Raw genomic sequence first — 459,379 nt, forward strand, 5'->3', positions numbered from 1 at the left:
ATAACTGCTGTTGATCAGTGCTCTGCATAATAATAACAGGTATATTTTACCTGTAATCATTTGGTTTGAGTCAGCTCTAATGTAAATTTGTCCATATTTGCATAGTTTAATTAGAGGTATTGCTACATCCCTACATGCACTACACTACTGTAGTCATTGTTTGGCATAAATGCTGCTTAAAAATAGGGTTTTATAACTTTATTTACCGAACAGACAAGTCAAGCAGAAATGAGACAAAAATGTGATTCTTCTACAGTCTTCCTCTTTTGCTGCTTTTTCTGTGAATAGTGGAGTACTTTCTTTGCATAACACAGACATCCACCGTCTCCAAACGAGCACAAAGCGAACCCTCACAGCTCGTGAAAGTTGCATAACAGACCTGAATATTTCTCCTGCCTTGATTAGCCGTGATAAATCACCATAATATCCCCTTCATCAATCTACTTACCATCCACCCCGTGTGCAGTGAGAGAGTTGATCCAGCAGGGCAGAGATATATGACAGTGTGCATATGTAGATCAAAGGCCGGAGCCAGAGTCTGCTGGAGTGAACGCGTAGCCCGAGGACAGACTGTGAGTCTGCACAGAGCTGTGTGGGCTTTGAATTAAACAGAGACGGGAGGATTGTTTCTGAATGTATACCCTACATTGTGTCTTTTTCTGCACTTTTCTTCTCCATCACGCTCTCACCTTCTCTCTCACAGCTACACATAATTCACCCTGACTTCCATCCGCCTCGTAAGGCATAATATTAAAAATTCATAGTTATCCAATATGTACGCAGCTCAACACCTCGGATCCCTTCCAAGTCATTTATCTAACGTCTCTAAAGGTGATAAAGCTGACAAGTTCAGTCTCCAGTCATCGGGTTAACGGGGCTGTAGCCTGAGGAAATGAAAACCAGGACATGAGGAGATGTTTGGGCTCTTAGTAGAAACAAGAACATTTGGTGTTCAGTTGGAATAAAGATAATGTCAAAGCTTTATCAGCAAAGATTTCTCTTCTTTTGGCATTATAGCCCTGAAGGACCAATTTAGTCTCTTCATCAGTGTACTACCATTCATTCTTCACTCTCATGTTAAAAAAGACTGAATAACCAGCAGCTATAGGGACAGTTACTCACGCATGGACTATGATATACATCTTTGACAGTCAGCTTCATGCTAACACGTCACAGATAATTCTATTAAGGGCATAGGGAAGCCTCTGTGTTTGGAACTGTTCTTTGGCTGTGTTCTCTGAAATCTTAAATTTCAAATTTCAAAATGTAAGATGAAATTCTGAATGGTGTGTTAAAGAGTTGTAATTATGCGATAAAATTTGAAATTGCAAGTTTTACTGGTCAAAATATGAGCTTAAGTTGGAAATCTTGAGTTTTAAAGGTCAAACTATGAAATAAAATTTTAAATCTTGAATTTCAAAGGCCAATATTTAAGATAAAATTCTGAACGGTGAGTTATGAAGGTCCAAATATAAGATTAAAATTGAAATCTTTAGTTTTAAAAGTACGTATATCCAATAAAATTTTAAATCTTGGGTTCAAAATGTCCAAATACTTGATAAAATTTGAAATTGCAAGTTTTAATGGTCAAAATATGGGATGAAATTTTAAATCTTAAGTTTAAAATGTTAAAATATTAGATTAAATTTGAAATTGCAAGTTTCAAATGTCCAAGTACAAGATAAAATGGGAAATTTTGAGTTTTAAAGGTCAAAATATGAGATAAAATTTAAATTTTTGAGTTCTAAAGGTCAAATTGAGACTAAATTTGAAAACATGAGTTCAAAATGTAAGAATACCAGATGAAATTTGAAATTGAAAGTTTAAAAGTTTAAATATGAGCTAAAATTTGAAATGAGTTTAAAATGTCGAAATATAAAACAAAATGCAAAATATTGAGAATAAAAGGTCAGAAGGCGAGATTCAATTGTGCTTAATGAGTTTAAAAGGACAAAATATTAGTTAAATTTTAAATTGTGAGTCTTAAATTTCAAAATATGGGATTTAAAGTCAAAGTTAGGAGCTCAAAATGTCAAAAGGGCAGATAAAATTCCAAATCATGAATTTAAAAGGTCACAATAGGACTTACAAATTTTGAATCTTAAAGGTCAAATTATGAAATAAGAAGTCAAAATCACAAGTTTAAGTCAAAATTGTGGGATGCAAAATTGAAAATATGAAATGAAAACACATCTACTTTTTATGCCATTATTTTTACTCTGTACTTTTTAAAAATTATATATATATATATATATATATATATATGACTTAACAAGGATATTTTAAATCATCGAGGTTAGGTTTAAATTCTTATACTGGAGGAAATCCACAGACTTCATACCGGTGGGCCAGTTATAATAGAAATATGGTATGATCTTGGGTTTAACTGTACCGGACCTTGAGAGCTTCTTTGTCAGAGTAAAGAATACAAATCTAAAAGTGGTTCAGCTCAGTTTTCCACCTCAACAACATCACACTCTTTCAGAAGGTAAACATATCCTGCTGACTGTAACTTATCTAATTATCAGCTCCTCTTGTTTAGGTCTTTTTCCCCTGTTCATCCTCATAAACTTGAAGGAGGTCCGTAAAACACGAGTGTTCAGTAAGGTAGGGAACTCTGGATGGGGAGTGATGCAGGCTGCAGGCGTCTGTGAGCTGCTATCCTTGATCAGATATGTCCTGAAGAAAAAAGGGGGAGATGACAAGGACCCAGGAGTGTTGGAGAGGAAGATTTTCTAGATTGTGTCTCACTTTCTTCACTTATCAGAGCTTGTTAGCTTGTTTAACAAAGAGATAGTTATGTAACAACAAAATCCACATTTGTGACTAAAATGTTACCACCTTTTGGCAGCACAAAACAAACTCTCTACACATAGCACCGTTATCCTTATATGATAAGGATTTAAATGGATGCAGTGTAGACAGTCAGTGTACATTGCTGTATAATGGGACCAGTTCAACACGACATCTGATACTGCAAGCCCAAGAGTGTCCAAATGATCAGAAAAACCAGGGCAGGCAGTAGTAACCATCAGAGGTTTAAATTTGGAACATTTTGTCATCATGTTTCTAAATGATTTGTGAAACTTTTCTGCTGTCATAAATAGTGGCATTTTTTGTGAGAGGACTTTGGGAAGGATGCCAGCTCATTAAATACGTCCTCAGTAAGCCGGCTGAATTCGACCGCTTTGATGTTGAAGGCATTGATTGGTAACGATGGGATGATGATGATGAGAGGAAGAAAAGAGCTCAACCTGCTCTACACATGTGGACTGTTTGTTTTCTAAAGGTTTATTTACTAAAGATCCAACATGAGGTTCAAACAGTTCTACCGCTGACTGGTATCTCCCACCAGACTTCACCAAATTTGTTTCCTTAGGCTGTACAGGTCTACAATAAATGTGTAGAACTTAACCTTATATCAGCTGCTCACTGCATCAGGAGAGATGAAGTATAACCGGACTTCAAAACAACAACTTTTCTAGAACTCTGACAGCACAGGTTGACCTCCATGAGTATTCCCACAAGATTAAAAAACCTGCCAACACTCATTTTTAATGGTGTCTTCAGTGTTGCTTTTTATTATTCATTTTAATCTGTAATCTTCATGTCCCTAAAACATAATTATAAATAATCCACATACCTTGATCCATACTCTCATTCCTCTGCACAGGTAATAACCACAGACTTCACATTTTCAGGTTGTCTGTTTGTGTGTCTGTCCATCCAAATCGCTCTTCAGCATATCAAGAATAGCTGAAAGGATTTTCTTCAAATTGTACATGTATGTCAAGTCTGCATTGAGGATGAACTGATAACACTGTGGTGCTTATAGGTCAAAGGTCAAAGTCATTAGGCCTTAAAATTATCCTTTGCATGTGAGTATGATAGCTCAAGAAGAGATTTTCTTTCAGCTTTCCACAAATATTCGATTTGTCTGAATAAATCGTTTAGATTTTGAAGGTCCAAGCTCACTGTGATTTAAAATATTCTGCACACTGTATTTCAAGACAGCAGAGAGGGATTTATCCAATTTGGCACCAATCTACACTTGGATTTAAATGTGAAGTGATTAAATAAAGGAGTTCAAAGGTTGCTGTGACCTGTGTTGCTGTAACTGTGAGGCTGCAGAGATCCTGTCCTTTATTAAAGCCTCTATGAGCTTTACCTTCTTCATGCATGGATCACAAACACATAGGCTGTTTCAGTCTGTGTTAGTCTAGACTATTATAAAACTGAAGAGGCATACAACAAAAACCAACAATAGTTGGCAAGGCTATAGAGGTGTATAGCTGCCTGGCAGTGTTTTACAGGATATACCAGAGTTGCCAGATAGTCTATAAATATTGATCCAATTCATTTGCACAAGCAAAAAGGTCAGATAGTCCTGAATACCTGCAAGCTGAGAGAGGGGTCTGGCTGCAGACCTCAGATCTCAGCCACCCCCCTTGCAGACCACAACATGGGGATGCTGCCTGTGTCAGAATGGAGGGGATGCAATTTGCCAGTACAGTGTTTAAGAAGTTTTTTTCTTAATTCAATGTTATTCATAAACAAAATGTGGCAGTTAAATTTATGAAACAACCACACTGCAAACATCGGAGCCTAAACAACATTTCATAAGCGAACAGAAAAAAGATCTGATGTCTAATTGGGCATTAAATTAGGTATAGAGCTGTTTTAGAAGTAGTTCCACAAACAGTTGCTTACTTTAGCTTCATAAATTTTGAACAGAGTTACCAAAGCTTTGCTATCTTCTATTTATGCCAATGTAGCTCATTAGCTACATTTAGGGAAAACCTAAAGAAACTAGAGCGAGTCAAAGTTCATATAACTACCACTAAAACTGGCCTAACTTTAACAAATGTAGCATAATCTAACAAAGTAAACATAGGTTTGTTTTAGTTTTAGCTAAGCTAGTTATGTAGCTATCTACATAGCTGTGTTAGCTTCATATTAAGCTAAATTAGCTGTGTAGCTACATTACCTACACAGCTAACATGGCTGATTTAGCTTTGTTAGCTACCAATTTAGCTACATAGGCTGCATAACTACATTACCTTTACAGCTAATGTAACTGATGTAACTTTGTTAGCTACATTAGCTGTGTAGCGACATTGCCTTCATAGCTAACGTAGCTAATGTAGCTTTGTTAGTTTCAGATTTAGCTAGATTAGCTCCATAGCTTTATTAACTACTTCACCTACATAGCTAATGTAGTTTCATTAGCTTTATCCTTAGCTATGTTAGCTATGTTTGAATTTTACTTTTTAAATCTTAATCCTTACCTTAACTCTTACTGCAACCCTAACTGGACATTTATGTAATTCTATTTTGAACATTTTAGCTCGTATTTCCACTGACAGAGGCACTGTCTCACTGCAGTGGTCAGCAGCTAGACTGTCTTGGCAAATCTAAGCACTGGTATGGACAATTTCAATCTTTTTTGGTAAATGTCACATATATGGTGGAGCCAAAATTTGGAGTATTAGGACAAATTAAGTGTAGAATTGTGTTACTGCTCAGTTATAAATTCTGTGGAGTCAACATCTGGGTCAGGTATTTGATCAGAGAAGAGATTTGTGGTGTCTGACCACCAACTATGAGTCTTATTTCACAGTAAATTTGGAAGTTTGTGCCATCTGGATGCTTGTCTGCTATGACTTAATCTTGTTTGCAACCTGCCACAAATGTGCATGAGCCAGATCACTGTAGAGAATCTAAATGGATCACAGTCTGCAGAGTGGATTTGATACAGGGTAGTGGGACAAAAAAAAAATATGACCCAGCATATGAGCTCCCAGCGGGACAAGTTTCTTCATCATAAATGAATTAAACAGATCTGTGTAATTGATTAATTAAATCAGGTTCCACTCCTTTTTCAGCACCACTCAACTAGAAACCTCATGGTTTGAAATCTCAGTGTTGGCAGGCATGAACATAGCTCTTTGCAATATTCAACTAACCCCAAAAAGATTAGCAGAAAAAGTCCCATGGCAAGCTTGTATACATCTCTTTATAATGCTAATCACCTCATATCAACAGCCTCATTTCAGAGGATCTAAATAATGAGGAAATTCCCACAATAAACATGATAAATTGTTGTGAAAAGGATGGATTACAGGTCCCTTGAAAACAGCTCCCTAGTTTCCTTTCTGCACGCAGGAGGAGCCCAAACAGAACAGCGCAATCTTTAATGAAAATTGCAGCATTTTTCCAACTCAGCTATCTATCCAAGAAAGCAATTTTACCCCGAGCTGTGTTTGAAATGTGAGAAGCTGCTTTGAATTGTAGAAGGCACATTCATTCCCCCCAAGTCGTCATCTTTCAAAGCGAACCTCGGGCCGAGTCTTTTGAGTTGTTATTTTGCTGCATCTTACTTTGCCTGCAAATGATGAAAAATCTTCACAGAGGTTATTTTGAGGTTCTGAGGCGCTGCTTAGGCAGCTTTCTCACAAGATGGCAGCTCAATTTAAACATTCATACATCTCAAAAATTTAACCACAGCATGGGTTACAGCTTTTTAAGGCCTTTGGCATTCCCATGCTTTAGTTATGCGGTCTAATATTCATATTCTACAGAGATTAATGGTGGAATTAAAGTATTACTGACATTAAAATTTATGTAGCGTGCATTTTTGGCTTGTAAACATTTTAAAAAGTGAACGTAAGTCATGTAACCAATCAGAAATGTCCTATTTAATGGGAAACAGGTAAAGTTAGCAAGCTTTCACTGAAAATTAAGATGGCATGTTTAACTTTAACTGTTAGTATGCTCAAACTTCAAACTTCAGCTTAAACTTCAGTTATGAAGGTAGAAAGTGAAAGCAACAGCCACTGTTGATGTGACGGACACAGTGACGTACGAAAAATACCTCTGCCTTCATTTTCAGCTTGTCCTCACTGTTTTCAACCATCGACTTCTTTAAAGATGAATAGCGTTTACCAACCTTCTCTAACTGCGTCAAAGGAAGCAAAAGTACCCACTATGGGTGCTGAGATGTTGTATCCCTTATACCCTTTGGAGCTAGAGCTGCACAGCCGACTCTGCCATGTTTTTGGCTTCCCTCCTCTTCTGCCACATCAGAGCAGATTCCTCTGTCAGTGTGAAGCAGACCCTCTCTGTTAAGGAAAGTTTAATGATTCACATGTGCTTTTTGGTCACATTTCCTACACAGCTAATCCAGTGTACACAGCTCTGCAGAAGCTGCATTTGTTCACACAGCTGTCAACCATGGCCAGTGTCACGTAGCTTTGCTTTTTAAAGACATTTGTCATTTTATTGCATTATTTACAGAGAAAAGTAACACATTACTGAACATTTGCATCAACCAGTGATATTCTTGAGCCACATTTGGCTCTCTTGGCTCTTTTAAGGCTTTCTTGGAAAATTAAATCCTCCCACAAAAACTTTAAAAAGGGAAACACTGTCTTCAGATTTGATTCATTGCAAGACACATCATACATTTCTTTCACACACATGTATACCATGCAACCACAATGATGACTAAAACCGACAAAAATTAAGTTTAGTTTTCATCAAGATGACTAAAATTAGATTAAAATGTAACATAGTTTTCGTCGGACATTCAATATCTGTGATATTTCTCCACTGTGGGGAAATCTGAGCTACAACGGCGCCATTTACGAGGAAAAGTTAACTTTTGGGGATATTAAGCCAAATAATTTAAAATGAAACCACACATCCTTTAAGCAAACATAAACCTTTTAACTTCCAAATGTACTTACCCAATGGCAAAAGCAACAATATCATGGACTTATACCGGAAAGGATGATAAATTAACCCCAAAAGATAAAATAGTCCACTGTTGACATACTATTCCTATGTGAACTCGCAGTTCTCCTGTGAGCTCTGCCTGCTGATCAGGGTTTCATGCCACGGTGCAGTAACCTTGCAAAGCAGATGGATACGCCAATTTCCTTGTTTTTCACTGGCAAATCCATCATGTTAAGCTTCCATCTGAGCCGTTTGGGCCCAGATAGAAAGCGACTGGACCAATCAGCAATGAGGAGCAGTACTTTCAGGCACGGCAGAGTAGTGACATAAACAAGCAGCAGCAAGAGGCCGATGCAATTATGGTGGAAGAGCTTAGCGTGGATGCTGCTAAAGTGCGTAAATTTTATCAGAACGTTATCAAAATGACATTTCTTTGTTAAAAGAAGAACAAAGAACAGCAGTGAGTTGTTTTCTTTTCAAAAACGACAGAAGTCGTGTACTTACATGTCTATAGTCACCATGTTTCACATTAGTCCTTGGTAGCTGTGCACGCGCAGCTCGATAGCGGCTATGCCCTGTGTTTTGTTGCTCTGATTGGTCCGCATAGAGATGTGACAGACAGAACGTTCATCCAATCACACTCCGAGTTTTTTTCAACGCCTCTGCCTTTTCTCAAACTTTTCCTATTGAAGCTTTCCCAGATGGATTTGTTTCACACATCCATCATGCATGTCAGATTAGCGGTGCAGCGCTCTAGACACACTTCCAGAGGGCAAGGTTGCTGGCCTTTGGTTGGAGCAAACCCGCAGCGCTTCAGAGCCCGGCACAGTGGTCATATGTGGAAACTGCGGATTAAACCTCTGCAGATGTGGAGCAGAGACGATTCAATTAAAACTTTGCAGATTACAGATTGTTGAATAAGTTGCAAAATGCTCCTCTACTTGTTTTTCATTAGTACCACTTACTTTTCTAGCCTTTTGCTCCACTGTCCTTACTTTTTTGAGATATGTTGCCATAATCAAATTTAAAATGAGCTAATATTTTTCATGAAATGGTAAAATCTCTTAGTTTCAACATCTGATATGTTGTTTAGCTTCTATTGTGAATAAAATATGGGTTTGCATTGTTTTTACTTACATATTACACAGTGAGACTTGGGGTTGTACTATATTCTCTAAAAACCACAAAGATAACAGAACAAATAAGCTCCAGTTTCATCCCTGTGTTTATTTCCTCACAGAAAGACAGAGGAGACTTGAGAAACCAGGTCAACTTTAAGCTAGGCACTTATCAGGCTAACAGCTGGAGCGGCGGGCGTCTCTCCGGTCTCTACCTGTGAAATCTAATGAAGACTCTTGATGAAAGGAACAGGCGCAGCATGCTCAGTAGGCAGGAGGATATAAAGAGAACATTTTGTGAGTGATCTTTGCTGATGGCTGTCTGTATTCCTGACTGAGACGCAGGAGATGATGAATTTTAAAATTCATTAGCATTACAATGTGTGCCTAAGTGACGGGGGCTTTTGGGGGGACCACATCAGTATTCCCCTCAAGCCCTCGTCAACATTTTCAAAGTTGGCGTGTCACGCAGCGCTGGAGAGATAACCAACAAAACGGATACAAGCACATCCACCTCGGGTGAAACAATGAAGAAAACATGGCTCTGAATATATGAGTGTATGACCTGTAAATACTTAAATGTTGGTGCGTCACGTACGTCTTTCAGCCTGTGATGTAACATGCTGCTTTTTCATCTAAACTCCCCGTCTCTGATTATGACGCCCACTGTAACCTCAGCTTCAAGGTTTCACTCTGCAGAGATTGGCAGGCTTCGTAATGACTTCCTGCTGATCTCTAATGAACACTGGCGCTGTCTGAGAGAGCAGGAGGGATTCAGCATGCAAGGAAATCAACATATGAGGTAATCCAAGAGACCGCAACACCTCTGGTAGACTGATGAAATAACTCAGAAAAAAAATGAAAAATTACCAAATATTTTTAATGAGTTGACTTAATGAAATATCTGTTTTATTTTGTAAGGGGGTTTATGTAATTGGATTAGATAAATATCAAACAAATTTTTCTCTAAAACCATCAGAAGTCTGAGCTGGCAGCAGGGCTCCAGAGCTTCCTCAGTGGGGCTGTTCAAAAAGGCTGTTTTTAAAGTGCGTACGAAAATAAAGGCAAATGATTTGGCAGACAAAACCAGAGGATGAAGCAAAAGGCTGTGAAATGATAGACTCAAACGCATAAGCGCGAAATAACCAAGATAGTGACACAAAGAAACAACTACAAAGTGGCAGCATTAGGAAGGAAACACTGGAGGCAACAATAGGCAGAAAGTGGCAGGAATTGGTTTAGAAGTGGCAAAAACAGGCAGAGAAAAAGTGATGAAAGGGTTTAAAAATGGACAAAAAGGGGTTTTAAGTGGCAAAAATGTGCTTATATTGGCGCTAAAAAGTGACAAAAAAGGATTCCTATTTGGTCAAATTGGTGTGAAGTGGCAACAGTGTAGTTTAAAAATATTCTTAGTTTTTTAAGGCATCTGGTGACCCCCTTTTAGTGTCTAGTAACCCCAAAGGGGGTCCTGACCCCAAGGTTGAGAACCACTGAGTGAAGCCATAACCGTTTCCCCACTTCATGACTGCATTAAGCTCCTGCTAAGAGAATTACACAGTTAAGGCAGTTTTAGATGTGCAGTGCAGTGCAGATAAAATGAATGGTCAATATTTTCGCTTGTTTTCTGCTGGCAGAGCATCATTGGCGCTGGAGCGACCAGTCTGTTGGTTTATCCCTGATCAACCACTATGGCGCCAAATAAATCAATTCTTGTGTCTAAAGCTGAAAGGCTGTTAATGGGAAAAGAAGTCTTGGCCTGGTAATCCCCAACCACTTCACAGAGTAACGGATAACTGAGACAAATCGATGTTGTTCCCAGAAACACTTTCAGCCAACAACATCCAATGAATGCCAACACTGGCAAGCCCTTAATCATTGATTACATTTGTACAGTGCTATTTAACACAACCGATACTAGAGAGCACAGCAACAAGACTATTGGCTGACCTGACACCAGCTGGAAAAGCTCTTAACTCCTCTCTTAACACAACGTTTACAGTCATTGCTGCTTTTAACCGAACATTTTACGCTAAAAAAGACTTCAAAGTTCTTTAGCAGCTTTCCAGAAAGTCACCAGCAAATGTTCTGTTCTCCATTAACAATCACATGACCTCCATTTTTTTAAAGTGCTCTCACAAATGTGCAAACAAAACAGCCAATCCAATTATGGCCCCATATCAGTCCACAGCCAAAGCATTAGCTTCATTGTTAAGTCAACAATTAATCTTGAGTTAATGGAAGTCTGCCTGCCATTTCCCTTTTATACAGTGGATTAAAAGAACATAACGTCTCATCAAAATGATGAACGGAGGTTAAGTGGATCACGAGGGGAAAGAATAACACTCATTTACCGACATTTGGATTGTTCTGTATTTTGAGTGCCAGCAATTTCTGCATTTATACATTGTCTTTTTTTCTATGACTCTTTCACCAGAGCATGCTCTGGTTTTAAAATGCAAACAGGTGTTATGATACACACCAGAATCAAACATTTACAGTGATTTACAGATACCTTTAACCTACATTCAATTTATAAAAGCACAAAAACAACATGCTACAGTTCAAGCTCTATTGTTTTTTGGAAATATGCACACATTTTGAATTTGATACCAGCAACATTTTCCAAGAATAGTTGAGACAAGGGCAAGAAATTACCAAGAACATTGTAGAATGCTCATAAAACGCCTGTAATGTTGCATAAGTCAGTAGGTTAGTTTAACAGTATTACCACGGTTGGCTGCAGAAGGAGCACTCCTGAAATGCTCAGTCATTTACAGTCAACAATGGCGGGAGGTTCTGCACTTTTTCAAAAAATGTGCAGGCAAATGGTTCAACAGTTGATGAACAATGTTCCTTAATATGCAGTTGCAAGGCATTTAGAGATTTCATCATCTACAGTCCATAGCAGTGTTTATTTGGTCGGCTGAAACTATAACTAAAGATGATAGTTGACTACCCTTTGTTCAAAGGGGCACTGATTCTCAACCTCGGGGTCCAGACCCCCTTTAGGGTCACAAGACACTAAGAGTGGTCATCAGATGTCTTGAAAAAAAAAAAAAAGAATATTTCTAAATTACACCGTTGCCACTCTACACCAATTAAACATTTTTTTAATCACTTTTTAACACCAATTTTAACAAATTTTCCACTTAAAACCCGTTTTTGTCTACTTTATTCCCTTTCCATCATTTTTTTCTGCCTGTTTTTTTGCCAAATTTTGCCAACTTCTTTTACACTCCTTTTTGCACATTTTAACCACAGTTAACCAAGTTTTGCCAGTTTATATCAATTTTTTTCATCCCAGTCAACCTAATTTCCACCAATTTTTTTGCACTTGAAAGCCATTTCAGCCACTTTTTAATCCCCTTTTCCACTTTTTGTGCCCACTTTTTATTTTTAGCCACTTTTATCCAATTTTTGCCACTTTTAACACATTTATGTTCTAAAAAAATCCAATTTTATCACCTTTTCCACAATTTTTTGCCATTATTAACCAATTTTAGCAATTTTTAACCTATTTTAATTCACATTTAATCACAAAAAAATAAATAAAGATATTTGTTTCTTCGATAAGATTGGTTATTATTCAGGTCAAATATAAAATATGGTTTTCACAGCTTAATTTCACAATGGACCATGATTTTGCTGACCTCCATGGGACCCCCAGTTTGGCTGGGTCCCACAAGCCTCCCCTGTCTCCCCCCTTATAGACAGCCTTGTCTGCACACGACCATTCTTAATTGTGCATGGCTGTGTTCAACCACCTTCAGGTACAGCAGGGGTCCCCAGTCTCTGGCACTTTTATTTGGGGGGTCGCGGGCCGAAAATGTTGAAAACCACTGCACTAGGAGGACTAGACTATGACTAGACAAAAGAGTTAAAAGCAAACTAGCTGGGAGCTCAAATTAACTAGTCACAAGCTAAGAGGCCAGTGGTGCCTCTTTAACAGCTTTTCCCCCTCATGTTGTAAAAAATATGCTTTTAAAGGACAAAGCTACTCTCTATTTAGAGAATAAATCCTGTTGGGCACTGGATTAAATGGCAACTCAGTTCAAAACAAGTTACAAGCAAGTTGTGATGTGTCATTCAAGGATGAGCCAGTTCTTACAGTGTTCATTTCATTGGCTACAAGTATGACTTAAAACTTTATTCAATTTTATATTTTTTTCCACAAAGAAGACAGATCCAGTGGCCTGCAGGACCATTTCGTGTTTGGCCCAGTTGTCCAGGAATAATATTAGTGATTTGTGCACACGTTATGCTTATTTCGTGGCCGCAAATTGGTATTTTGTGGCCATGAATTAGTATTTTGTGAGCACATTATAGCTATATTATAGCTATGTTGTGGCCACAATTAAATTTTCTAAAATTTAGTATGTTCTCCTTTTATATTGTTTTGCCTAAAGAAAAGCTAAATTTAGGTCTGCTTGTCTGTAAATCATCCTTGAACAGCAGACACTGGTGGTCAGCCGAGCATGGAGTGATGTTGAAAATAGAGCCGTCCTGGCTTGAAATGTACTCGGGCCATCCCTCTCTAATAGGCTGCAGAGGTCCAGCTTGTTTGTTTTTGTGCATCCTTGTGTATTCAGGTACTGTGGACCATGGCTCATCTCCAATCACGACCTCTTCTCTGGCATGTGCCAACGCTCTCACATGCCGGCCAAGTCCACCCACTCCGCTGCTCTCCCTTTATCCACCTGCCACTCTGTGTAGCTCATCAAAGACAGAAAAAAGCCTTATCTTACCCTCAAATACAGCCCGTCTAAATTAAATGCCCCCAGCCCTGCATGTGTATGCGGCTTGGCCCAGTTTCTTTCATGACTCTGTGGGTCTGAGTGATTGCTTTCTGCGACCATGTTTCGCCACTCCCCTGGTAATAGGAAACTCAGAAACAAACGGATTTTAGACTGATGACCTCCTCGCTGTCCAACAAACTGCTCCAGGCCTAAATAGGAATATTTCATCCATCTGATGGAGCCTTGTTTTCTTCTACTCCACCTAACTTTCTCCAGAGTGCTTGAGTTTCATTATGCAGTTACTCATGCCTCTCACTGAGACATCAGAGCTAAAAATGCTTCATCAGACTGAACCCAGGCACCCACAGGTATAATGACAAGTACACCTCCACTGTTACTGCAAATAGCAGCAAATGTGATGATAATTGCAGCCAATTACTTTCCTGTTGCACCCCTGGTGTTAAGTCAGAGCAACAGAGCCGTTAGCAGTGAGGCAGACAGGAAGATGTTGGTATTATTCTTCTCTTGCTCTGCAGCAGTGGTTTATAACAAAGACAAAGAAGACGTCTAAAGGGTGCATTATCTTTATTGCATCTTATTAAACTCTCAGTTTTACAAGGAGATTAGAAGGTGAAAGGAAAGGCATTGGAGAAGCAAAACACCTCACAGTAATTTAAAGACTTGATAAAGGTTGGCGATGATCTCATACCACTGAAGTGTCTCATATCCTTTACCGACAAAGTCCTCATAGCTCATGCCCGTTTCATTCAGAGCACATGGATCACAATAAAAATATATAAACATCATGTGACTTTACCTGTCTGGGGTAGATTTGTTCTTATTTTCCTACTCGCTTTGTCATAATGTTGATGTAGTGATGAGATTAAGGATCAGTTGGCCCAACATGACATTTTATTTTGAAATTGACAGAATGGCCTGTGGGTTCCTGTGTACATCTACCTGTATGGGTCTGCTCCAGACCCGGCGGCTTGGGTGGGCATTGGGGGGCCGTGCCTGCCCTGGGACTTGAAACTGTCCATATTTGGGTTTTGTTTTTTTCGTCAGAGTAGCCATCTTCTATTATTCCTATCTCGATTTGTCGATCCTACAATTCAACCAATGAAGCCAACGAACGAAGGCAACTTGCTAGCCAATTACAAACAGAGGGGGGCGGGTCACTGAGTCATACCGAGTCATACGTTCATGGCGTTCACTGTCGCTAGTGCGCAGTGAACTGAACATGGATATCCGGAATTATTTCCAAAAAGATACAAAAGTACCGAGGACAAGAGACGACACGGACAGGAACAAGCAGGAAGCAGCGCCATACAGCTTCACTTCTATTGGAAGCATAAGCACCGAAGTCCTCTCCTAGCATTAATTTTAACTCCAGCGCTCAGTTTGACATCAGTGCTTTTGTTTTTAATAGAAGTGAAGCTGTATGGTGCTGCTATCTGCACGCTGCAAACCCTGTTGCTGTCCTTGACATAAATGCTTGACTTTTGAGTTGAATAAATCAACAGATAGTACTACACTACTGTTTTTTATTTTTTTAGATTTTGGGATGAATTGCCCTTTTTTAGTGAGAGAAAAATGATTTCTCAGCACTGTAGAAGTGGCTACAATGCCACTGTTCAGCCTGAAGCAAATAAAACTTAGATTGTTAAGGTGCCCCCCCCCCCCCCACAAAAAAAATGCAACGCCCCCCTCTAATTTGTTTCTGCAGCTGGGTCTGGTCTGCTCTACATGGATTGAGGCATATGCATGCTACAGACCAGGGGTGTCTAAACTATGGCCTGGGGGCCAAATGCGGCCTGCGGGACACTTATGTCAGGGCAACTTTAAAAATAAAATGAAATATGTCCCACATTAGAACATGAAGCTTTTGCTTGGCTGTATTGTACTGCTTAGATTCAGCACAAGGCAGTGCTACCATGCTAATTCTGTAAACAAACATTTTGACAGGAAAAATAATTTTTTTTTTTAATCTGTGACCAAACCAAGATAACACTGTAAATGATACACATATTGGCAACCTATATAAAACTGATAACTTTACTTATAATGCCGTTATTGATTACCGCAGCAGATAGTAGCACCAATAGCATTCCCGGTGCGTAGCCAGTGGTAGCCAGGGTCCCCTGAAATGTGATCGGCCTCCCCAAAAATCCTTAAATTGGCTATTTGCCTTGTCAACAACTAACTAGCCATGTGAGCACACTCAGTCATTCAAGTATATATAAAGCTACATTCAACTGGTTTAATTAACTTTCATATCCTCAAGGTGTGGTGTATGAAAGTGGCCCCACCATTCTTATATATTTCTATATGTGGCCTTCAGTGGAAAAAGTTTGGACACCCCTGCTGTAGATGGACAACAGTGTGTGTGCTTCGGAATTACAAAGAGTGATTAGAAAGGGAGCAACTTGCACTGGAGTGCAGATGAAACCCTGTAGACTCCAAGTATGCTGAATTTGGCAGGTGCAGGTGAAGCCCAACATCTTTGGAAACAAATACATTTATTTACTTACTTTCAGAGTTTGTTAAGAAGGTTGGTATTCCTCTTTTATGTGTTTTACCCTCAGCCCCCCCTTAAGGCCCTTTTATGTCACCGGATACATTGAAAAAAAATATGAATGGAAAGCCAACCCCGATGAAATCTGTATTAAAAAACAACCCTTTTCATTTTCATGGGCGGTGTTTCCCAAACTTTTTTTCTGGTGACTCACTTTTTACAAAGGTAAAAGCCATCGTGACCCAACAACTTTGTTTTCTGAACGTTATCACTTATGAAGTCTGCTCTCTGCACCATCTTTGGATAGTTGGTTGAGCTGGGATAACATTAATTCTGGACCCAATCTGGTCCTGACCATGAGCTTTCTGTTTTATGAGCCTGGAAGGGGCAACTTAACATCCATTGCATAAGCCTTATTTGAATGCTTGGCCCCTAAGTGGCTGTTTAGTCTGGAACTTTTTGATTAGCCAAGCATCCATGACTGTAGCTCTTTTGCCATCCAGTAGCTGGTAGAGTCTCGTTTTGTGTTTTATTTTGGTAAGAGGTTGAGTGTTGTAGGGGCGAGCTCTCCCCTGTGGCTATAATATGTACTGCATAAACGCATCATGAAACACTGTAGCTATGAAATCTTGTTCGTCCACCCAAAAAATCTCACCCATGGGTCCTGACCCAGACTCTTGGAATAAGTGATTGAAGTGGTTAATACACTATATGGACAAAGGTATTTGGCCACACCTGTTTGCCCCACTAATATCTGGGGTTTTAATCAGGCTTGTTACCACAGGTGTATAAAATCAAGCACCTAGCCATGCAGTCTGAAAATCTCAGTGACTTCTAGCATGGTACTGTGATGGATGCCAGCTTTGCAACAAGACGATTTATGAAATTTAATCCTTGCTGGACATTTGACAGTCAACTATAAGTGATATTAAAAGAAAGTGAAAGCGTTTAGGAACAACAGCAAGTCAACTACGAAGTGGAAGGTCGCACAAAATCACAGAGCAGGGTCAACAACTGCTTAGGTGCACAGTGCATAAAAGTCGCTAAAGCTCTGCTGATTACATGGTTGAAAAGTTCCAAACTTTCCCCGGCCATTAATGAGGGCATGAAAACTGTGCGGCGGGAACTTCATGGAATGAGTTTCCATGGACAAGCACATGCATGCAACCCTTGCATCACCAAGTCTAATGCCAAGAGTCAGATAGAGTGTTGTAGAGCCACGTGTTCAGTGCAGTGATGAATCACACGTCTCTGGTTGGCAGTCAGATGGGTGAGTCTGGGTTTGACGGACACTGGGAGGACATTACCTGCCTGACTTCATTGTGAAGGTTGGTGGAGGAGGGATAATGGTATGGGGCTTTTTTTAAGGGTTTGGGCTAGGCACCTTATCTCCAGTGAAGGCCAATCTTAATGCCCCAGCATACCAAGAAATTTTGGACAATGTTATGCTTCCAACTTTGTAGCAACAGTTTGGTAAAAGCCCTTTTCTATTCCAACATGGCTGTGCTCCAGTGCGCAAAGCAAGGACTATAAAGACATGGTTTGATGAGTTTGGTGTGGAACTGGCCTGCACAGAGCCCTGACCTCAACCTCATTACGCACCTTTGGAATGAACTGGAACAGAAATTGCAAGCCAGGCCTTGTCATCCAACATGCTCGTCAGAATTGCCACAAATTTCCACAGAAACACTCCAAAATATTGTAGAAAGCCTTCCAAGAAGGTTTGACCAACTCCATATGAAAGTACAGATATTTGAATACAGTGTCATTACAATCCTTGTTGGTTTAATGGCCAGGCGGCCAAATACTTTTGTCCATATAGTGTAGCTGTTGCAAATCTCTGGCCTGTGTACCATGCCAGAGTCCAAATGAGTCATGCTGGACATGCCAGAGACCACCTCTTCAAGCCGACATGGGCCCAGTGAATAAGTCTTGGGGCTGGACTTGCATAGACCAGCTAATGGGGACGTTTTGAAGGAGTAGGTGGGTGTGTTAGCCCCTCCCACTTCCCATGTCTATCCATGATGTTCCAGTGTTGTGGCTCCACCTGCCAGATCCCCTCTTTGCATGTTTATCTCCAAATGACAGTGCCTGTTTAACATGTCAGCCTCCATTGTAGGGATGTTTTGGCTTCAGTTCTGTGCAGCCGCAGAGACTCAGGCATGCTGTCCATATTGTCATACAACAAATGCATTGTTTTTACTGCTGATCAGTTGCAAAATGTTTTATAGGCTTTCTGCTCAAAGTTCTAAATCTCTTTGCCAGTCGACTTTTTGACTTTAAGCTTGTTTTTGGCCCTTAGACCCTGCCGTACCCTCTTTGCTGTGTTTACCTGATTTGGACTGACATGTGTTGCTCTCTGTGCTCCTGCCTGTTTGAGTTTACGCCATTACCCTGAGACTTCCTGAACTTATTACAGGCATTTATCTCATGTTACTCTAAAGAGGAAAGCCATAGAGTGCAACATTTCTGAAAATAACTTACTTTTCATTAAAAATCCCATGTAATCACAGCAAAATAACCATCTTTGAGAGCAAACCTGTGTTTTTCTGTAAGCGCTGTGGATGTCAGCGTGTAATTAGAGGAGTCAGCGCACATCACAGGTGTCAGACAAGGCTGATTCAGCGAGTAAGCACATCTCACTATTACGATCAGCGAAGCAGATGACACACACTCGTGACAAACAGAAAACAATTTAAGCAGGCCCAACAAGGACATTAGGAACATTGTCTTCAATTGGATGCCATAAAAGAAACAAACACAAACCTTTGCTGGGAGGTTATTGATTTCATAATTAGTCCATGTTATGGCTCTCCGGTGACGTTAGGGGACAAGAAATCCGTGCAACCCTCCTGCAATCCTCCCACACAGTAGCCTCAGGGAGAAGAGCAGTATGTGTGGCAGGGTTATTAAATTTCCTCATGCAGGTTTTATAAAATCGCCTGATCTCATTGGTGAAACATTATTACCAAAAATCATTGAAAAAACGTTTTCCAATTTTGCAGAGTCATTTAAGCAGATTTGATCGGGAAATGGTAGCAGAAAGGACAGGAAATATCCTCTGTGTGGCTCATTTTCAATAATCTGGGAAGCAGAAGGAGTGCAGGGATGAGCGGTGGAGCTGACAGAAACACTATTCAACACCGGACCATCCAGTTATTTCATCATCATAAATTTATCTGCAGCTTCTGCCTCGCTAAGAAAGAAGCCATGAAGAGTTCCCGGAAGAAAAAGACTCTGCAAAGATAAGTCTTCACTTTGCAGAACATGGTTATTAACAAAACGTGTGCACACATGCATGTCCAAAGGCGTGATTAACGCTCTTCCCAAGACGATTTTTGGCACCACTTATTATGTTTTTATGGGACGATATAAAAGTTTCATGATAGTAACTAATCCCTCTTTCTCATGAATTAGTTAGCGGTACAGTTATGCTTGCCGGCACTCCAGAGATGTTTTTATTTATTTATTTATTGATGTATTTTTTGTGAAGGAGTGTGGTCCACAGCTTAAACTAAACTGGAACAGATGCAGCCCCCAGGATGTTACTTGACAAGACGAGCTCTCACACAATTTGAGATTTTATGGACAGATTATGTTGCATCAGGTTTGACGAAACAGGCAGGAAAAAGGCATGAATGTGCATTTTGTAACTGTTTGGTGTTCCTCGGCGAGATTTTGATAGTGTGCTGAGCGGCTAAAAAGAGATGGGATCTCATTTGCAAATTGCCAGGTGTGCAAGTCTTTTCAGAGAATGTGCTTCAGCAGGTATGAGAGATGGAGAACGATGCTTGTTAGTGTTCAGATCATTTAAAGTTTTTACTCTTCTCTCTTGGCTTTAAAGTACTGGGAGCAAGAAATGGAGATTGTCCTCCCACTTCAGCATGAACACTCAGAAGAAGTGCTACAATCCCAAGGTTTGATAACATTTAAGAGACAAAGCTCGCCAGCAGCTGTTAAAATCTGAAAGTAGAGCAACATATAACATGCCAGATCCCCTATATATGGTACTAACAACTAATGTTGAAGTCAGAACTTAGCAGAAAAAGTGAGGAAATTTGTGTTTGGTAGATTAGTTCTCTGTTGTAACAATGCTTCCTGGCAGTAAATCTTATACAGTTGGAAAGCCTGTTTATTTCCCTTTTAAATGGTGCCACATTTGTGAGGATCATGCATTGGTGGGATGAGCAGCAGAGCTGAGCCCATGAAAAATTGGCCAGGTCGTCTCTGCCAAAGCCAAACAGCTTGTTCTGCTGTTGCTACTGACACCCCAAGAAGACCGTTCCCCACCCTGTCAGCACTTAGGAACCGCTGTCTTCTGCAGATTTGCAGTCAAAGTTTGCAGGACATATGGCTGATGGCCCTCTGCCCAGACAACCCAGAACAGACTGCACAAAGCCAGTCTCCGGTCTCATAGGGCTGCAAGGAGGCCTGCCATGACTGCCCTTCACAGTCAGACCCGTTTGCCCTGGTGTTAGCAACACGTGCACTGGAACCTGAACATGTGGAGGAACGTTATGTTCAGCGATGAGTCCAGATTCTGCCTACCATAGTTGGATTGCAGGGTCAGAGTGGGGAGAAGATGTGGAGAACTCTAAGCTGATTGCTGCACAGATAGAGTAGCATCTTTGATGGAGGCAGTGTGATGCTTGATGCCAGTGCAGAGAGATGTTAAGATGAGATTCTGCAACCAGTGACAATCCCATATGGATGCAGGTGTGGTTTAGCCTTGTTTTGCTGAAAAATGCATGGCATTCCCTGAAAGAGACATTATGTATATGTTGCTCTAAAACCTCTATTTTTCAGCATTGATAGCACCTTTCCAGATGTGTAAGCTGCCCATAGAAAAGCCATAATGCAACGCTGTACCATCAGAGATGCAGGCTTCTGAAATGTGCGTTAACAACAAGCTGGGTGCATCTGTACACAGTAAATTTACCAGAGTAATTTTTACCCACATTGAATAAAATTTTACTCTGAAGAATATATTTGGTCCCAGTCTGTGTAAAATTCACTCTGCTTGCAGAGAGTAATATTTTCAGTTATTTTACTCTAAAAAGTGCTATTTAACTCTTAATGATAATTATATCCCCAATGATGGACCAAATAAAAACAACTTTACAGCAATTATACTCAATACAGAGTAATACAGAACATAGGTTTTATATTACATAACTGTTTTTACTCAGCAGTGTTGTATTCAATCTTTTCAGAGCTGTTTTTCATACTGTATAGAGCTGTTTTTAAGTCCTTACAGAAATGTTCCTACTCATAAACCAATTTCTTCTCCATATAGGAATGGGTAATGCTTTATGCAGACCTGTGTCTTACTCTGAATAGACTGATGTTCCTCTTTAGAGCTACATTTTACTCTAAATAGATCATTCTGCTGCGTTTCCACCTGGAGGAACAACAAAGAGGTTTTTAGCTATATGTAGGTGTTAGACTTAATGTTCTAATATTAATGAAACAACTGGAATGAAATTTTGATGAGGACCCAGGACCCAGGAGCAGAGCATGAGACGAGATAGTAAGGTTGAATGAGTTTATTAGATAACAGTAGTGTAAATGATGGTGAGCTGGCTGGTGGTTGGCAGGATTGGAAGAGAAACAGAGATGACGAGACAAAAAAGAGACAAAATGGTGTTAGACAAGACAAAAAAACTCACTGAAAAATCACTAAATTCAAAGGTTGGAGAGCAGCCAGGTTACCTGACTAGAAGCTGTAGTACACAGGTGTCTTAAAAGTTCATCACCAGGTGTGTAGCTCTTGATTGCCCATGATTAGCTGCAGCTGGGGCGCCTAACAAGCTGCAGCCGTGAATGTCCATGAGTGATGGCAGCTGAATTGCAACTTAAGTGGGAGTGGTTAAAATTTTACTCCAGCAGAATTTCCTCTGGGTTATACTCTAACAAGTAAATTGGATTATTTTTGAGTGAAATATTTTTTTACTCTGGAAAAAATGCTCCACTGATTAGTTTCCAAACTGAATTTCACATTTTGATCCATCCACAGAACAGTTATGCATTTTGCCTCAGTCTAGATGAGCTTTGGCTATGAGAAGACAGCAGCGTTTCTAGATCCTGATCACGGCTTCCTCTTTGTATAATACATCTTTAATTTGTATTTGTGGATAGCAAGGCAAAGTGTTCTTGAGCCCATGCAGATTTCAAGTCCAGAATCATGCCTGTTTTTAATGCAGTGCTGCCTGAGGGCCCGAAGATCATCTATTTTGAAGTTCAGCATTGTCACTTGCTCACAGAGATTTCACCATATCCTCTGAGTCTTTAGATGATATTATGGTCTGTAGCTGGTGGGATATTCAGTCTGCAATTTTACATTAAAGGGGCTCTATGTAAGATTTTTGCTTTAAAATATGCCCAGTCATGTTACTGACCTGTTCACCTTATTAGCTGCAAAATATTCCTCCAGCTGTCTTTTATAGATACTGCTTTCTTTTCTAGCATTAGTTGCTCCATCCCTACTTTTTTGAGATGTGTTGCAGCCATCAAATTCAAAATGGTAAAAAGTCTCAGTTTCAACATCTGATATGTTGTTCCAGTTTTATTGTGAATAAATTTGTGTCGCTGAGAATTGCAAATCACTCCATTCTGTGTTTATTTACATTGGACATAGCGCCCCAACTTTTTTGGAATTGAGGCTGTAAGTTGTGGACCCCAGGAAGAAAAGCTGCCAGTTGAAGCTAAAGAGGATCCAAATAAACAAACTAATGAACAAATCATCTCAATGCTTAAATGAACCAAAGAGCATCGTTATAAGACAAAGCAGTGAATGTTTGACTGATTTTTTTGCATTTTAGCTGCTTTAGCCGGTTGAAAAAGGGTTAAAAAGAAGTGGTGAGCAGACCAAACCTGTTTTACCCTGTTTTGAATGAAAATTTAATGTTGGAAACATGGTTAGTGCTGACTGAGTACATGTTTTAGAGACTCAAACAGTCCTGAGCAGGCTTTATAGAGCAGCATGGATAGATGGGTCTAAAAAAAGGAATATTTATAGATGCTGATAATGATTTCCCATGCAAACCTTGCTGACGTGTATTTTACTGTATAATCTTGAGGGAGGAATGATGAAAATCTTTGGAATAAAATATCAGTACAGTCAGCAGCATCATTGTGAACACCCACACTAACACTTTTTCTCTCAAGGTCTCATTACTGTAAGAAAGCAGAGTCTCATTGATCCGCTGTGTCCTCCCTCTCCTTCTATGGACCGTTTCCTCCTCTCACATCCTCACACAGAAATTGCTTTACTCTTTTTTCTACAAATCTTACTGGAACAAAACGGACCACCACCTGCTGCCAGCTTCTCCAGGACACAACGTTTTGTTCGTCTTCCTTGTCGTGATGGAGACATTTCAGAGCCTGTCACTCAGCTCCCTCTGCGTGGGGACAAGGACACTTCTGAACAGCTGTGTGCAGGCAGGAGCAGCTTTTTGGGTCTTTGGAGACCGCCCGCTGTAAAACGGAACAGCATGCTTTTTATGTGAGATACCCGAGAGGCCCGAGTCTGCCGTGTTTGATTGGATTTCTCCTTCTTTTAAGAGCTGAAAATGTGACTAAACACAACAGGATTTGGATGTGGGCTCAGGCTCTTGAGAGTCTGGAAGATGACTGTGATAAAACCCAGCGTGCACCTTTCTGCTGCCATCTGCTCCCTCTCATTCTGCTCGCCTGACAAGAGTTATGTTTACATAAAAGCACAGTGGCTCCTCTGCTAACCAGTCCATGTTAACACAGCACCAGCAGCATGTCACAGCCAACGCTATTCCCCATGAATGTCAGTGAGCAAACAGTCCGACTTTATCACATTTGTGCACTGACAGTTTATCTATGCAGAACAGGAGCTGCAGATTAACATGCAGGGGAAATATAATAAAGCAATAAAAACACAAATGCTCTCTCCTCTGCAGTCTGCCCTGCAAGGGCACGCTGATCCTTCATTATGCATCTTCTTATTAGATCCTGTCCTTTTTAAAGGGCTGTTTGTTCCAGAAAAGAAACAAATATTGATCTAAAAGGCTCCAGCTGTAGGTATCACCTTTAAAACAATTAATCTCTGCAATTTAGCACGCAGGAGGTTAATTCTGCCTCTGGGGCTCTAAATCATTAGTAAAACAGAAAGATTACATCAGGGGTTGTGGGGAATTATGGGAGTTATTCCCTGCTTCTCCAACCTCCTGAGCCCAATAAAAATAAACCAGTGTGTGCACAAATAAATGAAGGAATGTTATGTTACAGTATGAGTTAGCTCACTCTGGTAACATCATACACTACTGTTACACTATCTAGTCTGCAGCTGGATAATGCTTTTAGCATGAGAGACCAGTGTCAACACCAAGGAGCACCCAGTGTTAAAAAAGGAAGAAAATGTGGAAGTTCAGAGGGCTGCAGTTCCTCAACTGTCCACTAGAGGCTCGTTGTAAAAGCACCGCAGGTCACATACACACCCATGTCAAAATGCCTACTTTAATAAAGGATTTTACTTGGAATAACTCATGTCTCTATGGGCACACACTTGACCATGTGTAATATTTTAAGATAATTGGGGATATTTTGCCTTTATTTAAATAGCTTAAGCTTAAGACTGACAGGAAATATGGGGAGAGAGAGTTGAGGACAGATGTGCATCAAACAACACCGAGATAATTGGGACCCTGCAACCAGTGCCGTTTAGGACTCCAGCTTCTGCATATGGATACCTGCTGTACAAATCAAGAGAATCTGGCTGCAGCCCTCTTCTTTCCGACAGCCACTCTCATGACCATACATTGGAGATGCTGTATCTCAGATTGGAAAATGCACTAAAACTCTCTGAATAAAATTCGATTAAACTTCTGTGTGGGGTCAGGGTAAGGGTTAAGATAAGGGATAGGATGCCTAAAGTAAAAAAAAAACTGGCCTACAAAACCTGATAACAAAAAGGTTTTAATAAAGCTGAGTAAACAGTCTGCTCACAGGAAAAAAGCTTGTCCTCCTTGTAAACATGCTAACACAGCCAGGGTAGCTCCGTTTTGCTACTTAAACTACTTTGATAATGAGGCATATCTACCTCATCTGTGTAGCCAAGTTTGCTATGTTTGCTTAATCTCACTTTGCAAAAGCTAACTTAGCTACAGATAATGTAGCTACAAAGCTAACATAGCGACATAGCTGAAGCTAGGCTTACTAAGCGGCTATGTAAGCTACATAGTACATTATCTTGCAAAAAATCATGTTGCTAAAGCTAATTTAGCTACACTGTAATAGATAACAGAGCTACATAGCTGACATAGATGCGTTGCTAAAGCTTAGCTCACAAAGCAGTTATGTAAGCTACATTGGTACATTATCTAGGTAGCTATGTTAGTTAAAGCTACATTTGCTAAAGCTCATGTTGCTAAAGCTAATTTAGCTACATTGGCTTATGTTGTAATGGTAGTTCTAATGCTAAGGCAGGAGAGCAAAAATATCTTTTCCGTTATGAAGAGCTTTCACTGTTGTTTTTTGCTCTTTACCGTCATGTGTAGAATTGTGTTCCAGTCCTGCTACAGTAAGCAGCAGCCATTACTACTGACTCACAGTATAACAAAATCCCGCCTGTAGCTACCATCTTATTCTCCTTAAATGACACTGATTGGCCTGAATTTCACACTCATTGTGGACTGGAACTTTTCAAGATGGGAGATTCGAGCCAGTCCATTGCCCTTGCACTTACAAACGTCATGAAGCAGACACATTTGAAGGCGTTTGGTGCAACACAACTTGTGTTAACAGGGTAGACATTGTTTTAATGAAACATTTCCAGTGCTGATCTGTTTGTGGACTCCAGAGGATTTTTTTAATGAGAAGCTTAACCTTACCCGGTACATAGAGAAGGAATAGAGTGGTGCAGTCGTGACATAATTTTGTAGGCAAACCCAAAAGCGGGTACCTTCGGCGGTAATTGGTTGTTGGATCATTGCATTGTAGTCTTTACATACAGTACATACAAACCTAATTTTGACAACCTCAGAGAAGACAGCTATCCATCCCCCTGAGATCGTTGGGAACCCCAGACCCCAGGTTGGGAACCAGTGAGCAATTAGCATGACGATCATGACCAGACTTCTCATGTACAGAGACTGTGGTCCTTAGAGCAGGGCTTCAATTTCAGCCTGGGCTTCTTTCCAGCTTGTCATTACAAACCCTGTCTAATTAAAGGGTCAAACATGAATTAACCAAAGGGCACTGTTTACACCTCATCAGTCTATATGTCATCATTTTGTAGGCTTTGATAAATCTGGACAGTATAAATGCCGCAGGACATGCATTGTCATGCTTGCTGCCATGACACAAAACATCCCATTCCTTCAAAAGCTAGAATTTTTCTCACTTTGAAAGCTGTTGGAAGTGATTAAGGGAAGTTATATCACATATGTTTGTCCATTTATAAATTAATTTAGACATTGCAGTGTGAAAATTCCACATATTGTGCCTTTGAGTCGACCCAAACGTCTGTGTTTTCATCAACAAAGCAGCCGCTGCACCTGTTTGCCTTCAAAAGCCGAATCCTCAATGAGGACTCCTCTGTCAAAGCAAACAGCTTTTGATGCCGTTATGCAAGACAATTAAACAGAATTCATGAGCGCATTTACATCAATAATTCTGCTTGGCGGTGAAATATTTATCGTGCTGCGATGTTATGCTGTGATGAGACGACATGGGAAATAAAAAATGTGTTAATTGTTCAAAGACAAGCGATGATTGTGATTTCAAACAGCCTGATTATTCAATCTCAAACATCCTTCTTTAAAAGTGACTCACTTAAATCATTTGGATAACTCTGACGACACTAAATGGCAGAACTTTGCAGTAAAACGCTCGTGGAGTGAGTCAACCTCCTGGTCGCCCGTTTTGGATCACTTGCTCCTGTCAGAGCCTGACAGCCGTCCTGCAGAGGCAGGTGCTTTATGTTCATTTCCCCAACAATTCAATCGGCTGATTAATTGCCTCCCCTCGGAGCAGAGAGGCTGAGAAGCAAGTAAGGCCTGCAGATTTTTATAAATCTAATCCAAAGAGACTGAATAGCAGTTAAAGTCGGCATTGTTTGTCTTTCTTTTATGATTTAAGCTCAGAAATCGGATTAAACCAGAGTAAATGTGATGTTTTCCTTTCTTTGAAGTGCGTTAATTCCCAGCACAAACATGTAAATGCAAAATAGTTGGTATCCAGAGCAGTTGAATACATTTGAATAAAACATCTAGAAACACAAGCTCCTGCGAGATTAAAAAAAAACACCCGAGTGAGGGTAATTTTTATTCATCATATCCGGTAAATAAATAGCTTCATCTCATACGAATCACAATGCATCTGGAGACAGTGGCACATAAAGGATCGACAGGCTATTCAAAACAGTCTTGTGTGGTTTTTGTGAGGGTCCATCTGCATTTTTGCAAGGGCTCATGTGGAAAAACTGCAATAAGTAAACTTGGCTAAAAAGAGCACAGGAATGGCGAAGTGTGAAAAAGATCTGTTGTTGATGCAACTTAGGTGAGTCTACGTACAAAATGCATGACACTAATGAGACATTTCTGCGTGTGTTTTTGTCCTTGGTTGCACATTAATCACAGTGTTCATTTCTAAAAAGATGAAAAAGCTGAGCATGAAAAGGTTACTCCTGACATGTCATGCATAAATGATAAGGAAGGAAACAAATGGCAGCAATAAACATGTCGACTAAATGGCTTGCTTCCTAATTTATAGCCTTATTCATTAGTCGGCTGTGATCATTAGCAAAACCGTAACAAACTTCTCTAAGGTCGGCCTGTGAAAGATTTCTGTGAGGATTGTCATGTTAGAAAAATTACACAAATTTACAAAGAACCTCCCTGAAAAAATACTACAAGTCGATCCAAAAAAGACGTCCCTGCTGGCGGCCTGGAAATACTCACAAAAATAAGAGGACTAATAAAGAAAATCCTGGTCGTAATACGAGCCGTCGTCCTCGTTCGTCATTGTGCTATGTTAGTCTGTGCATCATCAGCCCCTCTTTGTAAACACGCAGCTTCACAAAGTGCTACAGTCAAACCGAGTCCCGGCCATCTGCTCCGAATACAAAATTACTCCCACAGAACGAGCTCTTTCTTTTCTCTGCTGCCCGGTGGTTGGAGAAGTTTCTGGTAAACACTTCACTTTACATGGACAGAGGGGGAGCAGGAGGGAGCCTGAGAGGGGGGGGTGGGGCCGAGTGAAGGGCAAAGAGATGGGAATGTGTTTCATCGTCACACCAGAGAGGTTATGAATGTAAACGTGTTGTTGTTGCTGTCACTGACAAAGTTGATTTGGCACTGCTCCAGTCTGGCGATATCCCCAATGTCCAACTCGGATAATAACTGAGTCGGGTCTGTGTTTGTCGTTAAAACCTGCTGCTTCTCCATCTGTTCCTCTGGTTTCTCCTTCTCCTGCTCTTCCTCTTCCTCTTCTTCTTCTTCTTCTTCTTCTTCTTCTTCTTCCTCTGTGATGGAGCAGAGGCGGGTGGCACTCCCAGGGTTCTCAGCAGGCGGTCTGTAGTGGCACTGCCCGTTCAGCAGCCTCCTCAGGGGCATCAGGGGCACCGCCTCCTCCCCCAGCAGCTGCTGCTGGCAGTGCCGGAAATCACTCTGCCGCTTTAGGCGTTTGAACTCGCTGAAGGCGGAGGTGGCGTTCTGGTAGAGGCTGTGGGCGATGGCTTGGGCCTTCTCTGACTTGCTGACCAGGACGGCGTGACACCGGAGCACCACGGCCATGTTCTTGACCTGGTGTCTGTAGATCCACGCCAGGATCTTCGGCCGGCACGGGTCAGCCGAACAGTATGTGATTCTGTTCAGGGAGTAGAGGTGTATCGGCTTCTTTTTGCCGGATTTGTCGGTGCTCATGCGGATCCCTTGCGGCCCCACTGTTAACCTCATCTTGACACTTTGCTCCCCGTAGTTGCTCCTCGCCCAGATCTTCGCCACCGCCTCCTGTGTGCAGCCGTCCCCCTTTGCCGTGATAGTGACCACGCTCCCCAGGTAGCGCACGTTGTAAACAGGCTCCTCTTTGTTCAGTTCCACCTTCTGCCGTTTGGTGTGGAAGATGTTGCCCACCCAGTCGAAGGGGCAGTCGGGCAGCAGGTCAGGACAGGAGCGCAGCAGAGAGGAGAGGATGGACTGGTAGGTCAGCCCAGTCCCCAGGCTCTTGGGTTTACTCTTGGCCTCATCCTCCACAAGAACAAACTTATTCCTCCTCCAGGGCAGCATGGTGATCGGAAAAGTCGGAGCAGATGAGCCCCTCTGCTGCTGCGTCTGCTCTTCTCAGCTCAGGAGTAAAAAAATCAGGAGTTAAATCAGAGAGAAGCTGCTTCACGGAGCGCAGAGTGGAGACTGAGAGCTGCGAGCCTCAGCCAGTCTGTTCCCCCGCTCGCTCCTCCTCCTCCTCACTCCCTCCCTCCCTCCTCCTCTGTTGTCTGCATCATGCAGCGCTGATCAGTGCAGGAGCCCTGCTCTCAGGCACCCTCTACCCCCTCCCTGCTTCATTGTTTTGCTTCCAAATGGCTCGCTACCAAAGCATTATTCATCGGTCCAGCTTTGCACCGAGGTATCACTGTGTTTTTGTTTGCTTGTAAACCTGAGGAAGAGGGGACATGGTGGAGCCGCTCGTCCTCCAGGGAGTTATGTAACTTGTTAATTCTGCTGTAAAAGTCACTCAAGTCAGTGTACAGTGTAATTAAGTGTGATGTTTATATGCGGATGACAACATAATCATCCTGTTGTTGTTACTGGGAGAGAAGATAGCCTCAAAACAAAAATTCAACCCTAATTCCACAAAAGTTGAGACAGAATGCAATGATTTGTAAATCTCATAAACCCATATTTTAGTCACTGTAGAACCTGAATGACACATCAGATGTTGAAACGGACACATTTTAGCATTTCATGAAAATATAAGCTCATTTTGAATTCAATGGCAGCAGCGCATCTCAAAAAAGTAGGGACAGGGCATTTTTCAAAAATTGTTCCACAATATTTAGAGACAGTTTTTTGCAGATTGGTGAACCTCTGCCCATCTTTACTTCTGAGAGACTCTGCCTTCTAAAATGCTCCTTTTATACCCTGCCATGACATTGACCTGTTACCTTATTAGTTGCAGCTCTTGTTCATTAGTACAGGTTACTTTTCCAGCTTCTCTTGCACTGTCCCTGCTTTTTTGAGATGTGTTGCTGCCGTCAAATTCCAAATGAGCTGATATTTTTTAATGAACTTGTAAAATGCCTCAGTTTCAACATCTGAAATGTCTTTTTTATGTTCTGTTTAGAGTGAAATATGGGTTTATGAGATCTGCAAATCATGGCACTCTGTTTTTATTAACATTTAACACACCGTCCCAACTTTTTTTGGAATTGGGGTGGTAGTAACACAAGTCTTTCTGTCACCGGAGGCTGCAAAAGATTGTTTGCATGAGCCACTCTGAGGTAAAACCACTTATAAATAATAAGAAAAGAAGGAGTTATATTGTCCTTACCATAAAGTTTGCACATGTATGTAGGTGGATAAAATGTATAATTCAAAAGCAACTAATAACGAGAGTGTTATTACTTAATAATTCATAAAGCAGAGGAAGTTTCTGGAATTAAAAATAGTTAGTGAGCTCTGCATCTAAACATCCAGAGGATGAACAATGAATAATTAATTCTAAATAAGGAGCCTGAGTTTGTAATTTATATTCTACACAGCTTGTTTTATAAGCAGGAGAATGAATGCTCCTGAAATAAAGAGAAGTTTAATTCTTTATTTTATACTTTATTTCAGTCCCATAGGTCCATAATGAAAATAATAATAAATAAAGCTTATTACTTGTTGGATTAACATCTTCTGGTGATATTGCTGTCACATGGTTAAAAAATTATGACTTCAACATGGTAAAAACATGTTTTTGTAAAATGATGAAGCTGAATATACAGCAGTCCAGTACTCACAGTAAAGGCTGGATTTAAAGATTTGAGTTTCAATGCAGTAAAGGCAGATCTTATGAAACTTGGCTTTAACAATGTTTGATCTATTTCAACAGCTTTTACACAGATTTCCATGAGAGTCTATGCAGACCTCTGTAGTCATTACTTAAAGCCGTCTTACTTTAATGAGACTTCTTTTTCCTCTTATGTCATCAGAAAATGGCATCATTATGTCATGAATTATACATAAGCAGGGTTAATGAGACAACATTATGTAGACTCTTGATTCATATGTGTGTATGAATGGCTTTTATGATCCTTTACTTTGAATTAATGAGTGAATTCAGATTTATTTTGATGTTACACATGCTAGGTCTAATATTAGTTTGACTTTTATGTGCATCTTTTATAAAGAGCAAAACTAACTTCAATCAAAACAATGTTCATGTTGCATTCATGTATTTGAATTATTATCTTTCTGCTCAGCTTGTTTTTTTTACTATTAACTAGGCCTGTCATCAAATCCATTTTCAGCAATTGCAATTACTCACATATTCAATCATATCTAAGAATAAAGTATTGTGCATTGGAAGACAGATTTTCAAGACTGTATTGACAATGTGAAACAATTCTTCTAGGGTGCTTAGACCACGAATTTTAAGTTGCACACCTCACTTGGTAATCGCACCAACTTTCAGTCTGATTGTACCTTGTTTGTCGTTCTGTGTACAGAGGGTTACGACAGCCAACCACAACCCAACTAAGGCCCGACCAGCTGCACCCAACAGGCTGGGTGGATTTTTGACATGTTTTATATTTTGGTCAAACGACTCCAGACAACTCCCTCAGTGAGAGCAGCACCTTGAGCAGAATCCTCAACTTTGGGGTCATTTTCTGAGCATAAGAGAGAAAAAAGTGGTCACTTAAGGATCGATCAGCATGCTCCTGCCTGTCCTTTTCTGCCATGTGCGTCCCACACTGAGAGCAACGCTTCTTCGTAGCATCTCCAGCAGCTTGTTGCTCTGCAGTATGCTAGGAGCAGCCACCGAAATAGCTAACTCTGACAAAGTGAATTTGCATTTCTCCAAAAAAGGCTAGGCTGACCATGCTGGAGCAAATCACAAGCTAGTAAATATCCAAAAGGTGAAAAGCGTTGTAACAAGATGTCAGCAGCAGGCTGAATAAGCTTGGGCCCGGGCGCGTCATGGCATTGAGCCAATTGACTGCCAGTCAGGCCAAGAATTAACTCTTCCAAATGTTCAAGTCTGACAAATTTATTCAGCAGCGCTGCCAATGACAGCTTGGTAGCAGGAGTAAGAACTCCAGTTTGAGATGAAGTAAAACCCCAGAACAGAGCAGGCATCAATGACAACAGAATGACAGTGATTAAGTCAGAAGCAGCATGAAGGAGGAGCTGGAGTGGAGGAGGGCTGCAAGAGCAGCTTGCAGAGGGAGTGGCAGAGCATAGTCAGGAGTGATTAGCCAATAGCGTGCTTAGAGCAAATCAGCTGAGGGCCTGCATGAGATCTGGGTTTCCATAAAGGCCTGTCTTACCTTTTTAAATTGCTATCCTTGTGATAATTCCATTTGTGTAGGTAGTGAATCTAAGCATGCATACATGGAGACATCCTGAGTGTATACTGAGGATGTTAGCTGTTAGATAACAGCCTTGCTGTATCAACATAAAGCCTTATAGATGTGATAGCACAGCTGTAGACTCTTAGTCCAGTATATACCCTTATATTTGATAAGGAGATATAAAAGCTGTGGTAATTATGCTGCATTTGCAATAATACAGCTTTTCCCAGCAGCCCCAACAGTTCATCTTACTTTGCTTTTTATCTTCCCTTATATTTTTCATCTTTGTGTCTGCAGTGAAAACACTCACAGACTTTAAAATTCTACATTATTCTTTTTTAAAAACCTGCTGGGATGGCATTGTGTTTCCTCAAGAGGATTTCTGCATTTGAAAATCAGTCATGAATATTCCCTTTCAAGGTGATTTGGTTAAAATCTGGTTAAATTTACATCAGTTAGGAGGCATGTTTGAACACCTGGCCTGTATGAATATCAGCACGACAGTCTAACAATGCATCATGAGGCCAGCTGCTCTGTATGTGGAAGATTCTGGTGCAATGAATCAAAATAAGTCAAATCTGGTCTGCCAGAGCAGTGCGGACTGAAGTGTCATGTGTGGATGGTAGATGATGTTCTCTGCTGAGAGGTTTGTTACTACAGCAACACTGGAAAATGTCTCTCTTTGTTACCACAGTCTGCTCTGAACTAAAAAAGCATGAAGGGGTTATTGAATCACTTTAAAGGAGCTGTTTTTAAGTGTGTATTATCTTCTAAAGGCGACTTCTCTTCTTCGTTTATTTTCAATTATTCTGTGGCTCAGGATAAAAACTGAAAGGAGCTTCTTTACAAACCACACGCATCGCTGCGGGGTATTCAGCTAAAGTTGGGACTGCTTGGAAATGATAAAACAGATCTAGTGTTTGGGAACAGTCTCCTCCACCCTGTTAAAATGATTAAGAGACTTTTGCTCTCAGGCTAGTCGGATGTTTAGTGAATCTAAAGTGGGGCCATGATCTGATTCAGGGTGAACTGGGATCTTCTTGTACCTCCACAGACTGAAAGATGAAGCAGTTATACACTGATAGTCACATAAATCAGCTCTCTTATGAGACCTTTTTAAATCTGATCTGCTTCATCAGAACTGATGTTTTTATTCATTACTGCCATCCTCGTTACCATCTGACACTGAAAATGTTTCTACTCTTGACTGATGAGTATGGGGCCTCTTCATCTTCTTGATGGCAGTCTACTTTCGGGAAGTGTAAAATAAACTCTACATGAGATACAACCCCAGTTCCAAAAAAGTCGGGGCGCTGTGTAAAATGTCAATTAAAACAGTGTGCAATGACTTGCAAATCTTATAAACCCATATTTTATTCACAATAGAACAAAAAAAAAATCAAAAGATTCTGAGAATTGGTAGCACTTTATTTTAGTCAACTCTAATTACCTGATTCTCAAGAATAAGATGCTACTTACCTAATAATAAGCTGCCATTTTACCAAGAAATAACTCAGGTGTATGAGGAAGTATTTATTGAAGAAGTATTTACCTGTAATAATGTAATTAGGTTTAAGTAATTCCTTTTGAATATTGTGAATCATCTCTGATAATTTAGGTGGTGTTTTACTCTAACCTTAATCACCTAACCCTCACCCTTACCCTAACCCCAAACCTCAGACCCTTACTCAACCCTAACCCCCTTACCTTAACCCTAAAAATTAGTTCAGGAAACACTCACTTTGATTTAGTGGGACAACATGATTTACGTAGAATTATCAAGAAACTTGTATTGAAAATTATCATCTTATTTGTAAGAATTTTCTCGGTAAAATACTGCCGAATTACCAGAGAACTGGCACAGTATTACCAGGGTTAAGGTTACAGTAAGGGATAGAGGCTTAGGGTAAGGAGAAAGTACGGTCTAATTACTAGAGGATTGGTACAGCATTACAAGGCCCAGGGTAAGGGTTTAGTACAGCCTCGTTACCAGAGAACCAGCACAGTATTACGAGGCCCTGGGTTAGGGTAAAGTACAGCCTTATTGTTAGGATTGGGTTAGGGAATTGGCACAGTATTACGGGGGGTAAGGGTTAGAGGGTTAGAGGGTTAGGATAAGGTTAAAGTACAGCTTAATTACCAGAGAGCTGACACAGTATTAAGAGGGTTAGGGTGAGAAAAATACAATGACCCTCCCAGCTGGGCCGCCGCCCGGACGATTTGGTATAGAGGGTCAAGGGAAGGGCACAGGCCACGCACATCGCCCAGAACTCCTGGCCGGCATTACCCAAACATTCAGAGCGACACTGTACAGGAGTGAAAGGAATCAGGAAGCAGTGAGACCAGGAACCAGTAAAAGACTGGCACAGACAGCAGGAGGGTGCAGAACGCTGGTGATCAGAGGAGGCTAGGGTAAGGGTTAGGGTCACAGGGTTATGATTATGGTAAAATACAGCCTAATCATCAGTGAATTACCACAATATTATGAGGAACTACTTGAACGGACCAATCAAATCTGGCCCATGTACAAATGTAGTTGATGACCCTCGACCTACGGCGTGGGCAACTTATGCATCTGGAAAAGCACTTTCAATGCTGAGGAGTAAATAGAGGTTTAAGACCGACATATGCTCCCATCCAGGCAACGTCTGAGACAGACAAGGCTAAACAACACACCACATCCATCAAAACAGCATGGCTTCACAGTAGAAGAGTCCAGGTCCTGCAGTCCACACCTTTCACAACAGAAAACATTTGGAGCATCAGAAAATGAAACATCCAGTAAAGAAGACCCAGTTCAGCAGCTAGAATCCTACATCAGACAGGAATGGGACAACATTCCTCCCCAAAAGTCAAAATGGTCTCCCATTTCCCAGACATTTAGAGACTGTTGTTAAAAAATAGTAAACATGAATAGTAAACATGACCCTGTCCCTACTTTTTGAGATGTGCTGCTGCCATCACATTCAAAATGAGGTCATATTTCTTTAATAAATGGTAAAATGTCTCAGTTTTAACATCTGATTTCTTGTTTATGTTCTATAGCAAATAAAAAGTGGGTTTATGAAGTTTGCAAATTATTGTATTCTGTTTTTATTTAATTACATCTTAAACACTATGCCCCAACTTCATTGGATTGAGGTTGTATTTTGTTACTTTAAGTAAAGGCAATACAACACTAGATCTTTGCTTGAATTCAATCTAAGCCCAACAAAGGAGTGAGGATTGAATATAAAAGGGATTAAATCAAGTAGTGTGGGTTTGTCCTCTGAGTGTGCTTCATTTTAATAAATCTGTCTGTATTCAAGGTGAAAGTGAAATCTTTCATAAAGTGAAATCTATTTGCCTATGTATGCACTATTTCCAGCTGTAATACCATCATCATAGAAATGTGTTTAATCTTGCTGAAAGGCTTGCATGATAAAAATATAATGAGTACGCTGTATACATATCATACAGCCGGCTCATTATACAGTCCGATAATGTGAATATTTCTGGCTTGTGTTCATTAGTCTTTTCCAGCGGAACTAATGTAAATTTAAAACACTTGAAGTCAGCTGTTCACAGAGCCATGCTAACATCTCTGTGAGGCTGTTTACAGCAGGGTTTTGAGCTTAATGCTAACGGCAGCATGCTAACATGGGCATGACGATGTCTTACATGATTATGTGTAGTAATTTTAATGTTTACGATGTGCAGTTTCTTCATCTTTTATGGGAGCATGCAAACATCAGATCACATGCATTTTTTGGAGTTCAATTTCAGAGTCCACATCCAGACTTGATTACTTCCAGACCTGTTAAATCAAGAAATCCCTTAAATAGATCCTGTCAGATAAAGTGAAGTAGGCTGAAAGATCTCTTAAAGCAACACGAGGCAACACATGACAAAGTCAGTGACATCTATCAGTCTGGAAGGGTTACAAAGCCATTTCTAAGGCTTTGGGACTCCAGTGAACCACGAGGAGAGCCATTATGCACAAATGGAGAAAACTTGGACATGTGGTAAAACCTTCCCAGGAGTGGCCGGCCTACTTAAATAACCCCAAGAGCACATCGACAACTCATCCAGGAGGTCACAGAAGAACCCAGAACAACATCTAAAGACCTGCAGGCCTCACTTGACTCAGTTAAGGTCAGTGTTCATGATTCTACACTAAGAAAGAGACTGGGCAAAAGGCCAAAACCACTGCTGACCTAAAAGAACACAAAAGCGTTTCTGATCCCCAAGACTTCTGGGAAAATATTCTGTGGACTGACAAGACAAAAAATTAACTTTTTGGCATTACTGAGCTCTATTTTAAGGCCAATAATTAGATATATAATCGGGCAAGACAAGGGGCTTCACCAAGTTGACTTCCCCGCCAGTGTGTTGCTTGAAGATTTGGCTGCACCTGAGCTAAAATCAACCTATAACGTTAATCTTTTTGGTGAGCTGGTGGCCTTTGGGTTAAGCTTTGTCTCACATTCATACAGTAGGCAATCATCTTCCAAGTAAATCTGACTGTGCTCCAATCTGGCTGTCAAGTGTTTTGAACTGAAGAGAGGCTTCCTTCTAGGCACTCTGCCATAAAGCCCAGATCAGTGGAGGGCTGCAGTGATGGTTCTGGAAATTTGTCCCATCTCCACATAGGACCTCTGGAGCTTAGTCAGAGTGACCATCAGGTTCTTGGTCACCTCTCTTACTAAGACTCTTCTTCCCCAATCACTCAGTTCGACCAGGCGACCAGCTCTTGGAAGAGTCACGGTTATGCCAAACTTCTTCCATCTGGGAATTATGGAGGCCACTGTGCCTTTGAGAACCTTCAGTGCAGCAGAACTTCTTTGTAGCCTTCCCCAGATCTGTGCCTTGCAGCAATCCTAACTCTGAGCTCTGCAGGCACTTCCTTTGACATCATGGCTTGGTTTTTGCTCTGATCTCTGTCAGCTGTGAGGACTTTGACAGAAAATTGAAAGAAGTGAAGGGGGTCTGAATACTTTCTGAATTCACCAAATGGGTGTTTTAGCAACCAAGATATTCATTCAGCCCAGCCTTCTGCCTTCTTCTAGATTCAGTGAGTTAGAGTCTGTTTTCATTTTGGCAACGATCATCATTGAGCTTTACACCCTAGGAAATCAATGGATGACATCACTGACAGTATGTCCATGTCTTATACAGCTGATGAGCTCATCCTTTAGGGCAGGGGTGTCAAACTTAAGGCCCAGGGGCCAAATCTAGTCCATGGTACAGTTATACCTGGCCTGCCAGGTCATATCATATTTTTATTATAATTGGCCCACTGGTCTGAGGTCTGCAGATTTCCTCCAGTTTAAAAATGTAAAAAAAAATATCCTTGTTCTTTCATAAAAATAAGAAAGTAAAAAGTTGAAATAGTTTGATAAAAAGTCAGGAATATGGGGAAATAAATTTCTGTTTTCATTTCATTTTCTTGATTTTGCTTCTCCCTGTTAGCAAAGTTATGATTTGACTTTTATTTCATATTTTGACATTTTCAATTCACATTTTTGACATTTTATCTTATTTTTTTACTTTAAAGATCCTCAATTTAAAATTTTTAAGTTATATTTTGACCTTTTAAACTCAAGATTTTGATTTTTTTTTTTTCCTTATGTTTTGACATTTTAAGCTCCTTTGACTTTTATTTCATAATTTGGCCTTTTGTATCCTCAATTTTAAATTTTTAGTATTGGGACCTGCAAAACTCAAAATTTTACATTTTTTCTCAGCTTTTGACATTTTTAACCAATGATTTTGAAATTTACATCATAGTTTGACCTTAAAAACTTATGATTTCAAATTTTTATTTCGTGTTTTGACCATTAAAAATCATAATGTTAACTTCCTTACTTATATATTTGCCTTTTTGAAAACATGATTTTGACTTTAAATGCCTTTTGAGTGAATAATTTTGACTTTTTATCTCAGATTTTGAGCCTTTAAACGTAACATTTTTACTTTTTAAAATCTCTAAATCATTTATTATCAGTGCTAAGGTTTTTTCCCCCCATAATTCATTGCAGGTGAAAATGAGGTTGACAGCTAATGGATAAATGTTGACCTTATTCGGCCCTCAGGTGGGACCCAAATTCAGAACTCGGCCCCTGCTGTGATTAAGTCTGACTATAAAAACTTGGTAGTCCCTCCAATAGTTGATGAGATCTTTGATTTATACCAAAGTAATGGGCCAGCAAACAAGCTTACGTAGCCTTGAAAGATGGGGAAATCTAATGGCTAAAACCTGTTTTCAGCTGAGTTGCAAATAAAATCCTGGTTCCAAACCAATCCCCAGCTCTTCTCTCCTGGCTCTGGACTTGTCTTCTGTTCCTCTGCTGAACAAGTCCATTAACAAGTCACACACGCAACCCCTGTCCTGAATGTTATCTCTGCAATCCAATTACTTCTACCTGAGTGTCATCCCTCCCTTCGCTCTCCAAATCTTCTTTTTTCCCTCAGTTTCTCTTCATTGCTCTCCAAGACATCCTTTCATTCAGGGCAGCGTGCGCTACATATTTCTGTCCAGCAAGGCGGCCTAATTGAATTGGGCTCTCTCTTCATCACGCTACACTTACTGAGCACGGCGTAATCAATGAGAGGGGCCTTGCAGAGAAGGTCCCGGCTCTTAGATGGCTGATTTATGGCCGTACGTGCTGGAGGCAGAGAGTCAGCCCGGCACGCACTGAAGGAAATGAGAGAGTGTGGATGATGACAGAAGAGGCTACCAGGCTGTTCAATACATCAGGCTGTTGCCATAGATAACACGCCTACACCACAATGGAGAAAGATACACATCTCAGAGAATAAGATCAGGGATTACCACAAATATCTGAGCTGGAGTAATTTCTAATTTGTTCAAAAACAGCAAGTCTCAGGAGATGGGGATCGATATCATCTCATTCCCACGCTATAGATTACCCTAAGCTTGGCTGAATACATAATGCAGTCCAAGTGAATCATAGTTTAATGAACAGGGAGAGTGCAGGACATTAGATACAGGAGACTCATTCCCGTCTTTAATCAGCAGAGCGATAAAGTCACCGGAGACCAGCAGGTCAGCCTGCCCTCATTTATACTGTACTACAGCACAGGGAAGTGCTGCACTACAGTAACTGATTTATTAGTTTACATGTTAGGTCAATGCCAATTAACCAGGAGAAGCTAGAAATAAGGGCCAATTACTGCATGTTAATGTGAATTATTTATAGGCTAAGACTTTGGTCAGGGTCTGAAATTAAAGCACTTAAAGGAACAGTTCAGCATTGTCAACTTTTATTTGTTAACTTGTCAAACAACATTGATCATAATCAGCCACAGAGCACTTATTTTAGTCTGATATTATGCAGAAAATCTGGGATACTGTAGCTTTAGTTATCTATGTAGTTATAGTTTATTTATTAGAGTCAGTCACAAGAAATAAACTGGGAAAAGCTAATGCAAGCATCATAGTGTTAGCAGGGAATGCTAATGTACACCTGTCCTTAGGAGGGCTTTAATCAAAATAAAAGGTTAAAACCATGAGTGTCCTACAGCCTACAGCAGACTTTAACAGTACTAACTGAGAATGTCTAAAAAATTATTATCGGCTATAAATTAACAGATTAATTTGTCCATTTCTTTCACATTTTATGTGATAACCCAGCATTGCATAGTAGTGTTGTAGTACTCGAGAATGGTCTTGGTCTTGAGATTGGTCTCTGACTCAAATGCATTTTCACTTGGTCTTGTCTCTGTCTTGGACTGGCCGGACTCGGGATTTTCCATCAAGACCGGTCGAGACCAGCACTGATCTGCTATTCTCCGATTTCATTAATGTGATAATAAAGAGAAGCACTTGCTAAAACAACAAATAGCTACACCTGCAAAAACTTAAACATCAGTCCATCTTATTTCTAGTCAGAAAAACCTCTGAACACTTACTTTAGGCCTCATGCACCTGACAAATCTAGATAAACATCTTATTTTCAGATATTTAAAATAATGCTGGAGTTGTCAGTGGCTTTTAAATACATATAAGGATTTATTTTTTACAAGAAGTTAGTTGAACAAATTTGTTAAGATTTGAGATTTTTGCATTTTGTTTTTATCTGTCAAATTTATTAAAAAGAAAACTAAAACTAAAGAGAGAACGCTCTTTAACTCTTCAACCATGTCATGTTTTTTTTTAATTGATATTCAAAGTCTTGCTCTTGACTTGGTCTCGACCCCCAAAAGTCTTGATCTTGTCTTGGCCTCAGTGCACTCTGGTCTCGGATAGTGTGGTCTTGAGTACAACACTATTGCATAGTACAGCTAGTTTTCCCAACACATTGAGTGGTACCATTAAAGTTAGGTTGACTGGGGTGTGCAGATGGTGGAGTGGTTTAAGGCACACCCCATGTGTGCGGGCGGACAGGGTTCAAATTCAGCCTGTGGCCCTTTGGCGCACGTCTCTCCCCACTCTTGTCTCTGTTTCTGAGTCTATCCACTATCTCCCTCTATCTAATAAGGGCACAAAAGGCCCAAAATATCTTTAAATCTTTAAAAAATAAAGTTAGATGAACTAATATCATGTTAGGTCTAATTCATGAAATCTACAGCAAATGTGATGTACTCTCCGATGAGGTGGTAGGGTCAGAATTTGGCATAAACAACATGAAAGCATGGATCCACCATGGCTTGTATCAACAGTTCAGGCTGGTGGTGGTTTAATGGTACCGACTGTGCAATGTTTAAACGCCACAGCCTACCTGAGTATTGTTGCTGACTATGTCCATCCCTTTATGACTCCAGTGTACCCATCTTCTGATGGCTCCTTCCAGCAGGATAATGCACCATGTCACACAGCGTCTTAAACTGGTTTCTTGAACATGACAGTGAGTTTACTTTACTCCTCCTCAGTCACCAGATCTCAATCCAACAGACCACCTTTGTGACGTGGTGGAAGGGGAGAGAGGCTTCATGGATGTTTAGCCGACAAGTCTGCAGCATCTGCATGATGCTATCATGTCAATATGAACCAAAATCTGATGTGTTTCCAACAACTTTTTGAAACTATGAAGAATTAAGGCAGTTCTGAAGGCTAAAAGGGGTCCAAGCCAGAACTAGCAAGGTGTACCTAATAAAGTGGTCAGTAAGTGTACTTTAGGTAATCAGAAAATTGCATTTCTCCTGATGTGAATACTATTGCATACCAAAATTGCCTCTGAATTATTTGCAATTTAATGCGGTTTATTTGCATTGCCCTGGGTGTGCAGAGGTCTTTAAATGCCTGTGCCACTCTTTCATGCTATTTTGTTACACGTCATGCCGGCCAATATTTTTCTGCTTCCAGGATGCTGTCATATCAAGGATTCAGATGGAAACATGCACATACTGTATGGCAGGGGTCGTTCAGTAAATCTGCACAAGGGCCAGATTTAGTCTTAACAGGGACTCTGGGAGCTGGACTTTCAAAACAACCAAAATCAAATTATTTTGGCCTAATTAATCACCAGTTGTGATTTAGCAATGTCAACTCATTTGTATATTTTTTAACCCCTTTTTACTACTTCATGTTGCCATTCCTGCAACATTTTTGCCACTCTTAACCCATTTTGATCATTTTTGCCTCTTTTAAACCAAGTTTGGCCACTTTTCACCCATTTTTCCAACTCTTTTACCCCTTTTAGCCACTTTCCTGCCAATTACTGCCCCTATGTGCCACTTTTTGACCAATTTCCACTACTTTTTTTACATTATTTTTTGCCACTTTTAACCCTTTTTTGATACTTTTTGCCCCCTTTTACCCATATTTGCCACATTTTCACTTCTTTTCACCACTTTTCCTGCCAACTGTTGTCCCTTTGTGCCGCTCCACAACCCATTTTGACTCTTATCATGCATTTTTGCCACTCTCTAACTGCTTTTCACCACTTTATCTGGGAATGTTTGCAACTTTTCCACCAGTCTTAACCCATTTTTTTTTTTTTAATATTTTAAAGAAATATCTACTAATAATGGCTGAAAGTGAATCTTTGTAAAAACTGATCAAATGTTAAGTCATTCTAAAACTATTTCAATGTTAATCGTTTTGGGTTGGGTTTAACAGCTGCAGACATTTAATGGCAGAAGATATCTTTAAAACCACATCTTCTTTTCCCCTTTTTCTTCTAATGATCTTCAATGATATGGCCCTCGGGCCGCCAGTTGATGATCTGTGCTGTATGGTTTAATGTGGCTGAGCAAACGTGCCAATGTGCAATATTTATGGAGAATACTTTTGCCAATCCGGTGGCTTCTCAAAGTTGCTTTTGGCCGACTGCAGAGTAAATATTGTTATGTTAAACTTCCATCTGGCATTTTGAAAATGTGAATTCTTGGTGAAAGTTTAACAAAATGTTTAAAACCCTTCCAAAGTCTGCATGGCAAGCTTTCCAAAATTGTACTTTTTATTCATTTTTTTGCTCAGATTCAAAGCTCAGTATAATTAACATTTTGATAGAAATTCCAGGATTTCTTTTCTATCATGTTATTCCTATGACAGCTGGACATGACAGGTTTCTCAGCAGCATAATTAGAGCTTCCTTGTTTTTGCAGGTAGAAGTGTCACACTTTGGATGATTTGAAGGACTGAAAATGAAGTGTGTCCCAGTAAAATATGAGCCAAGGCTCCTCATTATACACAGAGTTGTTGAGTTAGCCTCAGAGGCAGTCCTCCAGGCTCAGACAGAAAGCTGATTTCAAGAGCTTGAGGAACTGAGACTTTCCCAGACAGTGTTTTGGGAGGTAAAGCAGCTTGTCTGGTGTGGAGGATGGAGCTAGACGCTGAGAGAAAATTTCAGAGAGAAGAGAAAAATCAACTCTAAAATGGGTTTTAGAGGCGAGACTCGTGCTTTTGAAGTTTCCGCCTCAGATACTTTTGATCACAACTTTGATATCAGATCTTTTATCCATTCAACACAACAGTAAAAAAAAATTGATTGATGTTGCTGAACAATGGCTTTTGTAAAGTCGGCCTGACTATAAAGTGAAACTCTGACACAGTTAAAGCAAACTTCTTCTGCTTCACTTGCTATTAAAATCTGACATTTCAAAAGCACAAAGGCCAGGTTTTCAGCCCCCTGATAAATAACAAGCACATTTTTGTATCATTTGTTTTTCTTCCTTTAATCACCCTGGCATTTTGAAGTGGATCGTGCTTGTTAGTGCATAATTGACTCGACTCTAGGATGTCTGGATGCTGCGCAGGTAGGAACAGCATCGTATAGACGCCATATGATGCTCTTGTTCTCCTCCTGTTAAGCCGTTTCCTCAGTCTGCTGTCGCTATTTCTGTCTGAATGTGTGTCAGGTCTGCGTCTGATCAGATATCAGTGTGACAGACGCAGACAAAATAGAGGGAGTAGGAGGTTTGAGTGTGCAGAGCAGACGAGGGCACAGGAACAGTAAGGTAGACCGTGTCCACAAAACAAGGTGACTAATGTTGAATAGACGCCCCCAGGATGTTTGTGTCCTTTCGCCGGGGCTGAAAACAAGGTTGCACCTCTTCAGATGGGAGACGCACATTCTCGTCGGCTAATCATTCAGTTGTCAGGACGATCATGTCAGAGTAATCGAGCCGGGGGAGCTTTTTTTCTGGGGTGATGATGCTTTTTACATTATTTAACCTTTAGAGTTTTTAATGGGAGAACATGCAAGTCAAAGCAAAGTGAGTCAAAAACCTTCCATTAACAAGGATTCTCATCCGTTCAGACACTTCATGGTCGTCCTTAATGCTAGGCGTTAATGCAGACGAGGTCTGAGACGCCGGAGTCCACTAGTAAGAAAAACGAAGATCTTTCTGATGTCTCTGCATTCATGCTCGTACTGATTGGTATTCCAGCTCTTCTTAGAGACTCAGGGCTGTAATTTTAATTTTTCCCCAGTCCAGAGAGTTGCTCCCAGTGATGAAATTCTAAGAAAATTCATAGAATCAAGCTTTGAACCAGATCGTTGTAAAGATTAAAGTTCTTCACAAAGCATCTTTGCCCTAAAGAGAGCTCCCAAGGTGCAAAGCTGTTCGGAGTTATGAAGAGTTTAGAGAGGATTAAAATTTTCTCAAGTAGAAGAGAAAATAGAGAAATGTTCTCTAAATGCTGAATGAGGAATGGTCTGATTAAATCAAAGCAAGCTAAACTTTCATAAACATTTATTTTATGTGTATTCCCAACGCTTCAGCCTCCCCATTCAGCAAGTTAAGCTGTGGGCGCACAACAAGGTTGTTTTTTTTTTTGCCAGATTTTACCCACAATTCCCAGTGGGGCAAAGTCTGCACCACTAGTTGGGGACAGTCTGCGCGGCAAATTGGCACAAAAATCTGTTAGTGTGTGAGGGGTGAGGACCCAACCTGACCTCAGTTACAGTCAATTAAACATGTTTGAATTTTTGTGTGAATCTGGTAGTGTGAACTGATTACTGATGAAACTCCAACACATTTTGCAAACAGCCAATGAAAAAGAGAGGGCGGGGCACAGGAAATAGCCATCTAGCGATCAATTTCAAACAATATCTATAAAAATATCATACATTAACCCTTTAAGGCTGATTTTATCATCTTTGATACATAATTTTGTGACACTCTGTCCAGTCAACATGATAAATAATTTCCTTAAAAACTCTTTGTATACAATCTGATAAATGATGAAAAAAAAGACACCTCCAGTGGATTATCAATTGAAAGATATGTGTGATGTCAATGCAATTTTTTTTTTTTTTTTTTAATGTTGTTTTTCTTTTGTGTGTGTGTGTGTGTGGGTGTGTGGGGGTGTGTGTGTGTGTGTGTGTGTGTGTTTGACATTTTATCCTTTTTTGGATTTTGGTTAAAGGTAAAAAAAAAAAAAAAGTAAAAAAAATTAGAATTTTCTGGCTAGAATTTGAGTTGTCAGGCTTTAAAGGGTTAATATTCTACTCTACTTAATGAGCTATTTTTTCACCCTCAACTGATCAGTCATTGATATCAAATATTTATCAAATTTCAAAGATTTTAACCCTTTGAATGCCAGTGTTGTGTTGTGATGCCACCATGTTTTTTGAAGAAAAAAAAAAAAAGAAAAATGAACTATCGTCAAAATACTACATGCAAAGTTAACATTTTGGGGATCGATTATTGCAGCCTAGGATACGTCAATGATTAGCAGCAACACTGAATTTCATGCTTTATTATTTTTTTGCATATATTGCATGTTTTGTTCACATACGCCAAAATGATGCCATCTGGTGGAGAGTTGTGCAAGTGATAAATTCCAAGGCAAACACCCAGATGTAGTAAAATGCAAATCTTACCAGAATTCATGCCATATACATGAACAAAGCCACAGTTATCAAAAACTGAAAAATGAAAAGTGCATAAAATTTGCACAACATCCCCTAAAGCAGTGGTTCTCAAACTAGGGTCCGCGAGCCACAGCTTGGGGGTCCACAAAATAGTTTGAAATAAATTATTAAAGTAATGCCGTGTTATCAAAAAGCAAATAAATACACATAGGGACCACAACACCTTAAAACAACTATACTAAACCAATGACCCCCGCATAAGTCAGCTTTGTGCCAATGAAAACTCAGATATGATCGTGAGATAACACGCAAATCTATCACTCGTGATACCTTGTGATACCTCATCAGGCGCAGTTGTTAAGTGTATTTCAGTTCTTCAAAATCTGGATTTCTGTATGGCGCACTATGGCCTATGACCATCACAAACTCATGCTGAGGCAGGTCGGCAGAAGAGCAAAAACTTCTTTTTGTGAAAAGCTTTCAGTGTTGTTTTCTGCAGAAATGTGGTCAAGATTTGGTAAAACTGATGCTATGCTAAAGCTTTATCTGAGCTAATCACCGCAATGGAGGCAGCCATGGCAAACGACTTTAAGTACAACTAAACCCCGCTGTTGCTACCGCCTGGATCTCCTCAGTGACGCTGATTGGTCTGAACTGTGCCCAGTTCAGCACAAAGATTGTAGATTGGAGCTTTTTGAGATGAACTTGCCTGATTACAGAGATGGAGTCTGGCAAAATCAGCTGCTTTGCAAGATTATGGTTTGGGTTGCAGGGACTACTTTTCAAATGAAATAGTCAAGAATGGTGAGAAAAAATCGTTACTGTCTGTGAGTGAGCTGCTTCACCCGCACAGTGACCGATTGCTGTTAACATGGCGTGTTCGTTACGGCTCATCGTGCATTTCTGTGTGCCCCACAGCCTGGTTCCACAAAACTAGCATGTCTGAATTGATCTGGCATCTTGATTCAACACTGTGATGTGATGTCAGCAACATGTGTCCCATCACTGACCAATAGAAAAGCTTTATCTTGCTATCTTTGGTCGACAAACAACCAATAAACTCACAGACAATCAAGGAGACAGTCACAATGACAGAACACAATCCCTGGTTAGGATCACATTTGTAGTGTTGCAAGCTGTATCTGCCAAGACATACCAGGATTTTTCAAGCATAGTCATGGATCCATGGCAAAAGGACAAATAAATCAGCTTGATTTGTTTTTAAAAAATCTTTTGTTTAGCCCTGCCTTAAGCAAGCTCTGTTTCTGCTGAGATTTTTTTTACACAATATTAAAATTTAAGAGGGTTTTAGGCCCTGAAGTGTTAAAAAACAGCAAGCTTTGTACTGCCTGATCCTGCATGGCTGTGGACCCAGTGAGAGTTGTTGAAATGCAGATTTATTGCATAAATGTGGAGGTTGAGGTTTGAAGAGCAGATCCAGGCAGAGAGTGAGGGCTGAGAGCTGAACTGAGAGGCAGATTGGCAAACGGTAGACGAGGCAGGTGGAGAAAAACAGCAAGCAGTTCAAACTGAGGAACAAGCAGACACAGAATTGGATCAGACAAACACACAAAGAGACTACAAGCTGGAGGAAACTGGCAGCAGTGTTAGTACCTCACTATCAAACCTGATAATCCAGCTATAGGGTATTAGCTCTCATCCTTGTTTCATTAGTTTTAGTTAGTTTATTTTTCATATGTTAGCTTTTGGTGTAATTTACTTGTTGTCTTCATGTCTGCATTGACATCAGCTGCCCTAGTGTGAATTCTGAAGTTGCCTGATTGATTAATTGATTAGGGCTTGATGAGCTGCAGGCATGCTGGTTGACTGGCAGCAGGAGGCACAAGGCAGCGGGGAGTAAATGGCTACACCCAGACTTCAAATGCATGCACTCAGAGAAAAAAAAACATCTTAAATTAAAACATAGTAAGAATGCCTAAAGACTCACAAATCAGGGAGATTTAACAGAGCAGAAACAAGTGTTTATTGATCGTAGTTTTTATCTAATTTCTGTATGTTACGTCTTATGTCCCAGACTTCTTTAAAAGTCTTAGTTGTTTTTCATCTTTCTTACATCACTGGCTCCCTGTTTCCTTTAGAGTTCTTTGACATTTGTGCATGGCCTTGCACCTGAATACTTCAGTAAGCTCTGAGCACTTTACCACCCAAAAAGTCCCCTAAACCCTGGTATATACTGTGAGATTATGGGCGGTCCTAGACAAAACTTGACCAATCATGGCAATGTCTTTCCCCTAAAATAAACCAGGTACATTTCCGGTTCATCATGGCTGTGCTGCGGCACCACCGCCTCCATGACTGAGGCCAGTTTTGAATTCGCCTACTATACTAGCAGTGCATACTGATTGGCCCAAAATGCAGTATGCAGTATGCGAACAAGTGCAAAAGTTGCAGTATGCCAAAAATAACCGGATGACGTACTGATTCGGGAAAATATCACAGTATGCATCGGACCAGTCTGCTTTTCCTACTGTTACCCACAATGCAGAGCACCGGGTCAGAGTTTGTAATGGCAGAGAGTGGCGAAACTTTCACCAGAGCGGCTGACGGTTACAAGTAGAATTGCCATTACTTTTTATCTTTACCTTTTTAACATATACTATAGCGAAATAAGTTGTAATAAGGTCACTGTTGTTTTTGTTTTGCCGCTATGGCTCATAACGGCTGGAAAGGCACTGTCGAGTGTGTCCTCTCACTGCACTATACATGGTAAGCTAAAAACAAAGGCTTTAAAAATCACGAAAAATCAAGTAAAAACACTTTCCAGATTTTTTCTGTACGTAAATGGATGAAAAACACTGTAGCGTCGTTTGCAATTGACCAGGGTATGACATACTTCTGTATATGGAATCCAGCGAAACCGTGCCAAGCATACCACACAAGAACGTCCGACTGGCAGTCATTCTGCATACGATCAAAAGCAGTACACAGTGTGCGATACATACTGCATACTGCATACTGCGTTTGGCAGGGCAATGCAGTACGCTGCTTCGAAAACGGCCTGAGTGTGAGTTGTTCACAGGATATCTGGGGGCGGGCCAAAGAGTGTCAATCACTCTGCAACAGAAGTGCTCGGTGTGATTGTAGCGGTCTTTTGCTTATAAAATAAAAAATTAAAATAAGAAACAACTATGGACTGGATTATGGATAACAGTTATGGATGACTCAAAAGGAGGACAATGTGGACTGGCTCTCCTTCAGATAGAACTTAAGGTGTGCTTGTGATAATGTAAAAATAAAATAAAATGTACACATTAGTTTTAGGGAATAAAAGGGGATAAAAGTGGTAAATCTTGTAAATGATGATGCAAAGATCATGAGCAAATGTTCTCCTGTTGTTAGACGTCAGGAGTCACATCGTTAATGTCAGGTCAGGGTGTCAAACTAGACGACAATGTACGAAAAATTCTGACATGCTAGTCCTCTTGAATCGTGGTTGTGATGCGTCTTGGACACGTCTTTAACTATGTCACACTACAAGACCGTTTGTTGTTCCTGAGGCTTTAAATAGGGCCTGAGTTTTGACGATGAGCTGCAATGTTGCAGTTGGGCTTGACTCTGGCTGAATTCGTCCAGTCTGAGCCGGCCTTAAGTGTGACCTTTCCTTCTCCAATCTGCCTGGAGAACTGGTACCAAATGAAGAGCGGTTTAGGAGTAAAACAACCAGCTCTACTGAGCTGAGCCAAATGATCTGGATCTCTTTAAAGAGACTAATTTCCCATCACAACGAGCAGGCTGGAGGTTAGTAAGACAGACATCAGTTTAGGAGACATGGGTAAGATCAGAGTTTAATGTCCAAAAAAATACAAAACTGTACAGAACGAAGTTGGACCACTTTGTTGAAACTGGAAGAGACTTCCAGGCTTCAAACATAATTTTTTTTTGCCTGAATTTTTCACTACTTTCAGGACGCAAATGTAAAAATTAAGACTGTATTAAGATTCTTTACATTTTCACCATTTGAAAGCTTGACATAGTCATAAACAGCTCAAAATATGGCCCTTTTGGTAGCACTTCTCTATCTGGAAGTCACTTTTTGACATTCTTAGCTGCGCGGCGTCATCTGCAAAGAACCTGTATGCATCCGTACACCTTCACACGGCACTGATGCAGCACTGGGAGTAATTTGGGTTGAAGTGTCTTACAAAAGGACACATTATCAGATGGCTGCTGGAGCTGGGGATCAAACCGTCGACCTTTCGGTTGGGAGACGGCAAACTCTAACTAGCAGGCCACTCTGAAACTTTTTGGATACTTTTCTCTCAAGGCTTAAACAAAAGTTAAATAAATAAATAAGATATTGCCATGAGGATTAATTAGCTAAACTGTAGAGCAACACTATGCTGGAATATTTAATCTTCCTCCTTCTCTTTGATGTAAGGCCGGCTCTTTGTGCCTTCAGTGCATCCTGATTAAAACACAGCGACATGACGGGAACCCTAAATTTGTCTAAAATGTCTGGCTTTTCTATTTTTATCAGCTTTATTGTTTATCTTAATTGTGCCATTTTCTCAGCATTTACATTTGCATGCTTGATAAAGTCATGAGTGCAGGATTTAAAAATGTCACCAGAGCTAAATGAAACATGAATCAATATTTATAGATCAGGGAAAAACCTCATAAATACTCTTATGAATTTTTCTACCCAAACAGAATCTATCACAATGGTTTTGTCACTGAGATAAAAGGTTTGTATTGAAATATCCACAGTCAGAGTTTAAGCTTTCAGAACCCAGCACACGTTCAGGTGTCTGCTTCAGCAGTGAACTAGCAATGTACAGGAGAGAAAGTATTTTCTTTCACTCAGACCATCTCTGCCATCTCCGACTGGAGCTGTCATTGACTGAACTGGCTGCTGGGTTGTTTTCTCCACAGTTCACCGATGGGTTATTCGTTCTGAACACTTTGTACCAAACCAGTGTTTAAATGGGCTGCAGAGGAGGCTGTCTGACAGCTGGAGAAACGGAGGAAAAAACTGAAAATGGCCTTAGACAGTCTGTACATAACCAATACCATCCACTATCTGGAGTTTTCTTATAAAATCTCTCAGTAAACAGAACTGCTGTCTGGTTGTTGTACCCACTGGCCTTCTTTTCTCTTAGGACCGTGAAAGTGGAGTGGTGTGTTAAGAGGAAGTGCTGGGGTGCTTTCTGTAGCAGTGGGATTCATAGAAATCTTAAAAGCAAGGGATGAACACAAGACTCAGTGGCCTGGGCTAGGACTGCTAAGATCTAATTAGTCCATCTTAGTCAGAGTGGACATTTGTGCAATATTTGATAAGAAACCTTCAAGATTTTCTTGACTTATAATCTTCATAACAAAGAGATGCACATGAGGCCCAAAGACCTTTGACCTCCAACAACCCATCCCTTGCAGAAGAAGAAGAAAATCCCTCAAAGAGTAATCTTGTAAAGCCGACTGATTGGCCAGATTCCATGTCTGTCAATTTTGCCAGGTCTGAGAGTGTATCAGACCAATCAGCGTCATTATAGGAGAATGAGGCGGTAGCTATGGGTTATTTGTACTGGAGGCCGGTAGCCTTGGCTGCTGCTGGGTTAGTGATTCGTTTGGATGTAGTTATTATATTGCATAAATTGTGATAAAAGAACTATATCACGTGTCTTCAACAAAAGAAGAGCACTGAACCATCCAAACAGCTCTATATGGCAGAGATGTTTTCACTTGTCCCCTGGCCTGCGTTGGCATGAGTCTGCAACAGTTAGATAGTTTAGACAATGCCTGCCAGTGGAGCCATTAGCTCAGATGTATACAGTGTTAAACATGCCTGAGTGGATTTTAACCCCCCAAGTGTAATATTGACTCCATTCTGAGTGAAATGGTCTTGAGTGTTGTGGTTTGTCGACAGTGTTGATCTTCTAGTGTTAGTTCAACTCTGTACAGTCAAATGGTATCAGCTCCACCCACTGCCATGTTAAATCTGGGGTAAGAGTTTTACAATCATGCCCTTGGGCAGTGATTGGACGTGTTTTGGATGCTTTTAGATGTATTCAGTTGTGTTAAGAAGTTGCCTCTGGATCACCACTTTGATTCTTTTGCATGTGTTTCTGGGAGATTATCATTGTTTTGGGTGTTAAAGACCCATTAAAGTGAAATCCAAAATTTGTGACTTAACACTCTAGATATGTTTGAATATGGTTGCTGTAAACATGTGAAAATGCTGAGATCTACATGTGACTGAATTTTGGATTTAGACCGTTAGAAAGTTTTTCACCTCCTTCCTGGCTGAGTTTCATGTGGGCGGGGCAAATAAGTGAGCTTATGATGTCACAAGCCCCCAGTGGGGATTGACTCTGCCCCTCTAATATAAAATCGCAGAGCAGTTCATCTCAGTACAGTCTGTTTTTAGCTGATGTCACTGCCTTCATTGGAAGTTAACAGTTAAATGTTTTTTTTTTTTGTTCAGTACGAGGTAAATTTGCCAAATCTATCAGCTACAGTAGCCTATGGATCGTTGAAAGTATCATGGCAAAGATTTGAGCCAGAAGTAGGACTTTGTCTCTCCTCTGGCACAGAGCCAGGCAGCTGTGCTCTGTTCATAAGGCTGACATTTAGATTGCAGCATTTTTTGAATCTGAGAGGATCGCATTTCTCCTGAGGGTGCGTGGCTTCAGCTCATTCAACGGACACGCCCACACCACCCTGAAAAATATTTTACTGCATAATTTTTCATGATTTTGAAGCTTAATTTCATAAACTTAAAGATATTTTATCTGCCTGAAATTTGAATTACAGAGACCTGTCATACAAAAACCCAAAATACAGATTCATTTTCATTTTACAGGGTCTTTAAATTCTTCTGCACGATGAGTGAAGTTATCCACTGAGTTACTGACTTCCCACCTCTGGCATAAGTACATTGTAATGTGCTATTAAAGAGATTAGAAATTCATCATAAGCCAGTAAAATCTCTGCCACACCACATATATTTCTTGTCTACGTGCGGATGTGATGCTTCTGTATGCCTCTGTGCCAGAGTGGCACAGCGGATCTTTGGTTGTGTGTCATGTTCTATGTTTTCCTGCTTCACTTCTGGTTGGTTTAGTTGCATTTGAGGGTAAATAAAGTTGTTTGTTCTGCTGTTCTAGCCCAATTATGTGGGAAACTGCAGACCTGGCAACCCTATTTAGAGGATCCCATTTCTAACTCCAAAAAGAGTCAATAATGACAATAAGTATCACAGTACAAACTCCATATAGACAAAGTAAGAGCATTATCATCATCATCTTTATTAGCAGACATAGAATCCATAACAGAAACAACATATACATAAATCCAAGGATTAAAAACAATAAAAAAAAAAAAAAAACAATAAACGGACAAATAAAATACCTCCCTATTTATAAAAGACACCCATACCAGTGTCTCCACAAGGGTGACTGGTATCTTACAACACTATGACTGGGATTAGTCAATAGCATTACATTTGTTAGTATTAACTCTGACAGTGTTCATTTGAGTATGCAGGTTTTCCTGTATAGCTGTAGAAGCAGTTTGTTTTAGATTTCATCAGACAGCATTTCTTTATTGAAAGAGGAAAAGAACCAATCTGAACGTTTCTCTTGGTTGAGAAGATATTTTTGCACTTCTCCTGACCGGCCTCGTCATGAGTTTTATCCACCAACCATCTCCACCATTCGTAAGATACAGCGTCTGCCTGCCAAGCTTACGTTACTTACTGTTAACCCACTACCTCATTTTGTCTTGTCATTCTGATTGGCCTGTAATGAATTTTGACTGAACGTTCATCAACCTTGCAAAGCAGATGGTTTTGCACATTTTTCTTACACATTTTTCTTCTTGCGAAGCTCCCATCTGAACTGTTTGGGCCCGGTTAGAAAGTGACAAGACCAATAAGCATCAAGGGACAGTACTTTTGGGCATGGCGGAGTCATGATGTAAGCAAGCAGCAACAAGAGGCCGCTGCAATTACAACAATTACGACATCACGTGTTTTGTTGCTCTGATTGGCCCGTAAATATGTGAAAGACAGAACGTTCACCCAATCACCCTCTGAGTATTTTTCAAAGGCTCTGCCCTTTCCCAAACGCCATCTATGGAAGGTTTACCAATCAAACGTTCACCAAATCACCTGACAACTTTTTAAAAGTCTCAAACACTTAGTGTGCAAGGTTTCCCAGATGAATGTGAAATATTTCCTATAACATGGAAATATGAATTAGTCTATCTGGTGTCAGGTTATTTAAAGACTCTTTGAATTCCAGTGAACGGTCAGGATGGAGGGATAGATGGATGACCTAAAAGCATAATGTTTACAGCCTCAGCCATCACTGTTATCAGGTATAAAAACCAAGACCTTTACAAACTTACATCATGCCTGGGTATCCAGAGAGCTGGAAAGTTTTTCTTACTGAAAATTTTGGTTAGTATAACCAATGCATGAATTTAAAACATAATTTTCAATGTGAGCAGCTTTTTGCTTGATGAGAACTCTGCAGAAACACGGTGTACCCATGATGCAACGAGAACATACAGAGAAGCAATATATAAAAAGGCAAATTTAGTTATTCTGTTGAAATATGGTGCCTGTCAGAGTTGAAGGGCCATCAATCAAAACTAAAGGCTTTCTCATTCGACTCGCCTCAATGTTATAAATCTAAACTCACTCCCTGCCTTCTGTTGTCTGACAGCATCCAATTTATTACACAGACCTTTCTTATTTTTTAAATTAGGATTTAACTGTGTGCACACTGTTGATGCTCAAGAAGAAGAAAGCGTCATATGAGTGCAGCCTGGGCTGAACAGTCGCTGAAGGGTGAACTCAGGGCATGAAACCTCAAGGTTGCCTTAGGGTGCCCCCTGACTTTATGTGGTTAGGGATCTGCATACATTTCAATATAGCACAGATGTTATTTCCTCTGCAGCGACATGAGAAGAATGATTAAATAGAGCGAGAGTCAAACAAATCTTGGCTCAACATTAGGAGGAAGACACTGGTATCACGGATGAATTCACAAAGAAACAAGCTGGAATTCTTAATTTAAATCTCCTCAGTCATTAATGTGTTGCTTTGAAAATATATTAAAGGCATTACTGCCATGTATTGAAGTAAACTGCATTTATTTGAAAAACTAGGACACTTCTGTCTCCCTGAATATACAAGTTTTATTTTCACAAGTAAATGCAGCATGCATTAGGAGAAATGTAAACAGTCGACCAAATATTTCTTCACTTTTTGACACTGTGGCAGGTTTACACGAATCAAGAAACAATAACATCATGAATCAGTTGTGTTTCTTCGGCGCAGATAAACAAAGAAGGGAGAAGTGTTGAATTTGTGCTTGCACAGGTGTAGCTAATAAAATCACCCGGTTAATGGCTGAGTAGTCAAACAGCTGCAAGACAAAGCAGCAATCTTCACATGAGTATTTGCACCTGTGTTTATCCTGGCAGGTGCAAAAGTCTTCTTATTCTGTGTAAAGGTAGAAAATATATACCAACTGCAATAAAGGCTGTATTTGAATTATTCAAAAATAAACTCCATTGTTATATGTTGAAATAAAACAAAGAGTAGAATTAAGCCAGTTACACTCCATGGTGTACTGTTATAACTGTTTTTGTCAGTATAATTTCTTTGTTTTATGTTATATTTTTATATAATGCTTTGTTTGCCATGCATATCATTTAGTACCCATTTTGCACTATTCTTTCAGGTTCTTTTGAATTTTTTGTTTTTATTTCATTTATTTTAATTCATGTAACCTTTAACCTCCCTGAGATTAAAAATATCTTTTTCAGGAGTGTCTTGGTCAAAACAGGAAGCACAGTTAACAACGATAAAGACAATAAGCAGCCATGTATGCTAGAAACACATGAAATGGTTAATAAGTAAATACCTCATAATTGGATCACAAGCATAAAATACACAAAGATCAGACAGAATATTTAGACGCTGCATCCATTGAGCCCTTTGGTTTTCTGCACCGCCCTATCAGAAAAACTTCAGAAAGTCTCCCTGTACTGTAAATAGTTCTACACTGACATCTGCCGGCAGAGAGGTGTACTGCAGCTAACTTCATTTTGAACCCGGAAGTGTTGCTGTCCTATTTTGACAGCTGGACGAGTCGAGATCTATGGTCGAGTCACAGGTATGATAACAAACCTTTTATCAGCGGTCAGTGCACTCTCGGACTGGTTTAACACCGTTGTATCATGACAGCTACAGTATATGTTTTAACAGGTATTTTAATAAAGCCAACAGAAGCGCAGTTAGATAGCAACCTGCTAATTTGCTAGCGCTACCTGTTAGCTTAATAAAGCAGTGACTGCTAGCTGCTAAAGCTAGTTTGTTTACTTCATAGCTGCGATGAGAGGCTGCTAATGGTATTATGAAGGCTATGTATTATTTGGAACAAGTGTTGAATTGTCGTGGACGTTATAAATGTCTAGGTTTCGCTCTTTATATTTAACTTTAAAGGACAAATCAAAGCTTGCTGATGTAGGTTTAGTTAAAGGCATTGACAGGCAATATTAGAAGCCATTTATACCCAAACTGAATGCATTTACGCACACTGTAACTGCCCCCAACGAGATTATTGCCCATTATTTCATTTTTTCCATAAATCTTCAACCCCTCAGAGTGGGTTTAGATTGATATCCACCCAGTTTGGTTCTTATTTCTTGTCTTTCTTAAAAGACTTTGGTTTTAAAGAAATTAAATGCCTTTTATCAATGCCGGGCCATCAATAGAAAACACTCTCATATTCCTCTTCATCATAGGCAATCGTAATTTTTAACGTGATGGTCCATATCAATACAAAACGTAAACATTTTACACAAGTGCAAAAACACAATGATAAAATCATTGTAGTTCCCAAATCCAATGTTATTCAAACAGTAAAAATAAGAAGAGGAACATAGGCCACTATTTCTGCTTTGAGTAAAACTGTTGTCTGTATGACCAAAATAATGATTTAAAAAAAATGACTGAACAAACCACTTTACAAACTGATGTCTAAGAATTAAAGATACAGTATTGTTCTCCTATAATTTTTTGAACTCTTTTGACCCTTAAGAGTAAAAAGGAGTGAAATAATTTCTAACTTTTTGTTTAGTTGTTCAAGGCTTGTCAAATCTGTAGTTATTTATCACACCATGGATACTTGTGCCATGTAATTCATTTTGCATGATGTTGGATTTTTGCTGATATCCAGTATGGTGATATTTCCAAACTCATTTTAGCCGATACCAGTACAGATATATATATAGACAACTATTTTAAGGATCTCCTGTTCAAAGAGAGGCTGAGTGTGGCGGAGCTGAGAGAGGAGCGGGGAAGTAGACAGTCCGGTAGTTACTTTACGTTTCAGACTTCATTCAAAATGGTCAGGGCTCATGATGGGTCCACCTGAGAACGTGGCTCCTAACACAACCATCTGTACCCGATAACACATTTATACGTTTTTCTAGTATTTAAGGCTGATATATGATGTATACTGCCAATATCTAGAATCAATTTGTGGGCTGTAGGTTGGTAGTAATTTTCATATGTGCCTTTACCAGTGTTTTATGTTTCAAACTTATATCTGCTGATATCAGGCTGATAATACTGTGAATCAGAATGATATTGGCATGCTGATGCATGTGCCTTGTTCTTAGTAAATAATTGTAGCACTGGTTTTAATTTTTTTTTTAATGTGAGCAACATCAGCTGTGAAGTCCAACCATTGTACCTTGTTTGTTTATTTTCTTTTATTACATTTATATTTAGACTTATGTTGAAGTTCTTGCTCTTTTAAGACCAGTGTCTCCTCTTAACAGTTCCAACACAGGACCCACCAGTGCCTCGTTAAGGAGAAATTACCACCCATATTAAAAAAAAAATGTTGATAACTCAAAATTATTTGGAGAGAAATGTGGCATTATCACAGAAGTCTTGGGAGCACATTTTACTCCATTTCCTGTGATGACATGGACATTTTGGTTGTCTTTCATAGATCCCTGGAAGTTATCACAATAAAATGGGAAAAATAACTGTTACCCTCTCCAACTTTCTGCCATAGACTTTTTTCACAGGCATATGTTTACAACCCTCTTTCTGGTCCCAGCCCACCAGTTTAAAACCACTGTTTTAGACTTTTAAAAGCCAAAGTAGTGGAATAAATGCTTTTTTTTTTCTTGTTCAAGCTTTTAAATGGAGTATTAGCCCCTTCTTCTAATTTATTCCCAATTTTTAATACTTTCTCAATACTTAAATGTTTTAATACCTTGTCCTCTTTTGCAAAAAAAAATATATTAGTATTAATTGTATTAATCTTCCAAACCAAGCAAGTATTGAATCATTTTTTTAAATCTATCAAAAAGGGAAAAAATATAAATTGTGTCTCAGATATTGAAGAAAACAGCAGGAAATGTAGCTTCATGTTTTCTTTAAACAACAAAGGTTTATTTAACAATTTAAGATGACTTCTTAATCAGAGCCTGTCTTTCTTATCACAACAGACTGCAGGATGGACTCTAGTGGGAAACCTTCGACCGCACAGATTGTGGTTTTAGCCACCAGCTCTGCTCTGACTGCCCTCTTCTACTCCATCTACAGGAGCAGAGCGACAACAGTAGCTAGATTAAAGGTTGGCAGCATTTCAGCACACTGTGTCTTTGTCTTGAAAATGTCAGTAGCATGTGGATTTATTGTCTGGTGTCCTCCATGTTTTAATATGAGATGGTTGTTTCTGCAGGAAGCGAAGAAAGTCTCCATTGACCAGGATCTGAAAAACATCCTGTCTGAAACTCCTGGGAGATGTGTCCCGTATGCGGTCATAGAAGGTCCGTCTGGATACCCTGAAACCCCTAAATGTTTGAAAAATAACCATGCAGAAATTTAAACAGCGTCCTATTTATGACTCATTTCAGGTGTGGTGAGGTCAGTGAAGGAAACTTTGAGCAGCCAGTTTGTTGATAACTGCAAAGGAGTGATCGAAAGGCTGACCCTGAAGGAGGAGAAGATGGTGTGGAATCGTACCACTCATCTCTGGTAAGTCACTGATAGGGTTTGAATGCTTAGAATAAATTCAAAGCAGTCAAAAGCAATAAAGAAGCTTGTTTGGCTTTGCAGAAATGTTTAATCAGATTGAGAGTTTTTGTTTTTTATTCCATTAGGTTTACATGTGGTGCATCCTATTACTGCAAAATTAGTGCACTTTTAATACTGCTTTACAGATAGTAAGGTAAAAGGTGCTTCAGCTGCAGGACGCCTAACAGCATGAAAACATTTCCTGCAAATGTCACCTTGGTTTAATGAGATGCTGCCGTGTTTCTTACCCTTTACACGGATTCTGACAAGGACCTTCAGACACTCAGAGATAAAAAGAAATATGTCCTCAAATACCTTTATGCTTTCCCGTTAGTAATCATTTATAACATTATTTTGACTGAAAAGGAGGAATAAATGTGACTTTAGTTGGACTTTCTTTATACTTTAAATGCATGTTCAGTGCTTAACAAATTTATTAGACCACCCCAACCTAAGTAAAGTTTATGCCACAGCTGCCCTAAATTAACAGCACTGGTAATTACCAAAATCATTTTTTATGTGTCTGCAATGGTTAATACACCAATATGTAGAAGCTCTTTAACCCAAATGATATTTTTAATGCTAAAATGTAATTAATTTTGTTATCCTTAAATTTCAAATTTACTGATTTACAAAAAAACTGAAAAAATAGTAAAGCACATTAATATTTCTTGATTAATATGTCAAATTATAGTTATTTACTTGCATTCCTGAACAGAAAAATGAGTTTTAGTGGTTGAATGTTATGCCTGATTAATTTCTGACTTCTCAGAGAAGCCCAGTGAGCCGGCTCAAATTTGGGTGAATTCAGTATGAAATCCCTCATTCCTGTTCAAAATGGTAAAACGTGGAGAGCTCAATGAAAATGAAAGAGTCTGCATTAAATCACTTCATGATGCTGGATGGTCTTTGAGACAAATATGACAGGTGGTCTAATAAATTTGTTAAGCACTGTACATATATGTATATTCAAAATTTTCAAAATTCTTCCCAAAATGAAGCTTAGTGTTAGTTCACGCAGGACACAGTAGTCATTTGCCCAGCCGTGATCTGCTGACAGCTAGCTGATCCCATTTGAGGATCCCTCCCAGCTCCTATAGCCAATTACAGCTCTTTCCCTCAATACAGCAGTCTATTTGAATATGAAGTACCTCTCACTAATCCCTGCTTGCATTAATGCTGAGGCACCATGCTGCTGCTACTGGCAAAACTTAACCTCCTCCACCCCAGCCTCCTCCTTTATAGCATAGAGCTTGTTGCTCCCTCATATTGAGATTCATGCTACCATGAATTAATTGCTTTTAACTAATTTTATCGTATTAAGTACACACTGTCATAATTGTATCTATCCATATGGGGGTTTTTAGCTCCCTGGAAAGTGCTGCTTGACTATACCAGGGAGCATTTTTGAGCAGAGCCTTCTCTGCTTCAGAAACATATATTCACATCTAATTTGACAACGTCAGAGTAGGCAGAGATCCCCCTGAGATCTTTGGCACCCCTCTAGGGGTGCCTCGTCCTCAGTTTGGGAATCAACCAATATGGAATTTTTTTTTAAAAATGATGGAAATAGTTTTAATTTGTAGCCCTGATAACCACATTGATATCTGTTTACAGGAACAACACAGAGAAAGTCATCCACCAGCGCACAAACACAGTTCCTTTTGCCCTCGGCTCTCATGATGATGACATCGCCACTACGATACGAGTGATTCGCCCACTAGATGCCACTGAGCTGGACCTAGAAACGACCTATGAGAACTTCCACCCTACAGTGCAGTCTTTGTCCAACGTCATCGGACACTTCATCAGCGGGGAACGACCAAAGGGGATCCACGAAACGGAGGAGATGCTGCGTCTAGGAGACAGCGTCACAGGAGTGGGAGAGCTGGTCCTGGATAACAACCTCATCAAGCTCCAGCCTCCCAAACAGGGGTTCCAATACTTTCTCACCCGGCTGGACTACGACGCTCTCCTCAGGAAGCAGGGGAACAGCGTCAGACTGTGGAGGATTCTCACGGTTATCTTTGGAGTGGCAGCTTGTTCCATGATCATATTTATCCTTTGGAAGCGCTACGTTCATCACAGACAGAGCAAGAAGGAGAGGAGCATGCTGGAGGAGTTCAAGGAGAAGCAGAGGAAACGTATGCGTGAACTGAACATCGAAGAGAGCAGCGTGTCACCCACCAGCTGCACCGTGTGTCTTAGCCGGGAGCGCTCCTGTGTGTTTTTGGAGTGTGGTCACGTGTGTGCGTGCGCTCAGTGCTACGACGCCCTGCCAGAGCCAAAGAAGTGCCCCATCTGTAGGAGCATGATAGACCGCGTGGTGCCTCTTTACAACAGCTAAAGTCAAAATCTCATCCTCGCATTCATGTAGAGCTGGAAACATTTCACTCAGAGCTTTTCATCTGTGCCTAAAAAGGAACATTTGTGAGAATTGTTGCACTTTTTCTTCACCCACTCCTGCTGATGAATACTGAGTGTCTGTGCTGAGTCATGATACAATCCCAGCTTCAATCAGACATTCAAATCAAATTTCAAACCTGCTAAGTAGACCAAATGAAAGCCTGTCTTTCATTGTGAGACAGAAAATTAAATTTTCTCTTACTTTGAAGCCTACAAATATTGATTAAACACATTTTGGCTCTCTTTGAAGAGAAACTTTGTGTTAAAGTTCATTCAGTTTTACAGATTTCTCAAAGCAGAACTGAAGAACACTTACTAAGAAATGCAGAAAACACTGCAGAGCTGCACAAGTTTTACTAAAAGGTGATGCACAATCAAGGGTGTCATAGTTATTACAGTATGAGCATTTGCCTTTAACACCTCGCTAATGTCTTGTGCTTCATATCAATGATAATATTAAAGAAGTTGTTCTCCCTCAGTATAGGTATATTTTACTAGTTGGATGGAGACCCAAGCTTAACAGCCATGCTGTCTCATTATCTGGATGTAAATGACACTAGTAAACTATCAGCTAACCCAGCATTTCACAACTTTTTTTTCTGTCCAGGTTCCCTTTAGAATTTAGAAAAATCTTGAGTTACCTTGTACAAAAAGTTCTCAAAAAATGAACCCTTTACATCCTTATGACAGCCAAGATTTTTATGTAATATTTTAATTAATAAGATAAATCTCTAAAGAACCCTATTAAAACAGTTTAAATGCCTTTGAAGGCATTTGTGGTGGTCGTGTAGACCTATAAAACATGTTTTGATGTGTTTTTCACTTTGTGAACACCGACTAAACTGAAGAAAAAACTGCATGGCCCCCTACATTGATTAGTATTTTGAAGGCACCCCTGGCAATCTCAGAAAAACACCCCAGGGTGCAGTGGCAATCATGTCGAAAATGGCACAGCTAACTCTATATGGATTTATATGAATTTAGTGGTTCAGACAGCTTTCAACAGCTTTCTGTATTTATTTTGGATTCAGAAGGGACTTACTACAAACATAAGTGTTGTTTAGGGCCAGCAGATTGACACAGAAACTTTGATATCTGTTACTTATCAGCACTTCATTTCATTCTTAAAATATAAAATACAGCAGAATCAGAGCCACTTCAATAGGTATACCTGTTCAGTTGCTCAATGAGCAGCGCAATTAACAGCATTCAGAAACATTAAATGTACAAGTGTAAAGATACAAGAAAAAATATGCATACCATTACACAGTGCACACATTTTGTACTCCAGTATAAAAGAATCATTTTTAAAAATACCATTAATGCAGTAGAGCTCTGCAAGAAAGGCAAGGTATTATTCCATATGTAGCTGTTCTCCTCTATCTTTAATAACAGACATAATCAGGGTTAAAATTAAAATTAACATTATCCATAACAAAATAATCAAATAGTCCTTTACATTCCTCAGAGCTATGAATGAGCTAGGAATTTCATTTACTGATGTTGGTAGGTTTATTTGTGTAAGGATGTTTTTCACACAGCACAGGCAAAGAAAGGTTATGAATCAGAGCAAGGTTTTCAAGGTGTAGTAAAGTGAGCCTCCCCTTGGAGATTAATTTATTCCATGGACCCTCACCCTCATAGAAAATGAGATTTAAAAAAATGAAATGACTATGTTTTTAATATTTTATGTCTCATCTTATAACATTGTTATTTTACACATTTTGAAATTTTAGTTTGCATGTGTCATTAAACATCCATCTTACCCACATTCAGTTATCTAGCATCAGTATTGAACTGAAAATACTACCTGATTATTATGCTCTATGCTTTTATTTAGAGGGAGTTTTGAGTTTGCATCCATTCAGTTGATGCAGGATTGCAAAACAGCAGATGGTCCTCCACCTTCGGCCTTTTTTGATCATCATTGTTGTCTAAACCTGCACTTGCAGACGCTATCTTAGCATTTATGGCATTAAATATCTGAGTTGCCAACAGTGACTGAAATTCCTTTTACTTCCTGGTTTTGGTCTCTAGTGTTTTTCTCTCAGTATGGCTCCAGGGTTTACACTGCCTCGTGTACATCTTTACATATTAAACACTGTGGCTGTTTAGCATCATGAGGACCAATGCAGAAAATTGTAACTTTAATAGTCTACTCTATAGTGTAGTCTCTGCAGTAACTATGAATCTGTCCATTTTGGCTTCATACAGCAGAAGTTAGCAAAGCAAATCACCTTTTTTTCTGGTTTATGGTTCTGTGCCTCCCCTGAATTCTGGTGCCGCCTGCCTCACTCTATGAAAACCGCTGTATCAGACCATAAAGGTCTTTGTGAAAGTGTTAAGGTTGGAGAATAATTGCACCAACAATTGTGAAGCTTTTTTTATTATTATTATTTCTAAAGACAAAAGCAGTGACCCTTTTTTTTTTCTTCTTTATCTTTGCGATTGAAGTGGACTTAGTAAATGGACTTGAGCTTGAAAGATTTTCAGGTCGTCTGACTACTCTAAGCACTTTTTACACCACAGGTCACACCAGCTCACTCCACATTCACACACTGATGTAAAAGGCTGCTATTTATAGTCCATCTATATTAATCACTGATCACACACATTCATACACTACTGATGCAGCAGTGGGAGTAGATTGTGGTTGTGTCTTGCTTAAGGATGCATCAACATGTGACTGCAGTCACTAGGGATCAAACCGCTGACCTTCCCGTTGAAAGACGGCCGACTCCACTGATCCACAGTCATCCCAGCTAAATAAGGACATGCTGCAGGTTCCTGGAAAGTCAAATCCAGAGAAGACTGCACAGATATCACATGAAATGATTGTTGTGCAGCTGAAACCTCATTAAAGGCAAATGCAATGTAAAATACATTCTGTGTGCGTTCAATAAAAACGTTCAGTTGTGTTTCTAACATAAAGCTTTTGTTGAAGATGCAAATTTCTGCCAGCAGAGGGGGATGTCTGCCTGTGAGGAGCAGGATTTGAAGGCACTGAGCACAAGGAGAAATAAGAATGTCATACCAAAAAAATCCAGGATGAAAGGCGCTGCTTTTCACTATTCTTGTTCTTTTTCTTTTGGTTTTCATCTAGTCTCAAACTGCCTCAATCTTGAAACGTTCAGAAGAAAACTAACATGAAATTCTACTTATTGAAAAAGGACTTAGAAGTATGAAATCCTCTGATTTCCTTTGTTTTGTTGCCTAAAACAAATCAATGCATGACTCAAGTATGCTTCTCTAAAATGCAGCCATATTTTTACATTTAAATCAGTTAGCAAAAGAGAAAATCCTAATTCCACTCATATGTTGGTAAAAAGACGGCCGTTAAAGCGTATTTTCTGAATTGTAAAACAAAGTGTGAAGACAGACTGGAGGCAGAAGAAAATGCTTTTGTAAAATTCACTTTCAAGCCAGCAGGGATTCTTATCTAGCTCCAGAGGAGGCTGCCTTAAGGCAGTTTTGGTAACAAAAATGCTCTTTGTACTTTCAAATTTTAAAAAAAAGCCTATTTTATCAGCCCACATTATGCTGAGAAACCTCCAATGTATTATTTAACATCACATCAGGACCTTGGCATTATCATTACATTAGTATTCAGCTGCTAACCCACAGAAATCTATTTTCCAGGAGTGAGCCGATGCCCATCGGTCTCTGAAGGAACCTGAGCTAAATGTCAGACATACAGAGAAATGAGGCTGGGGAGCATTCTGCACTCCTTTATGTCCAAAGTACTCTATCGATGGCATAAAAGCCTCATTGTGGTTTTTGTTTCTCTCATGCTTTTACCTGGGCTCTTTACCAGTGCTGAGGAGGGAAACAGTTTTTAAATGCTTTTGCAACTTTAAATAAATATTTCTAGAGAAATGCTGGAACAAATTCTGCAGCCTACGCGAAACTTTTCAATTTATATTCAAAGTATAAAACAGAGAGCATGTTCTCAGGGTGACCTTACTGTGGATAGTGGCATGCGCTGTATCAATTAATGTGAGCAATAAAAACCTGAAACTTTATTTTGAAGTTGCCAATAAAAAAAGTGCACAAAAGTGCACTTTTTTGCTGTCGTAGGCTTCTTTTCCTTCTTTAATAGTTATTAGTTATGAATTAGCCTGGTGAAAGATAAGTTAATATCCTACCACGTGTTTTAAATCTAAACTGTAAATGGCCAGGACAGGCTAATGGCTCATTTTTATTGTATTAGTTCAGAATATCAGTAACTAGTTGGTATTTGAAGGTTTATCATTTTAGCTTAACATCAGATGCTAAACATGCTACTAACACCTTTACACGCAGTTTCTCTCCCACTGTGTTTATGAACAGAGATGCCTGAATGGACTATGGTGGTCACTGCTGCCACTCCAGCAATGCAAACCCTGCTGCCGACGTCAGGCCTGCCTACAGAGTTGACCGGGCCTTTGAAAACCCCAAAGAATGGCCCCTGTGTGCTAGAGTAGTAATACTGGTGCTAGCTAACCTGGCATGCCAGGTGGATTTGTTTCACGCATCCATCTGGTAAAGCACTCACAGACAGCATCTGGGAAGGAGCAGAGGCGTGGAAAAAAAACTCGGAGGGTGATTGGATGAACGTTCTGTCTGTCACATCTTTACGGACCAATCAGAGCAACATAACACAGGGCGTAGCAGCTATCGAGCTGCGCATGCACAGCTACCAAGGACTAATGTGACTTCGTAGCCCAACACCGAGGTGTAAACTCCAAGAACTGCCTAACGCAAACCATGGCGACTGTAGACATGTCAGTACACGACTTTTGTCGTTTTTGAAAAGAAAACAACTCAATTCTGTTCTTTGTTCTTCTTTTAACAAAGAAATGTCGTCAAGTTCTGATTAAACTGGCGCTTTAGCAACATCCACGCTAATCTCTTCCACCATAATTACACCGGCCTCTTGTTGCTGCTTGCTTACATTATGACTCTGCCGCGCCCATAAGTACTGATTGGTCCTGTCACTTTCTAACCGAGCCCAAATGGTTCAGATGGGAGCTTTGCAAGATGGATCCGCCAGTAAGAAAGAAAGGAAACTGGCGAATCCATCTGCTTTGCAAGGTTAGGTGCTAGCCTCCTGGGTAACAGTTTTACCCCATTTTGAAACTAAAAGTGTGTTTAACTGTTTTTGGGTTCTGATGTTGAAATTATCTGAATGCTTATAACCCATTTCAACCATTATTCCCACCCATATTTACCACTTCTTGTTGCAACTTTTAACCCAATTATTGCACTTATTGCCCATTTTAGCCAATTTTTTGCCACTTTAAACCAATTTTTGACACTTTTTCCCATTTCTTGCTGCTTTTTTGTCCATTTTACCCAACTTTTGACACTTTTAACCTATTTTTGCCCCTTTTAACACCCCTTCTAACCATAATTGTCACTTTTCACGATGTTTTAAAACCTTTAACCAAATTTTGCAGCTCTTCATCCATTTTTGCCATTTCTAATCCATTTTTGCCTCTTTTGTGTTTTTTTTTTTTACGTTTTTACCCATTTATGCCACTTCAAACCCAGTTTTAACACTTTTTATACATTTTTTGCCAACTTTTGACACTTAAAACCAATATTTACAGTTTCTTGCCCATTTTTGCTGCTTTTTGTCCAATTATTTTGACATGTTCACTCATATTTTTTACGTCTTTATGTCCCTCTAAGACAAGTTTTGATGTTTTCCCCATTATTGCCACTTTTGATAAATAATCACTGCTTTTTTCCATTTCTTACCACATTTAACTAAGTTTTTCAACTCTTCTTTTAAATTTTTGCCATTTTTAATACACTTTTTCATTTATTGTGCTTATTTGCCACATCTTTGCCCATTAGAACCAATTTTTACTACTTTTTGCCCATTTCTTGCCAATTTTTGACACTCTCTAGCCATTTTTGCCATTTCTTTTTTCCCTTTCTACTTATTTAATGCTTCTTCCTCATTTTTTACAACTTTTTCCCAATTTTTAGTCCATTGATGCTTCTTTTGCCATTTTCTTTTAACTCTTTGTATAGCTCATAATCCATTTTTGCCTCTTTTGTCTGTTTTTTTTTTTTTTTTTTTTTTTGGCCATGTTTTTGCCCATTTTACCCATTTATGCTGCTTCTTGTTACCACTTTAAACCCAGTTTTACCACTTTTTGCCAACTTACTCCTTTTTATGACTCTTCCACCATCTTTGCCATTTTAAAATCAACCTTTGCCATGTTTTTGGCCCTTATAACCCATTTTTTTGTACTCAATGCCCTTTTTTTCATCACAATATTTAATTATTTTACATTACGGTCAGACTAAAGCTGATGTTTTTTGAGAGTGTAGCATTAGGATGAGATTATTTCTGTAAATGAGGAAGGAAAAGATCTGTTTTCATAAAGCTGTTGAAGAATCAGTTTAACTGAAACTTTTCAAACTGTGTGAACTAACCTCTGCCATATCAGGCATCAATCACTGCTTGTTCACTCAACAGTCATGACTTAAAGTTCCTTTTTATCATTTGTCTTCCTCACAGACATGAAAGCAGCTCAGGTCAAACACCATGGAAACCTGCAGCCCGGTCCTGCAGCTCTTTAATCAGCTGGAGCTGTCAGTGCTCTGGGAATGAGTGAAGCATCAAAGACATTCCCTCTATTCTTTCTCATTTAAGAGTTTTTAATTTCAATGCTGTACGAGGACTGAGCAAGAACTGTAGATGAGAGCTACACTCAGCTTTAATGACAGAGGTGAGCAGCCTTCACTATAGCATGAGTTCTATTTGCAATTTAAAGGAGATCCTGTTTTCCTGCTCACGCATCAGTCGGATTTGAAAGGAAAAACTGATACGGCTGTCAAAACAACAAACATGTCGGATATTTTTCTCCTGAGCAAATATAATTGACGGCGGTAAGATTAATGGCATTCCGCAGACAAGACATTGATCTGAAAAACTCCTGGGATTACCAAGTAAACGGGCAAAACAAACAGAGCTGGCTGATTGATATGCTTATTCTAATTTAGGTGTAAATTTTTTCGAAATAAACACATCATTATTGATAATTGACTCATTTTAGCTCTGATTAAATTAGTAACAACAGGAATAGCATTTGGCAGTTAATACAGGATTAGAGTCTTAATCCTCTCTCTTTTTCCATCACTACGTTTCATTTTTACAGCATTCAGACCTTAAAATGCTCCTTTATGCTGCAAGGTTGGGATTAATAACACTCCATAATACTGCGCCTTGATGGAGAAGGGTGCCCATTAATGATTTTACTCCTGTCTTTAGTCAGTAAGAGTGTTGTTAGATTGCTGTGAGGATGGTAAATAGATGCTTCTATTCAATTACAGCACAGTCATAGCAACACCTTATTCAAACCAAATCTTTGAGGCTCCTAATGGAAGAGCACCGTTCAGATCCTTGATCTTGCTGCTCAGCCCTGAGGGAATGAGAGAAAAATACTACAAAGCACCCTTGTCATTGAGAGCACCTTCAGATGAGAAGGCTGTATGATTATTCAAAGCAAATCAAAATCTTTGGGAAGATTTATTCAACATGTACCATGGCAACACATAATTCAAGTGTTTGAGCATCTCTCAAGAAAATAACAGGACAGAAACTTAAACGCAGCTCTGATCCAGTCTAAGAAAGATTCAGTGAAAGACAGAGTTCATCAAATGCACATCAACATGAGACAAATTAATATCTATTCAGACAAAATTAAAATCCTTGAAAAGGTATTCGTATAACTGTGTACTGAAGAAATAATGGGACAATATGTAGAATCAGTCTGAGGGAGTCGATGCCCTAACTCCCCTGACTCCCTTATGAAAAGAGAGCAGTGGGAGGTAGAGCATCACCTCAACCTGACTGGGATGAGTCCCGGCCCAAACCAGGCCACCTAACCCTGCCACTCCTTCCCCTGTCTTCTTCCTAAGCTCTCTCTTTATACTTTTCTCCGTCTTTGTATTTAGTGATGGGAGTAAGGGTTCTTTTTAAGGATCTGAGTCATTTGATTCAAGCAGAGCCAGCTCTTTGGGCTCTGAAATGGCTCTTCATTTGGGTACCAGTTCAGCTTCATTTTGCCTGTTAAATTTAGCAACGTCCAGACATATGATTGATATTTGTGATAGTATTTTACTCCAATTAATCTTAATTTTAATCAATGAAATACCATGGATACCTGAAAATACCTTGTGGGTCAGATGAAATCTGCCTTCTGGCTGGGCTGTAAGAAAACTGAAGGGTCAGCACTCAAAAATGTCTTCAAGTTTTTAATTCTGGGTAAGGCGGTACAGAAGACACAACAAACAAAACGCCTACATTGGCTTAGGTATGTGGTGCAATACCTTCCCCAAAAGCAACATCTGGACGGGAGCATTTGTTGCTCTTAAACCTTGATCTACTTCTATCCACTGATAGTTCCTTTCCAGATATGTAAGCTGCCCTCACCATAGACACTAATGCCCATACTATCAGAGATGCAGGCTTTTGAATGGTTCACTAACAACAAACTGGATGGTCCCTCTCCTCTTCAGTCCGCAGGTCATAGAGTCTGCAGTTTCCAAAAAAGAATTTCAAATTTTGATTTGTCTGACCACAGAACAGTTTTCCTCAGTCCTTTTTAAATGAGCTTTGGCCCCCTTGTGGCTGGCTGTGATAAATAGGACCTGGAGCCTAACAAGTGCATGCATTTGAAAGAATATAAATATTTGAAAAGGAATTATGTTAAAGAGACCATTTATAAAATCTTTTTTGAAGAGATTAGCCCCCAAATGCCTGTATAGGAAAAAAGCTGTCCCTTGTCCAAATGTAGTTTATGACCCCTGGTCTAAAATCACATATGGTGGACTTAATATAAATGCAAGGGTGATATTGTCCCTCTAAAATATGCTGAAGTTGAACAGTCATAAAATAGAAGCATTCAAGTAATGGAACATGTTATAAATCTTATATTTTATGTTGTTTTGTACCAGGACTAATTAATCAGTCTCAATAAAAGTCACATGTAACTGAATCATCCACATTACTGTGATTAAATCATGCCTCTGAAAGAAAGAGGATACCAAATGGCTACTGCAGCGGCCTGAACACAAACAGCCACATTAAAGACTTTATTTATATTCATGTGTACACAGCAGCTCTGGTGAGCCAATATAAATGAATAAATACGGTTAATACACAGAGTTAGTTAATATGTAAATTCAAAACAAAATAAACACAGTTTGGCTCTTTTTCTTGCAGCCTGAAGCATGTTGAGGAAACATTAGTGGTTTTCAGTGCTAATCCTCATATTGAGAAAGGTTTCATTATAGCCTAACCCCTGACTCACTTTAAACCAGACGGTGCAATTACTCCTGTTTGTCTTAGTGATATTTATGTGACCATTAAACTGCAGTGATTTAGTGTTCTGAGTTGTATTAGATATCCTCTCTGCAGCCAGAGGATTTTAAATAGCTGTAAAGAATGAGAGTTAATGGTATTGAGGATAACGGTGCACAGACACAAGGGGAAAACTGTTGTGTTTGAGCGCAGTAGTTAAATGATTTTAGATTTAAATCAAAATTTAAAAGTAAGTTTGCTGAAATAAAACACCCCTCTGCTGCTCCTTACTTGAGTTAATTGCCTCTAAAAACACATGCATGCAATTGAAACAATATTTACTGAAACGTATGTGTTCGTGCTGTATCTAAGAGTCAGCTTAGCAACAGTTTAGACTTCAGAGTTCCTGTAAGGCCTTTTTCTTCCTCTGATTGCTGTTCCCTCATGGAAATAACACAATGCACCAGAATAAATTGTCAGTTAATAACATGTGCCTTTGTATCAGTGTGCTCTTCAAAAGCTCCGTGCACCAGGAGGAACAGTTTGAGTCTGTTTTGATCTCAGGAGCAGGGTGAAGGTGGTTATTAGCTCAGCCGTAATGAGATATCCTTTTGTTTCTTTCTTGTCTGTTTTCTTGTCCTTCCCTCCCGCCGTTTCTCCTTTGCTCAACCTTTTCACGTCTCTGTTTCTCATGCTGTGCATGTTTTACTCTGTAATAGGGTGTGTGCCGTAAATGATATCTTGTCATCCTAATTGTCTGAGTCCTCTTTGATTTCAAGGAGCCATATTGTGGCTGCTTTTGTTGTTAATGAGGGATCCGTCATGTCTTGATATGGCACCCATGCAGTAGCTGTCTCCTTGGCATCTCACATCAATGCACTGAGAAAAATGGAATTCACAGCATGTCTGTTACTAGGATAGCTTCCATATTATGCTACTGTTAACATCTATTAATTTATTTTTCCAGTGATATAATCAACCACACTAATGTAAAGAGCTGACAGGATTTCTGTTTAGTTTACAGCACTGGTGGACTCCTGGGAGGGGTCTGATCCCCAGTGGTGCCCTGATGTTTGAAAATCATGGTACGTGCCCTCTTGGATGCCCTATGCTAGTGTCCTCCAGGGTTCCCTCTTAGTAGACAATACCCCCAGAGGGTTTCCTTCCAGCTAGAAATACACTTATTGGCCACTTTATTAGGTACGCCTTGCCAGTACTAGGTTGGACCCCCCTTTTGCCTTAATACCTGCCTTACTTCTTTGTGGCATATTTTCAACAAGATGTTGGAAATGTTCCTCAGAGATTTTGGTCCATATTGACATAATAGCATCACACAGTTGCTGCACATTTGTCACCTGCACTTCCATGATGCCAATCTCCTGTTCCAACAACATGCCACGTTGAAATGCGCTAAATCATCCATAATTAATAGCTTCATTACAAAAGTGCTAAGTATAATCACTGTGTTTGATTGGCCAGCCACCTTGTCTGGCCTGAAACCCATAGAGAATCTCTGGGGAAGATGAGAGACACCTGACTCCACCAACCACCACCAACCTGGGCTTCATAACACCCCAGCAGTGTCACAGACTGATCACCTTCATGCTATGTTGCATTGTTGCAGTAATTCATGCTAACGGGGCATTGACCAACCATGGTAGTTCTGGCTTCACAATGCACAGGTGCCAAGTCATGCTGGAAGAGGAAACCAATATCTCCATAAAGTTTCGCATCAGATGGAAGTATGAAGGACTCTAAAATCTCCTGGTAGACAGCTGGCAGTGCTGACTCTTGACTTGATAAAGACCAGTGGACCAACAGATGACACAGCACCCCAAACCATTACTGAAAACTCTGGACTTCAAACATCTTGGATTCTGTGCTTCTCAGGTCTCCCTCCAAACTTTGGGACCTTGATTTCCAAATGAAACTCAGAATTTAGTTTCATCTTAAAATAGACTTTGGACCACTGAGCAAAGGTCCAGTTCTTTTTCTCCTTAGCCCAAGTTAGACAGTAGTTGGGTTTCCATTACAGTTTTTTTGCAAAATAAAAGCAATATTTCTTAAATTTCGACAAAGTACAATTGCGCTTTGAATGTGTTTCTATCGAAGGCAGTTTTGGGCATGAACCTCGCAATTCTCTTAAAATCTTATCTCACGTGAAGCGACTGCAAGGAAGCTGGACGTTCAAAACCTGCTGCATGTTGGTACGGTTATGATTACACCTACAGTGGTTGCCTTGATCATTTTGAACAAAACATGAAGGCAACAGATGATAGTTCAGAGGCAAAGTCCGTATGTATGGCAAAAGCCACGAATAAGGGTGTAAGTATGTTGTTAAGAAAAGTCTCGTCTCCTCTTCTGTCCACATGTACCGCCCATGTTGTCTCGAAATGACTGGTGCTGTGATGTAAATGTGTAAGAGTGTTTCCATTACACTTAAGCGATATACTTCTTTCTCGAAATGTCTGAAAAACCTCCTCACGAGAATGTAAATCTTTTTAACGATATTTGAGAGTTTTTTTGAAAATCATGTTTCCATAACCAGTTTTTTATTGCGCTATTTAGATTTTGCGCGTTTCTAAGGGTAATTGAAATGCAACATCTATGATTCAGGATTGGTTTGACACTGAGAACATGATATTTGTAGTCTGTGGCTCCAGTGTCAGTCCCCTCTTGGTGAAACCCTCCTACGTCCTTGAATCTGCTTTGTTTGACAATCCTCAGAAGGCTGAGCTCATCCCTGCTGCTTGTACTCTTTCCTTACCATGCTTTTCTCTTCCAGTCAGCTTTCCATGTATCTGCTTTGATGCAGCCTCTGAAAACAGCCTGTCCTTTCAGCAGTGACCTTCTGTGGCTTACCCTCTTTGTGAAGGGTGTTGGTGATTGTCCTCTGGATAAGAGACGTGTCAGCAGTCTTCCTCATGATTGCAGTTGTGTGTACTAAACTAAATTTTAAGATAGTGGATTTTTTTTATTTTTGTGAGCTGCAAATCTAGAATTTATGGAAATTAAACTTTCTTGTATAAATCACAGAAAAAAATCAACTTTAAAGTGGTATTCTATTCTCTTTAGATGTACCTGTAGTATCTAGTAAACCCATCTGTTTTTGAAGGTTACGATCCGTGGCTTGTCATGACTGATATTTTCCACTCTGGTCCTATTCAGTGATTTTCCTTTTACTCCTTCTGGCTATTAGAAATTCTAGAGGTTTGAAGTATTTCTGCACCAGCTTCCCTTTCAAAACATTTCACACTATGTCTATGTCTTCTGTACTGTTTATATAATGGTGTGTTCTGTGAATAGAGCAGATATAAGTGTAACTTCATAATTAATGTTTATACTGACATTTTAGTTTGATAAAGGCTTATGTCCAAAGCTGTGAACAAATGAGTCACAGTCCAGGCTGTAGTGGAGACCTCAGAAATAAGTGGTTCGGGGCTCGTTGTCAGTTTCCACTCCAAGTGCCAAAGGGTTCCGGACACATGCGACAAAAATAAACAGCTTGGAAAATGAAAAAGAGGGAGAATGCTTGTTAGGTGAGTAGTTATGGAGGGACCCCAGGGAGGTGGGTGGTATGCTAGATGCCACTGTCAGCAATTATGAATGACAAAATGCAGGAAGCAATAAAGAGGCAGCGGAGAGTGGAGTAAAATGTTGAAAATGTGAAAATGTCGCTTGAAGCACTGTCAGGGGTGTTTTGACAATAGTCAATTTGTGAGACAACTATTGCCTGGAGCAGCTGCAAATCATTCCTTAATTCATACTTTATACTGAGCTTTTTCTTCAGCTCTCCTTTTACAAGAAGTGTTCATAACAAGATTTACCCTGAATTTGAAGCAAAACCTGTAGACCACAAAACCTGTAAATATTGTGTTACATCATCCAATGTCAAACACCAAGGAGGGCTGAAATCAATCTCCAGACAGTGGGATCAATATTGGGTAAAGGATAGATATAGTAGGGTTTCATCAGCATAGCAGCGGTTGCAAAAAACATGTAGATGAAAAAGCAATAAAAGGGGACCGAGCATTGATCCCTGAGGTACCCCTATTAATTATTCTTGGGACAACAGATCGCTCCAGAGTCTGTATCTTTGGTTGACTTGTTTTATTCCATGCATCTGCAGGGCAGATCAGATCATCCACAGTTATAAAGACACTACAGAAGCTTTCAACAGCCCCAAACAGTCAACAATCATCTTTAAAGGCACACACAGCAAGTGGAAAGATATCGTACTTTACAACTGACCCAGCACATAAAAAGTACAACAATTACAGCGGCACTTACTACTGCAATTACAGCACAGAAATATTACTATGTGACATCTACTGTACTCTCACTCTTCAGGATGAGAGCAATATACCGCGATACTGGCTCCAATGGGACATTTCAGTCATTAAACACACAACAGAAACACCTGTGTTCATGCAGACAGATCTATGCAACTCAGCCTGAGTGAAAAAAAATCAATACCTGAGTAAAGCGACACTGCAACGGAATAAAAAGAGGAAAATCATCAATAAACCATACCTTCATAGGCCACATATATATAGGCTCAATAGAAATTCAAGAAAGAAAGTACATATCTTAAGAAAAAGAAAAAAATGGTGTATTCAAGAAAAAGAACAGTTTGCACAATATTTAAACTGCACTATTACGTCTACATTTTCTGACAACTCAGTATTTTGGTTAGGCACTTGTGGTAAATGAGCTGTGAGTATGACAGAGTGAGCAAGGCCTTTTTTTTCTTGTGGTTTTGTTAAACTTCAGCATAGTCACTGTATGGTGTTTTAAAATATCCTTAATCAACATATACACTGATGCACAGCAGAGCTTTGAGTTACAAAGAAATGTTAACATGCTTTCATGCTCACAGTGACAATGCTGCTTGTATAATGTAATGTTTACAAGGTATATAGCTAAGGATGGTAAGGTTTCTTAGTTTTGGAGCAAATTTGTTAATAAAAGAAAGTAAAGGATGGATCATATGATCTGAAATCATGGTGGTATTATGAGAAGAATTGGTGGTTTTATTCCCAGGGCATGGTTGTCCAAAAGGTTTTAAATAAAAATGGTTTTCTTGAAAGGATCCTGATTACCAACCCACTTTCATCCCTGTTGCCCCAAGGACTAAACTGATAGGATCAACCTGATACAGGTACAGACTTTTAGAGATGACCAAAATCCACATTAAATGAAGCCTAGCATTAGTTCATGCAGGACACAGTAGTCATACACCCATCTGTGATCAGCTGATCCTCATTGTCTCCCATCAGCAGTATGTCTAAATATGACGTAGTTGTCACTAATCCCTGTTTGCATTAATGCTGATGCACCACCCTGATGCTGCTGGCAAAGCTGAACCTCCTCCACCCCAGCCTCCTCCTTTATAGCATAAAGCTTGTTGCACCCTCATTCAGATTCATGCTACTATGGATTAATTGCTCTTGAACTAATCTTATTGTAATCAGTATGTATTGTCATAAATGTATCTATCCATATGGGTATTTCCAACCATGTGCCCCTTGGAAAGTCTTGACTATCCCAGGGAGCATCTTTTGAGCAGCACCTTCTCCACCAATTTTGTAATAAGATGGTTTAAATGTATGACGAATACTCCCGACTGAAGTTACTGTAAATCCAATATTTAGTGTTTGCTTTTAATTAATGTTAAAACGGTGTCTTAGATCTGTTAGAGCCCTCCCTACAAGCACCTAAGAAAAACTAAGTCTCCCCTCCGATTGATAAAATTCTTTTTAAAAAGACCTTAGGTTTAAGTCAATATGTGCAAATCTAATTTTGGCAGCCTCAGAGCAGATGAAGCGTGAGATCTGAGACTAGGGAGTCCCAGACCATGGTTGGGGACCAGTGTCTTAGATTATCAAGTATCTTGTAAAAATGTTCTCTTTTCTTGCATGTTTCCTCAGTAATCCAGCCTAAATCCATTTCTCTTCTGGGATCTGTATCGACTTGAGTATTTGTACACTAATCCCAATTATTTCCAAATGTTTTGACATAAACTGGAGGTTTTATCTGGATTAGATTGCCTGATTTCATCCTGTTACATGATCGTTTTTTGTTTTCTTTTGAAGAACTCGATTTCCTGATTTAATCCTGGCTGAAAGCTTTAATCCTGTTGGATTACTTTTAAACAGCCAGGCTCTGGGAACAAAGGACCATGAGTGTTCCTGCAGAATTTTAAGCCACTCTGTCTACGAGATGAGAGCAATCCATTTGGGTACTTTGCTCAAACATTGCTGAAAATTTACCCAAAGCTTTTCTTCAACTGTGTCTAACCAAGTACTGGTAGATTTTTAAGTCTGACTTTTCCTTAAAGCATATTTTGTAGCACCTGGTGTCATTAAAACTGTTGCAATTGCAGTTGTCAATATCTGTTCTATTCTATTTCCTGTTTTGCTTTAGTCCAGTAGATAAACATTCGACGCATCTAATGCCAGTTAATAGAACCTGAATAGAAGCAGGGTCACTCTGAAGAGCAGGGAGTGACATTTGACCGCTCTAATCAGTTATTGAGATACTTCAAAATCTGGGACCAATGGAAGAATTATGGCTTTTTGCTGACTATTCGTTACTGTGGACCACAATGAAATACAATGTGCCATCTTCTATAAATGTAGTCGTTTTTATCTGGTTTTATCTGGTGATGTCATTTCTCTCATGATGAGTCACGAAAAATTGTTTTGCCAAGTATGAACTAAAAGTTCCAGAGGTCTTTGAAAATTTTCTTTGAATTTACCAGAGCTCTCCCAAACATAAAGATCCCCCCCAGAATTTCCAGGACATTGCAAAAAAATCTGTGACAATTCTTAAAAATAATAAAAAATAATAATAACAAAGATGCAAAAAATAATGAAAAACAACTAAAATATTTCCCAAATATTTGGGGCAAACTTGTTGCCCAAAAGCCTTATATGAAATACAAATTTCATCAAAAGTTTCAAAGCTAATTCAGCCTAAAATTTCAAAACAAGTTATCAATAACTAACAAAAAAAAATCTGTGTAATTTCTATGGAAATTTTGGAAAATCTGTCCCCCAAATTTCTAATCCAATTTCCAAGTATCCACAAATTAATCCCCCTATTTCCCATGAAAATACCCAAAACTTTGAGAGCAAATCCCTCCAGTGCCTCAAACAAATTACTCCAATATCTACAAATATATCCCCCAAATATTTCATGAAAATTTTCACAATTTGAAAGATATTTTCCCAAACAGTCATAGCAAATTGTTTAAACTTCTACTGAAGATCTTAACAGTTATCTAAAATTCTGATTGCAAAATTCATTACTATCTAGTAAGAAAGCCAAAATGCATGTCCATGTGCATGCAGGGTCTCAAGGGGATACAGCTGTTCATAATGTTGGTGTTAAGTTCATAGTTTGTGGCATAATGTGTTTTTTAATGAAATGTGATTAAATGTCTACATTTTTATTCGCAGCATTCTGACCAGATTTAGGCTGTTTGAACCTGCTTAGCATGATCTGTTTTAGCTGGCTTATTTAGTGGCACAACCTCACACCCTGACAGTTACAAGCTGGAAATATCTTTTATTTTTATTAGAATCAAGCGCTACATGAGATCTAGCTTGTGTGGATTAACCCCACAACAAGTGAGGTGTAAAACTTAAATAAACCCCAGCCTTTAACTTGATCTTTAATCTTGTAACCAATCCTTGGCTGTAACTCTGATTTAAAAAGAAAATGTGTGGTTAAAATTCTACATCAGCTCAAAAAGTGCAAAAATGTAAATAAAACATATTAAATGAAAAGCAGTAGTTAACATGCTGGGATACATTCATATTTTCACACCAAAGCCAGGCTGTTTTTTTCTTTTTAAAATCCAAATGTTAACATATATATTCTTTAGCTTCTTGCATATTTTTTATGCCTGCAAATATGGAGAGAATGACAAAAGCCCAGATCAGACCAAAGATTCACAACGAGACGAGTCAAAACTTGGGATGGGCTGCTCCGCAGTGTTTTGCAAGCCTGTTAGAGCACACTGCTGCAACTGGTGGAGACGACGTATCGCTTCCTTAGCACCAACTCTCTCTGCTTTAGTTTCCAATTCTGCTTTTCATGCCTGTCTTGTAGCCGCGTATATCATGTACTCTAGAATATGAATGAGGACATTGATAGTGAGGTACTCGCTACAGCCGAAATGCTGCAATTGTCATAAGAAAATAAAAATTAAAAACATAAAAAAGGAGAAGAATCAAATTTGGAGCCATTTGTTGGTGGTAAATGGAACTACCAGTGATGTACTATGAGTTGTTGGTTCTTTAGTCATTCCCAGAGTGTTTTTCATTGTTAAGAAGAATTGCTGTCACTTCTTTTGAGCAGAGAAAACAAACTACCAAGACTGTATTTCAGCAGGAGAACAACTGAAGATAACAGTACGCTTCTTGGAAATATGTGAGCCATAACAGTTGATAAAATTTACTGTAGCCCAAAGCCCCTAACACATCTGTGCAACAGCGTTGTGTTGCGCCACATCACATCGCATCATATGATGCGCCTCACGTGCCCCACCTATCACACGCCAGTGTGAAGGCTAAAAGCTGAAACGCATCAGTCTAGTAAAGTTGTTCTTTGAATTTTTTAAGTGTTGCTGGAGCTTTCTGTTTCCTTCAAGACTTCATTTATCCTTCATGCACCTTGGGGGTTAGTGAAGTTGTACTAGAATTACAGACCTCAGCAGCACAACAACATTTAAACTCCCCACGAGCCACTTCTGAGACAAACACCTGGTGCCAGAGTCGAGAGCCCACTCAGGACTAGCCTTCCTGCCTCACCAGGTAAGTGAAAAAACCATAAGAGCCGTGGAATTTCATTGGCAGCTGAGGCTTCCCACTTATTCCTTACCTCGAACCAAAGAGGAAACTAAATGTTTTCTTCTGTGCTCTCCAACAGAGCAGCTACTCGGGAGCAGAGACGCACAAGACAGCTGTTCTCACAGGAAGAAATTTTGCCTGTCACAGCCAGCTGCACTGGAAACAGAGCAGTGGCATAAATCGCTGCGGGACGTCCCATTTAGGTAAGTCAGGCTGCTGACAGACAGGGCTCGTACAAAGAAAAGAATGGGGGCAATCGTTTGGACATGCATAGGGCAGCTCTGGTGTGTTGCTGTCCCTTCACGATAAGCTGTCCTGGTATGCTTTACAGCTGCAGCAAAAATCATAAAATGAGGAGAAGCATCAGAATGAAATCCTGTCCAGAATAAAAGTATAGTTATGTTTACATCCCGCAGGTCAGCTTGCTGTCTGGTTGTCGAGGGTATTTTGTCCAAGGCATTATGACCTAGAGCAAAATAACCGTGTTGACACCAAACAGTTGAAGATTATTCAGCCAAATAACTGTGGAGGACGAGCCTTCACTCGAGACTTGCCCCAACTATTGTCAGGATCAAATTCCTCATATAACCACGCTTAAAATTGTGTAGTTTGTCACCAGTTTTACTGAGCTCTGAGGCACAAATTTTCATTGTAACACATGATTTTATCACATGATGCGCCAATAGGCTGTTTCCCATATTGAAGGTATGGTATGTATTCCCCTTCCTCCTGGGTACCAGTCTATAGACAGTGTTTTGGAAGGGCAGAACCTTTAAGATCATTTCAGGCCAATCAGAGCAAGGAAATTTGGCCACCCAGGAGTAAACTAGATAAAGCTAGCTTGACAAACAGCTGTCATTATTCTCTATTATTGGAGCTAGTTGGTAAAATTAAAATCCTGCCAGTCTTGGTGGGGAAAGGAGCACAGAACATATTTTGCACCAAAAAAGCTCTCAGTCCAGTTCTTTTTTCTATTTTTCAAAATATATATATTTTCCAGTTCTGATAATACTGCTGCAAACACTACATTCATGCTACTCTCTTCACCAGCTGCCATTGTTTACAGGCTTGCAGTCTTTACAGCTACAGCTCTTCCTTTTTCTACTCATGCTGACTGGCCTGATCTTTGCTGATCGGGAACAAGAGCATCAGCTTGAAGCTTTGCAAAATGGATCCGTCTAATGATAACCATGGAATCTTACCAATCCATCTGCTTTGCATGATTAACATGTTGTGTCTGATCTAAAACCAGCTGGTGGTGACTTAACAAACTGAAGTGCAGCCAGTTTGATTAAAGCTGCTGCAGCTCTGTTTACACAGCTGCAACTTTCCCTTTCTAGTTGTGAACCTTTGGTTTGATCTGGGCTCAACACAGTAATGGGAACAGGCATCATAACAGAGGCAGCACAGCTAGCATGCATCATGATGCTGTTAAGTGAGTTTTTATACAATTAAAATAAAATCTTAAATTTCTACATGATGTAAAAACAGTATGTGCCAACAAGTGGAACACTTTTCTCTCTCTTTTTTCTGCAGGATTCTCCCCATAACATCAATGTGACGACTGTAACATGTTTTCTCTGATGTTAATGCTACTAAATTCACACTGACGTTTCTCTCCATGACACTCAAATCTGTGGCATAACTCAGGTTAGATCCCTTGCTAACAGGGATCTGGCTACAGTATATGGCACCAGCGAGGTAAGAGCTTGCACATAATGCCTCTGAAGAGCCTGTGATATGTTTGGAGGATCAGCACACAAACAGAACAAAAACATGTTTTTCACCACTGCAACATCAAATCAGACTCCAAGAAACATACTGCTGAACAGAAAAAAGAACAGCCTCGGTTAGCATAGTATCATATTGAGTTGAGTCCTTTCACTGGTGTGTATTTTCAGCCTCAGACACTGTTGGGGTTGTAGCAGAGCATGTTCAGCTGCAGGTTTTCATCCCAGTGTCTGAGGATGATGAAGAGCTGGTTGGCAGCAGCCTTAATGGAGGCTAAGTCTTTGCCCTCTGGGATTTCTTGTGCACTTAACCACATGCTAGCTTTGGCGGCCACCATTTCCCACTCAATGAAATAACTGGCAGAGCTGTGCTCCAGCCAGGCGAGCGCCACCGCCGTCGCCCACACCATGCTCTCTGGATCCAGCAAGCTCTTTATGCTTCCACCAGACGATGCTGCCTCCAAGATACCCGACACAGAGCCCCGTCCGCTGTCGGCCTGGGAGTGAGGGGACAGCTGGGGTTCTGCGGACATGGAGGGACTCCCCAGTGAGGGAGAAGCAGCGTCCATCCAGGAGCTCCTGGACAGGTGAGAAGGGCTGTGTGTGCCTACAGTGTGCTCTGCAGGCTGCTGGTTTGGTTCTGGCTCACACGGTGATCTGCGTCCGTCATCGGCGCTATCAGTGCGGCGGCTGCTGGAGTGAGAGAGGTGGGAGAGGCTGGAGCGGTGGCTGCTGAAGGGTGAAGTCCACTTCAGTTTATCCATGGGGACGTTGATGGCGTCACACAGAGCTGTGTCCAAGGGAAACGCACCACAGGCCAACTGCAACAACACCTGTGCAGAGGGAAATGGATCAGAAAATGACATGACAGATGTCTTGTTATTTTCTGTTTTATTTTTAGTCTTCTAAGGCTCTTTTAATGGAATCTGTTTGTCCTCTGACAGTGAAGAAAGATATGTATGGATGGCAGAGGTAGACACAGTTATCATGAAATCTAATTCCATTATTTTCATTTTGCAGAATCAAAAGATTTAAGGTCCCAAGACGCCATGATAACCAAAGCAATTAAAAATTACACAAATCTCTGTTTTAAATCAACAAATAATAAAAAGTTATCTAATAAATCACCACTGTTTTAGCTTTGGTAGCATGCTTCAGGATCTGTTTTAGTCATTTTGAGGCCCCAGGCAAAGATCAATAGGAGGCCTTTTTTCCTATTCAGCTCCAAGCAATCATAGCAATTGCACAAAAGATTTTAAAGTCTCTTTTTTTTGGTAACAAAGCCAGAGATCAACAGGACATACCCAATTCTGATATTTAAACACCAAACAGTACGTGCTCATTGTCCCCAAAAGCAGTGGTTCCCAATCATTTTTCCTTGGACCCAACCCTTCTTGTTAAAAAGACAAGCTGAGCACCCCCAAGACCCTAACAAAAACAATTATATAGTCATATTGTTGCCAAAAATCAACATCCATTTAATTCTTTTATGATAAAACCCTAGGGAAGAGGCTATTCGCAGGTTTTTCTAACCAAAATACCATTTAATAAACTGTTTAAGTGCTTTATCATGATTTTACTTAATATTTGAAAATCTAATTTTGACAACCTCAGAGCAGAAAAAGCCTCACACCTCCCCGAGATCTTTGGTACCCCCCCAGGGAGTCTTGGACCCCAGGTTGGGAACCACCGCCTTAAAGGAGCATCATGACTCAAACTGACCTCATCGTAATTTTTAAATTTTTCTGAAGCCCAGATGTAACTTTTGAAAATAACAAAATATGCTCACTATCGGGGGCTATATCTGTTCTTCCATCACAAATCACACATTTTTATCTCTTTCAACCAATGTATCACACGGCAATTCATACGTTAAGTTCTTCGATTAGGTCACTGCTAGGAATGCACATGGCTGACCGATTAAATTTGTTTATCAAATTAGCCAGTGCAAGATTTACGGGTCAGTTAAACTAATTATCTGGCATTTCTATAAACATAGGCTTGAAATCCCAGTCTAATGCTTTTTAAAACCGTGATGAACCTCCAGCCTCTAGAGGCCGCTGTAGCTTCAGTTAATGGCCGATGCCTTCCTGTCAGAGCTTTCCCCTAACAATTCACTGAACAAACATGAGTAGCTTAGCAGTTAGCGTGTAGCAGGAACAGTGTGGTCTGACAGTTTTTTAAAGCAGAAATTGAAATAAAGTGGTGTATAGGCTGTCAAAAGTTGAACTCAAGTACCGTATAACTACTGAACCAAAGTTAAAAGAAGCCACATATCAAAGCACCGTATTAATCTGCAAAAAATAATGAAGGACTGCTGAGCTAGCTGCTAATGTTAGCCAGGCTCTACAGAGTATATCTGGCTCACATCATACCTGGTGACACAATGACCTTGTCAGGAATTTGACTATTTTCGAAGTATTTTTTCCTCTTTAGACTCAATTTTAAAAGATGTGTAGCCAAATGGGGAAATAGACGCCTGGGAACATTCTTAGTCACTGCACCTTTTTACAGTTAAATGACTTTTAAGGGTGTTTCTAGGAATCTATTTGCCCATTCAGCTAAATGCCCAGTTAAATTGCGTTTAACCGACTAGTCTGAGGAGGAAAAACAAATAGTCAAATTCCTCACAGGGTCACTGCGTTAGCAGGTGTGATGTGAGCCTAATATACTCTGTACAGTGTGGCTAACATTAGCAGCTAGCTCCGCCAGCCTATATAGCCTGATATGTCGCCTCTTTTCACTTCAGTTCAGTAGTTACACAGTGCATGGGTTCATCTCCTGACAGCATACATACATGTTTTTCCATTTCTACTTAAAAAAACTGCCGTACTGCGCTGTTCCTGCTACATGCTAACCGCTAAGCTTCTCATATTTACGTCCAGTGAAGTGCTGTGGGAAAGCTCAGACAGGAAAGCAGCAGCCATTAACTGAAGCTACAGCAGCCTTTTGTGGCTGGAGGTTCATTACAGTTTAAAAGAGCATTAGACCGGGATTTCAAGCCCGTGTTTATAACAAATGCTAGATAATTAGTTTAACCAATCATGAATTTTTGCCGACTATTTCAATAAACAAATTTAACTGTTTTACTGCATGCATTGCTAAAGATTTTCAAGAACATTAAAAGACATCTAAAAGGGAAAAGTATTACCAGAACTACAATAACACAAATCAACAAAACACAATTTACACTCATTGGCCACTTTATTAGCTATGGCAATAACTCAATGCACTTAGGCATGTAGACATGGTCAAGACAACTTGCTGAAATTCAAACTGAGCTTCAGAATGGGGAAGAAAGGGGATTTAAGTGACTTTGAACGTGGTGTGATTGTTGGTGCATGATGGGCTGGTTTAAGTACTTCAGAAACTGCTGATCTACTGGGATTTTCACGCAAAACCATTGCTAGGGTTTACAGACAATGGTCAGAAAAAAGGAAAATATCCAGTGAGTGGCAGTTGTGCTGGATGAAAATGCCTTGTTGATGTCAGAGGCCAGAGGCGAATGAGCAGAAGGGTTCGAGGAACTCTGGTATCAATATCTCAAAAAGTATCTACCTAATCTTAAGTTGCTGGATGTGAAGACAATTTCAGGCTTTTTTGGAGCTTGGACTTGACTGTGTAATCCCAGGGACTTAGTTTGGATTATAAAAATCCATTTGAGTGCTCTTTTATTCACTCATTCCTTTATTTACTTTTAAAATAAATCATTAATCATTTCAGACGTGTACCTCATTGTTTGATGAACATCTTTAATGACTGCCATGAGGCCACTTCGAGCATAACACCAGGAAATTGCCCAGCTTTGCCTAATAGTAAAACCATGTAGTGCTGGAAGTATGCAACTTCATGCATAAAGAGCAGAAAGAAAGACAGAAGCAAAGAAAGAAAAGGGTATGATGTTAAAATAAGGGTGTTAAAATGGATTTAAATCTCTGTATCCCTCTGCAGTATTCATGATTTCTCTGAACAGCTGATCATTGAACCGCCTCTCACCGACTGAACAAGACGTAACACCGGTACCTCTCTATCTCTTCAGACAAATCTAGAGTCAGTTCAAATACGTGTCTATCAAAAAACATGAGTTCTCACAGAGCACTCACAGCACAGATCAGCTACCCACCAGAGGAATGTAGTCTTTGTTCTCGTTTTCACTCTCTCCGATTGAATCGCCAGACTTGCTGTGAGATCGACACATGAATCCTTTGGCAGCGCGAGTCAGGAGACGAGTCCTGCTGAGGGCCAACCTTAAGGAGTGGAGGAGGAAGCATGGAAATCACAGCATGGAAATCACACACTGACACTGCACTGAATTTGCTGCTACTACAAACCCCTCTTCCAAAAAAATTGGGGCATTGTGTAAAATGTGAATAAAAACTGATTCCAGTGGATTGCAAAGCCTTCTCTTTCTATATTCAACTAAATAAAGCATTAAGACAAGATATTCAGTGTGCTAGCTGATAAACTTTTTCTAAACATATACACATGCTGAATTTGATGCCTGCAACGTGTTCCAAAAAAGTTGGGATGGAGGCAAAAAAGACTGTGGAAGTTGTGAAATGCTCAAATAAGGACCTTGAATGTTCCACAGGTTAGTAGGTTAATTGGCAACAGGTGATAGTATGATGATTTGATAAAAAGGAGCACTCCCGAAAGGCTCAGTCATTCACTATCACTGATGGTGAGAGGTTGTCCAGTCTGTGAAAGACAGCATTGGGAAATAGTCCCAACAGTTCATGAACAACATCCCTCAGTTGCAAGAGATTTCCTCATCCACAGTCCATAATATCACCAAAAAATAAGTGCTGATTTCAACAAGACAATGCCAAGCCACATTCTGCATGGGTTACAACAGCATAATTGTACTAGATTGACCTGCATGCAGCCCAGACCTGTCTCCCATTGAAAATGTTTGGTTCAGTAGGGTGTTGTTAGTTCCTGTTCCAACCTTTTATTTAAACTGTGTATGTATCAAATAAAATTTGATCAGTTTGAAGATTAAATATCTTGTCTATTCCTGTATTCAATTGAATAAACATTGAAAATGGTTTGTAAATCTTTGTATTCCGTTTTGATTCACATTTTACACAATGTCCCAACTTTTTTGGAATTGGGATTTGTAAAAGGATGAGGAAAGCCATCTTGTCTTAATCCTGACATATCTTATGATTGAAATACAGGACCATGTTTTTGTATATTTAGATGTGGAAATAAAGCTAAAATATTTAGAGCTCCCCCTGTTGACTGACTGCAGTATAAATCATAAATGCTGACTCCCTTTATTAGTTAATTAATGGGGAAAAGGGGGCCAGATTCAATACCACAATTGCCATGACTGACAGCTCTGTTGACAACTGTGGTTGCAGCATTGTCAAAAAGATCAGCAGAGTAGTCATAGATAAGTAAGCACTTTGTAAAATGTCCAGGACACTGAATACTGAGATTTGTTAGATTTTTTTGGTGTTGTAAAGGACTAACATACTGCTTAGCTGCAACACAGACATAAAAAACTTAATGAATGCTATCACAGACAAGTCAGACAGCTACAATCCTGTGAAAAAGTATTTGCCCCCTACCTGATTTATCAAACACATTTTAATATGAGACAAAGAAAACCTGAGTAAATACAAAGCGTTAGCAAACGTTTGATAGCTGGCATTGAGTATTTCACATCACTGTGGAGGAATTTTGGCCCACTCTTCTTTGTTTAAATTCAGCCACACTGGAGTGTTTTTGAGTATGAACGCCTGTTTAGGGTCATGCCAGAGCATCTCAATCAGATTTTAGTCTGGACTTTGACTAGGCCACTCCAAAACCTTTATTTTGTTCTTTCAAAGCCATTCAGAGGTGGACTTGCTGGTGTCAGATCATGGTCCTGCTGCATAACCCAACAGTGCTTGAGTTTGAGGTCCTGAACTGATGGCCAGATACTCTCCTTGAGGATTTTGTGGTAGAGAGCAGACTTCATGGTTCAAGTGGTCCAGGTTCTGAAGCTGCAAAGCAGTCACACTATCACCACCATGTTTGACTGTTGGTATGATGTTCTTGTGATGAAACACTGTGTTAGCTTTACTCCAAATTTAATATGGTGCATGCATTTTGTCTCATCAGTCCACATAATATTTTCCCAAAAGTCTTTGGGATCATCAGGATATTTTTTGTCAAATGTGAGTCGAGCCTTTGTGTTCTTTTTCGGTCAGTATTGGTTCTGGCTCTGAAGCTCTCCCATGTATGCCATTTTTGCCCAGTCCTTTTCTTATTGATGAATCATGAACGCTGGCCTTTACTGAGCCAAGTGAGGTGTGCAGGTCTTTAGATGTTGTCCCAGGTTCTTCTGTGAACTCCTGGATAAGTTGTCTATGCACCTCTGGAATAATTTTGGTAGGCTGGCCACTCCTGGGAAGGGTTGTCACTGTTCCAAGTTTTCTCCATTTGTGGGTAATGACTTTTACTGCTCACAGGTTCGATTTCATGGTTTCTTGATTCGACTAGTTTGGCAGTTATCAGGCCTAGGTGTGGCTTATGACAGTGAACTTAGCTTTACAAAAAATTGTGGTTAATCACTGTTGATTGATGATTTAACAAGTGGGAGGCAATGACTTTTCCACATAGGGCCAGGTAGGTTTGGATTACTTTTGTCCCTAAATAAATTAATTGTGTTATATCGAATATCAAACTGACAAAATAAATACATTTGACATTTAATTTGACTTGGAAAACAGCAGTACGTCCTGAAAGAGATCAAGAGAAAAGATAGGGGAGAGGAAATGCTCACTGTGATAATTTGGCTGCTTTGTTGAGTTGAGAAAGTAAGAAAAAGTTAATACTTAGCCCTCTCAGCTCTCTTTTTGTATTCTCATTATTATGTAACTATTTCCGTCTCTTTTGTGAATCTCTAAGTGCACCACTGTGAATGCCTTACAGGAAAGACTGAAAATGTATGCCATTAACCCCATGCTTAATAGCATCTTGCCGCTTTTCTATGAATCCTGGGTTTTCACCCATGCCGCTCCTTCTAAGTACAGCCTCATTAAGCCTATATGGCTGCAAGTCTTGCTTTAAAAAGGCCTAACTTTAGAGCCTTTAAAGCCTAATTTGGTGAGAGAAACCAACAAAAATGAAGGCTTTTAAAAGTTCCCCCGTCTTTAAAGCAGCGGTTAGAAATAATAAAAGTAAGGCTGATGTCCTTGTGTTTGCTAATACAGAGGCAGGGAACACAGCTAGAGAACATTTATGAGGCCAGGTAGTCCAAACACCCACCTGGCGGAAAAAAGGCTCTCCACTGTTTTCTGTGATTGGTCGGAGGACACAGACGGACTCCTTTGAGAGACTTGGAGACAGACATGCAGAGAGAGACGCAGAGTTATACAAGAGAGGAAGGAAGAGGAAAAAAGCAGTGGCATTTTCTGACTCTTTTCTATTTAGTTCTCTACAGGAGACTCACATAATAAAGAGGTAAAACACACCCACTGAGATGCACTAAAGGCAGCAGAGGTCATAGACTCCCGCAGTAGTTTCTCCTCTGTAGGTGGAACAACTCCTCTTGTTTGTGTGCGAGTGTGTTTGCACCTTCAGTATCGGCTCATTATCTTTTTTTATTTAAAGGTCCAGACAGCATTTGTCAACACAAGGCATAAACTATGTCGATTTACGTCACCGCTTAAGAGATGAGGGACTAAAATATCAATTATTTTCTGTTTCTGACTCAGAAAAAGACAACGGCATCGAACAGAAGAAGAGCTGATGTCAAAGGTCTTAATGGAGGAAGCAGTCAGGCCAATTCAGTGGCATTTCTATGTGTTACATTCACTTACACTCAGTGAAGCTGCATCTCTCCCAGCTGGAGGAGGACGGGGTGCTGCATGGAGAGGGAACATCTTCAGCTGTGACAAGAACAACAGTCAAGATCAGAATCAGGGTTTACTGACGAGTTCATTTATACTTATAACATTCCTATTGTGGTGTTTTTACACAATAGCATACATTATGTGAAGCATATAGAAAGGAAGATAGAAATAAACTGTCCTTTCTTGTTTTCTTTTTTAGCTCCTTATATTTTCTTATCCTTTTTGGGGCAAAACCAATGGACTGGACAGATTCCATGTCTGTCATCCTGCAAAGCTTCAAGCTGAAATGATTGTGCCTGGTCTGAGAAAGGATAGATCAATTAGCGCTATTTTCAGCGAATGAGGCAGTAGCTGGGGGTGCACTTTACGCCATGTTCCAAATTATTTAGCAAATTGGATTTTAGTGTCATACAAATTCAATTTTTTATTTTTCAATTAAACTCATGGATAGTTTTGTGTCTCGGGGCTCTGTGGATCACTGAAATCAATCTCAGACACCTGTGATAATTAGTTTGCCAGGTGAGACCATTTAAAAGAAAACTACTTAAGAAGGATGTTCCACATTACTAAGCCGGCCACAGGTTTCAAGCAATGAGGGAAAGAAAAAGGATCTCTCTGCTGCTGAAAAGCATCAAATAGTGCAATGCCTTGGCCAAGGTATGAAAACATTAGATATTTCAGGAAAACTTAAGCGTGATCATCGTACTGTGAAGAAATTTGAGGCTGATTTGAGGCAGACAGGTTTGTGCAAATAAAGGCGTAATGAGGAAGGTTTCTGCCAGACAAATTCATCAATTAAGAGAGCAGCTGCTAAAATGCCATTACAAAGCAGCAAACTGGAGTCCCAGTTTTTATTGAGATAAAATTTGGCAATGCAGGATCCTCCAGAGGCATGCAGTCATGCATAAATCTACTATTCGGCCACCCCTAACCAATGCTCACAAGCAGAAACGGTTGCAGTGGGCACAGAAATACATGAAGACTCATTTTCAAACAGTCTTGTTTACTGATGAGTGCTGTGCAACCCTGGATGGTCCAGATGGAGGAGTAGTGGATGGTTGGTGGATGGCCACCATGTCCCAACAAGGCTGCAACATCAGCAAGGAGGTGGTAGAGTCATGTTTCAGGCCAGAATCATGGGAATAGAGCTGTTAAGCCCCTTTAGGGTCCCTGAAGGTGCAAAAATGACCTCGGCAAAGCATATAGTTTCTGACTGACCACTTTCTTCCATGGTACAAAAAGCCTTTCGTAGCAAAATTATCTTCATGCACGACAATGCACCATCTCATGCTGCAAAGAATACCTCTGTGTCATTGGCTGCTTTGGGCATAAAAGGAGAGAAACTCATGGTGTGGCCCCCATCCTCCCCTGACCTCAACCCTACTGAGAACCTTTGGAGCATCCTCAAGCTAAAGATCTATAAGGGTGGGAGGCAGTTTACATCAAAACTGCAGCTCTGGGAGGATATTCTGACATCTTGCAAAGAAATTCAAGCAGAAACTCTCCAAAAACTCACAAGTTCAATGGATGCAAGAATTGTCAACGTGATATCAAAGAAGGGGTCCAATGTTAACATGGAACTTGGCCTGTTAAGACTTTTTTTGATTGAAAAAGCTTTTAATTTAAGTAAAAATGACCTCCTAATGCAGCAGATTAAACAAATGACCATTTTCAGTACTTTACGACCTGTGAAATGTTTCGATACTCTGTTGTGCATAATAATTTGGAACAGTGCATTTTGAGTTTTTTATTTTCGAAAAAGAAAAAAAAAGTTGTCATTGGGAGGTTCGTTTAATAAACTTAAATTATGTTCTAATTCTAATGGTTGAGGACTTGAAAATTATACTGACTTAGGGTTTCGGCCAAGGAGAGTAGTAGGGTAGCCACTGGTTGAGCTGTGAATGTCCTAGGTACCCAAATACCATCAGCAGTCTCTGGGTGTGTTACCATAGGTGAAAAGGTCCAGAGGAAATAGGTGCTGTCGAGCTTAAATCTGGCCACCCGTCTTCAGCCTCGGGTTGCTGCACATTTGGCCCCGCAGTGAATCTTTAGCACCCTAGATGAATAATTCTTATGCACAGGACTGTATAGGATGGCATCTTCAATTTGTAATGTAAGTTTAATTTTTGGACTGTGACAATCTTTGCTGTATAGAGGCTATTCATAATCAAAGTTATCTCAAACACTCCTCCTGGTAAATTTATGCTGTAACAAAGATGAGCTGGACCTGAGCTCTTTGTGAAGTGTATTGAGATAAAATTTGGCAATGCACAAATAAAGATCCATTGATTAATTGAAAAAGAAGCTTGGATGCCTCAACTCTTCTACAAACAACAATGCTACCGTAAAGCTACTGAAAAAAGAAGTTTAACTACAAACATTATAATATGTAAGGCTGTTACTGTCCAATACAGTTGTCAGCATTACCAATTCTTTGAGACCTTCTGATAGCACATGCCTTATAGTATCACAATCTTTGTTTATTTATAAAAGGAGTGCTCAAAAGAACCAAAACTTAAAAAAAGAGTTCATAATTTATATTTTAGCCAAAAACGTTCTAGTGTTTTTGTGCAGATAAGCTTAAGGGCCAGAGTTTGCTTGTGACTTTTGGTTATTAAAAGCAAGAAATCACCTCACTGGGTAGATTTAACTTGTATTTCTACTGCTCTGGTTTTGAGACAGGTGTCAGTATTGTTTGACAGCTACCAGTACTGAAATTCTAGTATTATGGCAACACTAGATGCTTTAAAAGCAGACCATTTTCAGCTCTTTGTTGTTCAACCACTCTCTGAAAACGAATTCAAAATGTTTTGCCCTTTTCCTGAAGTTGAAGGATTTTTATGTGAAGCAGCTCACATCTCTTTGAGCTCACTCTCAAATCTCACAGCTCACAGGGCAGGGGAAACAAGGCTGCAACCTTTCTATTTCAAATAACAGTAGGATCTAAATAAATATCAATATGTATAAACATAAATCCTGTTTGACCAGCTTATCAAAGAGGATTTTACTTTTTGAAGACCAAAACAGCCTCCTACTGATTATCTATTATTCTTTATGCTGTATTCTACAAATGAAACCTCCTCTGCTTATCAGGTTGAAAATTAAGCTGCAGTATGTGTAAGAAATGACGCCTACTGTTCGGCAGCATGGCATCTTCAACCTCTTCAGACATGCCACCCGACTGAGAGCGACCCAGCCCGATGGAGTATCCTCTGTTCTTCCTGCTTCCTGAGCGAGAGCTGGAGTGTGAGCCTCTCTTCAGACACTCGCCTGAAAACAAAACCAAATAGATATTTTTACAGGAGCTTTTACTGTGACTGCTGGACAACTCTGAAAGTTCTTTGTATCATAAAGGCCTGGTGTCCAAAACTGCTGTTCTATTGTTATTTTTTGGCTGCACTCACAGTGCTTTCATGTCAAATCACACAATTTCTCTGTGCAGAAAAAATTTAACAGACCTGCCTTACTGAAGACGAGCTAACTTTGAAACAAAAGACATTCCTATGAAACATTTTTCTAGGTTATGTTTGATGACGTTCGTTCAAACATACACAGGAGCTGGCACTGGTTCTCTAAGGAGTTCATCAAATCAATTCTTTAGACTTACTTGGATTTAAGTACTCAATACACGTCTGCAAATACTCATTAGTGTCCAAGTCAATGGGAATGAGTGCTGTGTATTTGCTCAGTATATTGCAGGCCTTGCTGGTGTGAATGGCGTACAGCTGGTACTTCCTGCCAGAGCCTGTGAACAATCAGAATAAAAAAATGTATAATAGTATGGCAAAGAGACCAAATATTGCACCACAATATTGAAAACCATGCTTTAAAGCATTAATAATTCATGCATGAATCAGACTTGAATATACATTTATACATGAGATGCAGGCTTGAGGTTAGGTTAAGAGCATTTTGAAATGGCTTTACTCCTGGAGCAGATCACATGATCTGATGGATCACACTCTCAGTTTGTTTAAAAGGAAACTGTCAGTTAACCTGACATGTCAGATAGGATGTTATGAATATTATGCCCTAAAAAAGTATTTGCCCCCTTTTTGATTCCTGAGTTTTTTGCATATTTATCACACTTAAATGTTTCGGATCATCGAACCAACTTTAATATCTCACAAAGACAACCCAAGTAAATAGAAAATGCAGTTTTTAAATGATGAATTTATTTATTAAGGGAAAAATAAGACCAAACCTATCTGGGCCTGTGTGAAAAAGTAAACCCCCCCCCTTTTTTTTAAATTTGAGTCAACTGTGATTTACCACAGTTCTTGGAAAGCTAAGTAAAATTTTACTGGCCAGATCCAGGTCTGATTGCTGCCATGTTTGTTGAATCAAGAAATCACTTAAACAGACAAAGTGAAGTAGGCTACGAGATCTCAAAAAGAAACGCATCATGCCACAATCCAAAGAAATTCAAGAACAAACGAGAAACAAAGTGATTGAAATCTATCAGTCTGGAAAAGGTTACAAAGCCATTTCAATGGCTTTGGGAGTGATCAGCCAACTAAAATTACTCCAAGAGTTCAATGTCGACTCATCCAGGAGGTCACAGAAGAACCCAGAATGACATCTGAAGACTTGCAGGCCTCACTGGCCTCAGTTAAGGTCAGAGTTTATGACTTAACCATAAGAAAGACAGCAGGCAAAAATGGCATCATGGGAGAGTTCCAAGGCCAAACCACTGCTGACAAAAAAAGAACACAAAGGCTTGTCTCACATTTGCCAAGAAACATCTTGATGATTCCCAAGACTTTTGGAGAAATATTCTGTGGACTGATGAGACAAAAGTTGAACTTTTTCGAAGGTGTGCGGCCCGTTACATCTGGTTTAAAAATAACACAGCACTTGATAAAAAGAACATCATGCCAACAGTCAAACATGGTGGTGGCAGTGTGATGGTCTGGGGCTGCTTTGCTGCTTCAGGACCTGGACCGATTGCTGTGACTGGTGGAACAATGATATCTGCTGACTACCAGAAAATCCTGAAGGCCAATGTCTGGCCATCAAATTGTGCCCTCAAGCTCAAGCGCTCTCGGGTTATACAGCTAGACAACAACCTGAAAACTTCCAGCAAGTCCACCTCTGCATGGCTAAAAAACACAAAACTAAGGTTTTGGAGTGGCCAAGCCAGGGTCCGGACTTAAATCCAATTGAGATGCTTTGGTATGACCTTAAATAGGCAGTTTATGCTTGAAAACCCCTCCAGTATGGCTGAGTTAAAACAATTCTGCGAACAAGAGTGGGCCAAAATTCCTCCACAGCGATGCAAAAGACTCATCACCAGTTATTGCAAACGCTTGATTTCAGTTATTGCTGCTAAGGGTGGCACAACCAGTTATTATGTTCAAGGAGCAATTACTTTTTCACATAGGCCCAGATTGGTTTGGATTTATTTATCCCTTAATAAATAAAATAATCATTTAAAAACTGCATTTTCTATTTACTTGGGTTGTCTGTGTGAGATATCAAAATTGGTTTGATAATCCGAAACATTTAAGTGTGATAAACATGCAAAAAAACTTTTTCACGGAACTGTACATTAAATAGTTTATATTTCAAATACATCTGTGCATTCTCACATGCAAAATGTTTAGAAAAGGCAAAACCTCTTAAAAATAGGTTTTCAGGTGAGGATTTTGACTTTTAACTTTTAGTATCCTAACCTTTACCTTAATCCTTACCCTAATCCTAACCAGAAGCCTAATCCAATTATATTTTGCAAGTTTTAGCATGTAGTTCCATCCTGACATAGGGGGCGTCTCGCAGTAGCGATCTGTAAGAGGGGGTGTCTGAGAGCTGTGGTCTGCAACCAGACTGTCTTACACCAGTGTAATATGTCAAAAACAAACAACAGGGATATTTTGGCCTCACTTTAGGAGATAAAGAAATGTTGTCCATATTTATATACACTCAATGTTTCAAACACACATATTAAATTAAAACCCAAGCAAATAATCACATTACCCAACATTTTTAAATATTCGTGTCAAGTTTTATCTTTAAAATTTCTTTTCAATTTGAAATAAAAAAAAATCAAGGCTGAACATTAAATTGAAAATGTCAGACAGCCAAGTCCTGCTCTGAAAATGCACTCCCCTAAATCCTCCCTCAAATCCCCACAGACCTCACCGTGCTCAATCTCACACTCCTTATCCGCCATATGCTCAAAGTCGTATATGATGGAGCGTCCAGCCAGATGGTGGAAGGTCTCGTTCCAAAGCTCCTCGTGGACCTTTTCCTCACGTTCCCGGCCGTTTAGGAAGGGCTCGATATCAAAGGCGACCTCCCACTTTGCCGGTTTCCCACACAGCAGTCCAGACACCACAGCCTTGCAGTAACCTTTGTGCTGGTTGGCTGAACCCAGGTCTGACTTTTGGGGGTCCTGTGGGGTTTCCGCCTGGCATAACTGGTGTCCATAACCATCTGAAATACCACAGGAAGGAGAGAGCCTTGACCCAATGCATTTTGATTAGGTAGAGAACATTAATTCAAATCCACCTTAAGCTTTACACCTGCTACTGCTCACGTGGGACCTGTGCTGAATTTATTATCCAAAGCTTTCTGTGTCTACAAAGTCTGAACGGATCTCACATTTTTCTTTTCTAAAATGCTTCTGTTTCTTATTCATCTCCTTTTACATTTCTGTTTTGTTTGAAGAGAAACAGGATAATTTCCCGTCCACCTCTTGTGTCACTTCCATCCTCCATCATCTGCCATGACTAAGCTTAGAGGACGAATGTTTGTGAGTTGTAGTTTGTTCATTAAACTATTATAAAAAGAATGTAATGTCAGGACCTATTCTATAATCGGGCTGTGTTAAAAATTACTGCCTGGGGAACAATCGGTAACCTGACATGCCAAATACATGTTTCATCTATCCACTGCATGGGATAAATTACAAAGTGTTTAGAAAGGGCAGAATCTTTTAGAAATTTTCAGTGGATGACTTGACTGACATTCTGTCCTTCACAGACAAGACATAGTGACAAAGTGGCCACGCAGAGCTTTACTACCCTAGCATGAGCCTGACAGGCATGAACAGTCATTGTTTACTAATGGTGGAGCCAGTTGGTGAATAAAGGTCCTGACAAAGCAGGTCAGGAGGAGAACAAATCATCTTTTCTGCCAAGAGAAGCTTCTAATGTGAGTCTCTGCTAGTCTTTAAATAAAGATATGGTGTCCACTTCTGATAAACTGTAACTATAGTTTCATCCTAGGTAATCACTTCACTGGTGGCAGCCATTGTTTACCGACTTGCACTACAACTAAGGCGTACCCATAATTACATATAATAACCTTCTGCCATCAGGCTGATAATAGTCTAAAGGATTGAAAACTTTGTCTTACTTTGTTTTCTCTGTAAAATGTTTAAGCACTAAGTGGTTCAAAGGTCATAGATTTAACCCCTTTAAGACAAGTTTATTTTGGTCTCAGAGGTCCCAAAACATGCCTGTCAAGTTTGCTGCTGAAAAATTGATGTGGCTTAATGGATGTGGCTCTCCTGCCAAGAGGAGAATCAGGAGAGGAGGGCTAAACTTTCTTTCAAGTGGGGGAGGACCAACCAAACCTGGGGGCAGTGCTAACTCCCCACATGACATCACGAGGGGAAAATCAGAAAATCAATTTGTTTTAGCACACATTTTCTGAAAGGTGGAGAAAGAGAGGGGGGGAGGGAATGGATTTTTCTGATTTTGGGGGGGATTGTGGACAGACCAGGGGTACATATTTTTGTTAGAAAAGCATAAAAAAGTATATTTTGCACAATATGTGACCTTTATACTGTGTTCGAATGCTGGTGGTTCTTTTATACATTTAGTGAATTTAAGCTTATGATGTAGTCTGCATTGCAGCTTTGTGTATCTTATTTGTCTGCTGCTGTTCTTAACTGTTCATTTTGATCTTTGCTCGACCCTAGGTGTGCCATTCCTAAAGAGGCCACAAATGGATATCAACAGGCCAGTGAGCATCTCAGTCTATGTTCTGACTATCATTATGATTATTCTCTCTGATATTTGCTGTTGTGTTTAAATGTATATATGGTCTGGGTAGACTGTAAAAACTGAATTGCCCTTTGGTATTAATAAAGTTGTCTGAATCAGAATCTGAATCTAAATCTAAAAGTTCAGAGGAGTGTTTTGGCAAAGTTCTGACAAAAAAAAAACAGCTGCTATAGCTTTATACAAACTTCACTGGCAGCAGCCATTGTTTCCCAGCTTACAGTACAACTAAACCACATGCATAGCTACTGCCATGTTCTCCTCAAACGGTGACAGGTCCGGTAATTTTTCAGATGGGGTAAAATGGTTTCAGATATGAGCTTTGCAAGATGAATTTGTCTGATGACTAACATGGAAACTGGACAATCCATCTTCTTTGCAAGTTAAACCCCATGAACATGTCATCCGTTCAAATTTCATTTCACAATTTATAATTTAACAACCAACATCTAAAAAAAGTAGTTGAGAAAATAAACTTCTTGAAACACATCTTTTTGGTTTGCATTGGCATGTAATGGGTTAAGTGGAGGACAAAACATCAAATTTCTGTGCTGTTTTCTGAAACTTTTCATAAAAGAGTTTGAGAAATTTTGCCAAAGAATAGCCTAACATAGCCTAGCATAACATGTGAGCTTAAATATCACATATTATGCAATATACACTTAGTCAGGCTTTTCCAACAAAAACATGCACCCTCCTCCAGTAAGCCACATCCATTTCCTGAGAGGGGTGTAGTCAGGGGCGGAGTCAGACAGCTCATTAACATTTAAAGCCACAGATGAAGAAAAGGCTCATTCTGAGCAGGGCTGAAACAGAGGGGGTTTTAGAAATGCAAAAACTCAATACTGGAGTGTTTTTTCAGCAACAAACTTCACAGGCATGTTTTGGGGACCTCTGAGACCAATATACACTTGTCTTAAAGGGATCAAATATGTGACCTTTAATTTGGAGCAAAAAAAAAAACTTTAAAGAGACATTTTAACCTTATCAATTCCAGCTAATATCTGTGCTGGACTTTGTTTTTCAAGTATTGCAATCATGAAGTAAATAATAATCCGAGAGGCTGGTTGCCAACTGATATCTCTGCAGCTGCTGTCTCTGTTTTATAAAGGTTAATTTGGAAAAGCATCATTTTGTAGAGCAGAGTCAGTTAATTTGCTACATCACTGATCAGTATAGCTTTAATTCTGCATAATGGCTGTCTTTTACAGATGAATAAATCACTGCTGTGCCAATCTAATAGAGTTACATATGAACAATACTGATCATCTTTGGTGTTAATTTCCAGAAAGCCGTGGTTGCTGTTCACTGTAAATGATCCTGAAGTGTCAACCTCTTTCTGTCTTAGGGTGGTTTCAAATAAGAGAACCAGGAAAAGATGTGACTACACTTGACCCCAAAGTTCTGTTTCAACAGTTGATTCTTTGATTTGTTTGTCATAAAGAAATCTACACATAAGCCACTTACAGATTTATACTTAATTCAAGAGAAACCATGGAAACCTACCTGTATTAAACAGAATATGTATCTATTTGTGAAGAAGAACGGTTGTGTTTGTGGTCTCACCTGTATCTCCGGTGCTGCCAACAGATGGGCTGTCAGTAGAGGATCTGGATCCGTCTTCCCCAGCAGGGGTTCGAGCTGTTGGCGGCACGCTGGCGCCGCCGGGCTGAGGGTTGTCCGGAGTCTGAGGCTGGGGATGCAAATGAGGCTCCGATTCTGCTTCCTGCTGAGGGATCTGCCTGTGACAGCTGGCTGTATGCCCGCTGGAAGATGTAGCACACAGGCTCGCCAGCTGTGGCTGCAAGCAAAATAAAGTTTCTTTAGAACTAATTCACCTGGCACATCAGGTTCTTAAAACTTATCCACTGATAGTAATTTCTTTCATCTTAGTGTGCTCATTCAAGCTTTTACTCGATGGTGATTTCAGGTAATGAGAAACATACTGCATCATATTTTGAAGGAGTGATGTCTAAGGCTTGTGGTACCAAAGGATCTGAGGTGCGTCAGTCTACATAATACCAGCTAGACCAAAAGTTCCCAAACTTTCAAGCCCACAACCCCAGAGACTGGGGACCCCAACTGTCCTGGAGAGTGATTAAAGCACACAGCTGTGCACAAGAATAGCTTTCTGCAGACTTACATTTTCAGGATTTTTCAAACATTACTTTTATCTCAGCATAAATCTCAATGACTAGGCTAATGACTAGGATTTTATTTCAAACTGAATTCATTTTATTCACATAATTTATTTAAAAATATTTGGCGAAATACAATTTGAAATTATTTAAAAATGTTCTGTTTCTATAAGACTTCTCCCAACCTCTCTCTCAGTGCAGGGTGAACCCCCAAGGGGTCCTGAGCCCCACTCTAAAGGGGACATATTTTACCCATTTAAGACAAGTTTACATTGGTCTCAGAGGTCCCCAAAACATGCCTGTGAAGTTTGTTGTTGAAAAAATACTCTAGTCTAGGATTTTAACATGTCAAAAAAGCCCTCTGTTTCAGCCCTTCTCGGAAAGAGCCATTTCTGTGTCTGTGGCTTTAAATGTTAATGAGCTGTCTGACTCCACCCCTGACCGCACCCCTCTCAAAAAATGGACGTGCCACTTCTGATGTGAAAATGTTGCAGACACTCCCCACGACTATGGGCATGAGAACGGCTTTTTTCAGCACACATTTTCTGAAAGGTGGAGAAAGAGAGGGTGGAAGGGAATGGATTTTTCTGATATTTTAGGGGATTGTGGACAGACCAGGGGCAAATATTTTTGTTAGAAAAGCCTGAAAAAGTGTTTTTTGCAAAATATGTCCCCTTTAAGAGCCACTGAACCACTCACAAAGTGAGTGGTTGATATAAAAATGGAAACTTCATTAGGCAGAAATTAGGACAGACACCTGCATTTTATACCAAGTTGCTTTGGGTGTATGATAGGGCCTTTAGACTTGATGTCGCATTTAATCAAAACCAAATAAATATAATGGTGAAGGGGCAAATTTCACATTTTCAGGTGCAAACAGAGCAACAAAGATTGCCAAACTAGTGTCATCTGATCAAAATTAATCTTATTTCTATTTTCCTAAAAGGCAGTAGACAAGATGTAGTCTGAGGGAAAGATAAATCAAGCAAAACAAGTATAAATAACTGCAGTTCCCTGACTGGCCACTGGAGCCTAGCTCCAAAAGTGAGTCTATCCCAATATAACCCAGTGTTAAAAGTGACAAACTTTAAGTAAACATGTTTACGCCCTTATACAATTTGAATAAGTTTCTACTTAATGAATATATTGTTTATTTGTGGCATTCACAGATTTATAGAAAGCAATTAAGCCTTCTAGTTATTATTGACTAGAATTTCATTATGGAATGACTGTGATGGGTCCTCTACTGAATTTCTTCACAGCCCAGTGAACTCTGTTTAGTTATACTCAGATGCTCCATGGGCAATATTCAAACTCATTATCATTCATAAATGTTGGCCCTCATTACTGAGAGGAGCCCATTAGGCTGTTCTTGATATACTCCAGTCCACATAAGGGTCAGATAAATGTTTAATTTGTCAGCACAGGCCGAATACAAATAACTTTATACCATTAATTCAACACAGAGTGTATCATGATCCAAACTAAGAGCCTCCTGCCTTTGCTGTAATAAAAAAAAATCCTAGTTCATTTAATAAAAACTCTAAAATACCAGAATATAGTTTGAAATCTGTGGTTTGGGGGTCTTGACCTACTGCTGAAACCGAGTCAGAAATATCATCAGATTAATCTACAAGCAAAATCAAAATCAGAGAAGAATCAAGGGAATTATACAGCTTAAAATGTGGGTCATCACCTGGAAGTCGTTCCTCCACTGTGCCTCGTGCTCAGAGCTCATTTGGCCGATTAGCTCCTGGACTTTAGCTCTCCTCAGTGGATTCTTCGGCACCACAGAGTTGGGATCACTGGGAGTGAAGACCTTCTTTGCTGGGTTGTAGTCCATTATCTGGTTGGTACTGTATGCACGTCTTCTGGGAGACGTCTTACAATCAAACCCTGAGGATTTATCAAAGATAGAAACAGTCAAATCTACAATAATCATGAGTTTCTACTGATCATTATATCTGTTTTTTTTTTTACTTAAAATGTTTAAAGTGATATCCTTGTACAGCCACGTAAAGAGACAACTGTTTTACATTTATGCAATGGTCTTTTCTAACATTATTTTTAAGAATCCAAACAGCTCTTATCATGGCTGACACTCAAACATTTCTGGGCCATTTCAAACAGTTAAGATCCTTCATAAGCAAAAACAACAATTCAAACAGACCCTCCATCTGTGTACCTGAGAAGTGGAGACTGAAGGCAGATTTTAGGGCTTAAATTTAGCATAAGAACAGCATGACTTAAGTTCTGCCAGCATTTAACAGGTTTTAAATCCAAACAATCTTGTTGAATGTTTTAAAGCAACTTGTATCAGGGTAAAAGCTTGGACTTGGGTGTATCATTAGCAGTACATGGCAATTTTGTCATGCAACCCCAATTCCAAAAAAGTTGGGGCGCTGTGTAGAATATAAATAACAACAGAATGCAATGATTTGCAAATCTCATGAAAATTACTCATTTTGTATTTGATGGCAGCAACACATCTCAAAAAAGAAGGCACAGGGCCATGTTAACATTTATGTTGCATCCCTTCTTCTTTTAATAGCAGTCTATAAACATCTGGGAAGTGAGGAGACCAGCTACTGGAGTTTTGGGTGAAAAATGTTGTCCCATTCTTGTCTGATGTAGGATTTGAGCTGCTCAAGAGTCCTGGGTCTTCTTTAACTGATTTTTTATCAACTGTGTTGATAGACTGAATTTTGGAAGAGTTCCTGAGCCCATGCAGGGATTTCTAGTACAGAATCATACCTGCTTTTTAAATGCAGTGCTGGCCAAGGGCCCAATGATCACTAGCATCCAATGTTGGCCTTCAGCTTTGTCCCTTGCCCACAGAGTTTTCCAGATTCTCCGAATCGTTTTATGTTATGTACCATAGATGGTGGGATATTCAAGTTCTTTACAATGCTTAATTGAGGAACATTTTTCTGATTTTTTTGACACAGTTTTTCATAGATTAGTGAACATCTGCCCATCTTTATTTCTGAAAGACTCTGCCTCTCTAATGTGCTCCTTCACATCTGATGTGAAAAAAATTGGGTTCATGAGATTTGAAAATCATTGCATTCTGTTCTCATTTATGTTTTACACAGCGCCCCAACTGTTTTGGGATTGGGGACGAATTTCTCAAGTCTCCGATTTAAGAAAGTGAAGGTTTCAAATTTCAGATCTTGCCTGCTGCCTCTTGCTCGTAGGCTGCAGGGCTATTGTCCTGGTACGAGTCATACAGAGGACCAGTAGGAGTCTCCCTGTAGGACCCCTGGCTGTCCATCCCAGTCTTAGCTGGGTCCTCCTCTTGAGAATGGTAAAACACAGAGCTGGCCGACTCGATGGAGCGCATCATGCTGTACCGCCTCCGCTTATCCTGTTGAGATTTTAAGTAGGCGAAACATCCAAGACAAGTGCTTTAATACAGAACTGTTCCCACTGTTTAATTAAAAAGCTTATTCAAAGTTAGCCTTCAGCCTTTTAATCTCTCTAGAGAGACCTTTTGGTGGTAACAGATTTAAATGGAACACATGAATTAACTCACAAAAGGTCCATTTTACAACATAGTCACAGCCTTGTTGATCATTTGTTTCAAACTTACAGATTTGGGGTTAGCATGGTAGCGAGTGGTGTCACAGACGACGCCGTAGCCGATCAGGCTGTCCCCTGGAAATAGGAAAGTGTTACCCACAGGAGAGAGCAGCACTTCTTTGGTTTCAGGAAAGAGCCATTCGATGGAAATGTCACTGAGTACTGGAGACAGGGTTTTCTTTAAGGACTTAATCATCTGTGGAGCAGAAGATAAGCCAACCAAGACAGACTGTCAGGCATAAAAAACTACTTCTATGTGACAAGATCATAAAACAAATGACGTCTATGAGATTTTATATTTGGTAACAGTGGGAGACACTAAGTGCTTAGAAACCGCTGTGAAATGGCTCCACAGTGGCTAGCCTTTGATAGGAGTGATACACAAAGCTGGAAATGACTACCTTGGGCTGCAGCCTCTCTCCGTCAGCCAGAAACTCTGCTGTTCCTTTGGAAACCGCTGCCAGTCCCTGGACCAGTCGCCTGCAAGCATTCAGTCCTATGCCGAACGTAAAACATCTGCAGAAACACATCAAACTTGGCGTCTCCGTGGACAGATCCAGAGATATATCGTGCATGATAACAGGTGGCTTTTCAGGCTGTGCACTCATCTCAGAGAGATTTAAAAAGACTCTCTGGAGATATCACAATCAATCTCATTCGTACACAGATGTGAGAAAACAGGAAATAAGGGATATTTGAGACATGCATGCTGCATCTTAAAGTTCTCCAGAGAGGATGGCTCATGCTTAAATTCCCCATTTTTATTCAGTTTCTCATCAAGGGATGAGCTGGCTGATTTCTTCGCACCATCTTTCTCCTTTTGCATTTTTAATGAGATCAAAGAGCACAAATTAAAATGGAAATGTCACCTTCTACATAGTTAAAAACCTAACATGGATTTTAGGCACGGAGATTAATTGTTGTTTGGCCTTGTCTCAGACCGGCTGTGCTGATTTGTAAGCGGAGTGTGATAATGACCCAGGAAGTGTCGATGAATTGGCCGAGCTCTGTGTACCTAATGCAATCATCTGGGGGCAGTCATCCATTAAAAGGGGGGAACACAAAAGTCAATTATTTCCAGAGTGACTCAGGAGAAGGATTCACAGTGTGAAACTTAGACTCAAGCTGCAGAATAGAATGAATTTCTTGGCGTACAGCAGATCTATTGTGCCACCGGCACCCACTCTCAGCTGATGGTTGATCTTTGCATCCTGCAGGGAGCACTTTATTCCCTCAGTCTGGATTTACCCTTAAAAATGTTGTTTTTCAGTCTGAAGTCAAAGCTGCACACATGTTTCTCTCAGACAGGTTCTTGGTTGTGATATATGATGTCTGACATTCAGACAACATTCGATGCAAACACCCAGATTTAATTTTGAGAGGATTATAGCTTTGCAGCCAGGTGTTCAGCCTAAGCTCGAGACAATCCCCGGATGTGAATTTATCCTTGAGTGATGCTTTTGCTATTTGCATAATAGACATAAACAGAAGAGGAATTTATTATGATTTGCTTTGACACAGCATAGAGCGGCTGCTCTGCCTCTGTTGTTATTGCAACAGTAGCTGCTTACATGCATAACCGAGCAGTCACCTCTAACACATAATTATGCCAGTATGATTTATGTATTACAACACAGCTGCAGTTGTATTTAAAAGCAAACAAGTGATACTGAGAGGTGTCTACACACCTTAAAAGCCCCCTTCTAGGTACTTCATCTCATATATGTGATTAATTATTGCCTTTGTCCCTACTAAGCGTTCCCGTTGGCATTAATACTTGCCTGACATAGCGTGCATGGCTGCGAACCAGCTCGATAACTTTGCCCGTGTTGCTGACGGCACCGTCAGTGAGCAGGAAGAGCAGGCGTGGGTGTCCACTGAACATTGGCTGCCTCAGGATCCAGTTGAGTGGAGCCAGGATGTTGGTGCCCCCCATGTCTGCTCTGATCTTCCTGATGTACTCACAAGCCAGAGCCAGGGCTTCCTGAGAAAACAGACACTTTAGTTTCTAAAGCTACTGTTCAGGTTGTTTTTATTCGACAAATACAGGGAGGAAGAACACCCATCTCTTATGTTGTTTTGTATCAAGTGTGTTAAAGCTACAATATCAAGAATTTTTGCTCTGAAATAAAAAATGGTAGATTATTTCATTGTTGTAACAATGCTTCTTGGCAATAAATCTTATACCCTTGGAAAGCCTATTTATTTCCCTTTAAAATAGTGCCACTTTTCTAAGGAGCATGCATCTGTGGGATGAGCAGCAGAGCTGGAGGTGTGGGCTATGCCCATGAAAAATTGGCCAAATCTTCTCTGCCAGTGCCAAACAGCTGATTTCAGGGTTCTGACCCTGTGAGCATGGGCCCTGCCCCAGCGGTCTGCTCCAAGAGTCAGCATGCCACATTTGACAGATCAGAAGAGGGCTAATGTGATAGAGTAACTTCAAACTGGTGTTCCACCAAACCAAGTAGCAACATCAGTCGGTACCATCTCCAAACTGAAGGCTAAGTTCCACATAACATGGGATGTCAGAGACAGGCTACAAAGAGGCGTTCCAAGGAGACAACACCCCAAGAAGATCCTATCATCCCCCTGTCAGCACTTAGGAACTGTAGGCTGCAGGGACGTGCACAGACATTTTGAGGGACAAGGGCTCAAGTGACAAAAATGACAGTTCTCTTCATAAAAATGTTCAGAGAAAGTGAAATATATTCACCTTGGCAGTCAGGAGGTCACAGGTTCAAGACCTGCCTAAAAAACAAAAAAAAAGAAGCTGTCTGTTTTTTTAACCCCTGTTTAAAATAATTTTCATTATTTTTGTCATAAAAAACACCAACATGCAATTTCTTACAGCCAAGCCACCAGAAATAGCGGCTGAAATCAATGTGACAGCAACACCGTTGCAAAAGTTGGCTGCTTTCTCAACGATCCAACGCACCTTAGTTGAGCTAGGGGGAATACAGCTCCCCACTTCATGTCTTCAACAACGATCAGCTTCATAGGCTACAGAACGGAAACTTACACAGACTTACACAGAGCAACTGCTAACAAGTGTCGCTACTCACCTGCAGTGCCTTGTCAAATATATGCAAATTAACGCTTTTTAATTAAATAGCACACAATTTGCTGTCGATGCAACGCTTTTGATGACGGATTGTTAGATACACGTAACTGTATTCACCTGTAGTCTCTCCCCTTAAGTAGCTACAGAACATTGCCCTGTGTGCCCATGGTAAAGTGACTTCGCTAAAGCAAACTTATTGGGCTGCATCAGCTAGTGGCTCATATGTGTGCGTTAGCAACATACATGTTAACTATAGGCTACTTGGCCTTTTCTTTTGTAAACTCGAGTCCTCTGTTCATCATCACTCACCTCCAAACAAGAGCAGAAACACCAGGAACAGCAGAAGGATGTGATGGGAAAACTAGAGTCTGCTGCTGTTGTCTGTATGTTCACAGCAGCTGCAGGAGAAGGGAAGGGAGGGGGAGGGGCAGCGGGGTTCAAAGAGCATCGGAACTCATCATGTCCCAACCCGCTGTTTAGAGTTTTTCTAAATCTGTTTCTTTGACAGGGAAAGTTGTGCGTAAACAGGAATATACAGTATATATATATATGAAGAGAGAGAGACAGAGAGAGAGAGAAGGATTTATTTATTTAAAAAGCCCCAGAAAAAGGGCACTTTCTCTCATAGAAGAAAAAGGATAGGTGCTCAAGCCCCCTTTGATGTCCATGTGTGCACGTGCCTAACTCTATTCAAGTAAAAGTAAAAAGTCATTTAAAATTTACTTAAAATACTGAGTACTGAGTAGCTACTTTTGATACCCAAGGGCCCGTCCTTAATGTGCAATAACAAGAAAATACAGACCTCCAACCAAGTTATTTATTATAAGGTGTGACCTCACCTAAAGTACAATGCAGCAGCTGTTTGGGGAAGAAATATACAATCATTCTCTCACTGTAAGCGTCGTTTTTATGTTGTTGGCAGAAAGCTTGGACCTCCTTGTTGTGCTTTTAGTGTTTACGGTATTTCTCAAGTACTCAATGCTTTTTAAAATGCAATTAAGTACAATACTTGACTCAAACTCAAATAAAAGAAGTGGTTTTGAAAACTATTATGAAAAGTACACAAAAAATTAGAGTAATTTGAGTAAATGTAATTAGTTATTTCCACCCCTGGTTATAACTGGACTGCCATATTTTTATCAACTAAAACTAGACTAAAAGTACAGAGACTAAAATTGACTAAAATGTGACCAAAACTTAAAGGAATCTAAATCTAAAGAATAAAAATAAGACAAAATTAAAAATCGTTTTCAAAATTAACACTGCATCAGCAACATATGCACTGGAACCTGAACATGAGGCGGAACATTATGTTCAGTGATGAGTCACGATTGTCCACGACAGAATCAGACAGATGATATTCATATATCATCATGCCATGCTGATTGATGCACTGATAAAGTAACATCTTTTGGTGGCGGCAGTGTGATGTGTGGAGCAGCATCTCCCTCACTGAAAAAACAAGGCTTGCCATCATTGGAGGCAATCTGAATAAAGAGATATAAAGAGGAGATTCTGCAACCAGTGGCAATCCCATATCTCCACAGCCTGGGACCAAACTCTATCTTCTATCCTAAGATGACAGCGCTCACTCCCACAGAGCGGGGTTTATCAGAGACTACCTCCAGAATTTGGGAGTGAAAAGGGGGGAATGACCTGCCAACAGTCCTGACCTCAACCCCATTGAACACTTGTGGGATCAGCTTGGGCGTGCTGTTCCTGCCAGAGTGACCAATACAACCAGGTTGGCTGACTTACAACAAATGCTGGTTGAAGAATGGGATGCCAATCCCCAGCAGTGTGTGACCAGGCTGGTGACCAGCATGAGGAGGATGTGCCAGTATGTGTTGTTTCTTCAGACTTCAATCATCCAATCCAACAAACAATGACTAGCCGGAGTCAATGGCAGAATAAGCTGTTTGGCATTGACAGAGAAGATTTGGCCAATTTTTTTATGGGCGCAACCCACATACTCAGCTCTGCTGCTCATCCCACAAATGCATGTTCCTTACAAATATGGCACCATTTTTAAAAGGGTAATAAACAGACTTTCCAACGGAATGGAAGCAGTGTTACAGCAAAGAAATAATCTACCAAACACAACTTTTTGTGCTTAGTTTATTTAATGCTGGCCCCTGATTGGCTTTCATGTTAATTTGAAAATCAAGCATGAATAAATACAAAAGAAGGTAATGAAAAATAGAATTGTCTCTAGGTCTTTATTCCAAGTATTAGTATCATTGTGGCATAGATTTTTGTAACTGATGCATCTCTGCTGAAATAAACATTTTGTTATGGTCCCTAATGTGATGTTACTGAAGTTCTTTACCTCATCGTAGCTCTGGCTGGTTGTGAAAAGTGATTTGAACGTAGAGCCAAAGCCAATGATGTTGAAAAGACAACCTGGCACAAGACTCTTCAGAATCACCACCATAGCATCCTGATCAAGAGAAAGAGAGAGTAGATTAAGACCATGTCAAGAAAAAAAGAACAGGAAAAGGACTGCAAAGAACAAAAGACAAAATCCCTTCTGCTCATTAGGTGCTTAATGTCCTGTTAAACTGCTTCATTTCTGCAGCTACGTCTGTTGATGTCTATTTCAATAAAAGGCACGGCGCTCAACACAGCTGTCACCAACACACGGCAGATTGTCTTGAGAGAAGTGAGAGGAAAGCAGCATCATGCAGTGTCCTTTCATCCATCACTGCCTCTTCTGCAGCAGTTTCCAGAGGGAAACCACTTATCTCAACCTTCACTCAGGTGAAGAGCAGAAAGACCAGACAGTCGATTGTGAAAATGCCAGCTTGGGTGCATTAAGAAAGCAAAACTCAATGGGCAATTTTCCAGTTTTTGAAGGAGAATACTTCAAGATTTTCCAGCAAGATCAGTGTTAAAAAGAAGGAGCTGTTACATCATTGTCCTGGCCGTCAGCCCAGACTTGTAGTATCAGACACATTCACTAAAAGCCTGAGCCCAGGCTGCAAATTAACACTTGACAGCGACTCATCAGGAGGCAGGGTCAGTGCACAAGGAGCTGTATATCACACAAAAATACTCAGAAATAAATAGAGCTTCCCTCCTTAAAGACTAGCTGTCTGAAAGCTAACTACTGAGAGACATTTAGTGAATAGTGAATGACTCGTCTAATCAATATCCCTGTATACATGCTCTTCTCACAGTTGGCTAAGCACATCTATAATCTCCAACTGCAGAAGCAGTGAGGTTGTGTGCAGAGAAAGCAATAACACAGCTTCCAATACAGCATATTCATCATGCATTTATCTTTAAAAGACTTGCAAAATGAAACGTTTGTTATGTAATGTCACACTTTTCAGCAAAACCTGTGAAATCAGCATATCTTTTAAGAAAAATGCCAGCGTTTTACTGGTAATCATGTGGCATCTATGGCAATTTATATGTAAATGAGTGAGTGCTTTCATGTATGTTTTCATCTGCATTGATATGAAATGTTACACCACACTGGGATTAGAATACCTTCACACGGTTGATGTTCACGCCGCTCATGCTGCCGCTGCGGTCGATTAGGAAGATAAACTCGCCGTGAACCTTGCTCAGATCGGCGCTGATGGATTTGAGGTCAGGACAAAAGTTTAACATGACCACAGGGTTGTGAAGGATGTCTTTATGAAGGCGCCTGTGAATAATATCCACCTGTGGAAGGCAGAGGAGTCGGGAATCAGGCATCAATAAAACGGGACATTTAGATAATAAGTTTCATTTGAATTCAAGGAGGATTTACTTTTTTAACACTCCAAGAAAGAAGAAAAGAGACAAAAACAGGCAAGGTATCAGGTCGATAGATGGAGCGCATCAATTATTCTAGATGTGCAGAAAATTCCAGGCTGAATGAGGCGAGCCTTTGGAGTGTTTCCATAGAAACACATTTTTATGGCTAAGTGCTCTCTCTCTCTCTTTCTCTCTCTCTTTCCTTCCCCTGTTTAGGTCTGCTGGTCACTTAACAACCCCATCATATAAGAGATATCAAAGGGCACATCTCTCAGAGGGCTAGGGCCATTTTCACAGTAGTAAGAAAGACATACGTTTACACAGCAGAGTATGTGATAAAAATCCATTCTGCAAAATGAGGAAGATATGTGGAAGATATTCACATAAAGAATCAAGAGTACACTTCAGCATGAAAATTTGAGGGCAAAGGTTTCAAAGAGTAATATCGATATTTTATAAAATGTACAGTGAAGACCTTTAATAATGTCAGTAATTTTATTAATTCAAAATATACTGATAAAATTACATTACCTTTCCAACATAGTGGTCAAATACACTATATAGACTAAAATATTTGGACAAACCTGGTGGTTCTGGGAGAACGTTACTTGACTGACTGCTAAGTGCCAACTGTGAAGTCTGGTGGTTTACCATAATGGTATGGGGCTGTTTTTCAGGGTTTGTGCCGAGCTCCTTATCTCCACTCAAGGCCAATCTTAATGCTTCAGCATACCAAGACATTTTGGACAATATTATGCTTCCAACTTTGTGGCAACAGTTTGGGAAAGGCCCTTTTCTATTCTAACATGACTGAGCCAACATGCACAAAGCAAGGTCTCTAAAGACATGGGTTGATGAGTTTGGCGTGGAAGAACCCTAACCTCAAACTCATTGAGCACCTTTGGGATGAACTAGAACAGGGATTTTGGGCCAGGCTTCTCATCCAACATCAGTGCCTGACCTTATAAATACTCTACAGAATGAATGGGTACAAATTCCACCCTAAGATCTTGTAGAAAGCCTTAAATGAAGAGTGGAGGCTGTTGTAACAGTTAGGCGGCAAAATACTTTTAACCATATGGTGTATCTTGAATTTTTGTCTCGTTTTAGTCTTTCTGACAACCAGTTTTCATCACCTATGATCTATCTTAGCTAGTCTTAGCCTAGTCTACTTTGCAAAAAAGGTAGTCAATTAACATTTTTGGCCAAAATTAACAGTGAAACACAGAATCCAGGTGATATAAACTCCCTCTATCAGAGAAAAAAAAACAAAACAAAGAAAGCTAATTAGCCAGTTAGAAAAGTTCCATGTGATTTATTTTTAACCCACAAGAACAGTGGAAATTAGTGGAAAATGATGAATTCTTATTAGTTGTATTAATTAATTGTATGTTTAATAAATATATCTATGCTGCAATAATAAAAATGCATAAAAATAACATGTTAAGGAGAGGGTGGGCGACTGGTTGTCCAGGGGCCACATACGGCCCTCTACCTCAGTCAATTTCAATTTCAATTTGCTTTATTGGCAGAAACAGATCAGTTACTGCCAAAACAGTGTAAAAAATAAAAATGCATTAAATATTTACACATAATAGAAATTTGCATATTGAATAATTCCACAATAATCCACAAATAATCAGTGTATAATGAAAAATAAATTGGATTAATTAGATAAAACAATAAAACAAATAATAATAATAAATAAATAAATATAAAATACAATTTAGTGAGTGTGTTGGGAAGAGACTGACAGTCAATGCAGACCCCAAGTCAATTTTAAATGACAACACAGGGTTAATTTGGTGAACTAAATCTATATCTAAAAATGTTGGTCCTTTGTTTCCAGTTTGGATGATTAAATTAGTTCCAATAAAATAAAAGCTTTATGAAAGAGTGAAGACCAAAATATAATGACTATTTACTGACAAAAACTGGACTGAAATGTTTTTGAGACTCCATCGACTACAACTTTACCTCTTAAGACCCTGCATACAAAAATGAGGACATTAAATGTTGGCTTCTGCTGCTGTTAGAGATGTTGAGATAATTGTGCAGAATTTCAGTTAAATTAATTTGCTTTCAATGTTGGGATAATTTGCTGTTAAAGTATTGCGGAGAATTTTCTTGGAAATTATTAAGTATTTTCTTGGAAATTTAGGGATATGCTTGTATATTTGGAGAGTTGTATTGATAGATTTGGCTAAACTGTATTTATTTATTTATTTGTGGGAATTCTGGAAATTCATTTGTAATGTTTTTGGAATTAGGAAAAAGAATTTGGGGGTATAGGTTGTAATTTCCTATTTTCAGGAATTTTAATGGAAATTTCAGGGAATTTGTCTGGATATTTTTCATGAAATTTTTGGGAATGTAATTGTAATTTTTTGTAAGCATTTGCAAAGAAATCTTAGGAGGAAATTGCTTCAAAGTTTTTAGAAATTTGCATGGAAATTTGTGGGCAACTTTTTATTCTAAAATTGAGGCTTTATAATAGAGTTTTGCCAAGGGATTTGAGGACAATTCAAAGAAATTTTAGGAAGATTATTTTTAAAGAAATATCTGGCAATGTCTTTTAAATTTTAGGGAATTTGTTTGGATGTCGGAAAGGAAAATTTCCACGAAATTCCAGATTTTTTTAACTTATCATACCCTACTTATCCCAAATAAGTGCGAGATACTAAAATACTTTCCACACAAAAGCTCAGGTCTCAGGGGGTTAAAAATGAACTACAGTGTGACTCAACCTAAATAGCATTTAAATATAAATCTATATCAAGACTAAACTATGACACTGTAAAAATAGATTACAAACGTGAAAAAAATGAGACAAAATCTTTCATAAAACAGAAACACTTCTCTTATAAACTTTGATTACTGGTTTATTTTTAGTTCTTTGAGAGAAATTAGTAGATATAACTGGCAGTAATTATTTGTAAAACGGTATTATATTTGTCCTTGTAAAATATACTTGAAATATAATAAAAATAAAGCAGGTATCATGTTCACTGCATTGAAAAAGCACTTTGCATGAATTCTGGGTGTGACTTCTGTGCTTTCTGTCTGTATTATCTAAAGTAACGAGTCTTTAATCCTGATTAATAAAGTGATTCAGAAATGTAGAATATATGAATGGCATCTGTTAAACCTCAAACAGGATGATGTGATTAAGCTTCCTTCTGCTATCCAGGGATGGGAGGACAATTTGAAGACATTGCCTCAGATAACATACAAGAGCATACTAAGCCAAGTTAATTAACTCTGCATCAGTATTTACATAGTAATAAAGAGGACTGCTTTGTTAAAGGATGGGGGACATAACCTGACATACTTCAGAGCGGATGTAGAGCCCACTCATAGCCGTGACCTTTCTCTCTGTAGATGGTGGGTCTTCTAAAATTCATTATTTCATAAACTCTTTTGATGTGTTTTTAAAAATTCCCTTAGTCCCCTCTTGAGGTCAGCATATATAAGTGTGTTTGTTTATGAAGAATCCCATCCCTGATGCATTCAGACAGAGTAGAGTATTTTTTAATCAAAAATGTCACTGTTATAGAGGCTTACATTTTTAACTATGTCTAGAGCAACAGGTTCCAAACCCAAACACATTTCTTTGAAGTAAAATCTACAACACACATATTGCAGAAGTTTAAAAAAATATCTTCTACAAAATCTTACACAAGAACTGCAATATAAAAAAATATTATATTTTCTAAGATTACAAAGCTCAGTATGTTTGTAGCTGTAGCAGAACAGTGTGTGATATCAGAGTATTGGATTCTATTGTGTTTTCTATCCCGCAGCTTTTGAAAAATCACTATTTCCTGTAATGTACTCTTCATGATACTGCACTGCATTCTACAATGTGGCCATCAGTTCAGGTACATGGAGATAATGTGGATGATACACTTACTTTCCTCTCATTGCTGGAGTCCTTTTTGGTGGCCTTGATAAAATCGCTCCGTCCATGAAGGTACTCGTCGTACTCCTCCTGCGTCATGTCTCCATTCTCAATGAGCACATGTGGCAGATGAGGCTCTGCAGGGACACAGTTTGTAAGGACACATACAAAACTGTTACAGACACAATACAGCAGTGGACATGACTGGAATTGATGCAAGGTAGCAGGACAGAATAGAGGGAAGGAGCTGTGGACTGGTATACAAATGAGGAGTTTGGCTTTATTTGCATCTGTATACATATGCTAAATCACAATAGGGTTCAAGAATGCACAGTTTTCTCAACTGATAAAATCCTTGGAGATTTTTGTTGTTTTTTCTTTTCTGTCTAAAACCCTGCAGTACATCTGCATAACTTTATAACTGCATGTATTATTTGTGCCTCTTCATGACCTGCAAAAGACATAAAAAGCACAAAGTTTGATAATTTCTTAACAATGTTTTTTATATTCCTCTCATTCCTGAGGTGGGGCAATTTGAATTTTTCATGTTAAAGGTTAAATTTAAAAGTAAAAGAAAAGATGAATAAAAGGAAGATATTTTGTCAGAAAAAAGCATGCAGGACCAGATCATGAAGTAGCAGCACTGTCATGCTTTGACAACAGGGGGCACCAAAATGACACAACTCTAACATTTCTCACTTTAATGAATTACTGATCTTAAAATTGATAATCTATCCATTCTTTCTCCATCATCTCATATCATTCTTTTAGATCATATTACTTTAACTCATTTAGACCTAAGGTAACCTAAATAAAACTGTCTCTAAAATCCAGGTATTTTTTGTAAACAACCTCCAAAAACCAAAGTGTTTCATGTAAAACTGCAAAGAATTTTAGCATTTTCTCCGAAGGATTCCCAACGTGCCACAACCTGAGGCTGGTGATGGGGGCTCGGCACATATGTCGACACACATGTCAATGGGCAGCCGAGATCAAGCATAACAGTATCTTTTCTGTCTGGGCCTTTTCTGTCAATTCTATTTCTTGCCTGATGGCAAGACAGTCTGGTTGCAGACCATCCATCTCTGATGGCCACTCTCAGAACCGTTCACCCGAGACACAATGCATCTATCACAGTTAAAATACCAAAAGTTTGTAGTTGAAAAAAGGCCTGCAAAAATCTGCTTAATGAAAAAAAAGCTTGTTCTCCATGAAAAAATTTTAGCACAGCCAGGGCAGCTGTAAAAGCTGCAAGGATAATGGAGCTACGTAGCTACATACCTACATAGCTATGTCATTAACTGAGCAACATAGCTAATGGAGCTACAAAGCTAAGATTACAAAGCAGCAACATAAGCTACATCAGCTATGTATCTATGTTATGGAGGTAGATAAGTTGCTTTAGCTACATTTGCTAAAGCTCATGTTGCTAAAGCTTACTTAGCTACAGATAACAGAGCTATGTAGCTAACACAGCTAAGAAGCTGTTGTAGCTAAAGCTCACAAAATAGCAATGCAAGCTGCGTAGGTACATTCTCGATGAAGCTACATTAGCTTTAACTAAGTTTGTAAAAGCTCACGTTGCTAACTTATATTCTAAAGTTAATTCCATAGCTAGTGTAGCTATGTTCGCAGGCCATGTTCATGTAGCTACTTGCAATACGGGTCTATACATAATTTAATTCCATAAGACCGCAGACCATTTTGTTCTGATTTATTTATTAAATCATTTTTCAGTCTGTACAGTTTGCAATGTGGGTATTTCATGAATGTAACTGCCAGACTTGGTTTATGACTTAAGTTGAGTTTTAAAAAACAATCAAATACTGGAAATACGTTTTACAGGCAAATTATCAACGTGACACACCAGATGGATTTGTTTCACACATCCATCTGGAAAACCTCCCGTAGATGGTGTTTGGGAAAGAGCAGAGCCTTTGGAAAAAACCTCAGAGGGTGTTTGGATGAACGTTCTGTCACATCTTTGTAGGCCAATCAGAGCAAAAAAAACCCCATGATGATTAGACTCCTGCCGAATCCAGTCATGAGAAGGGCAAAAATATCGTACCCGCAAAGAAGACCACTTAATGCTGTTCTTTGTTCTTCTTCTGACAAAGAAATGTTGTCAAGTTCTGATAAAACTGCCACTATAGCAGCAACCAAGCTAACATCTTCCTCCGTAATTGCACCGGCCTCTTGTCGCTGCTTGCTTACGTCACGACCACGCCGCGCCCGAAAGTTCTGCCTCTTACTTCTCAAATCACACTGATTGGTCCTGTCAACCCTCTCTTACAGGGCCCAATCTGTTCAGATGGTGAACGGGTAACTTGCACCAATAAAACTGAGGTCTCCCACTTTTAAAACTTCAATTATAAGTGTCTTCAACCCCTAGACGCTTACAGAGTGTTTCCAGAAGAAACTGTGATGTAACACAGTGGTAAACATGCTCCTGTCCCAACTTTTTTGGGGCATCAAATTTAGAATGCATGTATATTTCCAAAAAAGTTCATCAGTTTTAACCTCAAATAACTTGTCTTTGTGCTGTACTGACTTGAGTATAGGTTAAAAGGGAGTTGCAAATCACTGTATTCTGTTTCTATTCATGCTTTATACAGCATCCAAACTTTTTGGGAATTTGGGTTTATAGAACCAGTTTCCAAATCAAAGTAAAAAAACAAATCAAGCTGTTACAGTCATGATTTTGCTTCAGTCCAAGAACTTTATATGTGCACGGCCATCAGGTGATCTCTGCTCTCTGGTATTTTTAGTTATATGATATCCAGAGAAACAGACTGATTGCAATTGCTGCCACGTATGATCGAGGACTGACCTTGACAGAGGTTTGTGCTCTCTGAGTACCCTTCTACTCAATGATATTAAGGGTAATTATTGTTATATCCTGCTAGGATATACTGACAAGGATGTGGCATAAATATTAATCATATATAAATGGCATGCATAAATTAGAACAACTCTGGGAATATAATCCCTTCTAGTCTCCATTGATGTCTTTTACATTTGGTTTGAATGTAAAACAGGTATCAAACTACCTTCTACACTGTAAAACATGTCTAAAATGAACCTGGTGAACCCTCCAGAAACCTTTGAGTAATGTACTCAACACATCAACGGCTGTTATGCAGCTCAGTTTCCCCCCGTCTCTGTCAAGCCGAGTATCCATATCGTGATTGAAACGGCAGCACCAGTCTGGGGTGAATTAAATTGCCGAGCACTGGCAGCAGCTATGTTTGTGAACGAAACCTTCATAAGAGGATCAGCGAGGCCGGGGCTCACTCATGCCTCTGGGAGACAAGTGGCCTACACATACTGTGGGTCAAGATGGCCGAGAAAAAGACAAGAGAACAGGAAAAAAATCCTGACAATGCACACCCACACAGAAAACTCTGAGCCCGCTGGTATGTCATACAATAATAAAGGGAGGGCCATATTATTCCTGATGAGGCACTCATGCACACAAAGTGAAGCAGTGATTTAACCCACAACTGATCTCTGCATGAGAAAAAAAAAAAAAAAAAGAAAATCCGTAAGAGAAGCCTGACAGCACTGAAATAAACAATTTCAAAATATTGTACTCAAGAGGAGAGGAGGGAATAATTGCAGGGCTGAGATGTGAGTGCGGACCCACCGCTGGGGTAGATAAGGATTTCGACAGGACAGTCGTAAGTGTACTTGTCAGCCAGAGTGATCACGACGCTGGTGGCAGAGCGAGCCAGAGGGTCCGCATCAGCTCGGATGGCATGAGACGGGCTCTCAACACCTACACAAGACAACAACCTGTTATTAAACCAGCAGATTAAATAAGCCACCTGCAGTAATAACAGTAATCACAGCCAGCATGTTCCAATAAAATCCCTCGCATCTATGAGAAAACTTGACTTAAAAAGAAGGATGACTTATTGGTGGATGGTGTATGCAATGAACAAATCAGCAGGTATCAATTTTAATGTCAGAATTTCAGTAGCCTAAATTAGACATGTTGAAAGTTGACATTAAAGGGATGGTTTGGTATTTAGAAGTTAATTATTTAAGGCAGGGGTTCTCAACCTTTTCGGCCTGTGGCCCCCAAAATAAAGGTGCCAGAGACCGGGGAACCCCACTGTACCTGAAGGTGGTTGAACACAGCCATGCAGAATCAAGAATAGTCGTGTGCAGACAAGGCTGCCCATAAGGGGGGAGTTAAGCTGTGAAAACTGTATTTCATTTGACCTGAATAATAACCACTCTTATCAAAGAAACAAATATTTTTATTTATTCATTTTTGTAGTTAATAGCCTTCTTTAGTGTCTCGCGACCCCCAAGGTTGAGAACCACTGATTTAAGATACTTGGCAAAAGTAGTGGCGACCTCCTCGGGATTTCAAAAAGCATTGCCCCTTTATGCATGAGAAGCTAGGCTATACAGTGCAGCAGACAGGTACAGTTGCTCTGCATATCTTAGCGTGTTTTAGGTAAAAAAGGGCCAAAAACAATGTTGGCTCAGTTGTGCTACACTGAAAATTTTCAGACTATTTTTGGGCTAGGTGTACATGGTAGAATTTTCACTTGGTTAAGTTCAGTTCTCTGGACTTAATGGCTGCAATTTCGCCTGGGTTAGTGGATTACGCTTCACTGAAAAAATAAATCAAATAGTAGACAATTTTTGGTTAATTCTCTGACCTGCCAGGAGGTAGGGGGCCCGTATCTCCAGCTGGAAATTGAACTCGTAGTCCATGGAGTTGATGGTCTCCTCCTCCAGCAGTGAAGCCAACCACAGCTGAGGGGTGTTGGGAGTTTGATCATGAGGGCTTGAGGCACTGGTATGCCTGTCCCGCCTAAAAAATTATATATATAACAATTTAAAATGTCCTATCTTGACTGAAAATGAAAAATTAGTTAGCATAAACAGGTTCATGACAAACAAAACATCAATATAAGCCAGAGTAACATTTTCCTTTTCTTACATTCTGGAGAAGTTTGGAGACAGTCCCTGCTCCTCGTTGATGCTCCTCTGTACCCGAGGCGTGCACACTGGTGGGGATGAGACCCTGATGCCGCCGCTGGGCAAAGTGGAGAGCTCAGAGGAGGTGCTAACCAGCACATGGACGGTCTCCATGGGTGGGATGATGCCAAGGTTTACCACTAACACTGTCCTTTCTAAATCCTCATCCATCACTATGTGGCCTGCAACACCAGACAAGAGTAGTAACAACCACTTACTTAAATCTACAACAGCTATCGAGGTAATTTCTCTCCTGCTCCTCTAAAACGGAGCTTGAAAATGGAACTCAGCTGCATCTTAAGTGAGATCTCAGGCTTGCATTTGTCATTATCCATCTTTCACAGTTTCTTTTCTGATTCAAATAAACACAAGGTTTTTATATTTCTTTATTAACTTAAGTGTAATACTACAATGTTGTGATTTTACCACACACCTCATTCATTATTATTCTGTTTTGCTTTTGCTTGCTTTTATCTAAGCCTTATTGATAGATGTCACCAATGCACATTTTCCTAAATTTCCTCCGCAAGACAAAAAAGATTAAGATGGACCCCCAGAGATGGAGCATCCCTTTAACTTCGTGCTGAATCAAACCTATAAAAATGAATATATAACCTTGTATCATATTCCTTTTTCAGTGTCTTACTTTTTTCTTACAACATATTTCTTTAACTCACTTAAGTCAATTACACATTCCTGCATCTGGGCTGGCAAACCCCCTAACACCCAAAGAACAGCTCTTCGAAAACCCAATAAAGACGGAGGTTTTGCCGTACCCGATATGATGCATTACTATTGGGCCAACAATCTCCAAAACCTTAAAAACTGGCATCAAACTCTTCAACCAGACTGCTATCATTGTTCACTCTTACCAAACTCTAGCCAAAGTCAACTGAGCGAATAGCAAAACTTCTTTTTCACCAAGAAAACCTTTCAGTATGGTCCTCTGCACTTCTTTTAACTAATTTAGATCTAAATTTTTGTTTGAAAACAACCTCCAATATATGGGAGTTGTGATTTTAAAAGAACTGTAAAGAATTTCTAGCCTGGCACTCAAGATACTCTTTCATATAGCAAGTGCATGGGACGAATTTCTTGTCCATCCAGAAATCCTCCCATACAAAACATTTAGGAAGGGCAGAACTTTTCAAAAAATTCTCAGAAGGTTGGATGAACATGCTGTCCTTTACATTCATTACAGGCCAATAAGAGCAACCAGACAAAGTAAGGTAGAAGGCATCCACAGCTGCAGGAAGTAACGTAAGATCAGCAGTAAGGCGCTGTTGTAATTTATGACTCATAAAGCTTGTTGGTGGATAATACTCATGCCAGAGAAAGGCTTTCACTGTGGTTCTCTTTCAATAAGGAAATACTGTCCAGATCTGGCTAAAAACTGTTGCTGAAGCTACATATGAGCTAATTGCTTCAGCAGCAGCCATTGCATATACTACCTCACCCCACCCACTCATATTGCAAAATCATGCCAAAGCATGTCCGGACTGGAGATGAGAAATGTGGTCCAATTCTTATAAAACACACACTATACTAAAGCAACATAAGAGGTCATTGCTACACCAGCCATTGCTGACGGCCTCCAGGACGACTAAACCCCACGTCTAGCTACCACCTCATTCTCCTCCAATGATGCTAATTGATTCGTCTGTTCTCAGACCAACCACAATCATTTCAGATTGGTACCTGAATTTCAAATTGATACCTGCTGATTGGAGCAATGTTTATTATGAAAGACTTTGTGCGCCTTTTTACCAGACTGAGACATGGCCCAAAAGCATTTGAAAGCTCAAACCTTTCAACTGCAAATCACTGCCTTTGCCTTTGTTTTTAAAGCATCAATCAATCAAATCAAAATCACCAACATACTTCACTTCAAACAGTCCCTTATCTCTTAGTAGCAAGCCCTCAGTCACATTACGGTTTGGGCCATCCAGAATAGAGCTTTGGTGAACCTCCATGCCAGTCTCCTTGCTCAGACCGTCAGCCATCCTTTTTCTCCCTGCTCAACTTTAAAAACATTTTCATCCATTAACTTTTCTTTCTGGAGATTCCTTTATGTTCCTAGGTTATCCTGCAGCCACCTAGGAACATAACCTCTCACTGGGTATTGAAAATGGTAGGCAACCTAACACCACCAAGATTTTCATTCCTCTTTTAGCTCGGTTTTGGTCCCCACCACTGTTTTAGAGAAAATATCTCTCCAGCTTCTGGCTGCCCTACTCTATCTACCAGTTAGTCTACATTTCTGTATGCTTGTAATTTGATGCTGAACAGCTAGTGTGAGGGGGTTAATACGAGTTTAAGCACTGAAAAAGGCCATGTTCCAAAACAATATGGCGCTGTCAGTCTATCAGTTTGGTCGCATCCCATGCACAGCTCAGGTTCAAATCTTGCATGCTGCTCTTTTCCTGTATGTCACTCTCCACTCTCTCTAATTTCCTATTCATCCACTTTCTAATAATAATAATAATAAATAAAGTTAATAAATAAATTTATACACTGATAAAACTAAAACATTGCGCATAAAGGCCCCTAAATGCTTCAAAAAGCTAATGGGGAACCACCAGTCTCTTTGAGCTCTTTTTTCCCCCTTTTTTCTTTACTTTCAGTCTAGTTTAGTGTACACAGTCTCAGCTAGGATTCACTCTATCGCCCATTTGCAACAGCCCAAGGATTAAAGTGTTTGCTAATTGAAAAATAATGTCACAATATCGATTAGAGGAGCTTTAACCTTACCACTGCCACTCTGTGGTGCTCCATTAGAAGTGCTGCAGCAATCCAGGTAACAGTCGTCAATTTTAGCCTTGTCTTTGATTTGCAGAGTTATTATCTGACTTGAAATCATTGCCTCGAACCCCACAACAATGGAGTTTTCCTCCAGTGGATAAATAAACATCCCTAACAAGCAAGAAAAGAGAAAAATTCAGAAATAGGGGCATGAACCAGAGGCGGCAAACAAGCAATTAGATTTAACATATTCAGTCGATCATACTGAATTTTACAACAGCGTGTTTCAGAGCGTAAGCTGGGTTTAAATTAGTAGAAAGTGGCAGGCATCTGCATAGCTGAAGTAAACAAATTAGCATCTCGTAGTGAACATACTCACCTTCGATTGCATGATCCTCAATGTTTTCATAAGTCATTGATGCTGTCATTGCCAGAGTGTAACCCCTGACACAGGAAGTGATGTCAGAGACGCTGAGAGGCAGAGCGCTCCGGTTCTCCTTGTTGATGAGTCCAGGCATGGTGCAGGTTTTAGGATTCTGGTGCAACCACATGCATTAAAAGATAGATAATGATGCATTTTGTTAGTCAGTTGCACAGAGTTAGAAATGAAATAAGTAAACTGCAGATTCAGAAGGAAATATACAGTACTGTATCGAATTTTTAGGCCTTTTGGGCCAAAATTTGAGGCTAAAGTAAGGTGAAGATGCAGTAAGTAAGCTGTACTGAGGGTTCATTCGGGGGTGGTGCTCTGAATGTCCTTGCATATTACTAGGGGAATGACAAAATAATCTGTTGAAAGCCCACACCTTTAGGGAGGAGTAGGGGTGGATATGGTGAGTAAGAACAGCCTAAGGACCATCCAGGTGGGTAGTAGGGTTGCCACGAGTCCTTGGCTGTGCTGTGGATGTTCCAATGGCCTGAAAAGTGTCAGCGGTCTTCTGGTGTATCACCAAGGTGAAAAGGCCAGAAAAAAAAAAAAAGATGTAGTCAAGCTTAACCCTGGCAATTGACTGGCACGTCTCAAGCTGAACCACCCCACCCCACCTCCACCCTGGGTTGTGGCATATCAGGCCCCGTCATGAATCCGTGGCGCCCCACATGCCTAAAACTTATGCCCTCCGCTACCAGCTGAGAGGAGGATCAGTAGAGCCCCATCCATTAAGCCATATTAATTTCCAGAGAGAGGTGTGGTCAGGGGTGGAGTCAGACAGCTCATTAACATTTAAAGCCACAGACACAGAAACAGCTCGCTCTGAGCAGGGCTGAAACAGAGCGGTTTTTGACAGGTATGTTCTGTGGACCTCTGAGACCAATATAAAGTTGTCTTAAAAGGGAAAAATATATGACCTTTACAGTTTAAGGAATGAGGTTAGAAAAAAAAAAAGACTTTAGCTGGTGTAGGTCTGTTGGTGTTGCCTTAAACTCCTCAAACATATCTGTACACACAATTGATATTTACAGCCAATAAAGGCCAATGTTTACAGCATATTGGTTGTAAATATCAGCTGAATTTTTCATATCTGCCAATATGGATAATTAACTTTATAAAAAGAAAATCAGCCAATCTTGATATCATGCTGATATCATGCATCCCCACTTTATCAACTACTGTTCATCTCCAGGCCCCCTGGAGCATGAGGCCTAGGCAATTGCTTCCCCTTTCCTCGTAAATCACATGTAGTAGAAACTCCAAATTTCAAACAGGGAATGAGGCCAAGCCCATACTTTCAATTCAAATTGAGGGTCCTGACCCCTGAGGGATCATCAGAAAGCTCTACGGGGGTGACAGAAACATTAAGGTAAGAGGAGGAAAGTGGAAAAAATGGGAATCTCATAATAGTATCATGTCTTTTTAGGTGTTATTGTCTCTGGCTTCTAAAATCTATATATGATCTTTTCTATACCATGCTTAAATTTCAAAATGTAAAGAAAGACTGCATGTAAATGTAAAATAAGAGGACATTTTACAAAATATATGCTGTTGCATTCACTTTTGATTTAGACAGAAATTACAAAACTGCTACCAAAATTTGCAAGTGAGGAGTCTCAGGTAGAGGCTAATAACATATGGGGCTTCTTAGCATGATAAGGTTGGCAGCCTTTGCTGCAGGCAGGTTATTCTTGTGTTACTTCTAGCCTCATCATCAGAAACCTTTTCTCTTTCTTTTTGCCCCCTTTTGTTACCTAGCAATGACATCAAACACAGCGCAGTGTCTCATTACAGACTCCTAGATTAAAGCAGCTTTGGACATTAAATAAGTCAAGTAGGTTTTAGAGATATCCAAACTTCAATCATCTTAGGAGGTCAGAGGTTAAGTCAAGGAGGCTAATGGACAAAAAACAAGTCCTTTGACCATGTGACAAATCAGTGAAATTTAGAGCTGTTTCATCATCACAACAGCAATAAAGCAGGATAAAATGCTCTATTGTTAATGTCGTCTTCTCACCAAGCAATCTTGGTTATGTGCTGTCAAGGGTCTGTGCCTGCTGCACGGCCAGAGCCCCAGCACAAGCTTGATAGGAAGTGTTATGACGAAAGCAATTTCCATAGAGACAGCTCTGCTCGCTTTCTCGCCTCCTGACTGACCAGTAACATCTGTGAATTGTGCGTTTATTTTTGTTGCCGTGTCTGATTGCAATTAACCACCAGTCGATCTTTTTCCCTTCCGACGGACTACGACATTTTTACAATCACATATAAAAGTCAAACTGCTCTTGACAGTCAAAACTTCAACGCTCCTTGGCTGTATGAGAAGCCTGTCAGAATCAATAAAAAAGTCGATCGGTCTGCTTAATGGTCAACCCCGGGGATTCAGGCAACAAATGGTTATTTACGGTAAGGAAAAGGTCATACAGATATAATTACTGTTTAGATGTTTGTCTCAACAGTGCCATCATGTGTTCAGCATTGAGCCTTTGTTACTTTGCAGGGAGAATCCACTCATATAGTTGATTAAAATACTCAAAAAAGGAGCAAATCAAGCATGCACAACTAACCCAACAATGGCAAAAAAAAGATGGCAACATAAGTGAGCAGATTCACACAGGTCAAGTCAGAGCTATCTCATTAAATCTAACTTATTACGCTTCAAAAACTAAATTTGACAGTTTTTCCCCTCAAAGACATCCTATTCTCTATGGATTTCCAGCTTTTAGTAATTAGTGTTAAAAGTGGCAGTCCCAGGATGTTTCCCTCTGTCACATGAGTCACCCTGCCTCTCTCTAGGGGGTTGCTAAAACACCAAAAAACCATCAACTCTCCACATTTTCTATCAGCACTGCCACACTCCTCTGCTCTCATTAGTGTCAAAACAGAGAGCAGACGCTGCTGCGCTTACCACCTGTTGGAACACGGTGTCTGGAAATCTGTTTACAGCGTAAATCAGCATGCATCACACATAGTTTTTAATCATCTGCCCAGTCAACCTTTAATTCATTTCAAATATGTGACAAAGAAGGGTAAAATATGCACCATCAACAAGGCACAATGCAGCGATACACAGGCATCAGATATGCTCCAAGTATCAGCCTCATTATCTTACCTTTCATTTGTGTCAGCTGGCTGTGCAGCGAGGATCTCTCCTTGTCACAAGTCCACTTATCATGAAAGATATCCTCCTCTTCTCCGACCTCTCTCAGCTCCCCCCTTCTTTTTGTTCTTTCTCTCTGTGGCGTAGAGGGAACAGGAGTGCTGCCACAGGTGGTAGAAGCTACAGATGCAGCGGGCACATTGTTAGTTGGACGCACAAAGCAAAGAGAGAGAGAGAGAAAGGCAAGAATGGTTAAGGAGCTGCTGCAATCAAGCCCAGCAACATGTGGTTGCAAAAAAAAAAAAAAAAAAAAGCATTCATTCTCCTCCCCGCTATCCCTCTTCCTCCTCCTCTTCCCTGTGGATGCTGGAGTTTAGAGCCTGAGGGTGCAGATCTTCCAATAAGCATCCCCCTTTCCCATCACATCCAAAGCATCAGCACCACCCACTCAAACCCTCCGTGATGAAACCCATTCAGGTATGCTTTTTAATAGCCTAGAGTAGAGTGATTGACATGTAGGCTACTGTAACACAAGCAGGGAGGCAGATGGGTGAGTGAGGGATCACTGCATGCACCCCCCTCTTATATCACCTTTAATCTCTCCCACCTCCTCCCTCCTGTGTGACCGAAAAGCCGTCAATGTTTTTAATCCAATGTGGGTGTTTGGCTGTCTCTATATTTTCTAATCACTTGCTTTGATCCATCTGTTTCCTTAGGTTACCATGGCAATTAATGAGTGTTTATAAAGTCATTTTAGCAATCGGGAAATCTAGATAATCTCCGTCTATGTGTGTAAGTGTGTAGCGTGTGAGAGTGTGTGGGTGGCTTGGCTGATACTCAACATCCGCCTCCAAATTGAATCAACCTGCAGCCAATAACACTCTGCACACACCCCTCTCCCTTACTCCCCCTTTGTCTCCCTTCATATCCGTGTCTGAACCTCTCAAACACCGGCACACAACTGCACAAAAACACAAACACACACAGACTTAATGCCATGAATTCAATGCAATCTAAAGGTTATTGTTCTGTAACACAAACATATGTTTATATATATGGCTGCAACTAAGATTGCTCTTTATTGCTCAATAAAAACATGCTCTTACTGATCCACTCATTAGGTACACCTGTTCACTGCTACTCCTTATCTCAAATATTTAATCAGCCAATCACACAGCAGCAACCAATGATATAGTCATAAAGTAAAAGTATCAGAATGGGGAATAAAAGTCATTAAAATGACTTTGAATGTGTCATGGTTGGTTGGTGGCAGATGGTCAAGCTTTAATGTTTATGCCAAAAACTGACCCTATCACTCTGAGCACCAACTTTTACCATCTGGCAGGCAATAAAGAGTCATCACATGTAAGCTGAACTAGTTTAAAAACTCATCTGTGCCCACCTCCAGGGAAGTTTTCAGTGATGTTCCTTGAGGTTATATGGGTTTTCGATAGTGTTTTCTTTATTTATCTTATCTTTAATCCCTTTTATCTTTTTCCCTTGTCATATTTTATCTTGTTGGCATTAATAAAAATTACCTCAATGCAAATCAAGTGCATTATGGGTAATGTGTTATAATACTGTTTGGGCTCTTCTACTTCAGGTACATGTGAATCTGTGTACACATGTGGAAAGTTAAATGTTGCTGTGGTGAAACTGGTAAATGTGCAGAACTTTGAGTCCAAGATGAATTCATACTGTTCATATGGTATTGTACTGTAACATTCATGTTGTAATGTATTGTAATGTATCGTATCAAACAGAATCAAATCATCCTGTATCTTATTGTGTCATATCATATCGTATCCTCTCCTCTGTGCTGATTGTACCATATTCAGTGGAATCCTATATTTATTGTATAGTATTGTATCAATTTGAATTATATCACCCTGTATCGTATCATATCATATCTACTTATATTGTGTAGAATAGCGTAGTATCATATTGTATCATACAACCAAATCTAATGAAATCTGAATCAGGACATCAAAGCATATTGTATCTTATTGTTCATATGGTATTTGCATGCCATTCATGTTATAATGTATTGTATTGTATTGCATCATATCATATCGTGTTGTATCGTATCATTTGGTATTGTATGGCATCCTTCATCTAGTATCACATTGTACTGCACTGCATCATTTTGTATTGCATGATATTGCATCATATGGCATGGTAAGTTAGGGTATTATATTGTATAGTACCATAGTCATATATAACGTAGTCATATCATATCATATATTGCACCGTATCAAATCGAATGGTTTCGTGTGGTAGTGTGGAAGCCTATCCCAGCTCTCACTGGGCGAGAGGCAGGGTACACCCTGGACTGGTCGCCAGTCAATCACAGGGTTGACATATAGAGACAGACAACCAGGCACGCTCACATTCACACCTACAGCCAATTTAGAGTCATCAGTTAACCTAATCAGCATGTTTTTGTTGGTGGAAGGAAGCCAGAGTACCCAGAGAGAACCAATGTGTGCATGGGGAGAACATGCAAACAGAAAGGCCCTTACCAAGTCAGAGATTGGGAGTGGAATAATGTTTTATTAAATTTAATTGAGGTAAAAAGTTCAATTAATCCTGATTTTGATTTTTGCCATAATCGCCCAGCCCTAATTGTATCATATCGTGTCGTATCATATGGTATTGTATCGTTACGCATCATCTTAACACTTCATATCGCATTGCCTTATATCATGTCAATTACAAGCTTTGAACTTTACAGTTTTTTAAAAGGCATCTATTTCTGGGTGAAAAATATAAACCTTAAAGTCAGAAGAGGGGCATCCAAGCTCACTGTCAACGACATGAAACTGGCTTGTAGTTGGCTTCGATGTCAGCTGCACATAGAAAAAGAATGATTCCAAAATAACATCCAGAACATCTCACTTTATTATTCAGGTTTGCCTTTATCTAAACAACAGATTCATACTCTCTTTTTATTGCATATTACACAGTTCACCAAACAACCCACTCACTTCTAAGTGCTCAGTACTTTAATTACACTTTGACTTAATAACTTTTTACTTTTACTTGAGCAGATAAATAAACAAGTAATTGTACTTCTACTTGAGTGGATTTCAACTTGAATTAGTTTATTTGAGTACAATAGCCCTATACTCTTTCCACCTCTGACTGTATTGTATTGATGTCGTTTGCTGCAGAAATCAAAAATTATAACACCGGGAAACGTTTTTCCAACCTTCGAATATCCATTTTGGGGGAGCTTGAGTGATATGTAGCTTCTGTTTTCTGTTATTAGCAGACAAGGGTGACACCTGCTGCTGTAGCTCATCTGTTTCAAGGTTTGACGTGTTGTGCGTTCAGAGATTCACGTCTACAAATCTTAGTTTTAAAGAGCCTTTACTTGAGTTATTGTTGCCTTTCTGTCACATCAGTTTGGTCATTCTCCTCTGACCTCTACCATCAACAAGGCATTTTACCAAGAGACCTGCTGCTTACTGGCTATCTTTTCTTTTTCACACAATTCTCTGTAAACCCTAGAGATGTGTAGAAATCCCAACATGTTGTGAAGCACTCAAACCAGCCAGACTGACACCAAAAAACAACATGGCACATCCACTGAAATGGCATTTCTTCCCTATCCTGATGCTCAGTTTAAACTTCTGCAGATTATCCTGACATGTCTACATAAAATGCATACTGCCATGTGTTTGGCTGATTAGATATTTGCAATAAGCAATTTATCAGGTATACCTAATGAAGTGGTCAGTGAGTGCACGTTCAACAGATACGCTGACCTGACCTAATGACCTTCCAATAGGGTGAATTGACCCACTGTTATTTTTACTCTGTAGAAAATCAGCCATTGAATGCTTGTTTTCATCCAGTAATACATCAGCACTATAAAAATAACTCTGGGTCAAGCCTGAGTGCCAGCCTCTGGAGGAAGTCTGAGTTCAAGCTTATTCCGGCTATATTTTATTAATATGTTTGCACTAATTAGCAGGCATCAGTGTCTGAACCCACCAAAGCAGACACGCTGTCATTTTGGAAACACGACAGAAAAAATGCTGGAGATGGGCTTGTTTTGTAAAGTTAACTGTGTGTTATTTTGGGTCAGAGTTTGAATAAAGATTATAAAAATCAACCTTAAAGAGTCAAAACAAGAAAACGACACCTAATTTTATTTGCTCTGTTTATAAAGGAGTCTTTTTTTTTCCTTTCTGTCAAGCTTACAACAGTAGAGAAGATGGTTTTGTTGTTCACATGAATAAACTCTTCAATTTGTTAGGCTGCCTTACACATCATGTATTTCAATTTTTATTTTCTACTCCTGCAACCTAATGTGGTCCATCTCTAAATTAGATTTTTTTCTACTGCTTTCTCCCACTTGTAGCTTGGAAAACATAAAAGAAAGGAAAAAGTGGCACTGAATGTTACAGTGCAGAGTCTTCTTGGTCTCATCATCGGCTTAAGAGATTAACAATTTACTGCTCACCAATACTGAATACTAATATGAATTCTTAATAAAACCATAACATTTGTCCAAAAATATTTTGACGTTTGTTTTACTTTCATCATATGATCACCATCCTTCCTCTTGATCTCATTTATGTGAAAATGTCACTAGATTGCAGACACTGGGCCTCATTTTCAAATTATTCACAACACATATTCTTAAAACCCTCTAACACAGTTTTTTAAGAAGATTCTGATATTCCCAAAGTTTTCTTATCTGTAAAAAAATCTTAGCTAAGAAAATCTAAAAACACTCTGAGGAACATTTGAGTGCTGATATGACAGGATAAAATGTTTAATTTTGTACTCGGGAGCACTTAAATATGCTAGATTAAAAATGACATCATTTAAGGTGCTTATTCTAATACCAGTTGCTTCATACTCAGCCACAAACTGTCCCAGTGCCTGCTGGAGGTCCCCAGCCGAGAAAGCCAGCAGAACCACATCATCTGTGAACATTAGAGATGAAATTCTAAATCAGAACTGACTGCGCCTTAAATGACTGCGCCTTGTTTTTACAGTTTAATTTGAATCTTGCCGATGTTTTGCTTCTTCTCTTCTGTGTTTTGCACACTTCCCTGGAGTCTCGTGCCCTTATATGGAAAAAGGGACATTTCTCTATGCTAATTAGCAGACACATGCATGTGCATTGTTTGGTTGGTTTCTCTGAGAAACTTTCTTTAGAACAAACTTCATAAAAATCCCAGAAAGATATTGGTGAGTGAGGCCCATTGCTTCAATTGCCTGCTATCAAATAATGATGGGCTAACATCATGTTGTAAAGCGATATTGGGTGGTATCTGTAATTTTTATGTGTATGAGTATTTTGGTATACTGGTGTCTGTAGTGGTGCATCCCTAGAGTGAACTAAATAAACTTACATGCACATCTTCTGTCTGCAACAGAAACCAGGTGGAGGTCCTGCAGAGGGACCCCATCTCTCTTCTGCTCCCCATAAAGACCTCTGCGGCACTCAGTCTGTGAGGTTGGCTTGCTCATTGTTATGCAGTACATCGATTATTTTTTGTCAGCTCATGCTTGGCAGACTGATTTGTTGCTGTCAGACTTTCTTTGTATACGTGTTCTTAGGGCTACTTAAGCATGCCAATAAGAGTGTCACTCACCCATCCCATGTTTAATAAACAGAGTATGAGCTGCTGCCCTTTAGAAAGGGGTTAAGGGCTCCCTTCTGTAGACTGATCAGGCTTAAAAATTTATATATTCCTGCATCTGTAAAGCTCTAAAATCAGCCATCCCCATGTGGCGACTCATGGGCTAGGTCTGGCCCACCAGGACCAATTATTCGGCCGGCAAAATGTCATGTGAGAATATCATATCAAGTGAGAAAAAACAGGATGTAAAGCACTTCTATTGGACCTGGTAACTATCTCTATGAGGGTCTTGTGCAGTATGGATATGTACAATATGTGTGGGTCATGTGGTTGCAACTCTGTTCATGAGGTCATTGTTGCTACTGTTCTAAATCTTTACCTCCATGTAATTATCTGCCAGCTTCATCTGTGCAACTTTTGCAGTTCAAGACAAATTTACCTAAGGGGACAATATAGTGTATTGTATTGCATCTAGCCAAGATCATCAGCAGTGTTAGTTTTGTCGACTAAAACTATGACTAAAAATGTTCGTCGACAGCCTTATTTTTCATGATAAAAACTACACTAAAACTAACAAAAATAGATCTGTGATGACTAAAACTGACAAAAACTAAGTTTATTTTTCGTCAAGATGTTTAAAACTAGACTAAAATGTAATGTAGTGTTCGTCGGCCACTCCACTGTGGGTAAATCTGTCAAAAAACAATGCATCTGTATCTATTCTGCCTCTCAGCTGTAGAAAGCAGGGACCCCAGGTTTGGCAGTGCATAGAACGCACTACCATGATTTGGTACCAAATTTAGGCAAGAAAATAAATGCTTGGACTAAAAGTAAAGACTAAAATCTGAGGACTTTCTATGGACTAGACTAGCCTAAAATGTTTAGAGTTTAGAGAGTTTAGAGAGTGTCAAATTGCCAGGAAGGATGAGAGCAAGTCATGTAACTAATTATAACTTCATGCTGCAATGAGAGATGCTATCTAGAAAATTATGGGTTGATTATTTCATTAGAAATAAAATGAGATAATAATACTTGACCCAAAGTAATGGCACAAAATACTTCTTTCAAGTTATATTACTGAGTTGTAGAGATTTTTCCTGGTGTTGCTGTCTCTCTGTTGTATTTATTAAAGTTTCTCTTTTTTTATTATGATATAATGAACCTATGTGTCTTCATTGAGTAAAAAAGTCAAGGATTGGTTTCTCACTTTTCATTTAAAATATCCACTAAAAGTATTTGGCTGTCTACACCTACAAGGGCTGTAATGATATTGTATTGAAATACATGTACTTCAATATGGAGTTGGCCTCCTTTTAAAGCTATTACAGCCTCCTCTCTTCTTTGTTTGTCCCAATGGTGCTTGATGGAGTTAAGGTCAGGGCCCTGTGCAGGCCAGACAAGTTCTTCCACACTGAAGCCATCAAACCATGTTTTTATAGCCCTTGCTTTGTGGACTGGGGCCCAGTCATGTTGGAATAGAACAGGGCCTTTCCCAAGCTGTTGCAACAAAGTTGGAAGCATAGCATTGTTCAGAATGTCGTGGTATGCTAAAGCATTAGGTCATCCTTCAGTGGAGCTAAAGGGCTTAGTCTTGTCACAGTAAAAACAGCACCATAACATCATACCTCCTCCACAAAACTTCACAGATGGCAAAGTGCGGTCAGTCAGGTAGCATTCTCCTGGCATCTGCCAAACCCACAAGTTTCCACTGCCCCACAGTCCTGGGTGAGTGTGCTTTACGCCACCCCATCCGAAGCTTGGCATTGGACTTAGAAATGTGAGGCTTGCATGCAGCTGCTCAGCCATAGAAGCCCATTCCATGATGCTGCAGCCACACAGTTTTTGTGCTTACATTAATGCCAGTGGAAGTTCAGAACTCTTCAGCTATGGAATTTGACAAAGATCCAGCTTTTTTCGTGGTCCTCTGCTTTGTGGCAGAGTTGCTGTTGTTCCTAAACACTTCCGCTTTCTTATAATATCACTTACAGTTGACCGTGAAATATCCAGAAGGGACTACCTATCAAGGAATGTCTTATTGCAAAGGTGGCATGCATCACAGCACCATACTTGAAGTCACTGATGTTTTCAGAAGGGCCCATTATGCATCACAAGTGTTTGCAAATGGAGACTGCATGGCCATGTGTTTAATTTTACAAACCTGTGATGTGATCTTATTGAAACACCTGAATTAAAAAATTAACAGGTGGGGCCAAATACTTTAATGCAGTCATTAATATTAGACATGGTCCATTCAACTCAACATGCTAAGTTGTTCACATGCAAAAAATACTTTTCATTGTATTTCACGTGGTTGAGCTAAGAATGTAGGCTAAGTTTAATTACTGTAGATTATTTAATATCAGAAATGAAGCGATTGTTTTTAAGGGTTTCTCCCAAGTTAACTCAATGTATGTTCTCTCCTCTGAAAGGGTCGCCTCCAATATCGGTGTCCCTTAACGATTTGTCATGTTTTAAATCGTTTTATTGAAAATATGTGCGATTTTACGCGTACTTACCCCCTCATGGCGGTCCGTTATGGTCGTAGGAGAATCCACATACGTATCCACCATACCTGGTAAAAGATGCAAAAAATGGTGATGGATTTTTCTTTAGGAAGAAAGTTTAGTCGACTTTCTCTAACTGATTAAACAACTTAACATGTGTCATAGGCGTGTCAGCAGGTTCATCTGTAAACAGGGTGGAAGCACGATGCTACCTTCAGGTACTTCGTAATTAGCAATATCGGTCAGATGAAGCGTTACTGTTTTGCTCAAACATGAAAAAAGAAAAACTATTTTATTTGCAACGTCAATTAAAATCACTATAGATAGTATTTAATGTACGCTAAGTGGAAATTATTGAAAGATAATATATTTACAACATATCTCGTTGAATAAAACAGTCAGTCCAAACGTTAAAATAAAATATAGATCAGATTCCGTCTCAGAGTTTACCTCTAAATATTCTGTGTTATAATTTTCGAATTTAGGCATAAAAGATACTCCAAAAACTTCAAAATTTCGGGGACTTACCGCAAAGATTGGGTTGACTTTGGTTGCGTAGTCCCCCAACCGAAATATTTCTGATTCTCATGAAAGCAGCATCCGTGGTGTGGCCCAGGTCAGGTCAGGGGTAACGGCTGCACGTCGTCGCTGCGCATTCACGCACATCCCTCTCACGCTGACATCAAACTTTTTGATAAAAGTGTCGTTTGTTCTCGAAATAAACACACAGCAAAAAGTTTGAAAATGTCTGGTGACTCGTGGGCAGTGGCTGTCGACTTTCAAGAGGCGGCAACACCACAAGTGCAGGTATGTTTAAAGCTGACTAAGGGCTCTAGAATTGACCGTTACATCAAATTCACCTGTTAATCTTTCGATAGCAGCAGTTAGCTTGATATGCTACATAACTGCTGTGCTATGTTGCTAACTTACACAAGAGTTTTTAAGCTGATGATGCGATGAAATTTGTTTTTTTCTGTCCAGTTGGACTTCTCGAAAAAGGTGGATAGAGTGCGGACTTCCCAAAATATGAGAGGGGACATAAATGGTAACTTAATTTAAAGTGGTATGTATTTATCTCACAATTATACCACCCACCTCTGAGGGGATATAACGGTGACTGGTGATTTTTCCAGGCAACATTGTACCGAAGAGAACAGAAAATGGAGGGCTGAAAGGAGATGTGGACAAAGTGGACCTGGCTGAGCAGTCCCTGTTGAACAAACTGATTCGCAGGTCTCTTGTCCGCAATAGAAACCAGGTGGAGGTCCTGCAGAGGGATCCTACCTCTCCTCTTTACTCCGTGAAGACCTTTGAGGAGCTCAGGCTGTGAGTATAACTGTGATTTTTACCTTCAAACGGGTGCAAAGATTCTCCCCAACACACTCAACTTTTTTTCTCTGATAATCCACAGGAAACCCGAGCTTCTGCAGGGTGTTTATAACATGGGTTTCAACAGACCATCCAGAATCCAGGAGAACGCCTTGCCCATGATGATGGCCCAGCCGTGAGTTTTTTTAATCTCCTTTTATTCATTGAAACAGGTGATAACCAATGTGCCCATGCACATGTAATTTATTGTTATGGTGAAAGCTAAGAGTGTTTATTTTATATTATATTAATATGATACTAGGATTTGCCCTTCCTGTCGTTAAGTAATTAAAGATTAATATATTTGAATTTAAGACTATTTATTTGACAAAATTAGCACACTGACATCATTAACTTTGACTCTGATAAATATTATTTTCTCAAACAATAGTTTTACTTATTATGAGGGTTCATTATATAAAACCTTGAGCTAGTGATACTCAATCCTGGCCAACCAAAGAGCTGAATTGTTGGAAAGATACCTTTGCAAGAGCAACGGTCCAAACCTAGGCATGTATATATATATATATATATATATATATATATATATATATATATATATATATATATATATGAGTAGGAATGCCGACAATGTAAAAGAAACCAGTGATTAATAAATAAAAACAGAAAGATCAGAGCACACAGAGAGCTTGGTTTCACCTTCATTTTCATATTTTTTTTAAAATTTATAGTCATTTAAAAATCATCATTTGGGTTAAAGGTAGTTCAAGCCATTATTTTTTTATCCCCATTGTCAACTCAGTGGATGTTCATCAACTCAGTCAGATATTTGCCAACCTGTCAGATATGGTTTTTGTCATTTTAACAAAAAAAATGTCTTTTTCTATATTCATTTTATTCTGCTTTTTTGTTTAAATACCAACTAGTCCAGTGTCTAATATGTACTAGTAATTGATGTAAAAAGATTGATATGGTAAAAAATTAAAGACAAAGTTATAAACTCATGAAATTCAGATGATACACCTCTGATGATTGAATGATATGAAAGAAATTAGAGAAAATAATAAAAAAAAAAAATTAGTTTGTCTGACAGAGTTGACAAAAATCCAGATATGATGGGCAATACAGTTATATTTTGAAAAAAAAAAAAGTGAATTTAAAATTGGTTCCTACACAACAGCTGCTAGTTGAGATCCCAACTCGGGATGGGCAATTAATTGCAAATGAGATTAAATCGCAATATGAGCTGTCGCAATTTTCAATTGCAGAGAGTGAATTTTTTTTTTAATCCTGAAATGTGTTAAAATGCCAATTTGATACCATTTTTTGCAGCAGAGATTTTATGCTCTACACATTGTGCATACAAACAAGGGTCTTTTTTTCGAAATAGTTTACTAAAATCCAACTTTTCCTGATCGTGCATATGATTTTCTTAATAAAAATGAGGATAGCATAGAAAAATTATTATCCCTTCAGTATAGCAATCGATGTCAAATTTGCTTTATGAGCCAAAATCCCAATTAGATATTTCTTCATCCCTACTTTAATCTATCTAAAATGTTATTGGTTATAATACAGAATGATGTATTGCTTATGTTTGTTCAATAATACATAAGATGAGGAACCTAAAAATAATTGCATATTAAATCACAATCGCAATATTGGGGAAAAAAAATCGCAATTAGATTTTCTCAAATCGTTCAGCCCTAATCTCAACCTATACAAATATCCATTTCAAATTATTGTAGTGTAACAAACTTGCGTGTTCTCTCTTGCAAACATCTAATTGAAATATATAGACAAAAATAAAGGTTGACAATTGAATCTGACATTTGAAGTCTGCTGTAAAAGTGTTGAAAACATATTGATTGATGTGACTCACCATGGATCATTTCTGAGGTCAAAATTTCCCTTTTAAGTTTTTCTTGAGGGATTATATTTCCAACCAAGAAAGGCTAAAAAGAGCCACGTGTCTCAAGATCCAGGCTTTGAGCCGCCTTATGGTATAGCACATGGCTTATGTTCTTTTTAATTTACTCAGATGTGAGAATTTACCTATTTTCACTTTTTCAAAGCATTATAAATTGAAAATCTCAGCATTAACTGGAAGGATGTACCTGCAGACTTTCTCCAAGAATGTTTCAGTCGAAATAAAACTTTATGCTGATATTAAAAACCAATGTTGTTGCTTAAATATCATATATAAATAAGTTTAAGGTCTTTTAGGCATGCCCAACAGACCTATTAACAATTTTGAAAAATTATGGAATTTTGATTGTTGGTATTAAAAAGTTTTAATTTTTTCAACATCAAAAGCATTTTTATTTTATTTTTTATTTTTTGCTATTTCTGCGCAGAGATAATCAAATCTTACATCTTCTCTGCATTTAATATAAAATGTACGTCAGGACATCTCTGCTGCAGAACATTGAAATTCAAACGTAACTTGAAAAGTGTCTTTTACACACATTTAAAACCTTAAAAGAGAGTGCACCTCCTTGGTTTTGAAAATTGCAGGTGGCCATATTGCAGTTCCAATAAATATTTGTTTTTCTTTGTCTTCTCTTTTTTTAAAGATTTTTTTTAGACTTTTACTTTTAATTTCATGGGACAGCTGAAGAGAGTCCAATGAAATTTTGACTAATTGTTCAGACCTAAGCTGAAATCTTTTTCTTTTGTCCATCCTCATTCTTTAACCTTTTAAGGGTGTTTTAATGACTGAAGTTTGTTCCATTGTTCATCTTTTAACTGTAAATATGGTTTTAAGGACTGAAGTTTTAGGTCTGAACTACATTTATATTCTGGTATCAATGTTGGTATCAGCTTAAAGGAATTTGTAATTATCAATCTATCAGATATTGGCAGAAATTCAATCCTCCTTTTCTCTCCTCTCTGGTGCACACAAGGAATGACATTTCTATTCAGATTTTTTTATGAGATCAGCTACTGTATTTGTGAAAATACCTGGGCTTCACACCCATGTATCATCTATGGAAAACAGTGCAAAATGAAGTTTCCTTGACATCCTATTCAGTGGATGATGGAGAAGTGGATTTTTTAGAAATAAATTTCATAGAAAACAAAACACATGGTTAGCTCTTTTTAAGCTGTACTCAAAACCTTTACTGTAAAATCCAGAATGTAAGTTGCTGTAGCCCCTATAATACCATGTGTAAATTCTGGGTGTGACTTCCGGTAAAGAACCCCAGTGTTTTCCGTGGTAACTAGATGTTAATCCTGGAGTGATTTAGAGATAAAAATGTGGGAAAGTCATTATCACACCAGAAACAGAATAATGTGATTGTTCCTCTGCATCCTATTATTGACGGATGAGAGGACAATATAAGGAAATGCTCTCAGATAAGATACACAAATATATTTAGCAAAATTTATTAGCACTCTGTCACTATTTAGACAGTGATAAGGTCAGTCACATTTATTTAAAGGAGGTGGGGCACAGCCTTGTATATTTTAAAGAAAATATAGAGCCCAGTTAAAGCCATGGCATCTCACATAATCATGCCTATATTTTCTTTTGAGGTCATTTGCTGTTAGTGGGTGGACAGCAGTGTATCATACTAAAGTACAGTCTGCACAAAAAGCACAGACAGTTTAAACAGCTTACTGTGGTCTTTTACTAAACAAACTTAATTAAGCTCAACCTCAATATGATCATGAGCACTTTAAAAGTATCATCTCACCTTAGTCTGGGGAGTTCTCATTATTTCAAGAAGCAGTGCCTACTTATATCCATGAGTCACCTCTTCGGTTCAGTAAATCAGGGATTTTAATATTAGAAATATCTCTGATGCTGTAAGACAGCTTAAAACACAGCTAAAGCCACACATTTAACCTTGTCTGGTTATTGGTACAACTTTGAATGACACAACAGGTTTTGCAACTTTAAAACTTCAAATATATTTACAGGTGCCTACTGGGGGAAAGATATTTTTTCCTATTTTTGCTGTAACACCTGAAGTTCCACCCATAGTCATACCTACTATGAAACCTCTAGGATAGATGGATAGGCACAGTCTGTGTTTGGATGTCTTCTTTGGGGGAAAAAAGTTTGTGTTTGATTTTTTTCCATTGTGTTACAGACCTCAGAATCTGATCGCCCAGTCGCAGTCTGGCACAGGCAAAACTGCTGCCTTTTCCCTGGCCATGCTCAGCCATGTGAACCCAGACAATAAGTGGACTCAGGTAACTTTAAAGGAAATATGCAGAACTTGTCAGTGTCCACATTCAGTTTTAGATGTTTTATATGCATACAATGCAGATAAATCCCACCATTAAAACATGTTATGTCCTTTCAGTGCCTTTGCATCTCGCCTACCTACGAGCTTGCTCTGCAGATCGGTCAAGTTCTTGAATTGATGGGTAAATTTTGTCCTGATGTGAAGCTGGCATATGCCATTCGGGGCAACAGAGGTCAGTATGGGGCTATTATTTGATTGTATTGTTGTGATTATTGATGAAACAACCAGAAGAAGCCATCAGACGGTCATTTATGATGTGTTCCTGCATGCATTTCTGCTTTGTGTTCAGTGGAGCGAGGCGTCAAGTTGCAGGAGCAGATTGTCATTGGAACACCAGGCACAGTCCTCGACTGGTGCACCAAATACAAGATCATTGACCCAAAGAAAATCACCATGTTTGTTCTGGATGAGGCCGATGTGATGATCGCCACACAGGGTCACAGAGACCAGAGCATTCGTATTCACAGGTATGTTCCTGTCAGAGAAACTTGGAGGTGATGACAAGGAAAGACAGTTCTATTGTCCCCTACCAAATTATTTTTCTATTTTCTTTGTATGAATGCAGACAGCTGACAAAGAGCTGTCAGATGCTCCTTTTCTCTGCCACCTTCGAGGATTCTGTGTGGAAGTTCGCAGAGCATGTGGTTCCTGAGCCAAATATTATCCGGCTGAAGCGCGAGGAGGAGACGCTGGACACCATCAAGCAGTTTTATGTGGTCTGTAGGGAGAAGGAGGACAAGTTCACAGCACTGTGTAATCTGTATGGCAGCCTCACCATCGCACAGGCCATGATCTTCTGCCATGTGAGTCAGCTGTTTAAACTAAATTGATAAATAATGAATTGTGATTAAAAATGAGGATTTTTTTCCCCCTTTTGATTCTTTTTAGTGCTTAACTTTCTGGCCTTCGACATAAGAAGACATTCTTTTTTGTGTACAATGCTTGAAACATAATTTGAACACCTGTATATTTTCTTGAAACAAGCATAATGCAAAGGGAGTACTGTTACTCTTAACCATGAGTAGGATGGCAATAAGATCTTTAATGACCATTTGCATTTTTACATTATTGCCTAGCAAACAAGTTTCAAGCTTTGCAACTACACCACGTTCCAAATTGTTATGCAAATGATATTTCTCTCAGATTTCCTAAATAGTTGATGCAAATGACAGTCAGTATAATTTTACAAGTCATCAACCGTTAGAGCATTATTCAAATTCTGGTGAACAAACTGCCCAATGACAACTTTTTTTCCCAAAAATAAAAAACCTCAAAATTTACCATTCCAAATTACTATGTAAAACAACATTTTATAGGTTGTAAAAAACTGAAAATGGTCATTTGTTGAATTTGCAGCATTAAAATGACATATTTACTGAAATCAAAAGCTATTTCAGTCAAAAACATCCTAACAGGCAAAGTTACATGTTAACATAGGAGCCCTTCTTTGATATCACCGTTCTTGCATCCATTGAACTTGTGAGTTTTTGGAGAGTTTCTGTTTGAATTTCTTTGCTAGATGTCAGAATATCCTCCCAGAGCTGCAGTTTTGATGTGAACTGCCTCCCACCCTCATAGATCTTTAGCTTGAGGATGCTCCAAAAGTTCTCAATAGGGTTGAGGTTAGGGGAGAATGGGGGACACACCATGAGTTTCTCTCCTTTTATGTCCATAGTAGCCAATGACACAGAGCTATTCTTTGCAGCATTGTCATGCATGAAGATAATTTTGCTATGAAAGACACAGTTCTTCTTTTTGTACCATGAATGAAAGAGGTCAGTCAGAAACTCTATAATTTTTCGAGGTCATTTTCACACCTCTCACCACAGCTCTCCATGATGCCGGCCCAAAACATGACTCCACCACCTCCTTGCTGACGTCGCAGCCTTGTTGGGACATGGTGGCCATCCACCAACCATCCACTACTCCATCTATCTGGACCATCCAGGGTTGCACGGCACTCATCAGTAAACAAGACAGTTTGAAAACTATTCATGTATTTCTCGGCCCACTGCAACCGTTTCTGCTTGTGAGCATTTGTTAGGGGTAGCTGAATAGTAGGTTTATGCACGACTGCAAGCCTCTGGAGGTTCCTACACCTTGAGGTTCATGGGACTCCAGAGGCACCAGCAGCTTCAAATAGCCTATCTGTTTTCTGCTTTGTAGTGGCATTTTAGCAGCTGCTCTCTTAATCCAATTAAATTTTCTGTCAGAAACCTTCCTCATTACGCCTTTATCTGCATGAACCCATCTGTGCTCTGAATCGGCCACAAATTTCTTCACAGTACAGTGATCACGCTCAAGTTTTCATGAAATATCTAATGCTTTCATTCCTTGTCCAAGGCATTTTACTATATGAGGCTTTTCAGCAGCAGAGAGATCCTTTTTCTTTCCCCTGTTGCTTGAAACCTTTGGCCTGCTTAATAATGTGGAACATCCTTCTTAAGTAGTTTTCCTTTAATTGGGCTCACCTGGCAAACTAATTATCACAGGTATCAGTGATCCAAAAAGCCCTGAGTTACAAAACCATCCTTGAGTTTCACTGAAATAAAAAAACTGAATGTTCATTACACTAAAATCCAATTTGCATAATCATTTGGAACACGGTGTAAGGATGCAATATGGAGTTCTGCTCTGGAACTGTGGCTGCTGTGCTGACTACCATGTTATGTTTAATCAACCTTTGCTTTCTTCTGGCATCATATTCAGTGGCAGACTAAAGGCTCATTTATGCTCTGTGCATGTATGAAGGACGATATGTGCATTTTAAACATTTCAAACATTGTTGCCCTCATACTTACATTCACCTGTTATGCTGAAGTAGAGATAGAAAAACAAGACAGACTTTATTGTCTGTCTGAAAAGTGACAGAAATTCTTCTTTGACAAAGCTCAAACAACATATAAGAGCACAGATTTAAAATCACATTTAAAACCCAAAGCACAGTCATAATTGGGGAGATATTAAAAGCAACAGCTGATAAAAAGACAAGTATTCTGTGAACTGATAAAACAAACTCATTTCATATTGATCAGGGTGGTTATTGCAAACGGAATGAAGATATTTATTATAGATATTCTTCCTGGCCATGGGAACTTTGTACCGTCTGCCTGATGGCAGTAACTGGAAGGAATGGTGAAGGGGTGAGAGGAGTTTTCCGTAGAAAACTCGATTAAGTTCTTCCCTTTTTCGAATAACTGTTGTTTGTTGTTTTTTTGCTACCCAGGGTTGAACTGTTGCTCACCAACAGGGCATTACCACTGCCCTCACAGTCAATGGCAGTGGTAATGTAACGCTTACATATTTCAAATCTAGAGCATAAATGAGCCTTAATGCTCACAGAAGGTTTGTAGAAAACAGTTTACCTTAGAGAGTGTAGATATTTTAAAAGCCCATTTTTATTGTGTTAAGTAAAGTCCACAAAAATGCAATAAATGTGTGCGGCTATGTAGCTTTATATTTAGTACCATCTGTTATTCCTTTGTGAAATTGGTAATCCTGCCAGCTACTAGTGCAGTAGTTGAGCTCTAAGCCTGTGATACCATTGATAGTTGTGAAGAATTGACCCACAGCCCACTAGCCATGCTGCTGACCTCTGTGCACTTCTCTTTTATTGAGGAGCTTTTTCATTCAAACAAGCATTTGACAAGGATTATTTACCTAACAGTTCACTACTGTTTCCTTTTAAATACAGCATGGTAATCTAATAAGGGAGAAAAGCTGTTAAAAATGGCTCTGCCAGCTTGGTCTGTAGTAGTTTATTGTGTCGCTCTTTTAAGAGTGAAGTAGCTTCTTGCAGTAAATTAATGTGAATTTTTAATCACAGGTTGCATGCAGGGGGTGACGGTATCTGCTGCACTCTGGGTAACAACCGCCCATATGTCAGCATTTATACTTGTATACTGGTCACACGGGTATACAGGACATAACCCACTTTATAGATGAAAATATAGACAACAAAAGTACGTCTTTTATGCCTTGGATTTTACAGTACTTAATGAATTGTGTCAGTGCTGTATTCTACATAAGCTTAAGCAAGGTACAAATGGACATTCCAGAAGCCACAGCAGAGAGAATCGGTCACTCAACTTTTGCTTAAAACTGATATAAGATTTAAGATTTTTTTTGATTCTCTAAAAATATTCCTAGACAAGAGCTAAAAAGGCTGATTAAATTTGCATGATCATTTTCTTTAGACTCGCAAGATGGCTGCTTGGCTGGCTTCCAGCCTGATTGAAGAGGGCCATCAGGTGGCGCTGCTGAGTGGGGAGATGACTGTGGAGCAGAGAGCGGCCGTCATTGAGCGCTTCAGGAACGGAAAGGAGAAGGTGCTGGTGACCACAAACGTGTGCTCCAGAGGTGAGGGAGAAGAGATGAGTTCTTAGAAATAAAACATTAATGGTGACGTTAAGGATTGACAGATATTTCTAACTACTGTGTGGTTCTGTTGATCTTAGGTATTGACGTGGAACAAGTGTCTCTTGTGGTCAACTTTGATCTCCCAGTTGACCTGGGTGGAAATGCGGACAATGAGACTTACCTGCACAGGATTGGGCGCACAGGGCGCTTCGGCAGACGAGGATTTGCTGTCAACATGGTTGACAGCAAACACAGCATGGATATCATCAACCAAATTGAGATGCACTTTAGTAAGTTCCTGTTTGTTTTACAGTTAAAAAATACTATGATCCTTAAATGTTCTTATTGTTCTGTCTTTCCTTGCAGACAGAAGAATCACAAAGCTTGACACCACTAATCTTGAAGAAATTGAAGCCCTGGTCAGCTGAATGCCTCACTTTATGCACTCCCCCTTACTGAAGAAGTGTTACTGTGACTTGAGTTCTTTCAAGGGTTTATTGTTTGCATTTTATTGTTTGCTGAAGGAAACTGCATACTGATTGTGCTAACTTTCTTCATGGCGGTTATTTGTGCCAAAGTTTTCACTTGAATTTAATTTGATGTTTCCGACTTGGATTGTTCACTGAAGTCACCTTATGCCTGACAGCAGTCTCTCTGAGACTCTAAACCAACCACTGGCTGTTAAAACAGCATGTAGCAACGGTTGAGATAATACTACATCTTGTTTGTTTGCAGTGTTGTGTTTAATTATTTGAAGTGAATTGTAGTTATTAGTGTAGTATTGTCATCTAGACATTTGCATGGCTGGTGTGAGGTTGAGTTCAGATCGAATCTTTGATGGACTTGAAGCATTTTAAGGATTTCATGCCAGTGGCAGCAAACTATTAAGTTTCTTAATATCTTGATTTGGTGTTCTATCAAACTGTGAAGCTGAAGCTCAAGTTTTTGTGTGGCCAAAGAAAAACAAATAAATATTGTGGCATGTTAAATCATTTGTTTCCTGCAGTTGAAATGGTGGGGGGTTTTTTTGGCATGTAATACCGGTACTTCAACATAATACAGCCAAACATTTACATTTTGTTTACATTTAAACAAAAGCTGTCTTCATATATTTTTCATGTAATTGTTGATTTTTATTAAGGTTTCCCACTATAGTGGTTCTGCCTTCTCTGGGATATCTTAATGGTCATGCATCAAACAGATAGGCAAGTCCTTAGAAGGGAAAATCTCTTGACAGTTTTAGTTAACAGAATTAAAACTGGTCCTGGAGGAAATAACAAATACTCCACTTGGAGTATTACTTACTCCAATTCAAACTTTTGTTTCTCAGTAGAAAGGTTTAAAAATGTGTACTTCTCTTCCTAAGATGAAAAATTTGCTATGATCATGCAGAATTTCATGTCTTAAAGTTGCAGAAAATCCTTTTCTGAGTGCAGGTTTAGATAAGTACTGCAGTATTAATCCAAATGCAATTGTATTGTTAGGCTGTGCAATTGCATAGAAAAGGCAGTAGTTACTTTTGCATGAAGTAGTACTTGAAAGGGTTACATAAACGCCTGCAGATGCCATTGTTGCATTTTGAGGAGTACTTTTCCTTTTTTTTTTTAAAAAAAAAAAGGGGAGGGTAAGTTATTTTAAAGCAATACTCTAAAAACTTCAGGTTTTTAAATGCAGCTTAATATTGGAATTTTTGAGCTGAGAAAAACACTGTAAAATTCTCCTTCTCTGATTTTACCGCGATAACCATAGAAGTACATTGCAATTGCAATATTGTCCGGTGTAATGGCAACTGCATACTATTACCACATCTTGCAGCACTAGTTCAGATTTTCCCATTACCTGTAGCTGAGGTGCATTTGCTCTTGGATTAGCTTTGACCAGTTGTTAGATTTGTTAAAACATTCTCCTAAAATAAAAAGACTTTATATCATGATTAGTCAAAATACTTAACATTAATTGCAATTAAACTCAGAATTTCAGTAGTTAATCATGATTAATTGCACCCTTTTTATCACATTTTAAATAGTAATTTGAAATGCCAACTTTTTGTGTATTTTTAAAATTTTTTACTGTCTTAAACTATGGATAATTGACTTCCTGTTTAGACACAGACCTGCTTTTTTGCTAGATCAAAGATTTTGACATAAATATAACCACTGAAAAAGGAATTTCTTACGGATTGAAAATGAAATAAGACGACATTGAAAAGGTTCAGATTACTTTGACTTGTCCACTGCGCTGTCTGCACATACTTTAACCAAAGTGTATTAAAATGAACAATAAAACTTGCAATTAACCCTGATTTTTAAAAAATGAGTGCAAACATGATTTACTCAATTAATCTTGTCAGCCCAAATCATGACTTGACATCACTCTAAATCCATGACAACCCTCTCACTGGGTCCTGGAACCTAGGTGGGATGCCAAGTGTACATTTATTTGGGCATGTATTTGTTTGATCAATTTAAATCTGAAGTGAACACTGGTGCTATTGTCAAGAGGGGGACAACAAAGAATTAATCTTTTACAGAAACTGAATTCCTTCTCAGTCAGTCCTGTAATCCTCTGTTGTTTTTATCAGTCTTAGGGGGAGTCTTATTGAGTTTTTCTTTAATCTGCAGGTTTCATAGCCTCTCAGTAAAGGACAGAAACAGTCTTGTAAATAATCCCATCTCAGATCAGTGGAGTGAAACATTTGAATTCTTTTTTGTCACCAGCAGATCCTCCATAAGGCTGAGTGTATCCTGGCTTCTTATTGTGCTTTTGAGAGCGCTTTTTGGCATGTTTGATCTATCTGTAAATCTAAATGCTCTTCTACATTGTTTATTCCTTCTGCAGTCAGATTTCTGATTGCTCCTTAGGTTTTACATATCTCACCCTCATGGATCCTGTTTTATCCTTTTAGACTGATCTTTACTGTTTTTATCCAGTCTATTTATCAGTCAGTCCAATTATACCAGTATTGTTTTTAGGTCATTTTATATCTTTAAGCTCATCCATGTTGTTGCTGTTTTTGCCACAGTGTTTTTATCTGTTTTAATGTGCAAGCTGCTCCAAACTCGCTGTCCCTGGAGGGGTTATTAAAGCTGTCTGAATTGAATTGAACTGTGCCACAGTAGGTGGCAGACATGCACCTTTAACAACACGAGGAAAAGATGTAGAAGTGTCAAATTTACTACTTCTGCTTATTCTACCATGTGTATAAAAACATTTTATGCTGACAGTTTCATATGGCAAAAGAACAAATGGGATATTATAACTGTAAATTATGTTTTTCTTACATCAGGGACAAGAAATCTGCAGTTTTTAGCATTTAGAAATAAAAGAGCATGTTAATAAAGACGGACTGTTGACTACTTTCAAGGTCGACTTTTTAATTGTTGTATTTATGATGCAGACACTGATGGTGTTACATTCAGTCTCAAGTCCAAACTGCATAATTTTGACTGAATAAATTAGACTGATTCAATGTTTCTAAAAAACTATACCAAGTGACCAAGTGAAACTACACCAACTGAGAGCCACTGAATTTAAAAAAATACTCTGCTTTGAACAAAATTCTGCCATTTGTTTTGCAAAATTGTGCAAAGACTTGTGCAAATTCTACTTAAAAAAACACAAGAAAAAGGTGGTGCTCTTTAACTTCTCTTCCCTAGATGAGAACTGTTTTATCTGTAATTATGCAACATTCTGTCTCAACTACACAGGGTGTATGAAAACTGCAGGATAGGATTCCCTCATCACTCCTGCATAAGTTCCAAATTCCACTGGGATCAGCTTCTTTGGGGTTTATCAAGACATCCTCCTTACTTTCTATAAAAACTACACTTTACATCAAATTCTGTGCAACATTCTTCTTCAAAGTGAAAGTCAAACGTCCAAGACAAGAAAGAAAAATATATCTGAGTGCAGGAGGGCTTGAAATGACTTGGATTTCAACATCAAAACAGCCCTTCATCTCTATCCTGATTCCTTCTCCCCCTCACTGTCATTGTAAAAAATGCAAAGCACAGATTTGTTGATGATGCCACACTGGGCTAAAGTCATCTCCATGTCTGTGAAGGTCCTGCGTGGCACATCCATGGTCTCAATAGAAGCCTCTCCATACTGGACTCCATACCTGACCTCTGCGCTGGCTTTTACCTTCAGCAGGGTGTCTGCTGGGTCAAACTGCTGCTGAAACCTCCTGCCACATGGTGCTCTTATAGCCAGGAGCAAACTGCCAAAAGAACCAGATTCTTTGTTTCCCTCTGGTCCTGGATCTGGAGGAGGTTTTGGGTCCCTCTCAGAGATGCTGGGGGGGTGTGGCCCTTCATGATCACACAGGTGAAGATGGGCCGTTTGTCTCTCCAGGCCTCTCACCTCTGAATGCCTCCTCTCTATGGATGGAAGGACTTTGTACTTGTTTAAGGACTGAGGTGGAACAGCAGGAGCCTGCTGGAGCATCTGCAGGACTTCGTCCTGGCTCAGGTGCCCAGTCTGCCACATAATAGGCTGGGACTGAGAGCGGAGGTTTCTATCCGGCCTGCTGAAGTATGAAGGAGAGTCTGGAGACGTGGGTGACCTTTGGGTGCTGTAGTCCGTGTCAGCAGCATAGAAAGAACCATCCACTGGGGGTCTGCTTCGTCCCTTGGAGGATTTTGGCCGTGTTAAATGCATTGAAACGCCGTTATTTGTGTCCTTTCTTGCCGTAGAAAGTCGGTTCAAGAAGATTTCTTGCCTTCTTCAGTCCTTCGTGAAGCGTAAATAAAGTTTTTTCTACGTTAATATCGAACTCTTCCGCTCCCTTACGGCCGTTTCATGAGCTGTATCACGAAACTAAAAAACGGCTGAACTAAACATTAAGCTAAAACACAAGTTAAACATTAACGGACTGTTAAATCGTATCAATTTGGTCGTCTTTGCACTTTACCAACAGGAAGTGCAGTTTCTTGAGCGTCAGTGAAGTTGCCATGACAGCCTGGTTTCCCTTGACTACCATCTGAAGTTGAAGGCGGGGTAAAGACATCTGGTGGTCGAAGTGCGCAACTGCAGCGAACTTGTTTTTAAGGTACCTGATTATCAGGACAGGTGTGTCAAACTCAGTTTCAACCTGGACCACATCAGCGTTAATTGTGTCCTTAAAGTACCGGTTGTTACTGTAATACTAAATCAGCAACCAATTTGACTGTGTTTACTTATCTCCGGTTTTAGTCATATATTAATTAATAACAAGAACTGAAAGCCAAAAAAAAAAAAAAGATAAATAAAGGAAAAAATACATTGAACTGTGCAACTACAGTACAATTAATTTTGAAAATGTTTGGAATTGATAACTAATGCTAGTATTTATGTATGGAAATGCAAAAACTAGGGATGCACCATATTATTGGCATGATATCTTCATCCAAAGATACAAATATTTCTATAAAAATCTGCCTATATCAACTGTAAATATTGGCCATACAAACAAATTAGTTAGTGGAGTTCTACACTGTAAGACCAAACAGTTGAAGGTTGTTTTAAATAGTTTTTACTTAAAAATCCAAAATGACTATTTAAGCTCTGTTTATCTAAGTTGATTGAATTCATTTTTAATTTTAAGTAAACAGTACTCAATCATTCTAACTTTTGGCATTGTAATCAAATCATTAGACAATCATCCCTTAATCAGCAGAGTTTCCCAGAATGCCTTTGGGTATAAGACATTAGACACTATGGCTAAATAAGGCAAAGTAGACTGTTAAACTGAATTGCAATTCAGGGATAAATCAGTGGAAAAATCTGAGAACACAGAGAACTACACAAGAACTACACAAGCTGGAATCACAGGCATTATGGGCATTTTCTAACTGTACTTTTTAAAAAATATTTTATATATGCTTTCATCGAGGACTGTGTAAGACTTTTTTGATGATGGAAAATTAAACTAAACAATTTAATAACTAAGAAAACTGTTTTTTTTTTGTATCTAAAGAAAGTAAACTATTTTGACAAATGAGTAAAATAAGAAAAGTTAACTGTATCAACACTTTATACATAAAAAGGTTTATGCCACACTGTATTATGTTTGGGGGGGGGGTATGTTTGGTGCAAAGCCAATTTAAAAAGTCTGTTCCTATAGTTTGAAGTTTAGAATAAAAAAAATAAGCAGTTAATCCTGAAACATCACCCATCCATTTACAGCTGATATGCTTGGTCATACACTTCAGAGGAATCTTTATGGAGTTTTTTGCAGAACTAACAGACCTACCTCAACTTTAAATTGTTTTATTGAGACTGAAAATGTCGGTCTGAACTGTGGCAAGTTTATTTTTTTGCACTTAGAATAATTACTGCTTTTTTTTTATAAAAAACAATTTTTGTCAGGATTGTCTCAGCAAAATACCCTGCAAATCTGTTGTTCAACTGAGAGAATATATTTAATATTTAAAATATAAACTGGATTAGAGAGGGTCACATCATCATATAGTACTCTGTGTTGCTCACTGTATGCCAGCAGGATGTTACAGTGCTGTTTGAAACTCTCAAAAAGGCAAATAAAGCTTGGTTTGACTAAAACAAAATATGTAATCAAATAATTTTTTTTCTTTTTTTTTTAATAACTTAATGTCTTTATTTGACCGGTAGTTTCCAAACTTTTTCTGCTGCCACCCCTCAGCAGTTAAAATATTTTCAAGACCTCTCACTCATCACCATACATACATAAACATATATAGAAAGATGCTACACACAGTCACATTTATTGAGATTTTATCTCAAACATTGCCTGCAAGAAGTGCAGAATAGCAACAGCTACATGAACCTTCAGTGATGAAGTGCCCACTCTTTGCTCATTGTCAGTGCCCAGCTTTGAGCTGTATTTTGTTTTGATTGCAGCAAGGACAGAAAAACTATCTCACATTGGAAGGCTGTGACAAAAGGAAAGTTCTGGCTCTCTTCATTACCCAGCGTAGAGGCAAGATAGAACTTGTCACATTTTATTGTCTTTGGTTTAGTCATTGTGATGTCGGCTGTCGGTTGTTGGCCTTACATACATGTGGAAAGAACTCTTACAAATTGTCCCACGCCTCAGGAGTAGTGCTTAATGTTGTGAACTGAATTTATTTATTCCTGCCACCACAGGCAACTTCTAGCTCAGAACACTTGGTGGGGTTTTTTTCCAATTATAAAATTTGTATTTATGTATAACCATATCAATTAAATTATCAGCTAAAAACAGCATGACTATTAGAAATATTTGATTCCCGGGAAGAAATTCGTGCCCTAGAGTTTCTCATAAATAATTGAAATTTGAAGAAAAAAAGAGGTCAGAAATGTATGAATATGAATTAAACAGGATACACTATTAATACTCAAATATATAAAATAATATGGAGAAATAAGAATAAAAGTAAATAAGTTATTGGTATGTTATTTGTTGGATTGTTTTGCAGATAATTGTCAAGTTTGGGTGCTCAATTCAAACAAAATGAGAAGGGTATTCAAAGTTCCAACTGTCCCTAGTGACCACATGGGTCAACATAATGTAGTGGGGACACATCACTACATAGGATAGGCCTGTTAATTACAACCCTAGCTAATTTAAATGGCCTGCATGACTGAAGACTGTCACGGATACATGCAGCGAAGAATCATAATTATAAAACATCGTAAAACTGAACTTCTCTTTGGAGCGTCATTAAATATTTTGTTAGTTAAAATGTGAATTGATCACACGACCATAAAGCACATTGAAATTTGCTTTATTAAGCTACACTGTTTGTAAATTCTGTTTGAATTAATGGTGTTGTATATGTAATATAAAGTACAGTACATTCCTTTTAAAACAGCATACTGTTTTTACATCAAATAAAAAGTTGCATTGACCAAAAACTGTGAAGTTAACAACTCTAAGTCCACCACTAAAACTCCTGTTTCATAAGTTGCTGAAAATAACACATTGCAGATTGTAAAGATCCAAATTTCTGATACAGTTACTGATATTTTGGCTTATTCCATATTGTTGGTCCCATTTTAATGGCAAAAGAGGTATTTTGCAAATTGCTTATTTCCACATAAGGACATTGTAAGCAGCTTGTTCTTACCCGTCTTCAAACAAGGCTATAGAAATTAATGGGCTACCTGTAACAGATAGTTAATCTAGTACACGCTCAAATCAATCTTCAAGTGTTTATTTGCTACCTAATGTTTTGATTAGAATCACATCTAAGAATATCTCATAAAAAGGTCAAATTTACTGTAATGCCAAGTCAAATAAAGCTGCAAATTTGTTACAAGCTATGAAATATTTGGCCATTTTGCTTAAACATCATTAAAATTATGAATCAGTTTACAGACTAAATTTCAGATCAATTTTCTTTTGAACAGTGTATCAATTAACCAACTAATCCCTGCAGCTCTAAGTCTAAATATTGGAAAAACCTGGTCTCCTTTCTTGATGAACAATGAAAACTAACAGCTATTAGCAGTGATCAAAGAATCACTGGGCCTCACTCTGGTTCCCTTTGTGTTTTTAAATTAAAACAATCATTAAGAAGTGCATTAATAGGATTAAATATAAACATGCATTATAAATATCACTAGTTTAAACTAAAATTTGTAATGCAGTAGTAACAGATTAGCATCAGTGTGATAATGATTGTTTATATCTAACACTGTTCAGAGACTGATGAACACTTAAACCACTAAACAGGATTAGCAGCCAGCTTGACAGCCATACAGCAGGTACACATGGTAAATATTGGATCATGTAGATGTAAAAATAACAGCTGCTATGGTAAGTCAAGCATGTTATTTTGAGCATAAAGTTCCTCTGTGATTTGGTACACCTCAGAGATCAGAGGCAGAGCTTCCCCTAACATGGCCACAACCTGCTCAGGCGTGCCTACATTCATCACTTCGAAAAATGCCGGACGTCCAGGGAGCACACAAAAGGCCATGCCTGCAGCCTTTCGGACCAACCACGGGTGGTGCTGGGCGAGGGACTCATTGTAAGACTCTGCACACATCACAGACGTCTTGCTGTCCTCGCTGCTGGTGCGAAGGCGCTCCAGGAAGAGCTCCAGCCATCTCAGGGCACGGTGGAGCCTCAGGAGAGTACGGCAGCCGGACTCAGGGTGGTTTCCCCTCTTGGTAAGGTCCACTAGTCCACTATCAAGCTCGTATTTCAGCATCAACTGGATGGTGACATACTGGGAACCATTCTCTCCCTCCAGGTAGGCAACCAGGATCTTGATCTTGTTGACTGCATCCTTGGAAATGAAGCCAAAAACACTTCCCAAACTGTTCAGAAACCTAATAAAGAAATACATCAGAAACATTTATTAATACTTTTGTTCGGGTTGTTCTTGATTTCAGGTTTTTAAAATTTGACACAAGCCTAATAAAATTAAGCATTACTGATACCTCTTTTTTTCACCATGAAAACAAAAATAGGGGTCCAAGGCACCCAAAATAAGGTTATATCTTGTTTTAATAAACAAAAAATGCAGACAAACTCCTGCACATTGTATAAATTTCAAAAAACATGGTCAGCATAATGTTTTTTGTGCAATATAGGTAGTGTACATTAGATTTTTGTAATATTTGTTACATTCATTCATCTTCTACGCAACTTATTAAATAGATGCAGTTATTTGACCTCAGTGCTTTTAAAAATACAATCAATTCAATAAAATAGGGGAGAATACAGCGTACATATCACTAGCAGTCGTAATTTCTGAAAACCTCATCACATGATCCACCTGCATATGTCGAAACAAAACCAAAATATTTAATCTTGATGAACTTACTTTACAAGACCACGCCACCCAGCCACGTAGTGTTCAAGATAGACTTCTTTATTTTCCGACAAACACAGTTTGAAAGTTTCGAGCACCTCCTGTAAGCAGAATTTTTGATCTTCTGCAGCCACAGAATCAGCCATGGTATCCCTACGCGGAAGTGCTCTAAATAGAGGCGGAGAGGCAACAAATGAATGACTAGATGTAGCTAATGGATGCTAATAAACAGGAAGTGTCAACAAATGTGAAAAGTGACGTAACAAGTCAATAACAAGAGCATTACCCTTAGGAAAAGTTCAAAGTAACAGGGAAATTAGTCTTGCATCCATGCACCGACAGGTCATTCCTGCTCTAATCCGCTCCTACTGCGCAGACTCGAGCCGAGAAAACGGGAAATCAGAGACGTTGCCTTCAAAATAAGAGCTTTGTGATTGGAGGTGCTTGATAAAATACATTTTCCAGAACATATCTCAGTTTAAGCTGTATAATTTTGTATACAAGCCTATTAGAAGAGAGAAGACAATTGTGATGTGCAGTAATGCTGTTCAATATTGAAAAAAAAAAACCCTGTGGGATGTGAATTATCAATGAATGCATGGGAACTTCCATATCTTAATTTTTACTCAATATTTGTGTTAACAGAATTCAAAATAAATCAAAAACGTTTTGCATGTAGAATTCGTTTCAGTTAATCTGCAGGTAGCTGAAGCTATTTTTTAACTTAATTTGACTGCATCACAAAGGTGATAAGGTGATGGCAAAAGCTGGACACTTCTACTTCTTTTGGTCTCTTTTTACTAATTTGTTTATATCTATCACTTATTCTTTCTGTGTGGATGCTTTATTTTGATTTTTTTCATTTTAGAGTTGTCTACACAGATTCTGACAATGACAACAAAAATACAGGCTTCATTTTAAGTTTTATTCTGAATCCATCCACCCATCCATGTACACCTGCTAAGCAAGAATGCATTGGTAATTTACAATAAATTTAACTGTGATAAGCACAAGCGTTTGCAGTGAAATACAAGTGGTCCTATGGAAATGTGACTGGTAGTATGCAGGACTTTGGATATATACAACCCCATAGAGGTGTTGCCTGCCTGTATGGACTGCAATTTAAGCTTGAAAAAAAATTACACTCCTATATAAACTTTCCTCCATTCCTTTACATCTCATATTCAGAAAGGGGCCATTCACTCTTGAAATGCATTTATTTTTCAAAAGTATTATCACAATTTTGTAAATGCAATCAAACAAGGCACTTCAAAACATCAGGAGATTGATAACAGATATGAATAAAAATGAATTCCAAACAGGAGAGCTAAATAAGTAAATGTAACAATATAAAATAATAGATATAAAGGACAGAAAGAAGTATGAAAATAAGAAAAACCAGAAATATAGGGCTAGCTCAAATGAACTTGAACCTTTTGATGAATAAGATAATTTCAGGCCTTTTTTTTTTTTGTCTTTCACATATTTCAGTGATTTAGTCAAATGCTTAATCCATTCTACTAGTGGTTCAGATTGGGTTTAGGTTTGAAGTGTATGGATTTCTAAATAAAGAATTCTCTAAGCAAAATCAGTGCATTAAAACAGGCTCCAAGTTTCCACCCACGTGAAAAATACTAAACTTCGTGTTTTTCATTGTCACGGGCAACAGGTAGCCATTTCTGCACGTCGATCTGGAATGTACGTACATAAATTCACAGCTTCTAACATTGGTTGAAATGTATCTTATTTTGAAAACCATTCCCGGAAGCTAAGCATTCACTTCGTGTGTGTTGACTGTAGTGAGACGTACGTTGTGAATAACCCACATGCATACAAGTTAGACAATCAACGTTTCCGTGTAAACAAGAGTTGTACGTAGAAACCGGTTTAACCGCCCGGTCCAACTGACCGTGGGTCCTCCCTCTTGAAACAAAAGTTTGTCCCGATGAGAAAATATGCCTGAAATAAAAGTAACACCACTGGGTGAGTAGCGGCTAACTAGCATCTGCAATGCTAGTTCCGTCAACAATAAACAACTTTACACTTTTAACATTTAAGTTCACTGTCTCCATCTAGCCATCTGCATAAGTTATGAAGGTATTAATGTAAATATCTGGAGCCTGCAAGTCTAAAGCCCTCCGGTTTAATTTTGCAGTTAGCTGGTAAGCTAACTTAGTTGTGCGTTTCATGACTGTTTTAAGCTATGTGATGAAGTTAGCTGCTCTCTCTCCAAGGTGCTGGACAGGATGTCGGGCGAAGCTGCATCCTCGTCTCCATCGGAGGAAAAAACATCATGCTGGACTGTGGGATGCACATGGGATACAATGATGATGTAAGTGACTAGTTCAATTTTAAATCCAATGCTGCCTTCAGAGAAAATGAGAGCATTGTACAGGCATTGACAACGTCTTTGTGTTGTCATGACAACGAGTAGGAGTTTGCCTGTATGTTTAGTTAATAAAATACAAGAAAGGGGGGCCTTGGACGTTTATATTTGATGCTGTGGTGTCGAACTGGTATCAGTACTATTTGAGTTTTATTACAGTTACATCAAAATAGAACAAAAAAATTGCATTATGACAAGCAAGTGTGCCAGAATAAAGTTTTCCTGTGGTTATGCTTCATTCTAATTCTGTCACAGTCAACCTTCACATAAAACACACGGTCAAAAGGTTAGAGTGTTTGATGAGTTTTTTTATGATAATTCACAGTATGTTATGGTGCACTGGTGTATAAATGCAGACATCAATATCTGCCAGCATCAGCTGTTTCAGGGAATACTGAGGCTTGCACCGATGTTGGTTGCCAGTTGGCATCTGCTGTGTTGCATCAGTTTAATGAGGCCTAACTGCTGATTCAGAAACATTTTTTCAAATTAGGCAAATTAAGTCAGCTGTTGAACAAACAGATTTGTTTTCATGGTCAGACGGGACTGAAAATATCGTCAATTTGGAATTATTTCACTGTCTTTGAGGAAGATCAGCAACAGGCGTGTTCCAGTGACATATTAAAAGGAAGGTCTAGTTGAAACAATTTTAAAAAGCAATTTCCATAGCTGATTTGAAGAAGAGACACAAATAACCACAAATAAGTAAACTAAAACACTAATATCAGTTCCAGTTTTCACAATCACTGATGTTGTATCAACTAAATACATGGTTTTTTTTTCATTGCAGAGGCGTTTCCCAGACTTTTCATACATTACCCAGAATGGGCGTCTGACAGAATTCTTGGACTGCGTTATCATCAGGTTTGTAGCCACAGGCCGGACTTGAACCGAGGCTGCCCACGTATGTGAAACATGACTTACCCATCAGGCCATCTGCGCCCCTGATAATACTGTTTTAACTAAAGAAGAATCTGGTGATATAACCCTCATTTTATGCCTCCGTGCTGATAAAAGCCGAGGCCAAAGTCCTGAAGTCAAAAGACTTTGGAAGTCAAGGGTCAAAGGAGTTCACAGTGCTTTATGTTCAGCCCTTGCTTTCCAGACCTTTCTTGTTAACATAATATTGTTTGAAGCTATAAGGGGTTTTTGTCAGATTTTGCACAAATGCTTGTCCTGACTCAAGGATGAACTGTTTACATTTTGGAGGTTAAAGGTCTAGGTCAATGGGCTTTCCTTGCGTGTGAATACAATATCTCAAGAGAGAAATTTTCTTCAAACTTTGCACAATTGTCCACTGAGACTCCTCAAGGATGAACTGTTTGGAAATTTAGATGTCAAAGGTAAAGGCTATTAGGCTTCATTATTAGCCCTTACTTCTAACATTTGTAGCCCAGAAAACACCCCAACCCTTCTTCTTGGTCCACCACTCTACTTTTATTGTCTGGCATTTGGAAACTTTGCAGGGGCATATAATTGCCAGTGCCAGGGGTTATTTATAGGTAGTTATAGGTTTCAGGCCTCTCGGCATGACTTTCCAACAGTCTGTAACACTGATGTTGGGGTTACGATGTGTCATTCTTGGTGTGAAAATTCAAGCAGCTTGGCTTGCTTCAGTGGCTTGATAAGTAATCATCAAATGATTAAGCACAATGAGTCTGTGCTGAAATTTAACATGCAACATAGGCTAACATGGGATAGAATGGCTGCCATACATATATAGACGCTGAAGATGTGTTTCATTTTTTACAAAGCTATTAACATTTGTTTTTATCCACTTACACTCTTGTTCTTTTCTCAGCCATTTCCACTTGGACCACTGTGGCGCTCTGCCCTACATGAGCGAGATGGTCGGCTACGATGGACCCATCTACATGACCCATCCTACCAAAGCCATCTGTCCCATTTTGCTGGAAGACTTCAGAAAAATCACCGTCGACAAAAAGGGAGAAACCAACTTCTTCACATCTCAGATGATCAAGGACTGCATGAAAAAAGTGATACCTTTGAACCTCCACCAAACTGTCCAGGTGCAACGCTCGTGTCATTTCTGCTGTTTCCATATCTCTTAATCATGTGTACCCCAGCTGCTTGACTCTTTTGATGGCAACTCACACTGTTTCTGTTGTACTGCTGGCAGGTGGATGATGAGCTGGAGATCAAGGCGTACTATGCAGGCCATGTCCTGGGAGCTGCCATGGTGCACATCAAAGTGGGATCAGAGTCAGTGGTCTACACTGTGAGTAAACAAGTCTGCACTGACTCAGAATCATTGAATTTAACCACTCAGATCTAAGAGTAATGTCTTTTATTTTTCAGGGCGATTATAATATGACACCTGACAGGCATCTAGGGTAAGTGGCTTTTATTTTATCTTCTGGACTTCTTTTCTACTCTTAGTACAGTCTCATCATATTTATGTTGTGTTTGCAGTGCTGCATGGATCGATAAGTGCCGACCAGACATCCTCATCTCAGAGTCGACATATGCAACCACCATCCGTGACTCAAAGAGGTGCAGAGAGCGGGACTTTCTGAAGAAAGTTCATGAATCCATAGAAAGAGGAGGAAAGGTATTCTACAGTCATTTGTAGTCTATTTTTTGTGGAGGGAGTTTAAGTTTTTATTATATTGTGAATAGATGGTTTATAGAAGTGAATGCAGGAACAGTTAAGACTAATTTATGCATCCTGTGTCATAGCATATGCTGTAGGTTTGCATAGCCTTGAACACTACGAGTGTAGCCTGACATGCTTCTTCTCAAAAATGTACCTATGTGTTGAAGTGACACGTGATTGGTCTGATTGGTCGCATTGGGTGACTTCTAGTCAATATGTCTGCAGACATGTTGTGCACAGGGATTGAAATCAATTAATTTTCATTGAAGATGATAACCTATTTGATGCTCTACATTGATCTGAGTCTTTATTGTTACTACAACCCCAATTCAAGAAATGTTTTGGCACTGTGTCAATGTGAATAATTATGTATCTCGTAAACCCACATTACATGAACAACATTCATTTTGAGTTTAATGGCAGCAACATGTCTCAAAAAAGTAGGGACAGGACTCTATTTACCATTGTGTAGCACCCCATCTTCTTTTAACAACTGTCTGAACATGTCTGGGATGTGAAGAGACCAGACGCTGGTATTTTTGGAGAGGAATGTTGTCCCATTCTTGTCTGATGTAGGATTCTAGCTTCTCAACAGGTCTTATTTGCTGGATTTTTTGTTCTAAGGGATGCCAGATGTTGTACCATACCGTCGTGGTGAAGAGGGAGCTGAGCAGGAATGCAAAACCCACAATTTACCAGTCAGTCTTTGTCCCAACCCTCACCTATGGTCATGAACTCTGGGTAATGACCGAAAGAACAAGATTGTGGGTTCAAGGATCTCGAAGTAGAGCCGCTGTGGAGGTCTTCCGGGCACGTCCAAGTGGAAGGAGACCCCGGGGTAGACCAAGAACTCGCTGGAGGGATTATATATCTCATCTGGCCTGGGAACTTCTCAGAATCCCCCAGGAGGAGTCGGAAAATGTCCCTGGGGAGAGAGATGTCTTGGTTGACTTGCTTAGCCTGCTGCCAATGCGATCCAACCCTGTATAAGCAGAAGAAAATGGATGGAGATGTCAAATGTTTAATAGTGGTAACTCCTTTACTGCAAAGTCATGCTGAGTCAGGCTGTTGTGATGGATGCTATGTATGATTTAGCATTGTCTTGCTGAAATATGCAAGGGTTTTCTTGAAAGAGACATCTTGATGTGAGCATATGTTGCTCTAAAACCTCTATGTACTTTTCAGCATTGATAGTGCCTTTGCAGATGTGTAAGCTGCCTACGCCATAGGCACTTATGAACCGCATACCATCAGAGATGCAGAATTTGGATTTATCTGGCTAAGATTTAACTTACATTTGTGGATGGCAGGGTGAACTGTGTTGACAGTGATTTCTGGAAGGATTCCTGAGCCCATGCAGTGATTTCCAGTACAGAATCAGGCCTGTTTTTGTCTGTTTGAAGCATTATTTTTTACCATTTTCACCGTTTATAGAAGCTGCCGCTACCAGTAGAGATGTGCTCAGCTCTGGACTAAAAGCTACTTTCTCATACAGTTTTTATCTTTCCTGTTTATTCTGTGTATGCTGTATTAATCACACGCATAAGCACTATAATATGAGGTTTTTATACATGCTAAAGGACCATTTCAATTTAATTCAATTTAAAAATGTTATCATTCCCTCAAAGGGCTGTTGCTTTGGAGCAGCTTGTACATTAAACAGATAAGGGCAATTGCTATCAGACAATTTCTGAGTCTCGTTCTCTGCCTATATTGAAGTATTCCACAAATTCAGTGTATTTCTTTCAAAGGTGTATTCACTTTTCTTTTATCTTTTCAGGTTCTTATTCCAGTGTTTGCCCTTGGAAGAGCACAAGAGCTCTGCATCCTTCTGGAGACATTTTGGTAAAGCTATTCATTTTAAATCAAGCTCAAAAGTTAAACATGTTTTTATCTTCTAAAAAAAATCATCATTACAGGTTTGTGAATGTGATTAAGCCTGTTAAGCCTTTAATGGGAACAGGACAGTGATGTGGGCAGATAATTACTATTCTCTGGCTGAGTAATATCAGAAATTAAAGCTAATAACGTTAATGATAAAGGGCCGTTGTGGTGCTCTTGAAAATGATTACTACACACAACAGGTCACAATTTGTCAGGTTTAAAACATTTTCCTTAAATAGCCATATTCATCTAATGAGGTTTGAGGACATAACCGTGGTGTATGAACTCTTTGATGGTAAGTGGTGACTCATTTAGTGACAGTAATTATCTCCTCTCACCCACCAGGGAGAGAATGAACCTAAAGGCCCCGATCTACTTCTCCACTGGGCTGACGGAGAAGGCGAATCATTACTACAAGCTCTTCATAACGTGGACCAATCAGAAGATCCGTAAAACCTTTGTACAGAGAAACATGTTTGAATTTAAGCACATCAAGGCCTTTGATCGCTCTTATGCTGATAATCCTGGACCCATGGTGAGTAGAGCTATCTCTCTAGTAATTTTTTATGAAGTTTTATATTCAAATGGCTTTGAATTTCAACATTATGCACACATCTAGGTGGTGTTTGCTACTCCAGGGATGCTGCACGCTGGTCAGTCTCTGCAGATCTTTAAGAAATGGGCTGGCAATGAGAAGAACATGGTGAGTATTGCAAGGGAATGAGTATGTTCCTAGAGATAACAGTACTTGAAAGGCAACTTATTACACCATTTTTCTTTTTAGGTCATCATGCCAGGGTATTGTGTACAAGGAACAATCGGTCACAAGATCCTAAATGGACAGAGAAAACTTGAGATGGAAGGGAGAGCAACAGTAAGAGTTTATTTCCATGCTCATCTGTGTTACTTTTGGTGTTGTGCTGCTTTTCAAAAACAGAAGTCGGGATGAAAAAAATTGTCCAATTTTGTTCTTCTTCTTCTTTTTGTATTTATTTTTTAAGTTTCATGTCTTTATTGTAGATAGGAAAATGGATAAAGTTGAAAACTGGGAATGGAGAGAGTGGGGATGGAGAAAGTGTGAAAGGAGCTGCGGAGGGGGTGCTTAGGCCACCAGATCCAAAAATTTTGCCCAAATTTCAAAATATCAAAATGTCTTAACTTTGAAAAAAAGTGTGCCAAAGTTTTAAAATAAATGTGATGTTATTGTATTCCCCAGACCCCCAAAATTTATTTGATTACAATTTTATGAATGCTAGTGTCATCTTCGGTTGTCAGAGTTTTTGATACTTGAATAGTTATAGTTTACTGTGTTTTAAACCCAAAAATCTCTTTGTTTTTAATGATCCATAATATGAAAAAGAACAGAAATTATTGTTATATTTCTCACCATAAACTGCTGTAAGAGAAACAGCAAAGGGCTAAATTATACTAATACATTTGCAATGTTTGGGTACATTTTTTGGTTATTAAAAACAAACAAAAAAAAATGTATCGAATTTGGAAGCTTATAACTTGTATTCTTGTTGCTGCGGTACCAAAGCAGGTGTTGGTTTTGTTTGATTTTTATTAGAAGAATTAGCCTTGCAAAGGCAGTGGATTGGCCTCATTGCATGTCTGTAATCTGGCAGATTCATCTTTTACACCTTTAACATGACATACTTGTTCCTGGTCAGGGAATGACCTAACCAGTGAGGGTCATTTAAGGAGAAAGAGGCAGTTGCTAGGTGACTGCACGCTTGCAAACAATGACAGCCAGGGAAAAGATCAGCATGGATGCAGCTATAGCAGCAGTTTTTATCAGAACTGATCATTTCTTTGTTAAAGAAGAGGAAAGAACCACACTGAAGCTTTTTCTTGATGGAAAGGATGTTTCTGCCCCTCTCCCATCCAGCTTCATCAAGAATTAAGTTTACCAACCAGCTCCACTGATGGTAAAGAATTAAATACTGACATGACAATGCTGCCTGTCAAACTTGCATTACATAGTTTACGCCTTGGTGGCATCACACTTCTTTTTTTGCCTTCCCAAACACTGTCCATGGGCTGTTGCCCTGCTGGATGTGAAATATACCTCATTCCATAGTTACGTGAATCAGCCCATCTGGGCTATCGGGTTATAAAATCGTATCAGAGTTTAAAAATGTTGTACCCTTGGCTCTCACTTCTTATTTATTACAAAAAAAAAAAAAAAAAATCAAAAGGAATTCATCTTTAAGTAAATTGTCTAATAGAGCCGATTAGAGGATAGTCCAAAATATCAAACTATTCTTTTTATAAATGATAACTTAGTTGTGGATTATTTTGATCTTGTGAAGTAAAAATGAAAAGAGAGAAAAAAAATAATCATACAGATATAAAAATATACAGATACAAAAGCAAAGTGAAAACAACACTTAATCATTTGGTTTACATATCCATAAAGTACCGAATAGAGATTGATTGATTTATGATCAGTGTTAAAAAAAAACACACTGACAGATCGATCAACTCATATTTTCATGTTTTTTTTTTTGCAGTTGGATGTGAAGCTACAGGTGGAGTACATGTCCTTTAGTGCCCATGCAGACGCTAAAGGCATCATGCAGCTCATCCGCATGGCCGAGCCTCGGAACATGCTTCTTGTGCACGGAGAGGCAGCCAAGATGGAGTTCCTCAAGGGCAAAATAGAGCAGGAGTTCAGTAAGTGCATTTCTATCCATATTTGTCAGAAGCAGAAATGTACTGGTCAGTTGGAGAAAGTTTGTTAATTTTGCTGTCTTTAAACAACAGGTATAGACTGCTACATGCCAGCCAATGGGGAGACAGCGACTGTGACTACGAACCCCAGCGTGCCTGTGGACATTTCACTCAACCTGCTCAAGAGGGAGATGGCTCTCGGAGGTATGATTTGATTGTTGAAAAGCCTTAGGAATTGACTTTCTTACTTCACGGCTAAAAACTGTTAGAATTATCAAAGGTAACACTGGTTTGGATTAGATGTGGGACAAATTATCAGCAGGCAAGTTATCACCTTGACTCACGTTGCAAATTCTATTAAAGTGCTGCCTATTTTCAGTGGTATTATTTCCTTCTTTATTGTTCATATTTTGATGTTTGTTGTTTTTAAGGGCCTCTTCCTGACCCCAAAAAACCTCGGATCATGCATGGAACTCTGATCATGAAAGAAAATGTAAGTCTGATTTCACTCAACTATGAGTACTTCTAACCAAGACCTAGTGCTGAAAGTTAATTGCTGTTTATTGCTGTAGCAATTTGTACAACTATATGCAATTAATACAACTATACAATGACTTAAGTTCAGTCAGGACCACTTTGTCAAGTAACACACATGATATGTGGTCAAAAATAGTTTTCTCTTTTTTAGAAGTTGTAAATTTGCACTTATTGCTGTTGTTCATAGGTGGCTGTTCTGGGAAGGAGGAGGGTTGTAACAATTGGGCTTGTGTGAGATCAGCTGATCTCAATTATATAGCAGTGCTTGATTCCATGGCTCAACTACTGCTATATTCGATTTACTGTAACATGTTTTAAATAAGCAATTTTGTATAGATATGGATTTAGTGTGCCTTGAAATTTTGGCCTGATCTTAGGTGTGCCTTGGGTAAAAACAGGTAGAAAACTACTGGCATAAAGTACCATAAGTTTCGTGAGAGCAGCTCGTTAAAGGCGGCCAGCTTATTCTAAAGGTTGATATTTCCTGTTTTTGATTTTTCTTTGGCCACAGAGTCTGAAGCTGGTATCCTCCGAGCAGGCCCTGAAGGAGCTCGGCCTCAATGAGCATCAGCTGCGCTTCACCTGCCGCGTGCAGCTCCAGGACCCACACAGCGACACCGACACTCTCCACAGAGTCTACACACACCTCAAGAGGTGAGAGAAGCACTGTAGGAAGATAAAGGTCACAGGATTTCCTGCATTTACTGACTAATCAGAATTATTTCACAAGTCACCCACGCTGGCCACTTCTTCACCCACCTCTTGGTAACAATGTCACTGTTGTGTAAACAAACAAGGTGGTGTTAACTAACAGGGTATTCTCTTTTTTCTCATGTCTTTAACTGTAATTATGATGTACTTCTACCAGGTGGTGTGTCATTTATTTTTTTTTTTATAACCAAATGATTTTGATATGGGAGATTTTTTTAAACTCATAGGTCAAACTACTTTACATAGCTCATAATCTCATATCTTCTGCATTTTAAAGGTGTGATGATGTTATGACACCTTGTTTTCCTGTTTCTGTTCTTCAGCGTGTTAAAAGGTTACACCATCCAACACCTCCCTGACGGTACAGTCATGGTGGAGTCCATCGTCATCAAAGTCTCCTCCTCCGCCGAGGACAACAACTCCAAAGTCCTACTGCTGTCCTGGAGCTATCAGGTAAGATAGTTCTTTATTTAAAGGCAAGTTAAACTTTCAATGTCATCTGCATTATTGCTTCTTAACTGTTAGTATAGAAAGCAATATTGTGTCATGGAGTTGCTTTCAGTGGGTTGTGAATCTGTGCTTAGAAAAAACATCTGGCAACGAATCTATGATGTACAGAAGACCTAAGAAGACACACATCTGTATCTTTAATTTGACCTGATTTTCCTATAATAGCAAGACATTTTTGAGATCTCGAGTTTTTGTCTCATTTTTTGGGATAGCGAGCTGAGTGTCCCTTTATAATGTGCTTATTTTTATTGAGTTCTCTTGAAAACAGCCAAAATTTGGTATGTTTTCATGAGTAAAACAAATGCACCCAATGAGGTCCTATGAGTCACAATGTCTTACTTAGGAGGTGGTGGTAGCTTTCTGAGGCTAGACTAGTTTGACCCACTGTTTTAGATGGTCTTCAAATGTCTTTGACGCCATACTTGTTTTACTGTCTTGATGTCGAGCAGGATTTCTTTTCCCAGAAAGGCAGGCTAAAAATAGCCACAGTATTATATAAGACCCAAAAAAACTGATATGCCAGCCATAAGGCCACAATAAAGTCAAAGCAAGTTAGTAGTCAAGAGATACGTCAATTTTCTTGTAGCAAAGCTTCATTCCCATGCCAAGAGTCCACTTCTGATCCTGTACTGGAGTAAGATTTGCAAATTGATCCAAATACATTGAAGAATCGCAAGTTAAACAGGTGATAAAAGCAGTTAGACATTCTATAATCTCCCATTTCCATTTTAATTCTTGTTTTTCAGTTTAACTTATTTTAAATTGATGAGAAATGTCAATCTTAAGTTTAATCCTAAAGGGGAAACTAAACTTAAAAAAAGGTTCTTGAAGATTTTTCACCTTTCCTCTGAAAGGCTTCAAACTTAGAGGCCAAAACTAGAAATATAAGCTGCAGACCGCTGAATGCTAATGATCCTGGTGGTGTATATAGGTACCTTAGCATCCTCATCTCGTTCTTCTATCTTATCTGTTTGTAGCTTGTCACTCAACCAGTAATAATGCATTATATAACCACCAATAATGTTCACTCCTAATGTATTATATAACCTCCGACAGTGGTCGCCACAGCAATGGAGCTGAGAGGATTTATGTATGAAGGAAATAATTTTTTTCTCTCATTTCCATAATGATGGCAGGACTCTGGGTTGTTGGCACCTTAAGATAAAACCAAAGGGGCCGTAAGTTAGCCCCTGTGGTACCTATATGGTCTATTTTGAAGCAAACTTTCCTGTGCTAAAAAATATAGCTAATTTCATATAGATGTGTCCTTAAAAGGGACATATTTTACCCTTTTAAGACAAGTTTATATTGATCTCAGAGTTCCCCAAAAAATGCCCGTGAAGTTTGTTGCTGGAAAAATACTCCAGTATTGGATTTTTGCATGTCTAACAACCCCTCTGTTCCAGCCCTGCTCAGAATGAGCTGTTTCTGTGTCTGTGGCTTTAAGCGTAACTGATCTGTCTGACCACACCCCTGACCACACCCCTCTCAGAAAATGGATATGGCACTCCTGATGTTAGAATGTTAAAGACACTTTTATCCAAAGTTAAGGACCTGCCTGGGAGGGCTATCCAACATCTCAGCTGGCAGCAGAGAGGACGATCAGGAGAGGAGGGCGGAACTTTCTTCCAAGCAGGGAGGGCCAACCGAACCTGGGGGCAGGGCTAACTCCCTACATGACATCATGAGGGGAAAATCTGAGAACGGCTTGTTTCGTAGTATTAGATTAAAACTTTATAAAGTGATTTATAACCCTGAAAGAAACAGTTTTTATCCTATTTAGGTGATCAAAATCTATCAAAATGCTAATAATAAATTCAAGTTTGATGTTAAAAAAGTATGCACTACATGTTTTTTCACTTCCTGGAATTTGGTTGTTTTTCTCACTAACTAGTGGATCATATTTTTATGTTGGCTATACAAATAAGAAATTGAAAGCCAGTTATATGCATACATAAATGAACAAGAATTATAACAAAAAATACTTTAAATATTACTGTAAAAGCCACCAGATATGTGCAAAAACATCTTGCATGATTTTAGCTGATTTGCATGTGCAAGTGTGATTTTCAAAAGCCTTCTGTGGGGTGTGGTCTTGCCTACAGGAAGTGATTATGTGTTTACAGGTTATGGTTTTAAAAAGATATGTAACAGATGATTAAGACCCTTTTAGAATATTTTGATTATTATAAAGTTGAGATCCTTCCTAGGAGCAGTGCCCCACATAAAGGGGGAAAACAGAGTAAAGCTTTCAGGGGCCCAGTGTCAAGGAGGGGCCTATGGAGGTTAGCAAAGACATGGTCCATCCTGAATGTAAACAATTTATTTATAACTTAAATACCCAACACATTACCACATATATACTTACAAAATGCACAGGTGGGACAAAAGAAACCTCCAGGAGCTTATTAAAAAAACACCAAAATTGATATGAAAACATCTGAGACGTCCTGTCACAAAATACAGACAAATCCAGGTTCATATAAAGACTGGAGGTAGGAGGATAAAACCTGTTTCAAATGCAGACCCCTCTTTATTTCAGTTATGCAGGAGGAACCAGTGAACGTGGCTTGAAATGCTCCTGTGCTGGATTAAAAACCTCTTTAATCAAAACAAAACTAAGGACGCTCAAATCATGTCAACACTGTTTCCTGTCCCAGGTTCATTTCGCAACAGTGTTGAGTTTGTTATTTGGTGAAATTCAACCTTACCGCTCTGCTGGGGGGGATACAAAGTCATTTGCTTGAGGGTGGGTTTGATGAACCAGAGAAAATGAGAGTCTGGGTTTCAAAGCGTGACTTAAAGATGAAAGTAGAGGAAGGGGAAATCGTCTGTTAACCATACAGTTAATATGCAATGGAAGGAAAGCAGCTCCTGTGGTTTTAAATGTTCCGTGCAAAGCACAGAGAGCAATACTGTGAAAGCCTTTCTATTTCTGCCCCGCTGGCACACATTTTCTGACACATTTTGTTTCCAAAAAATTACTTTAATATGCGGCTTCTGCTTACTTGAACAAGGGATCAAAATTTTCTTTTAATATTCACGAAAAGGTAGCCTTAATTTTAGGTATAAACAATAATGGATTTTAGCCAATATTCAATTTGTCATAATTTAGAAATGTATTTTAGCAAATAAATAAATATCATTCAGACCTAGATCTTCGTCAAGAAAAGAAGACTTCAGCTGGAATACATCTGTTGATCCTGACTAAAACTCTACAAACATTGCAAACCCTGATGACCAATCAGTAACGAGCACTATAGCCCTGCTCAGTGTAAAACATCATAATCTGTCTGCTTCACTGGAACTCAAATACTACAAGAAAGCTCACCATGGTAAAAGCCTTTACTCATATGCACATTTGCACTCATTAATCTATTAACTGTTACTTAAATCAGTGCGGTAAAATGCCTGAACTTGTATGCATATTTGCACTAATCAGCTATCTTAAATGATCTACCTCATGTAAACCTGCCCACATCCTTTCATGTTTTATACTTTGATAATGTCTCGTCTAAGGTCTTGCACCCTTTGTAATCTTGCAACCATAATATAAGTGCATACAGATTTGTATATAATCCAAATAGTACCTACAAGAGCTTGTACATGTTTAAATCTTGTTTTTTTAATACTTTGTTCAGTTAATTTAATTTTTCATATTTAATGCTTAATTCCTGTACATTGAGAGCAAAGTTAACCAGAGTCAAATTCCTTGTTGCATAAGCACACAGGGCCAATAAAGCTGATTCTAATTCTGAACTTGTTGGTACGTACGGCCAATGTTTACGGCTGATATATGGATTGTTAAAATTAGCAGAAATTTTCATATCTGTACCAATAATAAACTTTTGATATATTCCGATATGCAGATAACATTTTGCATCCCCACTAAATCATTTGAAGGTTGTAGAAACATCAAGTTAGACTTTAATTTTCCAGTTTACCTCAAAATTTCTTGACCTTGAAAATTCAATCCCGATGGATTTTATTACCACGTCACATCAATAAAACTCTAAAATCATTAAAAGTTACGATGGTGAAATGTTTTCCATGATCTTTTTGCTTTATTTGGCTCACATTTTGGCACATATTTTCTCCTTTGAGCTTCTTTATCTTTACCTTTGGTGTGTTTTGTATTTCACTACTTTGGCTGAGTATTGCTAAACCATTTACCATATTCCATAATCTTTTTATTTTAAAGTAAAATTACAGTGCTTTATTATCTGACTTACTGTTTCTTTTCTCTCTCTCCAGGATGAAGACCTGGGCAGCTTCCTCTCATCTCTACTGAAAAAAGGACTCCCATCTGGGCTTTGCTAAAATCAGCCTTTGGTCCTAAAACTGTGAACATTTGAAGAAGAACTCACACTGAACAGCACTCAAACACTGAACTGTTTTTAGCCTTTATTTCTAAGGGCTAGAAAGTGCAGAAAACGTCAGATTCTTACCTGTAAAGTTCAATAGCAAGGCTGAATTGGCTCTCTTCCTCTGTTAGGATAGAGGACTTTGCAACACCAATTTTCACAATTTCAGCTAAGACTGGCTAGTTCTTATTTTTAGAAATATGGCAGACCCGTTTGTGAGCTCCTTTGGCTGGGCAGAACAATTTAAAGATAAGAACCTCAATTTTTTTCCCCCATTTATTGTCATGTGCAAAGCCAGTTTGAATAAACAATTTTATAGAAAAGTCTATTTTTTTGACAGTTGCCTAACAAACACAATAACAGTAAAGCATATTCACAGTGATATTTGCAGTAGAGGTATGTTGTCATTTTTTAGTTCGCTGAGATAGTATAAATCCCTCTTCGCCTTCTAAATCTTCCCCAGGAACAATTCAACTTAAAGTTCTTCCATTTGCAGTGATTGGTGGTGATGTAGTACAGCACAGGGTCCAGGCATGTGTTGAGGATGACCAGCGCCATGGTGACCCGCCTGGCCTGGTAGATGGCGTTTGCTGCAGCGCAGCTCTTGATAACGTCCATGCGGCGAAGAAGGTGAAGCAGATACACTACATGGTTTGGCAGGAAGCAGAGCAGCGTTATCGCCAGGATGGTGTAGATGACCCTGACCGCTTTTTGTGCTGTTTTGGTCTTAATCATGGCGATACGTCTGGCAGCCAGCGGGTAACACACCAGGATGATGATGGAGGGCAGCAGGGAGCCGATGATCAAGCTAAGTAGGCTGTACGCTCTCAAGCGTGTGTTCCACTCATGTTTGGCGAAGTTCTCAAAGCAGCGGTGGCTTCCAGAAGCATCTTCATTTGTCTCCAGAGGTCCCATGAGGACGAAGACCAGCATAGCCACACCGACTATACACCAGAGCACCACACTGGCTACCAGAGAGCACCAAGGGCTCCTCATCCGCAAATAAGTGTGTGGATGTACTGTGGCCATGTAGCGATCCACACAGATACACGTCATGAAGCAGATGCTCATGTAGATGTTGGCGAAGAACAGAATCCCAGTCACACGGCACACAATGTCCCCGAAGATCCAGTTGTTTTCATTGAGGTGGTAGTGGATCCTGAAGGGCAGAGTGCACAGGATGACGATGTCGGCCAGAGCCAGGTTGCTGATGAAGACACTGAAGGCGGTGCGGGGAGTGGTCCTGAAGGCGAAGACGAAGAAGGCAGACAGGTTTCCTGGGAGGCCAACCACTAAAGCAAAGATGTAGACTGCTGGGAAGAAGTAGTACTGGTACTCAGCAGAGGGGGTGATGCAGTTTTCTGTCTCATTCATGATTTTAGTTTTGGGTATTTCTCAAGGACATTAAACAAAAACAAGACAGTGTAGGATGATTCTCATAAATGCTGCTGCAGTGGAGGCTGTTTTCTGCAGCTGTGAAAACACAAAGTTTCCAGTCAGAGTTTTTCCACTTTAACTTTGACACTGTAAAGGAAACCTAGCTTATACTTCACTGAAAAAAAGTATTAGTTGTTCTGAGATTTTGCTTTTACTTCTTTTAACTTTTTTTGGTGCCAGAAGTTGCTGAAAAAAGATCACAATCTCAAATTCTTGAAAAGATGTTTTGTAAAGTGTAAATAAGAACAAGATGTGATGACTTGCTTTACATCAAAATCCTGAATTTATCTTAAAAATAGACAAATCAAGTGGTGGTTTGGGGGAAAAAATATGCCCATTTTTACCTAGATACCATCTCAATTCAGGCAAGATGGGTTTTATCTCTGGGACGCTGTAGTAGTCAGGTTACTAACTTGTTGCTTGTTTATTTCATGGTTTCTTTTAAAGGGTTTTTGGAGGCTTTTTGCCTTCATTAGAGCAGACAGCTAAAAAGAGACTGGAAACATGGGGAGGAAGAGTAGGGGAAGACATGCACGAAGAAGCACCATGACCGGGAGTTAATCCTGCTTAAGGACGGCGGCCTCTGCATGTGAGTGCCAGCTTGTTAACCCTATTAACTGTGAGATTTTCCATCTCACTTTATGTGGCAACCATCCCAACTTTTTTGAAACATAATATATGTATCAAATTCAAATTGGGCATGTCATTTTCCAAGAACATTGTCCAATTTTAACACTTGCTGTCTTATTTGTGCCATTTTCAGTCAGATGCTGGGTTTCAATGTTTTGCAACTCTTAATATTTCCACAACATCCCAACTTTTTTAGACTGTTGGGTTGTGTTTAAATCAGCCCTCTTACACACATGCCAAAAAGCCAGGGTTTGCAGTTCAACATGAGACTAATCACCTTAAGCTGGCAAAATGACCCTTCTTCCATCAGGCTCTTTAAGATCTGAAATACCTTACAGATTGGTGGCTTTTACTTCTACTTGCCTTTTAAAGAAAACATGAGTAACACCTTAAGTTTTAACATCAGGTCTGTATTGTATACTCTCAACACCAACTAAGCCTATATCTTTTATGTAGTACTGGAGTAAAAGGTTGACTTACCAAGATATTTAGAGGCTTCTTCGTCTCTTCTCCAAATGCATAAAGCCACGCTGCATGTTGAAAGCTCACAGCATAAAAGCTGAGTCTCTGTGCTGCTCCTCTCAGATCAGAGTGAGTAAATACCATTCTGCTCTTTGCTTAGGCCTCTTAATTTCCTGTGTCGGTGTACTGTAGGTGTAGTGTTAAGAGAAAAGCAGGAAACCAAATGCATGAATGCATGATGCTTGCACAAGCACACAGATTCCTTTTCTCACCCTCCCACTGAAAAATAATAAGATAAATAAAGTGCACAGCCTCTATTTGTGTATTTGTGTAGGTTGCCATATTAACTTTGAAATACATAAATGCTGCACAGGCAACAATAAACACAGAACTTATCCTTTCTCACCCAAGTCAAACACAAAAATAGGTCAAACATGCTTTATATCCTCTTTTATAAGGAATACAGTGTCGGAGGTTTCATTGTAGTCAGGCTGTGGTGGCAATATTTCAAAGTCATGAATGTGCAGGGGTAAATTGAGCAATATCACACTTGTGTGGCTGCAAGCATGGGAGTCCTTAGACAATAACAACAACAATGTGTTTACAGTGCCTATGAAAAGTATCCCCCCCTTGGATGTTTTATCATTTTATTAATTTAATAAATCAATCTTGGTTAATATAGTTTGACTTTTTTGACCAGGAAGGACTCTATAATGTCAAAGTGAACACAGGTTTAATGCGGTCACTTGTTTTCTTGGACAGATAATCTGTCTAGCTGCAGCATTTTGCACTTATTGAAGACAGTGAAGGGAAACTTGGTAAATACCTGAGGGCACTGTAAAAACCCAAACAGGAATAAAAAAAATACATGTACAAAGTCATAAAAAGACTAAAGAATTACATTTTTGATATTGATTTAAGCAATTAAAAACAAACATTTTTTCCAACAATCAACAAATATACATTATGACAAAAAGCATATACAGAACTGTATTTACATAAGGTGTTTGCCATTATTTTTTAGCTTACTGAGATGGTAAGAGCCCTCAGCTGCTAAATCTTCCAGAACAGCAATTCAACTTAAAGTTCTTCCATTTGCAGTGCTTGGTGGTGATGTAGTACAGCACAGGGTCCATGCAAGTGTTGAGGATGACCAGTGCCATGGTGACCCGCCTGGCCTGGTAGATGGTGTTTTCTGCAGAGCAGCTCATGATAACGTCCATGTGGCGAAGAAGGTGCAGCAGATACACCACATGGTTTGGCAGAAAGCAGAGCAGCGTTATCGCCAGGATGGTGTAGATGACCCTGACTGCTTTTTGTGCTGTTTTGGTCTTAATCATGGCGATGCGTCTGGCAGCCAGCGGGTAACACACCAGGATGATGATGGAGGGCAGCAGGGAGCCGAGTATCAGACAAAGCAGGCTGTACGCTCTCAAGCGTGTGTTCCACTCATGTTTGGCGAAGTTCTCAAAGCAGCGGTGTCTTCCAGAAGCATCTTCATTTGTCTCCAGAGGTCCCATGAGGACGAAGACCAGCATAGCCACACTGGCTATACACCAGAGCACCACACTGGCTACCAGAGAGCACCAAGGGCTCTTCATCCGCAAATAAGTGTGTGGATGTACAGTGGCCATGTAGCGGTCCACACAGATACACGTCATGAAGCAGATGCTCATGTAGATGTTTGCAAAGTTCAGAACCCCAGTCACACGGCACGCAATGTCCCCAAAGATCCAGTTGTTTCCATTGAGGTGGTAGTGGATCCTGAAGGGCAGAGTGCACAAGATGATGATGTCAGCCAGAGCCAGGTTGCTGATGAAGACGCTGAAGTGGGTCCGGGAAGCAGTCCTGATGGTGAAGACGAAGAAGGCAGACAGGTTTCCTGGGAGGCCAACCACTAAAGCAAAGATGTAGACTGCTGGGAAGAAGTAGTACTGGTACTCAGCAGAGGGGGTGCTGCAGTTGTCCGTCTCATTCATGATTTTAGTTTTGGGTGTTTTCAAGGGAATTGGAAAAAATTAGACGGTGAAGGCTGCGGCAGCAGTGGAGGCTGTTTTCTGCAGAAGTATCGGCACAAAAAAGTTTCCAATCAGAGTTTTTCACTTTAATATTCACACTGCAATGGAATCATATCTTCAAATCAACTGAAACATTATTAGTCTTCTGTATTGCTCTTCTGTTGCAACTTTGTACCTACTTTTTTTGTTAATTTTCAATTCTATATTTTATATTGCTACTATATCTTTCTATATAATTCTATTTACTGTGCTATGAAAAAGTATTCCCCCTTCCTGATTTATTATGTTATTGCATATTTGTCAAAGATAACCCAAGTAAATACAAACGCACTTTTTAAATGGTGAGTTCAATTTTTAAGAGGAAAATGCCATCTAAGCCTACCCGGCCATATGTGACAAAGTAATTGAATGAACTGTAATTAACTATGTCTTTTTGGAAAACTGAATTCTGATTCACTTTCCACACCCAGGCCTAATTACTTCCAGACTTCTTGAATCTGACAAAGTGAAGTAGGCTAAAAGAGCTCAAAAAGCAACACAGCATGGCTGCATCTAAAGAGGTTCAAGAACAGATGAGAAACAAAGTCACTAACATCAGTCTGGGCAGGGTTGCCAAGCCATTTCTGAGGCCTTGGGACTTCAGTGAATCATGATGAGAGCCATTATCCACAACTGGAGAAAACTCTAAACAGTGGTAAACATTCTCAGTGCTCATCTGTTGCAGACCTCTACAATGGGGCCACCTCCACTGTGGGACAGTAAGTGACATGCTAATCTCTGTTGGGTTTTTCTTTAGTTTTTAGTGTTATTTTAAATTTTATCCCCCTTACTTCATCAGACAGTCTGATGAAGAGCTACTCTGCTCAAAACGTCACGTTGGCGCAATAAATAATTCTATTTTTGGAGCCCTGCAGTGTGCGAGATGTTTTTCTGTACATTGTAGAGGGCTGCAACAGATGAGCCCAAAACAACCCACCAGAGGTCTACAGCCAGATCCTTTTGTACCAAAATGACTCCAGGTGCCTATCGACAACTTATCCAGGAGGTCCCAAAAGAACAACATCAAAACCCTGAAGGCCTCACTGGACTCAGTTAAAGACAGTGTTCATGATCCAACAATAAGAAAGACACTGGGAAAAAATGGCATCCATGGGAGAGTTCCAAGGCCAAAACCATTGCTGACAAAAAATAACACAAAGACTCATCTCACACTTGACAGAAAACATCCTGATGATATTCTGTGGCTTGACAAGGCACGAGTTGAACTTTCTGGAAGGTGTGCATCCTGTTACATCAGGAATTAAACTAACAGCATTTCATAAAAGGACATCATACTAACAGTCAGACATAGTAGTGTAATGGTGTGGGGCTGCTTTGTCAGAAAATTCTGAAGGAGAAAGTCTGGCCATCACTTTGTGCCCTCAAACTCGAGCACACTTGAGTTATGCAATAGGACAATGATTTGAAACACAGCAGCAAGCCCACCTCTGAATGACTTTCAAAAAACAAAGGTCTGGTCAAAATCTGGACTTCGATCTGATTGAGATGCTGTGGCATGACAATTAACAGGCCATTCATGCTCGAAAACCCTCCATCGTGGCTGAATTAAAACAATTCTAGAAAGAAGAGAGGGCCAAAATTCCTCCATAGCAATGTGAAAAAAACACTACCAGGAATTCCAAACGCTTGCTTGCGGTTGTTGCCGCCATGGGGCAACGCAACCAGTTATTAGGTTTAATGACAATTACTTTTTCAGATAGGGCCAGATAGATGGCTTTTCCCTTAATAAATAAATCCACCATTTAAAAATGGCATTTTGTAATTACAAAATCTATCTTTGTCTAAAATTAAAATTAGTTTATGATCTGAAACATTTAAGTGTGACATTTATGCAAAAAGATAAAGCAGGAAGGGGGAAGTACTTTTTCACAGCACTGTAAGTTCTCTGTCAGCAGAAGTCAGTAGATTTTAATAGTCTCCAAACATTTTGATTCTTCTGTATGTTATTTGGTCTTGCACCAAACACAAATTCAAATTCCTAGTATGTGAAAATGTACCTGGGTATAATCGGATTGGTTTTGATTCTGCTCCAGATGTTGCCTAAATTATCTCACAAACCTAGGTCAAAATGTTTGGATTTTGTGCCAAATTAAAATAAAAAAAAAACAGAATGGGAGGATATCCAAAAAATGAATTTAAGTTTAAATAGCACAAAGACAACATACCAAGTTGTAAAGCTCTCAGTAAAGGTGACATATGTTGCATGTAAGCAGTACTCTTTAATACTCAACTATGATACTAACTTTTTGCCCTTTCATTGTGTTCTATTCAAGTTATTCCATCAGTCTTCTTTGCCACCGTCCCAGCTTTTTTAAATATAATATCTTTATGAAATTAAAATTGGGGGTATAATTTTCCAGGACAGATATATACTTGATGTGTTGTCTTCTTTGTGCTTTTTTTTTTTTTTGTAATTTACTTTTGAAAAAACATGGATGTTTTGTTTATTTATTTATTAATTTATTATTTTAATTTTTTTTTATTAATTTATATTTACTTTTATTTGTCAGGGACCATCTACAGAAAAAAAACATTAAACTCATCAGAGTAGAGATGCTCTGCACCAGATTATAGCTTTCTAGCTAATTTCCATCTGCAGTCCCTGTGGCAGGCAACAGAGAAAATAAGGTATAGATATAAAGAGCATTTACAGTACAGAAATTGTAAAAGCATAGGAAAATACATTTTGTTCATAGAAAGTGCATACATTCAATTTTAGTGCAAAGACAAAGATTTAAAACAAAGGCATACACTCACTTACACTCAAAGGCATAGAAATATAATTATTAAAAGAATTTATGTTAAAAGACTAGTCGATACTGACAGGCTTGATTTCTAATAATCCAGTTTTTTGTTTCTCTGGAGAAGACTATTGTTTTTGTTGATATTTAGTTCAGTTGGGAGCTTGTTCCACTCTTTTATGGCTATGTATGAGAAAGCTGACTGTGCAAAAGCTGTGGTACGTAATGGAATACTGCACTGCCACTGAGAGGCTGTTCTTGTTGCTCGGTTCATCCGTTCAGAGGTAAGGTGAACGAAGGCCTTAAGGGGTGGAGGTGCAGTTCCATGAATAATTTTGAAAACCAAACGTACATTTGAGAATGTGATCATATTTTCGAAACTTATCATCTTATGTTTATTAAGGATACGACAATGATGATATTGCCACGTCTTTTTATTCAAAATTTTAAGAGCCTGTTTGTACAGTGAGTGGAGAGGTTTCAGAGCAGTCTTGTTTGCTTGAGACCAGCATGATATACAGTAAGAAAAATGAGATAAGATCATAGCATTAAAAAAGGTTTTAGATGCCTCCAGTGTAAGTGAGTTTCTGATACATCTGAAATTTGCAAGACTGTATTCAAGAGTGCAGCTCATCTGTTTAATGTGCTATTTAAAGCTAAGTGTAGGATCTAATATAACACCCAGATATTTGAACTGAGTTACATTGTTTATGCTTTCTCCATTTACACTTATGTTAGGATAGTCCTTGTGTTTTTGTTTGCTGGTAAAATACATGGTGGCTGTTTTTTCTATATTTAAAGTAAGGCACGATTTATTTAGCCATTTAAAAACTCTTTCCATGGCATCAGATAGCCTATCTGCCACTTCATCAATATTTTTCCCATACGTATAGATCACCGTGTCGTCTGCATACATCTGGATTTTTATATCATTTTCACAGACAGATGGAAGATCATTTATATACAATGTAAAAAGCAGTGGACCTAGGATGGAGCCTTGTGGCACCCCCGTAGTGCAAACCCTTGTTGCCGATATAGCTTCATTTATGCGCACACACTGGGAGCGACCAGACAGATAAGATTTTATCCAGTTCACAGTATTCATGGTTAATTGGTAACTTGTCAGTTTAGAAAGAAGGACTGAATGATTGACTGTATCGAAAGCCTTGTGTAGGTCTAGGAAGACTGCTCCTACCACTCCTCCCTTATCCAGATTCATTTTAATTGTTTCAATAAAGTGGCAGCATGCTGTTTCAGTTGAGTGATTTGCCAAACTGCATAGGATGCAGCAGGTTCTCAGACTCTAGATGTGATAAAATTTAGGGTTGTATTTTCTTGAGTTCTCTTGAAAAATAAGTTAAAAAATCAGGGTCGAAGTTGCCAAAATGACCATCCACTCTAAGCTCTTAAAGATGTAAAACATCACATATATTAGCAGCTTTTTTACTTCCTAGCTTTCTTTAAGAAAAAAAAATATGAATGGTGGCTTACTTAGAACTTTAAAAATAATAACATTGTTTATTCTCAACACAAAATACTATAAACCTATGGCTTAAATAAAGTACCTTTATCAAAGATTGGCTTACCTGGATCTTTAGAGGCTCCTTCGTCTGTGCTCTACATGCAAAAACCGCGTCACTGTGTGATACAACTATGTCAGTAAACTATTTGTTAAGTGTTGGGGAAAAGCAGGAAACCAAATCATGACGTTTGCCCACGTACATGGTCTCTTTTAATAACCTGCCCACTGAAGTATAATAAGACATATAGACATGTATTTTTGTGTTACTTGCCATATTTATTTTGAAATACTCTGTTCATTACTACGGAACAACTGATTTGAGTCTGAATGCAAATGCTCCTCAACGTGGCTTAAAACATCCACAAGATAAAGATCCTGGGACAGCAGTACTGGGACTTTAATTATGTGTATTATTCTAAAGCCAGTTATCTGAATGCTGATGCATGAACCATGGAAAAAAAAGAAGATAAATAGAGATGATTAAATGAGCAGTTTATAGACCTAAAGAAAGCAGCAGCATTACAGGAAATGGTTAATGTGTCAGTTGAGCTGAGTTCCAGTCAACTAGCAGAACTAGTTGTGTTGATTGTCATATTAATGATTGAAGAGAATCTTGATCACCTGTTGCAGCATTTTAATATTTACTTAAATGCAGTGATTCTATGTCTATGAAAGAAATAATATTACAATTGTGGTTGTATTGTTGTACTGAATATAAACACACTGTACGACTGCACAACATCAAGCGTGATATTGCTCAATTTACCTCTGCACGCACATGATGGTACAATTTCACCACCACAGTTTGATGAAAAACCTCAGACAGACGATGTTTTATTAAAAGAGGACATGAAGCATGTTTGACCTAAATTTCAGTTTGCCTGCTGTGAGACTGGAGAAGTTTTGTGTTAGTTTTAGGCTCCTGTGTAAAATATCAGCAAATGGATCACTTATAACTCCTCAGACTTTTTTTGCTCTCTGTGCACTGGTTTTAACCTAATTTTGCATGGCCCCAAAATTGTATTTCTATTTTCAAGAATGCACACTCTTATCACAGAATAAGCAGACATAACATACAGCAATAAGTCTGTGTAGGTTCTCATTCATCCAGGTCATGGTTATCCAGATTTTGGTCAAAGGGAGAACCTGGACTTGATTGAGGTTTTTCATTCGTCTTCAGTCAAGTCCAGGTGCCCCCACTGACATTTGGAACGCTGTAATTAAATTAGATTCAACCAATCATTTAATCAGAATCCAGCTTTGGTTCAAAATACTTGAAAAGTCATGTACTTCTAAAAAGGTTGCCACAAACTATTGTAAAAGAAGAAATATAGTTTGAAATGGAAAATGAAATTAGTGAATATTAGGGAAGAAAGGGGAAAAGAGACTTACTTTACATAACCTTTTGAAACCATTTTTGAATAACTTATTTAATGATGCATCTGATGTATTTAAATTTTTCAGCTTTTTTGTTCAATCTCTTGTCTATCTAAGATGTACCAACAGAGACTATTTTTTCTGATTGCTGAAAGTATTTATAGCAAAAAATAATGACAATAAACACCTTTTAACACTTTTGAAATAAAGAAACACTTAATTTATCTAAGCCATTAAAATTGAATTTAATTCATCTCCGGTAATATTTGCGTCGTTTTTGTTGACATGACGCTTTTATTCTGAAGGAATAGTACGGAAGTTGTCACTCGTCGCGCGGAAATTGAAAGAGGAGCATCATTAGCAAACGCTTCTTGATTTTTTTTTTTCTGCAAACATGCGAGTTAGTTATATTGTATGTATTCAATAACACCATCAAGGTATAAGGAAAGAAATAGTTTATCATTAACGGTAATGATTAAAAGTCGTTTTCTGAAAATGTTACGCGACCGTTAGTGACAGTTATCGACTATGCTAACTAGCTAGCTCTCTAACTACTTACCGTAATATCGTCAATATCCACATTGACGGTGTATTCTAGATGAGTGTCAGCCATTTGGACGTCTGCTTAGGGAGATTGTCGAGCATTCAAAATGGAGAAGTCCTCTAAGTTAAAATCTGCAGGTCGTGAGGATACAGATTTGACATTAGATTCAGATAAGTGTTACATCTGCCTGAGTCCATTTGAAAAGCAAACAGTAGGTTCTCTGGAGAGCTGTCGACATGTATTTTGCCTTGAATGTATTCTCCAGTGGTCCCAGGTAAACACTCACCCCATCTGAAGTTCATTGCAGACACTACTGCTAAGTTATCAATTTGAGCGATATTTTTTTTTCTTAAAGCCTTTCAGTTTTAAGTCAAATATGGTAATAGTTGTGGAAAATTTCAATATTTTAATAGTTTCAAAATAAAAGTTATATTATTTCTCTATAATGCCACACACATAGATGAAATGAAAATCAAACATAGCCTTTTTTATTTTGTTTTTAATATCTTTGAAATAAAAACTGCATTATATGTCAAATCATTGAGAAATATCTCATTTTTGATTGCTGATTTTGATCCTTATCAAACAGAAATGCTAAATATTTACATCAGGTTTTGCTCCTGTTAATTTTTCTATTAAGTTAAAGTACATATAAAGTGGTTTGAAATTAGGGATATTATCTGCAGACATTGTCTTAAAAATGAATTACTGGTAGTGGTGGATGTGAAAATTACTGTCTTTATTCATCATCATTCCTTAAACTTAAGAAATGAACTTTGTTCATTTGTTCATCATCAAACTTTTAAGTTGTGTATTTTAAAAACCGAAATTAAGGTCTAATCTACATTAGGATATCATATCGTATTGGTATCGGCCAAAATTATTTTGTAAATTTCGGGTATCAGCAAAAACTCCAATATTGTGCGTCCCTATTTGACTTTAATCAGACTTGCTCAGAGGCATAATTTTTGGCTCCACAAATTGTTAATAGATACATTAATCACATTAGGGGAAAATAATTGGGATGCACGCTGTTGGATGTTTGCCTATGTCTAATACTTCAACATTTACAAAACAATTTAAAGTTTGAGGATGAACATATTAACATATTTAATTCCTCTAGACATTATTTAAAGAGTAAGGAAATCGTGATGAATAAAGAAAAAAACTCCAGCTGAAGTAGGGCTTTTGGTCCAATCTAAAACTACTCTAACTAAATTTTTAGTACAGCCAATATTTACAGCTGATATAGGCAGATTTTTACAGCCAAAACACTGGTTGTAAATGTTGCTAAAAATGTTCATATCTGCCAATACTGATATCATGCTGACAATATTGTGCATCCCTAAAATAATCACTGGGTTATAAAAGATAATGAAATAAAACATATGTTTCCTTTTGTCCTTAATCTCAGACGGCCAACACTTGCCCTGTTGATCGGATCAGTTTTGCTTCCATCCACCAGAGACGGTGTCCCGGAGGGGACATTCAAAAGAAGGTAAAATATTTTGTAGTATATCAAATTATCACTTTAAATGTATGAATGTACTGTATGTGAACAGTGTCATTGCGGCTGAATTGTGTGTTCTGCTTTAGATCAAAGTGAGGACAAAGAAAAATACTGATGATGAAGAAGAGGGGGGCAGTGCTGTAATCTGCGAAAGATGTGGACGAAGTGACCGCAGGCACAGGCTGCTTGTGTGCACCGATTGTGATTCAGGGTATTTTACACACCTTAGGCAGTTTTGAATTACACAGTTTGATTTAGTGGTGTTATTTCAGCAGATTTTACCAGGATTTAACCAAAAGAAACCTAAACATTGGTTGTTAATGTTCAGCAAATACCTGTGTTATTGTTAGCAAAATGCTGTGTGTGGCTGTGTAACTAAAACACCAACAAATTCGTAATGAAGATAATAAAATTCCATGTTTGAGGTTCTTCAGTGAACAGAACATGAGTTGTTCTTATTGTTCCAGGTATCATATGGACTGTTTGACACCGCCACTAACTACGGGTCCTGAAGGTGACTGGATTTGTCCTGAGTGTGCAGTTATTCCTCTGCAAAGAGGTAAAATTTACTGTCTGTCAATCAGTCTTTATTAATACAGTGCTAATTCATAACAAGTGTTATCACAAGAAGGGCGCCTTGCAGGAAAAGCAGGCCTGGACTTAGACTTTTTTGTCATAGTATTTACAAAGACCTAACAGAAATCCATCATGGCCCCAGCACTTGAAAACATTAAGCAAAGTTTCATTAGCGAGGACAATCTCAAACCTCAACAGAACTAGACTCATGTAGAACAGCCATCTGCTGAGACTGCTGTGAATAAACAAGGCAACTGCCAAAATAGACAAAAGAGAAAAATATAAAACAAGCAACAACAAGCTCATCTAACTGCAGCTGAAAAAAAAAAATCCTTCAAAATCCCTCAAAAAGAATTTTGATTGTGGTGGCACTCCTGAGGCAATGAGTAAAGGTAAACAGAGAAATTAAAACAGTAGTTTAATATGTAACTTCTGTATGAAGATAAAAGAAGAAATTTGTGTTAAAGAGCAATTAAGGTCGAAGCTCCAAGGCAAAGTAAGTGTTTAGTAATCCAAGTAAAGCTATCAAATTAAACATGTTTACCACTGTAATATATAAATACTGCTAAATTTGGTTACGTGAAATTGCAGAAGAATAGTTTATAGCCTCATGTTTTTGTGAAACTCTCATTAAACAGACAGCTCTGTGTTGGAGGAGGAGATCAGTGATGGGGAACTAACAGACCTCCTGGCTGAAGCAGATGATACTCCAACTACCAGCAGTCGTCTTCGGCCATCCACCATGAATCGTCCCAGCAGCTCCACTGAACAACGACGTAGCCAAAGGATCCAGGGCAGAGCCGGTGTCAGTCCTTATCCTCGCCCTCAAATCTGCACGGTCAGTTCAACATCACACTTCTGCAGTTTATCTACCAGTGAGCACAAAGTGAAGAATTAAAAGTTCTCAGTCTTAAAAAATGTATTGTTAGTGCTAAGCACCCTTTAAAAGAAAATTCTATATTTTTCTGATCTTTGATGCTTTTGAAAGTTTTTCAGATATAGGGTATATGTCTATAAACCACTTATCTCTTAAATAACAGGGGGGTATTGGTCTGGATAGGGTTTTTGTTGTTGTTGTGGTTGTTGTTGTTGTTTTTTTTAAGATAAATTTTTAGTAATTTTGCCTTTATTTGACTAGACAGCAGTCAATGTGGGAAATATAGGAAGAGAGAATAAGGGAAGACATGCACCAAATATGCACCGAGACCAGAAATGGGTCCTGCAACCAGTGCAACAAGAACTATAGCCTCTGCACAAGGGTGCCTGCCCTAGCCATTGAGCCACACTGGCGCACAAACTTTTTTTATCTTAAGGGATCGAGCAAATTAGTGAAAATAAGTAGAGATGCATGATATTGGATTTTGGTCACTATCCAATATGCCGATATTTACAAATTATTTTCAGCCAATACTGTATAGACACCAATATTTAAATGCAGTTCAGACCTAAAACTTAAGTCCTTAAAGCACACAATTTCAAGTTTGAGGGTGAACAAATGAACTCATTTCAGTCCTTTAATACACTTTTAAGTGTAAGGAATGATGATGAATTAAGAAAAGACTTCAGCTGAAGTAGGTCAGTCGGTCCAGCCTAAAACTACACTAACTTATTTGCTTGTGCAGCCAATATTTACAGCTGATAAAGGGAGATTTTAAAGCCAAAATATTGATTGTAAATATCTGCAGAAATTGTATTATCTGGGGAGCAGGTGGCCTAGTGGTTAAAGGTGCTCCCCATGTATGCGGGCGGCCCGGGCTCGAATCTGGCCTGAGGCCCTTTACCGCATGTCTCTCCCCCACTCTTGACCCTGTTTCTGACTCTATCCACTGTCCTCCTCTATCTAATAAAGGCACAAAAATGCCCAAAAATAAATCTTAAAAAAAAAAAAAAAGAAAAGAAATTGTATTATCTGCTGATACTGTTATCAGGACAATAATATTGTCCATCCCTAAAAATAGGTGTAAAGACAAATGTAAACATGGAGTTGGCAAAACTGCTCATTTACAACTATAGTTTCTTGGCAGGTAACACATAAAACAATAATGCAGTAATATCAATGTGAAAGCACTCTATAACAAGATGAATGTAAACTTAGCTGAATAAAGAGCTTGGTTTAAAGTGTATCTTATAAAACGCTATTTTAGGTGCAAAGAGTAATTTTTAATTTTCACGTGTTGCAGACACAAGTCCATTACCACAAGTTACAAAAAGAGAAGGAGCTAATAGTCGTTACATCAAATATGAAAAAAATCCCTCAGTGCAATCTGGGCCACTCAGATGGCCTAGTGGTTAGGTCACACCCCATGCACGCGGGGGGCCTGGGTTCAAGTCCAGCCTGTGGCTCCCTTCCTACATGTCTCTCTCCCATTCTTATCCCTGTTTCGGATTCTGTCCAAGAATTACGGTCATGGACGAAAGTATTGGCACCCTTAGAATTTTTCCAGATAATACATAATTTCTCCCAGAAATTGTTGCAATTACAAATGTTTTTGGTATACACATGTTTATTTCCTTTATGTGCATTGGAACAACACAAACAAAAACAGAAGGAAAAAGCCAAAATTGACATAAATTTACACAAAACTCAAAAATGGGCCGGACAGAATTGTTGGCACTCTTTTAAATCTGTGGGTAAATCATTTTATTTTAAGCATGTGATGCTCATTTAAACTCACCTGTGGCAGTAACAGGTGCTGGTTAGAATGTATAAAAGTTGACTCAACATTTGTGTTGTGTGCCTGTGTGTGTCACACCAAGCATGGAGAAGAGAAAGAAGAGCCGGGAATTGTCTGAGGACTTAAGAAGCAAAATTGTGGAAAAATTGAACAATCTCAATCTGGAGAGTTCTGAAGTGGCCAGCAATGAGTCCGGATCTAAATCACATTGAACACCTATGGTGAGATCTTAAAGTTGCTGTTGCAAGAAGGCACCTTCAAATCTGAGAGACCTGGAGCAGTTTGCAAATGAAGAGTGGTTCAGACTTCCAGTTGAGAGGTGTAAGAAGCTTGTTGATGGTTATAGGAAGAGATTGGTTTCAGTTATTTTTTTCCCAAGGGTGTGCAACCAAATATTAAGTTGAGAGTGCCAACAATTTTGTCCGGTCCATTTTTTGAGTCTTGTGTAAAATTATGTCTATTTTGTCTTTTTTTTCTTCTGCTTTTTTGTGTAATTCCAATGCAAATAAAGGAAATAAACACATGTACACCAAAAACACTTGTAATTGCAACAATTTCTGGGAGAAATGGTGTATTTAATGGAAAAATTCCAGGGGTGCCAATACTTTCGTCCATGACTGTATTTCTGAAGCTAAAGCCCAGACGTAATTTTAATTTCTTTACAAGTTGCTCAATATGGGGTTTAAAAGTCCCAGAATCATCAATCAAGAATCCAAGATATTTATAAGAAGACACAATATCTTAATATCTATATCTTATCAAAGCACATAAATACAGAAAATGCAAAGCAACAACATCAATTAATGCCATCTTCCTTTCCCATACCTTTTTTGTCATTCAGGTACAACTTGTTTTTTTTTTTAGGTAAGTAGGGCAGAGGAGGAATCTTAAAGCAGTTATCAGAGACTGTGGTTTATAGATTAGTTATCAGACAGCCAATCCATACATGCCTCACTTTGGCATTTCACCACACTTCCTGCCTTGCCTCCTCTTCAGGTACTCTTTACAGTAATGCCGAGATACAGGGGCAGCTGCTGGTGGTGAATGTGGTTACAGTAAAGATCATTTGTACTGGCTTACTTTGGTTTCATATGTGTGGGTTACTGCTGCTGATTGTGCAGACGGTTGCTTTTGTGATTTCTGGATAGGATAAGATAAGATAAGATTAACCTTTGTCTAACTCACAATGGTGTTAACAAGCAAAGAAACAGCAGAGCAACATAAAGTCCCAGTTAAGCGAACGGTTGAAGAAACAGTCTGATTTACCTGTTTTTGTTGAAGCTGGGTAGCCTTGGCTTTGTGCTTTCACAGCCCTCGAGAGGCTTAAATAATCATTTTCTGAGCTCTTAAGTGCTCTTTTCCAGCTGGTGGAGAGTCCGCTTCAGGTGGCTCACAGTGATTCATGCTCTCTTTACTCAACAAGCTATCGGTGAATGCATGAACAGTAGTAGAAACAACACTTTACTTACTCAAGGACGTGTGTGCAGCTGGGTTTTATGTATCCTCTATTGAATTAACTCTTGAATCAGGCTCCTGTGTTGCCCTAGCACTCTGTGGATGGACATCCAGATGGCAGCTGCCTCCGTTCTTGTATTGACTTTATCAAGAGGATTGAGCTTTAGTCAGACATGAATGATTGAATACAGTAGATAGTAAATATATTACCTGTTTAATAAAGGAACTAGAACTACCACCTGGTGGCTATATGGCCATAAGGTGAACAATTGCTGCTTGCAAATTTTGTTTTAAACTTTGAATTACAGATTTATTTTAGTGTTTGGAGGTGAAGTTGATAAATGTGTTGAAGAGTAGGTTTCTAGTGTTATTTCACAAAAATCTCACAACACATACTTGAAATATTGTGCTCACAAGTTTTTAAGGTCACTGTGACCTTGACCTTCTATCTCCAAAATATAAGTTTTAGTCTAGTTTTATTTCATAAAAAGTCCTCACATTTTAGTCTTTACTTTTAGTCCAAGCATTTATTCTCTTGCCTAAATCTGGTACCAAATCATGGTAGTGCGTTCTATGCACTCTGCCGAACCTGGGATCCCTGCTTTCTACAGCTGAGAGGCAGAATAGCTATAGATGCATTGTTTTTTGGCAGATTTACCCACAGTAGAGAAATAGCATCGCAACCCTCCCAACTGTTTCAAAAAATCCAGGAGGAAACCCTGCACTAGACACAAGTAGAGCAGCAGTAATGCTAATAAATATGAAAAGTGTATTTGGAGCTGGTTTATGTCAAATCCTTAGGATTAAGACCTTTTTATGCTTTCCATTTAAAGGTAAAGTAAAAGTTATAAAAAGCAATTAAGTAACAAAAATGTATTAATTTGAGCATTTATTTTTCCCTGATGCATAAGGAACAATTACTCTATTTCTTTTCACAAATTCATATTGTTGTTGACTTTTAGTGCGTTCAAAAGCACATTTCCACCTCAAGTCTTGAGCTTTCTCCCTATTGAAGCCTTGCACTGCTCACATAATGTAAAACTTGTAATATATTTCCATTTCTCTTTTTATTTATGATATTATTGATTCACTATTTGTCCATTCTATCTATTAATTAAAACAAATTAAGGTGATAACTTAAAGAGGGGGTATTATGCCTTTTTTCAAGGCTTTTACACTATCTCTCTGATACTCACGTAGTAGCTTCACATGGTTTACAGCTCAAAAAACTCCTCATGTTTCAAACACCGGCGTCCTGAAAAACCCTTATTTTAACCTCCTGAATCGCTTCGTTTTCGCTGCTGTCTCTTTAAACACAGGACGTATCTGTTTGGTAAGTGTTTAATTACTGCGTTACTAAATGGCTTTGATAATGGTGGACTTATCCCTCGCTGCATTTAGCGGTGTATTTATTCATCTCTGTTCATCTTGTGGGGGCAGTCTGTTCCGCTTTGCTGGCAGCACGGACGAACCAGTCAGGAGATCCTATTGCGATGACCTCACCAGTTCGCTCCATTGAAATCTCGTCTTGGGAAGATCTCGGAGAGATTCCCAACGAACCGTTTTCATCAGTTAACAGTCTAATTCTAAGATTACTGCCACATACGTTTATCTTGCGGTTTGAAAATTTGCATACATGACGCATGGACACCCAACATTGTGACTTTATATTTATTTTTTAAAAATCGGAAAAGTATATACCCCCTCTTTAATTATTCAGTGCAACATACATTCACATATTCATGCGGGTTTGTGGAAAATTAACACTTAATTTTGCCTCATGCAGCCACATAATGGACATTATTATTTGGCCTTTGGTTTTGTTGTAAATTTATTATTATATTTTTGATATTCCATAGAATTAAAATTATTTTGTTTTTTTATCACAGCATGTACCCAAATACCTGTTACGGGCTGCAAAACCTGCAGAGCAAACAGAAGAAGTAGATCCAGTTTCTCACGGTGGCATCAGCAATGCTTCTGTAAGTGAGTTTTCATTTCTTTTTACACTTCCCCATAGCCTTTAATGTGTACATGACTGTTATTAACATGATTTTCTTGTGTTTTCTCCACAGAGATAAAGAAAGGGAAAAGAAGGAAATGTGCTACTTAAGCACAGGAAAAGTTGGAAAATTATGTTTTGTTGCTACCTGGTGAATGGAGGTTCACCTGTCAGACATGACCATGTGATGGCAGCGTAGTGTCATCAGCACAGCCCACAGACCAAAACTCACCAGCACTTGTCATTTTCAAGTTAGCAAATACACTAAAAGACTGTACAAGCCCACTTCAATGTACTGAAGCACTCTTTTTTAATTCTAAGCAATTGTTCCAAACTTTCTTTCATAATTGAAACAACAAGGCTGTTAATCTTAGTTAATGAAGCCAGACTGTAGTCACTACATTGTTCTCCTGTGAGTGTTTTATGTTTTGTCATTAGTTTAACAAATACTCTGCGGTGAGACAAGTAGTGATGAAATGAATCACAAAAACTCTATTTTTGCATTAATTTTATTGTTTTTTATAGAGCAAAGCAGAAAATCCATTTAAAACCACAATTAAAAACTCGTATCATATATAAATTTAATAAAGAACAATTATTTTTCTTATGCAACATTGCTGCCTTATTAGACACTTTACAGAAGTGAAATGTATTTTGTAGACGTCAACTTTAGCATTGTGTTAGTTATCCTGATTGAAGTAAATCATTTAAAATGTAAAAAATAGACACCTTACAATGGTCAGTTGTTTGAAGTGAGCCTTAATTTCAGCATCACAGAAATACAACTCTGGTTCACACCATGTGCAGAATTAAAATGCAAAACTCAAAACACAAGGTTCATTTGATCTCACAATAACTTGTTGATAAACTGTAGAATAAATGTAGTGAAATATATTTATCCTCTAAAATAGGGAAGAGTAGAAGCATTAAGTTATACACAAGAGAAAGATAAACTTCCTTAAAATTTTACCTAATTATAGAAGCCAAGTAAATATCCTTTAAAAAAATGAGACAATATTCCTTTTTTTGCCTTTTCAAAAGGTGGTATTGATTAAAAAACTTAGAAATTATGGCAATAGACAGACATAAACGTGGAAAACAAATATGTAGTTTGAGTCATTTTTTATGCAAGTATCAGTTTTGTGTTTTTTCCAGCACAAAGATAAAGAATATTCAGATCGATCAATCAGATGAAACAACAGAAATGATGTGATCTACTTGTAATATGCAGTGCTAGCAGGAACAGAACATCTCTAGTCTACATATAATGATTTTGAGAATGGAAAAAAACAGATTGACTTTATAAATGTTTTCAATCATATTGTTACAATAGAGGGTTCAAAAATAGAATTATTCTAAACATAACTGATTTTTTTAGAATAAAGTTGTGTACACCTTTTGACATTGGCATTCTAAATATTAATGACTGATTCAAAATGTTATTCCGTTGTTTTTAAAATCAAATACAAAAACTAAATAAAAAAATTACATGCAGACATTATAGCATCATCACTCATAAACTCAGAAAAGCCTTGACTTGCTCAGTTTTTATTAACTTACTTCTGTTAGTCACAGAACGGACGACTTAAAATATGAAACGTTAGGTATCGACTTCAAATGTGACTTTATTTAATCTAGATCAATAACCTTTATGGATATGTAAAGAAAATTATAGCATCTGACACTCTTGTATTGCACTGTCTTGTTTATTTGGTGAAAATGATTTTGATTTATAATTTGTATGCCCATTTTGCTCTTTTTGATATATTCCAAATAAATTTCAGTTTCCACCATATATTTCCACAGAGTGATACAACAGCAAAAACAGTAATATTACTGCCCCAGTTACAGTGTAATCTTCTGTCCTTTAGCCATTTAGGTTACAAATATGAAGTAGGATAGAAAACGTGAGATGTTTAGGTCTTGTGTCTGAGAGTGGAGCTGACTTTTAAAGCAGTTCAGACTGCTTCTGTCAGTTTCAAAGTAATATGGCCCACTTACAAACTCATCCACCTAAGAGGCTGCTTCTTCCACCTCTCTGATCATTGGGCAAGGGATGCTGCCATCTTTAATAACCACTCTGGTATTGTCTTCCAACTGACAATAGAAAAAGACAGAAAATCCGTGATTATGCACTGAGAATGTTTTCACATCATCTTGTTTACTCTATTGTTGTTTCCCTCGGGTTGTTTTACATTCACGCTGAAATAGTGTACACACCAACTTAAGGCTGTTCTTCTGTGTCATAAGTGCTTTCCCCTCTTTACAGGTCAACAAATGTGATGTGTGTACTGGTTGCAGGTGCATTGTGGGATGGCTATAAGACATTAATGTAAGCAGGTTAACTTACCAGTCATTGTGGGTCAAGGCAACATAATGTTACTTTATATTTTGATTATTATCAGGTCAGTAAAATGACTCTTAGACAAAGGTAGATAAAACATATCATGATGTGTTAACATGTGCGTTTTAAAAAAAGGTTTTACTGAGAAACTTGAATAATTACACTTATTGGGATGAGAATTTTTTTGTAAACGATTAGGAATAATTGCATTAGTTGCAAAATGCAGCCTGGTTAATATTTTGAACCTGATCTTTATTCCTGGGGGCTGTCCTGTCAGTTAAAATTTTAGCGACTATTTAAAATTAATTCTGAGTCTTAGCCTTTGGATTAAAATTCCCTTTCATTTTAGTCACATTTTAGTCCTTTTTAGTCTAGTTTTGGTAAATTAAAAATCCAAAACATTTTGTTCCAGTTTAAGTAGGAAAAAAAAAGATTCAAAATGCTTTAATAAATACAGTACAACTGCCCATTAATAGTCTGGAGGGGAAATATGTATGTAATAATAAAATAATGAAATATATATGTTATCAGACTGTCGCCTTCACTGTTCATTGCCAAACTGTCCAAAACGCAGTTCATTTAAAGCGTGTTTCCAACCAGTCTGTCCACTACTTAACCATGCAAACATGCGTATATGTGGGCACTCTTAATTAATGTTTAGTTTTTTGGCATTATATGTGGGTGATTTGTGTGAATTTGTTATGTTGCAATGCTGAAATTCAGACCCTGGATTTTGTCTCATTCATTTAGGGTAAAACCAGTCTGCATGTTGTGATGGCAGTATTCAATAATGCAAACACTGTAAATCCAACCATTCACCTACCTTAGAGTCTTCAGTTTGTTGTTAGGATTCTTCACAAGTTCGGACAGCTGTAACACCTGCGATTCCTGCAGTTTGTTGTTACTCAGGTTTAGACTTAACAGATGGGAGGGACTGGACTCCAGGGCTGATGCCAGAGAAAAACAGCTGATCTCTGACAAACCGCAGTTATCCAAACTGAATATGAAATAAAAGATTTCAATCCAAAAATTATTAACAATCCAATCAGATGTAAACAAAAAGTCATAACTATGTCAAATAAGTTTGTCTCTGAAATAAATAGGGAGACTTAATCATTCAGTTATTGTTAATCAAAAAAGGTTTCCTTTTTACAAACATCAAACATTTGTCATACCATATGTTTGAATATTTAATATTCAAACTAGCTTTTGAACCTTTTTCTGTGGAGCCCCCCCCATGTGTATCTTAAGATAAGCTGAGCCCCTTCAGGACCCTCACAGAAAGAAACCTGACTCTCAAAAATGATCAACAGTTACAAGTGTCAAGCAAAGTATACCTACATGAAGTTACTGAAAGACTTTTGTAGAAACTGTTCATTCAGTTGCTCATTTTTATTTTATTCAATCCAAGCCCTTGAGTCTCAACTAGTGGGTTGGACCCAAAAGTTGGTTATGAAGCCAAGCCATGTGCGCCTGGAAAAAAAAAAACTTTTCTCTATTTCAAATTTCAAGTGCTTCATTTCTAAATAGAAACATTTGGTTATGATTGAAAAATGTCAGAAATTCAGTCACAATTTGTCATCAAGGAGGTGGTGGTGGGCCCTGAGGCTGGACTAATTGAGAGCCTCTAATTTATGAAAGTCTAGTTCTGACAACCTCAGACCTTTGGCAACCGCTTCTTGTTTAGCACATTTTATGGGTGCCTTTGTTTGTGAAGTGATGTAAAGCTCAGCTCCAAAAAATTGTAAAGAAAAACATTTAGGAACCAGCTAGCATCACCTTCCCTCTTCTCTACTCTGTCCACTGGAGAACTAGATTGCAGATGCCCATTTTAAAGACCCTGTAAAGTGAAAATAAATCTGTATTTGGGTTTGTTGTATGACAGGTCACTGTGTTATGAACCCACAGGTCAAAATTCAGTAAAATAAAACATCTCTAAGTTTATAGAATTAAGCTTCAAAATCATGAAAAATGAGGCAGTAAAGTCTGCTTCAGGATGGTGTGGGCGTCAATCTGAATTGAGGAAAGCACTCACGCCAATAGCACAGAAAAACACCGGAGTAAGAAGGGTCACTATAGATCTGTACACATGGACAATACTCAGCTAGTCTATGTGCTGGTAACACTGACTTTATATGTATAGTGTGTCTGAAAATAGTTCAGTTAATAATCACACATTAGATTACAATAGAAGACAAATAAACTGACCATAAAGTCTCAAGTTCACAGTTTGGACTCTTTAGAAAATCACACAGCTGCTCCACTCCTGAATCCTGTAGCTTGTTTTCACTCAGATCCAGCTCTCTCAGAAAGGAGGGGTTGCACTTCAGAGCTGTGGCTAGAGAAGAACAGCTGATCTCTGACAGACCGCAGCTCCCCAGTCTGAAAAAAAGAATAGAGAAACCCTGTTTGGGATCCTGTCCAATGTATCAAGGTTTAAACATTCTGTAAAACCCACACATGCACACAGTGACAGTGAATAGCTTCAGCAAGCAGAGTCAATCACCTGCCCACGGTGACTTGTTACATAATATCACACAGGACAAGGAAAAAATGGCCAAAAATCAGTATCACAGGCAGTGTTTTTCTCGCTCCTTTGTGGTAGTGGTGGTATTAAAAAATCAAAGAAATAATTCTTGTAAATGCATATTCAGGTGTTACAACCCTCCTTCTTCCCCTGAAACAACCTTGTAAAAAATGGTTTTATAAGTCCCTCTGTTTTCACTTCTTTTTAGCTCTACAGGCTGAGGTGTCAGACAACACCACCTCACGACTGTGACACGACTGTCACAAACAAGCATAAGACTTATACTGTGAAGAACTTGATGAAAATAATGTGTTTAGCATTAATTCAATTTTGCTTTAACAGTGGTATCAGCAGTTTTACGCAGCCACAAAGTTTAGAGCTGTTCTTCTGACCTCTCTTCTTTCAGTCATCACTGGCACAATTTACACTAGAACTCCCAATGGGTAAAATTTACTCAAGGCTGTTCTTTAATTGTATCTTACTTAATGTGGATACAATTTTAAAGACCATTAGTCTTTGACTTTTCCTAAAAGTTTGTTTTATAGCACCTGGTGTCATAAAAATATCTTTGCTTTAACCCAGATTTTATGAATGGGCATTTATACCTAGTATCACCATGCAGGTAAAATTGACCCCATAAGAAAGGCTTGATTTTCCAACTGTTTTATTTAACACTGGCAATAAATACACAGCACCACGGAAATACCTTCTCTCGATTACAGCAATGCCAAATGAAAAGTCATTGTACAACCCTCAACATGGTAAACATGGGGAAAAAAGACTTTATCATTGTTAAACATGAAAAGATAATCTTAGCGCTTTTAATGAAGAAGAATCTGGTGATGGGGAAGTTTCAGGATAAGCAATCTGTGTTGGATCATCTTCCAACAGTGCTTTACTTCTCTTTCTGTGGTAATAAGCTGTTCAGTGTAAGTTGTTAATTAATAGTCCTTGATCACTGCTATTTATGAAAATCAAGGCATTTTAATGACAGGTAAATTTGACCCATTGGTTGATTTAGGTATATAGAGATCCACAGCGGTTCTGGTGTTAAAGCGGTGATGATGATTAGTGGCAGAAATTTCACCAGTGACAGCAGTGATACCAGTTTACCATACACACCACTAACATCACATATATGTGCAAAAATTCTGAGATAGCTAGAAAGTCCTTTGAGTGGTCTTGTGATGTGTTCTCAGGAAAAATTGTAACCCTCATTTTCTGCAAATCAAAGACTTTTGGGGATGATCCTGAAGAGGAGGTTGTTTCATAATTCCTTTTTATGTTGTTTTTTTTTTTATTTTATCCAGGCAGTTTCTGTCTTATTTTCATCCCCCAGGTTTTGTTGTTGTAGTGTGGGCTCTAGTTTTTTTTTTTTTTTTTTGCATTTTCTTTTAAATCCAGACACAGACTTGAAAGTGCTCCTTTTTCATAATTGCTGGCTCCTTGTTTATGGACCTCATTTATTTTGATTCAGTTTTGAAAGGGCCATAACGGCACATTTCTATTGACTTTAAGATGACTAGTAAAATTTTGAACAAGAAAGATTTTTGAGAAAAGAAGCAAAAGAAATGTTGGATCATACAAATGTAAAGAATGATTTTCAATTCCTTAATTATATGTACAAAATCTACAGAAGACACACAGAATGAACGACTGACCTCAGAGTTTTCAGCTTGCAGTTTGAACTCCCCAAAAGGTCACACAGCATCTTCACTCCTGAGTCTAACAAATTGTTTTTGCTCAGCTCCAGCTCACTCAGATTGGAGGGACTGACCTTCAGAGTTGAGGCCAGAGACGAACAGCTGATCTCTGACAAACTGCAGCCACACAATCTGAATAAAGAATAAAACATCAAACAGGACTTCCCAATGCATTGTGAACAACATAGTTTGATTGTAACTTCTTTGTTTGCTCAGCCTAATCACAGGGGACTTTAACAAGAGCTGACCTAACCTATGAGTGCCAGACAGCACTGACAGCTACAGCAGATGTTGTAGAAATAATTCCAACAAAATCTTCATTTTTAAAATCAGAAATCACAACTCAGTGCTCATATTACTGTTACAGTAAAGTTTTGTGATTGTACACCGGTAGCCGTGAATATACCTACGTACATGACCTGGCTGAGAAGCATCTATATTTGCGTTTAACACTGACATAACTTCTGATACATCCGGACATGAAAAGGGTCCCACTGATAATGTCAGTAGAAGCAGAGACTAAATGAACTAACCTCAGATTCTCCAGTCTGCAGTTTGGACTCTTCAGAAAATCACACAGCATCTCCACTCCTGAATCCTGTAGCTTGTTGCCCATCAGCTCCAGCTCTTTGAGATGGCAGGGGCTGGTTTTCAGAGCTGAGGCCAGAGAAGAACAGCTGATCTCTGATAACTTGCAGACATTTAATCTGAATGAAAAGGACAGTAGATAAAAAATAGGATTCAATAAGATGTATCTGGGTTTTGATATCACAGCTCAGTGCATGATGCTGTGTAATAAATATATCCGAGTAGAGAAAAAAAGGCAATCACATACAGCAGGAGCTGCAAATTTACAACCTACTACATATTTTTATACTGATTTGGGTGAATTTACTCAGTCTACCAGGCACAGTGGTGGGTCAGAGCCTGCCTCTCCCTTGTGTCAGAGCTGGTGTCAGTATTTACAAGCTGCAATAGATAGATGCCATTTGACTTAAACAGAAGCCTTTCCAGTTGCACATTGGTAAAAAAAAAATACTCTTGAGGATATGAATGATGTACCTTGAAAAAGTCTCACCCTACATGAGTAAAGAGGATCAAGAGCTTCATCAAGGGTTGCTATTCTGGTGATAACACAAGCTGCCGCCTTAGCAAAGTTAAAAGATTGACTGCATTTTTATTGTCATGATATGAAAATCTGCTATGATCTCATTGCAAAGGACACATGAAAGGGGAATTAAAAAAATACACATATTTCATTTAAACTTACTCATGAGTGCCATCCACTCATTGATGTTGCATTTAACCAATCAGACAGAGCCACAGGTGAATGGTTCAATCAGGTGATGCTCCAGCAAGAAACAACTACAGGAGTGAGCAACATCAGAGTAGGTGTTCTCATAGTGCATTTCCACAACAGTGCCTTAAGGATTCTCCATCATTATTGTGCTCAAGCCATTCTTACTGATTCTGCAATGGTATATTTGGTGTCAGTCTCATCTGTTAATTTACAGTATATTTAAGCATTACAGGTCAGAGAGAGAGCGGGAGCTCCACATACACTCACAGTCAGACATATGTAAACTCCCCTGCTGGCTCTGTCGATCCCATTCTTGCCTCCATAGCAACTCTGTTACAATATCCAAAGGCAGCAAACAGAGGGGATCACTTTTTCTCTCTTAAATGCCTACGCAGCATTTATAGTGGCAGACAGCACAGTGGTATAAATACCACACCCTGAAATGGTGCTGGGAATCAGACACTAGGTAGCATTATGGACAAGATAAGAGAGACAAATGGGGGTATTTAGAATACAAAGTCCATGTGGTGAGAAAGCAGTGCCTCTGCTACCAGGGACTATTTTGGGTTCAGTAGAGAAGACATGATTCATGCGGTACTGTGTAAAACTTTACCAAGCAGCTGTGGCTTCTCCAAGTAGAAAAATTACAAACCTCTATCATTACCAGCGACACATCTTACAGGAACAACACAAACCATTCAAAAGTATTGTCATTCTTAGCTGTCATTAGTACAACCCTCTGATAAGGTGAATTAGGTCAGAGAGTGACACTGAGGACCAAAGGCATTTGGGGATTTTTAGGTGAGAAGAAGGATTCTGAAAACTGAGATCAAATCTATAAACCATGAAATAGACAAGGCGAGCCTCTTAACCCTTTGCGCCTTAACCTTATACGTCAGAAAACCTCCCATAGACAGCGTTTGGGAAAGGGCAGAGCCTTTGAAAAAAAACTTGGATAATTGGATGAACGTTCTGTCTGTCACATCTTACGGACCAATCAGAGCAACAAAACAAGTGACGTAGCTGCTACCGAGGAGTAAACTCTATAGAGAACTGTATAACGTGGACCATGGTGACTGTAGACATGTCAGTACACAACTTTTGTCATTTTTGAAAAGAAAACAACTCAATATTGTTCTTTGTTCTTCTTTTAACAAAAAAATGTCGTCAAGTTCTGATAAAACTGGCGCTTTAGCAGCATCCATGCTAATGTCTCCCACCATAATTGCACCGGCCTCTTGTTGCTGCTCGCTACATCACGACTCCGCCGCGCCTGAAAGTACTGCCCCTCACGCGGATTGGTCCTGTCACTTTCTAACCGAGCTAAAAACGGTTCAGACGGGAGCTTTGAAAGATGGATTCACCAGTGAGAAACACGGAAGCATCTGTTTTAGAACTGCTGGCCCAGTCCAGTCCTTTATCTGTATACTTTTACTAATTGTTACAATAAAATGCTACCTCAAGAGCAAAAGAACATGGAAACATAATAATTTTATGTGCTATAATGTGTAATTCACTTTAAATAACAAAACATCTAAAGTTCTAAATCTTGTAGATAAAATAATGACCATATTGTAAACACCATAAAAATGTACTTTCTACGGTTTCTAAAGACATTTTGCAGATATCAGAAAAAATAGTACAATGACAAAATAAATTGGTGAAAATTCAAGTAGTAGATTTATTATAAAACAAATGTAAGTTATGAATTCATTTAAACTGAGTCCAGTCTTTTAGGAAATTAACAGAGAATGAATAAACTAACCTCAGAGTCTCCAGTCTGCAGTTTGAACTCTTTAGAAAATGGCACAGCAGCTCCACTCCTGAATCCTGCAGCTCGTTGCCATTGAGGCTAAGAAATCTCAGATGAGAGGGGCTGGACATGACCAGAGAAGAACAGCTGATCTCTGTCAAACTGCAGCCAACCAAGCTGAATTTCCAAAAATATAAAGATAGATAGACAAATCAGATAATTCAGATTCAATTCTGAAGGTATTTGTTCTGGTATGTGCTAAACAAAGAAGGCAGAATTTCACAAGAAAACATTATTGTAAGACAGTTGCCTTTCAGAGGGGATGCAATGCAGTCATAAGTATTAATTAAAAAATTCCAGTAGACTGTTAGAAAAGTTTTAATATAATGACTGTAGACTTAACTGAGTAAAGGCATACTTGAATATGAACTAAAGTCAACTCATAATGGTGTTAAAGTATATGACATGACCTTAATGATTAAAGATTTTAAATCTGAATTTAAGAAAGAGAATATATAAACCAACCACAAAGTATCCAATATACAGTTTGGACTCTTCAGAAAATCGCACAACACTGCCACTCCTGAATCCTGAAGTTTGTTTCTGCTCAGCTCCAGCTCTCTGAGATAGAAGGGGTTGGACTTCAGAGCTGAGGCCAGAGACGAGCAGCTTTTCTCTGTCAAAAAGCAGCCCCACAGTCTGAATAAAAAACAACACAAAGAAAAAAAACTGTAGTTGAAAAGGATTAATGATAAATTCTTATGTTTCAGCTTTTGATTCAGAATGTCAACCATGATAAATGTTAAAATTTACAACATATTTTTATACTGGAAGAGAGAAATGAATTCCAGAATAAACAAGTAAACTAAAAAATACTGTAGCACCAAAAGAACTTTTAAATGTTACCCTGTGAAAAATAAAACAAAATAATGGGAAATCAAGGAAATCATTTGAAAAATCAGTGGAATCCCAGCAATGATATTGGAGTGCCTAGACAGCATCTTTGACACGGGGGTCAAATTCATGTCGAGAAAGCCGTTTCCTAAAGCCGGTGCCATAAAAAAAGTTCCTTGCAGATGGATACCATGCAGAAACAAGTGTCTGGCTGCTTCAGTTTGTGGCACCAGCTGCCAAATGGATTCCTGTCTTAACCAGATTCTTTTATCCATGTTCAGTGCAATTCTTTCAAAAGCACCTTTTGCATGGCATTAGTATTGGAATGAATATGCATGCTATAAGAAAAGCCCTCAATAACTCAAATATACTGACATTTCTGGGAGTAAACACAGGGACACTGCATGACAATGAAAAATGTACTCTACATTATTGTTTTTAAGTTCTGTGCAGTGCACATTACATTTTGCAGGTGATATTTACTTTATGTCAGCTCTTAACCAGTAACCAATAGACAATATGTGCCAAAGTGTAGCATTTTTGCCAAACTTAAAGAAAAAAAATCTATAGCAAGCTGTCCATAATCATTTAATTAGTGACTCTTACTCTCCCATCAAATATTGATGCCACATCTGCCACCTGCAAGTATACATGGACAGGTGATAAGACAGATAGGAAGAGAAAAAAAGGAAAAACTAGCACTGTCATTTCCTCCTCTTTGTATTTTACTAGTTTTACAGTGTTGCGATGCACACAGCAGACGTTGGACACATGTTTAGACAGAGTTTAAAGGAAGTAAACGATAACAAATAAATACATACACTGACTTAAACTTGCCAAAAAAAGTGAAAACAAATAAGAAAACTTGCCTCAGTGTCTCCAGTCTGCAGGTTGGATTTTTCAGAAAATCACACAGTAACTCCACTCCTGAATCCTGCAGCTTGTTAAAGCTCAGGTTCAGCTCTCTTAAATGGGAGGGGTTGCTTTTCAGAGCTGAGGCCAGAGAAGAACAGCTGATCTCTGACAATGTGCAGCCCATCAAACTGAAAAAGAGATAAAATGAGAGAGTGATGAAAGACATGAGAAATAAAGGAGAGGAGGAGAACTAAATCCTGTTGCCTTACTTCAGAGTCTCCAGTCTGCAGTTTGGACTCTTAAGTCCAGCAGAAAGAAACTCCACCCCTAAATCCAGCAGGTTGCTGTTGCTGCTCAGGTCCAGATGTCTTAGATGGGAGGGTTTGCACTTCAGGGACGAAGCCAGAACTTCACAGTGTACCTCTGATAAATCACAGCCAGAGAACCTGAAACCAGATCAACATAGCATGTTTTTAATTTTACAGAATTAATCAAAGGAATGTCTTAATATTTTGACAGATTGTCTTTTTAAATTTTGCTTTTCACATTAGTAAAAACCAAATTCACATCATCTGATCTGTATTAGATATGGTAACTTAATACAACAGTTTCTATTGCTATCTAGTAAACTTACAAACTTAATTTTTTTTGTGCTTTTTGTCTGTTAGCCAGGCTACAAGCTCATTTTTTCATTCCATTAGAATATTTAATGTCTGATAGTTATTTTTGGGGGTCAAAGGTCAAATTTTATATTAATTAATGTTTTTAAATATATATTTTTTGGCTTTTTATGCCTTTATTTTAGAGAGGACAGTGGATAGGGTCAGAAACAGGGATGAGAGAGTGGGGGAGAGACATGCAGGAAAGGAGCAACGGGCTGGACTTGAACCCTGGCTGCCCACACACATAAGGCATGACCAAATTGCTAGGCCATCTGCCCCCCAACACTAAAGTAAATATTCACATGGTGGTCTGATGATGACCATGGAATACAAAGTTTACATCTCTTTATTGTACTAAAATATAAGTTTATAAAATTAGAATTTTGCAGAGTTAAACAAAAAGAGGATTGATTTTCAATATTTTCATTGAAGTTGGCTATATTTTTGTGAAGGAGGTCAACCAAACACGCCTTTACCAAACTATGCCAGTCCTGGTAGACACTTTTAAAGACAAAGAAGAAGATACAAAGTTTGTTTTCGGGCTCAAATCTCTATTATGATGCTTTAAATGATCCATAGACCACTGTGGCTGATAGATTTGACAAATTTACCTCACACTGAACAAAAAAAAAAAAAAAAAAAACAGCATTTAACTGACTGTTAACTTTAAATAAAGGCAGTGACATCAGCTAACAACAGACTGTACTGAGATGAACTGCTCTGTGATTTCATACTGTAGTGTTAGAGGGGCGGGGTCATTCCTTACTGTGGGCTCGTGACATCATGAGCCCACATATTTGCCCCGCCCACATGAAACCAAGCCAGGAAAGGGTTAAAAACATTCTTGCAGTCTGAATCCAGAATTCAGTCACATGTACAGTGCCTAACAAATTTATTACACTACTTGTCTCAGAGACCATCCAGCATCATGAAGTGCCTTAATGCAGACTCTTTCATTTTCAGTGAGCTCTCCACATTTTACCATTTTGAACAGGAATGAGGGATTTCAAACTGAATTCACCTTTTTATACCCAAATTTGAGCCGGCTCACTGGGCTTCTCTGAGAAGTCAGAAATTAATCAAGCATAACATTCAACCACTAAAACTCATTTTTCTGTTCAAGAATGCAAGTAAATAACTATAATTTGACATATTAATGCTTCAGGGCGGTCAACAATAATTCCATCTATCACAAATATACGTGTTTGGCAGCCCTCTTGCTGGCTAGTGGCTAGGAGGGGACTCCATTAGGAGGATTCCTGTTGTGTTGTCGTCGCAGTGTTCAAAGGGGATTCTATGTTGTTACTGATATTGACAAAGCCCTCTCTGGGAGGCCTTCTTCCACATTGAGGAAATTGCCTGGGTTGCCTATCCTGTTGCAGCGCCCCTGAGTTCAGGTATTTCATGTGTTCCAGCTCAAGCAAACCTGGTCTAACTAATGAAGTCCTTGATCAGTTGTGCTTGAAATAAAACTGGGTTTGCATATTTGAGCTAATAATAATGATTGAGTCTAGAGGAGTCATAAATTGTATTTTCAGTTGGATTTGGGGAAACCACTTGAAGCATTAGTTGTGTTGAGCTATTGCAATTCCTTTTGTTTGACTTGTTCATTGCAAACAGCTGACTTACTGAGCCTTTCTGCAGTTCCTCACAGCTGGAATGAGTCTCATTCGTCCCTGGTTTGATGTGTTGTAGTTATCCAGAACTAACTCATCCAGAATCTCATCTGACATCTGCAGCATGTGGGCCAGAGCAGAGCAGTGGATCAAAACAAGCACCTGCTCCGATTTGTTCTCCGACTTCAAGTACCTTTCAATCTCCTGTTGTACTGAGATGTCGTTCAACTCAATCAAACAGTGGAAGATGTTGACAGCTCGGTCAGGAGAGACATTATAGCTGGTCATCTTCCTCAGGTTCTGGATGACTTTCTGGATCATTTCTAGACTGTTGTCTGTCCGACCAAGGAGGTCTCCTAAGAGTCTCTGGTTAGACTCCAGAGAGAGGCCGTGGAGAAAGCGAACAAACAAGTCCAGGTGGCCATTTGTACTTTTCTGGGATTTCTCCATGGCATTCATCAGGAAGTCTTCCAGGGATGAATTCTGACCATCACTGCTGTCTTTGTCCTCTTTTAGAAAAGCCTCCACAACATCTGTGTTTCTGTTTGTGAAACAGTGGTACATGTAGACTGCAGCCAGAAACTCCTGAACGCTCAGGTGAACAAAGCAGTAGACTGTTTTCTGGAAAGTTATCCTCTCTGATTGAAAGATCTCAGTGCAAACTCCTGAATACACTAAGGCTTCTGAGGCATCCAAACCACAGCGCTCCAGGTCTTCTTCATAGAACATGATGTTTCCATTCTCCAGATGTTCAAACGCCAGCCTCCCCAGCTTCAGAAGAACTTCTCTGTCAGATTGGGTGAATTCATGAATGTGTCTGTCATCATACTTGGGCTTCCTCCTCTTTGTCTGAACCAGCAGGAAGTATGAGTACATGTCAGTCAGGGTCTTAGGCAGCTCTCCTCTCTGCTCTGTGGTCATCATATGCTCCAGAACTTTTGCAGTGATCCAGCAGAAGACTGGGATCAGACACATGATGTAGAGGCTCTTGGATGCCTTGATGTGAGAGATGATTCTATTGGACAGATCTTCATCACTGAAACTCTTCCTGAAGTACTCCTCCCTCTGGGCATCAGTGAAGCCTCGTACCTCTGTTAGCCTGTCAACACATAAAGAAGGTATCAAACTGGCTGCTGCAGGTCGGGAAGTTATCCAGATAAGGGCTGAGGGAAGCAGATTCCCCTTGATGAGGTTTGTCACCAGTGCATTTAACGACGAAGTTTGTGTGACGTCAGACACAACCTCATTGATGTGGAAATCCAGTGTAAACCTGCTTTCATCCAAACCATCTAAGATGAACAGAAGTTTACGGACAGCGAGCGTCTCTGCTGTGACCCCCTGTAATGTTGGATGGAGAGCACGGACCAGCTCAAGAAGACTGTATGGTGCATTTCTGACCAAGTTCAGCTCCCTGAATGAAAGCAGAATCACCAGACCGATGTCTTGGTTTTCTGAGCCCTCTGCCCAGTCTAGAGTAAACTTGTGCACTGAGAAGGTTTTTCCAACACCAGCGACACCAACAGTCAGGACCACTCGGATGTGATTTTGTTGGTCAGGCAAAGCTTTAAAGATGTCCTTGCAATTGATTGCCGTCTCGTGCAGGGTAACCATTTTGGAAACTGACTCAAGTTGTCTCACTTCATGTTGGGTTTCCACCTCTTCACTCTGTCCCTCTGTGATGTGGAGCTCTGTGTAGATCCTGCTGAGGAGGGTTCTGCTTCCTTTTTCATCAGTTTCTTCAGGCACACGTTCACATTTCTCCCTCAGACTGATCTTGTGCTCGTTTAGAACCTCCTGCTGACCACCTTTAACAACAAACAGAATAGCAACATCTGATGAGACATTCATTCAAATTAAATTCATTCAAATTGTAAATTTGTAAATTTGGCCATTGTCAGCACTTGGCAAATTTGTCATTTCTTACTGCAATCATAGCATCACTCTAATGTGGTTGCACTGTCAGACACGAGGACATTAGCAGACTGTTATTAGATCTTACTTTGTAAAGTGCTGGCTGTCCACAGTCCAGGTGTTGCTCTGGATCTTTTTCCACACTGGGGACAGGAGAAGACTCCTGATGAGCCAGATTGGTCAGAGTGTGAGGTAATGCACTGTCTGCAGAAAAAATGTCCACAGTTGGTAGACACAGGATCTCTCAGAACCTCACGACACAAAGCACAGCCATGTCTCTGTTGCCCCTTGGAGACATAACTCCACTTCCTCTTTCTGTAATGAGATTTATGAACAATGAAGAAAAATATTATTATCCAGAAGCTCAGACGGTCACAGAGATAGTCACAAAAAGCATGAACGGTTTTGAAAATAAACCGACGTACAAAAGGGATTTCTGCAATGTAAGCTTGGATGCTTTTCATAGAGTTTGTTGATCTTAAAGTCAGACTTTGTCCACCTTAGCTTGTAATAGTATCTGCAATAATGGTGCATGAAGGTGATGTATCTGTGAGCTGAAATACTCAATGCATCATCACCTGTCAGGTGAGTCTACAGTAAAAACAGCTCCTTACTTTGTGTCTGAGGGTCCAGGTTCTTCTCTGAATTCTGGAGGTATAAATCTGGATGCATCACTCTTCAGAGACAGACCGGATATTTCTGATATTGGAGACGCTGCCCCCTGTCTGTCAGGCAGACCTCTGCAACACAGATTGATTTTGATGTCACAAATCTTGAACAGGAAATGTTTCATAAATATACACATTTCAAATAGAACACATGGCTGTCATTTAAAGCTTAAACAAGTGTGTAAATTATTCCAATATCTATTCTCCACTTATAAAACTGATAACAGGAGTTATTGGACCTGATGAATACTGACTCTTCTGAAGCTGTATTGAGTCAGACTTTGAGCCTCATTGTTCTTCATCAGGATCTGTAGGAGTGGTGTAAAAGATAGGAAGTGTATTTTCACAGAGCTTTCTCCCGGGCCATATATCTACTCAAACTGCAACTTAAAATAACTTTGTTTTCCACAAGAGTAATGTGATACACCAACGAAACAGTATGTCACACAGAGTAAAAATCAAAACAGCCTCCTGTGTTATACAGAAACTTCAGATGTATAGAAACTAATAAGAGCAAAGTCAAACATAGATCTCAGCTTGTAGTAGTATCTGCAGTAATAATGGTGTATGAAGGTGATGCATCTGTGAGCTCAATATCCTCATCCTCAATGCATCATCACCTGTCAGGTGAATCTACAGTAAAAACAGCTCCTTACTTTGTGTCTGAGGGTCCAGGGTCTTCTCTGAATTCTGGAGGTATAAATCTGGATGCATCACTCTTCAGAGACAGACCAGATATTTCTGATATTGGAGACGCTGCCCCCTGTCTGTCAGGCAGACCTCTGCAACACAAAATCATTTCATTCTTTTTACATGAACCCTTGATAAGTTTAGCAGACTGTGAGGTTTAGTAGTCCTCTTAGATGATCATAAAAACATTTCACTGAGACTGACAGCTGTCAGCCATGCAAAGAAGACCAGAATAGTTCTGTGTCACAAAACATGGCATTACAGATGGAGCTCAAATGAGCCAAATGAATGTTTCTCTTGTTTGTTGTTTGTGTGCATGGAGATTTTTACAGGAATGTTGCTGCTTGAGGATGATGAGCACGATTTGGTATGTAAGTTGGATGCAAAAGGCTGTAATTTGTGCTGCTTTGGCCTCTGTAATCCTGTTGTCTTCATTTGTCACGTTGTTGTGAACCAAGGCATCATTATTTTGTATTTCTATATATCCTGCTGTCTCAACTGAGAAAAAACTACTTCAAGCAAATCCTTGTCAAAATGTTTGTTTACAGAGCACAGCAGCCCCATCTTGTGTGGTAACCAAGTACAACACAGTCAAGCCCAAGCTTTATCTTCTAATGTGGGCTATATCTAATTTAACTTTTAAAAATTTAGAGGGGCTGGCTGCAGATCGTATACCTTTGAAGGGCCCTCTTGCAAACAGTTCATTTGAGACACTGTGTCAGAACAGAAATACACACTTAAATTTTCAAAACAAAATCTGATACATCTTCAGTTTAGAGTTAGGGTAATAGTAAAGGAAATGATAGGATACCAAAAAAAATAAAAATCTGACCTTTAAAACCTGAGTACAAAAGGTTTAAAAAAACCAAGTAGGAAAACATCTCATTCTCCATACAAGGCAGCATATCAAGCTTTTGTAGCTCAGGGAGCTGTGTAAGCTACATAGATAATGTAGCTACATAGTTAATGTGGCTAAAGCTAAGCTAACATAGCAGCTATTTAAACTATGTAGCCACATTTGCTTTAGCTAACTCTGTCAAAGCTCACATACATAGCTACATTGGCTTATGTATTAATGTTAATTATGTAGATAGTGTAGCTAGGTTAGCTTTAGCTAAAGCTAACAAAGCTAAATCAAGCCACTGTTTGTGTATTGTGGATATATTATGTTCTGCATATAAGTATATTACACTTATACGTATATTATGTTCTGCATATAAGTATATTTCACTTATATAATGGCAGACTGTCCTCATATAGCCTTTGGCTCCAGCCTTGAGAAAGGATGCTGGAAAGCTCCTGAAGGTAATGTTTACTGGACCAGAAAGAGTGATCAATGTGATATACAGGAAAAGGGGGATTGGAACAATGTCTTGATACAGACATTGCTCAGCTCCAGTACGCGTTTTGTTAGATACCAAAGAAATGTTTTGATAGTTATCAAAAAGTGCATGTATGGAGAATATGAAGAAGTGTGTAGTAAGGTGCACGTAGACAAGTACTACGTGCACACATAGGCTGAGAGGTATAAAAGCTCATGGTTGGAGAGATTCGGGGACTTCCCCTTGTGCTTGCGTAACTCTGCATATTGGTGCCTATTAAAAAAATCACCTAAGGTTGCATTTAACTCATTTGTTTTTGTAAAACTTCTGTGTTTTATCTTAAAAACCACAACAGTATCTACTTCTAAAACGAGTCTATATAATCTAATCCTGGATTAGACCTCTTGGTTTTTCTCTTTTTGTTTAGGAAATTGTTCTTAGTCTGCAATGTTTTCACCGTGGTTATTTCATGAATGTAACTGCCAGACTTTGTTTATGAATAAATTTAAATTTAAAAAAATCTAAAACTGGAAATACCTTGTACTGACAAATTACAGCATTTCCTTTCTGAGATATACAGCGTCTGAAATGAAAGTACGGTCTGCAGCCAGACTGTCTTGTTAAAATTTTCTCCATGCCAATAAAAAATGGACTGTGGCCTCCATTTGGCCTCGGGCCATAGTTTGGACACCCCTGCACTAAAGATAAAAGTAATTCACAAAACACCTTGACCCTTAAGAGCTACTGAGGTGAAAAACTGTCAGGAGTTGTGAGGAACATTTAAGAGGCTGAAGAGAAAATGAAGGAAAGATTGAGAGATGGGTGATTACAGTTACAGCTCTGTCATAGCCTTAATTAGAGGAAGTACTAAAAAAAAAGTTTATTTCAAGTAAACACTATTATGTAATCATAAAGTTCAGCAATGACAGGAACACAGAAAAAAAATGAAAGAATGAGGGATACAGAAAATCTTTGTTATCCTATATTCCCATATTCTTTAAAATTTTTGATTTGATATAATTCAACAGAGATAATAATGACATAAAAAGGTTTTCATAATTACATAGTTTATAACTAGATTCTGTCTATATGCCTATTAATTAATCTTTCCACACCCAGTCAGGAAGCGAGCACTTTCATTATTTCTTTTTTTTCTTTTTCATGTTGATCAGCCAATCACAGCTCTTGAAAGAATGTAACATACCTATCAGTACGGCCGATCCCACCTCCTCATTGACATAAAACTTTCTGTCACTTCCTTGCTTACATGTAGTGTTGAATGCTTCTAAACTGATCCAGGGTGTTTGTGAACAGATCTATGAAAAGTGCATAAAGTGAAATATTCCTCAAAAATTGAACCCTCGTAAGCTTGAAACAGTATCTGCTGTAAGCTGAAAATCTCCTCTTCATCCTCAATGCATCATCACCTGTCAGGTGAGTCTACAGTAAAAACAGCTCCTTACTTTGTGTCTGTGGGTCCAGGGTCTTCTCTGAATTCTGGAGGTATAAATCTGGATGCAGCACTCTTCAGAGACAGACCGGATATTTCTGATATTGGAGACGCTGCCCCCTGTCTGTCAGGCAGACCTCTGCAACACAGATTGATTTTGATGTCACAAATCTTGAACAGGAAATGCTTCATAAATATACATATTCCATTCAGAACAAATGGCTGTCAGTGGAAGCTTAAACAGGTTTATAAATGATTCTGATATCTGTTCTCCACATATAAAACTGGTAACAGGAGTTATTGGACCCAATGATCTCTCTGACTCTTCTGAGGCTTTATTGAATCAGACTTTGAGCCTCATTGTTCTTCATCAGGATCTGTAGGAGTGGTGTAAGACAGGAAGCGTATTTTCCCAGAGCTTTCTCCTTGGCCATATTGCTACTCAAACTGCAAATTGAAATAACTTTGTTTTCCACAAGAGTAATGTGATACACCAACAAAACAGTATGTCACACAGAGTAAAGATCAAAACAGCCTGCTACCAAAACTTTTGCTGTATAGACACTATAAAATTAGACATTAAAACATAAATCAATTAACAGGAAAATTTGCAAAGAGTGCAAAGAGCAAAGTCAAACAGAGACCTCAGCTTGTAAAAGTATCTGCAGTAATAATGGTGCATGAAGGTGATGCAGCTGTGAGCTCAAAATCTCATCCTCATCCTCAATGCATCATCACCTGTCAGGTGAGTTCACACAGGAAAAACAGCTCCTTACTTTGTGTCTGAGGGTCCAGAGTCTTCTCTGAATTCTGGAGGTATGAATCTGGATGCATCACTCTTCAGAGACAGACCGGATATTTCTGATATTGGAGACACTGCCCCCTGTCTGTCAGGCAGACCTCTGCAACACAAAATTCTTATAGTCTTTTTATAACAGGGGTTCCCAAAGTGGACTGTTGGCCAGTGTTAATTTCAACAACTTAAACTATGACTAAAGTTGTTTGTAGACCGCCTTTTTTCCATGAGAAAAACTAGACTCAGACTAGCGAAAAAGATTGTTCATGACTAAAACTGAATAAAACTAAGTTTAGTTTTCATCAAGATGACAAAAAGTTTTCAGCAGACATTCAAAATCCATCATATCTATCAAAACACAATACATCTGGAGCTATTCTGCCTCTCAACTATAGAAAGCAGGGATCCCAGGTTTGGCAGGGTGCATAGCACCTGGGGGCGTAGCACGTGGGGGGAAAAAGGGTACTGATTACCCAGGCCCACAGTAGGGAGGGGCCCTTGAGGAGCCTGAAATGTAAAGTGTGTTTTTATCTATTTTATCTTAGTAATTAGTGCCATTATTAAATAAAAGTGACAAAAAGAATTGGCAAACAGACTGAAATTTGTATCAAATAAAGTAAAATAAATACTGGGGGGCCTCTGTTCCTCCCTTAAAAATGTCCAAATGGTGTAGTCCAGTGCTGCAAAATAATGTAAGTAAATTCAATTCAACATAGTAAAAATATTGCTCCTAAATGGGGAAAATACGCTTCAATAATACATTAAAATGCATATATATTTGAAAAAAATTGATGCAAAATGTGTTGCTTGGCTAGCAAGTTATTGTGAGGAGGGGGCTGTGGAACATTCTTTCCCAAAATCCCTAGCTACGCCTCTGCATAGCACATACTACGATGGTTTGGTACCAGATTCAGGCAAAAGAATAAAAGGTTGAACTAAAAGTTAGAACTCAAATGTGAGGACTTTCATGGACTAAAACTAAACTAAAACTAAAAAGGGTAGAAATCTCTAATGACATTTAATGTAAAGACTGAGACTATAATTAAAAAGTGCCACTAAAATTAACACTGCTGTAAATAATATATGTGTGTGTGTGTGTGTGTGTCTGTGTGTGTTTATATGAACTCCATAAATGTATAGGTTAAATCATAAATCCATAAAATCAGTTATCCTGGAGACTTAGTTCAAAGATCAAAGTCAAACGGTCTGCTTTGGGAGAATGACTGCACTTTGTGTTTGTTGATCTTAAAGTCAGACTTTGTCCACTTCAGCTTGAAACAGTATCTGCAATGATAATAGTGCATGAAGGTAATGCAAGTTGCACAATTATGATGTAAGCTCAAAATCTCTTCCTCATCCTCAATGCATCACCTGTCGGATGAGTTTACAGTAAAAAATCGCTCCTTACTTTGAGTGTCCAGGGTCTTTTCTGAATTCTGGAGGTATAAATCTGGATGCATCACTCTTCAGAGACAGACCGGATATTTCTGATATCGGAGACACTGCTCTCTCTGCCTCTTCTTCCATCAAACCACTCATCTTGTTAGAGAAAAAACTTCCCTGTTTAAGAGACCACACAAAGAGAGCACATGCACACTAAGGTGTGTCCACAGATCAAACAAACTTTTAGTTCCTCATTCTAATATTTCTTTCCTCTGCAGCCCAGAGAGAATAATGACCCAAACACTGTGTGAAGTTAGTAAAACGGATTAACACTCACCTTGCCTCAGACTTTAGTTCTCCTCATTCTGCTCTGCTTACTCTGGTGAAGCCTGGAGGGACCTGACATTTTCACCTTCAGGTTCTTTCCTGTTATAATGGACCAGATCACATGAGCAGTTGGCTCCACCCCTCTGCATTTACAGGAAATAGGACCACAAATATATCTTTATTAACAGAATAATTTATCTAACATTTATCCATCTTATCTGTTAATTTTCAATGGCTAAGGTAACTGTGATGATTTAGTGTAACCAAAATTCACATATTCATGTGGGTTTGTGGAAAGTGAAGACTTGATATTGTCTCAAAGACATCTAACAGATAAGCTTTGGTTATGGAGATCTGTCATGCACACTGTTGATTTTCCTTAAAATGTAATTATATTTGTTCTTTTTTACTGGGCAGCAAAGCCTGCAGAGCAAACAGAAGTAGATCCAGTTCTGCACAGTGGCATCAGCAATATTTCAGAAAGTAAGTTATCATGTCCATTTGCACTCCCCATAGCCTTGACTCTGTACATGGTTAATAATTAAGACACCATTCATGTGGTTTTACCACAGAAATAAGGATTCAGAAATGGAGGAAATATGCAGCTAAGACATCAAGAAAAGTTGGAGCATTGCTGCAGCTTGGTACGGGGAGTTGTACCTGCCAAAAATGACCACTTGATGGCAGCATAGTGTCGTCAGCACCTTAATCACATTCATTTCGACAAACTTTATCAACTAAATGCAATACAAGTATTCAAGTAAAGTATTTTAATCTATATAAAAAGTCCAGACTTAAAAGAGGAAACTGTACCAACACAGCTGACGATGATGTGAATCAAATGATACTCAGTCAGGGCTGAGATGATTCATCAAGATTTCTGAGGACCCCTAAGGCTGACATCATACTAGATGATTTTCAAATCTTAAAAAGCGATCACATTCATCAGGACAGTTTCAAATGATTTTTCATCTTATAATCCTCTAAACACGCATTAGACAGCCCAGCCAGACCATCAGGACACTGGGGACCATACACCTGCAGGCCAGCCAGTGACCTCACAGTGAAGATTCTCCACACACGGGGTTCCACAGAATCTTTAGTGATCAAATGTGATTTCAGAATAAAAATAAGCATATTGATAGCTTCAGCGTTCTGCCCCTCACTGCAGGCTGTCCTGGCCTGTTTTACCGTTGCAGCAAAAATCATAAAACAAGTAATCCTTGCTGGAATGAAGGTACAGTAGATCTGAAAATGTATTCTCCAGCAAGACAGTGACCTGAAGCATACAGCGAAAGATGCACAGAGATAGTTAAAAGGTTGTAAGGTGAATGTGCTGGAGCGGTTGAGTCAAAGCTGAAACCTTGATCCAGCAGAGAATTCGTGGCAAGACTTGAAAAGAGCTGTTTACGCCGATCTCTTAGCAACCTGTCAGAGCTTGAGCAGTTTTGCACTGAAGAATGGAGTAAAACTGCAGTGTCCAGATGTGCAAGCCTGATTGAGACCTATCAACACAGACTCAGTGCTGTGATTGCAGCCAAAGGTACATCTACTAAATACTGACTTGAGGGAGGTGAATATTTATGCAGTCACTTATTCTAAATTACATGTTTTTATTCAATTTCACTTTGTAGAAATCTGCTTTCACTTTGGCATTAAAGAGGTTTTTGTATATTTTTTTGTAAAAAAAAAATTACAACAATCATGATTGACTTATAAAATCAATGAAATGGTTAAACATCCAGGGTGGTGAATACTTTTTAAAGGCACTGTATTTCAAACTCATCTGTAAACCAGACCATAGTCAATATTTGGGAAGGGGTTGAACATTGCAAAAAAGTTGGAGGGTGACAAGACGAACTTTCTGTCTGTCACATCCATAATGAGTATATGATGTAGTAGGCAGGGAGTAGACTACATACTGCAGCTGCACCAGCTGGTGGATTAAAATTTTGCTGAGGCTGGTCAAGAGAAGAGCAAAAATATCTTTACCACCAGGAAAAAACTTCCAGTGTGGTTCATTGCTCTTCTTTTGATTGAGAAATGTTCTCAAGTTCTAATAAAACTGTGTCACATCTGCAGGTTGATTTATGTTCTAGTCCATGTTTTTGTCTTGTGTGTCCTTTTTTATTTTGTATACTTGCCTTGTGCTTCTTTTCAGATCGCTCCTTCCTGCCGATCCCTACCTGTTCCCCACGTCTGTCGTTACCTTATGTGTTTCACCTGTGTGTAATTGTCTCCCTTTGTTTACCCTCTCCCCTTGAAACAGTGTGGTAAGGGGTAGGGTGAAAACCTTCCCCTTAAGAAATGAGACACCACTTGATTGCTGTTCATCATCACACATTGCTGATAAACAATTAAGGGCTAAGGGGTAGAAAAGGGTTTCAACCTTAGTCTTCCGTGTCCTTTCCTTCCGTGCCAGACTGTCTAGTCCTCTCTGTCAGCGTTCCTAATGTTTTGACCTCATCTTTGCCTGTCGTTTTTGGATATCTCCACCTGACTGTTCTGTGGATTTTTGTGTATCTACCTGTGAACTGATTAAACAGCCTTTAATTTAGTATTTAGGTCTTACATTTGAGTCCATTAGTTTGGTTCAGTATTACACACTTCTGCTTTGGCTGCAACCATGCTAATCCCTTCACCAGCCACCACTGCTTACAGGCTTGAAGTACATTTAAACAGCGCCTGTAGCTACTGCCTCCTTCTAACCAAATGACGCCGATTTGTCCGTTCATTCTCTGACTGAAAAAAACCCATTTCAGATCGAATCTTTGCAAGATGGATCAGCCTGATGGCATTCATGGAATCTGGCCAATCCACTTGCTTTTCAAGGTTATTCCTGCATTCAACCAAAGCGGACTGACTTTGGCAACAATAGTTGGCTTGTAGCATAACGCAGAATTCTTTGACCAAAAGTTTTTGGGAATCATATGCTGATAACTCTGTATAGATATATAGACATTAAAAAAGTCAGAAGTTATCCAGATTTAGTGGGATCATTCCTCTGGGAACTATGAATGTTTGTGCAGAGATTTATGACTACACCAACAGGCTGTCACTGTCATCTGCTGAGCTGCTAGTTTGGCTCAAACGTAAAGAGAAAGTGCTCTTATTGTGTAATTACCCCTAATTATCTGATGATATCATGCCCAGCTTATGCTTTAAAGGTTTCTGGTTAGTCATGCCAATAAAGCTTATTCCAACGTGGAGCAGAGATTTTGATTCTTTTGTCTTTAACTTAAGAACCTTGTAAGATCAGTGTTGTAGCTACTTTGGTGCAGCTTCATAGAAGGCTTGGTGGACTGCAGCCAACAGAAGTATGCGAGTCGACTGGGGTGTCTGAGCATCAAAGAGTCAGACTTCAATGGGGAGTTAGCTCGTCTGAAGGATTTTCTTCATCCCGCCTTTTTCGGCAGCACTGAGCCCCATCGCCTAGCAACACCAGCCTCATTCATTTCTTAGGATCTCGTCTGGCCGTACCCGAGAGGATGCTGCCTCATTCAGACACTCTCAGATTTGTTGTTTCTGGTCCTCCGATATTAAAAGCATCCTTTGAAGTCCAAAAAGCATCACTGGCATAGGAAGGAACAGGCGCCCTAAAATTATGACTAGTTTGTGAGAAATGAAAGTAAAAAAGCCAAGAAATCATTCATCACTCACTACTCACTGTACTCCTTTGATCCCTGACTGTACCGTTATGTTATTAAAGCTCATATTAAAGCTATTGTGTGTATTGTGATTCAGTGGGCGGGCACTTACCCAGCCTGCAGCTCATCTTGCCCTACTTTTTCCCCAAAACACAACGTGCTCAGAAAAACAAATGTTCACCTTCATCGGCCAGACATGTTTGCCAAGTAGAACTGTTGAAATGAACAAAATGTCCGAGCAGAGACGCTGTAATGTGTGTAAAAACTGAGTGTACACAAGAAAGCACTCAGAGACTCTTGTTTGTTTTCTTACCCTTACTCAGGCAATTATCTCAGGATCACTGGAGAGGAGTTACTCGCATTGTTGATAATCCCCACTGTCTACACTCCTCTGTCTATAGTGGCTCCATTTTCAAGGAACAGATTTTATTTGTTTTAAATTGAATCTACCTTAAAGTTAGCCATTCATCTTTAACTGTGGTGACTTACTTTGATGGCAATTTGATCATAATTTCTAGTTATTCATTTAGTCTCCAGGTAATAAGGTATGATTATTTATTTTTTGTCATTTCAACCATGCTAAAAATCTCAAGACAGCAGCACAGGGTGCCCATCTCGTTTGTTCATTTTTCAAAATCTGAAATCAAAAGTATTTTTTAAAGCATTATTGCACATACATTGTTTGTCCATTGTGTTTAAACCCAAATAATTCCAAAGCAAACTTTTGGCACATTTGTGGACCTTCACATTCCTGGGTTTGAGTGAAAAATGTCCTTAGGCTGTTGCACTTCGGGGTCTCCACAGGGCTCTGTTCTCAGACCAGTCTGTTTTTCTCCTTGAATCTTTACACATCTTTTTTTTACATTTTGTTTTATGATTCTATTCATTTATATACCTCATAAGATCAGTCATTTAGCCCTTAAAGCCTGAAAACACAAAAAATAGCCAGAAAATTCTAATTTCTGAAGCTACAAATTTCCATAGAATTTAACACATACACATATACTGTATATATATATATATATATATATATATATATATATATATATATATATATCTCGATCACATTTGATAAATTGGACATTTTTGCCAACTGACAATCCACTTGAGAACTTTTTAAAATCATATCAGATTGTATTGAAAAGGTTTTTGAGGAATTTACTGGTCATATTGAGAAGATAAAGGTATCATGAAAGTATGTATCAAATATGATACAAAAGGCTTTTAGGCGTTTTAATAAGTCTTGAGGTTTGATGACATTTCATGATGCTTATTTTCGGATGTTGGATTTTTTTCAAGCCAAATATCTCCACAGACCATCTCATTTTTGGGGTTCATCATGGCTCTATTTTCAGACCTGATCTTGTCCATTTGGATGCCTGTTTTAAATATGTGTTGTTTTTGGAAATTTTGATTTTAAAACACTCTTTGAAATTAAAGGGGACATATGCAAAGATCACATTTCAGGCTTTTCTAGCAAAAATTTGTAACCCTGGCCTGTCCACAATCACCTCAAGTACCAGAAAAATCCATTACATTTGATGCAATTTGATTGCATTTGATGCAATTTTTGGGATTTTGGATGTCAGCCTCAAATGGACACCTAAAGAACAGCATTTTTTTGCACTTCCATCTTAATTTCATATTTTAACACTAAAAGCTACTGCTTGATCAAAAAGAATCAACATGAAAGAGAAGGTTAAACTTCTTCTAACTCAAGACATGAGAGAGAATGATTAAAGATGCTGTATTAGGGTGCCCTCAGTATGGCAGTGGAGTCCCAAGACCTGTTGCAAACGATGTAGTCCTTGATGCAAGGTGCCCAGGTACAAATCGGGCATGTGGCTGCAGTCCTGCATGTTATTCCTCTCTCTCTATCCTCTCTCTCCGACGCTTTCCTCCATCCTATCTCTGAAAATAAAGGCATAAAAGACCAAAAAATGTCATGTCGAATTATTTCATACAGGCCGTTTTATGATTAGACAAGTAGATCTGCTTTTACAAGCTCCATTGTTCTCTTGAGTTACCACATCTTTTTCCAAATAAAATGCCGTTGGCTGCTTTTCCACTGGAATGATTTCTCCATTCCACCTTCTGCAGTCAACTCTGTGACCGAACGTGACCTTTTTGTTCTAACATCCGCTAAACTCTTAACATCCCAACACCTGGCAGTGAGGATTGCTTTTGGGCATCTTAATATTTGATGGGAGCTGAGCTGACACAGTGGAAAAGGCTTCCTGAAAAGTACTTTCCTTTGTTTTTGTTCCAGCTCTGACCCAGTGCTCACCCTCTTTATGAGATCCTGTCAGTGTCTCCCTCACAGGAATCACTGACAGGAACAACATGCAGCAGCGGATAAGGAGCTGGGCCGGCACTGAGAGGCTTTAAAGTCTGTGACTCCTGAAGCAATTAGGCTTGCACTTACATGATTAACACTCAGAGGAGCCAAGGTCACACAGTCTAATGACTGGCTGCTACAGAGAGGGTTTGTTTATTACTGCGGAGCAGTATGTTCTTAAAGATAGCCCTGCAAAGTGAAGATAATGTGTTAATTAGTGCCTCCTTTCATGAATACAGACGGTGTGAAAACCAGATTAGACAGTGTGGAAAACTTTGACTTATGGTGAAATTTGTTTCATCAGCCAGCAGGAGGATGAGAAGAGCAGGGCCAGTTAATTTTTGCACACTGAATATGGAAACAGAGCCAGAATGCAATTATTTGGAAACAGAGCCAGAATGCAATTATTTTTGTGAGCTGCAAATCTAGAATTTATGGAAATTAAACTTTTGACCCAGTCTACAGTCCTGAGTGCTGTGGAACAGGTTTTCAATGAGGATATGACTGTGATTTGCTCCTTTAAGCTTCCCCTCAACACTGACCAGTGTCCCAGTCCCTGCTGCTGAAAAGCACCCCTACAGCATGATGCTGCCACCACCATTTATATGGGCACCTGCTTTCCCAGCAGAGCTAAACCAACATCCATGATGTGCTTTATAAACTCATTTGTTTGGTCCTTTATCTTTTTTTCAATCATGTTTTGATCCGGTCCAAACTGAAACACTTTTCATTAATTACATTTGAGTGGTTGAAAATTTATAGAAATTTGGGTCATTATCTCTACTTCAGGAGGTGGTGGTGAGTCCTGAGCCTAGACCAGTGTGCCAAGCTAAGCTGGACCGCTGCTGATTGTGACTTCAGTTTTCTTTATGGTTATAATACATTTCTAAAATTACATATTGAAAGAATTTTTACCGGCAGATTTAAAGCTGAAAAACCAAACTACAATCTTAATATTTCTTCTGCTCCTACAACAACATGAACATGGCGATTTGCTATTTCCATCCACCTACCCACGTGCATGCATCGCCACTAGTCATGGTGCAGCAGTCCTGTGGTAAGATTACATTTAATTTACAATAGTCCTGGGAATACAGTTGAAGTACGTTAGTGCTGAGAGGACATATGCATGCATAATAGAGAACATTCATGCAGCATCTGTACATGCCTCGTTGCTAGTGTCTTGTAAAGCCTTGCACCTGCAGTCAGAAGGGATAACATTACAAGCTGTGTGCTCAGCAGCACAACTTGCAGTTCTCTTTAGCAGACCAAAGAGGGGGAGCAAAAGTAGGTCACCCTCCCAGAGACCCACACATCTCTCCCACTGATTCCACACTGCAGCAGCGCTTGTGTCTGCCACGAGGAGGGCCTCCGATGGCAGCAAAAATGGGAGTCGACAGCTCCCTTCCGCTCGCTTTTTTTTTCTCACCACAAAGGGAGAAAAGAGTCATCCCTGCTCTTTTAGACGCCACTCTGGGAACAGAAACTGCAGGAGCTAGGTCATGAATCGCACATTAGTGATGACATGACGGCTAGGCAGTGTCCATCTCAGTGTCAACCCCCTTTTTCGTTATATCACTGTAAATATTCCCTTTATCCTCATTGAGAGATGTACCCTAAGTTGTGCCATTGTTTGGCTGCACCACAGAGATGTAGAGCTATTCTTAGCTGTTAGAACGCCCATGTCTTGACATTTTAATTCATTTGACCGTCAGTAAACATCTTTTTTCAATGTAGTGACTGCATGTCTCATGTGTCAAAGGTAAATTTTGGATGCTTGTGATCTTTGAGCCTTTAGGTGGCACTGCATTAAAAACAGGGTATGATTCTGTGCTGGAAATCACTGCACGGGCTCAGGAACACTCTCAGAAATCATTTTCTGTCAACTCATTTTGTTTTGCCATTAAAAAAAAATCCAAGTGAAAGCTGTATCGTGCAAAGAAGAAGCCATATGTGAACACAATCCAGAAACATAGCCATCTTCTCTGGGCCAAAACTCATCTAAAATAGTTTGAGGCAAAATGGAAAACTGTTCTGTGGTCAGATGCATCAGCATTTGAAATTCTTTTTGGAAACCACAGATGCTGTGTCCTAGCTGAAGAGGAGAGGGGACCATCCAGCTTGTTATCAGTGCACAGGTCAAAAGTCTCCTTCCCTGATGATATGGGTTTGAATTAGTGCCTCTGATGTGGGCAGCTTACACATCTGGAAAGGCACTATCAGTGCTCAAATGAAGATAGAGGCTTTAGAGCAACAGATGCTCCCATCCAGACAACGTATCTTTCAGGGATGGCCTTGCATATTTCAGCAGGACAATGCTAAACCAAATACCACAACTATCGCAACAGCATGGCTTCACAGTAGAAGAGTCCAGGTGCTGAACTGGCCTATCTGCAGTCCAGACATGTCACCAATAGAAAGCATGTGGACTCAGGACTATTGAGCAGCTAGAATCCTGCATCAAAAAAGAATGGGACAACATTAATCTCCTAAAACTCCAGCCACTTTCCAGACATTTCCAGACTTGTTAAACTCACCTTTAACTCACCTTTCAATAACATTAAGTTATAACTTAAGATAGTAGGGTGTAGACTTTGTCATAAGAGGTTCCTCTTAAACTAGGCTACATTCTAGCTGATGCTGTGCCTGAATGCATTCTGCTCATGCACTGATGGATCATGATCAGAATTTTCTTTAAGACAGTGTAGAAGTGAACTAAAGCTTCTAGGCTAGTTGCAAACTATAAGTTGGAGGACATTAAATAGATACAGATAGTGATGGCAGCTCCTCTCCCTTACTCTTTTGGTTCTGGGAAGGATTTGGATTTTTTCAGTTGGATACTTTTAAAAATGAGCTTACTCTGCTAGTTTCTCCAAAGTTGCCTACCCAAGCTTTAAAGGGATCACCCAGTTATTACAATTCATGCTAAAGGGGAACATAAATGTCTACATATGACCATGTGCTGCTGCTACTGTTCTAAAATTCAGAACAGTATATGCATGCTGCATAGTTCCTGTGAAGTTTCTCCAGCAGTGTGCACTTTCAGATCAGCCAAACGCTGACTCAACGGCTTCAGAGAGAGGCTGGAGGTGCTTTGATCTCAGATTAGTGAAGGGAGTGGGGATGAAGCTAAGAGGGAGAGGGGGGGATGATGGGGAGGGAGTCATAAATCTGAAAATTGCTGCTTTAGTCCTGAGAATGTGGTGGGCATTTGAATCAGAGCTACTGTATTGGTAGAGGTGGAACTTACTTTAACAGAAGTTAAACTTTAACAAGCATAGAGCCTAAAGCTGGCAGTTCTCTGGGACTGTAAGCTGGCTTGTCAGTGTAGCTCATCTAAATGCTCATAAAAATTTTATCTGAAATACCTACAAATATAGACCTTACTGGATCAAAAGATCATAAAGGTCATCACAGTTAACTTTATTTACAAGCCACAGCGTCCTGTAAACAAAGCCATGCTCCTAATTTTCCCACAGGGAGAATTAGGAGCATGCATAGTTGTAGCTGTGTCTCATTTCAGGGGTTGCATCCTTTAGAGGATGCATTTGAAAACCATTTATGTCACAGTAGAGCATCAAAGGCTGTTCTGAAAAAATCCAACAAATGTGTCCTCATTTTACTGGCAAAAGAAGGGTGCATAGTAACTCAACATATCCTTTCATATGAGTTTCATTTGTTGCCAATTCAAGCCAGCGGAGCTGTCACGCTGTCAAGGTTGCAAGACAACAGAGGCAACGCTTACTAGTGAAAGGAAAAGATGGGGAAAGCTGATGATGCAAACAAGAAATCCTCTCCAGACCAGACTGTCTCATTTCAGCCTGATCAGTCTATGAAGTCTGGGTCCTTTAATGGATGCTATCCCTGCATTGGGACACAGCTACAGTGCTGTAAAAAGTAAATGTCCCCTTGTTATATCATGAGTTAGCTTTCATTAACCATGTGTTTTTTGGAAAGCTCAGTTCAGTTCCACCAGGCACACCCAGGCCCGATGACAGCCAGACCGGTTGAATCAAGAAATCCCTTAAATAGAACCTGTCTGACAAAGTGGAGCAAGCCAAAAGATCTCAAAAAGCAACATTTCATGAAATCAAGAAATTCAAGAACAGATGAGAAACAAAGTCAATGTCTATCCGTCTGGGAAGGGTTACAAAGCTATTTTAAAGGCTTTGGAACTCAAGTGAACCACAGTGAGAGCCATTATCCACAAATGGAGAAAACCTTTAACAGTCGTGAACCTTCACAGGAGTGGCTGGCCTACTAAAATGACTCCAATAGTGCATCAACGACTCATCCAGGAGGTCACAAAAGAACCCAGAGCAACATCTAAAGACCTGCAGGCCTCAGTTGACTCAGTTAAGGTCAGAGTTTATGGTTCAACAATAAGAAAGAGGCTGGGCAAAAATCAATTTGAAACATTTAAGCATGACACGTTTGCAAAAGGTGAGAAAGCAGAAAGTGGATAAATACTTTTTCACAGCTCTGTAAGCTCTCAATATTTTTAACTGTGCTCAAAAACAACAAAAAACCTGTATAATAGCTTCATACGTCTATATGGTTCTTCTCAGATCCAGTTATGTCAGTGACTGATGGTATTTAGTCAAAATTCCTCCTCTGAGACTCGATGAGATCATCTCCATTCATGGCCTGAGCCGCAGCCTTTTTAAAGCCAGGATCGGAGGGAACAATGGGGCCCTATGAAACCTGCAGTGAAATCCCAAGCAGGCGCTCTTTCTTCAAGCTTTCCCATTTCCTGTGAATTAATAATAGCCTGGCTGGGGAAACGGATGCACTTCATTTAACAGTAGAACGGGAAAGCAGGAAGATACAGCAGCCCTACGATGTGTTAAATGCATTAAAGTTTCATTAAAGTGTTTTGAAATTAGTCACAGTCACAGTTCGCACTCTTTGCACAGCTTGCATGTAGAAATAAACGCTGATATGACATGGAAAAATAAGAGGTGTGAAAAAGATAAGAGATGTGAGAATCTGACTGTAGGAGGCATCAAGAAGTGATGCCATCGTGGGTGTTTGCTTATTCATGGAGTTAAAACTTCAGAGAGTATAAACAAACTTGTCTCATTCACATCAGACCGGGAGTCTCCAAATTATTCTGTCTCTTAGTAGTTTAAAACCACAGTTTCAAAGATTTAGCCCTGCTGTGACAGTACCCACTGTTAACTGTAAAGACCTTGTGGTGATATTCAATTTTAGACTGGAAATAATGAAACTAAAATTTAATTTTGTTTCATATTTAGACTATGAGATAACTTATGGAGAATCAGGCTATAATCATTTATATGAGCTGTACCGTGACGTCAGAGCTCCGCTCATTCTCATGCATGGCAGCGGGGCTGAGCATGTGTTGCGTTCAAATGCCATGGGAAATATTAACTGCTTTGAGACGTGTTCAAATACACAATGTGATGCTGTTGATGAATTAAAAAATAAAGTTCATCGACTTGTGATTTCACTAAGGTGAAACCTTGAGATAGACATGCTTCACCTTTGTTAACAATGTTATACTGTTCTATACCTCTCTGCCTTATATACATTTACGGTATGATGCTTTTTTCATGAATGCTCCAATTTGACATTTGCAGCCAGTTTTAAAATAAGATTTTGCATCTAAAATGTAAATGAATATACATGGCTACATGAAAATACTCAACTTGATGCAACTTGATGGTTAATCCAACTCAATAGAACCAAAGGAAAGTTAAGTTACATTAACCGTTACATGCTACAACATTAGATTCACTAACAAGGAAAACAAAGCACTTTAAATAAGCCCTATGTTTTTGGAAGGTTTAAATGTCCTCCTTTCAAAATAAATGCATAAAAATCCTAAAATATATACATACAAACACTGAGTTTGATCAATGATTTATTGATTTATTCAACTAATGGCTTCAAGTTTTCTTCACTAGGTTGTTTTTCTGAACACTTCTTCCAATAACTAGCAGTAGGACAGAAAAATGTGACTGTATTTTTTTTTTTAATATGCATCCTATTGTACATTATTCCACAGTGTTCTTAGATATTTACTGCATCTTTTTATTTACTTAGTAAATAAACTATTTGGCATTTTAACCAACAACAGTAATGAATTATGATGTTTCATTTGAAATGGGCCGTTCAATTATACAATTTCATTATACTGATAAAAAAAATTACACTAAACATACAAAAATCAGTTTTCTGAAGATTTCTGGAAACTATATCAAATTGCCAAGACAGAAAGCAACAAACAAAAAACCCAAAACAAAACAAAAACAACTAAAAATTAAAAAAAAAACATGTGCCAACTAAGGATGTATATTGGATTACATCCAAGCTCATAAAGCAGCTAGGTAAGACATGTATCTCTGTTATCTGTGTAGCTACGTTAGCTTTAGCTACGTTTGCATAATCTTACTTTGCAAAGGCTAACTTAGCTACAGGTAACAGTGCTACACAAGCTAACTGCTTTGTAAGCTTAGCTATAATTGGCTCAATGTGGCTAAAGTAGCTATGTAGAGCTATGTTAGCCATGTTGCTTAAGCTCACATTGCCAAAGCTCACATTGCTAAAGCTAACTTAGTGACACAGAAAACAGCCATATTAGCTACTAAGCTAAAGTATCTAAAGTAGCTTCATAGCTAAAGCTGAGGTGACAAAGCAGCTATGTAAGCTGCGTAGGTTTGTTAAATTCAGCTTAGTTTAGCCATGTTGTTAAAGCTCACTTAGTGAAGCAGATAACATTGATACATAGCTTATGCAACTGCTTTGTAAGCTTAGCTATAATTGCCTCAGTGTGGCTAAAGTAGCTATTTAGAGCTATGTTAGCCATGTTGCTAAAGCTCATGTTGCCAAAGCTCACATTGCTAAAGCTAATTAAGTGACACAGATTACACTGATATGTAGCTTATGTAACTGCTTTGTAAGCTTAGCTATAATAAGTTATAATAGCTATGTCGCTAAAGTATCTAAAGTAGCTCCTAAGCTAAAGCTGTGGTCACAAAGCAGCTATGCAAGCTACATAGGTATGTTAGCATTATCTAACTATAGCCACATTGCTAAAGCTCACATTGCTAAACTTAATTTAGCTACATTTGCTAATGTAGTGTTAATTATGTAGCCAGAGTAACTTTGTTGGCTTAAGCTAAAGCTAATGAAGTTAAAGCTAAATTATGAAATATTTCTTGGACTGTAATGTGTGCAGTCATTGCAAACATGCAGTCATTTGTATTGTTGGTGTAAAAACTTAGTTTGATGATAAAGGCCACAACGTAGGTCGAATAAACGTTTCAAAAGGACATTCTGAGTGCTGACTTTCCTGTTACCTTTTGGTCGTGCACCTACCTTTCAATGTAGTGTTGGGAGGGTGCTCCTTTTTTGCTTTTTTGATGATAAAGGCCACCAAAGAAAAATAAAGAAGAATTTTGTGAGTATATTTATAGCTGTAAGACTTTTAAGTAGCTAATGTGATAAATACTTGAAAAATCAACCAATATAAAAGAATATTTAGGCGTACACTAATATAAAGATACCTGATTATTGTATACAAGTACTTTGAGCATCTGTTTACGTTTTACTTTTAAAATGCGAACTAGAAGACGCTTATTTATTTTTTTTTACAACAAACAGGTTACAATTCCTGTGTCGGTGTCTGCAGGTCCAAAATCCAAGCTTGAGTTGTGTCCATGAACGCAGCACGTGGTCCAGTACTGAGCGTGTCGGTCTGGAGCTCCAGAGCGGGACTCAGACTGAAACTGAGGCAGACAGTAAGCCGCTGCAGGAGCGGGAGAAGGAGGGAGGAATCTCTGTGTCGGATACTTCATCTCTGCTCTTACCCTGGGACATGAAATCTGTTTTTTAACCTCGCTGACAACTTCACTCCAGTCCAAGATGACGGTGGATTTTGAAGAATGTATTAAAGATTCACCCCGATTTAGGTAAGAACACGAAACTCTGCAGTGACCGTTGAACTGTTGAGCGCCACATTCCTCCTGCAAGACTGGGAGATTTCTGCTATTTCTGTGTTTAATGCCATTTTTCTGACCAGACATTGCATGCATGTGGGATTTCTCCATGTTTCCACGCTGTGTGTTGCATTTTGTGTAAATGGAGTCACGTCTTGTTGAAAGCCTTGATGGATTTGAATGCAGCCAGCTTCAAAGACTGTCATGCCTTACAGTAGGCATGAGGATGAGCAATGCAGCCATATGAGTTGTCACATGGACTGGGTAGGAGCTAATCTATCAACCAATCTTTTTATGCTATTATTAATTCATCTGCACCCATTTAGCAGTGAATGATGCTTAAGGAACCACTGTAAGGAAATGCTGCAGTCTTTAGTCAGAGGAAGTAATGGGAGATTGATGCAGATGATTCAGAAGATGATTCCTCGGGGATTTTGCTCCTGTTGAATCTCATTCCCAGTGGATAAAAATCAAACTAAGAAGCACCCTTTTTTTTCCCCTGTGAAGTCTTAAAGTGTCTCACATGGTCTGACTTCCTCTTTAATATTAACCTTACCATAATAAGACAAGAGAGAGCAGTAATATTCTGTTCATTTTCTCACGTTTCTGCTGTAGAAGGACTTAATGTGTTGTTTGTTTTCTGTCTGTCAAAGTAAGTATGTGCTCAATAGTTTGATGGTGTCAGTGATCCCTGGATCAGAGGAAAACTGAAGGCTTCCCCACACAGCCTGCTCCAAAGCCCCTGACTGCCCGGCACCAAAGGTTACATAAATAAGGCAGGAATTTTCTACACCCACATCTGAACCCGGTCCTCCGCTCCCAGAGAGTCCAGAGACTCCCGAGCTGTGAGGGGAGTTTAAAATATGCAGCGAAGTCCTTCTCACAAGTCAGCATGCCAAAGCAAACACTCCATTGCATGTAGAAATACAGCAGCGTGTAAAGAGGAACGAGTGTAGTATGTTTGATCCATAGCAGCATAAAGGTATTGATAGAACATGAAGAGACCAGCTAAGCTAAAGGCGAATTAGTGAAATATCCATTGATTGGCATCACATTTACTGTTGACCTCCAGTGGTTCATCAGCTGTCAGTTTTCCATACTTTGATCCTTTTTGATACCGCTAGTTTTAAGATGACAGTCTTAACTATTTTAAATGATCTCTTTCAGAAAGTTCAGAGGCTTAAATGTTAACTAGAATGTATTTTTAACCCAAAGCTGCTTTTGGGAGAGAGAGAGAGAGAGAGCACTGTCTAAAAGTAATTGCCAATGCATAGTTGTTGATATCGCCAGATTGAACTAGAATCTGAGTTTGAAAGCCTGGTGTCGTGACAACTCTAAAGATTGTGTTTGTATAAATATTTTGGATGGATGGATGAATGGATGATGAGGGATGGCTGGTGGATGGATGGAGCGAGTGGGTTTATGGCTAATTGGATGGATGGATAGCCCATTTGGTGAATGGATGAATAGATTGGTGGGTGGATGAATAGGATGGATCCATGGATATGGTTGCATGATGGATGGTTGATAGAGATGGATAAATAACAGGATGGATGTGCATGTATGAATGGATCAATGGATTTATGGATGGAATATAGATGAATGGATGAATACATTGGTGAATAGATGGATAATATATGGATGGATCCATTGATATGATTGCATGATGGATGATAAAGATGGATAAATAAATGGACAGATAATACTGGATGATATAGATGATATGGATGGATGATGGTTGAATGGAAGGATCATTATAGATGGATAGTGGGATTGGTGAATGGATGGATGATGGAAGAAAGGATGGATTGATTGCTGGGTGGAGGATTTGGATGACTAATGGGTAAATGGATGGATGACATGGATATGGTTGTATGGTGGATGGTTGATAGAAATGGAGGGATATGACTGGATGAATGGATTTATTGCTGGGATGCATGGATGGATGATAGATGAATGGATGAGTGGGTGAATGGATGGATAGATGTTTTTTTTTTTTTATCCTTCAGAGGAAATTCAAGTGAACACTGTAGCTTCTAAGCACATCAATAAAATTGAACCCACAATAAAAACAATGATATAAAACTGGTACGATAGAGGAGAAAACAAAGGATCAAGTTAAATGATTTTTTTATCATATCAACTGACAATTGTGTTTCTCTTTTCACCAGGCCAATGCCAGTTATATTTAATGGCTGATACTGAGCCAGTATTACTAAACATTCATACACCTGGGTGCTCTGCTTTGTATTCTGTCTGGCTATGTCCCCCCTGTCAATATGACAAAATTTTAAGTTACAGTAATCTGAGAAACTGGACTTGAACTGAGTTCTTGGCTTTGTTAAAGTTTCAAGAAGTTAAACCATGTCAGGTCGCCTTTGGATTAAAACAAACATTACAGAAACCTGGGTGACTGAGAACCTTCATAGGCATACCTCACAGTCAATGGCCTAAAAATAATGTAACATGTAATAAAAATACTCACTAATGCAGACAGAAACGCACTTCAGAACAGCATGTAAGGAAATATTCTGGAGCTGCAGCAGCTAAACAATTTCTAGTCGCATACTTGCTTAGTTGTTTATACAATAACTAATCACTAAGTATGCTGATAACTGGTTAAAGTCATTTTCAAAGAAGAAAATTAAAGTTGTCTGAGTCAAGCTTTGCAAATAGGAAAGAAATCTGGTTCTATTTCCTCTTTTTATGACAGCAGTAGAATGTCTCAATTGCAAAAACAAAACATTTGCAAATGTCATTTTGTTTGCTGGAGATGCTGATTGACATTTTTCACTTCTTTTGTAAATTTGATGCACAAAAGAAACATTAAATTGAGAGAATAAGTACAAGTTTTGTTAACAATCCAAATAATCCTTAGTTGCAACTCTCAAACTCACTTTCCAACAGTGAACTTGTGCTCTCAGAGATAAAGATCTTTGCTCCAAATCAAAGACTTCCCGACTTGGCAGCAGCACCTTTAATGACAGACATCTGGATACAGGAACGTCTGAGGAAGTGCTGACTGAAGAGTGTCTTTAATAACCTTTCCTTCTTTGTTTTATATGTGAAAGAGAAAAACAGTCACCTCCGTTGGTATTTAAAGCTCAGAGACACTCGTCTGTGAAGCTGCAATCATGAACCGTTGGATAAAGTGATCTCTTATCTGACCCGAGCTGTGAATGTGGAATGAAAACATGACTCCTTCTCCTTTTAACACTGGATAAGATTTTTTCTAGTAAGGCTGCAAAATTTTGAATACTCCAATGCTGGTTGTAGCTTTTCAATACCAAGTGTTTTAATATCTATGTAACCGAGTTCCATTTATTCTTTTAAAGTAATGAAAGGAACAGAAACTTGTTAAGTGACAGATTTTCCATCATTGCTTTAACCAAGAGCTGTGGCAGGCATAGATAGAGAGAAGCATATCTGTGCAAATTAGACGGTGTGAAGAAGTTTTCCTGAGATTTTTGATGTTTGAAGGCAGGATATGATTCAAAATAGGGTCCAGGACTTAAACATTTGTTCCAGTGGTATCAGAAGGCTTTGATTTTTAGTAGAAGTGCATCAGAGATTTAAAACTAGGCTTTGTGATTACATTAGTCTAGTTTTACAAGATCACATCTGTAGTTTCCAGGGCAGCAACCAGTGATCTCAATTATCTCCTAATCCAGGGGGTGTCCAAACTATGGCCTGCGGGCCAAATGCAGCCCATGGCCTGCCGCAAATTCTAGAAATAAAATTAAATATGGCCCACATTTGAACATGAAGTCTTTCTTCACTGTACTGTAGCTCATAGTTTGATGATTGGTCCCTAAAAACCCATAAATTATTGTCTATTTGCCTTGTCAGCCATTAAATCAAGCATTTTAGCGTTAGTTAAGGCGGGTCACGAAGGCAGGCTTTGCCCCAGTCAGCTGATCCAATGCAATTCCTCATCAGCTGACGGCCAGCTGATTTCCTCTAAACACGCTGTTGGTCAGTCGCTCTCATGCTGCCTTTTTTAAACTCTTCTTGCCTTGCCATGTCATAGACCCCCTCTTGAGGATATTAAAGTGGCCCCGACATCCTTATATTTCTGTACGTGGCCCTCAGTGGAAAAAGTTTGGACACCCCTGTCCTAGTCTGTCGATTATTTTCCCTTTAACTTCTCTTTTAATCAATAAATTATCTTGTTAAGGGGCCTGGCTCATGTAAACAGTAATAGAAGAAATCGAATTGCCCCTTCAAAGGTCAAAAGCCATTAAGTTATAGATATAAATTTTCCAAAAACACTGACATCAACACCTGATTTTAGGTAATTTCTTGTTTTTAATTGCTCAAACTGGAGACAAACTCCTGCCCAAAATCTACTTGATGATACCTTAACATTGCCACCTTATATGCGCATTTTATACTTTGCTCTCTTTCCTTCTTTGCAACAGCTTTCGGTTCAAAATATGACTAAAGCTTGGTTACTATTTGATGCTACTAGTTATCAAAAAATGAAGATCATATCTGTTTTAGCATGTGGAATAGTCAATTGTACACTTGTTTGCACTAAGTATTGCCCTTATTTTGTTTGTTTTATTCATAGTATTCTGGGACTTTGGAGGCTTAAATTGCTTGTATCTTAGAAACAGAAAGTCATAGAGACATGGAACCAGGATTAGCTGGTTCAGTGCCCCCAAATTAGGAGTGATGGCACCCACTTCCAAGTCCCTACGAGCTATGGTTTCCGGGTTATAACCAAAAGTACATTCCTGTTTAAAATGAATGGGGTTAGGGTTAGGATTAGAATAAGGGACGAAAACCACCATGCTCATGACTAAAGTTGAATAACTCGAGAACTGAAGGTCATAGAGACTAGTGGTTTGTTGCGTTGGATTCAGGAGGCCCTAAGCTATCTGTGGGTATGTGTTGAGTCAAAGATTGTACATTTTAGATAGAGGAAAAGTATATAAAATGCAGTTCTAAAGAGTCAAGAATTGCTTGTTTTTTGTCTCATTAACAGTCCAAAAATAGGGATGCACCGATGCATTGGCTCAACATCGATATCTACCAGTATCGCCCCTGTTGACATGCGTTGGACCTCAGTAAATAATGATGTATGAGCTGTTTCAGTAGCTGATGGCTATCTGTTGTGACTAATCGATGCAATGATGGCATCTAGTTTATCTAACTGCTGAATCAAATAAGAGATTTGTGACTGGGCAGAAGCTCTGATCTGTTTTAGTGGTTAAACATGGGAGAAAATATTGGCATTTTGGGAGTCTTATACCAAAAAAAGTGATAAAAAAACATTTGTTTTAACAATGTACTAAATTAGCATTTTAAACATCTGTATTGGTATTTGCTATAGTTATTACAATCGATGCATCTCTATCCAAAACCTAAAGGCACTAATTAACTGTCATATATTGCAAAAGAAGCAGCAAAAACTCCCTTTTAAGAGGTTAGAACAAATAAATGTTCATCATTTCTGCTCAGAAAATAACTGAAGTGATAAACTGATCATCAGAATAGTTGTTGATGGAGTTTCTTGCAATCAAGTAGTTGCAGCTATCGCTCCATGTTCAGTTATTTCAAGCCCTCCTTAGCTTTCTGTTAAAGATTCCACGGTGTTTAAATGAGCAGAAAAGACGCTGAAAGAGGCAAAGTAAATGCATGTTCCTGCAGCCACTAAAGCCTGTAACAGTGTTTTCACAGAGCATTCACATGGCTCCTTTGTGGGGCTAAAAGCAGCGCTGTGTGGTGTTATGTAACAACCCTGGAGGTGGATGACTGGAAGGAAGCGACAGGCACAGAGCAGAGGAAAATCAATGCTTTTCTTTATTAGCTTTGGCATGACACTCTCCGCTTCCCACATCACATCAGGCAGGAAATCAGCTCTGCAGTTATCTCTCATGTCCCAGGTTTTTCTGCGTGTTAAAACAAGCCTGGAACATAAAAACACAAAACACAGTGGGTTCTTCTTCTCTTCTTTACAAATGTGCAGTCCCAGCCTCACAATGAATCAGCAGTCCAGTTTTAAGGTCTGAGGATCTCTTGAACAAACTGTTTTGTGTTTAGTCTCCATGGATACTCGGCAGATGTGAGGTTGCAGCCAGTGATGCATCTCTCCACATCTGTTTTGAGAAAGTGGCGTGTGATGCTTACACGGCCGCAGGAACTCGTGTGTTTGTGTTTGCTCCGGCACAACATTGACGTTTGAGCTGTTTTCTCCCCGCTGACGTGTTAATGTGAGGTCACGCTCAGACACTGCTGGAGGATGATACTGCATGACCATCCAGTGTGATCTGATGGAGTTCATTTAAGGTATCACTTTGAAAGGACTGGGAATAGAGAGGACTTTGAGCATGTTTGAACACTTTAATTATGAATGCTGCTTAACATTTGAATGTGGAATTAAAGCCTGGAGTCTAATGTCGGTCTCACAAACTCAGGACAACCTCACCAACCCTTCCTTTAAAATCTAACATTGCTGTCCTGCATAGTAAAGTAAAACTGGGTGTTAATGTTGTTTGAGGTTATCTATGTGTTTCTAAACTAGTATTAAACAAGGACTGCCTTAATCTTACCAGAGCAAACCCCATTTTTCAGAGTTAGGCTTTACTTTCAATGCATTTTAACAAAGCAGCTGAGAGCTCCTGAGCTACTTTAATGTGCATGGAAGACACTTGTTTGCTCAGCAGACATATGTTAGCAGCAGTCCCACCTAAGAGTGAAGCTTGCTTACCCACATGAAGAAGTTGGAGGCCAAAGACTGGATAAAAGTGACCAGTACAAGGGCCACGAGTCAGCTGCCACAGTTGTGAGCTGACTGCTAACTCAGAAACAGTATTTTTCGAAGCTGTTTTCTAGTGTTTGTTCACTTTCCCTGGCTTTTTCCCCCACTTTTGCATATTTAAGAAAAAGAAATTCTAAATGTCGGTTTCTCTAGTGCGAAGGATTAAGGAAGTGGCAGCATGCGGACCGTTACAGTGAGGCGCTGCATCTGTCAGAATGGAAGTGACGTAATTTGCCGGTACAACATATTTCCAGTTTTCGTATCTTTTTTATAAACCTGACTTTATTCATAAAAAAATTCAAAATAACCCCCATGCAAACATAACAGACTAAGCAACATTTCATAAAACAAATAAAAGGCCAGGGGCCTAATCTGGAGTAAAATTTATATAGGCCTGTTTTAGAAGTAGTTACTTTAACTGGTTGCATAAGCTTCGTAGGCTTTAGCTAACGCTAACATAGCTACACTAGCTATGTGGTTAACGTAACTACATAAGCCAGTGTTACCAAGTTAACTTTATCATGTGAGCTTTAGCAAACATAGCTAAAGGCAATAGCTACGTAACCAATTTAGCTACGTGGCTAACATTGTAAAAGCTAGAGCAAATGTAGCATAAGCTAACTTTTTTTTCCTTAAAGATTTATTTTTGGGCATTTTGTGCCTTCATTGGATAGAGGAGGACAGTGGATAGAGCCATGGGTCGCGCCTTAAACCACGAACCATCTGTACGCCCCTACAGTAGCATAAGCTAACTTAGCTAACACAGCTATGTTAGTTAGCTTTTATAGCTGTGAAGATAACATAGCTACGTAGCTATGTTATCTACATAGCTGAGTTATTTGTGTTGCTAATGTAGCTTAGTTTTAGCCTTAGCTATGGTAGCTCCTTTAGAGTCTTTTCATGGAGGACAAGCTATTTTCCTGTTAAAAGACAGCTTACTCTGCTTTATTAAATGTTTTGTAATCATGATTTCTGCCGATCATGTTTCTGACTTTGAACTATTGGTTTCCTTACCCTTACCTTAACCCTAACTAGAAATTTAATCAGAGTATACTTTGAAAGTTTTAGCATTTATTTCTGTTCTGACAGAGTTGGCTGTATTGCTGTTGCATTGGCTGATTAGTGTTGCATTTTTACAGATCCAGGGCTCCACAGACTGAACTCAGATCTTCAACCTGATTGGCTGTCAGTTAAAATTAGTTTATCTTGTGTATTGCTAAGTATTGCATCATGATATGTGTCTTAGCGTGTGGTCCAATGTGTAGCACTTACATTAAAATTGTGAAGAGTTGTGAAAACTTTTGTCTTTAGAGATAGTGGATTGTTGTAATTTGTTGGGGAGCTGACTGGACTCTTATTGACTTGTGTGTTATAGTTTTTGTTTTCCTACAAGAATTTGCTGTACTTGCAGACCATGATAAGTGTTATTTTAATGTTCTTGGTCCCTAATCTCTATCAAACTTACTTTAGAGTTAAATCTGTCTGAAAGTTAGGTATAAAAGTCACAGACTTCCCTCTTTTATTTGGGAGCTTCTCCTGTCTTGGCTTAAGAGCTAGTTTTAGCTTTAGGTTGTCTTGTGATAAGATCCAAAAAGCCCTCATGAATTCATGTAAAACATACAGAGCTTCAGATGATGCCCTTTTTGTTGATTGGTTTGGTTTTCAGGGTCTTGTCTGGTGTGTTTGTGTCCAAACAGTCCCTCTTCTGAATATGTCTTTTTCACAGAGCGTCTTGTGTCCCCTGATAGGCAGACTCCTCTCTCTGTGTCTGGAGGGCCTGCGGGCAGAGAGTCCTGATGATCCCTCCTCTCTCTCTCCATGTGAACGACTGGAGGAGGAGAGCCGGGAGAGGCTGCCTTCATGCTGATGTGTTTATCATTGAGTCACAGAGCAGAGAGCGCTGACGGGCGGGGAATCCAAGGCCAGTGACCTGTGGGACTCACTGCATGTTTGTGTACAGCATGCATGTGTGAGGGGACGAGAGGACGGATGGACCGTGACTCAAAGTCAGATGACGGGATGAGGAGCAGGCCGTGTCAGATGTCTGATGTTTTGGAACTCAGAGAATTGAATGTGATGCCTCGCTGTGTAAGGGATCAATTGTCTACGCCTGTAGAGTGGAAGTTTGACTAAGAAACAGGCAATTGAGTCACTTGGAAGGACAGAAAACTACAAATAAAATCATGCAGAGAAAGCTGGATGCTAAAGAAACTACGATATTATTAGGAGTGGTAATTACAGGGTAAATGCTCATTCATGTTTCCCTTGTGTATTATGTCGGATTACTCTGCCCAGATGTTCTCTACTGAGGTAAATAATTTGCCTTGAGGAATTTTAATAATCAAATTACTCACAAATATTCAAGGAATTGTTTTAGCCCTGTTCTCAAACTCCAAATTGGGCAGCTTGTTCAGCTCCAGCTCCTTCTAGCCTGCTTTCTACGAGTACATGACCTGGAAAGTACCTGGCTTGTTTTTCCTTGGATTTTGATGTTCTACCATCTGTTTCAGTTTCTGTGGGAAAAGAGTTTATTGCAGGATTACATCAAGTGCTTTCATATTTTATACACATTTACTCAGAGGAGCGTATTGCCAATGAAGGCCTTCAAACACTGCTGATGTTAAAGTCATTTCTCTGCAGATGGCTCCTAACGTTTGGAGAATCTGCAGGTTCATCTGGGTTCATTGTTGTGAAATATATATTTTCTAATGGTGGTTGGAGGATGTTTCTTGTGTTTCTGGAGGATCTGTGAACTCCAGCTGCATGGAGCTGGAAGGGATTTCTTCTAGCAACTGTGTGGTCTTGTTGCTTCTGCTCTATTTCAGACTGACCTCCTTCAATCTCTAAATCTGTGTCAGTGGTCCTTCTGTTCAGCCTATCGCTGCGACTTTGACCAGTTTATAAATTATTCTGTGTTGTCTTTCTCTGTAAGCAGCAGTAACTTAATATAATCATTCTTCTAGGATTATTTTTCTGGCTTTTTGCCTTTATTTGAAAGAGAAAGATCAAGAGAGAGGGGATGACCTATGACAAATAGCTGGGATTCATACCTGTGAGCAGTGGAATGGGAATCCTCTGTATCAGGGTGTCTGCTCTACAAACTGAGCTGATAAAACAAGATCAGATTCAAGGATTGAGGTTGTAAATTTAGAAGGAAAGGTACGGATGTTCTCTAAAATTAAAGGAATAGTTCTGTCTTTTAAAGTGAGGTTGTCAGCACGGACCTTATATAGATAAGAGTTCATACAAGCAGACGGAGCTGAAACCTGAACTTTAAATTCTCTAAAAGGTGTGAAAGTATTTTTTCAGATAAAGTGTAGGATGTACTTGTGGATTTTGTTTTTTGCTGCTTCATCTTAAAGGAGACAACCCTTTCATTAGGGATTATTAATATCAACATTTATGAAAAGTTAGTGTATTGTGTAGGGCTGGGCGATATATCAAGTATACTCAATGTAAGTTTTTGGTGAGTTTTTGTGTGGGTTTGCTTATGAGGAAAATAATAATCATTCAAAAATCAACAGTAAACATGACAGACAAAGCATTTCAAACCTTTACAGACACTATTAAAGACTGGGAGAATTTCATGATTTATGTTTCTTTTTAGCAGAAGGCCTGTCTTGCCATTATTTATTTCTATTAGTAAATGCTTGTATATTAAACAATGTGCTTGATGTTTATTTTACCCCTTCTGCATACAAATTTTAAAAATATTGCAATATTCTGTATATTGTGTATCACGATATAGCAAAAATATGTTGTAATGTAACATGCAATATAAATTTTAGGCCCTTGGTTCTCAACTTGTGGGTCAGGACCCAGAAGTGGGTCACAAGGCCATTTGAAGAGGGTCGCAGCTATGTGCCTGGATATGGTTAAAAGTGTATGATGTGCTTTTATTTTGAAGGTGTTTCGCCATCTCTTTTTTCATCACATTTAAAGTCCAAATGTCCACTGAAAACACTCGTTTATAACGGAAAATTTTATAAATTTGAGTCGCGATTCATTAAACAGGACTGGGTGGTGAGTCCTGATGTGCGGCCAGTTAAGAACCACTGTTGAAGGCTTTATCACCCAGGCCTAGTATTGTGGACTTTTAAATGCATGTCAACATGTTAATATGTCTGACATTATCCTAAGACAATCATCTAGAAAATGTGCTTCTAGATATACCACAATCATATATCTATACACCAGCCTAAAGCAGAGGGACTGGCCAGAAAACATGCCTGATATCAGGTAGATGCATGTGTACCAGGACAAGGACAGTCCAGTGAAATTGCCCAGTGGAGTTATGTGTAACTGGAGCTTGGCTAAACATGTATGTGAACCTGGTGACCCCATGTTCTTCCACATGCAGTTCGATTTATTATACCAGCCACTGGCAAAGCCAGTTCATGATGAGGGAACTTCTTCTTCTTGACTTCTGTCAAGAATGAACTGATAAACACATTTTTAACATGCATTATATAATGGCTTACAGGTGGATGTCTGAAAAATGGATGAAACATGAGTTGTTTTAATACCTAGGGAGTTTATTAAAAACATTCCCAAAAAACAGCATTATTTTTCCTCTAGAATTTCTCCTTTTCACATATTTTGCATTGAATAATGTTCTGGGGGTCGTATAGGAAGATATGAGGGGGCCTGATGCGGCACCCTGGGCCACCAGTTGATGATCACTGCTTTAAAAAGGCATCCACCCAAAAATGTTTAAAATCCAAATACCCAGATTTGGAGCTATTTGCAACATGTTTAGACTAAAAACAAAATCTTTTTTTTGTCAGTTTATGATTTAATAATATCAGAGAATTTTAGACTTTTTTCTGGTTCTTTTTCATAATTTTCTGGGAATATTTAGATCCTAATAAATGTAGGACCTAAATATTAAAATATCTGCAGTTTTGACAATCATACCCTCCCCCTCCTGCCTATTTTCTTAATTTATTTATTATATTCTAGCCCACAATGGCTGCAGTGCACAGTGGATTTAATGAAGGCCTGAACCTAAAACCAGATATCGTTAAGTCTCTTTTTGGCATCCATCTAATGACCTCTGCTTTCGGTGCATTAAACCCATGCTCCGCTCGTGTCTCCCCCACCCCTACGAGTTTATTCTGCTATTTTAATTTTCATCTGCGTTCTTGATTTAATGACCCAGAAAGCCCAGCGGTGCAGGCCTGGGGGTCGTTTTCACCATCTTGTTAAGGGCGCTCACTGAGCTGTTAGCACGAGCGCTAACAGCCCTGCCGCTAACGGCTCCAGGTAATGAAAGTGACAGGGATTAAAGCGGTAGGCAGTGTGTCTTAATCAGGGATTGGCCCACATTCTCCAGCTCCAATCCCTGGATGGTAAGGTGTCACACCTGGAGGCTTAACGTCCCAATTGGTGTCATCCTGATGTGAGGGGCTGCAAACAGATCTAATGATGCAGAGAGCAATATGATTTCTTAATCACAGCGTCGTTGCCCTCCTACTGAGGCGGCTCAGCACCATTAGCTAAAAAAAAAAAGCTTTCATCTTTTAAAAATGAGACCAGATGAAGGACTTTCACTAGTCTGAGCCTCAGTGTTAACCAGGCTTCAGAGCAAATAGAGAGGCTGGGGAAGGGTCTATGCATATAGAATATCAATGTCCAGACTTTAAAGGAATATATGCAGAGTTTGTTTGGTACTCTGAGCTCCATGAGGCGGTCTGATCCAACAGCAGGACCATAAAGAAGACTTGATTTACTTTTTCCTTCTTGTTTACACGAACAATGTTAAATACTTGTAAAGGATGATTTAGGGTGGTTTTGATTAGGGACCCAGGCCATAATCCAAGTAAACTTGCCCCTGAAGTCTGGTTCCATGTGGTCAGTTTGAATGCAAGTGCATTGTACTCTGGTGCACTTTGTGAAGCGAGTAGAGTTGTGAAGACAACTGTAAATGTCTCATGTCTCTTTAAAAACCGAGGTATCATTGCATTGTAGGCCTTTTTCATCCTCTGGGCTGCAAGGTAATTGTGGACATTGGAACAAGGTTGTTGTTGGTGTCTTAGAAATAAAGAAGACCTCCATTATCGCCTGCTGGATGGACTGCATTGTCAGAGTATAAACAAATGTCCAAGTGAGTGGTTGCCATCATTGCTTCTTATCTTTTCTTCGTTGTTGTGGATTTGCGAAAGACAAAATTACTATTGTCAAAGCAGACCTGCAGTAGAGAAGAGAGGAGAGGAGAGGAGAGGGCAATCATGCTCGGGCATAGTACGAAATAACTGCCTGAAATGTGAAGATTTTATACGCAGTTTCATAGTCATCTTGTCCTCCCAGCCTTCTTGGATGGTAGCTTAATACGTGCGTTGCATCATATCATATCCAGATAACAAACGTTGGGGGGTGGGGGTTAAATCAGTCCTGGGTATGTTAAAGATTAGCCAAAATATTGACTTGGATTGCATTATTAGTTTTTGTGCAGCATCCAATTCAAAATTAACTACCCCCTCAAGTCACCTTTGGACATAAACATCCCATTGACTCCCATTGAAACCATATTTTTTGATCTCATAGCCATTGCATGATAAAATCATACATTCTATAATGTCATGGTTTCATTTTTGAGAAAAATAGTTAAATTTGTCATTTTACTGTTCATCACTAAAATCGTCCATTTACCTATTATAGGCCTATGCATGAAATGCCAGTCATTTCATTAGTTAATGTGCTTGTGTTATTGAGCTTACTAGGCTAAATGGTGAGCAGATAAAGAGGAAAAATTTGCCTAAATGGCCAAAAATGTCCCCAGTGATGCCTGAGGGTTAAGCCTTTTATTCATTGGAATCTGTTTGGAAATGAAAATATCCATTGAGAATTTAAAATGTTGAATAAAGAAGACAATATGTTGCTCTCTTCAGCATATTTAAAATGATGTTGGATACATGGGCATGTTTGGCATAATATGTTTCCTTGCTTTTCCATGCTCCACATCACCTTTTCACATCACATCTTACTTTAGCTCCAAGAGATGCTCTGTAGCCACCATGCTCCAAAAGCCTCCACATCTTTATCTTCTCAGAAATGTGAAGATACCTGATTATGATGAAGGTGGAAGTCCTTCAGGGTTAAAGGAGAGATGCTGAAACATAAATGCTGGTAGGAAAAAAAAAAGCTACGAACCATTATGTGCTTTACATCAGTCATTAGAACCCTTCGGAGGCCAAAATAGATACATAATTTAAATGTAATTATTCATGGTAGTTTTGAGACATGGCAGGAAATGTTTGGTGTGGTTCCCCCCATCAGGTCTTTGAACGTTTTAATTATTTTACCCAGTGCCATCTGCTGTATTGTACTGTGCCCATATCCAGGAAGTTAATTGATGATTTGTGTAAATAGAGATTAATCCCCGGGTTAAACACTTTAGGATGCAGAGATGATGTCATCCCAGAGCCTTTTGTGTTGTAGGATGGGCCTCCCTGCATGAGTCCTGGCTGCCCCCCCTTCATTTCATTTCAATAAAAAGTTTCACACAAAGACGCTCCAAAAGCTGTGCGCTGCATCCTGAACACCGCTAATCTGCTTCTATCGGACGTCCTGTGCAACGTGAAAGACCTTGAGCACAGTCAGGAGTGTGAACGGTTTATTAAGTGTGCTGGGATCTAATAACCGCTTCCTCCTGTCTCTCTTTCAAATCAGCCATCCGGTGTTGCTACAGGTTGCACACGCTGTCCCGCAGACATTGAATCAGCACTATGGCAACATCCCGAGCCTTAAATGATGGATGAGTTGAGTAAATTGGCATTAGTATTCCTATCACAGCCCAGTGTGAATGAAACCAGCAGTGACTAATTCGAGGCAGGGGAGTTAGAAAACAAGATTTGGGCCAGAATCACACACAGACACTGAGCAGATTTTAAACGCTGATAGCTCCAGCCTTTGGTTTTTAACTTCACAGCGCAGACGAATGAAATTGCACACAACTCTGCATTTGTTTTCCCTTGCAGATTGGATTATGGTAATGGAGTGGGAACATCTGATCTCAATTCTGTTTGGCTTGTGGATATCAGATTTCTTGTTCTGTTTGGCAGAGAAAACTCACTTTCCCCTTGATATGTAAGAGGAGGGCTCCAATTTTCTGCACAGACCGGCTTGATCGTGCTTTTTCTCCCATGATAGAACTGAGAGAAACATCCAGAAACATGTGAGAAATGTTTAAAATGTGTGTAGCAGAGCAGAGCGAGCAACAGGTTTCTGGAATCCGTTATATTTCGATTAGCATCATCTGTTCACCTTCAACCCATCTTGACCCTGAACGGAGGAAGTTAATCCTCAGCTGCAACGTGACTCCATGGAGAGATGATGCTGATGTGAAATGGGATGTACATCTGACTTAATGTAAAATTCCTGATGGATTATATCCTTACTGTAACGCAGAGCTGTCAATGCATGGCAGGAGAGAAACACGGCTGGACAGCTGTGCAGTTGTTCCATCTGTCCCTCTGCCCAGGTTATTTTTTTTTAGCACTAATTCGATTTTATTCATACCTGCACCAAGTCTGCATAGCCTTGGGCATATGCAAAAATTCCTTAGAATTTGATGAAAAAAAATGACCCAAAGCTATTGGGAAAGTACTGATTGCTGATGTTTTGGCTAATATTGCATCCTTTTTAGCACCACACTGTTGTAACTGTTGATTGATTCCCAGGAAGCAGTTGGATATTTCTGGGATTAATATTGGGCTATTTCATCAGAACGACGTGTTAACAATCTGTCTTCAATCTGGCATCTAAATACAGTTCTTTTTGGCTCATGAAAATTGCATGCTTTATTGTCCCTGTCAACACACCTTGGTTAAGCCCTGACAGTGTCTCCCTGCAGACACAGTGATGTAAATTAAATCCACCATTGCTCCTTTAAGATGCATCATTCTGTCTATATCTATAGTCTATATATCAGCCTTACAAATAGGCAAGCAAATTGGAATTTTCAAAATGAATCCAAAAAATCCAAAATGAATCAATACCAGTTTAAATGCAAAACAGTGGCATTTTAAAATACAATCAAAATAACGCAATTAGCTGCAATTAAACGTTCTAATCTTTTTGATGTCCTACATGTTTTATGTCTGTTTCTCAGACAAATAGACAGTCAAAAGGAAAGGAACACAATTCCAGTACAGTACATGGTGTTCTTTATACAGTGGAAAATCGTCTTAAGAAATGTAATGAATGATTAGGATATGTAATTCAGTTTTCCTTACTGTAGGAAACTCACATTCCTTCTTGGGAGTTTTTTTCTAATAGAGAAATGAAGTAAAAGCATGTTGACTGAATAAGGATGAATTTTGTGCTTCTTCTATCAGGTAACACTGCCACCTGTAGGAGATCCTAGTGAGCTTCAAAGCTAAGTAGACTGACAAAGCGCTAAACCAGCTTAGGTATCACTATGTGATAAGACAAAGTACAAAAGTATCAAACATTTGTAGTCCATCATGACTGCATGACCTGGAAACATAAGTAGATTCAAATTAGGATTTTTGATGTAGATTAAACCAGTATTGTATATTTAAAAAGTCAGGAAATTTGTGTTTGGTAGATTATTTCTTTGTTGTAACAATGCTACTTGGTAATAAATCTTATAACATTGGAAAGCCTGTTTATTACCCTTTTAAATGGTACCACACTTGTAAGGAACATGCAATTGCAAATTTTTCATGGGCGCAACTAGGGCTGGGCGATATATCGTGTATACTCGATGTAAATCGGCTTTTGCCACCCATGATGTATAAACTATATGACTGACTATATCGCGAATATCTGTGTATAAATTATGTGGAAGTTTGAGCCGTCAGCGTGCATTTCTCGCTGGAGTTTCGCTTTTCCCATTGTCCCTGAATACATCACTCCAGAAAACTCCTCTGCACATGCGCATCAGCGGAGAGAAGCAAGGGAGTGGAAGGTAAAAAGAGCGGTATGGCTAGTTAGCGGGGAGTTGGCTGACGTTAGAGACAGAAACAGCGCTGGATCTGCAGCGTTGAGCAGTCGTTCAACTTTGAAAAGGAAGAAGTAGATCTCACGCGGTATTCGTTCAAATACGCCGCAAGATGACTCCAAGATAGCGGCGACAGTATCACAACACGTCGCTAAAGACATGAGCCCAGGGTTGGTGAAAAGACACTTAACCCAGAATACGAGATTTGCCTGGGCGCGAGCATTTTGCTGAAACCTCCCTGCCAGAGTCGTACAGGTCAGAAAGAAGACGGCCCAGTAACAGACAAATGTGATCCACATCTCCACAACAACGGAGCCTTATCACAGCCTTACAGTTCAAAACACAGACAACAAGTAGTTGAAACGTTCCTGCCTCCAGACAAGCCTTTCCCCCCATGATCACACAGGAGAGTTTCTTGAATAAGGTTCATGTTATGAACTTGTCAGAAACTGGTCCAGCGTTCATCAGCACAGATAATGGACTAATATGATCACAGCTGTGAGCCTGAATGGTGGACTAGACTGCGGGATTTTGGCCATTTACTGCATGCAGGATTGGGTTTTGTGTAGGTTTGCTTCACCGTTAATGAGGAAAATAATCATTTTATAATCAGCAATAGTAAACATAACATAGAAAATATTTCAGGACTTTCCATACACTGTAAAATACCAAGTATTTCATGATTTATGTATTTTTGATTTATTAGTAAAAGATTGAAGTCCTTTTCAAAATAAAACTGCTAAATTTGACTTTATTTTTACTAAATTTTACTTTCTGCAAACAATTTTTTATTAAAAATCCAATAGAACAGTTTATTTTTATCACCAAACTAGTGTCATTTGGGGCTAAATTAAACACTATACAGCCGCTTAGAGGCCATTTCAATATATCGCGTATCGGGATATAGCAAAAATTATTGGGATATCAATTTTAGGCCATATCACCCAGCCCTCGGCACAATCCACATACTCAGCTCTGCTGCTCATCCCACAAATGCATGTTCCTTAAAAATGTGGAACCATTTAAATTAGTAATAAACAGGCTTTCCTACGGTATAAGATTTATTGCAAAGAAGCATTGTTACAACAAAGAAATAATCTACCAAACATAAATTTCCTTTCTTTTTGTGCTAAGTTTATTTAGCGAGGATTAATTGTGTTTAGTCCGAGCTGAGCTTTAAGAACCACTTCTCATCCCAGGTAAAATGCTAATTGGAGAGAATACCTAGTTTTCTCAGCAGTTAATGACCACATCCCTCCCAGACTCTCAGCTGTCATTAACCCTGCACTGATGGAGATTAGCCCTCCAGTCAAAGGCAGCATGTGGGAAACTTGCCTCAGTTAGGCCGGGTCTGGCTTCTTGGTTGTGTCTGTGCGTGATTTCTCAGCTGACTCACAAACAGCAGACACAATGACCCAATTTAGTCTCATTCCGGATAAATAAAAACAATCTAAGGCAAATAAAAAGGGAATGGAAAGAGAGTTATGACTAACAGATTGTTCTGTTTTATGTCGTGTCTCTCAAATGTCTCCCCTGATGACCCGGCTGCGCAGAAATCGGAAATCTCAGGGGGAAAGTGGCCCGGAATTTCCAGGTGTGTCAACATCAGCGAATTTTTTATCTTGATGTCCTCCTTGGTCATGAAAACAGATGAAATCAGTGATAAAGGAGGGGTTTTTGTCAACTTTTTTGCCTTATGTTGTACACAAACCCTGAGGATGAGATAAAAGAGGAAGTCATTAGGCTCCACAGGCGCTTTGCTCAGTCTCCGCTCCGTTTTGAAATGCTGAATCACACGTGTACAAGCATCTGTTTCTGATTAGTTCCATCCCTGTTTCATTCTTCTCTCTCTTCCCCTTTTCCGTCCTCCCTGCCTTCCTCTGGGTGCGGGGGCAGACTTCTGGTCGATGCCGGGCCAGAACCGGGTCTAGGGACAGGCCAGGAAATGCGTCAGCCAGCTTGAATATTGAAAGCAGGTTCAGGATAAAGGCCAGAACTCCAGGGAGACGATACGTGTGAGGAAGACGCTGACTCTCCCATTATGACACCCAGCCCTGAGTCACAACATTAACCTTAAACACCCTGGTGGATCTCCCAAAGCAATAAAACTGAAAAGACTGCCGACCACAAGAAGAAGACAGATCTTTTACTCTGACATTTCTTTATTCCAACGGTTTAAAAAGTGAAGAATCATGTGGTTTAGTGGTTTTTGAATCGTTGTTGAAGGAAGTATTTTTAGAAGTGCTGAAATGATTGACAGGAGATTTATTAACCACAAAGTTCCTGGTTTTCTTTGACACAGTATTAGAGCAAAGCTGAGGCTTAGAGACTAGAGTTGTAATACTACAAGAATTAAGTTTTAATTTTTGAGGAAAGAAGTTGTAGTAATTTGACTCATGATTTTGATTTTAATTGACAGACTTTTGTTAACTTAAAAACTAGTTTGAATCTGAGTATGAGTCAGAAGGGTGCACCTTACATCAGTGCTCCATATCATGCTGAAGTATGGCACACTTCCCTGGCCCTGGCACAAATGAAAGAGGAAGGCTTCAACACAGTGATTGCCCACATATGCTTACAAGTAGGCTTGTGCAATGTGCATGTGACGTGTAACCAGTGCAACTACTCCTCTTCACAATCATTCTGAACAATAGAGGAGTGTTAAAGGGCTCTATATGGCCAAAACTGAGTAACAAGCGAGTAAAGTTACTATCATGTTATTTCTTCATCATGCTGGTTGTCTGATGGCAACTGGACCTAGAGTTAGTGCTCCAAAAAGGAAACTAATGTTAATACAAAGTGGACAGTTTGTCTTAACATGCAGGGTTCCACTTAAAAAGAGAGAAAGACATGGCCTGTTGACACTAAAACTGTTTTTGGACCAGGCTGTGAGGGGTCAATCCTGCTGTCAAAAAATGAGTATTGTAATATTGGCCGTAATTGGATACCCTGCCAATTTTAGCGACATGGCTGCAGACCACAGAGCTCAGATGCCCCTCTTGCAGACCACTACTGGGAGAAAAAAGAAATGTGTTCAGTTATGTCCGGTTTTAGACTTTTTGACGTTCATGCAATAATCACATTGCAAACATTACAGACTAAGAAACATTTATTAGATTAATCAGTAAAAATGATGTGAGGTCTAGCACAGGATAAAGTTATGTGTAGACCCACTGTAGAAGTAGTTAACCCAATAGTGGATCACAGTGCTAGTTAAGGTTACTATGTAAGACAATGGAGCTATGTTAGCTTTAGGTTTAGCAACATATGCTTGAGCATCAAGAGCATCAAGAGCTTTAGCAACCTGAGTCTTAGCAACTTGAGCTTTAGCAACATAGGCTTTAGCAATGCAAGCTTAAGCACCATGCACTATAGCAACTTAACCCTTAGCAACATAAGCTTTAGCAACTTAAGCTTTAGCAACTTGAGCGTTGGCAACCTGAGCTTTTGCAACATACGTTTTTGCAATGTAAGCTTTAGCAATGCAAACTCGAGCAACGTACACTTTGGCAACAAAAGCTTTAAGAATGTGAGCTTGAGCAACATTTGCTTTAGCAACACTAGCTTTGCCAGGTTAGCTTCAGCAACATAAGCTTTAGCAACCAGAGCTTAAGCAGTGTAAGCTTTAGCAACATGAGATTTAGCACCGGAGCTTTAGCAACGTGATCTAAAACATTGTAAGCTTTAGCAGTGGAACTTTAGCAACCTAAGCTTTAGCAAACATGCTAATGTAGCTGACTTAGCTAGGAAGGGAATTAGCTTATGTAATTAATGTTGCTTTGTTTAGCTTTAGCCCAAGCTATGTTAGCAGTATTAGAATGATTGGAGGGAGCACATTTTTCCTGTAAACAGACTGTTTTCTCAGCTTTATTAAACTTTTTGTAATCAGGTTTGGCAGGTCAGGTTTTTGATTTTCAGCCTTTTAGCTCTGACCAAAGCTGGCTGCTTTGTCAAAAAAAGACATTTCAGTAGGTGTAGAAAATTGTGATGGGTATATTGTGAAATTATCTGACGGTAAATCATTGAAATAATGAAACGACATCTTAACTTCTCAAACATCTCAACCATTTGTTGCAGATTTAATTCAGCAGTTTTAGACATTTGGCCAAAATAGCTGGTGCAGAAACGCTAAGGCTTAGTTGTTCAGGGACCAAACTATTTCTCAGACTTTATTTTCAGGTATGATACTCCGTATTTCAGCTTTTGTCATGGAAAATTTTAGAGTTTTTTTTTTTTTTAATCAATTTATCTTTTTATTGTTGTCTGAAAAGAAAAAACAATGACTTAGGGCCCTCATTTTAAGTACATTTTTATCAAACTGTAATCACTGGAGTCATTTTTCATTTAATAAAATGTTTGTTGCTGTTTTTTGGTACCAATTCTTACATTTGGATAGTTTCCTTTATTCTGTTCTATATCAGAATAAACTATACATGTGTTTTTCATTTTGGTGTTTTTGCTGGACAAACCTAAAGATGTAAGACATCACTCTGGGCACATATCCACTCTGTTTTTTATGAATCTTTTAAGGAAAGAATGAAAATTCAATGAAATTTTAAATAGTCCTGAGATTGATTGAATTATCTCATACTTTCTTGCAGTCCCGGTTTTTATCATATTCTTTGGACACAGCCTGAGTTTTGCATTCCTCTCCACTCGTTTTTTCACTGTTGTTTGTGAATGTTTGTTGTGGTTCCCTGTGGGGAGTGTGGTTTAGTGAAGAGACCGATGAGCCGTGACTAGGCTTCATTTTTCTCACTAAACTATATAATTTAGCTGTTTTCTTTCTTCGCTCTGGATCTGGCAGCGCTGCTGTCACTGAAGTTCTCCAGAGAGTTGTTTTCAGTGCCCTGTTTCAGCTAACTCATGGTGAGCTTCATTGTTTAGTGCACATCAAGTGTCACTGCTGATTTTTCTGCTGTTGGGTTTCTCTTGCATAATTTGTGGGTTTTATGATGAAAAATTAGCAAAGAATGGGGTTATTGTCTTTTTATTCCCACATTTAAGCTTCAATCCGAGGTTATGTAACAGAAATGTCAGGCTTTGGTGTCCCTGTTTTTCCAGTGTCCTCCCTCTCTTTTTCTCCGTGTCATGTGTCCTTTGTGACTGTGTCAGGGTCCGGTTAGTTCCTGGCTGGTTGACACAAGAGTTACATCAACATTCAGGATCATGGACTGATGGGAAATATGTCAAAGGTCATGGAGGGGAGCCAGAGATTGACGTCAGACCTGAGGAAACACCTGCAAAGGAAGTGATATGATCCATCACCTTTCCTGTGTTTTTGACTAGCTTTCATTCTGCTGATCTATCACTGCAACACTTTTACACATGTTCCTGAAAACACCCAGAAATCAGGTGGGCTGCATGAGAGAGAACAAATGTACAAAACTGTCTTCCTCTTGTCACTTGTTGCCTTTAACCGAGGAGTATTGTCTTTCAAATCAGCGCTCAAGGTTTATTTACCGAACCATATACTCCCTGTTTTCTTTAAATGCATGGTTTGACCAAACAAGGGGGAAAAGCAGCTAAAAAGTGGCACCGAAGCCTGCTGATTTGGTCTGTATCAGGATGTATTCCAGCAGGTTTTGAGTATTGAATTAGCTGAATGAATGGGTAAATTTTCAATCCCATTAAGTCTTGTGAAGTGGGTTACAGTAGAAGCTTAATGCACTCACCATAATGACCCTGCATGACTCAACATTTTATACTGGAACATCAGTCGTCTTGGTTTTATAAGTGCAGCTTATACATAGGATCTTACATTGCTTCATCGTTTAGCATGCTAAAAACATAATATTAGACAGAAACACACTTACAAAGATCAGGATCAAATCATTAAAATGTAATTTCTTCATTATAATTAGGTAAAAAACAAAAGATGTAGACAAGAGATGCATAGTTAAGAGAGTTAAGATAGTGTCTGAAGACATAAAAAGGAAAGTTGGAAATGTTCTAAATGGGTGAATAAGCTGTGGCGTGTTTATAGCTTTGATTTATGTTTGGACTAATCTTGCACCATCTGGGAAATTATTGCTGCTGCACCATGCTGTTGCTAGGATGGCTAGCAGACAAGCACTAGATATCCACAGGATTTCTGGTCGGTTATATATCACGTGTTTCAGTTTTATATTGCTGCACTAAGCAAAGGCTACGTCGACACTAAGGATGTTCCCAGGCAGCTGTTTGCCTGATAAACACATTTAAAATGCATTTAATGGACTAGTCTAAAGTTAAGAAAATGCTTAGAAAAACAGTCAAATTCATCATAAGGTCCCTGGGCCAGTCACTATATGATATGAGGCTGGTATGTTGAGTGGAGTGTGGCTAAAGTTAGCAGTTAGCGCCACCAGCCTTTGTTTGTTTTTGCAGATTAATATTGAGCTTTATGTGGTTACTCATCACTTTGGTTGATTACCTATACACAATTTTAACCCTCAACAGCCTACATGCAACTTGATTTCTATTTTGCAGTCCAAAACACTGCCATACTGCGCTGTTCCTAAGACATGCTAACCGCTAAGCTTCTCATTTTAAGTCCAGCAAAGTGCCGGGGGAAGGCTCTGGCAGGGAGGCAGCAGCCATTAATCAAAAGTACAGTGATACTAATGACAGGAGGCTTTACTGGAGATTTGAAAGAACATTTGGCCGGTATTCCAGTTACGTGTTTGTTGAAAAAAGATAGATACTAGCTTAACAGACTCTTAAATCTTGCCTGACTAATTTGATATCCAAATTTAACCGGTTAGCAGGCAAACCACACCCATCCGTTGTCGACACACAAGTGATCAGTTCTCCAGGCTACAGGTAGCCAATGTAAGGACTTTGGAACAAATTGAAATTAATGTTGCTGTTTTTGCGCTGATGACCTTGAACGGCCCACATTCAGAGGCTTTCATTTGGAGCTTTTCCTTTACATTTAGCAGTGTGGCTCTACTTGGTTTGACTTGGCACAGCAGCCCAATGCAGCAGGAGATTGGTTTTCCACTACTGTTAGGCTACCTGTTTTAGAGCACGTCTAGAGTTCATGACTTGGTGTTTTTAGTTGATGACATCAAATTGCTGGCCTTCAGTAAGCATTGTTTGTGTCTTTGGCTTTCCAAGAGTTGGCCGTTTGTACTTCAATGTTTCTTCTTCTTCTTCTATTGGTAATCCCACAGGAATTTCAAAATTTGGTGCAGCGGTTGCTACTTGAACTTGTCTGCAAGGCGTCCCCAAATGATGATAGACTGCCTTGACATCACTGCAGTACGCTTGGAGGTGGGGTAGGGGTGCTTGGGACCCTGCAGGACCATTCAGAGCCAGCTCAGCTTGGCCAGAGGCACCCAAACTGGTGATGGAAAAGTAAACCGGCATAGCGTAGTTTGGATCAGTGCAGCAGTCAAAACTCAAAGCTGGTAGCCTAGCCTGTGGCTCCTTTTCCATTATCATACCCCACTGTCCCTGTTTCCGACTGTTTCTTACGTTCAAGAATCATTCATACTACGAATCTGCCATAAGTTGTTTACCTTGCAGCTGAGCCTGCAGTCTCTATATGGTGAATTCTTCTGTGATAAAGTTACTGTCACTGTTGGCAGAGAATCTGTTATTGAGCTGCGCCACCAAGTGATGTTTTCATTTTTGGATTTTCGGAAACAACATTCACAAACCTGAAGTTTTAATGTTTACAAGCTGTTCAACTAGAAGTCATGTATCAGCATAATCCATGTTGAGGCTTTCTGTTGTTTCTGAGTGCAATCGTCTCTCAAGCTTCAGACAGGAAGGAGCTGAATGCTTCACACGTCTGGTATGCCTTTCTAGTGCAAGCCAAGCTGCATGTTTAGCCCACAAAAATGCCGGGAAGACTCCCAGCTCAGCCCTACCACCGCCGGACACATCACGCCTGTGTGTGTATGAGGGGATTTTTACTGAGGGAATTCAGCTATTTCAACAAAATGTCAGGGTGTAACAATGTCGGGTTGGCGCTCTTTTCTGCACCCCGGAAAAAGGCTGCGAGGAGAACTACGTCTGTGGGCTTTATTGTCTTCCTCCCTTCAATGGGACATTGTCCAGACCAGTTCTCACAGCCCAGGCCTCCTCTGGATCCTCTTCTGTGTATGTCTTCTTTCTTAAGAATGTCTTCAGTGGTGTTTCTGTGTTGTAGACATCTCAGACCACCCTGACTTAATATAAACCTTCAGCACCAGCACAGGCCTCTCGCTTTTTCCAACATACTCAACATCAACATCACCCCTCTCCCCACCCACTCTGACAATACTTGTTGTGGCGTCAGACACATCCCTTTGCATCCTATCTAATAATAAACACTCAAGTTGAGACTGTCCATTCATGTCCGTTTCCCTTGTGATGGAGCACAGGAAGCCCTCTCAGAGGTGTGGTTTAAATGCTGCTGTTGTTGTGCTGAAAGGGTTAATCTATGTCACATTTCCTCTATATGGAGTCTTTGTTGGCTCCTGGTCTGAAGTGCCATTTCCCCGCGGGCTGTGGTGGCCTAATTGCACGACTCTCCCCAACCCCACTACCACTACATAGCTGTTGGGGGATGGATGGAGCTGGCATTGTATTATGTATGGTGGTTACACCCAGCTGGTTTGTCAAAAAGCCTAATTACAGCCGATATGAACCTTTCCCCTCCTGAGTGCCAAATGTGTCAATAGTGTAATGGTTACACTCTTTGACTGTAGGTACTTTAAGTCTTGATTAGGGATGTTTCTAGCTACTGTTTATCCAATAAATTAAGCTGCAATTGAAAGTCAGACTAGATGACTGATCTTTGCATAAGCAAACACTCAGAAAACACTCAAACCAAGCAAAGTTTATTTAACACGCCTTAACACTGTGAAACTGTATTACAAGCATAGCTAACATTAGCAATGCTAACACCGTCCACTGTCGATCCTCTTTGCAGATTAAATCTACATGCCTATGCTGGTCATGCATTACATGGTTAAGTGATTTTATGTTTGTTTATCTGCAAAATACAAAATACCATCCCTTTATTTTTGCTTGTTTACATCCAGGCAGTGGAGGGAGAGCAGATGCATTAATCAAAGCCACAGTCCTGAGTTTATCTTCAGTTTTGGATATCAATTCTGCACTTTTTACCCAGCATATTTGCCTGAGAGCTATAATTCCTCTCAAAATATTGAATTCCCTCCTGTCAAGTGAAAACAGAGTTAACATCAAAATATGTCCAGTAAGACTGTTGGAATGAATTTCAGTGTTCGAATATAATTCAAATAGTTAAAACTCATTAATATTGGAAAGTTACTATTCGAGCGTGTTTTTTAAAAATATTTTTGCTGTTTATAATCATTCTCAAGTCTCTCCCGTCTCTCCTTGGCCTCTGCTTCACCCATATGTAGGTGTAGGATCCAAATGTTTCGTCAAAAGACACATCACACGATGAAAAATAAAGTTTTCACACCAAAACACAGAGGTGCAGCAAAGGTCGCCAGTGCGGATTTTTGGGGATGTTAATCACCAAGGTGGTGCACACGCTGGTGGCAATTTGGCAAGTGAGGCTTCGCTGCATCAAGATATGCTGATGTACGAGAGTAAAACCACGATGCCCACCGACAGTAACCTGCCGTTGTGGTTGAAAACGTCCCAGTCCAAGTATCCTCTCTTGTCCCAGCCGGCACGCTGTTACCTGTGTATCCCGGCTTTTCCGTCAGGGTGGAGAGGGTTTTCTCCATGGCTGGGTGAACAAAAAACGCTCTGTTGTTGATTCAGAAAATGTGGGTCGTCTCGTGTTTTTAGGTTAAAAAATGTAGGGACAAGATAGTATCAACATTTTTTAATGATTTGTTCATTATAAACATGATGTCATCACCGCCGTAAGAAGCAAGATTTAATTTATTCATGTTTGACATTTAATTTCTAACTCGTTTGTTCGTTTTTAAGTTGACCATCAGTACCAAACTATCTGCTAAAGGCCTCTAAATGGTGCAGGTGGCTAAGAAAGTACATAAAAATTAACATTAACTACTTTTGCTTTTAGCTCATTATTTCTTCATTGCAATCTGTAGTGTAATGTTGGAGGGTCCCCCATTGGACAAATGTGTAACTACACGGCGATATATATATATATATATATTTATATATTTGAATAGTAATCGAAAACTGTAAAAAAATAATAAATGACATTCAAATGGGACTGTAGATAAATATTGACAGCCCTAATGTCCAGTGTTGCCTTTGCTGTTTCCCTTGACAAACACAGGATAAAACATGTTTCCTTATGGCTTCAGAAATTTTTTTACCATATTGGGTTAAATAGTGTTAAAACCCTTTATTGGATCACCCGGAATGTGCTTTGCCAAGAAAAAAACTAAAAACTTAAAAATGCATTGCCGAAGAGTAAATCATCTAACATCATTGCTTAAATGTGCATCCATTTTTTGTACTGTTCATCCCGTATGGGCTCACAGAGGGGGTGGAGCCTCTCCCACCTGTTATAGGGCAAGAGGCAGGGTACACCCTGAAGTGGTCGCCAGTCAATCTCAGGGCTAACATATAGAGACAGACAACCAGGCCCGCTCACACTGACAGCTAATTTAGAGTCCCAAATTAACCTAAGGAGCATGTCTTTGGTGGTGTGAGGAAGCCAGAATACTTGGATAGAACCCATGCATTCACAAGGAGAATGTGCAAACTCCACACACTTACACTGTCTTGCAGTTGTACTTTACGGATACTCATAACCACCAGACATTATTTCCAGGTATACTATGAGCACTTTCAGTTTGGACATTTGCAGCACATTTAGCTAATTTTACCAAAACAATTCTACGCTAAAGACTAAAATACCTTTACAACACTGCTGAAGAACTCAGAAACCTGCTATTTGAATGTGATTTTGGGTCAAGTGTAGTTACAGACTGTTGCATCACACCCAGTGTTTTTTTTTTCTCTTTTCATTCACACTGGTGTTTTATCCATCAAAGCTCTGAGAGTGAAAGCAGGATTGTTGTTCCTTCCTGTTGATGAGTGGGAGTTGTTGTTTGTGGTATTTCCAGAATGACTTCACTGCTGACCCCAAAACAAGTCAAGGTCTCACAGGCAGGACACTCCTCGCTGGCTGGGTTCCCATTCATTGTTTCCTTCTTTCTGCTGCATACCAGTTCAGCTTCCAAGAACAGAGATCCCAACGGGAAGTTCAGGAGGGGTTAAACACATGGCTGCTCCAAAGTTCACATACATAAATACTGTATGCCGAAAGGGACATCTGCGTTCAGTTTTTTAGAGAGCTTTGTGTCAATCTGCATCGTCTCATGGAGTCTATCAGCAGCATGTTTGGATAGTGCCATCATATGTTGAGCTCTATTATGCTGTGTTTTGTGGTTTTACTCTTCAGTGTGGACTGGAGATGTGTTAGTAGCTAACAGAGCTCTGACCGCAAAGCTTTTGAGGCTTTTGGGGACATGAATGGTGTGTGGAACAGAGCAAGCCACCTAAAATTGATCTTTTAAGACTGGAATTCTGAAGACAGCATGCTCATCTCAGTCTGCAGATGTTTGATAATTCAACAAGTTTTCTTCAAGTCTGATTTTATTTCAGACCACTTGCCAGGCTGGATAGATGGTAGATGATTTGACCAGACATAAAGACAGTTAAAGCTGACTTACAAGAAATATGTGCAAGATTTCACACATATGTGATCAAACGAATTAGAGTTGCTCCTCAAAAGGAGCTGGTTAAGTAGGTTCAGGGATCTGATTAGGATGCCTCCTGAATGCCTCCTTGTGGAGGTCTACCAGGCACGTCCAGCTAGGAGGAGACCTTGAGGTAGATCCAGGACTCGGTGAGGGGATTATACAGCTCATCTGGCCTGGGAGCACCTTGGAACCCCCCTGGAAGAGCTGGAAAATATCACTAGGGAGAGAGATATCTGGGCTGACTTGCTTGGCCTCCTGCTACCCTGACCTGGCCCTGGATATGCAGAAGAAGATGGATGGGTGATAATCAAACGGGACCTCACAAACATGGAGGATGATCCACGTACACAGCTGGCTGATCCAACATATAATGTAGTTGCAGCATGTAGCAATGTAGTTGAAGATGGTTTAGTTGTGGGTTATGTTTGTGAGCAGTTCAAGTATGAAACCTGGTTTGCTTGCTCTCACTGGTTATTGTTGGTATTTTCTGTTTGATTTGATATCACACAAATGTTTCACAAAACATACTAAAACATTTCTACAATTCATCCCACATATATATCTTAATTACAAATAGTTAATAGTAGATGGACAAAACTTTGTACTGGAAATCTTTTAATTGTTAAATATTGGTAACAGTATTTTTCAAAATTAACCCTCTTTTCCCAAAACACCTCATGGGCCTGATGAGACCTGCTGGAGAGGTAAATGTGGCCAGTGGGCCATAAGTTCATACACCCATCTTCTTCCGCTTATCTAGGGTCAGGTTGCAGTAGCAGCAGGCAAAGTAAGTCAACCCAGACGTCCTGGCTATGCTTTCCAGTTCCTCCTGAGGGAGTTCGAGGTGCTCCCAGGCCAGATGGGATATATAATCCCTCCAGCGAGTTCTGGGTCTCCTCCCTTGGACATGCCAGGAGGCGGGTGGTATCCTGATCAGATGCCACCTCAACTGGTTCCTTTCAACGTGATGGAGCAGTTGCTCTACTTAAAGGTCCTTCTGGATGTCTGATTTCCTCACCCTATCTGTAAGGCTGAGGCCAGACACCCTCCGTCCGAAACCGGCCTATGCAGCCAAGGGTCAGTTCTCCTAGGCCCCCACCCTGCTTACCACACAGTCTTCATTGCACCTGACCCTCATGACTGTCCCTGCGGGTCGTCGGGCCACAGGCTGGCAGCTCCATGTTGGCTTTGCCTGACTGGGCCCCATGGAGTGAAGCCCGGCCACCTGACTCTACCCCTCCAGGCCTGGCTCCAGGGGGGTGCCCTGGTGTCCCTAATCCATGCATGGCAACTCCAGACCGCAGGTTGCAACTCATGAGGATATCAGTGATTATAAAAATTTAAAATCTCTAGTCAAAGTCAGAACTCTTCTCTTAACAGACTGTTGGATTTTTATTTTTTTTTCTTGTTTTAGAGCATCTTTTGAGGACCCTTGAGAACCCATCCAGAATATTTTCCTCTTTTACTTTTCTATTCATAGAGGTAGTCGACCACTGAAATCCATTTCCCTAAGCTGTAGCTGGAGTTCCTGTAAAAACAACATCATTCATCAATACAGAAGTGCACATCTTTAGGTTATGGTAAGCAATCAGCCCCTCATGTGTCAGAAATGGACACCAAATAAAATATTAAATTCATGTCTCAAAAAGTCTTTTATTCCTAATTTAGACACTCATTCAGCTCAAGATGTTCTTAAGATGCTTGATGAGACGGTTTAAAGAGAGGATCAGTTGTGAGTTTTTTGTTAGTCAGTACAATATCTAACTCTCTTTTGTAATACTGTCTTCATCATTGAAATCATTCCAGCTGTCTGACTAGAGAATGAAAGACGATATTGTGCAGAAGACGTCTGTTCCACAGCTGACCTGTAGTTAAAGCTTTGAAATATTAGTGGAAAGGCTGACACAGGGAAGAAAAAAACCCCTCACAGACGGAGCAGGAGAGAAACTTTCTGCCACATTACAGGGGCATTTTGGTTTCATATAATTGTGGAGTCTAAGGCATGAGCTTTGACGCATGTCTGTCCGCATTTTAGACTGGAGCAGACAGACTTCTGCTTTAATATTCAGCTAATAACATCATGTACTCTTAAATCAATCTGTCTGAGCTCAAGCTAAATTTAGATGATCCAGACGTTTTGACGATTGTCTGCTGCTCAAATCCTCGAGCCAGACGAGTTATAAATGGAAACAATGAGCGTTATTTTAGACATTAAAGAAAATCACAGGGTATCTTCACTAAGAATGAAGCAGCAGCACTCATCAAGTTTCATATTTTACTCTTCAGAGGGCCTTTCTGTGAGGATGTTTATTCCACATCATGTGGATACTTGTCAGCGCTTTTAATTTGAAGAGGCAGGGTTACAAAAAGAGCGGGAAAGTCCACTCCAGCTGTAACAGTTGGTCAGCATCCCTCTTCCTTTGACACTTTTTCACTGACTGTGAAGCACAACTAGAGGAGAAGACATTTTTATTTCTCTTGGCAGGCTTCCCAACGTCTTCTTTCTGAGTCGGGGGGTTTGAAGGCAGCTGCTGGCTCCACAGGGGCCACGGCACTCTTTCAGGGTCACTGCGGGTTCAGGAGTTAGCATTTACAGTACGTTTGAAGAGTGAGTGAGATGTGAAAGAGCTGCTGGTGGATTGATTTTTGGCTTTGAAGAAGTTGCAATGGTTAACAGGAGTTGATAATTTGAATAACATAATCGTTTCAGAAATAGTGATGTCTGAAATTTTTTTAGACATTTACAGTCCTCAAGGGATGAATCCTCCTGATTCAAAATCAGTACTAAAATCGAGGGATGTTCCAAGACGGCTGTTTCCCCATGCGGCTAAACACCAGGCTAAATTCCACTGAAACAGCTAGTCTAAAGAGAAGGAAAAACTTAGAAAACAGTCAAATTCATCACAGGGATACTGTGTTAGTCGGTGTTAATTGAGCCTTATACACTGTGTAGTCTTTTGCAGGAATAATGATGTTTCCACCAGTGTCAGCTGTAGCCTACATTTTGTTCTGTGCTAAATGGCAAAGGTTACCATTGCAAAGCTAACAGTATGAAATAAAGATGGTAAATATTACTCATACTCATAGTATCTCTGCCATCAGCTTTTTGAGCAAGTTAGGAAGCTGGTAGTAGCATTAAAATCAAAACAATGCTCTATGAATAAACTTTGACAAAGCTGCTAGAATTTCTGTTGCCTTTCTGTGCCTTGGCTCTAGTAACATCTCAAGCTGAAGGCCTTGAGTTTTTAAGTTGTCTGACAACCTGTCTTACACTTGTGAACATGATACCTTGAGACAGCTTTTTTCTATTTAAGAGAAGATGGTTCGAGAGGTTTGACCAAGCTAGTTTTTGCTATTTTCGGTGTATTTGTATTTTGCAAAATGCCTGCAGAATTTAAACCTGTATCGCATAAATGAAGTTACAGACATTTAGTTTTTCAGGACAACCTGGACTATCAGAATATGTGCATTGTAAGGATGTCGGGTGAATGTATAAAAAGTTATGAGACCAGAAAGACCAAGTAAAACAAAAAAATGAAAACTGAATATTGTAGAAATTTAGACAAACTAAACACAGCTCAACAATGAACAAGACTTTTTACATCTGCATTTAGTTCCTACAGGCCTCGTCTATCAGGAGAAGAAATTACTTTTCAACAAACAACAGAAACTACCACCATCATTCATCTCTGTAATACAATACCCTTTCCAAACTAGCAGATAACTATCTTGTCTCTTGTTGATCTTTGGCTGGCCCTGATCGGTGGCCACCTCTGAAAAATCAATAAAAGAAGAAATTGGAGCATCATGACTGGAAAACAGGCTGACAGGAAGTTGTTGTCCTCTACTTCCGATGTCAAAATGGAGGACTGATAGCAACACTGCTGACTTTTTCATTGTGAAAAACGCAACATTAATGTTATCATGGGTTTAGCTATGTAAATTTGTAGTATCAAAGCTCTGAATAAACTGAGGTTTAAATTTTGATGAAGCTCACTGGCTTCCCTTCCAAGATTGAAACAAAACAATTTCCTTTTGTGTGTACTACAAATGTAAACAAAAATCTGTTATAAGTTGTATAGATAGCTTAAAAAAACTATTTCTTGTCAAACTTAACCTTAAATGAAGCTACAAATGTGCTGAATAGTGAAATTTGATCCTCACAGAGCTGGCGGCTTTTCCCCTGTTAGCAGTTATGATAGCTAATATAGGCTATCAGACTCCTCACTGTAGCTAATTTATGTCTCTGTCTTTGTTTGTTTAATCTAAACTTCACAGAAAGTTTTATAGTTAGTGGTTAGTGAGTGAGTCTTTGTTTCTAGAGCCATGCTCGCCTTTACTCCTGTCAGCATTATTTAGCTAACCTGCTTTTGTTGTAACTTTGTCAAACATTGTAATTTTAATCCTGCAGTTTTCCCTCGTCATTTGGGGTGAAAAATTCATGTCGAAAAGAAAACCTGAATCTGACTTTTTCCTGGACTAATCAACGAGCAGCGCTGGCGGGAGTTTTAGCAGGAATAAACTTGGCTGCAGACGTCTTGTTTGATTTGAATGTTTCTGCAGAAGATCGTCTCTGTTTCTGTTCTCTTTTGTTCACATTTAGAGGACGGGATTCATCAGCTCAAATTCAAACAGAAATGTTATCCCCGGCTCAGGGACTGCCTGCCTGGCTGCTCCTCTGCCTGTGAACCGTTGGTCGTTGGACAGCGCCAGAACCAATGCTCCTCGCCAAGGGAGTGTCTGAAAATATGCACACGTGTTGTTCAAGGTCCAACGAGACACAAACAGCCAACAGCAGGAGGACTATAACAGCACAGGGATGATTTGATTATATCTAAAAGCTTCGTTCTGCTGTTTGATAAGGGAAAAATGCGTGACTAACAGCTTGAAGAGACAGATGCACTTTGTTTTCATGGGAGCATTTTTTTCTTAAAGGCACATTCCAGCAATTTTCCACATTAAGATCAGTTTCCTCATCACAAGGAGCACTACTGAGCTCGTGAAAACAGCCGTATAATGTTCTTTGAGGCGCTGCAGAGTGGTTGAAGAGTCTGGTGACACTGGTGATGTCATCATGGTTATCTCAGTATGGGCTTTCAGACTGAAAGGTCCTGAAAACAGATTTTTAACATGATTCTGCTAAGCTAGGTGAAGTCTGTGTGCTTTCAAGCTTACTTTATAATAGTCACGGTGGAATGTCATCTCACACTGTGTGGCTGAATTGTTTACCAGGCACGACCAAAACTTTAGTTATGTGTGCTGAGTGGTCAGTCACGACCTGACTGCTCACACTGTATGAGTTAAGTCAAGATGGACAGGGGCAAATGTCATTGAAGTTTTCACTAAAAAGTCTTGTTTGCATAGCTCGAACACCATCGCCATCTCTCTCACGTGAACAGTATCACCAGCAAACAACTAGCAGCTAAATAAAAACAAGAAAGATAACCGCTCCTAGTCAAACATATCTAGTGTGTTGAGACACAAATTCTGTATTTCTCTTTACAGGGTCTTTAAATGTTTGCATCGTTCTTGGAGTATTTCAGAAACTGCTGATCTACTAGGATTTTCATGCACAACCATCTTTAGGGTTTAAAGAGGATGATCAGACAAAAGGAAAATATCAGTTAGTGGCAGTTGTGTGGATGAAAATGCCTTGTTGATGTCAGAGGTCAGAGGAGAATGGGCAGACTGGTTTGAGAAGATAGAAAGGCAATAGTAACTCAAGTAACCAGTTGTTACAGCCAGTGTATTCAGAACACCATCTCTGAGCGCACAACCTTGAAGCAGATAGCTACAGAAGTAGAAGAACGCACCTGTCAGCTAAGAACAGGAAACTGAGGCCTCACCAAAACTGGACAACAGAAGATTGGAAAAACATTTCCTGGTCTGATAAGTCTTGATTCCAGTTGAAACATTCAGGTGGAAGGTTAGAATTTGGCATGAAAAACATGAAAACATGTATCGATCCTGCCTTGTATTAACAGTTCAGCCTGGTGTTGGTGTAATGGTGTTGGGGATAATTTCATGGCAAACTTTGGGCCCCTTAGTACCAATTGAGCATCATTTAATTGTAACAGCCTCCCTGAGTATTATTGCTGATCATGTCCATCCCTTTATGACCACAGTGTACCCATTGGCTTCGAAGTTCACTGTGCTCCACTGGCCTCCACAGTCACCAGATCTCGATCTAACAGAGCACCACTGCGATGTGGTAGAACGGGAGATTCACATCATGGATGAGCAGCCGACAAATCTGCAGCAACTGTGTGATGCTACCATGTCAATATGGATCGAAATTTCTGAGAAATGTTTCCAAACCTTGTTGAAACTATGCCATGAAGAATTAAGGCAGTTCTGAAGGCAAAAGGAGGTCCAACGCGGTACAAGCAAGATGTACCTAATAAAGTGGCCATTGTGTATTAGTGTGAGAGTTTTCATGCTGGTTTGAAGTGTGTCGGATCCAGTTTGAATAAAGGGATGTTATTTTCCTGTTGGACCAATATTGGTCTGATTTATTGGTTTTTAATGTGGGATTTTTTTTGGAAATCCAACACATTTGGTTGCACCCAAATATAACCAGTCTACAATACTCAAAGTTGAATACATTTTCTTCTTTGCATTGTTTTTAATAACTTTTTAATGACTTCTGGTTTTCCTGTGCAGTTCAAGTGTCTAGGGAAGTTTTAAGTGTCTTTTAAAAGTAGATAATTATAGGGGGGGACAGACGAGACACTGAGTTATTGTAATTTCTGGCTTATGGATGGTGATATATAACCGTATTTTGCCTTCATGAACTCAGTTTTTAGCACAAATTAAAACCTGTGGACCATGTCTTTCAAATATAGCTTCTGTTTGAGGCTTCTCTGGATCACACAAACACCAAATGTGTTTTTTGGGGTTCTTTCTGTGGAGACGTGTTAAGCCCTCAGGCTGCTTGTTCTTGGATTTATGTGCTGTGGTTTGCAGGCAGCGTGCAGAGAAGCAGCACAGCTAAACCATGTATGAAGGGGGAGCTGGTAGAGGTGAGGTAGGGCTGAAGAGGAAGCAGACAGGCAAAAGTTCACCCGCTGACAGCAGACTGGTCATCTAAGGTGGAGTGATCAACCCGCCGCCAGACTAGATCTCACCCTCAGTGAGTAAAAACATGAGGAGTGTTGATTTTGGAGGGGTTGGTGTGCAGTCAAGAGAGGAATAATGGATTGTCAGAGTCAGGTTCCCTCTCTTCCTGGGGTTAGACTCTCTCTGCTTACTTCATCCCTCTTTATTTCCAGACAGCTCTTGCAGTGAGAGATGTGCAGATAGCAACCTGTTGCAGGAAGCTCAGCTGGGTTTCTGACGGCCACGTCAGCCAGTATGAGGCTGTGAATAATTTTTGAATTTCAGATCCGTGCTTTCATGTTGGTTGTCAGGATCCTGTAGAAATGATCGCACTGAAGCAGGTTAACCATCATGTATTTGTTAAAACTGTGAAGTAGAACAAGGCCAGCTGCACACAGATAGAAAAACCTGAATTAATCCCATACAAATCTGGCTAAATATGACATTTTTAAGCTCTTGTCAAGCAAAAAATCACACCCCAGACAGTGTCAGCCTGCTGTTTTACTGAAAACATCAGTGCAGACTCAAACAGTGAAATCTTTCTAAAACTGTCTCTAAAATTATGGTGCAAGCACTTGTCTATTTCAGGACACCCTGTCTAATCTAATTTGCATTTCTGAAGCGTCTCATTGGGTGCAGATACAAAACACTGCAGAAAGAGTTTAATAGAGTTAATTATAACACAGCTGCATGATCCTGTTTCATGCCTCTGTTTGTCTGACTGTTATATAAAAGTTCTGTTTGGTGTTTTTGTGCAGAAATGGCATTTCTTCTGCTCCTTGCGCCTGTCATCCATCCCTGTCAGTAATTTATGGCGACCGTTGTGATGGAGGGGACACATATGTCCTCGTGCTAAAATAGACCCAGTTATTTTTTTAAGGCATTTCCACAAGGGCATCATCGGTCAGGTGGCAGAGAGAGGAGTCACTGTTGATTTATGTCACTGCTTCACAGAGAGCCCGAGGACAGAGTGAGGTTTGGATTTCATCCTGACAGATTTAGAGGATGCAGGATTGAACACATGCTCTTTCTTCAGTATTTATAGAGAGGGAGAGGAGTGAAGATTGTAGTCTTTGTTTGGTTAGATATCAGGAACCGGCTTCTTCTTACATACTCAGCTGTTTTTGCAAATTATCACCTTCCCTCCTGTGTTTTCTAATTACAAATTCATAATAACATTTCCTCAGCTTTTGCAAAGTTCTTTATCTATAACACATTTTCTTAATCTTGTGAATGGATTGCTGGGTGGAAGGAGGGGTTTTACATAAATCTCTGTGTATATAAAGCACTTAGCATAACTCATAAGACTCATCAAACTCATGCTTAGGCTGGTTGGGAGAAGTTCAAAAAACAAGTTTTCAGTATGGGTCTTTCCTTTTGTTTCAATTACAGACAAAACTGCTGCTACTAATCCTACATCCAAGCTAATTGCTACATTGGTGGCAGCCATTGCTGTCCATTTCCAGCACAACTAACTGCATCACTCACCCCTAGGGCTGGACAATTAATCGAAAATTAGATTAAATCGCAATATGGCCTGCTGCAATTTTCAAATCGCAGAAATTGCAGTAATCTCTAACTTGAAATGTGTCAAAATACCAGTTTATTAAATCATTTTTTTTTGCAGCAGAGATTTTATGCAAGTTGTGCAAACATTCAAGTGTCAATGTTTTTATAATCGTTTACAAAAATCCTCCTTTTTGTGATTTATGAATGTTTTTCTTAATCAAAGTGAGTGACATAAAAATGATAACGCCCTTAAACAAAGCAAATGACATCACATTTGCAATACGAGAAAAAATAGTTAGCTCATTCTGTCTAAAACTGTTGAAGCCTAGCGTTACATCACGATAACCATACCTCAGCTGCAATCACCTCCCCCGCCTCAGCTGCCTCCTTTATAGCTTAAAGCTTGTTGCACCCCCATATTCAGATTCATGCTACTATGGGTTAATTGCTTCGGAAATAATTTAATTGTTTTCAATATACATGGTCTTATTTGCAGAAGTATTTATTGCTTGAAATTGTCCAGAAATACATAAAATTGACCCAAGAATAATCGCATATTAAATTGCAATCGCAATAAAATAATTGCAATTATTCAGTCGTTCAGCTCTACTTACCTCAAATAACACTGATTGGTCAGGTTCTTTTTCAGACCTGGCACAATCATTTAAGATTGGAGTTTGCAAGATGGATTTGCCTGATGACAGACATGGAGTCTGCCCATTGCACCCCATTTTGGGGCAACATGGGGTGCAGCCTATCCGCTAGGATAGTGCACCAAATTGTGCCCAGTTTTGACTGTCTTTGAGTGTTTTCTCGACTTAAAACCAGTCTGCTAGTCTGAATTTAAACATGTCTTTAACTGGATTTGAAAAAGGTATCAAAGGAGCATCTCTATAGAAAACCCCCCTCCCTTTCCTGATGCTTCAGCTAAATGATCAAGTAATGAATGACTGCAGCTGAAAACAAAGAACTTTTTCAATCAACTTCAACTTGCAGACAGAGTATTTATGCTACTTCAATTGCATTAATTTTTAGGTAAACCTGTGTTGCTTGGGGATGGGCATTGGTAGGTGGGTTTTTTCCAGTTTTTCTCCTTTGCCAATCACATCACAGCTTTAAAGTTCCTGCCCTCTCCTGAACTCTCCACCAGCTGATGCCTCCACAAACCTTCAGAGATCAGACACTCGGGGGCTCCTGTGAGGAAGAAGTTTGTTGGGAGTGTTGGTGGTCTCTGAATCCAGTCCACTGAATGAGTGGGTGGGCTGGGAAGGAGAGGGTGGTCTGTCAGGGTTGGGTAGATGATGTTTCACAGTAGAAGCTGGGCTTGGTGAATAGCTCCCACTCAGCTGTTCTGCAGCACAGAGGTATGTGAGGTGGGTGGGGGATGGGAAACGTGCACTTGTAGGAGAGCAGCGGGCCTCAGAGTAAATACACTGACATAACTGATATGAGCACCTGTCCTCAGACATACATGTTAATCCTGTGATAGATACCAAAGCTACGCATCCACTGATGGCATGGTGCTCGGCCTGCAGCGTGTTGTAATTGAAGCATAAATGAGTAATTATTTCTGCAGCAGACATGTCACTTCTGGGAAGCCATTAGTGCAGATGTGTGTTGCTGAAGAGGCTCTGAGGTTAATGCAGTGACAGCGGAGCACGCTCAGTGCAGTCTGGTGCAGAAATGTGAGCAGTGTTTACAGAGCGGCTGAGAGCTGGCCTGTTTAAGTATGAGGAACACATCTAAGCCTTCAAGTGGAAATGAAAGCTCAGGCTTATGAAACAATAGCCAGGGCTTTGAACACATGTCTGGGAGGGTATTACCGGAGACATCTGAACTCCCTGTGTGCCTTAAATGCATTAGGATTGTGTTACCACAGATTACAGGGAATTGTAATTCTCAGATTGTTAGCATGGTGATGTGAATCTGTCGCCAGCTGAGAAGTAAAGCATTCTTTAGAGGGCAAAAGGTTAAGGATGGAAAAATTGGCTGTTAACATTGTGAATAAGTCACATTAAGCCTTGTCCCCTTTAGCTGGTGTTGGATGTCAGGATCTTTGCTTTACAGTACCGCTTTTTGTTGCATTTACAATGACAGGAATGTCAGATTTACAACTTGAAATTCTTCTTTTTAGATAGATGGTTGAACCCAACGAAGTAAAAAATAACCTGACATGCCAAATTGACTGTTTCATATATGCATTGCCAGGATATATTTCACATGCATCTGGTAAATCTCCAATACAAAGCGTTTGGGAAAGGTAGGACTTTTCAAGAAATTCTCTGAAGGTGATAGGATGGACTTTCTGTCTGTTAGATTTATTACAGTATTAGGCATATGCAGCTCCAGTAGTAACCCGAGCTTGACAGAAATGCGCCGCTGTATGAATGGTGAAGCTTGTTGGTTGATACAACTCATAACAAGGCTGGTTGGGAGAAGTGCAAAAACATCTTCTCTGCCAAGAGAAGCCCTCAGAAAGAGACGAGAAGCTATTGTTAAAAAAATGTTGCCCAGTTCAGATAAAACTGCTGTTATATATATATATATATATATATATATATATATATATATATATATATATATATATATATGCTACATCTGAGCTAAATGCTAAACTTGCAGCAGCCATTGCCATCAGCTTCCAGTACAACTAAACCTCACCTCATTGTCCTCAAATGATGTTGATTGGTAGCGTCCATTCTCAGATTGGGCACAATCATTTCAGACGTGTGCTTTGCAAGATGGATTTGCCTGATGACAGACATGGAATCTGGCTAATCCATCTGCTTTGCAAGGTTATAAATACATCCAGTATACATGCAGTATATTAAACTAGAATGTTTCTAAAATGTCAAGATACTTTTCAGAGAAGCTGTCACTGATTTTGACAAAAACATGCTTTGCATGCAGCTCTAGATTTTGCTGTTTTAAACAACAGTTTGTCTCATAAAGCATTAAGCTTACATTTGGAGACTCACTGATACCAAGTTCAAATATTGATACTTAATAATACCATAACTATTCTTAGAAATATTTTTTACCAGATGTTCTTCATCGCTTCCCTTGACAATTTATTAGTGCATAGTTTTTATTCTCCTCAACTTTTTTTCTGCAGGTTTTAAACACGTCTCCAACTTTGACTGCATGCTTACATAATGAGAAGCTACCATCATGCTGCATCCCTTTAGACTGGATGCAGCATTTGCATGCACTTCATAGTTCACTAAAATACACATGTGGAATGCAAGGGGCACGGCATAGAGGTCAGCTACTGCAGTATTTTAGACCAGGGTTCTCAAGCTTTTCATCACGTGACCCCCAAAATAAAGGTGCCAGAGACTGGGGACCCCCACTGTACCTGATGGTGGTTGAACACAACCATGCATATTCAAGAACAGTCATGTGGAGACAAGGCTGTCCATAAGGAGCTATAAAGGAGAGAGTTTTCTGGGGCCCAGCCAAACTGGGGGCCCATGGAGGTCAACAAAATAATGGTCTATTGCAAAGTTAAGCTGTGATACGCATTTTTTATATTTAACCTGAACAAATAGCCACTCTTATCAATGAAACAAATCTCTTTTAAAATCATTTTTGTTGTATATAACCTTTTAAAAAATGTAAATCTATTTTGTAAAAAAAAAAAAAAAAAACATTAAAATGGTTTAAAGTTTGTTAATAATGGCAAAAAGGTGGGAAAAGTGGTGAAATTGGATCTTAAAAGTAGAAGAAATGGGTTAAAATTGGCAAAAATTTTCTAAGAATGGCAAAAAATAACCAAAAAGGTAAAAATGGGCACAAATAGTGGTAAAAGGGAATTAAAATGTGGCTGGAAAGGCTTTAAATTGCCAAAAAAAAATGGATGGAAATCTGGTGAAATGGGAAGAAAGATCAATATAAACTGGCAAAATAGTGCTAACTGAGATAGAAAAAGACATTGGCAGAAATTGGTTTAAACTGCCAAAAAAGGGCATAAAAAGTGGTAAAATGGGGTTAATAGTGGCAATAATGGGCAACACAACTACATTGTTTGCTCACGCACTTTAATAGGACTAGCATAATGGTTTTCAATCATGTTTTTCTTCCAAGGCACACCTAAGATCCAACCAAAATCATAAGGCACACCATATCTACACCAATACAAAATAGCCCCTGTTAATCAGGGTCTATCCAGCCATCCATCCATTTTCTATACCGCTTATCCCGTTAGGGGCCACAGGGGGCTAGAGTCTATCCCAGCCATCACTGGGCGAGAGGCCCAATCTTTAGAGTTTGTTGGAGAGGGTTTTCTGAGCTTGGGGCATTGAAAGAACTTGCAGTTTTTCAGTACAAGCTTTAGGGGCTTTAAGAATTAACCAAACCAGTTTTGCAGGTGCCAGAGCTCCACTCCAACAAGTTTAGATATAAGGTGGTAGTTTTCCAATGATGTCTTTATGAAAATGTGTATATTAGAGAAATAATGTTAGCTGTGCCTCTTTTTAAGGGAAGGCAAACCAACCTCCTGATCACACAATGATCAGTGCTGTGTCTGTCAAGTTGTACTGATGAGCTATGATTGGACAGTAGTAGTTGTAGTAAAGCGTGTAGTGTAGAGTTGTTTTTGAGTTCTTGGTATGTCATAGCCAGCGGTGCCTCTTTGACCCTACATTAGCTCATGATGTGTTGTAGAGGGGGAGGGGGTCTGAGCTGGGTTAGGGGCACACGGCTAAGAATAACTCGAGCTCCCGTTCAATGTAGCTGTAGGGGACATACTCAGAGACCCTACCCCCCTCAGATCAGCCATTCATTCCCGCAATCAGGACACTAAAGCAATCAATATCACAACAAAATGCTGCTGTTCCTCCAGACAGGACAGGGCTTTGTCACAGTGGGGCCCTCAGACTAGAGGGCCGTCCCGTCTCCATCTTCTTGGTGCCCCTCCTCCACCCAAACATCCCGTAGTCTCAGAGATACTCCCAGATGAACCCGGCTTTGATTCAGGATTCAAAGAGGAGATGAAAGATACTGAAATAGACTGATATCTAACAGAGCTGTGATTGCTGAGGATCACTTGAAGATCACATGTCGTCTGCTTTACAGCTGTTCTCATTTGTATGCTGGCAGTGAGCATCTCTCATTGGCTAATTCACCTTATATAGTGTTGCTGTCTGCAGATTCAGTGGGTATTCCCAAACTTGTGGTTCAATTTGGGGGGCTTTTAGGGGTCACTATCTGGAACGAGTGTCGGTTCTCTTCTCAGCATCCCCAACTGCTCGATCTAAATGGCGACCAGGCTGCACCATCATTCAGTCTTATTACACACAGTCATAGGCATCAATACCCAGCTATATCCCCATCAGTATCTATAGGTCCACCCTGATATGAAACCAGAATCTTACTTCAAGGACAAGACTCTGCACATGCTGTGCACATGACCTGTAGGTCATGTCTGTCTGTGGTTGTTTAGCAGCGAGGACCACTACTCTCATCTTCCTGCTTTGCTTCATGCTTTAATCATCCTCAGCTTTACTGAGAATCCTGCTTTTACTGATGCTTTTACTCTCTCTGCATCTGAACAAGAGGGATCTGAAACTTCCCACAGTGGTGCTTGATGACTGAGGACATTTCAGCTGAGATGATGCTGTAGATCCATCATTATTTTAACAATCCTTTAGGCTGTAGCCCACCATCATATAAAACTAGTTAATTTGTGTGGCAGGGGTGTTATTTGACTTCGGGCTACCAAAAAGCCCCTCAGCCGTTCTCCAGGACGCCCCGTCAGCACGTCAGCAGCCAGAAACCACCGGAGCTGCAGCTAACTCAGCACAATCTGTGTGTATATTATGTTTTTTACACCGCCGCTTAACTGCTCTGTTCTAAGTCAGATAAATGATCCCAGACTAATCCTGAACACAAACAGGCGAGTGAAACTTCAGTTTGCCCAGACTCAGTATAAACTTGTTGTGTTGTTACTAAGAAACCTTAATCAGGCTTTCTAACAACAATGCTCACCTCCTGCCCTAAATACCAAGATTTAGGAAGTGAATATTTATATTTTCTGCTTCCAAACGGAGAGGAGGAGCAGTTTAACTTCAGTTTGATAGACTCCTGACGATCTTTTAATGGTCTTGTCTTGTCACAGTAGCTGTGTTGTGAGTCATATTATTATCCACTGGTTGCCCCGTGGTGTGAATAAGGGTCAACTCTGAGCAACATCAGGGGGACCTCTGCGGCCCACTTAGGAGGTGGTTGCCGTGGCGACAGGCCCAGGGCAACATGTGCATCCATTATGGGAGTCATGTGCAGTGAGACGGGGGCGGTGGGGGTTATATAGCCTGGAGGTGCTGCAGCGGGAGCAGCTGTCCCACGAGGTCGAGTTTGTGCACATCTGGAGCAGCTGGCTAGTCTGTCACTCTGAGGAGCCGCCCTGCTTCAGATGGATACGGAGGCGCCTGTGGAGGAAACCCAGCAGCATCTATTTTTTTAAAACCACACAAAGTTTATATTAACTTAAATCTTGTTTTTGTGAAAATACTCATGGCCTTTCACTGTCAGGTACTTAGTTTTTCATGCACCTTTTGGAGGTCCAAAGTATGTGAGGTTAATGTGAGTTAAATAAAGAAGCATAGTTGAGCAAAAACATCACCTAATTTGGAAGCTTTTTGCCGTTTAGTTTTATTTCCACAATTAGTAGTGTTCATCCCAAAAATTCTGCATAAACTCAAAACATAACTCACACAGTCATGTCCTTGACCTTCATGTATTTACATTGCTTATCAAACTTTTTTCTTGTGGCTTTTAATAGCCAGGCCTTGAACAGCTTCTCCATGAACTCTGGGCTAAGTTACACATGGTTTATGATTTCTTATAGAAGGGATGTCTAGAAAGATTTACAGAGAAAAGACCCAAGACCTTCCAAAAATCATTAGAAATGGAGCAACACTAGTTCAGGCAGTCAAATTCGAGCCTTATGATGTAACACCTGACATGCATTGTAATCAAATCACATCCTCAGTGCACATCCTGCACGGTAAATGGACTTGAGCTTGTATGGCACTTTTCTAGTCATCTAACTACTCAAAATGCTTTTGCACCGCAGGTCACTCCTGCCCTATTTACACACTTTCACTCCACATTCACACACTGATGGCAGAGTTTGCCATGGAGCTTTTACATGCCACTGACGAAGCAGTGGGAGCAAATTGGGGCTAAGTGTCTTGCCCAAGGACACATCGACATATGTTGGGGTTTGAACCCACAACCTTCAAATTGCAGGACAACCGACCTCTTCCTACTAAGCCACAGTTGCCCTGAATCAACACACCTCCACCCAAGCATCTACCTGTAGGCTCCTACTGTGGGTTTAATATGTTATGTAAGTAAGTTGTTTATAAGGGTCAGTGTCCGACAAGCTGTCCAATTATCAGGGATTGTTTGACGACATGGAGGCCTGCATGTCTGACGGTTGCCTCTGTGAAGTCCATTAATCCCTGATAATTGGATACCTTGAAGGGCATTAACCTGCTTATACCATGGTCACTTAGCAAAGAAAATAATTAGTAAAACCACAAATTTATCATTTCATACGTTTTGAGGTCAAAATATAAAGTTTTACTAAAGCAACAATTCCTTTTCCCTAGCAAACGCCGAGGGCTTGACTAATAACTGGAAAAGTCATTCCAATCCCATAACGTTCTTAGGGAATGTAAACATTATTTATTACTCTAGGAAAATAGGACAGGCTGTAGATACAAAGTCACAATGGAACAAAAAGCTAGTCCGCTCAGCACTTTTTTTGAATGGATTCATCAATGAAAAGGCATATAGACGAGGGAGACAGAGAGTCATCTGTGATCAGACTATAAACCTGTAAGTTAACATGGACAGTCGTCTGATAGAAAGCTTCTTTATGGCAGACCAGCTGTTTGAATAAACAGAATAATACACCCTCCTGCACAACGAGGCCACAGAGGTGAAACAGAACTGTCCACGCCCTGCAGGTGCTGATTCCTCATAAGATGCCTCAATATTTATCAGATATTATCAGAAGCATTTCCTTTGGCTCTACAAAGAAATAATGGCTTATTTTCTTTTGTTTTATGTTATTTAAATCTTCTGGCAATAGTTTATAGAAGTTAAAATAGGAGGGAAGTGAGGTTTTTTTTGCAATAATCACCTCTCAGATGGTGGGCCTGGACATAAGTCGTTTGATTCTTGTAGCTCATGTCGCCATCATGTAATGTTCAGAGGATATTCGCCTCGTTCCTCACCAGCATCTCTGTCATAAAAGTTGTCTCATTCACCAGATTCCCTCATTGTTGTATTTGATTTGCTACTTTGTGTCCTCTGAGTGGATGACTGCTTCACGTTACTATGGTTACTTATATCGTCCAACAGCTGTGGCGTATGAATTTGGAGTGTTACTTTTGACCGGAACTACTTGAGAAGTCCCATAGTTGTCCATGAATCAGAAGTTAATGGACATATTATTTTGAGTCTGCAATTCCACTTAAATTAAAAATGTAAATTTTGCAGGAAAAGGGCATGCAATGAATAAGCACACTCCCTTCAGCAAAAATATAAAATATGCATAATGTTGCCCTTTTCTGACCCTATTTCTGTTTAAATATTTATTTTGTACAGTGACTTAAATACATTAGAATACAGTAAGATACAGGACAATATTTGATATTCATAAGGGAAAGAATAATTTAAATCTTCCCTAAAAAAGACTGCAAGAGGGTGAGCTTTTACAGAGGCAAGTAAAACAAAAAAATGAAGGAATTAAAATAATATTTGTGATAATTAACTATCACAAACATAATCAGAATCCTTAGAAATTGATTTTCAAACCAAGCTTGGACTAAAGCAGGATGATTTGCAGCATTACGGCAAAAGCATTACTAATTTTTACTTTGGGAACTGATAGAGCATTTGATTATGGGGTAAAAGGAGAATTTGTTTTCATAATAATGAAATGTCTTTAATTAAATATATGTCACATAATCAAATTGAGTGACAAAGAAGGCTTCAGTTGTTTGATAAAGCTATTCTTGGTCTAATAATACAGGTTTCAGTGTTTTTAAAGTCTACAGCTTATTAAATCTAAATGGGTCATTTCTGATCGTGTTAGGTAAACATTACTAAATAAAATACATGTGAGGATCAGACAGCTGTAAGGGTGAGCCCGCTAAGCTCTGCATCGTTTCATAAAAAGAGCAGTTTTCAGGAATGACATCAGCAGTGAAAACAGCTTTCCTCACAGCCAGATTATCCCGGGGTGTGGCTGTACTGAAGGCCGTTCAGGAGATCAGCTGAGGTTACCATAACACACGTCTACATGTGGAATAATACCGTATTGATTATTTAAGCATTGTATTTAATTTTGCACGGGACTTAGCTTTCTGACAGATATTTCCTCTCTGGAGAATTTTGCCACATTTCCTCAGATCTTCAACGGAGGAGATGGTGAGAGGAAAAAGCTGTGGGGGGAGGAGGAGGAGGAGGAGGAGGGGGAGGGGAACACGTGCCATCCTTCGTCCCCTGGCGCTCAGGGCCAAGCAGGCTAATCTACCCAGGGCCAGCGAGGAAAAGATGAGATGGAGATACAAGTTTTATACCCCGCCAGCCGTGGCTGATATATGCCACAGATACTCTCATCACGGAGCTGCTGGGTGTTTTCAGAGCTGTTTTTCTACACTTTCCTCTGTTATGAGATAAAAACTAGAAAGCATGACTACAGCTGGCGCCTGCTTCTCCAGGAGTGCTCAACATTTACAAGAAACATTTATAGCAAGCTGGTTTTTAAGGCAAAATTAGTCTAATTTACGCTAAAAAGTGTCTTGAAATGATTTTCTATCGACTATGAGTAATCCTCTGCAGAACATTAATTTCTTTGGGCAGTTTTCATAGCAACTCATTGCACATTTATAGCAATATTTCCATCCTGACCAAAGCCATGAACTGACCGACTGACCGACATTTTCATCCCTCAAGCCACGATGGTGCTGCTGCTGCTAAAAATGGGAGACCAGCTCGAGGGATGCAGATCTGTGATTATAGGAAGTGCCTCTCTATAGATGAGAGTTTTACTTTTATGAAGCCAAAAGGTTCGTCTACTGTGCAGCAGGCTGCAGATAAGAGCAAATATATGGGAGCATGTCAAGGTGTTCGATAGTTACATTATAAAAACTCCAGTAGATCCTGTTTAGCAGTTTAGAATGGGTTTTAGTGGTTTAACACTTGGAGATTCAAGCTGTTTACACTTAAAAGTTTAGCCCTTATGTTAATATACACCATAAATATGTTTTCTTTACTTATTATGACTAGAAAATGCATCAGTACCCCTGCAGGGCAGCATAGTAGCTCTGCAAGATTGAGAGACTTTGCAAGAAAACCTGATGTGCAAAGTTGAAATACTGATTCATATTGCAAGTGCAAGTGTACAGCAGTGGACTATCAAGATGTAGTTTACACCGGCAGACAAAACACTAGTGCAGATGAATTAGATGTTATTTTCTGATTATCTCACAGTGGTTATGCTCGAACAAACTTGGAAACATGCCAACATAAATGTGCCGGTTGGAGAAGTTTGAAGTGCATTCTCCATTCTCTTTGTCACAGCCTCCTCCTTGCTAATCATGATGGACAAATATGTCATTAACGCCCTTTAACATCTCACTGAGATGCACACGTTAATGTTAATGTCTACAGACAGAGAGTGGAGGAGAGAGACAGTAGTGTCTCCTTGTCCTTACAAGTTTTCTTTTGATGTCCTGACCTGCTGACTTTTTTCATCACACATGTCTGGGAAGTATATATGATTATAAATTACACATTTTAGTCTGGGACATGTGAGTGTTTATTAACATAGTTATAAAATAGGACACTGTGTAAGGGTAAAATACATGTAGAGGTGTTACCAATAGCTCAGTTTGGCCTTGGGCTTGTGAAAAAGTGCAGGACAAAAGGAAGAAAGTTACACAAGAAGAAGCTTTAAGGTCCTGATCTGTGATGATGACATGCTTTCTCTTGACATCCCTTTCAGAGAGGACACATTACACTTCCAAAAATCCATGGTGAAGGGCGTCCTAGACCATCTCTGTGAGTGGTTTGCGTGATCAGATTGCAGCTCCTCTTGGTGGTTTTTGACACTTGTTTTGAGCGCTGTCTGCCTCTGATCCAATCGCCCATGACGCTCTCCGCCAGATGCCAAATCCAGGGTCTTACTCTAAATGACATCAGCGTGTGGATAATCTGAGGAGTGGTGTCTGTAGGGGCTCCCTCTGCAGCTGTTAGCCTCTGGGTGTAAATCACACCTCTCTCGGCGGTGCGTTCGGGTGTGGCATTAGCGGTGCTGGTGTTGACATTTGGTAGGGGGGTTTGGGGTTTGGGCTTGCCTCAGACAGTCATGTTCTCCTCACCCTGCAGAGACTCGGTCTGTCACATTGTTTTGACAGAGCTGAACGGCTCCCAGGACGGCGTCTCGCTCACTTAAAGAACACCCAAACGTCTCGCCGTGCTGCTGCTGAAACATGTCGGGGTTTTTGCTCTACAGAAATGAGTCTGTCACTCACAGATTTATGGAGTGTCCCGGTGCTTTCTCAGAGCGTGGGAAATCATGAACAGATTGCAGAACGGCTGTTTTTCAGAAAGATATATGACCTATATGAAATATCTGTCAGTCAAATCATAACAAGTTGCCACACATGCATTAACGACTTTTCTTTCTTTTTGTCTTTCAGGGCGAATATCGACGAGGTGGAGAATGACGTCGTGGAAATTGAGGCCAAACTAGACAAGGTAAAATATCTGATACCTTCATTGCAAAGAAATACACTTCTTCTTCATCTGTCAGGTTATTTTTGGAGGCAAGAATTTATTCATGCACCTCTCTCTTTGGGGGTTGTAACATCCACATTTCTCTTCTTGCTGCACCACAGTAATCAACATCAAAGCTGATGTCTTTATCGTCTCTCCAAGGCTGGGCTCTTTCCTGCATTTCACATGTTGTGAAGAAGCATGCACGGCAAAATCCACTTCAGTTGGAGGATGGGCGGCAGATGTTGCACTAAATTACTGTCAGCTTGTAATCAAACAGTCACAGAGAAACCAAACCAGTGTAAATGCTTTTAATTCTTATAATTTTAAGGCTTTTAATTTGTAGGTTTCTCTTCCTACTTCCTCCAGTGGATTTTATAGCTTCTGCTCTGCAAAATAACAATCAAAATAAACAAAATTCAAATCAACATATGGATAATCTTTGTGCATCTTTTAGAAAAGAGGAGTGATCCTTTTCCCATTTGTTTTAAGCCGTGCCAGCTTTTGTTGTTGGTCCATGTTGTTGTTGCTACTTGGGATCAGGCCAAGTGTCATCTGTTTGTCTTCATGCCAAATAATAAGTGGATGAAAACATTTCCCATCTGCTACAACCAGCCACTCTGGCTTTTAAAGCTCACCTGAGGGCAGATAACCTGCTGTGACATCACTGATCCAGGGCTGAGTTAGATATTTAATGAGAGCAGAAGAGCAGAAGAGACATGGGCATTGGACAGGCTGGCCCTAAAATCTCCCTGACTTGCGTGCTCACAGCAGGAGATTATATTTGTCAGACTGCAGGGGGGTTGTCCCAAGATGCAAGACATGACATGAAGGTCTGTAATGCCGTATAGTTTTACATGTTCTCTTTATCACAAGTAAGAGAACTGAGCACTGTGCACAGAGAGTCTGTGTGTCTCCTGCGTGCACATCAGGCTACCAGTCATGCTGCTGCTGTCACTACACTGGTATAACACTCAGTTACCAGCGGCCAGTCTTAGTGAGTGGATGCCCACTGTAAATGGCACCTTGTCCTTTTGGTTTCTAATAAATGGTTGTTTTTCAGCACATTGTGCTTTACACCTCTCTTTCTGACAGCTAGCTAAAGCTAACATATCTACCCCAGCTATGTAGTTAACATAGCAATGTAAGCCACTGTCATTGAGTTAGCTTTAGCAACTTGAGCTATAGCAAACATAGCTAAAGCTAATGTAGCTACATAGATAACATAGCTAACATAGCTGACGCTGGCCTTGTAGCTTCATTCATATAAATATCCATATGTTTTGTGAGCTTAGCTGTAGCTACATAGTTTAAGAAGCTAACAGAGCTACGTGAGCTATATTTGCTACGTTACAGTGTTTTCACGGAGGACGAGCCCTTTTCCTGTAAGCAGACTGTTTCGTCAGATTTATTACACATTTTGTAATCAGGTTTTTAACTTTTAACTTTTGGTATCCCTACCCTAAACACAAGTTTAATCCACTTTTATTGTTAAAGTTTTAGCATGTGTTTTGACAGAGACTGCATCTCATATTAGTGGTCTACAAGAAACATCTATGATGTACACTCTGCAGCTAGACTTGTGCAAAGGTGGAGTCTATCACAGTATGTAGTTAACGTTGCTATTTAAGCCACTGTAGCTAAGTTAACCTTAGCAACTTACGCTTAAGTATAGATAACATCGCTAACGTTAGCCTTGTAGCTTAATTCTTGTAGCTGGACAAACAGTTTTCAACAATTTTAATGTTTTTTTAAGGAATGAGCCCTAAATTTGACTTATAATGTCAGACTTCATAGCTAAGCTATGACTTGCTTGCTCTAAAGCAAAAATGCACAGAAAGAAGGAATACTTTATGGCTTAAAAATGTGGCAGATGTTGAAAAGGAGTCTAGTGCTAAAAACTTCTGATCCTACAAACATCAGTGGAGAGCCATTTCACTGGACTTTTCCAGCCATTTCTGTGGGCAGGTCTGATATTTCCTGCTACATTCACGCGTTGGCTCAATCCAACTCCACACAGATATTTTTCTGAAGGATGTGACTGCGTGCATTTAAAAATGCAGTCCAGCTTGAATTTTTGGGCAGTTACTTGCAAGTGTGAAACACTACCAGCAAAACATGGCCAAAAAAATGACAACAATACATGTCCTTGACAGTATTTAAATTAATGAATAAAAACTGGTTTTGCTGAATGTGAAAAGACCAAGAATTGTTTTTCTGTGTGGTGGTGTGCTCTGTAATCTTGATTTATTGGTGATTTTAATGTGCAACATAGATTTATTTCCCATGCTTGTTATGCAGAATCATGAGCCACTCATTCTTGAACTTTCAGCCTAAATTTCCAAAGGTTGCAGCCAGCTCTGGAGATATTTTGCATGTTCACTTTCCAGGTATCAAGTTAACAAGCCTTCAAAGCTTTATTTCAGTTCTGGGAGATCAACTTTTGGCGTACTTTTAGGGCAGTAAAATTAGCTCTAAAAATGAAATAAAGGAGGAATGTTTGACTGGTTGTTCCTCAGATTCTTTCACAGCATATCTTTAGCAGCACACATTAAAAACAGCTCGCCTGTTCCCCTCAGCTGCTCTCTTCCAGCATCATAAAGTCCTCTCCAGTGCATTATCCCAGAGCGCTAACACTACTAACCTCCTCTGATGGCTCTAAGTCAGTCAGCCTGTTGAACAGTTCAGCTGGGGTTGGCTGAAACGTGACGTGGCAGCGGTGGAAGATTTGGACTCGCTGAAAACATTAGACTGCTGCTTTCAAAGCCTTCAGTTTTCTGGTAATGAGGCGGCCAGATGCTTCATCTGTAATACTCGTGTCACCGCTCCATCTGCTGCTGCTGACACTGAGTAACAGTGAGTCTGTGAGAGCCAGGATTAGTCTGGACCGCTGGTTTACTGCCATCAGCGCTAGAAACCTCTGACAAAGTTCATACTTCAGTTAAAGACAGATAAAAGCTGGTTACTAGCTCAGAGGATGCTAAAAACTAAAAACAGCTGTCATTAAAATGAGAGTGCAAGCTAAAAAGAGCAGACTGTATGCCAGAGGAAACAAGAGTTTGGTTGAGATCCAAGTCACTCCCAAAACACACACATGCTAAGTCATCAGTGTCTGTTTTCAATCCTCCACTCCTGTTTCACATTAAGCATCCAGAGCTTCTTCATGTGTGGTTTGGTCCGCTAACATGAGGGGGCTAACATACGGACTGCACCTGAGAATGCAACTCCTTCTGTTCATTACCACAGGTGATAACTCGACAACAAACATGCTGCTGTGTGACATCCGTCCTTCTCTTCATGTGGTTCATGCACTTTAAAACGTCCCTGTTTGTCCCAGAAGCAGATGCCCGGGTGTTATGTTTGATCGTTTTTAATACTGGGGCCGTAGTCAACCGAAGAAAAACCAGGCCAACCCCCACACACTGACAAAACAGTTGGTTGTTGGGGAAAAAGAAGGGGAAAAGATTGCCCCTCTGTCCGGAGAGTGATAGGGAAGTCTAAATGAACTTAAAAAAAGAGCATTTCAAGCTTTTTGCTGCATGTAGAACAGTCTTTTACTGCTTTATGTTGCACTAAATTAATCCAGAGCAGACCTGGAAACACCCATGTGCATATGACTGCTGTGTTCATAGCACAACATTTATTCAGAGCGTTGGGTCTCAACTGATCAGTCGGGACTAGGGCTGAACCATTCGTGAAAAATAATCTAACTGTAATTTTTTCCCTAAGTATTCCGATTTAATATGCGATTATTTTTAAGGTATATAGCAAACACAAGCAATAAATCATTCTTGTATTATTATTATACAATAAATGAATATTAACCTATAATGGGCATAGTATAAGATCAATTAAACTAAGGATAAACGATTTCAAAAAACAATCTAATTGCAAATTTGGCTCACACAATTTAAGCCTGATATCAATTTCTTCATTGAAAGGGATGTTCATTTCTTTGTTATTCTTAATTTGAATAAGAAAATCATATACATAAAAAAGAAACTTGAATGTTTTCATAATGTGTAGGGCATAAAGTTTGCTGCAAAAAAATGGTATCAAACTGGTATTTTGCCACATTTACACTGCCTGTGTTTTGAAAATTGTGGCAGGCCATATTGCGATTTTATATAAAAATTACCCAGCCCTAGTCTAGACCATAAGTAGGGTCACTAAGCCAATTTCAGTGGATCATGGACGTGTGCCTGAAAAAGAATATGTGGCACGTCTATGACGTGCTTTTATTTTGAAGGAAATGTCTCCATCTCTTCCGTCTATCACATCCTGTATCCATTCTCAAGTCCAAATTGTACCTTTTAACATTCAAACATTTGAGAATTTAAGGAAACTGTTGCTTATCATGGCGATTTGTCACTAAAGAGGTGGTGGTTGGTCCTGATGCTAACCCAGTTGACCACTGATTGAGGTCTTTGTACGAATAACCTCAGATTATGGTTTTTGTCTTATAAGGACTTTAATTATCAACAGGACTTCTTGTTTAGCTTAAGCGGCCATTGTCTGAATAAATATACTGCCCAGACAGCATGAGACATTTATTCACTGAGATGGATGCCATTCAGCTCAGTAGATCAGGTTGCCCTATACAGAGTCTTTAGTCTGGTCGTGGGATTACTTCCAGGTCCCTGCTATGTTTAGTGCATGTCTTACCCCTAATCATTCTCCCTGTATTTCCTATCTCTCTTAAGCTATCCTGTCTGATAATGGCAAAAAGCCGAAAAATAATAATGAAAAAAATCCAACAACAACAAAAAACAAATACTCACTGAGGTAAACTAAAAAAGAGGCAATAGATCAGGATGTAAAGAAAAACTTTTAAGGATCAGGAGATGTCACAGTGGCACGCAGGCTTGAGTGTTGATCATAGGACTCGTGTGACATCTAGCCAATCAGGTCATGTTGTATAAAGCAGTGGTTCTCAACCACAAGAGGGTCGCGGATCTGTTTGCAGTTGGTCCTGAGTTAGTCTAAGGGTCTTGTAAGTGCTTTTGTTCCATTGTTTAAGTTTTTGACAGCCAAGGATATAATTTGATTTCTATATTTTTACCGTTAATTATTAAATATTTTTTATTGTGAATTTACCCAAACCCATAATATTTTTTTTATCCTTGATTTTTTGGGAAACTTGAGGTAATTTTCTCAAAAAGGTTAAGGAGTTTTTCTAAATTATAAAGGGGGGTTTCTTTGGGCATTTCCGCTGAACTTTTTCTACTCTTCTCTGGGACTTCTCCTCCTAATTTTTCCTCCTAATTTTAAGAAAATCTCACAAGGAATAAGAGACTATCAGGACTTTTCCCAGGAACTTTCAGGAATTTTCTCCTTTACTATTTCAGGAATTTTCAAAGGGAGATTTAGGGAATTTTAGGATATAGTTTTGTGGATTTTATCTGGGATTTTCCCCAGAAACTTTTAGGAATCTTCTATAATACTTTCAATGATACCATCTTTATTAAACAAATGAGAATGATTGACAAATTCATCAGAAATTTGGGTCACCATTTGTAATATGGAGCATGTGGTGAGTCCCAGAGCTAGACCAGTTGAGAACCACTGGTATAGAAGACATTTGCTGAGACTGTGGAGAGTATAAACAAAGCCAGAGTGGAAGACACACTTTGCAGTAGAACCAAAGTAGTGTACCTCTAGATTAATTGATTTTATCAATTATTGGTAAAATAGAATGCTGGTAATCGGCCAGATGCCAAATACTGGTCTCATTAATCAGTCAGGTCGATAATTGGACCCATATTTAGCATCAGTGCTGTGTGCCTCTCTCTACCTAGACCGCCCACCACTGGGTGGTCCCATTTCTACCATTTCACCCTGCATTGCTCGCCCATCTCCTGGTAGTGCAATTGTTCGACAAATGAGATTTTGGTTATATAAGAACTCATCGACCAACTACTCAACTAGCTGCCCTGAGATTTTCAACCCTACATAATAAAACTGAGTTAATGTTCAGTGATAACAAGCATGGCACATTTTGGTTAGGTATCCCCGCATGCTTGTGCACTGAAGGAATCAGTGAAATACTGGTTAAGAAATAAACATTATGGGGTATGGGTTATACCTAAATGACTCTTCAATACAAGACAACATGCAACCACCAAGGCTGGACAAGCTCTGAACATATAGAGCATACAGCATTAGTTCAGACAGACCACAGAGTAAAGTGCTGCTATATAATTGAGATCAGCTGATCTCACACAAGACCTCATCAGCTGATGGCCAGCTGTTTCTCTTCCAAGCATGTGTTTGGCTAATTGCACTCATGTTGCGCTTTTTAAGATGCTCTGGCCTGCTAGTCTTTGCTGCTCCCTTTGCAAGCTGCTTTTTGCAACCCTCCTCTACCCCAGCTCCTCGTTTATCCCACATTTGACTTAATACATACTGTTGTTGATGCTTACTCTGCACTGCAATTTTTTGCTACTTCTCCCCCTGCCTCAGGCTTTTTTTCATCCGAATAGGAAGAACAGGAAAGCAATAGATAATAGCATAAATGTGAAAAACACCTTCTAATAAAGAGATAAAACAGAAATGAAAATCATTTGTGTGTCTTGACAAAGTGGTCCTGACTGAAATAAATAAACCGTAAGTCTAAGAGCCACAAAAGTGATGTATGGGCTTTTATTTGCATAAGAGGCAGGCAAGTGAGTTCTCATCTCAGGTCATCACTGGAGGCCTATTGTTAAAGCAAATGCTTAAGTGCTGTCATCTTTGCATTTCATTATTAAAGGGGGATGTGAATGGAAAATGTAAGAATGGACCAAAAAAGTAGCAGGATGAAGTTTACACTACCCTTTCTCTTCACAAAGAGAAAGGAAGATTCATAAATCAATAAATTGAACCAGTTATCAGCAGAGGCATGAGTTAAGTGGACACGGTTAAGCCTTTCCTCAAATTTCCCACATGCAGCACGACCCAAACCATTAATCAAAGTCTGCTTCAATGACTGAGGACCTTCACAGAAAAATAACAGCCTTACTGACATTAATGTAATGTTTGTGGTGAAAGTGATACCTTCGTTTATCCCCCTCTGAACATCTCTCTCTTTCTCTCCTCCACAGCTGGTGAAGCTATGTAGTGGGATGATTGAAGCGGGGAAGGCGTACGTCAGCGCCAATAAACTGTTCGTCAACGGCATCCGGGATCTGTCTCAGCAGTGCAAGAAGGATGAGATGATCTCGGTGAGGGTCAAACCATTTAAATTAATCCTTTATTGAATTAAAAAGACATTATTTTATGTGCCGTTTCTTTCGTTCAGTGGCGTTAGAATAATTATCTTCAGGGATTGGTCAAATTTAGCATGTTTTTGTATGTGTGAGTAAACCCCATGACTAACAGATCAGTAGCAAGGATCAGATCACATCTGGAAACTCACTCCTGGCTCCTTTTGCAGCACCGGCGTCTCTGACTGTTTTCACCGCTGCTGACATTAAGTGCTATTAAAAGCCTTCTTGGCTTCAAGCGTATGACTAATTGTGTGTTTCTTATTAAAATCTTGTTCATTTTTGTACTTTCCATTGTAGAAAAAAGACAGAATAGGATTAGCTGGTCAATAAAAGTTCCTTTTCCCGTACAGAGTTCAGTGGAAGGAATCCAATCCAGTACAATAGTTCACCTCAGTGACATTAACCATCCCTGACTTTATTTGAGCATTGTGGATATTTTCATTTTCTTCTATTTCAGATTCAGATAAATTATGGTTTCAGTTTGTGACAGCTTTTGTGGAACTCTTGAACTCTCAAATGTAAATACAGCAGCCGTTTTCAGGATTTTTTTTAATAATCCAGGAAAATAATGAGATTTTAATATGCTTTTTCATTTTGTAGGAGTGCCTGGAGAAATGCGGTGAAAGTCTTCAGGAAATCATCAACTACCACATGGTGAGTGTTTCAAACCGACCTTAGAGCAGCGCTGTGATTCATCCTGTCCTGAAATGAAACATTAAGTGTTATTTAAAGCTATCACAAGGATCTTTATTCCCTTTAGAACAAAGTAGGGGTCAAGCTGAGCGTTGCATGAGCTGATTCCCCTTGGACGTGTTCTTCTTTCACACATCATTAAGTCTGTGTGTCCGTCGCCTGTGTCACTTTTTCCTGTACCTGTCAGTCAGAGGGAGATCGCATCTCAGACGGTCTCTCAGAGGGCAAAAATGGAAAAAAAGAAAGAAACAGCAGTGTCCTTTTGATTCCACACTGATATAAAGCATGTTTTGCTTAGCTATAGTTTCTAAACTGTATTTAACATCTCAGCTTAAGTGCCATGGTTTGTAAATTACAATATCTTAATTTTCTGAGCAACAGTATCCCTAAACTGCAAAAGTAATCAGCAAACAAACACATAAAGTCCAAAATAACTTGTGTTGCAAAGTAGTGATGCACGATAAGTCTTTTTTTTAACTGATACCCGTAACCAATAATTCCCAACTCCTGATGGCCGTTAACTGATAAGAACCGGTAAGTATTTTTCAATTGCTGATTTACAAAAAGAAGTTTATTCGATGCCAAAGGCTAATACCTACCTGGTATCAGCCTTTGGCTTGGTCCCAATGCCCGCAGCTAAGGCTATTGCCTACTGCCGCTTCATTTTAACGTTGTTAGGATGAAGACTTTTAATTGACTTATATGATCCGTTGTGTTAAAACTCGAGAACTTTTTTCCATTCTTCGGGATCTTTGCGGGGCAAATTTTACAAACACTATGCTCCCCGTAAATACTGAATAACTCCACCAGTACAGCAGTGTAAATTTCGTCGACTAAAACTATGACTAAAAACATTTGTCAACAGCCTTTTTTTCCATGACAAAAACTAGACTAAGACTTACAAAAATAGATCTGTGATGACTAAAACTGACTAAAACTGACTAAAGTCAGTTCAGTTTTTGTCAAGATGACTAAAACTAAACTAAAATGTATTGTAGTTTTTGGCAGACATTCAAAATCTGTGATATTTCTCCACTATGAGAAAATCTGTCAAAATGCAACGCATCTGTATCTATTCTGCCTCTCAGCTGTAGAAAGCAGGGACCCCAGGTTTGGCAGGGTGCAGAGAACACAGTTACCATGATTGGTACCAGATTTAGGCAAGAAAATAAATGCTTTGGCTAAAAGTAAAGACTAAAATGTGAGGACATTTTAGGGCTAAAACTAGACTAAAATGTTTTTGAGTTTTCGTCTACTAAGACTAAGAGACATTTTTTCGAAAGACTAGCACTCAAAGTAAAAATAGCTGTCAAAATTAATACTGCAGTACAGCCGTGTTATTAGCATAGGTGATTAACCTCTTAGCACTGAGGCTTCCTCTTCTTCCTTTCTGGTGCTTAATGAGGGTCATGTACTGCGGCGCCACCTACTGTTTTGGAATGTGTAGTCTCATGAAAAAGAAAACAAACGCCTTTATTATATATTTATATATTTTATTGTCTGGATAATAAAATATATATTCAATATCGGCTGATAATTTATCGGTACCAAAAGTTATTGTGCATCCCTGTTGCAAAGTTAAAGTCTTCTGCTTCTTTGAAAACATTTTTATTTGAACTCTTGGTCTAGGGAGCTCTGGGTGTTGAATGCACTTTCACGTCCAGCAGGGCTCTGCCCCGTGCCCAGGCAAAAATGCTCCCCCCGCCCAGGCTGGTCTACTTTCACATCTTAGCTGAGGGTGTCCTGATAGATTGCATTCTCTTATTTGCAGAATTTACTCTGAAATAGAAGTGTTGTACTGTACTTTAGTGAGATTGCTTCCCCTTCCCTTCTGCTGGTCTGCTGTCACATTAGTGTCATCGCTTCAAAAGATGAACTTCATTGCTGGAAAAATGCTTATTTGGAACTAAATGCTTCTTAACTTTTATCTGATGGCATTTGAACATGTTATTTTCTAGTTTACTGCCTAATGTTAGCTTTTTAGCCCATTTAAACCCTTAATTAAGAGTGTCATGTAAGGTAATGGTAAAGTAACACTTATTCTGATTTCAGCAGCAGATTTTGCTAATATAAACACCACTGGAATTGTAACAATAACATCAAAAACATCCCCATTATACCCCCCTACAGTAACTGTAACCTGATTCACCTTCATCTTGTTTCTGCCATGTAACCCAGTTTCTGCTTTACGGCTGTGCCATTTCCCCTTTACGCCCTCAAGGTTCCTGACCCCCTCAACGCCCCCGTCCTGCCCCTAAGAGGCCCTTTGAAGCCCATTAGTCTGAACTCGTTGCGTGCTTAATGATGCTGTGATGTGCAGAGCATGTGTGTCAATCACATTCCTTCCTGAAGCTGCAACAAAGATGTGCCACTGCTAATCACACACACACATCCACACACACACTCAGAGTCTATAGGCAGAGAGAGCAGAGAGCGAGGTCAGCGGCACAAATGGAGGGTTAATGGTCGGGTCACTCAGCCAGCCGTGGATTAGCTTTAGCCGTTGGACAGTAGTAACCTTGACATGTCAAAGTGTGTTAACATATGGAGAAGCATGTGTGTACTGTATATATACAATACTGTCCTCATAACTAAATGTGGGAGGGGGGTTGGAGGCCGTCCATGGTGGAAAACTAGGTGAGCCACACAGGCGTGCTTCAGCGCCACGAGAGAGAGACTTAGACCTGATGGACAAGAGTAAACAGAGCAGGACAATCAGCTCTGCTTCATTAGTTCAGCAGCTGTTAAAGGTACAGTATGTAGAATATTTACACAGAAATGTCTACATTAATTAGAAAGTTATGTATACTTTGAGTTTTGTCCTTAATGACATCAAATATTTCCAAAAGCCATATTTTTTACAGTTGTTTACTTATGATGCAATACTCTCTGTCCTCCAAGCTCCCCCAGTAGTGTGTAACCCCCCCAACCTCTGACCTTTGTAATGCTGTGGCTCAACTAGACATTTAAAAGTCAAGTATAGATGCCCTGCACAATCCCCCCTACTTTCTAGACTTAATTGAAGAGTAATTTCAATAAGAACTGCACTTCAGATGGTGCTTTTTCAAAACTGTAAATCACCGATTTCATTTTCATGGAGAATTTTTTCTTAATGAGGGAGAAAAGCTGTTAAAAGTGACCTTCCTGGTTCATGCTGTGAGCAGTCTTAGAATGCTTTGCACGCAGTGCTGGAGTGCAGAAGTTTTTTAAAAACCCAGTTTGCACTCTTCTGTCTTCTCAAAGATTTAAGTACAAACTCCCTTTCCTGTCTCAAATCTTTGAGAAAGCTGTTTTTAGTCAAATGCATCAAGGGATCCTTGTGGAGGTGTTCCAATCCAGTTTTAAAGCCCCTCACAGCATTTAAACTGCACTTATTACATTTTTTAATGCTTTTTTATTAACCACTGATGCTCTGGATTCAGCTGTGGTACTGCTTTCAGATCTGGCAGCTTCTTTTAACACTGTAGACGAGTTATTATCAACTGGTGGCATGGGGGCCATATCAGGCCTCTGATAGCCTCCCATCCAGCCTCCAAAAGACTATTAAACTCAGAAAACATATAATTTCAGGGTGTCTTTTGTCTTAATATCCCCGTAGCTATTAAATCAACCATAAAAAAGATCAATTTTGCAACGGTTTTAAATGACTTTCATTTGATCAGTTTTAACAGAAATCCCCCAGATGCATGATAAATACTCATCAATCACATACCTAACCCAATCTGCAGTTTTTTGTGTAAACTTACTTTCTTAAGGCTCTTGGAGAGTGCAATTCAATTTCTGGAGCAAAAATATCTCAATCACTTCTTTGTGGAAAAAAAATAAAATGAACTAAGTTTCAAGGAACAAATGAAAGGAAATACAAACACCAATGCCATAATGTGTTAAATAGACCAAAATAAACAAATTAATTTGAAAGTCTGCCTCTGTAGTATCACCTCTTCCACTGTCCTGAGTTAATGTGGAGAACCACAGGGCTCCATAATTGGTACGATTCTGTTTGCTGTGTCCCCTTGGCCCAAAACTTAGAAAGTATGGCATCTCTTTCTATTTTTTTCTTTAGATTTATGTTTGGGCATTTTTGTGCCTTTAATGAATAGAGGAGGACAGAGGATAGAGTCGGAAACAGAGACGAAAGCAGGGAAAAGCAGTAAAGGGCCACGGGCTGGATTGGAACCCGTGGCCGCCCGCATACGTGGGGAGCACCTAAAACCACCACCTGCACCCCATCTCCTTCTGCTTTTATGCAGACGACACACACTTATAACCTTGCAAAGCAGATGGATACGCCCGTTTCCTTGTTTCTCACTGGCAAATCCATCTTGCAAAGCTCCTGTCTGAACCGTTTGGGCTTGGTTAGAGAGTGACAGGACCAATCAACAATGATCCACCGTGCTTTTGGGCGCGGCGGAGTCGTGATGTAAGCAAGCAGCAACAAGAGGCCGGTGCAATAATGGCGGAAGAGATTAGCGTGGATGCTGCTAAAGCACCAGTTTTATCAGAACTTGACAACATTTCTTCATTAAAATAAGAACAAATAACAGCAGTGAGTTGTTTTCTTTTCAAAAATGACAAAAGTCGTGTACTGACATGTCTGCAGTCACCATGGTTCGCGTTATGCAGTTCTATATGGAGTTTATTCCTCGGTAGCTGCGCACTCGCACCTTGGTAGCAGCGACGACGTCACGTGTTTTGCTGCTCTGATTGGCCCGTAAAGATGTGACAGACAGAACATTCATCCAATCACCCTCGAGTTTCAAAGGCTCTGCCCTTTCCCAAACACTGTATATCAAAGTTTTCCAGATGGATGTGTGAAACACATCCATCTGGTGTGTCAAGTTAAGACAGTTGTTCTTGCCCTTGAAAATCAAAGCCACTGGCCCTCTGGGCCCACTTATAGTCTGTGTCAGAGACATCAAAGCGTGGATGACTTTGAATTTTCTAGAGCTTAATAAGACTGAGGTTGTTAATTTTGTACCTCATGGAAGTTGCACCAACCCAGGTATGAACCTGTCCCCACTTAAAACCTGTCCCCACTTGAACCCTCCCTCTAAGCCTCTATGGAAAATCAGTGGGTTAAAATGGATTAAGATGGACCAGCAGATAGATTCAGAATGAGATCTTGCTTGTTCCAACTATGGTGTTTATCAAGGTTAAGCCCTTTATACCTTTTAAGCATGTTGCATGCTTTTACATGTTTTGTTTATCATAAAGCCCCTTACTATGGTGCTAGCAAAGCCTCTCATAATTGTTTACAGCTTCTTCAGTAAGCTTCAGCTTATCTTCTAACTGGCAAAACACAAATCTGAGCACACTTTCCCCATTTAGCATCCCTTTATTAGCTCTGTGTGTCTTAGGATTAATCTAGGAATTATATTATTGATATGGACAGGATCCTTGCTGTTTTCCTGACCTTTTAAAATGCCATATTCTACTGTGGACACTCAGATCCATCCATCAGTTGCCTCTGACTGTCCTGAAGTCTAAGTTTAAGTTCATGGTGGTGCCTTTCAGCTGTGCCAGAGAGAAGTCCTTTTCCGCTGGCCTCATTTGTCTTTTGTTATCATATTTAATTTTCATCATACGGCGCTTTGGTTAACTTGTTGTTCTTTTTAAATGTGAATAAGTTTGGTTTGGATTGGACTGAATGTTATGAAACGCGATCATCTCTAGCCCTTTGCATAGGATTCTTACACTCCAAGCAAAGTGTTGACTCTGCAGGATGGTGATTTTTCTGAGGCCGCAGATTAAAATGTTTTCCTGGGAATGTTTTCCTTTTGTTCCGCTGCTGCTTTGTTTTCATATCAGAGCTTTGGCAGCGTCAGGATTGCATGCTTCTTTCTCTTTCCAGTGTTTCCAAGCCCTTGTCTTCAGAGCTCCATTAGTCTGTCAGCGTTTCAGTCAGCCTGACAGATTCTCTGTTTGTCAGGTTCAATATGTCACACGTTAAAGAGTGTAAGGGGGCGGGCTCTGGCCTGGAACCAGCTGCCCCCCTTTCCTCTGAAAGCTCAGCTGAGTTTTCAGCCCTGTTACCTCCCCTTTAGTCCATTAGAGCCAACACTGTGACTGGACATGAATATGATTGGCTCTCTGAGGTTTTCTTTGTGACTTTCATGTAAAAGGAGAACAACAGTGTGAGGAGGGGGTGTGAGACTGAAGTGATATGAGGAAATCCCTTGAGATTTAGGATTTTGCAGAGATTTGGTTCTATTTGCAACATTTTGACCTGAAGATAAAGCCACCTGATTCACTTATATCTAAGATTAACAGCTTAAGTTTTCATATTTCCTGTTGACATCTCAGTATTTTAACCAGAAAAGACACCATGTGCATTAAAGTGTGCAGCGCTCCTGCAGCTAAGGGACCCCGGCAGAGCTCTGATGAATAAGAAATGATGATGGTTATATCTGCTACTTGTGACGGGTGACGTCCCTCTGTGTGCATGCTAAGCTGTACAGCTGCCACTGTGCTTAGCCTGCACAGAACACTCTCAAGAATATGAAATGAGACGTACAAATGGGGCCGCTGAGTGCCAACTAGCCTTGTTGCAGCTGCGCTCTAATGCATTTAAAGTCAGGAGGCATGATAGGGATTTTATCAGCCCATCTATAGCTGTTGGAAATTACAATGATGTCTTATTTGTCTGAGCAAGGAAGCAGTATCTTTAATCTTAATTATCAAGATGCATCTTCTGGATCAAATTCAGGTCTTATTTCTACAACTAACCAACCAATATTTATACAATAAAAGAGTTCCAGTTGACTGAGATATGAGTGAATGCTTGGGGGAAGCCCTAGAGCTCTGCAGGAGATAATATCTGACAGTTTCATTTCTTATTTATTGAAGCATCTTTTTCTGCACTACAGTGTTTAAAAATAGACATTTCACATACTGAAGGTGGTGAATATCAACAGCATGCAAGTCAACACAAACACAGTATATACTGGCATTACTACTGGTGAAATGATTGTGAAGATCCATGTATGGATGGTAACAATTTAAGAAGACCAGAAAGTGTGCTCCATCCATCTATCCATTTCCTTCTGCTTATCCGGAGCCAAGTCAAGGTGACAGGTTAAGCAAGCCAACCCAGACATCCCTCTCTCAAGTGACATTTTCCTGCTCATCCTCGGGGATCCTGTGGCCTTCTCATCCCAGGTCGGATAAGGAAAGTACTCTCTAATTGGTCGATGTTTCTGGTGTGCAAAATCCAGGATGTAAAAACACCTCTTGGGGGGGCAATTAATAATTTCTACATAGAGAAATGCCACAAAAAGGCCATGTTGAGCTCTTAATGACTATGCAAAACATTCAATGTGTGAAAATATTAATTCTTAAGCTCCTATTGTGTCCTTAAAGAAGTGAAATATTCTGGTGATAATGAAACATTTAGCACATTAAACTCTGTGTCTGCCTCACCAACCTCCAGCCTCTCTTGCGTTGTCGGGAAATCCATCTCTTTTAGGAGATCCAGATCGTTTGTCTCAGCTCAGTAGAGCTGGTTGTTTGGCTCTTTAATGGCTTTTCAGTTGGTACCAGTTTGGCTTTTTAAATGTGGATTAAAAAATGACAAAAGATGGAGGAAAGGAAACTGGCACTCAAACAGCTCACTGTGGCTCACATTAAAGAGCCGTTTTGTAGCACAGGCTCGTTCATGAATGGCTCATCATCTCTTGGTCACCTACCCCAAAAGGTTTATTCGGTTGATACTCTGTCACCATTTCAACTGAAAGCATGTTCGCGACAAAATTAGTTTTTTTAAATATGTTAAAGGGGTTCAGCTAGCCTCTTAGCTCAGCACCAGACTCCTCTAGAGTCTTGTCTCCCTTCATTTGGACAGACAACACAAGATGCAGGGAGGTCTGTGGGAATGAGTTATTGGTGATGTTGATCAACTCAACGCAAGTAATGTGTTAAACTGTGGTAAAATTATTTTTGGTAAAGTGTAGGGATTGTTCCCAAAGTATGTAGAAATTTTCTGATGTTAACTGCAGCATTGAGATCAATTTAGAGCTTTAAAGTACTAACTCCTCCCAATCATTCCTGATGGGACGTCCCCTACTCCCTGACCCCCAACAGACATTTTAGGATTATGTGATTACAAAACCCTATCCTCCCTCATTATGAGAAATTTATGAATAAAAACAAAGCAATGTTTTTTCTGTTTAGTAGGTATGCCACCACTGGTCTGTTCTCATCATACTGTGTTATTGTTTTGGTTGAGAGCCCCCTGGTGTTGGAATATTATGTCCCCTATGAAATGGAACTTAATCCTTCCTTTCTCATATAACTTTGTGGCCATGCTAAGGCATTGCCAGGTAAAGTAAAGTTTAGACTAGGACTGCATGATTTGGAAAAATAACCTAATTGCAATCTTTTTTCCCCTAATATTGTGATTTAATAGGTAATTATTTTCAGTTTCCTCATCTTGTTTATTTTTGGCAAACGTGAGTAAAAATCTTTCTACAAAGGCCTGAATGAATTTGTGTTGAAGGGAATCTTTGTTTTAATATCACTCTCATTTTTGATAAGTTAAATGAGGAAAGTAGGATTTTTGGCAAGCTATTCTAGAAAAAAATAAACACTTGAATGTTTGCTTGTGTAGACCAAAACATCTGTGCTGCAAAAAATGGTACTTTGACAAAGAAATATTACACCTTCTGTGATGTGATAATTGCAGTAGGACATATTGCAGTTCAATCTAAATTTCGATAAATTTCCCAGCCCAAATTCAGATACATTGCTCAGCTCTGGCTACCTCTGCAGCTCACATCTTATTTTGAAGGTAGGAAGCTGTAAAAAAAAAAAAAAAAAAACCACTCCAGATTTACTTTCTAAAAAGTAAACCAACATTTTGGTTTCATGAATGAATTTTACATAATGAGGGAGAAAAGCTGTTGAAAAGTGGCCTCCCTGGTTAAAACTGCATGAAGCATTTTGGGCTCTTTTCCAGTGTGAACCAGGAAGAAAACTTTTAACAGCTTTTCTCATGTGACATTCCATGAAACAATAACACTGTTTTACTGTTTAGTAAATACACTTCTGGTAATCCATTTTTATGGAAGAGTCCGCATTTTAAAAGGAGGAAGAAGCAGCGCGTCTGTTCTTGTCATTTTGCTGTTGTTTTGATTGAGAGCCCCCTGGTGGCAGAATTTGCATACCGGGAAGTAGAGCTGAACGATTTGCAAAAATAATTTAATTGCGATTACTTTCTCCAGTATTGTGACTGTGATTTGATATTGTGATTATTACTAGGTACTTTATCTTGTGTATTTTTCAACAAATTCAAGCAATAAATCATTCTATATTACAACCTACACTTCGTCAAGCAGCATGTTTTGACTTTCCAGGGAGTGCATCACTAGAAACCCCCATATGGATAGATACATTTTTGACAATGTTGCCTAAAAAACAATGAAATTATTCAAAGGAATTAATCCATAGTAGCAGATTCTGAATAGGAGGGAGCGACAAGCTTTATGCTGTAAAGGAGGAGGCTGGGGTGGAGTAGGCGAAGCTTTGCCAGCAGCTGCGTGATGCGTCAGCATTAATGAAAGGAGGAGATTAGTGTGCGGTATGTCATCTTTAAATGGACAGCCATTTTATATAAAAATTACAGTTGAATGTTTGCAAAATGTGCATAAAACCTCCGCTGCTGCAAAAAATGAATGTATTAAACTGGTATTTTGACATATTTTCAGTTAAAGCAATATTGCAATGTCGCAATTTGTAAATTGCAGTATGCAATATTGCGATTTGATCTCATCTGCGATTCATTTCTCAGCCCTACTTCGTAGTTAAGTTTAAAATGCATGTATTTCTACAGCTGAAACAGATTAAGGTCTGTTTTCATTACAGCTAAAAGACTGGTTAAAGCAGCTGGTTAGTATTTTCTCTATTGCAAAGGTTGAGCGCTACAGAAATGAAACAGAAATGTACTGAATCAGTATGTGCCCTTGTCTTAATGTAATATTAGTCTAAAAACTCCTGTAGTAGTCAGTTGTACATAAAATAAACCCAGACAGCGCCTCATGTTTGAGTATACACATAGACGTGAGCTCAGACAAGCAAGTCCTCTGATCCAAGACAAGTATAAAAGAGTCTTGGCCCTCTGTTCTCTCCATTTCCTGATATCCTGACTCTTTAGCCAGGCGAGTACCAGCACACAACAGAACAAGCAGTCTCTGTTTGTACGAATGTCAAAGCAAAGCCAAGTTCTTTTTGCTTCAGCTCCGAGCCTTTCCCAAAGATTTCACAACAGATTTCTCCTCTCTCGTCTGGGCTGAAGCCTGAACAGAATCAGGCCAACGTTTTTAACACTCTCTGTTTAATTCAGGCATGAAACTCCATATGAATACTCCATGAATTATTGACTCACATTTGACTCTCTGAACATCCATTAGAAATGAGGAGAGACTGAAAGAGAGACGAACAGCTCAGCTGCCAAGTCTTAAAGAATTGAAAAACTGCATTCACATAGAGGACTAGATGGTGTGATTTATAATATGAGGAGAGGAAACGTGTGGATGGAGGAATTTAGGTCATAACCACATATTGTTCCCGGTGAAATGCATGCAGCATCATTAGGATTTCATGATTTTTTTATATTTGCACTCCAGACGACATGAAATCCAGATCATGAAAATGTCCAAAATGTGTCAGTAGAATTCAAAAATCCACTCACTCAACCATGAAGGGTTGTCACAAGATCAGAATTTTAAACTTCAGTATGATGCTTAACAATATGGATGCTTGTTTGGACACAAAAACAGAAGCTTCAGGCTCCCAATGCTGGGAACTTTCTTGTTTTCAATCTTTAAAAATTGCAGGCAAACTTGAGCACAAAGGTTTTGCCAGCATGTCTGTGTAAATTAGATGAAGTGCAGATGCTTGCTTCAAATTTTGAGGCTTTCATTCCTCTCCTAGGCGCCTTTCTTGTGAAATAGATGCTGTTTTTTTTAAAGATCCTGCACTTTCCAAGGCAATTAGTCATCAAATTGCATTGAAAAATAGGGAAAATTTTTGATAATCTCGCAACTAGGATGGAAAAAAACCCCAAAAGAATAGGAAATAAAAATCCAAACAGACAAAGAAAATCCACCTGCATAAATGATTCTCTAAAAATGAGCGGAAAGACAGCAGTCCAATAAAAACAAAGAAACTCCATGAAGAAAACAGAATATGTCTCTGCATTGTGCCGTACATACTGAATGACTGTATTCCCATGTGGTATGCTAACGCTGCCGTCTCTCGTTATATTTGGAAACAGGAAAACAAAGCAAGACGCGGCGGGGAGGCTTTTCTGTCTGCGACTGCTCTCACTCTTCAGCCTGTAACTGAATCCTTTGTTTCACAACATAAATATGGAGGAAAAGGTGTCTTTGAAAGGAGAGCAGAGGCTTCATGGAGAAATTAACACTTTAAACACTCATGTTTGTTTATAAACACTGTTGCTAAATTGTCAAAAAAAATTATATTCAATAAGTTTTAATATTTTCTGATTTATTTTCATTGATTTTATGCTGCTAAACTATTTTGTTTATTAGTATCCTCCAAGTCTATGTGGGTAGGACAGCACTTTGGTTCATGTTATGAAGAAAAACGTGAACCACCACTTCTTTTTCTTTTTTAAGATGAAACTTTGGGCTTTTATATCTTTCTTCGAGTGACAGGTTAACTGAGTTAGAAAGAGAGAGTGGGGAATGTCATGCAGGAAAGGAGACAGATTTGATGTGCTTTTATTTTGAAGGAAATGCCACCATCCTTTAGTTCTGTTACATCTCTAGTCCCATTATAAGCCCAAACTGCCCACTCATTTGTTATTGGGAAATTGGCAAAACTGACACATGATGATGATGAAAGAGGGGGTAAAATTAGTCAGTTTGATCCTTTTTCTTATTTAATATTAGAAGTTTTGGTCCAATCATGCTCAAAACTGCGACATACTCAATTAACTAAACGTGTTGTTGAAAATTGTTTAGAAACTTGGGTCACAATCTTTCGTAAGACAGACTGGTGGTTCATGAGGCTGGACCAGTTGAGAACCACTGGCCTAGTGATTATGTGGACATGTCCCATATGCACTATCCTATAAATGAAAAAATAAAAGCCTAAAAATAAAAAACAGAAAGAAAAAAAAAACACCTCTGAATAAAAACCAGCAGAACACCACTAATTTGAGTGACCTGGATACTAAAACATGTAAGTTAAACACATAACTGGTTGTCTTTTGACTGTCCTGGATAAAATCTAAAAACAACAAAACTTCTTACCTCAACCTGACATCATTCTATCAGGTTTGACAGAGGCACTAAAGAAGTGTTTTTCCTCAGCTTAAGATAATTGCTGGAATGATTTGATGAGATTAGCCATTGCCCAAACATGTCGGTGGAATAAGAGTGAAAGAAGCCACCTTAGAGTCAGTACAGTAGTCCATTGTGATGCTCTTATAGCCGTCTTATAGCCGTCTCATTCCTCTGCTCTGATATCAGGTCACGGATGACGTGCCAGGTATCTCTCACTGTCTGACTCAACCTGTAAGAGATTTCTTACAGGATTGTCTTTGTTTGACCAAATTCCCTCTGTGTTGGGTATGTTAAGGTGTCTATCAGACATGAGAATAAGATGTAATGAGAGTTGACGTTGAATTTAGACAAGACTAGATGTCTCTCCAAACTGAAGGTGCAGGACCTGAAAGGCAGGGACAAGTCTGATTAAAACGACAACAAAAAAATAATACACATGGGGGAAAAAAAAAAAAACATGACTAAATTAATGGAATGTCGCAATGTAACCACAATATTATAATGTTAAGTTTTTTAAGTGATTTAAACCTGATTGTATACTGTGATTTGTAGTTTCTTCTGCTCCGTCTTTCACCACCAACTAAAAATACTCAATCTTTATCCACCAACATCTTTTTCTCTGTTGGCTGAGCCCTTTTTCTATACAAAGCCAATGAAGCTCAGCGTCCCTGGCCCTAATATGCTCTCGCTGCCAGATCTTTTTATTCACAATGTTCTCATTTGAAAACAGCTTAGCTTTTGGAACAACGCCACACTCGTCAGTGTCACCTCTCCCTCACCGACCAAACAAAATCAGAACAGGCAGAACTTTGTTGATGACAAAGAGAGAGGAGAAACTAATCTGGCTCATGACTCAAGTTCAGAATATATCAAAGTCTTGGGGGTCGTAGTGGACGAAAAATGAACATGGAAGTATTATTTATTTTGTAAAAAATATTGTTCATTCATTGATAAATCATTGATGGATCTTTATCCCAAAATATTGACCAACCTGTTAATGGTACTATTTGGTTAGTGCATTACCATAATCATGCATCAACCAACTGGCACCATAGGTGTTCCTGCAAAGGCACAACATCCAGATATTTCACAGTCTGTCTGCCTGATACATTTTGCATTGTTTACCTTTATGTAAAGTAGTCTAGGTTTGCAAAGTTTTCAAAAATCCAGTACTTTTCAATACCAGTCAGACCAACATATGACAAGAAGTGTCACAGATTATTAAAACTAAAATCACATTTGAGCCATTTGTTGTAGCCTCTTACATTTGTTTTCCTCTTGAAGCTAGCCATTGTGCCGTTCCAGTGATGCTATAGATGCCTTCAAATTCCTAACGAAGCTTTTCTAGAAATCCTGGAACTTGGGTGACTTTTCATGTTCTTAAAAAGAGTGAATCCACACTGTTAAATCTGACATTGAACGTCTTTTTAACCATTTTTTATCCATTTGTTGCCTTAGCTGCTATGCTATCCACGATATTGTTTCCCAGAATGCTTTGTCAACCAGTGGCAGGCTGTTCCATTGTCGCATCACGCTGTGTTGAAATGCAAATGTCTAAACACTTACATCTTGAAGGAGATGGCCTGAGTAGGTCATAATGGAGAGAAAAAGACACAGAGAGCCTGTGACGAGTCCCTTTGTGTCACTGCAGACAGGAAATGGTACAAATACAGCAAAGGACAAGGACTTTTTTGTAAATATGTGAATAGCTTGAACACTTCTTGTCACAGAATGATTGTTTTTTCACATTTTGGTCCCCAAGAGATGGGAGAACAAGTTTACACATAACAGTTTTAATTTCCGTTTAATTTTTTTTGTTTTGTCTTAAGAGTCCCATAACTTTTTTAAAATTCAAGTGACATCACTGTAGCGCACATGTTCTTAAAGACCAGGTTGTCCTGATAAAAAGGATGTTTAGAAATTGACTGTGCACCACAGGGTTGATGTTTTACCATTTTCTAAGACAGTAAGTCCAGGTGAGACAAAACGGTAAAAAGGTAGCAAAAGGCTTGAAGGGTTAAGCTTAAACGACATCTGTTTTATAGCATTGTTCCTTAGGAGAGGAATGGATCAATCAAAAACTGGAGGGAAACCCCTTCTTTCTAAACTTGCGAAAATATGTACTTGGGTAGTTTAGAGCATTGGTTCTCAACTGGTGGGTCAGGACCAAAAAGTGGGTCATGGAGCTGTTTTTGTTGGGTCCCTATACATGCCAAGTAAAACAATGTGTCAAAAAACTATGAAGTGCTTTTGAAATCTGTTTCATTTGTTCTGGATTTGTTCTGTCATGTGCTTTTTGCCATCTGAAGTCCAAACCTGCAATACTTCCTTGAAATAAATCTTATTTTTTTTAGATTTTTTTCTGAAATTTTGGGGTTTTCCATCAAGGAGATGGTGACAGGTCCTGTGACTTGACCATTTGGGGAGCAGTGGTTTAGAGTGGTCATCTACAGGGCTGGAGGCGTTATGCTTTCTGGATGTCAGGTGGTACGTCCAAACCCATTCTTGTGAATGCGATATTTCAAAAGTGCTTTGAAGGACTGTCCTCAAACTTTGCACTAACGTCCAGTCTACTCAAGGATGAACTGATTAGATTTTGAAAGCCGTAAGTAAAAGGTCAAGGTCCTTGAGCTTCATGTTCATCCCTTGCTTGTAATCATCATAGGTCAAAGGTGACTGTGGACGCAAATCTTGTGAGCACAAATTTAGAATTTTCCAGGATGCATTGAGGGATTTTTGTCAAACTTGGATTTTTGGGTGCAATTTGTAGTAGTTTCTATAACCTTACAAATTGTGACCTTGTATGATATTGTAGCATCTTAGGAGCTTTATATCGTTAAAGCATTTTATTTTGAAGTGCTTTGTACATTTCTCTCGTGCTATGAATTGCTTTTTTCAGTTTTGTTAAGCATGTCAACTCAAACAAGCAATTTCCTGACCCACAATTGTACTTTGATGGTCCAACATTTGCATACTTCTTGGAGACACAAAGCTGCCAGGCGATAGTTTTAGCTTGTTAAAACAAGAAATTACCCAGTACACATATTTGTTCCCATCGTTTTGATACAGCTACTGAGGTCATTTAACTTTACTAGTACCGCACTGAAGTTTGAAATGTTGGTATTGTTACAACCCTAGAGTAATTCCCTTTTTGCCATTCTAGTTCACACCCCACAAAGACAACCTGCTGTGTATTGTCCAATCAAAGCGGGGTGTCAACTTGCCACAAAGCAGCTCAGGAATGCTCCGGGCTGAACTACCCACAGAGCCGGGAAGTTTCACAGCACTTATCATGCCTCCACTCACAAACATGGAGGTTTGCCTGTTGACTTGTTTACTGCTTTTAAAGATTGTGGTTTACATAGAGCCCGCCTTCACCTCAGTCCTGTCAGCGTGGTGCCCAAACCTAATCTTGCACCCTTGTGTTTATGGCTGCTGAGTCCTTGCATGTTTGTGGAAGTCCTGGCTGGTGAAAGCCTCCACTTCTCACTTAGAGCTCTTTTCTTGGAGCTTGTTAAACTGCAGCCAGGAAAACAGATTGACCACACGTGCCCAAATCAAACCCTGGGGATCTGCAGTGAAACCAAAATGGACTTTGAACATGAAACTTTGCTGTCAAGCAGACTTTATTTACTCAACTGGAAATGTTGGCTCACCTGCTAGTGTGCTACTGGGGAGCTGGATCAGACTGTGTCTGGGGTGATTTTTAATGATTGCATACAATCAGAAAGAGCAGCTCTAAAAATGAAGGAGGAGCAACGGCATTGTCAGCTTTAAAATTATTGGGGTCTTAAAATGATGCTTTTATTGTTTGCAATGTTTTTATAGGAAGCCAAATAACCTACAGAGGTCTCCTTATCTAAAAAACAAACAGACCTAGTGATTAGAAGTTGTTAAGATGCTGTACAGAGCAGTTTTACACAAAAATAAGCTTGTTTTCATGGCTCCTTTATGGTGTTACTAGAGGCTGCTAGCAAAGAGCAACTGATTCATGCTTGTTTTTAGGGCCTCAGCCAGTTTGAGTTGAGGTCCATAGACCTTATACTGGACTAAACCTGAGCTGCGTAGACCATTCACTTACAGAAGGGGGCTTCTGAAGCTAATCTGCATTGGTAGCCATATTGAAAACAGCATCAAGCATCTGTTGAGCCCTCATGCTGCTGTGGGGACGTGGGAATGTGAACGCTTCCTTAAGAGTCTCTTGGCCTGGCCAGATTCTGCTCCTTGCATCTTCGTGAAGTTTTTCATGGTGATGATTTGCCGAAGACTCCTTATGTTACTTGTATACCCCACTCAAGTGCATCCTGCAGTCCTAAAAGGATCCAGACCTCTATGGTTGGGCGTTTTAGCTCAACTGTTGTAGACCTCTACAAAGGGGTGACATCAACCGTGGGAAGGGAAGTGACGAACAGCAGCAGAATTTTATGAGTAAAAATAGAAAATGTACAGAGTGGGATAAATTTAAGTTTAACACCACAAACTCAGGAAAACCCAAAGAGGGTTAGTGTTAGACACCCAAACCCTAAAGGTTAGGGGAGGGGGATCAAATTAAAGATAACACACCACAAACTAGCCCTGTGATTGACTGGTGACCAGTTCAGGGTTTACCCCGCATCTCGCCCAGTGACAGCTGGGATAGGCTCCAGCCTCTGTGACCCCCAACGGGATAAGCGGTATAGAAAATGGATGGATGGACACCACAAACTAAGGAAAAACTCAAAGAGGGTTAGGCACCTGAACCCTAACTGTTAGGGTTAGGCTAAGGGGGAAGGGGGAATGGCATAAAATTAAAAATAAGCTCCTTAAAATAAGGAAAAACTCAAAGAGAGTTAGGGTTAGTCTACTGAACCCTAAAGGTTAGGGGTGGGCTCGGGGGAACAGCATAAAATTAAAGATAACTCCCCACAAACTATGGAAAAACTCAAGGAGGGTTAGGGTTAGGCACCTGAACCCTAAAAGTGAGGGGAGGGGGATCAAATCAAAGATAACACACCACAAACTAGCCCTGTGATTGACTGGCTACTAGTCCAGGTTGTACCCTGGCTCTTGCCCAATGATGGCTGGGATAGGCTCCAGCCTCTGTGACCCCCAACGGGATAAGCGGTATAGAAAATGAATGGATGGATGGATGGATGGATGGATGGATGGATGGATGGATGGACACCACAACCTAAGGAAAACTCAAAGATGGTTAGGGTTAGGCACCTGAACCCTAAAGGTTAGGGTTAGGCTAAGGGGCAATGGCATAAAATTAAAACTAACAGGCCAGAACCTAAGGAAAACCCAAAGAGGGTTAGGGTTAGGCACCTGAACCTGCAAGGTTAGGGTTAGGCTAAGAGGGAACAGCATAAAATAAAAAACAAAAAAATGCCTCAAACTAAGGAAAAACCCAACACGGGTTAGTATGTCACTTTCCACCCCACAGTAGAGGTCGCCCCATTGTAGGGGTCTGCAACAGATGGGTCCAAAATGTCCCTCCATAGAGCTCTGCAGCCAGATGCTTTGGTCTTACCTTGTTAACATCATTCACATTTACAGAGAGCATAGAATAATCACAGCTGATGGCGAGATGCCACATGTTCCACCTGAAAGGGGCCAGTTTGAAAGCACTCTAAAAAAGCAATTAGTTGAAAATCTGTCCAACAAATCGAATCACATCTTCCAGGTAAAACTAAAAGACTCGTTTAACTAAAAAGTAATGGCTTGGTTGGTATGGAGTAAAGTTCAGCTTTGACGTCAAAGAACAGTCTCTTGCTACGGCAGAACCACAGAGCAGCAGACTAACAGGATGTGATGGCCGCTGTGTTTCTCTCCTCTCATGTTTATTTGGGCTGAGTGACTTTATAGAGCAGTAAAATGAAGCTTTAACCCACCATCAAAACAAACACATCCCTCCTTTAAAAGGAAATGGAAGGATTATGCTGAAAAAGTGACCACTTCCATGTCTGCCAAATTTATTTTACTGTCCTGTGACCTCAAAGGCATCTATACTTATTTTTTTTAACAGTTCCAACGCCTACGGTTGCAACTATAGAAAGAGTCTTACTCATCAGCCTTCTGCGGCTGTAATCCCGGAGTTAAAGCACACATAAGCCTTGTTTTAAACAGCCCTGCAAAATCTTCTAATCCCCACTCGCAGTCCTATATCCAATTATTCAGGCAGGATGAGGATGCAAACCCTTTAACCGATCTAGCTGCTCAGTCGTGCTGGTAGCACATGGGCTCTGACTATCTGTCTGAGTGGGTTTGTGCACCATGCATCGCCTCTGCAGTGTCACATTGTACCAAAAACCTCCTCTCCTCCCTCACTTCCTCCCTCCCTCTCTGCCCGAGTGACCTATTTAGCAGCAGCAGCAGCAGCAGCAGCAGTGATCGCAGACGATGTGCTCAGAGGCTGAAACAGAGGAGGAGGGATCCTGAATGTAAAACACCACACCAAAGGCACACTGTTATTGTGTTCAAGCGGGTGTGTTTGACTCAGAGTGACATTCTTCCACCATTCACTCCAACAGGCATTAAGGGCTCATTTGCATCATTTGCATGTGTTGTGTGAGGAAATGCTGTGCTCTGTCGCCCTCTGTTGGCCAGAAATACAACTGAGAAAAGCACACTGATGGTTTCCCTCCAAAAGACTTCACAGATTCTCACATTCTCCATCCCAGTAAAAAGAATTTACAGAAAAAATGCATCACATCTCACACACATCTGGGGAAGGCTACAAAAAAATTCACTTAAGGTTCCCAAGAGCAAACTCCTCCATGATTCTCAAATGGAAGAAGTCTGGCACAACCGGGACTCTTCAAAGAGCTGGTTGCTCAGCCAAACTGATCCATGGGGGCAAGGAGGGTCTTAGTAACAGAAGTGACCTAGAACCCTTTGTTCACTCTGACTGAGCTCCAGAGATCCTGTGTGGAGACGGGACAAAGTTCCAGAAAGACAACCATCACTGAAGCCCTCCACTAATCTGGGCTCCATTGCAGAGTGACGAGACAGAAGTCTCTCCTCAGAGCAAAATGCATGAAAGCCTGCTTGGAGTTTGCAGAAAAGCACCAAAGAAATCTCAGACTGTAAGAAACAAGATTCTCTGGTCTGATATCATGATTGAATAGTTTGGCCTCAATTTTAAACATTATGTCCAGAGGGAGCAAAGCAACGCTCATCACCTGCACAATACCATCCCAACAGTGAAGCATGGTGGCGGCAGCATCATGTGGTGGGGGTGTTTATCAGCAGCAGGGACTGGGAGACTGGTCAAGGTTGGGGGAAAGCTGAATGGAGCAAAGTACAGAGATATCTTCTGTTGCATGTTTCACAGCCCACTTAGCTTTCATTTGGAGTTTTTTGCAAACTCCAAGCGGACTTTCATGTATCGAAGTATCATATTGCATCCCAGCATATCATTATTCATCGTACATCATGTTGTGTCACTTTGTATCACACTGCATTGCTGTTTTGCATTGTTAGATGGCACCACATCCCATTGTATTGTATCATTGTATCATTTAGCACCCCACCATATGTCTAAATCAGGGGTGTCAAACTCAATCACAGGAAGAGCCGGATTCTGAATTAAGGTCTAACCTGAGGGCCAAACAGGGTCCACGTTTGACCAAACTCATTTTTTGCCAGTAATAAGTTATGGGGAAAAATTAGCAATGATGATGAATGATTTTAAGATTTAAAAAGTCCAAGTGATAAGTTCAAAGGCTCAAAATCTAAGACAAAGTCAAACTTATTTGTTCAAAAGGTCAAAACACAAAATTAGATGTTGAAATAATACTTTTAAAAGGCAAAAAATAAAAAAGAAAGTCACAATCATGTTTTTAAGGGAAAAACATGGCTTAAAATGGAGAATGGTGCATTTAAAAGGTCAAAATATGATATAAAGGTTGGAATGATAAATTGAAAAGGTCAAAATGTCGCATAGAAAGTCAAAATAATCAATTGAAAGGTCAAAATGAGAGATAAAGTAAAAATTATAAATAGGAAAAGTGAAGATATTAGATAAAAAGTCAAAATAATCAATTGAAAATGTCAAAATTTGAAATAAAAAGTGAAAATGATAAATTGACAAAGTCAAAATAAGAGATAAAAAGTCAAAATGATAAATTGAAAATGTTAAAATGAGATAAAGTCAAAGTTATATGTTTAAAAGGTCAAAATATAAGACAAAAAGTTAAAAAAAAATCAATTTACAATGGTCAAAATATGAGACAAAAAGTCTAAATAATAGATTGAAGTCATAATTGTGCAATGCAAAATTGAGAATATGAAATGAAAACACAAATGAATTTGTTTTCCCACATTTCTTTTTATCTAGCTTTTTAACTTTTTATTTTTTCACATTTCTATGGCTTAAGGATATTTCATATCAAGGTTATGTTTACATATTTATACTGGAGGAAATCTGTAGACCTCATATTTTAGGTAGTAAGTTTAGTAAGCTTAGGTAAGTTTAAAAGTTTAAATCAAAAAGTTTAAAAGTTAAAGTTTAAATCAAAACTACCCAAAAAACTCCCGCTGAAACTAAAATAAATATAGGTATAAAAATACATTTTTCCCGGACAGTTAAGTCCTGAAGTTTGGTCATGCCTCTGAGCCCAGGTCTATATGTCTATTTCAGTCTTTATGTGTTTTAAAATACAGAATTCAGCATTGCTAATTCTGCTATTCCTCTCTTTCAGATCCTGTTTGATCAGGCTCAGCGCTCTGTGAAGCAGCAGTTGCACAACTTTGTAAAAGAGTGAGTAATCCTGATGCTTTCCTAATGCTTCTTCTGTGCAGAACTTAAGATGTATGAAATATTCAACACGACTGGACAAAAGACAAAGTGCACAACCTTTTAAAGAGAGGACTTACCCTCGTCACCCCTTTAAAAACCTTTTTTGTGTCGATTAAATATTGAACAGAGTACATCCTTTTCACCACACCGATACTTCGTCACGGATGTTGGTGAACAATGTAGATAAAGTAGGTTACCTGTAGCCTCACGTTGACATTTTGGTGCCTCTAAAGCCTTTAATTCTGCTGCTCCTGAGCTGAACTTCACTCAGGTTTCACTTAAACTTTGCTGCTATGTGTTGCTCAGGGATGTTCGGAAGTTCAAGGAGACAAAGAAGCACTTTGACAGGGTGCGAGAGGACATGGAGATCGCACAGGTGAAGAATGCTCAAGCACCAAGGAACAAACCTCATGAGGTGGAAGAGGCTGCCGGCACACTGAGCATCACCCGCAAGTGCTTCAGACATCTCGCTCTGGACTATGTGCTACAGGTGAGTCGGTGCTGATGTGATCTTTGACTCTTAGTAGCCTCGCCCTTACTGTGAGGGGAATCTCTTTGACGTAGCTCTTTTTGCCTGGGGCGCTGTCTGCGTCCGTCCTCCTCCTTCCCTGACAGATACTCTTTTTAGTTCGTATGCAGCACGGGTTTATTTGCCCACAATTGTCTCCTCCTACACATGCCTGCCTGCAGAAACAAAGACACTGATTCAGTGTGATTGCTGTCACGACCGTGCTCTCCTTCTATTCTTGGGTTTGTCGTCCTTTCTCTCTGCTCTCAGACATCCTTTGACTCTTAATTGAAAGTGTCTCAAGGCAGAAAAGGTTAAAGCTGCAGGGGGATTCACTGTATGTACCAGTGACCTCTTAAATGTAGCACAAAATGTCATTTAGGTTTGCATCAGTTAGGATGCACAATGCAGTGGCTTTAAGTGAGGAAATGCTGCAGGGGCCATGTTTGCTCTAGCAGCATGTGTGTTAAGTTTTCCCCTCTTGTGTTGTTCTCTAATAATGAGACACGCTGTGATTTGTGTTTGTGAGCATAAACTCAAATTAAGGTTGATGGTGATGTAGTTAGAAAAGGAAAACATGCCCACTAGAGGGAGCTTTCTCATTAGCCTGCGGGGTTTTAAATGTCAGAACTCCTGACAGCAGCAGGGACATAACATTCAGTCAGCTTTTACTTTGGATTTTATCATTTGACAAATACACTTCTTTAATTCCCTGTTCATATAGAGCAGTGGTTCTCAATGTGGGAGTCGGGAACCCATTGGGGGTCACGAGACACTTAAAAGTGGGCGTCAGATGCCTTAAAAACTTTCCTGCCCAATCTTGTTACTGGTATTTGCCAGTTTTCATCAATTTCTGCACAGTTTGAATCCCTTTTTGCCTCTTTTTCACACAGTTTTGCCACCTTTGACCAATTTTGCGAAATTTGAACCCATTTTCATTACTTTTTCCCACCAATTTTTGCCAATTTTAGAAATTTTTTTCCACTCTAAACCAATTGTTGTCAATTTTAAAACCTTTTCACTATATTTTTCTGCCTTTTTTTGCCAATTCTAAACAATTCTTGTTACTTTCCATCTATTCTTCCTTCAGGTGACCAATTATTTCCACTATTAACTCCTTTTTACCAGTATTTGTGCTCATTTGTGCCCATTTTAACCACATTTTAACCTTATTTCACAATTTGTAATGCCCATTTTTGCACATTTTAAACACTTTCTCACTTTTAAATCCCATTTCACCAAATTTTCTACACGTTTTTTCCACTTTTGCCCACTTCTTAATCCCCTTTAACCACTTTGTGTGCCCGTTTTTTGCCATAATAACCCTGTTTTGCAATTTTTTGCTATTTTGCCACTTTTTTCTTATTTCCAACACTTCTGACATGTTTCTGCTGCTTTTACGCTCCATTTCACACCTATTCCACCTCCTTTTTTGATGTTTTTACCCTTTTTGATTCTGTTTTTAAGAAAAGGCATTTACATTTTTAAGATGGCTATAAACTATGTCACGAAAAAGGTATTTGTTGCTTTAATGAGAGAGGTTATTATTCAGGTTCAATATAAAACATGGATATCACAGCTTAACTTTACAATTGACCATGATTTTGCTGACTCCATGCTGCCCCCAGTTTGGCTGGATCCCAGAAAGCTCTCCCTTTTATCCCCCTCTTATGGGCAGCCTTGTCTGCACATGACTGTTCTTCAATGTGCATGGCTTTGTTCAATCACCTTCATGTACAATGGGGGTCCCTAGTCCCTGGCATCTTTATTTTGGGGGTTCACACTGACTGAAATAAATGTATTTTTAGTCATAACAGTACTCTTTTCTTGTGGCATTCCTACTATCGTCCAGATAGAAAAATGCTGGCTTAGTAATCTGTTTTTCTTTTTGCACAGATCAACGTCCTTCAAGCTAAGAAGAAATTTGAGATTCTGGATGCTGTAAGTGAATGCAAACACAATAATGCATACAAACTACATCTAAGAAAATCTTCAAATATATTTTTTATACAGAAAAGTTATCCTCTTGGTTGTTGCACTGCAGAATAAAAAAAAATCATTGTCTCTGTCCCACTCAGATGCTGTCGTTCATGCACGCCCAGTACTCTCTCTTCCAGCAGGGCTACAACCTACTGGATGAGCTCGACCCCTACATGAAGAAACTGGCTGCTGAGGTGAGCCTCATCTTCATCTTCATCTTCTCTGTGAGCTGAGTTGTGTTATTTCCTCCAGCACTCTGTCTTGGCTGGGATTGTGTTCGTCCTGATGTGAACTATTGACAGCAGCAGTTGTGTAATGCTCCATCTAAATTTAGGTGACTTCTTATCATGTTTGGGTGTCTGCCTGTGATTTGATTCAATTGGATCTGATTTTTTTTTGTGTTTTTACAAAGATAAACCCTTTTTCTCTTCAACCCAGACCATTATTTATCTCACGTGTTGTTTTGGGGTCACTTATGTGTCACAGCCGGCTAACTGCTGTTAAATCAATGCTGCTTTACCAAACACCCTGACCTCACATGTTAGTGGGCTGCTAGTCTGAGTGTTAATGAATGGAAGGCACTGCAGTCTGGCTCTTTGAACCCTTCTTCTCTTTGATAGTGCCTGAAAAGAAGGCATATGTAAGGGGTATTTATGTGCAAAATTAATCCTTTATTTTCTACAAACACTGAGCTTCTTTCTCATTTTTTATCTGTCTGTGCTGGACTTTAGCTGGATCAGCTGGTGATAGACTCGGCCATGGAGAAAAGGGAGATGGAGCACAAACATGCAACCATTCAGCAGAGGGTGAGTTTCTTTTTGTCTTTAAACTGACCATCATAGAAATATACATGGAAAAAACTATAAGGAAGCAAGTTTGCAGAGAGTACAACAAGTTCATAATGATACTTTGAGAGGAATATTGAAGAGACCTTGATGGTGCAGTGCAAGGGGAATTATTCCGACTTAAAAGGTTTGATTTGTATCTTCACTCAGGCGCAGGAATAAGATGACTATAGGAAATATACCTCAGTCAGAGCTGACTATGTGGGACAAGCTATTTTTATTTCTCAGAATGTTTTTTAAACTAATTAGAAAGTTTTTGGTCTTAACTAGTGCTTATTTTTGTCAAGGAGACACGGATAAGATATAAGATCCTATCTTAAATCCACTTTGCTACAGGAGATACCGTTACTCATGCAGTTTCTATAAAAGCTTCCTGAAGGTAACAGTACAAATCTGGGAGGATGAATGCTCCCTTTACAGGAGCTGCTGCAACAGTCACTGTAATTTCTAACAGTAAACTTTGCCAAAATAACAAATCTAATCTTTTACATTCTCAAATTTGTATCTGTGTATTCTTTCACAATTGCAATACATTACAAAATCTTTTTCTTTTAAAAGTATAATTTTAGGTGCATGGTTTAGCCTAGTGTTGCATGATTTGGTTAAAATGTGCAATTGCTGTTATACTAGACAATATTGTAATTTGCAGTTGCAATAATGTTGCATATACATAAATGATAAAAATGAGTCTTCTTGTATGGATATCAAGACAAATACAGAGAATAACCATAGTTTTGAAGGTGTGAGTTTCTCAACTAAAACCATACAAATGTTAAAAAGCTTAAAGTAAGCAAAACTTTAAGTTTTTACAGCCCTGCCTACAAACTAACTTCATATTATTTTTTAAAAGTTGAAGAAAAACTGAAAATAAAGGTACTTCTATAAAGTGCAATAGTAGTACTATTGTAAACTTAAAGACCTTTCTGAATGCATTTTTGTAAACCTTTTACTTGATGCAAAAATGATTTCAGCCTTTTATGCAATTATGTAATTGCACAGCATGACATTGTGATTGAAATTTAAATTATTAAAATATCAGCCAATAATCTCACCTTGTTGTTTAAGCATTTATTGTGCAACATAGTAAGTTTGGTGTCAGGCTCCTCAAACTCCTCACAGATTTTATATACAGAATTTGAGCAGTGATAAGATAACCGCTTAAACCCCCCCAGTCGGAGCCAACAGGTGGGTGCTGGGGTGGAGGTGGGTTGAAGGAGAGAGCACAGTGCTGATCCAGGGCAGAGCAGAGGAAGAGACCAGAAATCTTGCAGCTTAAATAGTCCACTAATTTAGGAGGACGTGAGTCATGTGATTTGATTAAGATGCATGTCAGGTGTGAATGATTGCGCTCGAGATTATTGACAGAACTAACTCGCTGGCTTTGTTTTGTTTTAAATGAATGAATAACTTAGCTACCATCTGCTCTCCTATCTTAATAAAGGTGGAAAACTAAGATTTTTAGAGTATTCAAACTAGGCTTTTCAAATCTTAAGTATGGCATAGCCCCATTTAAAGCCCAAAAATGTTATGGTGCTGAACAAAACCTTCCCAAAACCATTAAATTAAACTTAAAATCAAAATTTTTATTCAGAATAGGAAAAGTTCAATGCAGAAACTCACTTTAGTGCCATTAAGGTTACTAAAGTGTTGTCTGAGTCACCAAATACAATTAGCTAGCCCCTACTATTTATCTTGCCTGATCAGACATCTGCAAATTCATTTCTATTTTCTATCCTGATACTGACTTCTTTAAACAAACGTTGAGACATTGAAATGTTGAAACTCTTTCCTAAAATTATATCAATATCAAGGCACTCATAAACTTTCATAACCAGGAAATGAGGAGCATAGTACAAGGAGTGTCATCATTTAATTCAACACCAGTTAAACCATGACACCAGCTCTGTACATTGGACATAAATCAATGATAAAAAAAGGACATGTGGTTAAATCTTCTGGCTGTGTTTTGCCACTTCTACTTCTCAATCATTTAAAACATGACTTCAAATTTTAGAATGTTGTTTTTGTCTTTTATTTATTTCAAATGACCCCTCATGGTCCACCTGCAGTACTTCCAGGGCCCACTAGGTGGCTGTGGCCCCCACTTTGGGAAGCCCTGCTTTAAATCACCACACGTCTGTTTTCTTCCGCATTTCTGTATCAGTAGTGTGGTGATTTAATTAATCATAATACATGGAATCTTTCCTTCAGGAAACCCTAATTTTTGTAGTTTTAACATCTGAAGAACTTTGATACTGCTTCATTGCTCCTGTGTAACTCCTTCCCGTGAGCAGCCTACTCTTCATCAGCACACAGGCTTTATTTCGATGAGATGATGCCGTTTTTCTTGGCTACACACCTGATTGTATCCAGCATGGTGTGAATGTGTTCATGTGTCACCCCCAGGCTCCAGTTGGCCTCTTATCCCCGTACATCTGCTGTGACTGTGGAGGGATTAGAGCTGAGCAGCTGGGAACTGTTTGATTAATCCCTCTAACAGCGTCCAGGCATCGATTTAAGCATTAAATCAGGTGGAACTAATTGTTTTTAAGACTTATTTATCCCAACTGTTGTCTGCTGATGGTTAGCACATTATCTACTGTAGATATGTGCTGATTTATCATCAGGAGCCTCTTAGCCACTTTAACGCTGACGATGAAGTTTGCTGAGCATTTTCAAGCACGCTAATGTTTGTTTTATCACGCTATCTTTGACCAGGAGGAACTATAGGTAACAAGCATTCTACATTTTGATTGTATTGCCATGAAAGTTTTGAGATTTTGGAGAAACTGAGGGAAATGGTGCTGGAAAGCAGAGGGTTGGCAAATGTTGATGCAAGCACTAGCTCAGTGGACTCTCAAAAAGAGATTTTGCAATGATGCCAGTGTTTCCCACAGAATGACGCTGTACTTGTGAAAATATGAAAAATCTTGCTTGGTAACAATTACTAAAAAATAGAATTACCTAACTTTGTAGCAGATAGACCCTGGCAAAAAGGCTTAAAAATGAGCCTTCATGTTAGAAATTAGATTATTTATGATGGGTGAAGTCAATGGCCAATTTAGTTAATTTGGCTTTATTCCGACTCTATGACTCCATCCTGCACTCAACCAGGTAAAGCTCAAAGGGAACAGTGGAGGAAGTTGAAGAACAAATGTAGATTTAAATATTGATTTGCACTTTTCACTGTTATTTTATTTTTGGCTGTTCTGGGATCCCCCTGCCCTTCCATGAGCATACGTGGAAAGCATCAAGCAGGAACGGCCCATGTTCCTGCCCTTCCTGTTCCTACAAAGAAAGCCTTAGGAAAAAAGAGAAGCACCAAAAACACCCAGAGCAAACCAGGCATCAGTGACAATAGAATGACATTGATTAAGTCAGGAGCAGAATAAAGGAGGAGCTGGGGTGGAGGAGGGTTGTAAAAAGCAGCGTTCAGAAGGAGCAGTAGAAGTAAGCCAGGCTACAGCAGATTAAATAAGGCACTGTGAGTGCAATTAGCCCAGGGTTCTCAACCTTTATAGCTTTTGACCCCCAAAAATAAAGGTGCCAGAGACTGGGGACCCCCACTGTACCTGAAGGTAGTAGACCACAGCCATGCAAAAACAAGATTAGTCATGTGCAGACAAGGCTGTCCAAAAGGGGGGATACAGAGGCCCAGCCATGAAATCGGCAAAACTATGGTCCATTTTAATATTAATCTAGGATAGACACTTTTTTTTAACCTGAATAGTAGCCACTGTTATCAAAGCATTTTTTTATTATTTGTTTGTGCCATAGTATATAGACATCTTAAAAATGTATATCGCTTTTTTTTAAAAATCAGAAAAAATTGGTTAAAAATTACAAAAAATTGTGGAAAGGGGGTGAAATGGGATTTTAAAAGTTGCAGAAATTCAATAAAACTGGCAAAAAAAGGGAAAAAGTGGCATAAAAGGTTAGAGTGGCAAAAAGGGGCATAAAACTGGTAAAAAGGGTTAACGGTGTCAATATTTACTTTAAAGTGGGAGAAATGGATGGAAAAAGTGGTGAAATGGGATTAAAAAGTTGGAAAAATTGGTTTAAACTTGCAAAAATGGGCATGGCAAATAGTGAAATTTAGTTTTATTGACAATAAACACTGTACACTGTACTGTGTGTCAATGACAATAAAGGCTATCTATAAAATGTGGTAGAACAGGTTTAAAAGTGACAAAAATAGAAAAAATGTGCAGAAAAGGTTTTGATTAAGAAGTGGCAGAAATGGCATTAAAGTGGCAAAAATCTATTTAAAAGGGGCAAAAATTGGCCAGAATAAGTGATGAAAACAAGTTAAAATGTGGCAAATTTGGTGTAAAGTGGCAAAAAATGGGTAAAAAGAAACAAAAATGTGCTTAAATTGTGCAAAAATATTCTTAGTTTCTTAAAGACATCTGCAACCCCCTCTCAGTGTCTTATGACCCACAAGGGGGTCCTGACACCAACGTTGAAAACCGCTGGATTAGCCAATAGTGTGCTTAGATAAAACAGCTGGCTGTCAGCTGATGAGGGCTTGCATATCAGCTGATCTCAATTGTGTGGCAGAGCTTGACTTCGTGCTAGTAAAGTTCCTTGACATCAGTTCTCAATTCTTAGCTAGACTTTTCAGGGGAATCCGTGTTTATGTAGTTCTAATGACATAAGCCTTAAAAGTTCACATATGTAGTTATTCAGAAGGACTTTTGTAGAGCAAAAGTGCACAACTGGAGTTTTTCAGCAGGAAAAATATTAAACTAGATTACAAACCACAAGAACTAAGACTGTTTTCTTTCAAACTCACTTTCTATATTTGCATTTGCTGTTTGTTTTGATGCTCTGGTACTCATCCTATTATTGTCATGTATTATATAATGTATTCATAGTGCATCGTCTCTATGAATAAACTGTATATCTACCCTCGCTACCCTTATAATAGAACCCATAAATGTAGGATGCCCTCTCCCTCTCTCCCTCTTTCTTTGGCATCTTGTTGTTCTTTAATAATTCAGAGAGCCCTCTTTTCAGCGGGGCCCTTGTCTGGCTCCTCTGTACCCCGGGATCAGTGACCATCTGTCAGAGTTCTCCGGTCAGCGCTCTCCCTCCAGGCGCTGCTCCAGTCTGTGTGTTTCAGGCACGGCTGGGTCACATGTGTGGCCGGTTATTGATCTGTTTTTGACAGAGCTGTTACACTAAGCTTCATGTATGATGAGATAAATCAACAAAGTCACATGTTAAAGCTGTGTTAACGCTAGCAAGGCGTGAGAAGGTGTTGTAGCCGCAGGTTGGTGATGTTTTTGTTGTTGGAGTGTGATCTGCAGGACGAGTAAACAGGATAATCTGAGGTGCACTGAACCTGAAAAGATTATTGCATTATCCCCACCTAAACTTGTCTAACCCTGCGTTTTCTTCTTCTTTCATGCTCCCAATGCCACCATCTCCTCTCAGACGCTCCTGCAGGTGAGTACTCCTCTGTTTATTTCTTCATCTGAAGTTTGTTTTTAATGTGAAAAACATCGTGTTTGGTTGAGTGTGAGGTGGAAGCTGCAGCAGGGCATTGATGCCGTACATTAACAAACCCCTTTGAAGTTTTCTTCACGCTGTAGCCAGACTGCAGAAGCCTTGAGGGTGAGCTGAAGTGCATCCTGAATCATTTATCCAAAACAATTAGAAACACCCAAGTTGGTTTGCAAATGGGTAATTGTAGTGTCCTAGATTTTTTGACCACTAAGGATGCTTTTCCTGCATGAAGATTAGACTTTTAACTCCTCTATTTGTCCTTCATGAGCTGCTTATTCACTCTACATACAAAATCCTCCTTAATCTAACATATAAAATAGAATATTTGCCCTTCATTCATGCACAAAGCATCAGAATGTGATTGTATTTTCTATGTCTCCTCCTTTTTCTCCACACCCCGCTGTACTTTGTCACATAGATTTCTCCTCCCTTGTTTCTTGGCTTCTTCACTACATAAAGCATGTGCAATAAGCCTTGTGTAAACTTACACAGGACAAAAGAAGGCCAGCCTTTACTCAGTACAAGGGATAAAACCAGGAGAGCAGAAAGTGAGTTAAAGTACTCCCATCGACGGACTGTCACTATCGCTGGCTGGGCACACGGAGCAGAGAGAGTATCTAAATGCCAGAAACATTCATTTTTAACTGCAGGTTTAATGGAGAAGTCCTGTCTGTGGCTGCAGGCTCCTCCTGCTGGTCTATATTTCTACACTAGCATCATAAGGGCAGAGCTACATGCTGCCTCTGTGCGTCACCAGTGTTATTTTTGCTCCAGATAGACGCTGTAGTGAAAAATGAGTAGATAGTTTAGTTTGTAAAGTGCTTTTTATTCATAAAACTCCACATTAAATATTACAGTGTAAAACCAGACCTAAATTAATTTGACATGTAAGATGAACTACATGCATAATGAAAGTGCATTTAAACCATTTACACTAGGTTTTATAACTACTGATTATTTTCAGTATTTGCTACAGTAAAATAATGAAGCATTTGCATTATTTTCAGCAGCCCAAAGATAGATGGATGATTGGTTAAACCCTGAAAGAATGATGCTTTTATTGCATGAATAATATATATCACCAAAGCATGACAACAAGAAAAGCAGGTAAAAAAATACAGACTAGAACACTAAGATTATTTTTTTATTCAGTTAAAAAGTCCAAAGATTTTTCCAGTTAGCTTCTATACCAGCTTCAGCTCTCATCTCCAGCTTTGACTATGCTTCAAGATGAAATATATTTTGCTTGCAGGTAAAAATAAAAAAGATAGAAAGGGTACCAATGTTATTATAGTTAACTAAAACTAACTAAATAACTAAAACTAAAATTTGAAAATCATTTTAGTTAACTGAAACTAAATAAAAACTAAGTTTTATCCAAAAAATGAAAACTAAGCCGAAACTGTATCATGTGCTCACAAAACTAACGGAAATAAAATGCAAATAGAGACAAAATATCCTTAATTTTAGCCTCTGACACAACCATACAGACTGGCATCAACACCTAGGTCTGGGCAGTGTAAAATTGAGATTAAAATTGCCTGAATCGATTGGTTAAGACTTCACACAGTGGTAGTTTTATGTCTAGAGTTGTATTCAAATATCATCTTTAAATAATTAAAATGATAAGCGAAGAGTAGCCTGTTTGAATTTGTTTTTAAAAATGTCTGATCTTCACCCAGCCCTGACATGTATCCCCAAAACTAAAACTAATTAAAACGAAACTTAAACGAAGCATTTTTGCAAAGTGTAAACTAAACTAAACTCACAAACCAACAGGAAAAACTAATTAAAACTAAACTGAAACTGACCATAGAAAGTGAAAATGAAATAAAAACTAAAGAAAAATCCCAAAGTATTATAACCTTAATGGGTACAGTTATTTGATAATCGACCTTTCTTAACGGTTAATCCTTTAACAAAGAGGCTAACTTGCATAGCAGATAACCTGGTGATTCTGTTCAAAAGGAATGGTTGTTGATATCAAAACTTTTCAGAAGACCTCAAGCCTCTTTCCCTGCTGCTGAAAAACACCCCCCCGGCATGATGCTGCCACCAGCATGCTACACTGTTCACTGATGTGTTCCCAGGCCAGATTGGATGTAATCCCTCCAGTGAGTTCTGGGTCTACCCTGGGGTCTCCTTCCAGCTGGACGTGCCTGGAAGACCTCCACAGGGAGGTGACCAGGAAGCATCCTGATCAGATGCCTGAACCACCTCAACTGGCTCCTGTGATTCAGAGGAGCAGTGACTCTACTTTGAGGTCCTTCCGGATGTCCGAGCTCCTCACCCTGTCTCTAAGGCTGAGCCCAGCCACTCTCCTGAGGAATCTAATTTCGATCGCTTGAATCCACGGTCTTATTCTTTTAGTCATTACCCAGTGTTCATGACCATAGGTGAGAGCTGGGACAAAGATATACTGGTAAAATGAGAGCTTTGCCTTCCCTATTTGTCTGCAATACCGCAGATGCTGCACCAATCCACCTGTCGATCTTATGGTCCCTTCTACACCCAGACTAGAGAGTCTTGTTTCTCACAGCCTAAGAGTCCCTCAGGTGCTTTTTGAAACTTGAAAACGGGATGTCTTGTTTTGGACTGACCTGATGCTTCTGTCTCACCACTCTGCCACAGAGCCCAAATGAGTGGAGGGCTGCAGTGATGGCTGTCCCTCTGGAACTTTGTCCAATCTCCACACAGGATCTCTGGAGCTCAGTCTGAGTGACAATCAGGTTCTTGGTCACCTCTCTTAATAAGGCCCTTCTCCCCCCAATGGCTCAGTTTGGCCGAGTGACCAACTCTTGGAAGAGTCCTTGTTGTGCCAAACTTCTACCATAAATAAATAAATATGGAAAAAAAATCCCAATTGACAGTTCAATTAATCTAATATCAGTCTATCTATATCAGTGCATTTTTTTATTCTGTATTTAGTCAAATAGAGTGTCCCTACCTATGACCTGTGTCACATTTCTCCCAAGGACTTTTGCTGAATCTCATTTTTTAATTTAAGTATTAAGCTGATCCTGTCTGATCTCAAGATTGGTCGTTTTTCTGTCGCATGTCCCTCCATATTGCTATCATATGTCCTTTACAAAACTGCAGACTTGTAACTTGACCTTATGATGAGTTTCTGCATGTTTGGATGGTATTTAAGAAGACTTTAGAGTTTTTAGGCTCCTATAACTTTGTACTACATTTGACCTGTGCTGAGGATTAGTGGCAGCAGATGTCAGTCAGGAACGTGCGTACGTACGTGATGCAAAACAGGATGAAGGTGTAAAGCTGATCTGTGGCAGACAAAAGCTTGTACAGTGTAATTACCAAACACAGAGAGAATGAAGCACAACAGATTGAGTAATCAGTGCAGCCAACTGGGCTCACCATTTGGTTTGAGTGCTTTAGTCCGACCTGCAGCACGTAGAGGATAAACTTCACAACATGTTGTCTTCATCATCCACTCTTCCTCTTCTTCATGCTTCAGTAACAATTTAAGTATTTGCTGGAAACATTTGAAAGTCTCTGTTTCCCAGCTTGTTCAATAATTCACTCATGTTCAGTTTCTCTCTGAGTGACGTTGCACCATTAAAGATTGATGATCTTTGTTGTCGGTTGCTTGAGAGAGTGCAGAGTACCAGCCAGAGCTGCTGGTAGTGTTCAGTGTTCACTCTCATGTTTGAGATGTTGAGATCAGAGAGGAGAGGCATCTGACCGCTAAAGGTAAGCTGCACTGACTTCTTACTGATTGAAGGGTTGATTGAAGTTGTAAGGAGGGATGATACCAGATTACATTATCAGATTGTCAACTTTAGACATCATATCTATTTGGATACCACAACAACTAAAAGTAGAAGTCTTAAAGTCTCCAGATTTTGGGTCGTTTATCATTGTCAGTGATCAAAATATGCAGACAAGACACTGTCTAAATCACATTGGTACTGAAATGTTGCCAATAACTAACTGCAGTTTGCAACTGTGTTATAAAATAGATGTAATTATTCTAAAGTTTTCATTCTTTTCAAGTCACTTCCTTTTAAAAAGAAACTGGTATTCATGGTTGGCAACATGTCAAGTCTTTAAGATATGACCATATATTATCAAACAATATACTGGTTGGGCCAGTATCATTTCTATCAATATAGTTTATGTTGTCTTAGAACAAAAACCTTGTATGGTTCTTATGACTTCATCCGGCCATTGTTGAGAATAATATTAAATGAATATATAAAAAAAAAAAAAAAAAAGAATGCTAAAAGGTTCACAGCAACAGCAGCTAACAGTAGCATGCTTATTGACCAGATGATAATCTAATTGAATTAATAGATTAAATGGGGGATTATCGTCATATTTACTTAGTATTTATACTTGTTTGATCCCACAGAAACAAAAACAGAAGCCCTAAAGGCCTAATATTTGGCAATTTATTGCTTTTAATTGTCGAAAATTGCAGGTAGACTCCTGCATACTGCCAAGATTGCAGACATATGAGGAATAATCATGTATTATCATTTAATGTATTCAGTTTAGGAGAAATTGTATTGTAAGAAGTGTTGTTAAGGGACTTCAGATTTTAATATCAGAATTTCAAAAATTAATTGTGATTTTATCTTTTTGTATTAATGTTAAATTCCACAATTTTTCATTTAAAACAGTTTTTGTTTTACTTTGAAATATTAATACTGTCCTAAATTGAGGTTAACTAACTCTCTGTTTGGAAACAGACTTGCTCTTATTTTGAAACTCAAACTTAAGGTAGAAATAAGATTATGACATGAACTTAATCACAGAGAAAGGAACTTGTCATGAATCAGAAAGGAAATAAGGAAACAGGAAGCAAGAAATATTTGATATCACAAGGAGCAGAGCTGTGAGGTTTTTAAGAGAAATGAGGCATTAAAGGGCAGTGGTAGATTTATTTGACATCACTGTGGCTGCAGAGAGACACTGCAGTGTCCTAACCAAAGTGAGCAGAAAGGGTTAATAAAGCATGCATGCTTTTTAATGCACTAATTGTGGGCCTATTGCATCACGATTATGCGTTAATGCTTACAGCCCTAGTTTGTAATCATATGACCTGTAAGCAAACTCCTGATTACTATCTAAATTGCTGAAATACACTGACAACATTTTGTACAATTATACTGGACAATATTGGGATTGCAATGATGATATAATACAAACAGTTAATGGTTTCATGAGCATACTTGCTTGCTTATCAAGGAAAATGCAGAGATAATGTTAAAAAATACAATACCTGAGGTTTTTACAGTACTGCTTTTAAAATAACTTACTGTTTCCAAAAAAAGTACAAGTTTTCTTTTTTTCTTTTTTAAATAAAGGTTCTCCTACAAAGTGCAAAAGCAGCAGTATTGTAAACTCAAAAGCCTTTCTACGGGCATTTTTGTAAACCTTTTAAGGAATAAGTAGTACAAAAATAAATGCAGTATTTTATGCAATGCACAGCCTGACATTGCAATTGTATTTGTGATTAGAGTAATATTGTAGCAGTAGTTTTTCAAAATGGAAGGAAAACTGCACGTGATTTCCCCTTCAGGTCCACTGATTTTTCTAAATGTTTCCAAGATATTTGTGCCAATTAGATAGTTCTCCCTCATTTTAGGTTGAAAATATGATCAAAGATCTTTAAGCTTCTGTACTTTATGATACCATTAATGATTTAGATAATGGAGATCTGATAATTGAGTAAGCTAAATCTGCAAGAAAAACAAAAATCACAGTTTCTTCTCTCCTGACTGATTAGCTTTATATTTGTTATTTTGTACAATGTTTTTATACAAATACACTTAGTAAACTCAAACAGAGTAGCTGTTTTTGTAAAAGTTGGACAGTGTGCAGGAGTTTGTCTGCAACATTTGATAACTGTATTAAAATGTTGCTTAATATTAAGGGTCCAGGACTTGTATTTTTGTTGTTGTGGTATCAAACAGGTTTCAGTGTTTGTTTGTTGCTAGACTTATATGAAAGTTTATAATTTTGGTACTGAGGCATCCATTTTTCTAGAAAAAAAATCTGAGATATATATATTGTATCACCTTTTAGCAAAGCCTTTAGTGGTATCCAGGAAAGTTCCCTGATGATAGTGCGGTATTTGCCGATGGTAAATAAAGTCCTAAGTTTTATGTCTTTGGTGCTCTGGGCAGCCTGCCAGTGAGATTCCTCCTGGGTCAACAGCGGACAGAAACTCCCACCTCCTCCAGCAAGGGGAGGTGTGTGTTTGGGGAGTTGTAAAACTCAAACACACTCGGTCACTGAGGTGTCAAAGCAGCGCTGCTGGTCCTTGGTGGAGAGCAGTTACAGTTCTCTGTCAGTGTGTTCTTCCACAGAAACCTGCTGTGGAAACTTTGGCAGCTGTATGGTAATCAGTGCTAATCCGGAGGCTCACAGGGCAGCAGGCAGGTGGCACACATGTCAGTGCTGGAATTAGGCAGAGCACTTCTGCAGTGAGAGAGTGAGGATGCTTTTACTCTGAGGGATCTGGAGTAAGGGAGCTGATTTTTCTGAAAATTCTGGGTTGTTTTTGTGCTTTTAAATGTTGCTGGAGCACTCTAAACGTTTGAAAATGAAGATCCTGTGCCGCTGGGACCACAGCTTGGTGGGTTGATTTGCATTTTATTGGATCTTTAATACTTCACTGCATATTTTCTGGTTGTTTACATAGTTAAGCTTGTTTCTATCGGCATTGTCATTTAGAAGGGCATTAAAAAATGCATGTGTTTATCATGCCTGTATGCCAGTAAAGACCAGCCAGCTTTGTTGTGAGTCTAAAATACATCTCAAGTCATGAATCCACGAACAGTGAGGTAAAGTGGGTTGAGGAATTTGAGGGTGGAAGCAGCTGAATGTCTGCAGAAAACTCACTCACTCTCACTCTAATGCACCCTTTTCCCCCGGAAGTTTCCAGTGTTGCCGTCGTGTCGGATCAGGAGCTTAAAGGGTCAGCCTGTTTTTTAGGGGGTGACTTCACCACTACCCATGTAAGTCTGTTTCAAGGGAGTGCTCCAATTTAAGGGGGAGGGATAAAAGTTAGACTTTGAGAGAACAGTGAAGCCAGAAACTGGAGAGAGAGATGGGAATGACATGAGGGCAAGAGGCCAGATTTGAATCAGATTTGAATTTAGGAGTACTTGAGATGCAGTTGCATAATTATGGGACTAGCAGCACCCTGTTAATTTAAATTATTTTGATTGAAACTGAGATGATGGTTATTATATGCACTACTTTGTGTGTGAATTTCAGATGATTCAAATGATCCCTTTGCTCTTCACTTAAATTAAAGGGAGAGCTGCAGTGGTGGGATAAATTGCACACTGTGCTGTAAAGGAAGGGAGACTGTGCTCCATTAACACCATGATAAAACCTTAGTTTCATGATAAGGGAAGCTAGATTCAGAATTAGAACTGAAACTTGAGCAGTTGCCCACTGTCTCAATAATGCTCGTTTTTATGATTGCTGAAAATTAAGTGAAGTTCTCCTTTTTATTTATTTTTCTCTCACTGATTTCCCATTTTTACTTTCATCTGCACAGCATTTCTCATTGAAACAGATGAACATGTTAGAATAATTGTAACTAATGCACACTAATGGGTCATGCCATTGCAAATTTAAGCCGTGTGATAAAAAGGAGGAAACAGTGCCTTTTTTAAAATAGAAGTTTAAAACTCTGTTGTTTAAGATGACTGGATTTGCTTCATATTTCTGCTAAACTTCTTGATTCTGTTCATCTTTTCTTCAAAAATACATTTTTAACTTGTTTTTCTTTGATGATATGAATACACTAAGCGTTTACTTCAATAATGTTAAATTCTTTTTGTCTCCCAACTCTAAAATGGGTTTAAAAAGATCAGTTTACTCCAGTTTCATTTACTCCGACAGGAGTCAAATCCTGGAATTTCTTTTTTCAAAATATATTTTGTGCTTTATATGCCTTTATGTTGATAGGAGGACCATGAATAGAGTCAGAAACAGGGATAAGAGAGAGTGGAGGTGGGGGGGTGCCAGAAAGGAGCCACAAGCCAGATATGAACCCGGGCACCTGCGTAAATTTGACACAAACTAACCAACCTAACTTGTCGGCTTTTTACCTTTTTTGGGTGGGGGGGGTGTTTGCCTTTATTTTGATAGGATAGCTGTAGAAAGACAGGAAATATGGGGAGAGAGACTGGGGGAAGACAAGCACAAAACATGCGCTGAGATCAGGAATCAAACCTGCAATCTTGGGCTAGATTGTGGCAACTCAGGGATGAGGTCTAACACCTTAAATGATTTTCACATTAACTTTTACCTGAGCAGGGCTGCATGGTGGTGCATGGGTGAGCGTTGTTGCCCCACAGCAAGAAGGTCTCTGGTTTTGGGCATTTCTGTGCAGAGTTTGCATGTTCTCCCCATGCATGCGTGGGTTCTCTCCGGGTACCCCGGCTTCTTCCCACCACCAAAGATATGCTCATAGGGTTAATTGGTGACTCTAAATTGGCCGTGCCTGGTTGTCTGTCTCTATATGTCAGTCCCGCAATTGACTGGTGACCAGTCCAGGGTATACCCCGCCTCTCGCCCAATGACAGCTGGGGACCCTGCGACCCCCAAAGGGATAAGCGGTATAAGAAATGGATAGATGGATTTACCTCAGCCCAAAGAATCAACCAACTCACAATAAGGACACAGGTTTGTTACTGGTAGGCAGGAGATGTGGATCTTTGTTACAAAAATAGTCTAGAATAGTACTAAAATCTATTAAAAAGGTAAATGGGGAAGCCCAATCAGAGACTGACTGGAGATCGATCCCAAGACTACTGCTTCTGCTTATGGGCACCTGCTCTCCCCACTGAGCTGCACCCTTACCAAACTCCTCTACTTTTAAGACAGCAACTAAATCCTGGTTAATCCAGCAACAAAGCTGCACTCATGTCTGATTTTCTGTAATACTGTTGCTGTTAAATGTGCTCATGTTGTATCCATTCAGCTTTATTTTTTCGTCAAACTTATGGTTTTAACTTTTAGTCCTCCTAAAAACCCGTCTAGGTGCGACTGTTGCAAATTACAGTCTGCTATTGGTACTTTAATACTCGTTTCGATGACTGCTCTTAGTCTAGGGATGTTGGATGTGGCTCGAACAAATAATCCATAAATATTTTATCACTCCACCTGACATCAATGACTTTCTGTTGCCTTTCACTGCATAACGAAGATGTTCCTTTTATGAAACAGCCTGGTTGGTTCATACCCTGATGTCGATTTCTGCACAGGAATGAGAAATCATATTGCACTCTTCACCCCACCTAACCCCCTTAGAATAAAAAGTTCTAGTAGCAATTGTTGATAATTTTCATTTTACTTTCAATTGAGTAGGTTCAAGAAGCAGTAATTTAACTTGTACGTAAGTAGAATTTTATCAAATTTAAGATACTTTTACTGGAATACAGTATTCTTTCCAGTCTTCACATTTGGCTGCATCACTCATACAGTCATTTATAGTGAAACAAATCCAATTTTTAAGAGGCCTCCTTCTTTTTACATTTGGCATATAACAGTAGTTTTAGATTTAGTGATAAGGATCTTTTTTTAAATAAATCATTGATGTGTTTTTTGTGTGTCAGGCGTTTTGAGATTTAGCTCCCCTCTGGTTGCTTGTTACAAAATATTTATGACCGTACTTTCTTACTTCCAAAATCGGCATGTTCCTTATGGTAAATATGAGGCAGGATGAAGGTTTGTGAATGAAACGCTGTGCCTCATGTGTGCAGGAATGCACCATTTTTCTTTGTGTTATTCCAAGTAAAAAGGGGACATTTGGAGAGCTGTAAGTCGCTGTATTATTCAAAGATGCACTAAGTAGTTAATGGAGCTGCTGCATGTGCTCACACTATGTTATGAAACAGGAGAGTGAATGATGTAAAGTCGCTTTAATTTGGGTTAATCAGCAGACGTTTTACATTTCATATTGTTTCTATTCAGTATGTCTGGTGCGTTTAGGTGTTCTAACATGCACTTTAAAATGACTCAGCCAGGAGGATCTGTCCTTTCCCAGAGCGGCGTGTATGCAAGGTTTAAATTAAATTTGGATAAGTTGATATACTGTTCCCTGCATATTACATTTCCTCTAAAATTGAGCTAGTTCGCCGTCTTGGGACTCTCTTAATTCATAACCTACTTCTTCTGAAAACACTCAACTCCAAAGATAAAGGCTGTGCCTTCGGAAGTCCTTCATCTGCCTCTGCCTTAAACATAAGAAACCAAAATAACACTTGGTGCTAGCACTGAAATGCTAGGTGTGATATGAAGTCACACAAAGCTTAGAGGCTAATTTCATGATTCATACTTGTCTGTTATGTAATAAATTTGCGTCACACTCACATCTGTTGAGTTATGAAATGTCCCTGTGCCACACAGTAGAGATGGCATGCAGCTCTGATGCATACATGGACCTACATGTGACTGTTTCTACATGATTGCACTATAAACACGCACACAGTGTAATGATTTCGTTGGCTGATGGACTGTATGTACAGTACAGCACACATGAAACGCTGCTACCAGTACTCCAGGAACAGCATAAATTCATCCTCACTGCAGGAAAAAGACGAGTATTTTTGTCTCAATTCATCCCTCTAAGGTTAGAAAATATGCTTATCTGGTCTGTTAGGCTTTTGTATAACGATCAGGATTAATTCTGTGAATCTGGTGTGTTTTCTCCTCTTTCAGGACTTTTCCTATGACGACTCTAAAGTGGAGTTTAACGTGGATGCTCCCAATGGTGTGGTGATGGAGGGCTACTTGTTCAAGAGGGCCAGCAATGCCTTTAAGACCTGGAACAGGTAAATAACACAATCATAATCTCTATCTAATGTTATACTGTGTGTATATCACATTACTGCCTGTAGTGCACCCCAAACATCCAAATTTATGAACAGTACATTCTTAATTCTTTACTTATTTGCTCCCACCTCTTGTGGAGGAGGTTAAATGTGATACCATGTACTAGCTTTATCTAGGAATCCTTACATGCTTCAGCCACCCAGTAGATTTCTAATCTCTTGCACATCGACACTCCCCCACGATCTCTGTCTGCAGATCAGCTTCCCCTTGTTGCCCCTAAAGATTTAGATTTGGGTTTAAAAATCTGTGATGATTGAGCCTTTTCTGTTGTGACTCCTAACAAGTGAAATAAACTACTGCTTGAAATCAAAACATCTGCCACATTACCAACTTTAAGATCACATTTTAAAACTTATTTTTATTCTTATGATTTAAACGATGCAAGAGAGTTGTGTGGTCTCTGTCATTATGTCTTTTTCTTTTCATAATCCATTTTTTTGTAGGTTTTAATTGTTTTTTATGTCTGTTTATTTTGTATTTAAATTGCTTTTATTGATTTAATGATGTTCTTATTTGCTTTTATATTTCTTTTTAAAATAATGGTTTTATTCCTGGTGTATTTTGTGCTTTGATTGCTACGTTTTAGTCATTGTTCTGCGCTTAAGTGAATTTTAATGTTGTTAAAATTTGCTATGTAAGTGGATTGGTTTTGATTGATTAGATTATTAATCCTCCTATCAGGTCTTGTGGGTACTGTGACATAACATCATTTATCATATCACTGATGCAAAGACATACAAGAGGGGAGCACATCAGTATTGTGCATCAAATTAAACTAAAATGCAATGCCTTTGACTTAGAAAATATATGTATCAGCTGTGCTGGAAGCAGCATGCAATTACAACATTGGCTTCAGGTACAATAGGACAGTTTTCTTCCTCATCTGTCATCTTAGATGTTATTTTACCATAAGGCTGATCTCCTATAGTATCAGGTCTTAAGCTTGGAGTGGGCTTAAGCTTATACAGTGCATTCAGAAAGTACTCAGACCCAATTCATGTTTTCATTTTTCTTTTGTTGCAGCCTGATGCTACAGTCAAAAAAAATATCCACATTAATCTACACTCTATTTGTAATTTCACATTGACATAAGTATTCAGGCTCTTTGCAAAAACACTTGAAATTCATTTCAGGTTCCTCCTATTTCTCTTGAGTGTCACTGAGATGTTTCTACACCTTGATTGGAGTCCACCTGTGGTAAATTAAATTGATCAAACATGATTTGGAAAAGCACACACCTCTTTGTGGAAGGCCTCACAGCTGACAATGCAAATCAGAGCAGAAGCCATGAGGTCAAAAGGAGCTGCCTGCAGAGCTCAGAGACAGGATTGATGACAGGCACAGATCTGAGGAAGGCTGCACAGAAGGCTCTCAAGAGCACAGTGGCCTCCATAATTCACCAATGGAAGAAGTTTGGCACAACCAGGACTCCTGCAAGAGTTGGCCAAACTGAGCAATTGGGGGGGAGAAGGGCCTTAATAAGAGCGCTGACCAAGAACTTGATGGTCACTCTGACTGAGCTCCAGAGATCCCGTGTGGAGATGGGACAAAGTTCCAGAAGGACAGCCATCACTGCAGCTCTCCGGTGATCCAGGCTTTATGGCACAGTGGCTAGAGGGAAGTCTCTCCTCAGTGCAAAACACAAGAAAGTCCATTTGAAGTTTGCAAAAAAAAAAACTATTTGCTATTCTTGTGCTAGCTAATTTGGTATACAAGTTTAAGATTTAGCCATCCAACTGAATTAAGTGCACTGTACTGCCTTTAAGTGTACTGTAATGCAGTATACTAACAGAAGCATGCGATTTGGGTCAAGCCAACAGTACTTTTAGTTAGCTGTTTTGTTTAAATATATTCTGAGGGTGTTCTAAAGTTTGTATTTTCATTACAGGGTAGATGCATGTCAGCAAAAACTCTGAGGTTTAGTTACTCTTTAATCTTTTGCTCTTTTGACAACAACAGAATTGCGATCATAGCAAAAGAACTCAGTATCAGACCTCATTTGTAGGATTTGCCACAAGTTATATGGAGCTGCAAGACAGGCATGAAAAACAGAAGTGGAAACTGGAGAACAGAGGTAGATAATCTCCTCCAGTTGCAGCAGTATGAACTGACAGCCTTTCAGGGCGGCCTGTTGCAAGTACTGCAAGCTTCAACTCGTCTTTGTTGCAAATACTCACTTTGAACTGGGCTTGATGGTGCCAAAACTCGGCTAAAACCCCTGTCTTCTGGCTGTAGCCTTCCCACTATCTACATGGCAACAGTGTTATACTTTAGGTATAGACAGAGCTTGGTATGGGGGTTGCATTTGTCTGGAGTCTGTCTTAGGGGGGTCTTTGGTGTCAGACTTTGAGAGCCCCTGCTATACATTAATAATACAGCTCTATGAAATATATATAGAATGGTGATGGATACATCTATATAAAGTGGGAGTTGAATTTTATATGCTTAGATAGCTTGGCGAAGAATACAAACTGACTGTTAGGGATTGACATTTCCAAATTTCTGCACATTTTATACATTCATGTTTTCCTTTCCTATTATTTCTTTTAGTATGTGAATGTCCTGGTGATTTTGAAGTGGTCTAGTATTATTGTTGTGGTGTTTTTGTGAATGTTTGTACAGCACTTTGGTCAGATTTTGTTATTTTAATTTGGTGTCCTGAATAAATTTAGATCAGATTGGGTTAGACACTGAAGATTTGAAACCGTATTTTAAAAATCATAATGTACTGTGATAAAAACTGAATGCAATGCAGAGTAAACAGTTACAAATGCATTAAAAAATGGATGCTATATTCTCTGATTCTTATTCTCCTGCAGCTGCTTTCTCAGCGTTTCATCTCTTATGGTCCTGATGTTGTGCTGCCAGGAGCTAAACCCATTTCAGTCGATGCTTTTATCTGTTTTTGATCACTTCTGTCCACAGCGCTGACCCTGCAGCGTCTCAGGATATCCATCTAATCTAAGCCTCCCTCCTTCTCCCTCTCTCTCTGTAGACGGTGGTTTTCCATACAGAACAGCCAGCTGGTCTACCAGAAGAAGCTCAAGGTGAGTTTATATACCGTGTCCTCCAGCTATCAGCTCTCCCCTGAGGTAAAGAGGGCTCTAAGAGGTTAAGTGCACTCTAATGGGGGAGTATGTTGGATGTATTTTATGAGTTACTGCGATCTTCTCTGACATCCATCACCACTCAGCGGCTGCTTGTTTGTGAGATCTCTTCTGGTATTCAAGTGCTCAACCTGGCACCGACTCAGGTCATTTTCAATTCTCTGCATGGCATCACGCCGTGTAAATATCTCATGGTTAGCTTATTCTAGGCTTCTGGGGTAAAATGCCTTATCAAAGAGGAACAGCTGGGTGGTGTTTTTGTTGTGCTTGGTATTTTGATGAGCGTAGAAATGAGAGGTTGTTTGTGTGTTTGCAGGATTCTCTGACCGTGGTGGTGGAGGACCTCCGGCTGTGCTCTGTTAAACCGTGTGAGGACATCGAGAGGAGGTTCTGCTTTGAGGTCGTCTCTCCCTTCAAGTAAGACTTAAATACGGAATAGATTACCATGAAACTGGGTTCAAAAATTCATGTTACCCAGAGGTGGAAGTGCAAGTCTTTAAAGATGCCTTTACTTCACATGTGGCCCATAACCAGGTCAAATAAAAATGTCTTTATTACAGTTATTTTTAGCTGAATAGTCTCAAAATTGGGATCCCTGACAAAATAGAACAACAAAATCTGATTACATTTTTTAACACAGTTTTGACAAACAGCCTTGTTTTTTTATACTTACTTTATTTTACTTTGCACCCAAAAGCACAATTATTTCACCAAAAAAATGCCAGGGTCTAAATTACTAGCCACCTTTAGAATTGACTTTTTTGAGCCATAGCACAAACCACTGTTGTGCAAATGTGTGCTTTGGCTTTGCAATGCTCAAAGCTTGTAAAACTGAGTTAAAACTGAGGTTTTTTCTCATTTTCATCCAGCATAAGAGCTTCAGTAAGGGTTTAAGCAGTCACTGCGAAAGCATCATGGCAAAAACAAATCAGTTTAGATGAGATAAAATAATTTTTGATGCGCTCAAAGCAGGAGAAGGACACACAAAGTTACCACAGCGTTTCCAAGTGTCAAGAACTTAAGCAAGAAGTATCATCAAGAAAGTCAAAGAGAGCCACACAGAACAGAACAAGCCTGGCAGAGGTAGGAAGAGAAAGATTTCGAAAACTCTGGAAAGAAAACTAGTGAGAGATGTGTCTAAAGACCCCAGAACAACTGCCAAGAAACTCGCTAAGGACTTAACCAAATCTGGCATTGTAGTCTCAAAGAAGACCATCACTTAGAGCCCTGTACAGGAATTGTCAAAATAAAAAAGCACTTCTGCAGAAGTGACATTTCAAGCCAGACTAAAGTCTGCTAAGGACAACCTGGAGAAAGATTGTGCAAACTGGAAGTGTGCCCTTTGGTCAGATAAGACCAAACTAGATCTCTCTGGCTGTAGAGACATCGCTCAAGTTTGGAGAAAGAAAAAGAACACTGTCCCAGCAGTGATTGGGATGCTTCAGTGTCTGGAACTGGGAATCTCAATATGGAATCATGACCAAAGGAGGCTCTGTGACGGTTTTAAAAGAAAACCTCAAGCAGTCAGCAGCAAGACTTGGCACAATACTACTGGTAGCATTGTGCCAGAGGACCATCACAACTGGAGGAGCTTGAGGAATCTAAGACTTGTTGGAAACTAAAACAGTCTACTGCAGGCTGTTATCCAGCAAAAAGGAGACATTTAGCGACTATTAGCATCCTGGGGGCTAATAATTTGAACCTGGTAATTTTTGGTTTTAGTGAAATGATTGTTCCGTGCATAAATAAAATAATATAGGCATTAATATAGGCATAAAAAATGCTGATGAGGACTAATAATTTAAAATCGGTTTGTTGTATCTGCTGCTTGTGAAGCATTTTGTAACTGTGTTTTGAAAAGTGCTCTGTAAATTAAGATTATTTTTATGTATAGTATTAAAATCATTTAGTCCTCATCTGTGTATGTAGTCAACTACAAACAAATATTTGGTTGGATAAAACATTTTTTGTTATCCTTTATAAAGCTTGGACAGTACTTGAGATCTTGATGATAGGTACATTATGGTTTGATAGCTAACATGACTTTGTTTAACAGGAGCTGTATGCTTCAGGCTGAGTCTGAAAAACTAAGACAAGCATGGATTCAGGCTGTTCAAGCTAGCATTGCCTCAGCCTACAGAGAGAGCCCAGACACGTACTACATAGAGGTGAGTCACGTTACAGAAACCTTTTCCTGAATAGTTCTACCGTTGTAAAAACCACACAATTTATTTATTCTCCTGTGTGATTGTTAAATCAACTTATCATGCCTATGTGATGAAAGCTAAAAACATCAGCTTATAATTTAATCTTATAAAAATAACCAGAATAAGGTGACACATTTGTGACACAAAAAATATTTATTTTTTCTTTTCTTTTTCTCTATTTAGCATCTGGACAGAACAGCGTCTCCGTCCACCAGCAGTATAGATTCAGCCAGTGAGCCACGGGAGCGCATCATTCGAGGAGAGACCATTTTGCAGAGGATCCAGTGTCTTCCCGGCAATGAGCAGTGCTGTGACTGCGGACAGGCCGACCCTCGCTGGGCCTCCATTAACCTGGGCATCCTGCTGTGCATAGAGTGCTCAGGCATCCACAGGTATTTTTTCTACAACATTATTTCTACCTTTTAGATGAGTCAGATACTGCACATATACAGTAAAGACTCTGAAACATTACTGGTGGTGTAGTCACAATATGAATTGAGATGTTTCATTGTACATGTTTGTGTAATTTTAGGTCTGAAGGGGTTATTTTCCTAAGACAGTTCAAAAACAACACTTGTTAACAATGCCAGCCTTTCTCAGTAGAAACCAACTGGTTTTGTTTTGTTTTTTTATCCAATAAGGTAACCCTTTTTGCTTCCAGAGCAGCAACTTATGGTTGTTTTTTAACCAGATAAAATACTTTATTGTGACTAGATGCATACAAAGAATTTTTGTTGACAACAAATCCTGTAGCAATTATGGAAGCACATTTCCGCCACTTAAAAAAAATAAAAATATGAAAGTTAGGCAATTCTAAAAACAAAAGAAGAAGAAGTAGAGGAATCTTAAATCGTAATTATGTAAAAAAGAAATCTTAACAATAAAATAAAAAGCCAAAATTACGAGATAAAAAGTCATAATAATAAGATTTAAAGTCATTATATAGGATAAGGTCATAATCTTTATATTAAATGTCATGATTATGAGATTAAAAACTGATAATATGAGATTATAAATCATATTTATGGGATTAGAAGTCATAATTATAAGATTAAAAGTCATAATTATGAAATTAAAAGATGAAATTACAAGTTAAAAAGTCATTATAAAAAGATTTAAAGTCATAATTATGAGATTAAAAACTGAAATGATGACATATAAAGTTATTATGAGATAAAAGCCAAATTCGTCAATAAAAAGTCATAAATATAAGATTAAAAAAATAATTTATGAGGTAAAAAGTCATAATTATGAGATTAAAAGTTATAATTATGAGAATAAAAGCTGCAATTATGAGATAAAGAGCCAAAATATTCTATAAAAAATCATAATAATGAGATCAAAAGCTGAAATTATTAGATCAGAAAAAAAGTCATAATTATTAGATTAAAAAGTCCCGTCATACGGACAGCATAAGGATGCAGGAACATCAGTGGTGCACATGCATAAAACTAGTGTCATAATTCTGACTTTTGATTTCATTATTTCCATTTATCTCATAATTTCAATTTTTTATCTCATTTTTGTGATTTGCTATCTCATGATTTTTATTTCTTTTAGAATTGTCTAACTTTCAGATTTTTCTCTTTTTAAGTGGCAGAAGTGGGCTTCCATAAACTTGTCCAGCTGTTCTAAAGCAGAAAAATATCTCATGGATTATCATCTGTCAGACTGCCCACATGGAGTAAAGTAACATTCAAAAGCACATCTTTGACTGGCAGAGGATGTTTAGTGAAAGATCAGTCTTTCCTCCACCACTGCCATGTGCTGCGTGTGGTACTGGCACTAAAGACCTCGGTGTCTGCCAGTAGTCCGTTACCTCAGCTCCACTTTGTCCCGCTAGAGGCTCTGAGTGCTGTCTGCCACACACCGCTGAGGAGATTAAAGCACCGTATGCTGCTTATTGGATCAGGCTTTGATTGAGAGTTTCATTGAAGGAAGTGAAGTGAGAAGATAAAGGCGGCGGCAGGGTTGCGGCACACACCATGAACGAGCCATTGAGGAGTTTAATTGGAAAGTGGATATGATGTAATGCTGCTGAATGAAGGTGGCATGCTGCAGATTAAAACAGCCTCTCATCACACTGACCAAAGCAGCATGCTAATGTTTGGTTACATCACAGATAAACAGGAGATTTCAAACTCCTTCTAGGAAACATCCAGAGTTTTGTTTGTGTTTATTTGCAGTTATATCTGCTTATGTAATTCCCAAACCCCCTTCCCTTTGAGTCTGTGTGCTCCCACCTGTTGAATATTCATGCCTCTTATTTGGCCCCGTTCTCTCACAGTGAGATCATACATGGCAGCTTGTTACAATGAAGGGACAAAACACAGTATCACTGTTGCCAGGACACCAGACCGCTTCATTTAGGAACTCGGTGATTTGCATGACATTAGGAGCAACTTTTCTCATTTCCCTTGCGTGATTTTACATCACTCACAGGCAGCTACTCAAACCAAAATACAGCTTCTTACTGACTTTAGATGTTTAAATCAACTGTCTGGTTGTCTTTTGCACTTAATTCGTATGAAAATTACATTATTTTACTTTTATCTCTTAATTCTTGGAACAATAAGACAGCGTGGAGGCATAGTTTTAAAATGTAAATGTCTTTTTTTGTTGCAGGAGTCTCGGGGTTCACTGTTCGAAGGTTCGCTCTCTCACACTGGACTCATGGGAACCAGAACTACTTAAGGTACAGTTTGTCTTAGCAGGGTCAAGTAAAACAGCTCTTAATGCTTTAAAGGAATAGTTGGGAAAGATGCAGTCAGAAGGAACAGGAAAAATTTACTCACATTACTGTAACTGAGCTTTTATTTGTGTTTGTACTTTTATTACTGTTTTTTTTATCGATAGTTTAAATGCAAAAGTGCATTTTAGGGGCAGTTTTGTACTTTGCTACATCTTAAATAGCATCTTTTTTTTAAATTAAAAATCTTGTTGACTTTTTTGTGTTTTTCTTTCATTTTGGATGCACTCATTAACCTCTAGTAGCTATTACAAATATGATTTTACAATAATTGTGGTTGTTTATAGCAGCCTTTCTCAACCAGGGTGCCTTCTAGCATTGTTTGGGTGCCTTCAAAATGGTCAAAAATCAACCAAAAACTTCACTGAATGTGCAGACCTTTATCTGACCCAATGTAAATTATCAAAATTGTGTCATATGCTCTTTTCCTGAACTCAAACGTGCATCAGGGTCGGAAAATGTGTGCCAAAATCAGCCAAAGTGTGTTTTTAGGGTCTACATGACCTCAGTCAATGCATCTAGACTGGGGTGACTTGCAGCGTTAATTTTGTGGACTTAAACTATGAATAAAAAAGTTCGTCTACATTCTTTTTTTCCATGAGAAAGACTAAACTAAGACTAGCCAAAAATAGACCTTTGATGACTAAAACTGGCTAAAAGTTAGTTTATTTTTCGTTGAGATGACTAAAACTAGACTAATGTAATGCAGTTTTTGGCAGACATTCAAAATCCACTATATTTCTCCACTATGAGAAAATCTGTCAATGCATCTGTATCTGTTGGGCCTCTCAGCTGTAGAAAGCAGGGACCCCAGGTTTAGATGGGTGCATAGAACACACTACCATGGTTTGGTACCAAATTCAGGCAAGAGAATAAATGATTGGACTAAAAGTTAAGACCAAACCATGAGGACTTTCTGGGACTAAAACTAGACTAAATGCATAAAGGGTAGAAATAACTAAGTTGTGACTAAAAATAAAAGGCATTTAGTCTAATGACTAGGACTGAGACTAGAATTTAAAATAGCTGTCAAAATTAACACTGGTGACTTGAGATTTTTCACATTTTAAAAGGGTGCCACATCAGGAAAAAGGTTCAGAATCACTGGTTTATAGCATATCTACCTTTAGAATTGATGACGTGATATAGTATTTTTTTATGTTTATATTAGGGATGCAAATTTTGGATATTTGCTGATATCTGACAGGCCGTTTTAGCCGATACTGCATCAATACTTATATCTGAATGTAGCTTAGACCTTAAACTTCAGTCCTTAAAATACACAAGCTAGAGTCTGAGGATGAATAAATTAGCAAATTTCAGTCCTTAAAGCACACTTTAAAGTGTAAGGAATGATAAATACAGAAAAAGACTTCAGCTGAAGTAGGTCTATTGGTCTGGTCTGAAACTAGGGAGAATGTTGTAGGCAAAATATTAGTAGTAAAATTTAGCAGATATCATGCTGATACTGATAATTCACCTTTTAAGCTATTATCTGCCAATGCTGATATCATATTGATAATATCATACATCCCTAGTCTATTTTTATTCATATAAACGCAGAATTTACCACAGCTGTAAGGTGCAGAAAAAGGTTTAAAATGCTCTGTGAAAGTGCTTCAATTTGATCTTTAAAGGTGTAGGACATAGCAGGAATGTAGTGCAAAATCTGCTGTTGTTTTGTACTTTACTTACAAAGGTGTACCTTACTAACTGCACATTCACTATTGGTGGAGAATAAGGAACTAAAGAGGTTGACCTGTTTTTACTGTTTGAGAATAAAGAAGAAAGTTTTGTCTCTTTTATCGTTGATATTATCTATTGTCCCAGAAAGGCAGAGATGCAAGCAAATCACTTTTTTAGGTTTAGGTTTAGGTGAGAGGACTTTTTGGTAAATGTGAGGCTTGCACTTGGCTTCACCAGTACAACAGTGAATATCAAAGAGAGAGCCAAACTCTTTCTATAGCCATCCTACCTGTATGGTATAGATTTTTACTGTGTATATTAATAGATGTATTTATGTTAGGGTGTATGATGAGGAGTGGGTGGGTTCTTGTGAATATTTAATCTGCCATAGTGGGATGCAGGAGCAAAAGTGTAGTAGCCATTGTTTTAATCTGTCCCACATGCCACTGTTGGACCAGGCATAAGAGCCAAGATGCACCTGCCTCTTCAAAAATGAATGATGTTCACTTATCATATTCATTACAGAGGTTAAGAGGTGCTTTAAGGTGAACTTGAGGCTTAGCAAAGCTAGTTTTGACCCCATTTCCAAGTCTTTACTTTAAGCTAAGCCATGCTAATCAGTGCCTGGCTTTAGCTTTGAATAAAATTGTCATCTATGAAATTAATATAGTCTTTTTTATCTCGACTCTTGCTATACAAGTAGAGGAACATTTTCTTAAAATGTTAAACTATTCCTTTATTTTTTAATTTTTGTTTTCTTTGTAGTTGATGTGCGAACTTGGAAACAGTGTCATCAACCACATCTATGAAGGCTCGTACCAGGAACAAGGTCTTAAGAAACCACTACCGTCTAGTTCAAGGTAGGAAACCATAAAATATCTTGACTCTATGATTAAAATCTTGTGGGTTAGATATGTTGCTTTTGATCTACATATCTGTAAATGTTGTGACCTGCAGGCAGGAGAAGGAGGCTTGGATTAAGGCGAAGTACGTAGAGAAGAAATTCCTGAAGAAACTCGGCTCTACGGAGATACTCATAAATGGGGAGAGGAAATCAGAGCGACGGTGGAGCGTGAAGAAATGCCGGAGACACAACAGCGCCACAACAGTACCGAAAACGAGGCGAAGATACCGGCAAGAGCCTGGAAGCACTTCCCCCTCCACCCTCTCTGCAGGTACTGTAGTTCTCTCTCGCCTTTTTAGCCATCCTTTGTTCCCTAAACTTTTAGCCTCCTCAGCCCCAGTTTGTGCCTCTGAGGTGTTAATAATATATGAACGGCCGTGAGCATTTTTCCATTTTGCAGAAATCCAAAAGGGGAAGAGTAGTGCAGAGATTCTGGCCAGAAATAACAGACTGTACCTCCTTAGTCACTTTGAACAACATGAGCTAGATTTTGAAATCAAATTACCAGCTGTATCAGTCCTGATTAGAGTTATTTAATCTGTGAGAGAGATTCAATTAGGCCTAAAGGGGTTAGTTCCAGGCTGGTGTTCACAAAAACTTAATTTTTATGTATTAATTTGACCTTGTTTTTCCACAGCAGCTGCTAAATTCAGACGAGACTCTCTGTTTTGTCCTGATGAGCTGGACTCGCTTTTCTCTTACTTTGACACCGGATCAGGGCCTCGAAGTAAGTAGCTCACTGATCGGTTGCTTGAGTCTTTGTGTTTCTGTAGACGACTCTGCTTTGTTTGTGTGATTCTGCTTCCTTTCAAACTTAACTGATGAGGCAGACAGAGACGGTGGTAACTAATGTGTCCCTGTTCTGGCGTCTCTTGGTCCTGCAGGTCTGAGCAGTGACAGCGGGCTGGGAGGCAGCACAGATGGCAGCACAGACATCCTGGTGTTTGGCTCGGTGGTGGACAGCGTCACAGAGGGTGAGTCCAGGAGAGGAATGTGTCCACAATATTCTAAACATACTGCATACTTGGGTGGTACATAGAATTTAATGGAGGTACGGTTGCATCACAAGTCTTCCTCCCCTGTCCTCAGAGTGTGAGGTGTCAGAGGACTCGAGCGGTGAAGCCGAGCTGGAGGCGGAGCCTGAGACGTCAGACCCAGAGGACATCAGAGACCTTCATCCTGGGGCGCTGCTCTACAAAGCCTCCAAAGCCCGAAACCTTCCCGTCATGGCAGAAGCTCTAGCCCACGGGGCCGATGTCAATTCTGTTAACGATGACGATGAAGGAAAAACACCCCTCATACAGGCTGTGATTGGGGTGAGTCAGTAGAATGAACAAAGCCAAGAATAAGTCATAGTCATTTAGTGCATCTCAGTAATGTTCTACTAGAAAATAAGTTTATCAGAGTCTTAAGTTATCATGTTTGCATGTGGAAGAGTTTTGCAGAATGTGTAAAAATAAGTGTCAGGCTTGCCATAGTGAGTTAAGAGTTTTAAAAGTGAGCCTATGTTAAAAGCCTGTTGCAAGCATTGATTTTAATGTTTGCTGGAATATATAATCACAGAAGAAATCAGTGGGGAAACCTTTTTTGGTGAATTATGGGAAATGTAGTATCCAGTGTTTTAAGGCCTCACCTACAGCAGGGGTCCTCAACTGGTCAAGCCTTAGGACCCACCATCAACTTCTCAATGAAAAATTGTGACCCAAATTTCTGATATTTTTCAACCTATCCAGGTTATTTAATGAAAGAATATCACAGTTTGAACCTCATACAATACAAAACATGTTACAAGTCGAAGAGAGGGGCAAAAAAGCTTGTTTTGAAAGAGTTTTATGCACTTTAGTGCAGTTTGTTTCCAGGAACACCCACTGAGAAGGGCTTTGCCACCCACTTTTAGGTCTGGAGTCGATCCTAGCTGTCATTGGGGGAGAGGTAGGGTACAGTCAAGTCACTGGTCACAAGGGCTGATATTTCAATCAGGAGAGACTTGATACAAGTTTAACAGTAACTTATTGGACAAGTTTAATGAAGGAGAAATGTGCAAAGTCCTTGGCTATTAGACTCCATTGTGATGACTTCATGTATGGCAGGAAAAGGATACCCCTCCATGGAATCTAGACACTGGTGGTGGTTTTGAGAGATGAATCAAATGAGGAGTAGACTTCTAACTGAGAAGCTGGCCCAGGAACCAATGAGGTGGCATGGAATAGTAGGATGAGGTGTGCAGGATGAGATGAGCAGGAGACCTATGATAATCTGGACTGGATGCTGATTAACTGAATGGAGGTGGCTGGGGTGGAGGAGGGTTGCAGCGTCCGCACAGAACAACCGGCTGACTGTGAAAGCGAGAATGCCAGATTAAAAATCTGACAGGTGCACGATGATTGGACAAACAAGGTTGTGGCAAAATCTGATTAGCCGAGTACTTAGGAGAGTGAATGCCCATAATCAGCTGATCACCAGAGCGGGAAGAGAGTGGAAAAGGGGAGATATGAACGAGTGGTGACTAGAGAATGAGCAGAAACAGTCTCCCTGCTTGAACTTTGACTGACAAGTGAGCAGTCCCCCTCAAACCTACGGGCAATTTAGAGTCACCCTTTAACTTGATGAACATGTCTTTGGTCTGTGGGAGGAAGCTGCAGTGAACCTGGCATGCACAGGAAGAACATGCAAGTTCTGCCCAGATAAGATTTAACCCACAAACCTTACTTTGAGGCATAATGAGATAATAACCAGTTAGGCTGATTGTGATAAAACCGGTTCAGTTAGGGCCACATTGTCGAGAAATTGATCATTTGCAGTTATTTATATTTAATGCAGGGGTGTCCAAACTTTTTCCACATACATGAATATATAAGGACTTTAGGGCCACTTTAATATCCACAAGATGAAGTATATGACATTGATAAGGTCAGAAGCAGAATAAAGGAGGAGCTGGGGTGGAGTAAGGTTGTAAGAGCAGCTTGCATAGAGAGTAATAGAGCCTGGCCAGGCAAGAGCAGTTTAAATGAGGTAGGCATGAGAGCAATTGGCCAATAGCATGCTTAGAGCGAATCAGCTGGCCGTCAGTGCAATCAATCATTTCCAGGTTTTTGGGGGGTACCAGTTGGATTTCAGGAGGCCCTTTTTGGCCCTAGCTGCCACTCGCTCAGCCCCTGGGATATTGTTGGTACTGCTATTTTCTGCCAAAATTGATCAGGGAGTTAGAAAATAGATATTATTATTTTGATTGCCAATATTTTTACCATGTAGAGTACTGTCTCAGTTTAGTCACAAAAAAACATCAATTAATTCTTCCTGCTGAGATGTTTATATACAATATTAGCAGTCTTGGATTAGTCTTGGATCTCCCTGCCCTTTCACAAGCCTATGGAAAACATTGAGCAATAACAGTATCCTTCCTGTGCGTACAAGGAAAGCTTGAGGCAAGGAGAGATACAGCAAAAAAAAAAAAAAAAACAGAACAGAGCAGGCATCAATGACATCATAATGACATTTATTAAGTTGGACACAGCCTAATTAAGGAGCAGCGGTAGAAGAGGGCTGCAAAAAGTGGCTTACAAAGAGATCAGCAAAGAAAAGGCAGGCTAGAGCATCTTAAATACTGTTGTGCTAAATTATAGCACTGTTCAAAAGCATAAAATATAGGATTATTTAGGGTTTCGACAAACCCTTTCCTAACAAAACAAAGAAGGCTATGGTGACAAAAAGCCGCTGTAAAATATGAACACACTTTTCATGAATATTTTGTCGTTTCAGTGTTAAACTCTGCACTCTCGCTTTATTTTAGGGTTCGTTGATCGCCTGTGAGTTCCTGCTGCAGAACGCTGCTGACGTCAACCAAAGAGACTCGAGAGGGAGGGGTCCGCTGCATCATGCCACATATCTGGGACACACGGGGTGAGTCATGAGACAGAGAGAGGCATCACTGCAGGCTGAATTTTTAACACGTGTAACCACAACTCATGTAGATTTCTCTTTTAATAAATCGTGCTTTGTTGATGTAACCTTTACAGTTATTATGACCGCCACCAAAAAAAAAGGCAGCTTCAACTGTCAAGTCAGACCATTTCTGCTTCCTGTTTGTTGTCATGGCTTCTGCCTCAAGTTTTACAAATATTTCTGACTCCATTAAGACTCCTGTCACTTATAGATTGATTTTTATTTCCTGACTCACAGGTAGTGGAGGCATTTAGCGCAGATGTAAGAAAGTAACATGTATTTGTCGTGGTTAATGTTCAGTTCTCTCGTATTTCAGGCAGGTGTGCTTGTTCCTGAAAAGAGGAGCGACACAGAACGACGAGGATGAAGACAGACAAGACCCTTTGAGTATAGCTGTACAGCAAGCAAATGCAGATATCGTCACCCTGTATGTAGAGTCACATTTCTGTTACTAATTTTATTCTTTAAGCTTTCTTGAATGCCTAACCTCTGTTTCTTCTTGTTTGATTTTCCTGTGTTTCTTTAGGCTGCGTCTTGCACGGATGAACGAGGAGATGCGGGAGTCAGAGGGACCGTTTGGACAGCCAGGTCAATACCCAACTAGCAGCCCCACTGAGCAGCAGTATAAGAAATGCATTCAGGAGTTTATCTGTCTAACTATAGCAGAGTACTAGACGTCAGGTTAGTGCAGGGGGTGCCATTAGTTCTACGACTGACTCACCAAGAGGAAACAGGTCAAGCTTCTTTCCTTCGCTTGTTTCCCCTCTTAGGGATGTTTCACCGCCTGATTCACTTCTTCTTTTAGCAATATCAGAAAAAAATCAAGCGTTCCTCTCCCCAGCAGCCGTCAGCTCCTCGCTCAGGACCGCACAGGAACTCAGTGTTAACCTCCTCTAATGATGTCACATCCAACGGTTGCCAAATACTAATGAGCTTAGTCTCATACGCTTTGATCCAATCACAGCAGAGTTAAGAAATCACTGCCAGGGGAGGGTTAGAAACTTTTATAAGATGTCCAGCAGCATCATTGCTATAAAGCAATCAATAGAGAAATGAAAAGTCTTCAGCAGGGAATTCTGAGTAAAGCTTGGGTACAGGGTGCTCTTAACCAAAGACCTGCTGCAGTTCATTTGACGTATACCTATAGGGATGTAACGTTAAACTCAGAAAACAATTAAAAATCAAATATGGGCAGTTTAAATCATTATGACACAAATATATACTGTGATACGCTTTTTACCAGCAGAGGGCACTATATGTATTTAATTGACTAAGGATTTGTAAAGAAAAAATATTGACTGTCATTAATTACTATAAATCGCCAGATTACTAAGTGTTACTTGTATTTATATAAAGAAAAATAAGGAAAATTTGCATTTTTATCAGAGAATTAAAGTAAAAGTATCACATTTATGCATATATTCACTTTAACCTAATGGCTTTATAAGAAAATAAAAATTTTAATAAAAAATATGATAAAATTGTATTGTGAACTAAATAATATGACAAATATTTTATCTTGGGTTGAGTGTATCATTGCATCCTAATGCTACGTTCAGTTTTCTCATATGAATGAATGATTTCCTTTTTTTCCGGCTACTTGGGAGAATTTATAATTAGTGACCCTTGTTCTGGAAGTAGAGCCCCATTTATTGTATACATAAAACAGCTCAGATCAGCCTTAAAACACTGTAGCAGAATGATTTATAATTAAAAAATATTAAAGTCCAGTTTAATGAAAAAGTACAAGGTTAATGTCTGTGTACATAGCAGAAGCTGATTACATATTTGTCAGACAGAGGGATTGCAGTTGATTGTTAAAGCTCCTGTGAGGAGATTTTAGCAAGTGATGAAATGTTTTTGAAATAATGCTGATTCACCTTTATGAGCTTTTTTGCATTTCCGAGTTAGGAAAGTGAATAGAGTAGGAGATGAGGGAGAGAGAGTTGGGAAGGACATGCAGGAAAGGAGCCACATGTCAGATTTAAAGGTCACATGCAAAATACCAATTTTTCAAGCTTTTCTAACAAAATATGTACCCCTCATGATGTCATGCTGGGAGTTAGCACCACCTCCAGGTTCGCTTGGCCCTCCTCTCTTGAGAGCCACATCCATTTCATGAGAAGGGGTGGAGTCAGACAGCTCAGTAACATTTAAAGCCACAGACACAGAAACAGCTCATTCTTTGCAGGGCTGAAACAGAGGGGTTTTTAGACATGCAAAAATTCAATACTGGAGTGCTTTTTCAGCAACAAACTTCACAGGCATGTTTTGGGGACCTCTGAAACCAATATAAACTTATATTTACAGGGTAAAATATGTGACCTTTAAACAGCCTGCAGTCAGCTCCAGCTGGTGGATGTTCTTAGATTGAATCAACTCCTAATCAATTTTAACTTTAGCCCAGCACCAGCCCTGAAGCTGGCTTGTTGGAAAGAGTGTTAAAGGAATATTTGTCACACATGCACTAGAAAGATCAGCAAGCAGACAAAAGGTACCACTGTCCAAAAGCAGCACACACTTAAATTTCCTCACAGGAGCTGTAAATAGTTAAAATCAAAATCATTCTAACTTCTTGATCACTTCAGATAGTGTTTAACCAGTGAATTTGCTTTCATGTCAACAGAGTGGGAGTAAATCCTCTATCAAGATAGAGTGTACCCCTGTTTACATTTTTCCCGGTGACAACTGCAGCTAAGACTTAGGAATATTGTTGTGTTTAGGACAGCAGCCATGCAAAATTGCAAACTTAATTGGAATGGAAATAGAAACAATCTAACTTGCAGTCTTTGCATGACATCTTAAGTCCTGTTCTTGTTTTTTAAATGAAAAAGAGTGAACGTTTAAAGTAAGAACTACTTCCAAAACCCAGGGTGCATCCCACTTCCCACACAGCTACATGCGATATTTGTAGCACATATGAGAAAACGGATATTGCAATTTTACTCTATGCAGGGTGTTGAAGAAAATCCCTCCTCTGTTCAGACCTAATTTAAAATGATATAATATCAGCACTGTAAGTTTAAGTAAACAGTACTCAATCCCTTTAGTATTTTCTGTCATTGTACTAATAAGTACTTGGCAGTTATCCCTTAATCTGCAAAGTTTTCTCAGAATGCCTTTGGACATCAGACACTTTTGCACCATGAGTGAAGTTACTCACACAGGTAGAGAAGTCCAGCCTGTGGGAAACAACTTCAACTTAATAAAGATGGTGTACTGAACTCTGTGGAAGATCACTTCCTGGGTCAAAGGTCATCTTTCAGTCTTTGTTACTTGTACTCAGTCAAATTAGCTTACTTTGGTTAGCATGATTGTGCAAAATTCAAACATGTGAAAGACATAAGGGAAATTCGCAGTAGATGAGAAACATGTAAATTATTTATTTAACTTGAGTCAGTTCTGACAAATATCTTGAGTATTTTCAACATGTTTGGTCTTACAGTGTTATTTTAATGATGCTAAAGCATGTTAAAACTTTAAAACACATCTATTTTATAAAAAAGGTTTCAACAAACGTTGTCTAAATTGCAGAAAAACAATGACAATTTTCATTACTGAAGTGTTACCGATGTGTTTGTTCAATTTAACAGTAAAAAATTTATTTTTTTTTATTTTTTTTTTTTTACTTTTTTTGGTTATCAGAAGTAAGAAGTTAGCCAGTGTTAGGTGTACCTGATCAAAACATTTATCACTTTATTTCTATCATTTTGTTTTAATAGCATTGTATCAAAGCTTAAAAATCTGGCGTGAAGATTGCCCTATCTTTATAGACTGAGCTTTTTCAGTCACCTGAGGATGTGTAGTCCATGCCTGTGATAAAATAGGTGGAGCTGTCCTTTGAACATTGTTATTGCGGCTGTGAGAGGAGCAGCGAGGCTGTGATATCTGAGAGGAAATAAACCCAGAAGAAGAATCATTTCTCTGTTAATCAAGAGATTGATCAAGAAAGCTTTTATTTTGAATCAAAAGCAAAAGAATGCACTTTTTACTCCAACAGTGATTTTTAGTTTTGCTCTTGTCATTGTACTTTCATTTCCTTTTTAGAGTCGACTGCTTTTGTTTTATTCAAGAGGAAACATCCAGAGCAATAGTGCAATGACAACTCAGTACAGATGATCTGTATTTTTTCTATTACGTTTGACAACGATGCAGATGGTATTTTTTTAAGCTGGATATATTTTGTTAGACTTTATTTTGCTGAGCACTCACACACGCAGTAACAGTATTATATTCTCATGATGAGAACGAGAGCCAATACTCCACGGTTTAATAATATTTAATCACTTTGAAGATCGACATTTTTGATAAGTCACGCTAAGCTAACATGTATGACTGGATGTACAGTATTTGTAAGTTAAAGGGTTTGTTATTATGGTCATGTATCACGATAATGTTTATAATGCATGGTCGGCTGTAGCCCAGGTTGCTTTTGTTTACTTCTGTGCCCGTTATATGTGAATATTTATTACTATTGATGTCCATATTATTACTGCCAAATCATGACAACAGCATGGAAAGACATTCATCACTGAAATGGATGCAAACACTCCTCTAACACTGTCTTCCATTAGCTGGATGATGCAAAAAGCTTGATGACGATGAACAGCCCGGCTTCTGCCAAAAAAAACCCTGTATTTATTGATCCTCTAAATGCTCTGAGTTATGTTGTACTCTTTGTTCGACCCTTTTGTAGCTCTCAGTGAATGGCAGGGATCCAGAAAGAGCAGGACATGACTGTTTGTTAAAGCTCTGGAACAGACCACTGCGTTTATCTGAGTTTTGATAAGCCTGAAGAGGAAAAATACTTTCGCAAAGATGTTGTTCATCTTTGATAGATGCTATAAACTGTTGGGGTTAAGTTGAAGCCAAAGACCACAGACAGTTCTTCAAAGGGCCAGCAAGTGTTTTCACTATTTTATTTCTCATGGTAGGATATGAATCCTGAAGGATCTATTGATTAGGGACTGTGTGAAAATTATTCACATGGGGGACTGAAAACCACACTAGTCTTGCTCAAGGCTGATGCTGTACACACTTAACCCACTGCAGCATCTCCCTGCAGCCACAGTGATGTAAAACAAGCCCACCACTGCTCCTAATGTTCAGTTAAAAGTTATCTACACTTACTGATATCAAACATTCACCTTTTTACCATTCTCTTATTTGATTTTCAGTCAATAACAAGTTTTTTTGTCTGTTTAAATTTGTGCCATAATCTTCAAACTAACTGAAGTTCCTTATCATCTTTCAAAATAAAAGTTTGTATTCAAACAGTAAGTCAGTTACCCTTAGACAGTACAATAATCCAAAATGAAACAAAAACAATTTTAAATGCAAAATAGAGGAATTTCAAAATGTAATAAAAGGGGGACATTGATCCTAATTAGCAATACAAATTTATTGTAGATAAAAAGTCATAATTATGAGATAAAAGTCAAAATTATGAGACTAAAAAGTCGAAATTAGGAGATGACGACTTATCTTATATTAATCATGACTTTCTATCCTGCCCACCAAATCGTCTCGGCCCCTGAAAATCCCAGAGAATGTGATTTAGCACCAATATGATCTAATTTTTGAAACTTTTTAACCCTTTTCACTACAACTTTAGCCATCTCTGCAAGATTTTTTGCCATTCTTAACCCATTTTTGCAACTTTCCTCCCAATTTTTGCCTGTGTTTGCCACTCTTTAACCTCTTTTCACTACTTCGCCAGACCATTTTTGCTGTATTTTTTCCACTTTGAACACATTTTTGATACTTTTTGCCTCTTTAACCCAATTTATGCCAGTCTTAAACCCCCTTACAACCACCTTTCCTGCATGATTATCCTCTTTTACCACTCTTTATCCATTTTTGCCACTTTTCAGCTAATTTTGACTCTTTTTTTAATCCCTTTTCATTACTTCTCTTGCACAATTTTTGCCACTTTCAACCCATTTTTGATACTTTTTGCCTCTTTAACCCAATTTTTGCCATTCTTTGATGCCTTTTAAACCTTTTTCCTGCTTGTTTTGTCCCCTTTTTTAGACCTTTTTTGCCACTTTTTAACCCATTTTCATTACTTTTCTTGCATTTTTTGCCACTTTAACCTTATTTTTATATCCTTTTTTCCCCTTTTTTTTCCTCTTTTACCCATATTTGCCACATCTTAACCCCCTTTTCAACACTTTATCTGGCCTTTTTTGCAACATTTGCACCAGTCTTAACCCATTTTTTTAAATAATTAAAAAAATATATTTACTACAAATGGCTGACAAGTGAATTTCTATAAAAACAGATCAAATGTTAACTCATACTTAAACTATTTAAATAGTAATAATTTTTGGGGTGGATTTAACAGCTGCAGACATTTAAAGCTAAAAGATGCCCTTAAAACCACAACATCTTCCTTTCCTCCTTTTCTGAATTAAACGATCTTCTGGGGTCCGGATGGAAGGATGTGATGTGGAAGTTGATGATCAGTGCTTTACTCCATAGACAGTACATAAATCTCCATTTTTTTCTGCTGTTTAATAAAAAGAAGCTAAAATCCTCTTGTGAAGGCCACTGAAATTTAACTCATTTGGAAGTAGAGTTCCCCAGTGGAAGCAGCTAACCAAAACATTTAACTTATCATGTCAAAGATCAATTTCCATTCTGCAATGGAACAGATTTTTGTGTAGATTTGAAAAAGACACACACAGTTATGGACAGTTCAGTGACTTGTGAGTGTTAGTCATGTTTCTTCTCACTTTTTCCACCTCTACTCAGCTAATCTGGCGCACATACAGTATTTGTGCCACATTTGTCTTCTGAGCTGTCAATCCTGACATTTTGAACATTTTTATAGTCCTTATTCAAAGAAAAATATCAGAACAAACAGGACTTGTGTGATAGTAACTATCTTTCACCACTGAAACAAGGTTTGAAAATAATTCATCTACTTTATTTGAAAGTTTTCCTAGAATCCCATCAGCTAACATGGAGGAAATGGGAGGACATGCACCTACACTGCAGCCAGTCATTAAAGGAAGTGATAGGTATTTTACCTTCACTTTTTGGTGCTGTGCATCTTTATACAGCCCATGGTTTCTGGCACTTAAACTCATCCACATAATCCAGATTAAAGTAAGTAAGAATAAATTGGACTAATGTTAAATTAGGCCCAGAAACCTGAACTTTCTGACTGCAGCTTTCCCCCATACATTTTCCTACAGTCCCTAACTTGTAAGTCTTTCAGAGGTCAGAGCTCTTTAGCAGTGAAATATAACTTTTTAAAAGACGTAGACAGAAAGAGAGGCTCACTCTTCTCCTCTCCAGCTCCTCTGTGGTCGATTCTTCGCACTTTGAAAACACTAAATCCAGCCTTTTCTTACTTTTGTGCAGTTCTTGGTGTGCTAGCCGTGGGAGCTTCACGCCGACTTAAAGCAGGTTTTTGTTAGACGACTGATGTCACCACTGACCAAACTACGATTAGCATCGAGCCACTGAAGGATTATGTGTTGTACAGTACGATGTGTGTCCACTGTGTGTCAGTCAGTGGGTCATTTACTTGACTGTTGTGTAAATAAACTAAAAAAAACTATTAACACTTTAACTGCTTGCTTCTAACATGCAATTTTTAACTCTCTTGTACTTTTCTGTCTGACTGTTAACTGTCAATTTCTTTGAATATTGTACCAGAACGTGTGTCTCTGTGAAGATTAACACTGCTAAAATGCTTCCTTTCTGTTCTATAACTCCCAGTGTCTTTTTTCAATGGTACTGAAAATAAAACTAAGATGTGACTAAAACTAACCCTCTCTCTCTTTGCTTCTGTGCTTGATTTCTGTCTCTTCTTTTCACTCCATCTAACAGCATTAACAAAATCACACTCCTCTTGTTCAGTTCTTGGTTGTCTCAGAGGTTTTCAGAGCATGATATTCAATATTTACCGTAAAAAATAGAACTCAAAGGACATGTCTGAGCTTTTTAAATATGCTCTACTAGAGCTCATTTATTAGTCAGTCAGAGGCAGTTTATACCCTGATCAGATGAGATTATGACCACTTAGTAAAGTCAGTTGTTGCTTCTCTTGTTATAATGACACTAATATGTGAGGCAGCATCTGAACTTTTCCCCCCAAAGCCGACGTGATGAAAGCAGGAAAAATGGCTGAATCATGATCTCTTGATAGCTAGGTCAAAGCATCTCCAAAGCTGCAGCTTTTGTAGGATTTCACAGCTTACAGCGGTCATTCCAACCAGAAGTGATCCAAGGAAGGAAAACCAAAGAACCCAGGGCATGATCATGGATGAACAAGGCTCTCTGGTGCAAGTCGGGGGCAGAGTGGGTCAAACAGGTCAGGACCAGAATCAGATAGGGGTGGGAGTATCGATATATCAATACTTACAAAGTACTCATTTGGTATCGATTACTCTAACAAAGTATCATTGCCTCCCCGATGCCCTAGAGCCCTGTCTCTGTCCTCCAGACTGTGTTACTTTCACTGCTTGTCAGGGTCATATGACTTTGGAGACCAATGAGATATGTCTACTGTCCTATGTAACTTCGGGGACCATTCATACACAAGTAACAAATCTCAGCAGCTCAACTCAACTTGGCCATCCTTCTCATTCAATGTGGTCTCCAAGTTGATTTTAAATTTTAAGAAAATATAACAAAAACTACTCTGAGGCCACACGTGAATACCACAAACTGTATTAATCTATGTTGACTTGAAGATATCTTGATTTAATTTTTGATTTTGTACCACACTCTCCACTCTTTCATTCTCATCTATTTAATTCTTTATCTGCTTGCACAAACATTTCAATTTAATTGAAGTTCTTAAATTGAAGTAAATCTAAGTTATTAAGTTAAATATAATGGTGGTAAATACATTTCTGAATGACCTGGATACATCATTTTATTTGCCTGAAATGTGTACCTTTTAAAAGATTGATAGACCAATATTTTATTCTTTCTTCAAAAGTATCAATATTGGTAAAATTACATCAAAAAGTATCAGTATTTAAGTATCGCCCATCCCTAGAATGAGAAGAGTCCATTGAGCAGGCCAGCAGCAGTATACACTCACCTTAGCATCTTTCTACTCTCCCAGCGATGAAAGATAAGGATACCTCTGCACCTCTGAATGTCTAATTTTACTTTGAAAAACTCATTGTAGAAGTCGAAAGTAGTCTGAACCTGGTGATATCAAATATTTAACACTCAAGCTCTTTTTTTTACCAAGGTAAAGCTAATATTGTAGCCATTCATTGACCATAAGTTCTTTATGTCTTTCAAAATAAAAGCAGGTTTATATCCCTAACAGGTAAAGTACTCTTCGCCAGTGGCACACTGCAAGTTATACACAGGTATACAGAGTACACCCACTTATTTTTCTGTCTTCAAAGATTATAACCACTCTCACACTGCTCTGATGCACATTATCCAACAGTATGCAGCATTTTTTCCTTGTGAGGGCATGACCCCCTCCAACCTGCGTGTAACCAGTTGTTGCCTTTGTTGGTTGGGTAAGATTAGCTTTGGTAAGCTATCACAGGTAGAGTAGGTGGGTCATAGTTTATCTTTGCAATGAGTAGTGCTGCACGATTTGGTAATAATGTGCAGTTGTGATTATGCTGGACAATACTGTGATTGCAATAAGTATAAAAACTACAAAACCAGATGGGTTTTTTTGCACTGCTTTCAAAATGACTAAATATTTTCAAAATATAAGAAAGTTTTCTTTTTGGCACTATTGTAAGCTTAAAGGCCTTTCTGAGGCCTTTTTTGTAAACCTCTCAAGTACTACTTCATACAAAAATAATTGCAGCCTTTTATGTAATTGTGTAATTACACAGCCTGTGCAGCACTACTGTAGGCTGCACAAAGTGAACTAGGGACGCAGACAGTTGGAGCTAGCCACAAATAGTGGGATAAATAAAGAGTATAACAATTTCCCCAGACATCACCACACCTCTGTCCTCAGCTGGAAACTGCACAAAAAAACACAAATTAAGTAAAAGTAAGAAAGAACATTTTGTTGAGAAAAAGTCTCGGCTTAAATGTTAACCTTATGTGGGCTACTTACACATAGAAAGCAACAAAATTTGAGCTCCTGACAAGTGTCAATCCTTTTGCACTAACTCAGGGGTTCCCAAACTTTCTCTGTCGAGCCCCCCTTTCGCAGATGAAAATATTTTCAGGCCCTCCTACCTCTCACCGGACACATTTTTGCTATTTCTTTTTTTAATTTAGCACAACATAAAACCTAAAAAAATGAGTTTTAAAAATCTGACTTTCTGAAAATGGAGCAATTCCCTGAAAATTAAAATTTAGTAAACATCTTCCTTTCCTGTTTAACCCTGGGTGCAGCTGTGAGACTGCCACTCTCACTTCATTTTCAGTGTCCAGCTGTGATTTTTTTGGTCTTGATTGAGGCAACTGTAGATAAACCTATCACACACAGGCAAAAGGAAAGCATGTGGCAAAGGCCCTTGTGCCTATCAGTGGGTACTCCTTTTCCACTCCAATCCAAAATGCAGACAATGTCTTGGACTTGAACTGCAACTGCATCATTGAATCTGAGGTGACATCCATAAACTGCTCCTCTTCTGCAGTGCTGAAGTCATCAGCTAGTGTTGCTTAGCCTCGCCTTACCGCGCCCCCTTTGTCATGACCTCACGGCCCACTATGGGAACCGCTGCACTCTGATGATCACTGGATGTCAAATGAGTCTTTTTGTACATGCACTCCTGCAGATTTCTAATGTATAACAGTGTTGAGAAATGTATTTTGGGTGCTCTGCTGGCAGAGCAGGTTCTCATATGCTGACGCTATAGTCCTTGACACTGTGGTTGTGGGACTGATTCACATGTTTGGTGCAGGTCTTCCTCCACTCTTTCTCACCACATTTTCTGTCTTCAGCTGTCCTATCTACTAAAGACAAATAGCCCCAAAATAACCAGTAAAAATCCGTGGTTTACAGAATAAAAACTTTTAAGCGGTCTCCTACATCTAAGTCCTGGTTTCAGAACATACTTGTGCAGTATGCAACACAGTGCAACACTCATTAAACAATAAATCTTAATGTGAACATCATAAAATGCATCTCTTTGACTCAATTTGATTCCCGAGTTAAGGCACTATTAAGAATTCTCAGATTTTCTATATGGACTGAAAAATTTGTTTTTTAAATGCAAAATAAAAAGATGTAAAACGTGCATTCAAAGTCTATTGCAATTCAGCTATCAGAAAGTAAATCTTTGTTAGCCCTAAGAAAATCAACAAGGTGAAATAAAATAGTAGTTGTCCATTACTTGATAACTTTGCTGCACTTGCATATGATTTATTTTGATTTCTAGCAAAAGACGTTTCACTATTTTGTATGCAGAATTTTCAAATTATTTTAGGGAGTTAAAGTGGTAAAAAGTGATTGTTCCAGGCACATTTTACCCAGGGATATAAACCAGTTATTAACTATTTCTGTCTCTCAGTGTGGGTTTTGAATAAGAGTATTTAAGGAGCCACATAGAGTCTAAGGCCTGTAGTTTTTGATCTCTCAGTCTGCCTCTCTTTCTCACACTAACACATGCAGAAACAGGCAAAACCAGGAATGCTCATTCCTCCTTTTTTAATTAGCCGAGCCTGGGAGCTCTCATGGGACACAAAAGAGTTCAACTGCTTTTGTCGTGCTGGTAGATTCAACCGCTGCCATGGCCACGAGAAAAGCAAAGGCTCAGAATTTAAAGAGTTGAAAGAGGGAGTCTTCATGGTGCCTCCTCCTGTTTTTACCCTCCATTCATGAGGCTTTTTCTTACCCAGGGCTGCTCTGCTTTCTGTTTTTATTACTGCTTGTATTCATAAAAGATGTTTTGACTCTTTAAAGCGAGCGTTGGAGTATTATGCGCTTCATTTTCATCCTTGTTTTCTGATGTTTTCTTCAGCAGGAGACGCCACATACCTTGACATCTTCCGAGAATTTTCCCACATGGCTTCACACAACCCGGAGAAGCTGAAACGGAGGAGTGTGCACTTCAGACACTCCTTCAGGTAGTCAGCATGGAGGAAGGAGGAATTAGAGACTTGAAAAACATTTTTCTGAATCTGAGCTTTGATTTTAAACCATGTAAATGATGACAAATTTCATTTGTAGCTTCAGTCTTATCCACAAAAAAAACAACTTAAAGTGGATTGGAGTGAAGAAATTCTTGTATTGTTTAGAATAGTTGAATTAATTTGCAATAGTCATATGCTGTTCTTGTATTTCCAAATGAGGATCTGCTGGTCTTTTCCTCTTACATGTATATAAAATGAAAGCTTTTGTACAATGTTAGAGGAAATGTTTGATAAAATGCCAAGCACTTGTTTAGTTTATCCCCTTTTTTGTGTATAAAAAAATGTTTGCTTCATATTTTCCATTACTCCATTTAAAATGTTTGTTTTATTGCAGGAAATTCATCAATACATTGCATATTTTTCTGTTTGTACTGCATGCATTTACCCCGTTATATTCCATACATAAACTTGAATTCAGCTATGTGTCATACCATCCTCTACAGTCCTAAAGTGGCAGTGTTATTTCTCCTGATGAGCTGTTTATTGTGTCAAATGTTGACTATGCTGGCCTAGTCTTTGTGATGTGTTTTGTTGAATTGACTCTGCAGTACCACTATGAAATACAGTGCTTCTGTTACTGTTTACATGCTGTAGAAGCATTAAATGCTAATATATCAGAATGAAGAGGGATGCTGATGGAAGATGGATTGAGAATAAACATTGTCTGTTTACATACATGAAGTCAAAGTTCTTCCTATAGGTCACTGGGAGTCAGTTTATTCACATATGTGTAGCTGCAACAACAGCGCCCTCTGGTGTCAACATGAAGGACTAGCAGCCTCCTGCATGAGAAGTGAAATAACTTTTACTGCCTGGCAATTTAAGATCAATTTTTAACTGTAGAAATGAAAACAAATGAGTGGCAGAGTCAGGCTGTTTACAAAAACATGTAAAGGAATTTAAGTGCAAGCTTATGCATATAAGGTAAAACAGTTCCCAAAATCTCTCAAGAGCATTGGTTCCCAACCTGTGGTCCTGGTTTCTCTCGAGGGGACGTTAAAGGTCTCAAGGACTGTGTGAGGATTTATCTGCTTTGTAGTTTTAAAAATCATATTTGCACAAGTATCAGCTTCCTCTAATACCAGCAACACTCTTAGTGGAGCATTGATAGACTGAACAAAAAGAAAACTGTTGGATATACTTAAAAACTTACTTGAATTGGTTAAAAGCAATGGAATTAGGCTTTTTCAACTCAAGTTAACAAGTTGCATTAAGTTAACTTAAGTTGCAAGCAAGGTTATAATAATTTGGGATTTTCCATTAGTTTTTATTTCGTTTTTACTTGTTTTAAACTTCGGTTTGGTTTTTATTCATTTTTACTGCTGGTTTGTTAGTTTTGTCTAGTTTTTATTTTGCAAAAATGCTTCATTTTAGTTTAGTATCTCAGTCATTCCGTCAAAGACTAAAACTAAGGAGACTTTGTCTTTAATTTTATTTTTTTTAAGTCAGTTTTGTTAGCACAGAATTAGGTTTCGGCTAGTTTTCTTTTTTAAAGCTTTAGTTTTAGTTAACTATAATAACTTTGGTTGCAATTCATTAATTTCAGTTGGAAAAAAACAATTCAGTTGCTTGTCAGGTTGATGTGAATATTTAAGTAGGTCCAACATATTTGTTTTTTCAGTGTATAAAAAAAGTTTTATCAGGCCTCTCTCTGTTGGCAAATTACAAAAAAAGTATATCGCTTTTGACAGTAAAATATAAATGAGTCCTGGAGGGGTTCTGCCTTTGTTTGCTACAGGCAAGGGGGACTATAAGGAAAAAGGTTAAGACGCACTATCCTACAGGACTCTGCCCTATCTTTGTCTTCAAAATTTCCACTGTAGAGTGTTTTTTCATGTTTTTCCATAGTGAGTAGCACTCATGACAGAGTTTGTAGTTACACCCACCAAAGCAACTCTACAAAAAGTAAAATTACACTTTATGTGTCATTTAAGTAGATTTTCTAGTGCAATGTAGTATGACAGTGACATAAAGGAATAGCAGGTACCTTTATGTTGTATTCTACTATTAAACTGAACAAATGTGCAACAGTAAGATAAAGCTGCGTGGACTTAGACTGACTGAAACAGCTGCTGTGAGACATAGGGGGCTTGATGCATAGGTACAATGATAATGATGATCTTTTATCTTTTGTTAATTTAACTACTAATGTGGAACTACAAATAGTTCTTTTTCCCACAGAAAAATCTCCTCTTCCTGTCCTTTAACATTCAGATCCAAAACTAATCGAGAATGTTGTCTAAAAAGAAGGAGGCTATTATTAAAGCCTGTTGATAATCACTTCATATGACTCACCTCACACTGTGGCTATGACTAGACACCAAAAATAACTGTTTAAAAAATTACTCATGTTGATAGTCTAGTTCCAAAGCATCTAAAAAGTGACTCGGGTGCCATGGTACCGGAGGAAATTTTAGAAAAAAATAGCAGTGGAGATACCCACACATTCAAAACCGCAAAAAGTCTATTTTATTAGATGGTACAAAACAATAGGTGCTCAACGTGCAAAAAAAAAAAAAAAACTCTTGCTGCTGTTTTTTATTCACCTTTTTTGCATGGTGCACACCTACTAATAATGTCCTCATAAAGACACTATTTTTCATTTACCTCCACGTGTACATTTACGTGTCTTCTCAGCCCAGTCGACACCTTCTACAGTCTGTGGTCGACACAGTGGCATTAACAGTTTTGATTCTACACCACGACTAGCTAACAACCCCTCACAGATGTTATATATCTTTATGTTTTCATTATACATTCACCCAGTGAATTAAGAGTGATTATAAGGTAGCAGCATGATTCCTAAAGCCATACTCTGTCTAGTGTTTTAACGTGTTTTCAGGATAAGTCCCAGTGAGGTGGTGTTGTGCTTAATTTCGCTCTATAACAACTTTAGTCATGGTCTACTCCTTTGACGCTCGGTGCGTCACGCCGTTACGTCGACAGAACAGGAAGTACGCTGAGCAGTCATACTGGTGATGATGATGATGATGGAGCTCTGTCTGGACGACAGTGCTCTTCACGATGCCGTCTGACACCTCCGCTGACATCATGCACTTCGTGTTCGCTTGACTCGAGATGTGACCGTGGATTCGAGTCAGAAATGGCTCTGTCGCTCGTAGCTAGCTAGCTGTTAGCTGAGCCCTCATCCATCCTGCTACAGAGCTCCACCAGAGCAGCAGCAGCAGCAGCAGCAGGCGGCTAGCGAGCTCAGCTGATCAGCTGCAGCAGCACTCAGAGCCCGGAGAGAAGATGATGAAGAGGCCTTAGACGGCAGATCTGCGCCGGTGTGTTCGGACATCAAATACAGGTAATGTCATTCATGAAGAGGTAAAGATTTAATCAGACTACAGGTTTGTCGCAGAGGCACGCACAGTTAAAAAACAGACCCAGATGTATGAGAAAGGTGGGGCTTAACAGGTAGTCAGTGCAGAATTATAAATAAAACGCTGCAGGTGTGAAATAATGGGACCATCATCCTTCATAATATTTCTGATGCTTCTGTTCTTTATAATTAATCTGATGGGGAACTGAGAAAAATCCAAAAACTTGTTGAAAGAAAAAAGGTATAGACATATGAATGATAATCAATCAGATATTTCGGCATAATTTTAAGTCAAACACAATATTCAATACATAAAAATAATTCTCTGTTTACTTTTTTACGGGATAGGTTTGAAACTGCCAGACAAATCAGTAAAATCACATAAAATGCATAAATTCATGTCTACATGTGGATCAAGTAAGTGCAGTTTTTCTAGATCTATTTTATATTTGTTTAGTTTCTGTCATTTTTTGTCTGCAAAATTATCAGATTTAAACGAATCTAAGCATTTTTTCTGGTATCTTAAACTGGTATTTTAATTTTTGCCTAAACTGATAATAATTTGCAGCCATGTATAGGCAGAGAAACATATATTGTCTTTGAACTTAATGATACACCTAACAGGAACCACCAGTGTTGAAAGTGAAGCTAATGCAGAAGTGTGCAATAATGCAGTTCTATTAAGCATGTTTACTGCCTGGTTAAAAAAAATTTAAGGACTTTAAGGACCACACTTAATGGGCGGTGTTTTTTTTTTTTTTTCTTCTTCTTCTTTTTTACACTCAAGAGGGTTATGAGTTGATTATAATTCGAGGCGAGCCTGCAGGTTGTAGCTGTTTGTCCACCTCAGCTCCATCTCTTTTTCAGTCTCTGGGTTGACTGTTTAAAACAGTGTTTTCAACATGGTGACTGTGGTCTTCAAAAGACAGATTCAGGAACCAGTGGGTGGCATCACCATGACTTTTGTCCCATTCTTTGTACAGCAGCCTATGTAACACCTAACCCTACACACCAGATAGACTCTTCTATATATCGATTGCATGGGTATATTTCACTTGCATCTGGGAAACCTCCCATACAAAGTATTTTAGAAAGGGCAGGACTTTTAAAGAAATTCTCTGAAGGACGCGTGACTAACGTTCTATCTGTCACATTCATTACGGGCCAATCAGAGCAACAAGACAAAATCAGGTAGCAGACATTTACAGCTACAATGCTAACCTGAGCTATACAGGCTAGTGCTGCCACAGTGTTTAAACAGCTAAGCTTGCTGGTGGCTGAAATTCATGCTCAAGCCTATCAGGAGATGTGCAATGACATCCCCTCTGCTAAGAGAAGATTTCAGTATGGCTCTTTGCTCTTGTTTTAATAAAAAATGTGGACAAGGTTTGATTAAACTGTTGCTTTTCTACAACTACATCAAAGCTAACTGCTACTGTGGCAATAGCTATTGTATACATCGACTAAGTGTACAACTCAAAACTACCCATAACGATCGCAAACTCATGCCAAGACAGGTCAGCAGAAATGCCAAAACATTTTTTTTTCCTTCGTGAAAGGCTTTATTTATGGCTCTTTTCCTCTTGTTTTAATAAAGAAATGTGGTCCAGTTCTGATTAAACTGTAGCTGCTAATCACCATATTGATTAAAAAGAGTGGTGCAGTATATTTTTTTTCTCTTATTGATTTAAATTGTTCTTTATTCATCAGTATTAATGTATTGCAAGGCATTGTTTCATCCCTGACATACTAAAACATCCGCTGACCACTACACCAGATGTTCTGGAAAAGCAATGTGAAGTCTACAGTTGAAAATTGAAATCTGAGACACTGATATGATATTAAAATCTTTTATTTAGCAGGGACGTCTGTGCATCATGTCCCGATTTGTTTGCATATAACCTGGGCAGACATTTTTTCTTTAGCAATGATGATCCCGGTCCCCTTGTCTCAGAAGAGCTCCTGATCTTTTGTGCCACTTTTATGTTTTTTTTTTTTTTGACTCTGTGCTGCACTCTCTCCATTTTATCTGCAAGTAAATATGATTAATCTGGTATTTTTGATGTAATGCAGATGGAGTAAAAAACATGAATAACCTATTGTTGTAAAAGAAAAGCAGCACTTTTCCGAGATGCTTTTGTCTGTTTCTCCTTTCACCCATAAATTTCATCCCCATTACTTCTAGATAATTTTGACAGAAATGCTCCATATTTGTCTTGTTTACAGTAACAGAGGTCTTTTTGATGGTTTTTGCTGATCTTTAATCTCTTCCACAGACATGTCGTCCCAGCTGCAGGCGTTCTCCTCTCCCTCCGTGTCCTCCAGTGCCTACTCTCGCTCAAAGAGGCTCAAAGTGGAGAACCCTTCCTGGGAAGGATCCAACCAGCTGGGCAATAATGGTTACTACCAGCAGAGCCCCTCCCAGGCAGCTGCACCCTCCACTTCCGACTCCAACTTCAACCAGGTGTACAACTCCAACCAGGTGCAGCCGCCCACCGCCGGCTCCAGGGAGCAGACGGTGGTGCGGGCGGCAGACAGCACAGGCAGCCTTCGGGGACCTCCCTCCTCCTCTTCCTCCTCCTCCTCCTCCAGCCGGCGTGTGAAGGATGCAGAGTCTTCTTCCCACCCGTGCGACCTCTACCACAAGCAGTACAGCCTGAAGAGGAAGAGTGAGGAGGTGGACAGCAGCGACAGCGTCCAGATCCTGGAGGAGCTTTCTGCTCCCGTTGTCTCAAACCGCACAGCTGGTGGAGGAGGAACCACGACTGCTCAGTCCATAGCACACTCCACTTCTACAACCAAGAGCAGCAACTCCCACAGCGAGGGAGACTACCAGCTGGTGCAGCATGAGATCCTGTGCTCCATGTCTAACAGCTACGAGGTGCTCGAGTTCCTGGGGCGGGGCACCTTCGGTCAGGTGGCTAAATGCTGGAAGAGAGGCACCAACGAGATAGTGGCTATTAAAATCCTGAAGAACCATCCCTCCTATGCTCGGCAAGGTCAAATTGAGGTGAGTTCTGTTAATAGAAATAAAATCTCCTGGGATGGTAGACACATGAGCCTGGAGATATAATCCCCCAAAAGCATTGTGGGAAATGTAATACTAAAATATCTTTATTTGTACAACACTACGGCTCAGATGATGTTCTTTGCAGATGGCTTAGAAATTGCTTTTTGATAAATGCATAACCTTCTTCCTCTTCTCTAACGCAGGTGAGCATCCTCAGCAGACTGAGCACCGAGAACGCAGATGAGTTCAACTTTGTGCGCTCCTATGAGTGTTTCCAGCACAAGAACCACACGTGCCTTGTGTTTGAGATGCTGGAGCAGAACCTCTACGACTTCCTGAAGCACAGCAAGTTCAGCCCTCTCATGCTCAAGTGCATACGGCCCATCCTGCAGCAGGTCGCCACAGCGCTGATGAAGCTGAAGAGCCTCGGTCTCATCCATGCTGACTTGAAGCCTGAAAACATCATGTTAGTGGATCCCCTGAGGCAGCCGTACAGGGTGAAAGTTATTGACTTTGGCTCTGCCAGCCACGTGTCCAAAGCTGTTTGTTCAACCTACCTGCAGTCACGCTACTACAGGTGAGTAAAGACAGGGTAATTCCTTTATTGCAACATTTAAAAAAACTTCACTTATCTTTTAATACTCACTTTCTCTGTGCTTTCAGAGCTCCTGAGATCATCCTGGGCCTTCCTTTCTGTGAAGCTATCGACATGTGGTCTCTGGGATGTGTTATTGCTGAGCTCTTCCTGGGATGGCCTCTTTATCCTGGTGCCTCAGAGTATGATCAGGTCAGCTGAAAAAACATGCATGTATATAAACTTTATTATAAGCACACTAAAAAAAAATGTAAAACGTTTAGCAATGTATTTATTCACTATATTCTCTCGTCACGACAAGTTGAAGTGATGGGGCAGTTTTCCTGTTAGAGCTTGTGGTTCCTGCTGCTATTTAATTGCTTGATATCTACAAGTACAGAGGTCCTTCTCAAGTTCTTCTCAAGTGTTTTATTTTCTTATTTGGGCATATTGCACTACACTACCTTTTAGTGTTTTTATTCTTATTTTAGCACCTTTTTATTTTATTTTAATTCATTTAAATGTATTTTTTATTTCATTTATTGCTATTTTATTCTTTAATCTAACCTCCAGTGTTTACTCATTTTAAACCTTTAAGATGGCGTTTCCTCGGTGCGTACTGGATACATAAGTTTCCTGTTCTTATAGTGCCTTTTATGTACAATGTATTTTGCCAGTATGGATTGCAGGTTGGGTGGAGTGGGTTTGGGTCATATTTCCTTTAATCTACTTTTATTTATTTGTCTGTTTGTAAAGCACTTTGTGCTACATTGTCTTGTATGAAAAGTGCTATATAAATAAAGTTTGATTTATTGATTGATTGAGATTATTATCTGGTACTTACGCTTTAGTGGCTGATCTGCTTAATCATTTTCTTTTTAACTACGGCTTAGCTTAGCTTAACTTAGCATTTAGCTTCTCTTGCTATGGCTCTTTTTCTATCTCTTGTATCCCTGGCCCTCCTTTCCAAAAATGGTATGTGTATCAAACAGGGTTTATTTCTAGCATAAGAGGCAAAGATTTCTCAATAATTAATGGTAAGTAGTGATGAAGTCGCCAAGTTTTGTATACATCACCATCCTCCAGATCAGCTAGTAGAAATATTCTATTGTAGCATATTGCTAAGATTTGGACCTGAATTAACTTAATATACATATATTTGGGTGTTCTGCTTAAGTAAGTGGTAAAGGGGTTTAGTTACTCTTTAAACAAAGTACGTCTTGTAAATCCCTAGAACTTAAAACCGATTCTCAAAGGGGTTTTGTCTGGGAATGTACATGAGGTGTAAAACGTCGGTTTGCATCTCAGTTATGGAAATTTTGTCTTTTCAGTTTTCTATATTTATATATTTTTTTACTTAAAGTTACATAAAAAGTCCTAAATGTATGAGTTGAACTGAAATATTGAAAACGTTTTTATCAAATGCTTATACCTATAAAAGGACAAACATAACTTGCCCAAGGGGATTTTTATACTGCTCTTATAGATCTCTGAGTTTTACATTTCTCTCCTCACAACTGACATTTTTCTGTTTCCTTCCTCAGATTCGTTACATTTCTCAGACTCAGGGCCTTCCTGCAGAATACCTGCTGAGCGCAGGAACAAAGACCAGCCGCTTCTTCAACAGAGGCCCCGACTCCAGCTACCCTCTCTGGAGACTCAAAGTGAGTCATTCCTCTGATATCGCTCCATAAAAAGAAACAAAACTGTTTGAAATAATCACATTCATGCAGAGCATTTATTGAATTCTTTTTATGCAGACGCCTGCGGAGCACGAGGCAGAGATGGGCATCAAATCAAAGGAGGCGAGAAAATACATCTTTAACTGTCTTGATGATATGATGCAGGTGAGGAAGGAGAATTTCAGATTTAATTCTCCTCCAAGGACACAGTATGTACAACCATGTGTGGGTGGGGAGTCTTCTCTGCTGCACGCAGAGTGACTGAAATATTAAAAGTATTTTGATATGCTTCCACGGGGGTTAGGAGGAATCATTTAAGTGCTGCTGTTTGACAAACAGACTTTGTGTCCGCCTGCAGGTGAACATGACAAACCTGGAGGGCACAGACATCTTAGCAGAGAAGGCTGACAGGCGGGAGTTCATCGACCTGCTGAAGAAGATGCTGACGCTTGACGCAGACAAGCGGATCACGCCGATGAAGACACTGAATCACCCGTTTGTTACCATGACACACCTGCTGCACTTCCCTCACAGCTCACAGTAAGACAACACAAGCTAAACTAACGCAGGACAGATTAGGAGGTCTTTATTTAATCTTTGAATTTAGTTTTCAGGATTTTTGTTAATAACCTGTTTCCTACTTAATTTTACAGCGTGAAGTCCTGTTTCCAGAACATGGATATATGTAAACGCAGATGCAGCGCCTTTGAGAACGGGAAAAATATGTTTGCCAGCAACAACACCCCGAGTGCAGCAACCAACCTCACCGTCACCTTCAGCAGCCAACTCAACCAGCACAACCAGGTGAGAGCTTCAGCTCTTCTCCCCTTTTTTTGTCTCTCATACTTTTATTCCTGATGATCCAGTTTTCAGTGCACTTGCTTCAGGTTAAAATAGTCACTGTCAGGTGTTAGTCCTACTTTTTCTAACTGTTTAAACAGTTGCTTTTACTTTACCATATGTGTGCTCGTTTTCAAACACAACGTTGGACTCATTTGTTTCATTAAGTGCCTGTAAAGTCAAGTTCACAGAGAAGTTGATTTACATTTAAAGAGGAAGTTGCACAACTAATACCTTTGTTTTGTCAGTCAGGGCTGTTCTTGTGAATGCAGTATCTTTAGATCACTTTGAGGGATTTCCTTCAAACTTGGCACAAATAAGGACTCTGACTGAAAGATTAACTGATTCATCATCATAACCTTCTTATTCTTTCCACTTATGGGGCATGTACAGCAGAGTGCAGCAGGGGATATACTATACAGTGCATTCTGAAAGTATTCTGACCCCCTTCACATTTTTCTTTTTTCTTATGTTCCAGCTTGATGCTGATGCATTTTTATTCTCAACCAATCTACACTCAGTACCCCATCATGACAAAGTGAAAACCCAATTTTAGACATTTTTTGCAAATTTATGAAAAATAAAAAAACTATCACATTGACATAAGTACTTAGACACTTGAAATTCCTCCCCCCTTGAAGGCCTCACAGCTAGAATGCATATCAGAGCAAAAACCGAGCCATAGGGTCAAAGGAACTGTCTGCAGAGCTCAGATACTGGATTGTTACAATACACAGATCTAAGGAAGGCTACAAAAAATCCTGTGGCTCTGAAGTTCCTCAAGAGCAAGGTGCCCCCAGAATTCTCACATGGAAGAAATTGGCACAACCAGAACTCTTTCAAGAGCCGGTTGCCCATAACCTGACACACCAGATGGATGTGTTTCACACATCCATCTGGTTAAACCTATCATAGACAGCATTTGGGAAAGGGCAGAGCCTTTGAAAAATAAAACTTTTTGGGTGATTCGATGAATGTTGTGTCTGTCACATCTTTATGGACCAATCAGAGCAACATAACACGTGACATAGCCGCTAGCGAGGTGCGCCCCTACCAAGGAGTAAACTCCATAGAGACAGAACTGACACAGTACTGAATTTAGACATGACAGTACATGACTTTTGTCATTTTTGAAAAGAAAACAATTCACTGCTGTTCTTTGTTCTTCTTTTAATGAAGAAATATCGTCAAGTTCTGATAAAACTGGCGCTTTAGCAGCATCCACGTCTTCCGTCACAATTGCACCGGCCTCTTCTCGCTGCTTGCTTACGTCATGACTCCGCCGTGCCCGAAAGTACTGCCTCTAGTTGCTGATTGGTCCTGTCACTTTCTAACCGGGCCCAAACAGTTCGGACGGCAGCTTTGCAAGATGGATTTGCTGATGAGAAACATGGATATGGGCAAATCCACCTGCTTTGCGAGGATAATAATCAAGCCCTCAACAAGCAAAAATAAAATCATGCTGAACATGCTATTTAAGTATAACAAATGCATGGAAATACCTCTATGAGTAGCAGGTTTTCAGGGAAGTATTCTGATTCCTTTAATAAGTAGGCAAGCCAATATTACTCTTTCAAAAACTGGATTACCAGTCTTGCACTGAAAATATTACAGTGAAGTATAAAGTAGTAGTAAGAGGAAAAAGTGTCAGATAAATGTACCTGATCAGAAAAATGGCCCCTGTTCGTTTATGAGGAGGCAATGATATGCTTAAATATGGTATAGCATGCTGTTAATGTAGAACCATGCATTAATGTTTCAGCTGTAGTTTTCCCTCGCGTTTGTTCGACAGTATAAAATGTCAGTGCATATTTATAAGGTAATCCTTCACCTAGATTTGATAAATGTTCCAAGGTGTTGTTATACGTAAATGTGACGTAACATGCAGAGATGCATGTATACCTGGCAAGAACCTTGATTGTTTACTGCCAGAAGTTCTGTGTTAACTTTTATATATATGGGATTTATTCAAGTCTTGGGGACTTTTTGCTGTCACTCTTATGTACTGGTGTTTTTGTTGTTGTTTTCTCTCACAGATGGCGTCTACAGGAGGTCAGTCTCTGTCCCTCAGCAGTAACGTCCCTCTGCTGAACTACCAGCCCGGCCTCTACCAGCAGGCCACCATAAACATACCAGGCCTGACCCAGCAGGGCGTCCCTCTGCAGACTAGACCCACCCAGCTCTGCACCCAGACTGAGCCCTTCCAGCAAACTCTGATAGTTTGCCCGCCCACCATCCAGGGTGAGGATGCCAGATGTTTCTGTCAGGTTCACTCTTAATTTGTAAACTGTAGAGACCTTTACAGGCATTTTTCTTTTATATAGTTAACTCCATGATCCCTAAATGTTTTATTCCCTATAATTTCTCTTTCTACACATTTGTTGAAGAAAACCTGTAGATGAATCTACCTCTGTCTTTTCCTCATAGGTCTTCAAACCTCCAGTAAGCCGTCTGGTTATCCAGTCAGAATGGATAATTCAGTGCCCTTAGTTCCTCAGAACCAGTCGTCCCAGTCTCTTCACATCCAGCCTGGCATGCTGACACAGGTAGGACTCAATAATAAGGAGTTTATTAACAGTTTCAAACCTTTTCTTGCTTTCATCACTTGAAGCAATGTATGAAATGGCAAGTTTCAGATGTTTCTACATTGTTTTTTGTTCTACTGAACCGACTTTTCCCTTCTTACCTTCTCAAGTTGTTTGACAGAGTAACTTTTTAGAGGTTGAAATATCTAAAATGGATGAAATTTGATACAACAGAGAAGTTAAAGAGGTGAAGACGCATTTTTGTGTGACAGAACTTTGCTTTGCCTCTTTCCTGCTTCATTTATCATCTCATGACCCCGATAATTTATCTTGGGACCCTCTGAAGGGGTCCTGACCCTGTTGTTGGTAACCTCTGAGCTAGGCTGCATTCCTGCCCCATCTCTACTACCAACATCAGTAAAAAATGCATGTAAATTTATTGTAGTAACAGCACAAAATCTGCTTTTATTGAAAAAATATATCACTAGTTTACATGTGGTTGGTCATGTTGGACTGTCATTTCCTTAAAACATGCCTCCCCCTTGCCCTCCTTATCCTTGATACCAAATCAAGACCACCCTCCTATTCATGGTGTTGTAAATTTACAGTGCAGGTATCTATCTTAACATCTCCCCTCTTTAACTTCCCCTCACACCTCCTCTCAGGCCTCCCTGGACCCCTTGCTGGTGAGCAGCCTGTACGCCTCTGTGGCAGGGCTGCAGAGCTTAGACTCAGTCCGGCTCCCAGTTGGCTGTAGGGGTGAAAGTCTCAGTGGTTTACTGGATCAGAATGTCTCCATGCTGGTAAAACATCATCATCATCACCATAACCTTCTTCCTCTTTCCTCCTATTGGACATGTACTGTGTTCCAGCAGAGCGCAGGAGATTTAATGTGTATAAAACTCACCAGTCTGGGTTTGTTCTGACGCTTGCAGCTTCAGTGGCTGGATGCAAATACCTCTGGATGTGCAAATACAATAACATACATTTGCATTCTTTTTCTTTCCAACTATCCCTTTTTCAGTTTTAAACTTTTTCTGAAAATGCATTCAAAACATGGTTGAGTTTGTAGCTTGGACACAAAACATGCACAGCTTGAAGACTTATGCTACAAAAATAATAAAAAAAACTCCATCAGGAGTCATTGTAACATTGAATACCATGTAAGCGTCTCCCTTCCCTTTTTCTCTCCCTCCTATCTTTTTTAGATGGGCTGTCTTATGCCCACTTCTCTTTTTCACAGCACAAGACTGAATCTCTGAATCTCAGCATGCTTAGCATCACAACCTGAGTGAAATGTTTTCCTGTCCCTTTAAATCTGGTTTGGTATTTACTGCTTCTCTTGGCACATTTCTGTCTGAGCAGAAACAAAGCAGCTCTCTCTGCAGAGGAACAATTCTGGAAAGATGCACAAGATTTAATTCTTCAGTTGGAGCCGTTGTGCATCAGGCTGGGCACAGAATAGGGGAATGGAAAGTATTTAAAACGGAACTGCAGCATCCAAAAAAAATGGCCTAAAAATAATACACCTATTTTTTATACAATGTCATGTTCACTTTTTTGATCAGATTCATGCAGAGAGTGTTATCTGCTTTTTAACAGATGGTTTTGGGTCTGACCGTGGATTTATTTCTCGATACTAATGACAAATACATAACAGAATTGGGTGTACTGCAAAGTTTGTTTTTATTTTCAAGAAATTTGTCATGTGTAAAAACAAGTTACAGAAGTACAACCTTACTTCAACAGAATGGGGGGTTTTATAAAATGCAAATAAAACAGAATGCAATGATTTGCAAATCTTATAAAATTAAGATTTTATTGAAAATAGAACACAGATGACGTATCAGATGTTTAAACTCAGACATTGTGTTATTTCATGAAAAATATTAGCTCATATTAAATTTGATGGCATCACCACATCTTAAGTAAGGATGGGGCAAGAAAAGGCTGGAAAAGTAAGTGATACTTAGAAAAAAACAGCTGGAGGAGCATTTTGAAACTAATCATGTTAATTGGTACCAGGTCAGTAACATGACTGGGTGTAAAAGGAGCATTTTAGAATGGCGGAGTCTCTCAGAAGTAAAGATGGGCAGAAGTTTATCAATCTGCGACAAAACTGAGTCTAAAAATGTGGAACAGTTTCAGAAATGTCAAATTGCGAAGACACAGAATATCAAAGCATCTACAGTGCATGATATCAAAAACTGCAGTGCATCTGGTCAGTATTGGATGCTTGTGATCTCCAGACTCTCAGCTAGCATTATATTAAAGACAGGCATGATTCCGTACTGTAAATCACTTAATGGGATTTCCCGAAATCATTCACTGTCAACATGTTTCACCGTGCCATCCACAAATGCAAGTTAAAGCTGTATCGGCAAAGAAGACATACGTGAAAACGAACCACAAGCTTGTTTAAAATGGATTGAGGCAAAATGGAAAACTATTCTGTGGTCAGATGAATCAAAATGTGAAATTGTTGTTGGAAATCCATGGACACAGTGTCCTACAGACTAATGAGGAGAAGGACCACCCAGCTTGTTATCAGCCTACAGTTCAAAAGTCAGTATCTCTGATGGTATGGGGTTGCATCAGTGACTATTGTGTACCTTACACATCTGGGACGGCACTATCAAGGCTCAAAGTATACGGATGTTTTAGAGCAACATCTCTCTCAGGGAAGGCCTTACATTATTCAGCAAGACAATGCTAAACCACATACCACACCCATCACAACAGCATGACTTCACAGTAGAAGAGTCTGTGTGCTGAACTGGCCTGCCTACAGTCCAGACCTTTCCCAATAGAATAGGGCTGAATGATTTGCGAGAAAAATCTAATTGCGTTTTTTCCCCCCAATACATTGCAATTGCGATTTAATATGCAATTATTTTTAGGTTCCTCATAGATTGTTCAACAAACACAAGCAATAAACCATTCTATATTATAACTAACACAATGTTAGATAAATCTGTCAACTGTGGTTGTTTTAAATGTGCTATATAAATAAAGTTTAATTGAATTGAATTGAATTGAATAAATAAAAGTAGAGATGAAAGATTTGAAAAAAAATTGATAATTCTAATTTTGGCTTAAATAGCAAATTTGACATCAATTGCAATACTAAAGGGGATTATTATTCATTTAATGTTGTTCTTGTTTAGAATATTATACATGAACAGGAAAGGTAGGATTTTTGTAAACTATTCCAAAACAGTCATTTGACTGTATGCATAATTTGTAAAGCATAAAATCAGACAAGAATGGGACAACGTTCCTTTCCCACAACTTCAGCAACTGGTCTCCTCACTTCCCAGATGTTTACAGACTGTTGTTAAAATAAGAGGGGAGGCTACACAATAGTAAGCATGGACCTGTCCCTACTCTCTTTGAAACATGTTGCTGCCATCAATCAAAAGGAGCAAACATTGTCATGAAATGTTAAAATTCACCATTTTCAACATCTGATATGTTTGTTTTATTGTGAATAAAAAATTTGTTTAGGAGGTTCGAAAATAATTGCATTCTGTTTTAATTTACATTTTACACAGCGCCCCAACTTTTTTGGTAATTGAGTTGTAGAATAAAATAAAAAAAGGCTATCAAAACAGGAATACTCCTACTGACATGGAGCTTAAATAGAGTTGGATAAAGATATAAAAGCAGTATTGAAAAAACTCTCCCTGCACTTTTCTCTCCCTGGAAAGTGAAATTCATGCTTGGTTTGCATCTAAACCTGAGGGAAGTGATTTGTTTTTCTGTCCTGTTTTGGTGTTTTCTGCCTCTTCTGCACATTTCTCTCTAGGCAATAACAAAAGCAGCTTTCTCTGCACAGGAACAATTCTGTAAACAAGATGCTTATGGTGGCTGTGAGGCATGATACTGAAATGTGCTGCTAAGTGTTTAAAGTGAAACTTGTTGGTCGTCTTTGTGCAGGATGGAGATAGGAATGTTGCAACAAACTGCATGATGCTTTCTTTTCAGTTCATTCTTGAAGAAAATAACATCTCTTCTATTTCTCTATGATCAACAACATACAGCACTTCTTCATTGGATGAGAGGTAAAGTTTTAAAGCTTAGAGCAATTTTTTTTTTACAGTTTTAATGTTTGTGTGCATGCAGCAGGGCTGGCCTGCAGGGACACAGCAGATCCTCATCCCCTCCACATGGCAGCAGATGCCCGGCATGGCCATCCATAACCCGGGGCAGGCTGTGGTGCCCGACTCACCCATGGGCGCTCCAATCTCCGACAGCCAGCAATCTTCAGGCTGGAGGTGAGTTTCATCCATAAATACTCAGAGTCTTCATGATGTGTCTGAAAGCTTCAGGTCACTCTGCCCTTTTTTGCCTTTTCAAAGGGGTCGTCATGGAAACCAGTACGATGCGGTCAGCCAGCAGGACTCTGGGGTCGGGCGTCATGCTGCCTCACAAAACCACAACTCAGGGGCTGCTCACACAAGATCCCAGCAGGGCAAGAGGTCAAAGGCTCGACACGCAGAGAGCAGAGCCAGGTATCCTGTCAAACTCACATATTTTCACATTTTCTGCATGATCTTTGGGGTAAATCGTCCATAAATTGTACCTTTAGTTGTTTGATCTAATTTCTTTTGTTTGCCACACAGCAACTTTAATCAAACCTTTTATTAGACTTATAAGATTTATTTTGGGAGCATCTTTGTTCCTCCAGGCCTGTGTCATCAGTCCACTCAGCCTCCACTGTGGTCCACAACACGTCAGCTTATGCCGGTGACCAGTCCCAGCCCATCGTCATCTCTGACACGCCCAGTCCTGCTGTCAGCATCATCACCATCCACAGCGACTCAGAGGATGAGGACGACAGGAAGTTCCCTGCAGCCTGGTATGCTACCCTCCTAACATTTTGTCTACATTTTTAAAATATATATATATATATATATATATATATATATATATATTGTTTACAAAAAGTTATTAACTTTTCTCTCTCACAGCTCTGGAACAAGCCAGAGGCCCAACGTGATCAGCTGTGTGACTGTACACGACTCTCATGACTCAGACTCGTCCACCAGCAGCCCCCTGAGCCCAAAGACCACCTCACAGCCCACAAAGTCTCTGGCTGTCATCATGCCCTCTGTGAAGAGCCAGCCGGGAGAGAGCACAACACATAAAGCCCCAGCAGCTCCAGGTCCTCCAGGACTGAGATCCACTCTCAGCCCACATTTGTTTGCATTTTATCCAACCATAAATATAATATCCTAGTCAGATAAGCCACATCTTATATTAAAGTCCTTCTCTAATCAACACTTGGATGAACAGTTTAAACCAAAATGGCATATATCCATGTATCATGCTTGTCTTTAACCTTCATTATCTCATTGTATTCTGTCTGGGTTTGTACCCCTAGATCAACCACCAAGCAGCTCTGGGAAGTCTAAGAAAGGGTCAGCTCAGCAGTCAAGCCGGTCAGGAGAAACAAACACTGATCGCCATCAGCGTGCTGCATCCAGCAGGTCTCAGCCTCTGAACCTCAGTCAGGTAGACCTCGTTCAAATGTTGTCGATGTCTGCTGCTAAAGTGAGCCCAAGTGCCTGTAACAGCTAGAGCTGTGAAAAAATATCAATACGGTAATATATCGCGATACTTTCACATGCAATACAATATCAATACTTCAACTCTTAACATCGATTTTTTTGTAAAAAATGAAAAATTCATATTTTAGCTGAGTTGTTAGCAAAATACCGCACCTCCACTGCGGTAGATGGCGCCGAAGAGTTACTCTGCTGTATGTCGCCACAGCATTTCCTGTAGAAGCAGTCAGAGTGCATAGGTAAAAAGGGGCAGACATGGCAGACAAAATAACAACACCTGCACAATTCAAAGCAGACGTTTGGAAGCATTTTGGCTTCAAAGTTAAAACAGGGAGCAAAAACAGGGAGTTAGAGAAAGGAAATGCTGTTTGCAAGCTCTGTCTTGCTGCCATGAAATATATTTTTCTTAGTTCTGTGTAGAATATCGCAATATATCACAATATCCTGATATATCATGATACTATCGCATCGTGACCCAAGTATCGTGATGCGTATCGTATCGTGAGGTTCTTGCCAATGCTCACCCCTGGTAACAGCTATACGTTGGTTGAGGTTAATTAGAGCACTCTGGGACATACATTTATAAAACCATCCTGTCACTTGTGGAGTTATATGGTTTAGTTAGGCCTGGCTGTTTTGACATTGTTTAAAAAGAAAAAAGAAAAAAACAAGATGAATAAGATGACCATGAAATGTGTATTTAAGGGGGTATCAAATAACAGTCTGTGCTGATAGCTGCAGTTTTTCACACTGGCAGTTTTCATTTAACACAGATCCTGTATAGGCTAGAATTTTTAAGCGTTCTGAGTGCAAAGCCATGCTCACATTTAGCAGGGGTTTTTTTTTTTGCACTCTCAGTTACTTTTGAAGCAGTGCTGTACTTTTCTGTGTCACTCCTCCCTCACTGACCAATCAAATCAATAGTGGCTGATTTCTGTTATCTGCTTTGTCAAATGCCAGTGGCAGAGAAGAAACTAACCTGATATTGACCTTGTGAGGGAACAGAACAAGTTTCCAGGATTTGCTCTGCTGCTAAAGCCATGACAGACATGCCATTGAACTAAATAACATGAAATAATATCAAAAATATAAATTATTAAATTATTTTTTTTCTCTTATTTCAAGTGAAGGGTTTGTCATTAAACTGGCATATTCAAATTAACCTTGCAAAGCAGATGGATTGGCCACATCCCATGTCTGTCATCAGGCAAATCCATCTTGCAAAGCTCCAATCTGAAATGACTGAACCAGATCTGAAAACAGATCTGACCAATCAGCATCATTTGAGGAGAATGAAGCAGTAGCTTCTTTCAGGGTTTAGTAGTACTGGGAGCCAAAAGAAATGGCTGCAGCTGGTGTAGCCATTAGCTCGGATGAAACTAGAGTATGGTAGCTATCAGAACTGGACCACATTTCTTTTATTAAATAAAGGGCAAAGAACAGCACTGAAAGCTTTTCATAGCAGAATGTGTTCTCTCTTATCCCAACTGTCTTAGGCATGAGTTTGTGAGCGTTTAGATGTACCGTAAGTATATACAACAGCTGCCACTGGTGTAGCGATTAGCTCTGATAGCTCTGATGTAGCTTTAGTATAGCAGCAGTTTTATCAGAACTGGGCAACATTTCTTTTTTGGCATTTCTTAGGACCGGCTTTTGCAGGGGTTTCTCAAAGAACAAGTTCCACTGTTCATAGCCTGTAACAAGGCCTGTCTGCCAGGCTCCAGTTACTACTGAAGCTGCACATGCTTACTACCTCTTTTTGTCTTGTTGTTCTGATTGGCTCATAATAAAATGTGACAGACAGAGCATTCGTCCAATCACCATCCAAGAATTTTATGAAGGCGCTGCCCTTCCCTTTGTATGGGAGATTTTACAGATTAATGTGAAATATATCCTATGATTTTATGAGACAGTCTGTCTGGTGTGTTCTCAGGTTCTATTGAAATTGGCTGAATATTGGAAGTATATTTAAAGGTTTAATTGGATTTTTACAAAGACAACTGCCTTTGTACAAGGGGTGTGCAAACACAACCACTAGCCTATTGGTGTCCCAAAAAAGACAGTTTTTTATCTATGCACAGATGGGATGAAGATGGAGTCAGAACACAAAAGACAGGGAACTATAAAATGAGAAGGTTACTATTGGTGCTGCTTGACTCTTGCACATTTCTGCTTGCCATTGAGAAGAATGCTTGTATTGAGTATGCAATGTAAATAATGGGCTTTGCTTTTTCAGTTGTTGAAATTCCTCATATAACCTGACGTTGGTCAGACATAAAGGATATATAATGTCACACAGAAATAGGTTAAATGTTTTCTGATGTTTCAGGTCCAGCAGTCTGTGATGTCATCATCCCACGACCAAACAGGAAGCAGTACTTCTCTGAGGCGTCAGCCCACATACCCTCCTCCTGTCTCCTCACACACATCCTATCGACTTCACGAGAACCCTCTCTTCAGCTCTACCCCGAACCTGTACGCCTACCCGGCATCAGCAGCCCTGGCCTCCGTTTCACAGGCTGTGGATCAGATGCAGGGCGGGTCGTCCCGTCACGGCAGGGGAGGCAGCACTTACTCCTCACTGGCTCTGCTGCAGAAGAACAGCGGCCTGGCCCTCGGAGGGTCTGCTGCGGGACAGTATGGCAACCACCACCACCAACAACAACAGCAGCCGCTGGGAGGACCGCCTTTCCACCACTCCAGTGCTTCTTACCAGAGGAAACTGAACCAGTACCCATACCTGTGAAAGACTCAGCTGAGGCTCTGAATGAAGACCAAATGGAGACCGACACTAGAGAGGAGCACAAGCTCACTACGACTGACTGTGATCAGACTTCATTTCCTTAACCTTTCCTTCCTGTTTGATTCTTATTCCTCTGGTTACTCAGAATGTATTTTATTCGTGATCAGTTTTTAATTTATTCAGAATTTGGATTTGAATTACAACAAGTTAAAAGCAAAACAGTGCGGTTTGGAGGTATCCAGTTACATATTTTTTCCACTGTGTTTGACAAATTGTTAAATGTTGAAAAGACATGAGTGAAAAGTTAAAAAAGGACGTTTGCATTCATAAAAGGTCAAATTTGTGGAGACTGCACGTCTTAATTTCCATAATCCCTAAATTTATGACCAAAAACAAGAAATAGTCTGATGACTTGCAGACTACATTGTTACATTTAATTTTTAACATGTTCAGCCCTAAATTTTATCTTTTTTTGAAAAGTATTGAGGAGGAACTGGAACTTGCTGCTCTTTATGATAAGTATTATTACCATTACTATTATTTGTATCACACTCATTGTTTTAAAGTTGCATTTACATCTTCACAATCGCCTTACCTATTTGTAGTAATAACGTCTTTTATTTAAACCTTTAATATGTAAGGATGTTGTGATAATATCAATTATGTTGTGTTTAATTTGAATGTGCCGTGTGCGTGTTTTACCTGTATTATGGAAAAAATGAAGGTAAGCTATGTACTGTATAATGACGTGTCACTGTGTCCTTCAGATGTTTTCCATGTAGATTATTTTTTATTTCTTGGATTACAGTATTTATATGTTCAGTATGTTGAAGATTAGGGTGTTGTATTTAGAGGGGATCGCCCTGTTTTTTACACTTTTCACAGTTGTACTTAAGGTTGCTTGTGTCTGACATGAAGTAGCATTCAGGACAGGTTGGTAAACTCTGGCTTCGCTGACTTTTTTAGTGTCGCTTGCAGAAATAACGTTAAGATAATTTGAAAGACAGACACATAAATTGATTTTGGGAAAATAAGCTCTTGTCTTGTGAAGTGATGTTTGTGAAGTAAAGCGTGCACATAAAATCTGATTGGATTAAAGTATCATTTAAAGTCAGAGCCATTTAGGTTGCAATTCACAGTAATGTGTTTTGATTTGTGGATAATCAAACCTGATTTATAAAATATAAATTGATGTTCAGTATGTAACCGCTTCTAAAATTATTGGTTTGGTGAAATGATGGGTGTTTTTACAATCCTGCTGTGTTGTGAAGTGCTACATTAACTAGGACACACAATGAACCTTAACCCCTATACGCAATAAAATCCTCTAAAAATGAAACCTGGAGACTCTCTGATTATTACATTTATTAACTTTTTTTTTAAAACTGTCTTACATAATTAAAGATGCATCCATTTTAATTTACACTCCGAGACATGAGGCACCTGGAGTACAGATGGCTTGGTGGTGGCGATGAAAGGGTGCATGATAGCATGACGGAGCTAAACATGGACACCACTGAGACGTAACGGAGGTGGCTGGTGGTGAGGAAGGTTGCAACTGACTGCAGAGGTGAGGATAACAGATTTTTAGATATGACAGCACCAAGGTGATTGCTCGAGAGGGGATGTGGCAAAATTGGATTGGCTTAGAATGAAAGTGAGTAGACGCCTACAGCATCTGATTACCTTAGTGGGAAAAGGGAGACTTGGATGACTGGAAATGAAACTGTCTTCTAAGCTAAGCTCAATTTTTATGTTTCTATCCCAATGTGAGCTTTTGCAATAAACAAACAGCAATGATTTATTGCACTAAAAACAAAATTTTATTTATGCAAAAAAGTAATGTCTTCTTACTTAGGATGTGTACATTTTACATGCTCTCGCCATTATCATGCAGTCAGATAAAACTCAAGCGTGCTATCAGCTACATTCAGACAAATTCAGTGGTGCAAATTCAGTGGTAACAATGCTTAAATCTAAAACAGACTAGTGCATACAGCACATTTCATACAGTTATTTAAATATTGAAAAAAATATTCAACAGCTTCCTGTATTTATCAATTTTGCAAAAGCTATCGCAGAGTGAAAGCTATTGCAATGTTGAATTAAATATTTCACAGACATGCTCTTAATAAACAAATAAATGAGTTGAAGGCTTGAGAAAGTATCCAAAACATATTTTTTAATACGAGAAATGAGTAAAAGAAAATGCCTGAATATGACTGCTCAGAGCTTCCGTAGAGCCACACCTAACAGGTATTTGTATTAATTAACTCAAAATATATATCAATTATTTCTAGAGGTCTCACATTATAACACTCTAAACCCTAGAGTAAATAAACTTAGCATCGTAAGCCCGTGTAAGGAACTGTTTGTATTGATTAAAGCACCACCTGTAAAAACATTTCTCTTTTAGCTGATTGTGCCACATGTAACACTTATGAAATACTTATGAATGACTGATTATTATATTTAGATGTGATTTTTACTCAAACGTATGTCATAAGGTTAGACTGAGGGCTAGTGGTTCGGCTCTGGAGCTGGGTGAAAAGTAATAGAGAGTTAAATTTATGCCAAATGTTTTGATAACTATAGTTTAACAAAAAACACTTGATATAAATCAAGGGGGAAAACACAAGAAAAAAAATTGAAAACTACAAATAACGTTTCTCTTCTTAATTTCAATCTGAAATGCAGCAAACCATCACAGTTCTTTCCTTTTAAAGAAAATGAAATCACTTTTCTTCAAACCAAAAAAAATTCACTTTCAACTATGCAGACATTAATTTCCATATGTAAATAAACAAAATTAAATAAATTCAAATTATTTAAACTGAATACCCTTAAATCAAATAAAATTCTACCTATGTTTCAATAGATAAATACATAAATGCCTTTAGAGTCAATTCCAATGTGGGTTTTTTTGTGACTAAATAAAAGGGCTAAGGGTTTGGCTGTATGCGTACATAGCATAGAGGGAGATACAGGCTTGAGGCCTAGTAAAGAAGGGGAAGCCTTCAGAAGTCTTCTTTATCCTCTAAGCTCGCCATCCAGGTGTTTTCAATGCTTCGAGAAAAAAAAAACAGGCTGACCAGTTTAAAAAACGGGTGATTAATAAACACGAAATTTCCACTCATTTTTCTCCTTTTCATCAAAATTGTAGATGCTGCTCACCGTTCTCACTCAATTTATCTACATCATGTCACAAAGGATTTTCCATACTTTCTGTAGGGTATTGAGTTGGCATTGGAGTTGAGTTAGTGAGAAGTTTGCTCATATTAGCACAACTGTTTGAATTGTTGAAGTGAATTGTAGCTTAGCAGGTCCAGGGTAAGTGATGCATTTCCAAAATCCTGTTTCTTTCTTTTTTTTTTTTTTAAGCTTTCTGCTTTTCCCAGGTTAGTTTGATGTTCATGAATGTTGAGTGAAGTTGTCTGCTTTTAATTTGCTGCTGCTCTCAGAAGTGGAGATTAATGAGAGTTGATTAACAACAGGTGAGCTGCACAGAGGGGAGGGGCATGGGTCAGCTGCTGAAGAGGCTATCTGTGATTGGTTCGCTGGGGTTTTAACTGGCAGGTAGGGTATCCAATGAGTGATGAACAGGCATGAACAAGGATAGGGTAATTGAGAAGTGAACAGCAGAAATTGATCCTCCATGACTCAGATTTTATCTGGGTTACACACACATCTGAGTAAGTAACATTTTCAGGCAGAAAAAATATTCTGCAGTCTTTTTATCTCTAAATGTGTCATTCACTTTAAGTATTAGCTACTATAAATATTACAAACTGTGCAATAAATAATGTTTCTTCTTTCAACAGCTACAGAATTTACCGTTTATAAATGGTCAGTCTCATTGTTGGTGGTCCTATTCGCTTAACTAAGTCTAAAATATACATTACAACCAACTTATGTATTTTTTAATCAGTTAAATTTGTCGTAGACTTTACTTACACTGCAATTGGGCATTGCTAGCAGTTAGCGCATTAGTATTAGCATTGAGCTGGAAGAGCTGCAGCTCAGGCTAAAGAGGGCAACTCTTACTTTTAACAGAAAACACCACTAATGCAATCACTCCCTTGGCTTTTTTTACTCAGTCTAGGTTTATGTAAAAATAGTTTTTTCTTCTCTGTTCATAAATAAGTATTTGTTGCCATTTTAAATAAAATATCTAAAGACTTTATAGGACACCTCAACCACAAGTGCTATTTATAAGAAATATTTATTGTTTACTGGTATATTTGCAATACATTTTATAAAGCTGTGTCACATTCTGTCATCATAAATCTTATTTTACAATCCAAATAGAGCCGAGGACAGACAAGCCTGCAGCAGGATCCAAAAACACACCACAGGTTATTGAAAGTTTCAACAGAGCATTGTTGGTCCATGCATTTTAAAACGATACAGGTGGAACAGAGCAAATTAACCCATTCAGAATTTAACAGGTAAATATGACAAGAGAGTGAGCCATCCATCGTTTGTGATCTGAGTTGAGGACAACGTAATCAGCCGACTTTTATGAGAAAGGAGAAACAAGCACAAACCTGTGTAATGATCAAGGATGCTGCCAATTTGAATTACTTTGATCAAGTAAATAAATTCCTCATAGTCCACATATCAATAAAAGGAAGATTTAAGCATTCCTTTAGCCAAGAAAAAGAAGTATCACAGGCACAGGTGAAACTTAAAACATTAGAGTTTTCAAAAACACCAGTGCTTTTCCTTCAGTCAAAATAAAATATATATTAATCTGTCATCAGTTTAAGCTTTTAGAACTCTGAATGTTATATATGAAAGCCTGTGCTACTTGCGACTACTGTAAGCCACTGAGACCATTTTTGAAAGCTACTTCTAGATTTTTACAAAGTCAAAACCCTTTTCAATAAAGCAGGACGGATGTGATGGAGTTCATTGGAATTGTAAGCCACAAATAACACGGCACCCTTTAAATTTCAGGGAATTAAGTGGTATTTAAAGCATAACTAATCATTTTATTCACAATGATATGATTTTTCTGTAAGAGTTCTTCCCGTCAGCAGCACCACATTTATTTTCTCAGCTTTTTTCTCTGAAGGAGGCATTAATACATGACAATATTTACACTATACATTGATGGCAGCTAGAAAATAACATCCTGTAGAGCAAATGTCTCACCTAGCTTGTGCAGTCTCTCTCACCACTGCAATGGGAACAGAGAGTCAGGGTAAAAATTCCTCATATACACACATTTCACAACAGAACACAAAGAAATTTAGAAGTGCTGTAGTGCCTCAAATGCTCGTAAAAGTTCGTCATTTTAAAGAAAAAAAAAATCCAGTGGCACACAGGAGTCAGATGTCAATCAAACAGATAGTCTGGAGCTGAAGGGAAGGGAGGATGTACACATTTTAGCCAGCAGTGAAAGAGGCAGTTGAGACTAGGCTTTTAAACACACGATTGCACACTAGATCATCCTATCATTATGTTGCCCCCTCAGGCTTGTCCCTGATGCAGATGTAGGATGGAGGAGGAGGATGATTTCTTCAGAACTCCTCGTGAACATTTCTGGCGTAATCCATCAGCTTACTGCCTGTGAAGTATTCGCTGTATTTAAGGATCTCGTCCAGCTCCAGGCTATGATTCTGGTTTTCATCAGCAACTGCGATCATCTGCTTGGCCTCGTTTAAAGCGTTGTGCTCGTTCATTGGGTCCATGTACTCCTGTAGCAACACAAGAAGACACAACAACTGTTGATGGCACAGTTACAAAAGAAAACACAGTATTCCCTGCACAGAGACATACAGCATGCAGCAGTGCATTTCTGCATTCATATGGTTGAAACGTAGCGTGTGGGCAGTATTTTTTTTTTTTAACCAGGAGAGGAAAACCTCCATTTTAAAAAAATACCCACCTATATGTGGACTTGGCCTGAGAAATGACATTTTTAGGAGAAGTATATGCCCATTTTTAATTGTGTGCCACCAACACCTTCCAGAAAAGTATGGACAATGGCAACAAAAGACTGGGAAAGTGGTGAATTCCTAACATAAAAAACCTGAAGGAACATCAGTCCATCTGAACTAAAAATTAGGAATTGGGACTGTGCTAAAACACAGAGCAGTAATTCAAGATAAAATTTGAGGATGCACAATATTACTGGCATGATATCGGTATTGGCAGATATTAGCTTGAAAAGGGAGTTATCGGTTTTGCAAGATGTGAAAACTTCTGCCAAAATTACAACCAATCTTTTGGCTATAAAAAATCAGCCTATATCAGCTGTAAATATTAGCTTAGGAACAATTAAGTTAGCCGAGTTTAGGCTGGACCAAAAGATCTATGTCAGCTTAAGTCTTTTTCTTTATTCATCATCATTCCTTCCACTTTAAAGTGTGTTTTAAGGACAGAAATTTGTTCATTTGTTTATCCTGAAACTTTAAATTGCATGTTTTAAGGACTGAAGTTTTAGGTCTGAACTACATTTAAATGTCAGTATGGTGTCTGCTGAAATGATTTATAAATCAAATATCAAAACTGCTAAGAACCTCAGGACTTTGTACATTTCTCTCTGTCTTGGATTCCACTGTCCCAACTTATTTGAAAAGCATTGTTGGCATAAAATTATGATGCCCCCTACAATAATGACAGTTCTCAGTTTTACGGTTTGACACATTGTTTTTGTGCTTTTTTCAATTGAGTAGAAAGTTTTAAATGTTTTTAAAATTGTCCTGTTATGTTTGTGTTTATGTTTTACACAATGTCCCAACTTTTTGGGAAATGGGTTTATAGTTTGATGGCATGTTTCTTACGAAATATCTGGACTGCCCTCTTGTAAACTGTCTTGATATAACGGGTTATGAATTGAAACTATTAAGACTAATAAATTCACTGAAATACTGCCAAAACTTCATTATGGGGAAAAAGTAGAAAAAAAGTTTTTAAAATGCGTTTAAATTGTAAGAATCAAGCAGGGTTATGAATTGAAACTATTAAGACTAATAAATTCACTGAAATACTGCCAAAACTTCATTATGGGGAAAAAGTAGAAAAAAAGTTTTTAAAATGCGTTTAAATTGTAAGAATCAAGCAGGGCTAAAGTTTTTCTTCTCTTACCTCCAGTTCCTCCATGGTTACGATGCCATCATGGTTTGCATCAATGACATCCTCAAACTCCTTCTTCCTCTCTCTCACCCAATCGTCGTCGATGTCCTGAGCTTGCTGGTTCTCCACGGTGCCCACAGGTAAGGAGATAAACTCTGAGAGGGTCAGCTTCTTATCACCATCTTGGTCTGCAAACAAAGATTGAAAATATGGTTTTTACCCTGTGTCTGTTAAAGACATTACACAGAGTAGTCCTTATACAGAGGACAGAGCATAAACGCTCCGTATACTGTATCTTACAGAAACAACATCACAGATATTTCTAGATTTTTACACAGATCAACAACATATTCTCTTAAAATAATAAAAATATCATATTGAGTATTGACTGAAATCACGGCTGACTGAATTCTAACAGCAACAACCTTTGTTTTAGACCTTTACAAGAGCTTAAATAGAAGGTTGAAAACTAAGCAGTCACAGTTCTGATTTGGTCAGTTTGAAAAGGTAAATGCAGGATTTTTTAAGCCTTCCTTTTTTCATAAATTTATCTTGAACTGCAAAATTGTCACATTTTCTTTTGTTGCTATTCTGAAGTCAAACAAGCAACTTACAGACAACTGTCACAAAAATATCATTTAATTAATCAACAATATATTTAATTGACTTTGCCCACAGATTGAACTTCGTACTGTGCAGACTGTGGGCATAAAGCCAACAGGCAGTTATAAAGCTGTGTCGAGCTTCAAACAGTGAGTGACTACATAGGAAGTAGGACAATATTTACATAACCCCGTTTCTTTCTGATAGCAGCAACTATTGCTCATCATTATTCTGCTACTGCTTTCTATATTATACACACTTTAATAAATATTTCTGGCATTGTAGACATTTGTATTATCCGCCGTGGTTCCTTTTATCCGCCTTTATCCATTCTTTTCTGTCTCTATTTGCAAGCCATACAATCTGCTCAAGGTTTCTACCTGCAAAAAGGACGGCTTTCTTGGTTACTCTAACTTTTACTAAGTTGGGAATCAGTGACCTAATCCAAGTCCCTTCATATTTTGCCTACACATTATATCAGTTTGAGGATTAACTGTAGTTAAAAATTATTCTCAGCCTTTATTCTCTTCAGAAGGGTGAATGAAGTGATATTTTCACATCTGCAACAGCATTTTAGTTAGTTGGAACTTTATGCTACAGTTCCACAACTCAAGTTACAAACTATTTTCAACACATATTGGACTTTAAACCCCGAATGAAGATAGAACACATGCATAGCTGGTCTAACAGGCCACAGCACAAAAAATAAAAAAACAAAGCAAAAGCAGCATACTACAGACGGATCATATTGGTGGCTGGGGAATAAAGTAGAGCAGCTTTAGAGACATTGTTTCCACAGTGCTGGGTAAATATGCACACAGATAACAGATAACATCTCTTGACTCTTATACTGCTCCATATTTGCTTGATGTGTAAACAGGCTTCTCTTTGTTAATAAGTTCCCCTTTCACCCGAGTGTGTAATATGCCAGTGTTGTATTATGAGCTTGTTTCCACCACCTACATGTGTTTAAAACTATCAATAAAGCAGTTTAAAAACTAAACTGATCAGGCACATACCTAAGTCTCTTACAATCTCCGTCACCATGTATTTGAGCATCCCTCTGCTGTGTTCGGGATGAAGGAAAGACAGGAACTCCTGCTCATTCAGCAGCTGGTCTGCTGGGGGGTTGTCGGCTTGAAACCAGCGGTCCTTCAGGCTTTCCAAAACCTCCTGAGCTGCAGAGATAAAGACAACATAATATAGTTTTAGCTTTACCTTGATGGATTTTAACAAGGCATCTACATAGAATAACATAGGCAATTTTTGAAAAGATGAAGACATACACCATATCACTGTATACTTACTTTCCTCATCCAGTTTCAGATCTTCATTGTTCTTTATCTTCTCAGCCATCTCCTTTTCATTGAAACCTTTGCTGGCCAGGAATTTGACTCTGTACTCATCCCAAGTCACATGACCTATAGAGAAGGAATTAATTGAAATAAAAGTTTAGAACTTGCTGTTGCAGAATGTCCCAAATATGCCACAAATCTTAGCACTGTGTGCTTGGACTTGTAGGTGACTGATGTTATTGCCTGCATGTTTTCTCTCACCATCACCATCTGGGTCAACAGCTCGGAAACTGTTCTTGTTCTCCACCATGGCCTCCTGAAAATGCTCTTCTGTCTTCTCCATAATCCAGCGCTGCATCTCCTTAGCACTCACACTCCTGTCTTTGTTGAAATCAACTCTGGGGGGGGGTGATAAAAATACTCGACATAGTTAAATACTGACATTGCCTCTTTAACCATGTACTGTATACAAAAGGTTGTAGCATCCAATTTGAGGCACTGTCTGTCTGGCATAAGACCAGTCCAGCACATTTGTTTAAAACTGCAGAACACTACTACATTTGATACTGATACTTCTTTTCCATTTTAGGTAAAATAAAGGAAGGTTGTACATATTTGCATACACTTTTTGTCCTGGGAAGGAACATTTATCAAGTCTACGTGAAGGATTACCTTATAAATATGCACTGACCTTTAATACTGTCAAACAAACAAGAGGGAAAACCACAGCTGAAACATTAATGCATGGTTGTACATTAACAGCATACTATACCATATTAGAGCATATCATAGGCCTAATACACAGACAGAGGCCATTTCCCTGATTGGGTACATTTATATCAGATAATTTTTCCCCTTACTACTTTTATACTTCATTTTAATATTCTTAGTGCAAGACTGGTAATCCAGTTTTTGAAAGAGTAGTACTGGCTTGCCAACTTGTCAAAGGACTCAGAATACTTCCCCCTAAACCTGCTACTTGTAGAGGTATTTGCATGTGTTTGTTATACTTAAATAGCATGTTTTTTGTTCAGCATGTTTTTTTTCTTTTTTGCTTGTTGAGGGCTTGATAATATTTGGCAAACAAAAGTAGAAATGAAAGAAATAAAAAATATTATTTGTAGAAATATGAAGAGTAAACTTAAACCACAGTATTCATAGCCTGTCAGTCACATGACTGCAAGCAGGCCTAGAGCGTAAAAAAGGCTTAGTACACTACTTCTGAACACTATGTGGTGCTGCTACATCAGGTATTTCATTCTTCATCTCTTCAAAACAAAACATTTACGATCAGAAAACTGCAGAAAAACAGAGAAATTAATTTAAGCTTTGTGCTTTTGTCATTCGGATCTTTCCAAAGCACCTAGGACTCAATTTAAATTACCAAATCTGGCACGTTCTAGTCAAAACTTCACTTCAGGGTTGTTTACATGCCATCTATCTACAGTCATGGAGAATCCTTATCCTTACACCGCCACTAGTAAGAGAGTCTACTGAAGTACGGACAGTTTAAGGTTTTTGTGTATTTGGATTCACAATTCTGTTGTTTAGGAAGTGAAAGGCAAGAAATTCTTTATCATAAAGTATAGATGAGTGCTAACTGGCAAACATTAGGAGTTCACATTACTTAATGATTGTATCAGGATCACTGTCATCTGTCGGTCAGTGTTCTGGGGCAGAAATGTAATCATATTTTGATCAAGTTAGCATACTATTCGATTTCAGGATGGAGCATATAACAGCATTAATTTGTTCCTTTCTGGGTATTCTCTGTCAGATGGGAATCTGCATAAGTATAACCCAAGCACATGTCCCTTTCAGTTAGCACATCAAGTTGAATTACAATTTTTTCTTTTAAAGAAAAAAAAAAAAAAGCTGAAAAGTGTAGGCTGCATCCAAGATTGTCAATTTCTCCATGTTGTTTAGCAGTAGGAAGCCTTTTTTGCCCACTAGGGGCGGGTTCACAAGTGTTTGACGTCAAGTAAAAGCTATGAATTGATTGCAATAAACAGCACTCAGTAAGAGTGTGAAAAGGAATAGGGTGTTGACTTTTCTTTGACCTACTCCTTATCTGCTTTTCAACAACTATTATGCAATTATTTTCCCAGAGTCAGGAAAAGAATAACTAAAGTTATAAACTGTACAAGCTATTACATTCTTTCCTCTTCTCTATCCTTCTTTAAAATGCACAAGTCTAAATTTTTGCATGTCTGTTTTAGCATTCCACAGAGAAGAAAATTATATGCTGTGTGTTACCATAGGGCTATATCCCATAATGCTCCATTCTTTTCTTTTTCTGTGGGTTATTCGATATCATTTCGATGTGACACACCCCATGGAAACCTAATCAAAACACACCCTCAGAATCTCATAAAAAGTGGTTAACACAGTTATGAAGGCATATGAGAGGTTTCCAGAGGCTTGCACCTCTATAAGAGTCAAATGTTCACATGCTTGGCAACCACAACTTGGTTTTCCTGATGCTGGTGTCTGAAGAACCTGATCAGCAAGTGTACTGACCTGAAAAGGTCTCATTCAGGAATGCAGTAATACTGGACAGAGATATACAGATGCAAAAGAAGTCTTACTTTGAGAAAATTTCAACAAGCTTCTTTCTGTTCCTTCTGGGCTCCGAGTCCTCATCGAACTCCTCCATATCTTTACCCAAAAACACCTCCTGGTGAAAGTCCTTATTAAGGTGGCCGTCCATCTCCATCTTCACTCCGTTCAGGTGGTCAGGGGGAAGGATCTCATTCTCATCCTTGGTAGATGGAGATTTGTCTTTTGCGGCGGACATGTTGGCTGGCCGTGCATGCACATCCACGGCGTGTAGCAGGATGTAGCAAAGCAGGGACACAGCTAGGCAGTTCCTGCGCCATAGCTTTCTCCAAACAGACATGACTGCCTGTAGAAATGGAAAAGCAAAAATTATAGTTGTAATTAAGATACATGATTCCCTTCTTCATCCCTTTACTTTTCTCTGAGCCAAATTCACCTTTTGTTTTCAACTTAATTTCATTCCAATGAAATGTAACGCAGGGTAACACAATGTTTTGTATAATGACTGTAATTCCAAAATTCAGCTGTGAAGCACTCTTCACTCATGCTGAGCATAAAGCCAAGACTCTGGATAATATTGAGGTGTTGTGTCTTTTTAGCAGCTACAGCCTTCAAAGGACTCAGGTCTCCAAGGACCCAGTTTTCAAAGCCTGCTTAGACTGTTCAGGCTAAACTAAAATGTGTCACCAGTTGTCCTTGCCCTTAATTTTCTGTTCTAAGTGCCACTCCTTTTTGCTCCTTTGTGCAACCTAAACAGCTGCACCAGAGCTTCCTGATGTATAACAGCTTGACTTTTATCGCCAGACAATTCATTCACGAATGTAGTCATGGTTTTCATGGCTCAAAATGTAGCAGTGGTGGTGGCATTCTTACTTTGTGCATGTGCATGTGTTGTGTGCATACTGGCTCAGCCAAACACTTTTATAAGTAGTTTAAGGAACTATAATAATTGTGCATTTGAGAACAGACAATTTGGTTTTATTATAAGAACAAATCTACAGTCCCTACATATGCTATATTGCAGTTGAAGTTATCAAATTTATCTAATGGTACTTTTGGAAGATGGTATTCTTCATAAACACGTCCGATGAGGGCTGGTGGTGGCCACTGTCAATTTTTTAAAGCAGGAAAAACCCTGGTGGATGAATGAAGACCAGACCACTGTTTTTCATCTTCACAGAGGCTATACAAGAACTTCTGGACAACACTGTGATAAAACTACCCAAGCTGTAGTGAGTGACAAAGCTACAGGCTAAATATATTGATTCCAGATTAGCCTTGTGACGTCTTCATTTAGTCTGTTTATTTCGTTGTAGCTCACACTCAACTCAGGAGCTCAATGTGAGCGTATCCATTTAGGCTGTATTATATAATGAATAAATGGACTCTGCATCTCAAGGAAAACCTATTGCATTGGATTTTTTGCTTGGACCAGATCATCAAATCTAGATCCAGCTCATTCCTCAGTGAGGGCACAACTGGGTTGTTTTGAAATTGGTCTCTACATTCATCATTTGTTAGCGTTTAAACTCTCTTTTCCTCTCCCTTGGTAACCTGATTGAGTTCACCTTATCACTCTTAAATGAAGGTTGTTCTCCATTTTACTCTGTCTTCAACCCCTGTACATGAAGCAGCAGTGTGTTATAGGCAAGAAGGATTTTTACTAAGGTTGAAATTTTTAACAGAGATAATTCTTGATACCATATGTTTTAGTGATAAATTTTCAATCACTTTTGATATAGTTTTGAAAAGTGCCAAAGCATTAAAAAAAACTACATCCGTTTCATCCAGGTGCTTAAAAAAGAAGGGAATCCATCAAAAATTGCCTGAAAAGTTGCCAAGGTATGGCTGACTAAATGGGTTTGTTTGCAATTCTTTCTTTCTTTTTCTTTTTTTTTTAAAAATCCAGTTCCCAATATTCAGACCAGGACTTCTAGTTATCTTGCCCTACCTGAAACATGTATCAATATTGCTTAATTTTTACTAGTATGGTATTCAAATTTTAAATTCTGGTAACATGATGACAGCCTTAGGTTGTATTCTTTAAGTTCGTATATTGGTCCGCATCTGTCTATGACTTAACTGTACTTTGTTTGGTTAGACAAGTGATCCTCATGTGGCCTAATGTTTCAAGTTCAATATCTGGGTTGTAGTCCTTAAGATGTTCTACATCTCATGTGAGTTGTGTTCTTGTGTTTTATGAATGAATGCAGTTTCTTTGAGATGCTTCATGTGTCCTAACTGCAACTAATACCTCCTGATCATGCACATCAGCATAATGATGGTCAACGTTTCAATCTTAGCCTTATTGTTTAGTTAGTTATTTGGGAAAACTGATAATAAAAGTGTCAGCTGAAGTTTACAAAGAGAGGAAAGTGTCAATATCCCCATGCACAAGTGACCAGTTTGACCCTACAATTCAATGAGGCGTTCTGGTGTTATCGAAATTTCCTTAACTGAATGACGCCCACGGGAAATTCCCATCCAAGTCAACTACATTGTTGACATACTTGTGTGTAGAACCAACTAATCATGTTGGATAAAAGCAGCTTTGGACGACTAAAGACTTTAAATCAGGTGAACACACAAATATTGGTGCTAAATAACTTGTGTGAGTAAACAATATGACCGCTATCCAATAAAATAGGACAATTCCAGTGACATCTGCTAGAGTTGCTTCACTGACAAAGTCAACATCATAAATAATACAGATTTGGTCAGCAGCAACTGACTTTAAGGTTTCCATAAGGTCGCTCGTTTATTAGATGTGATGTGTTACATAATGTTATAACAGGATAACTTAGCTGCCAAGTCCTAACGTCGTCACTGTCAGTTATTTGCGTTCACGTTATCCACTTTAATGTTCTTCGGTGACGCTGAATTACGAGAATTACGAGCTCAAACAAGCAACTGAATCTTCCCAACGTAAATAACGGTCAGCTCGTGCATTTAACGATATAACGTCATTCGATTTCTTTGATATCGCTGGTGGCTATACTAGCTACGTGGCTAACACTAGCAGGGTGATGAAACATCAAAGGTTACCTGGGTGCTATTCAGTTTAAGTGGTTAGTCTGGATATATGCAGTAAAATATGAAAAGGCTAGCAGAAAACAACCGACCTGTAAAGTAGGAAGGGGAAGTTGATACGACTTTGGTAACCAGAGATGGCTAGCTGCAGTACATGAACCAGTTAGCAGATGCTAGCTGGATTTCCTATTCAAACAGACCTGCGTCGGTTCCAGTTCCAGTCAGGCAAGCTGTCAGACTCCAGTTCCTGTACACGTGGCTGCTCCACAACACTCCCACTCCGAGCTGTGGGATGGCTCAGGATATACAACACAGCAGTAAAGAGGAGAGAGGCAGGCTTTTGTATCGCCGTAGTTGTTCCAATAAGCGTTACCTCCCTCAACCTGTCTGTGGGAACGATTGCCTGCTCTCTGATCACTTTGCTGTGAGCAACGTCTAACGCAATTGACACGCCCCAAATCCGGTTAGGACTTTCAAAATAAAACGAGCGTTTGACTAAGAAGAACTGCTGTGGCGAAGAAGTTCAAGGAAAAATGCCAATTAGTCCAAGAGAATTAGACTTTAAAAAAAGAATAGGATTTGAATTAATAAATAAGCCAACCTCATTCACCCTATGTAGCCCCGTAGAAGAGGCCGGGTGCTGAACAGGCCTGCCTGCAGTCCAGTTGCAACATCTATTGCAGAACTTTTATTTCAGTTGTGCTATTTAAATGAATTCTCAGTGTTACTTTATGGTAATTAAAGAGATTTTTTTTTCAAAAACAGAGACAAAACCAATCAAAAGCGACTTTGCATAAGAGAATAGATACCACTGAAATGGAACAACTTCCTCAATTTGACTCCTACTCTTGGGATATTCAAACACTACCAATGCAATGTGACTTGGAATGTTTTTTTTCTGTGTTTTGTATTGAACTGACTCTTTTTCTCATGCAAGTCTGTGCTCTTATGTTATGTGTAAACAACTTATTTATTTAAAAAAAAAAAAAAAAAGAAAACCTACCTTTACATTTTTATTCAAACATATATATTTTTTTCTCTTTTATTTTGAAGGACAAATGGATGCACTTCCGGTTACGTTCTATTTCACCCTGGCTTACTTGACGATTCTGACTGCCAGCGTTACTTGCTGCGTTTTCAGGCAGGCTTGCCAGAAGAATAAGGAAGTAAGATGTCACGAGAGGTTAGCCATATTGGAAAGGTATTCATGAAGTGTTTGCACTGCAAGCTTTAGTCTCTAGGTGGCAGTGTATTAAAATGTAATCTTTGCAAAAAACGCCAGGAAGGTGATCTTAAAATGTAAGTTGATGAGCTGCTGTAGGTGTAAGGTAACCTATGAGCTAACGTGGTATTTGTCCTAATAAGAGAGAGAGAGGGCCAGACTCTTTTTAGATAAATTACTTTATTGAAGGAATACCCAGACTGGTAATTTAGACATAACAGCCATGTGTTATTTATAGGAGCCTGTAATTTTAACACTTTATAATATATGTTTTACTTCCTAATAGGCTGTCCAGGAAATTCATGCTTTTTGCAGCACAACACAAAGAAAAACAGCACTGCCATTATTTTTTCACAGTATTTAAGCAACAGTATGATTAGGAAATAAACTTGCACACTTGCATTTTTTTTCTTGCTTGGATCCAAACACAAGGCTTTTCTAGAATCTGCTGATATTGAGTCAACTGTCTTTAAACTCTCAGACGGATGCACACCTTTGCACACATCACACATAGCTTGTCTGCCAAATAACCTCTTCGTATATGAGATAAAGCAGAGCAGAGCAAGCCAGCAAGGCTGCCAATAGAGTCAAGGGAGGAGAGAAACAGTGTGAGAGAGAGGGAGGGTGAAAAGGGTGATGATAAAACTCCACTGTGAGCTCTCCTGTAAGCTCAGTCTGAGCAAAGGAGCAGCTGAGAGAAGAGGGACAGGGAGAGAAAGAGGAGCTATAACAACACAACAAATCATCTGTGGTGTGAGACTCGCACGTGGCCTTGGACTTGATGACTTGTTTGAAGAGTTTAGAGGGAAGCACATGAATTGGGTCAGACAGAAGCAGAAGATCACACCTGTAAAGTTTTGTGATAGCGTTAGAAACTTTTCAGGAGATAACAGATCATAACTGGACTTCATTCACCTCTTGATGTCTAGACTTGAACACTGAGCTGCATCTTTTCTCTGAATTTTTGTGGATCTTGCTGCTTTTCCAGCCGCCACTCAACTTTCCTGCAGACTGGAGCTCAGTGTGAGACGCAGCAGGAGGACGCGGGGGCAAAAAGAGAGTATTGCCATCCATCTCTAGCCCACCCTCAGCTTTGGACGCGCCCCTCCTCTCTGCCTGTCTTCTTTTGCCCCTTCAACCTCCCAACCCACCCCTCATCCCCTCCTCCTCTTCTACACCTCACCCCCCAACAGAGCAGAAAGCGTGAAAAATCTCACTAATGGGTTTATTTGCTGTCAGATCTGCGCCGATCTGTCATTCCCTTGCACCATTTTGCTTGACACATTTCATAGTTGAGTAAGCCTCCTCTAGCTTTCTGGCTAGAGTTAACAGTGCCCCTGCAACGTTGTGCTGCCTGAGAGCTCATCAAGGAGGGGAGCAACAGCGGCAGCAGCCAGTCTGACAGTCTCTTGGACAGGGAGTCCCTGAAGCTGCATTCCTCTGGTCTCCGTCCTCAGCTTTGTGGGCATCCTTCAGCTTCTCAGAAGATTCCGATTATTTCTGCAGGGATTGATTGAGAATAAGTGTGAAGATGAGGTGTGCAGCTGGGCCTCTGGCCGTGATGGCTGCAGTGTTTTGGACTCAGTGTGTCCTTCTGGATGGGGTGGAAGCCAAGAAGGAGAGAAAGAGGCCAAAGGAGGCCACCCCACAGCACACGGAGACCTTCAATGCTACTCTGTCCAACAGTGAAGAGGTCGGTGGAAGCATCAAGGTAGTGACTAAAGCTTTCTGAAATGTGTAAAGTAAATATTAAAGTGACTTATTGCTTTATAATAGTAAAAAAAAGAAAAAGTAGCAGGGCAAAAACAGTGCCATTTCAGGTTTCATTCTCTTTGACTTTCCCATGTTTTACATTTTATTAACTGGAATTTAAACAGACTTCTTTAAACTTTTTATTAACAAACCTAATAGTTAAAAAAAACAGACTTCTATTAGCTGCTAAAGTTAACTTTAAACACTCATTGCATCTTAAATTACATAGGGATTTCCCAGCAAAGCACTCAGATCTTCTAATACGTCTTGTTTAATTACTAGTTTGAATACCATGCTACATCACACCCCCCCCCTTAAAAACATGGGTCATTTTCTATTAATACTTTACATACAATCCAAATCAATCCTATGTTATTTGCAGTTTAGTTGTGACAATATGCAGATAAGTTGAATGTCTATGCAAGGCTCTATGCATGAGATATGTGTACACATTTCTTGTCAGCACAGGCAGTATGCACCGCAAATGAATTGCAGCAAAGGTAGAAGCTACGGCAGGACAGGTGTGCCCTTCTAGGTCAAGCTTGAGACAGTGAAGAGGACCAAAATGTGTGAAACTCTAAATGGATGTCTTCCAGAGTTATGCTAGGAATGTGGATGTCCAAAGGCTGATCAATGCATCAATTAGTGCGCGCTGCGGGTGTCTGCCACCAAAATTTTCCAGCCTCTGTGAAAACATCAGGACAGAGGGAAGTTTCAGATTTCTGGCAGAGGGACATGTTTTGAAAGGCTTCATGGTAGCAGGGAATAAGAAGATAAAGAGGCAGGAAGAGGAGGAAAAATAAAGATACAGAGTTGATAGAAAAATACTTACAATTACAAAGAGACCCTGTTTACACCTTGCGCTAACATCCCAAGTACTAATTCTAAACACTAGCGGTGGTCTGAGATGCATTCATCCAGACTGGTTTTAGTAGTGTAGACGCTCATGCACACTGGCAAACATTGATGACCACCCTGTCAGTTAACATAATGTGTACTAGTCCACCCGTAAGGAAAAAGCATGGCTTTATGTATTTCCACCCAGCTTTTTGGGTCACATGTTGTTTTGAATTGAATTGAGAAGTAATTTCAGTCTAATCAGGCTCCATAATTGATCCACGAAATAGATCACTGTTTCCTTTAACTCTTGTGTTTTCTTTGTTTGTGCTGCATGGCTGTTGTCCTCGTGGGACAAATTTGACCCAGTCTGGAATCGTTGTTTATGAAGCATGATTGCACAAGTGTCCTTATTTCAACTCATTCATACAGGTTATACACTAAATATGCCTCATTTTTATGAGGTTATTCCTTGTTTTTGAGTAATTAATATATTCATTTATAACCGTTTTGACCGTATAGTTATGATCAGACACATGATAACAGTAAAACCTTATCATTTTTTTAACTGACAGCAAATAATTCCACTTATTGAACAAAAATTACCCCCTCTGGTTTGACTCTTTATTAACCTGACACGCCAGATGGATATGTTTCACACATCCATCTGGGAAAGCTCGAGTAGGAAACGTTTGAGAAAAGGCAGAGGCTTTGAAAAAAACTCGGAGTGTGATTGGATGAACGTTCTGTCTGTCACATCTCTACGGGCCAATAAGAGCAATAAAACATGTGACATAGCAGCTATCGAGCCGGGAATAACGCAAAACATGACATCTATAGACATGTAAGTACTCGACTTTTGTCATTTTTGAAAAGAAAACAACTCACTGCTGTTCTTTGTTCGTCTTAACGAAGAATTGTTGACAAGTTCTGGTAAAACTGGCGCTTTAGCAGCATCCATGCTAAGCTCTTCCGCCAATTGCACCAGCCTCTTGCTGCTGCTTGTTTATGTTACGACTCTGCTGGGCCTGAAAGTACTGCCCCTCGTTGCTGATTGGCCCTGTCACTTTCTAACCAGGACCAAACGGTTCAGATGGGAGCTTTGCAAGATGGATTCCCCAGTGAAAAACAAAGGAACAGGCGTATCCATCTGCCTTGCAAGGTTATAATTCCACTTGCTGGCCAAAAATTACCCCCTCTGATTTGACTCTTTATAGCATATCACAGAATATGGTGTTAGAATTTTTATCCAACTTTAATCCATCATTAACACAATTTATACACTGTTTTTTTGTAATTTAAAGTCCCTATACCCCATTTAGATGAAATCATCCCTTGTTTTAGCTTCAAATTTAGCAGAAATTGTGAATTATTCTAGCTTATGTTTCTAATCATGCACTCCTAGGTCATTTCTGACCTGTCAAGACACCAAACATTGTACATTTTTATAACACCCTTTAATTGATCGTAAGCATTGATATAGAGGTGCATTTGCAAAGGATGTGGCAGAGAGCTATTTGTGTTATTTTTAGGCAATTAGATTAAAGACATACATATTTATTACAGGAAAGCTTTTGAAAAGGCTAAAAATGGTCCCTAGGAACAACATAAAGGTTAAAATGAGGAAGAAAAGCTGTTAAAGAGGCACCATTAGTCTCTTAGCTCGTGGCTAGGCATCCCAGCATGTTTTTCCCCTATAAATTTAGAGTTTTTAAAGGATGCAAAAAACCCCCACAAAAATGTAATAGAAAATCCCATCATGCTTTGCGTAGTGAAGCAGCTAGGAATACTAAGGAGTGGGTGGGGATTAGCGACAAATGAAGAGGCTTGTGAAGCCCAGCCTGGTCACGTTTTTTCAAATTGAGTCATTTCAAACTAACCAGTGCCCCATACGGTTATTTGCTAAATATTATTTCTTCTACTTCTTCTTGGCTCCAGTGTAGCTTAGTAGGTAGAGCAGGCGCCCATAAGCAGAGCCTGTTGTACTTGATGCACTGGTCTAGGGGTCGATTCCTGGTCTCGGCGAATGTTTGGTGCAAATCCTCCCCCTTTCTCTCCCCACATTTCCTGTCTCTCTTTAACTGTTGTATCCAAATAAAGGCAAAAATCCTCCTCCCTTCTGCTGTGGGCATGTTTATGATAAAATAAGGGAGAAAAGCTGTTAAAGAGGCACTGCTAGCCTCTTAGCTGATTAGCATTACCATTGGCTTCACTCCATATAGAAAGTCATGTCATGTAGGGAACCTCTTTAACGGTTTCTCTCCCCCATTTTGTCCAATTTTAGGTCATCATTAGAGATCAACAGTTAATGCACAGTGTCTTTGCACATACTAAAGAGCAGTCAACTTGGTACCAGGACTGATGATGATGCAAAGTATAAACAGGGTCTAAGTGAGTTAAAAAATTTGTAACTGTAGACCAGTCTCTTGCAAAACTTCTCTCCAGTGGTACAATTCCATTTCCAGGAGCAACAGTTGGCCCCTGACTTTGTTATTTATTGGTTTATTGCTGGTGTTGCATATTTGCGAAGGTTTCCAACGGTCTATTTGTTTTGCTTTCAGCCCACCCATTATGTTGGCATTCTCATATAACTCTCACTGCCCTATATACCAGCCCACAGCTCTGACCAGCAGCCTGTCTGAGGAATCCTAACCATAACCTTCGCTGCCTTTTCCCCCTCCTCCTGAAACCAAGCAGTGAGGTCTCCTTTGTATCTTTAAGAACACATTGTAGGTGGTTGTGGCCTAGTGGTGTTTATTTGACTTGGTTCGCCTTGTAAAAGCAGAGGCTATGAAGGATGACCTTGTGTCAACTCTGAAGCCTGCTGAAGATTGCACCCCGCTGGGATTTCACTCCTCCGTCTCATCTCACAGGGAACCGGGTGTCTTCACAAACAGTTTCTTCCTGAGGTCCCTCACAGGCCTGCTGCCATGATGTAACTCCTGGGAAAGTTAGGTGGGCAGATATTTAAAGACCTATGGCTATGTTGTTCCCAGCCCATTGATTCTGTCATTCACAGGCCCCAGTCTGACTCCGCTGTGTCTGGGACATCCGATAGGGGCGGTGCGGCCCCGAAAACTGGGGCAGCATGCCGTGTAAGCCCCTCACAAAGCCCCATAGAAAGGGTCCTGAAAGAGAACACCTCGGTGAGGATTAGCCCCCTGTGCCTCCCTCTCTAGCATTCTTTTCATCTCATCTCCCACAATCACAGGGTAATGACATAATCACTCTTAAGACGCCGTGTTGTGCCAGATAGTGACTTTGCCAAACATTGTCACCTCTGACGAGAACCTGAGCTTTAAGTTTGACATCTGTAGAAGTGGTTGCATTTGTAGATGCCACCTTATCCAGGTTTCTGTGTTAAAGTAGAAAAACAATCCTGCCACACACCATGAAAAGAAGCTGCTTTTCTTGGATGAATTTGTAGATTTATCCAACGACACACTGGTTAGTACCAGGGGTGGAAAGTGACTGTTACTAAGTAGCTTTTTTATGTACCTATACTTTTTTGAGTTGTTTTTAGAATCAGTAATTCTTTTTTATACTTAAGTCCACTTTTAGGGAAGTATTATATTTTATTACATTTTAAATAACATCAGTTTCTGAGAAAAAAAATAAATCGGGATATCTCGGGACCCAAAAGTGGGTCGCAAAGCCCTTTTCAGGTGGTCGTGGAAGTGTGCCTGGGAAAAGATTTGCACCATATTGTCTATGAAACTCTATAAAACATGCATGTTTTGTCCTATTTCTTTGTTTTTGTTACACTTTTTGCACTGTCTTAGGCCCAAGCTCTGCTTTTTTTTGTTAAATACATCAGAGTGACCAAAATATTCCCCAAAATTTGAAACTCTCCTTGAGGAGTTGATCGTGGGTCCAGTGACGCAACCAGTTGAGAACCACTGACACAGACTTGGACTACATCCACGCTAATCACTTCAGCACTGGCAGCCATTGCCACTGATTTGCAGCACAATTAAAGCATGCCTGTAAGTGCTGCAAGCTCATGCCGAAGCAGAGTTTGGAAAAGCTACAAGTGGAGTTCTTTGCTCTTCTTTTAATAAGAAAGGTTGTCTGGTTTTGATAAAAATTGCTGCTTTGCTATAGCAAGATCCGAGCTAATTGCTCCACTGGCGGCAGCCATTGCCATGACTTTCAGTACAACCAAACCTACCTGTAGCTATTGCCTTGTTCTCCTCAAATGATGTTGATTGTTCTGGTCTGTCTCTACCTGGCACAGTTGTTTTAGATTGAAGCGTTGCAGGACGAGTCCGCCTGATGACAGACATGGAATCTGGCTGATCTATGGGCTTTGCAAGGTGCATAGCAATCAAACAATATGGTTAAAGAGCCACGTTGTCTTGCTCTTTCGTATAAAGGAAAGTCATTTTTTCCACCGTTGAAAAAACGACTTAGTTCTTGAGTAAACTTTAAATGAATTACTTTTACTTGAGTAGAATTATAGACCAGTACTTCTACTTCTTCTTAATTAAATCTTAACCAAAATACTTTTACTTGAGAATAGTTTACTTGTACTATTTCCACCCTTGGCTCCTACACGGTGCACCACCACCTCTGGAGCTGTCATGCTATTAAATTTGTGTTCTCAAACAAGCCAAACATTTACATTGCACATTTCCATGTTTTCCCATGTGCCCAGTGGAAACCGTGGAAACGGCTCTGATGATGGCATTCGCTCTATCTCACCAATGCTGTGTGTGGGCTGTTGGCACCGTGCAGTCGTACTCCGCATTCCTCAGGAGATTTTTTTTTCCATTTGAAAGTGATCACAATAGTGAGGTGTGGAGTTGTGCAGCTAGAGGAATGTCTTTTTTTATGATATGATTATGGAGGTGCATTTCAAACAAGCGTGATCTTTGTATTTTGGAGTAAAATGTCTCATATGTATGTAAACCTTATTGCCGTGCACTCTGAAGATGAGAGAAATCTGTCATTGCTGAGAGCAGCGAGGGATCCATGATGGCTGTAATTGAGGGAGTCAAGTCAAACATCACGCCTGGTGTGTTGAGTAATGGCTGGGTTTAGCCTCAGGCGAGGGTTTTTGTTTCCTCTCTCTCATCCCCAGTGATGATTAATGCAGCACTGTGTGGGACCTTTTGGATCAACCCACACATGGGAGACAAGACCGAGTCCCAAAGGAAACAGAACTGCAGTGAGAGCACACACCTTTTATTCTCCTCTGATGGTGTGAACCACCTTCAGTCAGAGTTTGAGGACGCTGAACTCTGCTTTCAACATGACAGACGACTTACAGGGTCATGCTTATTTAACATCTTAATTAACTAATGAAGTCATCTGAAAGGGAAACAAATAATAAACAGTCTTTTGTCGTTACATCTGAAATCTGCAAGTAAAATAAACCACAGTGTTGTCTTTTGGGCTCACAGACAGAGAGGGGCTGTTTTATTTGGATTTAGTTTCATTTGTAATAGCTTCAGATTGATGCCAGATTTATAGAAATCCCTTAATCTTGCCTGATTCTTATCATGTGCCGGTCATGTTCCTGAAACCATGATTTAAGAATTATAGCTGCTCTTAACAGTAACATTGGTGACTGTGGCTTCAAGTAAAAACACGTCTAATGCTGAAGAGACGACATGGCAGTCCTGCAGTTATTTATGATTTATAATGAGCAGTTGTGTGCTGACAAATGAAATCCAACTCTTTTAGCGTGTTGAGGAATTTATGGTCTGTGTAGATGACAATTTTAAGACAAGAATTTTGTCTAAATTACATACAGAAGATGCCAAAATATTATTGAATGTTTATGATTGAAAGACAATTCTTGCTTGTATGTTAAATATGGAGTTACTAAAGAAGGTGGTCAGTTTGGGTTTGCATTGAGACTGAAAAGAGAACAGATTGAGCCATTTAGAGTTGTTTAATGTGGAAATATGGTGTCAATGGTTTGTTTTCATTCATAAGTTAACTTAAAAAAAGGGATTTTCACAACAAACTATGGATGCACTGACACCATTTTTAAGCCTAAGAACTTGTACTTCAATTCATGAAACAAATGATGCATGTTTTTGAATTTTTGATGATTTTTGATATCCTGAGATTTCCAAATGCATTTGAGTCCACATTGATGCCGATACTTACATAAACACAGATTCTTCTGGAAAGAACAACCTGTACTAGAATTGGCCTGTCATTGAATTAATTTTCCTAATTAGACATGTTTGCAGTGTGCTTCTCTAATGCAATCAAGACAAAGGGATTGAAATAAAACAAAAACACATTATTCTTAAGCATAAAAAATTCATGCAAGATGAAAGCCTTAAGACCTTTGACTTCAGACTTTAGAATAAATTTCATAGTTTAAGGAATGATGGGGAAAAATTCCGCTTTAGATAGGACTTTGATTCTGCATAAACAAATTCATGCATTTTCCTGATTTATACTACCAATAAAAGCTTAAAAGTTTATCGGTAAACATTTTTATATCTATCAGTAGTGACTTTTGGATGAATTATCTGCTGATACTGATATGCATATAGTACTGTGCATCCCTACATAAAACATAAACCGTCTAGCCTCTCATTGTTTGAGCTGGTAAGTGAAGGTGGAACCATGTGAACCAGGACTAACCATTAGGGAAACCGGGCAATGGCATAGTGGCCTAAGATCTGTCGAGGGTCCTAGGCAGCTACCAAAGGAGCACCAATAGACTGGCTGAGGACCAGAATTGGTAGATTTTGGGCCTCCTAGGCCATGACTAGGACCAGCTGGTCCTCTCCTATATTACCAGTTTATTTGCTGATCCCAGACACATGCACACAAGCTGGTCTATGCCATTTCATGCCATGCACAAAGTAGAAAAAACAGCTCCAGAGTAGGAAGCCCAGATGGAGGTGTACAAATAGACTGTGCTGCAGCTATACAGCTAAAGTATACATGCATGTTTCAGTTGTCTCCATTCATCTTGATTTTCTTAATCATGGAAAAATCATGGTAACTAATGTCCTAACAGCATGTGAGTTATGTGAGTTAGGCTTGTGTACTGAAGGGAATTGAACAAATGTCCAAAGGTCGGCTTTGGATGTAAAGAAAAACTTTAAGGGATGACAAGAAACCTCCTCTCTTCTGCTTTGTCATCCGCCCTGTTGCATTGCAGTGCAGTCTGAAAAGAGACCTGCACAAGGATGGAAGGAGCACTTTAGCTGTAATCAAACAAAATCCTGCTTGTTTCGAGTCTGTCGATGCATTTTAAGGTTCTCTAGAGCAGTGATTCTCAACCTTGGGGTCGGGTCCCCCTCGGGGGTCATGAGACACTGAGAGTGGGTCACCAGATGCCTTAAAATTTAGCCAATTCAGCACATTTTTCCCACTTAAACCCCATTTTTGTCCATTTTAAACTCTTTCCATCACTTTTTTTCTGCCTGTTTTTACCACTTTTAAACCAATTCTTGCCACTTTCTGCCTATTGTTGCCTCTATAAACCACTCTTTACACTCCTTTTTGCCCATTTTAACCACAGTTAACCCTTTTTGCCAGTTTATGACAATTTTTCATCCCAGTCCACCTAATTTCCACCAATTTGTTTGCACTTTAAAGCCATTTCAGCCCCAGTTTATTGCTTTTTGTGCCTGTTTTTGCCACTTTAACCCATTTTTAATTGTTTTTTCCACTTTCATCCTTTTTTTCCCCACTTTTATCTATTTTTTTCCATTTTTAACTAGTTTATTTTCTTTAAAATTCCAATTTCATCACCTTTACCACCATTTTTTCCCATTATTAAACAATTTTAGCAATTTTTTACCCATTTTTATTATGTTTTTATAACCTTTTTTCATTTGAATAAGGTTATTTACACAAATGAATAAATAAAGGTGCTATATGTTTCTTTGATAAGAGTGGTTATTATTCAGGTCAAATATAAAATATGGTTTTCACAGCTTAACTTCACAGTAGACCATGGTTTTGCTGACCTCCACAGACCCCCAGTTTGGCTGGGTCCCAGAAACCTCCCTCTTTATCCCTCCTTATAGACAGCCTTGTCTGCACACGACTATCCTTGATTGTGCACAGCGATGTTCAACCACCTTCAGGTACAGCAGGGGTCTCTGGTCTCTGGCATCTTTATTTTGGGGGTTGCTGGCTGAAAAGGTTGAGAACCCCCACTCTAGAGTGTAAGCACTGTGAAACAGTCAAAAAATAACATCTGATCTCCATGTATCACTGCTTTGTTTGGAAGTACTGACGCTCCCTCTCCCTGCTCCATTTCAATGTTGATCATTAGAGCAAAAAACACTTCTTTACCTCTTCTGTCAAGCTTGTCCAAGATTTCCAGGATGTGAAATACACTAAAGTGCATAATGGACAGCATGCAAGTAGAAAGGTTGTGACAGGCGTGCTGGTCAGCCAAAGTTTTCATATTTGCAAATGGAAGGATTTAACCATGGAAAAAGGAAAGTCTTAACAGACTTGTTATAATGATGCAGAAGCTATTCTTCTGTCTTTACAACATTTTTGCCACCTTATGCTAATTGCTCATCAAGAGTTTTAAGAAATGCATCCAAAAAGTGCAATTTAGTTTCAAAAGCTAGTTATACAATGCTTGTAAGAGACTTTTAGAGGTTCTAATGATCGTTTCTCCACAAAAAAAATCAAGTTTTGCCCACATTTTTCCATCCTGAATGAAAATAAGACTGTTATCTTCTGGCTTTAGCTTATTTAGCATGCAGACAGGAGAGTGAAGTCAGTTTTCTTATCCCAGCCTTGCCAAGAAAGCAAATTCTGAGCATGCCAAACCATTCCCTTTGAAAGGAATGTGTAGTTGTTGCGGTTAAAGTCAAGTGTATATACTTTTTATCTGAACTCCTGTAAGCCCAACATGACAAGGGGAAAATCAGTTGCGTAATAGTAGTACAACAATAAAAATGAGAAACTGACAGTATGTTCTTATGTAATGAAATGCAGAATGATCCGTATAAAAAGAGAAGGATCTAATAAGCCCACAGTGAAGTAGTGGTTTCGAACCCGTCTACCTGTGATGGATCGGGATCACTGGAGCTTTTCATCAGCTCATTTTACCTACCACAGGGAAAATGAGCACTCACTCCAATTTCAAAGCTATAATTGGTACACAAAACAGATGTTACATGACGCTCAAGGTTTCTTTCAGCTTATATTGCCTTTTTATATCAAGAGGAAGCCAAGAATGTCTCCAGCGATTCAAGTATAAACAGAAATTTATTCACTTTCTCTTTCACATAATGAATGCATACAGCGCACCTTTGTTGGGACAACAGTGAAGTAAAAATAAGGCCATGTAATAAGAAGCATGTTCAGCTGTGTTATTTTATAATAACAATCTTTCATTTACACTCCCAAATGGTGCCACTTGAACATTTGTTGAACTAATAGCAGCATCCTTGGAGTGGGAGAGAGTAATTATGTTTTGCACACAGCGCTTGCCAATTGAGTAATAGCAGTGAGGAGAGAACAGAGTCAACATTGCATGCCTGACACTGTTTAGCTCTGCTGTGTTAAATCCTGGAGGCTGTATGTGTCTATGAAGCGCAGCGGTGGGGAACACAGGGCGGATGCACAACGACTGGGATGCACGCAGGTTACCAGGATCCCCTCATCCCACACAGCCCGGGGATCCCTACCCGGAGGTGTGGGAGCGGCTCGGCGTTAGGCCTGTCCACCCATGCATGGATGACTGCACAGGGAGCAGTACTGGGATGTAAAAACAAGGGATTACAGAAAGCTTTCCATCATCCTGTCTAAACCTTAAACCTGCCTGTGCAACATTTTTTATCATCAGCAAAAAGTTTCATGTTGCCAGTGTTTAAAGGCAGGTAAAAAAAACAGATAACGTGCTAAAGAAAACATGATAAGTTCAGCGGTGCACATGGAAGAATTCAGGAGCTGCAAACGATGGAGTAGAGTTTCAGTATCTGCTCGTGGCCCCAGAGACGTGTTTTAACAGTTGTGTTTGTGTTTTTGGTGGCACGCTGCCCCAGGGAAATATTTTCCCTTTTTATTGCTGCAAATAAATTCAACCTAATTTTCCCCAAACTACATGACAAACACACTTAAAGCAGTGCACATAGACGATTATTCATGCAGACTCAAATCCTTCTTTTCTGGCTAATAAAATAAGGACTCTGTGAGATCTCAACAATGATTAGAACTGATCCACTGATTGATCCTAAAACTCCAAACTCACTGTGCTGCATGCTGATAAAACAAACTGCTCACTTTTATTGTTTACTTTGGGTACAATCAGGAGTGGAAAGTAAACTTTACTGGCACTTTTTAGGATTTTTTCCCCAGGCTCCAATTTATGCTCTTGTTTACTTGAGCTACTCAGCTTTTCTTAATGCAGTCATTTATTACTCAGCCATTATTTGACAAGTCCAGTTGTTTTTGATAATGTAGGGCTGTGTCCACAGCCATACATTTTGTTTTGGCAGGACTCATTTTTAATACAAAACTAGGCATTTTTTAGCATTTGATACTTGAATCTGTGCTCACAGCACTCTCAGGGTACGGCCCTTCTGAATCCTTCTGAGCCATGCAGTGAAATGAGGAGTCTCTTCAATAGAAAATACACTCTTTACTTTCTTTACTGGACAGTGAACTACTGTTTCTGTTATTTCCTTAATAATTAAAATTCATCCATGAAACAAAAATGCTGTTTTACTGATTTGTAAAGACTAACTATCAAGCTTAGTGTTAGCTTATGCAGGACACAGTAGTCATAAGCCCAGCATGACAGTTATCGCCTCCCAGTAGTGGTAGTATCAAGACTAAAGTATCGGTATTTACCAAGTACTCTTTTGGTATCGATCCCTTTAGCAAAGTATCGATACCAAATGAGTACTATAAAATACGTCTCACCACTGCTTCTCCGCCGGGTGCCTCCCTGCCTCCCTGCTTCTCTGCCTCTCTGCCTCTCTCTCTTCCAGACTGTTTTGGCTTTACTGCCAGTCCACGTGAGTTTGGAGACCAATCAAACATGCCCAACTCGGTATCGATCCCTTTAGCAAAGTATCGATACCAAATGAGTACTATATACGTCACCACTGCTGATGCCTCCTGCCTCCCTGCTTCTCTGCCTCTCTGCCTCTCTCTCTTCCAGACTGTTTTGGCTTTACTGCCAGTCCACGTGAGTTTGGAGACCAATCAAACATGCCTTACCTGCTCGTCCGTGTCACATGGCTTTAAAGGGATACTTCAACATTTTGGCAAATTCGCCCATTGCCATAATTCCTGTAGTCTTAGTAATAGGTTGCTTTCCTTTAGTTGTCAGTGTAAGCTGTTTCTAGATCTGGGGGGACCGTTAAACCAGCTGCACCGCGAATGCTATGTTAGCAGACGGAATTTTTGCTTTCCCTCATCAAACTCATCAGATACACAACCCAACAACTCCAACTGCTCTCGTGGACAAGTTGTGACCTAAACATTCACCACGCTATGAAATAATAACGTATAATTATGTAACATTACGACACATGAAGCAAATACCCGGAACTATTTCTTGAGTAAACCACTGGGCGGAGTGACACAGTGCAGCAGCCATGTCTGGAGTATAGTTCTGACTTTGCATTTAACTTTAAAACATCTCCGTCTCGTAATGTTCCATGATTATTTCATAGCGTGGTGAATGTACAGGAAACGGACCTATTACTAAGACTATAGGAATTATGGCAATGGGCAAATTTGCAAAAATGTTGAAGTATCCCTTTAGGGACCAATCGGACATGTCAATCCTGGCATACCATGTGATTTTGAGGACCAATCATTAATGAGTAACAAATTTCAGCAACTCCACCTGCTCGCATATGAAGTCATTTTATAGTCTGTGATGTGAACCTGGCTCTCTTTCTCACTCAATGTGGTCCCTAAGTAAATTTCAGAATTGTAAGAAAACTTAAAAAAAAAATACTGAGACCACATGCCAATACCATAAAATGTCAAGACCAAATTGTAGAAACATAACAAGATAAATATTTCTATGAAAATCTTTGATGACTTGTATTTCTTACATTTTTTTCTCAAATTAGTGGGTATAGATGGCCAATATAGCCCTCGTATCTGAATTTTAAAAAAAGAAAATGGCTATGTTGTAGATATTTTAACTCTATATACAACAAGTTTGTGCTATGATTATAGTTTATTTATTTACCCGCTTAAACATTGTAATTTAATTGAATTTTCCCCCGAAATGAATTTCTGAATGACCTGCATACACCTTTTTAACTTGGCGTATGGCTTTACCCACTCTCCCTTTTTTGTCCTCCCCTCTCAAGCTGATCCATCAAATAAAAGTGGAAAGCTAAAAAGATAATATATACATTTATGTGATAAGTTTTAGGCATGTAGGGTGCCAAGCTTTTAAGGATTCATCGCAAACTGGTGCTAGAGGGTGGAGGGCAGAGTCAATCTCGCCTTTTCACCCCAGAGACCACCTATGGCTTTTGAGCCTTTTGGCCATCCCTACTACCCACCCAGATGGTACCCCAGTCCATGCTTACTCACCACATCCACCCCATACTCTGCCCTAAAGGTGTGGACTTCATATTTTATCAGCTTTTTCTTTCCCATACCTCTGGTGATATTCATAGACATCCAGAGGGGTTGTGTCGATCCTCTTTCCTGCCCGATGGTGACCTCAGGCAGCTTACTCACCACATCTATGCCTCACTGCAGCCTTAAATTTGGTCCAAACGTGCCTAAAACTTATGCACATTACTGTATGTGGTGCCAGCTTTTGCCAGCACAGAACTCAGCAGTTACCGTCCATTTTTTTTCATGACTGTTTACCTCAGCGGCCACAATTAATGTGTCAGAGTGGTAATTTACAGGTCATAGCTTGCTCCACCAATCAGAGACGTCACTGTGTTACTCTCAGGTTGTAGGTAGTGCTGGGGGTCTGAATACTTTCTAAATGCACTGTAGTTGTAAAGTACAGGAAAAACAACCCACCTCTGCTGGTCACTTGCTGTCATTTTCTAAGAAGTCCGTCCAATCAAGCCAAGAATCTATTCACGAAACAGTATACCACTGTTTGCTTAAATGCAGGATTATGAGCTAATGAGGGAGAAAAGCTGTTAAATAGTGGTACCGCCAGCCTGGTCTGTGTCACTCTGTATCCCTGCACATTTTTAGCAGTGAAGCAGCCACTTGCATCACACGAAATGTGGGGTCAAATTTTCAATTGTTCAAGGTAGAGCTGCACAGTGGACTTTGATTACGATCATGATACTGGCCTTACCACATGGTTGACAGCACTAATAAAGTATGTTTCGCCCAAGAGTTAGTTCAGCCGATTTACATTACATTAGGTTTTCTGTTGTGTTCTCTTTTCTCTAAATTAAATACCTTTTTTTCCTCAAATGACTTAAATCTGCTCAACTTGTTCCCCTTCAGTTATCTTCTCCACACATACACTAAAATTAAAAAAGCAATTAATAGATAGATGAAAAATGAGAAGAAGAGCCAATGATGATCATCATTTTGGCCAAAACTCTGCAGCCCTAGTGCCAGGTCAAGCAAATTGTGTGATAGGTCTCGGCATTTTTATACTTGCATGTTAATCATTTTGATATAAAGGACAAAGCATACTTTATTAATTATCAATTAAATGAAACTTGTAATGTAAGATAATTTTCTGCATAAATATTCACCCCCTGTAGAGTGACTAACCTAATTCATGCATGAATTACATAGAGATCACCTGAGTGCGGTGAATGTGTCTCAAGTGGTTGTAGTATAAAGACACCTGTGTCTGGAAGGTCCAGTTCCTGGTTAATCAGTATTCCTGGCTGCCATTACACCATGAAGAAAAAAGAACACTCCAAGCAACTCAGAGAAAATGTTATTGAAGAGTATAAATCAGGGGATGGATACAAAACATTTCCAAGGGACTGAACATCCCCCAGAGTTCAGTTCATCCATCATTAAGAAATAGAAGGAATATGTCACATGTGTAAATCTGCCTAGATCAGGCCGTCCTCACAAACTGAGTGACAAGTGAAAGAGGCCACCAAGACACCTACACAGCAAATTTTCACTTAAAGAGTTAAACTTAACACTGTGTCTGAGTGCATGTGTCCTTATCAGAGTTGGTGTGAAATTAACTCTTTCCACAGTGTTAAAATTTCAGAGTAAAATTAGCTCAAAAGTGAGTAAAAAATGAACACTGGCTAACACCGTACAGTGTTAATAAAACTTAACACTACAGGTTAATCAACTCTGAGGAGTGTAAAAATTACTCCCAGTTGTGTTGGTTATCTATTCTTCTGTAATAACAAATCAATTCTATGTCAGTGTTAATTCAACTCCCAAAGAGTTAAATTTAACACCTAAGCTGAGATTATATAGTTCTCCAATAGTGAAACATCATAGCATTTAAGTATTACTTTTCAACACATGAAAGTGTTTTTAACACCATAGTAAGATCATTATTTTCTGATGTGTTCCAGCAGATCGATTAATAACAATCAATCAATTACTTAAATGTAATACTCATGCAATTCAACAAGGCTATTACACAATTGAGACTTATTGTAAGTGATAGACACACTTTGCTCACTCATGTAGTCCCTGTTGCTTTACACATAAACTACACTTTGCTGCCACAGGCAGGAACTTACTCAGTAAACAATTTCACTCATGGTGGAAAGTTTAAAAACTTAAAAATCTTCAACAATCCACCAGAAACATGAACAAAGGACTCCTTGCAATGATTACTGTACAATAGGCATCATCTAAACATATCCAAACACAATTCAAAACATCTAAAACACACATAAACACTTTGCATGAGGGCATCATGGGAAAATTAGTCAAATATTGAAATGAAAGGCGAGGCTTACATCAATTAACTCTGCAGAGTTGATGGGATCAACACTGTCAAACAACTGCCTGGGTTCTTCACCAGGCAAAGCTTTATGGGAGAGTGGCAAAGAGAAAGTCACTGTTGAAGAAAACTCAGATTAAATCTGGACTAGAGTTCACCAAAAGGCATGTGGGAGAATGTTCTTTGGTCTAATGAGACTGAAATGGAGCTCTTTGGCCATCAAGATGCTATGGTTGGTGGACACCAATCACTGCACATCACCACAAACATACCATCCCCACTGTGAAGCACAGTGGTGGCAGCACCATGCTGTGGGGATGCTTCTCAGCAGCCAGCCCTTAAAGGCTTGTAAAGATAGAGGGTAAAACGGGTATAGCAGAATATACCCTGGAGGACAATGATATTCAGTCTACCAGAGAACTACAGCTCAGGCCTCAATGTAATAGTCAATTTATGGCTGGACTTGAAAAGAGCTGTTCAGGCTTGATCCCATGCAATTTGATGGAGCTTAAGGAGTTTTGCAAAGAGAAATGCGGTAAAATTGCAGTTTCTGGATGTGCAAACCTGACTGAAAGCTATTCTCACTGACTCAGTGCTGTGATTGCAGCCAAAGGTTAAGCTACTAAATACTGACTTGAAGGGGGTGAATATTTATGCAGTCACTTGTTTTACATGAAACATTGCTTTGTAGAAATCTGTTTCCACTCTGGCAATAGGGAGTTTTTTTTTTTTTTTTTGTTTTCAAAAAAGCCAAATTATATTTACCATGATTGATTTTTAAAATCAAAAAAAGGGTGAAACATCCAAGGAGGTAGATACTTTTTATAGGCACTGTACATTTGTTACAAGTTCAGCCAAAGGTAGTCTGTATGTTTAAGTGAAGGGAAAGCTAGTACAACACATGCATCAACTGTAACAAAAGTCTCCCCTACCGACACCTCTAAAGCTCACAAATTAACACCTCATACGGCGTGTCATTTCCTTTAATCCATACAAAGTGTAAAATTACACTTTTCTGGTTTTATTGAGGGTTATGTGCCAGGCTGTTTCTTGGCAGGTTGCGGTCACTGTGAGACGGATCCAGGCTAACTGTTTTCCTCTGTTTCCAGTCTTTGTGGTAGGCTTTGATGAATGATCTGGCTTTGATTTTTTTTAGACGGATCTCTTAGCCTAAAAACACATGAGACTTTATTTTCCTTCTTTGCTACTATTCCTTTAAGTCAGGGGTGTCAAAGTAAAGGCCCCGGGGGTCAAATCTGGCCTGTGGTACAGTTACACCCGGCCCACCAGATCAGATTATATTTTTATTATAACTGGCCCACCAGTATGAGGTCTGCAGATTTCCTCTAGTATAACAAGGTAAACTTAACCTTGATTTATAATATCCTTGTTAAGTCATAAAAAATTAGAAAAAGTAAACAGTAAAAATACTTTGATAAAAATTCAGGAATGTGGGGAAGAAATTTGTGTTTTCTCTATATTTTCAATTTTGCATTTCACAGTTACGACTAAAAGTTATGGTTTTGACTTTTTATTTCATATTTTAACCCTTACACCTCATAACTTTAAATTTTTATGTCATATTTTTACCTTTGCGATGAATAATTTTAAAATTTAAATCCTATTTTGACCTTTTAAAGTCATGATTTTGACGTTTAGCTCATTTTTTGACCTTTAAAAAAAAAAATTATTTCGTATTTTGACATTTAAAACTCATGATTTTTATTTTTATCTCAGTTTTTTGACCTTTTTAAAATCATGATATTGACTTTTGTCTCAAGTTTTGACCTTATTCAACTCCAAACTTGAACTTTTTTCTATTTTTTTACCTTAAAAACCCGTTATTTTACATTTTATTTCATATTTTCAAATTTAAAACTCACAATTGTGATGTTTGCTTCATATTTTGACAGTTAAAACTTATGATTTTTATTTTTATCTCAGTTTATCTCATGATTTTGACTTTTGTCTCAAGTTTTGACCTTTTTCAACTCCTAACTAACTTTTTTCTATTTTTTTTTCTTTTTTACCTTAAAAACCTGTTATTTTAAACTTTATTTCATATTTGGACATTTAAAACTCAGGATTGCAATGTTTGCTTCATATTTTAACTGTTAAAACTCATGGTTTTTATTTTTATCTCAGTTTTTTGACCTTTTAAAATCATGATTTTGATGTTTGTCTCAAATTTTGCCCTTTTTCAACTCCTAACTTCTATTTTTTTAACCTTAAAAACCCGTGATTTTACATTTTATTTCATATTTTGACATTTGAAACTCATGATTTTAATGCTTGTCTCATATTTTGACTGTTAAAAAAACCTGATTCTGAATTCTGTCTCAGTTTTTGACTTTTAAAATTCATGGTTTCAGTATTCTAGCTGATATTTTGCTTTTTAAAAACATTATTTGACTCTAAATGTCATGTTTCTACCTTTAAAACTTATAAGTTTGAGTTTTTATCTCAGATTTTGAATTTTTAACTTATCATGCTCACAATAATACTTTTAATCGCAAAATCATTTATCATCAGTGCCAAGTTTTTGCCCCATAATTAATTTATGGTGAAAATAAGGTTGACATTTTATGGTTAAATATCGACCCTGTTAGGCCTTCAGGTTAGACCCAAGTTTAGAATCTGGCCTCTGCTGTGACTGAGTTTGACACTCCTGCTTTAAGTGTTGGGCCCATTCATGCTACAGCAGAAAACATCACAACAAATGCACTTAATAATAGATTAAGGAAGGTGGTACTTTTTTGCAGATGATTCTGAATTATACTTTGGTCATAAAGCATTGAACTCTGAACCTCTTTTGTTATGGAATATCGTCCACACTGTTGTGTTGATTCTTTTAGTAACTAGGGTATGAATACTTCTGAACCGTGCAGACAAAGCTTCCCATTCTTCAGACCTGAGCCCCAGTAATGTGTCATGATTTAGAGCCTCATCAGCGAAGATAAACACTGTCTGGAGGATTTAAAGTTTCTCACCTTCTGACAGAATACCTGACACGTTCTTGCTGGAAAGGCGTGCGCTCACACCTGCTGACAGACGAAGCCACTTTGAGGCCCTCACACATCAGCCATGATCAAAGCTTTAACACTGGTGTTCTTCATCAGCCCACAGACTGATGCATGGAGCTGCTCCCTCCACACTTTGTTCACTAGATGTACGTGCTGACGCGGAGCTATGCAAAGAGAATCTATAGTTTATCTTACGCCGCAGTCAAAAGAAGCAAGGAAGAGATTCAACACTTCTGACGTGTTTTTCTGTGTCATCAGGCAATATGTTTTTCATGTCTGCATGCGTGGAGTCTTTGATGTTCTCAGTCGAGACAGAGGCTCACCTGCTTACAATGAATCAGAAGAGTTTTTTGGAAAGTCTTGTGAGCCATCCCAGCTTTACTACGTTCAGAAGCCTGAAAAAGAAAAGAGCACTGCAGATGTAAAGGAAAGTTGAGAAGCGTATTATTGAATAATTGATCCAGTGATATGCTTCTATTTTTAAGCTGAGAATTGAAAGGTAATGCCGAGCCTTTCTACTTTAAGCAGAGAAAATCCCGAGGGCAGAGGTTTAATGGTTTAATTACAATGGTGTGTGTTAAGAGAATAACACGTTCAGAGTGAGGCTGGTTTCCTGGCAGTGATATGTCTGTCTTCATTATGATGTAAGAAAAGGGCTAGGATGTGTAATTATAAGTCACATGTGTGGTCCAACTGCTCTGTTTTATGTCTCTGGAAAAGAAAGTTCAAGATCTATGACACTTTTATAAACATAAGGACAAGTGTCAAGCTTTGGCTTTCTTTGGAATAAGCATCCACATGCTCTAAGAATCAGTATGAGCTGTCTAAGACAGCTTAATGTGATGATTCACCATTTTGAAATCTAACATTGTGAAATGTGTTTGAACAACCACAAGTAGAAAATATGACCAACCCCAGGCACCAAATATTTGTTCAAGCTAACAAAATTAGTTCATAAATGATACTGTTCACAAAGAATATGAGCAATAGGTTACGTGCAGATGACACCATGCAGCATTGGAGAACTCTCCATGGGGGCAAGAAGTCATTTCTACATAGGGAAACACTACCAAAAAGGCCATGATTTGAGCTGTTTCACAACTATATCAAGCATTGTGAAAATACCAGCTCTCTTAATTCTTAAGCTACTTTTGCGTTCTGACAGTGAATTATTTGGGCAAAAAAACATTTTTAAAAAGTCACAGAGAAACAGCAGCAGGCAGAATATCAACATTAGGTCTCATCCTGCAGCGAGAGCAAAGGGTCACAGAGAGGTCAGTTGGTCACAGAGCTTCAACGGCGCCATTGACGAGGAAAAGTTAACTTTTGTGGACATTTAGCTAAAGAATTTTGCATAAAACCACAGATCCTTTAAGCAAACATTAACCTAATGTACTCACTCAATGGCGGAAGCATTGATATCATGGACTTAGACTGGAAATGATGATAGATTAACCCCAAAAGGTAAAATAGTCCGCTGTTGACATACTATTCCTGCGTGAAGGTCTCTATCTCCTCCTGCTGATCTGGGCTGTGCGCTGCGTTGCTGCGCTCTGGACTCGCTTCCAGTGGGTGAGGTCGCTCGCCTTTGGTCGGACCAAACCCACAGCACTTCAGTGCGCGGCGCAGTCATCCTATGTGGAAATTGCGGGTTATACTGTAAACAAACATTTTGACAAGTTTTTTTGCTGTTTTTTTCTTAAGGGCTGAATTGAGACAACAGTATAGATAGTAAACATCATACTATTATATACTATACCACCATATGGATTACATCAGCAAATGGCAGCACCAATGATTTTCCAGGGGTGGAGCCAGTGATAGCCAGAGCCGACCAGGGCCCCCCTGAAATCTGATTGACCTCCCCAAAATCCTTTAAAATGATTGAGTATTTGCCTTGTCAGACATCAACTAGCCATTTGAGCATACCCAATCACTGAGCATATCTTAGCCTACATTAGATTGTTTTACTTACTTTAATATCAAGGTGAGGTATAGTGGCCCCACTATCCTTATATATTTCTGTATGTTGCCCCCAATGGAAAAATATTGGACACCTCTTGTTTAGCCCTTTACCTACTGCTGGAGCACCAACACCATGTTTAATATGTCCATAGTATCATTACTGTAACTCTGTCAAAGTTTGTCCGATCAGAAAAATTCCAATGGTGTTGGAAAGCTGAGAATTGTGGGCATGTGCACATATATGGTTCATTATGGTACTCGCAACCATATGATGTGGGCATTCATAGCAATACACCAGTTTTGTATTGTTCTTCTTTTAAACTGCTGACAATTCCATATAATGTGCAATAATCATTAACCAGATGCTGAAAAGTCAAGTTCAAAAACTCCTGGGAAAAAAGGGACCAAAGCTCTCAGACTTACAGCCATAATAACAAAATATGTCCAAATTGCCATTTTAAACTCAGTAGGTAAAGGGTTAGGTGGTCCGCTTTGGTTCAGCACTGTTTTAACATGGTTTAGCACATTGAACTCTGATCTTACCTTTGTTTCCTCAGCCGCAGGTCCATCTTACCAACCTCCAGCCTTGCTCGTTGTGATGGAAAATCTGTCTCTTTAAAAGATCCAGATCATTTGGCTCAGCTCAGTAGAGCTGTTTTGGCTCTCCAACAGCTCTTTATTTGCCTCCAGTTTGGGTTAAAATGTGGGTTATATAACAACTAGAAAAGCACTCGGAGAGTGCAGACCTCCGACAATTAGCCCTATCTCCCAATCGTGAAGAATCCTTTAAAACAATCCCTGGCTCTGTCCCCATGTGCCCCCACCACAGCATTTGCTAATTACTCCCTCCCCGGTGGGGTGGAAACATGGTGAGGCAAAGCATTGGCATAGGGGTTAGGGGTAACCCTAACCCTATTGGCTTCACTATGGGTGACAACAAATGCACCCATGATCTCACCGGACAACTGGAAGTCATGGCAGAGGGTGAATATTCCTCTATTCCTCCCAGCATTGTGAGTATCCTCGCCACAATTCGCTGTCTTTCTCTCTGTCACACTCCGACTTGTCTCCTTGACCGGGCGTGCATATTTCAAAGTTTATAAACTCCAAAACTTTGAATAGAAACACACCCAAGATGCTGCTGGGATTGAAGTTACTCATGTCCGCCATTTCCTGGTGTAAAATGATAACAGCACAGACCTCCGCCATTAGCCCTATCTCCCAATAGTACAGAATCCTTGTAAAAATTCCTGGATCCAGACGGTGATCCGGATCACTCCCAAAATCTAACCAGTTCTTCCTTATGCCATTTCCGACATTTCCTGAAAATTTCATCAAAATCCGTCCACAACTTTTTGAGTTTTGCTGCTAACAAACAAACATACATATGAACAAACCCACCCGATCACATAACCTCCTTGGCGGAGGTAACAAAGGATGGAGGAAAGGAAACTGGCACTCAAACGAGAGCTAGCTACTGTGGTCAAATTTAAAGAGTTTTTCGTGACAGGTTGGTGGAGACCAAAAACAGAGCCAAAAATCAGTCAGTTAACAAATTGACTTGGACTCCTCAGAGGCCTAAAATCACTGCTACCATAAATGATAAATTGCTAAATAACTTGTGTATGTCTAAGAAAGTAACTTCAGCAGTTTGAACGGTGATGATTTAGAGGTTTTTTTCCCTGCCCTCTAGTTGCCAAACTAATAACTTTATAATAGCTTTAAATACTTAACTAAATGTTAAAGTATTCCCATAAGGCTCACAGAACCGGCATGTTGATGAGTTTGAAAAATTGAGATGTCAAAGGAAAAAGAAGTTTTTCCTGAAGCCTCCCAGTCTTATGGAAACAGTATTTAGCAGTGTAAAAGTGCTCTTGTCTTGACCAAATCAGCCTCTCTTTTATCTGTTTCCAAGCCTCAAAATCACAACAAAAACACAGAGTGATCCAACACGCAGCCAGCGCAGCGCCTGTTAAGTTGTTTATTTTGTCTGCTGTCAGTGAGAGGAGAGACTCGCAGAGAGAGACGGCTAAAAATCCCAAATATAAAGACAGTTTTTATTCCAGTGTATTGCAAAGACAAACAAGGAGTCACTTTGTTGCGGTGGAACAAGAGGCGAGTCTCTGACAGTGAAGAAAGGGGCATGTTGGTTTAGCAGATAAGTGATCCATGTCCCGCTGCCAAAACCTAAACAAATTCCATTTCAGGCAGCTCACCTCCGTGGCTCGTCTTTATCTCCTCTTCTATCTCAACTGAAGGCACTTGACATTTTGGGGTAGGGTTGAGGTTAGATTCAAGCTTTCTGTAATTGGAATTCATTCAGCCTCACATTTTCCTGAAATGAAAACATGCCAGTTGTAGCATAAAAAAGTTGCATCCAAAGAAGCTTCTTGGAGTGTGTTCCTTATCTCCAAAGCAGATCCTAGTCTACTATACAGGAGATTTATTATAAATATGTTGTTCCAGATAAGACCATGGAGCATGCATGCGATAGGAATACACACTAACAATCTTAAATCATATACCCACCCTCCTCTACATGCCATGTATACATTTGTTATCTTGTTTATTAAATTTTCCATCAAAACATGACTCCAGCAGGCAGCATTAATCAAAGAAAACACCACTACGTCTTCAGGAGAGGGAGAACATGTCAGCTTTTTCGACGTGTTGTTATAAAATGCAGTAATTGAGGTCTGCAATCCACAGAATCGACATCACACCGACATGAGCGGACTCATTTTTCACCACAGCGCTCATGGAAATTTTAATGTGCTGAAAAAAGAAACGGCTTGACATGGTTTGTTTACATTCATCCCAGGCTATTGAGCAAATAAGAACTGACGTGGCACCTGAGTGAATTATAAGGGGATGAAAAAATAAGCATAAGGTGAATGTTTTTCAGGAGGATGATGACTAAATTTAGACAGTAGATTGAAAAGACTCTGAGGAATTCAGCTGAGAGAGAAAGAGGTTTTCCTTGTGTGACCCTCCTCTGTGTCTGGCACTGGCTAATTGTGTATTAGGACTTGTGTTTTTCCAGTAATGGTTTCAGGAAGAAAAAATCATTCCTTGATTTACCCTCCTACAAATTATTTTCAAACAAATCATAAAATAGTACTTATTGTGGAGCCGTAGATGTTGTGCAATAATCAGATGCTCTGCTTTTTTTTTTTTCTACAGGAAATGTGCATGGAATATTTTCCTGTTTTATTGGTTTCTTATGCAGTTTGCAAATTGCTTTAAATGTAGGAGTATATTAAATATCTTAGTATATTATATATCTATCATATCTTAGTCACTTAAATGCCAGAGATAAACAGTGCATTCAGAAAGTGTTCAGACCCCCTTTACTTTTTCCATTTTGTTACAAAAACATTTTAAAGACCCTGTAAAGTGAAAATAATTCTGTATTAAGGTTTGTTGTATGACAGGTCACTGTGTTATGAAAACCTAAATCAAATTTCAATCAACTAAAACATCTCTAAGTTTGTGAACTTCAGCTTCAAAATCATCAAAATGAGGCAGTAAAATCTGCTCCAGGACGGTGTGGGTGTGTCTGTTGAATGAGCTGAAGCCACGCCCACTCTGGAGAAATAAAATCTTCTCAGATTTAAAAAATGTTACAATCTAAATGTTGACCTTATGATCAGGGTGCAGCTGCCTGGCTCTGTGCCAGAGAGGAGACAACGTCCATTTTCTGGCTCAAATCTCTGATACTTTAAATCAGTGTTACTCAACCCTGCTCAACCAAAGAGCCAAAATGTTGAAAAATGCCTTTGCAAGAGCCACAATCTAAGAGGTGAAAAGTGGCAAAAACAGCTTGAAGTAGCAATAAAAATAGGTAAAAGGTGGCAAAAATGGTCAAAAAGCAGAAAAAATGGGTGAAAAGGGGCAAAAATGTGGAGAAAATTTGGAAAAAATGTCAGAAAGTAGCAAAATGGGTGAAAAGTGACAAAAAATTAATGAAAAGTGACTAAAATGGATAAAAATCAGTGGCAGAAATTGGCAAAAAAAGGAAACAAGTGGTATGTGATGCAAAAGGTAGCTTAAATGGGCAAGAAGACACAAAAAATTGGGAAAAAGGGCAAAAATGGGGAAAAGTGGCAAAAAAAGACTAGGCAAAAATTGGGGGAAAAAGGGAAACAAGTGGTATGAAATGGCAAAAGGTAGCTTAAATGGATGAAAAGTGGCAAAAGAATGGTAAAAAGAACAGGGCAAAAATGGGATAAAAGTGGAAAAATGGGGAAAAAATGGCAAAAGAAGTTGTAAAATGGCCAAAAAAAATATGAAAAAAGGGGTCTTTAATGGCAAAAGGAGCTTCAACGGGTGAAAAGTGGCAAAAATTGTGAAAATGGCAAAAAAAAAAATTCCCTTTTTTAAGGTTTTCTGGGGGACAAATATGGAAGATTAAGACAAAAAGAGCCACAAAGAATCACAAAAGAGCCACATGTGGCTCCAGAGCCACTCGTCGAGTGTCACTGCTTTCAATGATCTGCAGTCCACTGTGGCTGATAGATTTGGCAAAATTACCTCACAATGAACAAAAACAGCATTTAACTGACTGTTAACTTTCAATAAAGGCAGTGACATGAGCTAACAACAGACTGTAGTTAGATGAACTGCTCTGTGATTTTATATTGCAGTGTTAGAGGGGCGGGGTCATTCCCTATCGTGGACTCATGACATCATGAGCCCACATATTTGCCCCGCCCACATGAAACCCAGCCAGGAAAGAGGTGAAAAACTTTCTTACAGTCTTAATCCAGAATTCAGTCAAATGTAGATCTCAGTGTTTTCACATGTTTACAGCAACCATGTTCCAACATATCTAGTGTGGTAAGGCAAAAAATTTGGATTTCACTTTACAGCGTTTTTAATTTAGCTCAGGCTCCTCCCATTTCTCTTGATCTTTGCTGAGATGTTGCTACACCTGTGGTGAATTAAATTGACTGGACATGATTTGGAAAGGCACACACACCTCTCTATAGAGGGCCACACAGCCAACAATGCATAAACCAAGCCATGAGGTCAGAGGAACTGCAAACAGATCTCTGCAAACAGAGACAGGATTGTTGCAAGGCACCCATCTGGGGAAGGCTACAGATTCTAAGAGTGCAGTGGCCTCCATAATTCTCCAATGGAGGAAGTTTAGTCTTCAAAGATCTGGCAGCTAAACTGAGCAATCGGGGGAGAGGGGCCTTAGTAAAAGAGGTGATTGAGCGCGTGATGCTCACTCTGACTGAGCCCCATAGATCCTGTGTGGAGATAGGACAAAATCCAGAACCATCACTGCAGCTCTCCACTGATCTGGGCTTATGGCAGAGTGGCTAGATGGTTGCCTCTCTTCAGTGCAAAACACATGAAAGTCCACTTGTCTTCCACACACAGTTTTTGCAAACTCCGAATGGGCTTTCATGTGTATATGACATGAAGTAGCTGGTGTGTCCTCTAGTGGTCTCCTCCTGTAAAACAGATTGTGTATAGAAAAGTATGTCCACAAAAACAGCCCTGGCGCTGTAGGACACTTATGCAAAAACAAGATGAAACAGCAGGTATATCTCCAGCCTATAGCTTGCCATCACTTGACCAAATCCTGTTTTTCTTTACTATGTATGCAATCATAATGCTCTCACTGGCCTAAAATGTCATTTTGTGTCTGTGTTTTTAAAGCAGATTTCTGACAACCAGAGAGTAGATCCACTGGGATCATGGATGGACTTTGTCAAAAGACCTGTTGGCAACTTCCCTGGAAAGTGTCGCAAGCGCAAACGACCCCTGGTAAATCCAATACGCATACCTTTTGGCTTTTTTCTTTTCAACATTTAAAGAGTGACTAAACCCTCAGACTAACCCTGCGTTCCTCTTGTTGTGTTCCATTACAGTTTCTCGCAAAATAAAACCAATATTTCTTAAATTTTGACTAAGTACATTTGAGCTTTGAAAGCTTTTCCATTGACATGAGTTTGGGCAGGAGCCTCGGAATTCTAGTAAATTCTCGTCTCATGAGACTCCGCTGCAAGGAAGCTGGATGCTTAAACCTGTTGCATGTTGGTACGGTTATGATTACATCTACAGAGGTTGCCTTGATAATTTTGAACAAAAGACAAAGGAAACAGAAGATAGTTCAGAGGCAAAGTCCGTAGGTATGGCAAAAGCCACATATAAGGGTGTAAGTATGATGTTAAGAAAGGTTTTGTCTCCTCTTCTGTCCACACGCACTGCACCAAGTGAACTGGTCACATGACACCGTACGCCACATCCTGTGACTTGTAAATGTGGAAAAAGTGTTTGCATTGCACTTTGGCGACATATTTCTCCAACGAAACGAGAGCGTAAAAACTTTTTAGAGATATTGAGAGGTTTTATGAAATTCGGTTGTTTCCATAACCAGTTTTTTATTGCGCTACTTAGATTTTGCACATTTCTAAGGGTAATGGAAATGCAGCTTGTGTTGATGTCACATCCATCTGGGAACCTGGTTTTCCCAATTTTTTGCGTTCCTTTTGTACCAATCCAGACGAGTCAGTAAAGCCATTCTTGCATAAGGCAGTGATTGTTTTTAGCAACATTGAGCAATTGCTGGCCGGTAAGCTGTTAAAACAACACATTGCACAGTACTACTTGCATTACAAGACTGTTGCTACACTGTACAGGCAACCATAGGTCCGTGCTGTGTCAACAATTTCTAAAAATGCACTGAGAAACAGCAAAAGGTTCTGAAAACAGGTCAAAATCACAGCTTTTACTACACTTAATGCTCTGTGCCACCATGTTGTGTCATGGAGGTCGGGGTGCTCTGTGAAAGAACGAGTTCATAAGTAAATACGACCTCAGGAGACGTTCCGTTTACAACTCTTGGGTCAGAAGTCGTAAAAACAACTCAGAATGCTAGTTACGACTATGAAAGGGACATAGCATAATTTTTCAAATGAAAAAATATGCACACAGGTGTTTTGTACTGTAGATCAGTTAGGGTCCGAATCTTGATGATTGCAACAAAGTATTTAAAATCGACATTTTGTGCATAGACTGCCCCCTATGGGTTGAAACCATCTGCTGCAACAGATTTTTTTCTACTGGCAGATCTGGTGGCAAGTGACTTGCAATGCCAGCCTTTGTTACACAGTGCTCAACAGTTAGCAGAAGTTTCACAGGTCACAGCAGGCTAAGCCAATCAGAGACAACACTGTGCCTCTCTAGAATTGTGGGTAATGTAGTGCTGTTGCCTGATATTGAAAATAAACCATGTATTCTTTAAAAAGAGGTTGATAATAGTCTGATAGTCTACTTTGAATAGTTATGACATGGTAAATAATGATGAGGGATATTAGGACAGAGGGAAAGATGCACCTCAGCTGAAACTCTGGGGTTTGGTTGCTCTTTAAGTGTCAAATAGGATTCTCTCTATCATAATTTGTTTGTTATGGCTTATCAGCAGAAATCAATCCATGAAACTGATCAGGTTTGACACTTGATGTTGTTTTGTGCGTCTTTTTCTCCCACTAGCCGGGCCCACCCGGTCCTCCTGGCCCTCCTGGCCCTCAGGGACCTCCAGGCTCTCCTGGGGCTGAAGTGACCCAGGAAGTTCTTCTGCAGGAGTTTAAAGACATGATCAAAGGTAAAAACATCTTGACACACCACATCTCCACTGAAAGTTGAGCTTGGTCCATTTCTTTTCCAGCTTTACCAATGTTTAAATATTTTTGTACACACAATTTTAAGTTCAGTTTTGCTGCTTGATCAAATTATAGTTATTTGAAAACCTTTGTGAGCTCACTCTGCCTTATAATAACCTGGTTTTGTTTCCATCAGAGGCTACAGAGAGGAGAGCAGCTGCTCTGGACAGAGCAACAAGCCCCAGCCAGCTACCTACAGCTCTCCTCACTCTGGAAGGGATGACATCCTACCGGCGGATCGAGGAGGCGTTCCACTGCAAGCTCAAGGGACCGGTGGTGGTGGACAAGAAGACGCTGGTGGAGCTCCAAAACTTTCAGACGGTATGTTTGTTTGAAACCGAGTAAATGTTTATGAACTGGTTCAGCTTTGGTGCCTGTGCATGCCTGGAGAAGAAAAGTTTGGCTTATCCTCCTCTGCACGGTTACACACTTTGTTTCTGACCCATTTGCTTCTCTGTCTTAACCGTGTTTGAAAGAGGGAGTGTTTGGTAATCATCGCTTGGTTTGCATGTGGGGGTATTATAAGAGGATCATCCCCTCTCTGGTAACTGGCACTGGCACAGCATGCACTACCACTTTGAGACTCAGACTGGCTCTGGTCAAAAAAACTACTTTTTCAATTCTACACATTAGTCTCTGGGCAGCATACAAAAGACACTCTGTCTCTGAGCTGGAATAAAGTGTGGAGAGGACAGAAATAGACACTGTTTAAAACAGCATGCTGTAGTGGAAGAACTATGCCTTGTTGGGATGGGCTGATGAGGCTGGAGTAGGAGGGAGGGTTGAGCTTTGCTGAATTATTCAACATGCTAACACAGCACAATTTGTGTAATGGGCATGATGTTAAAGCCTTGAAAAGACTAATTTTAGATGTTTTCCATGGTAGTAGAGAATGAAAGTGACAATAGATTAAGCAAGAGTGTAGGTATTTACAAGGCTTCAGGGCTGTTTACACAAGAAATGCTTAAATTTGTCTGCAACTATTAGAAAAATGGGGCTCTTCATACTTGGCGACGTAGAAACCCACCGTTGCAGGATATCAGGAAGTGAACAAGCTAGCCTGGCTAACCCTAGTCCGTCACAATGCAACGATTCACTTTGTTCTCAAGACTGCAGATTGTTAAATTTGAAAACAGAGTGAGAAGAGTGGGAAAAGATGCTCTCAAAATTTGCAAACTTGCTACTAAGAGCTAGCAAGCTAGTCATGTGTATCACTGATGGTGTGGATGTTCACTTATTTCATTTAAAAGTCTGATTTATGCTAAAGGCTAGCTGTTTTCAGAGTTTGAAATCACATCGCTGTGTTGAAATGTGAAGGGTTAATTAAAGTGGATATTGCAATACAGCCACTGAGCCAATAGATTCCTTCATTGTATCTTGACCTAACCTAACATGCTAGATGGATTTTTTTTTAACCCATGCATCTGGAAAACCACTCATAGACAGCGTTTGGGAAAGGGCGGAGCCTTTGATAAAAAACTCAGAGGGTGACTGGAAGAATGTTCTGTCAGATTTTTATGGGTTAATCAGAGCAACAAAACACGTGATGTTGAAGCTGCTACCAACGAGTAAGCACCATAGAAAACTACACAACGCGAACCACGGCGACCGTCGACATGTCAGTACACGATTTTTGTTGGTTTTTGAAAAAAGACAACTCAATGCTGTTCTTTGTTCTTTTTTTAATGAAGAAAAGTTCTGATAAAACTTACGCTTTAGCAGCATCCACGCTAATGTCTTCCACCATAATTGCACCAGCCTCTTCTCGCTGCTTGCATACGTCACGACTCCGCCGTGCCGGAAAGTACTTCCCCTTGTCGCTGACTGGTCTTGTCACTTTCTAACCGGGCCCAAATGGTTCAGACGGGAGCTTTGGAAGATGGATTCACCAGTTAGAAACACGGAAATGGGCAAATACATCTGCTTTGCAAGGTTACTTGCAAAGCAGATACAAAGGGAATACTCAAGAATAACATAAAAGTTAAAACAAATTATTTTGCAGCTACTCTGCTTTCAATTCTTTGTTTGAGGCCTAACATGCAAGGTGTACTGGGAAACTATGCTTCATTACTCTGAAATGTAATCATATTTATAATCATTTTTCTGTGCTTTCAGCCTCCTGCTAAAGGAGCTTTCCTCAGAGGATCAGGAATGGACCAATCTACAGGAAGATTCACTGCTCCGATCACAGGGATCTACCAGTTCTCTGCTAATGTTCACATTGGTAAATCAACCTATGCCTTAGTCAGCTCAAATCTTTTCAAACAGCACTTTTTACGAATGCAAGCTGCTGCCCAAAGCGCTCCACAAAGGAACAGATTAAAAATGGGAATAAAAGCAGAGGATATTAGATGAGATTATGAAAGACTCATAACAGAATGAAGAAGGTAATAAAATTATATTGAAAAATAAATGAATGAATCAAATTGAGCTGTACCAGATGAGGTTATTACTTTGCTGAGCAAGCTGGGCATGAAACTGAAAATGATTTTATCACTCACAAACACAGTTTGGACTATTCCTTTAGAATTTTTATTTTGTGTTTTGTGGTTTTGGAAAACAACACCACTACACAACTCTTCATGAACATGGAATCTTTCTTACAACAACAGGGCTTATCAGGTCTGCAGTGTGTACTTACAGATTCTGGGATTGGATGAGACAGAAACTGTTCATGGGTTTTAACGAGCAGCCACTTCAAGGGAACACACTTTTTATACTTCTTCTGAACTGATAGTGAACCTCTATCTTCATCTGAGTGTTTTGAATCTTTACAGACCACAACGAGGTGAAGAGGAGCAAGAGTCAGCTGAAGGCCAGGGATAACGTCCGGGTGCTGATCTGCATCGAATCTCTCTGCCACAGATACACGTAGGTTTCCTGGACCTCTGAGTCTGTTTACATGCACACCTGTGTTTTACGTTTGGGTCTTTACTAGTTTTGATCCAGTTTTTGGTATTGTTGTGGTTTCTGGGACCAGGGTATCACGTTTCATAAATGCAACACTTGACTGGGACACTCAAAAAAGTTGATCAGAACCAGTATACTTGTGTACGTATATGAATATACTTGCATCTTTTGGTTCCGTACGCTGATGATACATCTTAAGCACTAAAAGGTTCTTAGCATTTGCATTAGCATTTGTTGCTGTCAGGTGCAAACTGTTAAAGTTTTAAAACACCACTCTTCATCAGTGTCACGACTCTCTCTTTCTGACTATTTAAATCATTCACCAACATTTCTAGTGTGTTTAGACAAAACCTTTAGATTTCACTTTACAGGGTCTTAAAGGGAACAGCCATTGGCTAAGGAATATCAGTACCTGTGTTGCTACAACAGCAACAAAAATAGAAGCACCAAGTACTGGGTAACCTCTTGTTTTAAAAAGACCAAAAAATGCAGAATAACTCCTGCACACTTGTCTTAATAGCACAGATACACTGGCAATGCATTTGCATTTTAGACACTGCTTTCTTTCTTCACTCTTTGCAGCTTTTAGCTCAGGATATGCCTACAGATCAGTAGCCCCTTAAGGCTCCGATTGATCATTTAAATAATTGAGATAGAATCACTTACCTATGTAAAGTAAAAAATTAAATCAGAGTATTGAAAGTTTTGACATTAATACTTGTATCTTAGAATCTCTGTAAACTCAGTAGATTGTATCCTTGTGGTTTTTATTTGTTGGTTGTCATTCATAGAGATTAGTTGGATCGCTCATTAAAAATAAAATATGAAATAGAGCTTAAGAAGGAATTTATCCAACAATAACCACACTTGGCAGTCTTGAAACTGTACTTTTCCACGCTGTTTACTTTGCCCATGTTATAGTGATATTTTCTCGGTGTTTAACACTGCCTTAACTTTCACCAGAATTTACGAGCTGTTAAAGTTGTTGTCTGTTACACTTTGTGTGGAACCAGTGTGGCATTTCCTGTGTAAAAGCACAGCAGGTCTTTAAAGGAAATGTCCTTTCACTTAGAGCCCGGTTGCCTAACTAATCTTTATAGACTCACCTTTGACACCGCAGACTGCCTGTTTTATTCAGCAGAGAAATGTCCTTGTTTGGGATGTGGGAGACACATAATAAGAAATCTCATTCATCCACGTGGTTAGAAAAAAAAAAAATACAAATCCAGTTGGGAACTGTTCTTTCAGATACTTCCAAGTGACTGTTTATATAAAGTCAGTGAAAACCTCTGATATGGATTGCTCCCTGAAGCCTCTCCCAGACTTCTCAGAGCTGTGCTGCCTCTTTTTTAGCGTGGTATGATGAGGGGAATGTATAAATAATACTAATATGAAGGGTTACCTAACCCAAATGAGTTGTTGGCTCTTGCTTTCTAGGGCCAAACCCCAGCCGGTCTCGCTCCCACACATGAAAATGCAGAGAATGTGCAATGAGGCTCATTGCGATGGCAGTTGGAGTGAAGACAAACGTGATTGATTTGCCATAAAAATGTAGCATTTTCCACTTAACAGGAGCCAGCGCTCACGCTGTGTGGTTAGAGCCTGCAGTCATGTTATAACCATCGACACAGACTCACAGAGTCTGCTGGCTGCTTAGAGACACTGGAAAATATGCTAACTGTCTGTGAACACAACAAGTGACAAAGGTGCTAACTGCTCGCGCCTGATGAGCTTTAGCCACCTTTAAAGTGCTGCTGAAGAATTTCTAAAATGCTCATGTTGTCATGGACTTGAGTGTGGTTGTAGAAATTGCTGAAGCAGAGTGTTTTTTGGGGTCCTGCCCTCACTGACTACTGTGCAAAACCACAACTTAATAACTGTTTTCACTGAAACTGGATATTATTTTATGGAAAATATTTTCTGATTCTCCCTCTGATGTCCTCTGCAAGCTCTGCTGAACCGATTCAAACTAACACCCTCGTTTAAGACAGGAGATTTACGCCATAAAGCCTCGTCGTCAGTCTACCTAGGGGAAATTTTGAGGCAAGTTCCACCATTAAACTATATATTTTATATGTAGCTAGTTAAGATATTGGCTTTGCAGCTGATGCCAGGCTTGGAAAACCTGTGGAGTATCTGTTTTTCATAGAGAGACTGAGGGGTAGTGGAGGTTTTAAGGCCTGGGAAAGGGAAACATGTTGACAGAAAGCTGACACTGAATGGGCACATTAAAATCAAAATCCCCCATTTTTTAGACAAAAGTAGGCTTTGTTTTGAGTGAAAAGGATGGAAATACTGACACAAAAACATGAGTGGTTGACATCTCTCCACATAATTGAGAAGTGTAAACAGCTGAACCAAAAATATGGGTGGGCTTTTAGTTCCATGTTGCTACCAGTGTTAGTTTCATCCACTAAAATATGACTAAAAAGTGTTTTTCAACAACCTTTTGTCCCATTGGGAAGACAGGAAGATAACAATCTTAAAATAGATCTTAGGTTTAGTAGGTTTAGTTTTTGTGAAGCAGACTATAAAAAGACTTAATGTTAGTGTTGGACAGTGTGACTTTTAAAATCTGTGATATTTCTCCACTGTGCATAGGAGGCATGTCAGTATTTTCATCAGTAAATTCTAAATTTATTGAAGTATTGCTAGGACACTAATAAGAGTGTTCTGGCTTTATTTTGATTCAACAGTTTTGCTTTTAAATTTGTTCAAAGACAGAAAATATTTTGAATGTAAGGACGTTTTGTCTTCTAAAACTAGACTAAAATGAAATGAAACCACACTTTCGCCCTAGTTTGCCCTTGTATTATGTGGATAGCAACCATAGAAATAAAACAGATAAAGGCATATGTTTGTAGCCTACTCACAGGTCATTAAAGAGACTGAATTAAAAAGTTGCTCCCCGACTTGGCTCAGTGCTATGATGCATGAGTGTGTGCTGTATGAAGCTCTCAGTCATGATGGATCCTGTGGGATTTTAAAGGAGTGACAGAGACACAGGCTCGCAATAAGAAACAATTTTTCATATTCTACGAATTCTCGCAGTGAGGGCAAATAAAAATGCACTAGACTCAGTGTGCAAGGTCAGAGTGTGTGACGTTTTTCGGATTTAAGATCAGAAAAAAACGCATCCGAAAATAACAGACCTAGTATGTAAAGACCTTTAGAGGGCAGGCTGTATTATTTCTTTAGCTTGTAGACCCAACAATCCAGCTGTCTCTTTTCCACTAGCCTCTGTTACTCAATGCAAACATTTATTTGACTTTAATTGGTTTTACATGTAAAAAAAAAAGTTTGCCCCAGTGTTTCCTGTTACCCAGGTCTCACTGTGTGTGACTGTTGGCAAATTAAGGCCTTTGTGAGTTAAACCAGTCTTTAAAATGCTCACAATTTTCTAAGTTTTGGTTTTACTTGCATTCTGTAACTGTGTATGGAAACCTAATGAAAGAGAAATGATTGTTTTCACACTACACAAGTTTTCAAATGGATTCATCTCACAAGAGATAGTATGTTAAGTTGTGAGGCTCATAGGTGGAGAGGAAAACCCAGGCTTTTTTTTTTTTTTTTGGTCTTCAAGTTTTTTTGAAGATAGTCTAGCTCAAGGTTCACCAGAATGAGTTAAGAATATTAAGCAAAGGGCCAAAACATCTGCAAGTTTGTACCAACTTCACTAAAAAGTTATTTTGTTCTTTGATTACTATCACTTTAAAGCAGAGGTTCTCAACCTTTTCAGCCAGCGACCCCCAAAATAAAAGTGCCAGAGACCGGGGACCCCCACTGTACCTGAATGTGGCTGAACACAGTCATGCACATTCAAGAATAGTCATGTGGGGACAAGGCTGCCCATTAGGGGGGAAATAGTGGGAGAGCTTTCTGGAGCCCAGCGACACTGGGGCTAGCAAAATCATGGTCCATTGTAAAGTTAAGATGTGGTATTTTATATTTAACCTGAACAATAACCACTCTTATCAAGGAAACAATTTCATTTCATTTGTGTAGTAACTGGCCCTCTTAAATATGTTAAACCTTTTGTTAAAAACAGATTTAAATATGTTAAAAATAGCTAAAATGGGTTAATAGTGGCTAAACAAATAAAGGTGGTGAAATTGGATTTTAAAAATAGCAGAAAGGGGTTAGAAATGCCAAAAATTAGATTAAAGTGGCAAAATAGCCCCCAAAGAAATGGCAAAAATGGGTTGAAGAGGTAAAAATGGGCATATAAAGTGGTGAAACGGGGTTTAAAAGTGGCTGAAATGGTGTAAAAGTGGCAAAAATAGATGGAAATTTGGTGAAATTGGATGAAAATTGATATAAACTGGCACTAAAGGGTTAGCTGAGGCAGAAAAAGTCAGAAAATAGGCAAAAATGGGCATATTAATGGTGAAATTAATGGTGAAATGTGCCTTAAAAAGTGGTAAAAGGGGATAAAAGTGGCAATAATGGGTCAACAGAGCCAACAATAGGCAAAGAGTGCCATGATTTGGTTTGGAAGTGTCAAAAGGCAGAAAAGTGGTGGAAAGGGTTTAAAACGGGCAAAAAGTGGTTTTTAAGTTGCAAAAATGTGTTAAAACTAGTAAAATTGGTGAGGGAAAGTGATAAAAATTGGTTGAAATAAGGCAAAATTGGTGTAAAGTGGCAACAGTGTAATTCAAACATGTTCTTCGTTTTTTTAAGGCACTTGGAGACCCCCTCTAAGTGTCTCGCAACACTTAGAGGGGTCCCAACCCCAACGTTGAGAACCCCCTGCTTTAAAGTAACACAGTTACAGAGGTAGTACAGCAATTCAGCATCTTAAGATCTTTATTAAGGACAAGAAAGAACTGAAGCAAAATCATTCAGAGGGTGTGGAGGGCGATCAAAATACAGGTAACATAGGTCACTACCAAATTACTTAACTCTTTGTTTACAGTCACGGCAAATTCAATTATATTTTGGATTATTTGAGGGGTCTGTGCGGACTAGATAATTAGCACTGGTGGGCTGTGCCACCATCAGTTCTCCAACTCACTATGATGAATTTAAAATAGGGGTGTCAATTTTTGTTTGGATCTTGGCTAGAAAGCCAGTATAAAATGTCAACATGCGTGACTTGTCCTCTAAAGACACTTTAATCTTCTTTTCTTTAAATAAAAAATGTAATTTCACTTTTTTAAAACACAATGTTTATCCTGAGATTTTCCTTTTCAATGTGTCTGCAGCTCTCTGGAGATGATCGTTGGATTAGAAAGTAACAGCAAGATATTCACTGTCAGCGTGCAGGGGCTGCTGGAGCTCCAGGTAAGAAATAGACACAAAAATATAAAATATTTGCATTCATGCCAGCTGTTGCATCACTGTGGTGTGTTTTCTTCTTCAGGCTGGGCAGTACACCTCCATATTTGTGGATAACGCAGCCGGAGCGTCCATCACAATACAGAACGGCTCTGATTTTATGGGCATGCTGCTCGGTGTATAGCCTCAAACATGGAAAAGGCATCATCCAGACCATCCGCCACTGCCTATTTTCTGTTTTTGCAAAGGACTGCTCCTCTTCACCACCACACAGAACCAAACCACAGCCAGGTTTGATGGACTTTGACTGGACTGCTTGTCAGACGGTGGATGGACAGTGTGAAGAACTCGAGGACTGAGTTTGTTTTTCACAGAGCACCGCCACTTCCTCAAGGAACTTTGATGACTGTTTCCTCAACAACAAAACAACCTGAAAACAAACAGTGAATAGCTCTGTTCAGTATGTTTCATGGCTGTTGAAGACTTCTGCGGTAAACCAAAAATCAATGTTTTCTGGACATTTGGTACATTTGTGTTGAAATGTACACCATTATGTTAATATGATGTATAATGTACACAATCATGAGCTATAGTTATTTTTTATCATGGATTTAATATCACAGTTATATATATGTTATATGGTACATAGACTGCGAGAACACTGGACATTAGACATATGCTCAAAGTACAGAAATGGCATCAAAAGGCCTTGTAAAAATTGATGTCTTGTATATGTAAGCTACCTTTTATAACACGACTATAGCTGCATTTTTACAATACCAATGGCCTGGCTCTGTATAGCAACCTTGGCCATTTGGTCCACTATGTCTAGGACAGAAATATCTCAACAGTTGAATGAATTCATGGTCCCAACAGGATAAGTCTTGTTGCCTTTCATTGTGAGCTACAATAAGGTTGATAATGGTGATTTTGTCTTGATTATTACCACAACTGTTGGATTAAGGCAGTTAAATTGGTGCACACATTCATGCTGCCCTCAGGAAAAGTTTAACCAATGTAAATATGCTAAAGCCTCATTGATGCTCCACATTCAGCATGGATAGATGTGGACAGAGCCTTCTGTCTGGCTCTGTGTTTCATTCAACAGTCTGGCTGTAGACCGCAGATCTCAGACGCCCCCCCTTGCAGACCACCATGGTGAGATGTCGTATCTATCAGAGTGGAAAAATGTGCTAAAATAAAAATTGGATTAAACTTCTGGTTAGAGTTAAGGTAAGGTTTGAGGTAACAGGATACCAAAAGTTAAAAATTAAAAACCTGACCTGCCAAACCTAAATGAAAAAAAAAACATCAAATAAAGCTGAGTAAACAGACTGCTTACAAGAAGCTACTCTAACACAGCTAATGTAGTCAGGGCTAAAGCGAACAAAGCTATTTTAGCTTTGGGGATAATGTAGCTTATATAAATTGCTTAGCTAATTTAGCTATGTGGCTTATTTAGCTGTGTTAGCTTTGTGGTTAACATAACTAACATCAGCTACTTAGCTAATTGAGCTTTGTAGCTAAAATAGTTACACTTAAAGCTGACAAAACTACATTGGCTAAGTAAGCTTTGCATGTTTCATAGCTATGTAGCTAAATCGAAATCTTAAGAAGCTCTGTTAGCCAGATAAGTTAGATAGCTAACATAGCTTCATAACTAATGTAGCTAAAGCTAACAGAGCTGTGTAGGTCTTGTGGATAGATTAGCTTACAATAGCTACTTAGCTAATTTAGCATTGTAGCTAGAATAGCTAACACAGTTAAATCTTCAGCTGGATAAAACTATGTTAGCTAAGTAAGCTACACAGGTTACGAAGTTATGTAGCCAAATCTAAAGGTAAAGAAGCTAGGTCAGCTAACATATCTTCATAACGACCACAGCTAAAGCTAAATCTAATGAAGCTACATGAGCTTTGTGGATAACATAGCTAACATTACGTCCTAAGCTTCTTTAGCCTTATAGCTTGATTAGCAATGTAGTTAAATCAAAAGCTTGAAAAAATCTATATTTGCTAAGTAAGCTACACAGGTTGTGTAGCTAAAAAGCCAAATCTAATGCTTAAAAAAAAAGCTATTTTAGCTAGGTCAGCTATGTAGCTAACATGTCTTTATAAGTAACATAGCATAAGCTTAAGCTAACAAAGCTACATAAGCTTTGTGGATGACATAGTTAGCATTAGCTGCTCAGGTAAATTAGCATTGTCGCTTAAGGAAATAAAGCTACATTAGATTATGCTATTTGCTAAAGCTAGAACGCTCTTAGAAGTAGTAAAATAAATGGCGGCACGCTTAACTTTGTTAGCTTCAGATAAAACTAACCAAACTACATTGGCTTTTCTTGCAACGATAACTACAAGTTACCCACAAAGCTACGTTATCTTTAGCTTAAGCTAATGAAGCTAAAGCCAGCCATCATTTGCATAACTTCTTCTAAAACAGGTCTACTCATAATTTTATCCTGGATTAGACATCAGACCTTTTTTTCTGTTTTGAATTTATAAATATTGCCCAGTCTGTAATGTTTGCAAGGTAGGTGTTTTGTGAACGTAACTGCCAGACTTTTTTATTCAGAAAGTTGAGTTAAAAAGAACTTCTAAAACGTCATACCAGCATTTTGTCCCCTTCAGAGGCGGCGTCTCACAGTAGTGGTATGCAGGAGAGGGCGTCTGAGATCCTGTAGCCAGACCCCTCTCAAATCATTTCGTCCATATTTCAGCACAGAATAAAACAAACATTGCAGTAACACTAGAAATCTGCAAAGTTCTTTGAAAAAAGCAGAAGTTTTTGAGAAAAGATCATGCCATTCGGTCAGAAAGTATAAACGTACACATGGGCAGTTTTGACTGAGTTGTTTAAAACGTATGTATCTATTTCTGTACATAAAAGGAGCATAAATGAGCCTTAATGTGCTAAAGGACATTGGGATGACAGCATTGTCATTTTAATCAAGCTAGCATTTAGCACAAAGAACTGTACAGTCCCATAGAATCACTAGTACAGATCTAGACATTTAATATTGCATATTCACAGTACAACAGGAAATAAAGGGTCTTGTAATATGTGATATCCACGTTCTTACCAGTCCCTAACATCCATATAGCCCTAGCTCACTGCTAGTGTTGCTAGCAGTAATACTATGTTTCAGACACTCAGAGAGTTTTGTAGTATTCTGACCTTTTAACTCTGTTGTTCTTTTTTTTTTTTTCTATTTTTACTGTATTATATTACCTTTGATGAAAGGATGTTGTAATTTATCATAACTGTTACACCAGTAAGATTGGAAACTTTGAGGTTTTGATATGGTATTTATGTTTGAGGAAATGTATGATTCACTCCAGTCTTTTCAATGTCAAACCTTAGATTATTGTAAGAATAAATTTATACCTTTTCATTTTTCAAACCGTTTTTTTTTTGGTTGTATTATGTAATTAAACTTTTATTCAATGTTTCCAGGTAGTCTCTACACATGATGATTATGTTGTTTTTCGCAGTGAATTTCCGTGGCAGTGCAGTAACTGTGAGGTCCCAGTGTGTTACAGTTTTGCAGTAGTATGAGAGACCATGGCACAGTTGGAGCTCCTCATATGTCCACGGTGCTGCTCTCCCTGCTGACTCTGAAAAATCTCTAGATTCGAAGGTTGAAGAGGAGCCAGGTTATCTGACTAGAAGCTGTATTACAATAGTGTCTGATAGTTTATCACCAGGTGTGTAGCTCTTGATTGCAGGTGATTGGCTGCAGCTGGGACGCCTAACGAGCTGCAGCTGTGACTGTCCATGAGTGGTGGCAGCTGAGTTAAAACTTGAGTGGGTGTGGTTAAATTTTTACTCTTTTCATCTGTGTTTTTACTCCAACTCTGGCAGTGGCTGGTGAAAAATACACTCAAATAAGAGTACATTTGACTATTTTTGAGGAAAATATTTTTAAAGGGGCTCTATGCAAGATTTAGAAAAATATTAGTGTAGCGACACCACCGGCCATTAGGCGAACTATAACAACACTGTGTTGCTCGTCCACGACGGTGTGCTCCTTGCTCATGAACGAGCCTCCAGTTTATCAGCTGATACACACGCAGACCAAGGTGATTTACCAGCATCATGTATACAGAGGAGGTAAGTGAAGTAACACTTAAAGTTCCATAAACTAAAAATGAAAATGAATAAAGTATATGTGAACCTCTAGTGAGAACAAGGCACGAAATTAAATATTGGTTCATATGAGGCAATTTAAAAAGATGATATTTTCACGACCATTTCTATGAATGAACAACTTTGCTACTTAGCGCAGCATTGACAAATTTTATTTTCTTTTTAATTGTGTAATGTGTGTTCAATGGGACATGTTTTAGAGCAGAAGCAACAGGGCAAACGTTGCTTAGCTCTGATAATGGTGCCTCGACCACAGATATCAGATAGCTGACAGTTGTATTGCCAGAAGAATATAATGTCCACATCATCCCATGAGTTTTAGGACTTTTACTTAAGTTTCATGGAGACAGGTACACGAGTTATTCAGCTCTCCTGAGGCTGGCTTCTTTGCTAACTGCAGCTTACTCTGACTCTGCTAACAAAGGGTAAACATTGCAACTTGACACAGCTCGCCATCTACTGGATCTGACAGGTAAGAGCATCTAACATGTGCTAAGCAATAAGTAACTTAGGAAGTATTACTAATTAAACTAATCTCTTTAGCTGGGATACCACACTGACATTATGTGTTGAAGATATTTTAAGAGATAAGTATCAAAAAATAAACTCATTAAGTTGAGTCCAGTGCCAGGAAGCAAGAAAAAGATGCAGTATTATCTGGAAAACACTAAATGAGCAACGTGACATTCTCGTTGTCTGGATAGCATCTTTGCAAGCAAGCTAACGTGATGTAGCATATGGTTTATACAAGATAAAACACTACATTATATTTCATGGTCTGGAGTGATGCCTTACCTTTTCAACAGAAAGACGGCCATCTCTGGATCGGTATTTATCCTGAGCGCCAAGCGTAGATCCCTCCATTTCTCAAACGCTCCACCGATATGTATCCTCGATTTCGCCCTGCATCGGTCACACTCTCTTTTAGCTTGACAGGCTTTAACTTATAAAACCATCTTAGTTTTTTTATGTTTTCGCAGAGTTTGTGTGGGTGTTTGGGCTGAGCTAGCCGGTTGTTCACTGACGAAAGCAGCCTTCTCCTTCGCTGTTTCTCTCTCTCTTCTCCATTCAACACGCCGTTGTCAGGTATAAACAGAGCAAGGGGGTGCGCACAGTACATAGTACCCCACGTCACTTTTGTTGAGAGTTTTCGCGGAAAGTTCGGCCGGAATTCTTCACAGAGAAATGGCTCCACAGGCTTATACAGGCAAACAAGGAAGATGTGAAGAGCCTCGGTCTTCACATCGGGATAAAGTGCGCACCATTACTAGTATATACTCAAAAGTGGAAGTTTTAAAGCAAAAATCTTACATAGAGCCCCTTTAATTCTGGAAAAATAACTCCCCAGATTTTCCTGTGTAGGTCAGTCCATCTCAGCACTGACACGCTGCTTCTGGATGTTGTTGATGTGTAGCTTTCACTCTGTGTGGTAGAGTCTTAAATTGCAACTGTAGATGCATAGACGTACTGTGTTTTCTAGTGTACATTATGATATTCATCATAGAATGGTACCAGTTTTTGATGCAGTGCTGCCACAGGGATCAAAGGTCAAAGACAAGGTTATAATAGTTTCTGTTTTTTCATTAGTTTTTGTTTTGATTCCGTTTTTACCTGTTGTTTTACATTTCAGTTTAGTTTTAATTTGTTTTTCCTGCTGGATTGTTAGTTTAGTTTATTTTTTGTTTTGCAAAAATGTTTCATTTTAGTCTAGTTTTTATTAGTTTTACTCTAAGTTTCAGTTTTTCGGCAACATGAGACACCTGTCTAAAACTAAGGAGATTTTGTCTTTAATTTAATTTAATTTTAGTTGGTTTTCTAATTGCAGGATTTGGTTTTAGTTAGTGTTTTTTTCTTTTGGAAGCTTAGTTTTTATTTAGTTTCAGTTATTTAGTTGGTTTTAGTTAACTAGATTAACCTTGGCCAAAGGCATTCAATGTTGGTTTTGAGTTTTCTGTAGATTCTCTGAATCTTGTGATAATAGTGTGGACTATAGATGGCAGAATCTCTAAATTCCTTGCAATTGCATGTTGGGGATCACTGTTCAGGCACTGTTGGAATATTTTGCCATGCAGTCTCTCCCAGAGTTATTAATTTTGAATGACTGAGCCTTGACTTGGCTTCTTTTTATGCCCAATCATTGTACTATCACATGAACCAATTAACCCACTTACCTGTGGAATGTTCCAGATGATTTTGGAGCATCTAGCAGTTTTTCCAGTCTTTTCTTGCCCCTGTCCCAACTTTTTTGGTTGGCATCTGTTTCAGAATGTTTTTATATGTAAACTGATAAATATAGTTTATCATTTTGAACATGAAATATATTGTCATTGAGCTCAACTAATTGAAGGTGGAAATTGATTTGCAAATCACTGTTCTAAATTTATTTTTATTCACATTTTACACTGTGTCCCAACTGTTTTGAAAGTGGGGTTTGTCTTTAAAGCCCTTTAAATGAACAGCACAGGGGTAGTGGAGTTATAGTAGTACAAACTAACTTGATTTTCTGCCTTTTTTCATGGAATTAGTATCTGCAGGTTTCATGGAAGCATCATCTGAAGTTCATGAATACTTCACATTTCTCTGTGACATCATTTGAGTTGTAAAATGCCAAAAATGCCTCAGATACCTTTAGGAGCACTGGCAGTCTGCCAGGTTAATTCATGGCTGCAGTTGTCTACCTGGAAAATATCAAGAAAACACCTCTTTTTTTGAAAGGAGACTCTGTCCATGTGGTTGGTGTATTTCTTAACTTCCCAGTTTAATTAAAGCTGATAAGCTGTTGTCCATCACAATAACTGCAGGCCAGTAAATGGGACTGCTCTTTGCAGATTATCAGAAATCTTTCATACCACCAAACTGACTCTTGGGTGGTCTCTGAAAGCAGTAACAAGAAGGTCTCTGACATTATTGCACAAATGCTTGTCCAGCCAGTAAAATGAGCTTGTTAGCATCATTGCTTCAATGCCTTATAATAGAGGCTTCTCATGGAAGCATTGCTGAGATGCCAAGTGTCACATACTGTACCCAAAGACCAACCACAAGAACGTTGCACCCACGTGCTATTTCAACCACCTACTGCAGCACACATTCAGACAGGAATGGGCTGCTTGTTGGAAAGCATGGCCAAAATTTTGAGAATAAACATTATTTTATTTTTAAATGAACTGCCCAGCATTTATAGGCCACGGTTAATATATGTTCTTATTTCTCCACAGCTTAATTTTCACATAAACCACCAGTCAAGAGTAATATTATTCATAAGGATAAATGAAAATAAAGATGTTGAACACAGCTCAGTCAGAACAGTGTATACGAGGTGAGAGGGATTACTAAAAGCACATTTACTTCTCTTTTCTTCCTTTAAGTCTGTGCTAACTGTGCAAGATGACAGATATACGTTTACATAAGTTTTTTTCCTTTTGCATTGCTCAAGAACAGTGGTACACACTTGTTAATTTTGATTGTCTTATGTTTCTTTTTTTCTAAATGTGTTTAATGACAGCTATGTGAGCATGCCGTAACGCATTCGCTGCCCTGCAGTGGAACATGGAGCCTGCCAAAGTGGTTGCGAAACCACCCCGTGCCACGACTCTGACAGGAATTTCCCATCACCCCATTATCAGCATCAGACAAGCTGAGTGATTGCAATTACATCTGCCCAAATGCTAAGAGCAACTGCTCTTTCTCTTTTCCTTCAGAGAAGTGAGGAATTATGAATGGCCTCTTTGTGCATCCATGACTTTTCTGCCTGTAAACCAGCGTAGTTTTTCTGTGCAGCTTTAATGAGGCCTTAATTATGAGATTCCTCCTCCTTAGAGACTGACTCATTGGGTGACGGCATTAAGAAAATTCTCCAGTGTACAGGCACCCCTTACAAAAAGGGAAGATATTCTAAAGGTGACCACTAACCCGCAATTTCCACAGGGTCCATCTGCAGTTTTCTGCCTGTCGCACACGCCAGAGCGTGATTGCATCTTTTTCAAGTCAACGTGTGTTTCCACAGCATGCACCATGGTTGGACTCTGACACCCCACTCTGCTCTGCTTGAGATATGCCAAGTTTATTTCTCATGAAGCTACTTCCAGCTGAACAAAGCAGGTAGCCAGACACATAAATACACAGCGCATCCTGGAAATTTCTAATTAACTCACCAAATATAGACTGTAGCTCATGTGTATATGAAGTAACACAATGTTTGTCAGCACCTCCAAATCCAAGCCCATGGTTCTTTACCAGAAAACGGTGGATTCCGAGTCTCTGCCTTAGGTGAAGGAGTTTAAGTATATTGGAGTCTTGTTCACAAATGAGGGTAAAAGGGAGAATGTGATTGCCAGGTGGATCAATGCAGCATTGGCAGTACTGCAAACTGGCAAACCTTTTGATTTACCAGTCAGTCTTCCTCCCAACCCTCACCTTTGGTCATGAACTCTAGGTAACGGCCTAAAGAATGAGACTGCAGATCCAAGCAGCCGAAACGAGTTTTCTCTGGAGGGTGGCTTGGCTCAGCCTTAGAGATAGGGTAAGAAGTTCAGAGGGAACTAGGAGTAGAGCCGCTTCTCCTTCGCATGAAAGAAGCCATTTGAGGTGGTTTGGAAATCTGATCAAGATGCCTCCTGGTGCCTCCCTTTAGAGGTTTTCTGGGCATGTCCAGCTTGGAGGAGACCTCAGGGAAGACCCAGAATGCGCTAGAGTGATTACATATCCTGTCTGATCTGAGAGCACCTCAGGATCCCCCAGGAGGAGTTGGAAACTGTCGATGGGGAGAAGGATGTCATGGCTGACTTGCTCAACCTGCTACCACTGCGACCCAGCCGCGCATAAGCAGAAGAAGATAGATGGACGTTGCCTGTATGTTGTTCTGTTATTATTTCTTGATGTTGTGAACCAGCTGCTATGGGTTGTGCTTTGCTTCAGAAATAGTTTTAGTGGGTTAAGATGGCTCTCAGAGAGAGCAAAACCATGGCGTTGATGGTGTCGCAGTGCACACGAGTCGTGTGGGTTTTAGGGGTAAGACTGCTGGCTACAGAAATATTAATTCCCAGAAACAAGTTATTTGAAGGGCAAGGGAGAATAAAACAGTCGCCCACAACATAAAACAGTGTTTCTGGGGCACAGGTGGCTTCGTGGTTAGGCCATATACACTGGTGTCTTGAGTTCAAACCCGACATGTAGATATTAATGTGAGATACCACCGCAGTAATTGCGACTTGTCAACCTATGTTGGTAAATTTCACCCCTGCTGCATATTCCAGTTGACTGTAAATGATATTACCTGAAACTGGAAGCACTCAGGAACAACAGCAACCCAGCCGTGAAGGAAAAGGCCACGCAAAATCACAGAGCAGGGTCAACGACTTTTACTGGGTGCGTAAAAGTCGCCAACCCTCTGCTGATTCCTTAAGTGATGAGTTCTGAAACTCCACTTGCATTAATGTGAGCACTAAAATTGTGTGGTGGGAGCTTCATGGAAAGGGATTCCATGGCTGAGCAGCTGTATGCAAACCTCACTTTACTAAATCTAATGCCAGGTGTTGCATGGAGCAGTGTAAAACACAACGACAATGGACTGTGAAGCAGTGGAAACCTGTTATGTGGTGTGACAATCACGCTTCTCTGTTGGGCAGTCTCTGTTTGGGTTTAGCAGATGCCTGAAGGATGTTACGTGCCTAACTTTATTGTGTGAAGTTTGGATGAGGAGGGATAATGGTATGGGGCAGTTTTTCAGGGTTTGGGCTAGGCCCCTTATCTCTAGCGAAGGGAAATCTTAAATTTTCAGCCTTCCAGGACATTTTGGACAATGCTATGCCTCCAACTTTGTGGCAACAGTGTGAAGAAGGGCCCTTCTTTATCCCAACATGACTGCACCCCAGGGAACAAAGCAAGGACTATAAAGACGGGGTTTCATGAGCCTGATGTGGAAGACATTGACTGGCCCACATAGAGCCCTGACCTCAACCCCATCGAGCATCTTTGGGATGAACTGGAACAGAGATTATGAGCCAAGCCTTCTGTTCAACATCAGTGATGGACCTCATAAATGCTCTACAGAATGAATGGGCACTAATTCCCGCAAAAATACTCCAATCTGGTGGAAAGTCTTCCAGAAGAGTGGAGGCTGTTATGGCGTCAAAAGTGGGCAAAATCCATATTAAAGTACACCCAAAGGAGTCTTCTTATCCTTAACCAAGGATGAATTGATTTAAACTGGTCAGATAAATAAATAGAAAATAAATAAATAAAACTGGCTTTAAAAATGTTGTCCTGTTGATGCTAACTAGCTGGCTAATCTACAACTCATAATCAGAATAGGACATTGGCATGACTCAAAACTCTGTGAAAGCCAAGTAACTAATATATCATTCTGTAAATCCTTTTCTTACAAATACTTGTAGGTCTACACTTTATGTCTTTTATGAGAATATTGCAGCCTGATGTAAGAGCTTGATGCTGACCTTAACTGAAAAAAGGAGCAAAAAGATGAAGCTTTATATGATGTATTAACCCTCAGGCCCTCCTTTAAAAACAATAACACTCTCCCACTTAAAGCCTTTCAAGGACATTAGACATATTTAAAAGCATTAAAAATGAATGAAAAAACGTTTTTTGATTAATTTGTTGTCCTCAACTCCAGTCCTTGTCATATATAGCAGATGTGAATTATTTTTCATAATTTTAACCCTATAAATGCCAGTTTATTTACATAATGCCACATTTTCTGACACAAAAATGAATTATTTTGTATTTGAAAAATGCAAAGCAGATTTTTTTGTGCAGGGATTATCAGTCTTGGATGTGTCAGTGATTAGCAGCAACACTGATTCTGATGTACTACTTTTTCTGTAATAACAAAAAAAAAAAAAAAAAAATTAAAAATCACACTCTCCCTCTTTAAGCCCTTTTAGGACATTGGAAATATTTAAAAATGGCAAACATGAAAAAAAAACGTAAAACATTTTTTTTGATCCTTAACTCCAGTTTTCATCATGTATAGCAAATGTGAATTCATTTTCATACTTTTAATTTTTCACCAGACTCTGACATCCATAGAAAACACCCAAAGTATTTTTAGTTGAAATAATTAATTTCACTGGCCTACAGTCACTGATATATCCTATAAGTTCAACCAAGGTCATTATTTCCCACAATGCCTCTCTACAAACATTGAAAAATGGCAAAATTTGGCAGAAATTTTTTAGTGTGCAAATATTTTTACCTCTGAATGACTGAATTACAGATTAATTAACAGGATTTCTTATTTCTGTATTGAAAATAAGTGGTTTTAATGGAAGTCAATGTGGCCTAAAAGGGCTCCAGGAGGAAAAGTATGAGTTTTTTTCTACACAGTCGAAAATTCTGTCAACACAGTGTTGATAAAGAAATTTCAAAAATTCATTAAAAAATTAGCATCTTTGTCAGATATCCTCATCTTAGCATGATAACTGTGAAAGTAAGGGCAAAAAATACAATCAAAAAGCCCTAAAAGGGCTCTAGGAGGGCCTGAGGGTTAAGAAACATTTTGTTGAAAATCTTGTTTATAGCCTGATTCTAAATTCTTGAATCAACTAAACCTCATATCTTCCCTGCAAAAGCCTCTACTAGAAAAAAAAAGCATAAAATCAATAGAAATCTTTTCTATTTTTCAATAGAAGTGCTCTCATCAAACTCAAAAACACACAATCAGACATGGTAAGGACTATTGTGACCATAGTAGGAGCCCAGATATGAGGAGGAGGTGACATTTTGGCGAGTGTCCAGCCTCCGTGCGTCCGTTCTGTCTTTCTTCTCTGTTTGTCAGCACTTCCAAACATGGCTACCTGTGGAGAGGAACAGACAGTCAGACTCTCTCTTAGGGATGCCAGGCTCCTGTATATTATGTTTTTAGCATGCCATGGATTTTTTCACAGCAGCCTAAGTTACTCCAAACAGAGCCGAGCAGTCCGGGTCCTGCTGATACCGAGGCTGCCCCAAACAAACCTGTTGCTGCGATACGGTCCCCTCTGGTGTCCAAGAGGGGAAGGAGATGAAAGACTAATGCAATGCAGGGGAGCTTGTTCCTTGCTGTTTTTTTCACATCAATATAATACCTATTAGTTATCCTAGAAATAAGCAACTAAAGGGGTTTTAGAGGCTTTAACAAACAGGTTTGCTAATGGTGAGTGCAGGCAGCTGGGGCATGATTTTCCAAAGGAGGGGTTGTAATCTTTTAAGAATAGACTATTTTAGCTTTTTTTATTTTGATGCCAACACTTAATGGAAAATGCCATTAACACCACATTTGCATAATAACTTTTACTGAGTCTGGAGGACTTACCATGATGGAAAAAGCCTCTGTTCTGTACATTTCCTGTTTTCTTCTAAAGCAACTGTTTTAGCAGCTGAGAACTTTACATGTTCTCTATCATGTTTCTTTCTATATTGCATACAAGCCTTTACAAAAAAAAGTGTTTTTTCCCCACAGGTTAGCTGATTTAATATCACATATAACTTAGTCTTGCAGACCTTTTGCTAAACGTCTAACCAGATGAAGGAGGACAAGAGTCTTGAAGAGTTCTGCACTGAGCCAAGAGGCTAGTCAGGTCAGGTATGGGAGCATATGCCGGTTTGGCACTTTGCTGTGTCAGCCTTGGTCCTGTACCGCTCTGGACTCCTGATGGCCACGCCCCATCTCTTCAGGGATCCTCCAGGCTGACCCTTCCACAACACACATGGCTGGTCCAGCCCACCAGGTCCTGGGAACCCCGTGTGTTCAGACCCAGGGAGGCCACCAACTGCAGCTTGCCGACCCTATCCAGCAGTTTATTACTCATCCCTATACACGTCAGCATTAGACACACAGTCTTGCTAACGAAACTTAAAAATGTGCAAAGAGAGGCTCTCTCAAAGGAGTCCAGCTGGCGTCGTTAACATCCAGGTCCCACAAGAGTAAAGTAAGACTGGGAGAACCAAGAACCAAAAGACAGACATTCATCTGCATGCTCAGATACCGTGAGTTCCACACGGTTAGTGCTTTCAGGCAGACACGGTTCTGTTTTGTTCTGGAGTCTAAGAACCTTGGTGCTTTCTGGCAAAACAACCTGCATTCATGCCAGTCTAAGAGCAACCAAAGTGGGGGGATGTGATGGACAGGTATCACCACGTCCAGCTCCACTTTTGCCCAGGTCTTTCTTGCTGTCCCAGTATTCCTTCTTCAGTATCTTGAGTTTATTATTTATTTGGTCTGGTGTTCAGGTGACCCCAGACTTTGCCATCTCTTCTGCAAGTTTGCCCTATATCTTGCTCTTCCTTGTACTCATCTGGAATGCCCAGATCACAACCATTATTTTTTGGTTCCTGCTGAGAACCAACTTTCCAGGTTCCAAACCAATTTCCTTTCTGTTTGACCATTCCGACCAGTTCAAAATTTGGTTTGGGAACCGGAACTGGCATGGAGCCCTGCTGGTCTGACAGGCCTATGTCTTGCCCAGAGAACCCGCCACCCCATGTGTGAGTCCAAGTCTGTGGTTGAGTTCAGCCATGAAGTCAGCAGATCGATGGATTACGCTGCCAAGGAAGGTGAACTGCTCTACAACTTCCATGCTCTCACCATCTACAAGAGCTTCCACAAGGACATCTACAGCCTCTGCAAGGATCACAGCATCATCAGCAAAGTCAAGCAAGTCAAGCTTCATGCAAAAAGCACAACAAGCATGGAGTTTGGATTTTGGAGTGACCACAGGGGTGGCCAATCAGATTTCTTGAATGGCCATGGTCAACCCCTTGCTTTTATCAACTGTGACTGTATTTTGGCTTAGCATGAAAAATGAGTCACTTAACACAGCAGATAAACTTTTTCCAATTTCTGTAGCATGGAATATATGTTAATCTCTTCACCGTCCTTCATTGTTTACAGGCTTGCAGTTCAACCCTGCCTATATGGCTATGAATGACACTGATGTTTCCAGTTATCCTCTAGTTTGGCATGAGTGTTTCATCTTGGAGCTCTGCAAGACAGACGTGCCTGATGACAGAGGTTGCAAGGGTTCCAACAAATGTTGAAAAAGGAGTGTCTGTCTGCTAATAGGAAATATGTAGCCTACAGCTAGTGTTAGCCTGTGATTCATGTAGTGTTTCATTGGCTGTCGTCTCACTGATCTGTCACGGAGTTTTATATTGAATCAGCTAGATAATAATTATTGATTGACAATTGATAATTGACATTTCTCTGTTGCATGGCGTTGTTTTCCCTCCAGGCTTACATGATTTGTGTTTTGGCTTCAAATTATTGCTACGCAGGAGACAAGGAACACAAACACAGATCATGTCTTTGTGCACCGCCTGCAGCTCATTAACCTGATATACCTGCCCAATCTTTGTGCCAAGATCACTTTTGTGCAGTCTCTGCAAACTGAATGTGTCATACCATCCTCTGAGTAAACAGCTGCATTAATGGTGTCTGGGCGAGAATGGTTTCCAAATCAGACAGCAGTAAGTATTTTCAGCAATTTAGTTCTCAAATTGCAGCTGTCAGAAGCATTTGACGCTTCCTTCAGTCATGCATAGCCTCTAAAAATGTTGTTTCTCATGTCTCTCTTGTGTCTGCGTCCTCGTACCTCTGCAGGCTCACTCAGCAAACGGTGCAATTACACAAAAAGTTACATGAGGACAACAGACAAGCAGAAACACTGAAATGCTTGGTACACACCTCGCAGCATGGACAGACAGCAGGGAAGAGTCTGGTGTAGTTGGAGAGGAGACGATGGGTTTTAATGACACAATATCTCTCAGAGCGCTGTTCCCATAATTAGGCCCTGTCTGACGTGGATCTGTCATTGGCATTGATTGTTTGTCCTGATGCCCACCTCCTCAGGGAGAAAAGCGTGTGAGTCTGGAGGGGAGGTGGATGTTTGGATCCCCTCAAGCTGGACAGGTTGCATTCAGGAGCCCATGGGAGGCCCAAACTGGAGCCATTGGTGAGATTGGTATCGTGTTAATGGCTCTGCAGGCTCCAAGATACATAGCAGCAAAACCATAAGAGGCACTGGAATGTGGAGCTCCCTTGAATCATTGTCATAATTAGGGACAATTGCACACACAGACCCCAGACCTATTGTGCTCATTTGAGACCTGTTTTGTCTGACTTCTTTAAAGCCTCATTACTTTGCTTTTGTCTGGATGTTTGTGTGTGTTAAAGGGATAATTTAACATTTATTTGCTTGTTTTCTGACAGTATGATAAATAGATTTGTACCACTGTCATGCCTGTGGGTTTAACTAGAAATAACTGTTAGCATAGCTTAGCAAAAAGACTGGAAACAGATGCAACATGGAGCCTAACTTTTGGCTTTCCAATTCTATACACTGGAAAACCCCACACCGAACGATCGCAAACCCATGCTGAAGAAGGTCTGCAGAAGAGTGGAAACATCTTTTCCATCATGAAAAGCTTGCAATGTTGTTTTCGCTCTTTAGTTACAAAAACATGGTCCAGTACCAATAAAACTGCAGCTGTGTTGTAGCTAAATGGCTAGTATAACTTTGCTACCGTGTTGTTCTCCTTAAACAAGCTCATCCACTTACGGCACATCCCAGTTCCCTTGTAACTTGTCTTGAATTCAGTAAAATCTAACTTGAACATCACAGGGTTTATTTGATGATTATGGCAGATGACACTCTTGTACAGGAGGTGGCGGTATATGCCTGAAAGTTGTTTGGGATCTGCAAATAAACCATTGAAAAGAAGAAGAAGAGAAAGGAGGTCAATGTTGCTGTGACCTCAGTGATCTACAATGTTGACCACGACTTTAGCTGTGTATTTTTAGCCAGTATTAGTCACATTTTGGCAAACTTGGATCATAAAAAGACATTTAAATGTCATTTTTGCTTACATTGCACCATTATTGCCAACATAAAGATGACCTCTTGTGGATTATTGGATTCAGAAGGCTTGAAAAGAGGACTTCTCCAAGGCCAGCTTTGGAATCATGAGGTGAGGCTTTTTAATTAGACACTGCATGTCAGCCTTTATTCAGGATTATTGGAGTTGAAGATGTCCTTTGGCAATACAAGTTAATAGAACTGCAGCCTTCTTTATCTGTGCATGACTCAAACAACAGTTATCATGTTCACGTGAAAGCTTTAGAGTTGATAGTAAGCTTTTTGTAGCTGTTTTCACTCAGTGCATCGGTTTAACATTGGTATCGGCTGACACTGACACTTTACAAACATTTTCCATTAGCAAATCATTTGGCATGAATCATCAATAGCCAGTGTAACCAGCTTAATGCTGGCATCTTACATGTTGAAAAACTCAGATCTGTTTTCCTGGACAAACATGGAAGAGTGTTGGCATCGTTGGTGTCTTACACCTACAGAAGTAGAAAAATATCCGTTTCAGCCCTTATTTTTAAAAATTGGTGCATCTCTAGTTCTCTCAAATACACTAAAAAAAATCTCTAGACCATTTTCTGCCTGCCCCTGAAATTTTCCTGGATTTACGTGTATTTCTGACAGCAAGAAGTTTTCCATGTTAGGAGTAGGGCTTCCGAGGAGGCTAGATCCGTGGTTCTCAACGCTGGGGTCCAGACCCCCTTGGGGATCAGGAGACACTAACGGGGTTTCCAGATGCCTTGAAAAAATAAGAATAACACTATTGCCACTTCATACCAATTTGCTCAATTTTAACCAGTTTTCATAAAATTTGCCAAGCAATTTTGTCAATTTCAACAATTTTTTGCTTCTTAAAACCCATTTTGTCCATTTTAAACCCTTTCCACCACCTTTTTTTTGTCCTGTTTCGCAACCAATTCTTGCCACTTTCTGCCAATTGTCTCTGTTGACCAGATACTGCCACTATTAACCACTTTTGGCACCTAATTTTGCTAATTTTAACCCATTTTTACCACATTTCACTATTTGATATGCCCATTTTTGCCAGTTCAACTAGTTTCTGCCAAATCCTGCCCATTTTTCTGCCTTAATTAACTGTCTTTTGCCAGTTTATATGAATTTTTAATCTCATTTCAACAAATTTCCACCCATTTTTATCACTGTAAAGCCATTGCAGCAACTTTTGAATCCCCTTTTACCTCTATTTATGTCCATTTTGCCACTTTAACCAATTTTTTGGTTATTTTTTGCCACTTTGATATAATTTTTGCCACTCCTAACCCATTTTTACTACTTTTAGAATCCAATTTCACTTATTTTGCCACCTATTTTTGCCATTTTAAACCAATTTTAGCCATTTTAACCCATTTTAATTCTGTTTTTAACAGAATTAAAATGGGTTTTCCCATTTATCCCCCCTTTATTGACAGTTGTGTCTGAACATGACTATTCTTCATTATGCATGGCTGTGTTCAACCACCTTCAGGTGCAGTGGGGGTCCTCACTCTCTGGCACCTTTATTTTGGTGGTCGCAGGCTAAAAATGTTGAGAACCACTGGGCTATATGATATAAAAAAGGATGTACCATGATGGCGGATGAACAACACAGTCACAGTTTTGGATCACATCTCAGATGGACATATTCCTAATATAGATAAGGAGTTTAAAAAAAAACAAAAACATAAGCTTATTTTATTCATCGTCCAAATAAATAATTAAGTAAAAACATAAAACTTCAAATGTTGAATGAAAAAGAGCACCCATGGCATTAAGACCCCAACATTTGGGGGCATCTCCAGGAGTTTTATGCAAGTTTCAACAAGGGAGTAAACAAAATTGTTTACCAAAATATGGAAATATTAGTTCAATCAATGTCTGCTAACCCCCTCCATGTCTCATTAATGTAAAGTTGATATTATTTCGGCGAAAGCATTTAATTTTCCTGATCTATATGCCCATCTTTAAACTGTGTTTAGACTTCCAGCTCCAGGTACAGCTCCATTTTCTCAGGCTGTCTTATGCAACATCAGCTCTGAGCTCAGTTGTTATGAAAAACATGTCAGACATCCAGCATATTACATGCATCTCTGTATGACAGATGATTGGGCCTTAAATAGCACTATTGTCACTAATTAGGGAAAATATCCCTCATTATCTTTTCCTGCAGCGATAGCAGAGGACAGAGTGAGGGGGGAGCAGGTGAGGGGAGTCAGGCATGGAGCTCCTGGGAATAAAAACTAGCCTGGTAGTGGGCCGGTAGCTCATGTCTGAGGTTGATGGTGTGGATAAGATAAGGCCTGCCAGTGATAAGGGTCAGTGGAGGGATTGATTGTGAAAGGCTGAAGGGCCTCAGAGTGATGATACGGACAGTACATGATTGGAGTCTCTGCTCTGTGGGGGAAATCTGACTTTTAACCATTTAGTCGAGTATTTCTGATCGAATATTAGAAGAATGGAATGTTTTTCTTTTTATTGAACTAGGTACAGCGCCTAATGTAGTCAGAAGGCCCTTTTAATAATGAAGTTTTGTTTTCGTCCACCTTGATCTGCTTTCTTTGGCTTCATTCATATCAGTTTCATATCACAAGAGTTTTTTTTTCTTTCTTTTTTCTTTTTTCTTTTTTTTACAAAAAATGTAACAAGAGCCAATTTAGGGTAGCTTGGCTAGCTTTGCTGTCTTGAACACTCTCAGAAACACTATCTATAATAAACACAGACCCAAAATGTTATAGTATATATATACTAGTGGTGGGTATTAAACTGGTGACAGTGCCATCATGGGTAAAATACCTGCCACAGAATTTATTTTTGCTACACTGTTATCACCTTAAATGCAAAAGTTATGTTTTATACTGTTGTTCCCTGCATGACTTGTTTATATAAGTATGGTTAATGTAAAGCACAGCATTGAGGTAAAATGCTCTCTGCTCTCCAGGTTTAATGTAATAACAGCAACAAACAGCGAGTGTGCTACTTTTGCCAAGAGTCTCTATCGGTCTGTCTGGAGCGTTAACACAAGTTTTGGGCTGCAATGGATCAACTCAGTTTGACTTGAGCTTAGACTACAGTGATTAATTTCATGCTGGCTTAAACAGTTGTTATAAGGTGTGGCTTAACCCTCTAAGACTGACAGTGTCGTATACAACAAGAGGAGACACAGGTTACAAAAAGTTAAAAACCGTTTGAACCATAAATTGTCGCCAATTACTTTTTTTCCCCTCTGTAAGCCCTCTGCTTTGCCATTCTAATGACGCTATCCACGCCTTCATAGCCCTCATGGAAGCTTTTCTAGCAAGCCAGGAACTTGAATGACTTTCCCAGGAATTTGGAGATTAAATCCACTCCAGTAATTTGCTAGCTTAGCATTAGCCACCATATTGTTTTGACAACCAGTGGCAAACTGTTTCGTCATTGCATAAAGCTTTGCTTAACTGTGCATGCTTTACAGTGAAGGCCAGGCCTGAAGAGCTCCTAATGGAGAGAAAGAGACACAGAGAGCCTGTAATGTGGCCCTCTGTGTCACTGCAGACAGGAACTGTATGGAATAATAGCTCAAATTCTTAGAAACATAAAAAGTCTTTTTTTTTTTTTTTTCTTTTTAATTGTAAATACCTGGATGAACTTTTGTTACAGAATAATTATTTTTTCACTCTTTGGTCCCCAAGAGATGGGAGAACAAGTAAGTGCAAAAAAATAATCTGAGTGATTGTTGTCACTGTGTCTCCTATGTAAATTTCTTTTGAGTTTTAATTTCTGTTTAGTTTTTTCTTTAGTCTTTATAAGCCCATAATTTTTCAAAACTCAAGTGACATTACTGCAGCACACATATTCATAAAGCACAGACTGTCCTGAAAAAAAGCTTGACTGTGCACCACAGGGTTGATATTATTCAAGCTTTTTAAGACCGTAAGTCCAGGTGAGAGAAAATGGTTTATAATAGCTGATGGCCCAGAGGGCTAAAGGTGTGTTTTAACTCATGACTTACTTGTTGATTCAAAGAAGTGAGCTGTAAACACTGCTGCTCTGTACACTAACCGGCACCTCTGCTATAGCTAAGCTAAATCAGTGACATGCTGTTTCCATCAAGATCTTAACAAAGTCTATAGCAGGGGTTATAAACTACATTTGGACAAGGGCCAGCTTTTGTCTATACAGGCACTCTGGGGGCTGATCTCTTAAAGAAACTAAAGAAATTATAATAATGGTCTCATTAACATATTTTTGATTAAATATTTAAATTTTCTTTCACATGTATGTAATTTTTAGGCTCTAACAGTGAGATCAGTCCTATTTATCACAGCCAGCCACAAGAGGGCAATTGAGATATTTTGGCTGAATATTCCTGAAACCAAAAATCGACGTAGAAGATGGCAGTTTTATAAGGACTGGATTGATAAATTTGTGTTTAACATGCATCATACTTGCTAGTAATGGCTAATAGGGGGTTTCCTGAAAAAAATTGATGAAAAATAATCTTGATGAAACCGTTTCAATCTCAATTATTTTTGGAGTTGTTTTAATAGCTGTTGGGAGCTTAGTATTAAAAAATAAATAAATTACTACAACACATCTACTGAATTTCAGAGCATCTGAATTCGACGATGCTCTGGGGGCCAGATGGGAGGATGTGGGGGGCCTGGTGTGGCCCCCAGGCCGCCAGTTGAATATCACAGGTCTCTAGTTTTCTTTTGCTTGAGTGCTTTTATTGTGAAAAGTAATGTGCTTTAGTCAGTAGTTTGACACACCTCAGCAGGAGAGAAATGAAACTTAAAACTACAGCCAGTATTGAACACAGGCTTGTTTTAAAGAGAGAAAGGGGGGGTTCAACACCTGAATGTGCATTTAGATGTGATATCTATTGTAATATTTGTGATGTAGAACATATAATACCATTATGACAAATTGCAGAGAAACACTTGTATAAGTTGTAGGCCACACCGCCCAGCCCTATCATTAACTAGCCCTCTTGAATGAAATTCATTTGGAATGGGTCTTTTTGGATCAGAATCTTCCGTTTGGTGTGTTTACATGACGTATTTTTAATCTGATCAGGCTCTTATTCTGATTATTTCTGCCCATGTAAACATAGCTAATGTAGTTTCCATTGGATTTATCTTCATCCAAACCTCTGCCTCCTCCTTCCTCCTGCAGCTTGACCCTGCAGACCGGCCTTTTCTCACCCTGCACGGCAAGCCTGTGCAGTTTTTCATTACTCAAATCAGGCCTGTCAGACGATTGTGTATATCCGGGGGCAGACTGTTCTGGTAGGTAGGCTCATAAATACAATCCATTTGTTCATGTGTGATCTCATATATCACACCTGTCACTCCTGGGCAGCTGTAATCTCCCCCAAGCTTTTAGTAGAAATCCTGCTGACAGTGTTATTTGAAATACCCTGTGATTATTCATTATCACAAGTCTGCACATTTGTGGGAAGATCTCTGAAGATGTGCATACAAGAGACAACTAACAAGAAAAAAACAACCTTAAAGTTCTTATAAGGAAATAGTGAGCTGGTAAAAGAGGCGTAATGTGCCTTTTTGCCTGTTTAAGGGGCTGTTGCTCATCCTCATTGCTCCTAAAGCTGCTGTATTATCACCTTAAGACGCAGGGATATAATGAGATGGCTTGTTGGATGAGATGTTCAGTATGAAAGGATAAACACAAAACACCAGTGTACTTTCACACAGCGCACAGTCTGCAAACTATAATCTTCCAAATCCTGTTAAAATCCCAGGGATGTATGTTTGACGAGGAAATATACACACAAACTGTGTGTACATACCTCTCTTTGGAGCCTGATTACACCCATAAATGCATCTGAATGGGAAAGAGCATCTGAAGATGTTTTGGCATAGGCCAAAGAAATTGTAAAGGAAAAAAGAAGAAGTGTGATATTTGTGGATGTAACTCTTCTGCGTTAAGACAGGTTTACAGTCTCGTGCTGGCAGGATGGATTCCTGAAATAAACTTTCCAGACTCGGGGAGTGAAAACAACTCCCTTTCTTTTGTGAGGGAGACGAGGCTTCGGCCCGATATTCATCAGTGGGGATAACCTCTGCCCCCAGAATCATATGACGCTGAGTGCTGGAGATCCCGCTGCAGCCAGACAGTCTGTCTGAGACGCCATCTCTCTCTCTCTTCCCGACACTTTTTCTCCCCCTCTCCCTCTCCCTGTCTCCTACTTTCCTCACCTTTCTTACCATTTTAGGGGCTGCATGAAGATTGGGAGGGGTGCTCAGGCTTTTCTTTTATTTCTGTACGGCCCTCCACTGAATTATCTGTTCTTTTTGAAACACTGATTTTCCTCCCCTAGGACCCTCAGTGATCAGCGTCTTTAACCACCTCCACTATTTCAAAGTAACACAGTAGTTGTGGATTGATTTACATATATTCATGAGGCTAAGCAAAATAGGATGTGCACCATTTCCATAGTTTGGTATCAACAGAAAATTGGCGAATAAAACTAAAGCCTTGAATCTTAAATCAGTGGTGCTTAACTTTGTCTTATTCAGGTGTCACATTGTTTTTACTTATAAGAGCCACAACTCGTCCCAAGTGAGCTGCATGCAGATAAGGGGCCCTGCACTGATTACTGAAGTGCTCATTTCATTTTTGATTCCCAGTAGTGGGATGCTTGGATGCAGGGTGCTGTCCAAAACCCTGGACACGACAACCAATCAGAGCAAGAAGCATGTGGTGTTGCAGGCAGCTGCTTGCAAGCCAGTTCCACAACCTTTTCATCTAACAAGACATGATGAAATACTAACTCTTACCTTTTGTAGGTACCATCCAGTTCCTATTATTTGAATGCAATAAAGGATTCTGAATGTCCCACATCTTTAATAGCCTTGGTTGCTCGGGAGAATGTCTTATTGGTGCATCAATCCCAACAGCATACAGCCTGCCAAAATTTGCATCAGCCCAGATTACAATTCTAAACCATAATCTGTGAATGATGAATGTCCAAAAAGACCCCAACACAGTCTGGCTGCAGGCCACCCCTCTCAGATGCTTACTCTACAGAACACTGTTATCAGACACTACCACTGTCAGCACAGAAATGCATGCAAAAGAAAAAAAAAATAGGTTAGATTTAAGGTTAATATTAGGAAAGCAAAAGTTCAAATTTAAAATACTGACCTGCAAAAACTAACAACATAATATAGCCTCAGAAAAAAAAGTTTGTCCTTTATAAAAACAGTATAATTCAGCAAAAGTAGCTGAAGCTAACAAAGCTACAATAGCTTATGTAGCTAAATCTTACATTGCTAAGGCCAACACTTCTACATAGCTGCAAAACTTAAGTACCTTAAATGGTTATCTTTGCTTAAGCTAATATTGTTGAAGCTAGAGCTACCATTGCCATGTCGCCAAAACAGTAATTTTAACCATGCAACTAGCCTTTCCTTTTAAAAATGCACTAACTCATCCAAAGCTGCTGAAGCTAACAAAGCTACATTAGCTTATGTAGCTACATCAAATACTGCTAAGGCTAATTCTGTTAAGTAGCTATATGACCTATGTAACTTACATAGCTACATTTGCTTAAGATAACTTTACTTAAGCTAATATTGTTAAAACTAAAGCTACTGCTGCTACATTGGATGGCACAGTAATATTAACTATGCAGCTTGCGTAGCTACAATAGCTCAAATGCAGTCAGAATAGTAAGCTACATTAGCTTACTAGAGAACGGTAACACCACTTGGGATAATGCTGCTACATAGCTTCATTACCTACATAGCTTATACCTATATTTATGTTTGCTTATATGGTTCAAGCTAGAGCTACCACTGTTATGTTGCCTAAAACAGTAATGCTAACTATGTAGCTAGCTTTTCATTTTTAAAAACACACTAAATCAGCCAAAGTTGCTGAAGCTAACAAAGCTACATTAGCTTACTTACGTACACTGCTGAGGGTTATCTAGTAAGTAGCTGTATTACCTATGTAGCTTGCATAGCTACATTTGCTTAAGCTACCTTTGTTTAAGCAAATATTGTTAAAGCTAAAACTTTTGTTGCTACATTGGCTGACACAGCAATATTAACTATGCAGCTAGCGTAGCAACATAGCTTGTCCTCTATAAAAACCTATGAATGCAGCCAGCATAGCAAGATACATTAGCTTACATAGATAACGCTAACACAGCTTAGGCTAATGATGCTACATAGCTACGTTATCTATTCATCAAAGCTTATGTAGCTTTGCTTAAGCTAAAATTGTTAAAGCTAAGCTACCATTGCTATGTTGGCTGACTCAGTAATATTAACTATGCAGCTAGTGTAGCTTTGTTAGTTTTTGTTAACAGAGCCACTGTCCTGTAACTTCTAAAACATCTAACAGTAGTGGTCTGCAGGGGAGGTGTCTGAGAGCTGCTGTCTGCAGTCAGAGCCCTCTCAAAAAGAGAGCAAATATTGATAATGATCGGCTCTGTAAACAATTAGGGCATCACTAGTGGAAATGTTATTTCTAATGTGGTGACCTCCATCAATTGGCCTTAGAACACCTGTTTAGAAATCCATGATGACATCACAAAGCTAATGTCCATTATTTATACAATTCATTGTATAACCCAGAATAGTTTTATGATTACAGGAAATTAAGTTGGTTAATTCCTTCCAAAAGCTAAACCATGATTTCATGGTTTTGTATTCTACTATCTGTGAATACAATTTGTGATTATTCACATTAAAATAAATGCATGTATAGCCCCCCCCCCCCCCCCCCACTTGTTTGAAATATCACTGACATGCATTCCCATGTACTCTTAAACTATACAAACTTGTTTTGAGAAATCTGAGAGAAAAATCTTTGTCCCCTCCATTAAACCCCCTCCCCTCTCTCCGCTATCACTGCTGTCGCCTCCTCTCCAAACCCCCAGAGACACCAGCATGCAGACAAGACCTCGGCCTCTCACCGCCCCAAACAATTACCATTAGGTAGGCCATGACAGAGCTTTTCTACACCGTGCAACAGAGTGAAACAGCTGCTGACAGGCCCATCTCTGCCAAGCCCTGCTCCAGTCTGCTGCTGCGATGCTCTGATTGTGACACCGGTTTTCAGGTACATACCCCAGAGATGACAGCCTGATAAATAAATGTCTGATTGGCTTCCTGCTAGGTTTGATTTGATTTAATGGAAGTCCAGGAATTGCTAAATTGCTCCCATTATGTAGCTAAATGCTGATCTTGACCTTTGCATTATGCAAAGAATGTTATCGTCGACATATTTGAGTATTTTTTTACAAGTCGTTTGTAATCACAGAGCAGCTATGGTTAAATCTCAGGGTAGGATGCTTTCATACTTTCACTAATCCAGACATGGAGCCACTAAACATGTAATTACCTTATAAAAGAGGTATGCCCCATTTACATGCACTCAGATCACTCATCAGAATGTAAGGGCAGATAATGTGGTGATTTTTTACAAAGATAACTACCTAGCGCTGCTGTTTATGCACCAATCAGTGTCGGAGCATGTTGTGCAGAGCCTCCATAATGAACCAGAGCAATTATGGCAGTAATTTAATGTCTGTCTGCAGACTCTTACCTCATTTCTTTTGCTCTGGTGTTGACAGTAAATAAAATATTTGCCCTCATGATGTATGGAGGCAAAACATGACAGCTTGTTTTGCAGAAAAGGGGGGGTTACAAGAGGCTGCGTCAATTTGTCGGTGCCCCCCTCCTCCTCCTGCTTACGAGAAGAGGAGGCCGAGCCCCATGCATACATTTCTGTTCGCTTCATAATTTGGCAACTGTAATGTTTGAGGCATTTCACTCAAGTGAGTCATGGTTTGAGTGGAGCGCAGTGCCAAAGAGGTGTTGGATTTGAGCGCTGCGGTGTTCAAAACATGAGGTGACATGTTGAGCTGGTATAGAGGATACGGCAGATACTCCTGTAATGAGTGCTTTGTCAGATAATGGTATGCACAGGCCCGCCTCCCGCTATGTTTCCTCACTCGGCTCCAGAGGCAGAAACAGCAACAAGAACAGTGCCGAAACTTGTCATGTAGACACACTTGGGACGCACACGTACACGAGGAGCTTGAGGAGTGGTTGGCAGTAACTTCAGGCACTATAATCAGATTTTTACATGGCACACGACTGTGTTGCATTAAATAAAACTCAAGTGCTCCTGACAGATGTGGTGCTCTGCTGCACCTGACGTAGTAGTGAAAGTTCCCCTTAGTAATGCAGGAAAGGTTTACATTTTTAAGGCTCACATTCTCATTTGAATGGTTTCTAGTTGTAATCAGTTTCCTGTTTATGGACACGGCAAGATTGCTTTATTTGCATGTACTGGAAAAGACTTGGGATAAAACACACAGTTCTTGTTCCAATAAATTAACTTCCTGAAGTCTGTGTTAAGCAACAAGGCCTTTCCAGTCTAAATTACAAATATGGCAGTGTTTTTCATCTTTTTGGTGCCTTATTATTCCCTTTATATGCTAGCCAGATGTGCCTCAATTGTCCTGGAAGGTTGGGAGAATTCTGCACCGATATTAACTTTGGAAGATAACAACTTCCATTGTTACATTATGACAATTTTTCAAACATGCATTCATGAAATTTTCAATACATTTAGACCTTGATACTCTTTCTGTGCAAATATCACTACAACCAGGGCGCTAGCTGGCTGACTAGTTCTTGAAGTGGGTGGCCAAACCAACCCAATCAAAATGATTCAACCCCCATTGCTAATCAGGTTAATCGTAGAAAAATTACATCCAGCTTTTTGCAGTGAACAAACCCAACAAAAGGAATTGAATTGGCTCAACACAGAGGATGCTTCAAGTGGTTTCCCCAAATCCAAATGAAAATGCAACTTATAATGGCCTCTCCAGTCTCAAAATTTTCAATCCCTTCACGGCAAGCATCTTTAGCACTTAGCAGAGCACCCTTTTGTTTCTATGACCTACTGCAAATGACATGCATAGCCAGACACCAGCTTCTGGCAGCGTCCCTGAAGAATTTCAGCCCATACTCGTGCAATAGATCTGCACGCTGCAACCGCCTTCTTCAAGATTTTCTTCGGAGCTTAAGTCAGGCAACTCTGATGGCCATTGTAGAATCTTCCAGGACTTCTTCTGCAACCAAGCCTTTGAGGTATGCTTGGGATCATTGTCCTGTTGGAAGGTCCAATGACACCCAAGCTTCCCTTTCCTCACAGATGGCATGACATTTCCTCCTAGGATTTCCTGATACTTCAAAGAATCCATCTTGCCTGCTGCAGGGTTCTAGTGCTAGAGGATGCAAAGCAGCACCAGAGCATCACTGAGCCACCACCATGCTTAACTGTGGGCATCAGTGTTCTTTTCATCACATGCTTCATTCTTCGTCCTCTAGACCAGTGATACTCAACGCGTGGCTTAGACCACATGAGGCTCTTTTGTGATGATTTGGGGTCTTTTATGTCTTATTTGAGATATTCACCCAGAAAACCTTAAAAAAGGGAAACCCTGACCTCAGAAATTATCCATTGCATGTCACATTAATGAGTTTGTTTTGTGCACTGATACAATTGCCTTTATATGTGAAGGTAAAGGGCCTCAAGCTGGATTTGAACCGGGCTGCCCACGAACATGGGTAGTACCTTAAGCCACACGACCATCTGCGTGCCCTGCTATTTGCATTTTTTCACCCCTTTTTTATCCTTTTTGCCACTGTTCATCCATGTCAGCTGCCTTTTGCCACTGAATGCCACTTTTTTTATTCACATTTTTGCTGCTCTTTAGTCACTTTTCACTCATTTTTTGTGGCCTGTAACCCATTTTTTTGTCACTTCTCACCCATTTTTTTAAAGATTTATTTTTGGGCTTTTCATGCCTTTTTTTTTTTTTTTTTTTTTTTTTTTTTTTTTTACATAGAAACATAGGACAGTGGATAGAGGCAGAAATGGGAGAGAGTGGGGAGAGATATGCGGTAAAGGGCCACAGGCCAGATTCAAATCTGGGCTGCCCACATACACAGATAGCGCCTTAGGCCGCTAGGCTATCTCTGCGCCCCACTTTTCACCCATTTTTGCCACCGTTAACCTATTTTTTGTTTCCACTATAACCTGTTTTTGCCTCTGTTCACCACGTAGATAGTGGCTTTTGCAAATGTATTTTTCAACAATTTGGCCCTTTGGTTGAGCAGGGTTGAGTAACACTGCTCTAGACGTACCGCTGATCCATCGTGTCAGAAGACTGATTGCGATTGAAGGTGACTTGGCATTGGCTAACACTTTACCTCCTTTCAACTCAGTCTTTTTATCCAAATATGATCACTTTTAGCTGGCAATGTTGCATTTCATATGGAGACTGTGTAAAGGCCAGAATATGACAAACTTTTCAATTTACACAAGATCTTATTTAAAGCTCTCATGACGAGTTATTAGCTTGTACACAGCAGACAGATATTGCTACTGATGCCTTGTTACGACCTTTAAAAGCAAACAAACCATAATCAATGATCATCAGTTATCAGTTTAGCTTTTTGCTTTTATTTAGAGTGGATGGGACAGGAGGGCAAATAGAAAATGAGGTAGAGAGTAGGGAATGACACATGGGGGAAAGGAACCACAGGCCAGATTTGTACCTGTGTTGCAGACCTGGAAGACTACCTTCCATACATGGGTTGTGACCTGACCACGAGGCCATGTGCAGTTAGGAGGAGAAAAGGCCTTTTAAAGATCTTTAATCCATGCACATCACTTTGAATGAAAGCAGTTTTGGATGAATTTATGATTACGTATTTATTGTAAAAAAGAACAGCAGCACTTATACATGTGCAAGTCAAAAACAACAAAGAAAAAGCGGTAATGCTCAGGGATGCCAAGATTAAAATAAACCCTCAAAGGAGTGATAGATTTGGAAGCTGTCAAGTTAGCCTTCAAAATGGATGATTCTTGACAGTGCTGTAACAGTTTTCCTGGCTGTGATAGAAAACTTGAGGTGTTTGTGGATGCTCAGCCACAGTCGTGTGTTTAACATCATGCTACAGCGTCCACAGCGAGGAGCGCTAACAGCTGTGAGCTCCTGTCCAGGGACAACTGGCCGTGTGACGGCATTTCCTTGGTTATTCTCTCACATACTGTGTCTTTATTTCCAGCGGTCCAGCTCCCATGCAGCGCCCACCCTGGATAAATGCTGCTTTTGTGGAGAGTTTTACCCCTGTGAGCAGCTGTCCACAGCCCCTCTGGCTCTCTCCGCTCTGCAACACCAAACAAGTGCACGTCTGCTGTCAGGACGTCCAGAAATGAACGTTGAGAGACAGTTTTCATTATAGAGCAGGGCCAGATTTAGATATCATGTTTAAAAAAATATCCTTTTCTCAAGGAGCCTCTGTATGCAATGAATTAAAACAAGACACACCTGTGTACTGCGTGTACTTGATGTGTGTACTTAATGCATACCTCCATGAAATCTGGCTCAGATACACCTCACACCTCAAACCACAGTTTCACAATTCCTGGTAGTTATATGACTCACTGATGCTCCGTGGATCTTCCCAAAAGTTGCACTAAGCTGTTAGCTTTCCGAGATTATGCAGCCAACAACACAAACACTCTGATCCAGCGCTGGAAAGACTTTTCTCTGCAGTAAAAAGGAAAAGATCAGAGAGCCAGGATCCAGAAAAACACGACTCCAAGCAGCTGATTTAAGACACGAGATGCCATGAGAGTTTGAAGCCCAGGCAGGGCATGTGTGTCACTAATAAGGCCTTGACTATTACCTGGACTGACAGGCAGAGAATGGGAGGAGAAGGACTGGCTCCACACTGCTCAGTCAGCCAGAAAGCCCCCAAACGGCAGGGCTAACGCAGGTCAAGTGATTTGGCGCCTTGGGTGTATTAAAGCTATTTACAAGGGACTAAAGGATTTACGTTGCTTCACCCGTTCGGTCTGCGCCTTTATACGACCTGGCACCGCGCTGCTCCGTTTTCTCTCAATCAATACGAAAGGGGTAATAAAGAACGGAGCCTTTACGGGTGTTTGGCCTTTTGTTTAGTTGCAGAGGAAAGAGGTTTTTATGGGTGGCTCCTGACGCCTGGAGTGAAGGCAAACACTCACAAGATTACATGAGATACCTCTCACACAGAGAGACACACTCATACACACATTCAAGCAGATGAAGACATTCACGATCATAATCAAAGTTATGTAGCTGCCACACTTTCAGTTCTTTTGGGGGAACACTCCTGCATTCATAATTAGTCCATAAACACTTCATAGTTGGCTTATCACTCACTTTAGTGAACTTTTAAGTAAAGACACTTGGGTTTTTAGGTGTTTAGTCATGTTTTTGGAGACAGTTACAGCACATTTTGTGAGCATCCTTAAATATGGATAGATCTGAAAAAGAAGAGATGTTAAATGAAATGCATCATTATTGGGCAATAATTCATATTAAAATGTTTAAGGAACACTGCTACACTAAAGTTGGATATACAAACACTATATTGCCAAAAGTATTTGCTCACCTGCCTTGACTCACCTATGAACTTCAGTGGCATCCCATCCTTAATCCATAGAGTTTAATATGACATTGGTCCACCCTTTACAGCTAAAACAGCTTCAACTCTCTGGGAAGGCTTTCCACAAGATTTAGGAGTGTGTTTATGGGAATTTTTGACCATTCTTCCAGAAGTGCATTTGTGAGGTCACTCACTGATGTTGGATGAGAAGGCCTGGCTCTCAGTCTCCGCTCTAATTCATCCCAAAGGTGTTCTATGGGGTTGAGGTCAGGACTCTGTGCAGGCCAGTCAAGTTCATCCACACCAAACTCTCTCATCCATGTCTTTATGGACCTTTCTTTGTGCACTGGTGCACGGTCATGTTGGAACAGGAAGGGGCCATCCCCAAACTGTTCCCACTAGTTGGAAGCATGGAATTGTCCAAATCTCTTGGTATGCTGAAGCAGTCAGAGTTCCTTTCAGTAGAACTAAGGGGCCAAGCCCAGCTCCTGACGAACAACCCCGTACTGTAATCCCCCCTCCACCAAACTTTACACTTGGCACAATGCAGTCAGACAACTACTGTTCTACTGATTTGTCACCCTAGAGAACATGTCTCCACTGCTCAAGAGTCCAGTGGCAATGTGCTTTACACCACTGCATCCAATGCTTTGCATTGCACTTGGTGATGTATGGCTTGGATGCAGCTGCTCGACCATGGAAACCCATTCCATGAAGCTCTCTACGCACTCTTCTTGAGCTAATCTGAAAGCCACATGAAGTTTGGAGGTCTGTAGCGACTGACTCTGCAGAAAGTTGGCGACCTCTGCGCACTATGCGACTCGGCATCCCCTGACTCCGCTCTGTCATTTTACATAGCCTACCACTTCGTGGCTGAGTTGCTGTCATTCCCAATCGCTTCCACTTTGTCATAATACCACTGACAGTTGACTGTGGAATATTTAGGAGGGAGGAAATTTCACCACTGGACTTGTTGCACAGGTGACATCCTATCACAGTACCACGCTGGAATTCACTGAGCTCCTGAGAGCGAGCCATTCTTTCACAAATGTTTGTAGAAACAGTCTGCATGCCTAGGTGCTTGAGTTTATACACCTGTGGCCATGGAAGTGACTGGAACACCTGATTTCAATTATTTAGATGAGTGAGTGAATACTTTTAGCAATACAGTCTATGTGATGATAGATACTGTAGGTTACAGTACAATATAATGCAATAGGATGTGCTACAATCAGTACAGTACAATATGATATGATATGATACCAAATTATACAATGCAACAAAGTTTGGAACAATAATGTATGAAACAATCGACATGATATGCCACAATATGATACAGCATGGAACATTTTCATTTGAAACAATACAGTATAGTATGATATGATATAATATGATACAGTACGGCATAATAGGATGGTACAAAGTTTGTGCTAGGTTCTCCCAACATTGCATTACTTAATGATTCACCAAATATTCATCAAATACGTGACAAAACGAAACATATGAAACATTAGAGTGTACCAAAGCAGCAAGTAAGGATCAGGTTAAGTTCCAGGAGACTGTGTCAAAAAAGGATCAATATTCCTTATTATTCACAGTGTTTCAAGTTTCATGCAAACATTGTGTGTTTATTTTGTATTTGAACTGTTTCATAACTTTGTGAAGTAAAAAAGTAGCTTTCGGAGCAGATCTGATAAAAAGCTAGATAAACTAGAATTCCTCTGATACGGCCTTTTTCCAAATAAACCCACATAGCTTTGTTTTAATGGATGAAAAACAGTTTGATGATAGGAGGAGTGCCAGGGAGTTCATCCTCTCTGTATATACATGATATTTATTATTTTTCTCTAGAAACACTTGTTGAAAGTTATGGAGAACATCAGTCAGGGAAACATGTGGTGTGTCCCATTCTTCATGGATCCATTACGCAGCAAATTTTGCAATACCCATCCCTAAATGGGCCTCAAAAATACATGAAAGCCAACAACAAATGCACAAGAGACAGACAGAAAAGCTCAGTGATAAAAGAAAAAATACAGATTTCATCGCCTGTCTCACTGTGTGTACCTAAATCCTTTTCCATGAGTGTTTGACTGAAGGAGACGTGTAATTTGATCAAACATCTCATATAAAAGTCCTCCAAGCTCTTAACTTTAATGATTTCTTTTGTACCTGACACCCCTCCAACTGAGGTTTTGTGAATTTTCCATCTGCCAACACTTTAACTTTCTAACATTATAGGATCTTATGAGGTCAAAAGTGAAAGAAAAAATGTCGTTTTCAGTGATTATTATTGTAATTTTACATTGAAAGTGGTGGGCTCCGTGGGACCCCAAACAATGAGGGTATCAGGCCAGTCAGAGCAGAAAAAGAGAGCAGTAATATCTTTAAAACCTCAGGGGATCTTTTCTGATCCAAACCGCATCGAGCCGAGCTCACTGACCAGCAGAACTGAGAACATTCACTGTTGGACCGTGTTTAAGAACAAGTTTGAGATGTTTGTGGTTCCTGAGTATTTCTCTTTTCTGCTACTTTAGAAACCTTTTAAACTGTGATTTAAGGGAACAGAGCTATAAAACAGCTACAGTTTCTTTTCACGTTAATATTATACCCTTTAATGAATGATGAATATGACAGGCCCTTAAATAAAAAACATTATTAAAGATTAAACTAACATAGTTGATGACATTTTTGTGTTGGTGCCTAACCCAAAAACATTATATCAGAATATAATGTTGCAGGTCTGACAGAGACGAGCCATTTCTTCTCTATTTTAATCTGCAGTGCAAAAAATCCTCAATATTTCTGCCAAAAAGTAAAAATAGGAGAAAGGTTTGACTTGAGAGATTAGCTTCTTTCAAGCCTAATTTCCAAAAAGGTCGGGACACGGTGTAAAATGTAATTAAAATCTAATTCAATGATTAGCAAATCAGACCCATAGTTAATTCACAATGGAGCATGAACAACATATCAGATTCTTTTAACAACAGTCTGGAAACATCTAGGAGGTAAGGATGCCACTTGCTAGAATTTTGAGAGAGGAATATTGTCTCATTCCTGTCTCATGTAGGATTCTTGCTGTGTAACAGTCCTGGGTCTTCTTTGTTTTATGACGCGCTAAATGCTTTTCCATCAATGAGTGTCTGGACTGCAGTCAGGCTGGTTCAGCATCCAGACTCTTCTACTGTGAGGCCATGCTGTTGTGATGGATGTGGTATGTGGTTTTGCATTGTTGTGCTGAAATATGTGAAGCGTTCCCTGAAAGAGATGCTGTCTGGATGAAACATATGTTGCTCTTCAAACTTAATATACTTCTCAGCATTGATCGTTCCTTTCCAGATGTGTAAGCTGCCCACGCCACAGTCACTAATGCAAGCACATACCATCAGAGACACTGGATTTTGAACCATGCATCTGATAACAAGCTGGATGGCCCCATCTCCTCTTTAGTCCACAAGACACGATGCCCATTTTCCAAAATGAATTTCAAATTTTGATTCATCTGACCACAGAACAGTTTTCCATTTTGCCTCAGTGCACTTTAAATGAGAGAGTAGACAGCAGTGTTCTTGGATTGTACTGATATATGGCTTCTTGTTCGCATGATACAGCTTTAATTTGTGGATGGCAGGGTGAAGTGTGTTGCCATACAGTGATTTCTGTACAGGTTCCTGACCCCATGCAGTGATTTCCAGTACAAAATTATGCCTGTTTAAATGCAGTGCTGGGCCGAAGATTACCAGCATTCAGTACTGACCTTCAGCCTTTGGAGGTTTCTCCAGATTCTCTGATCTTTTGATGATGTTTTGTTCTGTAGGTGGTAGGACATTCAAAGTACTTGAAATTTATGTTGAGGAACATTTTTCTGAAACCACATTTTTTTTATTGGAGCTGTTGAAGCTCTGCTCATCTAAACTTTTGAGAGACTCTGCCTATCTAAATTTCTTCTTTTATACCCAGCCATATTACTGAACCATTACCAGTATACCAAATTCATTTCAAAATGCTCGTCTGGCTGTTTTTCATCAGTAACACTTACTTTTCCAGGCTTTTGTTGCCCCATCCCCACTATGCTGAGAAATGTTGTTGCCATCAAATTCAAAAATGAGCTAATATTTTTCAGGAAATGGTGAAATGTCTCTGTTTCAACATCTGATATGTTGTCTGTTCTTTTGTGAATAAAGTATGGGCTATGAGATTTAAAGATCATGTTAATGTTAATAAGAGTTTTCATTAACATTTTACCTGGTGTCCCAACTTTTTTGAAGTTGGGGTTGTATTTTCTTCAGTCTTCACCATCTCTTTTTATTTTTGCTCTCCACTTTAATAGCATCCTTCTTCTTATCTTTGGTCCTCTCTGTCTCCGTTCTCGTTGCTCTGGTTCTTACTATTTTTGGTTGATTATTGATTGGATTAGTTTTCTCGTAGGGTTTATCGTTCTTCTGTTTTGTTCATTTTTTAATTGATTAAAGTGACATATTTTACCCATTTTTGTAGAAATATCTCCTTAAAATGAGTCCAGTTTAAAGTAAAATGATATTTAATAAGTGAGATTTGTGCTTGTATGTAAGTAGTGTATCCTGCCCTTCATCCAATGACAGCTGGGTTTGACTCCAGACCCCAAACAGGATAATGAGTGTAGATTAAGCATGGATGGATTTAAGTAATGTGCACTTAAAATCTAAATTTGTACATGATGCAATGTGCAGCATCATTCTTTAACCACCTCCAGGGTTGGTTGAGGTCCTGTGTATCTGAAGCTGTCATTTTGGGTTTTACTGTCTAAAAGTTTGGGAACCCTTGTCTTAGACAAGAACATGCTCATCTGCTAAATCTCAGTTTAGCTCTGCAGCAAAATAAGTTACACAATGGGTTCACTGTGACTCATTTCAGCAGAGCCTCAAAAGGAAACGGATTTTCCTGTGATGCTCTTAAAACACATAAAGTCTGCTTAAATAACACACCTCCCGCTGCATATCTATGAAGTCAAGCTTGTGTGTTGGAGAGCACACTGGTCATTCTCTGAATGTGGTGAGGAAATCATCTCAGTGCAATCTCAGGTGTGTGGCTGATTAGCCCTGATAAGGACCAGGTGTGTGAAGCTTCTCTAATCCTGGGTTGCAGCCCTCTGTGCTGACTCAGACATCAGAGGCAGTGAAAGCATCTGCCTGTTGTCTTGTGTTGTTAATGAACTTGAAGTCTATTTGTGCGCACTTATATGTGAATTTTCTTAAAATTGTCGGTTGAAATTGTGATATCCTTCTCAGATAACTTTAAGACACGCAGGTCTGCAGTTGTGTTCCACTTTACCTTTGCCTTGTCTGATCTGTGTTTAAGACAAGAAGATGAATGGAGGTTGGGATCGATCACTTTTGCTATTTTTCATCTAGTCGGGAAATCCAAGTGCCAACTGGCTTCAACAACACAGGGTCGAGGAGATTTGTGGATCAAACTGACTGTTTGATCTGTAACGGATTGTCCGCTGCTCTTCCATGAAGACATCTGTTCATAGAGACAAATAAATCATGGTTAGATTACTATTGATCATACTTGGTATGTCACTCGCAGCTAGTTCACCATGTTTTTGGTATCCACGAGGACTGGGCGCACAAAAGCTCATATGTGATTGGTCAGTGCAGCCTGGATAACTATAAACTAAAAAAAGGAAACCAAAATACTCAGAGATATTTCAGTATTTTTTGAAGGTGGGTTGTTCAAGGTACTCTGCAATAGTAATGGCATTAGCCTCCAGAGATATCAGTGAGAGTTTCCCTCTGCATAGTTTAGCAAGTTTAGGGTAAAAATGTGCCAAGAAACAATGTTGGCTCAAACATACTCTATCACATAAATGATTTATCATTTCCTGATCAGCTGTTTGGCTGTGTGGGCTTCTTAAAGGGCAACACTCACTGAAATCACTGGTGGCTAATGCCACTACTATTACCAAGTTATATAATATATTTCTAAAACGTGAAATGAAAGCCTGTTTATTTCCCTTTTAAAAGGTACTGCATTTGTAAGGAACGTGCATTTGTGGGATGAGCAGCAGAGCTGAGTATGTGGGTTGCACCTACGAAAAATTTGCCAGATCTTCTCTGCTGACGCCAAACAGTTTATTCTTTGACTCTTGTTTGGTGGATTGGATGATTGAAGTCTGATGAAACAAGACATATTGGCAATTTAACAATTTATTAATTGAACAAACAGGAGCCTCCGTAGCGTGTGGAAGAACCACACACTGTCACAACAGTCTGGCACCTCCTCCTCATGCTGGTCACCAGCCTGGTTTCACACTCCCATTCTTCAACCAGCATTTGTCGCATGTCAGCCAATGTGGTTGTGTCGGTCACTCTGGCACCAACAGCAGACAGAGCAACAGAGATTCTGCAGTGGAAATCCCATGTCTCCAAATTCTGGGACTGAACTCTCACCCCCACAGAGCGAGGTTCATCAGAGACTACCTCCAGAATCTCAGAGGGGAGAGGACGGAAAGGCCTGCCAGCAGTCCTGAACTTAACCCCATTGGATCCCCACTGGGATCAGCTTAGGTGTGCTGCCAGAGTGAGTGACCAGGCTGGTGACCAGCAAGAGGAGGAGGAGTCAAACCCATATATGGTTCTTCCTCATTCTAATGAGGCTGCTGTTTGTTAAATGAATTAAATGTTACATTTCCAAAACATCATGTTTCTTCAGATTTCAATCATCCAGTCAAGGGAACAACACCAAACAAAAATCAATGGCAGAATAGGCTGTTTGGCATTTGCAGAGAAGATTTGGAAGATTTTTCAAGCACTAATTTGTAACAAATGTCATCCAAAGAGTCTTAACAAAATAAGAAAGTCTAAACCTAACAATCT

At 39.3% G+C, this 459,379-nt stretch overlaps 14 protein-coding genes across 28 annotated transcripts; 7 read left to right on the plus strand and 7 right to left on the minus strand.

Annotated features, from left to right (window-relative positions):
- Positions 1-27,359: 27,359 nt before the first annotated feature.
- Positions 27,360-29,457, minus strand: fam43b (family with sequence similarity 43 member B). The gene has a single exon (XM_041799981.1). The coding sequence runs from the start codon at positions 29,360-29,362 to the stop codon at positions 28,367-28,369; it is 996 nt and encodes a 331-aa protein (XP_041655915.1). The 5' UTR covers positions 29,363-29,457; the 3' UTR covers positions 27,360-28,366.
- A 26,473-nt stretch (positions 29,458-55,930) lies between these two features.
- mul1b (mitochondrial E3 ubiquitin protein ligase 1b) lies at positions 55,931-64,274 on the plus strand. Its single transcript, XM_041800222.1, has 5 exons — positions 55,931-56,041; positions 58,395-58,522; positions 58,631-58,718; positions 58,806-58,926; positions 60,583-64,274. Exons 2-5 carry the CDS (start codon positions 58,403-58,405, stop codon positions 61,310-61,312), a joined length of 1,059 nt encoding a protein of 352 aa, XP_041656156.1. The 5' UTR covers positions 55,931-56,041; positions 58,395-58,402; the 3' UTR covers positions 61,313-64,274.
- A 17,159-nt stretch (positions 64,275-81,433) lies between these two features.
- Positions 81,434-124,902, minus strand: vwa5b1 (von Willebrand factor A domain containing 5B1). Its single transcript, XM_041800057.1, has 23 exons — positions 124,828-124,902; positions 121,665-121,821; positions 121,295-121,456; positions 118,506-118,725; positions 118,222-118,376; positions 117,192-117,323; positions 113,558-113,682; positions 109,393-109,569; positions 108,227-108,337; positions 104,618-104,820; positions 103,238-103,352; positions 102,847-103,032; positions 102,432-102,621; positions 100,951-101,150; positions 98,683-98,917; positions 95,249-95,542; positions 92,715-92,852; positions 92,243-92,377; positions 90,389-90,391; positions 89,075-89,143; positions 88,521-88,590; positions 85,384-85,507; positions 81,434-82,093 (listed from the first exon to the last, which is right to left on the minus strand). Exons 2-23 carry the CDS (start codon positions 121,801-121,803, stop codon positions 81,434-81,436), a joined length of 3,843 nt encoding a protein of 1,280 aa, XP_041655991.1. The 5' UTR covers positions 121,804-121,821; positions 124,828-124,902.
- An 8,635-nt stretch (positions 124,903-133,537) lies between these two features.
- On the plus strand, positions 133,538-143,858 carry ddx19a (DEAD-box helicase 19a). Its single transcript, XM_041798315.1, has 11 exons — positions 133,538-133,729; positions 133,904-133,967; positions 134,056-134,248; positions 134,334-134,426; positions 138,352-138,454; positions 138,568-138,682; positions 138,800-138,977; positions 139,076-139,313; positions 142,707-142,869; positions 142,968-143,159; positions 143,236-143,858. Exons 1-11 carry the CDS (start codon positions 133,667-133,669, stop codon positions 143,295-143,297), a joined length of 1,464 nt encoding a protein of 487 aa, XP_041654249.1. The 5' UTR covers positions 133,538-133,666; the 3' UTR covers positions 143,298-143,858.
- A 2,971-nt stretch (positions 143,859-146,829) lies between these two features.
- ubxn10 (UBX domain protein 10) lies at positions 146,830-147,528 on the minus strand. The gene has a single exon (XM_041799048.1). It carries the CDS (start codon positions 147,526-147,528, stop codon positions 146,830-146,832), a length of 699 nt encoding a protein of 232 aa, XP_041654982.1.
- A 2,008-nt stretch (positions 147,529-149,536) lies between these two features.
- Positions 149,537-152,994, minus strand: LOC121517050 (ceramide-1-phosphate transfer protein). 2 transcript variants are annotated; one of them, XM_041798556.1, is made up of 3 exons: positions 152,917-152,994; positions 152,643-152,798; positions 149,537-152,145 (listed from the first exon to the last, which is right to left on the minus strand). In XM_041798556.1, exons 2-3 carry the CDS (start codon positions 152,774-152,776, stop codon positions 151,623-151,625), a joined length of 657 nt encoding a protein of 218 aa, XP_041654490.1. In that variant the 5' UTR covers positions 152,777-152,798; positions 152,917-152,994; the 3' UTR covers positions 149,537-151,622. The 2 variants fall into 2 exon arrangements, with proteins under 2 accessions (XP_041654490.1, XP_041654488.1); XM_041798554.1 differs by lacking the exon at positions 152,917-152,994 and having other exon boundaries at positions 152,643-152,888.
- Positions 152,995-154,400: 1,406 nt separating this feature from the next.
- Positions 154,401-168,620, plus strand: ints11 (integrator complex subunit 11). Its single transcript, XM_041798910.1, has 17 exons — positions 154,401-154,613; positions 154,865-154,962; positions 155,807-155,880; positions 156,818-157,046; positions 157,157-157,255; positions 157,336-157,370; positions 157,450-157,588; positions 159,414-159,478; positions 159,863-160,052; positions 160,137-160,220; positions 160,302-160,391; positions 162,034-162,196; positions 162,287-162,397; positions 162,625-162,686; positions 163,242-163,384; positions 163,765-163,894; positions 168,206-168,620. Exons 1-17 carry the CDS (start codon positions 154,586-154,588, stop codon positions 168,269-168,271), a joined length of 1,806 nt encoding a protein of 601 aa, XP_041654844.1. The 5' UTR covers positions 154,401-154,585; the 3' UTR covers positions 168,272-168,620.
- A 106-nt stretch (positions 168,621-168,726) lies between these two features.
- On the minus strand, positions 168,727-179,226 carry LOC121517265 (lysophosphatidic acid receptor 6). Of its 2 annotated transcripts, XM_041798911.1 has the most exons (3): positions 179,122-179,226; positions 170,863-171,030; positions 168,727-169,788 (listed from the first exon to the last, which is right to left on the minus strand). In XM_041798911.1, exon 3 carries the CDS (start codon positions 169,687-169,689, stop codon positions 168,727-168,729), a length of 963 nt encoding a protein of 320 aa, XP_041654845.1. In that variant the 5' UTR covers positions 169,690-169,788; positions 170,863-171,030; positions 179,122-179,226. The 2 variants fall into 2 exon arrangements, with proteins under 2 accessions (XP_041654845.1, XP_041654846.1); XM_041798912.1 differs by lacking the exons at positions 168,727-169,788; positions 170,863-171,030 and adding an exon at positions 171,878-172,901 and having other exon boundaries at positions 179,122-179,195.
- Positions 179,213-189,119, plus strand: LOC121517266 (PHD and RING finger domain-containing protein 1-like). The gene is made up of 7 exons (XM_041798913.1): positions 179,213-179,380; positions 180,521-180,604; positions 180,703-180,827; positions 181,084-181,175; positions 181,831-182,030; positions 187,212-187,304; positions 187,398-189,119. Exons 1-7 carry the CDS (start codon positions 179,213-179,215, stop codon positions 187,401-187,403), a joined length of 768 nt encoding a protein of 255 aa, XP_041654847.1. The 3' UTR covers positions 187,404-189,119.
- Positions 189,120-189,272: 153 nt separating this feature from the next.
- Positions 189,273-209,616, minus strand: LOC121517263 (NACHT, LRR and PYD domains-containing protein 14-like). Of its 2 annotated transcripts, none has more exons than XM_041798909.1 (17): positions 209,536-209,616; positions 209,224-209,375; positions 207,796-207,921; positions 207,033-207,158; positions 204,214-204,339; positions 203,504-203,629; positions 202,978-203,204; positions 200,992-202,783; positions 198,970-199,146; positions 198,715-198,888; positions 197,477-197,650; positions 196,964-197,128; positions 194,432-194,605; positions 193,857-194,030; positions 191,877-192,050; positions 190,492-190,665; positions 189,273-189,421 (listed from the first exon to the last, which is right to left on the minus strand). In XM_041798909.1, the coding sequence occupies exons 2-17, from the start codon at positions 209,352-209,354 to the stop codon at positions 189,367-189,369; spliced, it is 4,095 nt and encodes a 1,364-aa protein (XP_041654843.1). In that variant the 5' UTR covers positions 209,355-209,375; positions 209,536-209,616; the 3' UTR covers positions 189,273-189,366. The 2 variants fall into 2 exon arrangements, with proteins under 2 accessions (XP_041654843.1, XP_041654842.1); XM_041798908.1 differs by having other exon boundaries at positions 207,796-207,936.
- A 13,642-nt stretch (positions 209,617-223,258) lies between these two features.
- On the plus strand, positions 223,259-348,378 carry LOC121517425 (arf-GAP with coiled-coil, ANK repeat and PH domain-containing protein 3-like). Of its 6 annotated transcripts, none has more exons than XM_041799166.1 (25): positions 223,259-223,447; positions 272,192-272,249; positions 279,350-279,469; positions 280,115-280,168; positions 301,197-301,255; positions 301,601-301,784; positions 303,699-303,743; positions 303,881-303,976; positions 304,514-304,588; positions 310,067-310,078; positions 320,849-320,961; positions 324,018-324,069; positions 324,446-324,546; positions 326,186-326,297; positions 326,520-326,728; positions 328,962-329,031; positions 331,537-331,631; positions 331,729-331,946; positions 332,313-332,402; positions 332,551-332,649; positions 332,765-332,991; positions 335,466-335,575; positions 335,934-336,044; positions 336,144-336,205; positions 347,536-348,378. In XM_041799166.1, the coding sequence occupies exons 1-25, from the start codon at positions 223,401-223,403 to the stop codon at positions 347,643-347,645; spliced, it is 2,529 nt and encodes an 842-aa protein (XP_041655100.1). In that variant the 5' UTR covers positions 223,259-223,400; the 3' UTR covers positions 347,646-348,378. The 6 variants fall into 6 exon arrangements, with proteins under 6 accessions (XP_041655100.1, XP_041655101.1, XP_041655103.1 ...); XM_041799167.1 differs by having other exon boundaries at positions 347,539-348,378; XM_041799169.1 differs by having other exon boundaries at positions 332,560-332,649.
- Positions 348,379-350,674: 2,296 nt separating this feature from the next.
- hipk1a (homeodomain interacting protein kinase 1a) lies at positions 350,675-369,295 on the plus strand. 3 transcript variants are annotated; one of them, XM_041799569.1, is made up of 17 exons: positions 350,675-351,017; positions 353,309-354,042; positions 354,246-354,619; positions 354,706-354,829; positions 356,161-356,280; positions 356,377-356,463; positions 356,657-356,838; positions 356,952-357,102; positions 359,175-359,379; positions 359,566-359,684; positions 360,329-360,466; positions 363,789-363,940; positions 364,025-364,177; positions 364,354-364,524; positions 364,637-364,830; positions 365,050-365,180; positions 367,563-369,295. In XM_041799569.1, exons 2-17 carry the CDS (start codon positions 353,311-353,313, stop codon positions 367,977-367,979), a joined length of 3,450 nt encoding a protein of 1,149 aa, XP_041655503.1. In that variant the 5' UTR covers positions 350,675-351,017; positions 353,309-353,310; the 3' UTR covers positions 367,980-369,295. The 3 variants fall into 3 exon arrangements, with proteins under 3 accessions (XP_041655503.1, XP_041655504.1, XP_041655505.1); XM_041799570.1 differs by lacking the exon at positions 360,329-360,466; XM_041799571.1 differs by lacking the exon at positions 360,329-360,466 and having other exon boundaries at positions 363,792-363,940.
- Positions 369,296-372,162: 2,867 nt separating this feature from the next.
- sdf4 (stromal cell derived factor 4) lies at positions 372,163-382,971 on the minus strand. Of its 2 annotated transcripts, none has more exons than XM_041799511.1 (7): positions 382,747-382,971; positions 379,546-379,862; positions 377,219-377,355; positions 376,970-377,083; positions 376,682-376,840; positions 375,072-375,247; positions 372,163-373,678 (listed from the first exon to the last, which is right to left on the minus strand). In XM_041799511.1, the coding sequence occupies exons 2-7, from the start codon at positions 379,854-379,856 to the stop codon at positions 373,502-373,504; spliced, it is 1,074 nt and encodes a 357-aa protein (XP_041655445.1). In that variant the 5' UTR covers positions 379,857-379,862; positions 382,747-382,971; the 3' UTR covers positions 372,163-373,501. The 2 variants fall into 2 exon arrangements, with proteins under 2 accessions (XP_041655445.1, XP_041655444.1); XM_041799510.1 differs by having other exon boundaries at positions 382,639-382,971.
- A 1,480-nt stretch (positions 382,972-384,451) lies between these two features.
- On the plus strand, positions 384,452-425,442 carry c1qtnf12 (C1q and TNF related 12). 4 transcript variants are annotated; one of them, XM_041800121.1, is made up of 8 exons: positions 384,452-385,479; positions 411,855-411,962; positions 413,691-413,802; positions 413,997-414,181; positions 415,976-416,084; positions 416,638-416,731; positions 421,975-422,053; positions 422,133-425,442. In XM_041800121.1, exons 1-8 carry the CDS (start codon positions 385,300-385,302, stop codon positions 422,229-422,231), a joined length of 966 nt encoding a protein of 321 aa, XP_041656055.1. In that variant the 5' UTR covers positions 384,452-385,299; the 3' UTR covers positions 422,232-425,442. The 4 variants fall into 4 exon arrangements, with proteins under 4 accessions (XP_041656055.1, XP_041656056.1, XP_041656057.1 ...); XM_041800122.1 differs by having other exon boundaries at positions 411,858-411,962; XM_041800123.1 differs by having other exon boundaries at positions 384,452-385,461.
- The last annotated feature ends 33,937 nt before the right edge of the window (positions 425,443-459,379 follow it).

This window comes from Cheilinus undulatus, linkage group 11, assembly GCF_018320785.1.
Source record: "Cheilinus undulatus linkage group 11, ASM1832078v1, whole genome shotgun sequence".
Taxonomy (NCBI): Eukaryota; Metazoa; Chordata; class Actinopteri; order Labriformes; family Labridae; genus Cheilinus; species Cheilinus undulatus.

What these genes read in the sequence shown, in the direction of transcription:
- sdf4 (XM_041799511.1), bottom strand. Translation starts at nt 379,856, where the DNA reads ATGTCTGTTTGGAGAAAGCTATGGCGCAGGAACTGCCTAGCTGTGTCC. An exon ending in CTTGTTGAAATTTTCTCAAA is followed by an intron (nt 377,356 to 379,545) that starts GTAAGACTTCTT and finishes ACCCCCCCCCAG; the next exon opens with AGTTGATTTCAACAAAGACA. An exon ending in GGAGATTGTAAGAGACTTAG is followed by an intron (nt 375,248 to 376,681) that starts GTATGTGCCTGA and finishes CTTTGTTTGCAG; the next exon opens with ACCAAGATGGTGATAAGAAG.
- LOC121517425 (XM_041799166.1), top strand. Translation starts at nt 223,401, where the DNA reads ATGACGGTGGATTTTGAAGAATGTATTAAAGATTCACCCCGATTTAG. An exon ending in AAATCATCAACTACCACATG is followed by an intron (nt 280,169 to 301,196) that starts GTGAGTGTTTCA and finishes CCTCTCTTTCAG; the next exon opens with ATCCTGTTTGATCAGGCTCA. An exon ending in CCACTACCGTCTAGTTCAAG is followed by an intron (nt 331,632 to 331,728) that starts GTAGGAAACCAT and finishes TGTGACCTGCAG; the next exon opens with GCAGGAGAAGGAGGCTTGGA.
- hipk1a (XM_041799569.1), top strand. Translation starts at nt 353,311, where the DNA reads ATGTCGTCCCAGCTGCAGGCGTTCTCCTCTCCCTCCGTGTCCTCCAGT. An exon ending in AGCCTGGCATGCTGACACAG is followed by an intron (nt 359,685 to 360,328) that starts GTAGGACTCAAT and finishes ACCTCCTCTCAG; the next exon opens with GCCTCCCTGGACCCCTTGCT. An exon ending in ATCAGAATGTCTCCATGCTG is followed by an intron (nt 360,467 to 363,788) that starts GTAAAACATCAT and finishes GTGTGCATGCAG; the next exon opens with CAGGGCTGGCCTGCAGGGAC.
- LOC121517263 (XM_041798908.1), bottom strand. Translation starts at nt 209,354, where the DNA reads ATGAGTGGTTTGATGGAAGAAGAGGCAGAGAGAGCAGTGTCTCCGATA. An exon ending in TGTATATTGGATACTTTGTG is followed by an intron (nt 197,129 to 197,476) that starts GTTGGTTTATAT and finishes TTGGAAATTCAG; the next exon opens with CTTGGTTGGCTGCAGTTTGA. An exon ending in AACAAACTGAAGACTCTAAG is followed by an intron (nt 189,422 to 190,491) that starts GTAGGTGAATGG and finishes TTCTATTGTCAG; the next exon opens with TTGGAAGACAATACCAGAGT.
- LOC121517050 (XM_041798556.1), bottom strand. Translation starts at nt 152,776, where the DNA reads ATGGCTGATTCTGTGGCTGCAGAAGATCAAAAATTCTGCTTACAGGAG. An exon ending in GGGTGGCGTGGTCTTGTAAA is followed by an intron (nt 152,146 to 152,642) that starts GTAAGTTCATCA and finishes TTTCTTTATTAG; the next exon opens with GTTTCTGAACAGTTTGGGAA.
- LOC121517265 (XM_041798911.1), bottom strand. Translation starts at nt 169,689, where the DNA reads ATGAATGAGACAGAAAACTGCATCACCCCCTCTGCTGAGTACCAGTAC.
- fam43b (XM_041799981.1), bottom strand. Translation starts at nt 29,362, where the DNA reads ATGCTGCCCTGGAGGAGGAATAAGTTTGTTCTTGTGGAGGATGAGGCC.
- vwa5b1 (XM_041800057.1), bottom strand. Translation starts at nt 121,803, where the DNA reads ATGCCTGGACTCATCAACAAGGAGAACCGGAGCGCTCTGCCTCTCAGC. An exon ending in GGCCCCCTACCTCCTGGCAG is followed by an intron (nt 117,324 to 118,221) that starts GTCAGAGAATTA and finishes TGTCTTGTGTAG; the next exon opens with GTGTTGAGAGCCCGTCTCAT. An exon ending in GAGATGCAGCTTCACTGAGT is followed by an intron (nt 88,591 to 89,074) that starts GTAAGTGAATGT and finishes TCTGTCTCCAAG; the next exon opens with TCTCTCAAAGGAGTCCGTCT.
- mul1b (XM_041800222.1), top strand. Translation starts at nt 58,403, where the DNA reads ATGGACTCTAGTGGGAAACCTTCGACCGCACAGATTGTGGTTTTAGCC. An exon ending in CAACAGTAGCTAGATTAAAG is followed by an intron (nt 58,523 to 58,630) that starts GTTGGCAGCATT and finishes TTGTTTCTGCAG; the next exon opens with GAAGCGAAGAAAGTCTCCAT. An exon ending in AATCGTACCACTCATCTCTG is followed by an intron (nt 58,927 to 60,582) that starts GTAAGTCACTGA and finishes ATCTGTTTACAG; the next exon opens with GAACAACACAGAGAAAGTCA.
- ddx19a (XM_041798315.1), top strand. Translation starts at nt 133,667, where the DNA reads ATGTCTGGTGACTCGTGGGCAGTGGCTGTCGACTTTCAAGAGGCGGCA. An exon ending in ACCTTTGAGGAGCTCAGGCT is followed by an intron (nt 134,249 to 134,333) that starts GTGAGTATAACT and finishes GATAATCCACAG; the next exon opens with GAAACCCGAGCTTCTGCAGG. An exon ending in CAGAGCATTCGTATTCACAG is followed by an intron (nt 138,978 to 139,075) that starts GTATGTTCCTGT and finishes GTATGAATGCAG; the next exon opens with ACAGCTGACAAAGAGCTGTC.
- ubxn10 (XM_041799048.1), bottom strand. Translation starts at nt 147,528, where the DNA reads ATGCATTTAACACGGCCAAAATCCTCCAAGGGACGAAGCAGACCCCCA.
- c1qtnf12 (XM_041800121.1), top strand. Translation starts at nt 385,300, where the DNA reads ATGAGGTGTGCAGCTGGGCCTCTGGCCGTGATGGCTGCAGTGTTTTGG. An exon ending in GTTTAAAGACATGATCAAAG is followed by an intron (nt 413,803 to 413,996) that starts GTAAAAACATCT and finishes TGTTTCCATCAG; the next exon opens with AGGCTACAGAGAGGAGAGCA. An exon ending in CTCTGCTAATGTTCACATTG is followed by an intron (nt 416,085 to 416,637) that starts GTAAATCAACCT and finishes GAATCTTTACAG; the next exon opens with ACCACAACGAGGTGAAGAGG.
- LOC121517266 (XM_041798913.1), top strand. Translation starts at nt 179,213, where the DNA reads ATGGAGAAGTCCTCTAAGTTAAAATCTGCAGGTCGTGAGGATACAGAT. An exon ending in GAGGGGACATTCAAAAGAAG is followed by an intron (nt 180,605 to 180,702) that starts GTAAAATATTTT and finishes GTTCTGCTTTAG; the next exon opens with ATCAAAGTGAGGACAAAGAA. An exon ending in AGTTATTCCTCTGCAAAGAG is followed by an intron (nt 181,176 to 181,830) that starts GTAAAATTTACT and finishes CTCATTAAACAG; the next exon opens with ACAGCTCTGTGTTGGAGGAG.
- ints11 (XM_041798910.1), top strand. Translation starts at nt 154,586, where the DNA reads ATGCCTGAAATAAAAGTAACACCACTGG. An exon ending in GAGGGAGATGGCTCTCGGAG is followed by an intron (nt 162,398 to 162,624) that starts GTATGATTTGAT and finishes GTTGTTTTTAAG; the next exon opens with GGCCTCTTCCTGACCCCAAA. An exon ending in GTCTACACACACCTCAAGAG is followed by an intron (nt 163,385 to 163,764) that starts GTGAGAGAAGCA and finishes TCTGTTCTTCAG; the next exon opens with CGTGTTAAAAGGTTACACCA.